Source organism: Sphaerodactylus townsendi, linkage group LG04 (assembly GCF_021028975.2).
Source record: "Sphaerodactylus townsendi isolate TG3544 linkage group LG04, MPM_Stown_v2.3, whole genome shotgun sequence".
Lineage (NCBI taxonomy): Eukaryota > Metazoa > Chordata > Lepidosauria > Squamata > Sphaerodactylidae > Sphaerodactylus > Sphaerodactylus townsendi.
The window spans coordinates 138531994-139058595 of NC_059428.1; the positions used below are offsets into that span (position 1 = coordinate 138531994).

The following is a 526602-nucleotide window of genomic DNA, read 5'->3' on the forward strand; positions in this document are numbered from 1 at the left end:
TACCCAAGACCCTAGGACCAAGACCTAAATTATCAACCACAGTAAACAGAGGCCAGAAGGGGGGCCCACCAGTCCAAAAATGCTTTATAAAAATCTGGGGGCATTAGATCTGGCAACATAAACAAGGTCAGAGTGTGAAGGAAACCCTAGTAACACGAGCAAGTTCACACCCTAAAAATCTGAATGGTGCTATGTATTTTGAAGTATCTAATATTTTTTACATTTAAACAGGACCCACAGGATGATAGTATAATAATATGAAAACATGTGATAGACTTGGAAATTGTTTTTATATATATGTATTTTCCTATTGCATCATAGGAATAACAACATAAACAGAAACTTGTTTGTACCAAAGTTGTACATACATATTGCTTCATAGAAGAGTTATATACAGGAAAATCATTTCATAATTAACAACAAGTGTCAGGTAACAAACAATATTTTAGTCACAATACAGCAATTTCAAGGTCTCATTCAAAGTTTTTTTTACTGTGGTGTAACACACAGCTAAATTCCCATTCATAATACTTTTGTCCAAGTCAAAATAGGCACTTCATTCATAATAGGTAACAACTCTTTGTAGACTCAGTCCATTAATGAAATTGGCTCTCCAGCTGATGCTATCCAAGAAGTCGCTCATAGAAAGTCAATTCAAGGACAACCTTGTAAGGTAGGACATATATTGCAAGCAAGCATCAAACAGAACGCATCGCACTTGATATTACGTTTTCGGCTTAAAAAAGCCTTCTTCAGTAAAATTGTTGTATACTTATTCTAGCCGTCTTAGGGATTCGTTCTACAATAATTAGAACATATTTTTAAAGAATATATGTATACCATACTATAATTCATAAACACAAAATTAAAAATTTAAGATACCACACTTACTGTCTCTTTTTAGTAGTATGTATAAGAGCTCTTAACATCCCATGGCTTCTACCAATTTTGTTACTGTAAGACTGTTCTACCTACATTTTATCAGCAATGTAAACTAAATTGATTGCAGCTGCAACCTAAGCATTCCTCACAGGTGGCAGGAAAAATCCAAGGATTTATTAAGCCCTGTTTGGACAGTATTAAATCTGAAAATTAATTTATTTTCTGCTTGTAACAAACATGTTTCTTTGTCAATACGTGAGGAAAAATAAAATTTCTGAAACACACAAAATTGGATGTCTGTGTCTCGATGATTCATTCTATTGTAATGATCCACTAATGGAGCCTCTTGTTTTTGAAGTCTTATGCAACTTCTATGCTCAGAAATTCTTAGCTTTAACGCTCTTGTGGTTTTCCCCACATATAATTTAGGACAGGGACAAATGATTGCATATATGCAGTTAGAAGTGTTACAGTTTGAGAAGTGTTTAAATTTCCAATTTTCCTTGGTGTTAGGCACCAAAAACTGAATCTACAAAGAGTTGTTACCTATTATGAATGAAGTGCCTATTTTGACTTGGACAAAAGTATAATGAATGGGAATTTAGCTGTGTGTTACACCACAGTAAAAAAACTTTGAATGAGACCTTGAAATTGCTGTATTGTGACTAAAATATTGTTTGTTACCTGACACTTGTTAATTATGAAATGATTTTCCTGTAAATAACTCTTCTATGAAGCAATAGGTTTGTACAACTTTGGTACAAAGAAATTTCTGTTTATGTTGTTATTCCTATGATGCAATAGGAAAATACATATATATAAAAACAATTTCCAAGTCTAGCACATATTATACTATTATCCCGTGGGTCCTGTTTAAATGTAAAAAATATACTTCAAAATATATAGCACCATTCAGATCTTTAGGGTGTGAACTCGCTTGTGTTACTAGGCATTAGATCTGGGCCATGTGATTTGTGCAATTTCAGCTGATTTCTGAGACTGAGAGCCAAGGGGCTACTTGATTGAGTACTGTCAGGTCATTCTGTAAGGCTGACTTATTGTCTCCTTCAAACAGACTTTGAAAATATACAAACCAATTCTGGGGACTGATATTAGACATTAAGAAGGTTGAAGTGTGCATGGCTCCTGCAACTAATGACCAGAACTCTCTTGTATTGTTACTCCTTGTGGCTTGTATTAGAGCGTTCCATAGGGATTCAATGGTCTTTAGTTTGTTTTCATAAAGCAGTTGCATTAGCCGGGACCTGAGAGAAAAATATTCTCGAGGTAAGGTTGCTACTTTGCTACTTTTGAAGGTGTTGTAAATTTTTCTGATCTGATTTTTTTTTCTTTACATTCCTCATTAAACTCCTTATTCAAAAATTTCTCAGGAGGAATATCACTGGGACATGAGTATCTTGCAACTTTACCTGTAATTGTTTCCAAGAGTGCCTCATACTGTTCTAAAAATTGGGTTGGTGATGATTAAGTCTTGCCTGGCTTTAGTTAGCAGGGAAGAAGAAAGAAACTCTTTGAGTTTCCTTTCAGTGACCCTGTTCCAAATAATTATTGGGGCTCTGATTAAGCATAAGTTAAGAGAGCTAAAATTAAGAGCTGCCTTTTTCATAAAAAGCACAAGTGGCATGTGATCGCTCCAAAACTGTGACTGGGCCATGCAACACAGTGGAGGCATGCCCATATGCATGCTTGAAGCTGCAACCACAGGCACCTTTACCTATACCAGCTCCACCTTAGAAAGACGGGCAAACATTTAGAACTGGATTTTAAAAAGCAGTCACTGGTTGCTGTGAATACAAAAGTCAGTGGCAAACAAAAGCAAATGAGGTCAACCGGTAGCCATGCTGGTTTGTACTTTCTCCCTTGTTTTCTCTCCTTCAGCCCCATGGGAGAAGCATGCCAGCCAGCCAGCCAGTAACCCCCACCCCGAGTTTCCCCATGGAGGCTTCTTAGGGCAGGACCAGTGGTGGGATTCAGCAGGTTCGCACCACTCCGGCAGAACCAGTTGTTAAAATGGTGCTTGTAAACAACCGGTTGTTAAATTATTTGAATGCCACCAAAGGGCAGGAAACCCCCCCCCCCCCCCCCCCGCTCAGTCCTAAGGCGAGCCTGAGTCTGCGAACAAATGCCAGGCTGTGGCAACGGGACGGGACGAACCACTCTGCCTTCACAACCTTCTTGCAAAGTAGGTACAACCAGCAGAGCGAACCCTTTGGGCACGGAGACACACTGCCCGAAGCAAAGGCGCATGCGCCCCCAAGCTCCGCCCTCCCGCGCCTCTCTAGCCGTCTGCGCTGACTCGATGGTGGCGCAGCGGAGGGAGCGGGATGGGGGAGAGCTCGAGCCCCATCAGCGTCATCCTGGTCAGCTCCGGCAGCCGCGGGAACAAGCTGCTCTTCCGCTTCCCCTTCCAGCGGGGGCCCGAGAGCCCCGCCGCTCAGGCCGGTGAGGGAACCGCGGGCCCACCGCTGGGCGCCCCAGGCCCAGCTAGGCCAGGCTCCACCTCCCTGGCGGTGGGTGCGTGCGCATCCCTAGGTTGCCGGGGCAGCCATGGCCCGCACGTCGCCCATGGCAACGGAGCCCAGGCTGCCTGGGTCCTTTCCTCCCTTCCTCCGCTGTGGCCTCACAACAGCCTCGCGAGGCAGGCCAGTCGTGGCAGGGTTCCTATCCCCGGGCCAAAAAATGGTGGTCGCTGTGGGGGCAGAGGAGGAGATGGCGGCTGAGGACTCCTTTTGTTGTGCAGGAGGATTGATTGGATGACCCTTGGGGGTCATCTTTTTGTTTCTATGAGGCCTACCCCGCAGGGAGACTCATGGCTCACCTGGAGGAAGCAGGCCTGCGGGAGCCACCTGCCAACCATTTGCCCCACTGGGCCAGGGCCTGGGCTGCTCTCCTGAAACGCAGGAGGGCAGGTGCCCCCAGCCAGGGGCATGTCAAAGGTGCCACTATTACCACTACCCATGCCGTGTGGCTGCAGCCCCGCTCTGCTTCCCAGCGAGACATTCATGTGAATCCCGCAGCCCTTCACAGTGGCTCTTGCTAAGAGCAATGGGAAGGGGGAGGGTGCCAGTTAGCCCTCTGTGGCCACTCTGCTGCTCTCTGGGTCAAGTACTGCCCTTCTGCTGGCTTAGGAGGTCCCGGGAATAAATACCGTTTGCAAACGGTGTTGGAGGAAATCTGTCTCAGAATGGAGGTTGGCCTCCTCTTTGACTGTTGCTTTCCCTGCTGAGCACCAAGATTTATTTAGATGTATTTTATTTCTGTGACACTCTTTCTCATTGCTCAAGGCAGTTTGTAATGAATAAGGCACTGTATTTCCCTTTTGCCCTGCCCCATTCCCACTGTCAGTTCCTATGGCTGAAGGAATACCTTAGCCTAGGGGTGTCCAACTCTAGCACCCCAGATGTTCATGGACTACGATTCCCATCAGTCCCTGCCAGCATGGCCATCTGGGGCGCCAGAGTTGGACACCCCTGCCTCAGCTCTTCTTCCCAGGTGGAGAGATCTTGAGTACTTTGAGACATGTGCAAGGAAGAACTGGGTGTTGCTCAGACACTGAAGGGATCATGGCTTTCTGGGATGGTGAGGGGGGTCCCTTTTTAACCCCCACTGTGGGTAGTGGTAGAGCAGAAGGTGGTCTCTGAGTGACAGAGAGCCCAGGCCATGAACAGTTTCAGTGTGCAAAAGTAACTCCACAAAGGGTTGAACTTAGAAGTCCAAACAGACACTGCAGTTAATGTTGGATGTTGCTTTTTAAAGATTTAACTGCAGATGGAAAAGCAGATGGGAGTGGGGGGCAGACATGGAATCATAGAGTTGGAAGAGACCACAACGTTCCAACCCCCTGCAATGCAGGAACACACAGTCAAAGCACTCCTGACATATATTAATCCAGCCTCTGTTTAAAAAAACCCAAAGAAGGAGACTCCACCGCTCTCTGAGGCAGTGAATTCCACTGTCCAACAGCCCTGATGGTCAAAAAGTTCTTCCTAATGTTTAGGTGGAATCTCTTTTCCTGCACCTTGAACCCATGACTCCTGGTCCCAGTCTCTGGAGCAGCAGAAAACAAGTTTGTTCCCTCTTTGACATGGCATCCCTTCAAAGATTTAAACACAACTGTCATGTCCTCCCTTAATCTTCGCTTCCCCAGACTAAACATCCCCAGCTCCCTAAGCCTCTCTTCATAAGGCATGGGCTCCATACCTTTTACCATTTTGCTTGCCCTCCTCTGGACCTGTTCCAGTTTGTCAATATCTTTCTTGAATTGCGGTGCCCAGAACTGTACACAATATTCCAGGTGAGGTCTAACCAATGCAGAATAGATCTTGACACTATACTGCTAATTGATACAACTCAGAATCGCATTGACTTTCTTGGCTGCTGTATCACACTGCTGACTCATGTTCAGTTTGTGGTCTACTAAGACTCCTAGATCCCTTTTGCATGTAGTGTTGTCAAGCCAGGTGTTGTCAACCCATCCTGTATCTTTCATTTATCTCTGTTGAAATTTGTTTTGTTTTGGCCCAATTCTCTAACCTGCCCAGGTCAATTTGAATTCTGACTCTGTCCTCTGGGGTATTAGCTACCCTACCTATTTTGGTGTCAACTGCAAATTTGATTAGCATTCCTTCTATTTCATCATCCAAGTCGTTGATAAAAATATTAACTAGCACTGGGCCCAGGACGGAACCCTGTGGCACCCCACAAGTCATTTCTCTCCATGATGAAGATGAGCCATTGATAAGCACCCTTTCAGTTCGGTCAGTCAACCAATTAGAAATCCATCTAATAGTAGTATTGTCTAGTCCACATTTCACTAGCTTACTTTCAAGAATATTATGGGACACCTTGTCAAAAGCTTTACTAAAATCAAGGTATGCTGCAACCCCAAATCTTTCCAGCCCTTTTGACAGTATTCCTGTTTTTTTTAGGGAAACCCAGAAGCCGGTATGCTGTGAACAGTGTGGGTGACAGTGTGGAAGACCAGGATGGAGACTCCAGGTACAAAACCGCCATTTGCTGATGATCATGCTTTTTATGGAAATCATTCTAAGCCTGCAAGCGGGATGTGGCTTCTCTGGGCTCCAGCAACGTGAGCCCTGTCAGTGAAGCAGTCTGGAAGACGAGAGAACCCGTCTGTACCTCGGCCAGCGGAGTAGCTGCCTCCCATTCAGACTTTGAAAGCAGCAAAACTGGGGACAGGCCCAAAGCAAAAGAAAGCGTTGTAGGCCCTCCTGTGGGGAGCGGGGTGGGCTGCTGCCTCTGCTCTCTCCTGGGACATGCCACACAGAGATGGCGGGACTGGCCTCAAAACTGATGGGAACGGGTCTTCTGGAAAATGAATTTCAAGCATCACACAAACACTGCATCAGACCCTTGGCCCATCAAAGTCAGTATTGTCTGATCAGAATGGCAGCAGCTCTCTCTGGGTCTCTAACCTCATCTGCTACTGAGCCCACAATGAGGGTTGATGTCCCTCCTTGAGACTCAGTGACCCACTGACTTCCCGCCTTCTCCAAAGGCCGTGAGAATTGCCTGGCTGTGCCAGACTTGAGGCTGGTTCACAGAGGCCTGGATTCTGGGTGCAGGCCGAGATTTGTCACCTGCTGTAGTGTGGGGATGCCTCCCTGGGGAGGGGTGTTGCAGTGGGGGCTAGCAGTCCTGTGGGAGCTCTTCTCACAGTACTGCCAAGGGGCCGCCTCTCCCTCTGGGTTCTTTGTGCACATCTCACTGGGGAAGCTCCTTGTGCGAACTTGCCAGTCGTGTAGCTGTGTTTCCTCCTTATGGTCTGGCCAGTGTTGTTGGCTTGTTCCTGCGTGTCCTGTGGTTTTTGCTGGGTGTTCCTGCTGCTGATGGGCCTTATTCCCCTTGCAGAGAGCCATGCCCGCTCCCCGATGAGCAGGTGGTGTCAGGGTAAGACCCGCCCTTCTGAATGAACGCCTCTGTCATCAGCGTCTGCCCTCTCTCGCCATCTTCTCCTTGTGCTTTGTTTCTGATTTCTGTTTTCCACCAAGTTGCCTTTTAATAGTGGGTAGAGCACAATATGCTGCTAGGCAGGGATGCTTTCCTAAAACCCACCACCAAGCAAGCAAGCTGGGAGCAGTCCTGAGAGAAAGCCCTTTCCTGGCCTGCGTCGGAGAGCCTTCCTCCTGACTCCTCCAGCCACTCTGGCCAAGGTCCCTGCTGATTGGAGCCCTTCAGTTGTCCTCTGCTGATTGGAGTCCTTCAGAAATGGTACCTGATGTAGAGGTGGCCAGGGTGTGTGTGGCCTCCTCTCTGTTCCTCCCTCTCCCTCTCTCAGTCATGGCAGCAGGAGCCCTGGCTTTCTACAGGCCTGGCTTTGGGAGGGCTGAGATGAGCCGCAGCCCTCGTGGGTCTCTTCCTTCTTCATCTCATGCAGCCTGGGGAAGAAGCCTTTGCTCCAACTGGGCAGCAGTTGCAGGAGAAGTCAGGATAGCTGCCTTTTCCCACTGCTGCTCTCAAATCCAAAGCTGCATCTGCCCGACACAGGATATTGCACACTATCATCTGCGCTACAATTATCATTTACAACTGGCCAAGGTGGGCTTAAAATGTTTGTATGTGTGGGAAATGTTCTTGTCTGCCTGTTTCTCAAAGAGGCTCAGAGCATTGACTAACGGTTAGATTAATATTTTTTACCCCACCCTTCCTTTGAGCTTGAGGAGGTGAACATCATAACCCACCCTCCCTTATTTTGTCCCCATGACAATCCTCTGAGGTAGGTTAGGTGGGAAAAACAGAGAGAGTGTGTAACTAGTCCCAAGTTCCCCTCGAGAACATCCTGGTAAAATCAGGAGCTTGGAGCTGCGTTTCCCTGATTCTTTTATTGTCTCTCTGTGCGCATCTCTCTCTCTAACAAATAAAAAGAGCAAGCAAAAGAGCTGCATGAAAGCCAGTGGCTGGCACAAGACAGACATCGAGGGGTCAACACTGATAGTGCCGCCCTAGGCAGAGTCCCATCTTTCAGAGGTTTGACATCACTGGCCAGGGAGGAGTGGGGCATTGCTGAGCTTCTCCCTCTCTCATACCTCAGGCAGACACATTTCTGTGCTGGGCTGGCTTCTCTGCTTGCAGGGGGGTGGGGGTGGGGAGGGCGGAAGGTTGGGGGAAGGGAAGGCCCCAAATGTGCAGCACGATTCCCCCCGTCCTCACACCCTCCCCTCCCTGTGCGTTGCCTTGCCTTCTCTGTTGAGGCTGATAAGTCAGCAGCTGCCCCAGCCCCAGGGCAAGCAGCGCAACCAGTGTGGGCCCTTGACTTGTGAGCAGCACTCGCTGCCTGGGACGCATCCTGTGTGCCGGCCAACTCACCCCCAATGCCTTGCTATCTCTCGGCCCTCTGGGGTCTGGAAGGTGGTCTCCTGATATAGCAACTCCCGGTGGAATCTCCCCTCCCTCCCCCCCGCCCCGCCCCACCATGCCCCAGCTGAATCTTGTGGCACATGTCCCACTGCTGCCTTTCCCTGCTGCTGCCTCCGCTGCTGGTGCGTGTCTTTTCTGTCCTGCCTTGTCAACTGCTGGAGCATTTGTTTCCTGTCTGAAACCTGAACGTCAGGCTCGGATAGGTAGATGTGATGTCCACATGCCTCTAGGGCTGAAAATCTGGAATGGGGAAATTAGTGAAGGGCAGGTGAGGGTGCCCTCTCCAATACGGATCGGGCCTGGCCTCTGACGTGTGACCTGCTTGGCCGAAGCCGGTATGTCTTTAGCTTTCCCTGGAAAACTTGGCTAAAGATGCGAGGTGGCATCTCCAGGGCGACTGAGAGCAAACTGCTCTTTATGTCTGGAAAGCAAGACTGGCCTCAGGGTCCTCCAGTGGCCGGGGCAAATATTGGAGACCTCTGGGCAAGTGGGTAGGACTGGAGAAACTCGGGAGGGGGGGCTGCTTGTGAGTGCGCTTCCCCTAAGATCCTGCTCCTCCTCTCCAGGCTCCTCCTTGAAGCTTATCTAATGAGCCCAGACAAGGGGAGCTCCCTCCGCAGCATGGTGGAAGAGGGAAGGAGACCTTTGACCTCTCCCTGGGCCCCTTTTCCCAGGGGACTTCAGGCTGATCTGGGCCTTCTCGGTGCACCTTCCAGCTGCTACCCACTGCAGAGATTATTTTCATGGAGGGAGGGGGGCATGAAGGGGCCTGAGGAGGAAAGCCTTGTAGGGGGCCACTGGCCCCCATGGGCTGCGGGATGGACTGGCTGCCCTAAAGGGGGTTGCCGCCCCCCCCCCGCCTTCCCCAAGTGGCTCTGCTGGCTTGCTTGTCTGATGGGGTGGGAGGGAAGCCCTTTGTGGGGAGGCATCTGCTTTGTGTGTGAAGACAACGGAAGGCCCCCCCCTCTACTCTGCCTGGCTCAGAAAGTCTTCCTGAGTTTGCCACAGCCCCTCTTTACTGAGCAAGTGACGGGAGGGGAGTCTGTTGGTCCCTGCTCCTTCTCTGTGCCCCCCCCCCCCCATCTCTCTGAGAGCATGCTATTAACTTCAGCCGCATGAGCCTCCTCCCAGCTTCGCCTCTGGTGCTTTTCCTTTCAGTAATTCTGGTGATTCAAGAACTGTGATTGTTACTGCATTTTAATTTGCCTAACAGATGGAATCTGAGGGGACCCCCGTGGGTAACTCTCAAATGGAAAACACGGCCTAAGGAGCCGAAGGATGCTGCTGGGCCCTGGAGCAGGCGGGGCAGGCAGTGATGTGCATTTCTGCTCTTGAAGGTTTTCAGATGTCATCCTGGCCACCATCCTGGCTACCAAATCCGACATGTGTGGCAAAAAGTTTGAGCTGAAGATTGACAATGTCCGCTTTGTGGGACACCCAACTCTGCTGCAGCACGCCTTTGGGCAGGTAGGACAAGAGCGCCCCTGAAGGTCCCAGTGGGCTCTGGAAACCACCCAGTGGGGCTTAGAAACTTGGCTTTGTCCCTTGTGGCCAGGAGGAGCGCAGCTGACTTCAGGCAAAGGGAGATGGGGCCCTCTTCCTGGCCAGACCCCTCAGGTCGTCTGTTTTCATGGAGCTCCCGCAGGCTGCAACTTGTGCCTGCCTCTTTCGACATGGTGTTTTCCATGTGTACAGGGCTGCCGGGCTGCTGCTGTTGTAATTTGGCTTCTAGGGGGATGAGCCAGGTTCTCTGGAGGGCTCTGTGTCTGTGTGTGATTGGCGCAGGGAGTGGTGCTGCCACAGAGCCTGGCAACATGGGTACATTCATCATATTTATTTTATTTATTTATTCCATTTATAACCTGCCCTACACTGAAGTCCCAGGGCGGCTTACCTCATGGGGTTAAAAGCCCCATTAAAACATACAATCCTAAAAACACAAAACATAAACATTAAAAACAACCATAAAAACATCCTTTAAAAACAATCAAATTAAAACATCATTAAAAATCCGCACCCCACCCTCCCTCCACCCTTTAGCTGGCATCGATGTGGGGGCCCTGGGGGTCACACATTGAAGGCCTAGGTAAAGAGTGTCGGCACCTGGCGAATTTCTACAGCGAGGCTGTTCCGCAGCTTGAGGCCTGCCACAGAAAAATCCCTCCCATGAGCCCCCTTCTACCACACCTCGGCAGCCGAAGGGATCACCGGAAGGGCCTCCCCACTTGCTCTCAGTGCACGGGCTGGCCAATCCATCAGGAAGGCCCATCTGGCTTTCTTCTAGGGGACTGCCCTGCTCTGAGCCTTCCGGACTGGTCACCTCTCTCTTCTGCTAGGCTTTCTGGGGGCTGGGTCTTGGCACTCTGAATGGCACTCTGCGTATACTCAGAAACACTCTTCGAACCATGTGTTTGTCATGGGCTTGCAGGGTTCTTGTTCCAGTTGGCTCTGGGCTCTACTAAGCGTAAGTCAGGTGGGCCATAAAGGAACGTGACTGGAACTGCATGGGCTGCCGGGCCCATGGTCCACGCTGGCCCTCACAGTCTGCTTGCCCCCCTGCCCAGCAAAAGCATGTGGGAGATCTGCCTGCTGGGGTGGGAATCTGTGGGAACATGAGAAGCCGGCTTGAACTTGGACAGCAGCCCGGGATGCTCTTGTGCTCTCTGGGGATTTGCCACCCCCTTCTGCCAAGGGTCTCCTTTGCCGCCAGGTTGGCCAGTGTGCCCTCATCAAAGGCAGAGCTGACTCGGAGGCTGCGGTCTCTTTCGGCTTTGTCCCTGGCCAGCCAGGCTATTTCTTCTTGGCAATGAGTAGGCACATAGCCAAGCCTGTGCTGGTCCTCTGGGAGTTCGGTCCCACGCTGTTCCGTGAGGCTTACTTCCAGGTAGGACCAGCCCAGCCCTCGTACAGGACTACAGAATGAAGCAGCAGCAGAGGGAGCCCACGGTCTGGTCTGGGGGAGGGGTCTGTGAGAGATAGGAAGTGTTGCCCATTGCCAGCACCTCTCCCATTTGTGGGTCGGGGGGGGGGGGAGCTGCAGTCCCCGCTCACCCTGAGCTTAGAATGGTGGGGATGACAGCCAATTCCCCTTGGCACAAATGGCAGGGTCAGGGTTTCCTGTGGGGAAAAGGGCGGCCCGGCAGAGGAGCTGGGGCACTTCTCAAGAGCACACACTTTCAGGCGCCCTTCCCCTTGGCCGGTCCCTCCCCCATCTTCATGTAGCACCAGCTGTTTGCTGTGGGGAGGCGAGCGGTTCAGTCCTGGCCATATCCACACACACACACACACACACACCCCCACACACAGTGTGTGATGGGGACTGTTGATCACTGGTGTAAAGTGTCTCTCTGGCAACCTTGCCAAGTGACAGGGTGGCTCTGCTGTGCTTGAAAGATACATCAGCCTGACGGGGGGCACAGTGAGAAGGTTGCCATAGATCAGTGGAGAAGGGATGTGGTGGGGGGGGGGGGGACAACACCTCACCTCTTCCCCCTGCTGCTCTTACAGCCCATCAGCTTTGTGTTGCAGGTCCTGGGAGGTTCTGTGTCTAGGGGCTTTAAGTCAACTGGACTGTTTTCCTTGGCCTGGGGAGGGACAGGGCAGCTCCTCTTCTGGGGTGGGGGGAGGGTGTTGCAGGAAGCCTGGAGTTCCTCAGCACAGGAATGGCAGACCTGCTTTCTGGAGATCCGTGTCCCTCCCTTTCCCCGCCCCCCCGCCCTGTGACAAGCAGTGGTGGGCCAGTGTGGGATGATGTTTGGTTCATGGAGAGGGACGCAGAAGTTCATGGGGTTTCCTGTGTGAACCGAAGGTGCCTCTGAACCCCCCAGCCTCTGTCAGGGTCTCATGGACCTTCCTGGGACTAACCCAAGGAGACAGTTGTTCCAGACTGGTACGCCCGCCTTCCACTTGTCAGCCTGTTTGTGGCCACTCTGTCCCCTGGGCTCATGCGCCCCTTCCCCATTGCCCTCCCGGAAGGGAGGCAGAATCAACCCCTTTGCTGCTTCTCAGACTGATCTGTGGCTGCCCACTTGTTCAAATGTTGGTGTTTGCTTTGCAGATCTCCAAGACAGACCCCTCCCCAAAAAGGGAGATGCCCACCATGATCCTCTTCAACGTTGTGTTTGCCTTGAGGGTAAGGGGTTCCTGGTGCAGGTTCTCAAAAATGGTGGTCAGAAAGGAAAGAGCAACTCCCTGGCACAGGTTGGGAACGGGATCCCGTGGCCCTGGCTGTGGCAATGTGGCTCTCTTGGCAAGGGAGCCTTTCTTGGGCCAGCCATGTGGGGTGGAAGGCTCCTGGCCTGCCGGGCCTGCCAAGATGGCTGACTGTTCCCAGGAGAGGAGGGCTGCAGCACAAGGAGGACTCTACTCCTGCTGGTCTCAGCTGCCGGCTTGGGTAGCAGGCGGGCCAGAAGAGGCTTTAATCAGGCAGGGAGCAGGACCTGTGAGTCAGCAAAAGGGCTGGAGCCCTGGAACGCTGAGTCACTCTTTGCAGGGCCAAACTTATCAGCCACCTTGCCCGACCATCCCTGTGGATCTCTTAACTGCTGCTCAACAGCTGCTCCCTGAGCCCCTGTGGGCCCTCCTGTCAAACTCCACCTTGTTGGCTGCGCATGACTGATAAACCACTGAGATGCTTCCATTCAGGGGGGATCTGAGCAAGCAGCCTGCAGGGCGGGGGAGGGACTGGGGGTGACATGGGAGATGTTCCAGGCTGGCGTGCAGGAACCCCCCCCCCCCACTGGTGCCAGGCTGGTCTGCTCCCCACAATTGAAACACACATACTCGTCTCTATCTGTGGGGGTGGGGGCTGGAAGCAAGTGGATGGGGAGCATATTTGGCCAAAGGACCCACACTCTTGATAGAAATTAGAGCTAAGTATGAACCCAGTGGGTGCTCCAGGAAACCCCCCCCCTTAAGTGGCCCTGCTAGATGGGGTGGGAGGGGATGGGAAGGCCCCTCTGAGAAGAGGCTGCCTTTATGATGAGGAAAGGTCTCCAGAATATGAATGTCTGAGGCCTGCTTCTGTTAACGTGTGGCCACTCAAGACAGGAAATGTGACTTGAAGCAGATGGCGAGAGCCGGAGCTTGGCTCTCATGGGCCTTTCCCACATGCCCAGGGGAACGCCAGGCACCACTGCAGGGTCAGGTTGGCTGAGGGATCCTGGAGGTTTTTGGAGTCCCTGTGGTGGGCCTGGAGCAGGGGCCCCTGTGGGGGGTGGGTGGGGAGGGAGCTGTGATTCCCCTTCATTGTGCAGGAGACTGGAGGCTCTCTGTTCCACTGCCAGACTCTGTCTGCAGGCTCTCTGTTCCACTGCCAGACATGAGAGCACAGGCCCTTCTCCTGTGGTAGCTTTAAGTTGTGCGTTCTCTCGGAGCTGATGTAGAACTTGGCGCTCTGGGGCTGAGAGGCAGCAGCCCGGGGGTGCAAAGCGACCTCTCTGCCCGGTATCCACTGTTTCTGGGACATGGAGGCTTGGCTCCCTGCCTGTCCTGGGGCCACGGGTCGCCAGCCTCTGACTGGCTCTGTTGTCATCCCAGGCTACTGCGGATCCCTCGGTGATCAACTGCCTGCACAACCTCTCCCGCCGCATCGCCATCGTCCTGCAGCATGAGGAGCGCCGCTGCCAGTACCTCACCCGAGAGGCCAAACTCATCCTGGCCATCCAAGACGAGGTGTCCGCCATGTCGGAAGGTGAGTCTCCTCTACCTCTGCCCAAGCCCTGGGGTTGCCAGAATGTGCTTGAGCGAATGTTGCTGGCCTCAATGTGCCCTGAGCCCAGGGGCAGAGAGGCAGGGCCACAGTGTGAATCACTCCCATTCTGCTCCTGCCCAGTTTCCCCAGGATTTGGGCTGTGCCCCTCAGCCGTGGGGGCCTCTCAACTCTGCCTGCTGCTGACTCCAGGAATGGGTCCACTGTGGCCGAAGGCTTTCACGGCCGGAACCGCGAGGGTGTTGTCGGTTTTTTGGGTTGTATGGCTGTGTTCTAGTCACATTCTAAATCTAAAATATAAATAAATAAAAATAAAATAAAAATTCTCTCCGGTCTTTTCGCCTGCATCTGTGGCTCCTGACGTTTCGCCTGCATCTGTGGCTCCTGACGTTTCGCCTGCATCTGTGGGTCCAGCCGAAACGTCAGGAGAGAATGCTACAGGGAACATGACCATACAACCTGGAAAACCCACAACACCCTGGTCCAGTGTGGCTTTTTCATTGCAAAACATGGGTTCCTGGGTGTGGGTCTTCTTCCTGGCTTGGAGGGCATCCTCAGGGTGCGGGTGGGGGTGTGTGTTTGCTGTTGCAGAGAAGACAGGTGTCCAGAGGAAGGGTGAAAGAAACCCGCGGTCCTGTCCGTGCTCTTCCATGGCGCTGAGCTGCCGAGTCTTTTTTCTCCCTCCTCAGCCACAGACGGCCCCCAGTCTCCGTTCCTCCACATCCTCCCCAAGTGCAAGCTGGCAAGAGACCTCAAGGAAGCCTATGACAGGTAAGCCATCCTCCGGCAGCCGGCCCTGTCTGTGCCTGCTCTGTCCTGCCCCGTGGCCCCCACAGGAACTGGCATGGGCAGGCTCTGGTTTTGCAGGCAGGGCATCGTCATATCCATGTGGCTTGAAATATTTGTTTGCTGCCCCAAAGATTTTGAAAACGCCTCCGCTGTCTGACTGCACACGGGTCGGCTGCCTTGTCCCGCTCTGCATCAAGCCACATCATCCGATCCCTGCCCAAGCGATGGAGCCGGACCTGGCTGAGAAGGAGGAGAGCCTGGGGCTGCGGTGAATCATGGCAACCCAGGCTGTCTGTTTGGCCTTCTCAGGGAAAGAGAGGCATCCTCTGCCACCTTCCTGCACTTGTCCTTTTGTGTAGAGGCCTTTTTGAAAAGGACAATAAGACTATTTTCCATGCAGACTCAGATGGGCTAATAAATTCGCAGCATAATCCTGTGTGCAGTGTTGTTAAACCTGTAGAAGGATTTGGAGCAGGGCTGATAAATGGCTTGAGAACTGGGGAGGCTGTTCTGTGAGACCAGCATGGGGGGGGGAGGGGCTTGGCTGGTGGGTTAGGGCACCACCAGTCTTCAGGGGCGGCCCAGTATTTGCCTCTAACGATCCCAGCTGCCTCCTTAGCGCCAGGGGGGTTCTGCTGCTTTGCCCGCAAAGGTTTGGATGGCATCTGAGCAAGGACTTGCCTGGGCCTCTACCAGGGCTGGTGGCTCGTGGGTGCCATCTAGTGGGAAGCAGGTCTCCTGTTTCTTGTCTGTCTCAGTTTCCTCCGGAAATACTAGACAGTGCTTGCTCAAGGGCAGGGGCACCTAAGAGACCATCGCGGTGTCCGGGGCCAAGACTCAAAGCTCCCTTCATCAGGTGCTTCTGGACTCGAATCCAGATTTTTTACTGCAGACCCTCACAGCTACCTTCTGAAACTCTGGTGATTTAAGTGACACTCAGAATAGATCCCTGCTGGTTCCATGTCAGCTGCAACCAGGATGACCACAGTTAAAAGGGGGTGTGACCGGAACTATGCCCAGTGGACAATCACAGCCCCACCTTGGCGTTTTCCTTCGCAGCCTCATCACCCCCACCGAGGAATGGGCTCCTTCAGCTGCTGCATGCCAAGGCACGGCTCTTATTCAGCTGGCCGCCAAGATGGCCGCTTCCAAATCAGGCCCTGCTTGATTGCCAGTGCAGTGTGGGAAGCTTCCTCACATGGCGCTTACTAGCATTAGTAGCTGCCTGCCTGCCTGCTCTGGAGAGATCCTTCTGGGGCTCCCTGCAGACTTGACCACCCTGAATTATTTCGGGTTGCTTTGTAACATTCTCCCCCTCCCCCAATCTACAGTAACTATGAATATTCCATGGCTCTTGCTGGGAAGGAAAAGGCAACTCAAACCCAGAACTCCACAATGTGCCCTGCCTGACCCAGAAATCCCATTGGGGGAGGGGAGGGGGCATAATAGAGGATGGGATTTTTCTGGCCATTGCCCAGCACAGCAGAGCCAGATCCTGTGCCCTGGTCTCGGGCAGTTGCAGAGCGGGTTCTGGGTGTAGCAGGGGGTGGGGGGTGATGGTTATAGTCCCTTCCCAGCTTGGCTACATGGCATTTTCCCCAAGAGCTTTGGAGCTGTATTGCTCTTCTCCCTCACCCCTGCTGTGAATGCCCCCTGAGGCCCCGCAGCCTGGAATAGGAACAGCCATGGTTGCTCTCTGCACTGAGTCCAATTGCTGTTCATCCTGAAGTGGTGGATCCCCTGTATCTGGGGCCCCGACCCTGAGAGTAGGGCAGGGGGCAGCCGCCGCCCCCCCCCCCGCCCTTCTCTGTGCACAGCAGATCTTGTTTCTCCCTTTATGCTGAAACTCCGGGGGGAGTGAACAGGGGGTCCAGGGCTGGAGAGGGTGGGGTTGCTCAGCCATCAACCGCTGCCAAGGAATGGTGGGAGGAAGGCCAGGGGACACCCAGCAGCTGAGGCCCCTTCTGCCTGAAGCCCGGGGCCTGCAGCCTCCTCCTCTCTGCTTTCTCCCCCTCCAGTCTCTGCACAACTGGGGTGGTGCGGCTGCACATCAACAACTGGCTGGAGGTGAGCTTCTGCCTGCCCCACAAGATCCACAGGGTCGCCTCCCGTTCCATTCCCCCGGAAGCCATTGAAAGGAGTCTGAAAGCCATTCGGTAAGGACAGTCTTTCCTGGTGTCCCCTGCCACTTCAGTGGCATTTGCAAGCCGTGGGGGTTATCCTGCAGGGAGCCCCTCCTCTGCATCGAGGCACAGTACTCCACTGGTGCACACTTAGCCACTTGGGGTTCCGCTCTTGGCTGCCATTGGTGGCAAAAAAGGGCACTGTCATGTTAGTTTGCCAGGGGCTCCTTCCCATTTAAATACTGCTGTGAGTTTCCCCATGAGGTTCAGTGCCAGTGGCTACCAAACCCCAAGTGGTCCTTTTTCAGCAGAGAGGGCTTCGCAAGGACGTAGGTAAGGGGGCAGTTCTCGAGTTCAAACCACCCCCATTACATGTCCACAGCTCAGCCCCCATTTGTGTTTTTTTGGTATTTTTTAGTGTTTTTTTGGTGTTTGGCCTGCAGGGGGCGCAGTTTTTAGGCTAGCAGCACCAAACTTTCCGGGATTTTTTGGGAGACTCTCCTGATGATACCACCCAGGTTTTGTGAAGTTTGGTCCAGCGGGTCCAAAGCTATGGACTCCCAAAGGGGGTGCCCCATCCCCCATTGTTTCCAATGGGAGCTAATAGAAGATGGGGGCTACACCTTTTAGGGTCCATTTGGACCCCCTGAACCAAACTTTGCCAAACCTGGGTGGTATCATTTGGAGGGTCTCCTAAAGATACTCTGAAAGTTTGGTGCTGCTAGCTTAACAATTGCACCCCTGACAGCAGGCACCCCCCGAATTTCCCCAGATTCTCCTTTTAAATCCACCCCTTTCAGCATGGATTTAAAGGGAGAATGTGAGGTCCCCAGTTTAAACATTGAAAGTGATGCTGTTTCAGGGTGAGGGAGAATCCACCCCCAAACAGCATCACTTTCAATGTTGTTTTAACTGGGGACCCCAGATTCTCCCTTTAAGGTGGATTTAAAAGGAGAATTTGGGCTCTCTAGTTTAAACACGATTGAAAGTGATGCTGTTTTGGGGTGGATTCCAGCATTATAGCGGCTGCCCATGGGGGTGGGGTGGGGACTCAGATTTTGCACTGGGCTCCATTTTCCCTAGCCACGCCTCTGTCCAGAGGGGAGAGCAGAAGAGGCTGCCGGCTGCTGGCTGGGAGCCCAGCTGGTGGGGGGGGCGGGGGAGGGCAGGGCAGGGGAGTCTGCTGTCCCCAGCCTCGGAGAGCTGCTTTTATAAGCACTGAGGCTGGGGGTGGGGCTTGGGGAGGCGTGAGCATGCCCCAGGGATGGGTGGGAGTGTGGCCCCGCCCCCCGAATCCCCCCAATAAAAAATCTATACCTACGTCTCTTGGGCAGCAGCAAGCTAAGTTGCCACCTGAGTTCCAGACTGTAGGCCACCCACTAGTGGAGACTGCTGGGTGAAGGCCGCAGAGTCCTCTTGGCAGCTGCTGGGGATGGCTTGCCCCTTCCCTGGAGTCTAGCTGGAGTGGTGAGAGAAGGTCTCACCCCCCCCCCCAAAAAAAAACCAGGTCTTCTTGCCCCCAGGGCAGTTTGGCCTGTTTGACTTTGTCCTGCTACAAATGCCCAAGGAGAATATGCTGGCCCTCCTCCCTGCCCGAACCTCTCCCAGGGAGACCCCAGCTGCTGGAGGCAGAAGCTGGCTGCAGACTGCTCCTGTCTCTCTGTAGGCCATACCACGCTTTGCTGCTGCTCAGGGATGAGAAGAGCCTCCTTGCTGAGCTGCCCCTGGACTGCTCCCCCGCCTTGGTGCGCGTCATCAGAACCACCTCTGCAGTCAAGAACCTGCAGCAGCTGGCCCAGGATGCTGACCTTGCCCTGCTCCAGGTGGGAGGGGCCTCCTGGGAACCTGCCCTGCCCTGCATGGGGAGCAGGAAACCTGTCCTTCCTCCCAGGAAGGGATCCTAAGCTCTCTCTGCAGCCTGCCTGCTGCAGCCGTCCATGCTGGTTCAGGGGAAAGGGGTGGGGGTGAAGCCTCTGATTAGTAATCCACCTCTGGGTTGGATCCAAGGAGGCCTTTTGCACCAGCATCATTCTTTCCTACACTGGTTTGAGGACAACCAGTGCATGGTTTGTTTCCCGACAGTTTCTCCTGTATATTTGTGTGTGGGGGTTCTTGCCACTTGAGCCATGGCTGAAGAGACTGGCAACCGTCTGCAGAACGAGGACTGCCAGGCTTGTGGGCTCCTTAAGGCGACTGCAGTTTGCTTCTGCAGCAGAGCAAAGGGGTGTTCCAGAGTGCTTTATTTTGCATTGAAGGGGCCAGAGACAACCTGCCTGTCACAGAGAGAATCTGGGGGCTGTTTAGGCAGGGGCAGTGTCTTTCTGTACATGCACACCTCTTGTGTTCTGTGAACAGGAGGCTCTTTCCGCAGGGATTCTTTCCTGGAAATGCCTGGACTCCTGTAACAGGAGTGGTGGAGCTTTGACTAAGGGTCTGGGAGACCCGGGTTCAAGTCCTTGCTCTGCTAAGGAAGCTTGCTGGGTGACCTTATGCCAATCCTACACTTTCAGTCTGACCTACCTCACAGGGTTGTTGTGAGGATCAGCTAGAGAACAGAAGAGCACCGTGAGGTGCTTTGGATCCAGACTGGGGCAAAATACAAATCAAGAGTGAGGCTTCTAGTCGAATGTGGGACTCCCCAACGGGGGCCCTGGTCAGGGCTGAGGCTCCCTAGCAGCACTTTGGTTCCTCCAGCACACAACGCCTGCCCCTCCCCTGTGCCGACATTTTCCTCTTTTCTCCCGACAGGTCTTCCAGCTGGCAGCACACCTGGTGTACTGGGGCAAAGCCCTCATCATCTACCCTCTGTGTGAGAACAACGTCTACATGCTCTCCCCCAATGCCAGCGTCTGCCTGTGAGTGCCCAGCGCCTTCTTCTGAGGGGAGGAGGAAGGACTGCCACGCTTCCCCTGGCAGCGAGGTCTCGGGCAAGGCCCTCTGCCTGCCTGCCTGTCCACCGCATCAGGTGGTTGTGGGGTTGCCCTGGGAGGCAGGGCTCGACAGGTGGAACTAACATGGCAGCCCTTCCTCCTGCAGTTATTCCCCTTTGTCGGATGAATTTTCCTGCCAGTTTCCTGGTCACGATCTTCCTTCAGTCTTGTCCAAATTCTCCTTGCCGGTGTTTTTGTCGGAATTCAAGGACCCTCTGGCTCCGCCAATGCAGGAGGTGAGTGGGGCTCTGCACATGGGAGGCCCCATCCTGCCTGTGACTCCTGGGTAAGAAAGGCCTCTGCATGGGGCCCGTTCTCCTGAGCAGCCCTGACTGCCTCTGTCCATCCCCCATCCCCCGCCCTTCCTGCTGCAGACACAGCTGATCCAAATGGTGGTTTGGATGCTGCAGCACCGACTCCTGATCCAGCTCCACACGTATGCCTGCTTGATGGTGCCCCCCAAGGAAGAGGACATCCGTCTCAAGACAGAGGAGGTGTCCTTCGCTGCAAGAGTTGGGGGCCGCAGCCTCAGCACCCCCAACGCCCTCAGTTTTGGATCGCCAAGTAAGAAATGGCTCCCTCCATGGCAGGACTTAGAGGGCTCTTCTAGGAAGGGGGAGGAGATTGAGCTAGAATGCCCAAGACTGGGTGTGGGTGGGGGGAGCAGTTATCTGCATGGGGGATTTGGGTTGCTTGTAGGAGTGGCCAGGCAGCAATAAGGTACCCCCTCCCTTTTTTTACATTTTGTGTAATATGCCCAAGTGAGGGGGGACTTGGGGTTGGGGGGCAGTGTTTTTCCCAAGAACTTGTCCCCATATTTTCAGAACGTCTATGAAATCTTTTCCATCTTAGAATGAGTGAGCTGCTGCTGCTTCTTTTTGCCCTCTAAATGCACAGCATGAAAGTCTGGAGACTATTTCAGTTTTTCAGTAGCAAAATTAAGACATTGCAGGGAGCGCTGAAATTAAAAAAAAACCCTATGAAGAATTTTCTCTCCTGGAGAAAGAAAAATTTTGCCTTAACAGCATTTCATTTCTTTCAAATAACAAAGTGTGAGGACTTCTTCCAGTGTTCTGGATGGAAATTTTGGCTAGCGCTGAAAACGAAACTGGGGGGAAATAAATACTTGTGGTGTAGTGGTTAAGAGCAGGTGCACTCTAATCTGGAGAACTGGGTTTGATTCCCTGCTCTGCCACTTGAGCTGTGGAGGCTTATCTGGTGAAATAGATTAGCTTGCACACTCCAACACATACCAGCTGGGTGACCTTGGGCTAGTCACAGTTCTTCGGAGCTCTCTCAGCTCCACCCACCTCACAGGGTGTTTGTTCTGGGGACGGGGAGGGAAAGGAGATTGTCAGCCCCTTTGAGTCTTCTTACAGGAGAGGAAAGGGGGGTATAAATGCAAACTCTTCTTATTATTATTCTATTGTGGGGTTGTGGGGGGGGCATCTTTGGGATTAAAACTATGTGTTCCAAAGCATGCCAAGCTGGCTGTGCCTGATGGAGGCTTCCTTGTGCTCCCCAGCCAGCAGTGACGACCTGACTCTCACTAGCCCCAGCATGGAGAATTCCAGCGCCGAGCTACTCCCAGGGGGAGACTCCCCAGTCAACAAGCGCATGACGGAGAATCTGTTGACAAGCCTCTCAGAACATGAGCAGGAAGCCATTCTCAGCGTCCCAGCAGCCCACAACCCTGAGGACCTCCGCATGTTTGCAAGGTGAGGTGGTGGGAGACGGCCCAAGCTAGCTGTGAGGCAAGTGGTGTCTGAGGTTAATAGAAAAGCCATTGAGGGGGGAGTAAGTCACTCGGAGATCTCTCTGCACATGTTCAGGGGCCACAAGGCCCCCCTTTTGCGGCGGACCCAAAACTTTGTTGTGATGAAGGTAATCCCATTGCAGTAGCCCTGCCTTGATTAGGACCTGGGGTTGCAGGGAACCCAATCTGCCACACATTCCAGAAGTTCTCCCTGTTGAATGTATCGTCGAAGGCTTTCATGGCCGGAATCACTAGGGTGTTGCGGGTTTTCCAGGTTGTATGACCATGTTCCAGTAGCATTTTCTCCTCTGAAGATGCCAGTCACAGATTCAGGTGAAACGTCAGAAGAAAATGCTACTGGAACACGGCCATACAACCCGGAAAACCCACAACACCATAGTCTCGCTGTTACTTTGTAGCAGCAAAAACAAACAGTAATCATGTAGCCCTGTGTGGACTCACCGGATGATAAGCCAGAAGCTGTTTGAGCAGCTCATAACCCCTTCTGAAACGCTGGCTCTGAGTTTTCCCAAACTGGCCCGGGGTCTTTCCCCTTTGGCTGTGTCTAATAGGGTTGTTCACAGGTATGCTGGTGAGATGGAGAACCGCCCTGTGAAGGAGTGCCTTTCCCAGTCCCTCCTTGGGCCTCTGAGGTCTGAGCAGTGGTCCCGGGCCCCGGGGCTCACTTCCAAGTCCCCCCCCCCCCCCTCAAGTGACACCCTCCCACACTTTTTGCAGGCTGCTGCACTACTTCCGAGGGCGACACCACCTGGAGGAAATCATGTACAACGAAAACATGCGCCGCTCTCACCTGCTCATGCTCTTTGATAAGTTCCGCAGTGTGCTGGTGGTGACCAATCACGAGGACCCTGTCATCTCTGTCTTCCAGTCCCTCCAGAAGTGAGAAAGATCTGCAACTTTGGAGCTCACTGTAGGACCCGGGTGTGTGTGTGTGTCCCGGTGACTGGACTCAGAGCCTCGCTCTGTTGCTGCCGCCCCCCAACAATGCTTTGTTTTGTGGGAGTTGGATTCCTGGCCCTCTTAACTGGGGAGCCAAAGGGGAAGGGGCCGCCCACTCTTGCCATGGCGGGGGGCTGGTGTTGTGCCAAACGAGGAGCTGGCTCTGCCCTCTGCACTGGGCTGGGGCCACTAGTTTTGCTGAGAGGCCTGTCCTTGGTCAGTGGAAGAGACAGTGTCAGGAATGAAACCATGTCAGGTGAATGTGATTGTTCCACTCAAAAAATATTCCAGCAAAAGCCTCCGTGTCTGCATTTTATAAGTATTGAAAATAGTTAACACTAATGAAGCCTCAATGGGGAGGGGCCTGCTGGTCTCTCCCCCAGCCCCCTTGTGCCAGGAAGCATCTTGGGACCCCTAAGAAGCAGATCCAGTCATGTGCTGGGAGGGGGGAGCACTGCTGGGGGGCCTGCCTGCAGCTCTGGGTGGGTCGTGTGCCTCTCCAGAGGTTATGGAGATCCAGATTTACTTCACGCTCCTAGGCCAGGGGTTGCTGAACAAGGTCCCAAAATGACTGCTGCAGAAGGTGGGGCCAAAGGCACACACTCCCTTCTCACAAGGTGACAGTTGGCCAAGACTGCATGGAAACCCCGTTGTTTGGAAGGAGGGCAGCCACGTACCCACCAGGTCTCTTTCTGGAGAAGCACTGCAGAGCTCCGCCCCACTGGGCTTCCTCCCTGAACCTGAGCTCTGGTCAGAGGCCTCCCAGTGTCCCCGAGAAGCAGGCAGAAGGCAACTCTTCCCTGGGAGCATCGGCAGGAAATCTGCCAGGTAGCACAAAGTACAGCTGGCCAGGGCCAGAGTTTGCTGGGTCCCTCACAGGTGCCTCCTGCCCTCCCCTGAAAATGCTGTAGCTCCAGGTCACCAGCGTCAGTCCAGTCAGTCAAGGAAGGCACCATAGCGGGGAAAGAAGTTTATTCTTACAAAAAACAACCCTCAACCCAAACAGAGCACCATGCAGTTTCCCTGTGCAGCCAGCCCCTGGGGGATCAGTGGACCCAGAGCCCTTCCTCGCACGCTGCACTTCCAGGTCCTGCTGCCCCCAGCGCTTCTACTGCCTGCCCCAGGGCTTGCTCGGCTGCCTTGTCAGCCACGCTCACACACCTGTTGCCACGGAGGTAGAAACGCAGGGGCTTGTGGGCCCAGTCGCCACTGATGCCGATGCGGGTGCTGCAGACGAGGGCATCGTCCATGAGGACCTGCGGGCCAGGCTCCACCCACACGCATGGGGCACTAGCCAGGTTGTCCTGGTCGAAGCCCTTGTCGATGGCCAGAGCCTGGCACAGCTTGGCGGGCCCGTTGCAGAGCTGCCAGTCCTTGGGGGGCTTGCTGAGGCCTTTGCGCTGGCGCTGCCGCAGCTGCCTCATAACCTCCAGGCCTTGGAGGGGCTCCAAGGAGCGCAGGAGAACGGCCGCCCCCTCTCCTAACAAAGTGAAGTGAGGGTCAGCCCAGGGCTGCATGTGGACCCTCCCTCACTGCCATTGCTGTGGCAGAAGGCCCAGCCTCCCCCCACCCAAACCCGGAAGGTTCCCTTCACGACCCCCTCTTGGGGGCTGCAGTCTCCATGTTAGGAACCCAAGCAAGACCTTCTGCTCACCGTCACTGGAGATATTCATGCAGAAGTAGATGCCGTAGATCTGGTACACGTAGAGGGTGCCTGGCTTCATGAACATGCCGGCGTTCCGGGCTGTCCGCCTCCCGCCCCGGGAGTGAGAAGCGGTGTCATCGCCCCCCAGGTATGCCTCGGTCTCCACAATGCGCCCCCGGAGCTCTCTTCCATCGGGGAGCCTCCGCACCAACACCTGAAAAGCAGAGCCAAGAAGGGCTGTGGCCAGAGTGGCAAATCCTCCCGACCCAGGTAGGGAGGCTCAGTTCCAGGTGGGGATGAAGAGCTCCTTGATACCTGCTTAGGAGGGCATCGTGTCCCTGCCCCCACATCTCCTGGGCTGGCCTCACCTGGAACTGACAGCCCCCCATCGCAAGGAGGGTAGCCGAGCCCCTGGTGAGGCCAGGAGGCCTCCTGCTAATGCAGCGGCTTGCCTTGGTGAGATGGCTCACACCCTATGGATCCTATTTGGATGGGAGGCCTCCAAGGGCGGGAGGCGGAGCAACGGAAGACCTCCTTCGACGTCTTTTGCTTTGAAAACGCGACTGGGTCGCCGTAAGTCGGCTGTGTCTTGAGGACTAAAAAGGGGGGAAATATGGAGGGTGAAATCGATGAGCCCCTATAGAGCGCGCGAGAAACGGGAGTTCCTAGAGTAACTGTGCGGCACCTCCCACCCCCCGGTGGGCCCACTCGCCTGTCCGAGCAGGGCCTTGGCGAGGCTGACGCAGGGCCGGCCGAAGAAGTCGTCGCCCAGGCGGCGCCCCGAGAGCTGCAGATGCCCGGCCATGAGAGCCGCAGACAGCCGTCCTGGCACCGCCCCCTCTCCGGAAGCCCCCCCACCCACGGGAGGGGGGGTCAGCTTCCGCCGGTGGGCGCACGGGCGGCCGGGGGTGGCGGAGGCCGCCGAGCGCGTGGGGTCCCGCCTCTCCTCCCCTGGCGACAGACCCGGCAAACAACAACTGCGGCAGGCGGCGCCCCGCTCCCCGACACGTGTCGGCCCGGTCTCCAGGCAGGACCCGCGCGCAGCCTTTCTGCGGCCGCTACGCGTTCACGTGTCCATTGACCCGGCCAGACCCCTCCTGCCCTGAAGGGCCCGCCAGAGGTCGACGGGGGCACCGGCGGTGACCTAAGGAGCTGGGGAGGGGATCGCACGGGCAGCTTTGCCGAGAGCAGCTGGGAAGCCCCCCTCCCCCCATGGAAAAATGGGAATGGTGGGAAATCGCGCTAAACGTGGCCTGTGAAATATTTTATTATCTGTAATGAGTCAGATTTTTAAAACTTTTTTTCTTCACTTCCATTTAGACACAATTTCCCCCGCCCCAAAGATGCTAATGTAAGCTCTAACTGTGGGTTCTGTGGGGCAGAACTTGGAAGGAGTTGCAACAACTAAATTTAAAACAAAATGGTTTATTTTTCTTAACAAATAACACTTATTAAACATTAACATTTAACATTAACACTTCACAGTCCTGTTGACTGGCATTGCAAGTCCTTCCACTTACAGTCTTGTAATGCCGAGTCCAATTCTTCCTGCTGGTGGTTGGCTTATGAAGACTTCAGAGGCTTGGTGAACTGGATTCAAAATGACAAAGGTCCCCAAAAGAGCTCCCATCAACTATATACACAGAAAGCCCTGAAACAATAAATTCTAACATTTACAATACAGCAAAAATAAACAACTCCCTTCCCACTAGTTCTCAACAACTTTGCAGTTACCTTAAACAAGGTGTTAAGAGCTTATAGAGAAATAAATCAAGGTCCCAGCCTGGTAGCCTTGATTCCTCCAACTTCATGAGTTTCTGCAGTCTCCTCCTGCCCTGGTCTCTCAGACCAAACCACTACCCCGCCCAGGCTCTCTGTACTACAGCTGTGGAGTGGCTCCATAAAATATAAAGTCCACCTGTCACTGCAAAGAAAACAGTGTTCTAATGTGTTTATTTTTATTTGTATACCGCTCTCTCCACAAGTGCTCTGAACGTCTCACAGCAATAAACAGTACATAAAATCTGTTTAATAAACGCGTAAATAGTTAAAGCACTTACAGAATAAAAACAGTCAAACGGTTATAATAATTAAAACTTAATCCGACCTAATTAAAATGCATTTAAATAAAAATCGAATAAAAACTCATTTCAGATCAAAGTTAAAATAAGGCTGGCAACAGATGCTATTAAAGCAGAGAGGGAATTAAGATTTGGGCAAGCAACACATCCAATTACGAATAGAGTTACACTTCAATTTCAGCATCTAGTTTTAACCAAAATGGCAAGAATATAAATGCAGAAAAGAAAACACGGACTGTGGGTGTTCCTACACAGTTACACTTTCTGTGTAAAGGTAATGAGGTTTGATTAGTTCTTAAAGTGTTCCTTTAGAGGGGCTACTTATGAAATGAACTTTTACATGCATGCAAATCTTCAGTGAATAAGAATTGAACAGTCTCTCCCTGATAATCTGTCAACTGCATTCTGAAAGCCCCAGAGACAAAAATAGGCGCAGGGCTACCTATTGGCCTAAACTGTGAAGAAAAGATTCAGCATGTCCAGATTCCCCCCTCCCCCCAACCACTGCCTGACCTCAGGGAAGTTTCCTTTTCTCCATCATGAAGCACCAAAAAATTTAAAGTCAAGGTGGGTGTTCTTGTCCTACTGTTGTCATTTATGTTGGTATCAGACTATTCCATTGGCAAAACCAGAGGGTGGATGGCAGTATGGGTGTGGCCTGCTATTCTTTTTAGCTGAGGGGTTACCCATCTCCCATCTCCCTTGGTTTGCAGCAGGACCCCTGTGAAGAGGCCAGGCACCTTTTTTCAACACTGGACTGTGTCCTTGGCCACACGCTGTGCAGTCCAAGGGCTGGAATGATCTCACTGGCTGCTTCCTTCCTATTAGCAGAGGAAGTGTTATGTGGCTTCCTGCCTCCGTGATTGAAGTGTGCAGATGTACTGGAGGGGAGGGAGGGGGCTGCCTTTGCTTCAGTCGCAGTCCCAGCTCCCCAGACGTGCCTGGCTTGCTACCCTTGGATGTGTGCCAGGGTGGACACGCCTGCCTCTGTCAAGAGCAGCTGGCAGGTCTGTTTGTGAGCAGGCCCCAGAGAGCAGGGTGTGGTTGTGCTGTGGCTGAGCAACACTCCTTCCTGGCATCCCAGCTGGAACCCGGAAAGGAATCTTGAAAGCCTGAACATATCCAGATGCAGAAGAGCAAAGTGCAAAGCTGCCTCCAGATCAGCTATTCGGATAGAGCCACCGCGCTGGTCTGAAGGCCCAGATGCGGCACACTGTCACGTGCCAACTGCCAACTGTATGCATAGAGCTCACCTGCTGCAGCTCTTAGTGGACATGCGGAACGTGGCTTGGATTTGTCCCACAGGCATGCTGATCACACCCGATTTAGACATCCACAAAGCAACCTCTGCAAGCAGGCTGGAAACTCTTAAGCCTAGTATAAGATGGCTGACAACCACTACAGAGGTCGCATCCCACTCGTCTCCCAGCAACTAAATTGGGGGCTTCTCTGCTTGCAGGCTCAGTTGAAAGTACTGGACGGTAACCATGTTTAGCGTGTTGTGGGTTTTCTGGGTTGTATGGCTGTAGCATTTTATCCTGATGTTTCAATGCATTCCAGCCACAGATGCAGGCGAAACATCAGGAGAAAGTGCTACTGGAACACGGCCATACAACCCAGAAAACCCACAACACGCTACTGATTCCAGCTGTGAAAGCCTTTGACAATACAGGTAAACATGTTTCTTTTTTGCTGTCACAGCTGAGTTATAACTAGGGTTTTTGAGGCAAGAGACACTTGGAGACGGTTTGCCATTGCCTGGCTGTCTCTCGCAAACCTGGTATTGTGTTGCCAAATGCTTTTGCCCCTGGTATTCTTCCAAATACTTGCAAAACAGGGTCAGGGCAGAGAGGGAGTGAGTCGCAAGGTCGCCCAGCAGGCTTCCATGGCACGAGCGGGGATCTGAATCTGGGCTTTCTAAGTCCAAGACTCTCTCCTCACACAACCTACAAAGCCCTAAACCGTTTGAGGACTTCTTGCCCACCCTTCAAGATCTTGACTGGAGACCTTGTTCAGCCTCCCTCCTTCTTGGAGGCAGGGCAGAGGGCAGGAAAGAGCAGGCTGCGCTCAGGTGTGGCACAGAAGCAGGGCAGCACCTGCCCTTGGAGGCTGGCATGAGGTCTTTGTGGTGCCACTGATCCCCAGCAACAATGCGACCAGTGTGAATGGAAGACTCAAGTAGAAAGAACAAAGAAGAAACGTAACACGCTTATGCTGCCCAGTGGCTTAATTATTTTAACAAATGCATACACTTAATATCAATATTCCATATTATCCCTATAATATGGGACTTCTGTACTTGCGGGATCATCTTACCCCATATGTCCTGAATCGGTCTCTGCGTTCAGCAGAGGCCAATTTACTGGTGATCCCTGGCCCCTCAATGATGCGGCTAGCCTCCATCCGGGCCAGGGCCTTTACAGCTCTGGCCCCGGCCTGGTGGAACGCTCTCCCTCCAGCTGTCAGGGCCCTGCGGGATCTCAATGAGTTCCGCAGGGCCTGTAAGACTGAGCTGTTCCGCCGGGCCTTTGGGGAGGCTGGCCGCTGATGCCCCCCCTCCTTTTATAACATCAGTGGATCCTGCTGTCCCCCCTCCCTCTCTCTTTTTTAGGGGACTTGATTGTAGGTGCCATCTGTTATGCTGATTTAGTGTGCTGCGTTTTAATGGAGTGGGGCTTATTTTATATAGAGCCAAATTAATTAATATTTAACTGATTTTTGTCTTGATTTTATTGTGCTCTATTTATGTCTGTTGTTCACCGCCCTGAGCCCTCCGAGGGAGGGCGGTATATAAATATAATAAATAAATAAACAGTGTTCAATATTAAATATCTAAAATGGATTGTCCAATCTTCCAACAAGTAGGTTACTGTCAATGTCGTGCTTGTGGATATAAGTCTGTTGGATAGTGACAAGCACGATATAAAACAAAGCAGAGTCACCCAGGAAGTATCTGCAAGACAGACAGATTACAACATTGACAGTAACCTACTTGTTGGAAGATTGGACAATCCATTTTGGATATTTAATATTGAACACTGTTATGGTTGTATACACCCCTTGTTTATGGGGATAATGTGGAATATTGATATTAAGTGTATGAATTTGTTAATATAATTAAGTCACTGGACAGCATAAGTGTGTAACATTTCTTCTTTGTTCTTTCTGCTTGGTACCTCTGATCCTTCCAGGTTTTCCAGCGGGGGTTATTCTGCTGGTGGTTATTTCCCACGCTGCCTTTTGCCCTGCAGTGAGGGATCTTCTCCGCTGAACGGCTGTTCCTCAGCATCTCATTGTCATCCTTTTTTAATTCTTCAGCGCTTTCTCTGGTGTTTTAAGTGGAAAATGTATTTCCATGAGGATGTGGCTGGTTTCAAGAGACCGCAGGCCAGCCAGAAACCAATTCTCTAGGCGCAGGGTGGGACACAAATGTTTAAACTAAACAATCCCAGCAGCCAAGAGCTGCCACTAGTGTGCTGGCTGACATTCACTTACTGGGAAATTGTTCAGTCATTTCACGAGGGTTAAATATAACCCAAATGGAAAACACCCCCACACGAACAGAGGCACTCCTGGGCCGTTTGTGCACATCTGGGGGTGGGGGGAGCCTTCCAAGCAGCTCTCCTTAGAGAGCCTTCCCCCCACTCTGGTGTGTTTCAATCACTATCTTTAGAATAAGTAGACAAGCCCTCTTTATAGGTTTCAAACCAGGCAGATAACGGGATCTCTGCTCCGAAGGGCCTCTTTTGGAGCCACAGACCCCTGCTGTGGTTGTTCTGGGTGCTTCAGTGTATGGGACACGGTGCAGATGAGCTCAGGCGCTCACATCTGCTCCAGAAGTTGAACGTTCCCCTCTGGGGTGAAGCTATAACTCAGTGGCTGCTCAGCATACAGAGGGTCCCAGGCAGGAGGCTGTTTTGGCAAGCCCTTGGGGAGCACGTGGCCCCCCCCCCCCCCCCCGCCAGGGAGACAGTCAAGGAGTGTCAGGGTCAGGACGGAAGACTACTATGAACTAAAACAGCCGCCCTGCTTGGACAACACTGGATCGAGCCTGCTGGACACAATCCAGGTCTTGAGATCAGGAAAAGAAGAAACCCTGCAGGGTCTGTCTGGGTCCCTTGTGCCTCTGGAGTGGGCAGTTCCTATTCCACTCAAGGGGCGAACACACAGCACTGAGCATGGCCTGGAGGAGTGCCCCGTGCCCCCTCCCATCTGGATGCCCCTGCTTTTAAAATAGCAGTTTGCATCTTCCAGAAGGGAGATGCAGCTCATTGCACCATTCTTGTCCTACAAACTGCCCAGGAGTTTTACAATGACATATGAAGGGTGCATTTCACCAGGCAGTGCCTCAGATGACCCCTGTGAGAGCCTTTCAGGGTGGGGCCTCAAACAACAGGGAGGCCGGGCAGGCGGGGGGCAGGATGCAGATACTAAAAACACAGATTTAGAGACTCAAACTTGGGGAGACAGACTTCTCTGTTTTGCACTGGGGTCCTGGGTGCAGGCTCCACATTTAATCATGAAAATCATGAGTTAGAAGAGACCATCAGGGCCATCCAGTCCAACCCGCTGCAATGGAGGAACACCCCATGAAAGAACTCCTGAGAGATGGCAGTGCAGCCTCTATGGTGGTGTGGGTTTTCCGGGTTGTATGGCTGTGTTCCGGTAACATTTTCTCCTGATGTTTCGCCTGCATCTGCGGCTGGCATCTTCAGATGCAGGTGAAACGTCAGGAGAAAAAGCAACTGGAACACGGCCATACAATCCGGAAAACCCTCAGCACCCTAGTGATTCCGGCTGTGAAAGCCTTCAACAATACATCCAGCCTCTGTTGAAAAGGAGCAGCAGTGGCGTAGGAGGTTAAGAGCTCGTGTATCTAATCTGGAGGAACCGGGTTTGATTCCCAGCTCTGCCGCCTGAGCTGTGGAGGCTTATCTGGGGAATTCAGAGTAGCCTGTGCACTCACACACACGCCAGCTGGGTGACCTTGGGCTAGTCACAGCTTCTCGGAGCTCTCTCAGCCCCACCCACCTCACAGGGTGTTAGTTGTGAGGGGGGAAGGAGATTGTCAGCCCCTTTGAGTCTCCTGCAGGAGAGAAAAGGGGGATATAAATCCAAACTCCTCCTCCTCCTTCCAAGGAGACTCCACCCCCACGCATATTCCACTCAGGAAGTTCTTCCTAAGGTTTAGGTGGAATGTCCTTTCCTGCACCCTGAACCCATGACTCCTGGTCCTAGACACTAGCAAAACTGCAGCACTGAGGGCAAGAGGTCTGCAAGCGACAGATCCAAAGATCTCAGCAGTGGAAGAGGGAGCAGCAGGCGGTTCCTCTCTTGCTCCAGAAGGCAGAAGCAGCTACACATAGTGGAGATGGTAAAAAATAGTAACTGTCCGACCAAAAGGGAGATAAAAATTTAAATCCATCAATAAGCAAATTACATAATATGATAACACCACTCCATCAGTAGACTGCAAGATAAAAAGATTCCCAGTAAACCACAACAATGCAGTTGGGCTGGGAGGAAAAGAAAAACTAGATGATCTCCAAGGCACCTTCTGAGGCGCAGATTCCACGGATTGGTCCTCCTCCAAAGTCCCTTCATGTCTGCTGAGGTCATTCAACCAGGCTGCAGAATACGTGGCCAGCATCCACCACATTGGGCAGACACCAGCACGTGACCCGCTCTGCCTAATGTGGTGGATGCTGACCACGTATTCTGCAGCCTGATTGTCTCCCTGGTTGTCTGCCTTGGAGGGCCACAAAAGTAGCTGCCATAGCCAAGGCCAAGTGATGGGGGGAAGGGGAGAGCTCCTTAGAATGCAGGAACAACTTCAGTGTAGCTCAGAAGAGGGTCTTCAGGGGCTGCCCCCACCACCACCGTCCCTCCCTCCCTGCTGACACCCCATCTGCACTGTTGGAAGAGAAGGACTTTACACTGTTTCCTGCCTCAACCCACAGAGGGGGTTTTACTAGTTAGCCAGTGGCTAGATAGGGACCCAGGGATTGACACCTTTACTCTTATCATGCTGGCTCTATCCCTTTGATGTTAAATTGCTACTCTCAGGGACTTCCTTCCTTCCACCTTCTTCTTGCACACTTCTCCTTCTTACTTTCACCATGCCTAGAGGGAGGATGGGTACTCCGTGCATCTGTCTCCATCCAGCTAGAATAGGATAGATTAGTGAACCTATCTACCTACCTTTCTATCCAGAATGGAGTTCACTAATAAATACTCTTTTTATTAGCTTAGAAACTATGAATGACTCTGACTTTTCTTTGTGCCAAAGCTCACTTGCAAACTCACACACACATGTGCGCAGGTAAGCTTACGCTGTGCTTAGCCACCAGTGCGCTCTGCTCGTTGTGCAACGGGAAAACACACTACGAGGTGTTGTTTCTCCCTTCATGTACATCAGGGGCCCCCAAACTACGGCCTGGGGGCCAAATGTGGCCCCCTGAAGGCATTTATCCGGCCCGCCAGGCACGGCGGAGATGGCTCCATTCATGTGCAGTGGGGGCTCGAGGGAGAGGAGGAACCGGCCCCAACGGCTGTTGATTGCAGTTACATGATGGCACCCCCAAATCTCCATGCATTTTCTGACCCAGAGTTGGAAACCTTACATGTGGCAGTGCCTGCTCCGCCCTTCCCTCTCAGCTACTCCATGTGTTGCTCTCAGGCTTTCTGTTCCGCCTCACTCCCATTGGCATCAGCCAGGCTGGCGAATCGCTCGCTGGCTGCTAGGGAGGAAAGAACCCAGGAAGATACCTGATCCTGGGTTAGATGGAATGCTTCATTGGGAAAGTTCTGCTTTTTTTTTTTTTTACAGGGGAAGGTATTCCACAGCCTCCCCAACAATATTTGGAGCCCACCCTGTACTTGACATACTTTGGTCACTATTCTAAAAATAGACCATGACAGAAAGGCTGAAAGGTGAAATCAAACATTTTACAATCATTTGTGCATAGGAATTTGTTCATAGTTTTTTTTAGTCCGGCCCTCCAACAGTCTGAGGGACAGTGAACTGGCCCCCTGTTTAAAAAGTTTGGGGACCCCTGATGTACATCCTTGTCTTCCTCACTCTTCCATCACTTGGGGGGGAATTAAGTCAGCAGAGAGGCCCCAACGGGAGACAGCCCTTCTGCCTGGGTACTGCCACTGTGTGGCAACCCAAAAGCTCTGCGAGTGCCAGCCCAGTCTCAAATGGTGGTCAGAGTAGAGGCCAAGGTTGGCACCACCTCTCAAGGCCTGGCTTCAGCTCCTCGCTGTTGGAATGGTTTGCAGCAGCCCCCCAGGAAGGAAAGAAAGAGGCTGTTGACTCCATTCTTTTGGCCCGGAGGCTCCAGCGATCCCTTTGCTTAAAGGGCAGATGACGCCGCTCTAAATGGCGGCATTCTTGTGCTTCTCAGTGGGCCTCTGTTGGTGCCAGCCTTGGTCACAAAGGGGCATTCAAGGCGATCTCCTTCCTGTGCATTCATGAGCCCAAATCCAGCCAGGGCTAAAAGGCCCCAAATGATGGAGTCGGATCCGGCAGCCGCTGGCAGCATCTGGTGGGGGCCATAAACAGCCCGGGGGGGGGGGTGTCCCAGAGCCCAGGGGGACCAGCTCGGCCACAGCATGGAAGACCAGCGGGGCCCGGGAGGCCGCCCGGAGGAGCACAGTGACCACCGGACGGACTCCAGCCCCACGACCGCCCGGGCAAGTGCAGGAACTGGGGGAGGGGGCGCCCTCCGGGCAAGGGCCGGCCGAAGCTGGCACCGAGCGATCCCCGGTGGTGGCGGGAAGGCCTGCTGCTCGACAGGGGCCAACGCTGCTCCCGCAGGAGGAGGAGGCTCAGCCGGCGCGCCCGGGGTCGGGGTGGGGGGGTGGGCGGCGTGTCCGGCGGCGCTGCAGAGGGCGCGCTGTCCGGGGAGAGGCCGGCCCCGGCGCTGCCTCCCTGCTTGGCGCGCCCGAATGGGAAGGGGCGCCGAGGAGGAGGCCTGGCCTGCCGGGGCGCGCCTTGGCCCTGGGCCCCTCCTGGGTCGAGCCCCCGGTCCGGTCCAGCGGAGGTGAGTCCCCGGCGGGCGGGTTGACGGGCGGGCGCCGCGCCTGGCTCTTCTTCCGAGGGCGCATTCCTGAGGCCTGAGTCAGCCCCGGCCCGCCTTCCGCGCCGGGCCGCCCTCCGGTCTGCAGGCCGGGCCCCGCGTCGAATGGCCGCCCGCCCGCGCCTCACTCCTGCGCCCCGGCCTGGGCTGCCCGGCGGCTGCGGCGGGTAAGTGAGGGAGGGAGGGAGGGAGACACCCGGCCGGCGGGCGGGCGGGCGCGCGGGGAGCCGCCGGACGGACCAGCAGGCAGGCAGGCAGGCCGCGGCAGCCCTGGAGGCCGGCCGGGCCGGGGCGCTGGACTCCGCTCCCTTGCGGGGATCCCCGCCGCCACTGGGGGCCGGCTGCCTGCCGAGTACGACGAGCGCGCCAGGCTCCTCCGGGGGTGGGCGGGACTGGACGGCGGGCGGCGGGTCTGGGGGCTTCCCTGGCTCGGGCTCCGCGGGGCGGCGGAGAGGGAGCCTTGGGAGGCGCGCGCTGCGCTCGGCGGGGCCTGGTTACCGGCGGAGGCCCGTCGCTTCGCCCCCTCCTTCCCGCACCCCTTTCCGAGCTGGCACGGGGCGGGCAACAGGGCGGCGGCGGGCCGGGCTCTCTCCGTGGGCCTGCGGGGCACGTGCTTGGGGCTACTACCCGCCCCCTCTTGGGCAGGAGGGCCTCCCATTGGGCAGAGACTCCGCCCGGCCTGGGGGGGATGCGGGGGCCAGACCCTTCCCGCTCCCCCACCTCCATTGAGCCTGAGCAGGGTGGGGAGCGGGGTGGGCCGGAGCGCTGCACCGATTACCTGCTCTCAATCAGAGAAACTTGCCTCCTGCAAGAGTAGAAAAGTCGGGGTGAAGTGGGGTGGGGGCCTGAAGGCCCCCCTTGGAAGACTGTGGAGGCTCTGAGGCCAGGAATATTCCCTCTTCCCCCTCCGAGTGGGTCATGGGCACAGCTGGGCTCTTGCCCTTCAGACGCTTCTCGCCCTTCTGGTCATCCCAGCGGCCGAGAAATCCCAAGCAGAACATGAAGCTGCTGGACTCGGTTGAGTTTTTTTGGAGGGGGGGTGGGGGGGCGTCAGTCAGGGCAGAATTCAGACCCTGCGATTCCCCCTGTCCATGAGCTGAAGGGTCAGTGAGTCCGGCCCCTCCGCCTGCCTTGTCCTGATGGATCCCACACACTCTCCCCACCCCACTTTTCCTGCCTGAAAATCCAGAGGAGCTCCATGGGCCTTTCTCTCAGAACAACTGGCAACACATTTGGGGTCCTGGGGAGCTCTCGGCAGGCTTGGGGCCCCGTGCCCATGAGCTGTGGTCCAGGGGTGGGGTGGGTGCACGTGGGATGCAGCCGCCACTGGCCAGGCCCCTTTGCCCCTGAGTCTGGTGAATGGCCCAGTGGGCCCTGTGGGGTGCTTGTGGGGAGCCCCCTCAGCTCCTGCTTCCTGGGGGAACTCTGACCCACCCCAGGCCACAGTAGCCCAGAAGTGCTGCTGTCTCTGGCACTTTGAGGGCCTCTTCTGGACCCAAGTGGAGCTTGGAGGTGGGGACTCTCTGTTTGCTGCGCTCTTTGTGGCTGTGGAACTGTGGGACTGCCCTGAGGAGGTCTTCTGGAACTGCTGCCTACAGGAGCCCTTTCTGGCCTGGGAACGGCTCTTCCCTGACCTCTGCCTTGCCGCAGCCTCTGTGGGCTGGTGGCAGAGACTTCTGGTGGGGCAGCTGGGATGGAAGAAGGATTGATCCCTCAGACCCCTCCTCCCCATCCCTGTTCAATGCCTGGTAAAGTGAAGCACCTTTTCAAGGTGCTGAGAGCACCCTTCCCCTGGGACAGCATCTCCTTGCGCGGGTCAGGCTGTGGGGCGCACGGGCGAGTGCAGGTGCGCGGTGGCTGTTCAGCAGGGAGGCAGGTGGGAGCCAGCCAGGCCTCATGGTGATGGGGCCCAGCGGTCTCTGCACAATCCCCAGCCAAGGACAGGAACGGTGTTGCGTTCCAGGATCTCTGCCAGGCCTGCGTGGCAGCAGATCTCGCTCATTCTGGGATCCACTGTGATGTCCTGAGAGAAGATCTCAGCGCAAGACTCCTATGGGAACATCTGAATGAGGAACTGGCTTTTCTGGTTCTAGATAAAGGCAGTCAGGAGCTGCCCAGATCTTCGGAAGAAGGAAGGCCGCCGCCACCGCCGCCGTCTCTGGTGTTGGGCGGGAGCAGCCTCCCATGTGGGCAGCAGCTGGGGTCATGAGCAGGAGAGGGGGCTGCTGGTACCCCGTTTCTCTTCTCCTCCCCCTGTGCCACGCTTGTCACCACCCGTTGTGCCGTGCCCCAGGGGTACTGGCATGGGGTTCACACCACTTCGGCAGAAACGGTTGTTAAAATGGTGCTTGTAAACAACTGGTTGTTAAAATATTTGAATCCCACCTCTGGAAGGGCTGTGTGGGCTTGCAGTAGCAGAAGCCAGTCAGAGCAGAGCAGCTTTTATGACAGGAAGGAAATCTGGAGGTCATGGACCGGACGGCCAAGGATGGCTGCTTGCACCTGGACTATTGCAAAGCCAGCCAGCTGGGAGAGAGGTGGGCAGGCCCTGGTCAGCAGGATATGGCTTTCTGCACTGGTCATCTCAGGATGGGGAGGCGGGGGGTGGTGGCTTGCGAGGCTCAGTGGTTTCAGGATTGCACCCTTGAGTTTGACATCTTGTGACATCTTGTGGCTTGTGAGCCTGGGGGAACTGACTGGAAAGGGGAGGGGGCGGTGAGAGAGGCAGAGAAGTGGAATCTCTCAGGGCCAAAGAGGGGCTGGTGCTCCTCCTTCCAGCCCAGAGGTGCAGAAGAGGAAACGGCTGCAGGACCCCCAGCCTGACATGTCCTTGCATGTTCCTAGAAGACAGCTGGGTGTGTGACTGGACTCCTCCGCTCTTTGGGCTTTTGGTGGGGGGGAGGGGGGAATGTGGAGAAGAGCCTTCCTTCAACCAGGGCAGGGGTCGGGGGAGGGGGCTGGCTTGGCCGTGTTCACTTTGCCCCCTCCAAATGGACGTGGGGGTGTCAGCTGGCTTCGTCTGGCAGCTTTAACAGGGCAAAGACTAGCAGGGCGGAAGCTCCCTGGTGCAGACAGCAGCGTGGGAACTCCGGCCTCTCCGACTGGAATGCTGGGGAGGGGGGGAGGGGCGCGGGCAGGCAGGCAGGCAGGGAGCAGCTGGCCCAACCTCTGTTTTTGGACTGGGATGCTGTGCCCATTTCTGCACTGGCACTGAGGTGGGGGTGGGTGGTGGGTAGGGTGAGGGCAGAGCAACCAGGCCTCTTAGCCCCTGGGTTTCTCCCCCAGATTCATCCCAGGAATCCTCCGGACAGTTCAGAGGCCCGTCAGGCAAGGGCAGGATGGGCCCCCAGACTCAGCTCCATGGGAGATTGTGCCATCAAAGGAGGCCCTCCTGCTGCTGAGGTGTCCGTCCTTCTCTGTGGGTGGGGGGAAGGGTGGGGGTCTCTGCAGATCAACAGGTGGGGAGTTCCTAACCAGCCAAGGATGCTTCTTCCCCATGTTCCTTGGATGTGGGCATGGCTGCAGGTCAGAGAGGTCCTTGCACTGGGGAAACAGCTCTCTCTGGAGCTGCCCCACTGGTGGGGGCACTGGGTTCTTAGCCTGGGGGGTGGGGGAGCCTGCTTCCCCCACCCCCCAGGCCTGTCCCTTGTCCTTACTCTTCACTATCTTCATCGTCTTCTTTTGCCGGCCATTTCTGTTGCCCTGTCAGAGGCCAGCTGCAGGATACCAGCCACACCCTCAGGGGGCCCTATTGCATCCCTCCCCCCACTAACCTAGCTGCCTTTCCCCCAGGCCTGAGAGCTGAGGTGGGAGGATGTCTGAAGCCTGCCGGGACGGCACGAGCACCTTACAGAGGAAGAAGCCATCTTGGCTGAAGCTGGACATTCCTGCTCCCATGGGGGTGGGGGTAGCCGAGGAGCCGGCCTTGGCACAGGTACCAGGGGAGGGGGAGATACAGAAGGACTTGGACGAAGGTGTCACACCTCCCTCCCCACATAGAAAGAGACCCCCGCCTGCCCCCCCCCTCCCGCAGTGTCCTGAGAGCCAGCGTGGTGTAGTGGTTAAGAGGAGGTGCACTCTGATCTGGAGAACTGGGTTTGATTCCCCACTCTTCCACTTGAGCTGTGGAGGCTTATCTGGTGAACCAGATTAGCTTGTGCGCTCCAACACACGCCAGCTGGATGACCTTGGGCAGTTCTTTGGAGCGCTCTCAGCCCCACCCACCTCACAGGGGGTTTGTTGTGAGGGGGGAAGGGAAAGGCCCCTTTGAGTCTCCTTGCAGGAGAGAAAGGGGGATATAAATAAAAACTCCTCCTCTTCTACTTCTTCTTCCTGCTTCCTCTGGAGAAACAGCCCTTTTTCCCAGCCAGACAACTGGCCAAGATTCCAGGTGTTCATCCTGGGAGCCCCCCTTTGCCCCTGTGGCTGGAGGCCTCCAAGGGTAGCTGGGAAGGGGGCAAAGCAGGGTGTGACACCCCCTCTGGTTTCTCCCACAGCCATTGAAGCGCCAGGCCTTCCTGCGAAGCATCAGCATGCCTTCAGAAAACACGCACTTCTCTTCCCCTCTGAATGAGTTTCGGCGGCCCGTCCTCCAGCGGCAGACCTCCATCACCCAGACCATCCGGCGGTAAGATCTGGTCCAGGGGTCACCTGCCGTGCTCAGGCAAGGTTAGCAGAGCTCCATCCAGCACAGGAGGAGGGGAGAGACCCCATCAGCCGCAGGAACTGTCTGGCTTCTTGGATTCTTAGCAGCCGGGAAGCCCTTTTGTGGGACGGGCATTCGGGTGGCTGGCCATGCCAGGGCGGTGGGTGCAGTACAATGGGATTGTAGCAGTCTGAAGAGGCTGCCCTCCTGTGGGATCTGTGGTATGTATTAGGACTGTGCCAGTAAGTCACGTTTGTTGCCAAGGCTCTTTGGAGACCATGCAGGAAGGTGATTGGAGAAAATGAAGATGTTGGGGATGAACTGGCTAATCACCGTTCTCTCCGAACTCTCTCAGCCCCGCCTGCCTCACAAGGGGTCTGTTGTGGGGAGAGGAAGGGAAAGGAGCTTGTAAGCCACCTTGAGTCTTCTGACAAGAGAGAAAGCTGGGCTATTAATCCAAACTGTTCTTCTGAACTGGGGAATACTGGGCATTTGGAATAACTTATTTTTAAAAATCTGCCCTGTGGCACCTTCAAAGTGGTCTAACTCTTGCTACAAGAGGCACCACGGTTTACTTCTGAGCTGGCAGCAGTGGGGCTTGGTTGTGGATTTGGGCATCTTGGAAACGGGGTTGAAATCCCTCCCTCCCCACCCTTACCTGCCACCTTGTTCCACGTGGACGGAGAGGTTGGCTCAATGAAATGTTAAAACTGCAACAGGCTCTTGTGTGGGCGGGGGGGGGGGACCCAGGGCAGTGGGCTCCTTTTTGATGAGCTGCTTATTGTTCCTGTCCCCCAGATTGCTTACTGGTGGGGGTAATCCTGCACCTGCCCAGAGTGGCACTTTGCATCACAGAGGAGCTGCCCCCGGGTAGTCCCGTCCCCCCCCAAACATCCTGGAGTGAGGGCAGTCTTGCTGGGAAAAGTGGTTGTTTTAAATTAAGTCTAGCTGGTTGTTTTAAGTTGTTTTGTTTTAAGTGGCCTCCCTGGACCTACAGAGGCTACAAGATGCCTCCCTGGACCTACAGAGGATGGACGTGTGGGGGCTGTTCTTGGCCCCCGCCTTCAGCATCTTCCCTGGGCCAGGGCCTTGGTCGCTTGGCACGCCCCTCTCTCACTAGTTTCTGAGCAGTTCTGACCCTTGGCATCGCCCCCTCTCTAACAGGCATTGTGGCTTCCCTCTGCATGGGGCCGTGCCAGGTTTACCCACCACTGTGGCGTGCAGTCTGGTCTTGTAGTACCAGCATTGCCCTTCAGGGAAAGCAGAGCAGTTCCTAGATGATCCACGTTGGTCCTTGGCCCTCTGCCACACAGCCTGCCCCGCCCCTAGTAGCCATACCAGAGCTCCTATTCGCCTTCCGGGCTGCCAGCCAGCAGGCTCAAGCAGAGCTCGTGCCAGCACACAGACACACACACCCGCACCCTGTCAGCTCTCTCTCCTTTGCAGCAGGCAGGTGCATTTTGAGAGGAGTAAGACCTTGCCCGTTCACGGGCACCAGCTGGGCAGGAGGCCCCTGAGAAAGCGCCAGTCCCTGCCCAGAACACTCTTCAGGTACCTGCAGTGCTGGTGTGATTCCCATCCCTCGCCCTCGCATGTGTGTGAGTGCATGGGGGACCCCGGCACCCGCCCTTCTGCCCAGGGATGGAGGAGGCAGGCCCTCGCACGGCACCTCCCAGAGCCCAGCCTGCCTTCTCCTCCCTTGTTCCATGTTCGGCCAAGAGGAAAGGCCCACTGGTTGATGCCTGCTCCACTCAACCCGGCTGCCCTCCCTGTGACTGTCACAAAGTAGCCCCCACGTTCTGGCCTCTGAAAGAACAGGCAGGTGCTTTCGTTTTGGCACCAGTGCCGAACAAACACAGCCTCTCTACGGGAAGAGGGTGGTGTGCTGGCAAACCCAAAGCATTTGGGATTGAAACAATGTCCTTCGCCAGGCACGCACGGAGCAAGTGGTCATTGTCCTCGGCTGGGGGCTGTACAGGCCCGGGAGACGGCAACGGGCATAAGTTATGCCTCTTGTTTTTCTCCCACATCTTTGGCCTCAGCAGGCAGAGATCTGGCCCAGGTGCCAAGCAAAAGACCCTGGGGCTGCCTGCCTTGGTTTTAAAGCCACAGGGGTGGCCAGGGGTGAATGACGAGGGCCCCGGACAGTTCACCTTCTCTTGCCCCTACAGGAGGGGGCGGGGGTGGTGTTGCTGCCAGAGGGTCATGGCTGTGCTCTGCCGCCTGGCTTCAGAGCCATTCGCCAACCTCTCCCCCGCCAGGCTTCCTGTGTCTGCCACACAGACAGAGTTTCCCTGCTCACTTTGCAAGCCTGACTTTGTGGTCCATTTTGTTCTGGCCCTCACCGCCTCTTCGTCCCCCAGTGCTGTGCATAACCCCCCACTAATGAGAACTCTCCACGGACGCTAACTTCTCTCAGGCACTCACTAACACCAGCAGCTGTGCAGCTAACCCCCCACCCCGCCTGGTCCCCTGGGTCAGGCACCTTGGCAGCCGCTGGGGTTCAGACTCCTTGCCGAGGCTGCGCTGCCAGGCCAGACTGGGAAGGGCCAGAGTCTGCGCCCGGCCTCATCGGGTGCCTTGCACGGCAATCGGGAGACTGGAGAGATCCCCGAAGCACCCGGCAGCGTCACGAGGCAACTTTCCTGTGCCCTGGCTGTGGACTCTCAGGGGCACTCTTTGCTTTTCTCAGGGGCACGGCAGACTGGTTTGGAGTTAGCAAAGAGAGCGATGCCACGCAGAAGTGGCAGCGCAAGAGCCTGCGCCACTGCAGCATGCGCTACGGCAAGCTGAAGCCACAGGTGATCCGTGAGATGGACCTGCCGAGCCAGGACAACATCTCCCTGGCCAGCACAGAGACACCCCCTCCGCTCTACGTGCCCCCCTGCCAGCTGGGCATGCAGAGGGTGAGTTGGGTCCGGGGGGAGGGGGGGCTGCCTCCTCCGAACGGCTCCAGGCCCCAGTGTATTCAGACCCAAGATGGAGGCTTTGGGGTGACACCGTCTCAAACCAGAATCGCCTGCTTGAACCCTGGCCTGAAACCAAAAGCAGGACAAAGCATCCATCTTGTAGAAGCCCCTTGTGCCTTGGAGGGAGGCTTGCGGGATAAGAGACCTGCTTTGGAGGTCCTGCGGACACTGCTGACGCAAGGGGATCCTCTTGCTTCCCATATTTACGTGGCCCACTCATTGAGATGGTCTCCCCTGACCAGAGGCCTCTCCTTGGCAGCAGATCATAGACCCCTTGGCCCGTGGGCGGGCCTTCCGGATGCCTGACGACAACGATGGTTATAGCATGCCTCATACGCCGATCACGCCTGGCGCCGCCTCTCTGTGCTCCTTCACCAGCTCTCGGTCCGGCTTCAATCGCTGGCCTCGGAGGCGGAAGAGGGAGTCCGTGGCCAAGATGAGCTTCCGGGCAGCGGCAGCTCTGGTGAAGGTAAATGGCAGGAGGGCAGGGCTGGGGGTAGTGGTCAGAGTGCCGTGGTGGTGGCAGCCTCAGTGGATGCCTGGGAGGGACAAGTGGATGTGGGCCATCGTTGGCGTTCTTCTGCTTGACGGTGGAAGGCCTGTGACTGCTGACTAAGGCAGCTGCCAGCCCCACCGCCATCTGTGCCCTGGGCTGGTTTTCCGAGGGGGAGCTGGCTGCTGTCACAAGGGAGAAGGGGAGCTGTTGGCAGCCAGCGTGGTTGAATGTGTAGGCCTGCCAAGGGCTGTGGGGCCATATCTGCTTCCTCCCCGGATAGTGAGCTGAGAGCAAGGGCTTCCCCCACGTGGCCTCTCGCTACATTGTCAGCCCAGAGCAAGGAAAGGTTGGTTGTGAACAGCAAAGAGCTGGATCTGAGGGCACATCTGGACCCGGTGCAGCTGCGTACCACTGCCTGGCCTCCGCATTGTGACTGAGGTCAGCAGTACCAGTGATGTCCAAGCTGGGATTCCTCTCTGGGTCTCCTGCCTCTTAGAGAATACGGAGTCCCTTGGTGATGGCTTAGTCCATTGTGGCTTGTGCGTTTCTGAGGAGCTGCTCCTCCCAGTGTCCAGAGCTTTTACGCCCTCCCTTTTGGAATGGCTTTCCCTTTCCAGAGGAAGAACTTTCCTTTTACTTCAGTCTTCCCAACAATATGGCTGAAGCTGTGTTCCTAGCAAGCGGTGGGGTAGTCAGCCGTTTGCATTGCCGGGAGCTTGACGGCTCCTGTCTCCAACTTGCAACCCTCAGCTGTCATTCTTTAGCAGGATTCCGACCCACGGACAGAGAGCAGTCCAATCTCCGGAGCCTTGGGGCGAATTCTTGGGTGGAGGGTCTTCCTCCATAGGTCCTCTTCAATAGTTCTGTCTCACAGAGATGATGGCTGCCTCCCCACGGCAGCAGGCAGAGGCCAGGGCAGACGGAAAGGCCTAACGTTGCTACACCAGGAGAGGAGTCTGAGTGCGGGATTTTTGTTCCTGGTGATCAGGCCTGATTCCAGGGGCTTCGTAAGAGGCGGCGCGAGCACAGGGTTCAGGGGACTAATTGTGATGGAGCTCTCCAGAAGCCCCCTCCCCAGCTCACAGTCACAACTGCACTGGGCCATGTTGTGATTATTGTTTGCTGCGTGAAGTTGTGTGCAGGGCTCGTGTTTTCTCCTCCAGTCTTTACCTTGTTAATTCCCAGACAGCACACATTGTCTCCTTGCCCTGTTCGTCCACATTCCCCAACTGCTTGATGGGTGCTCCTCTCCCCCCCATAGGGCCGTTCAGTGAAAGACGGCACGCTCCGACCCACCCAGCGGCGCAGCTTCACTCCTGCCAGCTTCCTGGAGGAGGATACGGGGGACTTCCCGGATGAGCTGGACACGTCCTTCTTTGCCCGGGTAAGGAGGCCATGGCGGCGGCAGCATCTCGGCCAGGCTGGGGCTTCCAGGGATCCCGCGCCTGAACCTGCCCTTTTTTGCCAGGAAGGAGTCCTCCAGGAAGAGCTCTCAACGTACCCCGACGAAGTCTTTGAGTCGTCCTCTGAAGCGGCCATCAGGGATGCTGATGTGAAAGCCCCCCCATCTGCGCAGCCGGTGCTCACAGGGGGGGCCTTGGATCGAAATGAGCTGGAGAGGAGCCACCTGATGCTGTGAGTCACAGGGTGGGGAGAGCAGGGTGCACGTTTGTACGTATGCATGTTTAATTTATATGCTGCCCTCCCCGAAAAGCTCAGGGCAGGGCGTAACAGGATAACAACAATATCAACAATCAAAACATCATATTACAAACATCAAAATATCAATAAACAATGGTCAGAAAACATAGCATCATAACACCATAAGCATAACATCACAAATATAACATTATAAATATCAATAAGCATAGAATCATAAAACATAACATTAAGAACAACGATAAACCTAGCATGATATACAACAGACATCAGTAGCTATAATATCTTAAACTACAAAGCAACAATAGTCACAGCAACATACATGTTGGGAATTGGAGAATGCTTGGCAGATCTGCACCAGATCTGCTCTTCAAGGGGGGGGGGGCGTCATTTGAAGTCCTCCCTGACCTTTTTTCCCCCCAACTATCTGGAACTTCATGATTCTTATGGCATCCCTCCCACCCCCCGGCACGCACACACTCACTTGGTCCAGAGCAACTGCCCTGTTTGACTCCATCCTTTGACTTCCAACCAAGCATGAGGGAATTAGAACAGATCCGTAGGGTCAGCTGGACCTGGCTCAGAGACAGCCGTGTTGTTCCAAAGAGAAACCCCCAAAGAAAAGCCACATTGAACCGTTGAGGGGAACTGATGCAGTGGTGAAGTGGCAAGGGGGAAGGGGGGTGCATTGTGCACCGGCCCTTCCCCCTTTCCCTTGCGCCCCCTCTTCCACTCCCTTCCCACATTTACCTTAGTTCCTTTTCTTTTTCTAGTACTTTTTCAGGCTGAAGAAAGCAGCCTATTTACAGTTCAGGCTAAAAACTGCCTGAGGAACTACAGTTCCCAGGAGACCTTGGGGCTCACAAGGAAAGTATAGTTCCTCAGACAGTTTTTAGCCTGGACTGTGAAGAGGCTGCTTTTTTCAGCCTGAAAAAGTACTAGAAAAAGAAAAGGAACTAAGGTAAGTGTGGGAAGGGGGGCGGTGGGGGGGATGCTGCAAAGGGGCGCTGCCAGGCGGGGGCCGCGGGGGGCCATGGGGGGCAGAAAAAATACACTGCGCACCGGGCGCAGTTTGGCCCAGCTACGCCTCTGAACTGATGAAAAGAACACTACATGATATAGTATTTTTCTTCTTTCCTTGTGATTCACAGTCGATGAACAATAAAACCCCTAAAGGCTGGGAACTGGCAGGTTGCCGAGGGCGGCACAGCTGGAGGGGTAGACGAGCGGCTCTGTGCCCAGGGCCCTCTGAAGGACAGTCTTGAAGGGAGGCCTGCTCAAGACCCCTCCCAGCAATAGATAAACTCTGGAGAGGGAGGGCCCCCAGAAGGGGTGCCGGAAAAAGGCTGAAGAGTGGGGGGCCCAAGCCAGTGGGGCCTGAGGGCAGGGAAGAAGCCTGGGCTGGAATCCCTGAGGCCTCTGACTTGGGGAAGCTGAGGTGGGAAGTCATCTAGCCTGCTTCAGTGCTGTCCCCACCCCCATCCCCTGACTGTGGTGCAGTCAGGACTCAGAACACTCCCATGGCCTGCTGTCTCCCTAGGGAACAGTGTCCCAGTGGCCTCCCCCCGCCTCGCATATGCCAGGACCTGCTGAGAGGGTGGGGGGGGGGAGGCAGCCCCCACGTGTCTGGGCTGGGGTCTGAAGGAGACTCCTCACTTTGCCGTGGGGGTGGGAGGAGATGCTGCCGCAAGGCAGGCTGGGGCAGCTCATCCAGTCCTGCAGCAGATGCCACTCAAGGGGGCATCATAAAATCCTGCACACACACCCACACCCGAGAAGGAGAAGCCCCAGTCAGCAGTGGAGGCAGGAGAGGGTTGTGGGGAGGGCCAACGCCTGGAGGTCCCCCCTTGGCTCAGGCTGTCCAGCAGACAGTGAAAAGGTCGCTGGTCTAGTCTAGATGACCAGAGGGCAACCGACAGGAAGACCCACCAGCCAGTCAGACCCCTGCACAGCTACTCCGATGCCCCCAGGCCCCGCAGGGCAGCCCCCGGAGCCCCCTGCCAGACCTGGGAAATGGCCACAGGCTGCCCCTGTTCTGTTCTGACCCGTTGGCTCGACCAGGGTCCTTGCACAGCCTGTAGCGCTTGGCTCGCTTCCATGGCCCAGTGGGGTTGCTCTGGCCTGCACTGGCGTGGCTGGCTCTCGTGCCATAGTCACGCTTTGCCTCTCCTCTTGTGTCGCAGGCCACTGGAGCGTGGCTGGCGGAAGCAGAAGGAAGGGTCCGTGTTCCAGCCCAAGATCCGGCTGCGCCAGGAGGTGGTTAGCCTGGGCCTGCAGCGGCGTGGTCAGCGCATCACGGTGCCCGTGCGCAAGCTCTTTGCCAAAGAGAAGCGCCCTTACGGGCTGGGCATGGTGGGCCGCCTGACCAACCGCACGTACCGCAAGCGCATCGACAGCTATGTCAAGCAGCAGATCGAGGACATGGACGACCACCGGTGGGTGCAGGGGGGGCAGGGGCAGCGTCCTGCGGGGAGGGCCCCCTTCTTCCTGGTCTGAGCACCCTCTCCCTGTCCTCCACGCAGGCCCTTCTTCACCTACTGGGTTACCTTTGTGCATTCACTCATCACCATCTTGGCTGTATCGATCTACGGCATTGCTCCCGTGGGCTTCTCTCAACACGAGACGGTGGATTCGGTGAGCTGGAGGGAGACTGGGCATGGGCGTGGATTTCAGTGGGGTAACGGCAGGCAAACCAAGAAAGAGCGTGGTGACAACGAAAGACTTGCGGTGTTAGAGGCATAGAGCATTTGTGCTGAAGAGGAGCGGGCACAGATCCTGGCCAGGAGAAGGTCCAGGGTGTTAAGCTGGCAGGGCAGTGGGCAGCAGCATCCCCCACACTGGGCAGAATCCCCCTATTGGGTCATCTCAGCAACTGTTGCAGGGGGTGGTGTCAAAAACCACCCAGAGCAGACCTCAGCCCTTCTGGGTAGGCCTTCATCAGAACTGTGCGGTGTGGGGGGACTTGGCCTGTTTGTTGCCGCTCCCTGTCCTGTGGCCCATTTGTGGTTTGTAGCTTTAAGCGTTTCCATCTTTGTGGAATCCTTCATGCGTTTGGCAAAGCAGCTCTCCCAGCTTCCCTGTTTATCTTTAAGGCGCCACAAAACTCTTGGTGGTTAAGGCTGCCAGAGCCTCCCACCCACTCCCTTGTCTGCTGCTGTTTTGGGCCAAGCAGCACATCCTTGCTCCATTTGGGTGCCCAGAAGCAATCCCTCCTCCTGCTATATTGTGCTCCAAGAACACGCAGCCCCCTGAGCTGGTCAGAGCAGCCCGTAGTCCCATCCCTTCCCCCTGGCATCTCCAGTTAAAAACAACCAGCTGAAGTAAACAAACAGTGATCTTGAGAGACCAATTCTTAGGTGGCTTCAAATGTTCCTGGAGGTTTGCTGGGATGCGGCTCCAGCTTCCATTCTCCAGCCAGTGTCTTTAAAGGGAAGCTGGCTTGCACTTGAGAAACAAGATGAAGCTGGCTGGCTCCCCTTCCCCCCCTCCCATTAGCAAACCCAAAGGCTACTTAAACAAGGAGGTTCATGCAGCCAATCTTCAGAACAAGTCAGAAGAGAATTATTCCTGCAGTCAAGCAATCTAGGTAGAGAGGGAGCCCAGAATCCGGGAGCCCCTCCCGTCTCCAGAAGACTCTGGACTCTTCCTTTCAACAGGCAGGGCTAGGAAATGGAGGCTGCCCTGATGGATTCCACATTTCCGGGCAGGACAAAGTTCAACTTGCCCTCTTCTGGGCAGCCGTGCAGCTAATCTTGTCCCTGATCAGCCTATTCATTCAAAATAAATTCTACACTCCTAAGAAAAGTACCGTTACATAAAGTAGCGTTACATAAATAAAGCACAACTAACTGGGGATAAATATAAAAATGGAGCCGAAGCATTTCTGCTAGAACAGCCACTCTCTCTGGCAGGTCTTGAGAAACCGGGGCGTCTATGAAAATGTGAAGTACGTCCAGCAGGAGAACTTCTGGATCGGCCCCAGCTCGGTGAGCACCCATGCCAGTGTGTGTGTGGGGGGGGCGGGGGGCACTGTCGCCTTCCGTTCGTTGAAGAGCAGGCGGACAAAGCCCTGGGGACTCGATGCCCACTGCTGTGGAGCTGAAGCAGCTGCCTTCCCTCTCCCCCTTTGACAGGAAGCCCTGATCCACCTGGGGGCCAAGTTCTCCCCATGCATGCGGCAGGACCAGCAGGTGCATAGTGGCATCAGTGCTGCACGCCAGAAGGAGAAGCACTCAGCCTGCTGTGTGCGCAACGACAAGTCTGGTTGCGTGCAGACGGCGGAGGAGGAGTGCTCGGTGAGTGTTCTCCCTGTGCATTGGGCCCCGGGGCTCAGCCGGGTTTGATCCAGGAGGGAAGGGGGCATGTTGCTCCTGCCTCCCCGCTGGTGCTAGTTTGTTTTGCAGTCCACCTTGGCCGTGTGGGTGAAATGGCCGCAGCACCCCAGCACCCCCCTGCTGGCAGGAGAGAAGCGACAGTTTGGCTCCGTCTGTCACCAAGACCCCCGGTAGGCTCTGCTCAACTGTCCCCTCCCAAACCCAGGCTCCCCAGGAAGCCCAGCAGAAGTCCTTGCGGGGGCTGCGCAGCTGGAACTTTCTAGGCCCCCGGGGGTGCCAGGAGGTGGTCTGCCAGCATCCTGTGACAGCAGCAGCATTTCCCTCGACAGGGTATGTGAGCAGCCGGCCTCCACGGACCCTCATGAGTGGCCCGATGACATCACCAAGTGGCCGGTAAGGCTAGTCAAATGCTGCAGGCAGAGGGGGGGGGGAGAGGAGTGGGCTTGTGGAGCTCTTTGAGGAATTTGTACTTTTTTGCACCTTGAAGCAGAGGGGGAGTAGGGAATGCTGCAACCTGCGGAGAGCAGAACGGCGGAGCCACCCAGGCCTGAGAATCAATGTAGGATTGGGACTGCTGAATTAGAGGAGGAAGGGCTGCCCTAGTTGTAGCTCGCGGGGTGGGGGCAGGGCATCTGACACCCCAGCACTTCCACTTGGAGGGTGCTGATGGGAAAGCCCCTCCTCCTGCCCTGGTTCATGCACTCTGCCATTGCTTGCTCCAGATCTGCACCAAGAACAGTGCTGGGAACCACACCAACCACCTGCACATGGACTGTGTGATCACCGGGCGCCCCTGCTGCATCGACACCAAGGGCAGGTAGGTGGAGCTGGGCAGACTGAGACGGAGCTCACAGTCCTTGGGTGTCCGTTTTTCCCGGAGGGAACTACCCAGACACCCAAGCAGGTGCTTCCTTCTTCCCTGGTGGCCTTACCTGACTTATACGTTCTCCGGCCTCTCTCCTTGCAGGTGCGAGATCACTTCCCGAGAGTACTGCACCTTCATGCATGGCTATTTCCATGAGGACGCCACCCTCTGCTCCCAGGTACACTCCCCTCCCCTCCAGTGCGGCCCCCTCCTCACACCCCTGGCCTCCGCCAGCACTGAGTTCCTCTTTCTCTGGCCAGGTGCACTGCATGGACGATGTCTGTGGACTGCTGCCCTTCCTCAACCCGGAAGTTCCAGACCAAGTGTACCGCCTTTGGCTCTCGCTCTTCCTTCACGCAGGGTAATGCTGGCTCCAGTCTGGCAGCTAAAGGGAGAAGCTCCAGGCCTGCAGGGCCCAACAGAGCAGTCGCTTTCGCAGTTCCCCTCCCCCACCCCCACGCCAGTGAGTGGCAAAAGCTAGGAGCAGTCTGAGGAGGACCAAGCGAAGTTTGGGGGGAGCCACACACACACACACATACACGCTCCCAGGGCTGTTCCTGTCTGAGTGCCTTTGCCCTCCCAGCAGGGTCCTGCACTGCCTGGTGTCGGTGTGTTTCCAGATGACCATCTTGCGGGACTTGGAAAAGCTGGCCGGGTGGCATCGCATCGCCATCATCTACCTGCTGAGTGGCATCACGGGGAACCTGGCCAGTGCCATCTTTCTGCCCTATCGGGCTGAGGTAAGGTTTTGCTAAAGCGAGGCCCTCGCTACTCAAAAGGCTACCCCTGTACCTGGTCGCCCCCCCCCCCCCCCGCCCAACCAGATTTTGTGCCTACCCGTCCTGGCTGCTTTTTTGCCCTGGGAAGGGAGCTTCTCCATCTCTGGCAGTAGCCCCCCACCCCCTCCCCGGGACACAATCACCTGTTTGATGAGCTGCTTCGCCAAAAACAGAAGGTAGGCAGATTCCCAAGCTAGAGGAGTCTTAACTTCAACCCTACTGGTTTGGGCATCTCATGGAGGGTGGAATCAAAGAATTAGGACACAGGTCCGAGTGAGGGAAACACAACACGGTCACTGCCTTCCTGCCTACCAGCACACTCTCCCCTCGACCCCGTTTCTTTCAGGTTGGTCCAGCAGGCTCCCAGTTTGGCATCCTGGCCTGCCTCTTTGTGGAACTCTTTCAGAGCTGGCAGATCCTGGCCCGGCCTTGGCGGGCCTTCTTCAAGCTGCTGGCCGTAGTGCTCTTCCTCTTTGCCTTCGGCCTCCTGCCGTGGATTGACAACTTTGCCCACATCTGTGGCTTCATCAGTGGACTCTTCTTGTCCTTCGCCTTCCTGCCCTACATCAGCTTTGGCAAGTTTGACTTGTATCGGAAGCGGTGCCAGATCATCGTCTTCCAGCTGGTCTTCACTGGCCTCTTCTCCGGCCTGGTGGTCCTGTTTTACTTCTACCCCATTCAGTGCAGGTGGTGCGAGTTCCTCACCTGCATCCCCTTCACGGACAAGTTCTGTGAGAAGTACGAACTGGATGCACAGCTCCACTGAGCATGGCAGACTGCATACTCCCCCCACCCGAGCTGCCTTATCTACCAGACCGGACTGTTTGCTGCATACAGAAATAAGTCTGTGCCTTGTTCGATTTTGCAGAACCTCCTGTTTTTATTGTGCTAGTTTCCAAATGGCCTTTTAAACTAGATTTGATACCTGTTGCCCAGGTGGTAATTAAAATACTACAGGTAGCGTTTTAGCTACATTTCCAGACATGTTGGGCTCTTGATATGTGCTGCTTTGTGCTGTTGAGAAAAAGGTCCTGATTCAGACACACACACACCCCTTTTCTTGATTCAGTGCCAGCCAGTCCAAGCTCAAAACTAAGGTGGATTTATTATAACATTAAAACTAAAAGTGTGCCTAATCTAGAAACTGAGCCCACATGGGCTTTGTGCAAGAACACTTCACCTCCACTTGGTAGAAATAATTTACAGTATTCAGAGCTTGGGGGAAGCAAATCTATCATTCCAAAGTGTTTGGGGGTTTTTTGGAGCAAGCATGGGGGGTGCGGTGGGGGAGGGGCATCTTCTTGCTGCCTCAATAACATTGATTTGCTGTTGCCTCAACATGTCAGGCTGGAGTCTGCGGTCAGTGCCGGCAGTTCCTACTCCGTGCCCACCCACCCCAACACTGAGCACACCTGAGAGCTTGTATTGCACTTGTGTTTTATTGGGGAAATGGAAATGTCCCTGTGCATCTCCAGTGGCGTGGGGCGCTCAGCTGGGTACAGCAGTGTCTGCTTCTCAGGAGCTGCCTTCCAGCCACTTCTGCGCCTCTGTGGCAGCCCTGTTGCTCCTTGCGTTGCTTGCAGATAAGAGGAGCTGTCAAAAGCAGGTCTGCTCCAAGGAGTGGCTGAGGATGGGCCTTTGTGCTCACGGGGCCCCGTGGCAGCAACTCTGGCTCAAACAACCCTCCCTCGCAGCAGGCTTCACACAGATGTCAGAGAAGGCCCCTTCGTTCCAATGGGAATGCAACACACTCCTTGGATGGGGGGCTCTCTGTGATTAGAGACAGAAAACACTGCCAGGCTCAAACCCCTCCCCCCCATACCATCAAAGAGAGAAGATGCCAGAGACAGAAACACCACACACCCCTTCAAAATGGCCACTGAAAGGCATGGTTGGATACTTCAATCTCATCTCCAGCATTTATTGACACCCGCATGGGAACAGATGCCCTGCACTTTCCCTTAAAAAGATGTCTCACAGTGGAAACCTACGGGCTGAGTTGGCCGACCCCAACCCCCATCAACTGGAGCCTCCTGGAAGGATGCAAGCCCCCTGCCAAGCCAGGCCCTCTATGTAACTGCTGAAACCAGCCAAGTTCGGGGGGGGGGGGGGGGCTGAGCAATCCACACACATCAGGGCGGAGATCCCACTAAGCCCGTGTCTGGATCGGTGGGAAGGCGCCAGACTCGCCTCACTTGCGGAGCCTCTTCACGAAGCTGACCTCGTCCCGGTTCCGGATGCCATACCTGCAAGCAGCACGGCGGGGTCACTTAGGTCCTAACCCCTCCCCCGCCCAAGAGACCCCCCTGCCCCCCCAACTCACTCGCGAAGCTTCTTGCGATCGTCGTCCAGCTTCTCGCCCCCGAAGGCCAGGCTGTATGTCCGCCACACGCGCCTCCTGCGGGAAAAACCGGCGGTGGGCGGGGGGGGGGGGAAGCGTAGCATGGTGGTTAGCCTTGGGAGCGGGGGCGGGGGGGGTCCCTTCCCAGCCTTCCCCCCCGGGGGGCGGGGCTCACCAGCTGATGTGACGGACGCCGCCCTGGCGCTCCTGGCGGAGTTGGAGGAAGCGCTGCAGGGCCTTCTTCAGGTCCAGCACGGCCGCCTGCTGCACCACCACCACCGCTGCGGGGACAAGGGAGAAGAGCAGGTCAGGTCGGGCCGGGCCGCCCACCCGCGCGCATGCTCAACAGCGCCCCGCCACTCACGCATGGGCTCCGCGGCGTCCGGTCTGCGCACGCGCACCGTAATCGCCTGGCCGTACTCCAGCGCCACCTGCGAGGCAATCTCTTCCGGGGTCACCTAACGAAGGAAAGAGGGGAAGCACGCCCGCGTGATTGGCCGCCCGCCCGCCGAGCGACAGCACGCCGTTCCGCCCCCTCGCTAGCCGAGGCCTCACCTGAGCCGGCAGGTCGCAGAGCAGCGGGTCCCGCACGAGGCGCGCCAGTCCGGCCTGCCAGAGCGCCACCGCCTCGGCGTGCGCCAGCTCCTCGCCCTCCTCCTCGCCCGCCATGCTGCTGTTCTGCCCGGCCTGCGGGAACGTGCTGGTCGCCGAGGAGGGCACGCGCTGCCTCCGCTTCGCCTGCACTACGTGCCCCTACGTCCGCAACGTCACGCGCAAGGTGGGTGTGGCCTCTACACTAGGGCCCCGACGGCGCCAACCTCCCGGCTGGGCCTGGAGGCCTCCCGGGGGTCTCCAGGCAGCTCCTCCGGACGAGGGGGCGGGGGTGGTGCCGCCCTCCCATCGCCGCGGCTTCCCTCTCCCACCCGGACTGACGCTCTCCCTTCCCTCTGCAGGTGACCAGCAGGCGCTACCCGAAGCTGAAGGAGGTGGATGACGTCCTCGGGGGAGGCGCCGCTTGGGAGAATGTGGACTCCACTGCTGGTCAGTGGGCGCGGGTTTTGGGGGCTCTGGGAGGAGCAGATAGTGGGGTGGAAAGAGACCCCCCCCCAGAGCTGCTGCCTGGCTGAGCAGACAAGATCCAAGGTCTGCCCCAGTATCAAGATCTAGGGTACCAGTGGAGTATGAACAGTCAGTGTGGTGCAGCAGCAAAAAAGGCTAATGCGATCTTAGGATGTATCATAACATCCGAATCGCAAGATGTCCTAGTCCCACTGTATGCCACTGTAATCAGGCCACATCTAGACTCCTGTGCACAGTTATTGGTGGACTCAGTTCAAAACACGTGGACAGAATAGAGCAAGTGCAGAGGAGACCAACAAGGATGATCGGGGCCCGTGACCAAGCCATGAGGAAAGGCTGAGGGACTTGGGGATGGTTCGTCTGGATAAGAAGAGGTTAAGGGTGGACATGATTCCTCTTGTGGAGTATTTGAAGGGCTGTGTCTTTAGAGGAGGGCAGGGAGCTGTCCCTGTTGGGAGCAGAGGGCAGGACTCGCAATCATAGGTTTAAATTAGACAGAAAGGTTCTGGTTGGATGGGGGGGGGGGGGATCTTACAGTAAGAGTTGTGCAGCAGTGGAATCGGCTGCTTCAGGAGGTGGTGAGCTCCCGACTGGCAGTTTTAAAGCAGCAGCAGGAGAAACGGGCTGCTCTAGTCAGGGATCGCTCAATGGGGCAGGGGGTTGGACTAGATGGCCCTCCTTTGTGTGCTCATGTTGTGCGGGGGCTCTGCTGGTGTGGCCCATCTCTGAATTAACCCCATCCTTCCCTCCTGCAGAGCCATGCCCCAAGTGTGAGCACCCACGGGCTTACTTCATGCAGCTGCAGACGCGCTCGGCCGACGAGCCCATGACCACCTTCTACAAGTGCTGCAGCCCCCAATGTGGACACCGCTGGCGGGACTGAGCCCAAAGACACGCAGGCCGCTTCCTACAAAGTCACTTTATTGGCCAATGAGTCCCACATCCTCTCCCCTCCCCCCACTACACCCACTTGTTCCAGTTCAATTCGTAGGGGAACACGCGGCCCATCTGCAGGAGGCAGTCCACGGTCGGCTCGTAGAAGGCAACAGGGGCCTCGCACAGCTTGGGCAGAGCCCCTTCCTCCTCCACGAGGGGCTCTGAGAAAAGGGAAGGCAACTTCTGCTCCTTCAGGTGAAATTTCCTGATGCAGCCCAGCGCTTCCAGTCCCTGCAAGAAGCAGCAGTCGTCAGCATAAAGGTTTTAAAAGGGTAGAACCAGCTCTCCCAGAAGCTCTTTGCACGTGTAACAGTGCAGGATGCTCTGAAGCATAGCTGTTACCATGCTGGGCCCTTTCAGTTGGCACTGCATGGGGCGGGGCACCCACCGCGAGTTCTCCCCTGCTGCTGCTGCTTTCATGCACAGGGAGTTTTGGGCTGGTGATTCCAGCTTTGTCCCAGGTAGGCCACACCCACCTGTAGGATCTCCCGGAGTGCTACGGGCTGCAGGACCCCCAGGTAATGATGGCACAGGGCCGATTCCATGATGCCGGGCTTGGTCATGATGTGGCACAGCACTCCTTCCATGATGCCTTTACACACGGGCTTATTCAGACTGCCGTCCACAATGCGCCACGGCCGCCCGACAAAGTAGGTGTTTCTGTGGGGGAGAAAAGGCAGTTGGACGAGGCTCTGGGAGATCAGGTTCAAATCCCTGAAGAGCAGTGGCTGCTGTCGTGGTCTGGCCACTGCCCTGCTCTGCCTATCAAAGTGCCGTGTAAAGCAGCGAGTAAAAACTGTTGTGTGAATCTTGTGGCTGTTTGCTTCTGAGTATTCTCATTGTCACCGAACTACCCTCACTGGCTGTGACTTCCCTCCCTCATAGCAAAGAAGTGACAGCCCAGACTCATGCAGAGCTCCGTTCCGGGCTTCTCTGTTTCTGTGCATATAGAATGCAGGTGCAGAACAGACTCAGTCTTGACTGGGCCATATGTTAACTGGAAATTCTGCACTTGTCTGTGGGTTTAGAGGGCAGGGGAGGAGCAGGGGAAGAGGCCTCAGAGCCCCACCCATTCACCAGGCAGCCCTTCCGCAAAGCACAGCCCTGGTTTGGAGGGAAATGGAGGCCACGGCTCACGAGCCTGTTCTGCTGGAGCACAGACCCAGAGCTGGGCCCTTGGTTGCCCAACGGGCAGGAGTGGAGGGGGGTGAACTCTTGGTTGTGTCCATTCGTTGCTGCCTTAGATGCCCCCGTCTGGCCAGGTCCTAGTTTGATCTGCCCTGCAGTTTTCTCTTGGGTGTCAGATGTGTGGCTCCGAGCATTTGTGCCCAGTGGATGTGGAAGGACTAAGAACTGGAAGAGAAGAAAGCGCCAGACCCTTCCTCCTCCTGGCCACCAACGCCTCTGCCAGTGGAAGGGCAGGTGGAGGCCGTTCGGGGTTCTGCTGGGGCAGGGAGAAGAGATCAGGGGTAGGGAACCTGCGGCTCTCCAGATGTTCAGGAACTACAATTCCCATCAGCCTCTGTCAGCATGGCCAATTGGCCATGCTGGTAGGGGCTGATGGAAATTGTAGTTCCTGAACATCTGGAGAGCCGCAGGTTCCCTACCCCTGGACTAGTGGGTTACAGCACTGCTGGCCTCTGGGTCTGTTCGTGTTGGGAAACAGGACTCTTGGTCTAGCCTGCGGGTTAAAGTCTGCACTAAATTTTCCAGTGGCAAAATGGAACTTTCCCCCGATCTCCACATAACACTACCTCTGGGGGAGAAGAATAAGACCAGGGTGGGGGATCTGCAGCGAAATGGGTGGAAACTGCCTTGACCTCACCCCATATCCCACCTAGGCGCTCTGGACACTCACCGTTCCTCTTTCGCCCGGATGACATTCTCCGCAAAACACTCTAGGGACAGACCACAACACACCATCAGGACCAAGAGCCGAACCACAGTGGCAGGCCACCCACACCCCACCCAGTGGCCCTACTGCGTGATACTGGAATTGCCACACAGTAATTAAAAGGGCTATTGACCAAGTGCAGAAGCCCTGATCAAACATCGTGGGCGAGCCCTGCACAGTCTGGTCACCGGGAAAGGGAACCAGCTTTCCACACCCAGCCTGGCAGAAACAGATGTGCGCTGGGTCTGGGTAAGGGAGGGGGGGAGGTGATCTCTGAAGGCTCCTTTCTCCCCATAGCCAGGGGAACTGGGATGTGCGGCTGGAATGAGGTTCCTCACGCACCGCTGGAGCCTCCAGAGCCTTCTGGTTGTGACAGATCTTCCCCGTGAGGGTCCCCAGCAGGATTTCCACAGTCCAGTCCTTCCTGGCTGCTCAACGTGTGGGTTCTCCTCCCAGAGAGATGGGCCTCTTCCTCCTCGACCACATGGGACTCTCGGGTGCAGCCTGGCTCTGGCCAAGGGGCTCTGTCCTGCCCTGCCACAGCAGAGGTGCAGCTGGTGACATCTCGAGGCAGGCGGTCAGCTCCGCTCCCTGGACAGGCTTTGTTCCTATCCTGCTTCTCATCCAGCTCCGTCTTTTGTCTTTTCCTTGTTGGCTCTTCTTCTGCCAACGGAGGGGAGGCGGGGCTTTGCCACTCCAGTGCCCCGCCCTCTTCTGCAGGATCCCTCTGGATCCTTGCGCTTTTCAGACTCTTGCCAACATCCTCCTCTGGAGACACAGAATGCAAGAGCCACGGGGCGGCATACTTTCTTGCCACCAGCCGGGCAGTGTGGCCCCCCACTTCCAACACCTGCCCAAGGTCAAGCAGGTCCTAAGGGCGGGAAAAGAACACACAACGTTGGCTATGGACAGCCTGGGTGACACCCCCTTCTTTCTGGAGGGGGCGGTGCCCTCGACACACCTCCCTGAGCCAGGCCAGGTCAGCACCCACCTGCAGGAGCTCAGCGATGTCAGCCCCGGAGTCTTCGTAGTGCTGGAACTGCCTGGCCAGGTCCCGCCTGTCCACCCCAAAGGAGGAAGCGGCCTGAATGGCCTCGTAGAGCTCAAGGAGGGCAGCAATCTCTCCGGCACTGTAACTGCCAGGCTCCAGGGACTGAGGCAGGAGCTGCTCGATGGAATCATCTTCCTCGATGCTGATAAGCTGGGTGAAGGACTTGGGGAGGCAGGAGGCTCCGACAGGCACACTCACCAGGTCCAGTGCATCTGAAATCAACCCATTGGGCGTTTCATTCAACTGAGGTGCAGCCTGTTCTGGGTGGCTGGGAGATGGGAGGGGCCCCACAAACCACAACCTGCCCTTCTGCCTAGGGACATCCCTTCTTGCTCCCCCTCCCCCTCCTGACTGACCTTGGCCCAGAAAGCCATCCCAAGCAGCCGTCTCTCTCAGCTTCAGCTTCACTTGACAAGAATTGACGACAATGTTGTCTGTGGGGCTCAGGTTCCGGGTACTGATGATGCCCGGGGAGTAATAGCCTCGCATGAGCAGGTAGTTGGTGTGCGAGGCCTGGCGGGCCTTCACCTCTATCCGGGGCTTGTGGGTGGCATTCTCGTCCAAATCCTCCTCCTCTTCTTCCTCCTCCTCCTCCTCGTCCTCCAGGCCCTCCTTCCCCAAGCTGCAAAAAGAACCCAGGAGCTGAAGCGGACAGCCAGGATCATCGTGTTAAGTGGCCCCCTGCGTCCCCCCCCCCAATTCCAAAACCCCTTCCCAAAGCGAGTGAGCCATTTATCCCTCTGCCCAGCTTTATGTTGCTTCGCCTTTCATTTCTGCAGACATTTTATGGCATGCATCTTTAGATGGAAAGCCATTCCTTGGACTGGCTGTATGCAGGCAGGGCTGTTATTTCGGCTCCCTACAGACACGCCATCACACGCCTGTGACCGTTTTGACTCAAGCTTGATTCAGACCATTTTGATCCAGAGTTGCTGGGAGACAGAACAAGCCCCGGGAAGCCGTTGGAGGAAAGGCCGCGTCTCAGGACACCCCCAGCCAAGGCTCACCTTTTGATGACTTCATTTTCCACCATGGTGCTGTCCACGACCACAATCTGCTCTGGGATCGTCACGTCCACAGACACCAGGCCAAAGGAGAGAAGGGCCAGGATAGCTGCACAGTAGCCGCCAGGCCCATCCAGAGGGAAGGTCACCATCTCTGAGGAAGACGAGTCGTCTTGGTCCTTGAAAGAAAAGTGGCCTGGCTGGTCCTGCTTGCCGACTTCCTTGAGCTTTAGGAGAAACTGGTATGCCTCGCTGCACAGTGTGCTGGGAAAACGCCACGTGAATACTCTGGAGAAGAAGGGAACAGAAGAAGAGAAGGAGAAGAAAAGTTTGGATTTATCCCCCCCCCTTTCTCTTCTGTAAGGAGACTCAAAGGAGCTTACAGACTCCTTTCCCTTCCCTCCCACAACGAACACCCTGTGAAGTGGATGAGGCTAAGAGAGCTCGGAAGAACTGTGACTAGCCCAAGGTCACCCAGCTGGCGTGTGTGTGGGAGTGCACAGGCTGATCTGAATTCCCCAGATAAGCCTCCACAGCTCAAGTGGCAGAGTGGGGAATCAAACCCAGTTCTCCAGATTAGAGTACACCTGCTCTTAACCACTATGCCACTCCTGCTCCAAGTGATACCATCGTTGGCTGTTCTCCTGTCTAGATGTACATTTATCATCGCAGTGGGTGGGGGAAGTCCCTTCCCATCTCAGGCATGCCAGGGTGGGATCTCAGAACAAACGAGCAGGGCAGTCAAGTCGCCTGTTTCACACAGGGGCTGAGGCCTTCTGCTGTGGCCCCCTCACACTGTTATTTAGAAGTTTGCTGCCTCCAGATGTGGAGGTTCTCTGTTAGTTCAGACCCCACTGGCATATATTTATGTTCAGGATTTGGCAAACATGGCCAGTACGCTGCTCATCCACAATTCCAGATAATTTGTAAACAAAGTAGGAACAGTTCCCAATGCTGGTCCTTCTGGGATCCCATGGCTACCCCCCAACCCGGTTATACTCTCTGCTTCCTGTTGTTGAGTCAGTTTGCACTCACTGTGACCAGCAGAGTATCCTTTCCACAGCTGCTCCTTTGGCCCACAGAGTTCTTGCTGCCGAGCAGTCGGGCTGCCTCTCTCCCAGCAGTGGCATAGTGGTTAAGAGCAGGTGTACTCTAATCTGGAGGAACTGGGTTTGATTCCTTACTCTGCTGCCTGAGCTGTGGAGGCTTATCTGGGGAATTCAGATTAGCCTGTACACTCCAACACACGCCAGCTGGGTGACCTTGGGCTAGTCACAGTTCTTCTGAGCTCTCTCAGCCCCACCCACCTCACAGGGTTTGTTGTGAGGGAGGAAGGGAAAGGAGTTTGAAAGCCCCTTTGAGTCTCCTACAGGAGAGAAAGGGGGGATATAAATCCAACTCTTCTCCTGTTGTACAAGGAGAATCAGGGCAGGAGAGGGCAGGCGCTTTTACCTGTAGTAGCTCTGAGAGAGCTGGTAGGACATGGGCACAAAAGGCAGTGCACGGCTTTTCCGGGGACCCAGGGTGTGATTGCCACGCCGACGATTCACCAGGCTTCTCCGCTGACAATCCAAGAAAGCTTTCACCAGAACATCATCCCGATACTCCTGGTACAGGCGGAAAGTCTGCAAAGACAGGCAGCTGTCAAGCCTGGGGGTGAGCATAGGGCCTTCTTGCTCCAAAGCGGATTTCCTTTTTGCAAAAGGGGCTTCAAAGCTGCTCTTGGTGTTTCTCGTGGAAAACCCACTTGCATCCCTGACTCAGGTCTATGCTTCCCAGCAGACTTCCTTCTACCACCTCCAAATCCTTATTGTCATTTGATACCTACTATGTAGGGGAATTTAGATCCATGTCCCTCCTCCCCTAGACGTCCCTTACCTGGAAGGACTGGCAGGATTTCATCTGGCTGTCTGAGAGGGCCAGGGTGCTCTGGATCAGGTTCTGCAGCACCAGGAAGTGGATGTCAGCCACGCTACGAAGGGGAGAGATTGGCCCATTAGGGCTGGGGAGGGGATTGGCACAGGAGGGGCAGACCCCAACCCAACACAGGCAGATGCTTCCCCTTCGTGATGCGCATACCAACCTGAGCCAAGGCTCTAGCAGAAGCCCACTAGGGAAGACTGCTCTTTCCTCGCAGCTTAACAAGAGTAGTGTGCTTGACGTGCTCAAGAGAAGTCACTGGGTCCCTGCTGTCCCAGCTGCCCACCACCCTTCCTGCCGCAAAAACTGTTCTTCCAACTATAGCGGAAAAGACTTGCAGAGACCTCCATGAAGCCTTGTTGACTCTGCTCTCCTGGCTGCAGGGAGGGGCAAGCAGCTCTGCTCAATGCTGACACCACCCCTTTCTGATGAGACCTCTCCCCGCACACACACTCATAAGAACAAGCCAGCTGGATCAGACCAGAGTCCATCTAGTCCAGCTCTCTGCTACTCGCAGTGGCCCACCAGGTGCTATTGGGAGCTCACATGCAGGATGTGAAAGCAATGGCCTTCTGCGGCTGTTGCTCCCGAGCACCTGGACTGTTAAGGCATTTGCAATCTCAGATCAAAGAGGATCAAGATTGGTAGGCAGAGATCGACTTCTCCATAAATCTGTCCAAGCCCCTTTTAAAGCTATCCAGGTGAGTGGCCATCACCGCCTCCTGTGGCAGCATATTCCAAACACCAATCACACGTTGCGTGAAGAAGTGTTTCCTTTTATTAGTCCTAATTCTTCCCCCCAGCATTTTCAATGGATGCCCCCTGGTTCTAGTATTGTGAGAAAGAGAGAAACATTTCTCTCTGTCCACATTTTCTACCCCATGCATAATTTTATAGACTTCAATCATATCCCCCCTCAGACGTCTCCTCTCCAAACTAAAGAGTCCCAAACGCTGCAGCCTCTCCTCATAGGGAAGGTGCTCCAGTCCCTCAATCACTCCTAGCTGCTGAGAGGGCACCACCTGCCTCCAGGTTTTGCAGTTGATATGCACATCTCTAATGTTTCATGTGGAAGTGGAAGCCTGCTCACATCGACACACGTGTGTGTGTGTGTGTGTATGTACATACGTGGGGGGGTGCTTCTCTTCATTGCCTCCGTGTAGGTCAATTTTAGTGCTAAATGGGTTGATAACGGACACCTTCTTCAGAGTTCTTCTAGCCTGTCTTTCCCCCACCCCAAGGTAGGCCTGGTAGCATGTGAAAGATGCAACCTTCCTAAATCGTCCAAGCCTATCCTGACCTGAAATCTAGATCCCGTGGAGGAGAATGCCCTGTGAGTGGAGATGCCTCGTCTAAGATGGAGCCAGCTCTCCACGGGGCATCTCGACCGCCTAACCTGCTCAACACGTCCTCCTTCTTGCTGTGGCTGGTTTCGTCTCCGATGGCCAGAACTCGAAACCTGGACAAAAGGAAGGAAAAGACCTGGCGGCACCTCAAGGACATCTTTCCCCAGGAGGCACCGCTCTGGCTCAAGGAGAGGCCCGAATGCTGGGAGGCAGGGGAGCTCTAAGATGATGAACGGAGTGACCCTCCAAGGGGACCCCCCACCCTGTCGGTGAGAAAAGGCCGGGCAGGAGCCCCCAATGTGCTCTGAGCTCCACTGCGGGAGGCCCGTGGGCTGAGGGAAGAGGGTCCTGGCCTTGGAGTTGCCGTGCTGGCTTGTAGCTACAGAGACTTTCACAACCTTTCCTAGCTCCTCACACCAAGACTCCCCACAGAGCAGACCCTCATAGGAGAGCCCGGGGCAAGGGCAGGAGCCCCACTGGCCAACAACTCCGGCTCTAAGGAGGGCAACCCCACAGAGAAAGCCAAGCAGCCAACGGCCAGCTCCGCCCTCAGCCTTGCCAGGTACCTGTGGAAGAGTTCCTCCAGCGTGTCCGGAATGGCCGGCCGGGGATTCCCCAGCGTGGAGCTGAACTTCACTTTCAGCCTTCCCACAAACTCCTTAAATTCCTCTGCACACACCTATCATAACGAGAGAGCACACCGTCATGCCAGAGCACAGCCAAGTCCCCTAAGTTGGCCAGGGAAAATGGGCCAAGAGGCATCTGCTCTTTCCCGTAGCAAACGTGCCTGCAGCCTGGTGAGCAGGCCCCCACCCCCCACCCCCCACCTGCAACAACCCTCCAGGCCTGCTAGCCTCAGCTTCTGGGGCTTTCCTGCTGCATCTGGCCAGTGCAGCTACCTTGCTTAAGCAAAGCAAGGCTGTTGTGGTCCGCGCTTGAGCAGCAGGGGACTCCCCACCCCGCCTTCCATGATGGGAGAAAGGTGGGATAGAAATGCAAAAAGCACACTGACGGCCCGAGGGCAAGCAAGAGGGCTCAGAGAACCCAGGGGGCCAACCCATCCCAAGAACCAGAGCACACCAGGAATGGCTGGAGGGAAGCCAGGCAGTGGCACTGTGCCACACTGCAGGGATCAGGATCCTGGCAGACCCTTCTGCTCAGGCGCCTGACACCATCCTCACTGCATTTCTGGGGAAGGTGAGGATCCTTCTGATGCACCCCCCTCCCCCCAAAGATGACAGCCCACCCCAGTACAGGTGGAAACAGAAGTGGGGAGGACAAGGCCCATGTGCTGCTGCCATGGGGACCCTCTCACCTTGGGGTCCTGGTAGTTGTTCTTCCGGCTCATGAAATCCTCAATCAGAGATCTGTCTTGGTAGACTTCAGCCAGACACACCCTGCGGGCAGACATGGCCTTGCTCAGCCTGAACGCTGTGCGTTGTTTGGGGGAACTTTTCCTCCTTAAGGAAGTCCTACCCCCTTCCCTGTTTCTCCAGCTGCAGGAGGACGGGTCTGCACAAAAGAGGGCACAAGAACCCACTGCAGTGGGAGGTGAATGTGCTCCATCCTTAAAAGAGGGGGGAAACATTGGCTGATGCACGGCCAAAGCAGGAAGCTCTTTCTAACTGCAGCCCTGAACTCCTCCTTCTGGAGCCTACTTAGCTGGGGAAGAAGAGCAGCAGACAAGAACGTTTGATGGAAGCCAAAATCATGGCTGGCAGGGAATGGCCTGGGGAAGAATCCAGCATGAATACTCAGAGGAAACAGCTGTGTGAAGCCAAGCACAGCAGGGCCACAGAGGGTGTCATTTCTGAGAGGGAGGGAGAGTCAAGCTATGAAGGGGGAGGGGGACGCAGCACCAGGGCCCCTCGGGGTCCCCGGCCTTTTTGAGCCTGTAGGCACCTTTGACATTCTGACTAAGAGTACTGGGTGAATCACAACATGGCAGCAAAATGAGGCAGAGCCAATTGCAGTGGCTGCTGCCATGGACAGAATCAACCACAACACATCAGCAAGTGCGGTTAAGCGGGACCACGGCAGTCACATTTCAAGCAGGAGCTCTGCTAAACCAGACACCTTTTAAAATGAACTTGCTGTTCAACATATACTTTTCTGCACACGCACCCAAATGAGAGATTCTCGTGCTGCAGCAGTTGCTGCCAGAAGCTTTTTAGAATGTGCTCAGCCAATCAGAAGCCCTGCTGGGTAAAGCCCTATCTAGCCGCTCCCACATTCTAAAAACACCTGGTGGGTGCCAGGAAAGGTGTGGGTGGGCACCCCCGGGCACTGTGCTGGGGATCCCCGCTCTAGGTGGCCTTGCAAGCAAAAGAGAATGCCTCACTTGTAGTTAAGGTTGGTTTGGGGGTTCTTGACAATGTAGCGGGCTCTCCTTCCAACGGAATGGGATGTCTTATCCAAGGATTCCTCGAAGCTGGCGTGAAGGATGTCTCGGACTACCTGCCACGGGACAAAGGGCCCCTTGACCTGCATCAGGACAAAAGATGGAAGAGGAGTAGTAGTTTGGATTTATAGTCCCCCTTTCTCTCCTGTAAGGGGACTCAAAGGGGTTTACAAACTTCCTCCCCTGCCACAACAAACACCCTGTGAGGTAGGTGAAGCTGAGAGAGCTCCAAAGAACTGTGACTAGCCCAAGGTCACCCAGCTGGCATGTGCTGGAGTCCACAAGCTAATCTGGTTCACCAGATAAGCCACAACAGCCCAAGTGGCAGAGCGGGGAATCAAACCCAGTTCTCCAGATTAGAGTGCACCTGCTCTTAACCACTACAGCACACTGGCTCTCTGGAGACAGACAAGTTCTGCTTTGGGTGACACAGAAGGAGATCCTTCCTGAAGCGGAACCCCAGATGCAGTCTCGGAGCCTGACGGCTCCTCCCCACTCTGATATACCAGCCGAGCAATGGCATGTCCTGTCCCCGCCCCCAGCCCTCCCCTGCTCACCTTGGCGTTTAGCACGTTACTCGCAATCCGGCACAGCATCAGTAGGCTGTCCTCGGGCACAGTCCAGGTGACGCGCAGGCGGGTCATCCTCTGCAGGGCGCTCTGATCTGCCTCATCGTAGCGAGGCTTTTTGCTCTTTTCTCCAGGGCCCCCCTCTTAGTGGCCCCCAGAAAGGAAAAAGGCAGCCTTTAACCACTGTTCCTCTCCGCCTGGACTGCCTGCGTTGGCTCCGCAGCACCGCAGAGGCCAGAGGCCTTACTGCGGGCCGAGTGTCAAAAGCCAGCCAGAGCGACCCGGTCCTGGACAACCCGCAGACAACAGGGAGGCTTCCACGTAGAGACCTTAAGAAGTGCTTGGTGCTCACGACTGGCTTTTGAAGAACACGAAGAAGAAGCCCTTTGTAAGGCAGAGGAACTCTGCTCCCCATCCCACCCCAGCCAGCAGGCTCAGAACGGTACCTCTCTTCCTCTTCTGCCTCTTGGTCTTCCTCCCCAGCTCCTTCTTCAGCCGCCTCCGCTTCTGGCTTTTCCCTCCCCTCACCCTCTTGCTCCTGCTCTGCGCGGCTTCTTTCTCAATCTCCACCAAGTCTTCTCTTTGGGCAGAAGCTTCCGTCCCCGGCAGCCCTTCTCCCCAAGGAGTCCCGTTGCCACCTGCACGACACCAGGATTAACTGTAGCTTCACAGAGCACACAACATGGCCACTGAACTCCGTGCTGGAACGTCAGCCGACCCCAGGGGAGGAGTTCTCAAAGCTCCCAGAGGGGCTGGGGTGTTCTTGTGATCGTCTGGCTGCAAAGCAAAAGCTGTGTGTGGCAGGCAAGAGAGGCTCCATCTTGCATGAGCAAGAATTCAGCTCAGGGGGCTGCATCCTCTGAAATCACCACCTGAGCAGCATTGACCCAGCATTATGGCACCAGATGGCTTCTTCTGAGCTAACCACACACAGACTACATAACGTGACAGTTCACAGTCCAAGATGCATCACTGCCTCAAACCCCTGCCTCAATTTTCACCATGTTTATGAAAAATCCCAGTGGTCCTCAGGACAAACCGGCTTGTGCTTCTAACAACTTAGGGTGACCTCAGAAAACTAATGCAAAGAAAACAGAGCTCCACCCGCCCGCCCAAAACAGCCCAATTTGGTCAAATGCCTTTCTGCACCCAGAACACCCTCCGAATGGATCTGGTCAAAGTGTCCCTGATGCCAGCCCCCCACCTGCCAACGCATTTCATGGGTTCAAAAAGTGCCCCCCCTCCCCCACATTCCAGGAGTCAGGGGTGTCGCAGTTTCTGCAAGCTCGGCTCTCATGCCTTCTGTGTGCCTTTACCTCTGCTGCCAAGCGGGAGGGGCCGTCTGGTCAGGAAGGTCTGGAGTCTGATGGTGTGCCCAATTTCAGAAGCGGTGTTCTCCTAGCAGCAAAGCAAAAACGCATCAGAAAACACCGGAACAGCCAGGCTGCACAGACGCTTCAAGCACCGTTTGGGGCGGGATCGCCAGTTGTGAAGGGCACCTCTTAATCCTAGTCGAAATCTGCTGCTAGGAGAAATTCCGAGCTTTACACACAAGCAAAGTTGATTGATCAAATAGTCACCCTTAGCATTTAAAAAAAAGTGTGTGTGGGGGGGGGCTGGGAGCAAGTGAGTGATGTGGGGTCATCAAAAGAGACACATCTAGGCAAGGGCTCATTTACAGTCTTTATGCCCCACCCCTCTCTCTCCAACGAGGATCCAAAGTTCTCTCCCATTTTATTCGCAAAGTCCTGATACCCTGCATGCTAAGCAAGGTTGAGAAGATGTCACCCAGCAAACTGCCATGGCTGAGGGGAGATTTGAATCTGGGTCTCCCAGATCCTAATTACAAACCCGAACCACTGTGCACAATGACAGCAGACACACCCCCCCCCAATTTCCACAGAGTCTCCTTTTAAATCCACCCCCTTCAGCATGGATTTAAAGGGAGAACGTGAGGTCCCCAGTTTGAACATTGAAAGTGATGCTGTTTTGGGGTGAATTATCCATCACCCTTAAACAGCATCACTTTCAATGTTTAAACTGGGGACCTCACATTCTCCCTTTAAATCCATGCTGAAGGGGGTGGATTTAAAAGGAGACTCGGTGGAAATTGGGGGGTGTCTGCTGTCAGGGGTGCAATTATTAAGCTAACAGCACCAAGCTTTCAGGCAGCACCACAATTTCAGGGATTTGTTGGGAGACTCTCTTGATGATACCACCCAGGTTTGGAGAAGTTTGGTTCATGGGGGCCAAAGTTATGAACCCTCAAATGTGTAGCCCCCATCTCCTATTAGCTTCCATTGGAAACAATGGGGGATGGGGCACCCCCTTTGGGAGTCCACAGCTTTGGACCCCCTAGACCAAACTTCACAAAACCTGGGTGGTATCAGTAGGATTCCCTCCTACTGATACCACCCAGGTTTGGTGAAGTTTGGTTCATGGGGACCAAAGTTATGGACCCTCAAATGTGTAGCCCCCATCTCCTATTAGCTTCCATTGGAAACAATGGGGGCACCCCCTTTGGGAGCCCATAACTTTGGACCCCCTGAACCAAACCTCACCAAACCTGGGTGGTATCATCAGGAGAGTCTCCCAACAAATCCCTGAAATTGTGGTGCTGCTAGCTTAAAAACTGCGCCCCCTGCAGTCAAAAATAAAAAACACTTTAAAATGCAAAAAAACACAAACGGGGGCGGAGCTTCGGACATGTAATGGGGGGGGGGTTGAACCCGAGAACCTCCCGCTTACCTACATCCTTGGGCAGACCGTGACATCCTGCCTCCAGAGCTTAAAATCTCTGTTTAAACTCAACTGTAAGGTGGCTGGAGACTGAAATAGGAATGTGGGAGGGGGGAATACTGAAGGGACCGAGTTCCCAGATGCCTCCATTTAAGAAAACCACTGGAGAGTGCCAGACTTTAGACTCTTGGGGAGGGGCCAGGCCTCAGCATCTGCCTGGCATTCAGGAGATCCCACAGTCAACCCCCAGCAATACAGCTCCTTAGAAAAGACCAGGCAAAAGACCTCCTCCGCCGGAGACTGTGCAGAGCCACTGCCAGTCTGAGTAGGTTTGACTGATCAGGGGTCTGATTCAGCAGCTTCATGCATGCACCTCGTTTGATTTGTAAAACTAAAAAAGACACCCCCACCCCCACCCGACAGTGGTCCTGGGTCTCCAGAGGCCACAACGGGCACCCAACATACAGCAGGGGTTCAACAACCACCCAAGGAAGCTTCGCGCAGGACTTTGCCCTCCATGTTGGAAAAGCAGAGAAAGCCCGGCCATTGGGCCTCCGCCCAGCAGCCGATTTGACCACTGGCTCCAATCAGGATTGACAGATTTGAGAAAGTGAGCTGTGACCAACAAAAGCTCAGACCGTTAGTCTCTAAAAGGAGCCATGAGATTTTAGAGGTATTTTGATACAACGGACTGACACAGACACCCCTTTGCTGTTATCCCATGACCGGCCAATGGGAGGCTGAACATGTGCTAGAGAAGACACACATACTGGCAGGGGCTGAGCTTCCCAGGGGCAGCAGAAAAAAATCCACACAAAATTCTGCCTTTAGCAGAAAACACAAAAGAATTCCTGCCCGGGAGAGCACAGGCAGCCAGGAGGGGATTTCTGGAGACACCCGACTTCCTTCTAAAGGACAGACAGAACTCCAGGCTAGAAAACCTCACCTGCCTAGTCTTCTTGATAATGTAGCTTGTCCAAATCCAGTTGCGTTTCAAGTGGGCATAAAAGCTAGAATCCAGACCACCTGCTCCCAGACCGTCTCCAGGAACAGAGCCATCATCCACAATTTCTCGACTCCCCCTGGGGAGATAAGTGTCAAAAAGCAGCTTTAGGTACCAGGCCGTGAGATAGTGTGGGATAGTGGTCAGACCAGGATTGGAGGGAGGAGCAAGTTCCCTTCCCAGAGCAGAAAGCTGGGCAATCCTGAGACCCCCCTCTCACAGGTGGGTTGGTAAAGATGACGTGGGGACAAGAGAAGCACGTGTGCTGCTGCCATGAGGGCCTCTGGAGGAAGGGCTGGCTGGGTGCAGACAAAGCCACCCTCCGAGAGAAGCTGTGCCAAGAGATGCATCAGAAGAGATCAACCACGGCACAGACTTCTCTAAAATATTTGTGTCCCCTGCAAACATTGAATTAATAATATCCTCCCTGCCAGCAGGACAGCTGCACATCCAGTAGGGAGCCAGGACAGCCCTGCAGCCCTGCTTCTTCCAGTGGAGGTAGGATGAAAAGAAAAGGGTCCCCCCACCCCAACCCCCCTGCAAGAAGTGTGTTGCCTTTGGGAGTCCTGCTGCTCTTGGAGGATGGAAGGAGCCAGCCACCCAGAGACAAAGCCCCTTCCGCAGCACCAAAGGAGGCCTACGTTGTGTACTCCAGCATAGCACACTTGCGCTCCAAGTTGTGCTTGTGTGCTGCCGATTCTTGTTCCAGTGTTTCATCCAAAGCGGTGCCCGCATCAGCACTGTCCACTGAAGTTCCACTCCTCTTGACACGGGGATGCCGGACAATTCCTGGGAACGCAAACAAAATTGGTCAGCAGCAGCAGCAGCAAGTAATGACAAGCCCTGGGCTGGGGACAGCCAGGCCTGGGAGAGGAGTTGGAAACATGCAGGAAAGGAATGAAAGGAGCGTGGCAGCAGGAGGCATCTCCATACCGAGGGGTGTGTTGAGGGAGACGCACTGCAGGTCAAACCAGAAATTCTCCACTTCCTGCAGAGTGTCCAGAACGTAAGAGCGTCTGTCAAAAGGGCGGCTGCTTTGAGCCAGGTTGTAGTGGGGTTCACAGATGGTGGTGTCCACAATCACTGCATTCTTCTTCATGTATACGAACACCTGCAACTCACCAGATGCACAAATCAGAAGGCCTTTCCCATTTCAGGTCAGGACACAGACAAGTGAAGGCCTCTTGACTCAACAGGTCGTGCCAGCTGACATCGTAATGGCCATGCCTGCAAGGGGCTTTGTAAGCACGTGCCAGGCTGCCCACGGCACCAAAGCCCACGAGTCCAGACCAGTCGACACAAAGCGATAAAGGTGCCACTCGGAGCAAAAAGCCCCCACCCAAGTCAGCTTTCTCCTCCCGTTCCTTTTGTCACTGGTAGCATCAGCTAGCCTATTAAAGGATAGCACATGTGACTCCCATTCTTGCATGGATGTTTAACCACTGAGATGGCTCACACAACCTGTGTGGCTTGACCACTAGCCACTGTTCCTCTCCCAAAGAGAAATTACATTGTCTGGGAAACAAAAAGCCTCTGGCATTACCTGATCTTTTTCTTGGAACTTCTCAGTGGGACCAAACTGCACGAGCCCCATGTAACACAGCCGCTGCAGGCTCTCCACGATAGAGAAGATGTATCTCCTGTGGGGAAGGACATTTCTGGGTGACCCTGCTTGGAGACAGCAAAAGGTCCACATCCAGGTGGGAAAATGGCATCTTCCCTCCCCATTGTCCCGGGAGAGGTCAAGGTAACTTTTCTAGCACACAATCTTTTGTGATACATCTTGTGTTGAAGACATATTTTACACCCCTTGCTGATCAGGAATGAGGCATTCTGACCTGGACCTACAACTAAGGCACACACAATATAGGGTCCGCAGGGGAAGCGTCATTGGTTACCAGAACTACTCTAAACAGGCTGCCTCCTCTACAGAATGCTGCCGCAGACTATTTACTGGACCAGCAGAGGGGTAATTAGTGGAGAATTCACAGAATCCCTGCTCTAGGCCTCCCCCCCGCCCCTACGACCTGAGGCTTATCCATTATTTGGAAAAGACACTCATTAATCCCAAATCCACAAATATGATTCCCCTCTCCCACATTTAAGATGTATTAATAGGACTGTGCTTAACTTTCCATCTTATGTGGAAGCAACATTCATCCCTACAAAGAGCAGGGGCTTTTCCGTTGCAGCCCCAGAACCGCAGTCAGCTGCCCTATTGGAGGTTTGCTGTTCCCTTCTCAGTCAGATTAAAGCACGAAGTTTTGCTGCATTTGTGGTAATGGAGGATTTGTTGCTCTGCTGCATTCGGTTGATGGATGACTTGTTTTCTGTTGCTTTTAATGTGCGGTGTTGGGTTTGTTTTAATGAAAAGTAATTGAAAAGTGGTACACAAACCCTCTAAATAAAAAAATGAACAAAGGTGCTCACCTTTTATAAAGGAGCTTTTGTCTAATTGATCTGGGAAGATATCTGATCAATGTGTGCCTCTTCAGGGGATCATTTAAATACTCCTCCAGGTTATCCACCTAAAAGGCATTAAAATGTAGCTCAGTGGGCAAGACTGGGTCAGCTTCAAACTGCTTTCATATAAGCCTCAACAACTTCAGAAGTGAACGAGCTGTCCCTCTCTCTCATCAGCACTCCTCCAGCAAACAGCAGCAGCCCCTTTCAAGGCTGATACCAAAGAATTCAAAAGACAGGTGCAGCTGGCTGAAAACCGAGAGGCATCTCAGGCCCTTCTGCCCAGCCCCCCAGCCCCCACACCTCCGCCAAGAGCACCTGTCCGCACCTTGTAACTGACTTGGATGATCTGGACAAAGATGGAGAGTGGCAAGCAGAGAAGAATGTCGCTCACAAGAGCCCATCCATGGCCAAATTCTCTGTGCACTGGGAGTGGAGGGATATGACGCTTCCATGAAGCCTCGTCCACATACACTGCAAGGGAAAAGACACAGCAAGAGAGAGAGAGAGAAAGAAAAATGTGTCAAGAGTCGGAACAGAAGAGCCCAGAGAGGTTTTGCCTGGTTCCAGTCATGTGGCTACTTACATTCCATGGCTGATATTTGGGCCACTGCAGATGCAGGAATAGAGGTGGCCACCTTGCAGGGGGGGGGGGGGGGCTTTGTGGTGTCACCTTGAACTGAATTTACTGGAGTGACTCCGCAGAGGAGTGCACTGCTGAGCTGTAGTGCCACAGATCATAAGGATTTATTCCAGCCCCCAGGAGGAGGGGGGCGGGGAAAGGCTCTTCTTTGCCATCACGGGACATGTGAAAACAGGCAAGCCGGCAGCTCCACGGAAAACTCCTGCCCACTTCCACGGCCCAGACTGTGCAACTCTGTCCAGTCCCATGACTGCCCCCCAACAACCCCTGTGCACTGCTGTGGCTGGCAGTTCAGGCAGGTCCAAAGCACAGCTCCCCCTCCCACCCCGAAAGGAGCTCCCCAGATTGAGGCTCCCAGGTAATGCTCCCCATGGAAAGTTCTCACCCACCTGGCCACGGAACAGCCCAGCAGCAGGACGCCGGATTGAATCCTTACCTGTCTGCTCCCCGGGCTCCACTTCCGCCTCCTGGGCGGGGGCAGGACAGCTCCCCCCAGATGCTGCATCAGGCTCCTCACCCGCTGCTGGAATCGGCTTGGGGCCAGGGGAGTTGAGGCCCCGCACACCACTTGCAGGATCGTTGCTGCAGTCCACTTGGCTCTGCGACGCATTCCATGGGTGCCCGTACACCAAGTACCAGAAGAAAAGGTGGGCTGTCCTAAGGCGAGGCATTTTCGGGAGGAAGCCCAGAGAACGTCCGAGGCCTGCCACTGAGAGAAGCAGACACTCACAGGGAGGCCAAGGTCAGGAGCCAAGCCGGAGAAAGGAAGGCCTCTTACCTGTCACAGGGTGGTAGCTGGACTTGGAGGTGTGCCTTTTCTCCCCGGCCCCGCTCAGCCTGCTGGCCCCCTCCACTCCAGAGGGAGAGGAGCAGCCCTCCATCTCACTGAAGGCAGTCCCCATCTCAGAGTCCTGGGACGTTGACACATGAGGAACTTTAATCCTGCCATTCCAAAGCAGGAAAGAGATTTCAGACAAGCCCTGGGGACCTGCAGCATGTTGAGTGGCCACCTGGGAGGAAGGCCCAGCCAACTGGGCGGCTACTAGCCAGCTGCCTCACTGACTCGCCAAGGAGGGCGGAAGCTGAGGCCCCATTCCTCTGGGCCTGTGCTGACCCCCAGAGTGCCTCTGGAAAGCCCTTTCCAAGGCCCAGAAGCTGCTGTTCTGCAGGCCAGCTGCTTCCCCATTGCCCACCCAGGTCACCTGCCTGCTCACAGTGCTCGAATTGGAGATCCGGAACCGCACTTGCTCAATGGCACTTTTCACCAGCGGGTCGTTGGGGCTGATGGAGGGGTCGACCACAAACTCCACCTTCCAAAGAAACAAAGAGGCATAGTCAACAGGGGCCCTGAGAGCCACAGAAGAACTCCAGGGGGCTCCATACTTTGGGGGGGGGGGAGGACTGCTGGCCTCTCTCATTTACACAACCACCAGCTCCTCATGGCAACTATCTCTCTCTCTCTCTCTCTCTCTCTCTCTCTCTATCACACACACACACACACACACACTCACACTCACCATAATTTCAGCTATAGCCTCATCTGGCATTCTGTGCAGAGAACCAGTTCAATGTCCACAGTGCAAAAGGCCGCGGGTTAAAGGCATCAGAGGACAGAGGCAGCCCAAACCAACTGGAAGACACAGAGCTGTGCAAATGGCACAGTCTTCTCAGGAGGCTGTACCACTACACAACACACACACGTGGAAGACTTCCAAATCAGGCCGAATGTGAAAAGTGAAGCCACTGGGCAGCCTGTCTGAGGATTCCCCCAGGCTGGGGAGCCTGAGGCTGCCCCGGTCACCTTTTTGCTGATCCCATCCTGGATGACGGTGGTGCGGTACAGGCGGAGCAGCCCTTCCTGGGAGAGCCGCTGCACTAAGCGTACGATGGACTTCTTGCAGCATCGCGTCGAGACCCCTTCCTGCTTCTCTTGATCCATGACCATCTTCTGGAGCCTAAGGCACAGGAGGATGTTTCTCTGCAGTAGCGTCCAGAGCGCCAGGGCTTCAAGTCCCACATAATAGTGCCATGCAAAGCGGGGAACAGATAGGCCCCTGCCCCGAACAGCTCACAGGCTAAGTGTCAGGCCCGGCATCCCAGAGACCGGCCTGGCCCCGCTGGGCCTGGCATTTCCTGGGACCAAGGGGGGAGCCTTTTGCAGGCTCTGATTCCATAACAAGAGCTCTCTCTCCCTCTTCCTTGTCTTGTGCAAATTGTTTTGGGAAAGGGGGGAGGGGGGAATGCCGAATGGGTCAGTGTTTTCTGAAAGATACCAGGGACAGGAGACAGAGCCCCAGCTCTGGCTCCTCGGACCTGGGGTCCTGACACGGTTCCATAAAAGCTCCTGATGCCTTCATGAGTCTCAATTATTGACTGGAATCACAGACCCTCACACCAAGAGAGGGAAGGAGGGAGCAGGGGGGACACAGAGACTCCAGAATATCAGCTACACACCACCAATGGCTGAGGGGGGTGTCAACAGGAGGAGAGGTCCCAAAAAGTGGCACTGGAGACTCCCAGCCAGACCCCTCCAAGCCCACCAGACAGGCCTCCCCCAGCCCAAAGTGACCCTCACAGCCAGGCTCGCAGTTCAGTTGCCCGGGTTCACGTGATGTTTCTCGGGAGAGCCTGCTTCACTTGCCCTGCTTGGCCAACCGGCAGTCTAGGACACAGGTGTCAAACTCGCATGATGCTGGCAGGGGATGATGGGAACTGTAGTCCATAACATCTGGAGGGCTGCGAGTTTGAAACCTATGGTCTAGGACGATAGCTGCGCCACCCCAGACCGCCCTTCCCCCACTCACACAAACAAGCTCTCGATCAAGCGGAGGTTTTGGACGGCCTCGATGATGAGGTTGCGCCGCTTGAGGAGGCGATAGGTCTCGTGCGAGCGCTCCGCCACCGGGACCCGTGGGCGCTTCTCCTTCCTCTTGTCATCCCAGGTCTTCTGGAGAGGGGGGGAGAAATGCTCCTAAGAGAGAAGCTGGCACAGAGCTGTGGGTACAGGCCCCCTGCCAGGCCCAGGGACACAGGAGCGAGCAATCAGAAGAGCCTCGCCGGATCCAACCACAGGCCCACCTAGTCCAGCATTCTGTCCACCCAGGGGGCCACAAACAGGATGGCCGCCACAGCACCCTGCTCTTCATTTCCCCTTTAACACCTTTGCACCCCACCTTTCTCCAACTGGTCCAGGGTGGGCGGCAATCCTGACAACTGGAGCACAGCAGATGTAAAGCTAACATTGTATACTAAATGGGGCTGTCGTACCAATGCCCCGGTCAAATGGATCTGTTTTCACACTTCCCCTGGAGGCAAGTAAACAAGGGGAGCTCATTCAATAATGGAAGGGCAAGCAAGGGGGAGGGGGGACAGCTGAATCTGCCCACTCTTCAGAGAGGGAACCATCCACAGGACTGGGTCTGGGGCATCCCACGGGCTCAGGGGTACAGAAGGGCCTTAATGGATGACTTTGCAGCCCTTTCATTTATACCTCCAGGCTGGCTAGCTGCCCTTCAGTGGCATAGTGGTTAAGAGCAGATGGACTCTAATCTGGAGAAACGGGTTTGATTCCCTACTCTGCCACTTATGCTGCGGAGGCTTATCTGGTGAACATATTAGCTTGTGCACTCCAACATATGCCAGCTGGGTGATCTTGGGCTAGTCACAGTTCTTTGGAGCTCTCTCAGCCCCACCCACCTCACAGGGTGTTCGTTGTGCGGGGGGGGGGGGGAGAGGGAAAGGAGTTTGTCAGTCCCTTTGAGTCTCCTTACAGGAGGGAAAGTGGGGATAAAAATCCAAAACTCCACTCTTCTCAAGGGACTTGGAGAGGCCTTTTCTGCTACAGCCATGAGCCATGGAACTGATAACAGCTGTGCCATTTAAGCAACCAAGAAGCGTTTCTAAATCAAACAGGGGAACACCCTCCTCCCCCCAACAAGCAGCCTCTCCCCACTGGCCTCCTGGTCAGATCTTTTGCTGTCTTTGAATTCTAAACAGCCCGAAGTCACAGGGAACCACCTTCCCACAGTGCCGGCATGCAGAGAGGGGCAACCAAGGAGGCCAAACGGCAGCTGGCCACTGTACCTGTTCAGCCACACCCCCTGCCCACTCCGGCCACATTGGAGTGGGCAGCCCCTCCCCCAAGCAAACCTTGCTCTCATTCCCTCCTGCTCCCTGCAAGAAAGGCAGGGCAAAGCAAGGGCTCAGGACAGCTCTTACTTCTCAGTCACTACTGAGGCCAAAGAAGGGTTCCCCAGCACCCACCACAGAGAAACATCGGAAGTGCCCGGCTGCATCACACCAGCTAAGGTCCATCTAAACCCGTGGTGGCGAACCTTTGGCACTCCAGATGTTATGGACTACAATTCCCATCAGCCCCTGCCAGTATGGCTAATTGGCCATGCTGGCAGGGGCTGATTGGAACTGTAGTCCATAACATCTGGAGTGCCAAAGGTTCGCCACCACTGATCTAAACCAGCAGCACATGGGGCCGACAACAGGGCACAGGGGCCTTCCCCGATGTTGGCCTCCTGAGACTGGGAGTCAGAGGCTGACTGACCCTGGAGTCGTCACGGCCAGTAGCCGCCAACACATCTCTCCTCCGTGCGTTTTAAAGCCACCTGTTCCTGTAAGTATCACCACTGCCTCTGCCAGCAAATTCCATATTTTAGTCCCAAAGACGTCTTTCCTTTCATCCATCCTGAATCTGCCACTCCTCACCTTCACTGGGTACCTCTGGAGACCTCAAGAGCCCACCCACTCAACTGTACAAAACATGCACGCTCATAATGGAAGTGAAGGATTCAAGCCCAAGCCTCTTACTTTGAGGGTTTCTGGCCGGACTTCCTCTACCACCACCAGGTCTCCGGCTTCGTCTGCCGAATGGGCGCATGAGGAGAGAGTGGTTTCTTGCTTCAGCACATCCGAAGCAGAATCATCGTCTGCCAGAGGATCAGGAAGCTCATCTCGGTATCCCGGGGAGTGCAAAGGAGTACGGGTCCTGTCCGGGGTCGCTGGAGCTGCCAATTTCCTGGCTGGTCAAGAAATCATCACTGGTCACCGACCAGTTCGACAATTTCTGCTACCGCAGCCTTTCCCTTTGGAACACGATCCCTGCCAAGCCTACAAAGCTGGATTTGGCCCGCTGAAGTCAGCTAAGCATGAGCCAGAGGGGCAGGTCCCTACATGGCTCCCCAGGGGGGCTTGCAGCCTGCCCCCCCCCCCCGCTAAGTACCTTATCTCAGACCCAACTCTACTGTCGCTAAATCAGACAACTTCCACCCCTGCCACACAACCAGTTGCATGCCCTGCCCAGATGAGGATCAGAGAAGCTCTGGGAGTAGCGCCAATACAGAAAGGGAGGGAGGGAGGGAGGGAGCCAGTCAAGCACAACAGGGAAGAAACCCAAAGCACAGGCAAGTCGGGGCCCCAAGAACTGCTGAATATGGATGTGCCATTGAGGTGCCCATGCAGAGAAAAAGTGTTTTCATCTGGGCATCCCTGGCCCGGCAGCTCACACTGCACCTTTGGTTGGGGTTGACTGGCAAAGGCCTGCTTGAAACGGGAGCCTCGTCCGTGACCCCACGCCAGCTTTCCGTGGCTCCACGCCATCTTCATCCTCCTCTTCCTCCTCCTCCTCATTCACCAGCTCAGATGGCGGCATCTCCTCCTCCCCCGGCAAGGAGTCTTCCTGGGCAGCAGACGTGCTGGCCATGGCCAGCTGCTCGCTCCGGGCCTTCTCGCGCTCAAACTGCCGGCTCAGGTCGCTCTCTTCCGCAAAGGTGCAGGTGATGTACTTGGTTGTCCGCTGTCTGCCTTCGTCTTCCATAAAACCCTGAATGTGAATCGAGAAAAGAGGTCATTGCTGATGAATCCCTTGCAGAGTTCGTGCAAGGGTAGCAGCAGCGGTCCGTGGGCACAACCGACGCTACCTTGATCACTTTGTAGCGCTCCAAGAGGCGGCACAGCATCCGCGCCTCCAGCTTCCCCACATTCATAGCCGCTCGAAGCTCAGCTTGGGAAATGCCTTTGGTCCCCCAGCTCTCTACTGCAGAGAAGAAGGACAAAAGCAAGCCACGTGGGCTCTGTACTGGATGCCACCCAGATAGCAAACAGGCTCAGCCTTGGGAAGCATGATCACCAAACAAAAGACCCCATGGGCATATTTTTGGGGTCTGGAAAGAAGCAAACAGAGCAAATGAAGCTGCCTGAGGAATTTTGAAGGTTGCTCGGTAACCATAACAATCTGATGGAGCCTTCCAAGCCTTGATTTCTGCAGAGTCATGGGCAGAGTGAGAGCAGGGATGGAGGCCAAAACTGCCCTGGCGAAGGTGACGGAAGACTCACTGGGAGAAACTCACCACCCACACAACTGACCCAGCCTCACAGTCACCAGGACCTTTGTGGGTCTCAGAAGCCGAGTCGGAGACTAATGCAATTGTCCCTCGCAAGGGAAGTGAAGTCACCTCAATCTCACCCGTACCCATGTGGGCCTTACTGGAGCACCTGAGACTTCCCATGCCAAATGAAAGAGGCTTCCCATGCCAAATGAAAGAGACTTCCCATGCCAAATGAAAGACTATAGTTTCTGGTGGCAGCTGAAAGACATCCTTCTCTCATTCGCAGCCTAGGGAGAAGGACCCCACCGCACAACCTACTCAGCTCGTATGCCTGTGTCAGCATGTCCTTCTCGCACACCACGTCAATGGGCTGCACCGTCTTGGTGATCACCTCTTCGTCGTCGTCATCGTGGTCGTCGTCCACCTTCTTCCGAAACTCCTTTACGAGCTTCAGGCAGCGGACCATGACGTCCGTCCCTAGGAGCAAGGGCACATTCAGGGCACATGCAGGCATGGACAGCAGTCAGGCATGTCAAAAGATGGCCTAGGTTTGCTTCGAGAGGACCACTCCTTAGAAACAATTTACAAACAAAAACCTTCCTAAAACAGATGGGCTCCTGCTGAAGCTTTGGGAAGGTTGGCGCTGGTTAGTGCTGGGATGGGAGACGGCCAAGGAAGTCCAGCATCACAATGCAAAGGCAGGCAATGGAAAACCATATCTCAGTGTCTCTTGCCTTGGAAATCCTGAGCGGTGGGCCATAAGTCAGCGGTAACTTTCCATCACTGTTGCCACCAGGGAAAACACACAGCCTGATGGTTGGCTGAATTCAGAGGAGTCTGGATTTACAGCCCAGAGGAGACAGCACCCCACCACTGGAGGCTGCAGCCACTGCTAGAGGAGCCTGGCCTCCCGCACATCGCCTGTCCGAGCATCCCAGCCATCTGGCAGGCACTACACAGGCACAAAGGCATCCCAGACCCAAGGCAGTCAAGCCTGCAGTCAGTCTATGTATCGCCCATCCCTCAAACAGCCCCTCCGGCCAGCTGCCTCCCCACACATCAGCAGAAGGCCAAAGATGGCCGGCCTGAATCCAAAGGAGCCTGTGATTGTGGCAAACCTCTCGGAGGCCCTTGCTAGAGTCGGAAGAGAAGGCTGGCAAGGTTTTGCTTAGAGATAGGAAGGCAGTGGAAAGAATCCTTTGTCTCCCCAAGGACTTTCCCCTAATTCTTTCAACAGAGAAGTCAGAAATTTCAGGGAGTTCTGGGGGAAAACCCTCCCGTGAAATATTCTCTCTCCGGGAATGGCATCTACAATGCTGTTTCACTCAGTCCAACTCTACAGTAGAATGCGTGCTTATAGACACAGACCCTATATTTTCAGTATTACATTTATTGTTTAAACATGATTCATTTTGCCCAGGATTTTCTATGCATATGATAATCATACAGTATTGAAGAGTTTGAAATTTTTAACATTATACAGTTTTAATTCCATAACCAAATGTACTAAAACTTGATTCTGATCAAATTATTTTTCTTTACTACAAATGCATCTTTTCTATTTTCCATTTTCCTGTTTACTTCTTGAATGGAAAAACTGTTATGTAAGGGCCAATGTAGGACAGAAAAAGATAAAGAAGAGTTTGAACGTGTACCCTGCCTTTCATCCTGTGAGGGGTCTCAAGGTGGTTTACAGTCTCCTTCCCTTCCTTTTCCCACCACAGACACCTTGTGAAATAGATGGGGCTGAAAGAATTCTGAGAGAACCGTGACTCGCCCAAGGTCACCTTGCAGGCTTCATATATAGGAGCAAGGACGCAAATCCAGTTGACCAGATAAGAGTCCGCCGTTCATGTGGAAGAGTGGGGAACCAAATTTGGTTCTCCGGATTAAAGTCCACCACTCTTAACCACCACACCATGCTGATGGTTTGCAGCTCTATCTTTCTTTTGTACAGAATGTACGCATTTTTTTTCTTGCAACAAACTGAGGCCGTTGTATGATAAATTCTCCTAAAAGTGCCGATCTGTAGAACTGTATATGCTCGTTATGCATTTCATGTTAGTGACATTAAGGTTAGCTTTGATGAGGGAGTGCAGTATTGTATGTATGAAAAAAAATCACTACGCACATAAAATGTAAAACCCTGTTCTCATATCTCGTTCCCCAGGGCAGGCTTCCCTCCCCTCACCCCAGCCCATGAACAACCTCCTCCTTACCCCTCTTGGTCTTGAAAGGACCTCCTTCAGGGCACATGTTCTGCAATGGGACGGACACAATCTTGCCCAAGCCGGCGTTCAGCATATACTGATAGAGACGTTTGAATGTTTTCTCACAGAGACCCTGCAGAACAGCAGGACAGGCAAATGGAGCGGCATTCATTCTCTTGCCCAAATGGCTGCCTCTCAGGAATGGACAGCAGGTAAAATATCCATTGAACCAATCACTAGTGCTCAGCTGGATTTTTCCCCACTCCCAGCTTTAGCCTCTCAACCTGTTCCGCTGTTCCAGGAGCATCTTGTCTAGGGACTTAACTGGACAGCCTCATAAGTGCATGTTCACCGCCCCCCCGTGACCTCACCCATTGCTAGCCCCTGAGGGGCCGCACCCCAGGGTCCAAGCCAGTCGGACCTTCAGTTGGCATCTTCCTGCCCTGCACATTCTCAAGTTTCCAGACCCCTCTGGATTCTGTGGTTTTTCTAAGCTGCTTTTAGCTGCTAAGCATAAGCATAAGCATTTATTGTCGTTGTCATAAGCATAAGCATTTATTGTCATTGTGCACGCACAACAAAATTTAGCTGCTAAAGCAACAGCTGTCTGAAAGGGGTGGGACACTTAGTTTTCCCTCTGGTAGACAAATGCTCCAAGGTCAGGCAGACTGAACAGAGCCCAACGCAGCAGCCAACCAGCTGCGCTGGACAGCCAGCAAACAAGCCTTCCCCTGCTGCTGTCCCCTCACACTGGGATTCAGAGGTTTGCTGCCTCTGAAATGTCTCCCTGGCCAGTTGCCACAGATGGGCCTCTCTTCCAGGAACCTGCCTAACCTTCTTTTAAAGTCATCTTACCAGCTCCTCTCGAATGTTCCCCAGGGTCTCCATTTGTCCTGGCCGACCGCTCAGCATACCAGAGAGCTTTTCCATAAGGATATCATATTTGCTCCTCCTAAACCCCAAGAAGAGGCAAGCATGAGTAAACGCTGCAAAGAGAAACAGCAAAGCAACGTCTGTTGCTGGCCCAACCTGCAAGCTAACAGGAATGCACTAGAAGAGGCAACAGGAGAGAAGGCAGAGCCACTGGCCGCTGGCTGTGAAAACCGGAGCCAGGCCCTCGCCAGTCTGGAACACACCTGTCGATGTGGAAGCGGGTCAGGAGAAGAAGAATGGAATGCTGCTGGGCCCCTGAGGGCAGCCGGATCACATGGGACTGCATGGAAATGAGTCCGTTCCTGTCAAGCACCCTGCGGTGGTAGTGAAGCTTCCCGGCATCCACTCTGGAATGACAGTTTGTCCTCTTATAGCAAACAGCGTGAAAGGGTCAGAAAGGAATTCTCAAAACATCAGTCTCTAGTGCAATGATGCTAACTGGACCAGGAAATGAACTGGAGTCTTAAGCTAGATGTGAAACATTTTCTAGCTTCTCCAAATCATGGCTCCTTGAGCTGAAACATGCTGACACCAACAGTAAGCTGGCACCAACAAGTTAACTTTATTTCTTATTTTTCTCCTGTTGCTCATGCAAGTGGTCCCCAATTGTTTAAACACAACATCATACATACATAGTCAAACACACCTGTTGTGGTCTGACTATGGTGAAAGATTCATCATCTACCCAAGGGCATAGGCAATTGGCTTTTCAACATTTCAGCAGTCCCATAACATAAACAGCGACATGAGAAGACAGAGAAATTTAGAGAGAGTGCTGAATATATTCCAGAGACACCCTGTAAGAAGCCAGAGAGGCAGACAAGCTGAAGCAATAGCAGCCTGCAAGGTAAAGTAGCTCCCTCCTGGCCAGCAAGAAGTAACTGCTGATACCCCACCTCCCTGGCAGCACCAATCACATGTCTCGCAACTGGAGCTGAAAGTCCAGAAAGAAAGTGAAGGCGACATCAAGGCCTAAGACCTTGACACCACTGCCTACCAACTTACTTGAAAGCCACACTGAGGTCCCTCTGGAGCTCCCCTTGCCATCGAGCACGGCCGAGCCGCTCCAAAATACAGTAGGAGAAGTCAGGAAGTTTTAAATCTGGGTCCCCTTCCCAACCAATCAGCGCTCGATGCCGCAGAGTCTGGGAGGCAACAATGAGCAACCTCTCTCCCCATCTGCATGGCAAGAATAAGACACAATAAAAGTTGAAGGCCGGACTCCTGAAGGAGGCACAGACAGACTCTGGGGGAAACCATGCAGAAGACCTTCTATTACTTACCATACACATTCTTTAAGGAGATGCAGGCTTTGGTTTTACAAGCAGCATCTGAAGGTTATGTGCACGCAAATACTAGGGGATCATTCTGACAAACAGGGCTTTTGACCAATGTAAAAAGGTGAACATGAGACCTGCATAATAGGCAGCTTTATTAATGAGAAGGACAGAGTCAGAACACCTGGTGAGTGCAAATGACACCAAACACGATGCTCAGGTGCCAGAATTCAAAATTATTTGGAAAAGGTAGAGACAGAGCTCTCTCTGTGTCATCCTTAACGGGAGAACTGAAGGACACCCCATGAAGCTGAAAGGCTAACTGAGAAAGTAGACAGTGACAATTCTGCTTGACATAATGAACGGCCTGGAATTCACCACCACAAAATGCAGAGTTGAGCTGTATAAAAGGCAGCTTTAAAAGTGGATTAGACAAATTGGCAAATGTTTAGTGACCACATTTGGAGGCACCATCCCATCAAGTGTCAGGTGGGAACAAAACAGCCAGCAGACAGCTCTTGGCTTTGTACCCTGCTTCTCAGCAGGGGGGGAGGGTCGGGGGAGAGGGGGTACAGTAACACCCACAAGTGCAACAGAATGCTGAAGAAGGAGGACCTTAGTCTGATGCAGCTATGGCTCCTGAGCTATTTCACGACTAAATTTGGGCTACTCACTTGTCATAAGCCTCCGTGCAAGTGCAACAGGACTGCATGTCCTTTGTCCTGATTTGATCAGTTATATCCAGCCTCTCTTTAAAATACTGGCATGAGCCCTGGATGCCATCACAGTTGTCCACAACCATGTGCACAGGATAAATGTCCTCTAAAGGAATGGGATCTCTCTTGGTCTCCAGTATGCCTGTTTCAAGGTCAATTTCTTCGTACCTGAAACAACAAGTAATGTGTGAGCTCTTTCAGGCAGCCTGACTGGAATCAGTAGGGGGTTTTGCTGTTTAAGTATGGTGCAGATAGACAGATGTGCAGAATGGAAGGATTCGCATGCTCCTGGACCATCCAGCCTGAAGGCACTAAGGCCGAGGTGGTGCATTGCACCAGCCTGAGAGCAGAAGACACGGCAGTAAACCACTGCTCAGTCTGGAAGCTCTCAGGGAGAGGTACTGGCCTCAGATGTCAGGCAACACAACACGCCCATTTCATGCAAGGGAGGGAGTCTTGTGCCCTTCTGACCGGCTGGTGTGTCTCAAAAGGTCGAGAAATGCTAACGGTTGATCTGGCAACATCTGGCAACGATGTACAGGCAGCGCCTGCAGGAGGAGGTTAGGAAGGAGACGGACAGCGCCGTCAGCAGCCCCCCTCCAGAGCACCCCTTTTCTCTGGACGCGAAACGAACGTTTCTGATCGAATGGTGTGATCTGGAGAGCAGCTGTCCGCCAGGGAGATCTCCCGCCTCCTCCGCCTGGAGGCTGGCAACCCCCCCACGAGCACGCCAGGGCGCCCGCCCGCCCCTCACCCACCGGTCGAAGAGGCGAAGCGGGGGCCGCGGACGCGGGAGCAGGTGGAAGCGGAGCTCGGGCCGGGAGGCCAGCGTGGCCCAGAGGAGCTGCCGGGCGGCGGGCTCGAGGGCCAGCGGGAAGGGCGGGACGCGGCCGGCCAGCCGCTCCCACAGCCCGGTCAGCGTCACCCCCTCCAGCCCCTCCAGCGCCACCTCGTCCAGCGCGGCCCACAGCGCCTCCATCGCCGCCGCAGCCGCACCGCTGCGCACGCGCGACCCCGCCGCCCCGGATGTGTCCCGCAGTGGCGGCCGGCAATACGTCACCTGCAGGCGCCCGCGCGTCCCACCGCCTCAGCGGTAACCGAGGCAACGGCTCCAGGCCCGCCGGCGGCGACTGTTGTCAGGAGCGGAAAATGGGGGCGGTGTGAGGCTCGGAGCCCCTGGCTGGGCCGGCGGCGAGCGCCGACTGCCTGGGTGGGTTGGAGGCCCTCGGGGCGGGGCGGAGGGAGGTCGGGGCGGTGCCGCCCGGCAGGCCCAGAGTGGGGCGGCGGGCGGTGGCTACTCTGCAGCGGGTAACACTTCACTCCCCTCCGGGCGAAGCCTGGAGACCTCCCGGATTTACAGGTGATCGAGAGGCTAGAAAGGGAGCAGCTCTCCCGGAGAGAACGGTACCCCTCCCCCAGATCCCCACTGGCTTAATTAGCGGGAGTTGGCAACCCAGGCAGACAAGCTCCGGAAACCCTGCTGTGCGAAGGGGATGGGAAGGGTCTTCCTGCTCGGAAGCTAGGAGAGTTTCAATGGTCAGAGGAGACAAGGCCAAGCAGAAGAAACTGACACCAAACGCATCCTGGTGAGACCTCTTCTGTGCTTCCCATGGACAGCCATCCCACGGAGGGACGGCCTTTTGCTGCCCCCAGGAAGGAGATTAAATGGATGCACAGGCACAGTGTAAGCCCACCATGAGGGAGCAAACTGATTTGACCAAATTTATCTTCATTTTCCAAATAAGTCCTTTGTAAGGAACTTTAGCTTTGATGTATGCAATTGATTTGCGAAACATGCTGTCAAAGAGCAGGAGGCTGCTTGACTAAACCCCCTTTTCCACTGTAGCTCATCTGCATGTGTGTGTGTGTGTGTTTCAGAGTCAACCCAGGGACATGGTGACTGACTTTGATGAGAAGCATGACAAACATTTAGTGTTACTTCAGCAGAGAAAAAGGTATGCTTCGTAATTCACTGCATCACCCATCACAGGATGTCACTGGTAGGAAAGAAACCAGTTCTGATTTTGAATCTGACCTGGATAATCAAGAACCCTTCACATAAACTGTCTCTTCTTTTTCGGTCTTCCGGTGCAGCCCCATCAGCAGATCTCTGTCTTGTTCTAGAACTGTGGGGGGGACACCCCTCCCTCCCAGTCAGGAGATATGGGAGGTTTTCCCACTCAAAGTCACATGTATTGGGCGGGGCATCCTCTACTCCAATTCTTCTTATTGCTTTAGTGTGCAGTTCAGCTGTACTCTAGTTTCTTTATTGTCTGAGTGTTTCTACAGTTTATTTTCTTCTTCGGGTCTTCCCAGTTGAAATGGAATCTATGATGGGCTTTAAGAAGCGTACCCCTTGTGGTACGAAGATGACTAAGTCTGACAACCATGTTGCCTGTCTCCTGTGCCTCAACAAGACATACAACATGCAGACCTGTAACATCTCCTTGAGTTTTACTCACAAAGCGAGGGCTTTTTGACTCAAAGCAGCCCTTTGGAAGCGTACTCCGGTGGCTGCTTCTCCCTGCTGTGGTGCTCAGACCCCTAAAGCCGCATCAGCTAGATCAGTGCCAGGCGCAGGAACCTTGCAAATGCATTTCAAGGCCATCCACTCGTTCCGATATACTTGCCTCTGTTCCCAGCCCTGTTCTTCCCTCCAAATTGAGAGGATCCTCCGCCCTAGGCAGCTCCACTGTTCCCATGGTTGTTCCCTCTGTTCTGGTGCTGTTGGTTCAGGCAATTCCTCTATTCAGGCAACTGCCTCCATTCTGAAAAAGTGGACCTCTGTTCCAGAGGAGCCCTCCTCCGTTCCGATGGTTTCTACTGCCTGGAAGTACAATGCAGGGAAACACAAATCAGATAAGAAAGAGAGTGTTCCTCTAATTAAAAATCACAAAACACACAAGGACACGGAAACACCACCACAAGACCAAGTCTGCCAAGAACCTCTCCTCTGCTCCTGAGCAGGTCTTAGCTCTCCCTGTGTTTACACTCTGAGTCCCTGATCTTGTCCTTTTCTAATGGGGAAGCAGAGATCCCGCCTAACCAAGAAGTCCTCATGACGTCCGTGACCCAGTAGCGACTTGAACCCCACTGGCCTCAGTATGGCAATCAGGGATATCAGGGCTTGTTGGGTCAACATTTTTCAGAGGCTACCCATTGGGACCTCCCCCCAAAAGCCCCTGCAAGTCCAGGATTACGTGCAGGGCTCAGATGCAGAGGCGGGCAAGGTTGTCACTTCAGTTTGAGGATCTGAGGTTCTATCCAAGACGTTGTCTGATGACAGAGTGGGGGACCCCAACCCTGTGTCTCCCAATGAAAATGTGCGGATTTATTCTGAACAAATGCTGCTCATTGCCACAGCTTTGGACCTGCAGATGACTACTTCAGATAACCATCCTAAGGACAGGATCCTGGGTCACCTTCACCCTGAGGCGCTCGCTATCATGGCCCTTCCCATCCTGGGGGGCCTTACTGAACTGACTGGTCCATTATGGCCAAAGCCTTCCTCTGTCCCTGTGTCATCTAGGAAGATAGAGAACTTCTATCATATTCAATCAGAGGCAGGGCACTTCTTCATCCCCCATTCCCCCACCTTCATCCGTGGTCACCGAAGAGCTCCAGCAGAAAGCTCGTGCTGGCCAGCACTCAGCACCTGCTGATAAAGGGAGCTGGCACTTGGTTGCTGTGGGCAGGAAGGTCTATTTGGCCACAGCGCCAAGCTATCCTGGGCGGATACCACCTCCGTGTGGCAGAACCTTTCCTTCTACCTAGAAGGCATCCCAGAGGAAGCAAGGGCCACTATTCAAGCCCTGCAAGCTGAGGCGTTCAGGGTTTCCAGACAACAGATAGCTGCAGGGAAACTTGCAGCTGACACCAAAAATGAAGACAGGGTTGGACTTCCTTGTAACTGCTGTTCATTGAGGTCTTCAGTGCAGACCCTCCCTCCTGCCCCTCTGTGATTGATGTTTGAGACCTGAGCTTACAGCGGCAAGCAGGAACTGAGGATAGTGGTGATGCTCTGCCCAGTACATGTGACTGAGTGGGAAAACCTCCTGCATTTCCTGACTAAGAGGGAGGGGCGTCCCCCCCATAGTTCTAGAGCTAGATAGAGATCTGACTATAGGCAGGCCTGCGCACAGGCACAGTCTCACTCGGATGTCTGCACCAAAAACCTCAGTGCACAGCAGCTTCAGGTCAGTACAGTCCTGTCTTCTGCAGACAAGAAAAGAAAATTTGAAATCAGAAGCTTCACAAAATACTTCTAGGGTCCTGAGGGAGCAGAAAATCAAATTGTTAAATACAAAAAAAAAAGGTTTCAAATGGCTGTTTTAATTGAATGTTGAGCACTGCAATGCCACATAGTGTTACTCCAGCCTAAGCTAATGTGTTGAGACTAGAGTAATCCTGCATGGGATTGCACTGTCAACAATTCCTGCTAGACATTGCCCCTTCCAGGGATAGGCCATTCCTTCTTGCTCCCTTGCAGTAGGATCTATCAGGCTGAACGGCAAAGGCCCCCTCCTTCTGCCTAAATTTAGGGTGAGATGTATGAATTGCTCTCAGGAGGGCAGAGGGATAGTTCACATCATTCTGGCTTTCTCAAGGCTTCCAGTTTGCTGCTGCTCTTGTTTGAGTTAACAGGGATTGTTGCCTTGTCGGTCCAGTTGTGCCCCAGTTCTCAGCTGCGTCACTGCTAAGGGCCAGTCAGTGGGCTTGGGCTGGAATAATTATGCCTAAGCCTGCGCTGTGACACTACCTTGCATGTGAAGCAACAGAGCACGGAATGGCTGACCTTTTGTTTTCAGGATCTTGAAGCGTCTCCAGAAGAAAGACCCCATCCAGATTAAACTGGAGCAGCTGGAGCAGGGCTTTACTCTGTATGTGAACGGAGCCCATTCAGAGCCGAGCACCTGCTGCAAGAAGGTCAGCTTTCAGCTCGCTTCCAGAAGTGGCGCACGAACAGCAAGGGCAAACGGTAGGTGCCAGCCTTCTGGTGTAGATCTCACATTTTGTTCCTAAGCAAGAACATGTCTGGATCAGGGGATTCTGAGCATAAGCTGTGTCTTCAGTTGGATGAGAAATCCTGGGTGCTCTCTTTCACTTCATAACTTGAAGATACATTAGTGAACCTCAGGCACTGTGGCAACAACAAGTTGTCTGCGCAAGGCTGGTATCGGCCTGCCCCTGCACTAGGCCGTTGGCAGTGAGGTGTTTCTTTAGGGGCAGTGGCTGGAATAGCAGCCAAGAAGCAAAAGTCCCCCCCTCCTTGCTGCAGTTGCTTCCTCCTTCAGTCACTTTACTGACCTTATTGCAAACCACATCCTTCATTTTTAACTTTTCTTGCCAAGAGGCACAAGATGGATGGTGGAAGCGGCATCATTTATTGGCAGGCGGGTTTTTGGCAAGAGCAGCTGGGCATGCAGAGGGGTGCTTTTTCCCTGCTGGCTGTTCTCATAGTGGAAAAAGACAGTTCAGGAGAGGAGTAAGGTCGGTGGAGGGAGAACAAGAGCAGTGACTGCTAGTGAGCTTTCCTGGTGTGCTGCCAGGTGAGGTGGTGGGAGCAAGAGAGTGCCCCTGGTCTGGGATTTGGTCCTCAGACCTCCTGACCTCCCCATCCTGGCCCTAAAGGACGGAAAGGAGCGGAGGAGCTCACTCTCCCGTGCAAATGCTGCAGTTTTAGAAACACATCTTGCTGCCAGAAAGACACATATGTCTTATAGTCAGGACTATAAGAAAAAAGGGACAGCTCACTGCTGTTCTTGCCCAAGAAACAGGACTATTTGAATAACAAGGACCCCTCTCTGTATTTGGTGCCTCATTTCCATGTGATCTCCTATGAATCAGCTGATAGGAATGTACATTATTTTCAGTCCTTCCTTACACCAGGAGGGTAGACTTTGATGGCTTTTGACCCTTCCTGTTCCTATGTCATTCCCTGCCCCTAATTTCTTTTCAGATACTGGCCCAGGAGCCCCGTTGAGCAGAGGAGACGCCCAAGGGAGGAGCACACAGAGTGCCCCAAGTAACATCCAGCGCAGAGAATGGCTCCCGGTATGGAAAGCCGAGGGAGGGCCTGTTCTGTGCAGCTGGGCCCCTACCTTCAACCAGACTGGGCAGCGGGGGGACCAAAAGAGACACATTTGGAGCCTGGGAGATTAGCCAGCGTGGTGTAGTGGTTAAGAGCAGATGGATTCTAATCTGGAGAATCGTGTTTGAATCCCCACTCCTCCACCTGAGCGACAGAGGCTTATCTGGTGAACCAGATGTTTCCACACTCCTACATTCCTGCTGGGTGACCTTGGGCCAGTCACAGTTCTCTCTGAACTCTCTCAGCCCCACCTGCCTCACAAAGTATCTGTTTTGAGGAGAGGAAGGAAAAGGAGCTTGTAAGCCACCTTGAGTCTCCTTACAGGAGAGAAAGGCGGGGTATAAATCCAAACTCTTCTTCTTAGCTTGGCTGGGAACAGCCGCTTCCTAGCCCACTCCTGAGACAGTTTCCTTTCAGCTGATGGCCTTCTCCTTCATCAGCCGTCTATAATCAAGTGACGATGGAAACAGAGGATGCTTTTTCTAAGTAAAATCATGTATCTCAAGGTTCCCCTGGTCCTTTGACTATACAACTGCTGTTTCAGCATTTGTTCCTGCCTTAGCCTGCATGCGGAGGGGCTTTTTTAAACAGATGTCTTGGGGAGATATTGTATGGAACCTTTCTGAAAACAGCCAGTAGGACGAGCGAAGGGTTATGGTGTTTGGGGTTGTTTCTTTTTAATGTTAGACAAAAGATGATGACCGAAAGAAAGAGATTCAGAAAACTATGCACAATGTGGAGGTTCCCCTCCCTCCCCTTATAACGCTGGAACTCAAATCACCCAGTGACAGGCCCCGGGGGGGAGGGGGGAATGGAAACATTCAGAAAAAAAGTTTTTTCCCCTGAAAATTTTCTTCAGAAAAAAACTGCCTCTGCCTATACGGTAGACATATGCAATATTTTTTGTATTTTTTTGGCGTTGGAATTATCCTCACAATAGTCTTCTGAGGTAGGCCAGTCCTGGAGATTCTGACTGGCCTGAGGTCACTCAGAGAGTCCCACTAACGTCAGTAATGGGCTTGTTCTTTCTAGAAAACCGTACAGATCAAAACAGAGGGTGGATCTAAGCTGTATGTGGCCCCTCCAGTGGAGTACTCCGATGACTTTGAACCTTACGAAAGCCTTGACCAGGAGACAAGCGATTGTGAGCAAAATGGCCCTACCCAGGTGTGCGTCTCTTCTTCCTTTGACTCAAATGCCAGCAAAGAGGGAGGGTCAGTTTGCCCCTCTGTTGTCACTGAGCTTCAGTTGCCCATCTCAGCTATGCATGGGATTGACAGGCAGCATCTGGGGACACAGGCTTCCCTCACCCCCCACACCTTACTTGGTTGCTTGCACAATCATCCAGGCATGGAAAGTCCCCTGCAGAGAGCATCTGTGAACCTGTCAAGCTTTCCTCTCCCTGATACCACCAGGAGCCCACAGGGGCCTCTTCCCCTTCCAGCTGAGATTCCTGGTCTCTTCACTGCTTTTTGAAACCTTTTTATATTTTGAGCAGTCGCTTGTACTTGAGAACCAGCATGGTGTAGTGGCTAAGAGTGGTGGACCCTAGTTTGGAGAACCTGGTATGATTCCCCACTTCTCCACTTGAGCGGCAGAGTCTTATCTGGTGAACTGGATTTGTTTCTCAGCTTCTACATTCGTACCGGGTGACCTTGGGTTAGTCCCAGTTCTCTCAAAACTCTCTCAGCCCCACCTACCGCACAAAGTGTCTGTTGTGAGGGGGGGAGAGGAAGGGAAGGGATTTGTGAGCTGCTTTGAGACTCCTTACGGTTGAGAAAATCAAGGGACAAATCCAAACTGTTCTTCTACTTTTCTTCTCTGAGCGTTTTGGACGTCCCAACTGCCAGGATGGTTTTGTCTGTTAAATTAAACTGGATAGCATTGCCTATCAGGAGGGTCCAGGATACTTATTCAGACTAGCAGAACTATAGTCATGCCAAGCAATCAGATGACATTCTAAGTTTTGCTCTTAGCCTTTTCCTTCTTTGCATAGAGGCAGATTTGCAGCAAGTTCTGTCTCTTCCAGAGCCTCAAGTCTCCTAAAGGCCCAGCCTCCAGGGACTCCATTCCAAAGACAGAAATAACTGTGGGTGAGGATGCTGAAAAGGAAGGCCTGCTGCTTAGCCTCAGCAAAGCAAAGGTACCGAACACCCAGGCCTTGACATGATGATGCACCCAAAGGTGGGCAGGACTTCTTCATAGCTGGGGATGGCTTTGCTCATGTGCAGTCCATAGTTGACCTGAGGTGGGGAGGCTGGAATGTAGCAAGACCTCCTCTTTCAAAACTTCAGTTCTTCTTTGAGTTTCCCACCTTGTCATGCACATAAGAGAACCCCAGACCCAAAGAATGGGAGATTTGGCTTCAGTTAGTGCTTCTAGCTGAGATTTCTGAAGATGCAGAGCAGAGGCAGATCGGGAGGGGGTGCTGGGTGCCCCGCCCCCCCCACTGCGCGCCCCCAAGCTTTGCCCCTGACCTCAGTGCTTATAAAAGCACCTCTCAAAGGACAGAGGATGGCAGTCTTTCCCCAGAGGCGAGGGCAGAAACTGGGCTGCTGGCTCCCAGGAGCCCGAGGGGGGGCATCCTCGGCCGTCCTTGGCCCCACCCATGTCGATGATGACATGGGCGGGGCCGAGGGAGCCTGAAGACGACGAAGCAGGAGCAGGACTTCCTGCTGCCTCGTCTTCGCGCTAGATCTAGTCACATGATGGAGCCAATTTTGCACCCCAGCCCCCCCACACGTGACCAGATTAGTGGCGCCCGGGGACAAAGGGTAGCCCCTTGTCCCTGGGCAGATACGCCACTGATACAGAGATTTAATATATTTGTATAAAATTCAGGTCTTTCTCTACCCTGTTTAACGAACTTGCGGGGTTTTTTATGCAGAGGGTGTGGGGAGGAGTTTGCATAGCCAGTGTGAGACTGCTGACCATCCTGTTTGCCAGGAACTCCAGCAGAGTTTGCAGTTGGATGTGAGCCAGGAAGCCATGGTGGAAGACTGGGTGGATGCTGCCCCACTGGAATTATCTGGTGGAGAGGACTCAGACTCTGTGGAAGAGGAGGGGCCTGCTGAACCCTACATGACCGAAGAGCCAGTGGAAGCTTCCCAGGAGAGTCCTGAGACCTTTAACTGGGCTGCAGCCTCCTCTCCAGTGGCTGGAAGACGCTGTGGCCTGTCTGCTGATCCTCTCATTGTGCTGGAAACAAAGGCCAACTCTCCAAGTAAGTCCAGTCTTTTACTAGTGTGCTAACAGCACTGCAGAACCCATGAGAGATGTCTTCAAAATCAGAGACCTCTTTAGACCACAAGCTGTTATATCAGCTCCAAAAGACGAAAGAATATTGTTTGTCTGGAAGAGCAATCAGTAGACCTGTCTTGAAACTCTGTTAATGTTGGGTCTCAGAACCTTAAGCCAATAAATGGACTCTGAAGTACTGATCAGTAGCGTTTATTGAATAGGCATGGAAGCACCACATGTGCAAAGCTAGTTCTGACAAAGGAAGCTGGCATTTGCAGTCCCCTTTATTCCTCGCAGAGAACCCCCCTCCCGTTTTCCCAAGAGTTTGAGAAAAACAGTCTTTGGAGCTGAGGCGCCCTAAGGTCGGAGGCAGATTGGAAGAGAGAGCCACCTGGCTTGCTGCCCTACGAGATAACGGATGTAACACAGTTCCCATTGGACAGGCGTACCAGGGGAAGCCTAGTTGTCTACAAAGTGTGTGAAGTCATAAAGTGAAGATCAAGGACAGAATGCACAGATGGCAGTGGATACATATAGCAGGCTGGTTACATATATCTTTCTAGCAGCAGCAATTTGTTATTTTAAGCAGTGGCACGATTCTGGGAATATCTCAATCACCTAGATAGATTCCCTCTGAAGATTAGTTTTAAATAAAGTACAACTCATGTCTTCATTTTTAAAAACTCTCATGTGATTGCCCTGTGACTATCACCTGATAGGTGTGGTGTGGCATGCTGTAAGTATCCTTGTCTCCCACAATGCTGTGCTTCCACATGATCTGGAGAGGTGTGCTGGCATCAGCGTTAGAAGTTTGACCTGATTGGGACAAAAAAGCGAGCCTGTTGGGTGCTGCAGGTGTGGAGTGACCCCAGAGCACTGGTTGGGGGGGGGGGGGCGTGCAGCTCTGCATCTTGCTTGCCTTTGTCTGCAGACTTTGCTGTCTTTCTCTCAGATACATCTCCCGAATTTAACTCTCCGCCTTTTGGTTTGGTTTTTCTGCAGGCCTGAAGAAACAACGAGTGCTTTCTGCCAAAAGGAGGGAGAATGCTGAATCCTACATCCCCACCAAGCCTGTGATGGTTAAAAGCCAAACCGCCCATCCCCTCTCTGCTGGGTGTCTGAAACAGGAAGGACAGGAAGCAGCCCCTTCCAGTAAGGGAGATGCTCTGCTCCACCCCCTGTGTCTCAGAGCAGCCTGGTGGGGCGACTGCCAAGGGAAGACCTGGCTCTTGCATTACGGGTGTGATGTGTTGCAGGCAGCAAGCGAGCGCCCTTCTCTTGCTCAGACTCCCGATCCTGCTGGCTCTTTCTCAGCTTCCCCAGCTTCCAAGATCTCTCTTCTTAATGCCTAGAGGTCCAGGAAACTGCTGGTCTTCACGTTCCTTGCCACCCTATTTGTAAATCTCTGGGACTGGGGCTGTGATTACCAACGGTGTTTTTTTCTGCTAGCCGTGCCTGGGATCTGTTTCTGGATCGCAGGCAGGTGAAACAGCCGAGCCTTCCTCTTCTGTTTCAGTGTTCCTGCAGGCATTCTCTTGTGCAGTGGAGAATTTGAAGGAGAATGGGACCTTGCCCTGTTCCTCTGCTGCTGGGCTGGCTGTGTTCCTTGTGGGGCCAAGTAGGGATTATATCCAATGGAGTCTGATTGATGCCAGATTGTCAGTTGTTCTCTAGGGAGCTATTCTGACCTGGGTGGGAGGGATAGGCACTCAGGCCTTGAACATGCCCCTCTGTCCATCCCATGTGGTAGAAAGCGGGGCCTTCTCCATCCTGGTGTCTCTTCTAGGAACCTCTCACCTGGCAGCTGTGCTGCCATCTTCCCAGCTCCACTTCAGCCTTGGTGTGGGGGTGTCTCTGACAGGATATCCTGCAGCACTTGGTGCTTTCAGACTGTAGTCTGAGGGTGTCTTCTGTTTTGGATGCCAGGGCCAGTCAGCCGCTCAGAAAGGCCACTCTCTGCAACTCGGAAGATCGTGTGTGAGAAGAAGGACCCGGCACACTCTGCCTCCCTTGTCCTGAAGGCTGTGCAAGTGGAGAACGAGCTTCTCTGCAGGCTCCAGGAAGCGTCTCGGGGCTCCCAGCTGGAGCAGGCAGCCTCAACAGAGGTCAGTGCAGGACCTATTTGGCCAGCCCAGCCTGAACATGCCCTTTGCCAGTCCCGCCGCCTGGCAGGCCACCAATCCTCTCAGGGACTTCCTGGAGTAGAGAGAAGCGCCTTTGCGGGGTAACAAAGAGGGGTTTTTGAGCAAGCAAAAGGCAGGTGTCACCTGTGATTGATTTGAAAGCCAGTATCCACTTGCCAGTAAAAAGATGGCACATCCCTCACTGTTCCCAGGGAGAGCCAGCATGGCGTAGTGGTTAAGAGCAGGTGCACTCTAATCTGGAGAACCGGGTTTGATTCCCTGCCCTGCCACATGAGCTGTGGAGGCTTATCTGGTGAACCAAGATTACCTTGTGCACTCCAGCACGTGCCAGCTGGGTGACCTTGAGCTAGTCACAGTTCTCTCAGGACTCTCTCAGCCCCACCCACCTCACAGGGTGTTTGTTGCGGGGGAGGGAAAGGAGGTTGTAAGCCCCTTTGTGTCTCCTTACAGGAGAGCGGGTGGGGGTTATAAATCCAAACTCTTCTTCAAACTCTTATTTCTGGGCAAGTCTGGCAGACACTGGGCTCATCGCAGAAGGGAATTCTTCCATCAAAAAGGTGCTAGAGGCCCTCTGGGAGATGCTGGGCATTGTATAGTCCCAGTGGTGAGGTTGATACAGAGGACACAAAAGGGGCTGACAATCTCCTTTCCCTCCCCCCCCCCCACACCCTGTGAGGTAGGTGGGGCTGAGAGAGCTGTGACTAGCCCAAGGTCACCCAGGTGGCATGTGTTGGAGTGCACAAGCTAATCTAGTTCATCAGATAGGCCTCCACAGTTCAAGTGGCAGAACAGGGAATCAAACCCGGTTCCACAGATTAGAGTGCACCTGCTCTTAGCCACTACACCACGCTGGCTCTCTTGGCTGTTGAATTGCCATTTTATTCATGTTTTCCATACGTTTTGAAACTTTTGTTATTGTTTCTAAAAATGGTTCATAAATCAGCAATATTTATTTATAGAGGTCAGTATTTATAGTACTTACAGTATGTATAGTATTAATATAATGTAGCCCATGCTGCTCCCAGGTTCCTTCATAAGTGGGGGGACGGGGGACGGGGGACAGTTCCACCCAAGCTTTTCTGCCAGCATCTGCTGCTCCTGCAGGGGAGAAAGGAAGAAATGTGCAGGCCAGCAGGCAGCCTAGGAGGCCCTGAGCTTTTTTCCAGTAAACAACCAGCTCAACCCCCCCCCCCATTACTGGTCTAAGCTCTCTGAAGGGTATTTCTCCCCCCCCCCCCTCAGTGGCCATCACCATCTGCTTCTGCAGCCAGCGACGCTCCTGTGAAGCAACCGGAAGGCAGAGAAGTCTCCACAGCCGTCAACAGGATCAGCCTCTCAGGAAGCAGGTTGCTGTGGGGAGAGTCTTTGCATTGTCAGGGGCCAGTTTGCACAGGGGGCTGATGTCCACATGACTCTTGCTGGCTCTTGGGACAAAACCCCCACCATCCGCATAAGGGCGGGGCAAGTGGCAGGGGCCTTCCCTGGAAAGAGCGGGTGGGCTTATGGCAGGGGTGGAGCAGACCTGGGCTGGGGGTCAGCTGGTTGGCCACCAGCTCCTCCTGGTTTAGCGGGTAGCTCTGGTCATTTGGGGGCTGGGGGGGCAAGCTGTAGTTCTGCATGAGGAAGCCAAGGCTAGCAGGGAGTTTGCCAGTTCCCGTCCCCGGGATTGGCATGTTCAAAAGGTTCTCTTGGAACAGGCCTTGAGTGATGGTCTGCCTGGCCACCATGCCTGCTTCCTACTGGGACCTTTTGTGTGACTGCCCAGATCTCACCTGTCACTCCCCCTGAGAGAGCAGCTGGGTGCCCCCGTCTTGGGCTGAAGGATCAGGGGGTGCTTGTGTCGGGAGCCCTTCTTTAGGTGTTGGGTCTCCCTCTTTCAGGCCACAGAAGAAGCTGCTGAAAGTTCTGCAGGAGATTGAGAGCCCGTTGGCCTGCTGTGGTCCTGCAGTCCCAGCCCCTGTCCAGCTGGAGCCTGCAGCTCTGGTATGAAATAGTTTCACTTACAGAAGGCACAGCTTGGTAATCCGCTTATCCTCCAGCACAGCCGCTGTCTCCACAGAGGGAGGGCTGGCCTGGAAGGAAGAGCCCAGAAGGCCTGGGAAGCCTTGACGGGGGGACAGGGGGCTCTCATCTGTTGCCGAGTTCACATCCAGAGCTTTAGGAATGGCAGAACCGTCCTTGTGTCTGTGCTTCCAGGCCTGGTGAAAATGCCTCCTCTCTTGATAGGAACATTTGACATTCAGTCACTGGAACAGTGTCAATAAATTCTGCTGTGGCTGTCATTTGCTGTGTGCATGAAAGAAGGCAGGGCCTTCTTTGTTGCTGCCCCAAATCCCAGGAGCCCCCGGCACTGCTCGGGTGCCGTCTTCTCTGCGTCCCCTTGACGCCCGAGTTCATTTTATGCGTCTGTCTGTCCTTTCAGGACCAGCTAGAATTGGGGCGAGATGTCCGGGATGCCATTTATATCACCCTGGAGATTCACTCCAACTGGGGGAGTCCCCTGAGGGTGGGCCTGGCAGAAGTGGAGTTCTTTGACCTGCACAATGGGAAAGTGTTTGTGTCTCCTCACGATGTGGACATCAGGCACACTGACTCACCCGGTGACCTCTGCTGCCTGGTCAACAGGAACCTGCACGTAAGCCCTCGCAGTTGCCCCTCCGTTGCACCTGTCCTGTTCTTCCGTGGAGAGCCAAAGGCCTCCTGGGAAAGCTTTGAACTGATTTTGCCCTTCAGCATGTTCGTGTTGTGCTTCCGGCTTAGGTGGCTTGAATGAAGCTGGTCAGGTAAGTGGCTGCCATGGGAGGGATGGGCGGAAGGCCTGGGAGGCCTGCACTGTGGGGAGTGCCGGTTTCCCTCCCTTCCCCAGCAACAGGCATCTCTTAGCCACATGGTGGATGTTTTATTCTCATTCTCCTTCTTATTGTCATTACGGAGAGTTCTGTAAGCTACTTTGGGTCCATTTGCAGGAAGAAAGCAGCCCAGAAATATTTTCTTAGGGCTCCTAACCAGCATAAGCCTGTAAGCTGTGTCAGGAGCTTCTACAAAGGCTGGGCAGCTTCTTTACCTGTAATGTTCACATTCCATGCCAGCTGGTACATTTGATAAACTTCTTCATGCCAGCCAGATGGCCAGTGGCTTCTTTCACCCAGAAATGCTGGCCTCACTCGGAGATCCAGCCTGTTAATCTGTACTTAAATGTCCACTTGAGATCCTGCCGTGCCGGAAAGCGGATTAATTTGCTTAGAATGTTCTTGGGTTGCCTGGTGGCTACGCAGCCCCGTGCGGCTCTCTGGAGGCTGCTGCTTCTGGGAAATGCCGAGCGGGGGCACCTCAGTCTTTCTGCTCTCTTGGTGAGAGTTCCCCCTTCCTTGCTGTGCAGGTCAGCAAAGACCTTTGCCCTTGGACATGCCCCTTCCAGCCACCTTTGCAGCTCTACTTCGTACTCCGAAACCCCAGCCTGTCAGGTGACTTTGGGATATCCAGGATTAGGATTTGGAATCACTACTCGCTCCTCCTTGGCGTAAGTGACTGCTTCTTTCTTGGGGGCCCTTTTCAGCATTTCCAGACCTTCCTTAGAGGGAGGGAGGGAAGGAGGAAGAAGACCAGACCAGACCAGGGATAAATGAACGGTTTTGTATTCTCATTACGGTGGCTTCTGCTCAGTGCCAGAGAAGTTATTTTGTGACACCTTTGATAAAAGATCAGCAGTATCTACAGAACAGCCACAAGAGCAAGCCGAGGTCTGTGTAGGATTCCAAGTCACAGGACTGTTAGATTGATCTGGTTGTGATTTTGTTCGCATCATCATCAGGAGCAGTGAGTTACCTTGCCTGCTGGTTGCTGCCACTGGGATCTAGCCTGGTTTCCAGCTGCATGCACAGACATGGTGACATTCTAAGCCAACATGTAGAACAATGTGATTAAGTGGCTTGTGTGGAACAAATGCCACATCCTGTGGCAGATTGCAGTTTTTGGTCCTGAGATACTCTCAAAAATTGCTGTAGGGAGTCATGTTCGAGACAAAGAGGATTTTCCATGCTGGATTAGAGATGAACTCATCTCTATCCTTTCTCATTCATCATTTGTTTTTTTTCAAGGTGCTCCTCTGTCAGCACCAATAGATGGGAAATATGTGCTGTGTAACCCAAGAAAAGTGCCCCTTTCTCAACTTTTCAGAGTGTGGACTGGGTTGGCAGTGGGGGTAGGCTGACAGGCTACGAGTCCAGTCTGCAAAACAGGGAGATTATCTAGAGCAAATTGGTGTCAGAGACGGAAGGAAAAGCTTTGCAAACAGTATATTTAGCGACAGAGATTGTAGGAAAAGTGCAGGCTGCGATGAGATTCCTTAGCACCTTGCACGCATGACTCTTGAAAAGATTTTTGCAGCATTCAATGACTTGGGTTGGAATCTGCTTTTTAGAAACGTTCTATGTGAGTGGCGTCTCTCTTTATGCATTGCCATTTGGGCTTTTCGAGACAGGAGGAAATACAAATAAGGGGGAGCTGTGACTTCATCACTGTTTATCTGTGATCCTTCAGGATCTTGATGTAGGAGCCAGAAAGGTCACTGTCTATGTGGATGGAACCCTGGTCTTTGCTGGAGAATTGCCAAAAAGCTGTGGGACTTTTGATCCTGAGGACAGCACTACCATTGATCTCCGGAAGAGCAGCACCCTTTCTCCTGAAGAAGGGGAAGGGAGGGTTTGGAATGAGGGGTCGAGTGGGCTGCTGTTAAATCCAAACTCTCCTGTAGAGGAACCAGTGATCCCCATCAGCCTTGTTAAGGTCCAGGAATGTCCCCCAGTGCCTTCAGACTCCATTTCCATGGAAAATGTCCAGAGCTCTTCCTCTCCAGAGATCCCAGAATTTGCCCATTCTGAGGATAAACTTTCTCTGAGCGAGCAAATGGACAAACTCTCAAGCAGAAAAATGACTCCGATTCTGCCCTCTTCGTGCACAAAGGAAAAAAGCAAACTCAGCTCCGGTCCAGAAAAGCTGCCTTTGTGGCTTGAATCAGAGCCTCCTTTGGACTTCAGGGCCCAGCTGCTCCCTGAGGACAGGAGAAAGGTCTCCCTAGAAATGACGCGTGAGAGCCCCCGCCTCCGTCCAGCTGCATCTGAGAGAGGCTGCTGCAGTGGGGCTGTGGATGCTGAGATGAAGGCACTGACACTGGCAAGGGAGCTGTCTGCTGCTGACTTGGATTTCCTGAATCTGCTGTCCCATAAGCCTAGCGGCCCACCCGAGCAGCTTTCCTCTGGGAGAAAGAGAGGAAAGGAGGACTCCAGCAGTGACTGTGGTGAAGGTGAAGCTCCCCGCAACAGAGGTAAGAGAGGTCATGACCATGTGCCCAAGTGAGGCTGTGACCGTGCTGCCCTTTGCCTGGGGCTGTCCAGAAAGCCCATTGCTCCATATGTGGCCGCGGGGCTCTTGGCAGGGGAGGGAAGCAGAGACCAGATTGATCCTCAGATGAAAAATCTGCAGAGGCTCCTGGTCAGTTCCCAGCAAAATTCAAAGTGCTGGTTCTTACTCTTAGAGCTCTCAATGAGATTGGGGCCCTTACTTAAAACATTTCTGTGGCACCCCTTCATTCAGAGAGCTGCTCAAGAAAATGTTTTGTGAATGTTGTTTATCTAGCTGTGCCCAAGTCTAGTGGAACAAAGATGTCTGTGAGCTTCCTATACCTGCCCCAAGAGGCACACCTTCCTCATGCTCCCTGATGGATGGCACATGGCAGCCAACTCTACCAGCATGGTGTAGTGGTTAAGAGCAGGTGGATTCTAATCTGGAGAACCGGGTTTCATTCCCCACTCCTCCACCTGAGTGGCAGAGGCTTATCTGGTGAACCAGATGTGTTTCTACACTCCTGCATTCCTGCTGGGTGACCTTGGGCTAGTCACAGTTCTCTCTGAACTCTCTCAGCCCCACCTACCTCACAAGGTGTTTGTTGTGGGGAGAGGAAGGAAGAGGAGCTAGTAAGCCACCTTATTATTGTAGATTTCACAGCTGCCAGATCTTTCGCTGGTTGTTGGCCTTTAAATACAATTTGAGCCTTACCCTGAGGCATAGGAAGTTGTAATGTATCGGCGTAGTATTCGTGCGGATCCCAGCAGGGCTGCCTTCTGAATTTGACAAATGTTAATTTTGTCAATTCGAAGATGTTTCAAGTGCTGCCCTAGTGTTTTCCGAATGGCGCCCAGCGTGCTGATAACCACTGGGATGACCCCAGCTGGTTATCATCGAAATATCTGTGCTGAATATTCAGACTATGTTTACTAGTGACTGGATTTCTGTGTCTGATTTCCCATACAGCTTCAAATCATCCATGTACAGCAAATGTGAGATTTTTTCTGAGTCTTTGGCCATTTGATAGCCCAACTTTGTTTTCTTTAAAATTACTGTTAGTGGGATCATGGCAATGATAAACAGTAAAGGTGATAGTGAATCACCTTGGAAAATTCCTCGCTTAACGTTGACTGTTCCGAAGTTTTCATTTCCAACTGTCAGTTCAGTTTTCCACTGTCTCATCGCTTTTTCAGTGAATACTTGAATGTTTTTGCTGACGCCAATTGTTTCCAAGCATTTCATGATCCAACTATGGGGCAGTGAGTCAAATGCCTTCTTGTAATCAATCCAGACCATATGCAAATTTGTTCTTCGATTCTTGCAATTCTCCATTATCATTTTGTCTATCAGGAGTTGATCTTTTGTACCCCTGCTTCTTCTTTTGTTCCCTTTTTGCTTCACTGGCAGGATGCTATTTGCTTCCAAGTAGTCCATGATGTTATCTGCTATTATGCCAGTGAGCAGTTTGAGCATCGTGGGTAAACATGTTGTTGGCCTGTAGTTTCCAGGTATTTTTCCTTTGGCTGGAGCTTTCTGAATCAAGTATGTCTTCCCAGTTGTTAGCCATTGATCAATTTCACCATTTTGCATGGCTTCATTGAACTGCTTGGCCATTGTCGGATGCAAACTAGTTAGGCATTTGAGCCAGAAGCCATGCAATTGATCATGTCCTGGTGCCGTCCAGTTTTTCACTTTTTTGCTTCAGTTTGTTAGCATATCAGTTGCTATTTCCAGCTCTTGCATTTGTTTTTGGCCAACATCTTTCTCAAAATCTTTTATCCACTGCGCCTTCCTGTTGTAATCTTTCTCGTTTTCCCAGAGATCTTTCCAAAATCGAAGTGTTGCATTTTTTTTCTGTTTTTTTGCTTTCAACATTGATTTTTGTGTTGAGGCTTTGGTAGAAATGCCTTTGGTTTGAACGAAATTGCTGATTTTGTCTGTACTGGATGTTTCTTGCTTCATATCTTTCCATTTTTCTTGCTGTGGCTGTTATTTGTTGTTTGGTGATCTCCAGTGATTCTTCAATTGTTCTAGTGTCTAGCCAGTACCTTCTAATTAATTCTTTCATGATCTTGCCATTCTTTAACCTTTGTTCTTTCATATTTTTCAGGTTACTGGCATCTGATCTTAGTTTTCAGATCTTCTGTTCCAGTTTAATTTTCCACTTTGGTTTTGATGGTTGATTTATCTTGGGTTTAGGTATTTCAATGCCCATTTCTGTTGTGACCACTACTGCCGTACTGTACATAAGCTGATTAGTTTCTTTGATGGATGTTGTTTCAATTGTCATCAGTGCCATGTTTACATCCCTCGTTATGGTTGCCAGGTCTTTTTTGGGCACCATTTTCAATGCTGGCAGCCGTTGTCTTTCCTCATTTGATTGTCCATAGTGGATGATCTTTTCCCTTAGTTCTTTTTGTCTTTCTGTCAGTCTATCAATTTTTTCTGTCATGGGGACTTTCTCTGGAGATTGTACTATTGTACTTTCTCTGGAGATTGTACTATTGTACTTTCTCTGGAGATTGTACTATTATTTTCTCCCCTGTGCTGGCGTTTTCATCTTGCAGTTCTATTATGATCTCTCCTGTTGTTTCTGGATTATGTACCGTTTTTTCATCTGATATTACAGTTGCTTTTTTTTCACAATTTTTCTGGACATCTTCCAGTTCTATCTTTGTAAAGACTTTATTCCATGTGATGAATCGCCTTTGATCTGCCAGTCTTTGCTCAGTGATATTCGAATCTGGGTAGCGTTGTTTCCACAGTTTGTACACCTGCTTCAAGTATCCTCTTTTTTCTGGCTCTGAGTTGTAATAACAAGCCATGATGGCACAATTTTCTTGCGCACTATACTTCTTTCTTTTGGATGGTTGGTCCACTTGTAGCCCCCTTGTCGACGCATGCCCAGGGACCCCAGCATGCGACGCGGCCCTTGTGCGACGCGGCCCCTGTGCGATGACCGATGCGGTATGGAATAATGTTTCGTTTGTATCACCATATTGTATGGGTTGGTGGACACTCTTAGTCTGGTTTCTCAGTTGAGACCTGTCTGGCATGGGAGACCCTTCTGGTAGAATATAATACCTCCAGCATAGCGATGATGATGATGATGATGATGATGATGATGATGATGATGATGATGATGATGATGATGATGATGATGATGATGATGATGATGATGATGATGATGATGATGATGATGATGATGATGATGATGATGATGATGATGATGATGATGATGATGAAGGCTGAGCAAAGAAAGCCCTGGTAGCTAACCCTGCCTACTTTCCCTTTCAGATGAGCCCCCCTCTGCCAAGGGCACCAGGCCCTCCCGAGCCAAGTGGGGCGGTGCCCAGGAGCACACTCTGCAGGAGTCATGGAATTCTCTCCTGAAGTTCAACCATTCCCACCGCGGCCGGATCTCCAGCATGGACTTCCAAGGCGATATCTTGGATGAATTTCTGCATCATCAGAAGATCAGCCAGCAAGGAGGTCATCTGCTCAAAGCGAAGGATCCCGGGGCCATCCTTGCGCCACGACAAGGGGAAAAGTGCCTGGAATTGGATGATGGGAATGAGTTCAAAATCCCGGTCTTGCCTTACGGGCAGCATTTGAGACTCAACATCCAGTCGACCTGGGGAGACCGGCATTACGTGGGCCTTAACGGGATTGAACTGTTTAGCTCTGAAGGAGACCCCATACAGATTACCAAGATCAGAGCCGACCCGCCCGATATCAACATCTTACCTGCTTACGGCAAAGACCCTCGGGTGGTGGCCAATTTGCTGGATGGGGTGAACAGAACTCAAGACGATATGCATCTGTGGCTGGCCCCCTTCACCCCTGGCAAGTCCCACTACATCTCTTTGGACTTTGCAAAGCCTTGTGCGGTCGCCATGATTCGCATCTGGAACTACAACAAATCTCGCATTCACTCCTTCCGGGGCGTCAAGGACATTGCCATGCTTCTGGACGAGCAGTGTATCTTCAAAGGCGAAATTGCCAAGGCTTCTGGGGCCCTCTCTGGAGGTGTGTAGGGTTCCCTCCCTCCCTCCCTCCTCCCTTCCTTTCTTTTTTGGTTTGCCATCGTTGCCCTTGCAGAGCAGGAGGGAGAGGCAACTGCTCTGTCCTCCCCCACCGCCTGCTGCCTTTCCTTTGCTACAGGGCAGTCCTAAGGAAAGGGAGGGCCATTTGCCACTGGACCTGGTTTGGCCAGATCTGGACTTGAGAATAGAAAAGATCCTCCTTGGAAAGGAATTCTTTTGAATTCTTTGTGTGCTGCAGTGCCCAAATAGGTTTCCTGCCCCTCAGCCCCATCTTGGCAGCAGACGGCTGCCTGCCCTGACTGGTCCTTCAGGCAGTTCTGTAGAGGACCCTGCTCTGCCCCCATCAGGACTCCTCTCATATCTCCCTGTGGTCCCAGCCTTGTGCCCAGAAGTGCCTGAGATGTTCTGCCCTTCCAGCCAGGCTATTTCCTCTGCCTGGAGTGACCTCACTCTGCATTCTTTTCCCACAGACCCGGTTAGGCCTTGCTGGCCGCTTTCCTGTGTCTTCCACCACTGGCTCCTTGCCTGTCTCTGCCATGGTGGTCTGCATGTTCCCTGCTGTACTGTTTGTGTTCAATAGATGTTAGAAAGGGGAGGCATGGAACTCTTAGTCTCCTGCGGTGGCTGTATGAGTCCCCTCCCCACAGAGCTTTGCCTGCGGAATAAGGGGGGGGGGTTGGCGTTGTTGACTTGACCACTATAGAGTTGACCATTTCAGCTCCGGAACAGTTTGGAGACACCATTTTGTTCACAACTGATGACGATATTTTGGAGGCCATGTTCTGTTATGACGAGACCTACGACGAGGAAGTCAGGAGCGTGAGCAGCCTGCGGTACGAGGAAGAGCTGAAGAGGCCGAGAACTGCCGACGGGGAGGGGGACGAACGGCCCTTCACTCAAGCTGGCTCAAGGGCCAGAGATCAACAGGTAGGGTGTTACCAGCAGCCACCATTGGCTCTTGAGCTCGGAGAGGATAATAAGAGGGGGAGCCCTTTCTTTTGTGGAACTGGGAGCTGTCGGAACGGGGTTTGCAAGCTGTGCGGGGGGTGGGGTGTCACTGTGCTCTATGAGGTGGCAGGGGATGGGCACGCTAATCTGGCCCTCCCCCACAGGGCACCCGCCTCCCTTCCTCATGTCGTTTTTGGACCAGGTGGCCCAGGATGCTCCCTCTGGCCTTGAGGAGGAGGGGCATATTCAAGACTCAGGACATCCTGAACAAAGCCAGGGTCCCAGATGTGTGCAGTGCTCAGGGAACAGGCCTTCCCAGTGTTCCCTTAAAGCTAATGCTGGCCTTTTTGCAGAGCCAAGAGCAAAGCATTGTGCCCGATTCCATCCCAGAGATGGTGACCAAGGAACCGGGTGTCTACACCGGAAAGTGTAAGCCTCCCTCCCTCCCCTGCATGTTGCTGTTTCCGGCAAAGCTCTCCAATGCTGTGCCCAACGCTCCAAATCCAGATCATCCACTCAGATTGGTGGGCAGCTGATTCAGAACATGGAAAAGGAAGTGTTTCTTCACGCACTGTAGACTCTGACGCCTCTGAAGATGGATGCTGCAGACAGGGCTTTCTGGCTCTTCTACAGTTCTGTCTTGCCACTGCTGGAGCATGGCTGTTCTTGGGCCTAGGTCTGGCCCAGCAGGGCACTTCAGTACCCTACCCAGATGCTATGTTATCCAGTCAGTCCACACCTACACATTGCCCTGGGAGATGGATCCCTTTACAAAGGGGAGTGACCTCCCCCCTCCCCCCAATTCTCCTTGGAGTGAAAGCACAGATCTTGGAGTTCTCCACTGCTAGCTGATCATTTTCGATGTCTGCTTGTATTTAGGCCTTCTACTGAACTTCGCAGCTTCTTGGGGAGACTCGCATTACCTCGGACTAACGGGGTTTGAAGTGGTCGGAAAGGGTGGACAAGCTGTGCCGTTGACTTTGGATCAGATCTCAGCCTCTCCTCAGGACCTGAATGACCTCGCAGAGTACACGGAGGATTCCAGGACCTTAGACAAGTGAGCCTTGTGGGGTAGTCCAAGAAAGTGCTTGGTAGCCCAGGATCCAGCCCAGGATATTCCTGAGATGTACCCTGTTTGTGTTTTTTTGGTCTTGGGCAGGTGGTAGAATAGAAAAGCAGGATGGAAACGCCCCAATTCATGAATAAGGCTGATCCTCTCGCCGTGATTTGCCCTCCACACCCTTTGTTCACTGAATCTGTTTGGGGTGCTTCTGGGAGAAATGGTGGCTGACTCTCAAGCAGGCTGAATCAGAGCCTGCTCCCTCCTCCCAAACGCTGGGCCTTTGTGCCCCAGAAGGCTGGCTGCTCTGTGCATCCCTCCTCTGATTGTCAGACCTGTTACCTGGCCAGGGAGCTCAATAGGCCTTCTTCCCTTTGCCCTAGCAGCAGCCTCCTCATCCCCCTTCTGCCACCTGCTGATTGATACGAGTGCAGGTGAAACACTGCAGCACTGTGACCCCCACAGGCCTGGCAAGTTCATTTGGGGGGAGAGGGGGCTGCTGGCCAGAATCCAAAGCAGAGGTTTGGCAGATGTTGGGAACCCAGGCTGCCACTCTAGTTCCTGGGAGTTGGACACAATTGAAGGCTGAATTGCCAGATTGGGCCTTTCGTGGTTGGAGCCAGGCCGTAGCGTTGCATGTTTTTTCATGGCACCTCAGTCTGAAATGACACTCCTGTGTGATGCTTGCTCAGGAGGTTCTAGTGTGCCCCCTCCTTTCTCTGGCCTCCTCCTGGGTGCCAAAAGCTGCCTTGACAGGCTTCCTGTTTTCTTTTAGGCTAATAGACGGGACCAACATCACGATGGAAGATGACCACATGTGGCTTATTCCATTCAGTCCTGGAGAAGATCACAGACTTATCGTTCAGTTTGCCCAAGCTGAGGACATTGCAGGGCTCCGCATCTGGAACTATAATAAATCTCCAGAGGATACATACCGCGGGGTGAGCAAGAGGCCAGGCATGCGGAGGGTCTTCCAAGGGAGGACTCCAGCCAGGCTCCTCTCGTTCCTCACTCCAAGCTGTCTTCCTCAGGCCAAAGTGGTCCACGTGTCACTGGATGGCTGTTGCATCTCCCCTCCAGAAGGCTTCCTTATCCGCAAAGGGCCCGGCAACTGCCACTTTGACTTTGCCCAAGAGATCCTTTTTGTGGACTACCTGAAGGGCCACCCCATTGCTCCAGCATGTGAGAGGTAAGTCTGTCTTTCTCTATAGACACAGATGTGCAGGTGCTGTTGCTTCAGGACAGCATGGCTGCATGTTCCCTGTTTTGGCAGAATGGAAGGAAAGAAGACAGAACAAGCCAGCATGGACTACGAAGCACCCTTGATGCCTTGTGGCTGTATCCTTTTCTCGAGCGAGGCCCCACCTCCCTGTGTCCCCCGCTTTTCCTTTTGCCTTCCAGGGCAGCCCTCGGGGTTGAGCAAAGCCTCCCAGGAGTCCTCCGGATTCCACCCCAAGGTCCAGCAGGGGCCTCCTTTGAGGCTGAGGTCTTGCCCTGGGAATCCTCCCCCCCTTCCCCGGAATGCTTTGCAGGTCCTCTCGCAGGGTGGGAGTTGAGCCACCTGTCCCATCCCTCTGGACCTTTTTGGCCCCTGCTGTAGAAGAAGCACACGCAAAGTCACCCTCTCAGACAGCCCCTGCAGAATCGATACACCTCTTCTTTCCTTAAGCTCCTCCAGTCATCTTCCAGTTACAGCTTCTCACAAGCTGGGGTGATCCATATTATATTGGTTTGAATGGGCTGGAGCTGTACAACGAACATGGAGAGAGGATTACTCTCACTGAGAACAGTATCCTTTCCGGAATGAGGGAACTATGAAGGGCAGGGCCAGGAATAAAGGGTGGGCCACAGCCTGCTGCCCACCAAGTCCATAGGCCCTTTGCGGGTGCTGCCGTCCAATCAGGGGTGCTTGCTGGTGACTCTGGACTTTCTGCAGGCACAAACACTGTCCTCTTGCAGGTATTCTCCCTCCTGGGTGCAGAGGCTGCCTTCCTCCCATTCGGTACCTTCATAAACCAGCTATTTCCAAAACAATCCTATGTCACTGGTAAATCAAGAATTTTACACTTATATACAGTTCATTCATAAGTCCAAAAATCCAAAAGTTATATATAATTCATTCATAAATCCAAAAATTCATTCATAAAGTAAAAGCATAAATTGTCTTCATTCTCAGTTCATTCATTAACCAACTGCATGAATAGTCTTTTCATGTTCATTCATAATTGTTTAAAGGCATTCAAAAATCAATTGTAATTGTTCCAGGTGAGCAAATCAAATAATCACGTGTCTACGTGTTATGAGAATGGAGGGAGCCCGTGTCCTTGGCTTCAGCGCAACTGGGAGATCCCTCCGTGTAGTTCTCAAATGGAATATAGAGTCTCTTCTAAACGCCCATTACTTTGCACGACGTTTTCAAAATAAATGTTTCTTCCTCAGAGTTATCACAAGTGATGAATAAATAAATTTGGCCAAAAACGAAGGTGTTCTGTACTACAGAAATAGATTTATACAGCATGTTTACTTGAAAAAGTTTTGTGGACCATGAGTAGCTTATCATTTCTGTGTTACAGAACACTGGAGCAATTTGTAAATTAACAACTTGAGACAGGCAAAACAATATTGAGACAAGCAGCGTTAACTATATAAGATGTTTATTCAATGCTTATTGTGATACTTAGTGTAAGATTTATACAGCATGTTTACTTGAAAGGTTTTGTGGACTATATGAGTGGCTTGTTATTTCTGTATTACAGAACACCTTCATTTTTGGCCAAAAGTATTCATATCTTGTGATAACTCTGAGGTGTTACATCCATACATATTTCCTTAGAAACATTAACCCCATGTCCCATCCACCAAAGCAGACAGCTGCCTTGTTTTCTGTGTCCTCAAGCTGCATATCTACCAAAAGTCAATGAAAGATTCTTATAATGGGCATCGTTACAAGGGAGAGAAGACTGTATGAGTGAAGGCATTCACAGCTGGAATCAGTTGTGGGTTTTCCAGGCTGTGTAGCCTAGATGCCTCTGAGGCCTCTTGCAACTCTGATTCTTGCTTGGGGTCCTCTGAGCCTCCTCTTCTTAGCCTCTTAAGAACATAAGAACTAGCCTGCTGGATCAGACCAGAGTCCATCTAGTCCAGCATTCTGCTACTTGCAGTGGCCCACCAGGTGCCTTCGGGAGCTCACATGCAGGATGTGAAAGCAATGGCCTTCTGCAGCTGTTGCTCCCAAGCACCTGGACTGTTAAGGCATCTGCAATCTGAGATCAAGGAGGATCAAGATTGGTAGCCATAGATCGACTTCTCCTCCATAAATCTGTCCAAGCCCCTTTTAAAGCTATCCAGGTGAGTGGCCATCACCACCTCCTGTGGCAGCATATTCCAAACACATTGTGTGAAGAAGTGTTTCCTTTTATTAGTCCTAATTCTTCCCCACAGCATTTTCAATGAATGCCCCCTGGTTCTAGTATTGTGAGACTTCCTTCCGTGAAGAATGGTTTTTTTAAATGGAGGGCATCGTAGAATCCAGCCCTCTACAGTGAAGATCAGTGTGCTTTGGGGCCTGGGGCTGTTGTTCAGACACGACACTTGACATTTGGCATCAGACATTGCGGCTTTCCCAGACAGCGTTAATATTCTGGACGGTGTCTGCGGAGACATCCGGACCCCAGAAAAGCTCATCGATGGGGTGAACGATTCCAATGATGGGAGGCACATGTGGCTGGCACCAATTCTTCCTGGCCTGGTAAGTTTCCAGTGTGTTCTCTGCCTTTGCTTCTTGCCCATTGGTGCTGGGTGCCACCCCATGACTGAAAACACTTTTGGGCAGGCCCAGGACCAGCAACCCTCTTCTTCCATATCAAGCATCTCTCTGTACTTCTGAGTACATCAGGGCTTGGCAGCCACGATAACCAGAGAATCCCAGCTGCCCACTCTGGCTGCTGCAGAAAGAGACCCCAAGACCACTGGCGTAATGCCCATTGGGCAAGGTGGGCAGCTGCCCAGGGCATCAGCTTGTGGGGGGCATAAAAATGCTGGGTTCGTTTTTGGGTATTTTTAGTGGTTTTTCATTTGTGGCCTGCAGGGGGCGCCGTTTTTAGGCTAGCGGCACCAAAATTTCAGCGTATCATCAGGAGTCTGTCCTTATGATACCCGCCAAATTTGGTGAGGTTTCGTTCAGGGGGTCCAAAGTTATGGACTCCCAAAGGGGGTGCCCCTATCCCCCATTGTTTCCAATGGGAGCTAATAGGAGATGGGGGCTACAGTTTTGAGGGTCCATAACTTTGGCCCCCCTAAACCAAACTGCACCAAACCTGAGGGGTATCATTAGGGAAGTCTCCTTATGAGACCCTGAAAGTTTTGAGACTGTGCCTTCAGAAATGTGCCCCCCCCCCCCCAGCCTGCAACCCCCATTGACAGCAATGCAGAAAACTCAATGCAGAACAAAGATTCTTGGGCAAATTTTGGGATGTTCTTGCAGGGAGGGCATTCTTGGATGTATCAGCACCAAAATTTCAGGGTATCATCTGGAGTCTGTCATGATGCCCCATCCCCCAAGGTTTGGTGCGGTTTGGTTCAGGGGGTCCAAAGTTATGGACCCTCAAAAGGGTAGCCCCCATCTCCTTAGCAAAGAATGGGGGATGGGGCACCCGCTTTGAGGGTACATAACTTTGGACCCCCTAAACCAAACTGCACCAAACTTTGGGGGTACCATAAGGACAGTTTCCAGATGATGCCCTGCAATTTTGGTGCCGATACATCCAAAAATGCACCCCCTGCAGGCACCAATGTCCTGGTGCAAAAAAAATTTGGTCGTGGTGGAGTGGCCGCCCATGGGGGGGGGGGCATCCAACTCAGGTTTTGCCCAGGGCTACAGTTTGCCCAGGGCTGCCTCGTTACACCCCTGCCCAAGACAGAGTCTCTGTAAAGGCAAACGCCCCCCCCCCCCCCCCGCAGCCACATTCCTTTCTCCCTTACGGACATTTTGCCATCCATGGGAATTAATTTCAGAGATTAAACAGGATTCTATTAATTATGGCTACAGGTGAATCGGGTCTACGTCATCTTTGATCTGCCCGTTACAGTCTCCATGATCAAGCTGTGGAATTACGCAAAGACTCCGCACAGGGGTGTCAAGGAATTTGGAGTAAGTGCTTGGCCATGCCAGCAAGGGTTGGGGGCTGATGCTGTCCCTCGGGATTCTGTGCATCCAGGCTTATTCCTTGTACCTTGGGGGGGGGGAGAGGTCAGGGTTTCAGCCTGTCTTGTAGCAAAAGTGCAGACCCCTCTGGGGGCCTTTCTAGGGTGAACACTGGTGAGGCCTTCAGCCGCTCCTTCCTGTCCTCCTTTCTGTTAGCTCCTTGTAGATGACTTGCTCGTGTATAATGGTGTCCTGGGCATGGTAAGCCACCTGATCCACGGCATTCTCCCAACCTGTGAGCCAGTCGTCCCATATCACACCATCATCTTTACGGACCATGAGAAGATCTGTTGCCAGGAGAACAACACCATCCTCAGGTGTGTCTGCGGTTTGTCTGGAAAGATCTTGCTCTTCTTGTAATCCAAATGGGGGCGTGGAGAGGCCCAGGGAAACCGCTGGCAGCGCCCCTTCCAGACTTCTGCAGCCTTGCCGTCCCCACTCCTGCCACTTGCCCCCTGTGCATTCTAGCCTCTTGACAGGCTGAGCAGCGCTCGCCTCCACGTACTTGTGGAACCAAAGCGTTGTGTGGGTTTAGCCAGACATTTGCCTGTGGGTGGTCAGTGCTTGGCCACCAGAAAGGCCCAGCTGGAGGCCTCTCTCCCCCTTGCCGCCTTCTGCTTGGGAGGACAGAGGACAGCAGCAGAGGAGGACTTTTGTGCTGTTGGATGTGTGTGGGTGGGGTGGGGGGTATTACACTAAGTCCCTCTGGTGCCAGTGAACCCTTAGGGTTCAGAGTGTCGCCCTCAGCAGGATGGGGGTCTCTCAGCCCCCTGTCATTGCAGCTGCCCAAGGCCCTCCCTGTTCCAGGTGCCTGTTTGTCATTGGCCAAGGAGCTAGGTGTGCTGGGAAGGGGGCAGACAGGAGGGAAGCTACCAGTGGCCTTCTGGGTCATGGGTCAAAGGCAGGGCAGAGGAGGGGCACTGCTCAATGTGGGGAGGAGCGTGTGTGGGTTGGCCTTGCCTGGAAGAAGCCTGGTTGCTGCCTCCCTCCTGCCCCCCACTCCCCCATTTGCCTTGAAATGGCCCAGGAGATGGATGTCCCATCCCCATCCCCACCACCGCCCTGCCCCTTCAGAAGGCAGCCGGCAGCCTGAGCACCGTGCAGTGGGCACAGGATTCCCTGAGAAAGGGGGCCACAGACTCCAACCCCCCCCCCAAAAAATCCGGCTGCTTGGACAAGAGCTGGACTCCTGCCTTGCCTGCGGTGAAGGCCTCTCTGCACTTTTGCCTCCCCAGCAACCACATCGAAGATCAGGACGTGCGGCTGACGGATGACAACCGGGTGGTCGCCTACTCCAAGAAGAGGCTGGCTGCCGCTGACCCAGGTGGGTGCTGCTGGGAGCAGGGCGGGGGGGGGGGGGCGGCAGCTGGCTCAAGAACCCAGTGCTGTGGGGGGAGGGGCAGCCCACTGCTCCTCCACCATTTATTCCTCGGCTTGCTTCATGCCTGAGCCCCTTCCCTGGCCCAGATTCCTGGGCTGCAGAAGGTGGGGGGAGGGGTTCTTGCCTCAACAGGCCTCTTTCGCCCACTTGTTCCTCAGCTCTTCGTCCCAAGACCTGCCTGCAAGAGAAAGGAGTCCTGCGTCGGACACGGCAGTGATGGGGGGGGGGGGGCAGGAGGGGCTCAAACCACACCGGTCAGCTGCCCTCTCTCCCCTGGCTTGCTGGTGCACAAGCCTGGGACCCTGATGACCTCTGGACAGAGACCTTGCTAGCATTCCTGTCAGGTTATTGGAGGTGGGAACAGAAGCACTTTTTATCAGCTGAAGATCTATTAAATCTATTGACTGAAACAGACACTGGCTGCCTCTGGAAGTCCTGCCGGGGGGAGGGGGGGGGCTGTGCTCATGGCTGCCCTGCAGAAGATGCACCTGGTGTCTCCCCCTACAAAAGATCCCCTCCGTCACCTCTGCTGGGGGGTGGCAGGTGGGAAAGCTGAGACAAGCAGAAAAGCTGTTGTGCAGGGGGGCTTCCCACTGGCACACACAAAGCGTGCCATGCATTTCCACTGAAGGGCGCGTGGGCAAGTCACACAGCAACCAGGCAGTGTCCCTTGCCCCCCCCCCCCACGGGTGCCATGGAAAGGTTTTGTTAATGCAGTAAGCAAGCAGCAGCTACCCAGCTCTGCACCTGCCCGTGTCTCCCTGGCGCGAGGACAGCCAGAGCACACTGGCCCCGTGGTCCACAAGAGTGCTTAGAACTCAGACTTTAGTGCCAGCCTTTGTAAAAACCATACAGCCCAGCAAGCTGCCAGGAGAAGCTGAAGCGAATGCTAGACTGGGGTGGAACAGGCCTGACTTCCACCCAGCCCTCTCTCAGGGGTTGCTGACTCCTTCTGGAAGGGGCTTTCTTGCTCTCTAGGGTAACTGCTGCCACCATCTGACCTTGGCAGGAATTTCCCGCTAGGGAGGAACAGGGGCCCCCAGCTTCCTTTCCAACTGTGAGGCCTCACTTCTGGGTCTCCCACTTCCCCTCTCCTAGGATGGTTCGCAGCTTGGCTTCCCCCGGATGAATAGCTGCTGGTCAACTACCAGCCCTTCCCCTGGTGTTTAAAATTGCATGTCCCAGACAGTGAAGGCCCACATGTGGTACAGAGAACTGCTACCAGCATCCAACATTGAGAAGTGTTTATTAGAAAGAAAATGTTCACAAGCACAATTTCAGCACAGCACCAGACTGAGCAAGGGATTCAAAAGAAATGAGGGATAAACGCAATTCCTCTGTCCCTTTCTCTGTAATGCATACCCTATCAGCTGTTAAAACAGGGCAGGCTCAGAAACTTCGGGTATTTGAGTTGCCTTCAGATTCTGCATTACCTGGAAGAAATCCTTCAGCTCCTTGAGCGAGCACATGGTCAAAATGGCTGCCGCCACCTCCAGAACTCAGGCCCCAGCTCCACCTCTTTCAGTGGTCCAGTCAGAAGAGACCAGCCCCTTTCTGCTCCCAAGAGTTTTATCAGTTCCCACCCCCTTGACCTGGTCAGTTTGGGTCAAGGAATCTATTCCTGCTTGATCCAAGTATCCTCTTCCTGATGTCTTCCTATCATTTTAACGTCCTGCAAATCTGTGATACCTGCTTGGAGAAAGGGGGGGGAGGGGGGGCTTAAACCATCCCACTGTCCCTCACTACCTGTATCAGCATCTGTGAAGGGCAGCTGGCAGGGCTGGCAGTCTGCTCAAAGAAAAAAATGTTTAAGATGTTCCCTTCTAACCTCAAGGGAGGGGACACACACCGTTTCTTCACAGGGACAATCTAAGCCCTTCCCCTTGCCAAAGAACTTGACTACTTTTCTGGAAGACACAGAAGCCCAGGAGACACAAGAAAAGCAACTCCCTTTGTTGTTTCCTTTTGGGCAGGAATTTCAGCAGATTGAAACGCCTCTCCCAGGCCACTCTGGATACAGCTCGGGGCCCCAGCAGCTCAGGGTCTACCCTCCTCCTCTCTGGTCATGCCAAAGCCCCCTCTTCCTGCTGGCCAGCCCCTGCCCCACAGAACAGTTCCTGGAAAATCTCCAGCACGGAGCTGGTCTGGGAAGCCTCCCTCCTCTGGCCTGCATTTCTTGGGCTTCCTTTGGGGTCCCTTTCTGCGCCCACTGCCTCCCTTTCCCCCTTCAGGCCAGGAAAGACACTTTGCAGGATGCCGCAATAGACTGTGTACAGCTCTGGGTCAATTTGGGGCTTTCGGGGGGTCTGGGTGTCACAGGCCGGCTCGGCCACAGACTGCTGCCGCAGGTAGACATCGCTGAAGAGGGCTGTGAGGATGGTGCGGGCGGCTTTGTAGGGGTCCCTCTCAAACTGCACCATGGCCTTCAGCTCCGTCCAGGTGTAGCCGTTGTAGCGCTTGGGTTCCTCGGCCAGTGGCGGGACACCCTCTCCCATGTGCCTCACCTGCCACTTCAGGCAACGCAGCTCTGCGCGGACGTGGTCCAGTTCCCGGTCCATGGTTAGGAACTCCCGCCAGGTGACGAAGCGCCTGCGGGGGGTGGGGGGGGTGGTGGTGGTGAGAGAGAAGGCCTGATGAGACAGCTGCACCAGCCAGCCAAGAACAGAGAAGGAGAAGGGGCTGGGAACAAGGCCAGCAGCACCAGCCCCGGCAAAAGGGCATCGAGGCACACTACCTCGTGTGGCGGGCCTCCTCTTCCCAAGTCAGGCTGGGCTCCTTGTCTGCAAACAGTGCACATCCATCGGGCGGTTTCACCCCCTCAGGGCCTCTCAGCCTGCTGCCTTCAGGGGAAGCCAGACCCTCTTGAGTAGCAAAGCAGAGGGTGCCGCCTGCTCGCGTGGCCTTCAGCCCTGGGCTAGCATTCAGATGGGCCAGCCCAGAGGCCACAGAGCTGGCCCTTGCTGCCGCGGTCACCCTCTGCTGCGGGCATGGGTTCCGGGGTCGAGCGACACGGCCAATTCTAAGGGAAGAGAGCCAGCTGGGAGGCTCGGATGAAAACAAAGAGGACTTTACGGAGCTGGTGGAAGACCTCGACAGAGAACACGAGAGCCTCTCCTGTCCCTCTGGACCGCTGGCGGCTGGGGGGGGCTTTATAGCTGGGTAAGTTGCAGCCCTGCAAGAGAGAGGCATTTGCGGTCACCTCCTGCCCTGGCAGCCAGCAGCAGAACTAGCACCTCTTCCTCTGGTGGCTCTCCCGCCCCCCACAGGCAGTGTTGAGAGAGGGAGGAGGCCCAGGTTTCCAGTGGGGGGGGGGGGATGTCACAGGTGCATCCCACCTAGGACTGTCCATCCATATCCATCCCCGAGTCCACCCCACCTGGCATATTTGACACAGCAGAGAGAGAAATCCTTGCTAGCGTGTGATATCTTTGAATGTAAAAGAACAAAATGAAATACTTTCAGGCACCCACCCTGGTCCTCCACAGAGACACTCCCCTGGAAACTGCAGGCTCTCTTCTTCGCTGCGGGAGGAGATCCCAGCTGGCAACGACACCATCCAGAGCGGAGTGGAGCCAATAGTCCTTCTAGCGGCCGGCTGGGCCCAGGGAGCTCTGCAGAGAGCAGCAGGCCTGGCTGCTGACCCACGCGGCCATCTGTCTGCTCCCTATCGACGGGGCTGGCCCACTGAGCACACAAATCCCTCTTTATCTGCTTGGCTAGAACCACAGCTGTCCCCACCTCTCCCCCCCCCCACCACACAAACACACCCACAGCCGGGCAGCTAACTCCTTGGTCTTGAACCAACTCTGCTGCCCCCCCCCTCCCCCCAGGCAGCCAGGACTGGGGAGGCGGAATGCTGCCCTTTGTCCTCTGGCCGGCCGCAGAGAACCAGGAGAAGATACAGACCCAAGCAGCTATGGTGATGTGGGATTTAGAAAGTGGCCATTTCTGGTCTGCCCAGCCAGGCTGGGAGGACTCTTACCCAGGAGCTCAGGCAGACCTGCTAGGCCAGGGGAGTGGGGGGTTGCTGGAGCTGCTGACACCGGAAAGCATGTCCTAGGACCTAGGCATTCATGCTCCAAGAGCCAGCCCCAGCTGGTGCCTAAAAGCCATCAGGAGTGCCTGCAAACCCTGTGCCCAGCTGAGCCCCCGGACCCTGACCATGAAAGCAAGCGGAGTCTTGGCAGGGACCCCACTCAGAGCATGTGGGAAGAGGACTCTGTGCGCAGCCAGAGTCAATCCCTGCCTCACAACCAGGAGTCAGCCAATCACATTCACAGGCACTCCATTCTGGATTTCATACAATGCCGTTTAGTTTCTATATCCGACGGCTTGAAAGAAGGAAAGGATCGAGCAGCCGCCGTTTGCCCCTCAGTCGCACAGGGCCACAGGCCATGGGGAGGGGGCCTGTTGCCTTCATGCCCTCTAACCCACATCTAGGCACAAGAAGGCCCTGATCCAGCGGTGCTCTCCTTTCACCCCTGACCATCTTAACGCTGCCTTTTGTGGAGTCAGACGTCTCGCTACCTCAGGGGTCCCCTGCCTGGCAGCAGCTCACCGAGTCTCAGGTGGAGAAAGGCTCTTCTGAACCCCTGCCCAAGGGGGGGGGGGGCGCTGTGCCCTGGCTTGCCAGGGTCAGGCATCCTAGACTGAGCTCCAGCCCCCTGCTACCCTTGCACAATCCCTCCCACATCCGTAAAACGCACACACACACACCCCTCCTCAAGGTCAAATTCCACTTCAGCCTTCTGCAGCTGACAGTCTGGGTGGCTCCAGGCACACCTGGCTTGGCCCTGCCTGCTGCATGCAGAATCTGCAAAAACTCCCAACTCATGAATGGCTGTGGAGAGGGAACAGCGCAGCCGGCCTCCTCCCAGTAGGCCAGGTGAAGGGGCCTCCGACCACTAGGCACCCAAGCCCAGCCCTCACTCCAAAGCAGAGAAAGCGTTCCCTAAGACTCGCACCAGAGCCTTTCAGTCTGATATGCGCAGAATTAAAGCTGGGGGCGTCTGCATGGGTGGCGGCGTGCGTGCGTGCGTTGTAGGTGCAAATTCCACGCTTCACCATAAGGCCCAGAGGTGGGGTACATCAAGCAGGGGCTGGTCTATGTCCAAGAACCGCACAGTGCCCAGAGTTCCAAGCTAACAGTCTCCAAAACATCCACACCAAAAGGGCCCCTTCACCAACAAGGTCACACACACACACACAACATAGGGAGCAGGGGCAGCCACAGGCAGGCAGCCCAGTGCCAATGGGATCTCTCCCTGCTTGCCTTAGAAGGCACCCCACGGTGCCATGAGAGAGTGGGTGCCACACAGGCAGTTGCATCCCAGGCACGGGGCAAAAGCAAGCTACGCAGCCGAGAGCGGGCTGTGGGAGAAGGGGTGCTTTGCAAGAACAAACGCCAGGACCCGGCCAACAGGCCTGAGCTGCTGAGGGCCCCGTCTGGTGAAAAGGAGCCTCCCAAGGAGGCGAGACACAGCAAGCAATGATTGAGCTTTCGCGCGGCACTTTAAGTTTCCGACGGTGGCTACATAAATGCAAGATTGGTGCATGCCCACAGACACTGGTCCCTGCGACTCGGCTGTATTTGCAAGCCAAAGTCCAGTTCACAAAGCGTGGAGATGGCAATGGGCTGAGGAGTAGGAAGAGATGCCTCAAATTTAGCAGGGGAACTTCAAGCCGTCTCCTCGACCAAATCTAAGGCTGTAAACGGTCATAGAGAATGGTTTGATCGCTACTGTATTGAATTTAACAACTTAATACGATCATTATATAGAAGTTACCGCAGCACAGGTGAGGAAAAGCTACTCAGCAATATAACCCAACTGAAAAAGGATTTTCAAATTATGGTACAATGGAAACGAAAAAATCAATTCGAACAGCAGTGGGAACAACTATATCAAGCCACTTTAACAAATAACATTAAGCAATTCTGGCAGATCATAAATAGAAGGGCCCAAACGTGCAGTATCCAGTTGCCCCATATTTCACTAGACCGATGGTTCAGTTATTTTTCTAATCTGTTCAATGCTAGCCTAACTGAATACCCTGATTCCACTTCAATACCAGAGGAGCTACCAGATTGGCCTGAGGTTAATCCTCAAGAAGTGAGTAAACTAATCAGTGGTTTGAAAAGCGGTGAATTTGCCCTGTGTCCTGATGCAATAATACCAGAAATGCTTCTAAATCCTCACCCGAGCGGTGGGCTACAACTCTGGCTTCCTTATGTACCCATGTAAATAATACAAAAAGCATCCCAAAGATGTGGCTGGCGTCTATAGATTGTCCCAATCTACAAAAAAAAGGGTGATATTACTAATCCTTCAAACTATCGTCCTATAAGCCTATTATCTGTAATTGGCAAACTATATGCAAAACTACTCCTTAGGAGAGTGGAAGATTGGGTCAAGCAAGCAGAAGTAATAGGACCCGGAGCAAATTGGATTCACTAAAAAATAAAATCAACACTGGATCGTAATGTAACAAAGTTTTAGCACACTTAGCTAACAAAAGTATAACTCATAATAATAAATGCTGCAAACTGTTTGCAGCCTTCCTGGATTTAAAAGAGGGGCATTTGACTCCATATCTAGAGCCCCTACTGTGGGAGAAAATTGACAGTGGCGCATATTATGACCCCAGACTACTGTTTCTTATAGAAACAGCTGCTACACACTTGCATCTAGCTGCAGAATAAGAGAGTTTAAACAAAGGGACCGCTCACAGAAAATATCATCACAACCAGAGGGGTCAAAACAAGGCTGTACATTGGTCCCCCACTTTGTTCACTAATATATTCCTTAGTGATCTAAGTGCCAACCCTCCAGAAGGCAAATGGGCATGTTCCCAAATCTAAGCATCTAAACCACGTCGCCCGCGTTACTGTATCGGCGCTGGACGACACCGCTTCTTCTTTCCTTACACACTCAAAGAAGTTGGTCTCACTCGTCTCTTGAAATTGCTGTGCTTTGAATATTGTAAGAGGAACGAACTGGTAATTAACTATGAAAAAAACTGAAAATAATGGTGGTCTTCGCTAGAAGCCCCCCCTGAATCATACATGGACCATCAATAACAGACCCATAGAACAAGTTAACCAGTTCAAATGACATTTCAGCATAACTCTTGCTAGCAACCTTTATGGTGGGTAGTACATAGGAAATTGGCACTTTCGCTGCAGCTAACAACAGTGCCCTGGCGATTCAGCGTTTCTTTTTTCACTATGGGCCACCGGTATATACTCATATCCGCGTTGAAGGTGTTCAATGCTAAATGCGACTCTCAGCTCCTCTATGGAGCACCTATTTGAATCGGGCTATAAACAAAGAATATAAAACACTGGCCAGTCCCGTTTCTTCCACAAAATTATGGGCTTGCAAATTATTAGCTTCATATGCAGCCCTATGTGTTTAGAACTCGGAGGCAAATATCATGTGCCTCTGATAGCCTGGTTGAGAACTATCAGATACTGGCTCGTGATCCACTATTTGCGGGATCACTCCAGTTTGTTACACCTCATGCTTTCCGACTATGCAAATTCTAGGTGGCTGAAGAACTAGTTGAGGGAAAATCCAACACTCTTGGCTTTTCATTAAATTCGTTAGTCCCTCTTTTCCCTATCAGAAGCATATAGCTGCTTGAAAACTAAGCTATTAGGAACAAAAGTGTCGGGATATGATAACAGCTACTGAGGAAAACGTGTTTCCCCTATTGACCCTGCTTATTCCAATTGAACAAGGACACATGGCCAATTATTTACAGTGGATCACTGGCCCTAAATTAAGAAGAGCTTTAACACTGGCCAGATCTGAAATCTAATGCCTTCTATGCTGCTCTATGTAGCAGATATCAACAAATTGATAAACAGAGGAGGCTATGTCCATCCGCAATATGGGTCAAGTGGAGACACTCCCGATCATACCCTCTTTCATTGTGTAAGGTTTGCAAAAAATCAGGAATGTCACAATCTGCACTTGTTCCATTTCTGTATAACAATCTAACTGATGCTCTTAAGATACCTACTGCTTTTTTGAACAACATGGATCCCCCAGTGTGTGAGAATGTAGCAAAATTTCTGCTAACAATAATAGGCGTAGTCTAGATGAATACTCAACCAATGTCTATGTATTATGACCACATATAGCCAGCAGTAATTTTTCTAGCTTCTGTCAGTATCCGATGACGTTTAAGTGAGTTAACTTAGCTGAAGGAATGTCCTATAGTTACAGAAGGACCATGTATATATTTTAGTATTTAGTATTTTAGTACCAGTGTCTATAATTGTGAGCAATAATGGGCAAATTTTGTATGCTGATTTTGTATGGTTATTTTATGCCAATAAAGGCTTGTGACTGACAGGAAGAGATGCCTCCTTCCTCTCCGAAAGTCGAGGGCTGCCTCTCCAGAAAAGCCACTCCTCTCCGGAAGTCGAGGGCCGCCTCTCCAGAAGAGCCACACGGACTGCTGTGGCCAAGCAGCCGATGCCAGCTGCCACGCCCCGGACCCCTCATGCAAGCTGTGCCCTCATGCAAGAGAAATCCACAGAGTGGGTTCACTTACTATTGGAGGAGTAGCCCCCTTGCAGGCACTCTAACCTCACGGCCCCCTGCCTCATCCCTCTCCTCCTCCAGCCTGGAAAAGAGAAGAGACAAGTCGCACCTGGGCTGGGACCTGGCGCTGCACCCAAAGGGCTAACCGGGGCTTCCCCATCTTCACAGCAAGTCCTATTTCAGTTTGGGGGGGGGGCAGGGAAAAGGCCCAGAGCAGCAGCACTGTCCCGGCCCTCCGTCACAAACCCTTGGGAAAGGGGCAGTCTGCAGCCAGCCATGTCATCTGCCAGAAGAAGACTTATGGCAACCCAGCAGGGTTTTCAAGGGAAAGTAGTGTGTGTAGCAGTGGCGTAGGAGGTTAAGAGCTCGTGTATCTAATCTGGAGGAACCAGGTTTGATTCCCAGCTCTGCCGCCTGAGCTGTGGAAGCTTATCTGGGGAATTCAGATTAGCCTGTGCACTCCCACACACGCCAGCTGGGTGACCTTGGGCTAGTCACAGCTTCTCTGAGCTCTCTCAGCCCCACACACCTCACAAGGTGTTTGTTGTGAGGGGGGAAGGGCAAGGAGATTGTAAGCCCTTTGAGTCTCCTGCAGGAGAGAAAGGGGGGGATATAAATTCAAACTCTTCTTCTTCTTCAAGTACAGCTCTATAGAGCATCTTCAAAGGGATCCCAGGTGTGAGTACCAGGCAGGTTCTTGGGGAAGCGGGGACCCATGGTGGTGGTGGTGGTGGGGGTCCCCAGTGTCAGGTTCCCTTTTGCAGGGAAAGTTACCATAAAGTGAAGAGTCCCTGCAATTGTCCACAAAAGAATACATTTATCTCACCACATACAGACCCCCACCAGTGTGGGACAATCTACATCAAAATGTGTGTGGGGGGGGCAGATTTATAAGCCCCCACTGGATGGCTCAGGCTCACCTGATCTCATCAGAAACTAAGTAGGGTTGGCCCTGGCAAGTATTTGGATGGGAGATGGCAGAGGGAGGTTACCTCCGTTAGTCTCTTCCTTTGAAAACCCTGCTGGGTTGCCATGTCAGCTGTAGCTTGAGGGCCCTTTCCACACACAGAGGAGATAAAGGGAAATTTTGCCCTCTGAAATTTCTGTAGAGCAGATGAAATAAATGCGCTCTCTCGTTCACCTCCTGGGCCAAGTCCCTCTTTAAGACTCATGTCTGGCCACCTCAGCGCAGCCAAGAGAGGGCATCACCCGGCCCTTACGCAAGACAGGAGCCACACAGAAGACAGAGGAAGGGCATTTGCCCTCCTGGAACACCACAGCGGCTACCCCCGCATCCCATTCATAGCCCAAAGCACAGGACATCTTCCATTCCTGCCAAAAAGTGGCCACCTGTGACCAGGGCTTGCCACCTTCTCACGTGGAGCAGGGAAAGGGCCTCCACCCATGCTGTGTGCTTGCTACACTGGCCAGTAGCACCCAGCCTTTATTTTTCTTCAGCACATGAGATTTCCTCCCATTCTTGCTCCTGGCAAAGAAGCGCAAGGAGGCCGAAGCTCCAATTGTCCTGAAGCAATAATTATTCTCCTGGTCCTTCCATCAAGGATCGGCCTCCAGGTCAGGCCTGTGGCCAGAGTTCCCAGCTACGGTGGCCTGCGATCAGCATCCCACGGGCACAACTGAAAGGGTGTGGCCACGCTTCCTTTGTGGTCAAGGGGTAGGCAGAGGGCAGGAGGCTCTCTCTAGCTGGGGCTGAGGCTCTCACAGTCCCTCCCTTCAGTTTTCCACAAGAGACAGGAGCAGCCCCCCCTCCCCTCCCCATGACTCTTTTAGCCTCGGAACTTGACGGGGGGGGGGGGGGGAAGGGAGGGAGGACATTTGAGTCTGCCAAAAAGCCAGGACCAAAGAAAGAGTCCTCAGGAACAGGAAACATCATCCAAGCCCATGCCCCAAGTCTGCTGCCCAGGATAAGTCCTGGTGAAGGTTTTCCAAGCCCTTCCCAGTTGCCCCAAAGTCCTTCTGTAACCTGTTCACACTGACCTCTCGTGGATATACTTGGCAGGCTCCGGATCTGCTGAGCTGGCAGGGTCCTCTGGCAGGCCCTGCTCAAAAACTTTACGCTTGTGCCGGAACTCGATGACCGTCTTGGTGTAGGAATTCAAGGTGGTGACCGAGGCAGCCATGCAGCAGGTAAAGGAGCCCCAGGCCAGGCTGTGGACAGACACCGCGGCCATTCAGCCAACGTCCCTGGCTATCTATGGCACAAGGCACTGACTGGGTGGGCATCGAGGATGGCATGTGCCCCCCACCCCACGCCTGGAATCCCATGGCAGATGCAGCCAGACCCAGCCAGAGAGGCACTCCGGGTACACCCTCACCCCCTGCTTTGATCCCCACAGACGAAAGGCCCACAACCGCTTCCCCCTGCAGCTCACCCCACACCAATCTGGCACTTGCCTGGAAAAGCTGTTCCCAGTTTTCCAAAGCCCACAGAAAGCCATTTGCCCTTCCCTGTCCAGCCAAGAGTTCACTGGCTCATTCCGCACATGCAGAATAATGCACTTTCAAACTGCTTTCAGTGCTCTTTGAAGCTGTGCAGAATAGCAAAATCCACTTGCAAACAGTTGTGAAAGTGGTTTGAAAACGCATTATTTTGCGTGTGCGGAAGGGGCCACTGAGACAGATTTTGGGCCTCAGGCATGATTTGGGGGAGGGGGCAAAAAGTTGCTTCCCAAAACTGAGCTTTGGTTTGTGAAATTAGCCCACCACTTTCAAAGGACCACTCGAGCTTTACTGAGCACCACAGTCAAGCCCAGCTCACCAGAAGGACCAGCCGTAGTCCCAGGAGTGGGGCCTCCAGTCCTCCGGCCCCAGGCTGACCGTCACCTGGAACACTTGTGTGTACATCATGTGAGCCACCATTCCCAACAGTCCTGCAGAAAACAGGTAGGACAAGTGAGACAGCTGACCCCCCCCCCCCCTCAGCTGCCTTCCAGGGAATCCGACCCCATTCCCCACAAAGCTCCTCCTGACGGCTCTGACCAGCAGCGGCTGGCTGGAGTCTCCAGCAGATTCAGATCCTCCCAGGCACCCACCAAGAGATCCCACTCCCTGGAGGCTCCAGAGGGGGAACCTGCGGAGGCATTTTCAACAGCGATGGAGCAGCAGTGGCGTAGTGGCTAATAGCAGTGGCTAAGAGCAGGTGCATTCTGATCTGGAGGAACCAGGTTTGATTCCCCGCTCTGCCGCTTGAGTTATGGAGGCTTATCTGGGGAATTCAGATTAGCCTGTACACTCCCACACATGCCAGCTGGGTGACCTTGGGCTAGTCACAGCTTCTCGGAGCTCTCTCAGCCCCACCCACCTCACAGGGTGTTTGTTGTGAGGGGGGAAGGGCAAGGAGATTGTAAACCCCTTTGAGTCTCCTGCAGGAGAGAAAGGGGGGATATAAATCCAAACTCTTCTTCTTCTCCTCCCGTTTCCAAAATGCCTCAGTCCCTTCTCCTGGAATATGATAGTTTGTTTTGTAACCTTCTGCAGAAGCATCTGAGGGATCCCATTAGTGGGAAGTTGCTCTGTGGTCCCACATCTGGACACTTTCTCCCCTCCCCTCCACCTGATACTACAGACACTCTGAACTAGTCCCTCTTCAGCTGCCCAGCTACAAGGGAGAGTGGCTTTTTGGTGGTGGCTCCCCATTTCCAGAACTCCCTGTCACTGGAGGGTCACCTGGCCCATTGTCTTGCTTGGTCAAGCTTTCTATTCTACCTGCATGACTCTAACCATTGGGAGCTTCCTCATGAACCCATCAGAGTTGGGTGCTGTGGTGTAAAACAGGAAGCAGGACGGCAGAGGGGGAAACTGCAGAGATGCAGACAGAAAATAGTTTGCAGAGTGAGGGGCAGAAACCATCCCTGATTCCATCATTCACTGCAAAGTGCTCTAGACCAAAACCCACCCAAACCTTCTGCATACCAGACCCCCAGAACATTGGAGGGATGGGGAACCTTAAGCCCGGAACCAAGGACAGAGCGCCTAGATTCTCCATCGCTGCCAGTCGACCTTTGTCCAGTGCCGATTCAGTGTGATTATTATTTTTATGTTTTTGAAGTAATGGTTTTCTGTAAATATGTTCACTTTATTCCATAATGCCCGTCTACGGTCAAAACAAACAACAGGGTGACTTCTACGTCCCAGGCATTTCCACTGCTGGGTAGAACACCACAGATCCCCTGCAGGTCAGAAGGAGGCCGACTCAGCCCCTCGGCCTGGTCAGTCCGGTATGGCCTCCTCTACAATCTCAGACCCAACTGGGGATTGGCCCCAAGCAGGGCCTCAGTCCCCATTCCACCCCTCCCCCAACTCTTTTCCTGTCAAGCCAGAAGCCACAGCACAGAAGGCAGAGCACGGGAGGGCAGAGGAAGACGGGAAGACTCTATTACGACTGCGGGGGGGTGGGGTGGGGGTGGAATGGGCAGAATGTGCTGGACAGAGCTGCTTGTGAGGAGGCCAACGGGGAGGAGAGAGGGTGACTTCTCCTGCTGTGGTCCGTGGCTCTGGCCATGCTGGAAGGGGCTGATGGGAATTGTAGTCCATAACATCTGGAGTGCCAAAGGTTCACCACCACTGACTCCTGCAGATTGAGGCCGCTGCAGAGGAACCGACAAAAAAGGTTTCCGTGGCCAGTGGTTAACATCTTATTCTTGCGCAGCTCCGTCTTTGGTAACCCTTATTAGTCAGCATTTGTGGGAAATTAGTTCTTCCACGAATAACTCACTGTTTAACATACACTATGTTCCTTCCAGGGCTTCCAGATGCCACTGGAAGCGCCAGAGAAGCAGGTGGCGCTTCGAAGGCAAACAACGCTCCATTCCGGCAGAAGAGTCCCAGGCACAGCTCCTCGGGAGACCAATGTGTTTTCCGGGATTTCAGTGGCACCACATTTGTGGCAGATCAGTTAATGGTGGGGAAAAGTCTGCTGGTCTTTCACACAGCTCTCTCATTTGAGCCCCAAGACAGTCACCCAGCTGGGCTGTCCCTCCAGAATGACTCTCCAGGCAGGGAACTGAGCTACCTTTCTTCACCCTGGAAGTGACCTCCAGCAGATTCATAACACGAAGGTCCCGACTCTCTAGTCCAAAGGTGTAAAACTTGCGGCCCTCCAGATGTTATGGACTACAGTTCCCATCATCCCTTGCCAGCATGCATGCTGGCAGGGGATGATGGGAACTGAAGTCCATAACATCTGGAGGGCCGCGAGTTTGACACCTGTGCTCTAGTCTCTCCGGGGTCTCAGGTTGAGAACAGTCCTCCCCATCCCTGATCCTTTCCACTGGAGATGCTGGGGACTGAACCTGGCACCTTCCGCATCCCACCCAGATGTTCTCTAGGCCTTTACTGACGGCAACTGTGCAGTTCCTCTCTCAGCCTGGCAGGCCACCCCTCCCCCCCACACACACACCCAATGTCCTCACCTGACAACACCGTGAAGACAGCAGCAAAAGCATTGAGCTTCAGCCCATCAATCAAGTTGTTGGAGCGAGCCAGTTCGAGGCACATGAGGCTGAACCCCACCACCAGCAGCGCGATGTAGAGCACTTCAGATGCCACAGACAGCCACAGCACCCCTGCAAGGACAAGAGCCCCCCCCCCCGCCCCCATCAGCACATGGAGCGTCCCCTTCCCACCCAGCCTCTTAAGCTCCGCCCCCTGCTACGGGACACCAGAACTCCTGAGCACAACACTCTGCAGGCTCCCAAGCTGAGGAGGAGGCAGGATTCACACCCAGGTCAGTGGACCTTTTGCATAATGCAGATGCATACACAGAGGTTTGGAGAAGGGAACCAGATGTTCACTCTTTTACACACACACACACACACACACACACACACACACACACACACACACACAGCTTCTTTCTATCCATCTTGCTCAGCCCACAAAACCTGATTTTCAGCATTTAACACACATCGGCAGACTCCACCCTCCACAGCTGTCCCCATTCTTCCTCCATCTCCACAAAACCACAGCAATGGCCAGCTGAGAACTCCCACAGGAGGGAGAGGGGGAAGGCAAGCCAAAAAGACACCCGGGAAGGATGTGTGCACCAGAGACTGGGTGCCCAGGTCAGCACAAAGCCACCAAGCTGGGCAGGGACCCCAACTGCACGGCCAGGGGGTAAAGAAGGAGGCACACAAGGGGCAGGGTGGAGCAGAGCTGCAATGCCCAGCATGCCCAAGGCCTTCCCGGCCAGAGCCTGAAGGACACCCACAGCGGAGATCCTTGGCGAGCCCTTCTCACCTCTCTCCGAAGCCGGAGCCAGGTCGATGAAACTGCGGCATTTCTCACCTAGGAGAGAAGCAAGCATGGTTCAGCCTCACTGGCCTCCTGACCCCCACCCACAGAATCAAGTCCCCGGTTTGCTGCGTTTCCCACCACACCTCCTCTCCCGGGGGGGAGGGGAAGGCGCCCTGTTCTTGGATGCCCTCGTTCCACCTGTCAGCCGATCTGCCCACTCCCAACCCTCTTTAGGGGCAGCGGTTTCCACTCTGGAAGGAGGCATGTCCACAGCCTTCCATGTGGGACCACAGACACATCCTTTGCCTCTGGGTGGGCAGAGGACAAAGTCCCCAGGGGATGGCAGAGGAGGGGGCTCCCCCGTGACTCCGCCGTGCTGTGCTGATCACCCCAACCACCAAGAAATGCAGTCCAGGGCATATTGAAACCTCTTTTGCCTGCATCACTGAAACACTTTTCTCCACAAGGGAAACACTCTTCTCCACTCTTCTCCAACTGCTCATGGGAAGGGAGGGCAGAAGACAGAGACCCACAAAGCAGAGCAACATGGGATGGAAGTCGTTTTGAAAGAGGTCCCCACAGCACCCAACCCCTCCCTGCTAGTATTTCTCTCGTGGATGTCCAGGTTCTAGTAGTTTCATTTCCAAAGCCCTAAGCCCTCCTCCCCAGAATTCTCCCCAGCAGCCTGCTCTGTTTGGGGACACAGAGAAGTGTCGCCGCGTTTCCCTGGCAACCAGGAGAGCAGCGTTCAGCTGTGGCCTCTGCAGCCGTGAACCGAGGCCCTCCTCCTGCACAAAAGACTTCTCTCCAGGCATTTTCGTTCAGATCCAGAACTACCAGGCCTAGTGCACAACAGCAGCTCAGAGAGACAGAACCACACAGCTGGAGTCAGTGGGAGCAGACAGGGGTGTGTCTTCCATAGCCAAGATGACCCACCGCCTACTCGAGTGTGGTCTTGGATGTTTCATATTTTGAAAATGCTTCTTGCTGGTCCTGTCATCTAAGCTCCCGGACACCACCCCAGTTTTCGAGATGCTGCAACTAAATCTGTACACGCTATTTAAAGGATTCTCTGCAGTGTGGATGGACACCAAGAGCGTGGGAGCGCAACTCTCACAGGGAGAGTTTTGCCGCCAGTCACCCCAACTTTTGCCTGTCCACAGAAGAACTTTGTGCCCTGCCAGGCTGGCTGACAGAGGCTGTTGGCTGGGGCCAGGGCCTTGGCATGCAGTTTTTCCTGGATGGTCCAAGATACAATCTGGTGCAACAGTGAGAGACCAGGCCCAAATCCCCCTTCAACAAAACAAAAGGAGTCACACTCAACCCATAAAATAGGCTCAAAACCTCAAAGAATGAGCTGCAATAATTAAAAAGAGCTTCACAAATATATGTTTATTTTTCAGTGCAAGTACACTTTTTAAAAATTAAAAACTTAAACCTCAAAAGATAAATTTCCCACACTTGGGGAATCACATGAAACAGCTGAATTGGATGCAAAATAAAAACCACCAAGACTTTTCAACCCGTGAGGCCTTCTTCAGTGGTCACAAAACAGTGTACGTGCACATTTAAAAGCATCAGCATTGTTGTTCCTTTATCGGCATTACAAGTGAATAAAACAGAACACTGGGAGTGAATAAAACAGAACACTGAAAGAAGATCTCACATCAGATAAAACAAGCAAACATAAGCCTTCGGCATAAAAGTAATAATACTGTACAAGCCAAATAGACACCATGGATCCTATGAGATTGCAACTGTATGGCTTGATATAGGAATTTTGCAAAGATTTTGGTTATTTCTGATTTGCAGTTGTTTAAAAGGAAGGATACTTTTGGGGAATACTTTTTGGGAATCTTATTGACCAAAAGAGGCACTAATAGATTAGCCTGAATAATTGTACAGAAGGGACAGTAAAAGTGAACATGGGATACGGATTCTACGCAATTGTTCTCATAAGGGCAGGTCCTGTTGGGATCTGGGGTTTTTTGGAACTTCCCCCAATAAAATTGCAGATGGCATCACATTGCTCCTGGACAGAGAGAAAGCTCTGCATTGATTGGAAACATTCTAGGTGGTAAAAGTAAGAGGCCGTCTGGTTTACATTCTATATCAATAAGTCTGCGTTTTATGGTTTGAAAGGCTTCCTTGTGTTAGGTCTCAGAAACTTAAGCCAAAAAACAGACACTGAAGTATCAATCAGAAGCATTTATTGATGAGGTATTCAAGCACCATACTTGGCAAAGCCAGTTATAAAGAAACTGGCATTTGCAGACCCATATATCCAGCGGTGGGATTCAGCAGGTTAGCACCCCTTCGGCAGAACCAGTTCTTAAAATGGTGCTTGGAAACAACCAGTTGTTAAATTATTTGAATCCCACCACTGCTGATATTCCCCTAACAAATCCCCTCTCCCAACTTCCCAGAGGCAGCCTCTGGAACCAAGAGTGCCCCAAGGTCAGCAACAGACAGCGAAGGAGCCATCTGGTCTTCTGCCCACAACAAGATAACAGTTCTAACACTTTTCTCATGGGACGGGAGATGCAGGGGATGCCTAGTTTGCTACAAAGCATGCAAAGCCATAAAGCATGGGTCAAGGAAAGAATGAATAGATGGCAGTGGTAACACATAGCAGGCTGGTTACAAAGATTGGTTATATCTGGCAGTTACATGATTTCAAGAATGAATCTTGTTTAATCAGTGGCATAGCTTCCATGGGGCGGGGGGGACCAATGCCCCAGGCTCCCACCCATTTGGTCACGTGGGGGTGCCCCCAGAAAATTGCCCCCACACTTCCCTCTTCCCCACCAGACCGCTCCAGGCCACAGAGGCTCCACCAGCAGAAAGAGTGGCCTAGCAGGGCCGCCACAGAGGCTGCAGCCAAGCACCCCTTGGTCCCGCCCCGCCAGACCCGGCAGAGGCCGCAGCTAAGCACCCCTTTGCTCTGCCAGGCTGTCCGGCACCACCACTGGCTCAGGTAAGTGGGGCGCAGGGGGGCCATTTTGCCCCAGGCACCATTTTCCCCCACTACTCCTCTGCGTTTACTCAGGTATGCATCCCCCTGACCCCTTGGCTGGAAGCGTGGCCAGCAAGACAAGGGACAGACCCACAGGTGCTACTTTTTGCTCAACACCAACTAGCCAGTCCGAGGACTGGACATCAGGGAGCAGTGCCTGGTGGTGAGTGGGACTGGTGGGATCCAAATGAAAGAGAAGACGTTAGCCAGAACTTTCAGGTAACGAGCCACACCTCCGTCTCAAGTAAATGCTGGCCGGTTTCTAAGCAGAGTACTGAGTGCTGTACGCAACGAGCTAGACCAAGAATTTTTATAAAGAAACCAGGGTTGAATCCCTTTCCCGTGATGATCAAAAGAGCCCATCCAGATTGGTTTGTCACATGGTTAATTTACAATCAATATTTTAAAAAGCCTGCAGGGAGCCAGCCTGGTGTAACGGTTAAGAGCGGTGGACTCTAATCTGGAGAAGCGGGTTTGATTCCTCACTCCTCCACACGAGCGGTGGACTCTTATCCGGGGAACTGGATTTTTTCCCCCGCTCCTACACATGAAGCCCATCGGGCCAGTCCCAGCTCTCTCAGGACTCTCAGCCCCACCTACCTCACAAGGTGTCTATTGCGGGGAGAGAAAGGGAAGGAGTTAGTAAGCTGCTTTTAGACTCCTTACGGGAAAGAAAGACAGGGTACAAATCCAAACTCTTCTTCTTTTCTCTTTTCTTCCTGTAGCCTAAATAATAAACTGTGACAACTTTCAATAATTTTTCAACAAAATGTCCAGTTTGTTAAAACTGCTATCAGTAAAACATATTTTATGTTCTTTTTCTACCTGTAGGTTTCCTATGCAACCTTTGTAATAGTATTAGTACAAAGATTATGTTCTTTGTAGGTTGCAGCCATCTGCACACATTGTGCTGTGACCGCTGAAGAAGGAAGGCCCTGTGGGCTGGCATGCAGATGCAGGTGGGGGTCTTGGTGGCTTTGATTTTGCAACCAGTTTCGCTGTTTCATGTGACTCACATGTATGAAGTTAACCTTTGGATGTTTATGTTTTTAATTCCTTTAAAGAGCAATTGCACTAAATAACAAACATACAGTCGTAACATTTTTAATTTCTGTGCCTCAACTTTCAAAGTTCAGGTCCTCATTCAGCCATGACTCTCCCTGGACCAGCTTCCAAGGTGAACCAACCTCGCAGGGGAGAGAAAACCAAAGGTAACTGGGGAAAAAAGCAGGGCAAAAATGCAACTGTTAGATGCACGGGGGGTGGGGTGGTGGTGGTGTCTTCTTTCTCTAGTGGCCTTATTTGAAACATCTACAGGTGGCTTAACCAATTTCTCAGGGACCGTCCTGTGGCAAGTGGATGCCTTTGAAGGGTGGCCCCTGAGGTTAAGCCCCAACTGTCCCTCCCTCCAGGCAGGGGATCAGCAGAATGCACCTTCGAGACCACCGCAAAGAGATAGCTCACGACGCAAGCACCCCCCAGCCAACAAAGCCCATTTGCTGCTTTGGGTTTAATTCCTGCTATTTTAGAGCAGATTGTATAACTGATCTGCTGCTAAGCTTTTTAGATTTGATTTCAGGCTTGGCGTTAGATCTGGGCTGCCTGCCTGCCGGGCTGCCCTTTTCCAGTTACCACCACCACCTCCTCCTCCTCCTCCTCTTCTTCCTCCTCGGAGCTTGGAGGGAGCCAGTCAGTGGACACACTCTGCTCCCAGTGCCCGTTCAGTCCATCCTCCCTTCCTCCCCACACACCTCACCACAGGGGAGCCAAGGGGGAAGAGGGGGGAACCTGGCAGAGGGGCTTCAGGGCAGGGCTGGCCTGAGCCTGGAGGGACCGCATCTGCCTGGGGGGGCTGCCTGCTTGCGGCCCCCCTGCTAAGCCCCATCCCTGGGTGGGCAGCCAGCTGTGCTCCCAAAAGAAGGGTGCCAGGCAGTCAGGCCGAGGGTGGCAGGAGCTGCTGCTTCTTCCTCTCTCCAGAGGATGGGGAGGCCCCAAAGAGCAATTCCTGCTACTGAACTGCTGGGGGGAGGGGGAGATAAGCACAGCAGGGACAGGCCCAGGAGCCCCCCAAAGATAGGAGGCCGTGGGGGTTGGGAGGCCCTTGTGGGTGACCCTGTTTGGGGTGCTCAGGAATCAACCACCTGCTGCCCCCCTCTTGTGCTAGTCAGGGGAGGCGAAGGGTGTGGGGGGGCGAAGGTTTCTTGGTTTTGTAGCCCCCCCCCCCCCCGACAGCCCTGCGGGTGTTCACTGGCCAGAGCTTGAACCAGTCAGGGGAAGAACCTAGGGAACCCAGTGGACGGGGGTGGGGGCGCCAATGCATGTTGCGGGGGGAGGGGGGCGTCCAAGTCGCTCTCACCGCCGAAACCAGATGACTCCAACCCCCCCCCCCCCATATTTCCCACGGGAATCTCCGCCAGGAAGGGAAGCCCTGCGAGGGAGGCGCACCAGGGCCGGGGCGCCGCGCGGAGGCTGCGTCGGGGGCGCTCACCGGGCGTGTTGAGGTCCTCCTCGCAGGAGTACCAGATGCCGGCGTGGAAGGCCCGGAAGAGAAAGCGGTCGTCGCCCGTCTCCCAGCTGTAGTGCAGCCCCCCCTCGCTCTCGTTGCCGCCGCCGCCGTAGTCGAGGCAGTTGGTGCGCCGCAGGGGGCCGCAGGTGGGCTTGGGCACCCGCTGCGTCCCCTCGCACCAGTGCGTCGTCCCGAAGGCCGTGGCCGACGACAGCAGCGCCGCCAGGTTCAGCCCCACCGACAGCAGCGCCCGCGCCCGGCGGCCCCCCCGCCGCCCCTGGCCCCCCCGCCCGCCTTCCCGCCCCGGCCCCCCCGACGCCGACGCCTTCATGCCCGGCAGGCAGGCAGGCAGGCAGACCACCTCGCCTCCGCCGTCCAGACACCGGGAGCCGCCTCCGGCCCGGCCCACCCGCCGCCCCCGCCGCGCGGCCCTCCCGGCAGCCGCAGCCCCGGGCAGGAAAGGCGAACGTGGCCGGGGCTCAGGGCGGACGGACGGACGGAGCCCCCGCTCCCGAAAACGCCCAGCAACCGCCCCGCGCCGCCCGCGCTGCTCTGGTCCGGGCTGGCCGGATGGCGCGGCGGGGGTGGGGGGTGGGGGGTGGCTGCGCCCCTTGCTTGGCCGGGCGGCGGGCGGGGGCAGACCGCGGGCCCCACGGGCGGGGCTCTCCGTCCGGAGCGCTTAATCCGGCGCGGCTTGGTCGACGGGGCCGCACGTGGCGCGCAAAGTGGCCCGGATTACTCGGCCCTGCAGGCAGCACCCTGAAGGAGGCCCGGCTCCCTCCCCCCGGCTCAGGCCCAGCTTCCCCTCGATCCCCTCCTCTCCGGGGGCGAGCCGAGGGCCGCTGACAGCTCCAAGTCCGAGGGGCAGGAGGGGGGGCTTCAGTGCGCCCCCCGCTGCTGAGCAGTCGTTTGCGCCTCCGGTGGAAACTCTACTCCGGGGCCTGGAGGGGGACTCTCATTCCCAGGGATCCGCCGGGTCCGCTGGCAAGCTCCCCCCCTCCCCGGTCGGGACGTTTCCTGGGGTTGGTTACAGAGGTGTGGCTTCCACCTCCTCAAGGTCATTTGGAGCTCAGTTTGTGCCCCCCAAGAAGTTCCCCGCCGAGGAACAGTTGGCTATACGGATGTATGCAGAGATGGCCCTGGCACCTGGATGCCATCGGCAGGTAATGCATGAACAAAACACTTAAGGTGGTGCATTACTTTTCCTCATGGAAAGATTCAGGCCGCCACTTCCCACCAATGAAATGGGTCTGGCAAGAGACAGAAAGAGCTAAAAGAAATTTTAATGCAGTGGAAACCAGTATTAGTGTTTATTCTGTAGCTTAAAGGATGCACTAGTCAAGGAAGAGAAGTGCCCAGATGTTTAAGAGATTCCTCTGCCATTTCCTCCCCCTCCCCCCTCCTATTTTTGTCATCAGATGTCAGAGGACTTATGGCCATCCCACAGGGTTTTCAAGGCAGGAAACCTGTGAAGGTGGTTTGCCATTTCTGCCTTCTGCAGTCATGACCCTGGACTTCCTTGGAGGTCTTTGGACCTTTACTGAGCTGCCTTTCAGGTACAGTGTGAGGGTTTTAGCTTATCTGCTCAGCCCAAGGAATTCCAGAAAAGTGAAGAGAGCCTTTTTATTTAAAGCAAATCCCCCGTTTTCAAGGCACTAGAGAACTGAGGCAAGTTCAACATACAAAAGCAAAGATGTGTTGAACACAAAAATGGACTTAGGAGATATTTCAGCAGATGGAAATCAGGCAGGAGTAAATTGGGGTGCTGTGTGGTTTCCAGGCTGTATGGCCGTGTTCTAGCAGCATTCTCTCCTATTTGCAATCTTAGGTTTCTGTTATAGGCCCAGGATTTTTTCAAGCGTTCCAGGCTTCCCAGTTTATTAGACGTTATATTTCTTACGAGGGTGCAGTTTTCTTGCGTTCCTCTTAGATGTTACTGACTTATGGATTCACATAAACTCTTAGTACACACAGCCCCTCCACACCCACTCTTCAGAAACCTTCTTTGTGAGGTAACTTCTGCAGACGGCTTCTAACGCAGCAGACTGTGAATCTGAGTATAATTCCCCTTCAAACTGGCTGTGGAATTCTTCTGTCTTTCAGAGGATATATTCGCCTCACACTTCATTTATGGTCACTATAGAAAGTCTCAACTATTGCACTATCTGCCTTGCCCACTAAGTAAACTTCCAGTTCTCTTGTCTGAGTATTTTCTGCTGTCAGCCACACACCATATTTCAGATCAGATCCACTTTCTGACTGAAATTCCCTCAAGGTAGATTCCCCAGCACCACCACCATACAAAGTTAAGGGACTTGATGTGAACATGCAGGAATCCAAAGCCAAAAGGTTTTCAGTCTCTCCCCACTCAGAGAGATACTTCCTGCCTGTCAGTCAGCTGGCTCCACCAATGGGAGTGCAACTCAGTTTCCCCAGTCAGAGGGCCCCTGCTGCAAGGAAGGTTTTTTCCCTTGGCACTTTGTTCCTCTGACTGCACTTCCAAGCCTTATTTACTTGAGCTGTCTGTCACAAAGAAGACCTTAGCATGCTCTGAGTTCCAGATTCCATCTAAAGGAAAGGAGGACAGCTCAAGTCCATGTTATTGCAGGAGAATCCAGAGATCTGGGCACGGGGCCTTTCCACGCCCTTCTTCACTCAGAGGCTGGGGGTCCCGGGCTGCTAACACAGAGACACAAGAAGCTCAGCAACTTCAGTTTTGAAAATATTTATTAGATATGTGGCATCCTACAACCTGGACACTTTGAAGGAACTTGGATTTCTTACAGGTGGCTTTTACACCCGCTGCAAATAAGAAGGTAGAAAACCAGTGTAGGAGAGAGAAGGCAGCCGACTTTGTGAGGGGGAGCTCCCATTTGGCATAGACATGAAACACAAAACAGGACTGAAAGGTGGTCAGACAGCAATGAAACACTCAGAAGACTCCAACAGTCCTCACCCACACCATGAAGACCAGCTGCCAGGGGGGGCTCTGGCACTCTACCAAGGCCTGCACAGGGCTGTCAATACCAGAGACGGAGGCATGGTGAAGGGCTGTGGCTGGGTGGGGATCTCAGGTAGTGGGGCGGGGAGGAAGGACCTCCCTCTCTGGGTCTGAGGCCAGTCGGAGGCAACAATACTGAGCTGGGAGGACCCACGACAGCTTCATGGGCACAAGTAAAGGCTGTCTCAGTGCAGACTGGATGCTTGTAAGCAATTCTGAACGTGAATCTTGGAGCCTTTCCCATCTTGTTTGGTGTGAGCTCAGAAAAAGAGACTTTTAAAACCACTGGTCAAACACACACTCTGCTCACAGAAGGAAACCCCGTCTCCTGTCTAAAGGATCTTCTGCAGAATAGCAAGCCTGAGCCGGAGCGTCTGCCAGACATCCTGCAGATCTGCTGCCAGGTCTGGGAATACAAAAACTATGAAGGATGCTAAATATAATGCCCCCAGCAACACCCTGAAGCAGCGGAAGTCCTGGGTCGTGGTCACAGACTGAGCCTGGGAAAAGGTACAGTCTTTACAGAACAGCTCTGCAGGCTCCTATTGTGAAATGTCAGTTTCCCCTAGCCTAGAAGGGGTGCACATCACGGCTTGTGGAGTCAAGGGACGTTACAAGAATTCAGAATCGGCAACATTTTGAGAGCACTTCCCCTTCCAGGAGCATCTCGATGGAACCTACAGAATTTGAATTATGTTAGTGAGCGCTCAACTATGTAAAATATTTTATAGTGGAACACTCTCAATAAAATGTTTAACGATGGTTTGAATTATCTTCTTTCCGAAACAGTAACATTTATTTTAAACTCTCCCCATTGAAATCTGCCTTGTAACGGTGGGCCCACTGAATCAAGGGGTTCTGTCCAGATACCCTCAAGTCTTCCAAGAGCTTAGAACCGGGGCAGCCAAAGAGAACTGGGCGTGGAAGGCTGCCGTGCCACCCTGGGGTGCAAGAGAAAGTGAGCCCATGGGGCTTGAGGATCCTGTCACAAGAACTGTCCAGATATTTACTTAGGGAACCAGGCAACGAATCAAACCAGCACATACAGGTTGCTTACCAGCAGGCTAAAGGGATCTGCTGAAAGGATTGTGTGTCTGCTCAGATGGCCACTTGGAACAAATTACCTGGTAAGTATATCTTCCTCCTTCCGTGGCTTCTGTGCTGGCACAAAACCAGCAAGTTGACCTGCCTGGTAGTAGGAACAGGACGTGGTATCCTGTCAGGGCACTTCATTACCTCTAAGACCTCACAAAGGTGGAGAGTTGCAACTACATGGCTGGAGGGCTACATCTCTACCAAGAGCAGCAGAGACTGCCGTGGGGTCGTGTGGAATGAGTTCCAGCAGCTCATCAGATATGGTTGTGGCCCAATTTGTAGTGCTGTGATCAGAGGTGGGATCCAGCAGGTTCTCACAGATTCCCGAGATTATTTGTGTGTGCCGAGAGGGGGTTACTAATTGATGATTTTGCCACGTGATTTTTGCCTTAGTTACACCCCTCCTCTCAGCAGTAGCGTGCAGAACTTGTGAAGTAGCTTCATAGCAGGAGTAATTGGTGCACCAGTAAAAAGTATGCGTGGCAGCCTGCGCTCTTCGCGCAAGTATCTGTTTCCCACCTAAGGACCGGCGCATTTACCGCGCCCTTGCCACAGCCGCCGCCCTCACTTTGCGGAATGCCCTACCACGGAATGCTACCTCGCCACCCCCATTGTGCCCCACCCAGCCCCATTGGCGCTACACCACAGTCTGAATCCCACCACTATGGGAACCTGTTACTAAAATTTTTGGATCCCACCACTGGCTGTGATCAAAGGTGGCTTATGAGAGGCTACTAGGCTTCGCCACTGAATGCAGATAGCCCAAGATCCTCCAGAAGAGGACCCTCCTGAAAGCAACGCAGAAAGCAAGAGTCAACAACCGCCCATCCAGGGTGGGGAGATCCTGGTGAGAGCACAACCTGGAAACCACCTCGGTTAAGAGAGTTGTCTCTGGATGGAGAACTGGCTTGTCCTTGCAAAAGGGAGGAACAGAGGGGCGAACGGAGGGTGTTGGGTCTTCTGAGAACAGCTTTTTCAGGAGGGCACAAAGTAGGCAAGGTTATTAAGAAAGGGCGAACTAAATCATTGGGGATGCTGGAATAAGGGGTCCCCAGCACCCTTCTTGGGGCTGGCCAAGTGTTTTGGGGAAGTGGGTGGGACTAGATAGGGTTTTTGCCCAGCCGGGCTTCTAATGAGCAATGATAAACCATTTCAAAAATATTGTTTTGGTAGCCGCTGTGATCACAGCACAAAGATCAACACGGAGTTATTGAAGTTAAGCTGCAGCGGCCATCTTGCGGTTCATTTTGCCTCCTGCGGCAGCCGTTTTGCAGCAGTGTCCACTCCGCTGGGCCAGAAGCCCAAACATGCCCACAGGCTCAAAAAATGGGGGACTCTTGTTGTAACAGAGGTCAAAACTGGAATGCAACAAACAGGCGAACACAGTCCCATTTCATAAAGACACAGCAGCAGGTGGAGCATGTCTGTGAGTTTAGGAGATCTCTTGAAGACCAAGCAGATGACCAGTTCCCTCTAGACATATCACAGTGGAATGTTGCCAGATTCCTTCAACTGCAAGCCTGCTTGAACAGGACTCTGAAGATGCAGAGAGACAGGCTAATAACAAACAAATTATACCCTGCCCAGGTCCTGGGATAACAGATTCTACCCTTGAGGGAAGCAGAGAAAAGCACCCCTGCCCAGATAAACCACGGTGGGCTAAATAAGATGCAGACCTCCCGTGTCTTGCACGATAGTCTCCGTATGAGCAGGAAACGTGTACAGAGCATTGGCTATACTGAGACAGGCAGACAGCCTGCAGAGCCTAGGGGCCACCTAGCGCTTGACTTGGCCACTCAGCATTTGCTGCCAAAAGGAAGTTGCTCACACGTGGCCACCTCCAGTGGCTGAGAACACTAAGCCCATGAGTGGACATGTCTGTGCGTGGGTGGAGATATGTCCTGGTCCCATAAGCAAATGCAACTGGAGGGGTGAGGCGAGGCCTCCCCCTACTGATCCATAAACTGAGATCTGCCAGAAGGTGAATTGCTTGCGGCAGGGCAAGAGCTGGCAGCACCGGTGGTCCACGCAAGGAAAGCAGGCAGCTCCCAGGTGCAGCGGATCAGGCGTGTTCATTGAAAAGTAAAAACCAAGAATCGCGTCACACACTAAGGCGGAAACTAAATAAATGCAAAGCCAATAAATCTCTGAAGTTACTGCTATAATTCATAAAGTATTGTATAACATACAAATAGACCAAAGTCATAATTCAAATTCATCAAAATAATTATCTAAGTCTCTGTAAGTATCTAGAGTCTCTCATTCAAATTCTTATAACAAAACATACAGTGTGATATTATATGCAAAAGGTAGAGCTCTCATGCACTCCTTACTCTTATCTCTCCGCAACTCTGCGGAGAGATAAAAAATCCATATGGCAATTAAGAAATATGAAAATGAGAATTTATGAATTTCTTCTCCTGAGGAAGATATCCACGAAAACGCTTTTTGAAACGCGTGAGGCGTTTGAGAGAGAGACTCTGAGAGAGAGACTCTAAAGGATTTATAAGACTGGAGATATTTACTTTGACCCTCTTTGAACCATTATTTTGGCCTTTTGCATATAATATCACACAGTATGTTTTGTTATAAGAATTTGAATGAGAGACTCTAGATACTTACAGAGACTTAGATAATTATTTTGATGAATTTGAATTATGACTTTGGTCTATTTGTTTGTTATACAATACTTTATGAATTATAGCAGTAACTTCAGAGATTTATTGGCTTTGCATTTATTTAGTTTCCGCCTTAGTGTGTGACGCTATTCTTGGTTTTTACGTATCTATACGTTACACACATTGTTGTATTGTTCTTTGTGTTCATTGAAACAGCACTGCTAAGAGTGGGTGTGTGGGCACTTTGAAAGTCTCTGCAAGCGGGTTAGGGGAGAAAAGAAGCATAGAAATGCCCTGATAATAAAGACATACTTTGTGAGAACTGAAGGTGTAGCCAATATTGGCAGTGTAGGTTGTCTGCTGCAAAATGGATATGTTTGTAATGTTGTGGACAGGTCGTAATACGGAAACAAACACACATCTTTCAAGGCTGTGGAAGTGAACCACATTCCTTTGTTCAAATGCAGAGAGGGCACAAATCGCTGAGGTGAACAAAGCCATCAATGGCCCTTGGGTCTAAGATGGGAACAAGACCAACGTGATCCTTTAGAATGGAACAGCAGCAGAAGTAAAAAATTATTGCAATCCTGACAATCTCTCTCAAACTGGACCAGGTCTGAGTGATTCCCTGCCGTGCCACCTGAGCTGTGGGTGCTTATCTGGGGAACCAGATTAGCTTGTGCACTCCAACACACGCCAGCTGGGTGACCTTGAGCTAGTCACAGTTCTTCTGAGCTCTCTCAGCCCCACCTACCTCACAGGGTGGGTTGCAAGGGGGGGGGGGAAGGGAAAGGAGTTGGTAAGCCCCTTTGAGTCTCCTATAGGAGAGAAAGGGAGGATATAAATCCAACTCTTCTACTCTTCTTTTATCTGAAAATGCTGGAAAGGGGAAGGGAGCTCTACTGCACAGATTCTCTACAGCCCCGTCAAGATTTGCACAGGTTGAGCGGGTTTTTTTTCCGCTGGCAGAGCTGGACCTGAAGAAGCAAAGGTGGATTTAAAAGGAGAGCCCAAGACTGTGTTTGGAGGCACTTGAGAATTGGGATTAGCTTGGAGCAGACCGAACACCAGAGACAGCTGGGCCATTGTCCACGATGGCCGATCCTTAGGAATGTGGGAGGTGGTCTTGCCGTGAGCCCTGACCGGCTCCCTTGGCTTCTGCAGTTTGGTGTGATTCCTAAGTCAGGAACAGCAGACACCCCTCAGGGAATCCTGTTTTCATGACTCAAGAGCCCCCTCTGCAACTACAACAACGGAACTTCATTTTTGTTTCTAGTAGTTCCCTGGAAGAAGAGAGATCTTAATCTGGCTCTCCTCGATCCTAGTCTCACATTAGCTATAATCAGAGGCTGAGCTACCAGGGGGCTGGGGTGCACGTGTTGCACCAGGCGTGCACCCGGGGTGGAAAATCCCCCCCGCAGTGCCCCCCCATACTTACCTTCATGAAACAGTGCAGGCTGGAGAAGCAGCCTGTTTCCTTCAGGCTGAAAACGGCCTGATGGGAACCACACTTCCCAGGAGATCTTGCAAGCCCCAGGGTCTCATGAAAGTGTAGCTTCCACCAGGCCGTTTTCAGTCTGAAGGGAACAGGCGGCTTCTCCAGCCTGCACTAAGGTAAGGGGGGGCAGGGCGCCAAGGAGGAAAACACAGTGTGTGCACCGGGCGCACTCTGGCCCAGCTACGCCTCTGGCTATAATATCAAACTAGTACAGAAACGGAGGCTAACATGGGGAAAACCCACACAGAATAGCTGCAAAGGGTAGCTGAGTTCATTGTATTGTAGAAGGCTTTCATGGCCGGAATCATTAGTGTAGGGATGAGCCCCGCGAACCCAGCAGAGCCTCAGACAGAGCGCAGGAATGCCTGTGCCATCTGTGCCCTTCTGGGCGCACACGCTCACCTGACACAAGACCCCCATGAGTCATCGGTCATAAGATGCCTGACTCACTGTCACAAAATGTCCCGGACAAAGGGGTGCATACCCCCAGGTATGGATTAGGCCCGGACAGGAACGTTTCTTCTCTCACGTATGCAGCCCCATGAGTCATGTACTGTACAATATTCTCCCGCTCTCCTGCCCCGCCTCTCAGCAAACCCTAATAAAAGGTGCCAGGGACCAAACCATGGCAGAGTTGCCAGATCCACGGATCACGCTTCCTGCCACTGGCTCTCTCCACCAGATGATATCGCTGCGTCTCGCCTCTTCCTTGCAACCCTCATGGGCCGACTTCAATTAGTGTGTTGTGGGTTTTCTGGGTTCTATGGCCGTGTTCCAGTAGCATTTTCTCCTGACGTTTCACCTGCATCTGTGGCTGGCATCTTCAGAAACGAAACGTCAGGAGAAAATGCTACTGGAACACGGCCATGGAACCCAGAAAACCCACAACACTCTGGTAGCTGAGTTGGTCTGCAGATTTCCAGCCCAGGAGCACTTTACAGACTGGGTGTAAGCTTGCCAGAGTCAAAGCTCATCCTCTTTCTCTTGAAAGTTTATGCCTCAAAAATCTTGTTGGTTGCTTAGGTGCTCCTGGACTCAAATTAAACTGTTCCGCACAGAATATCTTCTGGGAAAACAAGTTTTATTAGAAGCAAGACAAAATTCCAATAAAATGCTGCCCTTTTTACCCCCATCCCTTTTACTCCTCATCTGTATGCTTGATTCAAACTAAAGCAAACCTCATAACTATTTCAAGGGGGCTTAGGAACCCTGGACAACACAGCAGGGTTAGGTTTTAATGTTGCAGGTCTTGCATTTCATATCTGGGCTGTTTTTAAAAGGCTGGGAGTATTTTTAGTCTTAACTATTTCCATGATCGTGTTGAAAATGAAAAATGAGAAGCTGTGTGTGTGTGTGTTTCAGTTTTTTAAGGGACTGTTGTTGATAGCAGAGCAGAAGAATCCCTTGGCTTGGCAATATCAAGTCACCGTCTCCAAGTTTAAGCGCCAGTCAAAATCATTCTAAAATGAATTGCTCATATTATCCATCCAGGCTGTATTTGTAGATTCCTACAGAGCACTAAGGAACCTTGTGGTGCAGAGTGGTCCGCTGCAGTCAAAAGTTCTGCTCATGACCTGAGTTCAATCCCGATGGAAGGCGGTTTCAGGGAGCCGACTCAAGATTCACTCAGCCTTCCATCCTTGTGAGGTTAGTAAAATGAGCACCCATCTTGCTGGGGGTAAAGACTGGGGAAGGTGAAAGGAAACCACCCCATAAACACAGCCTGCCTCATAAACTTTGTGATGCAACATCACCCCATAGGTCAGTAATGACCTAGTGCACAGAAGACTCCCTTTCCTGAGGACTTGGTGGATTCACCCCAGTCATTGCATACAATTGTTTGGCTAATGGGAGTGGTCCAGATTGGCCACTTTAAAGGTCACTTTGGGGGAAAAGAGGCTGGCAGGCTCTTGAATGCAGAAGATCCTGCATCCCGCATCTGGGTAGTCACATGGTCTGCCCCTCTCCCCACCCTCCCCAAAAGGCGCTTGAAACCACTAAACAATAATCCTCTCTCTTCCTAGCTGGTAATGTCAGAAAAGCCTCCTTTGATCTGCTTAGGAAACACGATTTGTGCTGGAGCTCACATTACAGATTGCATTCAAAGAGGAAAGGAACCGAGGCTGAAGACGTCCACTTGTAGAGTGCAGGGGCCTTGCCTTCCTGCAGCGTGGTCCACGACACAGCCACCCCCACCTCAGTCTACTGGTGTTAATAGGCTCAGAAGGAGTAACACTGCTCAGGATTGCCCTGTGTGAGACACACCAGAAGGGGCTGAACAAAAGAGGAATCGGCATGAAGCAAAACTGACTTTGCCCAGACAGATAAATATTCAGGTATGTGACTGATGCTTCCATTTCCTTCGTTCACATTTCCTTCATTTACACTAATTTCAATATTGCTAGGATGTCAATTCATCCGCTAAGGACCAAGCTACATGCGATGCCAAAATACCATGACTGGAATGCTGGCAGGGTCTCATTTGACCCTAAATAGCATATGGCATTTGCCCCCAAGTGCAGCTGTAATAGTACATAATAAAATACCAATTGCTGCAACAGCATTAACATCAGAGTTTGGAAGATTTTCACTTCCATTGCCTTTACTTTCAGGCAGCTAAGCCAAACTCCATTACTAATTTACCCGGGACAATTGCAACTAATGATCTCTCCTGCCTGTTCCTTGTAAATGAGGCATGTGCGGGCAGCGAAGGGCACTGGAGTCTTTTGGCATACAGCGTTTCTTCTGTGTGACATGATGCCATGGCCCAGAAGGCAATCCTGAAAACCGTTTTCAGAACCGACATACGGTGAATGGCTTTTCCCAGACTCATCTACAATTGGGAAATAAGCCACAGCGCTGGAAGTATTTTTAATATATACTACCAATTACAAAATCTACAGTAATGTCAGAGATATGTATATTTATCAGATACAGCTTTTGCCATTGTTTGCATCATCAACAAAACATGTGCAGGCTACTCATAATCAAACAGTTCTATTTAAAGACCAGCTTCGACCCACCTGGCCTCAGCCAGCAACCCACAGGCAGCAAACGCTCCAGTCTGCCCTGCCCGGAGCAGAGTTCGCAGGACCTCCTTTTGCCTTTAACCAAGTATTGGTCACTTTCCCCTTGATTTCTAAGCACAGTTCAAGGACACCCAATCTTCACTGCGGTTCAGCAGCTGACAGGTGCCTGAACAGAAAGACGGCCTTTGCAAAATTAATTCACTTTCAAATCACTTTCATCACTCACATCCCACGCCTCCAGCAAGCCCAGCATTGCAGGCTGAAGTACTGAAAACGGCCGAGGCTGCCTATCAGATGATGCCTTCGTCTTGCCAACACTCTTGACGAGGCTTCGAGTGTCCATCCTCCACCCCACATGGAACAGAAGGCAGTGCAGCACCGGGAGGGAAAGCAGGGCTTCAGAGCTAAACACAAGCATTCCACACCACTGGGGCAGAACCAAAAGTGTGCATAGTTATCTTGTTACCGGTCTTCACCCTCAACTCAGACAAGCAACCTGGCAGCGCTCGGAGCAGCAGCCTCGTGCCCTGGCAGGTCACAGGCTCATCCAGCACAGCATGACTCTCTACTGCTGGCAATTCCCCAAGGCAGAGATGTTTGCTAGAGTTGCTACCTGAGACACTTCAAAATTGCCCCTGCAGATATGGGAGGCCTAAACCAATCAGGTTTTTTAAAAAGGATACCAGCTTGGATTGGAACCCTTTCATTCCCACGGAAGGGGGGAGGGGCTTCTTCCTGCACGACCCACCCACCCACCTTCCACTCGCACAAGCCGACTGTCCTGCAAGAAGCAGAAAGGGCCCAGCACCAGAGGGCAGCACTGTGGAAATGGAAGCAAATGGCAGGATCCAAGCCTCTTATCCTTGGCCTTGATATGAAATCCCCAAGTCCTGAGAAGTGGCCTTTCTCCCCCTCAAATAGCTGCAACCAGAAGGAGGAGGGGAAAGGGGGCGGGGCACAACCCTTCTGAACTGGGGATTCTGGCCCAAAGCTGCCCTCCATTTCAAGGAAACAGACAGTGGTTTCCCCACTTACCATCTGCTGCGCGCTACTCTTGCCAAGTAGCGCAGGATCCCGTGGCACTCCCCACTAAAGGGGCGGCAACAACGCAGCCGCCCCGACGCTGCCGCTCTCACGCCCCCTCAGCGCGTCTCATTCCTGGCGCTCCTCAAAATGGCGCCTTTTGATGACCCCGCGCTGGAATCCTGGGAGCGCACCAGAAATGACGCACGCTGAGAGTAGCGCGCAGCAAAGGGTGGTCGATGGTAAGTGGGGAATCAACCAAAGGCAGAGGAAAGGCCTGAAGTTCCTCCCATGCAGGGTGTGGAAGGCTTAAGCTGGCCTTGTTCAGTTTCCCCCGATGCCTTTCAGCTTGTGAAAGCTTTGGCTGTTTTATTACTGCTAAGCTTTAAAGCTCTTACTTCTAAAGACATTTTGGAGCCTCCGGCTCCCGTGAGTTCAAAGTCAGGAGGAGTCCAGTCTGGGCGTGGCTGTTTGCCCTGCAGTGCGCTCCTCAGCTCTGAGCAGGATGGCAGGCCAGGTTCTCCCAGCCACAACTGACAGACTGGGATGACCTTGTCACAGAAGAAGTAGTCCCCTGCGATGGCTGGCTGACTGCCCGTCTGCTAGAGGACAACAGGGACTTAGTGCAAACAGCTGTAAGAACAAAGGAGAAACAGCAAAGAACAGCTGACCACACCTTCACGCAAGCACACGCAGTTATGTCGTGCCAGCAAATCCCCCCCCCCCCCTTGCAATCAAGTCTCCATCCCCGAACTGCCCCTGATGAACAGAATGGGAGCTGCCAGGTTTGTGATGACACTGGAGGTCTGCCAGGCTGCAGACACCCCAGCACCGCTACCACCTTCTCTGCCCTCCTTCTGGCTTACGGAGACTGGCGATGCAGCCATTCAAATCCCAGGGAAGAGTTCTCTCCGCCCTCCCCACGGAGAGTTCTGCAGAACTGGAAGCCTGCACACTTTGATATCCTAAGAAGAGGTATTTGTTTTTAGGTGTCACTTTGGACCAATGTGGCTCAGGGCAATGATACCCATGTAGGTGTGTCCCCAACCTAACAGACATCCCTACAGCAGGGACAGAGACCACTTGGCTGCATTGTGGAAGACCGAGGAAAGCAATCCCTCTCTGATGTTTTAACTCAGCTCTGGCAGCAAAGGGCTCACCACCGCTCCGCAGACCACTGTGAGAGAAACACGCCCCCTCCTCCAGAGTGGGATAATATTTCAATTTCTTAAAGTTATGTACTTTAATTTACGAGGAAAAAAGTCCTAAGCCATTTAAAGAGTGATCCCATATTTGATAAATAGCTTCAAAATGCTAAAATTGCCTCTGTGTGTTCAGGTGCTCAAAACCTTTGATGCTGTTTTTTTAAAAGTCAGGCAGCGTTGGGGGGGCGGGGGGGGGGGGGCTGGAATACCACTGATTACACTCCCAATAGATGGACATCCAACCCATTTAAAAACCTCCAAAGAAGAAGACTCCACCACATTCTGACGCAGCGCATTCCACTGTCAAACAGCCCTCACTGTCAGGAAGTTCTTCCTAATGTTTAGGTGGAATATTTTCCTGTACTGTGAATCCATTACTCCCTGTCCTCTGGAACAGCAGAAAACAAGTTTGCTCCCTCTTCAACATGACATCCCTTCAAGTACTGAAACTTGGCTGTCACGTCACCCCTTCACCTTCTCTTCTCCAGACCGGCTCCCAAAGCTGATCCTCACAGGGTGTGGAACCCAGATCTTTGACCATTTTGGTCACCCTTTGTACCCATTCCAGCTTGTCAATATCCTTCTTGAATTGCAGTGCCCAGAACTGGACCCAGTATTCCAGGTGAGGTCTGACCAATGCAGAATAGGGAGGTACTGTTACAGCCCCTGATCTAGACATTATACTGCTCTCAATGCTGCCCAGAATTGCATTGGCTTTCTTAGGTGCTGCATCACACTGCTGGCTCATGTTCAGTTTGTGGTCCACTAAGACTCCAAGATCCCTTTCGCATGTAGTGTTGTCAAGCCAGGTGTCACCCATCTTACATCTGTGAATTTCATTTTTCCTGCCCCTGCCAAAGTGTAGTATCTTACATTTCTCTCTGTTAAAATTCATTTTGTTAGTTTTGGCCCAGTCCTATAATCTATCCAAGTCATTTTGGATTCGGATCCTGTCCTCTGGGGTATTAGCTATCCTTCCTGATTAGGTGTCATCTGCAAATTTGATTGACAGGCCCTCTATTCCACCTTCCCAGTCACTGATAAAAATATTGAAGCACTGGGTCCAGGACAGAATCCTGAGGGACCCCACTAGTCACTTCTCTCCAGGATGAAGAGCAGCCATTGGTGAGCACCCTTTGGGTTTGGTCAGTCAACCAATTACCAACCTATGTAAAAGGAGCACTGCCTAGCCCACATTTTTCTAGCTTGCTTGCAAGAATGCCAGGGGAGACCTTGTCAAAGGCCTTGCTGAAGTCAAGGTCTGCTGCGTCCACAGCATTCCCATTGTTTACCCAACTTGTCACTCTATTAAAAAAAGAGAGGATTAGTCTGGCATAACTTGTTTTTGAGAAACCCATGTTGAGTTTTGGTGATCACCCTTCTAAGTGCTTCCAGACTGTCTGTTTAATGATCTGCTCTAGAATCTTTATATCAAGAGAATGTACCACATTCCTGTGGGCATCACTTTCAAACAATGAAGCTAACAGCTATTTGGCTTTCTCTGGGTAAATTTACCCCAGTGTAAATTCTGAGCCATTCTAACCATCTGACCCCCTAGTCATACATGGACCATCAATAACAGACCCATAGAACAAGTTAACCAGTTCAAATATTTGGGCATAACTCTTACTAGCAACCTTAATTGGGCAGTACATAGGAAATTAGCACTCGCTGCAGCTAACAACAGTGCCCTAGCAATTCAGCGTTTCTTTTTCACTGTGGGCCACCAGTATATACCATCCGCATTGAAGGTGTTCAATGCTAAATGCGGCTCTCAGCTCCTCTATGGAGCACCTATTTGGATCGGAGCTATAAACAAAAATATAAACACAGCCCAGTCCCGTTTCTTCCACAAAATTATGGGCTTACCAAATTGTGCTTCATATGCAGCCCTATGTTTAGAACTCGGGCAAATATCATATGCCACGATGGCCTGGCTGAGAACTGTCAGATACTGGCTGCAGTGATCTACACTATTCTGCAGGAGCACTCCAGTTTGTTACACCTCATGCTTTCCGACTATGCAAGGAATTCTAGGTGGCTGAAACTAGTTGAGGGAAAAATCAACACTCTTTGGCTTTTCATTAGAGTCGTTAGTCCCTCTTTCCCTATCATCAGAAGCATATAGCTGCTTGAAAAGCTAAGCTATTAGGAACAAGAGTATCGGGATATGATAACAGCTTCGCGAGGAAAGCGTGGTTCCCCCCTGACCCTGCTTATTCCAATTGAACAGGGACACATAGCCAATTAGTTACAGTGGATCACCAACCCTAAATGAAGAAGAGCTGTCACACTGGCCAGATTCAATCTAATGCCTTCTATGCTGCTCTATGGCAGATATCAAATAAATTGATAAACAGAGGGAGGCTAAGGCTGTCCATGCAATATGGGGCGGGTGGAGAGACTCGATCATACGCTCTTTCATTGTGTAAGGTTTGCAAAAAAAATCAGAATGTCACAATCTGCACTTATCCCATTTCTGTATAACAATCCCCACAACTGATGCTCTTAAAGATACCTTATGCTTTTTTGAACAACATGGATCCCACAGTGTGTGAGAATGTAGCAAAATTTCTGCTAACAATAATAGACGTAAGTCTAGATGAATACCAACCAATGTCTATGTATTATGACCACATATAGCCAGCAGTAATTTTTCTAGCTTCTGTCAGTATCCGATGACGTTTAAGTGAGTTAACTTAGCTGAAGGAATGTCCTATAGTTACAGAAGGACCATGTATATATTTTAGTATTTAGTATTTTAGTACCAGTGTCTATAATTGTGAGCAATAATGGGCAAATTTTGTATGCTGATTTTGTATGTTTATTTTATGCCAATAAAGGCTTGTGACTACCATTCTAACCATCTTAAATAAACCTCTTCCATACAGGACCTAGAGCAAAACACACTTCCTAAAACAGCGAGCAGCCAAATTTCCCACTGACATAATGCCTGATTTGTGGACAGATAGGATAGAAGGCAGGGTTCTATTCAGGGCAAACCTCTTTCCTATCCTAGTGACAGCACCCACCATGTGCTCCTGGCACCCCAACACAAACAAAAAGATACAGGAAGCCGGTTTGACCTAGGAAAGAGCTGAACTCACAGCACTACCCCTTCCCAAATTAGGGAAATGCTACAGTTTTGTTTGCGAGTTTGTTTCAATTGTTTAGATTTCTCATGGCTAGAACTAGGATAACTGAAAATAGTTCCAGCAATGGGAACGGCACCCGCTGAGAAGTCCAAATGGCCCATACGCTCAATTACTTCACAGGCTGATACCATCATCTTTGGAGGGGGAACAGGAAATCAGCACTCCTCCAGACACTCATCCCAAAGTCAGCTCTGTCATAAGAAGTGGCTGAAACAAACATCTCGATGGGTCCTAGAGGCAAAAAAGTCTCTGCAAAGTGTCACCATGGTCTTTTGAAACTACAAACACCACCCAAAGGAAAGAAACAAAACTTCCTGATCGGACACATCTTTCCCCACAGATGTGCTCTGGACCGCCACAGGAAATAGTGATCTTCTCTCCCTCATATCTGCATTTTGAAGAGTAAGCAATAATCCCCTTCTAGTACAGTAAGGAAGGGTGGGGGCTCAAGCCTGTCTTTGTGCTAGAAATCTGCCCCTCCCCCCTCACTCAAAAGCACTGGAAAGGGCTTCAGAGCAGCTAAGACCAGTGATACAGGTGAAGGAAAAGACTTTGAGCCTCCTCATTCCAGGGGTGCACCTGATATCTCCGTCCAAAGGGCTCAGGCATCCTGGCAAACGGAAGCTGTCTTGACTGGTCCCATAGGAGGCAAGAGACACAATTGAGTGAAGGTGAAAAGTTCCAGGAAACACAAATTCACACCACACCAGCATCACCAACTGAAGATACCCCAGAGAAATTGTATTTTTTAGCCTTTCATATTCCAGAACAGCCATACCAAAGTTTTGTGGCAGAAGTTGAATCCTGTGGCACGTTTGTACTGCAGCATTTGCACTGAAGCGGCTTCATCAGCATCTGACAAAGCAGCCCCAAACTCACAAAAGCTTGCACTACGATAACTCTATGAACCTCTCTTATCTTTAAAAAAAATCCTCTAAACATACACAAATGCAGAGAAAGTATACTAGTTTCCTTCCGCCCCTCCGTGGCAGATTTTGGTTTCTTTATGGCTATACTGGAGGCAAATTTAGCAGCATTCCAGGCATATAATATCTAAACAGTAAAATCACATGAGCTGCACAGCCATGACAGACCTCAGTAACAGAGCCTTCCTGTCAGGGAAGCCCATGGCCCAAAGCCGGCAAAGAACCGAGGCAGCCGCCTTTCTGCTTGTGCTTCTCAGTCTGACCAAACGTGGCCTTCATGCCAGGCCTGCGCCATACAGACCCTTACACTTAGCTGCGCACCCCAAACCGTCCAGGAGTTCGTTAAGCTCTGCCATAATTTCTGCCCAGGCAAAGACTAGACATGAGTGTGGAGATGTCAGAAATGGAGTTCAGGGTTACACCAATCAATTCCAATATAAACCCTAGGGTCCCCACAAGGGCAGACTTAAGGAAGGGAAAGAAAATAGCCCTTTTACCAAAAAAATCAGATCTGCCTAGCAGGAATAAAAGAGACTGGCTATGCATTCTGTTCTGGAACACACACGCACGCACGCACACACCCACACCCCCCTCTGGCTAGCACCAGGCCCCACACATCAAAGACCTGCTTGGTGAAGGGCGCGTAGCACACTCCAGTGAACACACAAACACATTAGTCCAATTATGGCAAAGGGAACAAATCCAACTACCCCTCCAGAGCAGCATGGAGCTGCCAAGCAATGCTGCTTCTCCCAGCCTCCCAGGAGGCCATCTGGTGGCACGGCCATGTCCCTTTCCTCCGGGCTCCAGGGAAGGTCAAAGTAAATGTGCCTTTGTCTGTGTTTACATACAAAAAGCTTATTTTATATATTTATATATATATATGTGCATGTGTCCCCCCCCCCACATGGGTCTGCAACTGCCAAAAAAGTCATAATAACCCCAATACACAATGTTTGTGAGAAACAATACAAATGATATAACCACAGTTTATCTTCATTTGAACATACTCATATCCTCAACCCACAGGTTGACTTTGTGCCTCTGTACCCTGAAGAAGAGGTCCAGTGGGATCTACCTGAAGGCACTTGTTATCTCCTGTCTGCTGAAAAAAGGTGGCAAAGAACGAGAAGGGCGACATGGCTGCGACCCACCCTCAGCCGGCAAGGAAGTCTCTCTCCTGCCCCCTCCCGCTTGGAGGTCAGCTCACTGTTCTTTGTGACGGAGCCACCCCCCCACCCCCCAAGCCCTCCAGGATATTACACACTCCTTGAGCTGTTCAGCTTGGTCAGTTCATTGGCCTCCTCAGGACCTGCTTCCGCACAGTCATTTTTCTCACCCAGCTTGCTAAATCTGTGCCGTTCGTCTGGTTTGACAGACTCTTTCGGGAGCTTCTTGAAATATGGCAAAAACTCTGAGTTGTGATCGTAGGCGTGGGGTATCTTGTCCGAATTCTGTACAGAAGGCACCAGGTTGGTGATCTCATCCGTTGGAGACCGCCCAATGCTGCCGTCCACTTGGACACGGATGTCCGGAGAGATAGACAACTGGTGGTGGGGGACAATCCCGTTGTCTGTGCACCTGGGGTACAGGTAGGTCTTCATCTGACCCTTACCTTTCACGTTGACAGTCCCCCTGTAATCAAAGTCATAACCCATTTTGCTCAGTATGCGGTAGCTTTCTTCACTCACCTGGATGCGACACTCCACTCCTGTGGTGTCCATTCTGCTGGCGATGTTCACGGTGTCCCCCCAGATGTCATACAAAAGCTTGGTGGTGCCAATGACCCCCGCGGTCAGGGGCCCGTGGTTAAAGCCAATTCTCAGCTTAAAGTTGAACCACAACATGTTGTTGTTGAAGTCATCCACCACTTGCATCATTTCTTTGGCAAATTCGAAAAGGGTCTGCAAGTGTCCGTGTGGACTGCTGCTGTCCTGGGACTGGGAAGTGTTCAGCCCGGAGGCGGCCATATACGTGGCCCCAATGGTCTTGATCTTCTCAATGCTGCTGTAATCCGGCTTGCTCAGGAGCTCGTCGAAGTCTCCAATCAGTTCGTTTAGGACCCGATAGCACTCCTTGCCACCTTCATAGTTTTCCTCGTAGAACTCACTGAAGTTCACAATACTGGCAAAGATCACTCCGCCACTGTCGTGGTTTTTGGAGTAGCTCTGAGAGACTTTCAGCTGCTCGGCCACGTGGTAGGGAATTATGTTCCGCAACAGCCAGTCTGCCTGATCCCTCATGCTCTGGATCTTGGTGCGGTGGAGGTCAGCTTCCACGTTGCCATGGTAATGGAGGCGGTAACTGACTTCAAACTCCCGATTTAAGAACCAAACCAAGAGCAGCAGAAGGAAGAAACCCAGGATCACCTCCTGACCAATCAAGTCCGCTGGCCGCCTGAAGCCCTCAGAGGCCGTCCTATTGCATGGATCGTTTAGGGAACTAGAGTGAAGTAAACAGGAAACCAAGGTAAATACATATTTCACAGAAAACACTCTTTTAAGAAGGATGTCTTGTATATTGTATCTATGGCACAAATAATTTTTTTACCCTCTTTAAAAAACCAAATTTCTAGCCCTTTATTACCATAGTAGTAAGCTTAGCAACATATTATAATAAGTGCACGAAGCACTCTCCCAAGGAAGGAATTCTAATTTGGGCCTCCAAAAATAAACCCAAGAAAATGTCTGTCCATAAAGATTCTCCCCTGTAGCCAGGTCAAGCACAGATAAATAAGACTTGGGAGTGCAGTCAGAGGACCAAGAGAAGCCCCAGAGTGCCAGGGAAAAAGTCTTCCCAGGAGTAGGACAGCCCTCTGACTGGGGAAGCTGAGCTGCACGCCAATCAGTGGAGGAAGCCAGCCGACTGACAGAGGGAGGAAGTATCTCTCTGAGTGGGGAGAAACTGAAAACCTTTTGGCTTTGGATTCCTGCATGTTCACACCAAGTCCCTTAACTTTGTGTGGTGGTGGTGCTGGGGAATTACCTTGAGGGAATTTCAGTCAGAAAGTGAATCTGATCTGAAATATGGTGTGTGGCTGACAGCAGAAAATACTCAGACAAGAGAACTGGAAGTTTACTTCGTGAGCAAGGCAGATAGTGCAATAGTTGAGACTTTCTACAGTGACCATAAATGAAGTGTGAGGGGAATATATCCTCTGAAAGACAGAAGAATTCCAAAGCCAGTTTGAAGGGGAATTATACTCAAAGGAGGATTCACCGTCTGCTGTGTTAGAGATCTTCAGAAGTTACCTCACAAAGAAGGTTTCTGAAAAGTGGGTGTCTAACAGCGGAGGGGCCGTGTGTTCTAAGAATTTATGTGAATCCATAAGTCAGTAACATCTAAGAGAAACTCAAGACTAAACTGCACTTTCGGAAGAAATATAATGTCTAGGAAACTTGGGCTCATTCTGCACATGCAGAATAATGCACTTTCAAACTGCTTTCAGTGCTCTTTGAAGCTGTGCGGAATGGCAAAATCCACTTGCAAACAGTTGTGAAAGTGGTTCGAAAACGCATTATTTTGTGTGTGCAGAAGGGGCCTTAGAAAGCTTGATAAAATCCTGTGCCTATAACAGAAACCTAAGACTGTACATAGATGCTCCTGACTGATTTCCATCTGCTGATTTTCTTTATAATTCCAACTTGGTTCCTTTTCCTTTAATTTGTTTGAACCTGCCTCAGTTCTCCACTGCCATTTTTAGGGGAATTGTTTGGAAACAAAAAGGCATTCTACACCTTAGGCTGGGACAGTATTAGAATTATAGTCTGAAACCATCACACGTTACCAGAAAAGCTATTCAGTCACAAAACACCCAAGAGTTAGAAAAGGTGGGGAAATCTGTCTCATAGTGATGATCAGGTGTAGAGTAACAGCATGATTGATGCAACCCTCTTTTTAACCAACCACACAGATTTGGACTTGTGAAGACCCAGGGTGGGAAAAAGAGGCTTAAAAAAACATGGGTTTCCTCATCCCAGAGACCCTTTTAAATTCTTCCTAATAGAAAAACTGAGTCCAGCGTTTCATGGCTATAATTTTAACTTCATACCCAACAATGTTTTTAATCCTGCCTATTGTGACTTCTCTATGAGAGTGTTTTTGTCCAAATAATAAACTTAATTGTATTCAGTACAGAATCTGCTAATTTTAACTTTTATTTTTCCTTTCAAATGGCAAAAATTAAGACATGTGCTATGGCAAAATAAAATGGCTTGCAGCTCCTCAAGTACTGGGAATCCTTGCAATTTTTCTACAGTAAAAAGCATTTTATACTTCTAAATTCCACAAACAAGCCAAATAGTACAATTTTATATGCTAACTTATAAATGTTGCATTTTATGTATTGTCGAAGGCTTTCACGGCCGGAATCACTGGGGCGTTGTGGGGTTTCCGGGCTGTATGGCCATGTTCCAGTAGCATCTGGCTGGCCACAGATGCAGGTGAAATGTCAGGAGAAAATGCTACTGGAACACAGCCATACAGCCTGGAAACCACACAACACCCCACTTGCATTTATATTCAATCAGTAAAATATGTAAGTTTAGGAAAGAATTGCATATTTTTAAATTCTTCCATATGGCTTCAATTTTTTAAAGAAATTTTACATCTCTACACTGATTTTCTTGTACATCTTCCCAACTGAGCAAGAAAGGAAAGAGGCAAAAATGGGCCCATTGCAGCTCTATACTACTTGAAATGGGGCAATTCTGTGGAACTGAAATCCAAATGTGACGTAACAAAATACCAAGCATACGGAATACAGTCAAAGAGACTGCAGCCAGTCCATTATTGCCATCTGCCCCGCATTCCCTGCTTCCATCAAAGCAGACGGTGAAGCTTTCCTTAAAGCAGATTCTTATTACTTAAACATAAATTACTCTAAAATCGAAGAGGTTTCACAATTGAGGCATCAGTTTTAGTTAGAGTTTCGCAGATGTCTATAGCGCAATAAATCCATGAGCCTGGTGCCTATTGGGTTCAAGCTACCTTGAAATGGATTCAAGCTGACTTGGGACTTGTTGCACCAGGCCACAACAGGCACCCTGTGAGGTATGTGGGGCTGAGAGAGTTTGGAGAGACCTACAACTGGCCCAAGGTCACCCAGCAGGAACGTACAAGTGGGGAAACAAAACTGGTTCATCAGATAAGAGTCTACCATTCATGTGGAGGAGTGGCAATTAAACCTGGTTCTCCAGATTAGAGTCCACCTGTTGTTAACCACCACACCACGCTGGCACTCCTGCCCTTTGCAAGCAACCACCTACCTCTTCCACCTCCTACTACTTGGGGCGTTAACAGGTTTCTGCCTGGAGACCATTCAGTACTAATTCAGTACCGTGCCCTCCACTGCTTCTACAGGAGACAACATTGTGAACAGCAACCGTCCTCGCCTACCCTTTACAGCATGGGTGGGTTTTTAAAATACCATATATACGCGCATATGTCGAAATTTTCAGCACATTTTTTGTGCTGAAAAAGCCCCCCTCGACTTATACGCGAGTGAAGTGTATTTTAAAAAATATTTTAGGGTTTTTACTTTGTCGGCCTCCAGGGGGCGCAGTTTTTAGGCTAGCGGCACTAAAATTTCAGGCTATCATCAGGTGACACTCCTGATGATACCAGCCAGGTTTGGTGAAGTTTGGTTCAGGGGGGTCCAAAGTTATGGACCCCCAAAGGGGGTGCCCCCATCCCGCATTGTTTCCAATGGGAGCTAATAGTAGATGGGGCTACATTTTGAGGGTCCATAACTTTGGACCCCTTGAACCAAACTTCACCAAACCTGGATGGTATCATCAGGAGGGTCTCCTAAAGATACTCTGAAATGTTGGTACTTCTAACATAAACATTCCTCCCCTGACAGGCACCCTCAAATTTTCCCCAGATTCTCCCTTTAAATCACCCTCCCCCCTGAGTGGATTAAAAGGGAGAATCAATGCTTACAGAGCTAGTTTACTGTTTTTCTTTGAAATGAATATTTCAAAAAATTTAAGCTACTGATGCCCCAATTAATGTAATTTTATTGGTATCTATTTTTATTTTTGAAATTTACCAGTAGCTGCTGCATTTCCCACCCTCGACTTATATAATTTAGACAATAAAGTTTCCTCTCCCAGTTTTTTTGTGTGGTAAAATTAGAGTTGCCTGGAAAACTCTAAGTATAATGGCTCCAGCTTTATGGGCTAACTAGTAGTTGCAATCCATCAGAGGCCTTTAAAGCCCAGCACAAACCAGATATTTACCTGAAGTTCTGTGCTGAATCAAAATAGGAGGCTTCCATGAAGCTAAAACAAATAGCAAAAGAACAACATCAGCAACCAAAGGCACCAGGCAGCAGCACAGCCACCTGAAAGGGTCCTGGCAGCCCAGTTTTCACACCAAGTTCTTTTTTTTTTTTTTTTGCAGTGGGATTTCTAAACGGTAAGCACTGGATCATTACTGACTCACGGAGTGACATCACATCATGATATTTACTATACCCTTTTCCACAAAAGGACTAAGTACAATTGTAGATTCATCCGCCACTTGCACCTAAAACTTATCATAGTAGAATGCTCCGTGGGGGTCCTAATGCCTGGCTTGTTCTATTTCACACCCACCCACCCCCTTCTCTATGTCTGTCTCCAGGTCTCTTGTGTGTTAATTTTTTTTTAAAGCACACACAATTAGACTGAATTTAGGGGAAAGTGTTATAATGACCACATTTCCTACAGCTGCAAAAAAGGCACAAGGATCTGAAATTGATGGGTAATATTTTAAAATAATTTTATTAATTGTGTAACATTTCAAAGGATGAACATTAAAACAAAAGAAGGTCAATCCTGAAAGAGGTTGCAAGTCTATTAAGGGCTTCAAATATGTCCTGTTCTTACCCACCACAACCACAGTCTTGAATCCTCTACTCTCATCACAGTCTAAAAGTGGCAGGAGGGCCGGCCTCAGCCACACAGGCTCTGCGGCTTTCTGGACCCACTCAGACCCTCCTGGACGATGTGCTCTTCAGAGAGTGGAAAGAGCTCCAGAGGCCGCTGGAAGCTTGCAAAGAACCTGCCACTCAGGACCATTTAGCCTTGGCTTCTCTTGCCCTCCCCAGTGCTGCCATTCCAGCACCCCGGATCTCCCATCTAAGCAGGGTGTGCTGACCCGCAGGATACCCTGACCAGAAGAGGGTGGCAGAACCAGCAAACCAGTCTGAAAGCACACCTGCCTGCCTGTCCACCAGGGACTCACCTAAGGGCTCGCAGGCCTGACAAGCCACCACCACCTCCCACTCAGCTCTTCCACCTACAAGAGAGTCGTGGTCAGCAGGAAGGCGGCCTGGTGGGCGGTGTCACCCTGCGTGCAATCCGGCTCTCCGTTCTTGCCACTGGGTCTCCTCCCTCCCTCTGCCTCTTTCCTGGCGGCTGCCGCTCTGTTAAGGCCTGCAGGGGCTGGGGCCAACGTGGCCTGTGCGTGGGGCCTTTGTTTCTCCAGGCCAGGAGGGATCAGCCACTGATTCCTCACCAAAATGGAGTGGCCCCTCCCTCGGCTGCTCGACTCTCTCACAGGACCTGCTTCGACTTCCACCACACAATGACTGACCGCACTTTTGGTGGAAAAGGGTATAGACAGAGGTGTTTGCTATCACTTTCCCCAGTCGTCTACACTTTATCCCCAGCAAGCTGGATACCATTTTCCTGAACTTGGAAGGAGGGCAGGCTAAGACGATCTTGAGCTGGTTACCTGAAACCGACTTCTGCCAGGACCAAATTTAGGTTTTGAGCAGAGCTTTGACTGCAAGATTGCAGCTGACAACTCTGCACCACAGGGCTCTTTTAGGAAGACTATAAACGATGTAAATAAAATATAAAATAAAGTAACTGGAGAGATCACAAGCCAACTGGACACCCAAAAGTTGGGGGAATAGACTGATTGTTGGTGACTGAAAATACCAGAAGGGTAAGCCAAGGCCGATGCTTACCTGAAGTTCTGTGCTAAATCCAGGTGGGATATCATGGGGCTGAAACAAGAAATGCAAGGGGAGCACATGTTAATAAGGACCCAAAAACATAAAGCAGCAGCAGGGCCGTTTCCAGACAGCCTGGCCCAGCTCAGACCCTCAGACCACACACAGTCCCAATCCCTCAACTCATTCCTTCCAAGTGGCTGAAGTGGCAGACCTTCCACTAGATGACCACAGCCAGAGAACCTGCTTGCACAAAGCACCCCAAATGCAGCCAGTGTTCTGGCTCCTTTCCCAGGAATCGTTTCTCAGCCTCCGGCTGGCAGGCTATTCTGCAGCACACCCAAGGGCTGCAACACCCTTCCCGACTCACCTGTCGGGGCACCGAGACACATAGAGCAGGATGAGCAGGATGCCCCCCACAAGAGTGGCCAGAGATGATCTCATCCAAGAGCTGAGCTGGCAGAAGTTACAGTACTGGACAATAGTGATGAGGATGGCAGAACACATGAACATGGTGCACTGCAACAAGCAGAAAGAAAAAGCAGCCATCAGAAGCCAACACCAGCTTCAGGGAAGCCCTTCAAACAAACCCAACTTTCCTTCCAGCAGAATAGTGACATGGGGACTCCAGGGCCCATCTGTTGAGTGCTTCCAGCAATACTGGAATAGACGTCCCAGAGATCCTTAGGAAAATCCCCACCCACCCATTTTCACGTTTTTAACATTCAAGTGAAAAGGTGCACAATCTCGGACTCTGGGCAACAGCCCTCTGCTCTTCAGATAACAACCTAGGCTTTAACTAAAGCCAGAATTTTTTTGCAAGGGGGGGGGGGAGATGCCTGCTAACCCCAAGAACCAGGACCAGACACTTCCACCCCAAAGTTTGGTCTACAAAAGCAAGAGAAGTTCTGTATTCAACTAGAAATTGAAAACATTACGGTCAAAGAGTTTACCTGCTTTGAAAGCTTGTCTGCATAATAAACAAACAGCCTAGATGGAGCCACAATGACCCACCAGTCTGAGCACCAGAGCCTTCCCCCCAAGGATTCATGGGCTGCCAGGGTTCCCCCAGGGATTCCCCAGGAGTCATGTGTTGCCAGAGCATTGCTGGATAACTTTAGAGTGGGGAGGTTACCCTATAGAGACACATGGTAGTTTTTCACACCGGTCATTTACAGAACATTGGGGGGGGGGGGGGGGAGAGAGAAGGAGGAGCTGCAGAAGGGAAGGACACTCAACAAAATGCCTCAGATCACGAGACTCAACACAGCACAACTTACATAGATGTTGTTTCTAAACTCAGAAGTGAAGTGTGAGAAGACCGCAATAGCAGGGAGGGAGATTAAGATGGCCCCAATGAAGTGTCGCGGCAGCCAGCCAGCAATCACCTCCAGCAGCCGCTTGGTGCAAGCCATCACGTCCTCCAAGAAGAACACCATTCTGGAAAGTACACACACAAATCCAACAGCTTCCGCAATACGCTCTGCTTTCTCGGGGATAGGGTTAAATCCCAAAGGTACCCTCAAGGCTGGAAGGGCCATCCTGGCAAACTGCTGGCTAATCTCTTTATGGGCATGAACACAACTCCACCCCACCTGTTCCAGGGAGAAGAGGCCTGGCATGCCCAAGCAGGGGCAGTTTCTGGTCTCTGCACTCTCCCTCCCTTAGTCTCACATCGGAGGTGAGAGTCAGCTGAGCTAATCAGGCCCTCATCTTTAATCATGCCTCAAAACAAGCATTGTTTGACCAATACAGGCCCCACTGGAACAATCGTGCCCAGTATAGTTTTGCATTTCCAAAGGAAAGGAGGTAGGCAACAAAATGGACAAAGACACTGAAAAATTGCAGAGGGGGTGGTGCAGACGTCTCTCCATCACTTGGTAAACCCTCGCACAGAGAGACTGCTTGCTGGCACCGCAATACAGTTTAGACGCCAAAGGGGCACGGTCTTTCCTCAGTTGACAGGAGCTTCCTCAGAGCAAAGCAAAGTTCTAGACTCAGCTTTGCCCAATGTACCTAATAGAGACGAAGAGGGACAGCATCTCCAACAGGACGGCAGCAACGACGACGGCCACTGCTGCCGGAGGGGGAGGGGATGCGGTCATCCTGTGTTTCAGGAAGCAGGTGACAGACAGGATGAGGAAGACAAGTGTAGACAGGAACACGTCCAGAAGGGAGCTGAAGGTAGCGCTGGCAAACGTCTTCACTGGCGCGTTTCTTACCACCTGTGAGAAGAAAAGCACAAGGTCCAAGTCCATTTTTAACTCTTAGCAAATGACGATGGTTTGGACCAGGCAGGTAGGCAGGAGGCGGAGTCTGCAGAGTTTTTTCTGCCCTTCCCCAAGTGGATCCCACCACAGCTCTTGTGTCTGCATCTAATTCCTTCACCGCACCCTCAAGTCATACTGCCAAGTCTACATATTAGGACAAATGACATGTCCTCGTATGGGTCATGCCTTCTACAAAGCTATTCCAAAGCAAGCCAATTTAGACTTAAGAAAAACCTGTAAGAATTGGTCTGGCCTTTGTTTCCCCAGAATATTGAGTTCCTAAGTGCGCTCTCTCTCTCTCTCTCTCTCTCTCTCACACAGCTGTTTACTGGATGTAATCTGGGATTATTTTTGCAAAAAGAACTAGATGTTACTGGAAGTGGGATGAACCTTTGCTGTTTGCATATTCCTAGAAGCACCAATGAGAACCCTACGACATTCCCCTGACGATCCCTTCACATTCCTCAGGAGCCAGCATGAACACAATTCAGCACGAAAATCCTGGCAAGGCAGCTAAATGAAACGAAACACAAATGCTCTGAAGAAGAAGAGTCTGGATTCATCCCCCACCTGTCTCTCCTGTAAGGAGTCTCCAAGCGACTTACAAACTACTTTCCTTCCTCTCCCTACAACAGACACCTTGTAAGGAAAGTGGGACTGAGACAGTTCTGAAGAACTGTGTCAGGACTAAGTTTAATTACTCCAAATCTCCTGGTTCCCGCCACTGCAAAGGACCACCCACTCGCACACCCCATATATACTGGAACTGAGGGCAAGAACCCTCAGTTCCAGCACTTTGTAGCTATGGCAACACAGTTCAATAAAGTTTGTTCCTTTTTATAAAGTCGACTTTGTTTGAGTGCGTTCAGCCTTACAAACTGTGACTAGCCCAAGGTCCCTCAGCAGGCTTCATGTGGAGAAGTGGGGAAGCAAACCCAGTGCTCATGTGGAGGGATGAGGAATCAAACCTGGTTCTCCAGACTGGAGTCCACTGCTCTCAGCCACTACGCCACACTGTCTCTCAGCAGCAAGCAACGTGTGGCCCACCAAAACATGTCATGGAGCCCCAGCATCTTGAGTTTGTTCTTCAATTGTAAGGCCTTTACAGCCTTTAGCTCAAACTTGATTTCAACTCTCTCTTGCATTCACTCTTCTAAGTAATCTTTCGAACAGGAGATTAATATCAACCAATACCCTCTGCAAGAACTGCTGTTTTGGAAATATCACACACACAGATAACAGGGTCATGTCCACTTAGCCCTTCCTTGTCCACCATTTCCACCCCAAATCTCCCTCCCTCTCAGATGTTGCTTTTTACAAGGCATGTTTTGACGAGTACATTTTAGGAGGCAGTCACGACAGTCCGCAGGAGAACAGGTGGACTCCAATCTGGTAGCACCTTAGAGACCAACAAGGCTATGGGGGTCTGAGTTTTCAAGAGTCAAAGGTCTCTTCATCAAAGTAGCCCAGGGCTGGGGGTACAGGAAGGAGGACATTTTTAACTGGAACAATGGTGGCATATAAAACAAATGAAAGAAAACAAATAATAAATATATCATCAAAGGTTTTCACGGTCGGAATCACTGGGATATTGGGGGTTTCCAGGTGGTATGGCCATGTTCCAGTAGCATTTTCTCCTGACGTTTTGCCTGCATCTGTGGCTGGCATCTTCAAAGGATCCTCTGAAGATGCCAGCCACAGATGCAGGTGAAACGTCAGGAGAAAATGCTACTGGAACACAGGAAGGAAGGAAGGAAGGAAGGAAGGAAGGAAGGAAGGAAGGAAGGAAGGAAGGAAGGAAGGAAGGAAGGAAGGAAGGAAGGAAGGAAGGAAGGAAGGAAGGAAGGAAGGAAGGGAAAAGAGGGGAAGGAAAGAAGGAAAGAGGAAGGAAGGAAGAAGGAAGGAAGGAAGGAAGGAAGGAAGGAAGGAAGGAAGGGAAGGAAGGAAGGAAGGAAGGAAGGGAAGGAAGGGAAGGAAGGAAGGAAGGAAGGAAGGAAGGAAGGAAGGAAGGAAGGAAGGAAGGAAGGAAGGAAGGAAGGAAGGAAGGAAGGAAGGAAGGAAGGAAGGAAGGAAGGAAGGAAGGAAGGAAGGAAGGAAGGAAAAGAATATCTGCCCCTTTCAAAACCACTCTCCTTGGCTGCTGTTTGTTTAAAAAGCAGCAGATGATACAGGTGTGTTAAGGGGAAATCTGCCCATCAGGTATAGCCAAAACCAAAAGGTCACACACAAACACACACGCAAATACAGACCTCTTCTTGATAGCTGCTCCTATATGCCATCTCCAAATCCTGATCCAGGAAGTTCAGGCTCAGTTTGTTAATGGGCGGTTTAAAAAAATAATCTTTCATCAAGCTAGGAGAGAGATAGATTATATGTTTAGTACATTTTTATGCCACCCTGCCTCCAAGCAGCTCAGGAGTTACACACATTCTCCTTTCCTCCATTTCATCCTTACAACAACCGCACATGGTACACTAGGCTGAGTGGGGTTGGCTGGTCCAAGCCAGTCCCCCAGCAATCCTCCAGAGCAGAATGGGTATCTGAACCTGGGTCTCCTAAATTCTAGTCTGACCCTCAAACCACGACACCATTCCAGTTCCCCTCTGTCCTAAGCAGCGTCTGAAAGAAATTATCAAGGGGATGCAAGTGAGCAGAATGGAATGACCAGGTTCTGGTGTCTGACAAACGGCAGCTTCACCCTCTGATGAGATAAAGTGTGCTTCGACACTGGCCTATTTCCTGAGAAGCGGGGGGAGGGGGGGTACTGACCGGAGCACCGTCTGCTCACAGCCCAGACTCTCTTCCAGAGCTACTTGACCTGGCTGTGGTAATCCCCACCTCTATAACCCCAGGCTTGACCTGATCTATTTATTTAGTTAATTTCTCTCCTGCCCTTCAAATACATCCCAGGGCGAGTATACCACTACATGCTAGTGATTCTGTCTATCAGCTACGTGCAGCTTAGGGAACTAGGCATGTTTAGTCTGGAGAAGAGAAAGGGTGAAGAGGTAACATGAAAGCCATGCTTAGATATTTGAAGGGATGTCATGTTGGTGAGGGAGCAAGCTTGCTTTCTGCTACTGCAGAGACTAGGACCAGGAGTCATGGGTTCAAGGTAAAGGAAAAAGATTCCACCTAAACATCAGGAATAACTTTCTGACCGCCAGGGCTGCTCGACAGTGGAAGACACTACCTAGGAGGGTGGTAGAGTCTCCTTCTTTGGATCTTTTTAAACAGAGCCTGGATGGCCATCTGTCAGGAGTGCTTTCGCAGTATATTCCTGCATGGCAGGGGATTGGACTTGATAGCCCTTGTGGTCTCTTCCAGCTCTTATGTTTCTACGATTCCAACTCTATGATTCTGGGCTGCTTCAAGCATTAGTTTGTAGTCTGTCTCCACTGAGCTAAGACTGTTCAGCAAATTTAAGCAATCCTCTTGACACTGCTGTTAGACGAGCCTGTTCCACCGGCTTTTATTATGGCTGCACGGGCCTCCAAGGAAGAGCCTACTTGGAAGGCTGACACATCCAGACACCAGCTGAGGGCCAATGAGGGATAGCAGTCCAATGCACAAGTCCTAGGGTGGCCCCAGCTGAGAAATAACACCACACTGTACATACTCTCAAGCACTTCATATGCATTCACTTGGCAACCCTTGCAGTAACCCTGAAAGGTAGGCCAGGACTACCGAAGAAGCAGGGCTGAGGTCATGACAGCTGTGGCCAGCTTAAGCCCACAGAGAAAGTTTGTGGAGCAAGCCAGACCCATTGACACTCACAGCTCCGTGGCACATCAGCCCCTTCAGGACACCATGTGGGTCATGACAGGAGGCAAACACCAGACAGAACAGAAAGACAAGAAGAGGGCTTACTGGACCTTAAAAGAACAGACTCGGGTCCCTCCTGACAAAATCAGAGATTCTCTCTTTCTCACCTGTCTTCCTTAATCACATCCACAAAGTGAGCGTCCGTCTTCTCCCGGATGTTCTTGAACCGTAATGGCAGAAGGGCCGATTGGTCCATGCTCACCCCAGCCCACCTCCCTTTCTCCTGTAACATCTCACACAGCGACGTCTGGCTGTTGCTCAGCTTCTCTTCTGGGGGAGGACTCAGAAGCCCGTTCTGGGCCTTCTGACCGCATCCCGCAGGACCCTGATTCAAGTCAAAAGAAGAAGAAGGACAATGCATTGCCGAAATCTTTCATGGCCAGAGTCAACTGGTTGTTGTGGCTTTTCCGGGCTGTATGGCTACAGCAGGGGTCCCCAAACTACGGCCCGGGGGCCAAACATGGCCCCCTGAAGGCATTTATCCGGCCCGCCAGGCATGGCGGCGATGGCTCCATTCATGTGCAGTGGGGGCTCGAGGGAGAGGAGGAACCGGCCCCAACGGCTGTTGATTGCAGTTACATGATGGCACCCCCAAATCTCCATGAATTTTCTGACCCAGAGTTGGAAACCTTACATGTGGCAACGCCTGCTCCGCCCTTCCCTCTCGGCTACTCCATGTGTTGCTCTCAGGCTTTCTGTTCCGCCTCACTCCCATTGGCATCAGCCAGGCTGGCGAATTGCTCGCTGGCTGCTAGGGAGGAAAGAACCCAGGAAGATACCTGATCCTGGGTTAGATGGAATGCTTCATTGGGAAAGTTCTGCTTGCTTTTTTTTTTTTACAGGGGAAGGTATCCCACAGCCTCCGCAACAATATTTGGAGCCCACCCTGTACTTGACATACTTTGGTCACTGTTCTAAGAACAGACCATGACAGAAAGGCTGAAAGGTGAAATCAAACATTTTACAATCATTTGTGCATAGGAATTTGTTCATAGTTTTTTTTAGTCCGGCCCTCCAACAGTCTGAGGGACAGTGAACTGGCCCCCTGTTTAAAAAGTTTGGGGACCCCTGGGCTACAGTCTGGTAGTTTTTGCTTCTAACATTTCACCTGCGGATGCGGGCAAAAGGTTAGGAGCAAAAACTTCCAGACCATGGCCAGCTTAACCACAGCAGTCAGAAGAACACACCAGAACAGTCAGAGGGTTTGCATTATAGTTGCTGTGTTGGAACCAAACTTCATTGGCTCCTGCTGTAGATCCACCTCCCATCATACCTCATGGCCCCCGTTTTCCAGAAACAGCATTTATGGAGCTCCGCCGGCTGTGAGAGGCGGGCGAGGCAGGAAAGTACCATGCCAACGCTGGGAAATTCACCCTAGACCAAACCTACATCTTTACTTGCATTTTGCCATCACAAACTGTGACCTGAGCATTTCTAACTGAGAAAGCCAGAGTATTCAAGCATGGGATGGGTAGACAACTCCAGCAGTGCCAGGGATGGCAGATTAAATGTCTTGCCTTAAAACAGAACCAGCATATTAAATAAGATATTGGACAACATGGAGGCATATTGACAATACAACCAATTATTTAAGATCAGGAACACAGCATGTCCCATCGCATTTATATCCCACCCTTCCTCCAAGGAGTTCAAGGGCAGCCTATGCAGAATTTCACCTTCAAAGCCATTCTGTGAGGTACGTCAGGCAGAGAGACTGTTGTTCACTCAAGGCTAGCCTGTGAGGCCCACAAGTGAAGAGGAGATGCCCCTGGGCCCAGGCCTCTTCCACACTGTCTCCAAACACCCTTTCATTAGAGATGCTCCCAATGAACAGTTCCTTAGAACAAATTATAGCCTGAAATTAAATGAATCACCATGATTCACTCAGATATGAACTGCAGCACTGAGGAACTTTAAAGAGAGACCCCAACTTCCAGAGTCTCTCTCTTCAGATTTTATGGAAAAAAACCCTTTTTTTAAAAAAGAACATCTGCAGTCAAACAGGAGAAGCACGATTTCTCTACAAGCAATGATTCAGTGAAAGGCAAATAAGATACAACAACAGATCAGCTCACTTAGCAGTGTTCAAAATGGTCTGATACAAATTTTTCTGCTGACTGCCCCCACATCGGTCTTATTTATGTATTAAGAAAAAATAAAGCATTCTTATTTCAAATGTTACCAATTTATATACAAGACAAAATTCTGAAAGACTGGCAAGCTCAAATAAATATATTCATTTGGGACTCCAGAAAACATAGATTTAAAGTCATACAAGACGAAAAGAAAAGGTCTTTCTGTGTCTAATATTAAGCTACTGTACCAGGCAGCAGGTTTAGTGGGGATTACAGAGACTGGATCAAAAATCCAAGGTGAAAAATAATAAGCGGATCCAAATAAAGGCATACACAGTTATTTATGGTCAGAAAAATCGTTCTGCTTGAGAGACATAAACAGTAAAGAAAATCATGTATAATAATCAGACTGAAGATTTTTTATATTATTGTAATTTTTTTCTTTTTTCTTCTCTCTTAGTATATGCATTTATATGTTTTTGTCTATTACTTTTTTAAAAATGACAAGATCACTGTTAGAATTAGTTAGGCTGCCCACATGATTAATAGTTAAAGCTGTTTTTATACAGAACATTAGTTAAGGTTTGTTCCTTTGTACTAATAATATTTTGAATGCAGATCCACTCTATACTTAACTCTGATATACATTATACTTGATTTTGATTATGAGTGTATTATAACTAAGTTTTTAATTATGAAGATTGTTACGTTTGCTTTTAACTTGCTTTTTCTGTATCTTTTCTATTAGTAAAATAATTTTTAAAAACTTTTAAAAGGAAAAGATAAAGTAGTTGGGGCTTTTGGTTTTTAAAAAGTGAGAAAAAGAAGTCTGGATTTATACCACACTTTTCTCAACTGAAAGGAGTCTCAAAGCAGGTTACAAACTCCTTCCGACAATAGCACCTTGTGAGGTAGGTGGGGCTGAGAGAGTTCAGAGAGAACTGTGACAGGCCCAAGGTCACCCAGAAGGATTCATGGGGAGCAGTGGGGAACCAAACTTGGTTCTCCACATTACAGTCTACTGCTGCTCTTAACCACGACACCATGCTGAGCTCGACTGTGATGCATAATATGCTGCATGGAGTGGAGAAAGGGAGCCATGTGAGCCCGCTTTTTCTATCTGTTCCACTGTGCCGGAGTAGGGGAGGGGGATGTACCCTATTGAGCCTGAAGTTCAGCAAACTCAGGACCACCCAGAAGGATTCCCTCAATATAATCCTCTGCTGCATCTTCATATCAGGATGGCCACTAGCACAAATAGCTCAAGACCCTCATGGAGATGAAGTTTATCAACAGGCACTAGCCGCTGCTAGCACAAATAGCATGATAGCACAAATAGCATCCGTCATCTGCAGCAGAAAAGGATTCTGCATGTTTCCTTGACTTCCCAAAGGGCTCTTGCGGCCAATCTGAAGGGGCCTCTGATGCGTTGTTGTATCCCTGGAACAATTCCAGCTCTTGGAAGTAAAGTAATTCAGACTTATGCAAATGCAACTTCTGGAAACATCTATACAACTAATTCTGCTAATGGAGATGGCTGGCAGCAGGCCTGGATCCCCTGGGTTACTTTCACGGATGGAATGATTTCCGCTTGGGAAAGGCTACTTTTCACCTCTACTTTCCTGCTGTACCCAAAAATGCCCCCGCGAAAAATGCTGCAGCAGGACGGGGTGGGGAAGGAGGAAAGAATGCTGCACTCTGCAGGTAAAAATTGTTCAATTCACTGAACTGAATGATTACATCTTTGTACTTCTCTCTAGCAGAACAACAACCTGTTTCTGTGGCTTGGAGCTGCCACACCAGTTACACAGAGGAGAAGAGCATAAGGAAGGAACAGATACCTTTGTGAGGTTTTTAAGTTCATCCTGACATCCATTTTGGATAGCTGCTTCCTCTACACTGGCTGTACAGCTAGGCGCCAACGTCACACTGCAGGAAAGACATGTCTGAAACCCGCAAAAAAGTGACATAAAAATTATCACTGTTCACTGATAACATTTTCACAGACATCTCCAAACTGTATACATTTCAGAATTCTGAACAGGCTGACCTCAACAGGGAGTTGTTTGGTCTGCAGCAGGGCACCTGGGAAGTTATTCCCTCCAAACATGATATAACAACAGCAGTGCCAATAAACTGAAATTCAGTCCAGATAAGAATAAGATATTCATGCGCAACAGACTTATCAAGGGATTAAATCAGTGTTGCGCATGGGACTGATGGCATTCCTTATGGAACCGTAATATACAGGACTGCCGCTTCAGGGTTCTACAAAGACCCACCACTGTACATTTCTGCTCCTTCTGTGGAGCACAGCACTTTTGCCAACATTGGCTGGCTTTTGACAACATTGGTTGGGTCTAGAGTTGCCAGGTACCCCCCAGCAACCTGTGTGTGTGTGTGGGGGGGGGGGGGGGGCTTATCAGCAACAAACCGAGATCTAGGCCTCTGTTGTCAGCAATGTGGCGATATCACTTCCAGCTTGCACCAGAAGTGACATGATCACACCACCAGCAAAGTTGGGATGTTCTGGTATTTGGTCAAAAACTCTATGGTAGAACACGACAACACAGATTAGAAGCAAGTGAGGGGGTTGCCTCAGCTGACTCGTGGCCCTGATAAACCCCCTCACAGGAGCAGATCCTGCCCCCGGATGATACACTTGACATTCCTGCCTCAGCTGATTTTGAAGAAATTATTTTAAGCAAGTAGCGGCAAAGCAAGCAGAGGGCTGACAGTGGTGGATCAGCCGGCCCTCAGAAGAACAAAGAAAACTTCAAGCTGAAAACCAGTTTGGATCAAATGTTGCTGAGTCCACTCAGGAGTCAGAGGAACCCCCAACCTGGAGCCCATGGGGTCTGGAGGCCAGGAGCCCAGTCACCAGTGCTTAAAGCCAGTTACTTTTTTTCAGCATATTTATTATGAAGGTATGGTTCATCTCACCCACCCTGAGGTCACATTGTTACATAGGAGAAAAGCTCCCGTGAGCCCGAAAGGGGGGGCGGCAACCTATGAAATCTAACAAAATTAATTTTAAAAAAATAGATTTCATCCTGTTATGTCAGAAAGGGTATGATTACCTCTGTCCCTAAACATCAACAGTATTCATGTAGTTTAGGGAACCTATTTGGGGTAAATCTTCAAGTCCAGGAATATGAAGACCCGATAGTTCAGAGGCCAGGTTGACCATCAGTTTTTTCTATGACCAGATCTACACCAGTTAATTCCTACAGAACAAGAAACAACTTTCTTAAAAATCCAAATACTTCTGGATTTGAAGTTTTATCCAGAAGTATTTGGATTTTTAAGAAAGTTGTTTCTTGTTCTATAGGAATTAACTGGTGTAGAGTGCTGCTTTGTAATTTCATATATCCCTCAGCTGAAATGAAACAGCAAGTTTTGGGAATAATGTCAGACTGGAATATCCAAACATACTTCTCCAATCAGGAAGCCAAACAACTCATAAACCCAGACTGCCTGCTGAAACATCCACAAAATCAGGCTGCTCGCCATAACCTGATACATAAAGTCTGTGACTATCTCTGCTCAAAGCTTTCCACTGATCAGCCCACTACTTTGCACAACCTGCAAGGGTGTCCCTAAGGAACACTGCCTGATGCAAATCCTAACAAATCCTAATGTGCTGACATTTTTAGCAAGGATTTATTGTAGTTGGAGAAAATGAGGTGGCTTCACTTGAACAGACAATGGACTGAACAGCCCAGTGACTCACAGCCCAATGGAACGCAGCTATCTATCACCCACCATGTTTTCTGACTGACAAATTCTCAATTTCAGCCAAAATGACAAAACTAACCAGCACAAATAATCTTTTATCTTTTATGGTGACCACAAGAAGGACAGAAACCAGATACCAAAGAATCTACACAATCTGTACCAGAAATATGGGGAGTCACCACTTTGAGAAATGCCACCTAGAAACTGAGGATTTGAAACTGGTTTTATCGAGGCCAGAGTTTTTTTCTCAAGAAGGATCTCATCATTCAGCTCTCATCAGCAAGCTCTTAACCAAGAATTATGACTAGTTTGTGCCCTTCCATGAGGAAGTTCTCCTCTGCCAGATTTACACAGCTGGGATGGAACACGATGGACAAGACCAGTGGCGGGCTTGTGTGACGGATTCACCCAGAAAAGGGTTAATAGTTTTGCTAAGGTACAGCAAAGCTGGCCTAAACAACACGCTCCTTAAACGGAAACACCTCCTGATTGGCTGGCAGAGGCACAGTTCGCCTAGAGAGCCACAGGTAGGGGGAGCTGAGGGATTATAAAAACAAGGAACAGCCGGTCAGTGAGAGATTGATTCTTCTGATTTGATTCTTCTGCTGTTGAAGTGGTCAGAGGGAGCTCTCTGAGCTGAGGAAGCTTTTGGGAGGCTTCTGATCAGAGTGCAGCTTTCTGAGACATGCAGCTCGGTATTCAGACAGAGTGCCTGTCAGCACACACTTCCAATCAGTCTGGAGATTGAGTCCAAGGGGGCAGTGAGGCCCAGTAGGGACAGTAAGAGGAAGGCGAGGGAGCCAAGGTCCTCTAGGCTCAGATTGTCAGGGAGGAACAGTGGGTGTGCTAAAAGCTAGATAGCTGGAGACTCTAGAAAGAGGGAAGAGTTCCCTCAGTGGATGCCTGAGTGTGACCAAGTCAGTTATATAAACTGCCTGTAACATCTGTGAAAGAAACATCTATCTCTATGAAACCGCATGCTTTTGAAACCTCCCTGTGCCATCTGAGAAGCTGAACCATTCTGTATAATATTTGGTCATTGACTGTAAATAAAGTTTTCTTCTTCTTGTTTTTACACGTTACCAAGGGCCAGCGTGTGTCTGCTTGTCTGATCGGGGTAGTGCCTGTATGTTTTCAAAATCCAAGTCCCTCAAACAGAGTTTCCCTCCTTTTTAAAGAGGCTCTGTTTTCTCCTCAGCGGCTGTGAGTGGGGTGTTGGTGCAGCTTGCCTCCAGGTTTTCTGAGTGTATCTTCAGGTCACAGAAGCAAAAGGACATTCATCCAAGCAAGCCTAATGGAATCCCCAGGAGGACACACTTTCTGTGAACAAAGTCCAAGTAGAACTGGTCATGGCTAGTTGTTATACATGAAGCAGTCGGTCAACAGCTTGTAAAGAGTTGCCACCAACGGGCAGAGAAATTGAAGACCTCATATTGCCTGCAGCAGCATCACTAGGCAGCAGGGTAAAGAAGCAACGGTGGCAGAAAAGAGCGGTCTTTGTCACTTTCACCACCACATCACAACCTCAACTGTGAATTCTTGTGCTTGATCAAACTTGGCAGGAACAGCTTCCTGCAGTTGCTCTTCCATTCCCCCAGCATATCAGATAGCTGGGGGAGGTAGGAAAAAACTCCGGAGCAATGTTAGGACCAACTTCATGCATTGCCGGCATGGCCTACCAGGGACCCACCAAGTGATGGACATGACTGGCAGCCATAACAGCAGGGAAATTTCCCAGAGACAACAGAAAGCTCATCAGAGCCCATTCCTCTCCAGGGGCAGCTGGATTAGACCCCACAAGGCAACGATCTATTGATAACAACAGTCATCTTGAACTCTTCCACCAGCCCCTTATCGATAATCTCTTGTCCTGCACAGACCATCACATCAAAGAAGGAATGTTCAGTTATATCCCTTGGACTCAGTGTTACTTGAGACAATATCACAGTTGTCATGCTCTGGAAATAAATACAGCATGGATGTTGAAGTCTCCAGAATGGTACGTCAGAGGGTCTTCAACACCAACTGTTCCAAAGAGGATTAAACAGTACACCAACAGAACCTCCTTTTGGTGAGCACAATTTCAGATGTGTTCACTCACAAAGTCAGCTTGGAGAACAGAAATAGATCATCTTCTGTTGACAACACTTCCAGTTTCACCAGCTCGAAACCAGTTGAGAGCGCCAAACTAGAACTACAGTGTTCCACCGATTATCAGTGTTTTTATCCAGGGCTAAAATCTGAACTAAAAACGTTTCTAGTGGAGCTACCTTGCATTCACTGGTGATTTTAGGGTTGGGCAAGCAAGGGCAAAAGCCCCAGGCACTACTTGCCATGGGGAACTCAGCCACCCCTTTGCAAACCAGTAAGCGGCTGCCGCTTGGAAAGCTGGTCTACATATCATTAAGCAGAAACAGGTAGACCAGGTCTACCAGAACGTCTTAAGAGTGGGTAGACCAGCCCTCCAGAGGGATGGCTGCTCACAGTTGAAAGTAATGGGCAGACCTGATTTCTGTGAAGGTCAGATCTGCCAATACTTCTTAAAGGCAGGTAGACCAGCCATCTGGAGAGCTGGTTACTTGTAACTGAAATGAATGGTAGACCTGATCTCTGAAGAACTGGTTCCAGGATGGGGAAGTTCTGACAGATTTGGAGGGGGGGGGGGCAATTTTGGTGCTTGCCCTGGGGGCCCTTTCTGTAGATACACCCCTGCTTGCATTTTAAACACAGTTTCTTTGGCTGGAGAGAAGATCCAAAGGAAAGCAGATTCCTCCGAGTTTCTGCTGCTTCCCACTGCCTCAGATCCAGGGGGTGGCAATGTGATTGCTGCCCTAATTAGCGTCTCACGAAACATATCTTCCCTGTGGGGTTCAATAAGCAATAGAACTACTGAAAAGAATTTACACTCCTAAAAGTCATCTAAGGGACAATTTAGTACCAGGAGATTTAAAACTCAGTAAATTAAACCCGCCAAAATTATGAAATAAAACTAAAAACCAAAAACAATGATGAAATTATTGGGAAAAAACCCACAGCAATGGAAAATGTCACACTTTTTGATCACCTGTTTAAATGGAGAAGTGACATACTGATTATACCCTTTTTTTTCTAAAGTCTACAGACAAATGTTTGTGGCAGAGGGCGTTCCTCAATGGAACACATTTCACTTTAACAACAGCTGCTACCATAGATACTTAGCAAACCATTGAAAAAATTGTTGCTTTCCAAACACAACATGACCTGACTCTATCTATGGTTCAGGATACCCTCCTCTGACGTGTATTTATGAACGTACAGATTAACCCCATGCCCCGCTTTGCCTGTCTCCAACTGCTCAGAGCAGCAGCATTTTTATCTTTCCAATAACCCAGCATGGGTTCCTGCATGGCAGGGGGCTGGGCTTGATGGCCCTTGATGGTCTCTTCCAACTGTATGATTCCAAGGAGGTTGAGCCAAGACACAGAGGCTGGCCCAAATTTGTTCCTGAATGGGGAGTCCGATCTGGGTTGCCACATCCAGCTCTGTTCTCTCCTCCAACCTTCCCCTTGACCAATGCAAAACCTAACTGCAAAGGAATAGAAAAGAGTAAGACTCCAGCAGCAGCTTTAAGATTAACAAAATTTCTGGCAGGGAACGAGCTTTCGTGAGTCACAGCTCAGTTCTCCAGATACAAAGAAACAGACTGTTCATTTTTTCATCTTCAAGAATTCACAGCAATCAACACAGCTGCAGATTTCCCCTCAATGTCAGCTACCTAAGCTGCTGCTCTGCTCCAATGTATGTTCTCTTTTGGAGAATGGGGAACATGCTGGCCTCTAATAATTAAATAATGTAAAAACCAGGAATAAACACAGAAAAGACAAGCCAAACATAGACCATATATATCCATCTGAATCACAAGAATACAGAACTGCCCAATTAAAGATCTTTTTGACGAATTATGAAATTGCGTCTTTTTTGGTGGGAAACTGAGCTTCAAGTCCCACCCACCCCTCCGCGCAGCTGCTAGGAAAGTTTGCTGGGTGACCTTGAGAGTCACCTGCTCAGTCTAACCTTTCTCTCATGATGGTGAGAACAAACTGAGGAACGGACAACTGCCCACATCACCTTGAGTGCCTGAGGGGAAGTCTGGGGTTCAATGTACTGATTCATGTTCCCGAAACACATTTCCAAGGACACACCCCAACGAAAGTATGAAGAAGGTATTTGACAAACCTTGTTTTTCTCTGGTTGTCTGAAAACCTTTGCTAGGTCACCAGCATTCTCCACTGATGAGGCTCCCTGTAACTTGCTTCTGTCTCCTGCTTCGAGGCCCGGAAGCAGAGTCTGTGAGCAGCTGCAAATGGGATCCTTAACTTTCAAACCAGATATCAAATATGTTTTCAAACCTACGGGAAAGTTACAGTTAGAACAGAAGGAAAAAAATCTTCTATCTATATCACAACAGAAACCCTCGTTCTACACACAGGAGCTCAAGAAATGCAATTAATGGCCTCTAGAGCCAGCAGAGTGGGTCGCTTACGCCACCAACTCTTTCTAGAATCAAAATTAGGCCTGTCCCTTGGTAACAAAAATGCATTTCATCAGTGGTTCAGTTAACCTTTGGGGAGTTTTATTTTCCTCGGCTTCTTTTCTAATCCTCCTTTTAAAAAAAAAAACAGAATTGCTTCCTTGTATAATACACCGCATGACAGCTGTTAAGTGCCGCTGCTGCTCATTAGTCAGCTGCCGAGCATATTGGCAGCACAAATGTTCGCTTTAAAAGCTCTGCTGCATCTTCTGAAAAATGGAAAGCTGGCACTGCAGCACTTGCAAGGCGGTTTTGTTCCGCTGTGGGAGAAGGAACCAGGAAGGACAGACCTCCGGGTCCCCTCGTGCAGCAGCAGTTGCGTCGGCACTGAACAATACAGTCAGCACAAGAGAAGAAGGTGGCTCACCATTCAAATGAAGTATATCTATGAAGTATGAAGTATATCTCCAGTATATCTAAGCTGCTCCTCCGGGGATTTGACCCCATTCAGTTCGGAAGGGGGTGCTGCTTCATCAATTATTTCAGCGTTCTGACAGTACTCAGGAACAATTGCCTCAACTCAGCCCCTCTTGTTTTGTGGGACTGGACAGAACTTATACAGAAGCTATGAAGAAATGCAGATATCTTTATACTGCATTGTTATGACCCCATATAAAGTCAATTCAAAGTTACCCATAAAATAAAGGCTTTTATTTGAACCATACACATTTAACCATAGTGTAAACTGCAATTTGGAATAAAAGTTTATGGCAAACAAACATAAAAGGGTTTTCACATCAATACACTCCTCTGCATACTTCCTATTCCTTATCCTGTTAAGTTTATAAATTTGCTACTAAGGCATCTAGAAGAGGCAGCTCCACCTTCAGTCCCCAGAAGTTTTCCGCAAAGGCCACATTCATAGAGCTGGGCCAGACAACCAGAGGCATAGCTGGGGCAAACTGAGCCTGGGGCAAACTCTGCGTTTTCTGCCCCCCCCCCCCAAGCATTTTTCACCCCCCACGACCCATGCCCCCTTACCTGGCAGGGCAGGTCACTCACTGGGGTGGTGCACCAAGGAGGCTGGGGCAGCACATCTCTCTCTCAGCGAGCCAGCTGCACCGCGGCCGCCCCCTCTGCCCATCTCTTGCCCCGCAGTCACTCAGCTGGGCAGAGGGGGTGGCCACGGTGCGAGAGGACTGGCCAGGTGCAAGAGCCTGCTGCGCCACGGCCACTTGGCCAGTCAAAGGGGGTCTAGATCAGGGGTAGGGAACCTGCGGCTCTCCAGATGTTCAGGAACTACAATTCCCATCAGCCCCTACCAGCATGGCCAATTGGCCATGCTGGTAGGGGCTGATGGGAATTGTAGTTCCTGAACATCTGGAGAGCCGCAGGTTCCCTACCCCTGGTCTAGATGGAGGGGCAGGCCAACAATCTGGCCGTGGTGAGGAGCTGCCTGGGTTGCTCTAGCTGCTCTGCGCCATGGCTGGGTCATCTGCTGTCTGAGGGGCGGGCCAAGGCCTGTCTCTTGGCCCAAAGTATGGTGGGCAATTCCCCTCCCCACGTGACTCAACAAGGCGTGCCCAGGGCATTTGTCCCCAGATGACCCCATTGCAGCTACACAACTGCAGTCAACAGTAATCCTGGAATAAGGAGAGCTATTATAATATAGAAATAAACTGGCATCACTCTATTTTACTGAGCATCTTCTGCACTTCTAGTAGGGAAATCAGCAATAAGCACAAGGATTTCTCCAAACAAAAAACAACGCTTCAGATTCTGTTGCTGTCCAGGATTCCAAATCTAGATGGCCTTCATTCTACTTCAGGCCCTGGATATGACTGAAAATGCTGGCAGAAAGCTGCACATTCCTGGCTCTTCTAACCAGGAAAGGCCCGCACTGTCAGATTAGCCTCAGGAGATTAAACGTTTGATTTCATGTCATTTTCCACTCCAAGCCCCAGCCTTTATGCTCAAAAGCCCAGTTATTTCACTACCTCCTGAAGAACTCTGCTCTCACCTAGTTTAAAAACAAAATTTAAATGCACAGAAATTTTCAACACTAGAAAACTTTTTTGTGAGAAGGAAAGGAGACATTTTAACATATCAACATTAAAGCAGTGTGTTCCTCAGCTTTTCTAAGTGTCATGTTTCATTACAAAATACTATGACTCACCTGCCTCTTATACACATGAAAACAGGAGATTTAAAGCAACAGGGTGGAGATAGCCAATCACTAACTCATGCATGAGGGAAGGGCGAAAAGTCGAGTCTTAACAAGTATAACAAAGATATTCAAACTAAGGCCCTCTTGGCTGAGAAGAACTCCAACTACATACTAGCAAGATATTTGGCAGCTATTTACCCACATCTTATAGAGAAATGTAATTTTTTTCCCAAAAATTATATTATAAATCTTATTTATGTCTATTTTACTATTCCAATAAAGGTTTTATTGACTGACTGACACTAACTCATTATGTAGGTAAAACTATGTGCAACACGGCACTACAACATTCCACCATAGGCACATGGGAATCTGAAGTTAAGGGAAAGCCAAATGCAGGTACCTTTCAATTGGTCTGACACCACACTCTGGCCGACCCGCTCAATCACCCTGCCGTCCTCCGTTTCGTAGCGGTCATCCAGATATTTTGCAGTCGCTTCCGAAATGTGGACCTTCCCAGCAACACCCAGCTGCTCCATCAGGTTGGCCAAATTGACATCATTGGACCACACATCAAATTTAAACCGCCGCATTCCCAAAATGCCACACAGGACGGTCCCGGTGTGAACGCCCACCCGCATGTTCACCATCTCCTTCTTCTCCTGGCAGAACTGCTCGATGGCTTTGATCATGCCCAGGCCCATCTCGATGCAGCAGTAGGCGTGGTCCTCTCGTGGCTCAGGGCACCCAGCCACGCAGTAGTAACAGTCACCCAAAGTGCTGATCTTCTCACATTTTGTGTCCTCGCACAGGCGGTCAAAGCGACCGAAGAGATCGTTCAAGAGCCCCACCAGGGCGTGCGCAGATTTGTTGGCGCTCATTTTGGTGAAGCCCACGATGTCTGCGAACAAGATGCTGACCTGTTCTATCTGCTGCATTTTGAAAGGGCGGAAGACGAGGGGGTTCTTCTGCAGGGAGGGCTTCTTCTTGCGGCTTTTGGGGCTGGAGGCGGAGTGGCGTTTCCCCGAGGAGTTCTCGCTCTCATCGTCGCCCTGCTTCATGAGGTCATCCGCGATGATCCTGGGCATCACGGAGTGGATCATGCGCTCCTTGAGGGCCTTCTCCACTTCCAGGTCCTTGCCGTGCATGATGGACTGCCCCACCTTCAGGAAGGTGCTCCTGGAGCGCACCTCCGACATGATGAACAGGTGGACGCCCGTGGCGTGGATGCAGAGGTGGAGCAGGGCTTTGCCCAGAAGCTCCCAGTGCAGGAGGTCCAGGGTGGGGGCGGCCCCCCAGCAGCGCGGGTCACGGAAGCAGTAGTAGTCCAGGGTCTCGAAGAGGGCAGAGTAGGCGAGGCCCAGGGCCAGGCTCAGGTAGAGGGGCAGGTGCATGACAGCGTAGAGCAGCAGCAGCGCGGCCGTGCCCATGGAGAAGCGGCCCACGGGCGAGAGGCAGGCGGTGGCGGTGGCGGCAGGCAGGGCGGCAGGGGCGAGCGTGAGGGCGAAGAGCAGCAGCACCAGGGCCAGCGAGGCGCCGCCACAGTGGCGCGCGTAGGCCCGCGTGAAGGTGAAGGCCAGCAAGGCCAGGCACGCGGCCCCCGCCCCCGCCGCCACCCCTCCCAGCGCCGCCGCCACCCCCTGCCGCCCTCCGTTGGGGGCTCCCAGCCGCGCGCCCAGGTAGGCAGCCCACACCAGCGCCGCCGCCCCGACGTAACACAGCGCGAAGCGGAAGCGGCGGCGCGTCTGCGGGAAGCAGCGCTCCAGGCAGGCCTCCTCCAGGTTGCCCGAGTCGAACCGCGGGCTCCACCACCGTCCCGACGACCGCTCGAACAGCTGCGGCAACCGCCGGCCACGGCGCCCCCCTCGCCGGGCCCCCCCGGCGGCTCCTCCCGCCCCCGAGTCCCCCCGCCGCCGCCGCCGCGCCGCCGCCCCCGACGAGTCCCCCGAGCTGCTGCAGCCCGACGAGATGCTGGCCTTGCCCGGCGGAGGAGGAGGCGGCGGCGGAGGCGGAGGGGCGCTGCGCGGCTGTAGGCGCACCGTCACGCTGCTGCCGTCGCCGCTCGAGTCGCAGCTCACCTCGGTGCCCAGCGGCCGCCGCGACACCAGCGAGGACGAGGCCATGGCGCCCCTCCCCCCGCACCGCCCGGCGCTCCCTCCTCCGCTCAACGCGCGACTCCCCCGCCCCCGCCGCCCGGCCTCATGACGGCGCCCACCGGCCCCTCACGACCCCCGCCGTCGCCGCCTAGCATCGCCGCCCGGGCCGGGACTCCCTCGCCGCCGCCGCCTCCTCGGCCGCCTGCCGGTGCTGCTCGCCCGCTCGCTCAGAGTCCGCCGGGCCCTCCCACACCCAAACGCGCCTGTCACCCGGCGCGCCAACGCTCGGCGCAGGCGCAGTCCCTGCGGTAGGGGAAGGAGGGGGTGCCCCAGCAAAGCGACGCAACCAGCCGGGGGCGCGCGCGAGGCCTAATGGGGTGCCTGGGAGACCGCGGGCGGGGAGACGCGGCCCTGGCGGGTGGGGCGCATGCGCCGCTGGACCGCCCTTCCTCTCCCTCGCCGCCGGCCGGGGCCGAGGCCGGGGGCGGGGACCGCCGCGGAGATTCCCGCCCAAAACAGACAAATCTCTCCAGTGGACTGTCGGGCGGGCGCCTCGCTCTGAGAGGCAAGCAAAGTGGCCCTTCCACACGAAGGCATCATCATTCCTCCCCTTCTATCCTCACGCCGCCCATTAAGCCGCCTGGAGCTGAGAGAAGGCGGAAGCGCTGAGGGGCCCTCGGACATCCCGTCGCCACACCGCGCCGGCGGCTGCTCCCCTCAGAAAGGCGGCCCGGCCGCCGCCAGTCTTCCCCTCAAAATGAGTAGCCCGGTCACGAAACAATCCAAAAATACAATAACCCTATAAATGCCTCCTGGGTGACACCGAGGACTTATAAGCTTATGCCGTGACTCCAAATAGCACACGACGTTTTCCACCAAACGGGTCCTCTTTTCATTGTTGTAAGCATTATTATACCTCGGCTAGTGCCGGATTTCTGGGACTGGCCGCATTTCTCTTCAGAATCGCGTTGCACAAAGCAGCCAGGGGCGTCGGGCGCCGCTGTCTGTTCGTTTCCAGAGCCCCATGTGCCATCCTGCTGCTGGCAATGATGCCGTCATCTATTCATATCTGTCCCCAGACCTGCTTTTCTCTCATTAGAAGTAATTAATTGCTGCCGGAGCGAGTAAATTGTTCAGCAGGGGAGAAGCAAGCAGGTTGTCTTGCAGCAGCACACAGCAAGCGGCAGGCGCCCATCAGGGAGCCGTCATCATGCCAAGGCTGCAGTGCTGCCAGGGTCCCTCCCCGTGGAGAGAAAAAGGTGGGATGAGCATCCACAGAGGGATACACATGTGTGGCGGCCGCAGCACTGGACCCCAGGGTTTCTGTTCTGCCTCTTTCTGGAGCCCATTTTCTGCAGCAGTCCATGTGGCTTTTGCCTGTCTTTGCCTTGCATCCCGTTACCTCTCCCTGCCTGCTGGTTCCCATGCTGTCCTGGTTTGGTCTTTGGTCTTTCTCCTTTTATTTTCTCAACCTGGCTGTCAACAAACTGAAAAATCACTGGGCCTAACAGCAGACAACCCATGTTCTGAGGTGACAGTGGCAGAATACTTTCATTCACACATTATTCACAGAATCATACAGTCAGAAGAGACCCCCAAGGGCTGACCAGTCCAACCCCCTGCAATGCAGGGACACACAATCAAAGCGCTCTTGACAGATGGCCATCCAGCCTCTCTTTAAAACCCTCCAAAGAAGGAGACTCCACAACTCTGAGGTAGTGCATTCTACTATCCAACAGCCCTTACTGTCAGGAAGCTTTTCCTGATATTTAGGTGGAATCTCTTTTCCTGCACCTTGAACCCATGACTCTTGGTCCTAGTCTCTGGAGCAGCAGAAAACAAGCTTTCTCCCTCACCAACATGGCATCCCTTCAAATATCTAAACATGGCTTTTTGATGGTGTATCTACAACCCCACTCTCTATTGCCTCAGGGTCCAAACAACATTCTGGATTCTGTGAGCATGTGTGTTAAAAAGACATGAAGAAGTCAGAGGGGTTGCGATGTCTGTAGCAGCAACATAGGAATCTGGTGGTGCCCTAAAGATGAAGGAGGGAAGAGGTCACTATAAAGAGAAGCCAATGTAAAACAAGACCAATCAAAAGAATAATAATGACCACTCCTAGTGGTGGGTAGGTAACATGGAATTAACAGGTCTAATCCTGAAAAATACGATCCAATTAGAATAATACAGAGAACACAGAGAGTTTAGTGGAATTGGGGTGTTGTGGGGTTTCCAGACTGTATGGCCGTGTTCCAGTAGCATTCTCTCCTGATGTTTCGCATGCATCTGAAGATGCCAGTCACAGATGCAGGTGAAACATCAGGAGAAAATGTTACTGGAACATGGCCATACAGCCCGTAAACCCCACAACACCCCAGTGATTCCAGCTGTGAAAGCCTTAGACAATACTTTCGTGGAATTGATTAACATCTATACATGGTGGCCAATACTAAGATATAAGACCTCTAGTGAATGGGAAATCCCAAACCCTTATTTATATCTGAGGGAATGTGAGGAGATAATATGGGACTTTTTAATGAATTCTAATTCCACATTTTTACACTCTTCCTTTGAAGTTCTTCTGTTGGAGCATAATGAGGTTTACATCAGTGACAGAGTGCCCTGCAAGATCTCATGCTGCCCCACTGGTTTCTGAATATTGCTGTTTGTAATGTCAATTTGCCCCATTTGTCCAATACAGAGAGCAGAAGTGCATCATTGACACATCAGGATGAGCCTGAAATAGCATAGCCATTGTCATAAGATCCTATGATTTCATGGCCTGAGTGTATATGGGGACATCTTGCTTTGTTGGAGGGTCTGCCTGTTCCTGGATTTGTATCCCTGTTAGGTGGCCTGTGGGTTAAGGTGAGAAGCTGGTTTGCGTTAGGAAATTGTGAGGAAACATCAGCCACCCAAGGCCTGTGTGAGGGAAGCACAGCTGGGCTAGAAGTTGTTGACGAGGCTTGGGCTGGCTTGAGACCAACAGTGGTGCTCTGCTATTATCTCCGTTGGACCTATGTTGTAACAAGCTATTTCTGGGTCCCAGTCTGTCTTTGTCAATCCATTTCTTTAGTTAATTGGGTGGGTATTGTAATTCCAAGAGTGTCTTCAGTAAATCCCTCAGGTGCATCAGGTAACTGATGAAGTGAGCTCAGGAAAATGAATTAATTTTGAATTAATTTTGCTAAGTCTTTACAGTGCCACTGGACTCCTGTGTACAGTCAAGAGTGTGGACAGATGCTAAGTGAACATTTAGGGTTGTGTTGTCCAGATAATTGGGGGTGGGGGTGGTTGTGGTGGTCAGACCATCTTGGCCCCATCCATAGAGGGGAAAGGTGAATCCAGCAGACAGCCTGGAGCACCTTATGTGGTCATGGCCTTTAGGAGTTCTGTCCCCAACTGACCCCCTGCCCCACCTGCTCTCACAGTGATTGTCCTGACCATCATCACTTTGTGGGGGTTTTTTTTCTTCAAAAGGCAGGGAAGCATCCAGCCACCATCTCCATCTCTGGGTCTGCTGAGACCTCCTGTACCACTCACACCTGTAGCAGGTTTCCATTTAGGGTTCTCTCCAACCCTCGGGGCTGTATGGCAGGGCCTATTCCATTCTGAAAGGAGCCTGCTTTATCAGAGACACCTGAACCACTCTGACGTAGAGTGTTTCAACATACATGGTTGCAGAAGGATGCCTTGGGTTTCCTGGTGGGTGCATAAGGGTTCCTCCGGGATGCTTAACTAGTCCAGTTGGATCAGTTTGGGGATGGAATCTGTGGCATTGGTGCCACGGGCCCTGCCCCCTTTGGCTTCACCGTGGCAATGGTGGCTTCTCCAAATCATGCCTGGTGTTGCCACAATCAGCATCACTCGTCAGACACCCTCTTAAGGGGGAAAGGGGCAGTGCTGAAACATCAAGGGAGCAGGCTGTCTTTGGGTACACATAGAGTGTTGGGGGTTGGGACACTACTGTTCGTCCCAATGTCCTTGCTCCTTGCCAATATGTCACATCCAGGGCTGTTGCCACCTGACCTGCAAGGGCTTCCAGTCGCACTCGAGGGAGAGGGAGGACAGAAAGGTTGTTGTGGGGTCCATTGCCTGGCTTACCTATCACGGGGTGTCTGCCCTGTCGCCAGGTCCTGACTGTGCAGCTGTTGTTCCTGAAATGGGGCTTGAGAGGGAGAGCTCAGGCACAGAGTAGGCATGCTTTGATCTTCCAGGTGGATAAGCCTCCATAGGATAATCTAAAGATATTTAAAATGAGTTGTTTTAGGAAAAATCTTACCTCTGTAAGATTCTTCAGTGGAGCACAGTGTCTCCATGGGACCTTTTTAAGTTGGGGGAAAGGCACGGTATGGTTCTGACCTGAATTGGGCCCTCACCCATCTTGGAACTGAACTGCTAGCACAGCTCCCCATCAGTATATCTGTCAACAGTCCACCATGTGGACATTGTAATGTATGAACTGGTTCTTCTCTAGATGCTGAGGATTTTGTGCAGCTACCCAAACGGAGAAGGGAGGTTAGTAGCTTGTACGCAGTGCCAGATTGCATAAGGAGCCCCAGAATCCACTATTTCTGATGGGAGACATCAATCTTTCTGCTCGATCCAACACTGTTTACAGACATCTTTCCATTCCTTCTAGCTCTGCACATCCAGGTCAACAAAAACGTCACAAAGCACATCTGGCTGCCATATGAGGTCCCCACCCCTTGACAGCACGAGAGACTCAGCGCTGGAGCCAAGCATGTGAAGCAACCAAAGTCGAAAGGAAGAATCTCTGCAGCGCCCGATTGTGGTCTAGCCACTTCCTGACTGTAGCTTGAATACTCTCCCATAATAACTTCCTCCCTCTTTTCTCACTGTAGAGGGGAAACCCCTTCAATAATCTCACTGACATCCTAACCTCGGTCACTGTGAAACACTGGATATGGCTTCTATGCCACAGAGGCACAGGGGGAGTCACTGGAGGAAGAGGCTGGGCCCAGCTGCTGTGTGGATTTATGTAGGCCTAAAGTGAAATATCTACTGTGCAGACCCTCTGGGTGGTTTGGGGAAAAGATGTCTTCCATCAGTTGAAGTGAGTAGACAAGGGTTCAGCCACGAGCCCTTTAAGCCTATTTGTTGGGGTCCAAACCTTGTTATTTACCAGTCCCAACCATTTCAAAGAAGAGCCAAAGAGGTGGATCAAAACCGATCACAATTTATTAGAATGGCTGATGTGTTATTATGGTCTCTCCAAATACAGATTATTGCTAACAGGAATATTTTACAGCTTTGTAGTTCCTTTAAATACATCTGCCCAAAATCCTGTTCAAAAGAAGCACGCAGCAGAGGATGGTGGGGGTTGATTTAGCAACTTTACCAGTGAGAGGTGCCCAGAATCCCTCCTCCCAAAATGCAGTTTCCCAAGACTGAGAAGGGCCCAGCTGAGACCACCAGAAGCTGGATTCTCATTCCTTGTCAATTTAGGTGGTCATCAAATGACTCCAGCCATATGCTCAAAAGAAACATTTTCTCCAGAGTGAGTGATTCCAGACCTGGCAACAGCCATCTTTGTGGTTGGTGCCAGAGCCACTGCATAGGGGCTGGGACACAGGAATGTGGAGCAAGTATACCACCAAAGAGAACCGGAGCCCACATTGTGAAGGTGGACGTGGGGTGACATCAGGGCTGATGAACCGCAGGCCAGTTCAGGATACCAGAGTCCTCACAGATTGGGCAGATGTCTCCCATGCAGGGCAGAATCCCCTTTTTGAGTCCAGGCCAGCAGCCCCTCCATCTGTCACACAGCCCCACCCCCACCCCCATCAGAACCTAATATTATACAGCAGACCAAACACACTGGCTTCCTTTCTCTTGCTGCCACCAGTGGCTCCAGGAATCTCAGCTTCACTGAAACACCTTCGTGCACCTCAGCACCAGAAGTTATAGGTCAGTAGAAAAAGCCCATGTGACACTGCGCACTTGACACCCCACCTGCTTCCAGTTTGTCTCTTGATTCCTGAATTGCACCCTAAAAACAGCAAACTGCAGAGTGTAAAAAAAACCTCCAGTCTCATTTGCGTGTGATCTGCAAGATGCTGTGATTTGTAAAAAGCAAAGGGGACGGACGTCTGGGCCTGCGAATGCCAGCAGCAGGGAGGCAACAAAATACACAGCAGGGAGAGGGAAGAGCAGGAGAAAATATGGGACCTGTCTGAACACACTACTGTGAGCAGCCCCGCTTGTCTTTGTTCCATCTATCAGGGAGACAGAGAGACAGGATCACAGAGGTCATCTGATTTAGAGAAAGCCCTGCAGGGTGGGAGGGAGAAGCTAATATACAAGAGAAGAACGGAGGAGGGAAGAGGAATTGGAGGAGGAGGCAAGTCTCAAGCAACACAAAGCTTCCCGCACATCTACGGTGCTCTAGACACAAGTCCTTGTGATGCTGCTTTGATGGTTTAGCTGTTCCCATCGCTTGCTCCTTTGTGAGCTGTGCCCAGATTTTTCTCTCTGAACCCCCCGCCCCTACTTTGTTCTTAGAGCAAAGCCTGCCCATTTTGGAGACCCAGAAGTCAGCCTCCTCCTGTCGCCCACCTTGTCCTGGCTGCTCAAGGCTGTCATCTCCCAAGTCAGGGACGGCATCAACCATGGGCCTTTCCCCACTTACCTTAAGCCCCGCGCTTAAGGCAGCAGAGTTGTTGTCCCACAAACGTTGAACTGAGGTCTTAAGTATTCCTGCAAAGGAAAATAACACCACCATCCCCTTTTTCAGGAACATCCACCTGGCTTCTCAAGGCACCCCGCCTGGTGATGTGCCACGAGACTCCAGTGGAGCTGGGCTGTTCCTGGTCTTGTAGGGCTTCAGGGGTCAATTGTGGAAATATCATCTCAAGTAAGGGGGAATAGTGCTAGGGGGTGGGAGCTTCTGCTTGCACACTGCAATCCTGACTCCAGGCATGCCTGAGAATTGAGTTCCCAGCGGAGAACTCCCAGAATGTGTTTGTTGACAGTTCACATGTCACCCACCCCATGGACTTTGTAACTGATGCCTTGGCCCTCATTCTTTTAAACTCCTCTGGTTTGTGGCATGTTCCTCTCCATCTTTCAGACTTCCTATTCTCTAAGCAACTAACTCAACCAACATTTCACAGTCATTTGGATTTGCCTTTTTTCCTTCTCTTCTAGCTTCTCCAGTGGTTCAATCATACCTCACCTGGCCTTTTCTTGTATCTGGGTTCATATGAAGCCTTTTATGACAAAGCTGAAAGCTCTTTGCTTGCCCCCTTCCCAGTCCTCCGTGCCCGTCACTGCCTATCACCACAGCAACGTTCAGGGGTTTGCCTGCTGCCACTAGCTCAACGTAACCTGCCAAAAGAGGAGGGCCAGTGCCTTCCCTTTGCAGAACCTGGCACCAGCTCTCACTTTAAAAAAGTAGCTCCTTCCACCTGACCGCAGAGTTAGGTGGTAGGGAACAATGACACAGACTGACAATTGTAAAACTAAAGCAGTCTTCTGCAGTGGGGCATAAAGCCTGGGTTTAGCCCCCAGTTCAGCAGCTTGGGGGGAAGAAAAAAACAGACCGGCAAGCGGGACCGTGGGAAGCAGGAGGCTCCCAGTGATGCAAAGACCCTCAAGCAGCAAACAGACATTGTGAACACATTGCATCCTAGTTGAGGAAGAATTGACAGTCGCACTGTCCTCTGGGCACCAGCAGATTCCTGTGTCCGCACACCTTTCAGATCCATCTGAACTCACTAACATGTGCTTCTAGTGAAGGCCCCTGAACTCCTACCTGCGCCAGCTTATTTCCCTTTTTGATCCAGGTTTCCAAAAGAATTGTATTGACAGATAGGGCTGGACCCAAATAAAACAGCAGGTTGGACGAGGTTTGTTTGAGACAGGGGATAGCGGATGCACGGGGAGGCTAAGATGCAGCCGGGGAGGAGGGGCATGCTCAGGAAGGGCAAGGGTGCCCGAACAGTAAGGCTGTGATGGATCTGTACTCCTTAACCCCACGTACAATAGGCAGATGCTGCAGGAGCAGGCGGTAAAAGGGCAACGGCTGTCCGATCTCACTGCCTGCCTTCTCCCAGAGTGCTGAGAATATGCAAGAGTAGGCCACGCCCTCTACACACACGGCCCACCTTTTGTACTGAGCGTTATGTATTGCCTCCCATTTAAAAACAACAGATAATGAAAAGTGATGAATTCACAGTGTTGTTCTCTTCCTCAGGTGCGTTCCCACCCACCCACCCACCCCCCGGGCCTCCTGGCTGCTGCTGCTGCCGCCGCCAGGGATTCCAGCTCCTCCTTGTATATTAGCTCTTGCTAGTGTGGCATTGGAAGGGTTAACAAACCTTGGCATCTTGGACAGATAAGACATAAGATCATTCACCAACGGGAGCAAAGGAGCCGGCAGTTGTGTGGAACAGCCCGTTAATGTTTCTTGTAACGGTTCTTGGGAGTTTCCCCACAGCCCGTCGTGTCACAGGAGAGGACACTGGGCTTTTTCCCCAAGCCAACGCTCCCCAAGAGGTCTGGCAGCTCGTGGGTGATGGCCCTCTCAATCTTCTCCAGGAAACAGCCTCCCATGTAAGAACACTGCTGAGCAAGAAGCTTGAAGGAGCTGATGGGGTTGATCCCAAAGAAGTCCTTGTAAGCCTCACGGTTGGGGAGGTCAAATTTGCTGACGTTGGTCTTGGCCAGAATAGACTTAAAGATGTAGAATTTGTCCGGATCCTCCACTATGTCCTTGAACACCAGTTCTCCGTCACTGAAGAAGGTCATTTTATCCTTATAGGTTTGTAAATAGCGGTCAACAAGGAGGGCGTGGATGCGGACCCGAATGGCGTGCTGGCGGATGAAGGCGATCTTGTTCTCCAGCCTGTTTTCAATCACCTGGTTGAGGTCTTCTAGCAGTGAGATCTCTTCTTTCAGGAAAAGGTCTCTGTGCGTGTCTGGTTGGTAGTCAAGAGCCCAAAAGGAGCTGACGTAAACCCTTGGGGGCTCAGTGACATTGATCAGTGGGGCCAGGCTCCAAAACAAGGCCCCATACACTCGCATGAGCTCTTGAGTGGCCAGGCTGTCAGCCTTGTTCAGAATGATTCTGATCTGAGATTCACGGCCCTTCAACTGGCGGAAGAGCATCTCCAGCTCCAGCCCCACGTCCAACTTTGTGGGGTCAAATACTACGAAAATGAGGTCAGCTCTGTCAATAAACCACTGGCAGACGTCATTGAATGGGTAGCCTGCAGGAAAGAGGGAAGAAGAACATCACCTGCTTAGAGGATAAAAGACATCCAGCATCAGGCTTATGCAGCCCACATGAAGAGGTCTAGCTAGCCTAACAGACCAGGTGATCGGGAGCAACAGCCGCAGAAGGCCATTGCTTTCACATCCTGCATGTGAGCTCCCAAAGGCACCTGGTGGGCCACTGCGAGTAGCAGAGAGCTGGACTAGATGGACTCTGGTCTGATCCAGCTGGCTTGTTCTTATGTTCTTAGTTCCCCATCACAGAGAATTCAGTCTTCTCAGCCTCCAATACCCAAGCCATAAGAGCCCACCATCTCTTGGTGGGATGGTTTGACCATAAGGGAGGAACTGAAGAGACAAAGAGTCAAAAAAATCATTTGGTCAAGCCTTCATGTCTCTCTGATGTAGATTTTATAAGAAATTATAAGAAATTTGGTGCAGAAACCATTTTGATGACTACTGCTAATAATACCAAATGAATGTTGTGACTATCTGACAGGAAAGTGGGAAAACAGAAGTAATTTTAGCTATTCATAAAATAAGAGTGTCATCATTCACCAAACACTGGGCATTTAATATATACATAAGATTAATGCAACCAGTTTTGCAAAATAACATCTGTGTCAGAGATGTTCTACAATGTTCCCCTTCACCTGCATTTCTACAATTAGAGGCATGGGGGGGGGGATGGCACAGCACCTGCTCCAGATGAAGGAGCAGCAGGGCGGGGCCAAGGGGCTCCTCTAGCTGAAGGAGCAGCCTAGCAGTGCAGGCCTGAGGGGAGGGGTGTGGGGGTCGTGACCAGCTGGCGTGCGTCTGGGGACATGTGACCTCACATCTCCCCATGAGCGCTCTGCCCCTGTCTACAATACCAGATGCCCCCAACAAGATTGTCTCCTCACAGTTCCCACCTTGTGTTCAAAGCACACATTTCCAGTTGAGCATTTTCAACACACATGAATATTTCTGTTGAGCATCTAATCTAGTCTTTGCAGAATCAATATTATACTGTGACTCTCTTAAACATGAACACACCAAAAATCTTTGAGTGTATCTAAATTTTGCTCTCCGCTGTCTGTAAGGAATATCTAGACCCATAGGTCCTGTCCACACCCACTTGCATGGACTGACAGCCGTTCGGAGTGTCACCTGAGCACACAGCTGCGTGGGCCATGCTACAAAGAAGTGGAGGTGATTCCCTGAGATGTTTTTGAGCGACTTTCAGAATTGTGCTTGCTTGTGAAACATCAAGAATTTAAATCTGAATTTAAATATGTAATCCTGAAATTCATGGCATTTTAGACACTTAAAAAAATATCGATTGATTGATTCAACAGATATAAATGTAAGATTCTACACTTAGGCAGAAAAAATGAAATGCACAGACATAGGATGGGTGATACCTGGCTTTACAACAGTACATGTGAAAGGGATCTAGGAGTCTTGGTAGACCACAAACTGAACATGAGTCAGCCATGTGATGCGGCGGCCAAGAAATCAAATGCGATTCTGGGCTGTATCATTAGGAGTATAGTGTCTAGATTGAGGGATGTAATTGTACCTCTGTTCTACATTGGTTAGACCTCACCTGGAATGTGTACAATTCTGGGCACCGTAATTCAAGAAAGATATTGACAAACTAGAATGTGGCCAGAGGAGGGCAACAAAAATGGTAAAAGGTCTGGAGTCCACAACCTACAAAGAGAGGCTTAGGGAGCTGGGGAAGTCTGGAGAAGTGAAGGTTAAGGGGGACACGATAGCTATGTTTAAATATTTGAAGGGATGCCATGTCAAAGAGGGAGGAAGCTTGTTTTCTGCTGCTCCAGAGATGAGGACATGGAGTAATGGATTCAAGGTGTAGGAAAACAGATTCCACCTAAACACAGGAAGAACTTTCTGACTGTCAGGCCTGTTTGACAGTGGAATTCACTGCCTTGGAGAGTTGTGAAGTCTCCATCTCTGGAGGTTTTTAAACAGGCTGGATGGCCATCTGTCAGGAGTGCTTTGATTGTGTGTTCCTACATTGCAGGGGGTTGGACTTGATGGCCCTTGGGGTCTCTTCCAACTCTTATGATTCTATGACTGAAATATTGATTTCACTGTAGAAGTGTAATGCCAAGATAAATCTGCTGCTGAGGACCTCTGAGAGAAATTCAAAGAAATCCAAAAATCACCTCGTTCTTGCTGCTTCCGGTTCTCGATGATCCCAGGAGTATCCACAAAGGTCACTCTCTCCAAAAGCTTATGAGGGACCTCAATACCAATCAGCTTCTCCAGAAAGTTCTGTCCAAACTTCTCCAGCGGCGAGAAGGAGCGAGCGCTGTCAGCGGCCATGACGATGCCTTCGATGGTCTTGAGCTTGGGGCCGTGCATGATGACTGTGAACTCGGAGGTGGTGGGTTCAGCTCCTGTCCAAGGAGGAGGCATGCGTGGGTCAGGAGACAAATAATGCAAACACTTCGCTTCCTCCAGACGCCCCAAAATTGTTTTTTAAAGCAGGCCTCACTTTTAAAAGGTGGTGAAAGAATGCTCTTCTGTCCTGAGTCTCTGCTAAGCCCTGTCACCCCTTTTATGTACTCCTGACCTGCCAAAACCAAACTGACGCCATCAGCAAATCTGAGGGAATCTCCCTCCCAGTTTGGTGTGGTTTTGATCTTCCTGCTTCCAAAAGGAAGAAGAGAAAGCCACCTTGCCATTGGGCGGCCCAGTCTGTGTCCCCTGGGGTGTCACATCCAAGCAAACTGTGAGATGGCAAACCCATGGTTCTAACCCAGCCAGAGCCGTTCGCATCTGTGAGCAATGGAGGGTCTTGGCTCAGGGCTTGACAGCTCCTTTCTACAAGTTCGCAGCTTGGTTCCAACTCAGGGTCTGAGCACACCCGGAGAGAGGAGTGAATTCTAGAGTTGAAACAATGTCTTGTTCCCAGGGGTCTTGTGGGACACAGTTTCCGGATGAAATAAAGGGACTAATTGTCAGCTTCCATTGTCCCCATGGCTCATTCCGCACATGCAGAATAATGCACTTTCAAACTGCTTTCAGTGCTCTTTGAAGCTGTGCGGAATGGCAAAATCCACTTGCAAACAGTTGTGAAAGTGGTTTGAAAACGCATTATTTTGCGTGTGCGGAAGGGGCCCATGTTTCATCATGAAAGGTAGGGGGTTCTCCAGTGTGCAGGAGAGAAGCCCGTAGCCATCACTCTACTAGCCTTGTGTCCACACAGGAACTGGAGTCAGGCACTCTGTCTCTGGAGGCCATGACGTGTCCTATAGCTCCAGGGCTAGGTGGACTTCTAGGCGCACAGTTTGCCAGGATCCCATTTGCCCAGTCATCGTGCATAGAAAAGGAAGCCCATGTAGCTCCTCTCAGAGGTTTTATTTCACTGGTTAAATTAATTCAGAAATCCTCTGCTGGGCCGCGACTGGAGCTCAAAAGGGCTCGGAAGTGGGGGGTGGACAGAGGAGGAAGAGAGAAAGATCATCCCAGCGCCTGTTAATTGGCTCCATGCAGGGAAGCCGGACCCGGTGCTTCTTTCCTTCTGCTTGCTGACTACGGTTCTATCTAGGGCTGCCAATAAGTCAGGGAAGGGGGCGGGAGGGGAAATCTCCTGTCCCCTTAATAGAGGCTTACTATGTGGAAATGGGCAGCAGAAACTTTTCATGGGGTGGAGGCAGTGGTGGGATTCAGCTGGTTTCCACCACTTCGGCAGAACCGGTTGTTAAAATGGTGTTTGTAAACAATCAGTTGTTAAATTATCTGAATCCCGCCACTGGGTGGAGGCATAACATCACATGGCAAATAACACCCCGTTAAGCCTCTGCCCAAGGGATGGGACTTTTTTTTTTTTTTTTGGCCCGGAAGCTGGTAATCCTAGTTCTGTCTGGCAAGTAGGGAGCACTGCAGTGAGCCCCCGGGAAGCGTTTCATGCAGGAGGGGTCAAGCCCCCAGAGAAAAAAGGAGCGAACAAAGATTCTGTCAGGCCCTGCACCAAAGCGAGACCCGGGTGGGGGGTTCTATCGCCCAACGGTCGGTCCCAAAGACAAGAGAAGGTGGAGATGAGGGCAAGGAGCAGATCGACAAGCAGAACTTTTGAAGAAGTAGAATTTGGATTTATATGCCTTTTTCTCAACAGAAAGAAATCTCACAGCGGCTTACAAACTCCTTCCCTTCCTCTCCCCACAACAGACACTCTGTGAGGCAGGTGGGCTGAGAATTCAGAGAGAACCGTGACTAGCCCAAAGTCACCCAGCGGGCTGCATGTGGAGGAGTGGGGAAACAAACTTGGTTCACTGGATTAGAGTCTGCTGCTTTCTACTTTGTGGAGGCGGCAAAGGTAGAAGGCCAGGTTCCCACCAGCCTACCTGTGCACAAACTGTCACTCACAAGGGTTCTGATGTCCCGCTGCCTAATGTCTGGGCGCACACAGTCCCAGGGCGAGACCTGCAAGCCCGGACTGTGGGGGTCCCAAAGGCCTCTTTGCCAGGTGAACAGGACAGGCCCCAGGGGCCTGAGAATGGTACAGAAAGGCGCAAGGAAGACCAGGAAGGCAACGCTACCTGTATAAAGCTGGTAAGGGGTATCATCCAGTCCCAAAAGATAGTTGATCATGGTGGATTTGCCAACGCTCCATGGCCCCAGGAACAACACCATCGGCTTGGAAGTGATTTCTCCATCTGGAAGGGAAAAGGGAAGAGAAATGCTCAAGGATGCCCCTTTGACTTCCTCCAGGCAGGAGTTGGTCCCTATAGGCAGTGGCGTACCGCCTATAGGGACATGGGGTATAACCCAAAACCCTGGGCGCATGCCTTTTGGTCATGTGGGGGGAGGCACTGGGCACTGGCTGGGTCACAGCATCCGACCTCTCCCGTGGCATAGCGACCTGGCCAGTGCCCGGCAGCTCCCCCCATGCCGTGGCACTGCTCAACAATGCCCAAGGGCGGGTCCAGCCGTGCGGCTGGGAGGCCTCACGCACCGCAGAAGTGCAGGTGAGGGAGAGTTTGGGTGCGCCAGCACAATCCCTCAGCAGGAGAGAGCCCTCCCAGCCGCACAGCGGGGAGATCTCTCCCCCGCCGGATATCTGCTGCAATGTCCTCCCCCCCGCCTCCCTGCAGGTCAGCTTCTGCCCTCCCTAGGGCCTGGGGAGGACAGGAGGCAGCCTACAAAGAAGCAGGGCAGCTTGGATGGGCGCCACGGCAGCAGGCCTGCCCCTGAGTGCTGGGGGGGGGGGGCATTTAGAGCAGGTGTTGTCCCCGGGTGCCATTTCCCCCAACACACCTCTGCCTACAGATGGACACTCCAAGTTCATGGAGACATTCCCCAAATCAACCCACCATCCCCAGGGGCAATGCAAACCAGGGACAAGGCACAGCAACCCTGGCTTGTGGGGCAGAGGGATGCACACACCAGCTCCACCCGCAGCTAGCTGTCCAGCATGCAATAGCAGGAATGGCCCCTTTCCGCCAGGGCCCCTGTTGGCTACACCAGCCCTCTTCACGGTTGCTGGCCTCTAGGTGTGGCCCTGGAGATGCCTGCTGGCCTCGCCCTCTTCAACAAAGTGACTCCTCCCATCCACAGAAGTCTCAGGGCACTTGTCACGTGACGAATTTCCTCCACTTTCATTGTTCTCTTTACATATTACCTTTGCTGTTTGTGTTCACTGCCACCATACAGTGAAATGCCTTGAGCCCCACCTGGCTAGCCTGATTTTGCCATCTCTCTGAAGTGAAGCAGGGTCAGATGTGGTCAGTACTTGGATGGGAGACCACCAAGAAAGCCCAGGGATACCCCACGGAGGCAGGCAATGGGAAACCACCTTTGTTCGTTGCCTGCCTTGGAAACCCTATGAGGTTGCCATAAGTTGGCTGCTACGTTAAAGCACCTTCCATCACCACTTGGTGGACATGATTGGGGGCATGTGGAATACACACCACCTGGGCCCATGACCTAGTGGCTGAACATCGGCTTGATGCAGAAGGTCCCAAGTTCAGTACCTCGGCATCTCTAGCTAAAAGGATCCAGTAGTTAGCCTGAGACACTAGCGAACCCCTTCTCTCCAGGGACTGGCTGGGGTAGACCCCTAGTCTGGCTCCGCACAAGGCAGAGGCAGGCAGGCATGTGCTCCCGACATTTGCATTCATGTATAAAATGCATCTTAAAGACACAGCAGTGAGCAAAACACAAGGGATTTAGTCTTGGGATATAGGTAGTTCCCTGGGATTTTGAGTGAAGGGGTGAATGACTACAGTGGATACAATGCTAATATAGTGTACTATCATGTACTACCCAATGTTTTGCTTGAATTTGTGGCGTACTGCCTGTGTGACATCATAAATCCAAGATGGCTGCCTCTGGATATTTGTTTGCATTCCAGACTATAACTCCTTTAAGAGTGATCCTATGGAAAGACTCCCAGATCCCTTTCGCATGTAGTGTTGTCAAGCCAGGACAGGTGACACCTGCCTTGACAACACTACATGTAAAAGGGATTTGGGAGTCTTAGTAGACCACAAGCTGAACATGAGTCAGCAGTGTGATGCAGCGGCCAAAAAAGCCAATGTGATTCTGGACTGTATCAATAGGAGTACAGTGTCTAGATCGGGGGATGTAATTGTACCATCTACTCTGCATTGGCCAGACCTCACCTGGATTATTGTGTACAGTTCTAGGCACCGCAATTAAAGAAGGATATTGACAAGCTGGAATGGGTCCAGAGGAGGGCAACCAAAATGGTCAAAGGTCTGGAATCCATTCCCTATGAGGAGAGACTTAGGGAGTTGGGTATGTTTAGTTTGGCAAAGAAAAGGTTAAGAGGTAACATTATAGCCATGTTTAGATATTTGAAGGGCTGTCGTGTTGGTGAGGGAGCAAGCTTGTTTTCTGCTGCTCCAAAGACTAGGACACAGAGTCATGGGTTCAAGGTGACGGAAAAGAGATTCCACCTGAACATCAGGAAAAACCTCCTGACAGTAAGGGCTGTTGGATAGTGGAATGCACTACCTCGTTCTTTGGAGGTTTTTAACAGAGGCTGGATTGTGTGATCCTGCATTGCACGGGGCTGGACTTGATGGTCCTTGGGGGTCTCTTCCAACTCTATGATTCTGTGAAAATTTTACTAAGGACATTTTTTGTTAAACATAAAAAAAGAACCAAAAAGGTTATCAGCAACATTTCACTATTGTTAATTCAGGCGGGAGCAGCTGTCGTTCGGCCGATGGATCACTTCAAAGACTGGCTCCCTGGCGCCTCCCTGTGGCGACTGCATGTCAGAGGAGCGAACCAAACAGCCCAGACATCAAACAGCCACACGGGTCAGAAAGGTCCGCAGAGCAGGCAGCCTTCTCCCAGGTCTCCCCCCCCCCGCCCCCCCACTTGTAAAGAAGGACTTTGAGGAAGGCAGTGGGAAAAGCCCCCGCAGGCAAACAACTCAGCAGCAGAAGGGCCTGCCATCCTTGCTTGGGGGAGGGGCTGCTACCAGCCACGCCAGAAAAGGGGGTCTCTGGCCAGTGGAGAGAAGCCAGCTGGGAGGAGGCTGAGGGTCATGCAACCAAGAGGCAGCCCATATACCCACCTGTGGCTGAAGAGGCCAAGGTGCGTCCAGGGTAAGCTGGTAGGCAGCAGGAGGGCCAGGGAGAGAAAAAGCAACATGAGTAGGAGGGAAAGGGAGAGGCTGGGTTAGCTGTCAGTCAAGCACAAGTGAAGGTGGGTGGCAGCTTTCTCCAGGAAAGGAAGCAGAGCGATGGGTGCTTCCAGTGCCTCCCTTCCCCAAGCTGGGATCAGAAACATCCCTCACTGTCGTAGGGAGCTCAGGCACCCACACCAGGGCTCCCCACGGGAATTCCCAGGCAAGGACCATCCCGAGCGGAGGGTGCAGACTGCCTTGTCTCCTCCATGCTTCTGCTGGCGGAGACACACTCAACAGGTCCCTTGCCCTGGTCACCCCTCCAACAGGATAAAAGGGACACCGCAGGAGAGGAAAGGCTGCTTTGCTGAGAATCCAGTGGGAGAAGAAACCCCCGGGAGAGACAGGAGGCTGCTTGACTGACATATATTTGAGGGCTGCTCTTTGCAAGCATCAGCCATGGCCAGGCCTCTGCCTTTGGCCAGTGGAGAAAGGTGGCTGGCGAGAGGCTTTATTAGCAAGGAAGTAGCCAGCAGCCATGCCCACCCGGGGCTGAGGAGCCCAAGGGATGTGTTTGCATGGGGGGGGAGGGTATGGAAGGGGTCACGGGGCTTATGCAAGGTATGTTGCACGATGCCTCCAAATGCTGAGTGGGGCTGTCTTCCGCTTGCTGGCTTCCCTGTCTGCCAGTCCTACAATAATTCTATTGTATTTCTATTCTGTTGACATTTATTATCCACTCTTGACCACAGTCTCAGGACTGTAAAAAAACATGCAACATTACAAGCAAAAACACAACAAAACTCAATTCTAAAAAAACCATTCTAAAAACAAACCAAAACCCCCATTCTAAAAACCCAGACACAATCTAAAATCTCCCACACACACCCCTGCCCACACCCACAAAAAAGAAGGGGTGTACAGATGTCTTGGGCCCACAAGGGGGAGGGGTATCAGCCAAATGTGGAGAGGTGAAGGGGATGGTCTTCGCCTGGCGCTGAAACTCCAAGAGAGTAGGTGCCTGGTAAACCTCTGGACGGAGGGCATTCCAAAGCATAAGGGCTACTGTGGAGAAGGCCCTATGGCCTGCCCCCACCCCCCTTACCTCTGATGAGAGCAGGACAGCCAGGTGGGCCTCCCAGTGGTGGGATCCAAAAATTTTAGTAACAGGTTCCCATGGTGGTGGGATTCAAACTGTGGCGTAGCACCAATGGGGCTGGGCGAGGCACGACGGGGGTGGGGCATTCCTGGGCGGGGCTGTGGCAAGGACGCAGCTGTTGTGCCGGTCCTTGGGCGGGAAATGAATGCACGCAGGCGCAGGCTGCCACGCACGCCAGTGTACCTCCTGCTAGACTGCTTCAAGTTCTGCGCGCTACTGCTGAGAAGAGGGGCGTAACTAAGGCAAAAATCACGTGGCAAAATCACCAATTAGTAACCCCCTCTCGGCACACACAAATAATTAGTAACCTACTCTCAGGAACCTGTGAGAACCTGCTGGATCCCACCTCTGGGGCCTCCCCCTCTGATCTCAGTGTCTGGGCAGGAATATATGGGCAGATGTGCTCAGGTACCCAGGACCAAAGTCATTTAGGCAGTGGTGGGATTCAAGTAATTTAACAACCGGTTGTTTACAAGCACCAGTTTAACAACCAGTTCTGCCGAACTGGTGCGAACCTGCTGAATCCCACCACTGCATATAGGGTTAGCACCAGCACTTTGGACTGAGCCTGGTAGCCTGTCGGAAGCCAGTGCAGCTTCCTCAGAATAGGGGTGATGGGATCCCAGTGAAAAGCACCAGTTAGCAGACAAGCCACTGTGTTCTGCTCGAGTTTCTGGACTGTCCTCAAAGGCAGCCCCACGTACAGCACATTACAATAATTCAGTCTGGTGGTTACAGAGCATGGGCAACTGTGGCCAAATCATCCTGGCCCAGGAAAAAGCTGAGTTGGCGCACCAGCTGGAAGTGTTGACGGGCCCTCTTGGTCGTCGCTGCCATCGGGGTTTTCAGAGACAGTGCCCCATCCAGGATGACTTCAAGATCCCACACCCGGTCTTCCCAGGATAGAACCACCTCTTCCAGCACCAAGCGTCTCTTGATTCCCCCAAACTCAGGAGCTTGGCATACAGAGTACCTCTGTCTTATTGGGATTCAATTCAATTTACTGACCATCATCTAATCCATGGCAGCCGCCAGGCAGCCTCACCTGATGCAGATGGAATTGAGAGGAACAGCTGGGTGTCATCAGCATATTGGTGACACCCCACACTGTATCCTCTAAAGACCTCCCCCTGCAGCTTCATATAAATGTTGAGTAACACAGGAGACAGGATCAAGCCCTGAGGAACTCCACAAGAGAGCTCGCAGGGGCCCAAGCGACTGCCCTCCATCTCTACTTTCTGGAGCCTGCCACTGAGGTAGGACAAGAACCACGGCATTACAGTGGACCCCAGTCGTAACCGATGCAGCTGCTGCAGAAGGACACCGTGGTCAATGGCATCAAAGGCAGCTGAAAGATCTAGAAGTACCAATAAGGACAACTGATCTCTGTCCATTTCCCTGAGGAGGTAATCCATTGGGGAAACCAAGGCTGTCTCTGTCCCGAATGCACCCCCCCGAAACCCGCGTGACATGGATCTACAAAATCAGTTTCCTCCAAGTGTGCCTGCAACTGCGGCGCCACCACCCACTTCCAGAACCTTCCCCAAAATGGGGATATTGGCTACTGAGCGACAGTTGTAGAGATCTGCTGGGTCCAAGGATGACCTCTTTCGGGGGGGGGGGGGACGACGTACCACGGCCTCCTTCAAGACTTGAGGCCCCTCCCCAGCTAGATTTAATTAGCCAGGATGGACAAGGATCCAAGGAACAGGTGGTCGGCCACTAGCCCTGCAAGCAACTTGTCCAAATCCTCAGGCCGTAGCTATTGAAACTGATCCCGCACAACCTGACCAGACGGTTCTCTGGAGGTCATCTCAGGATCATTCCAAACCACAGTCTAACTTCATACGAATCTGAGCGACTTTACCCGAAAATATTGTGCAAAATCATCATAGCTGACGGCCAGTCCTTCCCCCACCCCAGGCCAGGAGGTGGACACCAACCTATTCACCGCTCGGAAGAGTTCAGCTGGACAACTAGATGCAGACTCAGTGGAAGCAGAGAAGTGAACCCTCTTTGCCGCCTTCGCTGCCATCTGATAGGCTCGATGATGAGCTCCCACCAATGTCTGGTCAGATTCACAGCGAGTTTTCCTCCATCTGTGCTCCAGCCTAGCTACATCATATCCTTAAGCTCCCCCATATACTTACTAGGGGGCTGTCCGGGCTCTACCAGTAGGCTGCAGCACAATCATGTCAATAGCCCTGGTCATCTTGCCATGTCGACATCATTCCATAGCGCGACCAGGGCCTCGACCAGAGCACCAATCATGTGGGCTGGAAACTCCCCCAGGTGCCCTCAGGAATCCTTCAGATCCCATCTTGCTCCAAGGGTGGACAGTCTCAATCAGTCCCACACCCCTGCAGTGGGCAGGTGGTACCAATGGTCCAAATTTCACTAAGGGGTGATTCGACCATGACAACGGGCAAGTCTCAAAGCCCTCTACTAACAACCCACGGTGGCTTTGTTACGGACCCCAGGTCAAGAGTGTGCCCAGCTTCATGTGTAGAGCCAGAAACACATGTAGACAGCCCCATAGTTGCCATGGCAACCTTGAGGTCCTCTGCTGCCCCACACGAGGCATCCTTGGCATGGACATTGAGGTCCCCCAGCACAAGAAAGCTGCCCCCCCCCAACACTGCCTCTGAGAGTGCCTTGGTCAGCACAGACAGGGATGCTGTTGGGCAGTGGGGTGAATGGTAAACCAACAGTAACCCCGTCCTGCCTCTCTGGCCCAAGACAAGGACACACTCTCTACACCTGGAACAAACACAGAGGGGCGTCTGGTGACAGCAGTCGGTTCTCTATGGCCTATGGCCTATGGCCACCCCCATCCTGCCCCTCAAGTTGGGGTTGGTGGTGTACAAGATACTCTGGGAGGCACAGCTGGGGCGTGCCAGTCCACCCAGCTTCCCGGCCCAGGCCTCTGGGATATATGCCACATCAGGCCTTCCATTCACAATCAAGTAATGGATGATAGACGTCTTATTCTGGACCGACCTGGCATTCACCAACAGCACCCGCAGACCTGAGGGCTGGGAACATGGTGCCCTGAGAGCCGGGAGGCAAAACAGGAGGAGTGACAGACTTCAATCATCTAACACCCCTTCTCTGCACAGAGCTATTTTGCCACCCTCCGCCATACCGCCCTTTGCCCATGATCACCGAGATCTTGCCCCCTCTTCTCTCTCTGCACTGCATGGCTGTTCCGTTCTGTCCAGCATCACAAAGGGGAACAGGAGCCAGGAGTGGTGATGCGGCACCTCCTTGGCACACAGAAGGTCCTAGCCCTAAACTGGGGCATGTCCACTTAAGGCAGAGGTGTCCAACTCTGGCGCTTCAGATGTGCATGGACTACAGACATCTGGCCATCAGCCCCTGCTATGGGAATTGTAGTCCATGCACATCTGAAGCGCCAGAGTTGGACACCCCACTTAAGGGATCTTGTCTGGAAGGCCTTGTCCCACACGAGACGTAGGAGTTACCTGGCAGGCCAGAGGGAGCCAGATGATGGGCAAAGGTCTGAGCTGCAAAAGGAAGGCTCATTCTCAGATTATCTTAAGGTCCCTAACGGGCCCTCACCACTTCTCAAGCTCTCTCAGTCAATCTGTTCAAAACTGTGCAAGTTCAGTTGCCGCTGTTTGCTGCTGCCGCCATTACTCATCGTCCCTGCTTCGTGCAACCCTCTTCTACCTGGTTAAATGGGCATCCCTACCCTCAAAGAATCCTGGGTGTTGTAGTCCTGTGAAGAGAACTTCACCCAAACCCTCCTCTGCTCTAATTTGCTCCAGTAGTTAAGTACTTATGCACAATGCCAGCTTCACTTCTGGAATAAATGTTTGCCTTTCATACCACAACTTAAACATATTTTAAATAATTTAAGTCCTGTCCAACATGGTGGCCTAGGTGTTTTCTAAAGAACTAAAGCCCCAGGGTGCTAAGAAGAAGAAGAAGAAGAAGAAGAAGAAGAAGAAGAAGAAGAAGAAGAAGAAGAAGAAGAAGGAAAGAGAGAAGAAGAAGAAGAAGAAGAAGAAGAAGAGCCCGAGGGAGGAGGAGGGAGGAGGGAGGAAGAGCCGAATTGGGTATAAGCAGACCCAAGCAGCTATAATAAACCTCCCTTCCCCTCTCACAACAAACACCCTGTGAGGTGGGTGGGGCTGAGAAGCTCTGAAGAACAGTGACTAGCTCAAGGTCACCCAGCTGGCATGGAGTGCACGAGCTAATCTGGTTCACCAGATAAGCCTCCAAATGGTGCAGAAGAGTGGCTTGAAGGATTCAAACTCTGTTTCCCCAGGATTAGAGGTAGACCTGTTCTCTTAGCACCACACTGCACGCACTGCTGCTCTCTTTGGAAGAAAGTTCCTGCACCAGCTACAAAAAGTTTATATTCTTTTGCACCAGAACATCGCCTGAGATAACCAAAGCTTCTCTCCAGTAATGTCCAGAGTGCCTGACACATGAATTGTTACTATGAGAAGAGAATTTGGGACACAGGCGGTGGGGTGGGGGGAATATGTTTCTCCGTGTGATGCCAGCGGGGTCGCTGGTTTCTCCAGTCCCCTTTCTCCCCTGCTGCGGATGGGCGCACTGGCTTCTTTTGGTTGGCTCAGCTCCCCTGTGTGCTCCTTAGCCTTGGGATCCGGCACGCAGCCACAGCACTCAGGGGCCCCAGCCCCGCCTTACCCGTGGATCACTCATGCTGCCAGCTCATTGTGTATCTGTAAAGACTGTTCCAAGGGCTTGTCTGATGTGATGTAGTAGATTCTTCACAGGTAGCTGCAGGGTGGCTGTGGGGCAGGAGGAGAGTGAGAGGAACAAGCCAAATGCCAGCCTTAACACACACCCCCCACACATATTTCTCCTAGTACTCAGCACCAGCCTGGGAGGGATAGAAACACATACCCAATTCATGGGTGGCCTGTGTGGAGCAGCTCTTCGCCTTGCTGGAAAAGCTCAGGGGAGGGGAGGGGAGCTCTCCCCTGCAGGGCTCCTCGTGGCCAGGGGCAAGCAGAGCCGGCACCCCTGTAGGCTCCACTCAGCTTGGCCTTGGGCTGCAGCAGTTGTGGCTGTGGGGACAGGGGCAAGCTGGCACATCCACGGCCAAGCAGGGCCTGCCCCAATAGCAGATTGGCTGCCCCACAGCAGGCTGAGGAGCAAGATGCAACAGTTGTTTTGAAATAAGGAAAAATGCTGCCCTTCAGCAGAGATAGAGCTGGCTCTTCTGCAGGTTCGGTTCCGTCCTTTAGGGGAGGTCTGGTATGGGGTAGGGAATCACTCTGTCTCTAGTGAACTCTTTCTCTTCTATGCTCATTCCCCAAACCCCCATCCCTGCCTGTCCCCTGAGGCGTCCTCCAACAATGGGCCATCCAGGTAGGGGTAGATCAGCCAGGTGCCCTACAGAACGGCATCTGGTGTGTTGGCCTCAGGTTCTGGAAGAATCAAGGCCCTGCCAGAGGTTCTGGCTCCTCACCCTAATTCTGAGCATGTGTCTGGATGGCTGCCAATTCAGGAAGGGGAGGCACTTTCATGCCAAGGCATGCGTCGTGCACAGGGCTGTTCTGCCTCAGACAGAAGGGGTGCCCCCCTTTTAGCTCCCCCCTCCAAACATCTGGGACCCCAATGCTGCCCTACCCTGGTTATTGATTTGCTCTGTCCACCAATTACAAGGGGGGAAAGTGGCAGGCACAGATGTGCCACGACAGTGGGGGTTTTTCACCAGGGGCCCCTGCTCTCCCAACCCACAGTCCTTCCTGCTACCCTTCCTGGCAGAAAGCCAAAGAAGCCCCCTGTTCTCCGACAAAGCTGCAGGCCGCTGGAAGGAGAGAGCAACTGGGCTGAGAGGGAGGGGCTGACCTGTGGGCCGGAGGAGCTGCTGCCCATTCAAGGGAGAGGGCACGCAGCTCTTCCTCAGCTGCCTCCTCTTGGCAACCCAGTCCTGTGGGCTCCAGACACCAAGGGAGGGGCGTGATTGAAGGTTCTCATTTGGTGCTTTGATTGAGGGTTCTCATTTGGTGCTGTGCTGGGAGACATGCCCCGTGGCTATAGATTTTTTATGCGTGGTGGGTCTGTGGGGCCATGCCCTCATTCGCCCCTGAGAGTGTGGCCATGCCTCCCCAAGCCCCACACCCAGCCTCCTTCAGATGCTTGCAGCAGCAGCTCTCTGAGGGCAGGGGACGCAGAACTCCCCTGCTCCCACTCCCCACCACGCTGGACCTCCCAGCCGGGGCAACCAACCAGCAGTCCCTTCTACCCCTACCCCTCCGGCAGAGTATGAGCTAGAGAAAATGGAGTCTGTGCAAAATCCTGAGTTTGCGCCCCCAGCCCCCTGCCCAAGCACCCCTTGCTGGCGGCCACTCAGATGTTGGAATCCACCCCCAAACAGCATCACTTTCAATGGTGTTTAGACTAGGGAGCCCAGATTCTTCTTTTAAATCTACCTGTGAATTGGGGTCCCCTGAAAGAACAACATAGTGATGGTCCTTGTTTGATGAAAGTGATGATACTTTCACACCCTGAAACAGCATCACTTTCAATGGTTAAACTGGGGACCTTGGATTCTCCCTTTAAATCCATGCCGAGGGTTGTAGATTTAGGGTAAGGAGCAACCTGGGAAATTAGCGCATGCCTCCGCTTTCAGGGAATTGCAATTGTTAAGCTGGGGCAGCACCAAGCTTCTCATAGCCTTTAAGGAGATTCTCTAGCTCCTATTAACACCCAGGTTTGGTGAAGTTTGGTTTAGGGGGTCCAAAGTTATAAACCCTCAAAGCTGTAGCCCCCAACTTCTATTAGCTCCCATTGGAAACAATGGGGGATGGGGCACCCCCTTTGGGAGTCCATAACTTTGGACCCCCTGAACCAAATCTCACCAAACTTGAGTGGTATCATCGGGAGAGTCTCCCAACAAATCCATGACATTTCAGTGCTGCTAACCTAAAAGCTGCGCCCCCTACAGACCACAAACTGAAAAAACACTAAAAATACAAAAAAACCACAAACTGGGGGCGGAGCTTCGGACATGTAATGGGGGGGTTGAACCCAAGAACCCCTCCTGATCTATGTCCTTGCCCTGTGGCAATCTCTGACATGAAAGCCCCACTCAAGACCACCCAGATGGAGAGGTGGGAGCGGTTCCGATGTGGCCAACCAAACAGGGCCACAGCGAAGAGGTCAGCGGGCATCCTTTCACGCCGGTACCTGAGTAGTCATCGACTGGTTTGTCCTCCTTCAGTTTCAAGGTGCTGTCAATGTGGGAACGATCCCTCAAGGCGGCCTTGGCATCCTCTGCTTCCTCTGTGGAGGGAGAGGAAAAACCGAGAGACTCAGTCATGGGTCACACAAAAGACAGCAGGGGCTCCGCGGTGGCTCGGAAAGGTGGGACAACTTTCTCATTCAGGTCTTTGACACCCTGTGCAGCTGTTTCCCCTGCCCATCCAGTGTGACTGGAGCTTTGGCAAGGGGCCAGCATCTGCCAGAGGAACCATCTTCTAAATTTAGAGTCTACAGCACTCTGACCATACAATCCATGGCGAGGCATGCCTGGGTGTGTGTGTGTGTTGATGTCCCAGGACCTGGAATGACAGGTAGGCCAAAGGTAATTTTCACCAGCTGTGACTGGCGTCTTCTGAGATCTTCTGAAGATGCCAGCCACAGATGCAGGCGAAACAGGAGAAAATGCTGCTGGAACACAGCCATACAACCTGGAAAACCTCCTACAACACCGTAAGCTTCTGTTCTTGAACAGGCATTTTAAAAAGGACTGCCAGAGGGACTGTTGAACTTAGGATGGTGTGTGCTGCTTTTACAGCAGACCCAGATCCCCTTGGCTTGTGTTGGAGCAGCACATCAGAGCCAATGTGGATGTCTGTTAATGACCAGGGAGCTTCCTTTTTCTTGCTCCACTCCTAAAGGTTTCCTACCTGGATCTATCCCAGTGGGCAGTGCGGGGTGAGCCGTGGCTGCAGGTGTTTCTAGGGCAGGGATTCTCAACCAGGGTTCCGTGGCTAAGCACAGGGTTCCATGAGCACATCCCAGGGTGGTTGAGCACAGGGTTCCATGAGCACATCCCAGGGGTACCCTGACAATGCTACCGCCTGCCCCCCACCCCACCGGAATCAAATGGATTTTGAAGGGGCGGGGGGAGGGGGGTTTGGAAACCTCATGGGCTTCCTTTAAACATCATGTAAAACTGCATTTTTTTGTTTGCCTCAAATGCGGTATTGGGGTGACCAAGGAGTTTCCCTTTAAATCCCCCCAAATCCATGCCGAATTGAGGCAAACAAACTACATGGCTGTCAATGCTGCTTTCCCTCCCCTCCCCTCCCCCTGCTTGCCACTCCCGCCACCTACAGGCCAAAAAAGGAAAAAGCCCTAAAAAAATTTTTAAAAAATTCAAATGAACCTCAAAGGTACCCTGAGATATGAAGAGGAAGGTCAAGGGTACCGCAACGTCGAAAAGGTTGGGAAACACTGTTCTAGGAGGTGTGGACTGCCACATAAAGGTGTCAGAAGGGCTCAGACAGAGCTCCCTGTTTCTGTGTTGTTGCATGAATTAGGCCCAGCCCCAATCTCTGTTTCTTTGGGTACAAAAAAAGCCCAAGCCACAGGATCTGGGCTGTACAAATAGGAATATAGTGTCTAGATCGAGGAAAGTAATTGTTCTACTCTACTCTGCGTTGGCCAGACCTCACCTGGATTATTGTGTTCAGTTCTGGGCACCGCAATTCAAGAAAGATATTGACAAGCTGGAATGGGTCCAGAGGAGAGCAACCAAAATGGTAAAAGGTCTGGAGTCCATGCCCTATGAGGAAAGACTTAGGGAGCTGGGGATATTTAGCCAGGAGAAGTGAAAGTTAAGGGGGGGACATGATAGCCATGTTTAGGTATTTGAAGGGATGCCATGTCAAAGAGGCTTGTTTTCTGCAGCTCTAGAGACTAGGACCAGGAGTCAGGGGTTCAAGGTGCAGCAAAAGAGATTCCACCTAAACATCAGGAAAACCTCCTGACCGTCAGGGCTGTTCAACAGTGGAATGTACCACCTTGGGGGGTGGTACAGTCTCCTTCTTTGGAGGTTTTTAAAGAGAGACTGGATAGCCATTTGACAGGAGTGCTTTGATTGTGTGGTCCTGCACGGCAGGGGGTTGGACTTGATGGTCCTTGGGGTCTTTTCCAACTCTACAATCAGAGTGGACCTCCGCATGACCAAGGCTCTGGAGAGCTGCAACCGGAATTGGACAGTCCCGAGCTAGAGGGGCAGACTCCATGGAAGGGAGCTTCACACATTTGCATTTGTGTACTTCCTGCTGGATTTGCATGGGCACTTCTGGCCCTTTCCCACTCTGGAGCACTGAGCCTGACTGTCTCTCCCCACAGCTCTCACAGGCCAGTTTCTTAGGGGCTGACTTGGAACTCACCTGGCAGATCCACACTGAGCGCCTGAGGCAAACCGCTAGCCCTGTCAAGCACACGTGCATTCATGCATTAAGCTGCGAGCAGCGAGGCTTTCCCAGTTAAGTGAACGAGTGCAGATGGGAAGACACTCCCTTCGTGCATCTCCCCTCTTGGCACATGTGTGTGGACCAATGGTGGCATTCTGCCTCTTCCAGAGAAATATAGGGGCTTAACTCCTTTGTGGCTTCACTCGCCTTGACCTAATTCCTTTCCAGTGGGGCTCAGCGTGGGTGTGGAGCAGGTCTGTTTGGCCGGAATCTGAGCCCAGCCAATCAGAAGGCTGGAGACAGCTTTCCTTAGTCCCCAAAATAGATGTTAGACTCAGCTCTGGTTACACTTTGGCACCAGCTGTGTGTTCAAGTGCAGTCGGCACCGAGGGATGTCCCTTCCCACTGCCACCACCCCCCCATGCCAATGACAGGTGATCATCCGATCCCGGACACATGAAATTTAAACACACATGTAGAATTCTTCTGGCTGTTCTGACAGCAGCTGTCTCTAGAGGACAACGGCCATCTGAATTCTCCACAGCAGGCTGGAGGGCAGCTTCAGCGGGATGAAAATCCCATTTTCTTAAAACCCACAGCAAGAAACTTAGAGGACCAAAATAAAAGGCATGTGGGGCACCTAAGGACTAACACACACCCCTCCCACATTTCAACAGGAACTTTCTTGAGTCACAGCTCAACAGATCGAGGCACTTGTGGAAGTTCATTCTGAAATACATGTTGCTTTCTTTTATTTGGCGATGGGAGACTAACACCCCCACCCCCTTCCAATCATCCTTAGAGGGTCAGATGCAGAGGTGGGATCCAGCACGTTCTCACAGGTTCCTATAGAGTAGGTTGGCCACTCATATTTGTGTGTGTGCCGAGAGGGGTTGGCCAATTGGGTGATTTTGCTACTATGGATTTTTGCCTTAGTTACACCCCTCCTCTCAGCAGTAGAAGACAGAACTTGAAGTAGTCTAGCAGGGTGGTGCACTGGATGCAGGCAGGCAGCTCATGCCTCAGGCATTCAAGGTTTTTCCTACCAAGGACTAGCTGCCAAGGCCCTTGCCACAGTTCTGCCTAGGAATGCACCCTGGCCCTGAATGCCCGTCACTGCCACGCTCGGAATGCCCCGCCCAGCTCCATTGGCGCTATGCCACAGTTTGAATCCCACCACCATGAAAACCTGTTACTAAAATTTTTGGATCCCACCACTGGTCAGATGGATGTTACAAATCCCTGAAGCACCTTTGAAAGGATGCTGGAGAAATTTCCTTTAGGAAATTTCCTTTTTAGATACAAGTTTGTTCCCTTTGCCTCAGCCACTGAGCAGCACTTAGCTGTTGAGGTGCTTTATCAGTAACAAATATTAGTCATCAATAAAGAAGCAGCTGTCCCTGAATTCAGCCAAGACCCCCTCAGCTCTGCTGGACCAGCAAATGCTTTGTGCATCACCAAAGTGACCCACAGGTTACCTCTGGGATGCAGAACAAACCGCTCTTCGCTGATAGCTGGACCTTCAAACAGGCCAAGGAACTTCTGGGAGGCCCACATTTTCTCTCCAACTGAAGCCCAGTCTGTGTGGACGTGAACAAGCTGTGTTTTGCCCTGGCTTGTTGAAGCTCCAGCCATCGAGTGGAAAGCGACTCTGCACCCAGATGGGCCCCGTCCCAACCAAACCCTCAGCAGCTCCTACCCCATGACCCCTCCCCAGATCACGCTAGCGAGTCAAAAGATTAAGCATAACACGGGGGCCTCCAAGGAGGTATGGCGGGGGTGTGGGGGGGAGGCAGAACCTCTTCGGGTGAGCTGAGTGGCAGCATCGGCTCCTGGGATGGCTGCTTTGGTCAGAGGGTCCCCAGCCAGGGCTGGACTGGCATCATCAGAAGGGGTCCCGCCACCTCTGGGAAGAGCGTCCCCGTTGCTAGTCAAGCCAGCTTCACTGGAGTCATCCGCTTGAGGCTGGTGGGGGCCCCCAGGAGCCGGTGGGTTCAGGCTGGGTGGGTCTTGCCCATCTTCTCCAGCCTCAACGGCAAGGTCGTCATTGTCCTCCTCCTCTTCCTCCTTATGAGAAATCTCTCCTCCTGCCAAACGGACACTCTCCCCTTCTGTTCCTTCTTCCTCCTCAGCATCTTTCACATCACTGGCCAAGGCTGCCAGGAACTCCCTTGCCATGATGACAACTTCTTCTTCATCATTCCCATCAGACTCTACTGCCTCAAATACCCCAGAATCCTCCATTGGTCTACTTCCTGCCACTCTCTTGCTCAAGCGGCTTCCCCCTTCCTCTCTAGAACCTTCCTCTTCTCCTTCCTCCAGAGACTTTACAACCTCCTCCCGTTCCGTTTCTTCCATGTCCTGCAGGGTTACGTCCAGCGCCTCCAGTGGGTTCCTTGTGGTGGGGCCGACGTATAAGCCTCCCATATCTTCACCCAAATGTGCAGCTTGGGTGCTCTGAGTCCCCTGAGGAGATGGTTCCTCTCTGGCCTCTGAGGACTCCACGCTTCTTCCTGGGGTGGTGGCTCTGCTGTGCCCTGGACGCCACTGGGCCCCACCTGCATTTATACCTTCCTGCTCATTCTCCTGAGATTTGGGAGCTCCCTCTGTGGCAAGGGCACCTTCTGCTTCCTCCTCTTCTGCAACATCATCCTGGGCACGGGGCTCTCCGCGTGCGTCCTGGTGGCTAACTGAATGCTGGAGGAGGAATCCCTTTCCAGGAAGCTGAGCAGCGTCGCCACAGAGCATCCCCTCCTTCTGGGCTAGGCTTGGGTCTCCAGACAACAAGTGGCCCTCGGCCAAGCTGGCAGCCTCTTCCGTGCCATCCGGGGCAGAAACTTGCAGTTCTAAATAGTTAGAACATGATCAGTCAGTTTGATCGGCCCCCTCGCTTCAAAAACAGCCCGTGTTTTTACACTGCGTACGCGGCGTCTCTCAGGGCCAAACTCCCTTTCCAATTAAAGGGATGTTGAAGTGGAGGCACATTTTGAGGCTCTTAAAAATACATTTGGAATCCTCTCCCAACCACCGAGCCTGGAATCTAGCTCGCTTTTCCTGCTGCTATCAATAAACTCTGTGCAAACAGGTGCTGCTGGGGAGGACTCTCTCATCCCATCTCATCCCAAAGAGATCACTCTTCGGCAAGCCTCCCAGCCCACCCAGCTGTAGTCCAGGGAACACAGGGGATGGAGCGGGGGTGAATCTGTAGGGTTTCTTGTCCTTCTGGACACCAGCAGACCTAAGCAGCCAAACAGAGATGCCAGAAGTATGAAGAGGTGGCCCTAAGAGCCAGACAGCAGAAGGTAGTTTAAGAGACTGGAATTCCAAGACAGGAAAGACGACAAAAGATGGCTGCCTTAGGAGTGTCCACCACATCCTACCCTTTCCAGCAGGAAAAGAATCCTTGCTAAGTTATTTGTGATGCAGCCAAGAGTCCAAAACCTGCCCGCCCACCTTGGTGACCCCAGACCCGGGAGCAAAGATGGCGTCTATCCTGGCACGCTGCCAGCAGCCCCGCCATGGGACTGGCTGGGTGTGCAACAGCTGGGCACAGACGGCAGCCTCTCAGTACCCCACAGAACTATCCCTCGTGCTGGCATGGAACGCGTCCCCTCTTCCCTCCTTCCCCTCCTCCCTCCAGAGGCAGGATGGCGTCCTATGGCATCACCCAGACAGATGCTGCAGCTCTCTAGGACGGACGTGCCCCGTCTTTTTGAGCCTGCAGGCCCCTTTGGGATGATGAAGAAGAAGAGTTTGGATTTATATCCCCCCTTTCTCTCCTGCAGGACAATCTCCTTGCCCTTCCCCCCTCACAACAAACACCCTGTGAAGTGGGTGGGGCTGAGAGAGTTCCGAGAAGCTGTGACTAGCCCAAGGTCACCCGGCTGGCATGTGTGGGAGTGTACAGGCTAATCTGAATTCCCCAGATAAGCCTCCACAGCTCAGGCGGCAGAGCGGGGAATCAAACCCGGTTCCTCCAGATTAGATACACGAGCTCTTAACCTCCTACGCCACTGCTGCTCCTGGAATGATGGGTACAGCCACTAAGTGGCACCTGCAGGAGGTGGAGCAAAACACAAAATGGCTGCCAGAAGAGGCTGGGCCGGCCGGCCACCCAGACAGGAAGACGGTCATGCCTGGGAGAAGAGGGGTCATTTGAAAAAGCACCAACGTTTGGGTGGCAGGAGCCGCTAAACCATCATTTTAATCTTCACAGGCAACGGATCTCCCGTGGGCAAGAAGCAACCACTTTCAACAAACACTGGGCAGGGCAGGCCACAGGACAGGAGTCTGTGAGTGCCCTGGTGCCCACAGGTACCATGTTGGGGGTCCCTGCTGTAAGATGGCACAGGGGTTGCAACTGCTTTGGGCAGTGAATTCCAGAGGGGCCACCCCCCCACCCACCCCTCTCAGGGTTTGGAGAGACTGAACCCCATGGAAGGGGCTGGCATCATCCAATTTCCCACCTGCCATAATGTCTTGTCCCTCAACAAAGCCAGAGAGCCACCAGTGTTCCTCCTGGGGATGTCAAACAACCCCCAGCGAAAGAAGGGACTTGCAGGCCAGCAAAGGACCCCACCCTTCCTGTGACCTTCGAGGGGTCATATAAAGGACCCTCCCTCCCCTCCTCCTCAGCCCCAAAGTGAGGAGAGCCTTTAAATACACCAAGCGCTGAATTGTGCTGACCTGCACATGGCAAGCGGATGAGCTCCCTCCAGCAAAATGGGCTGAAGGTTACGGGCTTAGCACCCCACAAGCTCCCTCATGGAGCTAAAAATACACCCCCGGCAGCCAGGGGAGAGGAGGAGAATCTGCCGGGAGCCACCAGCAGTCAGAGAAACTCCCTCCATGGCTCCGTCCCCTGGTGGGACCCCCTCCCTGAAGGCCTCTGCCAAAGGCAATCCCCCTTCTCCTTTCCCCGGGTCTGTGGGAGGAAAAGGCTCAAGTTGCAGGTAGAGACAGTGACATCTCCAGCAGGCCCTGCAAAGCCAGGGGAAAGCTGACCCTCCAAGAGGCATGTGCGGGGGCGGGGGGGCGGGGGCTGTACAGTAGACTGCGTGCCCTGTGCCAAGGAGCCAAAGACCTCTTCAGCAAGAATGCCAGTCCTCTGGCCCAGGGCCTCCGGAAATTACCGGAGGGAGAGGAGACTCCCACCCCACGCTCCTCCACGGGGAAGGTGGCCATGTCTACAGCAAACCTGCCTGCCCCTGCTGGGCTCCCAAGCAGTGTTTGAACACAAGTGGAGAACACCCACCCGGTGGTGGTGAAGAACAAAGATCCACGTTCGTTAATCACTGACCAGGTCCCCTTCGATCCCCAAATGCCTCCTCCAGCCTGGAGAAATTGTACCAGAGAACCACCCCCACCCCCCTCCGCATTGCTGACAACCTCCAGAACCCTAGAGATCGCCTCACAGCCCCACTGGCTTGCTGCTGGGTAGGGGCTGATGGGAATTAGAACTATAACATCTTGGAGGCTGGGGCACCAAGCACCACTGTGTCTCCTAGAGGTTAGACCCAGAGGACCAGCCTCTCACTCTCTCCCTCCCTCTCTCTCCCTCCCCCTCCCTCCTCTCTCTCTCCCTCTCTCTCCCCCCCTCTCTCTCTCTGCCCAAGGAAATGCTTCGTGGCCTGCTTCTCTCTTCCCACATATTCTCACAACCTCAACAAGTTAGGACCGGCTCAGGGTTTTTCGTTGTCCCCAGAAAGGAACTGCCCTGACTGCTGGGGTTTGTCCAGGCAGCCGCCAGGCAGGTGCAGGCGTAGTCCCAGCCTGCAGCCATGTTGGCGCAGAGATGCAGGCCCAGAAGGGCATGAAAAAGGAGTGTGACAAAACCTCTACCACTTCACACCTCTTCAGAGGTGTAGCTAGGGAAAATGGAGCCTGCAAGCAAAATCTACGCTTTTAAGCTATGCCTCCCTTATGGATGGGCGGCCTCCCACGACCAAGAGCCGCCCTCCCCACTTTGCCCCACTATGACCAAAGAACAATTTTTTGCACCATGTCATCTCAAAGTCACAATCACATTATAGAACATGCCCCAACTCACAAATCTGGACTCCCTGGTTGAAACAACATTGAGAAAGTGATGATGTTGTTTGAGGGTAGAATCCGGGGGAATCCACTGAAATAACAGTATCATCATGCCTTTTTAATGTTGTTTAGACTAAAGAGCCCAGATTCTTCTTTTAAATCCACCTTAAAGGGAGAATCTGGGCTCTCTAGTTTAAACAACATTGAAAGTGGTGCTGTTTCAGGGAGGATTCACCCCCCCCCCTCAAAAAAAGCATCACTTTCAATATTGCTTAGACAAGGGAGCCCAGATTCTCCTTTTAAATCCACCTTAAAGGGAGAATCTGGGCACCCTAGTTCAAACAACATTGAAAATGATGCTGTTTCAGGGTAGATCCCCCCCCCCCCCGCAAAAAAAAAAAACAGAATCACTTTCAATGTTGGTTGTTGTGTGTTTTCCAGGCTGTGTGACTGTGATCTGGTAGATCTTGTTCCTAATATTTCACCTGCATCTGTGGCTGGCATCTTCAGAGGTGTATCACAGAGAGAAGTCTGTTATACACTGTGTCCAGACTTCTCTTATTACAGACTTCTCTCTGTGATACATCTCTGAAGATGCCAGCCACAGATGCAGGAGAAACATTAGGAACAAGATCTACCAGACCACAGCCACTCAGCCGGAAAACCCACAACAACCAGGTGAATCCATCTGTGAAAGCCTTCGACAATACTTTCAATGTTTTTTAATCGAGGGAGCCCAGATTCTCCCTTTAAATCCACTCAGAAGGGGCCAGAAGGAACCAGAATCTGGGGACAATTTGAGGGTGCCAGTTAGGGGAGCAATGTTTAAGTTAGAAGTACCAAAATTTCAGGCTACTTTCAGGCTACTATCCTGATGATACCACCCAGGTTGAGTGAGGTTTGGTTCAGGGGATCCAAAGTTATGGACCCTCAAAGGGAAGCCCTATCTACTATTAGCTCCCATTGGAAACAATGGGGGCTGGGGAACCCCTTTTGGGGGTCCATAACTTTGGATTCCCTAAACCAAACTTCACCAAACCTGGCTAGTATCAGCAAGAGAGTATCCTTATGATACCACCCAGGTTTAGTGAAGTTTGGTTCAGGGGGTCCAAAGTTATGGATCCGCAAAGGGAAGCCACATCTACTATAGCTCCCATTGGAAACAATGGGGGATGGGGCACCCCCTTTGGGGATCCATAACTTTGGACCCCCTAAACCAAACTTCACCAAACCTGGACAGTATCATCAGGAGTGTCCCCTGATGATAACCTGAAATTTTGGTGCCACTAGTCTTAAAAGTGCGCCCCCTGCCAGCCGACAAAGTAAAAACAGTAAAATATTTTTTAAAATACATTTTTGAGTTTTGGCGCCCCCTGCAGGCGTGCACCCGGTGCAACGTGCCCCCTGTGCCCTGGTGGCTACGCCACTGCACCTCACGCTTGCTTCGATGTGCAGCCCCATGCTGAGAGCATCACAAACAAGCCAGAGCATGAGGCCCCCACTGATTGATTGCACCCTCTCTCAAGTTGGTGCCTCTTTCGACCACTTCCTGCACTTATTCAGGACAGAGCATCAGCACACAGCAAGAGAGTCGGATCAAACGTCTCCACACTGGCCAACTCTTTCCCTTCCCTTATTGGAGGGGGGAGCCAAGACACAAGCTGTCTCCCCCTTCCCCAACACACAACAGTCCACCACTGCTGCAGTCCGTCCCCCTCCCCACTCTACTTTGTCACCCCCTCCCAGGCGGGTCTCATGCGCAGCCTCAACACTCTGGACTCTGCCAGCCCTTCACCTGCCTCTGCGAGGATGAAGGATTCAATCCACTGGTGCTTATATCCACCTGGAATAAAAATATAGACCCCCCCCTCCCCCACAAGGCACCAGCCTGTATTCCGTTTTCTTTTGCATTAATATCTTAATATCTTGAATTAATATCTTCCCTATCTTCTTTTGCATTAATATCATTCATTCATAACCCTGGAAGTTGCCAGAACCCAACTTCTCAAGTGACAAATTAAAAGATGTCCTCTGCAGGTACACACAGTGGAATCCTGGGCCAAACTACTGCCTGAAATGCCCTGTGTGAAGGACTCTGCCCCTCTAAAAACGGAAGACAGCGGCTTCTTTTACTGAAGAAGAGTCTGAATTTACACCCTGTTTTTCTCTTCCTTTAAGGACTAGCCCCAGGTCACCCAGCAGGCTTCATGTGTAAGAGAAGGAAAACAAATCCACTTCACCAGATTGGAGTCCACCCCTGCCATGGAGCAGCATCAAACCCAGTTCTACAGATGAGAGTCCTCTGCTCTTAACCACTACACCGGGCTGGTTCTCTGCCAGTGGCATAGCACAAAGGGGGCGGGGGGCTGCGCACGTGATGCACCGGGTTGTGTGCCGGTATGGGGGCGGGTGGGGGTGTGGCAGGGCACAGGGCGCATGCGTGCCCTGGGCGCAGTTCCCCTTACTCCGGCCCTGCTCTCTGCATTAACCTGCAACTATTCCAAAATTACATCAGTAGTACTTAACATAGTCACCCTACAGGCAGAGGTGGGATCCAGCAGGTTCTCACAGGTTCCCGAGAGTAGGTTACTAATTATTTGTGTGTGCCGAGAGGGAGTTACTAATTGGTGATTTTGCCACGTGATTTTTGCCTTAGTTACACCCTCCTCTCAGCAGTAGTGCGCAGAACTTGAAGCAGTCTAACGGGAGGTGCGCTGGCGTGCGTGGCAGCCTGCGCCTGCGTGCATTCGTTTCCCGCCCAAGGACCGGCGCAGCGGCTGCGTCCTTGCCACAGCCTCGCCCAGGAATGCCCCATCCCTGGAATGCCCAGCCACGCCCCCGTCGTGCCCCACCCAGCCCCATTGGCGCTACGCCACAGTTTGAATCCCACCACCATGGGAACCTGTTACTAAAATTTTTGGATCCCACCACTGCCTACAGGGCAATATGATTGATATTGATGTGTGTGTGTGTGTGCGTGCGCGTGTGTGCGCGTGCATATATATACACACACGTGTGTGTATGTGTGTGTGTATGTATGTATGTATGTAGTAGGCAGTGTCTGACCCTCTTCCACTTGCTGCAGAGAAATCCCATTGCCAGCAGTGGCCAGTGAGGGCAAACAGGCGCTCCCTGAAGCAGCCACCATGCACACCACGCACAGCCATCCACGTGGATCCGACTACATGGAGGTGCATGGAAACAGGGATTTGCTTTAATTGCCTGTTCCTTCATCTCCGTGTAGAGTCGTTCTGTGCATGCTCGTGCAGATGTGGATCCGCAAGGTTAAAAATACATTTAAAAATCCCACCCCAACACAATGCAGCAGCCAATCAGGATAGCTCCTGAGCAGATTGCGTGTTCAATCTGCCTCAGTGGGGAATCCTTCGTTGCTGCTGCATTTCTGGGAACAACTATTGTTTGTGGGGCAGAAGCTACAGTGGGGACGTTGAAACTATACTCAAAAGGTCCCGGTTTTTCCCAAACCGGTTAGTATCTACGTTCATTTTTCCGGTGGGGAATCGACCCATGAACATCTGAAGTGCCAAAGTTGGACACCTCTGCTTTATTATGTCCCTGGTATCTCCTAAAAATAGCTCTGCTAGGCCAGGCTGTCTCTGCACGGCTGCTCACTGCACACCCGCTGGGAGCCCCAAGGTGGGGGGGGGGCACTTGTCTGCTCTTGGAGACAAGCTTCCTAAAGCGTGCCGTCTGTCAGCATCTTCCGGGCTGCTGGAGCTACGCCCTGGCCACAGCGCCCCTCCCCCAGCCAGAGCATGCCCATCTGCACAGTTCTGCCAACTTTCCTCTGGAAGTTTAAGGGTTGTGGACACAGTGTATAACAGAAAAAAAATGTGTGACTTTCCTCGTGCACTGGTACTGTACCCTAGCAAGTTTTTTTAAGTACTATTTCATTGGCGGTAGCTGCTGTTAACGGCACCTAGAAAGACACAGACAGCAGGTGCACTTGAAAGCGTTGCAAAGTCATGCAGACCTGTTTGGGGTGAAGTACAGATAATAACTGAAGAAGTTACTGGCCATGAGCTTAGACCAGGGGCCCCCAACCCTGCGGAGCCCACAAGCCCTTTCGGACTCCTGACACAGCATGGTGGGCACCGCCACAAAATGGCTGCCACAGGAGGCCCAGCTAGCCACAAACATGGACGCCTCAGCTTACCTTCAGCCACACAGAAAAAATCCTTGTGCTGTGGTAGCAGCTCCACCAAGACAATGTTTTAGAACATCTGCACAGCCAATCTGATGTGGGACAAGAGTCCCTCTTGGCTAAGGTGACCAGATGGTCACATTTGTGAACCGGGAGGGGGTAGGTGGCTGCGCACGCGCGCAGCCGCAGGAGCGCACGGCCTTCTGGGGCGCGGCCGTTTCCCGCCCTGTCACAGGGCGGGAAACAGCAGCACCCCAGAAGGTCGTGCTCCTGCTGCCAGGCGCGGGAGGCTGCCACACTGCCTTGCGCCCCAGAAGGCAGTGCGGCAGCCTCCCAAAAATTGGGACAATGGAACTAACCCGCGGGACGCGGGACAAATTGTGTGAAGGTGGGACTGTCCCGCCCAAAGTGGGACATCTGGTCAGCTTACTCTTGGCTGAGCTCACTTCCTTTTTGCCACTAAGTCACAGCCAACTTACGGCAACCCCAGCTGCCTGCCTCCAGGTTACCCCCTGGTCTTCCTTGGAGGTCTCCTACCCAAATACTAGCCAGGGCTAGGGCTGGGACTGAGAGAGTGTGACTGGGCCAAGGTGACCCAGCCAGCTTCCATGGCATGAGTGAGGATTCGAACTGGGTTCCAACCTTAACCACTGCACCACACCACACTGGCTCTCAGGAAGCCCTGCTGAAGGTGATGCAACGTGGGGTTATCTCCCCACACAAGGTCAAAAATGTTCACACAAAAAAAATTAAAAGAATGTTACCGGTTCCAGGGAAATCAAGATGCAGCACCCCAGGAGTCTGGCCACATTGCTGGGTACCCAGGTTATCCTCAGCAACCATGCGGGGCAGCGAAAGAATGCGACTCAGTTCATGTGGCAACTGGGAAGACTCGCAGGGAAAACCAACGAGTCTGCCAGACGCTGTAGAGGGAGGACCCACCTGTCCCTCTCCTTCAAGCGCTGCGAGGGACAAACATGGATGCCACCTAATATCCTGTGCCGGACACATCCTGAGCCTCTAAAGCTAACGCATTCAAAGGCGTTAGCAAGTTTGTTAAAAAATGGATTTGCCTGAGAACGTTCTCTTCAAAGTCAAACGTGCCATTTAAGGGCCAAGAACCCTCAGTGCTAGATTCACTGATGCAGTTGGTTGGTTTTTGTTTTTATTTACTTCGTTTTTGGAAAATCTGCACAGCCAACCAAATCTCCAGTGCCCATCAGGAGCAGTGGCGTATCTGCCAGAAGGACAGGGGGGGGGTTTCAATTGACCCTGCGCGCCACCCATTAGATCACGGGTGGGGGGGTGCCTGGAAGGTCGCGGCAGGCTTAGGAGCCTGCTGCAAGAACCGTCAGGTGCCCCTCGGCCCTGCCTGGCCCAGCCCTGCCAGGCTGCCCAAGACCACCACCGCCCTCCTCCACCGGCTAAGGTAAGTGGGGTTTGGAGGGGGGGCACCGGGAGCCATTTCCCCCGGTATGCCTCTGATCACTTGGCCCTGCTCGTTTTCTACAAACACTTGGAGGATACCTGGGAAGGGGCTGTTGGCTCCGTGGTGGGGATCTCTTTCCCCTGCCAGTCTTCCCAGCTGCAGCATGAGCTGGCTCCAGTCCTTGCATCATCCCCCTCCTCCACTTTCCACTCACAATGACCCTGAGAGGTTGGTTGGGCTGAGTGAGGGCGACTGGCAAAGCTGCCAAGGTGCAAACCCAGGTAGCCCAGACCCTCGTCCAGCCCCACAGCCGCTGCATGGCACTGCCCCTCTTGTGTTCCAGGATTCCTTGGCTGACAGGAGGAAAAAGATGCATGCCAGGTAGGGCAGCCCTCAGCTTCCTCCACCAGGAGGAGAAATGGTGCTTGGTGGGGGTGGGGAGACATGGAGCAAAACCTGGTTTTGGGGTTGGGGGGGGGGTCTGTGCTCTTCACCCACCCTATGCCAGCCCTCTGAGCATGCCTTGACCAGCTACATGCAGCGGAGACTCTGGCACCATGCACACAGCTTTCTTTTGCTAGGCCAGGGGTCTGCAACCTGTGGCTCTCCAGATGCTCATGAACTACAATTCCCATCAGCCCCTGCCAACCTGGCCAATTGGCCCTGCTGGCAGGGGCTGATGGGAATTGTAGTTCATGAACATCTGGAGAGCCGCAGGTTGCAGACCCCTGTGCTAGGCTCACCGTTCACATATTTATTTATTAGATTTATTAATCGCCCCTCCCATGTGTGGCTCCGGGTGATTCACAACCAGAATTTCAATACATAAAAACTGTTTTGACAAAAGGACCCACAATTTAAAAGATAAAACAGTATGCAAAATAATAAAATAAAATAACCCACATAGTCAGGAATTAATGAAACTGGACTACACTAAAATCAAACAGGAGAAGTAAAACCCACCTTTGAGGTAAGAAAACACTTGACTGGTGGTCAAAGATCAGCCTCAACAAAATGCCTGGCAGAACAGCTGCATTATGCGGGCCCTGTGGAACTCCATAAAATCCCGCAGGGCCGTGATCTCCTCTGGGAGGCTGTTCCACCAGGTGGGGGCCAAGGTTGAAAAGGCCCTGGCCCGCGTTGAGGCTAAACAGACCTCTCGTGGGCCAGGGGTAATTAGGAGTTCATTGTATCCTGATTTTAATGTCCGCTGGGGGTTATCATATGTTGGGCAGTTTGTGGACCTTATTTGCACGGGCCCCCTCCAGTGGTGGGATCCAAAAATTTTAGTAACAGGTTCCCATGGTGGTGGGATTCAAACTGTGGCGTAGCACAAATGGGCTGGGTGGGGCACGACAGGGGCGTGGCCAGGCATTCCGGGGATGGGGCATTCCTGGGTGGGGCTATGGCAAGGACGCAGCCGCTGCACCGGTCCTTGGGCGGGAAACGAATGCACACAGGCGCAGGCTGCCACGCACACCAGTGCACCTCCTGCTAGACTGCTTCAAGTTCTGCGCGCTACTGCTGAGAGGAGGGGCGTAACTAGGGCAAAAATCATGTGGCAAAATCACCAATTAGTAACTCCCTCTCGGCACACACAAATAATTAGTAACCTACTCTCGGGAACCTGTGAGAACCTGCTGGATCCCACCACTGGCCCCCTCCGTTTTAGCTCTGTGCCCAGGAATTCAGGTTTCAAATCTAGACTTTTTAGAGTATTCAAGATAGAAAGGAAGGGAAGGGAAGAAAATGGAGACCTTCTCCTCAAGCGATTACTGTTTCAGCGAAAGCCTAGCTAGCCAGAGCTGGGGTTGGGGGATCACCTTCATTCATCCTACAACAGATGCACGGCCATGCACAGCAGCCTCACGTGCAGGCAGAGCACATATAGTGTCATAATATATAAAAAAGAGTGAAAAGTTCACAGAAAAGGTCATTTCAAGTTAGCAGAAAGTTTGCCAACCCAAGAATGGAGACAGTTAGCCTAGGGGCAAAAAGTAGAAAAGATTGACCTTTAACATGATTGGTGAGTTCAACAGTAATTCTAGACCAGGGGTAGGGAACCTGCGGCTCTCCAGATGTTCAGGAACTACAATTCCCATCAGCCCCTATCAGCATGGCCAATTGGCCATGCTGGCAGGGGCTGATGGGAATTGTAGTTCCTGATCATCTGGAGAGCCACAGGTTCCCTACCCCTGTTCTAGACCAATGAGAGGTGGTTGCATGGGCGGGGAAAAGTATCCCTGATGTATGCATTTGTATATGCTGAGGCTGAGATGAGATAGAGATAGAGTCTGAGTTAAGTTCTGTGTGTGTTGAACTTTGTTACTGCTGAAGAGTTCTGTATAGTACAACTAGCGGTACCTGGCCATGCGTTGCTGTGGCTGAGTGTGGTGAAATGGAAATGAAAGAAAATTAAGCCTGTGTTAATGAAGTCCTTACTTTTCTCATAATGAGAATCGATCAGTTGATCCCTTTGATTGTATTCCCCCTCCCCAACAGATGGCCATTAAGGCTCTGTATTAGGAAAGACTGGTCCATCCTCTGAGAAGAATAGCCCTTACTTCTGAAGGTGTGTCTTATGGCTAGGTGAAATGTCTTTGATCATAATTTGAATCCATTACTGTGTTTCCTAGTCTCTGACAGATGTAAATGTTGTACCTGGATACACAGGGAGAGGTAGAAGAAGGCAGTTGGCATCCTGTTGCACAATTGCTTCCAAGTGGGTTTTGCAGTTCTGTATGGTAAAGTGCAGATGGGTAGTGTATCAGAAGTGGTTTGAAAGTGCACGTCCTGTAGTGTGAAGGGCGTTATGCAGAGGCAGAAGAAGGGAGTTGGTGACACACAGCCAAAGTGATCTTCTGGCACCATGAGCTGGGGGGCAGCAGAAGTCGCCGCAGAGTTAGGTGGGGAGCATGGTGCGTTGTTGTGGGTGTTTGGGGCAGGGGAAGTTGGGCCAGAGGGAGGCGCGAAGCCAGGCATGGCGCCGTGGACGTTTTGGGCAGCAGAGGTTTAGGTGGAGGCAGGGGTGGAGCCAGGCACGTTGGCGTTGGGGCCATGAGGGGCAGTGGAAAGTGGTGCGAAAGTAGGCGACTGGGAGTGTGTGGGTACGGGAGTGAAGCATGGTGAGTGAGGTGGCCGCGCAGACGGATTGCCATTGTTTGATATGTGCAGCAGGAGGTGGTGGGTGGAGGGGATGGGCGGTGGCAGCAGGCGGTGGAAGAATGCAGTGACGCAGCTGTAGGCGATGCGGCCAATTGGCAAGGCAGCATTAGGGTGCAGGGATGTAACAGGTGCAGCGTTCGGTGGCGGAGTGGGCAGCGGCAGGGCTGCAGGTGTGTGTGGAAAGTGTTTTACCTGGCTCAGGTGCATTACTTGAGGGAGGGGAGGTGTGGAAAACATGCTCGCATACATGAGCGACGACGTGTGAAATTTTGAGAGCATTCGGTCCAGTGGTTTCAGAGTTAGAGCATGACTCACAAATGAATGGTTAGCTTTTTATATAGATAGTCTTGTATAGATAGACTTATGTAACCTTTCAACTGCTAAAGTAAAAGCCTTCCTATGGAAAGAACATCTTGAGTGGAGAGTCAAGGGTGATAGAAGGTTGCAGTGAGTGCAAGAAGACTTCTCATCTTATCAGAGTGACTCCGCTTTATACTCTGCTGATAGGTTATGGGCCCAGAGTTAGCTCTACTCGGGAGTAAGAGAGAAGAAGCAGTCCAAATTGTGAGCTGTGGTGCAGCAGTTTGGAACAGAGCTGAAGATGGCATTTGTAGCAGCAAGTATGCCCTTCAAGCAACCCAATGCAAGCAACTATATGTCCTGGGCTTGCAAGATGCAGAACTACTTAATAAGAGAAAACTTGTGGATAGTTGTGCAGACAATTCTAGCAGCTGATGATGCAAATGGTAAGCGAGCAGATGAGAAAGCCCGTGCATCAATAGTCCTAGCTGTGGAGAATTCTCAGTTCCTGTATGTTAGAGACTCTGTCTGTGCAAAAGAGTCCTGGGAATCACTGAAGAAATTTTGTTCTTCAAAATACAGCTGTCTCCAAAATACTAATACCCAGAAGATTGTACAACTGCCAGTTAAAGGCGAATGAGTGTATGTCTTCTCACCTACAGCAAATGAGATCATTGTTTGCTCCATTAGAAGACAGAGGAATGACTTTTCCTGAGTCACATAAAGCCTACATCATTTTATCTTCTCTGGATGGAAGCTGGGATCAGCTAGTCTACAGTTTGCAGAGTGTCAAAGAAGAGGACCTGACTCTGTCTTTCGTGACTGCAAAACTGCTAGAAAGTCAGCAACAAAGAAATTATCAAAAGGAAAGGCAAGCCACAGAAAGAAAACCAGAGAGAGCCAATCCAGCTAACAGACATCACTCTGATGTGAGACCTGCAACTCCAGAGACAACGCCTGTCAAAACCTGTTCAGTGAGAAGGTGTTTCTCCTGTGGATCCATAGATCACCTAGCCCAGAATTGTCCTGAAGCCAGAAGTAAGAAGGCAATGCAAGGCCAGAAGGGGAGATCTACAAACTGCAAGCAAAATGAATCTGCTATGGTAGTGAGCAAAGCTTCAGAGGAGCAACAGAGCTCCTGGTTAATGGACAGTGCCTGCACAGCACACTGAGTCAACAACAGAAGTCTACTTCATAATGAGACTGTAGATAGATAGACTAGTTTGACTAACAAACCATTGCATGACAACTGTGTTCATGAAGTGCACCGTGTACTTGGACATGCAAGGGTGGTCCACAATTAAGCAAAGGTCTGTGATATAGATGTAAAACCCTGTAAACACTATCTAAAATGCTCAGTGTGTAGTGGATGTAAGGAAAAGTCCTACCCTGTACCAAAAGTGAGCAATAGACAGACAGAAAGACCATTTTCTTTGATTCATGCAGACTTGGCAGGACCTTTCCAGCCTAGTCAAGGAAATGCTCAAAAAGTGATTGGGTCTAGGTGGGTTTATAAAAAGAAACCTCTACCAGATGGAAAATACAAATACAAAGCCAGATTGGTGGCACAAGGCTATGGACAACAATATCTGGAAAATTTTGAACAGACATATTCACCAACAGCTAAAGCTGAGTCCATGAGACTAATTATGACACTAGCTGTACAAAAAGGGTGGAAAATGAAACATCTTGATTTTCTATGTGCATATTTGCATGCTCCTTTAACTGAGAATATCTACATGCAACCTGCACCTGGTTATGCAGTTGAAACAGGAAAGATTTATAAACTGAAGAAATCTTTATATGGTCTTAGACAAGCATCTTGCAATTGGAATAATTGTTTGAATGATGGTCTGTGTAAATTAGGATTCAAAAGAAGTATTGCAGATTCCTGTGTGTATACAAAAGGAACAGGGAAATAGCAAAGAATTGTCATTATCTATGTAGATGATATGTGTGTAACAGCTCTAACAGATAAACAAATCACTGATGTTTTGGAGAAACTGAGTAAAACATTTGAAGTGAAAGAATTGGGCTACATTAAAACATATCTAGGAGTAGAGATATCCAGAACAGCTGAGAAAAATATTTTGTTAAGCCAGAAAGAGAAAATAAAGGAACTGATTCACAGAACTGGTTTAGAGAATGCCAGAGTTGCTAAAACTCCTATGGCTACAGAGTTTGTCAAAAGTGAGAACAGTTCTGATGAGAAATTGTTTGAAAAGCCAGACATATCACTCCATAATTGGAAGTTTGTTACATATAGCCAATTGGACAAGAGCTCATATCATGTATGCTATAAGCTATCTGAGCAGAAAAGTTGCAAAGCCTACACAACATGACTGGCAACGTGTCAAGAGAGTCTTAAGAGATCTCAAAGGTACACAACAACATTGTCTAGTGATTGCACCTGACAAAACAAATGTGCTAACAGCAATAGCAGATAGTTCATTTGCCAATGATACAGATAGAAAATCCTGTACAAGGCATATTGTGAAGTATGCTAACACACTGATTGTATGGAGGTCAAGAAAGTAGACAAATGTAGCATTGCCTACGTCTGAAGCTGAATACAGCGCTCTAAGTGAAACTTGTACAGAGTTACAAGGGGTAAAACAACTGTTAAATGATCTGAATGTGAAATGTATTGAACCTATAGTTGTTCAGGATGATTCACAAACTTGTATCAGTCTTGCAGAGACTGAGAACATGAAAACCAGAACCAAATACATTGGTGTGAGATGCCAGAATGTAAAAGAGATGGTACAGAACAAAACTATTACTTTAAGTTATGTGGAAAGTCAGAATAATCAAGCTGACCTGTTTACTAAAGCTGAACCTGAATTGAAATTTGAAAGGATGTTACCATTGTTGGGAATTGTAAAAATAACTGAGTGAATTGTATGTAAGTCTACTAACTAGAATATGAGAAGGGGTGTCATGATATATAAAAAAGAGTGAAAAGTTCACAGAAAAGGTCATTTCAAGTTAGCAGAAAGTTTGCCAACCCAAGAACACAGACAGTCAGTCTAGGGGCAAAAAGTAGCAAAGATTGACCTTTAACACAATTGGTGAGTTCAACAGTAATTCTAGACCAATGAGAGGCTGTTGCGTGGGCGGGGAAAAGTAACCCTGATGTATGCATTTATATATGCTGAGGATGAGATGAGATAGAGATAAAGTCTGAGTTAAATTCTGTGTGTGTTGAACTTTGTTATTGCTGAAGAGTTCTGTATAGTACAATAGTCTTGTATAGATACACTTATATAACCTTGCAACTGCTAAAGTAAAAGCCTTCCTATGGAAAGAACATCTTGAATGGAGAGTATTCTTTTCCAAGGGTGATAGAAGGTTGCAGTGAGTGCAAGAAGACTTCTCATCTTACCAGAGTGACTCCACTTTATACTCTGCTGATATGCAGCACCTGGGGTTTCTCAGAAGTGGGAGAAACGAAGGAACCCGGCACCAGCCAGCTCACAGCAAAATCTCAAGCAAGGGAGAGAGCAGCAGGAAACCACCCGAAGGAAGGAGATAAAGACCCCGACAGCTGGTGTGTGAACAAAGCGCGAGAGGAGGCCTCTACAAGCACCCCAGCCTCCCTCACTGACCATTTCTGGGCTCTCCCTCCAAGGGCAGACCAGGAGCTGTTGCAGTCCTCTGGCATTGTAAACCACCCAGAGCCCTTTGGGGATGGGGCGGTATACTAAATTTAAATAATAACAATAACAATAATAATAACAACCAGCTAAAGATCTGGCAGCTGTGAAATCTACCATAATAAATTCGAGCAGCCACGCGGAGGCCCTGGCAGGTGCTGCAGGCAGCCGGACCGTCCGCTGGCTCCCCTTCCTCCCCCCATTGGCAAGCCTTGGCGATGCCCGGCACTCCGCTATTTAACAGCCAGTGTGCATCTAAGTCCCCACACCGTTTCCAGCCTTTCAGCTGGAGGGCAAGCGCACTGCACTTGCCTACGAATTCCTTTCCCAAAGTATGAACTCAGCGGCTGAGACCGTCTTTGAGAGAAGACCAGCAAGGAGAGTTGCCAGAACAGGGGGGAGCACTTCCACTCCTGAAGACGCTGTCAACATTTCCCCAAAAGACAGGGAGGAGGACCGCCGCCACACAGGAGAGCTGCCCCCCCCCCAGTCCAAAGATGACCAGGAACCAGCACCAGGCAGTACTCAGAGCTTGGCAGCATCTCTGGGAATGGAAGGGCTCCTTGGCTCCTCCTCCAGAGGGGGTGCGTGTGTGTGTGTAGTCAAGGATCCCAAGAAGGGAAGAAGGGGCTGTAGTAGAGGTGAATTGGGGCCCAGAAGAAGAAGCAAGGACAGCCCCCAGAGGCATACCTGGGGTAAATGGCGCCCAGAAATAAATTGTTTCCAGGATGCCCCCCAGGCTCTGCCCCCACCCCCGCCCCTGTCCCACCCCAGGCTCTGCTTCCCACTATGGACATGGGCAAGGTCTAGGGTGCCCACCCCCAGCCTCAGTGCTTATAAAAGAAGGTCTCCGAGGCTGGAATTGCAGTCTCTTCTGGCCTGCCTGGAGGAGAGGTCAGAAGAGACTGCAGGCTGCGAGCCCAGCTGGCAGGGGGGGAAGGAAGAGAGGGTGGAGTCCAGGGAAGGGTTGAGGGCGCCCGGGGACAAGGGGTACCCCTTGTCCCTAGGCAGATACGCCATTGACAGCCCCCCACCCCCTCCAACCTCTCGAGTGGAAACTCAGCCACAAGTCAGCTTCTCCCACTACAGATGATCCAATACTGCTCACCTGCAGCATAGAGCAAAAGGGAGCCATGCGCTGGACAAAACACCTGGCAGGCCCATCAGAATATCGGCCAGGAGAGTCTCAGAGGCAGCCCTGCTGTGGTAGGCCTAAGAACGCAAGAGCGGCCAGGAGGGCACACCTAGTCCACCAGCCATTAGCCCTGGAGAGCAAACAAACTAGGGACAGAGGCTGAGGCCTTCCCTGGAGCCACTCCCCAGCACTGGTAGCCAAAGGGCCTCTTCCTCCCTATTTGCCTGCAGCCCCTGTGGCCTGTCTTCTGTGCCTCTGCCCCAATGCCCCTCCCTCACCCCACGGCAGGCAGAGCGGAGCACCGAAGAGCCCGTGGAGGGGCTGACCACTGTGCCTTCACGCAGCTCCTCTCCTGCTCGTTTCTGAAGAATGCAGAGCTAACGGAAGTCTGTGGTGGCCTCTGCCCCTTCCTAGAGAGAGTTTGCATCTGACCTGGAATTCCCTCACAGGAGCCACCTGGAGCCAGTGAACCCTGCGAAGAAGCGGCCAAAATGCAACACACCTGACCCAAGGCAGCCCCACCTGGCCGGATCCCCCCAGGTTGCAGAACAAAGCTCTGCTTCCTCCTCACAGCCACCCAGAAGACATTCAAAGCAGGAAGCCCCCCCCCCCCCCCCCGGGTCAAACACACTAATAAACTCTGTACCCAGGTCACTCTGCAGGCCCCACCCCAGCTCTGAACTGGAGGGTCTAGGAACTTTCCATTCCCCCCCACCCCCACCCCCACCCCAGTCCCCAGAAAGACACACCCAAGAGAAGCTATTTTCAAGGGAAGACTGAAAAGGCCTCAGCCGCAATCTGACGGCAGAGGGGATGGTTGGCCAGGCCCCCAAATGCAAATTCTGATACTCTGGGTGTTGGGAGAGAAGGACTTTATGCTGTTAAGCTGTTTCCTGCCTCATCCTACAGAGGGGGTTTTACGAGAGAGCCAGTGGCTAGAGAGGGACCTAGGAATCGACACTTTTACTGTATCATGCTGGTGCTAGCCACCCGTGCACTCTGCTAACTCCGAATAGGAATAATCTCCAACTACCAGGAGCTCTTATTCCCAACGCTGGGAAGCTCTTTGCTTCACCTGCATCCAGCTTCCATGGGGGGCTGAGCAGAGCTGTCACAGAACCCACCCACCCCACTCGCAGCTGCAGGGGCGAAGAGCGAAAGTGGGGAGCTCACAGGGAGCCTTGAGCCTGGCCCTCTTCTCTGCCCCAGAGGGAACGAGCACTGCACCGGGGGGTGGGGGTGGGGATACAGTGTGCAAAATGCCCTCCTGGCCAGAATTATTTGCTTGGTGCACCAAGTCCCTTGCCAGGACCAGCCAAGTTGTTTGGCTGAGCCAGATGATGCAGGGTTCCTGGGCGCAATACCTGCCTGGACGGCACCCCAACCTTCAGGTGAAACTGATGCCAGGTGGGATAGGGGAATAAACCCCCTACCTGCTCCAGCAAGACAATCTGGTGAGGGAGGGGGCTAGGTGCCACGCCAGGGGCAGGGGACCCCGGCGGCCCAGGGCAAAGCTCTTTTGCCCTCGCAAATGACAAAAGGATGCCCTTAAAAGGAGGAAATCTGCAGTGGCGACCGCGACTCTGTTGTGTCAGGGTGAGAAGGCAGCAGCTGAGCTGCCGTGGTGGGGGCGAGGGAGGTGCTGCGAGGGGCTGGGGGGTCCAATTACAGGCCTGTTTCCATACTTAGCCACTCTGCAGCACCACCGGCAGCAGCGGCGGCGGCAGCAGAGAATACAGAGCCCAGCCAGGGCAGCCGGAGAGACCAAATTAACTCAAGGGCAAGCAAGGGGAACATGGGCAGGCGCACGAAGTGGCCAGCTGCCTGGAAGGGCCCAGCAGACACCACCGGGGGCCTGCCCCACCACTGTACGGCACCTGGACACGGGCCCTCAGCGGCTCACCCCTGGCACCGCAGGGGGACCGTATGGACAGCCCAGCACAGTGTCTCTGTCTACCAGATCTGGCCCCCTGCGCACTGCCTCTTTCAAAGGGCTTCTGGCCCCAAGGACCACCTCCCCGCAGATGCAGAAGTTCCCCCTCCCCACAAGGCCCCCCTCCACCAGTAAAGGCTGAAGCGGCATCCCCATGCATGCTGGCTCCCCCGGTCCATCTAGGCCTGGGTTCTTTGATAAAATTAGGCCCATTCCCTCCCCTCGGGGGCTCTTCTGCCCCCCAACCCCAATGGTGCAACGAGCAGCAAAGGAAATGCAGCCGAGAGCCTGCAGGTCGCATGGGGGCAAGCAGGAGACTCACGCAGCAGGTGGCCCCCCAGAGGAAGGCCAGCAGGGGGGCCCCGGAGGACCAGCGCAATCCCCTTACCTGCCGTTCCAAGGAGCAGGAGCGGAGCCACACAGCAGCAGAACAGCTGCACGCCCTTCATGGTGGCTGCCAGGAGACCTCTCCCCTCCCACGCTGATGTTGAGGCTCCGGAGGAGCAGGCAGCCGGCTGGCTTGGCTGCAGGGCCCTGACAACTGGTGCCTGCCACTGGAGCGCCCAAGGCCCCTCCCTGCTGCTCCGGCCCCAGCGTCACTCACAGGAACACACCAGGCCCCAAATAGGGAGCGAGGCGGAGGGAGCCCAGGACCGGATGGGTGGGGGTGGGAGAAGTCACGGCCTGCAGTCTGTCTGCAGTGCAGTCCAAGCTGCTAGTCCTCCTGGACACGGGGCAGTGAGCCTGCGTGGTTTTCAAGGCAAGCAACTAACAGGGCTTTGCTGTGGTGACTGTGGACTCCCTTGGTGGCCTCCCGGCCAAGCACTTACCAAGGTCAGCCCCGCCTGGAGATCTGACAAGATCTGGATCACCTGAACGGGTCAAGTCGGCCCTTGAAAATGCACGTGGCCGGCCTTTACAGTGCTAGTGGACTTGTGCTCTGGCCCCAACAAGGAAGGGGGTGGGGGGACCCATTCAGACTTTCAGGAACGAGAGTTCAAAGTTAGGAAGGTTTGGGGGCAACTGTGAGCCTCAGGAAAAACTGCTTTCCCACTCCACCGGGGCAAAGTCAGGGCTGGGGCGGAGTCTGCTTGAGGTGGAGGGGGGTACGGTGCCATCTCCCCTCCTGTCACTGTGCTGCTTATCCGGGGGCCACTTACACACTTGAGCCTCTGTTAAAGCTCACATCCTAAAAATGTGTGTGTGCGTGAGAGAGATTGCATAAATCTTCAGATTGTATAAATCTTTTGTCTTATACTAAAGCATAGGTGTCAAACTCGCGGCCCTCCAGATGTTATGGACTACAGTTCCCATCATCCCCTGCCAGCATGGTGCTGGCAGGGGATGATGGGAACTGTAGTCCACAACATCTGGAGGGCCGCGAGTTTGACACCTGAGTACTAAAGATTTCTGTGGAGATGCTCTTAAAATGACTAGGAAAAAACCCCATGATATACACACAGCACAGCAAAGACCCCGTTCCTTTTCTTGCTTCCTTTTACTTTTACTTACTCGCTGGTGGAGGAGCCTCCGCTTGTCATGCAGGAAGCCCAGGGTTCAACCCCTGTAAAAAGGGCCAGACAGGCTGTGTTGCGGAAGGAAGCCCTCTGCCAGAGACCCTGGAACTGGCTGCTGCCAGTTTGAGCAGATCCTGAAGAACCGAGGGCCGGATTCAGCCCCAGGCAGCTTCGCGTGAGCTCCTCCTCCATGGGTTCCTTGAGCAGAGAAATGGGGGTGCAGCCCAATCCCCAGCACAGAACGAGACAGCAGCACCCCCTGGTGGACAATGGCAATTTGCTTCTCTCCCCTCCCCTCTCCCCCCCCCTCCCAATATTCATGCTCCTGAATGTGAATATGGCAGCCTGTTTTCAGAGAGCCACATTGAGTGACCGAGGAGACCCGACATTTTCTCTGTCTGATAGGTAGGACTGGGCTGCACAAGCAATAATTTGTGTTGGGGACAAAAATGAAGGCATGAGCCCAGTGGTGGGATCCAAAAATTTTAGTAACAGGTTCCCATGGTGGTGGGATTCAAACAGTGGCATAGCGCCAACGGGGCTGGGCGGGACATTCAGGGGGCGGGGCATTGATGGGCAGGGCTGTGGCAAGGATGCAGCTGCTGCGCCGGTCGGTCCTTGGGTGGGAAACGAATGCACGCAGGTGCAAGCTGCCACACACGCCGGTGCACCTCCTGCTAGACTGCTTCAGGTTCTGCACGCCACTGCTGTGGAGCGGAGGAGGGGCAAAAATCACGTGGCAAAATCACCAATTAGTAACCCCCTCTCGACACACACAAATAATTAGTAACCTACTCTCGGGAACCTGTGAGAACCTGCTGGATCCCACCTTTGCATTTGCCCCAGAGAGATACACCCCGTCTGCTCCTTCTGCAAAGGATCCACAATCAGGGGTTCTTCCCACACCACAACCGCTGGTGATGGCACTGTGGAAGGGCTCTGCCCTGCTCTTCAATCCCACCCGACTAAGAGGTCCTTGCAGCATCCGGGAAAATCCGCTCAAGCCCCCCCCCCCCCCCCCCCGGAAACACTCGACAGTGACTGGAACATCCTGAAAGAACGTAAAAAGTCAGTTCTGATATTGGAAAGGCAGATGGGTGTTTGAAGGGTGGATATTCTGGAAGTGAGCAGGCATCTGTGCCCTGGCTCTTTCCGGCCCTTCAGGCACATCTGGAAGCTGGGCTGGAAGGGGATTCCTTCAAGCTGCATCTTCAGCTGCCCGGGGGTGTGTGTGTGTGTCTAAACCAGCCTAAATACGCTTCTGGGGAACTGCTGGGTGGAAGCTTTAAAAGGGGCTTGGACAGATTGATGGAGGAGAAGTCGATTTATGGCTACCTATCTTGATCCTCTTTGATCTGAGATTGCAAATGCCTTAACAGTCCAGGTGCTCGGGAGCAACAGCCGCAGAAGGCCATTGCTTTCACATCCTGCATGTGAGCTCCCAATGGCACCTGGTGGGCCACTGCGAGTAGCAGAGAGCTGGACTAGATGGACTCTGGTCTGATCCAGCTGGCTTGTTCTTATGTTCTTATGAAGCGTTGTCCTGGAAGGAACTGCTGGTAATAAATGTACATCCATTGCCCACAGACAGGTTGGCCCCCACAGAAGAGGAGCCTGTGTTACACCCCCCCCCCTCAATTTGCAGGGACTGTGAGATGCCCAAGGATGGAAGAACCCAGTCAAGGAGCTTAAAAAACAAAGTACAAACTTTATTTTGTTTCTTTACAAAGGCACGTGCCTCTTTTTCCCACTTTTTTAACAAAATATAATAGCATCTCAATGAACACGAAGACCTGAAAATTGTAAAAAAAAAACAAAAACAACCCCTCCCCCCCCCCCAAACCCAAAACAGAGGAAAGTACTGAGAAGCCGCGGAGGCCGGGGAAGAACCTACCAAATACCACCAGGCTCTAAACATCACTGGCCTAGATCTACAGCCAAATTGGGGGTGGGGGTGTGGAGGGAGGGGGGGAATGGGGGGGACACAACCAAACGCTGCGCTCACAGAACAGAAAGGCTCACTGGGGGGGGGACCCCCCAGGACGGCGCAACCTTTAAAGGATGCTCCCTCCCAGATCGCGGAAAGGGCTGAAACCTGAACCGACCCCTGAGAATGGAGGGAAATGTGTCGTCCCGCCACGATGCAGAGGCCACTGGGGTGCAAGAAAAAGCTTGGCGGGGCAAAAATCACACACTCTGTGCTTGCTTGGAGGGGTCGCACTGGGAGGCAAACCCCTGCTAGCCCACTCCCCGCCCCTGCAGTGAACGGACCCTGAGGCAGGACTGCCCAGAGCTCTTCAACAGGGGGCTGTTCTTGAAGCCCGCCTATGGAGGGGGAACGAGGCCCAGGAAGAAGTCCATCTCCCGGGGACGCCATGGCTGGCGCCCAGAACCATAATGGAGTGCAAAGCTTCAGATAAGTCACAGGAACCTGCAGGAAGAGTTCATGATCTCAGAGTGGCGACAGGTTCCGGATCAGTCCACCTCCGCACACAGGACAGGCCCCTGGAAAATTCCATTTCTCCCCCCATTCCACCCCACCCCCCTCGCCCAATGCTTGGCTTGCTTTGAACTGAAGAGGTGGTCTTTCGGCTGTCCAGGTTCTAGCGCTCCCGTGTACAGTATTGAAGGGTCATAAAAGAGACCCAAATTTCAAGGTATTTTGTAAAAATCTCAGCATACTCCTCTGCAACCCCCTCCTCTCACCCTCCCGCCCCCGCCCTGTCGCCAGGCCGGTGTCAGGGCATCTCGGCCTTGCTGTGATCCATGGTGTCGCTGTCCTCTGCTTCCGAGTCAGAGGCCGTGTCCGAGTTGGACGGGTCGAGGGTCACCCGGACGGGGGTCACTATGACGGCCCGGCGCTGCTCCTCCTCCTGTGTTCCCTCGATGTGCTGGATGGCCTGGAGGTGGGGGGGGGGGGGAGAGAGCAGAGCAGATGAGGTGCTGGGGTCTGATGCTCAGCAGCTGCTCCTGAGGGGCCTACCAAGGCTTCCCCTGGGGCCCACAGTCGGCTTGGAAGAGGTGGGACACGAGTTTGGAAGAGGTGTGACACAATGCAGCCAGTGGCGGCGGCGGCAGAAATCCCTGGCTCAGGAGTCCACATTTCCAAGCCTCCACCTGGGCCAGGATCTCAGACAGCAGCCCTTCAGGCAAGCCGCCTGGTTATAATCCCCAGGCACAATACAAGGAGAGTCGTGGCTGAGGGGTCAGGTGGCCTGAAATAATGCATTCAAAAGTTTCTGCTGCTTTTTTTTATCCCCTTGCTTGTGAGAGAGCAAATTCCAAGCGAAGACGATGACTTTGGATTTATGCTCCTGCCCCTTCTCTCCTGTAAGGAGACTCAAGGTGGTCTGCAAACTCCTCTCCCCTCCTCGTGAGACCCCTTGTGAGGCAGGTGACTGGCCAAGGTCACCCAGCAGGAACGCAGGAGCGGGGAAACACATCCAGTGGGGAATCAAAACTCGGTTCTCCAGATGAGAGCCCGTCTTCTCGTAACCACGATACCTGGCTGGTTCTAGAACCAGAAATGCTATTCATTCTGAAGAGAAACAAAGATTGTTTCCCCGCCAGGCCTGGGTTTGTTGCTGATGGGGTCCTCCCCCCTCCCAGTTCCACGTGCCCTCCTGTGGCTCTTGTGTACCTTCCAGCATCTCTGCTGTCTGCAGTCTAAGCCGGCTTTACTACATAGGTTGTAGCAAAGCCAGGGTGGCGGCCTCCAGGATGGCTACAGGCCTTGCCCAAATTGCTGCGATTTCCCATCTGCAGCCCACCCACCCCCATGCCTTTTTGTTTATTAATGTTTTTAAAACAGCGATTTGTCAATTGCCAATTAATCCCCCCCCCCGGGGGAGGGGGGTGTCTGTGTGGTGGTGGTGGTGGTGGTGGTGGTGGTGGTGATGGGGAGCAATGGCCATTGCAGGGAAGGCGCAGCCTTGTTCTGCCTGCATTTGACTTGACAGCCACAGTGGGCGACAAGAACACCACAGAAGTTTGTTGCTGGGTCGAAGTGACTTGAAGCCCTTTGTTTCCTGATTTGGTGAGCAACTGAAAGGTTTTAACCTCTGGCAAAAGTTGCCATAATAATCACCTTCCCCCAGACTCTCCTCATGCACCAGGAGGAAGCTGGAGGTTGAAAGACCCCTTGCCTTATAGAGGCCCACTAAAAAACCTTCAAGCCTCCCTGGGCAACCGGGGGGGGGGGGGGGGGGAAGCTCTCTGTGGCCCAGACATTCTTCTAGAGCAGGGGTGTCAAACTCACGGCCCTCCAGATGTTCATGAACTACAATTCCCATCAGTCCCTCCCAACGTGAGCATTGGCTATGCTGGCAAGTGCTGATGGGAATTGTAGTTCATGAACATCTGGAGGGCCGCGAGTTTAACGCCTGTGTTTTAGAGCATTCTACCACCCAAGCACAGTTGCCCAGACGTTAGTCCTCTACGCAAATTCTGTCCAAAAACTTGGGTCTTCCTGTGTGTGCATGTAAACCATTATCAAGTTGCAGCCAACTTATGGCAACCCTGTAGCGTTTTCAAAGCAAGAGGCAAACAGAGGGGGTTTTCCATTGGCGGCCTCTGCATAACAACCCTGGGCTTCCTTAACAGTCTCCCATCCAAGTCCCAACAACACCTGACCCTCCTTCGCTTCCAAGAGATCTGATGAGATCAAGTCAAGGCCTGTTGTCTTGCTACAACTTCCAGGTTTACTGGATAAAAATGTGAAAAGCAATTCAAATGCCCCCACGAATAACAATGATAATAAAAATCCCACATTCAATTGCAAGTAAACATAGTGGGGGAGCTGCAACTGGCCAGACTTGCCCACTAAATATGTATTAGGATGTTGTGGGGTTTCCGAGGTGTATGGCCGTGTCCCAGCAGCATTTTCTCCTGACATTTCGCCTGCATCTGTGTCTGGCATCTAAAGATGATCTTCTGAAGATGCCAGCCACAGATGCAGGTGAAATGTCAGGAGAGAATGCTACTGGAACACAGCTATACAACCCAGAAAACCCTCAACACCCTAGCGATTCCAGCCACGAAAGCCTTTGACAGTACAAATATGCTTTGTTTCTTTTTTTAAAAAAGAGACATGCAAAGGCTGCACACCGTGTCTCCCAGGACGTGTGAAGCAGTCCAGCTGTACGGAGGAGGAACGTTGCTTGAGGCCTGCCTGGGGAGCCGTCCCCGCCAGCATCTAGCTTGGTCTGTTTGATCCTCTGTCCGCTGCCTTTTGGGAAGGCACAGGATGTGACCTGCCGTTGGACTCTCCAAGAGCAGACCCTGCCCCCTGGAAAGCGGCCAATCCCTCACCCCCTTTACCTGAACGATGGTATCCAGGTTTTGCCTGGATGTTGAGATAGTGTTGATCACGGAGGACGGGCCCATGGTTACCACAGTGACGTGGTGGGAGGGCGGTGGGGCCGGCACAATCACGGTCGGGTGGTGGGTGGGTGCTGGAGGGCCGTGCACAGGCAAGAGCTGGAACAGAGAGAAAGCCGTTCAGAACTAGGGCAAGGAAGGGAGCTCGGGTGGGGCAAAGCAAGCCCCCTGAGAGAAGCCAGAGCAAGGGTTCTCTCCAAGTGACCCAACCCCCACATGTGCCTGGGGCCGGAGGGGACTCGAGCCTTCCCACTGCCTTCAAGCAGGGCTCCTTGTCATGTGAAGTCTGAGGCTTCCTCCAATTTAACCCGTGGAAGGTGGCCAAGAGGTGCTTCATGCCTGGGGGGTTCTGAAATCCTGCAGAGGACCGTGATGCTCCTCAGACCCACTCAGCACCCCCCCCCCCAATCCAACACTGGTTCAGGAGAGACCCAAAGAGGCCCACCAGACCCCTAGAAACACCCCCACGTGTCCTCACATGACTGCACAAGAGAAGGGAGTTTGGGGTTATTTATTGGTGCTTCCGTAGATTTTAGCATAGGAAGGGGGGGGGGGGGGAGGCATCTTAAGGCTTTTGGCCTCAGCCTCCAGGATATCACCACTAATATGAGTGGCGGCAGGGGGGTCCCAGTCCTGCACCCTCTTTCCTGGAAAGCACAAATGTCACTCGCCCCATGCTCTCTGCTCCAAAGTGCCACAGAGTAAGGCAACCTTCCTGCAGGGCCACACAGCCTCAAAAGGAAAGGGCGGGATGGACTCCACTCACCTGGGTGTGGCTCTGCTGCTCCCGCGCCTGCTGCTGCTGCTGCACCTGTTGAGCAATCACCTTCAGCTTCTCCGGGTACATGTGAGCCTCCAGAGAGCGCACCTGCCGGCCGAGTGGGGAGAGCCTTGTCATGTGTGCCCCAGAGAGGGACCATGGATGCTCAAGCTCTCAGCAACTCGCAGGGGACCCCGCCAACCCCCCTCCCCAACTTTCAGTGCTGAGAAGAAAACATTGTTCCAAGGAACGCATGCCAGAGAGGCAGGGCTGCCTTCAGAATCCCACACAGGCTCGTGACGAATTTTCAAGCTTCCAATCCCAGCCAGGCAGTTCTCCTTCTGTGCCCCCCCCCCCTTCCCACTGCACAGGCACTTTTTGGCCCCCCAAATAAAGGCAGAAGTCAGACTGAGCATGAAGCTTGGCTGCGAGGCCTTGTGGAAGGAGGGGCTGGGCTCCTTCTCCAGCCCCCCTCTGTTCCTTTTGTGGGTGCAAAGGGAACCCCAAAAGTAGCTCCATAACAAGCCCCCCCTTGTGAGAGCCCCTCACAAACAGAAGAAGAAGAAGAAGAAGAAGAAGAAGAAGAGTTTGGATTTATATCCCCCCTTTCTCTCCTGTAGGAGACTCAAAGGGGCTTACAATCTCCTTGCCCTTCCCTCCTCACAACAAACACCCTGTGAGGTAGGTGGGGCTGAGAGAGCTCAGGAAAGCTGTGACTAGCCCAAGGTCACCCAGCTGGCGTGTGTGGGAGTGCACAGGCTAATCTGAATTCCCCAGATAAGCCTCCACAACTCAGGCGACAGAGCTGGGAATCAAACCCGGTTCCTCCAGATCAGAGCGCACCTGCTCTTAGCCACTGCTCTTAGCCTCTAAGCCATAGCACCTCGCATGCTTTTGGGCCCAGGAAAGGATTTCCCGAACCGGCCCTGTGCTGCTCCCTCCAACCCCTAGCAGTGGCTCCTGCCTGCCTCCCCGCCCCCAGGCCTCACCTGCTCCTCCAACATCATGCGGACGGAGCGCTCCTTGTCCAGCTGCTGGCGAAGCTCAATCATCTCCCGGCGCAGGTCTTCGGCCTTCTCGTCCTCCCAGATGTCCGGCGACCCGATGCCCTCGTCCTTGTCCTCTGCCCTCCGCCGCTTCGGGGAGGAACCGCTGAACTCCTGCCAAGCAGAATGAGCTGTGGCTGAGCGGCTGCGAGGACGGCAGAAGGAGGGGAGGGGGGAGAAGCCCACCGGGGCCCTTGCGGGAAGGTGGGGAGTGGGCCGCCAGAATGGGGGAAAACAGGAGCTCCCCCGTGGCAGCCAAGATACCTGGATGAAGCGCTTGAGCTGGGCGTTCTGCTGAAGCAGCCGGGTCTTCTCCTGCTCCAGAGAGAAGATGTACTCTGCCGTCTGCTGGAGAATGGCTGCCTGCCAGAGGGAAGAAGCAAGTGTGTGGGAAGAGCCGCACTCGCCTCAGGCTCCCCCTGCAAGGCTGATGGAGGTCGCAGAGATGAGGCTCTCACAGCCCCAGGGCATTGATCCGCTGTTCTGTGCCAGAGCTGACTTCTGTCGACAAACTGCCCCAGCCTTCCCTTTGACCCGGACAGCCTAGCGGAACCACAGCACACAGGACATTTGCCCAATATGAGCCCAACGGCTCAGAAACAAGTACCTTGAGAAACCCAGGCTCCTTGCGTTTGGTGCACTGACAAGTATACCACACCGAACACTGAACGTGCCCAGCCCCTGAAGCCACCCACATGGAAGAAGGGGCCTGCTGGAACTCTCCGCAGTGCAGGAAGCTGGCCTCCAGAGCATCTGCAGGTCTTGTCTTCACATTGCCAGGAAGGGGAGACATTTAGGCACCTGCCACCCCTCGGACTCCACCTTACCTTGCTGAGCTTCTCCCCGTCTGTGTGAGGAATGAGGGTTTTCAGGGACTGGAAGCCGGCATTGATGCTCTGCATGCGCCGCCTCTCGTTGCTGTTGGCAATTTCCCTGCGTATCCGCCGCTCCTGGTCTCGCTGTGTCTCTGGGGTCAGTGGGATGTTGGCCAGGCTGCAGAGGAGGCCGGCAAGTTAGGAAGCAGGCCCCAGATGGACCCCTGGCCTTCAGACCAGGATTACCCCTCCCCCCAGGCTCAGACCCTCTAAAGAGCAGCAGCCCCCAACAGCAGCGAGACGGGGCCCAAAACGTGACTCCAGGAGTGGGCGAGGGGACGCAAAGACACTTCCCCTGGCCAGCCTTCAGCCAACCAAACAGCCTCTGCAGTATAGAACACTTCACTTGGAAGAGCAACTTGAAACAGGAATATTTATGACTGCACAGAGTGACTTCTGTTTGCCACTGTGAAAACTCACAGGCACCCAAATTCCAGGTCCAGGCAAAGTAAACTTCTTCAACAGTCCCCAGCCAACAGCCTCCTCTGCTCGGGCTGGCCAAGCACCCTCACTGATGGCCGTGCCCCCTCGCTCACGGAGACCTGACCCATGCCAACAAAGAGGCCAGTGTGCCCACAATCCCCTTGCTTGATCCCCGAAAGCTGTTCCAGGCATTGCTGCTTGCAAACTTTATTTATTTCAAACCTTTGCACGCTGCCTGTTCAAGGCAACTCATCAATGAATGGGTGAAATTGGGAAAATGTACAAATCAATAAAATTTGGAAGCATTCAAGACCCAGCCCAGGAAACTGCACCAAATTTCCTGCTCCTGTGACCTGAAGCTAACCTGGCAATTCTCAACTTCGGGGCCCATTACTGGATATTCCCTGCTTGACACACAAGGGAAAAATCAGAACATAAAAGAAAGACAAAACAGAAATGTCACCTCACCCAATCCTCAATATGTTGGATGCACAACAACAAAATCTTAAAGGATGTAAACCCCCCCCCCTTTTTCCCCCTCTTGGCTGGCATACCTGGGGGGAAACCTACTCTTTCATCGGAGTATTATTATTATTTATTAGATTTATAGGCTGCCTCACCCCCAAAGGGGGTGTCGTCTCGACAAGACAACTTTATGCATAGGTGTATTTATTTTGGGCCTTTTAAATCCATCTTTCTGTCCTTTGCACAGGTCTCAGGCATATTTCAATGTGTGAGAGGGGACATCAACCGACCCATTTCTGGAGGGCTGGGTTCCTGTCTGGAGGAGAAATCTCAAAGAAGAAGAAGAGTTTGAATTTATATCCCCCCTTTCTCTCCTGTAAGGAGACTCAAGGTAGCTTACAATCTCTTTTTCTCCCCCCCCCCCCCCACAGGACACTTTGTGAAGCAGGTGGGGCTGAGAGAGTTCTGAGAGAACTGTGACTGGCCCCAGGTCGCCCAGCAGGAATGCAGGAGCGCGGAAACACATCTGGTTCACCAGATAAGCCTCTGCCACTCAGGTGGAGGAGTGGGGTATCAAACCCGGTTCTCCAAATTAGAGTCCAACTGCTCTTAACCACTACACCACACTGGCTCTCAGAGTAAAACCATCTCCCTGCACTGGCGGACAGAAGCCATGGCAAGCAGGTACCAGGTGTTGCCAAAAGTTTCAAACACCTGATGTTGGGGAACCAGAGAATTCTCTGGTGTGGGCAGAAGTCCTGTGCTCCTAGCGGGAGGCCACCTCACTTTCAGGACTGCAACTCCCAACATGAGACCATTCCACAGACCCAAGGAGACCCCCGGCCTGCTGTGAGCCTTCGCCGGGGCTTCCTCAAACTGGCCGAGGCTGCCCCTGAAGCTCTTGGGACAAGCAGCCCCCTTGCCCAGGGTACTCTGTCAAACCAACCCCAAAGACCCCAAGCAGCAGTGAAATTCTCAAAAGCTTGGGTGTTGTGGGGTTTCCGGGTTGGCTGTGTTCCTGTAGCATTTTCTCCTGATGTTTCCCCTGCATCTGACGCAGGCGAAACCTCAGGAGAAAATGCTACTGGAACATGGCCATAAAGCCCAGAAACCCCACAACCCCCCAGTGATTCTGGCCATGAAAGCCTTTGACCACTCTCAAAAGCTTCTTGGGCACTCTTCTTCATCAGATGGGATGCTAAAGAAACCCTCGCCTGCCCCAAAGGAAGCGTAGTGGAGTAAAGAGAGGGCAAAATGTTGTTTGCGGCCCTGCTTTTCACCGAATGAAATTGGTCCTCAGGGAGCAGTAGGGCCTTTGCCCAGGACCTGCCCCAACCCCAAAGGGCCGCTTTGGAGGTGGAATGACAGGTCAGGGAAGCTGCGTGGGGCAGAGGCAGCCCCCGCATCACTGACTCAGAGGGTTTATGAGGTGGTTTGCCTTCACCTTCTCCAGTCGTGTACTGACCTCAGATGGAAGGCCGAGCGGAGTCTGAACCCAGCGCTGCTTCACAAGACTGGGCGTATCAACAATGCCCAGGTGAGAAGAGCCACCAGTAGCCCTCTAACCACACCTGGGCTTTGGCAAAGCTGTGACCATAGTTACTGGGTGGTCCCTCTGTTGCCACGAGGGACAGGCCACGGTTTCCAGGGCTCCTGCCTTCTTTGGCTGGACCAGCACCTTCTCCCCACCTGTGGTTGCCAACCACTCCTGCACAAGCGTGGAACACAGACCCCTGCAAAGCCCCACGGGCGAAGGCAAAAGCCCCACAGGCGAAGGCAAGAGGTGCCCCCACTATTTCTCGCTGCCCCCTCCTGCTGCAGGGTCTGCTGGCATGTAGGAGCAAAGGGCGGCACGCAAAAGCGGAGAGAGGGTGCAGAACTGGATGAGACTCCTCCATGGGAGTGGGGGGCTGCTGGCGAGGGCCCCCAAACCCACCGGGCCCTGGCCGGATCCTTCCTCAGGCGTTGCAAAGCACAGCGAGCCAGCAGCACCGCGCGATGGACAGAAACGTCGCCGTCCTTTGGCCGACACACTCCCCTCTCGAGCTGGCCGGCGGCTGCCGGGGCGGGGGTTCCTTTTGGGGTGTGTGCATGGGGGGAGGCGTGCTGAGTTGGGTCGCGGGCGGGCGGTGGCAGCTGTTTCAAAACAAACTTCGCCGGTGCTGTTGCAACCGTCGGCAACGTCCGGGGCTGCCGCTGCTGTGAGGTGGGGGGGGGCGCTTAGGCGGGCGCTCCAGGCTGGGGGGCGGGGGCGGCCAGGGGAGAAAGAGGGCAGCCCCAGACCGCCCTGGAGGAGCTTCCCAGCGGAGGCCACGGCAGAAGCCGCCCGGGGCTCAGCTGCCCTCCGCCGGACACGGCTGGAGGGCTGGCGGGTCAGGCGCTCTGTGCATGCTCTGCTCCCGCGCGTCGCCCTCGGGCCGGAGTTGCCCGGGGCCGGCGGCGGGGCCACGTGCGCGCCAGGCGGAGAGGCCAGGAGGAGGAGAAGGGCCGGCCTTTGTGCCGAGCGGCGGCGGCAGCGTGGCCGGGCCTCGCACTACATGTCCCGGCAGCCCGCGGCGGAAAGGCCCGCCCCTTCGGAGGCTGCACAGTCACGGCCAGGCCCGGCCGCAGCAGCGGTAAACACGCGGCCAGGGAGCCGGGGCAGGGGGGCGGTCGCAGGGGCGCGGGGCTGCTCCGTCGGGGGCGGCACCGGGCGCGCCCCACTCGGCCCCCGCCGCCGCGCCTCTACGCCTCCCCTCCCCCGCAGCAGCCCCGCGCCCGCCGCCCCCCGCCGTGCCTCTACGCCCCGCAGCACCGGCAGGCAGCGTGGAGGGCGGCGGAGGCAGGAGCAGCAACAGCAGCAGCATGGCCGGGCCGCCCGCCTCCGCAAACAGAGCCGCAGCCACGTGCGATGCGGCGGGGGGCCCGTCGGTTTCCCCCACCCCTCCGTCGGCGTCTGCAGGGGCCAGAGCAGGCTGAGCCGCCCGCGCACGCGCGCACCCACCTGCAGAGCCCGCCGATCACCTCCTTCTCGGACTTCCTGAAGTGCTGCAGCGACGGCACCTTCTGCGCGGGCACCATGAAGTACTCCATGCCCGGGCGCGGATCGGGGCCGCCGGCGCGTGCGAGCCGCCCGGGAGTGCGCGCCCCCTGCTCGCCTGCTCGCCTGCCCGCCCGCCCGGCCGCCTGGCTGCGTGCACGGGGAGGGAGGGAGGGCGAGCGAGCCTGCTGGCCTGCCTGGCTGCCTGCGAGCGCGCGCCTGCCAGTGCGGGGGCGCGCCTGCCTCTCGCAAGGCGGGAAACAGCTGGTGCGAGCGCAGCCCTCTCTCCTCCCCCCCGCCGGCGCCGCCTCCGCCCCCGCCGGCCCGGGTAAACAAAGGGCCCTCCTGCGCCGCCAGTCCGCCCGGCCCCCCGCACGCCTCGCCCCGAGGAGCCTGCTGCCTCACCTGCCCCGCTGCCCCCCGCCCTCTGCCCGGGGCAGCCTTGGCCGAGCTGGCCTCCCCCTCCTGCCACCCACCCAGCTCTGGGCCCACCTGGGCTTCGGCAGTCGTGCCCAGCTGAGTGACCGCGCTCAGGGCGGCCTTTCGCCTCCGCAGCAGCAGCAGCAGTCTGCCCTCCCGGCCCCGAGCCCCCCAGCGCTGCTGCTGCTGCTGCTCCTTGGGCCGCCAAGGAAGGGCTCGGCTCGGGAGTGGTCGAGGGTGACTGGTTCTGCTCCGCGCTTGCCCGCAGGAGCGGCTGGGTGGAGGGTGGCCCCGGGCTCCTGTGTGGCCCTCCAATCGTGCGGGAGGGAGGGAAGTGTCCTGCATACATACATTCAGGCCCTGCCGAGGGGATCCAGCCCTTCCCAAAAGCAGCAGACGGGGCCCTTGACCCCCAGTCTTGCCCAGCAGTTAACAACAGACAAATGCTACCACTGGCTTCAAACAGGGCAGGGAGGGCCTGTGCCCAGAAGGCTCCCCAAATGCCTCTCCCCTGACCCACACCAAGGGGGCTGCTGAAATGTTGCCGGGGCTTTCTTTTCCCAGCAGCCACCCCCTGTGAGAAGGGGCTCAGTTTTGGGAGACTCCTGTCCCAGAGCCCGGGTATCTGCACCAGCGGGTATTTGCTGTCTCCATTGAGGGCATCCCAAAGGCCTTTCTCAGTGATGCCAGCTCTGCCTGCAGAGGAACCCCGGTGTGTATCCAGATCAATCGGGACTTTTGGAGGGCTTTACCGTGCCTGAGACCTGGGCTCCTTCTGGGCAGGGCTGGCCAGCAGCCCCCTCTGGCTTCTGCAGGATTCACGGCCAGGGGAGGCTGTGAGGTCACCCACGTGGATGTCTTGCAAAGTGAATCAGGCGGAGACACAGAGAACAGGTCCACCCCATGGTTGCTGCTAAGCATGGTGGCTAAAGGGAACAGCCACATCCAGAGGCAGTAAGTCCCTGAACATCAGGAGGCGCCCTCTGTGCTCTGTTGTTGGACCTCCAGAGGAGCTGGTTGGCCACTGTGTGAGGTGGGATGCTGGAGTAGGTGGACCTTCTCTTGTCTGATCCAGGAGGGCTCTTCTGAGGTTCTGTGCAGATTAATAACTGCAGGCTCCTGGGTACCTGAAGATCACCTGTTGTCTTTGAGGTGCCATACAATCTGCCTTTTTGTTGTTGTTGTTGTGACTACGGACTAATCTCTCTGGCACTTGTGTTGATCTGAACACTTCCATCTATCTTCTATTTCACCTGGCCAAATTTCAATCCATGCACACCTTGGGCTCCCCCCACCCGCCCTTGCACACTGCTATGGCTTGACATGTGGTCCCTTCCCACCATGATCCCTAGTTTCTGTTTCTCTCTGCACAGCGGGTGAGGAGGAGCTGGGTGCCCCCAGTGGCAGGGAAGGAGGGGCGTCATCTGACCACTCCCAGCTCCTCCAGTCTGCAGTTCTGTTTTATGCACAGAGGGAACGCTCCCTGGTGCTTCACAGGTTTCAGCCAAGGCACACGTGGGCTACTCTAGGTGGTTAGACCTCCAGAATTGATGCCTTTCCCACAGCAAGAACTGCTCAGCTGCTCGGAGCCATTTCCTACCTGGCTGCGTTTGGCCAGCCTGCCCACCTGAGCTTGGTCACCGGCAGATGTTCTTGGAGGTTCACAAGGCCAGTGGTGCCTTTTGGAAGGTGGCAGCTACGGCCAGAATCAGCAACAGAACCGCTTGTCTCACCACGGCCGCCTCGCTGGAAACTGCAGAACACGCCTGGCGAGATTGGCTGAAGCCAACAGCTGCTCCCTTCGTGCCCTGAATGTTTTGCCTGCCTGGAAGGATGGGCTTGGAAGAAAAGGTGGACTTTCCCTTCCAGAGTGACTCCATTTTCCACCAAGACTGAGACGTGCAGAAGAAGATCACGCGGAAGTGCTCATGTGGGGCTGCAGAGCGGCGGGCGTGATGCTCTTGCAAGGCTGGTGACAGGTAGGGAAAACATCTCATAATTGAGACCTGAAGGGAGCAGAGAAGGGCCTGAGCAGGAAGGCTGGGCAGCTGAACTAGTATACAGCCAGTCCCCCGAGGATCAGGACCACCCCGGACTTGGGCCAATGCTATATCGAGCAAAAGAAGACCTTTAAGTCCACCCCATTGCCTCGGCAATTTTATATTTATTTTGTACCCTGCCTTTGTCTCCAAAGTGGCTGGCACAGTTTGGTCCTCCATTTTATCTTCATAACAACTCTTCAGGTGGATTTAGCCGAGAGCGTGTGATGGGCCCGAGGTCCCCAAGTGAGTCTCCATGCTGTAGGGGCAGATTTGAATCTGGGCCTCTCATATATTAGTGCAGTATTTTTAACCACTACCCCACCCTGGCATAGCCTTGGTTCCTGCCTAGATAAACTTGACAGGATGGAGGCCGGGCAGTGTCAACTGATTGTTTTCAGTTTTATGTTGTGACTCGCCCTGAGCCCTGCTGGATAGGGAGGGACGTAAACCAGATAAACAAGCAAACTGCAGTGCCAGCTAGTAGGGAAACGTGCCAGCCATTCCACGCTCATCCCATGCCTGCTAGAAACTCCAGGGTGCCTCGGGTGGCTCTGCAGCAGCCTCTTTAGGAACAGAGGGATCCCTTCTGCTTCCATCTGCGGCCATGGGGCTGGGCGCATTTCTGTTCATTCAGGCCCAGGGCAGCTTCTTTGCTCCCTGAAATGAGCCCTCTGAGTTGGAACGGCCAGCCCTGGCACCCCCGCTTCCGCTTTGTGTCTAACAGACTCACATCCTAATATTAAGTTACTATAGAACCTGATGTGTGCTTCTTGATGAGAGCAGCAGTGGCGTAGTGGTTAAGAGCAGGTGGAGGAACTTGGTTTGATTCCCCACTCTGCCACTTGAGCTGTGGAGGCTGATCTGGTGAATCAGACTAGCTTGTGCACTCCAACACATGCCAGCTGGGTGACCTTATTTATTATTTATTTATTATTTCATTTTTATACCGCCCTCCTCCGGAGGGCTCAGCAACCTGTGGCTCTCCAGATGTTCATGGACTACAATTCCCATTAGCCCCTGCCAGCATAGTCAATTGGCCATTCTGGCAGGGGCTGATGGGATTTGTAGTCTATGATCATCTGGAGAGCTGCAGGTTGCAGACCCCTGCTAGTCACAGTTCTTCAGAGCTCTCTCAGCCCCACCCACCTCACAGGGTGTTTGTTGTGGGGAGGAAGGGAAAGGCGATTGTAAGCCCCTTTGAGTCTCCTTACAGGAGGGGAAGGGGGGATATAAATTCAAACTCCTCCTTCCTCTCCCCCTGCGTTCTCCAGCCTTCCCCTCACAGATATGAAATCCATCAAACTTCTCCCCCACTCCCCAGTTGCCAAGAAGGAAAGCCCAAGGGCAGGCACAGCTCCCCATAGCGGAGGTTATGGGGAGGCAGGGCATCATAGCTCCCTAGGAGGTCAGGACTCCCACCCCAAGCCCACTGCACTAAGGGGGGAGGACCTCCTTCCAGGCTGTCTCCAGAGGAAAGAGGCAGAGGTGTATCTGTAGAAAATGGCACCTCCCGCAAACATCTGACACCCATCTTTTAGCTAACTGTACAATACGTGGACCAGCCTCCTCAGCCGCATGGGCCCACGTATTGTATCCATCAGAAATAGTTTGTATAGATGTGTTTAGATATGAAACAAGTTGCAGAACAAAAATGCAATTTGATGTATAATGAAATGTGCACAAGACATACACATGCCTCAACCAGAGAGCATAAAAACCTCTATTTTATGCAGACACTCCAGATATGCCCCTGCAGGAAAAGGATGGCTGCATGTGAGGAATAGTGAGGGTGGAAATCAGAGCTATGAGACACAAGAGGACAATAAAGAGGGAGGTAAAGACAGAGAACTTCAGCACAGAGGACCAGAAGATTGATGCTCACGGCAGAGTATGACAAGCAGCCAGCAGAAGAACTCAGGTAGAGAGGCAATATCTGCCAGAGGGACATGGGAGATCAATTGCCCCCAGGTGCCACCCATTAGATCACTTTTTTTGGGGGGGGGGGGCTGGCAGGCCTGTGGTTGGGAGCCTGCCGCAGGTCTGCCAGGTGCCCCTCGGCCCAGCCCTGCCAGGCCCGGCTCTGCCAGACTGCCCAGGACCACCGCCACCCTCTTCCGCTGTCTAAGATAAGGTAAGTGCGCAGGGGTGAGGCACCCTGAGCAGGTGTTGCCCCGGGTGCCATTTCCCCCTGGTATGCCCCTGGTCCCCAGACAGGACTAAAAGGTGACTTTAGATGTTCTGAACTGTTCTGGCAATGCACTTCACTGGTAAACAATGCAAATTTAAAGGAGTTTGAGAAGTCACTAGAGGGATAGAGACCAATTTTTAAAATAGCACTCACAGAATCCAAGGAACCCTGAGCTGAATAGAGGGATCTCTACAAAAGACGTCCTCCTTAGTTTTAGCAGATAGATGCCCATCGGGGCCAGAGTTAGACTGTTTAACAGCCTGACTTTGTATAAGACCCATCAGGAAGTGCAGAATTGAACTAGGCTAGAATGAGCGTAGTATTCCCTCAAGAGGAACATGTTTGCAACAAATTGGAACCTGGAGGCAGCTGTCCGTGGCAACTTTTGCCTTTAGGTGGCCCACTGGCTGAGACACTTAATTGTGTGGCTTACTTTGACCACAGTCACGTACATTCTGGTCACATAGTTATTAAAAAAAATGGAAGTGACCTCATCTGCAAATTGCAAGACTGTGCAGCTAGTTAAAAGAAGACAAACCAACCAACGCTGTATTGAAGCAGAAACATTTATAGACATTTCATCAGATTCCAGTTAGTACTTCTAGCAACTTCTTTGTGCATTTTGTGTCCTTTTAGCCCTGTGATTGACAGCTCCCCACCCCAATAATAGGGAGGGCACGTATGTGTCAACTCATACATTTGATGAAGTCTGTGAAAGCAATTGAAAGAAATGTTAAAATGTGGGGTTTTAAGGTGTCCCTGGACTCCAATTTGCCGCAACAGACTAAATATGGCTCCCCCTTTGGAACGGAAGGCTCTTGCCCTCGTAGAGGGCTTCTTTAGGAATTGTGGTTCGTGGCAGGAGGGAACTACGATCCCCAAAAGCCCTTTGCATGAATAATGAGCAGCGACGAGTTCCCTGCCAAGCCTCTTCTGCGCAGCAACTGCACAGGGCTAAGATTCCTAGAAGGAAGAGCGTCACATTTTGCAGACTGAAGGAAGCTCCATCCTTTCCCCTGGAAACTGGCATCTTTCAAGTGGTGCATTCTTCTCAGGACTGGCTGTTTTGAGGCGTGTGCATCTTGGGAATGCTCTTAAGTTGCCAGAGAAGATGAGCAGGTGCCACAGGCAAAGAACCCCCCACTGAAGCCTTGCTTGGCCAGGACTCGCCTAAGCAGTAAAGGGCTCCCGGGCGAGCTGTCAGCACTCGGGTAGGTGTGCCCTGGGCTCCCTAGGCAGGTGGGCAGCCAGGCTCCTCTTCCACGCAGTGGAGATGAACCTGCACCACATGGAAGGACTGGGCCTGCCTGGGACTTGGCTCCAGTCAGCCCACATGCATTCAAATGGCCGGCCCAGCCGCTTCCTGCTAGGCTTGGCTGCACCTGGGGATGTGCCCTGCCCACGGCAGTGACACTCAGGGTAGGGTGCTTTGTCCTCCTCCTCTGGTGCCAGGGGGCAGGAAAGGGCTCTGTGGGGTCCAGAAACAGGCCACCACCATTCCCCCTCCCTATGCCTGCTGAGATCCTGGCACCTCCAATCCTGAGGAGAGGTAGGTGGGCAGGCAGTGGCGGCAGCAGAACGGATGGCGGCAGGAGATGGAGGCTGGAAAGGTGTAGCCCAGAGGCTGCTTCCTGGGGGGAAGGAAGGGGGTGAGTGGCTGAACACCCCCCCACACCGGACCAATTTCAGTGACACCTGGGGCTTGAGCCCCCTTGCATCCCATGGTAGTTCCGCCTCTGGGATGGAGCCTCCGATTTCCTTCCCAGCAGATCTGAAACATTCAGGGGATGAACTGAAGGCACTTCAGCTGGGCAAGAGGAGCACCAGCACCGTTTTGGGGTGGGATCTGGCCAGTCCTATCCAAGGGCTGAAAGGATCTGGATGAGAGGCTCACTTGCCCATCCTGTCACAATCCAGAGCAGGGAACGTGCCTGCCTTTTCGCTGTAGGAAATAGTATCTGAGAGCGCACTACATTCCCAATATGACCTCTTTGCTTCATGCAAAATTAACTTGTAGAATTCACCACTACATTAATACATATGTTCTTGGCTTAAAAAGCTTTCAAACAACTTCATGGAGCCAGGGGCCTCTGTGATAGTCAAATGGAGCTTCCATATTCAGGGGCAGTGTATCTTTGAACGTCAGCAACAGCAGAGTAGGTTGGGCCTTTGTCTCCTGTTCTCAGACTGCTGCGGGGGGCGCTGGCCACGGGGGATCGGGGTGCCGGATGAAGTGGGCCCTTGATCACACCCAGCACTGCTTCTCTGATGTTCCCAGTGGCCCCTGGGCATTTTAAAGAGCAGGGTATTGTAGTGGTTAAGAGGGCCAGACTAGTATCTGCGAGGCCTGGGTTTGAATCCCCACTCGTGCCATGGAAGTTCACTGAGTGGCCATGAGCCAGTCATTCTCTCAGCCTAGCTACTTCACAGGGATGTCGTAAGGATAAAACAGAGGAGAGAAAGATGGAAGCTGCTTTGGGTGATGATTAGGGGAAGAAAGGAAGTGTACAAATTAAAAAAATAATCCCCTCTCAAGCCCAGAGGAGGGATTTCAAGCACTCCTGACAGATGGCTATCCAGCCCCTTTAAAAACCTCCAAAGAAGGTAGTGCATTTCACCGTCAAACAGCCCTGGCTGTCAGGAAGTTCTTCCTAATGTTTAGGTGGAATCTCTTTTCCTTCATCTTGAACCCATGACTCGTGTCCTAGTCGCTGGAGCAGCAGAAAACAAGCTTGCTCCCTCACCAACACGACAGCCCTTCAAATATCTAAACATGGATATCATGTCACCTCTTAACCTTCTCTTCACCAAACTAAACATCCCCTGCTCCCTAAGTCTCTCCTCGTAGGGCATGGATTCCAGACCTTTGACCATTTTAGTTACCCTTCTCTGGACATGTTCCAGCTTGTCAATATCCTTCTTGAATTGCGGTGCCCAGAACTGTACACAATATTCCAGGTGAGGTCTAACCAATGCAGAATAGAGAGGTACAATTACATCCCCTGTTCTAGACACTAATCAATATAGCCCAGAATTGCATTGGCTTTCTTGGCTGCCACATCACACTGCCAACTCAAGTTCAGTTTGTGGTCTAAGACTTCCAGATCCCTTTCGCATGTAGTGTTGTCAAGCCAGGTGTCTGTGCATTTCATTTTTTTCTGCCTAAGTGAAGAGGTGCAGCGCCAATGGGGTGGGGCGTGATGCCCAGGGTGGAGCCGCAGCAGAGGTGTGGCCAGGCTGCAGGGGGGTGTGGCATGGAATGGGCAGGTGCCACTGCAGCAGGGGTGCAGGGCATGCGCCCCGGGCAGTTTCCCCCTGGCTCCGCCTCTGCCTAAGTGTAGTATCTTACATTTATCTCTGTTGAAAATAATTTTGTTTGTTTTGGCCCAGCTCGCTAATCTGTCCAGGTCATTTTGAATTCTGACTCTGTCCTCTGGGGTATTAGGAGCTACCCCTAATTTAAGGGATTTAACGATGCCCTCCAAAATCCATACAGATGAGAAAAACAGGATTTGGGAGTGGGGGCGGGGGGCAGAATGGCTGGCCTTCTGGCCTTGCTGCATTCTCAGGCAAGAGGAAACAAGGGATCTGAGAGTTTCAGAGCATCAAGGACTCCCCCAAAGCCAAGGCCAAAAGCACCTGGCAAGAATGTCTCAAAGAGAGCTAAGCAGAAGCCTCCAGCGCCCACTAGTGGCGGAAGAAGTCCACTGCTGCCTCCTGGAAGCCAGATCGGAAACCCTCATTCCACTGTAGGTTACCAGGCGCCATGTGTGGATTCTCTAACTTTAGAGGTCAATGCCCAGAACCAGCTTGGGAGAATTAAGCCTAGGCTACCTTGGGCAACTGACACGTTCACCCCTCAGGGGTGAGCTCAACATGTGATTTTGAGATCTGTACACCAGGATAGTGGGCAGGCAGAGTCAAAATGCCTCCAATTAGCAACAGAACAGCCAGATCTTTTCCAAATCAATTTTTAGAATTTGAAAGTGGGGACTGAAAAGGTAACAAAAGCATAAGAACAGCACAATTGTTGGGATCAGAAGTTCCATGGGGGAAGGGGAGAGGGCCGAGTCTCTGGCTGGGTGGGAATTCTGCCTTTTGGGGAGCCCGGGGGGGGGGGGAATTTAACCAAGGAGAAAGGGGAGCTAGGGTCTTGTGGGTTTTCCAGGTTGTATGGCCATGCCCTAGCAGCATTTTCTCTTGATGTTTTGCCTGGATCTGTGGCTGGCATCCTCATGCAAGCAAAACATCAGGAGAAAATGCTACTGGAACACAACCGTACAACCCGGAAAACCCACAACACCCTCGTGATTCCAGCCATGAAAGCCTTCGACAGTACACAGACAGGGGAGCTTTTAGGAGGACCGGAGTGGACAAAGAGGGTGTTTACCTGTCCTCAAGTCTGCCGAGCGGGATAGAGTCGTAGTCTGTGTCAATACCTGAGAGATTCCGTGCAGAGGACACCTGCTGCTGTGTGGCAATAAAATGTCCCGAGGTCCTGGAGAAGAAAACCCCTGGCCAGCCTCTCGGCCACTGGAGGAGGGGTGAGATGGCACAATTTTGGCTTACAAGACTGTGGTAGAAGAGTTGGATTTATATCCCCCCTTTCTCTCCTGTATGAGAATCAAAGGGGCTTACAATCTCCTTTCCCCTCCCTCCCACAACAAACACCCTGTGAGGTGGGTGGGGCCGAGAGAGCTCCGAAGAACTGGGACAAGCCCAAGGTCACCCAGCTGGCATGTGTTGGAGTGCACAAGCTAATCTAGTTCACCAGATAAGCCTCCACAGCTCAAATGGCAGAGCAGGGAATCAAACCTGGTTCTCCAGATTAGAGTGCACCTGCTCTTGACCACTGCACCATTGTAGTGACAGGGACCCATTCAAAAGAAGAGGGAAGGAGAGTCAGTGGGTCTCCTGACTGTGACTGAGTGCGCAGTGGGGGCTTCCCACTAGGCAGAGTGGTGGGCAAAAGGGCTGGCAGCAGGGTGGGGGGGAGCCATTCTGACAAGATCAGTAAAAACAATGGGGTCCACCTGGCTGCTTGAGTGGGGAATCAAATCTGGTTCTCCAGATTAAAGTACACCTGCTCTTAACCGCTACACCACACTAGTTCTCCGCATAGGCGCAGCTGGGTGCCTGGCTTTGTAAGCCCCCTGAGGATGCAGAGATTTTAAGATTATTTCTAGGGGAAGGATGACACTGTATAAAAATGTTAACCCTAAGATGAAATCAAGTTATTGAGAATCGGTATACTGAGGAAGAAACCTTTGAAAACGCATTCAGACGCGTGGTGCGATTCTATACCGGATTCTCAGTTTTAATGTACCATCGATGTATGGACTCAAGACACAGGATACACTAGCTCTGTTGTGAAGTTCCATTTAGGAATCACATAAAATGGAAACATCAAATTTCCCTTGGAATTGAACATTGTACAGTCTCATATGGACTTATGAACATTTGCTTTACAATATATGTGATGAGAATCTGTGAAGTTCCATTTGGGAACCACATAAAAAATGGAAATGTAAAAATTTCTTGGAACTCATCAATTTGAAGTCTCATATGGACTTTTGAATATACACTTTACAAATGAAATGATGAAGATTGTACATTGATTTGTTTTATTGACACTGGCATGTAAATGTATTGCACTTTATTACTTTCATCAATAGGTTATTAGAATAGGGTTAGAATTGAAATAATTGTGTTAATATTTATATGAAAAATATTTGAAAAAATAATTTTGTACAAATGTTGTTGGAATGATTTATTACAATTGTCATATATACATAAGTCCAAGTTAGTGTGCCAATTTGATTTGTTCATTCCTGTCATATTATACTTGGCACGCTAGTTTCAATCTTGTTTGCTTGATGCAAAGATCTCATCAGTGAATCAGTTTCCCACCCAAGAGTTTGGCCACTGAGGAGACCCTCATGCCCCCCCCCCAGCAAATAATTGCTAGCTCCCTAAAATGGCTTTCAAAAGGATTTCTCCCAAGACGGAGTCACAGCGAATAGAACACCTGTAGGGAAGGGTGACAGCTAAGGGAGTGGAGTGCTACCTCGCAGGGCCGTTGCAGAGGAGAAAGGAAGATCATCACATTTGCACTCCTTCAAGTAAATTAGTTTCATTTGTTTTATGCACACTGAGCGCAGGTCTCAAAGCACCAGCTCGCCAGAAGGAAGAGGCAAGCCCCACCCCTGTGCTGCCCTGGTCAAGTCCAGCACTTGGGGGCCGGACTGGGAAAGGGAAGTCAGAGGGCCAATCGGATTCCAGGGATCTATCGAGAAGGGGGCTGTTTTTACAGGCACCAGTGAAGCAGCAGCACAGGGGGATGCAGAAGCACACAACTTGAGCCGGGCTGCACCCAAGAAAGGAGGATACTTGTGGGGCAGCCACCCCATGGCCAGGCCCTCTGGAATGGCAATGGGCTCCACACCCAGTCACAGTGACCCGTTGACTTCGGCAAGAGTCCCGTGGCCCTGCAATGTTTGGGTTGGTCCTCAGAGAGGGGCCTGAACCTTTTTCAGTTTGTTGAGTTCATCCGTAGGTCAATAAAACATTCTGCTCTTGTTTTGTCTCAGTGGTCAGCCCAGTGCTCTGAGTACACCCACTGCTCCAGGCCAAATCCCAGCTATCCACCAGCAGAGGTTGGCAAAGATTCTTCCGTGCCCAAGACTGTGGCAAGTAGCCAAGGGGGAAGAAGGGCCCTGCTCTGCCAGGGGACAATGCTGGATGGAGTCAGCCAAGCAAGGGACCCTTTCCCTACAATGCCTCCCAAGGGACTTGCTGCCCTCCATCCACTAGGTAATATTGCCCAGCCTGGCATCTGGCTCATGCACCTGCTGCCTGTTCAGCTTCGCCTGTGTTACTGCAAGCACCTGGGCATTTTCATTTTCTCTCTACCTGCCTCGCAAGCGTGCTTCAGGTTTCCCTACATGCTGAAGGGATTCATTCGGCCACAGGAGGAAAGAAGCAGGGGTGCCACCTCCGGTCCTGGAGCCATGGCAAGAACTGACCAGGGCGATGCACAGTCCACCTCTCCCGCGTTTTGCACCCAGGCCCTCCAGCTTCTGTTGCAAGCAAGGCCCCACTTCCGGACGGAGGCCCTCCAGGGAAGGACTTTCCCCAGCGAAGCCGGCTCTGTGAAGCGGCCGGACTGGGGCAGGGGGCGGCCGAGGGGGCCGTGCCCGCCAGCCGCACCCGGAGCCGCCTGTCTCAGCAAGCCGCCCACCGGGGCCCCGTTCCCAACCGCCCGCCTCGGAACCCACCGGGCGGCCCTGGAGGGGGCTGTGGCCGCCTGGCCTTGAGTGGGTCAGCTGAGCCGCCAGCTGGGGATGGCCGGAAGGGGGGGCGCTTCCTTCGCAGCCACGCCGGGCAGGGAGGCTCCCCCGTGGGCCCCGTTCAGGAATGCATCTCCGCCCCGGGCCTCCCGCGCCCCCCTCTCCCCCCTCCGGAAGGGCCACTGCCCACGCGCGCCTGCACCCACGCCGGACAGACGGGCAGCGCCCTGTCCTTCCTGGGCTCCTTTCTCCTTCCCATTATGTGCCCCCCCTCCCGCGGCAGGAGGCTCCTCGGCGCCCCCGGGACAAAAGCTGGCCTACTCCACGCATGCGCGCCGCTCTCCCCCGGGCCAGCCGCCAGCGGGGCGCGCATCCCCCCCCCCTCGCTCGTTCGCTGGCCGATGCGGTCGGCTGCCCAGCCGTCCCGTCCCCCGCCTCGCCGCTCTACCCGCCCTCCTCCTCGGGAGCGCAAGAGCCCCACGCGGGACCCTCCCCCGGGGATCCCCAAACAGCAACACAGGCGGTGTGTTGTTGGGGGGGGGGGGGCTTGCTGCCCCTGCCCAGAGGACTCCGGCGGGGGGGGGCGGGAAAGGGGCCAGGGCTGCGCGCCCGTTGTCCCGGCCCGGCCCAGGAAGGGGGCGGGCAGGCAGGCGTTGGGCACCGCCCCTGGCCGCGGGTAGGTGGGGGGAGACGGAGACGCGGGCACCGCCTCCTCCTCCTCCCCCCCCCCCCACGCCAGCGCTGGCCCGGGAGAAGGGCTGGGGCGGAGGCCGCGCGGCTGGCGGTGGCCACTCTCCCGCGGAGCCGCGAGCGCGCCGGCCCACAAGCGCGCCCCCCGCCCCCCACCTCGCCGGGCGGCGCCCCTCGCCCCCGCGTCTCGCCCGCCTGCTCGCGCTCCGGAGGCGCAGATGCGGCGCTGCGGAGGGCCGCCCCGTCGGAGCCGCAGCGGCTGGCCGGGCGCCTCGCCCCCCGCTGCCGCCGCTCGCCCCCCGCCGTCACCGCCGCTGCTCCCCCCGCTATGAACCGCCTTCCGAACGACCCGGGAGAAAAGCCCGCCGGACGCCGCCCGGCCACGACGACGCCCCGGTAAGGACTGCGCACGGCTACGGGGGAGGGGGGACTGCCGGGTGTCCCCCCTCGACGAAGGCAAGGTGCCGCCCCTTCTGCCCGCTCGCTTCCGCTCGCGGGGGGGGGGGGGCTCCTACGCCAGCCGGTGGTTCGGCCAGCACTATAAGACCGCGGGGAGGGGGGGAGGAGGGTCGGCTGTCTCCCCTTGAGCCCCCCTCCGACTCTGCCGTTTGCCACGCGAGGAGACCCGCTCTAGGTTGCCGGGAGTGATGGGGCTCTGAACATGTGCAGAGCGCCCGGGGCTCAGCCGCCCTAGCCTGAAGGGTGCAGGCCTGAACCCCCACCCCCCGGGATGGGAGAGGCGAGCGCCTGCGGGTCCGAGCGTCCGGCCACCGACACGGGATTCCTCTGGCCTCCAGTCCCGGTTTAGCTTCGGAAGGGAGCCCCGTGGTCAGGTGCGCCGCGATCCACGAGGCCGTCGCCGTCCTCATACGGAAGGGCCGGCCGGCCGCCGAACCCCCCACCCCCACCCCCACCCCCCACCCCCATCCCGCCAGCTGCGGGCGCGCTTTGCTCGTGCAGGATGAACGTGTGAAGCGGCCCTTCAGGGGACTAACGGGAGGGCGGCCCCGCTTTCCCTCGCCAGAGGGCGCTGTGGACGTCTCGCGGTATTGTTCATCTGTCTGGGGGGGGGGGAAGCTTCCTGTGAAATGCCGCCCCCTCCCCATCGGCTCTGCAGAGGAGAATCCTGTCCAGCGGGCTCCTGAAGGCGGCCGGTGGGAGCTGCTGGTGGGGGGGGGGGAGGGGGCTGCCGCTGCCTGGCTCGCTCCCTCCCCCCCCCCCCGCCGCTGGGGGGCGGGAACTTGGAAGAGAAACGGATTCTCCTCTGTGCTGTGACCTTTGAGCCCCCGGCGTGGCGGAGCAGCCCACAGGCCACGCCGGCCACCCCCCTGCAGGCAGGACAGGGCACACTTAGCTGACCTAAGGGGCGGGGGGGCTGGTGCAACACTTAGACTGGGGGCTCCTGCTGGCATGTGCTGGGGGTGCCAGCAGACAGGCACATGGGGAAAGGGGCTCTTTGGGAGGCCCACGCGTGGCATCTGGCACTGAAGGGGGGCTCCACTGGGCCCCTCCTCACCCATAAGTGCCTCCCATCCCTCTTCACAACCTCTGAAGCTGCTGGCAGTGAGTGCTGTGCGTTCTATTGTGGAAGTCAGAGCTCTTCCTGTTTTTTGGGGCAACCTCAAATGAGGGGGGTACCCCCCACACAAGCATCATCTGACAGCCCTCTGTGTCGCCCCCCCCCCCTTGAACGGAAAATCTGGCTGCAAGGCCTCCACTGTTGTGTGTGTGGGGGGGGGGGTAGGGAGGAGACGGTTTCAGAGTTTTTCTGTTGTGTCTGCGGCCTCATTTGCCCTGCAGGGAGTGGCTTGCAACTGTGGCCACTGCCACCGAAGCGAAATGAGCTCCGCTGCCCCGGGGGATCAGCTGGGCATCTTTCTTGCTGCACTCATGGGCAGGGCCTTCATGTGACTTCAGGTCTGCCCTGGCCCTCCGCGCTGGCCTCCCCAGAGCTCCATCTGGCTGCTTGTTGACAGTCAGCAGAAGAGAGGGCGTCTCTGTTCCTATAATGTGGAGAAAAAGTCACCCACCCTTGCCCCCTGCTGACTTCTGAGACTCTCTTTTGGCGGGTGGGGAGAGGTGGGATTTCCCAGGTGCCCCCACCCCCATTCCAGGCCCAGCAATCTGCTGCTTCCTGTTGTTCTGGGGCAGGGCAGCGTTTGGGAGTGGGCTGCTCCCTCTGGGGCCGCCTGCAATTCTCCAGAGCGCTGCTGTTGGGATGGCTGTCCATATGCGGGAGGGACTTGGGTGGGCCTGGCCCTCTTCGCAGGAGTGTGCGTGGCCAAGACCCAGGGGGCAACCACTGGCCTGGTGCTTGCATGCCCCCCCCCCGCTCCCCCTGGGCAATCAGTTCTGTGCCTCCCCCCCCCCCCTTATTTCTGGCTGGCTTGGCCTCCCAGCTGCGCCTCTGCAGACAGCCTGGGGCCGGGCAGCCTCCCTTTGGCGTCTGCCCAGGTGGAATGCTTGGGATACCGCTGGCTCACGCTGCCTGGAGGCGGAGCGAGACAGGCACGGGGGGGGGGGGTGTGTGTGCAGGTGCTGGGGGGGGGGAGTCATGCCTTTGGTGTCCAGAACAGTCCGGCCCTCCTCTTGGTCCTTCCAAGCGGCCGTCTGATGCCCCTTACCTCCCCCCCCCCCCCGCAGGGCCCTCTTTTAGGACCACGCCATGAGTCACTGCTGCTTCCCAGTAGGTTTATTTTGCTCTCCTGGCTCTCCCCAGGAGCAGCTTCAACCGTATCTTCTTTGTAAAAAATCCCCCCCCCCCAGCCCGCCTGCGCACAAGCTCAAGTCTGGTGTCCACGGAGTTAGAGCAGCCTGGGAGCCGGGGCGGGGCTCCTGAGATGACACTTACTTGCCCCACCTCACGTGGTGGCATCAGGGAGGGCAAGGCGTGGTGGCCTGGTGGTTGGGGCAGAAAGCGGGGGGAGCGGGGTCAGTAGACTGCTGCAGGGGCAAGACTGGTACAGCAGGAAGGGGGCGCTGCCTCCTGTACTTCTGGTGAGGGGAGGCGCACTCGGGGGTCCCCCAAATGGCTCCTGCGTCCCTTCAACCACCTTGGCTTCTGTTTGGGGCCACAGAGTGGTTGGGCCACTGCTGGTTTTGGGGGGGGGTGTTTAGAGTGGAGGCAGAAGATGCCACCTCAGCTAGTTTGTCTGCAGACACCCCCCCCCCGACTTTTAGGTCTGTGCACCTGTCCCTTCGACCCCCCCAAAACCTGCCAGTGGTTGTTGAAGCCGCTTGCTTGGAAGGAGGTGAGTCTCTTCCTCCTGGCCTGGCCAACCGGCTGGGGCAGACATGGGGCTCATGTCCAGCAGGTTCCTTCTCAGGGCTGCCCCCCCTCCCCACTAAGCTGCCCTCCCTCTTTGTCCACTTGTCATGGAGGACGCAGACGGAGATTTCTGCCTGGCCCTGGGACCCTGCGTGGTGTGACGATGCCCCAGATGGATGCCACCTGGCCAAGGCCCCATGAGGGGGTGGCAGGACCTTCAGGGGAAGGGGCTGGACTGATGTGGGGGAGCCCGAGCCCTTCAGCCACTGCATCCCAGCTGGGTCACAAGCTGGCGACGCGCTCCCTTGGTAGTCTTGCCCAGGCAGTGGGTAGCATTTGGCAGGTTGTCATCACATGACCTGAAGGTGCTCCCCCCCTACTGGGATCAGTGAGGGTCGGTGCAAGATGGCTGGGGGGGGGGAGCTCATGTGCTTTGGGCCAGCTGAGCCTGGGCTTGATCGTTCCAGCACTGCCTTTCCCCCTTAGCTCCTCTTGCTGCTGGGGGAGGACTGTCCTTCCCCAGCCAAGGCCCCTCCCAGCAACATCCCATTTCTGCAGGCCAGGGAGGCCTCTTTACCACCACCACCACCCCCCCTCCCCGCAGCTGGCTCTCGCTGGCTCTTCCGGTTCCTCTGGATTCTAGGGAGGCGTTCCCAGGAATGCTTTGCTCTGGGGCCAGTTTGGTTTGGCAGCTGCAGCCGTTGCCTCCGCTGCCGCCGAGGCAGAGCTGCTTCCCAGCAAGTGGGCCCCACCCAGGCTGGCTCCCCGGAGGAGCTCAGGAATCCGGCAGGAGGGAGACTGTGGGGCAGGGAGGGTGGCCACGCCAGCCAGCCTGCTTCCTGCCCGTGCGGCTGGGGGCGGGGGGGGGGGCACGCCGGAAGGCAGGCGAGTGAGCAGCCAGAGGGGCAGATATTGCAGGACTGGTCCTCAATGTCCAAAGAATTCCCTTCCCCACTGGTGTGGGGGGAAATGGCCCCCTCTGGTTGTGCTCTTGCCTGTTTCTAGTGGCCAGTCTGGGGCTGGGCAGGGAGACGGGCCCTGGCTGGGTGGACACTGGTGACTCCACCTGGCCTCGGACTTGGTGACCCCCCCACCCCCACCCTGCTCCTGTGAGCAGCTCAGCATCTCCTGCAGGGGCTGGGGCACTGCCCACGCTTGCCTGCTGGGGCTGAGCAGAGGGGGGTGGGGACTCACCAGGGTGGGAGGGAGGGAGGCGTGGGAGAGGCCCTGGCAAGGAGGGGCAGGGCTGCTTTTGTGCTCTTTGGGAACAGACTCGGCGGGTTTCTTAGAGGGGGGAGCCTCTTCCTATGGGCTGTTTTGCTCTGCTGAGGAAAAGCAGAGGGGGCCATTCAGTGCAGAAGTCAGTAGTAGACCTCTGAGCTGCTGCCTGGTTGGGGGGGGGTTCTTCCTGCCCAAGCGGGGGTACCTCTCCCTTCCCCGACCCCTCCGCCGCCCCATGACAGCCCACAGCCCCCTCTCTGGCTTGCCTGACTGCCCGGGCCAGGCCGTGTGTGGCCTTTTTTCCTCCCGTGTGGGGGTGGGGGGCACGCAGCCTCTTAAGGTTTCTAGGGTCCAGGTTCTTCTGAACTGTAACCCTCCCCTTCAGTTTCCAGGTGTTCTACAGGTAGCAAATGCATCAGCTTGGGGGGTGCTGCTGGGAGGCAAGTTTGCGCGGTGCACAAAGAGAGCACTGAGATCACTGAGGCTGGTTCTTGGTACCCTCTGCTTAGATTCACACTCTTCCTGGTGTAATGCATAAACAAGTAAGAAGATTTATTTCTTGACAAGTCAAAGGAACAGACCGGCTGCACAGATCTCCAGGTAGACAAAGGGGGAAAATGTGACACTTGTTATAGCTTCCGAGAGTCATTAGCCTTTGGTGTCATGTTTGCGGGCACAAATAGGCTTTTGTTGAGTAGCCACTAGGTTGGACCCTCTTTCATACCCGGGATTCTAGCCTGCCCTTTCCCCAGAGGGGTCTGCTCCTCCCCAGAGACAGGTGAATCCCGGAGACTCAACCACTCTGCCACACTGCCAGGCCGAGCTGCCCTTGCCTTGGCCTGTTTTCCCCCCTGAGAGTTCCCCCTGCTTTCTCCCCGAGGTAGAATTCAGCTCTCCCTTCTCCTGGGGTCCCTCCTCCAAGGTGTTGGGATGCTGGAGCTGCCTCTTGTGGGCTCCTCTCAGTGTCTGATTTTCCCTTGGGGGTGGGACGGCCTCCTGCTTGTCACAGCCCCCCCCCCCAGGTCCTTCTGCATTCCTGTGGCTCTGAGCCGTGGCCGCCTGCCAAGCCAGAGTGGGGAGTGGAGCCGGAGCCGTCCTGTTCCTCCCAGGCTGGCCTATCCAGCAGGTGCGGTCCAAAACCAGGGGCCCGCCGAGTGGAAGTCCTTGCTTCCTGCCCGCTCCCTCCATTCATGCGCCTCTTGGCCGCGGCTGCAGACGACGGGGTGGGGCGAGTACTGGGCTGGCCAGCTGGCTAGCAAGAAGGGAGGGAGGACGGGCAGGGCAGGGCCGGCCATGGGAAAACAAACCAAGCTGCGGGCTGCGCACGGAGGACCAGACCAGCCACAGACCCTGCTGGGGAAGGCGCCTTGGAGCCTCTGCAGACGCATACAAGGAGGCCAAGGGGGCTCTTGGATGTCCGTTTCCTCCGCTTTGAGTAGTGGTTAGAGCTGAGTAGTGGTTAGAGCAGTGGTGGCAAACCTTTGGCACTCCAGATGTTATGGACTACAATTCCCATCAGCCCCTGCCAGCATGGCCAATTGGCCATGCTGGCAGGGGCTGATGGGAATTGTAGTCCATGACATCTGGAGTGCCAAAGGTTCGCCACCACGGGGTTAAGAGTGTGCAGCTAGGATTTGGGAGACTCAGGTCCACTTTTCCAAGCCAGTGTGCACTCTCAGTTTTACCTACCTTGCAGGGTTGTTGTGGAGATAAAACAGATGAGAAGAACAGTGTAAGGCACTTTGGGTCCCCACTGGGGTATAAGCGATGTAAATAAAGATGCACAAATAAACACCCAGGACTCTAGCCAGTGGTGGGCACATCTGGACCCGTTTGAGCCCACTTTGTTTTCTCAGAGCGCAGCAGCTCTGCATCCAGATGTTTAATATGTTGGTCCTCAGCACGGTTTACGTATGTGTCTCACAGCACGCCCTCCCCCCAGTGCAGGATCCGAGGGGTGCCCTGTTTCATTAGGGATAGGGTTGCCAACTCTGGACAGGGAAATCCGGGGGATTTGGGGGAAGGCAGCATTTGGGGCGTGAGCTCAGCAGCAGGGTAAAATGCCGCAGTGGCCACGCTCCAAAGCACCCGTTCTCTCTGGGGGAACTAATCTCTGTGGTACGGTAATTTCGGGAACTCTCTGGGCCTTTCCTGGAGGTTGGCAACCCTTCTTGGATTCATCTCGGGCCTAGCAGACAGCCCTAAAGCTTCCAAGCAGGGACTTGCTTGGGGTCAGCCCCCCCCCCCCCCCTTCAGAAGCCTTTGGGAGAAGGAAGGAAAAGGCAGCAGCATTATCAGAGAAACCAGCCAAGGCCTGGGGAAAGGGTCTCCCAGCAGGCAGGCTTCTACCTTGCAAGAGCAGAAGCACAGCTGCCCAGTTGGATGCCCGCCTGAGGGACCCGCCGTGGACTTTCCCCTTAGTGTCCAGGAGGTGGGGGGCAGATCTCTCCTTCTTCCTTTTGGGAGTTCTTTGTGTGATGCATGTCCATCTCTCCCTTGCGCTGACCTGGCCTCCTCTTTCTTCACCTGCCCCTCAGCCGGTGCCCCCCACCCCCATTGGGGCCTGAACAGGGCGCCCCTCCCATCCTGGCTCCCATTCCCAGTGACGTGTGCCGTGCCTGTCTTCATTGTGCATGCACTGGTGTGGCGATACAGTTTGCAGCGGTCAGAGTTCAGAAAGGCTAGTCATCCTTTGGGTCTGCCGCAGGCTGTCCTTTATTGATGGGAAAGATTTGTAGGGCTGCCTCCCTCCCTCCATCCCTCCCTCGCTCCCGGCACTTGGGGCTCCAAATGGGTAACAGCACAGCTGAAAATAGTTGCCATGAAGCAACAAAAAAAAACACTGGAGGTCACAAACCCCACTTCTTCCCACACTGTCAAAATGGCTTCCCTCTTGGGGCCTCTCCTGAAATGCTGTGACGGTGGGGGCTTTTCCGTATTCTCTCAGGCAGGCTGTCCTGAGACTGGGGAGCCACCACTGAAAAAGGTTGCCAGGCTGCCTGAGACCCCCCCCCCCCCATCCCACCCCCCAACCTCCAGGGGCAGACTGTGCCGCTGGCTTGGGAAGCAGGCAATTCCACCCCATTTGCCCCATATGGATCTTCCCCCAGATGCCCTTGCTGGAAGGCAGGGTGTGAGGGCGGGCCAGAGACCAGGGACCAGGATGCACAGGTGACTTTCGAGGTCTTTGTCACACACCCTTTTCCCTACCTCTCTTGGCAAGTGCAGGTGCTTGGGAGGAAGGGAGCGGTGCCTCTGGCCAAGGGGGGCTGCTCTCCATCAGGCAGGAGGGCTGGTTTGAGTTTCCAGAGGTGTCAGCAGAGCGTGGCTGCCCACCTCTGCAAACGCCACCTCTTGGCAGGCTCTGGAGGGGGGAGGATGAGGAGCTCAGGGCCTGCCCCCCTTTCCTCTGCAAAGCGAAGGCCCGGGTGGGGAGGGGAAGAGAAGGTGTTGACCTGTTGTGAGCACCACAGGCAGTGAGTGGACTGCCGAGTGAGTGGACTCTTAGGCCCAGGTGCAGCCAAAGGGCTGGAACATCTTGCCTGCACAACACCCATGCCCCCCCCCCTCCCCCGGCAAGATGTCCTATTTTTTGCCAAGCTCTGGGCACAACGCAGACAGGCAGCATTTCCAGGGAGGCAGGCAGATGTTCAGGGTTCAGAAGCTGGGTGTTGGCATTGCAGCAGGGGGTCCAGCTGCCTCACCCTCTCTGCTCCTCTGGCAGGTTGGGCAAGGCCTCCTTCCTGCCCCCCTCTCCCTCGCCTGGCATCATGCATTCCCTGGACGAACCTCTCGACCTGAAGCTCAGCATCTCCAAGCTGCGGGCGACGAGGGAGAAAAGTGACAAGGGGCTGGGCAGCTGGGTTACAAGGGGCGCACGACCACGAAGTCTCCTGGGGTCTCCTGAGGATGGCACCATGCCAGTTCACAGTCCCGGCTCCCCCCCTGACAGTGAGTGCAGGGCCCAGGGGGGGGGGGGAGCAGAGTGGGGTGCAATCTTGGGTTGAGGCTGGCACAAACCTTTGCCTCTGGCTGGCACGGAGGGTTATGGGATGGGGTGCCTCAGGGGCTGCCAAATACCCTCCATTTCCTCCCCCGCCCCATGCCTCTATTGTGCAGCAGGTCTCTTGGCACACTCCAAAGGACGTGAGGACTTCTCCTCGCCCCCCACCATTGACCTGAGCCTGTCTCCACCTTCAGGCCTGGACTCCCCCAGCGGCAGCACCTCCCTCTCCCCGGACAGACCCAGCAGCGGGGAGCTGGTGAGCTCCGCCACCCTCCGAGTGAGTTGCTCTTCTGTGGCTCTATGTGTGTGTGTGTGGGGGGGGGGAGAAGGGGGAGCGGGGGAAGGGGCCTAAGCAAAGCAGGGTGAATGGAGGCCTGGCCAGTGCCTCCAAGATCCTAATTTGGCCCTCTGAATTACTACGGCACTGACCGTATGGGGTGCTTCAGGGACTCCAGGTGGACACTCTGCTCTCCCTCCTCCTCCTTCCCCCCACGGAGTGCAAAGTGGTTTAAAAATGCTGCTGTGCTGCTCCCTACAACAGGCCTGCAAGGTAGGGCATGCGTAAACATGTCCTCTGGTCCCCCTGCACAGGAGCTCCAGTCCCTGCGCTACATCGAAGGCCTGCAGCGCTCCTTCCAGTTCTTCCTGCCCCTGAGCTCTGGGGGCATGCTGCACCTGCCTGCCTCGGCTTTCCTGGGCCCCCCCAAGGAGAAGCGGCTCTCCCCAGACCTCCCCCTTCAGAAGCAGCTGGTGTGCCGGTGGGCCAAGGTGAGAGAGGACTGGGTGCATCAAGCACTGCTGGCGGGTACCTCTGTTCTCCCCACAAGCCACCAAATGCCCCCTTCTTCCTCCTGCCCCCCACAGTGTAACCAGCTCTTTGATCTGCTGCAAGACCTTGTGGACCACGTCAACGACTTCCACGTCAAGCCCGAGAAGGACACCGGCTACTGCTGCCACTGGGAGGGATGTGCGCGCCACGGCCGGGGTTTCAATGCCAGGTGAGCCTGTTCCCGGGGGCCCCTTGCCATGCGACTGCCCAGCTGAGCCCGGAGGGGTGGAATGAGCCACTGCTGATGTGGAGGTTGGCTTGAGCTGCTGCGGAGTAGGGGGGGAGCCAGGGTCACGTTCCACTCAGCCATAAAACCATGTAACCTCGCAGGGTTGTAGTAAGGGGCCCCCCCTCGCTTCAGCCCCAGCCCCCATCAGCCAGGATACTCATAAGGAGCTGCCAAGATGCGTCCCTCCTTCCCTCAAGCACCCCCAATGCAGAAGCACTGCTGTGCCTCCTGTCCAGGGAGACTTGTGTCCAAGGAGGAAGCCCTGGGGGTGGCGGACACAGCCAGGGGTGTGTGTGGGGGTGTGTGTTGGCGTAGCTTAGGCCCGGTTCTTTCCCAAGAGCCTATTTTTAACATCGGGCCTCTGCCTGACTCAGGAGCTGGCCTGCCTGCCTGCCTTGGGGGGGCCCAGGCGGAGCTGTGAGGGGGGCACCAGGCGGAGAGTCACTTTTTGAACGGCCTGAAAGGGGGGGGGCAGCCACCATGACCTGGCTGGCCAAAGTAGCCCCTCTCTTCGTCAGATCTTGGAAGCCAAGCAGGGTCTGCCCAGGTTGGCACTTGAATGGGCGACCCCCAAGGAAGTCCAGGGTTGGGGTGCGGAGGCAGGCGGGGAAACCACCTCTGTTAGTCTCTCGCCTTTAAAACCCCACGGATGGCGAAAAAACAAAATGAAAGAGGGGAACCTGGCCCAGTGCCCTCCCTGTGGCTCGGAGGCGGCACTTTGGGCACCTTTTGGGTGGAGGAAAAGGGGAGAGCAGCGGCCGCTCATTCTTCCCCTCCTGCAGGTACAAGATGCTGATCCACATTCGCACCCACACCAACGAGAAGCCGCATCGCTGCCCCACCTGCAACAAAAGCTTCTCCCGGCTGGAAAACCTCAAGATCCACAACCGCTCCCACACAGGTGAGTGGCCAGGTGGGGTGATTAGCTTTTTGTGCGCCATTGCCGTGGCGGCAGCAGGCCTTCTGTCTCTTCCTCGCACTGTGGCATCCGGCCAGCACGCGTGTGCACGCTTCGCTTGGGATTGCGAGGGTCTGCCAGCTGCCACAATTGGTTCCCTTTGTTGCTTGGGAATGCGCCAAAGCACTGGGTGCGGGGGAGTTGCAAACACTCCCACTTGCTGAATCCATCCATGGTGCTCAGCCCCCAGCCCCTCCTGAGTCTCTGCTGCCTCAATGGCTGTGCTTGGGGACAACCCCAGTGGAACAAGGGATTCCCTCCCGCATCTTGTTAAAAGGGAATCCATCTGTAATTCTGATAGTACAAAAGAATAAAGGGCTGAGTTTGGTTCTCTGAAGTTTTAACCGGCAAACCAGACAGAATGCTGGGAAGAAACTTTTTTTATCTTTCTCTGAGAATAGAAAAGATTCTCTTTAGAGCAAGAGAAAAAAAAATATACAGGCATGAAAAAATGGGTCAAACAATTACTGGGAAGATAAATGCTAAAATTATCAAAGTTTCTAGCATCGCTTAATCATGTCAGAGCCAGCAATAGCTTTAAAAGCCAATCAGGTTTCAGCTATTGCTGCATTTAGGGGTTATTCAAGCGGCCAAATTATCTCACCTGGTCTTCTTATGAGACTTCCATCCAGGGAAATCTGGTTTGCTTGTCACAGTTGTGCGTGTCTGTAGTCCTCTTTCTGGACAGTTATCTTTCTCTCAAGTCTGTTCTAGCATAGTCATCGAGTTATCATCAACTGATTGATTCTTAAATATGAGATAATCAAAGTAAGGGCCAATCAGCAGAACACAGATGAGTTACATCTGATATGGCAAGATAAGAAGGCCAATCTCAGCTGCAATTAATCTAACTTTTCTGCAAGTGTTTCAATTAACCGTCAAAGTCAAAAATAGCTTCAAGCAAACACGGTTTACAGACAGCTTAAAAGTGTGTGAACTCTCAGTTAATTTCTAAGCTCTGCAAGAAAAGCGTGGGGATGGTGTAGCTACCACACCAGTGCCAGGCAGGGGGTCCCAGAGTGGCACAAGACCCCCACCCCCACCCTGCCAGGGCTGGGATCCTGCCACACATGCTCTTCTCAGGTGTGTCTGTCCTCTCACCCCTCCCTCGCAGGCGAGAAGCCCTACGTCTGCCCCTACGAGGGCTGCAACAAACGCTACTCCAACTCGAGTGACCGCTTCAAGCACACGCGCACCCACTACGTGGACAAGCCCTACTTCTGCAAGATGCCCGGCTGCCATAAGCGCTACACCGACCCCAGCTCCTTGCGCAAGCACATCAAGGCGCATGGCCACTTCATCTCCCAGGAGCAGCAGGAGTTGCTGAAGCTGCAGCCGCCTGCCAAGGCCCACCCCGCCGGTGCCACAGACTTGCCCTTCATCAGCGGGGCGCAGCTGGTCATCCCCAACCCTGCCGCCCTTTTTGGGGGCCACAGCCTGCCTCTGCCCCTGCCGCCTGCCCCACTGGACCTCAGCACCTTCACCTGCGGTGGGATTGGAGCTGCCGCGCTGCCAGGCCTGCCCGGGCCCATGATGGCGCCCCTGAACTTGGCCAAGAACCCCCTGCTCTCCTCCACCTTCACCGCCAGTGGCCTGGGACTGCCCATCGTGTCTCTGCTTGCCGGGGCTTCTGCCAAAGCTGGGGCCGAGAGGGGTCACCTGGGCTGCGGCCCCAGGCCAGGTAGAGGCAGCTGCCCGCAGGGCCCCCAGAGCTGCAAGGAGGCCAACGAGCGGGCTGAGCTGGCCAGGCGTCGGTCCCCCCCAGAGGGCCTCTCGCTGCTTCCAGGGGCCGTCTTGGACCTGACAACGGGCGTGAACTCGGGGGGAAGCACCGACACCCTGCCTCCGGGCTGGGTGGTCATCCCGACGGGCTCCGTTTTGCCGAAGCAAGCCGTGGTGAACTGATGGGGGCCGGAGGGACTTTGGGGCTTCCCTGGGAGAACTGCAGCGGGGGGGAGGGGTTGCTGTTGCCTCACTTGAGAGGCCACATTCTGACTCACAACGGTGGAAGAAAGGGACCATGGCTGTGCCTTGAAGCCTCCAAAAAAAGGCCCATAAGGTCCGTTTGGCTCCCCCTTGCCTCGTGTCACGCCCAGACCATTGCTACCCCCTCCCTCTCCCCCCCCCAGCACTTTCCGCAGGACCACCCCTGGGTTTCTGGCTCTTCTGAGAAAAGCAATAAGGCTGCGGCCAGGAGACCCGGCCACCCTCCCACCCCACCCCAAGCTAGGAACCGTGCAGAGGATGGTTGGCCCTGGGGGGCGGCTGCTCCCCCCAACTCCTTCCCAGCGCACAGTTCTGCATACTTTTTGCTTCACCTTGGTCATTTGTTGCGGGGAGGGGAGTTAAGCCACCTCTCGCTATGTTCATACATCTGGACAGAAAAAAGGCAAGCCCGCGATTCAGCCCCTCCCCCCTTCCCTGATCACACCTCCCCATTAGCTTGGGGGGCAAACCCTGTCAGGAGCCCAGCCCCTCCCTTCAGCCAGAGAATGAGCGTGTGTTGACGGAGGGGGGGGAGGTGCCAATTTGCTGCCCAGACACAGAACCACTTTGGATCCGAGTTGCTGTCTTCCAGCCGCCCCCCGCCCCCGCTTGCAAGCAGCTCCCCAGCCTCTGCCCGACAAGGTGTGCCAAAGAGGCACGCTGCTCACCTGCCCCCCTTTCCCTGACGTGGAGGAACTGAAATATTCTCTTCCCCCGAGCGAGCTGCATGGTGTTTTATTCAAGCAGCCAAGCAAAAGGCAGCCAAGTGGGAGGGGGGAAGGTGTTCTTTGCTGAAGCAATGGTATGTTTGTACCCTCCCTGCAATGAGGAATGTCCCTTTCTTCTAGACAGAAAGGGTTGGAGGGCACGCACACCTCCACCCCGAGGAAAGAGACCCTGCCCAAGAGCCAGTGAGCGTGGTTGCTCTCTTGTGCCACCTGAGAACATGCTCTGGCACTCAGTTAGCATTTGTGGGCCTGCCCCACAGGGCTCCACAGTGGGTCAGGAGACAGCATAGACTTGTGGCGCTTGAAAGCCACCAAGTGCTGTGCCCTTTGGCTCAAGAACGCACGGCAAGACCTCAAGGGAGTCCTGGTGGGCACACTGGGTGGGCCTGTCTTTGTGAACCTTTCCAGTTGGCAAAGGTGGTCCCTGCGTGATAGTGGAGACAGCAAGCGGCTCTCCAGCTCCCTCGTCTGCTGGCTGCTTTGTGCCCCACCCTCAGTCTTCTACTTGGCCATGCTGTGCTGGAGGAGCCCTTGTATCTGTTGACTGCCCCCCGGTTTTGGTGGGGTCACTCCACATCTCAGTCCCCGAACAAGGGGGTCCCTGCTCTCCATGTCCTTCTTGCAGCGGGACTCCTGCTACGGGATTCTCTTTGCTCTCTGCTGCAGCCGCCGCCTGGAGCACCGCCCCCGGAGCCAAACACCTGCCACAAAACGCCCGGGTGCTGTGAGGCAGGTGCCACGCCCAGGCGGGGGAGCTGGCCTCCCGACTGTGAGGGTCCCCCTGTGGATCCGGTGAGAGAGCAGCACTCTGATGGGTCCCGAGCGTTTCATTTTGTTGACCGACCAGCCGGCCTGCCGGCTGGTGGACATTTCCGTTTTGTCTGCTGCCCGTCCTTCCCTATCCATCAGTATTTTAACACTTCCTAAGTGCCTTTTGATTGTAGCCTGTTGTTTTCTGCTCTCTCCTTTTCCGTCCCTCATTGTTAGCATAGTTTCAAACTGAAAGAGATAAGCTATGACCTCACCCTCCTCAGAGAGGATGTTTATCAAGGAAACAATAAAGTGAATCTGAACATTTTCTGTGGCTCCAGCTGTTCTCCATTGGGGGGGGGGGGAGAGAAGCAGCAAGCCGTCTTTTCACGGGGTCTGTAGGGTCATGATGAAAGAGCTGCTGGGTGTCCTGCTTCTTGATGCCCGGGGGGTGGGGGGGTGAGCATAAAGCCATGCAGAGATTGCCCTTAACCGACAGCTCCACGTGATTTCTTGAGAGAGGCCGGAAAGCTTTGATTTTTGAAAAAACAGGAAAGTTGACTCTTTGGGATCCAACTTCCAACTGGAAAGTGGGGGGGGGGGGAGCTCAAGTTTTTGCCAGCAACAGCTGCCCAGCACGTCAAGAGAGTGGGGGGAAACACCCTCCCACATTGCCCCACAGAACCCCCTGCCCCAAAGCCCCCTCAGAACGCTTGACTCACAGCGACAGAAGGAGAAATTTATTGTTTGGCTATAACTTAAATGGTGCTCAAGGGGAGGGGGGGGAGGGGGGTGCTACGTGTCCGGCCTGCGCTCTGTGTCTGGTCCTCCCTGGGGCTGGGTCCGCAGTTCATCGTCCAGCCGCTCCTTGGCTCTCACCACCTGCAGGGCAGAGGCAGGGTTAGTTAGCAAAGGGCGCTTGTCAGGAATTGCCTGGCAGCCAAGGCAGAACTCCCCTTCTCCCCACACACCCACCTGCCAGGACTAGAGAAGATGCTTTGGGGGGGGGTTGGTTCTCCTCTTCCCTAATTAACTTTCAGAACCCTGTGAGGAGGGCTAGGGCTTGCGTGCATGTGACTGCCGCCCAGCGAGCTTCCAAGGTGTGAGTGGGGATCTGAACCGGGACTTGCCGGATCTTGGTCTGAGCCTGCGGGACCCGAGCCCCAGTCGTGGCTCCTCCCTCTTTCCCACCCTCCCACTCACCTTGGACTGCAGATAGAAGGAGCCCCCCACGGCCTTGTCGTTCACTTTGAATAGATGCTCGTAGTTCTGCAGGGAGAAGCCGGAGAGGGGCGTCGGTCGGGGGCAGCATTCGGGGAGGTGTGGGTGGAGGGGGGGGTGTATCCCTGCCCAGTACGCATGCGCACAGCAAGGGGGGTTGTCACCGGTGCCGCCATTTTACCTTCTGGACGAGCTCTGGGTCCAGCGTGGAGACATTGAGGATCTGCTGGGCTTCCTGCAGAGTTACTCCGGAGGCGCTAGAGGCGGCGGCCTCGGCGTGGGGGCGACCTCGGGCTCCTGCGGCGGCTTGGCTGGCTGAGGGCCGGAAGGAAGGGTCAGGGCGGGGGGCTACGAGACCCCCAAGACCCCCGGGGGAGGGGGGGAGACCGACTCACCTGCGAACTCCTGGCGCAGCGCCCGCGCAAAGGCCCTGCCCACCACCTGCACGCCCACCAGCACGATCTGCGCCAGGTACTTGGCCTGCAACGGAAGTTCGCGCCGCTCAGCACAAGAGGGGGGGCGCTCAGGCGGAGCCCCCTTTCCCCCTCGCGCGGTACTCCGCCCTCCCGCCCCCGCCCGCCGCATGGCGGGGCTTGGAGAGGGAGGCGCCCTTCCTCCTCCGGAGGGGTCCGAGCTGCTTCCCCCCTCCCCGCCTGCCTCTCACCATGGAACACGGAGGGATCCCGGGGAGGATCGCGCGGCCGCCGGTCCAGGAGGCACCATCGAGGCGGAGCGGCCGGAAGCGTCCTGGGACCGAACGGCGCCCTCCGGTGGCCGGAGGCCCTCTCGCACGTGAACTCGTCTCGTGTGAACCATTTTCCTGTTCCTCCCCCCCCACTCCTCAGAGCGTCACCGCCCCTCCCGAAAGGGGCCCGTGGCTGTGAGCGGGGGAGAGACGTGGGGTGGGTGTGTGTGGAGATCTCCTGGAATTGGACGACCCCCCGGAGAAAACGATTTCCTTGCAGGGAGGGTGCGGCGACGTTGCCCACCCACCCCCTCGGGCCCCGCTGCCCTCCAGTTTCCAGGAACTGGCCAGCCTGCAGTTGGCAACCCTCGGGGCCGCTGCGGCGTCTCTTCTGTCAGAGGGCAAAGGCATCCTTGTGGCTGGGGAGGCTGCGCTGATGCCCAGGGCACGCCTGGCACTGCTCTGAGGGTCTGGCTGTGCCGCTGGGGCGGGGGAGAGCTTGTGTTGTTTTCCGTCGAGAGCCCCCACCCCCCTCGGCTTGGTTTTGCATGAGCAAGGACTGGTCACCTCCTGCGCTTGTGGCCTTGCTGCATATGGTCCACTTCCACTGAATGGGCCAAATTCATCCCTGCCTTACAACCACCACCCCACACAGTGGCACAACATCCCCCCCCCCCCCTCCAATCTCCTGGCTCTGCTTTCTGGAGGTGCAGTCGTGTCTCAGCACCACCATGGTAGCTCCCAAGCAGGACAGTCGGGCCGGGGAGGGGGGCAGCTTTGCCAGCCGTGCAGCACTGCCAGGGGATGAGTGACGGTGGGGGAAAGCGTGCCTGGGTCAGCCCCATCCATGAGTTGCCAAAAGCTCCTTGGCATGACCAGAATGCCCAGCAGGCTGCAGGGAAGCCAGCAAAACACGGACCAGTGGTGATGCGCAATGTTTTGTGGCAGTGAACAGAGGCAGGAGAGCTGGCAAGCTGCTGCTGGCCGCATGTGAGGGGCAGGCAGAAGATGTGCCAGGCAAGGGGCTTTTCCATCCTGAAGCCCAAGGAGAGAAGTGTCCTGTGGTCATAGGCTGTGCGTGGAACAAGAGGCGCATGAGAGAGAGAGAGAGAATCTGAGTGTCAAAGCAGTTTGGTCATGTTGTTGCCACATACACAGCTCCGCTGAACCCTTTCCCCGTCCAGCGCTTTCCAGTTCTGCAACTGGGAACCACCTGAGGGCCAGATGGGAGACGCTTCCTTGTGGCTGCAGTGTGAGCAATGCTGACCCCCTCAGGCGTCCCTGCAGGCATCGGGGGGGGGGGGGGGAACCCAGGCCAGGGAACAGATGGCAGCACAAGCCTCACAGCAAGGCAAGGGCATCAGCCCCAGAGAGGCCAGACGTCCGGCTTCCATCCTGGAGTGGTGCAGAAGCAGCATTGGTGGCTGCTGACCAACGACACGCAGCGACTGTGTCTTTTCTCATCCCTCGGGTGTGTGGGGCGGCATTGGGGGTGAAAGGCAGGGCTTGCTGAGGCTAGCCTTAAGTGTAAATGATGACCCTAGTCAGATGCCAGGTACCCGAGTGGCTGTTTGGAAGGCAGGCAGGCAAGCTAGAAGCAGAGCCTGGAAAGAAATGGCTGGGCTGAGGAAAGGTCTTGGCACCTCTGGAGGTGGCAGTGGGAGGCCACACCCACCAAGTACCTGGCCCTCCTGCTGGGAAAGTGCCTGAATTGGGGGGAGGGGGGGCAGTCCAGTTTGTCCGTGACAGTGAGGCCAGACTCCAGTTGCAAGGTGGCAGAGATCCCATCCAGCAGAGAGGCGGTTTGCGGTTCCAAGCGCAGCTGGCCAGGTCAGTCCTGCGGAGCAGCAGAGAGACAGGGTGCCAGTGAAGAGGGCGGGAGCGGTGGGCTCTCCTTGGCAGCTAAAGCACCCACCTCCCAATGGCCCCGGGTGGTCCTCGTGCCCACTGGGGCAGGGGCCAGGGACGGATCCACCTACCCACTCCTCCTCATCCACGCCCTCAAAGGCGTCCTGTGGCAGGGGGTCCTCGCGGTTGCCCAGCTTGGCCACCATTGCGTTGAGCAGCTGGAAGGGAAGGAAGCCATCATGGGCAGGAGTCTCGGCAGCCTGATCCCAACGTTCCTCTCCCCCTCAGCCAGACCCGCCTGGGAAAGCCCTCACCTCCTCTTTCTTCTGCTCGTCAGACTTTTCCTCCAGGTAGACAGAGGACGGGACATATTTTCGGCTGGGAAGATCCTTTGGGGCTCTGCTCACTGTGAAAGACGCATGGCAGAGATCAGGCAGCCACCTGGACCCACCGTGGCAGCTCTCTTGCATTCCTCTGAGATCCTCTCAGCCAGAGATTCCAGCTACATAAGCTGGGAACTGCCACACCCACAGAATTATTATTCCCCACCACCCGACGAGCTCAGGCTGAGCCCTGTCTGGCCCACCTTGAGCCGGAGCATTGTCAGAAGACACAGAGGTCTTTACAGAACTTCAGAGGGCACTTTGCCAGGGCCACTGCCACTGTCCACATGGCACGGAGGGGCCTTTCTGAGCTCCGCCCTCCCTGCTGACCCCTATCGTGGCATCTCCTGTTGGCCACGCCTGCTTCTCACCTGGTGTCATAGTACCGGGCTGAAGGCTGATCTTGCGGTGTTGTCCATTGGAGCCCTCGAGCCAGGCGGTGGCTGATAAGGCAGGTTCCCACCACACCTCTGTGGCCGGGTAGAGATCATCCTGGAAGAACTCTTTCTGCAAAGACCGAGATACATAAAGAAAGCGGTGTTGGTCCTTCTCTTAGAATTCTGTGGTTCATTTGTCCATCACGTATCTCGACACACAAGGCACCTACGTTCTGTAGGCCAGCGGAGAGGCCTAGTACTGGCACAGAGACCGGCGGCAGGCCTTGAGCCACTGATGTGCTGGCGTCTGCCTGAGGCGAGGAACAGTGTGTCTGCTGGAGCCAGATGTGGCATTGCTCACCAGTCGATAGTGCACACGCAGCCAGAGCTCTCAACTCGCCCAAATGCCCCTCAATAAAAGCCCCCAAGTAAACTCCAGGTCTGACCAGTCACAACATCTTGTCACACAAGCGCACTTATGCCTGGCTAGGTTCATGCCTCTCCCTTGCAATGCAAGCCCACAGTGCCCTGAGTGGTCTACAGGACACGCACCCTGGTGTCCCCCTTCTGTCCTTCCTTGGGCAACTGCACAGCCTGTGGGTTGCCCTGGTGGCCCGTGAAAGCAAAAGGTCAGAGCGTGGTGGCACCAGGACACTGTTCCCAACGCAGTAGCCCTTTTGCCTGGAAAAGTTGCCCTCACATGGGAATGACGGGCAGTTTTCTCAGAGCTTGGACCAAAGGACTGCATTAGATGTGAGTCTACTAGATGTGATGGCTACTTGTGAGTGCGCACATGGGAGAGGGCCACGAGGCCCTTTGGAGGTGTGGGATGAGAGAAAAGATCGTCTATCAGACGTACGACTAGTTAGCACTGGAAAGTACACACAGCGAAATAACAGGCAATGCCTCTCCAAGGGAAATAAGAAGAGAAGAGTTTGGATTTACATCCCCCCTTTCTCTCCTGCAAGGAGACTCAAAGGGGCTCACAATCTCCTTTCCCTCCCCCCACCCCCACAACAAACACCCTGTGAGGTGGGTGGGGCTGAGAGCTTTAAAGAGCTGTGACTAGCCCAAGCTCACCCAGCTGGCATGTGTTGGAGTGCACAGGCTAATCTAGTTCCCCAGATAAGCCTCCACAGCTCAAGTGGCAGAGTAGGGAATCAAACCCAGTTCTCCAGATTAGAGTGTGCTTGCTCTTAATCACTATGCAACTGCTGCTCTCCATAAGCAAGCTGAGAGGTCCCTCAGGATCTGTGCTGGGGTTGGTGCTGTTTAATCTGGTCATAATGGTTTAGAGGTAAGCAGAGTTGTGGCCACGTGTTTGTCAGAAGGAGCTCGCTCCAAAGCAGGCCACATAATAATATATTGTCGAAGGCTTTCACGGCCGGATTCAACTGGTTCTGGTGGGTTTTCCGGGCTGCGTGGCCGTGGTCTGGTGGATTTTGTTCCTAATGTTTTGCCTGCATCTGTGGCTGGCATCTTCAGAGGTGTATCACAAAGTCTGTTTCACACTGTGTGGCTCAGTGGCCAAGTCAGAGCAGTAAAGACAGCCTGAGCGGCCACAGCCTCCATCGGCTGCAGCCCTGTGAGGCATTGTAGTCAGCGAAAGAGGCGCGGTCTAGTCTTCAAAACAGTTCTGAACACTGTTGTGATCAGCCCATTGGATCCTGTCCTGCTTCACCTCCCGCCGGTGACCTGGGCACCTGTGTCTGCTCAGACCCGCCCCCCTCCCTCCCTCCTTTTCTCAGACTCATGATCAGCTTGGGAGCCACCTGCTGCTGTAGCTCTTTCAGCTGTTTGGAACGTGGGCTGTTTTGACACTGGTGAGGGAAGGCAGTTTCTCTTTCCAACAGATTGTGGGACTGGAGGGGTGCCACCCCCCCGCCCCTTTGGGAACTGGGCAGCGAGGTGGGGTGACATGGGTGGTGGCTTGTGGTATAATGGTGCTTTCAATATTGGCTATGCCTAGTTCTGGTAAAAAATCAGGGTGTCCAACTCTGGCTACAATTCCCATCAGCCCTTGCTGATAGACACCCCTGGTCTAAATGCTCATTTCCTGATGCTGCTTCATGATAAAAAAATCAACTGGAACCAGAGTCTTGTCCAGGGTGTGACAATACCTGGAACTGCTTTGGCTGAGCAAGCAGCACTCGGGCCACGGAGAGGGTGCTTCCTCCCCCACCTCCACGCAGGACCCACCCACGTACCTTGATCCTGGGCACGTGGAAGCCTACGGGCTCAATAGAGGTCTGCCTGAGACGCAGGGCCCGGGCGATCTCCACCTCACGCACGTCACACTCCGGCTTGGGCAGGAACTGGAAGCCCTGGAGAGGTGCAGAGGTCAAAGGGACATGACTGCGAGCTCATGGCACACAACTCATCTCTGGCCACCCCGTCCATCCACTGCACTATGGATGAAGAAGGCCTCTCCAGTGACACAAGTGCTCTGCCTGTAGACAGCCACCAGGGGGCAGACTGACAATATGTTTGACAGACCACAGAAACTGGTGAGAGAAGAGCCAGCTGTGCAGGGATAGTTCTAGCCCCCCCACCCTGGGCTTTCCCCAGGAGGAGGGAACTGAGGGTGTTGCTACTCCAAGGGGTGCAATTGGGGTCTCCTGCAGGCATTAACACCCCTTCCTCCTCACAACCTCCCCAGCAGAGGAGGTCTTCCGACATCCTGTTTCTAACTTAAGGCGACATCCTGTTTCTAACGCAAGGCGCAAAGGCACCATCACTTGTCTCCCATTAGAAGGAAAAGAAGAGTTTGGATGCATGCCCCGCTTTTCTTTAAGGAGTCTCAAAGCACCTCACAAAGCACCCTTTCCCTTCCTCTCCCCACAACAGGCTCCTTGTGAGGTGGGCGGGGCTGAGAGGGTTCAGAGAGAACTGGGACTGACCCAAGGTCACCCAGCAGGATTCATATGAAAGAATGGGGAATTAAACCCGATTCTCCAGATTAGAGTCCACTGCTCCTCACCACACCACATTGGCTCAGGGAAAGTGCTTCTGACTATGGAGGTTCTCTTTAGCTATCACGAATGAGAGATGCTCCCTTTGGGGGACAGGTTCCTTTCAGTTTCTAGCTGCAGTTGTAGTCGGCTTTCTTTTTATCTTTCTGGCCTTTATGGGGAAGGTGGAAGGCATGGATCCCACTGGCTGAGGTCTGCCCTGCTGAAGGACCCAGTGGGGGCAGCAGGAGCCCTCCTTTCTTCATGGCCCCCCTCCCGCATGGAGGTCTCCTGGCTCCTCTCCTCTGTCATCCCTGCCGGCCTGCTCACCTTGTGGGGCTCGTTGGAGAAGAAGCTGTTACACTCCAGAAAGAAGGGTGCCTCGGGAACAATTTCATACACAAAGACTCGGGTGTCCCCCTAAAGATGGGGCAGGAAAAAGAGGCTGGAGCTGAGTTGGGGGTGGGGGGTGGGCGAGGGACTACAGTCAGCCCTGCCCGGCCCGTGGCTCTTCTGTGCAAAAGCAGGCCAGAGACTTTGGCGCCAACTCTGGCCAGTGCTAGAGCAAGGCGATGCAGCAGCAGAGGAGTGTAGCCACCAGGGGCTGAGCTTTATGCAAAGTCTCCCCCCTCCCCCCGCTTCCACTGGCCATCCGAGATGCGCGCAGGAACGCCAACCTGCCTTCCGCCCAGCAATACAGAGCAGAGAATGGGGCTGGGACACACCTCTGGGTTCCAAAGGTGGACCCCGGGCCGGCTGGCCACCCACTCACCTTGCCTGTCAGGAAGAGCAAACCCGTGTCCATGTCATAGTAGGGGATGAGGGTGGATGGAGAGACGTCGAGGCTGATGTGGGCCACAGGTCCATTTGCCAGGAACTCTGCACGGTACAGGCAGAGCTGACGTTCGCTATGGCTAAAGAGGTGGGGGAGAGAGTGGATGAGGCCCCTGGGCTGGCTGGCCTGCCAGCATGTGGCTCCTGGGTCGAAGGGAGATGCTCTGGGTCTTACCTGTCAAAGCCCGACACCAGCAGGTTTTTGCCTCCACACATCCAGACAATGCGGGCCCCCCGGCCTCCCTCGGGGCCTGGGCCTTCCTGACATGCGACAAGGAGAGAGATGGGAGACTCAAGTGACATTCTGCATGATGTCAGTAACCCAAACACCTCTTCCTGCCACAACAGGACTCTCAGCCTGGGGACAGCAGCAAGCCTCTACGACGCCCCTACCCCATACCTTGACCTCTTTCCAGTGACGAAAGGAGGGGGAACTGCGCCCGGAGCACGAACTGCCTCCCCGGTCCCGCCTCCCCTTGTGACTTCAATGGCGGTGCCCAGGACAAGGCTCCCCGGATGTCCCCATTGCAGCTAGGTGCCTGCCTCTTCATCTCCCTTCCCAGCTTAGGTCCCAGAGGGGGCCCAGGCTGCAGTACATCAATCAGGTCAGGGGGAACAGGAGAGGAGGGCCCTTCCTCCACCTCTGCTTCCAAAGCACCCACAGTTCTCCACGCTCAGAGATGCACCGCTTCCCCGACTGCCTGGGCTCGCTCACCTGCGTGGGCTGGGCTGCTTGTCGGGGCTCATAAACCCGCACTTTCCCATCCTTGCACACGGTGGCCAGGTGGCATCCGTTTGGGCTCCAGGCCATGCTGAAGATCTGCAAAGGTCCCCAGAAGAGGTCAGCCCCCTGGTCTCTGGGGCGTGGGGCTTTGTGCAGAGGGCTCAGGCCCAGAGGGGCTTCCTCCAACCCCTCCCCCCAGCCAAGCAGGGGCCACTGCATCACTAGTGGTGACCCACATCTGGCAGCCCACGCCCTGCTCCTTGGGAGATGCCATGGCTGCTGAGTCCTTCCTCAGAGAAATGGGGAGAGCCGGTAATCTTCATGGAGGCCGCTCTCTTTCCCCACCTGCCTTCCTACCTGGTCCCCGTGTCCATTGAGAAGCAGCGCTTGTTTCCCTGAGCGTGCATCCCAGATCCGGATGCTCAGGTCATAGGAGGAGGAGGCCAGGATGTCTGCAGCCAGCGGGTGGAATTTGATGGCGTAAATCTTCTCCGTGTGACCTGGGAGGGAAGGGTCCAGGGATGCTCTCTGGTCCTGCAGTCCCTCCAGACCTGCCAGGCCAGGGTGAGCAGAGGAGCAGGGGACTCATTGCCCCCCCCCCCATCCTGTGGAGCCTCCTACCTCGCAACACAGCCTCAGGTTCTCGCAAGCTCTCCTGCAGCCCTTCCGGTGGGACCCGCCACAGGCGGATTCTGGCATCTTCCCCGGCTGCATGAGAAAACCAAGCGGAGGTCCTGAGCCAAGTGCTGGTCTTGGCTGCTCTGGCTGGACATCAGCCGCCGTGGCACTCCAATGCCCACAAGGAAGATTCAGCAGGGCCTCCTCTGTGACCCCCCCCACACACACACACACACACTAGGGCAGCCTCGGGGTTCCACAGCTCAAAGTCACTCACCAATAGCCAGGCGCTCCAGATCAAAGGGGTCCCAGCACAGGTCGGAAACTGGAGCCCCGTTCTCGATGGTAGGCAGGGAAACGTCAGGCAAGCGACCCGGCTGGGACAGCTAGTGAGGAACCACCGCGTGTGCGTGAGCGCTCGAGAAGGGAGCCTACTCCTCCACTTGCAGGGAGGTCATGGGGAGGGTGGACCCACTTCCTGGGGCTGCACAGATGCCTTCCCCCAGTTTCTCCAGCACCTCCAAGAAGTGGACAGCCAGCACAGCGAACACCTGGGAAGGAGGGGCCCTGGTGTTTTGGATCCCAAGGAGCTGGGAACCGAGGTCAGGCAATGGCTTTGTCCCTTGGATGGGGCATGGACTGGGGCAGCTGAGGGGCAGGGGGCAGGCTGGCTGCTTTGGGAAGCCCTGCCCATCGAACAGCCGCCCCCCCCCCCACCACCGCCTGCCTTTACCTCCAAGATGGCCACCTGCCCTCCTGCAGAGAGCAGCGGGACGGCAACGTGTCGCTGGTTAGCACAGAAGCCGTCCGACTCGCCTGGCGTGGTGAGGTTCAGCCCCTTGAGGTTGGTGAAGTGGGTGCCGCGGGGCAGGACGGTGCCCTGGATGTGGCGGAAGCCGGAGCTGGGGCCTAGGGCAGAAGGCGCAGAGGATGAAAGGCCAGCTTCCCAGGGAGCCTTGCTGGGAAACTGGGCCTCCTAGGTGGTGGCTAGTGGAGAGAGCTGGCAAAGGCCCGGCCTCCTGCCCCCGCTCCCCCACACAGAGCCGGTCGGGCCCGGGAGAAGAGAAGCCTGCTTACCCAGAATGCTCTGCAAGGACCTCTGGCTCGGGCTAGAGACAAAGCCGCTGGTGGCGGAGAGGGATGCTGCCGTGCTGGAGGGAGACGTCGGGGTGCTGGTGGGAGAGGACAGGCCGCTGCCCGCCTGGGAGAGCAAGAGAAACACTGCCTGTATATTGGAGAAATTGCAGCTAAGGGCCATCTATGCACTTCGAGAAACTTGAGGGGAACAGTTGGGGGCAGAACAGTCCACGGAGGGGAGGGCGCCTAGGCCAAAGGGCCTCTCCCCAAACAACATTGTCTAGGCACAGACGCCACTGATGGGTCCTCCGCCCTCCCCGCTTGGGAGCACCAGGTGCCTCCCATGCCCTAAGAGGCAAAGACCCCCGCAGTCCCACTTGGCCCGCTGTCCTCTCAGCAAGGGCTGGGGGCACCCACGTGTCGACCAGCAGAGCCTCGAGCACTTGGGTTAGGTTCTGGCCTAGCATTCAGAGACAGGGAGGGGTGCCAGCCACAGCAGCGGGGGGAGGTGGGGGTGGGGGAAATGCTCACGCTGATATCCAGGTCCTCGGTCTTCTTGTCTGGCTGGGGGGAGCCCAGGGTCTGGCTTTCCAGGTGGAGGCTCAGAACACAGCGGGAAGTGAAGGTTCGGCTGGTCCGGTGGGCGGGGTGGAGGCTGATGCGCGGGACCTGGCGGGAGAGAGGCAGGAGAAGGCTGCCCGTCCAATGTGGAGGGGTGGGGGAAGGAGTTCTTGACACACCCCTGCCCTCCTTGCTGGTGGGGGCAGCTGCTAGGCCAGCCATGGGCCCAAGAGGACTGCGTGGCATCAAAGGCTGCTGTTGGCTGGGTCCTCAGTGCTTGGGGTGGGGGGGGCACTGCCATAGCTGGTGTCCTCTGCCTAGGTCTGAAAGTAGCGATGGTTGCCCAGAAGAGCACTGACTGGGAACATGCCACAGGGCAGATATGCCCTATGAGGGCTGGCATTCACTGGGAGGGAAGTCTGCCTCTGTGCCCGCCTCTTGGGAAGCCTTGGGGCCACCGCGCAGCCTCTGCCAGGGCTCTCACCTGGCTGACATCTCCTGCCCACCAGGCCTGAGCAGAGGCCGCAGGGACGTTTCCGACGCAGCTGGGGAACAGGTCCTCCTGGAACTCCTGCGTGGACTGCAAGACATGCGCTCGGTGGGTGTGCGCCACAACAGCCACATCGCCACACCACGGTGCCGCCTTTCCCTCTGCCCCCTTTTACCTTCCGTGGCACTTTGTAGCTGACGTGCACGATGGCGCTGTCTGTGAGCTGCAGGACCCGCATGACTTCGCAGGCCAGGACGTCCAGGGCCAGCTTGGGCACCTGCGCGATCCCGTGGGCCTTGCTCTCGCTCCGGCACTGGCCGACTAGGCAGAAGCACAGTCAGTGGGGGGGGGGGGGCAGGACTAACAGTCGGGGGGGCACAGCTGCCAGGGAAGGGACCAAAACCAAGGTGGCGACGGCTCAAACAGCTGCCAGCTCTACCCAAGAGGGGCTGTTTTCTTTCCCTAGACCTGGGAGCCTCCTTTCATTGCTGGGAAAATGTGTCCACCTCTCCATACCCACACAAAGAATGCCTGCAAAACAGAGGAAGCCCCCCACCCCACCCCGGCCTCCTCTTCCAGCAGCCCATTTAGCAGCCGGGACTGGCAAGCCAGCACGGTTGGGGCTGGTGTGCTCTGAAGGTCTGTGCTTGAGGGATAAGAACTCTCCCTTGGCCCCAAGAGCTGCAGGTCAAATCTGGGGGGACCCCCTCACCTTCTGTCAGCACTGGCTGTCCAGGCAGCACCTCGTAGCAGAACAGCATGTCTTCCCCCTGGAAGGCAAGAACAGAAGAATTTGGAGTTTTATCCCCCCTCTCTCTCCTGTAAGGAGACTCAAAAGGGCTGACAATCTCCTTTCCCTTCCCCATGGCCCCACAACAGACCCCTTGTGAGGTGGGTGGGGCTGAGAGAGCTCCAAAGAGCTGTGACTAGCCCAAGCTCACCCAGCTGGCGTGTGTTGGAGTGCACAGGCTAATCTGGTTCCCCAGATAAGCCTCCACAGCTCAAGCGGCAGAGCAGGGAATCAAACCCGGTTCTCTAGATTAGAATGCACCTGCTCTTAGCCACTATACCCCGCTGACATCTGAGCCCTCTGCACAGGAGAGAGCAGGGTAGGACTGGCCACCCCATTTGGCCCACATGTGTGAAAACCAGGGATGGGTAGGAGGAGGAGAAGAATGCAAGGAGTGGCACTCACTTTCCCCATCAGCACCAGGAGGCGAGTGTCGAGGTCAAAGAGCGGGATCAAGGTCCTGCAAGACAAAAGAGGGGCATCCGGTGGAACCACAGCAGCTCCGTGCAGGCCAGCAGACACACCTGTGCACTCACACACACAGCCAAGCACGCATGCGGACGTCCGGCTCTGTCGCTTCGTCAAGCTGGACCTTCCCTCAAGAAACGAGTCTGGGCTGCTCTTATCAGGGGAGCATCCGACAGGCCGTAGGTCCCCCAGTGCAAAATTTCCCTGTGGTTTAAAAGGCACCGTGGTTTACAATAAAACCCATGTTGTGGGTTTTCCAAGTTGCACGGCTATGTTTCTAGTAGAAATGGCTGTGTTTGTATGGCTGTGTTTCCTGTGTTTGTATGGCTGTGTTTCCAGTAGAAAACCCATGGTTGAAAAGAAAACTCACGTTGTGGGTTTTCCAAGTTGTATGACTGTGTTCCAGTACCATTTCCTCCTGATGTTTCACCAGGAGAAAATGCTACTGGAACATGGCCATACAACCTGGAAAATCCACAACATCCTAGTGATTCTAGCCATGAAAGCCTTCGACAATTCATTTGCTTACTTGCTATCTGGGGGTAAGGGAGAACCCTGCCAGCCCCCCTTCCCCCTGCCAGCTATGTGCCCGAAGCACCCCTGCCCACACTCTGTGTTCCTCCTTTCCCCAGCCTTGCCTCACTCTCCCAGTTGTGTAGCCTGCGGCAAACCCAACAGATGAAGTGTTGGCCAGTGTGCTGTGGGAGGCTTCCCCTTATGAATACTCTGGGCTTTGAGCTTGGATTTTTGGGAGAGGCGGTTTGGGTGTGACAACCAGGGGCATCTGTTTGGCCTGGATCATGAACAGGGTCTGATCCAGCACGGCTCCTTTGACACTTGAGCCAGCGTGGCACAGTGGTTAAGAGCGGGTGCACTCTAATCTGGAGAACCAGGTTTGATGCCCCACTCTGTCACTTGAGCTGTGGAGGCTTATCTGTGGAGGTGAACTAGATTAGCTTGTGCACTTGCCAGCTGGGTGACCTTGGGCTTGTCACAGTTCTTCGGAGCTCTCTCAGCCCCACCCACCTCACAGAGTGTTTGTTATGGGGCGGGGGGGGGGAGATTGTAAGTCCCTTTGAGTCTCCTTACAGGAGAGAAAGGGGGGATATACATCCAAACTCTTCTGCTAAGCTCTTCTTGTGTTCCGCCTCCACCTGAGGCTTACCCCCAGTGGCGTCATTTGCCCTCGTCCCTCGCAGCAGGCAAACCAGTTTGGGTGCCGCCGTCTCCTCCCCAGACAGGCCCAGCCGGTCCCTTCGCAGCTGTGAGAAGGCCAGAAGCTCCCCCGGGCGGCAGCGTGCCTGACAGGCGGTCACATCATCCCGGCACGAGGCCCGGGGGTGGTGCCGGGGCCCGTCTGTGATCCCGTCCACTGGCATCGCAAAGGAGGTTCTGAAAGGCACCAGAGCCAGCTGCACGTGGGTGGGGTGGGCAGGTTGGCCGCGCTATGCAAGAAGAGGCCATGGAACTATTGGGGACCCGGGGGGGGGGGGGGTACATTGAGAAGGAAAATGGAGAACAGTGCCACCAGTGGGAAGGAAACCGGAGTGGGCCAGCCAAGAAAGGGCACCGTGTGGTGTCACACTCAGGAACAGGGCCTCACCTGGCAACCTACAAGGGCAAGACGGCAGTGGAGGATACCTCAAAGGTATATATATACACACACACACACACACACACACACACAAACGGCACCACCAGCTTCCTCATGTGGGACACTGCCGGACTCTCCGCTGGCCTGGCCTGGCTCCTCAGGCTCAGGGGGCCAGTTGAGGACACATTGTCAAAGCCTGGGAGGCGCTGCCACTGGCCAGGAGGCCCCAGCGGCCTACCGAGACCCCAGCTCAGCCAGTCCTGCCCGAAGGCTGACACCCGCTGGCCCTGGCCAGGCGGTCCGCGCCTGACTGCCCCTGAAACTGGAGACTCCCTTGAGTCGCCACGGCTGAAGGCCTCCGAAGAAGGCGGGCGGGGGGGGGGGGGGCAAACTGGGCCCGGAACGCTGCCCACCCCCCCAGGGCCCTCAAGGGCTCAGCCCCAAGGCGGCCCTCTCCGGCGCCCCTCGGCTGTCCCCGGGGGCGGGAAACCTCGCGGCCCGCGCGGGGATCTCGGTGATGCAGCAGCAAGGGAGGGGGCGCTTATTGCCAGCAGCCCCAAAGGGCCTCCCCCTCCGCAGGCAGGCAGGCAGGGAGGACGGCGAGGCGAGGCGCGTGGCCGGCTGCCGGGGCGGGAGGGCTGTCCGTACCGGGGAGACCGAGCCCCGCCCGCCGGCCCAGCTGCGGCCAATCGCCGCCTCGCCGCGCCCCGCCCTCCCCGCGCGAGCTGCTGGGCGCCCCGGCACAGCCCCAACCACCGACCGACCGACCAGCCCGGCCACCGCCGCCGCCTCCTCGCCCCCGACGGCCGGCCGGACCGCGGCGGCATCGCGCAGCGGCGGAGGGGCGCGGGCCGGGGCCACGCGGCGCTCCAGGCAGCCTCCCCCGGGCGGCGGCACCAGCAGCAGCGAGGTGAGTCCGGCGCGGGAGCCGAGGGCGGAGGGGGCGCGCCTGGGGAGGGAGGGGGAAGGGGTCCGGAGCCTGAGCAGCGCAGCCGGCGCCCCTCTGCCCAGACTGGCCGGGGAGCGAGAGTCCGCACCGAAGCAGAGCTGAACTCCGGTGCTCCTCTGCAAAATACCTGAACGGGCGGGAGGAGCGCCTGAGCATGTACAGAATGCCGCCCTGATGCTCCCCACTGCCCCTCCCTGCGCTCTCAAGTCCTGGGTCAGCCCCCGGAACTGGACCGGGTGTATGGAGGGGGGCACTCTCTGAGGGTCCTCTGCCGGGGCACGGGGTGGGTCAGGCCAAGAATGGGGCTCGCAGGCAGGCCTTCCCCAACCCCTTTTTTCTCGCGGGACTGCTAGACAGTCTGCGATGGCTGCCAGTCAGGAGAAGAAGCCCCCCTGTGGGAGGAGAGCCAATGGGCCAGCTCCCACCCACAGGTTTCTCTGCGACTTCCAGCCAGTGGGTCAGTACCCCCCACCCCACACACACACACGCTGGGGGTAGAGAGACTCTGAAGTGGGGCACCCTCCCCTGTCTCCAGGCACCCCCATAGACTGGATGAGCCCCACAGGTGCTTATGAGATCTCCCAGAGATCCACCAGGTGAGTCCCTCCAGAGACTGGCCCTGCTTCTGAGCCAGCACATTGTGGACAAGGGTTCCGGATGCCCAGCAGCACCCCCTGGCCCAGGTCAGTATTCCCCCCCCCCTTCCACAATGCCCTGCCGCCTGGCACCTCTGCTCCCTGCCAGTTTCAGGATGTTGCCCTGTAGGCAGCAGGAAGCGGCAGAGCAAGAAAAGGCTTGGGTGGGGTCACGACGCCCCAGACCTCTCCCAGGCATTTCACAGTCGGTCCCAACCCTCGGCTGCTTTGTTAGTCAACAGGTGCAACTCTGAAGTGCTGCCGGCCCTCCCAGCGCTGGTGGAGGGGAGAGGCGGAGGTGCAGCCAGTGGGCCATTCTCTGCCATCCCCCGATCAGCTGGGATCTTGTTCTCAAGTTAAAATGTGCACCTTTCCTTCCTTCCTACCCCACAACGATAGTTTTACAATCAAAACTAAAACCCAGTCAACCACCTCTGCATCGTGGAGAAAGCTGATTGAGAAATGTGCTCATTAAATACAGTTAAATGTATTGTCGAAGGCTTTCATGGCTGGAATCATTAGGGTGTTGTGGGTTTTCCAGGCTGTAAGGCCGTGTTCCAGTAGCGTTCTATCCTGATGTTGAAACATCAGGAGAAAATGCTACGGAACACAGCCATACAATCTGGAAAACTCACAACACTCTAATACAGTGGTGGCGAACCTAGGGCATGGGGTGCCAGAGGTGGCACTCAGAGCCCTCTCTGTGGGCACGCACAGAGTGCCCCCCCCCCCATATCTAGACTGGCCTGGGCCACTGGGCTCGATTATTAGCATTAAACCTAAGACCTAGTTTTGGGGAAGCAGTGTAGGTAACCCTGTTAAACGCAGTTAACCCACTGATTTTCATGCGCTGAACTAAAGCACGATCCTTTACCTGGGAGTAAGCTTGGCTGCTGGCAATGGGGCAGAACCGCATTGATTAAACCCTCCTAGGGTCGTAATTCACCCATTGGGAGAGTTGCATGGTTGCTTCAAAGCAAAGCCACTGACTACCACCAAGCTTACTCCTTAGTAACGGATGCCTTGGAGCCAACTGTTTTTTCTAAACTAAAACCTCAGTATTCAGGTTAAATTGCCGTGTTGGCACTTTGCGATAAATAAGTGGGTTTTGGGTTGCAATTTGGGCACTTGGTCTCGAAAAGGTTCGCCATCACTGCTCTAATACAGTAAAAACTTGAAAAACAACTTGGCTATGACCATAGTCAAAGCCACACACATACCCCTCCCCAGGACTCAGGAGAACAGTCATTTATTTGCCAAGCCCCCCACCCTGCGCATCAGCAATGATACCTCACAGCCGGAAAGGCCTTGCCCCAGCCATCTGGCCCCTAACCTGGCAAGGGTGTGTGTGTGTGTCTGCCATCTGGTCTCTGGAGGTGACTGGTGCTGTGGAAGAAGAGTTTGGATTTATATCCCCCCTTTTCTCTCCTGTAAGGAGACTCAAAGGGGCTTACAATCTCCTTGCCCTTCCCCCCTCACAACAAACACCCTGTGATGTGGGTGGGGTTGAGAGAGCTCCCGAAGAACTGTGAGTAGCCCAAGGTCACCCAGCTGGCATGTGTGGGAGCGCACAAGCTAATCTGGTTCATCAGATAAGCCTCCACATCTCCAGTGACAGAGCGGGGAATCAAACCCGGTTCCCCATATTAGAGTGCACCTGCTCTTAACCACTACGCCAAGCTGGCTCTCAGCACCCAGTACTCAGCTCTAGAGTGCTGCCTCTCTGTGGCTCAGGTGACGCGTAGGGCACGGGTGGTCCCGGGGCAGCAAAGGGTGTGGCCAGGTACCACTGAAACTCTGAAGGGCAGCTTGCAGGGGGCCTGGCCCAGGTGCCGAAGGAGCTGGCAAACTTGTTTGAGGCAGCAGGACTCTCTGAGTAGACGTCAGGCCTTGAGAGCATCATGAACCATAGAGCTGGAAGGGGCCATGCAGGCCATCCAGCCCAGCCCCGCCCCCTCCTCAATGCAGCACCAGCCTAGAGCATCCCAGGCAAGAGTTTGTCCAGCTTCCTTGGCAGCCCGTTCCCCGGCTGAACCTTCCTGCCCATAACGTAAGCCCACGACTGCGAGTCTTGCCACCGTGTCCCCTCAGCCTGTCCTCCAAGGTCTGACTCGGCATCAGGGAACTTCATGTGTCCCTTCCGCCCCACATCCTGTTTCCCACAGCAGCCAACCTGATGTCTCCCAGAAGCCCTTGAAAGGAGCAGCTGCCTTTAACACCTGGCTGCCGCTGAGCATGGAGGCTCCTGTTGGCATCTTGGTGGATAGCAAAGGCGGCAGGTTAATCTGCTGGGTACCCATGAATACTATCTTGTGGATTACAAATGCTCTTTGCCACCCAGGGAGTTTTTCGTCCAGCGGTTTCCACCTTTCCCTGAGCCACTCCCCAGTCCGGAGGCTGGGTGAGGCCAGCCCAAGTTGCCCGTCCACTGGGCAGTCCCGGCTCCCTCCCTTGCCCAGCGGCAGCCTGCTTCCACCACAGCCCTGGAATCCTCATTAGGGGCGAGCTTGCAAGTGTCAGGGCAGGAGAGAGCCGAGGTGCCGGAGCTGAGCTGCCTCCCACGCAGCTGGCTCTGCGGCAGGCGGGCTGCAGGAATTGCGCCCTTCTGGGAAGGCGGCCCAGCCGCCCCCACTGCTTTCCTCCCAGGCACCTGAAGGGCGGCCTGACAGGCGGGGGTGGGCCGGGACGCTTCGGCTGAGGTGGGAGGCAGGCTGCTGTGGGGAAAGTTCTGGAATGGTGGCTGATTGATTGGGAAATGGGGGTCTGCGCTGGGGGGGTGGGGGTGGAGAGGGGCAGAGCTGGCCAGCGAGGGAGGCAGCTTGTGGCCTCAGAGGGTGAAAGGGGGCAGGAGGCCTCTGGGGCTGGCACAACAGAGTCACGGGGCGACAGCCTGTCACGGCTTCTGGGTCAGGCAGCCGTTTTCCAATGAGGCAGCCGACCAGATTTTGCATGCTGAGCCGGATGGGGCTAGTAGTGTCATGAGCCAGCCAGCATCCTGCGGCCCAAAAGCCAACAATGCAGTCTTGGCCACTTGGCCGATCCAAATGACCCACCAGGCCAAAGGCCCAGAGGGACCGGCTGCAGGGCATTCCAAGGGGGACTCCGGAATTGCCCAGCCAAAGGAGCCCGACCCTTGGCCCCCTCCTCCTCCTCCAAGGTGGATACGTGCCCCCTCCCCCAGTGACGCTCAGCCTAGATGCTGCTGGCTGCAACCTCCTCCCTCCAGGAGAGCCAGAGTCGAGGCACGCGGCCAGCTCCCGCGCTAGACAATAGCAGCCTTGTCCGTTCTGGGTAGGGGCTGGTGAGAAAAAATACCCAGAAAGGTAAACTGGTAGAAAAGGGTATTCACTCGCCCAGCAGGACAGAGACGGTGGCCCCACTGAAGTGAGCCAGGGGAAGAGGCTCCTAGCGAGAAGCAGCTAAATCCTGCAACTGGGGCCAGTTTGTAGGGTGGAAACGCAGGCGGAGTCTTGGTACAAAATTCAGACGGTGTGGCTTGAAGTGGGGCTGGTGGCTGTGCAGGTGTGAAAAGGGGTTTGCCTCGTTTCTAGAGGGATCGAAGGCCACACAAGAAGATCCTGGCCAACCTTTGGGCGATTTGTGGTGCCGCCTGGGAGCAGTGGCACGTAGTCTGCCACGCGCCGTCCTTTTGCCCGTCCGCTTTCTGGGCGCCTCTTTTTCATGCTGGTGTAGCAAAGAGCAAGATGCTCCAGTCCACAACGTGTGGGACGCTCTGGGCTGGCAGGTCAGGAACAGGTCAGTGAAAGTCCCAGGAAAGCTTAGGAAACAGGTTTTGCGCTTAAGCGCCTGTGAGAAGAACGTGGGCGGAATCTGCTGGGGGGCTGAGACAGGCCGGCCTGGAAGGGAGCAGGCAGCGAGGCAGGCACTTCTCTGCTCTGCTCTCCTCCTGCCAGGATCCAACCCCAGGGACCAGTGCTTGTGCTTCCGCCTTCCCCAATTGGGTGGGGATGGTCAGCTGGCCCTGGGGATTTCCATTTGTGCCAGGTCAGCCCCTTCCAATGAACCCCAGAGCACCCAGTGCCAGAGGAGGGCCTTGCGTGGGAGAGACCCCTCTGCCATGAGTGTGGGGGGAAGGAGGCGGAGGGTCGGCCCCACTGGCCTGTGACCTGACCTGGAGCCACTGCAAAGCTGCTTGTTCCCTTCAGGGCAGTTTTAACACATGGGAGGGGGGAGCCCTTCCTGTTCTCCCTGCCCTGAGCCTCATCTGTGCCCTCCACCCCTGATGCAGCCTCCGCAGAGGCAACATGGAAAGTAGCTCTGTGGTCCTGGCCGCCGCTGCTGTGGCCCTTGGCCGGATCCCTGGCCTTAGGAAGGCGGGAAAGAATATTAGAGTGGCAGCTCCTCTAACCCTAATGAGGGGTTAGCTCTATAAGTATTGCTACAATGACAGACTGCTGCTCCGGCCCTGCGGTCGGAGGCCCCACCCCAGGCAGGCAGGCAGGCAGGGTGCCTCGTGGGTCACCTGCAGGGAAGGGGGCACAGCAGGGGGATAGGAAGGCTGTTGCCGAGTGGCCGGCCAGAGCCTCAGGAAGGAAGGTGGCAGCGGCCAGGTTTGGACACCAGCAAGAGAGCTGAGGAGAGGGCAGGCTGCTCCACAGGGACGAGTGGCCACTTTGTAAAGCCAACAGGGGTCGCAGCTGGAAATGTAGTCTTGGAGGCGGAAGATGTGGGCCGTGGCAGGTGTGTTGGCAGTGATGGGGGGGGGGGGTGTTGCCAGCTACCTTGGGTATGACCTTTTCCACACAGCTGGCCTGCTTGTTGTTGTGGGAGATTGTGAAAGAGGGGCAGACAGCTGGGTGAGGGCCGATCAGCTCTCCAGCTGAAACCTGGTGCAATCTTGGGCGTACGGGTGCCAAGCCTGGTGAGGCAGCAGACAAGCCCCGTCCTTGGCATCAAGCAACTGAGGATCAGGGCAAGGAAGGAGACTGGAGCTGGAGGGGGGGTGGGGGCTGACAGCCCAGCTCCCTCCCAGTCCTGCCCGCCCCACGCCTGACCCGGCCAGGGTTGCCCTTTTGGGGGAACTAATTACAGAGGCAGCAGGCGCGGCTCAGCAAGCGGGTTCATCTGGAGAGGGAGCCGCAAAACCTGACGGCGCAGTTGCCAAGCGGCATTCCAGCGAGGCGAGGTTGGCTTGGGCTGGGCCCCTCCCTCCAGCTGGTGGCCATCCAGGAACAAGGGCCACGTCCTCTGCAGCAAGGCTGGGAGCAAGGGCACTGGCCTCACCCGTCACACAGGGTGTCAGTCGAGTTACTGAGAGGCCAGGACCAAGTTCCTGGGGTGGGGCGGGGTGGGGGGCTCCACGTCACAACTGGCCAGGGAGTCCCCAGACCCATTTTGCTTCAGACTGCCCTGGCCGCTGCCCCTCGCAGTCGGCCCAATTGGCACCACAGGGGTCTTTGAGACTCTGGGCAGTGAAACCACAGGACAGGAAGTAGCACAAGACAGGAAGAGGGGGCAGTGTGGTGACCTTGCTGATGCCAAGCAAGAAGCCGAGGGACAGAGCAGCCAAAGAGTCTGAGCCCCTCAGCTCATCATGTCTGCAAAGAGAGGCTGGAGGCTTGCTGTGTGAGCAATCAGGGGCTCCCAAAAAAACAGTCCAGGTGACTCTAAATGAAGAAGAGGAAGAAGAGTTTGGATTTATATCCCCCCTTTCTCTCCTGCAGGAGACTCAAAGTGGTTGACAATCTCCTTGCCCTTCCCCCCTCACAACAAACACCCTGTGAGGTAGCGGGGGCTGAGAGAGCTCCAAGAAGCTGTGACTAGCCCAAGGTCACCCAGCTGGCGTGTGTGGGAGTGTACAGGCTAATCTGAATTCCCCAGATAAGTCTCCACAGCTCGGGCGGCAGAGCTGGGAATCAAACCCGGTTCCTCCAGATTAGATACACGACCTCTTAACCTCCTACGCCACTGCTGCTCAGAATTCGGGACTCAAGAGTCTGCCATGCCAGAATTCGGGACTCAAGAGTCTGCCATGCCTGGACAGGTCACACCAGGGCCTCTGGATAGGCTCAGAGGGTCGTTGTGGTTTGAGTCCAGAAGCACCTTAGAGACCACAAGATCCTTGGGGTGGGAGGTTTAGGGCGTCAAAGCCCCCTTCCCCAGAGCTGCGTTCCAGCAGTTTGGGCTGCATCAGGTGAAGAGGATTTTTGTCCATGCAAAATCGCAGCAGGTGTTTGCCTGACCTGGGATTCTTTGGCAGCGGCCCAGGAAGGGCGACCGAGGGAGGGGCTCCAAGCAGTAAATGTCACCCAGGATTTCAGCGGGACGTCCCTGTCGGATGAGGAAGAGAGGGAGGGTGTGTCTGCCCGCTGAAGCGCTCTGCATTACTTCCCGTGAGGAAAGCAGTTTTGTGCCTAGATATCGTCTCTGCAGCAAGAGCATCTCACACCCACCCTTTCCTCCAAAGAGCTCCAGATGAGTCTCACAAAGATCTGGGGAGGGCTAGGCTGAGAGGGACCCTCCCAAGTTCTCCCTGGAAGCTTCATATCAAGGGGTGTTTGTACCTCTCCCCCCATCCGCCGTCTGGCTTTCCTTTAGTGCCCCGCCCCTCAGGTGCCACAAAATACCTGCTTGTATAACAGCCAGTATCCAGTACAAGCGGACGGCACTGCCCTTGGTTTAGCTCAAGGCAGGATCCAGAATAGATTTCACTGCCAGGGAGTATGGAAATAGAGGAGGAGGGCAGGGGCATTACCCCCCCAAACCCTCCCCAGCACAGTGCACAGTAAGCCCCTCCCCGCAGCTGTGGAGAGCCCCAGGTGTTTCCAATGCCTCTTGCCTGACAACCTCAGTGCAGTGCCCCCTCCCCCCAGCCAGCCCAGCCCAGCCGTTTAGGAGGCAGCTGGTGTTGGGGAAAGAATGCAGGGGCTTCTGATGTGCTGCCAATCACTGAGCCAGCCCCCGCCAGAGGAGGTTTGGAGAGCATTTCTAGGAGAAGGGGGGAGGGAGGAAAGTTCAGGAGACGGCGGCCTCTGGTGCCATTGCCACATCTTGGGAGCAGATGCCTTCCTTGGAGGAGCCGGCTCGGCACTGCTACAGGATCCGAGCCCTGCAGCTCAAGGATAAGGAGAGCGAGGGGAGGGGGGGCTTGCTGAGCCAGCGGGGTCTGAAGGCAGCCTGGCTCCCAGCTACCTTGGCCACGGTCCTCCGAAAGCCAAAACCAGAAACGAATCCTGCGTGGGACACCTTTTGGCACGAAACCCTGGGCGTGCTGGGCCAGCTCTGCGCTGGCTGGATGCGAGGCCTGGAAAAATCCACCTCCCGCCTTTTCACACTTTTGTGACACCTGGAGGGAGAGAGGCTTCAGCTGGGCTGAACAAAAGGTGGCCGACGTGGTTTCATTCTGGGTCCCCAGGCTTTGGGGGGGCTACAGGCTCACCCCTCCCATGGCCGGCCAAGCACTGGCTTCTGGCCTTTCTTGTTCCCACGAGGAAGACTGCGGACTGGCAGGAGCCCAAAGCTTTTTTGCAGATGAGCAAATGTACGTGGCCTTGGTGTGATTTATAGGCCGCCTTCCCTCTCCCAGGCCTTGAGGGCAGGTTTGGAACCTGCTCCATTGATCAGGTTTTTCCACCTCCCCCCTCACCTTCACAGCAGCTCTTCCAAGCTGGGAGCCCCCTCACCTGCACAGGCAGTGGAAAGGCTGCAGCAGGGACCCTCCCTCGTGCGTGGGGCTAGAGGCCGAGGCTGCTCCGGCAAAGCCACCCAGCACAGAGGAAGCCTCCTGCTCTGAGTGGTCATCTGGCTCCAGCCTGGAGGGGCGGGGCTAACCCCTCCCACCCCCACCCCCTTTTATACTCTTCAGACAGACTGGCAAACAACTGCCCTCTCCCCTGCCCAAAAAGGGCTGTTAATTAGCCTCCTGGGGAGGTCCCGAGCAGCCCCCAGCCCCTGTTCAGCAAGGCGCGTGTGTGTGCATGCATGCATGCATATAGAGAGTTGGGTTTGTGACAGGCGTGATGACCGCATGGTGACTTGCCTGCCTGGTGCGAAGGTTGCGGATGTCACGCTACGTCTAGATAGGCTGTTAGACAGTGCTGGGGTGGAGTCAGCAGTTGTGGTCCACATTGGTACCAATGACATTGGGAAATGTAGCCGGGAGGTTCTGGAAGCTAAATTTAGGCTGCTAGGAAAAAGGTTAATGTCCAGGACCCCCAAGGTGGCATTCTCAGAAATGCTACCTGTTCCATGCGCAGGGCGAGCGAGGCAAGTAGAGATACAGGGTCTCAATGCGCGGATGAGAAGGTGGTGTAAGGCAGAGGGTTTCAGATTTGTCAGGAACTGGGGAACCTTTTGGGACAAGGTAGGCCTGTACAAAAGGGACGGGCTTCATCTTAATGAAAGAGGAACCAGGCTGCTGGCGCTCAACATTAAAAAGATGGCAGAACAGCTTTTAAACTGATCCCTGGGGGAAAGCCGGTGGTTTGCGGTGACTTCGGCTCCGGAATACAGAGTCCATGGGGATGCAGACAGAGAAGGAGGTTTTTTAAAATCAACCACATACAAGTGAGGAACATAGCAATGTGATAAGTGATAGTGTCTACAAAAGGCTAGAGGGCAAAACACATAAATCCCAGGTTAGGGACAGAGACAGAGTATACAAGTGTCTCTATGCTAATAGTAGAAGCATTCGACCTAAAATGGGGGAGCTGGAGTACAGAGTTTTGAAGGAGGACATTGATATAGTGGGCATTACAGAGACATGGTGGAATGAGGAGAACCAGTGGGATGCTGTTATCCCAGGTTACAGGCTCTACAGGAAGGATAGGACAGGGCGTATTGGGGGTGGGGTGGCCCTCTACATCAAAGAGAGCATAGTGTCACATAAAATAGACAATGCAGGGGGAGCTGATTCCTCTACAGAAGCACTGTGGATATCAATACCAGGGGTGAAGCATAGTTTAACATTAGGAATATATTATCGTCCCCCTGACCAAAGCGCACAAGAGGATTCTGAGATGGAAAAAGAAATTAGAGAGGCCAACAAAAGCAAAAATGTCGTGGTAATGGGCAATTTTAACTATCCCCATATAAACTGGAAAAATGCATGTTCAGGTCATAGTAAGGAGAGAACATTCCTGGATATGCTAAATGACTGTGGCTTAGAGCAGATGGTTGTAGAACCAACCAGGGGAGATGTGATCCTAGATCTAATTCTATGTGGGACCCAGGACCTGGTGCGGGAAGTCAGTGTTGTTGAGCCGATAGGGAACAGCGACCACAATGCTGTCAGATTCAGTATCTCTGCATGCGAACAAGTGACAACTACTAATGTAGTTACATTCGCCTTCAGAAAGGGAAATTTCTCAAAGATGAGGGGGATAGTGCGCAGGAAGCTGAAAGGGAAAATCAAGAGAGTCAAAAATGTCCAAGATGCTTGGAGGTTATTTAAAAACACAGTCTTAAAAGCTCAACTGGAATGTGTTCCACAGGTTAGGAAAGGCAGCGCCCAGTCCAAAAGAAAGCCACCATGGTTAACAAGGGACGTTGAGGAAATTATTAGGGAAAAAAAGATGTCTTTTAGAAAATGGAAGTCCAACTTAACTGATAAAGAATACCAGAGAGAACACAAATGGTGGCAAAAGAGAAGCAAGTTAGCTGTAAGGGAGGCAAAAAAGGATTATGAGGAACGCATGGCTGTGAACATCAAAACCAGCAACAAACAGTCCTTCAAGTACATCAAAAGCAGGAAGCCAGCAAGGGAAGCGGTAGGCCCGTTAGATGACAAAGGAACAAAGGGTGTGCTAAAAGATGACAGGGAGATTGCAGAAAAGCTGAATGAATTCTTTGCATCTGTCTTCACCCAAGAGGAGGTGAGGAAAATTCCTGCACCTGAACCAAGCTTCTTAGGAGGCGAATCCGAGGAACTAACGAAGATAGTGGTAGACAAGGAAGAAATTCTGGCAGCCATTGATAAACTAAATGCTACCAAATCCCCTGGCCCAGATTGCATTCACCCAAGAGTTCTTAAAGAGCTCAAGCATGAAATTGCTGATGTTCTCACTTTAATATGCAACTTATCCTTGAAATCAGGCTCCATCCCTGAAGACTGGAAGATGGCCAATGTCACACCAATCTTTAAGAAAGGATCTAGGGGGGACCCGGGAAATTACAGGCCAGTCAGTTTGACATCTGTTCCTGGTAAATTAGTAGAATCTATCATTAAAGATAAAATTATAAAACATGTACAAAAGCAAAACCTGCTGAGAAAGAGTCAGCATGGCTTTTGCAGAGGCAAATCCTGTCTTACAAACTTACTAGAGTTCTTTGAGGATGTAAATAGGCATGTGGATAAGGGGGAACCAGTGGACATTGTCTACTTGGATTTCCAAAAGGCTTTTGACAAAGTTCCTCACCAGAGACTATTGAGAAAACTCAGCAATGAAGGAATAAGAGGGGAAGTCCTCCTATGGATTAAAAACTGGTTGAGAAACAGGAAGCAAAGAGTGGGTGTAAATGGGAAATTCTCACAATGGAGAGATGTGGGGAGTGGTGTCCCCCAAGGATCCGTATTGGGACCAGTGCTCTTTAACCTATTCATAAACGACCTGGAAGTAGGGGTGGGTAGCGTGGTGGCCAAGTTTGCAGATGATACCAAATTATGTAGGGTGGTGAGAACCACAAAGGATTGCGAGGAGCTCCAAGCGGACCTTGATAAATTAGGTGAGTGGGCTAAGAAATGGCAAATGCAGTTCAATGTAGCAAAATGCAAAGTGATGCACATAGGGGCAAAAAATCCAAACTTCACATACACGCTACAGGGGTCAGTGCTATCAGTCACAGACCAGGAAAGGGATTTGGGCGTCTTAGTTGATAGTTCCATGGGAATGTCAACTCAATGTATGGCAGCTGTGAAAAAGGCAAACTCTATGCTGGGGATAATCAGGAAAGGAATTGATAATAAAACTGCAAAGATTGTCATGCCCTTATATAAAGCCGTGGTGCGACCACACTTGGAGTACTGTGTTCAGTTCTGGTCACCACATCTCAAAAAGGATATTGAAGAGATAGAAAAAGTGCAGAGAAGGGCAACGAGGATGATTGAGGGACTGGAGCACCTTCCTTATGAGGAAAGGCTGTAGCGTTTGGGACTCTTTAGTTTGGAGAGGAGACGTCTGAGGGGGGATATGATTGAAGTCTATAAAATTATGCATGGGGTAGAAAATGTTGACAGAGAGAAATTTTTCTCTCTTTCTCACAATACTAGAACCAGGGGGCATTCATTGAAAATGCTGGGGGGAAGAATTAGAACTAATAAAAGGAAACACTTCTTCACGCAACGTGTGATTGGTGTTTGGAATATGCTGCCACAGGAGGTGGTGATGGCCACTAACCTGGATAGCTTTAAAAGGGGCTTGGACAGATTTATGGAGGAGAAGTCGATTTATGGCTACCAATCTTGATCCTCTTTGATCTGAGATTGCAAATGCCTTAACAGTCCAGGTGCTCGGGAGCAACAGCCGCAGAAGGCCATTGCTTTCACATCCTACATGTGAACTCCCAAAGGCACCTGGTGGGCCACTGCGAGTAGCAGAGAGCTGGACTAGATGGACTCTGGTCTGATCCAGCTGGCTTGTTCTTATGTTCTATGTTCAGCTCCCGGAGTTGAGCTCTGTCAGGGAGGGGGTTGTTTGGGAGCATGCTTCGGCTTCAGACAGGGTCATGGCACCAGCCAGAAGTCTTCCATATGAACACTTACTCTCTCTGTGTGTGTGTGTGTGATATGTTGGGCTCTGCAGTTTGTTCTGCTGGGGGGCACAGGAAACTCTTGAGTACTTGCTGGAAGTGCCTCCCCACCCCCCCACCCCCAAATAACCGCACTGCCCATTCGGAAAGGCAGTTCTTTTGATTTACTGTTCCGTTCTGGCTTTGGGGAGAGGGCAAATGGATTGTCTGCCACTTGCTCTGGTGCTGAATCCCGTCCTTCAAAAAGGAGGCTGCTCTGCAGGGTTGGCAGTGTTAGTCACCCCAATCCCACCTGTGCCCCAAATTATCCCTTTGGTCAGAGGAGAGGGCAGCAGGAGATGGAAGCCAGAAGCCCACGGGAAGGGGCCGTGGCCCAAGGCTGCCTGGGCCACATCCTGTATGGCACGGGCTGCTCAGGAAAGAGCACTCACCCTCACCAGCATTTTCTGAAGAACTGACCCTTGGGAGGAAAGCCGTGAGCCTTCCCTGTGGGATCCCACAAGCCTGAGGATCTTTTCTCAATGAGGAAACTACAGCCCAGACAAGTCTTGCATTATTGCACGGAATTATGGGGGGAGGGGGTTAATTTGGCCTTTTCTCAATGGCAGCAGCCCGAGAGGCAACGTTAGACAACCCCCCCCCCCATGATGGAGGGAGCAGAAGCCAGGGGGGATTCATGGCAGCCCCCAAGAAGGCAGGCGGGAGGGAGGAAGAGGGAGGCCCACTCCTTCCTCAAAACCTCATTTAAGAAAGAAATCAGACCCCTGAGCCAGCCAACCCGCACAGATCTCCTGGCAACGGAAAACCCAAGCGCCCCCCCCCCTTTCAACATCCAAGCCAACCTGTCATCACCCCCCTCACTACAGCTGGCTCCCATTACCCAGAGTGCTCCGGGGCATCCCTTAGCCTCACGCCGGGGTTTTAAAGGGTCTTCACCTGAGAGGTTAAGAAATGGGGGCTGCCCCGTGCAAGCCAAGCAGGAGGGGAAAACAAGGACCATATTTCCAAAAGCAGGCCGGGACGGCTCGTGTGGTTCTCTCTGTTTTATCCTCACACCAGCAGCCAAAGCTGAGTGCGTATCCTCCACCCCGGGTCACCCTCTGAGCTTCCATGGCAGAGAGGGGATTTGAACCCCATGTTTTCTGATGCCAGCCATTGCTCTGACCACGACACCCTCTGGGGAAGGTTCTGCTTTCTGCCAGGAAGCAACAGGATCCCGACTCAGGCAGCGAAGGAGAGCGGCATGGGACTCTCCCCCATTCGCCGGCATTCCCATGGGCAGCCCAAAGGCCCAGGTCAGCCATACGTCCGAGCACCTGGCATTCCTGGGCACAGCAGGCAGATCCTAACCACTGATTGTCTGTCGTGCCAACGCTCTTCCTCAGCAAGGCAGACGTGCGGGTTAGTGAAGTATGATTTTATTGAGAACTTGCGATGGATACACAACTGGCCACGGCCAGACCTGTTATCCAGTGAGCGTGGCAGTGAACGTGAGGCTAGGCTAAAGCTCACCCCCTCCCTCTGTCCTCCAGCCAAACGCGAAATCGCTGCTGGACACAACAGAGTCAGAGGATGAGGTAACCGCATTCCCAGGTGCCGGAGCAAAAGCAAACAAACAATCAGCAAAGCGTGCCAAGCAGGATCCACACGGTGCCAACTTTTTCCGGGAGACGTGGCTTGACTGCAGGCCAGACCCTGACGTGGAGCTGGCAGGCTGAGAGGCCTGCTCTTTCCTAACCTGCAGCCCACAGTATGAAGCGGAAGGGCTTTTGGACTGTCCTGCAACACCACGGCCCCAATTTAGTTGAGGAAAGTGAAAAGGTTTTGTCTGGGAGACCATGTTTTCTCTCCCCTGCCAGGGAGAGAGCCATGCCCCCCCCCCCCCCACAGCTCCTTCCTATTTCCTCCAGCTGCACATTCCAGACTTTATTACCTGTCTGTGCCGGGCCAGCTTTGAGCCCCCTGCACGGCCCAGCCAACATGAATTCTCTTGCTTATTCAAAGAGCTGACAGACAAGCCGGCGGCCTCCCCACAAAGCCCCCCTCCCACTTTGCTTGGTCCAATGGGTGTAAGCTCCATCTCCCCACCCCCAAGAAACGCAGGCTCCAAGAAGCAAGCAGTCTCACCAACTGGCCCAGAGGGAACCCAACGCCCTCTGGGCCCAAAAGCACCTTTGTGTTTTGAAAAAGGGGCGTCCGGCTTTCCTGGACCAAACCTGGGTTTCTCAGCATAAGAAAACAGCTGGACGACTGTCCCGCCAGAACGGAAAGACCATGCGAGTCTCCCAGAGCTCACAGGCGGGACTCTCGACTCCCACCAGCCTAAAGAAGGCAACCCAGAGGGACTTTTGAGGGAGCTCTTCCACAGGCGCCAGGGAGCAGCATGGAGGGTGGAAGTGGGGGACAGATTCGCTGCATGAAGTCAGGAGGGAGGGTAGAGGAGGTTGCCGGACTGTGGGTCAGATCGGCCTCCTCCTCAGAGGGCTAAGGAAGGCAGAGGGTCTGGTCCGCAGGGGCAGACCAGGGGTGAAGATCAGTTCCCAGAGGCTGGCAGGAAACCAGTTTGCCTAAGGAGGGGGGCCCAAGAGGCGACTTCCTCTTCGGCTGTGCAGGAGGAAAGTCTGCAGCTGGTGGGGAGACCCTGTCAGGGGCTGCTCCCCTCCTGGCCCTTCTCGCCTGCGGTCCAACCAGCAGAGCAAGTCTGAAGGGGGATGAGGCGGTGACACGTTGGAGCCCATCTTGCTGGTGACCTCAGGAGGCCGGGGGGCGGGGGCTGGCGGGGAGGCAGCTGAGCCATTCTGTGCCATTTCCCCAGATGAACTCATCCAGTGGGGGGGGGGGGGGGGGGGGGGGGGGGGAAAAGCCGGGGCTGCCCCCGGGGGCGGGGGGGGGGGGGGGGGGGGGGGGGGGGCAGGAAGGGAACAAAATGCAGCCGCAGAGCAACTGCTAAGGCTGCCTGGGGAAGGAATGGCCAGCTGGAAATGACGGAAGGCAGGCAGGCAGGCCATAGGGTGGCTTGGCCATCAGGTGGGCAGGGCAGGGAAGGGCAGGGCAGGGAGGCAGACGCAAAACCACTCCAGCCAATGACATTGGGCGCTGTGCATGCTTCTCACCTGGCAACTTTCAATCCCCCCCCCCCATATGTAGTGACTTAAGGGGAGGGGAGACGTCTCCAGTGGGTCAGGAGTCCCTGTGTGCATCTGGGAAAGATGCGACACTCTGTGTGGCGGCACAAGGGGGGCACTTCTGGAAGGGCCCAACATTTAGGGCAGAGGGCACCCTAGGGGCTCTTCCACACCTCACTGACCATACACCAACCTGGTGGCGTGCAAGGTGGTGCTGGCTGGGCCAGATGCCGGGGTTTGCCTCAGATGATAAATATTCAGCAGGCGAGGGCAGGCAGAGAAATATTCAGGGGGTTGGCGGGCAGGCAGGCAGGCAAGGGCCAGCGGCACTCCAGGACAGAGACCGTGGCAAAGGCCCAAGGTAGAGAGGGCCTTTGGCCCTGTCTGTGTCTGCAGGGGGAGGGGACCTGAAGGGAACCTGTTGCCTCTGCCCCCACTTGAGACAGCAATTTTGTTCATCCTTAACAGGACCAGGGAGTCCAAGAGACCAGGGAGGGGGCCCAGCCAGAGCGTTCGGGTGCCAGTCACCCTCTGACACCATGCCAGGGTCACCCTCAAGTAGCCTTGGCACCCAAGTGATGCCACCCATTGTTGGCACCAGCCCAGAGCCCTTCAACTGAGGCCCCCAAAGGGTCTGTGCTTTGCCAGAAGCCTTAAAGGATGTGGGGACAGGAGAAGGTGCCAAGTCTGTGCTGTGAGGGGGTTTTCTGGACACACAGGAGTTTCTTGGGGCCCTTGAACAGCCAGGGGGGGCTTCTGGGTGCCCCCTTCACCAAGGGTGGAAAGGCCCCTTCCTTCCTTCCTTCCCTCCCTCCCTGCCTCTCTCTCTTTATGCACCAGCCTGTGGGACTGTGGAGTCAGACTGAAAGCAGGAGGGTTTCAGAAGATGCCGGGAAGCAGAGGGAGGAATCACCAGTCGGCCAGCCGGCCTGCTTGCTTGTTCAGAGGAGGCCTAATTTAAGGCTTACTCCCACATCCTGGGAGGCCAGTCTTACAGGAAATGGGGTGGCTTCTGCCAACTCCCCCAGGGAAACTGCAGCAACCTTGCCTGGCTGGCAGAGATGGCCCGGGAAGGGAGCCTGGCATTCTCCAGCGACCTGGCCCCAAATGCCCCCCTCACCTTGACGTTGCACCAGAAATAGATCTGAGAGGGATTTATTGTTGGGAGGGGGGGTCCACCAGCTGGCCTTTGTTAACATCTCAGCCCCCAGCAGCAACAGCAGCAGCGACCCAGGGGCCTCCTCCTCCCGTGCCGGCTCCTTGCAGAGCCTCAGACCTTTGCTGTGCACAAAAGCTCCCGGGCAGAGTGGTGGAAAAACAGCCCAGCCGGCTGGGAAGTCACATGGCCGCTGGCTGGAGCTGCCGGGGTCTGGTTTCCTCCCTCCCGTCCAAAGTCCACAGCACAGCCAGCCAGCGCCAGGTTACAGCCCTCCCTGCTGCAAACTGTAGGGCCAAATTCCTGGCCTCTCTCTGAGGGGGGCGTCTCCCAGCAGCCCCTGTTTGCAGGCTCTCCTTCTCCACGGTGGAGGTGGGAGTCCCAGCCTGGCCCAGGACAGGGTGCGTGGGGAGGCTCACAGCAGCAGCAGCTGCCCCTCTTAGCTCTGTTCTCTTCCTCCCCGTAGGGTCGGCGCCATGAGGTCACCCATGCTCTGGGCACTGCTGCTCTTCCCAGCAGGACTCCTTGCCCAGGGCTGCCCGGAAAGCTGCCAGTGCAGTCAGCCGCAGACGGTCTTCTGCATCTCCAGGAGAAGCCACACGGTCCCCCGGGGGCTGCCGCCGGACACGGCCAACTTGTACGTCTTTGAGAATGGCATCCGCTCCCTCAGCGAGGAATGCTTTGCCGGCCTGCCGGCCCTGCAGCTCTTGGACCTCTCCCAGAACCAGATCTCCAGCCTGCCCCGGAAGGTCTTCCAGCCGCTGAGCGGCCTCTCCAACCTCGACCTCTCCTCCAACCGGCTGCGCGAGATCACCAATGAGAGCTTCCATGGGCTGCGCTTCCTAGAGCGCCTCTACCTGCACCACAACAGCCTCCAGCTGATCCACCCGCAGGCCTTCGACTCCCTGGAGAGCCTGCTGGAGCTGAAGCTGCAGGACAACCAGCTGCAGGCGCTGCCGCCCCTCCGCCTGCCCACCCTCCTGCTGCTGGACATCAGCCGCAACCGGATCGCCGCCCTGGAGCCGGCCACGGTCCACGTCCACCGGCTCGAGTCTCTGAAGGTTGCCGGGCTCAACCTAGACCACATCGACGAGGAGCTGCTGCAGAAGCTGCACAACCTGCACGAGTTGGACCTGTCGGACAACCGGCTGAGCGGCGTCCCGGCGGTCCTGAAGCAACTGCGCGGCCTGACCAAGCTCAGCCTGGCCGGGAACGCCCGCATTGCCCAGCTGCAGCCGGAGGACTTCCAGGAGCTGCGCAGCCTCCAAGAGCTGGACATCAGCAACCTGAACCTCAACCACCTCCCCACCGACTTCTTCAGCGCCTTCCCCAGGCTCAAAGCGGTCACTGCGGCCGAGAACCCCTTCAACTGCGTGTGCCAGATGAGCTGGCTGGTCAGCTGGCTGAGCAGCAGCAGAGTTTCCCTCCAGCGGCCGGAGGAGACCCGATGCCATTTCCCCCCCAAGAATGCTGGCCGGCTGCTCCAGCACCTGGAGTACGCGGATTTGGGGTGCCCAGCCACCACTACCACCGCAGTTCTCTTGAAAGCCACCGGCACCTGGCTTGCCACGCCTGCTCCGAGCAGTGAACACGTCCCGCCGGAGCCCAGCACAGCCAGTCCCACAATCGGCCCGGACAGCCACACCAGGACACTGGTGACCACTCAAGAAGGCCGAGCCAGTCCTGAAGTACACCTCTGCCCGCCCTACACCTGCCTCAACGGTGGCACCTGCCGGTTAGATGCCCATAACCGCCTGGAATGCCTGTGCCCCCCGGGCGTCTTGGGCCTCAACTGCGAGACCAAAGCCCCGGTGGCCACTCTGCCGGTGGCCACCCCGGCACCCACGCAGCCCAAGCAGATCGCCATCAAGCACGTTGGAGGCACCTCCCTGAAAGTGGACCTGCAGAACTACATCGAGTCCAAGAGCCGGCTGAAAGGGATCCGGCTCACTTACAGCAACCTCTCCGGGCCCGACAAGCGGCCAGTCACTCTCAACCTGCCAGCCACGCTGGGCGAATACACTGTGCGGGAGCTGAGGCCAAACTCCTCCTACCACATCTGTGTCGGGCCGCTGGGGGACAAAGCCCACGAGGAGGACTTCTGTGTCGAGGCCCACACCTTGCACCTGACCCACCAGCAGCACGCCCCCGTCACCCAGAGCAGGCACGCCAACCTGATGCTCGTGGTGGTGCCCGCCATCACAGCAGCGCTGATCGTGGCAGTGGCAGTAGCTGCCATCTTCTTCTGCGTCCGGAGGCGGAGGCGGCAGGGGAAAGCGAGGGCCACGCTTGGGACTACCTCCAGCCCACTGGAGCTGGAGGGGGTTAAAGCCTGCCTTGAGAACGGAGACCTGGTCAGGCAGGGCCCCAAACTGCCGGGGAAAACAGCCGCCCCAAATGGCCTGGAGTACGAGGTACCCCTCATGGAGCCGCAACGCTCCAGTGCCTCCACGCCCCGGGCGCCGAGGCCTTCGTACTTTTAAGCCCGAGGGTGGTGTTGCAATGCAAGAGCTGGCTCCAGAACAGACAGCACGACGGGAGATGCCTCGTAGATCGCCACGGCAACCTGAGGGAGGCAGAAGGACTAAAGCCCTTGTTCATCACCACAGTCCCAGGACCTGATGGCAGCTCTGCTCACCGGCTGCTGCCAAGGGGTGCAGCTCCACAGAGGCCAGGCCTACATGCAGCCTGGGAGCCTCCCCTCACAGACCGTCGAGCCCCACCAGAGGCCGTCAGACGGTGATGAGGGAATGAGGGAGCAGGCTTTGCACGGCTGGGCGGGTGGGTGGGGAGGGAGGGGGCAGAGAGGAAGAGGGGAAGGTACGAGGGAGCTCCCTGGCTGAGCCCCTAGAGATTAAAGCTTTAAGGACCTGTAGAGAGTATTTATATAATTGCCAGATTATTTTCCCATTTCTTCTGGGAAATCTCTTTTCTAACACAGATTGAGGTACTTTTTATAAAACCAGACTATAAAACGCTTTTGTACAAAACAATAAACTGGTGTTTGTGTGCCGCGCGCGGGTGAGGTGGCAGCAGCGCAGGAGAAGCTCTGAAGCGAAGCTCCCAGTGTCTTGAGAAAGGCGAAACGTCTGGGATACAGACACAGGCAGGCAGCCTGGTGAAGCTCCACGATGCTGCCTCAGAAGGGGTGATGTCAGGAACAGAACCTAGGATCTTATGCCTGCCAAGCACTGGCCTTAGCAGCGAGCAGTGGTCCTCCTTATCTGATGCTTCGAAGAAACCTGAGTTGGGCCATGGGGAGCCCACAGGGTTTTGGCATGTGTTCCTGCAACTGGGAATGCCGGGGAAGCCAAGGATCTCTGGGGCCCAGAGGGGGGGGGTGTGTCTCCATCCTCTGAGACAGGTTCAGTGCTGCAGTGCATTATGGATATCCCAGCTCTTGGGTGCAAACCTCCTGCCACAATCCGCACCTCCCAGCCACCTCTGGCCATTGTGAGGAAAAGTTCTCTTTCCGGGAAGCCACGGTGGGTGGTCTTGCTGGGACACTAATCTTTGCAAAAGCCCACAGATAAAATCCTGAGCTCCTAATGAAACCTTCACATTGGGAACGCGTTTAGGACCAAATTACCCCCACCCACCCACAGATCGACCCAGCCAAAGTCCCCCATCCAGCTTCTCCATTCAGTTGACATGCTTAACTTTGATCAACAGGACATTTCAGACTTGGCGGAGGGCACAGCTGCCCGTGCTCGCAGAAGGCCGTTTTAGCTGGCTGTGAACAGGCCGATTCCTTTTCCCTGGAGAGCCAGAGAGCCGTAGATGGCAGCACTCTCCTGGACTTGGGTCAAGGCAGGCCTATTGATGCCCCCAATTTGCTATTCAATATTTTTATCAATGACTCGCATAATGAAATAGAGGGCATTCTAATCAGATTTGCAGATGACACCAAATTAGGAGAGGTAGCTAATACCCCGGAGGACAGGGGCCGGATTCAAAATGACCTGGACAGATTAGAGAGCTGGGCCAAAACTAACAAAATGAATTTCAACAGAGATAAATGTAAGATTCTACCCTTAGGCAGAAAAAATGGATCACACAGGTATAGGATGGGTGACACCTGGCTTGACAGTAGTACAAGTGAAAGGGATCTGGGAGTCTTAGTAGACCACAAGTTGAACATGAGTCAGCAGTGTGACATGGCAGCCAAGAAAACCAATGCAATTCTGGGATGCATCACTAAGAGTATAGTGTCTACATCGAGGGAAGTAATTGTACCACTCTACTCTGCATTGGCCAGACCTCACCTAGAGTACTGTGTTCAGTTCTGGGCACTGCAATTTAAAAAGGATATTGACTAGCTAGAACTTGTCTAGAGAAGGGCAACCAAAATGGTCAAAGGTCTGGAATCCATGCCCTAAGAGAGGCGGCTTAGGGAGCTGGGGATGTTTAGTCTGGAGAAGCGAAGGTCAAGGGGGGACATGATAGCCATGTTTAAATATTTGAAGGGATGCCGTGTCGAAGAGGGAGGAAGCTTGTTTTCTGTTGCCTCAGAAACTAGGACCAGGATTAATGGATTCAAGGTGCAAAAAAGAGATCCCACCTTAACATTAGGAAGAATTTCCTGACCGTCAGGGCTGTTCGACAGTGGAATTCGCTGCCTCAGAGAGTTGTGGAGTCTCCATCTTTGGAGGTTTTTAAACAGAGGCTGGATGAACATATGTCGGAAGTGCTTTGACTGCGTATTCCTACATGGCAGGGGGTTGGAGGGCCTTTGTGGTCTCTTCCAACTCTATGATTCTATAAGAATACGCTCGCCGCAGCTCAGCCCCCTTTCAACCAATCAAAGGGAGAAAGCAAGAGCTTCCCACTGCAGAAGGGGTGGCGGGGGCAGTGGGCATTCAGCAGGGATCCTCTACCCCGGACTTGCATAGAGGAGGGGCGGGGCAGGGGGCCATTGCTTTGCTCAAGACAGGAATGGCAGGGTTTTTTTTAGTAAACTTTCTACCACCATTGTGTCTGCACCATGTTGGCCAGCAACGCTGCCCCAAATTGTAAGGAGCTTGCGACCTCTGAGCCCACCAGAGCAAACAGCCAACAGTCTCCAAGGGATCCTGCGAGCAGCTTGTTAAACATCGCGAATAAACTCACTTAGTCCGTTCCCACTCAGAGCCACCACCTTCACAGGCCAAATTTCCATGGATACTTTAATTTAGCACAACACAAGGCTGCAGGCAGGACTCCTGGCAATCTCAGCTCTCCCATCGGTTTCCTAGAGCCGGGCAGTTTGGCTTCAGCAATGCGAAGTCCTGCCCGAGCAACTTTTTCAAGCTCCTTGAGAGCAGGTGGATCAGGCCAACCCAGTAGACATCCTATACTTGGAATTCCCAAAGGCTTTTGAGCAGAAAATGAAATGCACGGATATCGGATGGGGGACACCTGGCTTGACAACACTACATGTCAAAGGGGTCTGGGAATCTTAAAAGTAAAGTGCCCCCTTCAGTCGTATCCGACCCTGGGGTACAACTGCAAGCAGTGATTTTATAGGCAAGCCATTTTTGTGGGGTAGTTTGCCATTGCTTTTTCCGGCTATTCTTTACCCCCTAGCTATGTGCTAGGTACTCATTTACCAACCAAGGAATAAATGGATGGCTCAGTTGACCATGAGCCAGCTGCCAGGATATCTGACACACAGGGGGCTCGAACTCCTGACCATGTGAGTGGCAGTGCAAGCACTTAACCACTAAGCCACTCGGCTCCTCTGGAGAAGCGAAAGTTAAGGGGGGATATGATAGCTATGTTTAAATATTTGAAGGGATGTCATGTCGAAGAGGGAGCAAGCTTGTTTTCTGCTGCTCCAGAGTCTAGGGCACAGAGTAATGGATTCAAGGTGCAGGAAAAGAGATTCCACCTAAACATTAGAAAGAACTTCCTATCAGGGCTGTTTGATGGTGGAATTCACTGCCTCGGAGAGTTGTGGAGTCTCCTTTGGAAGTTTTTAAGCAGAGGATGGATGGCCATTTGTCAGGAGTACTTTTGACTGTGTGTTCCTGCATTGCAGGGGGTTGGACTGGATTTTCCTTGGGGTCATAAGAACATAAGAAAGAGCCTGCTAGATCAGACCAGAGTCCATCTAGTCCAGCACTCTGCTACTCGCAGTGGCCCACCAGATGCCTTTGGGTGCTCACGTGCAGGATGTGAAAGCAATGGCCTGCTGCTGCTGCTGCTGCTCCTGAGCACCTGGTCTGCTAAGGCATTTGCAATCTCAGATCAAGGAGGATCAGGGTTGGTAGCCATAGATCAACTTCTCCATAAATCTGTCCTGGATAAAAGTTATCCAGGTTAGTGGCCATCACCACCTCCTGTGACAGCATATTCCAAACACCAATCACACGTTGCGTGAAAAAGTTTCCTTTTATTAGTTCTAATCCCCCCCCCTCAGCATTTTCAATGAATGCCCCCTGGTTCTAGTATTGTGAGAAAGAGAGAAAAATGTTAACATTTTCTGTCCCATGCATAATTTTATAGACTTCAATGATATCCCCCCTCAGATGTCTCCTCTCCAAACTAAAGAGTCCCAAACACTGCAGCCTCTCCTCAAAGGGAAGGTGCTCCAGTCCTTCAATCATCCTTGTTGCCCTTCTCTGCACTTTTTCTATCTCTTCAATACCCTTTTTGAGATGTGGCAACCAGAACTGAACACCATAATCCAAGTGCGGTCGCACCACTGCTTTATATAAGGGCATGACAATTTTTGCAGTTTTATTATCAATTCCTTTCCTAATTAACCCCAGCATAGAGTTTGCTTTTTCACAGCTGCCATGCATTGAGTTGACATTCCTGTGGAACTATCAACTAAGACACCCAAATCCCTTTCCTGGTCTGTGACTGATAGCACGGACCCCTGTAGCGTGTATGTGAAGTTTGGATTTTTTGCCCCTATGTGCATCACTTTACATTTTGCTACATTGAACTGCATTTGCCATTTCTTAGCCCACTCACCTAATTTATAAAGGTCTGCTTGGAGCTCTTCGCAATCCTTTGCGGTTCTCATCACCCTACATAATTTGGTATCATCCGCAAACTTGGCCACCACACTACCCACCCCTACTTCCAGGTCATTTAGGTCTCTTCCAACTCTACGATTCTATGATTCTAGGTAATTCTCCAAAGAATCCTGATAAGCTCTGAAGTCGTGTGATAAGAACCCTCTTCTGGATTAAAAGTTGGTCCAGTGGCAGGAAGCAAAGAATCCACATGCATGGACAGGTCTTGTAAAAGGAGGGGTCAGCAGAGGAGTCCTGAACGGACTGGTATTTAATTTGTTCTTGAATGGCTTGGGATCGGAGGTGTGCCGTGGAGTGGCTGACGGAGCACAAGATTATTCAGGATGGTGAAAACCTAAGTAGGTTATAGAAGAGCCGTTTCTAAACTGGGCGTGGGCAACAGGGTGGCAGTTCGATGCAGGTTAAATGTAGAGCGAGGCACGCTGGGACACAAAGTCCTGGCCTTCAGGACATGCTGACAGGGTCTGAACTGGCCAAGAGTGAGAAGGAGGGAGATGGTGGGTTTAAGGTGGACAATAGTGCAGTCCAGTCAAGGTGTGAGCAGCAAGCGAGGGAGAAACCTTCTGTGTTAGGGTATCTTTCAGAGACGCCTGGCTGGGGTGGACCTTGGAAGTCCTGCGACTGTTTTGCGATGGCTTCCTGGAAGGGAGGTCCCTGGTTGTCGTGGAGCTTTTCTGCTCGGGCCCAGGGAGTTCCGCAGGGCCCAGGGAGTTCCGCAGGGTTTCTCAGTCATCTGATTCAAGAGCGGCAGCAAAGACCCAGATGAGAGTGAACCAACTGAGGCTTAACCCAGATGAAACAGAAGTGCTCTCAACTGGGCGCAACCACCTGTTCCCTCTCTGAAAGAGCTAGTTTGCCATCTGGCTGCACTTGCGGCTTCTTCTCTGCCTCAGGCAGAGGTGGCAAGAAGTGAATTTGCAGCTTAAATAGGTGTGGCAGCTGCAGCTTCTCTTGAGAAAAGCGAAACTCCGGCATAGACTACTGTAGCGTGCATCACTCGGGGCTGCTCTTGAAGACAGTCTGGGAACTTCCTGTGGCTCAGAAGGCTAACTGAGGCCTGGTGCCAGGGGCAGGGTCACTGGCCCAGTGTGAGGCAGACTGGTGTTAAAGCCTTCAGCTGCCGGACTCCACGGTGCCCTGAGGAGCTTCTTTTCCTAGCCCAGCTCTGAGGTCAGCCAAGGTCAGCCTTCGGGACCTCGATTTACCCCAGTTATTCAGGGACTCCCGGGGAGGCCGCCTGAGCAGCTCATTCCGTCCTCTAAGTCATCCCGAGTCACGAAAGCTTCCGTCGGAATAAATGCTCTCAGCCTTTCAGGTGTGGCAGGACTTCTGCTTGACTTTGCTGCAACAGACTTACCCAGCTACCCCTCTGTAACTGCGGCCACTTGGGGATCCTGGAGTCCAGCCTCTGAGCAGAGGTCAGCAATGCTTACTCCGGGTGAGGGATAAGCACTCAGCACGTGTTCAAAAGCACGGTGTTAATACTTCTCCAGGGAGAGACTTTGCCACAATGCCAGGCAGTGCCCAATATGCAAGGCACTTGGTCCCTGCTGAACTTTGGGAGGGCGCCAGAAGCCATCGGGGCCAGCAGGGAGCAGGAAACAAAGAGGTTTACCCGTGGCATGCTCTACACTAAGCAAAAAAAAAAACCCACACCCAAGTAAAACAAACGTTCTGTCAACAAATCCTGCTTCTACAATCTGAACGTGTTGGAAAATTATTTGTCTCTTTTTTACACAATTGATTCTACTCCTGCTAATCCCCTTCTGAGAATACTGGCTCTCTGGAAATTGGAAATCCACTTAGGCAGGCCTGAATTCACAGCCTTCCTCAGCTTTTGCAGAATTCCTTGCACCCACCAAAGGAATGGAAGACCCCTGATGTTTTTGCACCACACACCCACCCCCATTCCGAAAGCACTGAACGGAGAATCTGTAGCCCCTGGACCCAGATAAGCTAACAACTTTGTCTCAAGAGTTACAGAATGCAAAAAGAAAGACATTTCCTCAGTCAAAAGTTTGCTGCACACACAATACCCCCCTCCCCCCCCCCCCCCATCATTTGGCCATAGTCTGGGAGCGAACCATTTGCTGAGATGGGGCACAGAAACGCCGCCTCGCTTGGAATGGCAGCCAGGACTTCGGTAAGCCAGGCAGAGCAAGGAGGGCTGGGGGGTGGGTGGGTGGGGTGGAGGTTTGAAGCCCTCTAGCTTGCCTGGGCCCCAATTCATGCACTGTTTACACAGCTGACTCCTATTGCAGCCCCCGCCCTGCTGGCCTTGAGACCAGAGCTGCGCCCCCCCCCCCCCCAGCTGCACATGGATCCAGCAAGCGCCACATGCGTTTGATTAGCCGGGGCTTTTCAGAACTGGGATGCTGGAACCTTGGCTCCACCTCGCCTGTAACGGGATTCATTCCCTTTGCTGTGGGGCGGGGGAGAGGGCGGGGGCGTCTGGGCCCGGCTGGGCAGGAGCCTCTCCTCCTTCCACTGGAGCTCAGCAAGGTTTCAGGAAAAGCTGACGAGGGTTTTTCTGGGACTGCGGCCAAAGGCAGTGGTGCATGAGCTGCAGAGCACACACTCCCGCCACCCTGCTTCGTCTTACCGAGCAATGCCCTTGGGGCTTCTGCCTCTAGGCATCCGGCACAGCTCCCCCACCCCACCCCCAAAGAAGGCTCTCCCCCCCACCCAGACCACAGCTACACTCATGAGCAAGAACATCCGCACTTTCAGGCAGCTGGTCCTGATGGATCTGCACAACAGAAAAGTGTTGTCCCATATCAGACACACGTGGCAGACCTTGGGCCACGGGTCCTATGCCTTCCACAGAGAAAAAGACCACAGTGTGTGTGTGGAGGGGGTGCTCCAATCCCTCCCCACAAAATGTAAGCAGAGGCTTAGATTTTGAAGGGCTGTCATATAAAGGATGGAGTGGCATCATTTCCTGTTGCCCCAGAAGGTCAGACCAGAACCAAAGGGCTGAAATTAAATCAAAGGAGGTTTTAGCCCACAGGTATCAAACTCGCAGCCCTCCAGATGTTATGGACTACAGTTCCCATCTTCCCCTGACAGCATGATGGTTGGGGGGGATGATGGGAACTGTAGTCCATAACATCTGGAGGGCCGCGAGTTTGACACCTATGTTTTAGCCCAAGTGGCTATTATGGGTTTTCTGCGCTATGTGGCCATGATCCAGTAGTTTCCGCTCCTAATGTTTTGCTCACGTGTATGGCTGGCATCTTCAGAGGCACGTCTCACGATAAGAGATGTGTTTTTCTGTTATCATGACCTGCCTCTGAAGATACCAGCTACAGACAAAATGTGAAGAGGCAAAAACTGTCAGCCGCGCAGCTTGGAAAACTCACAACAGCCGACTGAATCTGGCCGTGAAAGCCTCGGACAACACATTTTTGGCTAAACATTAGGAAGAGCTTCCTGACAGTTAAGAGTGGCTCTTTAGTGGAACAGGTTTCCCCAGGAGTTGACAGACTCTCCGTCTTTGGAGGCTTTGAAGCAGAGGCTTCTTCGACGGCCACCTGGCAGCAAGGCTGATTCGGTGAGCTTGGGCAGATCTGGAGAGGGAGGGCAGGAAGGGAGGAGTCAGTGGCTCGGCTCCTGTGGCCCTTTCTTGTGTGCCCAGGATAACCTGGTTCGCCACTTGGGGATCAGGAAGGAATTTCCCTCCATGCCAGATTGCCCTGGAGATTTCTTACCTTCCTCTGGGCATACAGCAGGGGGCGCTGGGGATACAGCGGGGGCGGGGGGAAGTAGTTGTGAATGTCCAGGGTGTTGGACTAGATGACCCTTGAGGGTCTTTCCCAGGTCTGTGTTTCTAAGTTCCAACTTTTCAGGCTACAGGTCCAATCATGGGGGACCTTCTACTGCTGCTCCTATGACAGTGGTGGTGAACCTTTGGCACTCCAGATGTTATGGACTACAATTCCCATCAGCCCCTGCCAGCATGGCTGATGGGAATTGTAGTCCATGACATCTGGAGTGCCAAAGGTTCGCCACCACGGTCCTATGAAGTTTGTGGCCCAGGTCGAGGCAAATCCAAACTGACAGGGAGGGGGGAGCGGAAGAGAACAGAAGATGTGGAACACCTTGGCCGGAAAAGCAGCTCAGTGCCTTAAGGGAGCAGCAAGGAACAGCCCCCCGGCCCCATCCCAGTGTTGCCCGGCGGGCATCCTGGTGCCCATGAGGAGCAGCCGGCCAGTTGCAGGCTGCCTGCTTGCTGGCCTTGCCCTTGGGGAGCCTCAGGAAGGGCCGGGACTCAGCGGCAGACGCAGAGGCGGCAACTCGGGGACGCACCCAGGGAAAGCGCCGCTCCTCCACACTCTCCTTGGTGACCAGAGGGTGACCCTTCTGCTGTGGGCAGGCAGCTGCCGGTTGGCACGCCCTTGGCAGCAAGGTGGACCAGACTGCCCCCGCGTCCCCTGCTCAGAGGGAAAGCCACAAAAGGCCCAGACTGCTGGGCAGACTTGGCCCCCCCCCCCCCGCCCCGTTGCTGACTTGCTGACCCGCTGAAAGGGACTGTTGTCAGCCTCCCAGCAGATTTTTCAAATTAGCGACCCAAATTCCTGCGAAAATTGCTGCTGAGCAAATATTTTCCTTCTGAGTCCCGTGGATTTTCCAACCTCCAACCGCAGCAGGGAGGGAACAGAAAGTGATGCCACGAGCTGCTGCCTGAGGAAGGGCGGGAGAGGCGTGAAGGGCCAGGCCTATGCAAGGGAACTCACTCCGGGGGGCGCCAGCAGCTGCCGGGGAGACCTCGCAGCACTCATCTGCCAGAGGCTTGGGCGAAGGGGCGCGCTGGCCAAGCAGAAGAGCCAGACCCCCAAAAGCCAGACCCCCTGAGTTGGCCCCCCGACAGCAGCTCAAAGCACCGAGCGCGGAGATCAGCCCAAGCAGTTGGGGGGGGGGGGGGAGAGGACAAAGCAACCTCCTCAGCCCTCCTCAAAACCAGAGCGCAGGCAGCAGAGCGCCCCCGCCCTGGGCGACTCCACAACGCTGACTCAGCGCCAGGGAAGGATTTCAGAAATCCCCCAAAGGAAACCAAGATCCAAGCCAGCCCCAGCTGCAGCCAAGCATAGGGCCAGTCGAGAACGCTGCTGCCGTCGCCGCCACCGCCGCTGCAGGCAAAGAGAAGGGCCCGTGTGCCTTCCGGAGGCGTCTGCCAAACACCCTCCAACTCAGGCGGCCTCCTGTCAGGGGTGGGAGCTGTCAGGCTTGGCCAGAAGCATCTGAGCTGCCAAATGCCTCCAGAAGGCTCCCAGGCAAAGGGAGCGCCCACTCGTTCAGGAGGCCTTTGCCCAGAAAGAAGCCCACTGCAGGAGAGCTTGGCCACCTCAATGCCCTTCCCACTAGCCATCCCCTCTCAGCTCTGGGGGCCGGGCAGGGGGGCTGCCGAATTGCCAGAGCAGACGTTTAATGAACCGATGGGAAATGGGAGCCCTTCCCTCCTCACAAACGGAAACTCAGTTGCCGAGATGACGTGTGCATTTCGCTGTCTGAGTCAGTCGCAGGATTTTCGCTCCAGACTTTTGTCTGAACTTCAGAAGAGCCCTGCTGGACCAGACCGCCTCAACCGGGGCCAACCAGTTCCTTTGGAGGCCCAACCACCCTTCTCTCGATGTTGCCTCCCAAGACTGGGATTTAGAGGTTTATGGAGTCCCCATAGCCAGAAGCCCCCCCCCCCCCACCCCACCCCTTGAACCAGTCAAATCTCCTTTTAAAGCTCTTACAAACACCTTCCTCAAGCGAGTCTTTCCCCCGGTCTCCTTGAAGTACGGTGCTGCATTCACACTCTCAGTTGTTACAAGGTGGTGGTTTTTTTCCTGCATAATTTGCATGGGGGGGTGGGGGAGAAGCTGCCAGTGGACTGTGGTCAGGTGGAGCAGAGCAACGGCCTCTGTCGCGGGTGGGGGGCTCAGAGGGCCGTCTGCTAGGGGGCCCCTCCACTCCATCGTTTAATTAGGAGGCTTTCTTCTCTAAGAACAAGCCTGTGCCATGGATTACACAGCCTCACCTCCCCACATCTGTTTTTGCTCTCAGCAAATGGGAAGGGGTGGGGTCTCTGCTGCAGCCCCCCGCCCCCTCGTGTCCTTTGTTACAGCAGCAGGTAAAGCCAGAAGCAGATTTTTTAGGCTCAGGCTTAGCAAATAGTGACCAGGGACCTGTCTGCAGATGATTAAGAGGCCGCTGTGCGCAAAGCAGCAGGGGGCAGAGGGGCATTCAAGCCATCAGAGAAAGACCAGGGTTTCACCTGCTGCCCAGGATGCCCATCTGGGCTCCATTTATCCGAAGCAAAGAGCTCAAGCCCAGCCCTGAGGAAGTACAGACTGTGCAGCTAAATCAGGCCCAATCCCTTTCTTTGAGGAGGGTGCAGAGGGTTTTCTGGGCTGTCCGGCCGTGTTCCAGGAGCATTTTCTCCTGAAGTCTCGCCTGCATCTGTGGCTGGCATCTTCTACACCTTAGTGATTCCGGCCGCGAAAGCCTTCGACAATACATTTCTTTAAGGATTGCACCTGTATCAATTTTCCAAAATCCTCATTATTTTTTCCCTGGCTCCAAAATTCCCAGCCGGGCCACATCAGCAGGATGGCCTCTTTTTCCTCCAGAGATCCTTCCCCAACAGCCTATAAATCTGTCCAACACCAGCGGAGGCTGCAGGCTGCTCCTGACCGGCCTCGCTCAAAGCCCTCTATACACCCAGAGGATCGGGCTCCATTCCCAGCAAGGGCCTCCCCAACTGCTTAGCTCCAGAGCAAGGGTGTCCAATTGGCCATGCCAGCAGGGGCTGATGGGAATTGTAGTCCATGAACATCTGTAGTGCCAGAGTTGGGCACTTCTGCTCTAGAGGGTCTCCTGGAAGACAGGCCTCATGCAAGAAACAGGGCCAAGAGCTGGACGAATCCCCGTCCTGGTCAGACAAACCAGGCCTGAAAGCTGAAACTGTATGCAGAGAAGGTCAACATATTGCCACAAACTCTGAACTTCCATTTCCAAAAGCCAGGACAGTTCTAGTCCCCGTTGCTCCTAAGAAACCATCAACAGTAGTCAGAAAACAGCTTGTGCTTTGGGAAGAATCTTTCAGTGTACATAAGGACACAAGAGCAGCCACACCCAATCAGGACAACGGCCTGTTTAGTCAGCATAGAATCATGGAATCATAGAGTTGGAAGAGACCCAGAAGCGTAGCACCAATGGGGACATCTGGAGCAGATAGTTCCAGGCGCTGCAGAGGCGGAGGCGCCAGGCACGGAAAAAACCCCTCTGCCCGGCGGAGCCTGCTCCGTCGGGCAGTGGGGAAATGGCGGCCACAGCAGGACACCGGGGGGGGGGGGGACTTGCAGGCCATCCCAGGCGCACCTTTGCCCAGCTACACCTCTGAAGAGACCCCAAGGGCATCAAGTCCGACCACTTGCAATGCAGGAACACACAATCAAAGCACTCCTGAGAGATCCAGCCTCTAAAAACCTCCAAAGAAGGAGACTCCACCACACTCCGAGGTAGTGCATTTCCCTGTTGAACAGCCCTTACTGTCAGGAAGTTTTTCCTGATGTTTAGGTGGAATCTCTTTTGCTGCACCTTGAACCCATTACTCCGTGTCCTAGTCTCTGGAGCAGCAGAAAACAAGCTTGCTCCCTCTTTGACATGGCATCCCTTCAAATACCTAAACATGGCTGTCATGTCACTTCTCAACCTTCTCTTCTCCAGACTAAACATCCCTGACTCCCTAAGTCTCTCCTCGTAGGGCATGGATTCCAGACCTTTTAACATTTTGGTTGCTTTCCTCTGGACCCGTTCCAATTTGTCAATATCCTTTCTGAATTGCAGCGCCCAGAACTGTACACAATATTCCAGGTGAGGTCCAACCAATGCAGAATACAGAGGTACAATTACATTCCTCAATCTAGACATTATACTCCTATTGGTACAGCCCAGAATCGTATGGGCTTTCTTGGCTGCCGCATCACACTGCTGACTCATGTTCAGCTTGTGGTCTACTAAGACTCCCAGATCCGTTTCACATGTAGTGTTGTCAAGCCAAATGTCACCATCCTGTATCTGTGCATTTCATTTTTTCTGCCTAAGTGTAGAATCTTACATTTATCTCTACTGAAATTCATTTTGTTTGTTTTGGCCCAGCTCTCTAATCTGTCCAGGTCATTTTGAATTCTGGCTCTGTCCTCTGGGGTATCAGCTACCCCTCCTAATTTGGCCATCCTGCTTCCCACGACGAGAGCCAAGAGCCCCAGCAAAACTCCAGAACATGCATTTGATGACCTTTGCCTGCTGACAGTTCCCCCAATCACTGGGGGTATTCTACCTCTGTACCTGGAAGAGGTCCCATTCAGAGATGCTGGCTAATCAAACAGAGTGAAAAAACGCTGTCATTTGGTCTGGCCCCGGCCCCTACCTGGTGGAACAGGCTCCCGAGGGAGATCAGGGCCCTGCAGGACTTGCAGAGTTTCCGCAGGGCCTGTATGACGGACCTGTTCCGTCAGGCATTTGGCCAGCCTGGTTAGGATCATCACTGTTGTTACATCTGGCCTCCCGTGGGCACAAGGGTGGGGAGGGGGTATGGTTCCTGTTTTATTTTATGCTGTTTTTTATCTGTTGGTTGTTGGTTTATTATATGGTTGTTCACCGCCCTGAGCCCTCTGGGGGAGGGCGGTCTATAAGACCAATCAATCAATCAATCAATCAATCAATCAATCAATCAATCAATCAATCAATCAATCAATCAATCAATCAATCAATCAATCAATCAATCAATCAATATTTAAACGTAGCTATCATGTTTCCAGAAGGAGCCGCATGGTGTAGTGGTTAAGTGCTTGCACTGCCACTCACACGGTCAGGAGTTCAAGCCCCCTGTGGGTCAGATATCCTGGCAGCTGACTCAAGGTCAACTCAGCCATCCATCCATTTCTTGGTCGGTAAATGAGTACCTAGCACACAGTTAGGGCGTAAAGAATAGCCGGGGAAAGCAATGGCAAACTACCCCACCAAAGTGGCTTGCCTATAAAATCACTGCTTGCAGTGGTACCCCAGGACCGGATACAACTGAAGGGGAAACCTTACCGTTATCATGTCCCCACTTAACCTTCTCTTCACCAAACAAACAAACTAAACATCCCCAGCTCCCTAAGTCTCTCCTTGTAGGGCATGGATTCCAGACCTTTTACCATTTTGGTTACCCTCCTCTGGACACATTCCAGCTTGTCAATATCCTTCTTAAACTGCAGTGTCCAGAACTGAACACAGTACTCTAGGTGAGGTCTGACCAATGCAGAGCAGAGTGGTACAATTACGTCCTTGATCTAGAATTACTTCTTTTGATCTAGACCAGTCCAGACCTTCCAAGAGTCCTCCAAGGTCCCTCCCTGCCAGTTCAGAGGAGTCAAGAGCAGCCAGGAGACCCCGCCTCCCACCGGCCCCCATGAAGCTGCAGAAAAGCTGTTTTGCCTGCAGCCCCAAATGCCCCATGCAGAGCCTCTTTAGTCTGACCGGATCCCAGCATGCCGCAGCACCACAGGGGGTACCTGGTCAGGGCCCTTCCGATCCAGAACAGTGCGCTACGCCATCTATGGAGGGATCCAGGGGGAGAATCCAGGACTGCACACCTTCACATGGCAACAGCTGTTTCAGCCACTCTGTGGACCCCTGGCACGACTGCCAACCACCGGCCGAAGGAAAGATCCATTGTTTGCTTCCTGTTTCCTCTTTCTGTTCTGCAAGAATCCCCCAGGGGCAACATGTGTTTTGGTGTCGGGCTGTGAAGCTGGGCAGGGGGCTTGGCAACTCATGCAGTAGAATAGAGGGAGAGAGAGAACACGCTGTGTGGGCACGCGGCACACAAGCACATATCAAGTGAAACACCGGCCACTAGGCCTGGGCAGCGCTTGCCATTGCTTTCTCCTCAAGCCCTTCATGAAGGATAAGAATGCCTTAAGGAGCCAGGAGCTCTGCCAGAGGCCCCCGCGGGGCGACAGGCCAGCTGCTCTCCCGGCCATCCTCCGAAGACTCAGACTGACCTTGTGGAAGCTCCGACATCCTCCAGACTCCTCCCTCGGGAGCCAGAGAATGGCAGCTCTTGGTTCAGAGAGTCTCAAGTTTCTAGTCCGTATGGTGAAGTCCAAAAAGTAACCAGGCTTCCTCCAGCCTCACTTGCCTGCTCTTCCCAGTTCTACCCACCTGTGCCCCCGGCCACTTCCTCACGAAAGCGCCAGTTCAGCCTTCTGGTTCCAGGTGGCACCTTCCTGGGGCACACTCAAAACCACGCAGCAACTTCAGCTGGGCAGAATGGGAAGGAGACAGCCAGCAACCCGTTCCTCCCCTGACCCCCCGCGGCACCTTCCTTGGAGCTTCTTGGGAGGGTCTCCTCTATAGTCCAGTCCCAGCACACCAGACAGCCCACATGTTCCTGGACCCACAAGGACAGGCGGACAACCCCCCCCCCCGCCCGCAGAACCAAAACATGCTTCACTACAGGTCCTTCCATTCCCAGAATGTTTTGGAAACGAACTCGCCAGCCCTGGCTCTCCTTCCAGGGCTGCCCCAAGCACCCTAAACCATTTCGCTGAGCACCACGGTGGAAGGGGCCCAGTAAGCACAGCATTCGTGCCTCGTTGCCACTGGTCCATCTCGGCCAAGGGTGTGTTTCACAGAAGCACCGACACACCAGACGCTGGATCACAGGGCTTCCTTTGTGCAAAGGAGCGTGATATTCCAGGAGGGACCCCGGTACTGTCCTTGGCCCGCACACCTCCAAGCTGCCTGGCCTTGGCTGCCCCCCAATCCATCTCCCCTCCACCCCCACCCCCCTGCTCCTGTTTATCAGGTCCAACTCCAATGCAACTGCAACCTTGCAAAGACCCAGAGTGGCAGCAGATAAGGAAAGCACACACCACGCCGCATTCCTCCGGCGCAGATAAGGGCCCCGCGGCCAAATTAAGTCAGCAGCCTGGGATCAATTTACTCTCTCGCTCCGCATTCTGCTTTTCAAAGGCGGAAGAGGGCAGCCAGCCGAGCTCCGGCACCCTCCTCTTGGCAGTTCCGTGAACAGGCTGCCACCAGGAAGGGGGGAGGGGCTCCAGCCTCCCCCACTGATGTTTTTAGGAAGCTTTAATAAGGGGCTTATCCAGAGTCAGCCACGCTCTGGGCGGGCAGCGCTTGCGGCGTGTGCCTGGCTGGAAAGAAGAGCAAGGGACAAGCACCGCCCCAGCTATGTCGGGCAGGGCCTGTTCTCATGGAAGCTCCTGAATGTCAGCCGGGACATCTGGCATCAAACGGGGTTTCTCTGCTTTTGCTTTCCTGCTGTCTTTGTGCTTTGTAACCTGTAGCAATGTGCCAGCTGGGCTGAGGCTTCGTTTGGCCTTGGGAACTAACTAAGGGCTCTCGCATTCCTGTTCTGCATTGCTTTTGCTCTGATACCTCCGGGGATGGAGGGAACCGGGGGGGGGGGGGGCACATTGGTGGGCATAAAAGGGTGCATGGGATGCCAATCTTTAGAACACCTGAAGGCGGTCCATTTTTGAGGCAGGGCTGCTCAGGGTCGGCCTCCCCCAACACACAGAGCCTGGTAGCCCCACAGGCAGCAGAGAAAGGTGGTGGGAAGCCGGTCATGGCTGGGCCAACACAGCCTGCAGGCCTCTCACTGTGGAACCACCCTTTCCCCCTGGCTTGGCTCTTGGGGTGGCATAATCAACCTGTGGCCCCTGCAGCCACTCCAGCACAACAGAAGCAGCCCAAAGGACAAGAGCCTCTCTCAAACACGCATATCCAAAGGAGGAGGCCAGTGCCCGGACGGACAGGTGGGCTTGAGCGCCCCTTCACTCCTCTCTCCCTCTCCCACACAATGCAAAGAGCCCTACCTGGGGGACGCATCCAGGGTGACAGAAGCCACTGAGCCACGGAACGCCCGTGTGTCCCAAAGCCGCACCTCACGTTCCCTCACCTGGAAGAAGAGGAAAAATGGTCAGAGAAAGAAAAGGCTGAGTCGAAAAGCCTGGGCAGCGTCTTTGCAAGGTTCTGGTACAACAGTCAATAATTCAGACTCTAGATGTAAAATCAGTAGCCTTTATTGTGATGTCACATACTGCAGAAAGCCAGATCTGAGGATCGTGGTTCCTGCAAATACCTTTATTCCCACATTTCCCACTCAGACACCCCCACCCCCCCGCACAATATTTCCACAGATTAGCAGAACATAACAAGGTGTGAATATCTTTGTTATGTGTTCTAAGTGTCTCAAGGCCACTGATAGTCTTCAACCTTCACCCCCCCTCCCTTCCGGAGGCGAGGATGCCTGCTTAATTTGTTGCAAAGAACAGCGATAAAGGATAGAAAGGCCCATTAACATAAGAAGAAGAGGAGTTTGGATTTATATCCCCCTTTCTCTCCTGTAAGGAGGCTCAAAGGGGCTGACAATCTCCTATCCCTTCCCCCCACCACAATAAACACCCTGTGAGGTGGGTGGGGCTGAGAGAGCTCCGAAAAACTGTGACTAGCCCAAGGTCACCCAGCAGGAATGGGTCGGAGTGCACAAGCTAATCTGGTTTACCAGATAAGCCTCCACAGCTCAAGTGGCAGAGCGGGGAATCAAACCCAGTTCTCCAGATTAGAGTGCACCTGTTCTTAACCACTACACCACGCTGGCTCTACAAGACAGATAACCAGAGGCCCAGATGTGTCCTTGGGCCTTGACCAGCAGATGCCAGGCAAGGTGGGAACCATGTCTGACATCTTAGAGAGCAACAGGTTTTTCTCCAGGCTTTCGAGAGTCAGAGCTCCCTTCATCAGATACAAGAAGGAGTTGAGATTCCGGAGTCTTTATAGCCTAGTCCAACTTAATAGCTTCCGGTTCTGGCTGCTGCGCGGAGCGGACGCTCTCTGCTGAAGCTCCTCCACTTTTAGATAAGTTTTACGTTTCCTTACCCTACTTAGTTTTTATCTTTCAATATTTTCTTTTAATCTCTAAAATGTTTTACTGTTCAAAGGGCAGAGCCTTTTAATGTTTGTGTGTGGAGATGCGCATCTGTTTTCCTTTTCTCACTGCCTAATTTAGAATGCTTGTCATTAAGTAGGTTTGAATTGGTCGAAAAGACTGCATTCTTTGGGATTCATTCTGATTTGTAGGTACCTGCGAGGCTGTAATTTGGGAGCCCTTTGTTTTAAACGCTGTTTTGATTGTATTTTAGCAGGACTTGAACAGGTATTAATAGGATTTTAAGAAGTGTTTAAGCAGCCTGCAGAGTTGCCCCGTAAATATTGCGAATTTGTCTTCCTTGACCCTGCTTGCCTGTTATCTATAGTCCCAAAACAACTTCAGTCTGCGTAGCTCAGAGGTGTCCAACTCTGGCATTTCAGGTGTTCATGGACTACAATTCCCATCAGCCCCTGCTGACCTGGCCAATTGAGGCTGATGGGAATTGTAGCCCATGATCATCTGAAGCGCCAGAGTTGGACACCCCTGGCGTGGCTAATAAGTGCCTGCAGCCTGAGAGCTACTTGAGTTTTTTTTTTTTTTTTTTTGCTGCTATTTGTGTTTTTGGTAAAGAGACTAGACTGCATGCCTCCGTTAAAAAATAAGACTTTACCAATGTTGCCTTGACACAGATGCTTCCAAAACCAGAAAGGTGGCGAGGAGAGAAAAATATTGAAAGCTGAGTAAGGCTGTGATAATTTTAATTGCCTTCTGACTTTGAAGAAGATCCTTGCTTGGTTTGACCATGCTAACTATCTACTGAAAAAATTAAAGAGCTGGACAGACAAACATCAGCTACTCGGCCCAGAACAAATCGGGTTTCGGGCAGGTAACTCTATTCTAGATCACTGTCTAATTCTCCAACATCTTGCAAGCAAATACGTAGGCACAAGAAAAAGCAAGCTTTATGCTGCTTTTCTGGATTTGAAGGGTGCCTTTGATTCGGTAGATAGGGAACTTTTATGGCATAAATTAAAAACCCTAAACATGGAACAGAGACTTTTAGCGCTAATTAAAGCGTTCCACACGAATGGCCAACTTGCCAAATAAGAACTTCAAGAGGATGGCACGTTAACAGAATCACCTGCGACAACAAAGGGGCTGCCCAAGGTTGCCCACTGGCACCCAGCCCATTTTGCCTATTTCTCAATGACTTCCCCTGCAACCTTAACTAAAATTGATGGCCATCCTCACACGCTTTAGGTTCGGCTGCATATATCCACCCTGCTTTATGCAGACGACGCTGTTCTTCTTTGTCATATTCCCAAGTAGGCTTAAAACGCTTTACTAAACTGCAGTGCAGAATAATGTCATGTAAATAAGTTGACGCTTTAACTATGACAAGTCCAAAGTCATGATCTTTGCAAAATCTAGTGGGTGTAAATGTAGCTAGAAAGTGAACAACCATGTCCTAGGAGCAAGTAAGTCAGTTTAGGGATATCTGTGGCCTTTATTCAGTTACAACCTATCTTGGGTCCCTCTACAGCAAACAAGTTATATATAGAAACGTTAGGGTGAATGCTGCAACGATTCTCCGATTTTTCTACTCTAAAGGACACCTCAATTTGTCCCCGCTTCGCACTGAAAAATCTTCTCAATGCAAAGATAATCCCTCAACTATTATATGGAGCCCCAATATATTCCCCTCAAATTAAATCACCCTATGAGTCAGTACAGGGATACTTTTAGCGTAAGAATCTTTTAGGGTCACCACAAAGTCCCATATGACACCCCATGCAGAGAAACTGGACAAAATAGTATGGAACTGATGGCATGGACAAGAGTACTTTAAGTACTGGACCCACCATTTTGAGCTCCAGAATCCAACAGTTTTATACATCAACTCTTATCAGAATCTATATCTGTGAAATGGTTATTGACATAGATAAGAAACTCTTAACAACATGGGTTTACCAGCCGACCAGTTCCAAACTATGTCTGCCATCAGAATTCATAATGAAATTAAATCTGTTTCTAGTTGAACGAGACAGAAACTGAGAAATGCTGTAGAGGGGAAAAAGCTGCTCCCCACAGGGGCCTTGGGAATTGTCCTGATCAGATTACTGTGCCAACTATCTGTACATTCTGTGAGGCAACCCCAAACAACTTAGAGTGTACACTTTATTCGCTTTAATGCTCTCCCACCTAACGCTTTGACTCTTGGCAGGTATAATAACACTCTATATGAGAAATGTGGTTATGTCAATGTAACATGGCCGTTATTGAGACGGTTCAACATGTACTACGGGAGTGTCCAATGATACTCAGTCTATACGCTCCATGTACATCTTGTCCATTGGTAGAGAGCTCAAACTCCGTCAGGTTACCATCTGGGATTAACTTCCTACTCAATGGTCCCTGTGATCTTGTATATGTGAGAATGTTGCAAGTTTTTTGAGGCACTATTTGGTCAGGCGCAATCATTGTCTACATAGTAGTAATGGTTAATTAATTTATATGTGTGCGGTTTACAAGGCGTGGTTGTGAACGTTTAACATTGTTTTAATGTATTTAATGTATTTAATGTTTTAATGCATTTTAATGTTTTAATGTCTCAGTTAGTAGATAAATGCCTCTTTTCTACTTTTCTACTAACTCTGTAGTTTATAATGCCAATAAAGGCTTTGGAATTGGTTTTTTTTTTTTACTGCTTGGTTTGACCTGGCTTCCTGCTCCTTTTACTTCCTTCAGACCTTTTGATGAATGACGGCTGTATTGCTTTTGTTTTGTTTTAGCCCAGTCAGAAGGTGGGAGGTGAACTGAGATATAAAGGATCAAGGGTCATCCTTCCTGCATGTATCTGACGAAGGGAGCTCTGGCTGTGCAAAGCTCAAATTCGAATCAAGCTCTTCCACCGTGAACCAACAAAGCTGCCCTCCGAAAGAAAAGATCTCACTGCCCAAAAGATCCCACACTGCCGTGTGCCCCAAACCCACAGCGCAGGATTGGCCCCTTCCCCTCCCCACAACCGGTTCCAAGACTGTGTGGTATACTGATTAACATCAGACAAGGACAGTGGTGGTGAACCTTTGGCACTCCAGATGTTATGGACTACAATTCCCATAAGCCCTTGCCAGCATGGCCAATTGGCCATGATGGCAGGGGCTGATGGAAATTGTAGTCCATGACATCTGGAGTGCCAAAGGTTCGCCACCACTGGACTAGGATCTGGGAGAACCAGGTTCGAATCCCCACTCTGCCATGGAAGATTGGGCCAGTCACATGCTTTCAGCCTAACCTACGTTACAGGGTTGTTCTGAGGATAAGCAGAGGACAATCTAACTCGCTTTAGGTCTGCACTGGGGAGACAGGCAGGGTACAAATAAATGAATGATTGAATGGAGATGAGCACTATACCTGGTTGAACCCAACGGAGAGGAGGTAGTTGGTGGCGTCCGCCCAGACCAGTCTGGAGTCTCTGCCATTCTCATGGGCCTGAACAATCTGCAAGGCAGAAGGAAAGAGAGTCAGGGATCCCAGAAACCGGGAAATCTTGGCAGCCAACGGATTCCTCTGCCATCTCCCACCCACCTCTCTGTAGTGGTCTGGATTCAGGGAGCAGAAAAGGACACGGGCATCAATCTCTTGGGAGGAATTCACTGACATGCAACAAAAATCAATTTCAGAAGAACAGTTGGGATTTGTATACTCCCCCACCCACCCTTTTCTCCAGTAAGGAGACTCAAAGGGGCTCTCAAACTCCTTCCTCTCCCCACAAGTGACACCTTGTGAGATTGGTGGGACTGAGGAAGAATTGTGACCAGCCCAAATGTCACTCGGGAGGCTTCATGAAAAAAACTGGTTCACCAGATAAGACTCCGCCACTCATGCGGAGGAGTGGGGAATCAGCCCTGGTTCCCCAGGTTACAGCCCACCTGCTCTTGACCACGGCTTGCCACTGGCTCTCCAGCAGACCAAGGTCTACCAAGAAGGAAGCATCAAATAAAAAAAAACACACCACCAGCTCAGAACAAGGCTCCCCTACCCCCCCACACCTGCTGCAGCAATAATTTAGGCCAGGGATGTCCAACCCTGGCACTTCAGATGTTCATGGACCTCATAATTCCTATCAGCTCCCTGCTGGTCACAGCTGGTTTACCTCCTGATTTGGGACTCCTGCACTGGCCGGTGGGGCACTCCTAGACTAAGTAGTGTTCTGAGACCGGCCGGGGTGGGGGGGGGGGAGGATGCCCTTCCTGTCCACAGACATTGATCAAAGAGTGGAGGGGGGGTTCCACACAGCCAAGGGGTCAACAGGAAGGCGGCCCACATTTCTGTTTAAATTATCTGTCAAGTTTTCAGATACCAAGACTTTGCTGCAAGGAGGCTGCAAGGACTTCCGAGGCATCCTGAACTGGGGCAAAGAAGGGTTTTCCCGGAAGGTGCGTTGGTGCTGGCCAATGGCAACAAAGGCCCTGGACTCGCAGGCACGCCCCCTCCACACTTGCAGGGGCTCCGGGCTCCAGGAACTGTAGATGTCCTGATTGGTGGGGCGGGGGTGGGGGGCGGCTGCTGCAGGCGGGACCAAGTTAATGGTCCGCTGTGAAGCATGAAGGGCTGGAGGAGTCCCCTTCACACAGTGCCTTCGGTGGTACTCCCTTTTTTAGGTTGACAGGGGCTCCGCAGGCTGCACTTTTTTGGAGGGGGAAACTGAAAAAAAACCCCACTCTCTGCCCTGAACACAGGTCAGCCCAGCCCCCACCCGCACAGAGTGGGGCTAGAGTGGGGCTGTTCCCTCTGGGGCTGGTCCCACCGTGGCCCAGCAGTGGTGAAAACACTCCACGCAGGCCACTCACCAGAGGCAGGAGGAGGCAACTGCATTCCTCCTGAGTGGCCTTCAGCTCTTGTTGAAGCAGGACAGCCTCGTCCCATCCCCCGCCCTGCCCCATTCACAGGAGCCCCTCCCCTCCCCGCTACTCCTCACCTGCTTTCAGCTCAACACCCACTCCAACCAGGGGAGCTGGGAAATGGGCTAAGAAATGGGCTCTTGGAGAAGGGCTGGAGCAGATTAAAGCCTGAAGTTTGATGCTATCCAATTGGGGGGGAGGGGGGCTGCCCTAGAACACATGCATGCAGAGACACATGCACACGTAGGGCTCTTCAGCTGCTATCCTAACAGGACACACACAAGCTCCTTCTTCTGAATGTATAGCCCCTCCCCCCCAAACACACACACATATTCTGGGAGTGAAAGAGGGACATCTTTGGGTCAAGCAGAACGGAGCTTCCCATCAGCTGCAGCTGCTGCCAAGAGGGCTCCTGGCAGACTGCGGCAAAGGCCAGCGGTTACCAGACCCAGGCATTTGGCTGGGGAGAAAGAACAGAGGGCAGACCTGCTTCCCTCGCCCGTGCCACAGCCCCCACCTGAACCATGGCCCCCCTCCCTTCTGGGAAGGAAGTATGAAACAAATAAGAAAACAAACCACGTAATGCTTTTCAGGCTGGGGGGAAAATATAATTCCCGAAGCCTAAAGAAAGCCCAAAATATTCTGAGAGACCCGTCTCATCCAGCACACTCTCTTTTTGTACTGTTACCATCAGGCAGACGATACAGGTCTATCAAAACTAGGACAAAGAGGCTTAGAGACAGCTTCTACTCTACAGCTGTAGCTATGCTAAACTCTGCGGCTTCGTGTTGATGTGTTTGGGGCTGTGTAGGGATGGGTGGAGGAAGGGGAAAGTGAGGATGGGGTATGAGTCTGAAATTGTGTGCATCAAGGAATGCTGTGTAAATTTCGTTGTGCATGCACAATGACAATAAATGCTTATATATATATATATAAAAGAAATGTGCAGCCAATATTTCTGCGAACAAAAATCTGTCAATCGCAAAGCTAAGGATGGAGACCCCATGTCACAACGTCCCACATTTCGAGGATACTTGGTAGACGAGTCCTTAGCTTTTGGCAACAGCTCCTCTCCCATTCCTTGATAGGAGTATAACAAGGGTTGTTTTATGGTGCTCACATGGCCTCCGATGGCTGTTATTCTTCTGGTGTGACAGGTTTGCCCTCAGTCACCTGAGGTTGCTCATTACTGTCCAGGGGGGCAAAAAGACCACCTCTTATAGTACATATGACCTGTGAACTACTGTGAATGGGGCCTAATCTGTATCGACATGTAGAGGGATAGATCACAGAATCACAGAGTTGGAAGAGACCCCAAGGGCCATCCAGTCCATCCCCCTGCCATGCAGGAACACACAATCAAAGCACTCCTGACAGATGGCCATCCAGCCTCTGCTTAAAAACCTCCCGAGATCCTTCTCCTGACTCCACCACAACTGTCCCAGGCAGTTAATTCTACTGTTGAGAAGATCAAAGTGATGTATGATGTATTGACGATACACTACTTATTGATGGCTGAACCACTATAAATCTAAGTACCTAAATTATGTGCTTCACTTCAGCCTTGGTCAAGAGGAGAAGCTCATCTTTTGCTGCAGCTAAATAAAATCCTTTTATTCTTTTATGCCTCCCACCTCTAAATTGGCCGCTGAGTCTTTGGGGATCAGATCCCGATTCACTAAAGCAGGATGTCAATTGGAAAAGGCACGGTGGGGAGGTGCCCCCCTCTAGGAAAAGAAGGGCCTGCCCAGTCAGCAGAAAGTGGAGGCAAACAACCCCTCCATTCCCTCCTCCCAAAAATATGTAGCTTGGTCTCAGAAAGTTTCAAACACAACCGACTCCAGATGTTTTGCCAGAACCTCCTTCCCAGCATCTTGCTCATTTCCGGTGCCTGGTTGCAGCAGCAGCCCCTCCTGTGCGTGCCCCCCCTCCCTCGCTGGCTGTGACTCTCCAAGTGCTGACACTCCCTCGCCTCCGAGATAACTCCCCTACGAGCAGCAGTGGCATAGGAGGTTAAGAGCTCGTGTATCTAATCTGGAGGAACCGGGTTTGATTCCCAGCTCTGCCGCCTGAGCTGTGGAGGCTGATCTGGGGAGTTCAGATTAGCCTGTACACTCCCACCCACGCCAGCTGGGTGACCTGGGGCTAGTCACAGCTTCTCGGAGCTCTCTCAGCCCCACCCACCTCACAGGGTGTTTGTTGTGAGGGGGGAAGGGCGAGGAGATTGTAAGCCCCTTTGAGTCTCCTGCAGGAGAGAAAGGGGGGATATAAATCCAAACTCTTCTCTTCTTCTTCTTCAAGCACGCATGATGCTGAAGCAGAGATATGGGACCAGAGGCATGGGGGGGGGGGAGGAATGGCGGCCGGGGCAAAACCTGCTCTGGGTGCCCCTCCCACCCGTGCCCACCCCCCCCGCGCCTCACTTACCTAGCTGGGCCGCCACCGGGCATCCCTCAGCCCCACCTCACCAGGCTGCTCCTTCGACTAGTGAAGGCTCCATTGGCCAAAGGAGCAGCCTGGCGGGGTGAGGCCAAGAGGAGGGGTGTAGGGGCAACCCCCTAACCCCCCCCCTCGTGATCAACTCGTGTGCGTCCGGGGACATGTGCCCCCCCATATCCCTGTGAGCACTCCGCCTCTGGGTGGGACCCCTCTGCCCGAGCTCTGGTCTCTTGCAGCCTCCGCTGCCTAGCATGCCAACAGCCCCCAGTCTGGATGATGACTGGAGATGGGGGGGGGGGGGGACACCTGCATGCTTCTCTTCCAGCAACACAGTTCAGTTTTCTTGGAAAGACCCCCCCCCCTGCCCTGCCTGTTAAGGTGGGTCTTGCCTCCCCCAGAAGTAGCAATTTTCACCACAAAGATTCTGTAGGAGGGTCCCTGCTTAGAGTAGACCTGCTGACTAGGAAGTTCCTGGGGATTTTGGGGGTAGAACATGGGGAAGAAGAAGAAGAAGAAGAAGAAGAAGAAGAGGAGGAGGAGGAGGAGGAGGAGGAGGAGGAGGAGTTTGGATTTATATCCCCCCTTTCTCTCCTGTAAGAGACTCAAAGGGGCTGACAATCTACTTGCCCTTCCCACCTCACAACAAACACCCTGTGAGGTAGGTAGGGCTGAGACAGCTCCAAGAAGCTGTGACTAGCCCCAGGTCACCCAGCTGGCGTGTGTGGGAATGTACAGGCTAATCTGAATTCCCCAGATAAGCCTCCACAGCTCAGGCGGCAGAGCGGGGAATCAACCCCGGTTCCTCCAGATTAGATACACGAGCTCTTAACCTCCTACGCCACTGCTGCTCCTGCGAGGTAGGCCAGGGGGAAAGGCCCCTGCAGGGTCTAATTCCAGGCAGCCCCACTCTTCAAACCAGCCGTTTTTTAGCCTGGGGATCTCCAGCCCCCGCCTGGAGGTTGGCAGCCCTCTCAGCTGGGTCCTTTTAGTACTCGTTACCCCAAACTGATTGACGTGGCTCTGAAAGGGGGGTGGGTCTTTCCAGCCCGGGGGAGCGCTGACCATCCTTGTCAGCCCCAGGCCCAACCAGCTCCACTTCTGTGGCTTCCCCGTCCACAAAGCATTCCTGGGCGAAGCCTGTCCAAGTAGGGGGAGGGGAGAGCGGAAGTGCGCAGCCCCTCGGCCCAACCCGGCCCGCTCCGCTGGGGAGCAGAAGCCTGAGAGCAAAGCTTTGCATGGAGCTATAAATAGGTTTCCCAAACGTGGGCTAACTCCCCACCCCCAGATTCCCACGGCCTGTTTGGGAACAGGGAATGTTGTGAATGGCTGCAGAGGGTGGGAGCCAGGTACCCCCAGGGTGACCTCAGTGAGGGGGCAAAGGGAGTTCAAGCCCCCCCCCCCCCCGTCTCCCTGGCTTGGGAACGCTCGGGGCATTTCCCCGGGGAAGAGCAGGGCAAGAGCAAAGTCCCGCGTCAAGCACACCGCTCCTCCCTGGCGCCCTCCGCAGGCTCTGCCGCCAGAGGTCACCTGAGCGAAGGAAAGCAGATAGGAGCAGGCCCCCAGGAGCGGCCTGTACAGTTATCCGGCTCAGTACCCATCAAGAATCAAGGTGGTGCAAAAGACCTTTCCACCCGTTCATGGTGAGCAAGACACAAAGCCAGACGGCAGCCCTCTTCCTAGACAGCACCGCCTCAGTCGATCGCTTGGGGGGAAGAGATTCACGTCTCCCCACAGAAAAAGAATCCTCCCTTCACACAAAAGAACAGCCTGCCCTCCTGCAAAGCACGTACCTGGCAGGCTGCTGGGCTGGCACGGGGATCAAAGATCCGCAGCATTTTATCCTGAGGAGACACAAAGGAGAGAGATCAGGAGCACCTGAAGAAAGCGAAGGGAGAAAGCAAAGTCCTGCCACGCCCCTCAGGCCGGGGCCTTCCTGCAACTGCCCCCAAAAAGGAATCTTTGGCTGGCACCTCTGAGGACTCCCTCATGGCCTGCCTCTTGATCGATACGTCATTTAGAGCACAGGGGTTAAACTTGTGGCCCTCCAGATGTTATGGACTACAGTTCCCATCATCCCCTGCCAGCATCGTGCTGGCGGGGGATGATGGGAACTGTAGTCCATAACATCTGGAGGGCCACAAGTTTGACACCTATGATTTAGAGCAGTGATAAATCTGACTTGGAGCTGAACAAGGATATCGAGAGTCAGTGCAAAATAGCAGACAGGGTGGCAGACAAGGACCCTGGAAAGCCAGGTTCGTAGCCCCACCAACTATGGAAGTCTATTTTGGGCCCACCTGGCCTACCTCACAGGGCTGTTGTGGGAAAACTGAAACAGGGAAGAACAATGTTACAAAAGCTGCCTCGAGTCCCAGTTAGAGTGAAAACAGGATTTACATAAATGCATAAAATTATTTATTGGCTGTTGTGACCCGCCCTGAGCCCTGTGGGGATAGGATGGGGTATAAATTTGAAATAAATAAAATATTTTTTTAAATTAAAAAGCAAACACGCAAAATATATTGTACCAATGCTGGAATTCCCTGGACTTGGCAAGAGACTCCCCAGTTCTACTGAGACAGCAGAGCTAAGATCTCTGCCCCATTCCTCTTTTACACTTATGGTCTCCAGTCCCTGTTCGGATTCACAAAAGTCCCCAAAACCAGAGACTTATGGGAGGCTCTGAGTAAGGAACAAACATTTTATTATCTACTTTAGCAATGTCCTGCTATTGAATTTTATTTTTAAACTTGTAATAAAGAATGCATTAACACGTGCAAATGGCACATCTACTGGTACTCTTATTTTGAATTCATCTGGAAGAGATCAATTCTGCCGCAGGATAACCTTGAAGATCAACCACCGGCACACCAGACCCAGATCCCCTCCCCCTCCGCTTGCCTGCAGTGCTACAGGATCCACTCTCTGCTCCACTGGGCAAGATCCCAGCCCAGATCACACACACCTGGCAGCCCTGGTGCTCAGATACAGGTCTGACCGACCGCCAATCAGTACTGGGGTTCTGGCCAGCAAATGTTGGGCTGGAAAAGGGCGTTTTCTTGGGCCTCCCCCTTCTGTCCCATTTGCCCCAAAGAAGAAGAGGGCAAGTCAGACTTGCTCTTCCTGGCCTTGCCTTTTGCAGGAGGCAGTCTGGAACATGGCCCAAGAGCTCTCGAGAGAAGCATCTCGCGGTGGGATACACCACATCCGGTTTGCTGACAGTGCTTGGGGGACACAAATGGCAACACTTCTCCACATTTTGTTTTCAGAAACAACGTTAAGTGTCATGCTGGGGCTGAAGAGACCTGGGTTCAAATCTCCCCTGCCCCCCCCTACCATGAAATTTTGTGCGTGACCTTGGGCCACACATCCACGCAGCAGCTGCCTAGTGAAATAAATGGGGGAAAGAGGCCCTGCGCTGCCTGCGGAAATGTTTGGGCAAGAGAATGTACAAGCGTCCCTGGAAGTTGGGGCGCAAGATGGCCAGTAGCTACAGGAGCAAGGGACTGGGTGTACCTTTGGTGTAGCAGTGGAGACAGAGGGGCATTGCATGGGTGCGTGGCGCCACCGTGTGCTCATGTGAAGTACAGGCCCAGTGGCACCAGAAGTTGGAAACAAGGGAAAAGCGCAACAAACCTCCACATTCAAGCAGAGACTGGGGATAGGGGTGGGGGGGCTTTAAAGCAAGGTGGGATGGGGAAAATCATCCCATCTCATTCACCGTTTGCTCTGAATGCCCCTTTCTGCAAGCAGCAAATTCTATGAAAGATTTGCAGGTCCTCAGAGGATCTTCTGGGTGTCATAACCTGCAAGGTGACGCTTGCCAAGTGGGCTCACAGACTGCTCCCCAGGTACCCCACACCCACAGTGCCGCACAGCCCAGACGACCCACCTTGCAGGAACTTCCCAAGAGGACGCCATCCGGACGCCAAGCCAGACTCTGGAGGAGGTCACCATGAGCGTCCAGCTCTGCAAAAAGAAGGGAACCCATCACTTTTCTGGAAAGAAAGCTCCTGGCAGAGCCAACTTGAGCAGCCATGAAAGCATCGACATTCACGCCATCAACAGCATGTGGGGCCTGCCACTTTAAGGCCCCGCTACCTCAAGAGTGGGACATGCAGGCAAGACACCACTTCCTTGGGAACTTACAATTTTAAACACTAGATTCCAGTCCAAAAAGGTAAAAGTCGTGGGTCATTTATTTATTTTATTCATTTATTCCTTTTCTATCCCACCAATCCCCCAAAGGGCTCAAGGCAGCTTACAAAATAATTAAAACGTAATACAATAGTTCAAAAACAGTACAAAAATATAGAAATATAGAAAAATTAAAACCAGTTTCAAGAAGACGGCATTTTTTTTCAAAAAAAGCACATGTGCCGCCCCCAGCCAGAGGCCAGAGGATGATCTTAAGAAGAGGGGTGCCCGGCCGGGCAGAGAAAGCCTGGCGGAACAATTCCATCTTAAACAGATCAGCAAATATATACAGTCAAACCAATACTAAAAAAATCTGAGGCCAGCCAAGCCTAGGAAACATGGACTGTATATATAGTGACACAAGGCAATGAACTAATTGGTATATGCAATTAGTTTGAGTATAAAGTCAATAGATAATTCATACACCGTTCATAAAGATTATTCATAAAGATATATTGTGATTATACTATAAGTAATATTCAACTGGATATAAAGGTAATAACAAAACATACAATGAGGGCACTTAGGCAACCTAAGAAGCGTAATGGGACTGTACTTAGTCACAAATTCTCAAAAGCATTGTATAAGATTCATAAACAATGTACATAAGGCAAGGAACCTGTAACATTCATATTGCGTTCCAATAAATTGAAAGAGTCAGTATCACCAATATTCAATGAGTAAAAATATATATTTAAACGAATTGTGGTAGTAGGCAGCAGCAGCTCCAGCAAGTGGATGAAGACACCACGGCGACAGCAGCCACATTCGCAGAATACGTTGCGTGCTAGTCCATGTTTTCAACAGAAATTTCTTCAGTGCGTTCAGGTAAATATAGTAGAAATAGTGATTGAATTCTCTTCTTGTGTGTTTAGCTAAGTAAAGCAGCATACAGCTTCAACATAGACTCCCCGGGGCCTGGATGTCACCATCCAGCGGGTTCCACCAGGCTGGTGCCAGGGCCATAAAAAAGCCCTGGCCCAAGTCAATGCTAGCTGAACATCCCTGGGGCCCGGTACCATGAGCAGATTCCCCTCCGCAGACTGGAGGGGTCTTTGAGGGCAATAAGAGGAGAGGCGGTCTCGCAGATATGCAGGTCCAAGACCATTAATGGCCTTAGAGGTCAACACCAAGACTTTGAAGACAACCCGGTGCTCAATAGGTAGCCAGCGAAGGTCTTTTAGGACAAGTGTTATATGGTCCCAGCTAGAAGCTACCGCTAGGAGCCTAGCAGCTGCATGTTGTATGAGCTTCAGCTTCCGGATCAACCTCAAAGATGATGATGGAATAGAGGGCATGCTAATCAAATTTGCAGATGACATCAAATTAGGAGGGGTAACTAATACCCCAGAGGACAGAATTCAAAATGACCTGAACAGATTAGAGACCTGGGCCAAAACTAACTAAATTAATTGAAACTAAATGAAACTAACTAAATGACCATAGACTAAACATGAGTCAGCAGTGTGATGCGGTGGCCAAGAAAGTCAATGTGATTCTGGGCTGTACCAATAGGAATATAGTGTCAAGATTGAGGAATGTAATTGTACCTCTTTATTCTGCATTGGTTAGACCTCACCTGGAATATTGTGTACAGTTCTGGGCACAGCAATTCAGAAAGGATATTGACAAGTTGGAACAGGTCCAGAGGAAGGCAAAGGAAGGAAAGGACAAGCTGGAATGGGTCCAGAGGAAGACAACAAAAATGGCAAAAGGTCTGGAGTCCATGCTCTACGAAGAGAGACTTAGGGAGCTGGGGATGCTTAGTCTGGAGAAGCGAAGGTTAAGGGGGGACATGATAGCTATGTTTAAATATTTGAAGGGATGTCATGTTGAAGAGGGAGCAAGCTTGTTTTCTGCTGCCTCAGAGACTAGGACATGGAGTAATGGATTCAAGGTGCAGGAAAAGAGATTCCACCTAAACATTAGGAAGAACTTCCTGACCATCAGGGCTGTTCGACAGTGGGATTCACTGCCTCGAAGAGTTGTGGAGTCTCCTTCTTTGGAGGTTTGATTGTGTGTTCCTGCATTGCAGAGGGTTGGACTTGATGGACAAACCAACAACAAAAGACAGAGTGCGACGTATCAATGTATTGTAATCACAACGCGTATCACCCAGGCTGAGGCAATTAAAGTAATAGATTCAAAATCCCTACGTACATGTCTAATAACACAATAAAAAATTGTTCATGCATAAAGAAGTTCATTCAATATAATTCATTCATAAAAGTTCAATTATCGCAATGTGCCCGTCCCCTGTAGGCTCAATAAATATCCACACCAGTTACTCTTCAAGTAAATACAAACAGTGATGAGAGGCAGTCTTCCTCATAAATGTAATCCGATGAAAACAAAAGTGTGGAGATTTGAGGCAAAGACCTCTCCTGCTCAATTGGTAGGAGGGTCCAGTTAGGTGAAAATGAATCCTCAAATTGTACAAATCCACTATTTGAACGCTTCATACGTAATGATCCTTGGGGTCTCTTCCAACTCTGAGATTCTATGATTCAGACTCCATCCCATGGTCAAGCCAGAAACCAGACTGGAATGAGTCCGGGGTCGATGTCTCGTCCAGTTGATAACTGAGACTTCTTGCTCTAAACTGCATCAAAATCTGGAGCAAAAGTCTGTGCTGTGGCAATTGTGAGCATGCTGTTCAGGTGTTTCGCTGTAAACTGAAACAGAAATAATTGCTCCGCTGTACGATGCTGTCCCCAAGGATAAATTTTCTGAAGTTAATTCTACCAATTTTTGAATGCAAGTTACCCCCAGATTGAGGCTTTTGCTGCTAAAATATTGTCTATATTTGGGCAACATATGCGTGTGAACAACTCTTCTCTGTAATGAATGCTAATAAATCAAAACTAGGTTCTCTGCTTACAGAGTCACACCTGAAAAGCAGACTCAAAACTGCTACACTGCAGACTTTCACTCCAGATTTTGATGCAGCAATTCAGAGCAATAGGTATAAATTATCAAAGATTGTGAGAGTGTTATTGTTTTAAGCACGTATGTATTTTCAGTTAAAAGTAATACTAGTAATTGGCTTTGCCCGCGTCTTCTGTAAAGTGTGTACCTGAGGTACCTGGAGTTACATTTTACAGCACACACGGCCTGGCCCAAGCAGGGGACAGTTATGTCATATCTGGCCCACGTAACACATGAATTTGAAACTCCTGGTTTGGGCAGCCAAATTTTCCGCTGCCTGGCTTCATTGCCCTTCACACCCCAACAAGACACGCTCACAGTTTTTCAAATTGTTTTTAGGCTTGCCAAGTGGGAACATTATAATTTTTTGTACAAAATGGCTTAGTTGAGTGGTTCTAGTGGCACCCAAGGAACCATTCACCCGTTCCTCCTTCAAATGAACGCGCACTGCTCTCAGCCAGAAGCCTTTGTTGGCATTATAAATTACAATATTAAAAACAAACAAGGTATGTTTATCCATTTACTGAACCCATTAAAATATGCATTAAATGTCTACATACAGACCCTGTATACAGAACACAAAGAGAGCTAAATTAACCATGACTGTTTTGTGGAGAATAATTACGCTTAGCCAGGTAATGCTTCAGAAAGCTCGCAACATTTTCACAGATAAGATCACAAGAACCATTGAGTAGAACGTTCGTAACAGACGATGACATGTCAATATTGAACCTCTGTATCAAGGGATGAATATACATGGAACGTGGAAGATCATATATAGAACACTCTAAAAGTACATGTTGGACAGTCTCGACAAGAGCCATTTTACACTAGCATAGCCTGTTCTCATAGGGGATATTATTGTATCTGCCGCATGTCATAGCATTAGGCAAGGCATTGAAACGAACTAATGAGTATGCTCTGCATTGTTTGAGATCGCTCATGATATACAAATAGTTGGCACAATAATCTGACCTGTCAATTCCCAAGGACGGAGGAGAGCAACTTTCCCCCCTCTCCTGCATCATCCCCTGTTTCTCTTGTTTTATTGATGTAGATTTGATTTCATTATAGATTCTGGTAACAGACATATTTTGGAATTGGTCAGTTGTGAGACCAATGTAGTTGAGCTTCTTATCTATGTCTGCTAGCCATTTTACAGACACAGATTCTGACAAAAGTTGATATAAAAGGCTGGTAGGACTAGTATCAAAATGAATTCGAGTCCAGTATCTGAAAGCTCTTGTCCATGCCATCAGTTCCATGTTATTTTGCCCAGTTTCTCTACATAACATGACATATGAGACAAACTTTGGCGACCCCGGAATTCTTTGTAAGAAATATGACTGCACAGACTCGAGGGATGGCTTCACTTGGGTGATCCATATTGGAGCTCCATATAGTAACTGAGGAGTGATCTTAGCATTAAAAATTCTCAGTGCAGTGGGAACAAACTGATGCCCTTTAGAGTAGAAAAATTGGAGAATTGCTGCAGTGTTCACCTTAGTTTTGTTCTCTGCTAATTTACAATGGGGGCCCTAGGATAGATTGGAGTGGAATAGGAGCCCTAAGTATCTAAATTGGCTTACTTGCTCCGACATGATTGTTCACTTTCCAACCACATTTACACCTAGATTTTGCAAAAATCATGACTTTCGATTTGTCACAGTTGAGAGTCAACCTATTTGCCTGACAATAGTCTACACTGCAATTTAGTAGGCATTGCAAGCCTACTTGAGAAGATGACAGAAAAACAGCATCATCAGCGTAAAGCAGGGTAGAGATGTGTAGGGAGCCCAGTCGTGGGGGATGGCCATCTGTTTTAGTTAAGGCTGCAGGGAGATCATAGAGAAATAGGCAGAATAGATTGGGTGCCAATGGGCAGCCCTGCTTGACCCCTCTATTGACCTTAATTGCTTCTGTTAATGTGTCGTCCCTTGGGGTTCTTACTTGACAAGTTGTGTTTGTATGGAACGCTTTGATTAAAGCTAAGAGTCTTTTTTCCATATTTAGGGATTTTAATTTGTGCCACAGAAGTTCCCTATCTACTGAATCGAAGGCACCCTTCAAATCAAGGAAAGCAGCGTAAAGCTCACTTTTCCTTGCACATACATATTTACTTGCTAGATGTTGGAGGACTAGACAATGGTCTAGAGTGGAGTTGCCTGCACTGAACCCAATTTGTTCTGGGCCAAGAAGCTGATGTTGATCTGTCCAGGTCTTTAATTTTTTTTGTAGGTATTTGGCATACAATTTGCCTACAACAGATAAAAAGCTAATCGGCCTGTAATTAGAGGGACACTTGGGATCTCCTTTTTTAAAGATAGGCACAACTATTGCTTTTAACTCTTTAATTTTAAGAAGTCTGTTGGGAGTTCTGCTTTGCATGAAGGTAAGGGCAAGTCTTCTATAGTAGCCCATTTTTGGAAGTGTCTCAAATGTAGAGAAATGTAAGTCTGCTGGTTTACATTGCAACAAAGAGCATAGTGACTGTCTAATTGAGTAGTGACTGTTCCAGTGATTTACATTCAGTCTAGAGTTTCCAATATACAAGATTATTTGCTCCCTTTGCAAGACGAAGGACTGCAAATTATGCCAAGGAAAGTGACTTGGTTTCTGGCACTTAAAATAAGTATTAAATTGTTCTCCTGTTGACAGGAGTTGCATGCCGAATTGCTCCATTGTGTGGCTGAGTTTATCCAAGGACTCCAATTTAGCTCCAATTTTACTGAAGTTATCTAGAAGGAGTTTCAAAGTTTTGGAAATTAGAGTAGCTTGGCAAGAGATAAGTTCAGTCAATGAAGAGTCTTGCTTAGTAGTGTTTGACTCCACTTGAAGCAGGGGAGTTGCATGACTCATTTGAACTGATGTCATCTCTTTGCTGTTGCGGTTCCGCTAAAACGGCAAACCTATTTTCAAGGTCTATTTCATTTGTAGGTCTTTCTTGAAAGTAGTTAGCTATTTTGCTTTGTTTTTTTCTTATTCTGCCCAGTTAAATTGGGAGAAGAGAGCCGGTGTTTCCTATTCCTCGTGCTGTTTAGGCAAGGGGGTTGTGTTAATCCAGGCTCCAAACTCAAGAGGTTTGACAGGGGACCGATAGTGCCTTAGCTCCCACACTTCACAGTTTCAGTAGTAATTTACTGGCTAGGAGCTGCTCATTAGCCATAGGTATGCAATACTATTCAAACCCCTTCCAACTTGTAGGAAGTCAGAGCAATTACGGCAGAAATAAAAACAATATAATTGTTAGGAAAAACTTGCAGAGGAGTTGGGAACATGCTTCCACTTTGCCTGCCGGAACCGGAACCGCACTGCTCACTATAAACACCAAGACAACTATTCAAATAAGAAAGAGCCGGATCATGCTCCTCTCTGCCACAAAAGGCACTTACAGACCTGTCCCCAGCAGCCGCCTATGGGGGCTGCAAAACCAGTATGGGAGGAGAAGTCTGCATTGATTCTACATGAGGGCATGAAACAGCAGCCCCGATGAGTCAGCATGAAGGAGGTTTTTCCTTTGCTTCAAGTTCAAGAGGAAAGCCCTGGAATCACACTTGGAAGAAACACAACATCACGAGCAAGATCCCCTCCCCCCAAAGCAGGAGAGTCCAGCTGGCCAGAGGGCTAACATGCCCCCCTCCCCCCCAAAAGTGACCCTGCAGAACTGAGAATCCACCCAAAACAGGCAGCTGTGAAGAGGAAGGGGAAGAGGAAGAGGAAGTGGTTGGGATTGCATTTTCCTGCCTTGCACCAGCACAGCCTCTGCAGAAGGTGGTTTCTAGCTCATGCAGAAAAGAGGCATCTCACACCCCTGGGTCATGAATAAACACAAGGTCTCCGCTGCAGTGGCAAGAGTTTAAAGAGCCCTCTGGGGCACTGCTCACCCAGAGGGCCACGTCTCAAAGTGACTGAGGAACAGGGAGGGAACAAACATTCGGGCTGCTGGACTGCGGGGAGAGGTGGCCATGATCTCCCCCCCTCCCCCACCCCATGCCAATTTGCCACTGGTTGCTCTTAGTTCCAGAGGACAGCAACATTTAAACTTCACACTGCTGTTAGCTTTGCAGCCAAACAATTTCCTGTTTCCATTTTGCTCTCCAGTAAAGTTCTTTTACTTTGGGGGATGCAACTTTTTTTTTAAAAAAGCCTTGCTTCAGCCAACTTTTCACACAGCAGCCGACTGGTTGCCCTGCAGAGCCAAGGAACCGGGCGCACAGACCAAATACGGCCCTCCACCTTGGCAAAATTTCTTTCTGTGCAGTCTAGCTCAGGGGTAGGGAACCTGTGGCTCAAGAGCCGCATGCGGCTCTTCTGCCCTTGCACTGTGGCTCCACGAGCCGAGCCGCCGGCCCCATCCTTGCCTGCCCTGCTGCGCACCAACTGCCCATGGTCGGCTGGGCTGCACCGCGGGCTTCCCCTCTCACCCGCCCCGTTGGAGCGGGATGGGTGCTTTCCTGGCGGCCGGCAAGGCCGAGTCGCCAGCTTCATCCTTGCCCGCCCTGCAGGCAGCAGGGCGGGCGCATCCATGTGCTTCTCAGAATGAGCAGAGTAAAAGGTAAAAAAAACCCTATATATATAGTGTTATCTTTATTTTAAATGTCAAAAATTATTTGTGGCTCCAAGTGTTTTCTTTTCCCGTGGAAAACGGGTCCAAATGGCTCTTTGAGTGTTAAAGGTTCCCTACCCCTGGGCTGGCTGAATCTTGCAGGGAAACACTGACCGACTGTCTCATCAGCCCTTCTGTGTGCATGTCCGCAGTCGACAGCTGACTAGCCAAACACTTGGGGGAGATCTCCAAACCTCTCTGCACCCTGAGAAACTTCCAGGCATCCAGATTTTTCCCAGGGCAAGCAACCATGATGTTCAAAACTCCACCAAGACAGACGGTGTCCTTTTATCCACACACTCTCTCCTGTATGAGCAGCCCTGTACTGGCAGGAGCTCCCTGTTCTGCATCCCAACTGGTTCCCCCGGTGCTCTCTCTGCCTTCTTCATGAATGCATTCCTTCCCACCAGCAAGCTTCACAACTGAGCACAAACCGAAACTACTCCCAGGTATTTCACAGAGAGGTGTATTTCCTTCTCACAAAGAGAGCCAGCAAGGCGTAGTGGTTAAGAGCAGGTGCACTCTAATCTGGAGAACCAGGTTTGATTCCCCGCTCTGCCACTCGGACTGTCTCGGAGGCTTATTGGGGGAACCAGATTAACTTGTGCACTCCAAGGCATGCCAGCTGGGTGACCTTGGGCTAGTCACAGTTCTTCAGAGATCTCTCAGTACCACCCACCCCACAGGATGTTTGTTGTGAGGGGGGAAGGGAAAAGAGATGGTTAGCCCCTTTGAGTCTCCCTGCAGGAGAGAAAGGGGGGATAAAAATCCAACTCTCCTTCTTCTTTCAGGGAATTTGCATCAGACGTGCTGTGGGAGATGCTGAAAACGGCTGAGTAGCAATTAAAGTTGGTGTTTGTCAACTCCCCAATTCTGCGAATTCATCAGGCCCCCACGACGTGTGCAGAGTGCACAGGCATCTTTGGTAAACAGAAATTAGAGGTTTTTGCAACCTGTAGCCATCAGTTCAAACTTGCAAACATCTGAGATCGAAGACAATTCTACCTCCCCTTTTCTCAGTCAGGCGCACCAGAGCACGGTCCCTGTCAGGCCTCTCAAAGACCAAGGTCCCAGTTTGGAAATCCACAATGACTTCTGCTGGCCCATCTACGATGCAAAGACTGAGTCCTACTTGGAGAAGTTATAGTGATTGCAGGACAAAGAGAAAGGCAACAGAGAAGCAACTGAATGGATGAGAAGGTCTCACCACACCCCTGAACTGTTCAGTAACGAGACTCAGTATTCAGATGATTTCTTTATTGTGAACCAGCATCAGGGAAAAGCATTTACACTTCCACTGCCGGTACTAAAGGTTAAGCACAAAAACACCTTCCATTATACACCTATCATGTCACACAATGCTATCCCTGGACACCAGTTCCTTCCCAAGGGGGCTTGGACCTCCTCAAGTTCCACAGTCCAGAGACAGAACGACCTTCACTTGGGTCAAAACAACCCACACTCCACAGGGCTGTGGAGGGCAACAGCTTGCAGATGTCTAATGAACAGATTAGGCTTTGCCTGGGAAATGAAACTAAACAGTAACAGACAGGAGGGAGGGGGGAGGAAGAGGAAGTAGTAGTAGTAGTAGTAGTAGCAGTAGCAGTAGTAGAAGAAGAATAGTTGGATTTATATCTCCCCTTTCTCTCCTGTAAGGAGACTCAAGGGGATTACAAACTCCTTTCCCTTCCCCCTCCCCACAACAAACACCTCGTGAGGTGGGTGTGGCCGAGAGAGATCAGAAGAACTGTGACTAGCCCAAGGTCACCCAGCTGGAGTGCACAAAGCTAATCTGGTTCACCAGATAAGCCTCCACAGCTCAAGTTGCAGCGTGGGAAAGCAAACATAGTTCTCCACATTAGACTGCACCTGCTCTTAACGATTACACCACACTGGCCATCCATGCTGAAGAGGATGCCACAAGACATCCCACCCAGGAGACATGGCAGGACCGAACCAGAACTGGGCCTCACTGAGACCGTGCTCCAGTGAACAGAAGGAGCAGCTCAGCCGTTCCCATGCGCTCCCCTCCCTGAACAGGGAGAACAGACTGAACAAATTATCCTCCACAGAGCGTGCTCAGCTTCTTGGAACACTGAACTGTGAAGCAGATGGCTTCCTTGACAGTGACCGTTACACCACGGGGGATACAAGTTAGCACACTAGATTTTTTTTAGTTCAACACACTGGTTTTTATTTTTTCAAATCAGGTGGCACCAATTCCTTCCCAAATATCGCCACCATCCACAGCAATTTCTGAAAAATGGCAAGCATTCCAAGGATAGCAGACAAACCACAGAAGTGAAAATCTGGCAATCTAGATTTAATGTGGCACCTTTTCCAGAAACACCTGGTGGGCAGTAATTCCCACAGAACACCCTGACACATTCTTCCAACCAATCCTATGCACCACCTTGAACTACCTGTCCAAGGGTGCCTCAGGCACTCAGTGCTGACCCAAATTTATTCCAACCATGCATGAGGCTAAGCTGTCTTAGCCAGTCGTATACCAGACCTGATCATAATTCCCCTCCTGGCTGGAGGTGGGTATAGTACAGGGGTCTGCAACCTGAGGCTCTGGAGCCGCATGCAGCTCTTTCGTCCCTGCACTGTGGCTCTGTGTGGCTTGGGTCCTCTCAGCCTCCTTCGGAGAGTCGCCCTAAGGGTTAATGGGAAACAGTCCCTGTTCCTAGAGAGGCACAGAATGAGACAGCTATCCCAAGCCACTTCTGGCTTCCCTGTCCCAGCTGCCTTGTTGGCTGATGCTGGTGATGACGGGGCGGGGTGGGGGCAGTGGTGGATCCTCTTGAACAGGTGAGGGCGGGAAACAGGAGGGAATTGAAGGAGTGCAGATTTTCAGTGCAATCCTAACTTCAGTCTGCCCCCTTGAATGGGGGGCCAGGGGTTGACCCTGCTTTGGGTGGCCTCATTTCCCCCTCCCCTGGGTCCTTCTTGGGGGCAGGACCACAGGGGGACTCCAGCAGTGCCACCTTAGATTGCAGACCCCCCAGCAGCCCCACTGAGCTCCAGGGGCTTTCCTGGTGGATGGCAGCCTGGCTGAGTCCAGGTGAGAAAGACAATGTCAGGCTTTTAATGAGTTATTACCTGCAGCCCTGCAAGGTTGCACTCATTGGTGCTGTTTGATGGGGAGGCGGGGGTGGGTGGGAATTGTTTGCTTCTGTATTGCTAAGGAGGGCAGGGGCGCATGCGGAAAGCCTTGCACGTGGATCTTGGCAGGTTTACTTCAGAGTAAGCCAGTGGAGGGTAAGCTTGTGGAGCGTGGATAGGAGGAAGGCCGGGATCATCCTCAGCCATGGTTGTCGTGGGTTGCCAACTCCCGGCGAGCAAATCCTAGGACATTTGGGGGTAGATTCTCAGAAGCTGTGGCTTTTGGGACTTGGGCGGGGGCCATGTTTGGTGAGGAATATGGCTGTCAAGTCCACCCTCCGTGGCAGACATTTTCTCAGAAGGGGGAGAAGTTCAGTCCCCCCGAAAGTTGATAACCCCATTAAGGGCACCAATTTTGATCCACCATCCAAGTGGAATTTGAGGGGGCTCTTTTGGAGGGGCATAATCAGTGTCTTTCAACACAAGAAAAGAGAAATGTGTGAAACGGGGGTTCTATTGCTGTCATTTGAATCATGTACAAAACAACAAACCCCCCCCCACTTTTGCTTTGATGGGTAAAAATGGGCCCCAAAGAAGGGAACTTCTCCCTGCACGAGAATAAAGACAGTGGGCATTTCCCCACTCACAAGGATCCCCCCCTATGCCACACGCTGCTCTCAGCGCGCGGCATCCCCACGACTCCGCGCTCTGCACGAGGACATCAAAAGGCGCCGCCTTCTCCAGCGCCAGGGATGCCGCATGCTGAGGGGGCGCGACAGCGGCAGCGTCAGGGCAGCTGCACTGTCTCCGTCCCTGTCGTGGGGAGTGCAGGGGGACCCCGTGCTACTTGAGGAGAGTAGCGCGGGGCTTAAGGTAAGTGGGGAAAGGCCCAGTGTTATCTTCATTTTAGAAGTCAAAAAGTATTTGCGGCTCCAAGTGTTTTCTTTTCCGTGGAAAACGGGTCCAAATGGCTCTTTGGGTGTTAAAGGTTGCCGACCCCTGGTATAGTAGTTTGTATTCCTGGCTCCTGCCTCAAATGCAGCCCTGGGAATCCACAGCCCATTGTTTTCACTAGACACCTGGGGCTATTTCCTCTGTTGGCTTGTATGAAGTGGAGCAGGATAAGGACGGGCCAGCCACTTTCCTTTGCTGCTGAGTCCGGTTTCTCTGGGATAGGAGGTGTGGCTTTGGGTAGGGCAGTGAGTCCTCCGTCCTATTTGAAAAGGGGGTTTGGCAGGATTTCTCAGTTCTGTCAATAAACGTCTAATGTCATATTTATTCTGTGAACTGTTGCTTCTACAGACTTTTACTCACATGGAAGAAGAAAAAGAGTTTCGATTTATATCCCCCCTTTCTCTCCTGTAAGGGGACTCAAGGTGGCTTACAAGCTCCTTTTCCTTCCTCTCCCCACAACAGACACCTTGTGAGGCAGGTGGGGCTGAGAGAGCTCCGAAGAACTGTGGCTAGCCCAAGGTCACCCAGCAGGAATGTAGGATTGCGGAAACACATCCCATTCACCAGATAAGCCTCTGCCGCTCAGGCGGAGGAGTGGGGAATCCAACCCGGTTCTCCAGATTAGAATCCGCCTGCTCTTAACCACTACACTTTTCTTGAGCAGATCAGGGGTCTTGACACTAAGCATATGTCCAACTTGCGGCAATTTATGCCTCTTCCACTGTGGGACAGAAGGAGGCCCCTGAAGCCAGTCTGGTACAGTTCCGAACTCCTGTAACTTTATGTGGCTTCAATGAGGACTCTCTGTGAGGAGGAAGGGGGGATAGCTGTGAATGTCCTGCATTCTGCAGGGGGTTGGACTAGAACCCTCCCAACTCTATCTTTCTTCGATTCTTTCCGATTCTGCTCCTGACGTACCTGTTCTGGGTTGTCGCTGCTCCACATCCCAAACCTTCGCTGTCCTTTGAGCCCCACTGGCCAGGATGCCATCTGCTGTGGGGTGGAAGAGGACCGTGCCCGCCTGGCCCCCCTCTGGCCCCAGAGTCACGTTGGGGGAAGAGGAGAAATCTGGACCGGAATCAAGGAGGCGCCAGACTTTCACCTGCAGCAAACAGAGGAGTCAGTTGCAAGAAGATTCCTCCAGCCAACTCCCCAGAAAAGATCCTCCGCAGGGCCCAGGCAAGTGCCACGTCCCCCAGTTTGCCACAAAGAACCGTGACATCCCCTTGATGGGCTTTGCTGCCGCTGATGAAGGGAGAGGTTTCTGGACTCTTGCGCACACTCTGAGCACTCTTGTGTTTTTTTAATGCTCAAAGGGCTGCTCTTTTATACCCTAAAAACCTCCCCCCCGCCAATTTCCTATTCACAGCATTGAAGCTTCGCTGTGCCACATAGCCCAACCAGTGCTAACAACTAGGGGTATTAAAAATTTTACATGGCTCCTCCTTCTCTTGCCCCCCCCCCAAGGATTCCCTCCCTTCAAAAAGGGCCCGCTAAGAGGGGTTTTCCCCCCAAAAAAACTCTTTGTGGGTTTCCCCCCCAACCCCCCCCCCCCTCTAGCTGCTCCAGCCCCAAAACCTCTGCAGGCACACCTGACCTCCTCGCCCCTTCTGCCAGCCCTGGCCCCTTCTCTTTCACCAACAACCCTCAAAGTCCCAGCAGGGATCGGCAGTTTGCAACTTACAGCTTCCTCGGCAGAGCACGTGGCCAAGATCTGCTCATCAAAGGGGGAGAAGTCAAAATCTGCCACCTCACCTGTGCCGGGGGGGGGGGGGGAGGAAGAGAAAGAGCAGGAAGTTTACCTTATTGCATTGATAGCTCACCTATCTTCCATCAGGAAACTCAAAGGCAGGACCTACTGGAGGACCGGCTGATTCAACCCACGCTTGCTTAGCCCCTCCAGCCACACAAGATTTGTTATCCCTGCTCTGCAACTTTTCTTGCCCTATTCCAGTGGTGGCGAACCTTTGGCACTCCAGATGTTATGGACTACAATTCCCATCAGCCCCTGCCAGCATGGCCAATTGGCATTGGCCATAACATCTGGAGTGCCAAAGGTTCGCCACCACGGCCCTATTCACTGCACTGACTCACATCACGTAATCTGCATAATAACAGATAACAACATAAATAACAAAGCATTAGGGAGAATCTACATTTTGCACTCCTACTGAGAGTCAGCAGTGTGCAGTGGTTACTGTGTCAGAATCGTTTGAACACCTGATCTGCTGGGAGGAGTGTGCCAGGTGACCTTCGGCCTCTCAGCCCAACCCGCCTCGCAGGCATGTTGTGAAGATAAAATGGAGGAAAGGAAGATGATGTCAGCTGCTTTCAGCTCCCAGTGGGGAGAAAGACATAAAGGAGGAGGAGGAGGAAGAGGAAGAAGAAGAAGAAGAGGAGTTTGGATTTATACCCCACCTTTCTGTCCTGTAAGGAAACTCCTCCCTGCCCCCACAACAAACGCCCTGTGAGGTAGGTGGGGCTGAGAGAGCTCTGAAGATATGGGACTAGCCAAGGTCACCCAGCTGGCATGTGTTGGAGTGCACAAGCTAATCTAGTTCACCAGATAAGCCTCCACAGCTCAAGTGGCAGAGCGGGGAATCAAACCTGGTTCCCCAGATTAGAGTGCACCTGCCCTTAACCACTAGGCCACTGCTGCTCCAAATAATATACTGGGATTCAAGTTCCAGGAGCCAGCAGCCTTGGTAGGCAAAGGAGACGGGGCCAGTTAGCGAGCAGCCTCCTTGCAGCTCCCAGGGGGGCCGTGCCCTTCGGAATGCTGAGCAGGTTTTGGGCCAGAACAGCAGTGCAAACCCAGAACCCCGGCCAAGATTCAGATTCAGTAGAAGAGCTAAACAGAGAGAGAAACAGATCAATCACTTTCAGTCTGAAGCTAAGGACTCAGATCTGTAAAATACCATCAGTGCTGGAAGCTCCAGCCTCTGGGGCTAACCACATTTTTCATGGCGCCCCAACTGAGTGCACAAGCCCACGTGGGACAGTACAAATTGTCACTGAAAAGGCAGTGCACCAATGCAATCTGCAGGCACATGCAGGCAGCTGGGGCACGCCCGTAAAAGTAGGTCGCAGCGGCATTTGCCTTCTCTCCGACACTGCAACAGATGCCAACCCACATGGTGGGAGGCGGCCTCTTCTGGCTGGCACTACCGGGGCAGGGCTGAGTCCACATGCCAGGCAGTGGTTGCCCCAGCAACCTGTCTCCTGGCTTCCTGTCTCTCCTCCCTCAGCCTCCTAAACCACTGCGAGAACGTGGTCTGCTGAGGATCCACTTCTGCAAAATGTTTCCGGCCTGCCAGCGGGCCACATGGGCAGCGCTGTCAGCTCTTGTGAGGCCAGCGACAGATGGGCTTTTTTCTCGCTCACCCCACCACTGAAATGAAGAGCTCCTTTTCTCACAGGGCAGAGGCAGAACCAGGAGGCAAGAACCGGCTCAGGAACCAAACATAGGACTCCAGAACCTTAGCAGAGAGTCAGTCGTGACTGGCAGCCACAGCTGTTGGCAGGGGGAGACGTGGGTTCTGATCTCCCCACACCAGGGATGCGTTTTTTAAAAGGGAACAAGGCTGTAGTGAATGGCTATGAAATTCAAGGCAATTTTCAGTGCGGTTACCACACACATGATGATATGATGATACTGTAGGGCACAGGTGTCAAACTCGTGGCCCTCCAGATGTTATGGACTACAGTTCCCATCACCCCCTGTCAGCATGATGCTGGCAGGGGGTGATGGGAACTGTAGTCCATAACATCTGGAGGGCCACGAGTTTGACACCTGTGCTGTAGGGCATCCCCTAATTTTGTCATCCAGCCTCTGTGCTTTGTTTGCCGCCTGCCCTGCCCTGTTTCTCTGCACGGCACTCCAGTCTTGGAGTCCTGCTTTACATACTGCATCATAATTGTGTTTCAAGTGCATTCTGTAATGCTGAAATCTGGTTCTACTGTGTATATGTGTAAATATGTATATATTTTGCCATTCTTACTTTTCAATCGCTTTTAACAGCTTAACCGACCCTTAGCAGAGAGGCCGGCCATAAATGAATTAAATTTAAAAACTCAGTGAGGGCCCTTGGGTCCACCCACTTAGCCTGGCCTACCTGGCAGGGTTGTTGAGAGGATAACATAGGGAAGTTCCCTGGTGGTAAGGCAGGGCAAGAAGCAGGGAGAGGAAGGCCCGCTTGGCTCCCAGACTCACCCGAGTGACAGCTCAGCTGCGAAACTGGCCTCTGCCCCCCATCCTGGCTCTCCAGCGGCACGACTCCCAGCACCCCTGGAAGAGAGAGGAATCAGCAGGCAAGGGACCCCCGTGATTGGCCCTTGTTGTGAGCCCCAGGCTGTTAACCCCACCTGGGCTCTCTACACAACAACACACAAAGCTGCCTTATGCTGAGTCCGGCCACTAACCCATCCAGGTGAGCCTCACCTACTCAGACTGGCAGCCGCTCTCCAGGGTCCCAGGCAGAGAAAGCCCCCCCCCCCCCATCGCCTTCTGCCAGATTCCTTAACGGGAGATGCTGGGGATTTAACCTGGGACCTCCCTATGCCAAGCAGACACTCTGCCACGGAGCCGCAGCCCCACCCTCTCCTGGGCATGGTGGATGAAGCAGACCGGGGGGGGGGGGACCTCCCAGGAAGCACCTCCAGCCACAGGTCATCAATAGCAGAGGCTGCATCCCAGCAACCTTGGTGGGTACCAGAGGTGTATGGGGGGTGGATTGGTGCCTGGGAACAACACCTGCTCCAGGCGCCCCCTCCCCCCGGGCTTGGGCAGCTCAGACGGGCACTGCAGTGGCAGCAGGGCGGCAGCAGCACTGAGTCCCGCCCCCAAGGGCCTGGGAGAGAAGGAGGGGGCTTGGGTGGGCACCGCAGCAGCAGGCCGGCTCTGTCTTTAGGCGCCTGTCCCCACTGGTGGTACGCCACTGGTCGGAACCCAAACTCTTTTCCTTCCCGAGTGTGCCCCGAGAGGTGCCCTGGCTTCCCCCGCAAAGCACTGATGAATTTCACAAGGCGGCACTCTCTACGCTGAGCCAGACGCAGGTGAAAATGTGCCGGGCGAGTGTGCCCTTCAGGCCCTTCTTTCAGTCAGGACTTGCCAACTGCTCACCCGCACAGGTTGTGCTGAACACAATCCAGCGACCGCTGGTCTTGATGGCATTCCTGGAAGCAGCAGAAGAGCCACCGCGGATGCCTTCGATCCAGGCCTGCAACCCACAAACAAAAGAGAATGGGAGTGGGAGGAGGGGACATACGGGGGGGGGGGGCACAACACTGCCCAGAGAAATCCAGGAGCAGTTTTGTGCTGAGGACAAGACAGGAAGCGGCATCTTCCTCCCCCCTTCTCCTCGAAACCCTGGAGTACAAGGGAGCCCTCTGTGCGTCCACAAACAGCTCTGTGTCTGCCCTCTCCTCTTCCCCCCCTTCAAACCCCAGACTGTGGAGGAGGAAGTAACCGAGGAGCCATTGGACAAAGAGGGCCCCAAAAGGGCCGGCTGGAAGATCCCTCTTGGCACAGCCAAATCCTTGGCATGATGGACTCCGAGGGCAGCATCAAAGTTCTGGCCGCACACTTAGACGCATTAAAATAACCCGGTCTTTTGGGAAGAATTTGGGTCAATGCAGCTTCTCCCATCTGCAGGGATGGAACCAGCTGTATCTGCCAGAGGGTTTCTTTCTTCTGCATGGCAGTGCCAGGGAGCTGCAAAGCTTGAGGGGCAGGAAAGGTGTGGGCACAGGGTTGAGCGGCAAGACCAGAATGTGGCCCCAGGAAAGAGATGCCAGGCCAGGTACGTTCTCGGCACGCCCCGCTCCGCTCCGCCCATCGTATTTTTTGCCCACGGCTGTGCAGTGCCAAGGCAAGAGAGGCACGTTTTAAAGCAACTGAGCCCTTTCCAGCCAGGGAGGCAACCGAGAGAAACGCTCCCCCCGGGAGAAGGCTGCTCCCACCAGCCTGAGCATTGGAAATGGCAGCAGCAGCGTCCAGACCCAGTTTTTAGCAGGTGGGGAGGAAGGTGCCCCGGGGCCCCGCAAGCAGCTACACGAGACCCCTCCAGGCGGTCGCGGGGCTTGAAGGTGAGACCCCCCCACCAGGCAACACGTGGGGCGGGGCTGCCTGCCGGGAGGGGCTCGGCACGCCGAGACAGAGTTCCCCTCCACGGGCAAAAACAACCAGAAGCACCCCAGCGCACCGGCGGCGGCTCGCCCTGCCTGCCTGCCGGGCCCCGGGCCCTTTCAAGAGGACAGCAACTGCCCGGTCCGCCCCACGCCCTCCCCCCACGCCCGGGCAGAGCGGCCGGCTGGGGCGGGGCGCATGGGAGGGCGGGAGGCGGCCGGCCAAGGAGACGCGGGCGGAGGAGGAGGAGGAGGAAGGTGCGGCCGGCCACTCACCTCCCTGCGGGCCGGCCTGGCCTCCGCGCGCCGGAACTTGGACACTTGGAAGCGGCTCATGATGGTCCCGTTCAGCTCAGCTTAGCCCCGCCGCCTCCGCCCTCCTAGCGCCCGCCGCGCCCGGAACAGAAGCCCCGCCCGGGGGGGGGGCGGCCCGCCGGGGGCGTGGGAGCGGAGGAGCGGGGCGGCCGCCGGAGGACAGGCGCCTCCCTTCTCCTTCTCCTCCTCGGGCGCGGAGGGCGGAAAGGCGGTGCCGAGGGAGGCCAAACGCGCCGGGGATCACAAGAGCCCTGCTGGGAGAGACCGGGGGGGGGGGGGTCGCAGGTAGACTGCCTCGGGGCGTGGAGGCTCCCTTCCACCAGCCCCTAGTGGCGCTCCCTTCCAGGAACTCTCCTGTACGTGTCCCATCCCCCCCACGGCCACTCTCCAGGCCGGCTGTGCTGCTGTGCCACTCTGCGTCCCCCAGCAGGGAGGGTCGCCCTGGAATTCATCATGCAGCGTTTGCTTTCGTCTGCCTGCTGTCCGCTGAGGTCCTGATCCTCAGCACGGCCCACCCCCGAGACCAAGGGACGGCGCAGTCTGGAAGCCAGCTTGCAAACCACTTTGGGGGGTCCACCGAGCCCTGAGCTGGCACGGCTCCCTTGCGGGGCGGGGAGGCAGAAGTGGGTGTTGATGGTAGCCAAATGTCAGGGTGGGTGGGAACAAATCCTCCCTCACTCACAAGATGTCGAGGTGGCTGTGGCACCCTTGAGACACCCCTCACATGTGTGGCCAGCCACAGTGCTCCCAACACCCACGGCTCAGAGGAGAGGGTGTGCCACCAGTCACACTCTGCCTGTCCAGCCATGCGGGCCACAGCTCACCTACTGGGAATTCTAGAGAGCCAGTGTAGCAGTAGGATGGGGAGAGCCAGGTGTGATTCCCTACTCTGCCAGGAAAGCTCCCTTGGTGACTTCAGGTCAGTGTAACAAACTGTGCACTTTGAGGCCCCCTGCATTCCCAGTCATTTCCCCCACTGGGTGACGTTTCCTGCCCCTCCCATGGCCCTTGTAGGTGGGGGGAGGGGGGGATGCAGGCCTTCTCCTGCCCTGGAAACAGCCGCCCATCCTGAGAGGGCCATACCTGCCTCTCCCATTCCTGCCCCCCAGGCCTGGTAAACTGGCACACTGATGCCATGTGTGTGTGTGGGCAAAGTGCCATCCCATTTCTTTTGACTAAAGTGTTAAAGCTCATTGCATTTGGGATTGTGGGTTGGTTTGTCTTCCCTGGATGGCCTTTACTCCAACAGAGTACTTGGAGGTCCTGCTTGACCTTTTTCATATTAAATTCTAACCTGTTGATTTAAAAAAATGCAAGCCTTGCTGGATCCTTCTGTCTGCCTCAGTCCGTGGCTGGGATACGCTGCTTTAGTTTGGGGCAGAAAGAGGTTCTGCCAGGAGTGGGGCAGGTCTGTTGCCGAGGCCTATTACTCTGACCCCACGGCTTCAAGGGTTGTGATAGCGGAGTCAGAAGTGATTTTATTCCATTTCTGACCTTGCTTTTAAATAAAGATGGAACTATGTTTTATTTCTGTATAAGGTAGGAACAAACTGTATTAGGTAGAAAGTAGGAATTATAGCTATCTTTTGTATTTGTGTCTGCATGGAACCTCCTTGGATCAAGGCAGGAATCACCCCTGCTCCACTTGGGCATGTCCCTTTCACTTGTAAAAACCTTGAATGGATGTTGACAAAAGGGACCCCGGAAAAAGCGCCTCCAGCTGCCTTAGGTTTTGTTTCCTGAACCCAAGCACCCAAAGGACTCTTTTGTGTTTTTCCCGCCTGTACCTACATCATCGCCTCACCCTACTCCGGCCGCGAAATTCAAGAAGGGACTGCCCACCGGACTCTAATTGGTTCCTATGTATTTGTAGATGTATGATTGGTTACTATGTATTTTGTGAATGAATGGTTGTAGGCTGTCCTGTATTCCCCTGGACTCCCGGGCGGGAGAAAGTGTATATAAGTTGTTGTAAAGCTGCTAGGCAGCGCAGTTGCCGTAGTGTGGAGGTGCTGACATGTAGGTCAGCATCTCAATTAAACCTTTTATTATTTCACTATACTCACTGTGTTGGGTCCCGTTTCTGTTCCCCTGTGCTGCCGAGAACTGGTTGGTCTGGAGCTATTAAAAGTTACCAAGCAGCGTGGTAGCAGTTGGTCACACACACTCTTAGCCGAACCTACCTCTTAGGACTGTTGTGAGGGTAAAATGGTGGAGAGGAGAATGAGGTCAGCTCCTTGGGGAGAAAGGCCAGGTATCAGTGAAGGAAATAGCCAGTCCTAGGCCAACTGCGCCTTCAATGTGAAGGGGGGGCTCACTGAGGCTGAGCTCAAGAGTGGGGGGCAGCCCTTCACCAGCCTCATGGAGGAGGGGGGCTTTTCACATCCATCTGTGGGAGCTGGGATCAAGCTCCTGACATTCTTCCTTCCCTCCTCAATCCCATGCATTTCGCCAGTGTTTCTCAACCTGTGGGTCGCAACCCCTTTGGGGGGTCGAATGACCCTTTCATAGGGGTTGCCTAAGACTCTCTGCATCAGTGTTCTCCATCTTCAAAATGGATACATGTTAGGGTTGGGGGTCACCACAACATGAGGAACTGTATTAAAGGGTCGCAGCATTAGGAAGGTTGAGAACCACTGCATTACGCTGAGGTGCCCTAGCCAGTGCTGGAGGATCCTCTCGGTGTGGAGCAGTGCGGGATTTGCACTTCAGGGGTCACCATCCTGAAGGAAAGAAACTGGGAATGGGGGCACACATGCCCTTCCCAAGAGCAGAGCTGAGTGACTGGCATCATGCCAGCCACCCGTCAGCCCTGAATCCTCAGTCACCTGGCCTGCTCTGGCAGGTGTCCTCAGTGAGATAGGGTGGGCACAAATCCCGAATCCTCATCAGAGTGCTTTCCCAGCGGGTCTCCCTCTGCATGTGCCGCCATATAGGGAAGGGGGGTATTCTGAGATGCTGTCTTGATTCCTGTTAGTTCTCGAACCTTGAAGCAATCAATGGACTCTGTATTGTTGATCAGCAGCGTTTATTGATAGGCATCAAAGCACCCTGCTTGTCAGGGACATAGGTGTAGATTTTTATGGGGGGTCGGGGCAATGCTTCCCCAAGCCCCGCCCCCGGCCTCAGTGCTTATAAAAGCAGCTCTCCGAGGCTGGGGATGGCAGACTCCCCTGCCCTGCCCTGCCCTCTCCACCCTCTCCCCCCCGGCTGGGCTGGCAGCCGGCAGCCCTTTCTGCTCTCCCCTCTGGATAGAGGCGTAGCTAGGGAAAATGGATCCTGGTGCAAAATCTGAGTTTTGCGCCCCCTTCCCCCATGGGTGGCCACTGTGATGCTGGAATCCACCCCCAAACAGCATCACTTTCAATGGTGTTTAGACTTAGCCCAGATTCTTCTTTTAAATCCACCTTAAAGAGAGAATCGGGGGTCCCCAGTTAAAACAACATTGAAAGATACTATTTTGGGGTGGATTCTCCCCCACCCTGAAACAGCATCACTTTCAATGTTTAAACTGGGGACCTCAGATTCTCCCTTTAAATCCATGCCGAAGGGCGTGGGTTTAAAAGGAGAATCTGGGGAAATTTGGGGGGTGCCTGCTGCCAGGGGTACAATCATTAAGCTAGCAGCACCAAAATTTCAGAGTATCTTTAGGAGGCCCTCCTGATGATACCACCCAGGTTTGGTGAACTTTGGTTCATGGAGTCCAAAGTTATGGACCCTCAAAGATGTAGCCCCCATCTCCTATTAGCTCCCATTGGAAACAATGGGGGATGGGGGCACCTCCTTTGGGAGTTCATAATTTTGGACCCCCTGAACCAAACCTCACCAAACATGGGTAGAATAATCAGGAGAGTCTCCCAAAACATCTCTGAAATTTTGGTGCTGCTAGCCTACAAACTGCGCCCCCTGCTGGCCAAATACTAAAAATACACTAAAAATACAAAAAACCCACAAACGGGGGCAGAGCTTCAGACATGTAATGAAGGTGGGGTTGAACCCAAGAAACCCCCCTTACCTTTGTCCTTGCTGCTTGTCAAAGCCACTTCTGGCAAACCTGGCTTTTGCTATCCCCTTTATCCTGATGTTAGTCCCCTCCCCCTTCCCATTTTCCCAAAGAATGTGAAAAAAAGTTAGCTTGGAGCTCAGGTGCCCCAAGGTCAGCGGCGGATAGAGATAGGGCCACCTGGCCTCCTGCCCCCACAGGACAGCGGAAACAATCCTGTTTCCCATGAGACCAAATGTGTCAGGGCTGAGCCTAATCTACCCAGCGTGTGAAGCCATAAAGTAAAGATCCAGGAAAGAATGCCCCAGAGTGGCAGGGGTAACATATAGCAGGCTGGTTACATATATCTTGTAGCAATTACATTGGGTTAGGAATGCATCTCACTCATCTAGATACAATTCCCCTGCAATTCCTCTGTGTTGACATCGAGGCCTGAGCAGGGGCATCCATTAACTGGGTGTGAATGTCAGAGCAGTCCAGCTGGGTCAGACCAGTGGTTAGTCCAGTAGCCATCCAACTGCCGAACAGGGCATGGAGGACAAAGCCTTCCTCCCACAGTGCTCCTCCTGGCACCAGTATAGACAGGTTTATTGCCTCTGAATATCCCTCAATTAACCGTCTGCACTTTTGTATATGCTCCAAAGTCCTCTGCAGATTTGCAGGTGACCCCCAACAGACAACTAAGTGTCAAGTGCGTTTCCAAAAGGTAGGTTTGCAAAGCAGAGGAAGTAAAACTGAAAGTTCTTATGCCCAGAGACGCAGGTTCCTGGCAGGCTGTTTGTGCCTGGAAACAAGCGAGATGTTCCTCTAACGGCTGAACAGGCCCTTGAGCATCAGACATGAACCTCGGTTGGTTTTCCGAGCAGCAGTTTTGCAACATTTTATTTAGAAAGGCTATCAGGGCTGAGAGCAGAATTCGCCCACTTGGCCTGCAGTTTGGAATCATTTATTTATTCATTTATTTTGTTTATTAGATTTTTATACCGCCCTATCCCCGAGGGGCTCCGGGCGGTGTACAACAATAAACGTAAAATGGCTAAATCTTTAAAAGCAGTGATAAAACAGTAAAAGCTAGATCTTATAAATACAATACAATACAATTAAAAATATAAATGGCGTCCAGCAGCTCCATATTCAAAATCCTCTCCCCAAGAGGGAGGAATGGCAGGTCCCAGATGTAGAGGGCCATGAGGTAGAGGGCCATGAAAGGGGGGGAAGGGGCACCATCAGCGGCCGGTTCCTCCAAAGGCCCGGTGGAACAGTTCCGTCTTACAGGCCCTGCGGAACTCACCATGAAGGACAAATTGTGGTTCTGCCCCGAGGCTCGCCCTGTTTAGCCGGAGTCACAATAAACTCATTGAGGCCTTGAGGGGGCCACAGCATGATGACTGCCGAAGGCTTTCACGGCTGGAATCACTGGGGGGTTGTGGGTTTTCTGGGCTGTATGGCCATGTTCCTGTAGCATTTTCCCCTGATGTTTCGCCTGCATCTGTGGCTGGCAAAACATCAGGAGAAAATGCTACTGGAACACGGCCATACAGCCCGGAAAACCCACAACACCCCCACATGATGACTCCTTTTGGTGGGGCAGACCTGAGACCACCACCACCCCAGGGAATTTGGGACCGCAGAAAAGGCAGGAGCATGAAACCCAGACGAAAGTTTCCAGACCTCATGGCTGCAGAGAAAATGGGGACATGTCTGAAACACACACATTTTTGGGGTGGCGGGAAGGGTGTTTTTGGACATTCTTTTGAAAACAAAGCAAACTCAGCCCTGGACAGGACGGTGGGAATGCTGCGTGGAGCTTTCCTCGGTATGCTCTGAAGTTGCCTTGTTCAGAGTCACACCATTGGTCCCTACAGCCTCATCCAGGAAGAAGAGAAATCTCCTGCAGCCTCTGCCCTCCATATCGTTTCATCTTGGCTGTTATTAACCGGGTTTTCTCCCTGTAAAAGACCAGCCCGCCATCTGCGCTCCTTTCCGAAGGCAGAAAACACAATTGCATAAGACGCGGGCTTTAGGACCCAAGAGCTCGCAAGAGGGAGCGGCAGGAAACCATCCCTCAGACCAGCGCATGCGCTTTATGGCCTTCGCTGCCGGCTGCGCTTGCGCACTCGGTGTCGCCGAGGCCGGTGGAGGAGGACGCGCAAGCGCCGTGCGGCCGGGTCCCCCAAGATGGCTGCCGTGTGCTTCTCACGCTGGCTGAGGGTGGCGGCGGTCGCGTTGGGGGCACGGCGGTGGCCGCTGGCCCTGCGCCTGACTCGGGGGCTCAGCGCGGGGCTGGGGACGCTCCCGACCTGCTCGGTGGCGGCGCCGCGGCTCGGGAGCCACTCCGGTGAGTCGTTTGCGGAGCGAGGCCCGGCCAGGCGAAAGCGCCTCTAGGGACGTGCAGAGTGCGGCCGCAGGAAGAAGCCCTGGCTCAGAAGGGGCTTCATGTCTGAGCAAGGCTGCCCAGGAGGGTCCCCCTCTCCTTTGGATAGAGACCTGGACCCACAAAGAAAATGGTTGCTTCGTGGAGGGGGGTGGGGTGGTGGCTTGGTGGCTTCATGCCCGTTAGAGTCCCTCCCCAAACCCCATCCTCCCTAAACCCCCAACATCTGCAGGGATTTCCCACCCCAACACCTGCGGTGGCCATGAGAAGAGGCCCCGTGGGGTGGGGTGGGTCTGCTGCTTCTGGCAATCTTGTTTTTGCATCTTTGCTCTTTGCATGATTGTGTCTGAATTAAAATGTCAGGGTGCAAGTCAGGCTTCTAAATAAGCAGCAAAAGGTTTTTGAAACTAGCAGTTATATCAGCTTACCTGCTGCAGTTTATGTGAAGGAATCGTGCATTGATTCCCATTGACAGTCGGCCAGGTGACCCATTCATAGAAGAAGAGTTTGGATTTATATCCCCCTTTATCTCTGGCAAGGAGACTCAAAGGGGCTGACAATCTCCTTTCCCTCCCCCCCACCACAACAAACGCCCTGTGAGGTAGGTGGGGCTGAGAGAACTCCAAAGAGCTGTGACTAGCCCAAGGTCACTCAGCAGGAATGGGTTGGAGTGCACAAGATAATCTAGTTCACCTGATAAGCCTCCACAGCTCAAGTGGCAGAGTGGGGAATCAAACCCGGTTCCCCAGATGAGAGTGCACCTGCTCTTTACCACTACGCCACGCTGAAAGTTTGGTTGTTTTGTGCACCTGGGCCATGAGGTCGCATAAGCAAGTTATCGTGCTCATACAGGACCATTGTTTTAAATACAGCATCAGTTGCTTGGCTTCCCTGTGAATATGGTGAGGCCAGTTGAGGGGGCAGGCTGATCATGCGGAGACTTGCCAGTCCCCTAGACATGGATTTTGAAGGTCCTGACTCGGGGTGCTCTTGGAGCACACATCTTGTTAGCCTGCCATTTAATTTTGTTTTGCTTTCTTCAGGGTTTGGACCTCCTCCTTTCATGCACACTGCCCTGTTTCACACCAGTGCCAGGACCTGTGCCAAGGAGGATTTATACCAGGTTTTGGGAGTACCTCGAACAGCCAGCCAGAAGGAGATCAAAAAGGCCTATTACCAGGTATGTTTACTGAAGAGGCTTTGACCAGACTTCAGTTCTTAAAATAGGAAAGTGCGTGTGTGTGTGGGGGCGGGTCATAGGAGGACAGTGTGACTGACTTCCAGCAGGCCACATGGCAACTTGTCCTGACTGGGTGACAGGGGACTTCCCCCCAAAGGGAGGGCCTCCCTGTAAAGGGAAGGTGTCCAGAGCCAGCAGCGAGTGAATGGTCCCCTCTAGGTATGTCCAGCATTGACCAGCATACAGGGACTGCCCTGAAGAGGCGAGGGGCAATTGGTGAGAGTTAGGCTGGCCCCCACGCGCAGCTGACATTTGCTGGAGGGGGTTACTCTGTTGCAGCGCAAGTACAGTTTCAGAGTCCAGCCATTGGGACTGGGCATGGGAACAGCACACCTGATCAGATGACTGTTCCTGTGCAGGTCCTGGGCTGCCATTTCTGAGGGTGGGCAGCTGCAGTCGTAAAGCTACAAGGGGGAGGGGGGTGCACTGTGCACCAGGCACACGCCGGGGGTGGTGGTGCAGAAAATCACCCCAGGCCCCTTTCCCTGCCCCGACCCTTCCCAGTTTGCCCATCCTCTACCTGAGCCCCAAAGGTCCCTTAGTTGCTTCCCAGCGCAGAGCTGCCCTCCTGGGGGTGAGACTCGGTCTGCAGGGGAATGGTGAGGGTGGGGGGAATTCCCCCAGTAGGGACACACACACCCCTCATCTCCTGCTGCTGGCTTAGCCCTCGCAGGACTTGATCTTGTTCCTCCTGCTCACCACCCTGCTCCCACAGAGTTGCCAAGCCCTGGTTAGTGCATATTGGACTTCTTTATGGAGGGAGGGGGGAGTCATAAGAAATCATGTACAGTCGGACAAGTGTCATGTTTTATCTTTTTTCTAATCTGAATTGCATATCTGTACAAGAAGTGTAAAGTACAGTAACGCCCCCAACCCAAAGTTGCAGCTGTGCTAGCTTTTCTTTGCTTTCTTTACTTAGCTTGCCAAGAAGTATCACCCAGATACCAACAAAGATGATCCTAAAGCAAAGGAGAAGTTTTCCCAGCTGGCTGAAGCCTACGAGGTAAGATAGCCGTCTTTGGCATGTTGCGGGTGGGAGGGGCCCCGTGCCGCTGGGCTGGTTCTGGAGGAGTCCTCGGCTGGGCTTCTTCACAGTAAAGAGATCTGGGTAAGCGAGCCTGACCACGCGGCCTTCCTCACAGGTCTTGAGTGACGAGGTGAAGCGGAAGCAGTACGACACCTACGGCACCGCCGGCTTTGACCCCGGCTCAGCAGGGTCTGGGCAGCAGTACTGGGGGAGAGGGCCCACTGTGGACCCCGAAGAGCTCTTCCGGAAGATCTTTGGGGAGTTTTCTGGGTCTCCCTTTGGGGACTTCCGCAGTGTCTTTGACCAGCCCCAGGAGGTGAGTGCAGACGGTTGTGGAATCCCTATTCTCCGTGGAATCTGTTTCAAGGGCAGAATGCATTGCAGCCTCCCTGTGGGGCTCCTCGTGATGCAGAGGCTGGGCCAGGAGAGAGGCCTTTATTTATTAATTAATAATTAATTAATTAAATGTCTACCCTATCATTTCCCAACCAGGGTCCGCTCAGGGTGATTACAAAGGAGGTTTGGTAACAAGGGTGGTTGAAGTTTTTCTTCGACCACTAATGACTTCCTTGGAAAGCTCCACTCCAGCTATTTTTTAAATGTAATTAATGTTTACCAACTGGCCTGTGAAACTACAAGCAGGCCACATGGGGGGGGGGGGGGGGGGGGGCCTTGAAGAGCGGGGGCATGTTTGCAGAGTAGAACAGATAGGCGCGATGGGTGAAGCACCATTCCAGTCCAGGAAGTGTAGCCTCAAGAACCAACCCCTGTTGACAGAAGGTGTCGCTGGTCTATCTGTGCTACTTGCTAACTCACAAGCAAGTTCTGCTGCTTGAGAGTTGAAATGATGCAAAATGTTGGGCAAGTGTCCCGGGAGGAGAGAGCAAAGCAGGAGAGAAGAAGAAGAGTTTGGATTTATATCCCCCCTTTTTCTCCTGTAGGAGACTCAAAGGGACTTACAATCTGCTTTCCGTCTCCCCCCTCCACAACAAACGCCCTGTGAGGTGGATGGGGCTGAGAGAGCTCCGAAGAACTGGGACTAGCCCAAGGTCACCCAGCTGGCATGTGTTGGAGTGCACAAGCTAATCTGGTTCCCTAGTTAAGCCTCCACAGCTTGAGTGCCAGAGCAGGGAATCAAACCCAGTTCTCCAGATTAGAGTGCACCGGCTCTTGACCACTACGCCACTCTGGAAGAGGAGTTTGGATTTCTGCCCTGCTTTTCTCTCCTGCAAGGAGCCTCACAGTGGCTTACAAACTCCTTTCCCTTCCCCTCCCTGCAACAGACACTTGTGGGACTGAGAGAGCCCTGAGAAAACTGTGACTAGCCCCAGGTCCCCTAGCAGGCTTTGTGTGTAGGACCTGGGAAACAAATCCAGTTCCCCAGATAAGAGTCTGCCGCTTATGTGGAGGTGTGAAGAATCAAACCTGGTTCTCCATATTAGAGTCCACCTGCTCTTAACACTGACACAATGCTGGCTCTCAAAAGAGAGGAAGACTCTTATTTCTGGGTGCTCCAACAGATGACTCTTCCCTCTTTGGGACTAAGGCCCTAGGTTAGACAAGGTCTTCTGGTGCCCTCTGTGAATGGGGGCAAGTGCAGCTCTGCCAGTGTAGTGCCTGCTGCTTTCTTGTTCCCTGCATGTAAACTGATGGGTGGGCTTGAAGGGCCCCGGTCCTGGTTTGAGCACGGGGTGGCAGCTGACTAGCGTCCTCTTTCTTTCTCTCCCTGCCAGTACATCATGGAGCTAACGTTCACTCAGGCAGCCAAGGGTGTGAATAAGGAGATGGTGGTGAACATCAATGATGCCTGCCAGCGCTGTGACGGCCAAGGCCACGAGCCGGGCACCAAAGTGCAGCACTGCCACTACTGCAACGGCACTGGCATGGTAAGCCCAGCCAAGAGGGGCAACCCCTGTGAAGCCCCTGCTCTGTTCCTTAGCTGCCGCCAGAAGGAGAAGCTCTTCTTCATGCTTGGCACAGTCGTGCATCTGCTTTTGAGAAGGAGGCTCCCGGGGTTCAACAAATGCAGAAGGCCCCTCCGGAGACACCGAATCAGCTGTTCACCGTTTTCCCCGTAGGAGACTATCAATACGGGCCCCTTTGTGATGCGCTCGACATGCCGGAGGTGTGGTGGCCGTGGCTCTGTCATGACGACCCCGTGTGCTCTGTGTCGAGGCACAGGCCAGACCAAGCAGAAGAAGTCGGTGACGGTCCCAGTTCCAGCAGGTGAGTGGGGAACAGCTGCTCCCGGCCAGATGCACCAGGGAGGAAAAACACTCTCTGGCTTCTTCCCTTCCTTTTAGTGGGAGAAGGCTTTGTGTGTGGCTCCCCAGCATCGGCAAAGGCCCCGTGGGGCAAGAAGGGGCAAAGTGGTCTGCTTTCACTTTGGAGCAGGCCTCCTCTGCTCTCTTTCTCAAAATGTCCTGCTGGTCACATGGAGGCATACTGGGGAACGTTGCCTGTGTTCTTGTGCCGAGAAGCCAAGAGTCTTTTAAGCGTGACACTTTTTAACTACTGCTGTCCTTGAATAAATGCAAATAATCTTGTGGCTTCGGATGGCTGCCAATCTGTTGCTTGGAACATAGCATCGTAGGGTTGAAAGGGGCCATTAGCCCAAACTCCTGCTCAGTGCGGGATCAGCCTGGAGCATCCCTGACAGGTGTTTGTCCAGCTTCTGCTGCTTCTTAAAGACTGCCAGTGAGGGGCAGCTCACCATCTCCCTAGGAAGCTGAGTCCACTGTTGCCCAACACTTCCTGTACGTTTTCCTCCCCCCAATAACCAGCTGGAGCCTTTCCACCCATAATTTAAGCCCAGTATTTCAAATCCTCTCTGCTGCCCTCAGGAACAGCTCCCTGCCCTCCTCTAAGCGACAGCTCTTCCAATACTTGAAGAGAGCAATCATGTCTCCACCCCAACCTCCTCTTCTCCAGACTGAACATTTCCAAGTCTTTCCTCCTGAGGCTCAGTCTCCAGGCTCCTGGCCTTCCTCCTTGCTCTCCTCTGCACCCTTTTTGAAGTCCACACCCTTTCTGTCCACACCCTTTTTGAAGTGAGGCCTCCAGAACCGTACACAGACTCCAGGTGCCGTGTACCACAAGTCCATGATACCTTGCGATTTGGATGTTATGCCTCTGTTCATACATGCCAAGATTGCATTTACCCTTTGGGTTGCTGCATCACACGGGCTTATCTTTACCTTCCTGTCCACCCTGAGATCTTGTTTTCCCAGGCTCTGCTAATCAGTTGTGTATTCTCCGTCCAATCTGCCTGCTGCTAATTTTTGTGACCCAGACATAGAACTCTGTGCTTGACCTTGTTGAATTGCAATTTGTTCACATCCACCCGCTTTTTTCCCCAGTGGTTCAGATCTCATCAAATTCCATATCCTACCTTTGCGGCTGTTTGCTGCTTCTCCCAATTTGGCAACGCCTGCAAATTTAATGAGTCGTCCCTCCACCAGATTGTTTATAAAAATATTTAAAAGTACTGGGCCCAGAACGAAGCCCTGTGGCGGCATTCCATGGGACATCGCCCTCCATTCCGCTGAAAAGCTATTGATAATTTCTAAAATCCTGGCTTTACCTGTGGGTTGAAACATCAAGCGAAACAAAAACCCCAATTCCCGCACTCCTGAAGAAGCTTCACAAAATGTAATAATGGTGGCTGAAGTCGTTACAGCGACTCAATGAATGAGATGAGACGCAGCGATAACAGGAAGCTGGTGGAGAGAAGCCAGCGGCTTGTCCAGCTGAGCTAGCTAGTCTGCCGAACTGGGGTCCCTGGCACCTTTATTAAGGGTTTTGGGAAGGCGGGAGAGCGGGAGAAAGTTGCGCAATTCATGATTCAGTGGAGGGCTGCGTAAGTGCAGGGGGAAACGTTCCTGTCTGGGTCGAATCCACATTCAGGTATCTTGTGACCTGGGTGTCTGGGAGATCCCGTGATGTGCGTACGTGTGAGCCCAGGAGGGGACAGATGGCGCAGGCATTCTTGTGCACTTTCTGAGGCTCTACTGGGTTCGTTAACGCATCCCTACAGGTGGCTTCTCTGAGCCCTGAGCCCTTTTTGTGTGGGATTGAATGGAAATTGCTGGGGTGATGCCAGTCTGCAAAGGCTGGACGCTGGCAAGTGTTGTGTCAGGTGAGAGAGTTGACTGTTTTGCTCTTGTTTGGCTGCAGGTGTGGAGGATGGACAGACTGTTCGAATGCCTGTGGGCAAGAAGGAAATCTTCATCACCTTCAGGGTATGTGTCCTCTAAACCCACTGCTCAGTGTCAAAACTGGATGAAGAAGTAGGATTTATATCCCCATTTCCTCTCTTATAAGGAGACTCAAAGGGGCTCACAATCTCCTTTCCCTCTCCCCCTCCCCCACAACAAACACGCTGTGAGGTAAGTGAGGCTGAGAGAGCTCCAAAGAACTGTGAGTAGCCCAAGGTCACCCAGCTGGCATGTGTGTTGGAGTGCACAAACTAATCCGGTTCACCAGATAAACCTCCACAGCTCAAGTGGCAGAACAGGGAATTGAACCCGGTTCTCCAGATTAGAGTGCACCTGCTCTTAACCACTACGCTGGATGCATCCTGAACCCCCACCCTTAGCCTAAGAACCTCGTCTGCTCTTTGTTCTCAGGTTCAGAAAAGTCCTGTGTTCAGGAGAGATGGCGCAGATATTCATTCGGATCTCCTCATCTCGGTGGCTCAGGCTGTCCTAGGCGGGACAGCCCGCACGCCGGGCCTCTACGAGACCATCAGCATCACGGTAGGTAGCAGCGGCTGACTGGGCAGAACTAGGAGCTGCCACCGGACGTCTGACTGAGCCTATCCGGGGCTGCTTTGTCTGGGCAACGCTGTGTTCCGCTGGAGCAGTTTGGGATTCTGGGAAAGGCCGGTGCCGTTTGTTCTGCTTTGATCCAAAATGCGCAGGGACCATTTTTCTGTCAGAGATGCTGCTGAGGCAGAGGCAGAGCCGGGGATCGGCCCCTTTTGACCTGCTTGTCAAAGAAAGACAGACTGGAGCTGTCTTCTCTCATCCACCTGACGCTGCTTCCTGCTCTCAGGCTAACTTTTGTCACTTCTTTAGATTTTAAAAATTCTCTTTAGTGGGGCGGTTCCCAGGAGAAGTCAGCTCAGTCTCTGAAGCAGGTCTGCGTGCAGGTGCTTGAATGACCCCCCCCCCAATTCTGTCCCCCTCCCAGATACCCGCTGGTATTCAGTCAGATCAGAGGATCCGGATGAGTGGGAAAGGCATTCCAAGAGTGAACAGTTATGGCTATGGAGACCACTACATTCATATAAAAATCAGGATTCCCAAGTAAGTCAAGGTGGTGTGTATGGTGGGGGGGGGGGATTTTTGGAGCATACCAAGAGACCCTCATTTGAGGGTGTTCTAGAGAGTCTGGGATTTCTGCCTGCCTCTGTTGCTCACTCCTTGGCCTGGGGAATTGCAGCTGCCTGGTTTTTGGTTCTAGCGGAAGACTGACTTCCAGGCCCTCTTCTGCAAGGGTGGCTGTCTTTGGCAACTGGGGAAGGCCCTGCTCAGCCTTCGAAAAACCACTTTGGGGGAAGCCTGAAGACATGTAAAATGGCGTCCAAGTCTCCCTCTCCCTCTGAGCTTCTGGGCCACAGGCGTTCCCTGGGCCTTCAGATCCTCCAGTTCAGCACCCCTTTCTCTCCACACTGCAGGAGGCTGACTGACCGCCAGCGAGCCTTGATGCTTAGCTATGCAGAAGATGAGACGGAGGTGGAAGGGACCGTGGACGGAGTTACAAACACCTCCACAGGTAAGCAGAGCTCACTGTTGAAGACGGCCTCCTCTCGCCTGCCAGATCTGAAATCTAGCGCAATCTTCAGGTGAGCTGTGTCACCTTATGCACTGGGCTTCATGGTGACCAGTGACGTCGCCCTGGAGTAGAAGGCCTTCCATGTGGATCCTGCCCCAAATTGAGCTGGGGGGGGGGCAGGGGGAGGCTCAGTCTTGCTCCCGTTACAAGGCTCTCTGCACATCCCGCGTCTGCCTCAGTGAGGTTCACCTGCAGGCATTTAACACTCAGTGGGGTGGAGAAGGAGTTGTCTGGGTTGGCCTTCCTTATAGAGCAGGGGTGTCCAACTGGGGGAAACTCCTCCTTGATGCAGGAGCCCAGCATCTGAAGAAGTTCTCCTTCAATCCAGCACAGCCTGACTTGGGCAGCAAACAACAGAGAAAAAGGCCATTTCATTCACGTCACGTCTCGTCCACCTGCTTGTGCTACAGTGCAGAAGGTGGGCTGCCACGTGTGAAGGGGAAGTGGTGCATCTGACCCACAGGTTTCAAACTCGTGGCCCTCCAGATGTTATGAACTACAGTTCCCATCATCCCCTGCCAGCATGATGCTGGCAGGGGATGATGGGCTGCCTCAATCTGGAGAACCTATCAATCTAACCGGTGTTGCAATGGAGGGCAGTCGCCGCTCTGTTTGACACCTATGATCTAACCCATCATGCTGGCAGGGGATGATGGGAACTGTAGTCCATAGCATCTGGAGGGCCGCAAGTTTGACACGTGTGATCTAACCGGTGTTGCAATGGAGGGCAGTCGCTGCTCTGAGAGAGGCAGAGGTTATTCGCAGGGCATCCTGACTTCTTTGTGGGTCCGGTGGCCCCTTGCCCTCTAGAGCTGCCCTGCTTGTGCTCGACCTTGTGGACCCTGTGGGCCATTTTGAACTTTTAGGGAAGGGTCGTGAATGGTACAATGAAATGGCTGCCACTGGGAAGGAAGTGGCATTTTGGTGTACTTTTTGTTGGCACAGGAAAGCTCTGGGCACAGCAAAATAAGCAAAGCGGACTGAAATCATGACTGTTTATAAATATAGTTGAACTTAGGGTGTTGTGGGTTTCCCAGGTTGTATGGCCATGTTCCAGCAGATCCTCTGGAGATGCCAGCCACAGATGCAGGTGAAACGTCAGAAGAAAATGCTACTGGAACACGGCCGTACAACCTGGGAAACCCACAACACCCCAGTGATCCAGGCTGGGAAAGCATTGAACAATACATAGTTGAACTTAGTTGGGCTGGTTTTCTCCCAGCCCCTTCACCCCTTTAGTTATTTAGTTTCTTAAATGAGTTTTGGACAAAGAGGAAAGGGAAGATTCGGTTTATGACAGTAGTTACAGTTACAGTAGTTACAGTTTGACAGTAGTTACAGTTACAGAACAGTCAGGTAATAGTGTGATTGCCAGAGGTGACTTCTGCTTGTCCAGTTGAAATAAATTGTGGTGGTGGTCTTAGCTGCCACCTGCAAGTCTTCAGGAAATTGAGACCTGCAGCAGGCCTGTGATTGGGGGTCCTGAAGCTGTTGTCCAGTGGGATTTATTTGTGGGGATCTTCAGGTGTTCTTGAGGCAAGGTGGACTTTCCAGTCTGCTAAAGATTATTAGGTAGGCTGTGTTTGTGGGGTGGTTTGCCTTCCCCAGTCACCCACAGTTTACCCCCAGCAAGCTGCGTACTCCTTTTATTGACTTGGCAGGCAGAGGCTGAGTCATCCGTGAGCCGGCTGCCTGAAAGCCACTTCTGTCAGGGGCAGAGCTTGGACTGCTGGACTGCAGCTGACCTCTCTGTGCTGTGAGGCTGCGGGGGTCTTCCCCTGTCCTGCGGGGGGGGGGGGGGGGGGGGGGGCGCCCCCCCCGGGGGGGGGGGGGGGGGGGGGGGGGGGGGGGGGGGGGGGGGGGGGGGCTGCCGGGGGCTCAGCATCCAGAGTGCTGTCTTCCATTGGGACCAGACTCCAGGCTGAGGGAGGTGTCAGTCCCCCCTCCCTTTGGCTCTTGAAGGGCTCCTTCTCTTCCTACCCCCTCCTCTCACTACACACTTTTTGCTACAGGTGAAGCTGTTGTTGTCAAATGGTTTCTGTCAAGCTGTGAGCTCAGATGCCTGTGACTTCAGAAGAGGCAGCTGCTGCCCTGCCTTGAAGAGGGGAGAGGGGAAGCCTGGCCACCCCCCCTCCCCCCCGGCCAATCTTGTTCCCATCCCTGCAACACCACAGCCTCTCATTACCTTGTGCACCTTAAAGCCAGCTGGGGTGTAAGGGTGGGGGGAGGGAGGGAGGGAGGGGACACAAGAGGTGACAGGGTTTGAGGAAGGAAGGGGGATCTGACAGTGGGGGGCTCAGTGGGGGTACCCTCCCACATTCCTTCCTGATTTCATTTGGGTGGGCACCATGCAGAGGATCTCTGGCAAGATGGAATGGCTGCAGGTTCCCTGGCAGATGGTTTTCTGTGCTGATGGGATCTTCGATCCGCCAGGCCCCTCTCAGCCACTGGAAGGGGGGGGGGGGGCTCAGCTGAAGTCGGACTCCTTGGGGGCGGGGGAGCTTTGGGCAGATGGGGGGGTGCCCTGCACTGGACTGGGAGGAGCCTGGAGTGCAATTGGGAACCTGACCTCCTGAGTAATTGATTGCATTCTGAGGGGGTGGCCCAGAGCGCTGGGAGGCTGGGTCCAGAACTGCCCATAGAACAGGAGGGTCAGAGCACTCAATGCTCATTCAGACTGACTGCAGGGATGCTCTGGCACCGGGCGTGTTGGGATTGGAGCTGTCCTCCAGGTCCTCTGAGGGAGCGTGAAGGTGGAGGCCAGCTTCCCCTTGGTGGGCGGCCAGGCGAGGGGTGGCGGGGCTGTGTGCCAGTCAGCGTGTGCCCTGATGCTGCTCTCTGCTGTTTGTATGCAGGTGGCTGGGGTGCGGCTAGAGCGGGGGCAGGCAAGGACAGGCCGGAGACAGGGGACAGCCAAGAGGAGGGGTTCCTAGCGAAACTTAAGAGAATGTTTCGCTCCTGAACCGCCCCCGAGGTAGGAGGCCTCTTCTCTTCTTTTCCCGCCCAGGCCGCTGAGTCTGGCTGCGGAAAGGCTGGCAGGTGGGGGCAGCGTCACCCAGGGCGTCACCCAGGGCAAAGTGGAACAGCAGAGTGCGCAGGGCCCTCGTTTTTCTTCTGTGCTGCAGTCCCACAGGAGGCCTCTGCAAGCCACACACCCCACAGCCTCCTCGGCCTTGGGCCTGCTTCAGGGGGGTGGGGGTGGGGGTGGGCAGAGGCTCAAGGCAGAGGAGGGCAGTTGAGGCAGAGTGCAGCCAACATACAAAGGGGGCCCCAGAAGCATCCTTGAGGCCCACAACCCTTGATGCAGGAGCCCGCCAGAGAAGGGGGAGAACCTTGCCCCCCCCCCCACCGCCAGTCCAGGCAGAGATGGGCTCTAGATGGTGGCATGCAGGAGAAGAGCTCTGGGCAGTCTGTCAGGTTGTGAGGGGGGGGAGGGGTCCAGCTGGCCTCTTACTGTCGCTGCCACACCTGTTGGGAGTGCTGACCCAGTCGCTGCTTCTGGCAGCTGAGCTTGAGGCGCATCAACGGGCCTTCCTTTTTGTTTCTGGCTCCAGGAAAACGTTCTGCTGGAAACTAGGCTTGGATGGCTGCAGTCCGGGGGCTGGAGGAAAAGGGAGCCCAGAACCTGCCCACGGAGCCCAGCCAGATGCTTGAGCTCGAGGCCCGCTGGTGGGGACGGTGGAGCAGCCATCTTTGCAACATCGACCCCAGGAGGGGTGAAGGACCGACCTACCGTGGAGAATTGGTCCCCTCCTGCTGTTGTGGACAGATGGGAATCTGAACAGGCTGAGTGAGCTTGACCTCTGGCTATCCCAAGGTTTTGACGAGGGGGGAGAACTGAGTCCCTGGAGAGAAGGGCGGCTTCCCTGTTTCCTTTCCCCTCCCCCTTGGAGGGAGGTGTGGTTCCGGAGGAGAGGCCTATAGCAATTTCCTCTCGGTTGTCGAGCAGCAGTTAAATCGCTCCCTCTCAGTGAGTTTTGCCCTTTGCACTTAAGGGGGGGGCTAGCATTAGGGGTGGCTCGACACAATCCCTCTTTGCGCAGGTCTTGCTCTCTTGTAAAGGATAGTGGCACGTAGGCTGCTTGGTCTGTGGTCACGTAGGGTGATCGCTCGTTGATCTTGGCCTTTGCCCCCAAGTTGGGAAGCCCTGGCCAGCCGCCACGTCTGCACTTAGCACACGTGAATGCTTCGGAAGTGCAGAATTGGAGGGCGGAGGGAGAGGGCCTCTTTCCTTTTGCATCTTGTCGTGCTCCTGGCTGGGGAAGGGACAACTGTTAGAGGGGTGGGGGCCAGTCTCTGCGTGATCCCCACAGCCAGGCATTTGTGTTCTCTTCATTTGACACCCCCCCGCCCACACAAACCTGTTACCAAGCAGTGCGCGTAGCCACCCAACAAAGTCCGTTAGGTGTATTCAAGGTTAATGTAAATAATAGAATTGCTCTATAAAAATGTTTAATTTGTTTTATTTTGTTTTTCAAAACTCCAACATTTAGGGCTTGGGGGGATGGAAAGAGGGAAGTAGAAAGAATGTTCCTGGGTTTGCCTTGGGAGCTGTTCAGATCGAGAGGGGAGCGTTGGAAACTGGTCACTTTTCCTTCCTCTGCTTATGGTGATTGAAAAGCCATTTCTGGTTGCATCTGGTTGTCATGGAGAAATGAGGCGTTCCCCCTTCATAGAATCCTAGAGTTGGGAGATACCCCCAAGGGCCATCCAGTCCTACCCCCTCCCCTGCAGGAACACACAATCACAGCCCTCCTGACGAAAAGGAGGCCGCTGTTCTGGCTGCCTTGGTATGCTGCAGCCCCTTAAAGGAGCATGCCGGAGTTGGCACCCACCTGAGAGAATTGGCCTGGGGGGCGGGGGTGGGGGTTTGGCTCTGGGGAAGACTCTAAGCCCGGCAGCTTCACCTACCCTCTTAAGGATGATGTGTTTTGCCCCTTTCTGTGTGGGGCAGCCACAGCCCCTGGGCCTGAGAGAGAAGCTGAGCCTGGCCCCAGATTGCCCTCTCCCTTTCAGATTGGAGCAGAACCTTTTTCCCTCTCACAAGTCCCGGAAGGCGGCCCGCTGCTTCCGCATCCATTCCTCAAAGGTTCTCGCCTGGGGGTTGAGCTGCTGGGTCAAGGCGACGTCCCGCTCGGGCTTCATGCGGTTGAAACGGAACATGTTGGCCAGCTCCTGAGCGCCAGCAAAGCCCAGCTGCTCATAGGTTTCGAGGGACATCTGGCCGAGAGAGAGAAACACCAACCATCAGCTGAGGACCATGCGGGGGGGGGGGAGGGGGAGTGGAGATTAGGGACTTCTGAAGCTGACGCTACATCGTGCCCCCCTCTCTCTGGTCCTGACAGGCAGTGTTCATCTGAGGTGTGTGTGTGTGGGGTGTGTGTGTGGGGGTGGGGGTGTGTGTAAAAAAGTCAGCTTGTCTCACCCAAGAACAGAGTCTGCAGGCACAAAATCCCAGTATGGAACAGCCTGTTGGCAACCATCTTGTATCTCCGCAATGGGAGGTCACCTCCGCCCCCGCATCTCAAAAGAGCCCCGTGCCAGCCTTGTGTGCTGCCAACCTTGGTGTGTGGCAGCCCCCAGTCTAGTGATGGCACTTTGTGGGGAGGGGGCTTTAAGCAGCCTGAAGAGGAGAGGGCTTCTGGTGGCCCCAAAGGGGAGGGAGAGGTTGTTGTTCAAGTGCCATTTTGCCAAGGGAAAGCTGCGCTGCTTTTGCTTGGTGCCGGGGTGGGGGTGGGGATTTGGCCTGGCAAAAGGAAGGCGGGAGAATGGAGGCCTCTAAAAGGGAGGTACCAGCATGGGTAGTGGTTAGAGTGTCAGATGAGGTTCTGGAAGGCTCAAGTTCAAATCCCCACTCTGCCAAGGAAGCGGGCTAGGTGACCTTGGGACTGAGACACCGTCTCAGCCCAACCTCCCTCACAGGGCTGATGTCAGGCCACACGAGAGCGCTGCTGTGAGTGGCCGTGCACTCCCACTTAGGAGAAAGGCAGGCTACAAATGGAGAGCTGCCCCTCTCCCACAGCAGGGGGACCTAGTAAGTTTCCTTTAGAAACAAGAGGACAACAGGAAGCCACCCCTTTGGGAGAGCTGCAGCGAAGGCTGCCGGGGGTGGGTAAGTGGTGGGTGGGAGATGGGTGGGGATGTCCCACAGAAGACCCTTTCTGGCCGTGACTCGCAGGGCACTAAGCCTGGCATTGAACCACTCAACAGACACAAACACCACAGGGGAGAGGCTCCTGGCCTGCTCAGAAAAGGGGAGGACATCCAAAGGTTTCAAGCAACTGGAATTCCCTTCATTGCTATGGAACCAGGGGGGACAACGGGGTTTGGAGAATCCGCAGAGAGCAGCTGACCTGTGGCCATGTCGTCCCTTACCACATGAAGCTTTTGCACGCAATTTCCTCTGTTTCATATCTGAACTGTAGGACAGTGAGGCCAAAGAGCAGGGGCCAGTCAAACTGGATCTATCAATGACCAGCTTTCTCATTTAGGCTCTGGATGCCGTCCTGCTGGCCCATAAGGATTTCCTGCATGCATGCAGCCCCCCCCCCCTCACCCCCACAACTGGTGTGGCCATGAAGACCGTCCTCTCTGGCCTGTCTAAAGGCATTTCTCACCTTGGCATCTCTGATGGTCTTGCCAGTGTGCCTGGACATTAAGGCAGCATACTCTGCCACTGTCAGCTTGCCCATGCTCAGGCCGATGGTCTGCCCTTGGTACTTCTCTGGCTCCTTCATCAGTGTGACCACAACAGGCCCGAGGTCAGCTACAGCCAGGCCGTCCAGCGGGACATCGCCCATGGGGATAGCTGCAGGGGACAAGAAGCACCCAGCCTTTCAGAGGGATCGGGGCCCGTGCCAGCTGCAGTGGCCGGCAGAAGCAGGCAGAGGCCATAAAGCAGAGGGAAGGCCGGTCTCTGGGCAGGCTCTGCTGACCCATCGGGCCCAGCCTGGGGGCTGGATATGTGAGGTCGCCACAGGGGCAAGCCAGGTCCAGGCGGGGTTTTCTGCATGGCACGACCAGGTGCTCTGTTAGGCTGTCGCCTGCTCACTGACCAGCACTGCCTGCTCGGGGAAATGACTCCTTGCAGCCTCCACAGCACGGGAAGGGAGAGCCGGAGGGGCGCCTTACCCAGTTCGTAGCCGTCTCCACTGCGGGCCTTCTGAGGCCGGAAGACGGTCAGGAAGTTCTCAAAATAGCAGGGCAGCCTGACACAGGTCACGGGCACGCCGAGGCTCCTGAAGTACTCTTCCACCTGGCCTTTGCCGTCAAAGTGTGGCACTGCCAGCTGCCCGCCCGTCAGCTGCCTCACGTTCTCCAGGCCGCTGTATACCACGTAGCTCAAGCCCAGATGCCGGGCCAAGTCAGCCACCCGCTTGCCCTGCAGGGAGAGAGATGGAGAGTGTCGGCGTTCGTCTTGGCCCCAGCGTGCCTCCCCAGGGCCAGGCTGGGATGTCTGGAGAGCCGGGAGCTGCTTAGTCTTGTTCCCACCTGGGCCACTTCCCGTTCTTCACTGAGGTGTTCCCAGAAATCCGTCACCAGGAAAGCCGCGTCCACCCCCCGCAGGGCTGCCTCCAGGCTCTGGGCATCGTCCAGGTCTGCCTTCACCACGTCCACCCCCACCTTCACCAGCTCCCGGGCTGCCTTCTGCTGCGGCTGGCGGGTGATGCCTCGCACCACGAAGGTGCCGTCCGCCAGCAGGGCCCGCGCCACCGCCCCTCCCTGGGCCCCTGCAAAAGCCAACAGGTATAGTGGTTAAGAGCAGGTGGGCGAACCTGGCTTGACTCCCCACCCATCTATGGCAGACTCTAATCTGCTGAACTGGGTTTTTTCCCCCGCTCCTCCACATGAAGCCTGTTGGGTGACCTCGGACTAGTCCCAGTTCTCTCTGAACTCTCTCAGGTATCTATCGTGGGGACAGGAAGAGAAGGCATTCTTTGAGAGTCCTTATAGTTGAGCAAAGTGGGGTACAAATTCAAACTCTTCCATCCACAGCTGCTTTGGGGGCAAGAAGGTGCACCTCCCGCCTGCCAAAACCTGGAGAGGCACTCTGCTTTTCCAGGTCCCCTACCTGTCACACCAAAGACCACGACAACTTTTTTGTCCTCCATCTTGAGGGATCAAAAGGAAACAGCTTTCCTGGAAAAGACCGGGGCGGGGGGGTGGGAGAGAGAGAGAATGAAGACTAACAGGATGTGTTCAGGTCCTCAGAGAGAGTCAAAGATGCAAGTTCAGAACCACAAACTGTCATGCAAGGTCAATTAAAGAAATTAATGCAAGGTCAATTAATGAGTAACCACTTCTCCCCCACCCCTTTTCCTATTGGCCCTCCTTCATTGGATCCCTCCCCACTGCATGCCTCAAATCGGTGGTGGGGGAGGGGGGAATACAGTCCTTTCCCACACTCACTTGCATTAAAGGAATTAATGGCCACAGGAAGAAGGAGCGTAGACGTGGGACCAACCAAATGACGCAGAGCACCAAGCAAGGTTTTGAGGCCAGGTGTTTCAAAAAGAAGGCGGCCCCCTGCGAACAACCCAGCAGTACAGGTTTACTAGGGAAAAACAAATGGGGAAAACGTTGGGTCTGATTTAGCACATTCAGTTTGATTTATTAGAAGAAGAAACGTTTGGATTTATACCCTGCTTTTCTCAGCTGTAAGGAATCTCAAAGCCACTTACAAACTCCTTCCCTTCCTCTCCGCACAACAGGCACCTCGGGAGGCAGGTGAGGCTGAGAGAATTCTGAGAGAACTGTGACTGGTATAAGGTCACCCAGCAGGCTTCATGTGGAGGAGTGGGGAAACAAATCCAGTTCACCTGATAAGAGCATCCCACTCTTAACCATTACACCATGCAGGCTCTTATGTTTAGTAGAAATTGTTTTAGAAGGGGCCCATGTTTGCTTTGATTAGAAAAACAATCAAGTGTGGTTTAAACGCAGCTGAATCTAGAAAAAATTACCGGAATAAAACTTGAAAAAGAGTGTAAAGGCTACATAGCACACATTTCCCTTGCGTTGGTTATTGGGTGTGTGTGTGTGTGTAAGAAATCAGTCATTGAAATCTATTCACACACTAATGTTAGCATGTGCCAAGAAATGTGCATGATTTGTCATGGATGGCATTTCATTCCCTTCTGCAGGGGGCATTTGAGCATTCTGTTCCCTGTCTCTCTCCCTCAGGCATCGCTCGTGTCACCTGATAGTTCTGGGTTTTGTCGAAGGCTTTCACAGCCGGAATCATTAGCATATTGTGGGTTTTCCGGGTTGTATGGCTGTGTTCCAGCAGCATTTTCTCCTGACGTTTTGCCTGCATCTGTGTCTAGCATCAAGCTGCAGGCAAAATGTCATGAGAAAATGCTGCTGGAACACAGCCATACAACCCGGAAAACCCACAACACACCAGTTCCTGATTTGGTTGGGGATCGGAGTGCCCTTCCCGCCACCTAATAGGAGGTATAAAAACATTCTAATTCCAGCTTTTTTCCATTACAACACTGTTCTCTGTGTCGCCTTTTTATCTTCACAACAACTCTGTGAGGTAGTTTAGGCTAAGAGAGGTTAAGTCTAAGCAGGGATGCGATGCAAAGAAAATATGAAAAAACCTCTTGACCCAAACTAAATATTATTGTAAGACTCTGGTTAACAACAATACAGAATTATCAAAAAATATATTTACTTAGTGTGCATGTTGTACAGAAAAAATGCCTGTTAAAAACATGCTTACTCTATAATGTGTATAATGCTAATTATGTATATTTTTGATAATTTTGTATTGTACGCTCGTTCATTGATATTGAATAGGGATGCAAACCTCTAACATTTTAGAATTTGCTTCCCGTGGCTAATGGGTGACACTTTAGTTTGAATTCATTTGCACGCTGCCGTTTCCACCAATACGGACCCAAAGTGGCTCAAATCATTCTCCTCACTTACTTTCATGTTCTCCCCACAACAACTTTGTGAGGGAAGTGAGGCTTTGAGGATATGATGGGCCCAAAGTCACCCAGCGAGCTTCCGTGGCATTAAGTGGGGATTCGAACCCGAGTCCGACACTCTGTGCCTCTATGCCATACTTGGCCCCTAAGGAGGCGTTGGGTCGTAGAGGCGCCTGAGGGGCTCAGTCCTGAGTGTGCATGGAAGAGGCACGGAAGGTCAGACTAGAATCCGAGAGACCCAGGTTCGAGTCCCCACGCTGCCATGGACGCTCGCTGGGTGACCGTCCGTTCACAAACTTTCAGACGAGCCTCCCTCACAGGATTGTCGTAAGGATAAGAGAGAAGTGAGACTCCGTCGGCTGCTTTGGATTCGCCCAGGGGAGAAAGACGGAAGCCGATCAAGACCGCTCTGCGAGGAAAGCCTCGCCCTCAGACCTAACCCTGCAGGGTCCCACTCCCAGGCGCCTTTGCAGGACTCACCGTGGAGCGCTCCTGCAAGGCTAGTCTCAGCTTCGCTCCAAGACAGATCGTGGGAATGCGGGCAGCAGGGAACGTGCAGGATCCTCGCGGCCGCCTCCCTTGTAACTCCGCGCCAGCGCCTCCAGAGGGCGCGCTTGCGCCCCTTGCTGACACCGCCGAAGCCGAAGGGGGCAGGCGCGCCTCCCTGGCAGCTTCACTCCGCCGTCGTTCGAAGGGGAGGGCAGTATGTGGCGTCACGCGCACGCCCCTTTCCCCGATGCATTTAAAGGCCCAGAGGTTGCGTCACAGAGGTGGGGCGGGGCTTACCCGGCGCGCGCGCCTCACTTCGCTGCTCGGGGTCCGGCCGAGGAGGTGACCGGAAGTGCAGCTACCGGGCCCTAAAAGAAGACGCGGAAGTGGACTGAGGTGCCGGCAGGTGAGGGGGGTGCCTCCGAGCATGTGCAGAGTGTCCCGTTAGCCGCCACCACCTCTTGCACCGAGCTGGGCTTCGTGGAGGTAGATTGCTCCTGCTGGTGGAGGCTCCATTCCCGGGAGCCGAGGCACGGCGATGTCCCCGGGCCCCTTCTGGTTGGTGGAGTGCGGCCTCGGCAGAGTAGGGCGCGGCGGTGGCCGCCTGTGGGAGATCCCGCAGCCCTGCGAGGTAGGCCAGCGTGGCCGGGGGGTGCGGGGGCAAAGGAGGCTGCGCGGAAGTAGCCCGCTGCAGAGAGGCCCTGGCCGGCCGTGGGGCCAAATTGGCGCCTGGGCCGTGGAGGGGGGGACGACTGCGCCTCCACATGTCCCCGTGGAGACAGAGGGCCGCTTTGTCGCTGGCTGGCACCGCCGGCTGCGCAGCCACAGGGGCGCTTTGTCCTCCTCCGCCCGCCTGGGCTGCCTGCATCTGGGCCTCCCCGCCATCGGGCCCCTCCTGCCCCCCTGAGAGCGGTGTGACTTACTGCCTTGCGAGGTGGGCCCACAGGCTGCACGACCCTTGCCCAGGCCGGGCCTATTCTTGCTGTCGGAAGGGCTGGCTGTCCTAGTGGGGACTGAGCAGGATCCTGCGGAGGGAGGCAGCTGCGGGGCGGGGGGGGGGGAATCCCCAAGCACAGCAGCCAGGCGGCCCAGCTCAGCCGTCTCATGTGGCTCTTTGTGTGCAAGACAGGAGAAGAGCTGAGTGAGGCCTCCAAGGGACCAGACCGATGGAGAGGACACTGCCGTCCGAGGCTGCCACCGAGGGACTGGAAGTGCCCGAGGAGACCCTCTCCTATGAGGATCTGGAAGAGGAGGGCAGCACCAGGTGAGTGCTCCTCTTCCTGGGGATGGAGACGGGACTCTCGTGGCGAGAGAAGTGGCCAAATCAGTCCCTGCAGTCTCAAGTGGGTTGGATGCTTCTACCCGGATCATGGCAACCTTTTAAAAACAGCACCTCTTACCAGGCCGCAGGTCAAGCAGGGCCTCCAGTGGGCTGCCGCTTCTTCAGGGACTGAATCTGCCCCACAGCAGGATTACCACCCTGGCTCTTAAGTAAGGGGTGGGCACAGCTCAACTCCCCCCTGCAAGGCTCCAGTAAGGGAACCTGGCCCGTGTATCTGCTCTTGTGAAAGACTCTGACCAGCCCACTTGAGCCAGTCATGTTGGGGGCCCCCTGGGAACGCTCTGCTGTCCAGGAAGGTGGAAGAGGTGAGGCAGGCTCTGAGATCATCTTGCGAGCTGCAGTGGTCCTGACCTCCTTGGAAGGTGAACTTGGGGACTCATCCTGCCTGTGCCGGGGGGAAGCTGCTCTCTGGAAAGGGCGCTTCAGGAGTCTCTTCCAAGGTGCCTGGATTCCTGCCTTGCTCTCTTGGGAGAGCCTCCTGCGCACACCCTCCTGACCAATGGGGCAGCTTCCTCATTAAGGCCTCCGGCCCCCCCAGTCCTCAAGGACAGAGTAGCTCCAGAGCCGAAGAGCTGGCACAGGAGTTGGGGGTCAGGCCACGGTGCTGTTGACGGGGTTTGAGTTTGAAATAGGGAGTGGGCATTGCCATGGGGTGCATTACATTTTGGCAGGGACCACTCCTGGATCCTGTATGGGGGCTTCTGGCAGGGCCTGATCAATGCTGTTGGAGAGACCAAAAGCTTGAGAAGTTCCCCGCCCCCCTCCTTAAACTGCGGTGTGAAAACAATCACACCGCATTCAGCAACTGCATCCACGTCTCTGGCCGTTCTCAGTGCTCTGGATAGGCCTTGCTGGGACAAGGTCTGCTGTCAGCTGGTTTTGGATTATCCTGATTCATGGGGAGCTTGTTGGCGCGGAAAATCAAATGCTGGCTCGGGTCTGGATGCAGTCGTGGTGTTGGAAGCGGGCCTGCCCACAACCATGGATATGACCCTTGTCAGTGGCCAGGATGAGCCCCTGAGGGTAGCTTGCTGTTAATTTGTTGTTGTTCCATGCCCCGTAGCAGCTGAAGGGACAGAAGCACCCCTGAGTCGTGGAGCATTTCGTCCTGTAGGCGTTGGCTCCAGACGGAGTACCAAATCTGGTTCAGGGTTTTAGTTCTGACATCTAAAGCCCTAAATGGCCTGGGACCAGCATACCTATGGGACCACCTCTCTCAATATGACCCCACTCACCTAGTAACAATATCCGATGATCCCCGGTCTGAAGAGCATCTGGCTGTCCTCGGCTTTCTCTATCATAGCCCAGGCCTGGCGGAACACTTGGTCCAATGAGACCGGGGCCCTGTGGAACTGCTGAGTCCCTCCTGCTGGGCCTGCAAGACAGATGTGCTTCGCCAGGGTTAGGGTACAGTTGAGAGCAGCAACAGGTGTGTTTCCATATTAGCTGGCTTCCCTTTCTTTCTTTCTTTCTTTCTTTCTTTCTTTCTTTCTTTCTTTCTTTCTTTCTTTCTTTCTTTCTTTCCTTTTTCTCTTTCCTTTCTCTTGTTCAGTTATATTGGATCTGTTTAAGATACAGGGTTGGGAATTTTTCTGAGCCATTCCATCCTTGATTGGACTAAGCACCATCTTTATGTATCTTTATACTGTTTATATGTTTTAGTGTATTATGGTTATTATAATTTTATGTGTTATAATTTTCATTGTTTTTATTCCATGGCAGATGGCAGAGGAGAGCAGGAAAAACCTCAAATAAATAACAGGCCAAATCAAACGGCTTCTTCTTTTCATCCCCTTGATCCTAGCTTTAAAAAAAACAAAACTCTTGTCTTCCTCTCTCTCCCAGGAGCCCCACAGACCTGTCAGAGCTGCTGAAAGAAGGGACCAAGGAGTCGCATGACCGGGCTGAGAACACTCAGTTTGTCAAAGACTTCCTGAAAGGGAAAATCAAGAGGGAGCTTTTCAAGGTAGGCCCCGCTTCTTTCTCCTGGTCCTGTGGACATGTGAGGCTGTCGCTCAGGGTGACAGCCTTTTGTAATCAGTGAGTGCTGCCTTGGAGTAACAGCTGAGTCAGTACCAGCAGTTTGCATGACTTGAAATAGACCTCTGAACCAGAGTGCCAATTGCCAGGTTCATTATCCATAAAGTTTCTGCAGCCCAAACAGCGGTCACAGTGATGCTTTTATTAGAAAGTAGTGAGCTCCAGGCCTCTCAAGTAATGAACATATATACCAGGTGTGTTTGTGTTCATGCACTGGCCTAAAATTGTGTTTGGGATTACTGGCACTTCCCCTCTACCATTTTCCCTTTCTCTAAAGTCTTGCTGAGAATCCCTCCAGTCCCTTAGAAAGATCTGTGGCTGCTATTCCCCTTACACGCAAAACAGAAATGTTCAAGAGGATATGTGTAAAGAATCCAGCCTCCCGTGCAGTCAGCCAGTCTAGCTGCGGGCTTTTGTAATGGAACAGGGCTGTCACCCTATTGCAGCATTTATTGAATTCATGGTCTTATCTCGTTTCTGTGTCTTTTTCTTGTACATTTTTGCATCCTGCTCTTGGCCTTGTTCATAGTATGAGAGGGAGTTTCAGTTGGTGGTTCATAGAGAGGGAGTTTCAGTTGGTGGTTCTGCTAACACACAGGTGCAAAGCAGTAGGACCACCACCACCCCAACCCCCAAGCTGAATTCTTCTTTCAATGCAGATGGTGATGTTCTTCTGTTGTAATCTTTGCATTCTTTATAACACCCCTCCCACTTTCTGGATATTTAAAGATGCAGATGTATCAATTCCTGTTTGTGTCTGAAGAGAGCTGTGACTCCCATAAATTGGCACCCTGGAGCTCTTGTTGGCCTCTGAAATCCTACTAGCCTCAAATCTAACTGTTCCACTTGCTCTGTCATCTAGTTTTGTTGAAATCCTGTCTAGTGGGAATCTCAGATCAGCTGAGTGAATTGCAGGGTTCCGCTCCCCCCGGCCCTGTATTTTCTGTCTTAGTGAGAAAAGCAGGCTCTAAATGAAGACAACAAACAAATACTCTTAGCATCCCACCTACTCCACCGCTATTCCTCAATGGCCTGTTTAGTTTTCCTGTTCCTGGCTTCAGGGTGCTTTATGGCCCTCCCCGGGTCGAATCTCGTCTCCGGCAGGTGGCTCCGTCTCCACACTGCTATTGTGGAGTTTGCAGGGCCCTGGAGAACAGTGGGATCAAGGGAAAGGCTAGTCAGGGATTAAATCAGAAATCCAGACGGACTTGCCTTCTGCTGCACCCAGGTTGACAACCTGCTGAGCAAGGGACAGCCCCCGCTGTGAACTTCTCTTCCTCCTGCCAGATTCCACAAAGGCCTCCTTGAAGCCACACCTGACCTGCTCCTTGCTGGGAACGGAGAGGGGACCAGGAAAGTGTGGGGACAAGGGCCAGAGAACTGTCTGACTGCCTTTCCTTGGTTGCTTGCTGGGTTGGGTCCCCCGGAGAATGTTTCTGCCAGAGGCAGTCCCTGGTGAGAGGGGGCCAGTGGCAGACGGAGCCCCTCACACGCTTTGCTTCCCTTGCAGCTTGGGACAGTGGCACTCTTCTACACCTACTCTGCTCTGGAGGAAGAAATGGAGCGCAACAAGGACCACCCAGCATTCGCACCTCTGTATTTCCCACTGGAGCTGCACCGGAAGGAGGCCCTGGAGAAAGACCTGGAGTATTTCTACGGGGAAGATTGGCAGGGGAAGATCCGGTGCTCGGAAGCAGCCCAGAGCTACGTGGACCGGATCCGGCATATTGGGCAGAATGAGCCAGAACTGCTAGCAGCCCACGCCTACACCCGCTACATGGGGGACCTCTCTGGAGGGCAGGTGTTGAAGAAGGTGGCCCAGCGAGCACTGAGGCTGCCCAGCACTGGCGAAGGGGTCCAGTTCTACACCTTTGAGAACATCCCCAATGCCCAGCAGTTCAAGCAGCTCTACCGGGCGCGGCTGAACGCCCTGGACTTGGAGCAGGAGACCAAGGAGCGCATCGTCCAGGAGGCCAACAGAGCCTTCGAGTTCAACATGCAGGTACGGAGGGCTGGAGTGTTTGCACACCCCTCGTCGCAATGAGGTTCCTGCTTCCGCTCCTGGGTGTTTCTGAAGCCAAGAGGGGGTTGCTGTGGGTTTGGGTTGGGGGCCTGGTCCAGCATTTCCTTGCAGGAGTTTCAGCTTGATTTTCCTCATGGCAGCTGGTCCCGTCAGCCTTCTATCACGAAAGGGGGTACTTTTGTGGCACAGTTTCTCCCCCACCTCCCTCCCTGTCCACTGCGAGACAAGCAAGGATGTAGGTAAAGGGGGGGTTCTCGGGTTCAACCCCCCCATTCATGTCCGAAGCTCCGTCCCTCCGTTTGTGGGTTTTAAAAACATTTTAGGGGGGGTTGGTTTTTGGCCTGTAGGGGGGCATTGTTTGGGCTAGCAGCACCAAACTTTCCAGGATTGCTTGGGGGACTCTCCTGATGATACTAGCTGGGTTTGGTGAAGTTTGGTCCAGGGGGTCCAAAGCTATGGACTCCCAAAGGGGGTGCCCCCATCCTCCATTGTTTCCAATGGGAGCTAATAGGAGATGGGGGCTACACCTTTGAGGGTCCAAAGTTATGGAACCAAACTTCACCAAACCTGGGTGGTATGATTAGGAGAGTCTCCTAAAGATACCCTGAAAGTTTGGTGCTTCTAGCTTAACAATTGCACTCCTGACAGCAGGCACCCCCCACATTTCCCCAGATTCTTCTTTTAAATCCACCCCCTTCGGCATGAATTTAAAGGGAGAATCTGAGATCCTCAGTTTAGAAGAAGAAGAGTTTGGATTTATATCCTCCCTTTGTAGGAGACTCAAAGGAGCTTACAATCTCCTTGCCCTTCCTCCCTCACAACAAACACCCTGTGAGGGGGGTGGGGCTGAGGGAGCTCCGAAAAGCTGTGACTAACCCAAGGTCACCCAGCTGGCGTGTGTGGGAGAGCACAGGCTAATCTGAATTCCCCAGTTAAGCCTCCACAGCTCAAGCGGCAGAGCAGGGAATCAAACCCGGTTCCTCCAGATTAGAATGCACCTGCACTTAACTACTACGCCACACTGAAAGTGATGCTGTTTCAGGGTGGGGGATAATCCACCCCAAAACAGCATCACTTTCAATGTTGTTTAACCAGGGACCCCAGTTTCTCCCTTTAAGGTGGATTCAAAAGGAGAATTTGGGCTCTCTAGTTTAAACACCATTGAAAGTGATGCTGTTTGGGGGTGGGTTCCAGCATCACAGCAGCTTCCGGGGAGGGTGGGGGGCTCCGATTTTGCACCGGGCTCCATTTTCCCTCTATGCCTCTGCCCAGAAGGGAAGGCAGAAAAAACTGTGGCCCCACCCCCGAACCCCCCCACCCCCATTAAAAATCTATACCTACGTCCCTGGAGGCCGTGGCAGTGTGCGCCTTGAAACAGGCCCCCACCCTCTGGCTCTCCTTTCCCCTCCTTGGCTTACTCCCAGGGAAACCAGCACCGTGCGCAGAGGTCACTCATAGCTGGGGCTGCTGCTGTTGTCTTGCCTGCAGGTTTCTAGTCCATTTATGATATTTTTAAAAATCTAGTAGTTCATGTAAGAGCCTCAGGACTAGCAGGCAGTGGTTTCAGAGTGCTCTTGCTGCTGCATCCCCCCTCCCCTCCCACTGAAATATACCTGCGCGATTCCCCCAGACAACTTGGCAGCTGCTGGTCACGAGGGTGCATCTGGGCTGGAGGCCAAGGAAGAAGGAAGGTCAACAGAGGGCAGGAAAACAAAACACCCCCCCCAGCTCATGCTCCTCTTGGCTTTCTCTGCAGGTTTTCGACGAGCTGGACAAGATTGGGGCTCTGGTTGTGGAAGAAGTCCAAGATGGCGGCCTCCCTGTGCATGATGGGCGAGGGGACATGCGCAAATGCCCCTACTACGCCGCCAAACTCGGTGGGTTTCCTCCTCCTGCCTTCTGGCTTGCTCACACCACCTTCTGCGGCTAACGGCGCTTTCCCTTTCTCTCTCCCTCCCACAGCTGGCAGTGAGGGCACCGGCTGCCCTTACCACCTCGCCCTGGCCATGCTGAAGCAGCCCCCCGTCCAGCTGGCTCTCGCTGCCTGCGTGGCACTTGTGGCAGGGGTGGCCGCCTGGTATATGATGTGAGCTGCCCGGGGGCGACGACTGCAGAAGACCACGTCTGCACTGGGTTGGCAGGACTGCACCTTCTTCCCACAGGCTTAAGGAACAATTAAAATCCAGTGCACAACAACCAAGTGCCCGACTCTTGCGTCTGAGGAAGGGGCCCCGCAGTTAGTGATCAGGGGCACCTGGGCTGTCTGTCGCACATAAAGGCTGCAGAAACTCATCCTTATCCTGGGAAGAGCTGTTCACCTTATCTTCCCCCCCCCCCTCTGGTAGAGGTGGGGTTTGGTCTTCCTCAGCTGTCAGCTGGAGGACACAAGGTAAGGCACCCCCCACCCCACCCCCAGCTTGTGCCTCCCCTTGGCAGTCCTGGGTGACTGTGAAATTCCAGGCCCAGGACACCAACCCCAAGTTGCAGGGCAAGAAGGGACCACTGACTTGCGCCAACAGAGACAAAACGAACCGCTTAATTGTCATGTAACTTATGGACAATGATGGGGCCTCTCCCACAATAAAGCTTATTGTTTGCTGTCTTCAGAATTGTTCTCTGATGGGGGTGCAACACACAAGCCTTTCAGGTCATAACTGGCCCCCATTTGGCTCTTGCCCCAGGCAGTCTTGAGGCCCACGTGCTAGAACAGGGGTCTGCAACCCGCGGCTTCAGTCTTTCAGCCTTCTACTCCAGCTTTCAGCCTTATACTGCAGCTCCACGTGGCCTGGGAGGGTAGCGTGGGCGTGTCCCTCCAGCCCTCCAGAGCAGCGCTGAAAGGAAAGGTGAGTGGAGGGGCCGAACCGGAGGCGGCTCCGTGCGTGAGGGCGCCGCTTTCTGCGTCCTCTCCACTCACCTCTCCTTCCAGCGATGTCTGGAGGGTTGGAGGGACATGCCCACGCTGCCCTCCGACCCCTGGAAGTCGGAGGGTAGCGTGGGCATGTCCCTCCAGAGCAGCTGCCATCCCCCCTCCGCCTTCCCCACAGCCGCCATCCCCCATCTGCCCCATGGAGCAGGTGGCTGCCTGCTCCGTCGGGCAGAGGGGATTTCCCTGCCCGGTGCCGCTGCCTCCCGCAGCGCGAGACGCAGCGGCACTGGGCAGGCCGCAGACGCCATCCCCCCTCTGCCCCACGCTGCCTGCTCCATTGGGCAGAGGGGGTTTCCCTGCCTGGCGCCTCCGCCTCCCAGCACTGGAAGGAAAGGTGAATGGAGGGTCTGAACTGCAGACGGCTCTGCTGAGCCCCCTCTCTGGCTCGATAGATCTTCAGGGCCGTGGAAAACAGGTCCAAATGGCTCTTTGGGTGGTAAAGGTTGCCTACCCCTGTGCTAGAAGAACCACCGCCCTAGATGGGGGGTGGGGGGATGGGCGGACAATGGGAATCACCTGTGGCCCAGCCCACTTGGAGGAAAAATGACCCCAAGGCCATAGGATGGAGAACCAGCCCTGGGCAAGGGGGCTTGCAATGGAGTCCTCCCCCCCCCCCCGATAAGGAGTCAGATGGGGAGGGGGCTGGAAGAGGTTTTTCCTCCCTGCAGCTGTTGGTAAACTGTGGCGATCAGCAGGAAGGCTACACGTTGTGTCTCAGCAGAGCAGCCCAACCACTCCCCCTTGAGCAAAAGGCCACTGCCTTTTCTCTCTGCCCAGGTGGCTCGGAATTCCCCTCCCCTCTGAGGGACAGCAGCTCTCCCTGGGCAGCCCTTCAAGGGGGGCAGCCTGCCCCCTTTCCTTGATATGAACGGGCTGGGCACTTCCCACCTTGGGAAAGCTCCAGGAAAAGCAGAGGAGGGGTTGGGGTGCCCCCCACCCCAGGCAGGCACTTCTGAAAGCAGCAGGAGAGACAAGCGGCAAGAATGCGAAAGGACCCCTCGAGCAGCGGGACCAGATGGGGCCGGGGGTTTCCTGCAGCTCTCCAACCCCTCCCCCAGCTGCTGGTCAGCAGGATCTCTCGGTTTGCCTCCTGGGCCCAGCCAAACAGCAGGTGCACCACACAGAATCCTAGAATTGGAAGAGACCCCAAGGGCCATCCAGTCCAACCCCCTGCCATGCAGAAGCACACAATCAAAGCACTCTTGACAGATGGCCATCCGGCCTCTCTTTAGAAATCTTTAAAGGAGCAGCAGTGGCCTAGTGGCTAAGAGCAGGTGTACTCTAATCTGGAGAACCAGGTTTGATTCCCCACTCTGCCGCCTGAACTGTGGAAGCTTATCTGGGGAATTCAAATTAGCCTATGCACTCCCACAGACACCAGCTGGGTGACCTTGGGCTAGTCTCAGTTCTTGGGAGATCTCTCAGCCCCACCCACCTCACAGGGTGTTTGCTGTGTGTTGGGGGGCAGGGAAAGGAGATTGTCAGCCCCTTTAAGTATACAGGAGAGAAAGGGGGGGATATAAATCCAACTCTTCTTCTAAAGGAGACTCCACCACTCTCCGAGTGACTTCCACTATCGAACAGCCCTGATGGTCAGGAAGTTCTTCCTAATGTTTAGGTGGAATCTCTTTTCCTGCACCTTCAATCTATTACTCCTGGTCCTAGTCTCTGAGGCAGCAGAAAACAAGCTTGCTCCCTCTTCGACACGACATCACTTCAAATATTTAAACATAGTTATCATGTCCCCCTTTCACCTTCAATTCTCCAGACTGAACATCCCCAGCTCCCTAAGCCTCTCTTTGTAGGGCATGGACTCCAGACCTTTGACCATTTTGGTTGCCCTCCTCTGGACCCATTCCAGCTAGTCAATATCCTTCTTGAACTGCAGTGCCCAGAACTGTACACAGTATTCCAAGTGAGGTCTAACCAATGCAGAATAGAGAGGTACAATTACATCCCTCGATCTAGACACTATACCAGTGTTTCTCAACCTTTTTGACATCACGGTATCCTTGACCTCACTCTTCATATCTCACGGTACCGCTGCCATCCTCCCCCCCACCTTCCCCTCCCAGAGCCCCTGCTTGCCACCCCCCACCTTCCCCTCCCAGGGTGAAGGGCAGCACTGGGGGGTGGGGGAGATTGGCTGCTGACCTTGCGGCAGGCCCTGTCTCCTGGGCAGTTCCATGTTCTTGCTAGTGCCGGCGGGAGACACCACAAAAGTGAGGGGGGCTGGTAGTGTTGCCGCAGTACCCTTGGGACATGCTCATCACACCCCTGGGTACCACGGAACCCTGGTTGGGAATTGCTGCACTATACTCTTATTGGTACAGCCCAGAATCACATTGGCTTTCTTGGCCACTGCATCACACTGCTGACTCATGTTTCGTTTATGGTCTCCTAAGTCTCCAAGATCCCTTTCACATGTAGTGTTGTAAAGCCAGGTGTCACCCATCCTGTATCTGTGTGTTTCATTTTTTCTGCCTCAGTGTAAAGTAGAATTTCACATTTATCTCTGTTGAAATTCATTTTGTTTGTTTTAGCCCAACTCTATAATCTGTCCAGGTCATTTTGAATTCTGACTCTGTCCTCTGGGGTATCAACTCCCCCTCCTAAATTGGTGTAATCTGCAAATTTGATTAGCATGCCCACTCTTCCAAGTTGTTGATAAAAAATATTGACTAGCACTGGGGCCAGGACCAAACCCTGCAGCACCCCACTAGTCACTTCTCTCCAGGGTGAAGAGCAGCCATTTGGGTCTGGTCAGTCATGGCTGCCTTGGCTCCCTGCTGAAAACCAGTTGCACACGCACACAAGTTGTTGTTGGGGAGGGCTGTCTTTTATTTATATACAAACATGGAAAAGCCCCTCTGGTGACTTGTCTGCACAGGCAGAGGCTCCAAGCACAAGCCCCCACCTCAAACTCTCGAGGCAGAAGGAGGTGGGCACGGGCTAAGTAGCAGCCCCCCCCCCGACAAGAGCCACCTTCAAAGGGCCTCCTCTGCCCATATTGCACATCCATGCAAAGATCCGTGGGTCTTTCCCAAAGGAATCATTGCAAAAACTAATGGGGGGGGGCAGGGTTACACGGTTTTCACATTTCTGCTAAGTCACAGTTATAAGAACAAAAACCAAAACGACAGGCAAGCACATTCCGACGCAGACTGGCCAAGCTATCTATACAGGCGGGACGGGCCACAGCGGAAGGGGCGCACAGCCTCCCCCAAGACCAACATCAGAGGAGCAGAACCCAGGCCTGGAAGGAGGAACCGAGGCCCCAGGCTGGCCTTTCACCATGGCCTCTCTTCCCCGGTAGGATAGGCGGGCGCAAGAACAGGACTGGGGGGCAGACGCCTGCCGGGGACAGAGGTCTTTGTGGCTGGAGAGATGCCCCTTCGGTCCCTGCTTCCCATAAGAGGCACAGGATGCCCAGGCGGGAAACGTCCGGCTCCGCTCATAAGGAAACTCACTGAGTGCATCTGGAACCAAGACTCACAAATACCTCTCCCCCCTCCTAAAGTCTCCATGTTGCAGGCTGACGGTTCTGAACACAACGGAGCAGTCTGGGCTCTCCAGCGTCCTCTCCTGGAGGGGGAACGAACCACAAACCAAGAGGGAGAAGAGAAGCCTGGAGATTCTGGGGAAAGGGGTCACGCTGCCTCCAAGAGCAGAGTTGGTCCCCTTCCCACGGGGCAAAGGTGCTTGAGGCAAAGAGTCTCTCCCCACAGACTCCGTGGGAGGAAAGACCACCAGGCCAGCCTCCCCCTCCCCCCTGTCTGATCACGGGCCCCGTCCACCAGACCACTGGGCAGTTCCAGAGACCCACGAAGCTCTCTGCAGTGGAAGGGGAAGGCAAACAAGGAAGCGTTTGGTGGGTCGGAAAGGCCGAGGGGAAAGGGCCAGCTCAGAGAGTGCTGCTAGCACATGCGCTTGTACGTGTAGATGTAGCCCTTGCAGTTGGGACAGGTGTGCGTCACGTCCTTGAAGTCGTCCAGCAGGCAGGGGATCAAGCAGCAGCCCAGGTCACAACTGCAGGGGATAGAAGAATCCCGTCAAGGCGATCCCAGAACAGAAGGCTCCCACCACTCCCAGGCGCCTTGCGTAAGAGCAATCCTGTTAACTCTCCCACCCACCCTCCTGCAAGGTAGGGCCAGCAAATCCCAAAGGGGGCCAAAGAGCAGGAGCCATGGCTTAGTTTAGCAGCAGAACATGAGTTGGGATTTATATCCCCCCTTTCTGTCCTGTAAGGGAGTCAAAGGGGCTTACAATCTCCTTTCACTTCCCTCCCCGCCCACCCACAACAAATGGGTGACCCATTCGTAGAAGAAGAGTTTGGATTTATGTCCCCCTTTATCTCTGGCAAGGAGACTCAAAGGGGCTGACAATCTCCTTTCCCGCCCCCGCACCACAACAAATGCCCTGTGAGGTAAGTGGGGCTGAGAGAACTCCAAAGAACTGTGACGCCCAAGGTCACGCAGCTGGCGTGTGCTGGAGGACACAAGCTAATCTAGTTCACCAGATAAGCCTCCACAGCTCAAGCGGCTGAGAAGGGAATCAAATTAGAGTGCACCTGCTCTTTAAGCACTACATCACACTGGCTCCAGCGGAAGTCAGATGGGTGGGCTGTCAGCTCCAGCAGTCTTATGAGATGCCCTTCTGGGCGGGAGAATGCCCCCACCCCTGAGGCAGAGGCTGGCTTTTCACTTCCCTCCAAGACCAGCAGCAACGACCCACCACACCCCCTTCTCTGCCCCATGACCCCGTCGCCTCCAGCTTCTCCCCGCCCCTCACGTACCCGACAAAGCAGCAGAAGAATCCCACCAGGAAGCTCATGAAGCCGATTTCGTGGGAGATCTTGGTGGTGATGGCCTGCTGGCAGTGCGGGCACACCGTGGGGACGGGGGCGGCCTGGAAGATCTCGCCTTGCAGGACCGTCACCGTCGTCGCTGTGCCTGAGGGCACGAGGACCGTTGCCGTTTGGCTGCCCGGAGGGGGGTAGGGGCCTGCTGGGGGGTAGTAGCCCGTAGCGGCATGTGGCCCTGGGGGCATGTAGTAGCCTCCTAGAGGGAAGGCACAGACAATTATTCAGTTCAGCCTCGACACACCACGAGGGGCGGCTCACAACCCAGCGCGTCTTAGAGCCCCGGCAGGCTGCCGGAAAGCGCCACGCCACAGGCTCCCAATGGAGTCTTGCATCCGAGGAGGCACCAGCACAGCGTCAGTTCTCCCAAGCGGAAGCTGGTCACTTCCCAGCCCACCGAGGGACCACAGAAGCTGCTTTCCCCAACACCCGCCACCCTGTCAAGAGCCTGGTCACACGCAGCTCCCCAGAATCCTCTTCTCAGCCTTGTGGCCCCTGAACTGTCCCGGGAAGGCAAACCCAGCCACGCCAATTCCTTCAGTGTCACACTCACATTCTCCCCAGAGAGCCACAGCGGAGGGAGGGAGGCCCCCATGGAACATAAGAACATAAGAACAAGCCAGCTGGATCAGACCAGAGTCCATCCAGCTCTCTGCTACTCGCAGTGGCCCACCAGGTGCCTTTGGGAGCTCACATGCAGGATGTGAAAGCAATGGCCTTCTGAGGCTGTTGCTCCCGAGCACCTGGACTGTTAAGGCATTTGCAATCTCAGATCAAAGAGGATCAAGATTGGTAGCCATAGATCGACTTCTCCTCCATAAATCTGTCCAAGCCCCTTTTAAAGCTAAATGGGGGAAATGGGGCCTATTCTGGCCTCTGGCCTGTAACAGACGGCTCAGTCAGATGGAGCCAAGGAGGGTTTGCCTATTTACCATTCAATCCATTAATACCCCACCTTTCTCCCCAAACTAGCTTCCATCCTCCTCCTCTCCCGCACCTTATCTGCAAAACGACCCTGCGAAATAGGCTAGATGGCGAGGGTGTGATTGGCCCCAGGGCAGCCAATGAGCTTCCAAGTCACGAGTGGGGATTCGTACCTGGGGCGTGCCAGATTTTAGTCTGGCACTCACGACCGGCTTTCGGTCTCAGTGCCAAACGCTTCCGGTGACCCCCTGTGGCAGTGGGGTCGCTGCTGCAAGCGAGACCCTCTGGGAGAGGTCCAGCCATCAGTCCAGCTTGTGAAAAAAAGCCCAAAAGGAGACTCCCGCCCTCAGCCCCCCTCCCCTCCCACCCCGGCTCCTTACTCACCAGGGGGGATGTAGGGCACAGACCCATCTGGAGGCACGGGGTAGAAACCCGGCTGGAGCGGCGGCTCGTAGGGAGGGGGCCCATACTCTGAAGGGGGCTGTTGGGGCCCCTGCGGCTGCACCATGGAAGGCGAGACGTGGCCTAGAGAAGGGGGGGAGTGCCAAGAGAAGGGCTCAGTCCCTGCCATGCAACTGTCATGGGGGGGGGGGAGGAAGGTGGAGATGTGTGCTTTGCTTGCCACCTGCCAGAGGAGCACATAGTTGAACCCAGCATGCCTCTGAGAGAGAGGGATCCTGTGAGAATTGGTGCTGGTTTAACCCCCCCCCCCCCGAAACAAGTGTCTGTCTAGAAAGATCCTGCCCCGTTCCTGCGGGGAATGTCCGCAGAGTGGGGCCTTCCTCAAACTCTGTGCCTTACCTGCTGGGAAAGGGACCCCATCCTTCTCCTCTAAGAGGGGGGCTGACGGCCCTCCGGGATACGGCGGGGGAGGGTCGCTGGACATGGTTTCTGCTGGCCTGCAAGAGAAAGGAGGATGCAGAGTATGACCAACCGGTCACCAAGAAAGCAGAGGTTGCAGGACTGGGGGGATTATCACAGGGCGGCTGCCACCCCAAATCTGGGCAGGAGGGAGGGGGTTCTGCAGGGCCCCCCACACCACAGACTCCGCTTATTTCCCACCCACCCACCCCCAGTGCCTGGGTTCATTTTGAAAGGACCTGTGCTGCCCCTCCAGAAAACCTACTTGAGGTTGGTCTGGACAATAAAATCAGATGCTAGAAACCATTAAAACCGTTACATGAGGAAAGTTTTTTTCCATTTCACAGAGGAACCGAAGGGATCTCCCTCCCGGGCTGTTTGAAAACTCCTAGTCCACGGGGAGGCTCCAATCCAATTCCCTTTACTGGCACGGCGAGATCACGTCAAAATCACTACAAGTTAATCAATTAAAATTTACAATTGATAGACGATCTAATGCTGCCAATGCTGCCCATGAAAGGTGGGAGTTCAGATGCCTGGCACAGGCTGGGAGAGAGGGTTTCCCCCGTGGTCTCTGACAGCACAAGCACCGTAACCAGCCACACACCTTTTGTGCACCAGGCTTTGTGTGCCCCCATCCCCAAGTCCAGAAGCGGAAACAGCCCACTCCTCCACCTGCCCCCCCACTTCCCTGGCTCTAAGGGCAGCCCCCCCCCCCCGCACTCCCTTTCCGGTTTCTTTCTCACAACCATCCAGTGACAGCTTCACAGCCCCGTGAGAGCTGGACATTCCACCCACCCTGAGACATCGGCCCACTGCTGCAAATACCCTCCTGACCCCCCAGGTCCTGTCAGCCCCAAACCAGGTGCACAGCTTCCCCCCACCCACCCACCCAAGCCACCACTGGCCACAAAAACCTTCTCCTGGAAAGGGAAGCTGAAGAAGGCAAAAGTCTGGAAACTGTTTCCAACCAGCAAAAGTCAAAAAGAACAAGGGCACCAAATGCGACCCTGAGCCGCCTCCGTGGCCAGCGGCCCCCCCCCCCCCCCCAGCTTCAAGCCCGACACGGCAGGCCGTGGCTGTCTCCCCTGCAGAGAGCCCAAACGCTGCTCCCGCTGGCAGGCCAAGGAGCTGCAGCAGTCGGAGGACTCTGCTGGAAGAGGAGGGCAGCCCGGCAGCCCCAAGGAAAGAGGTTAACAGCTCTCCCTGCCAGGTCCTCTGAGGGTGGGAGAGAGGACCCCCCCCCACTTCTTGGCCACAAAGTCAGGCTGACCCAAAAGTGGCCCCTCTCTCCCTCCCCACATGATTTCAGCCAGACCACTGGATGCCTCCAGAAAACCAGGCTCCCACGGCTGCGGGGGCAGCATCAGCTCCAACTCCGTTTTCTGCGCCCCACCAAAGTCTTTTTCAGCACAACCTGCCCCCCTCCCCATGGCTTTGAGGCTGCCCCTCCTCCTCCACGTCCCTGACATCAGGGGAGTTTCTCCCTGGCAGTCGGCTCCTCCCCCCACAATGCTCAAAGGCAGAGGACTGCTCCCGCTCCCCCAGCGTACCTGCCAGCCCCAACCAGCTCCCCCAGGCCGGTTTGGCCTCTTCAGGCAATCCCCTCGCAGGGAGATTCCTCCGCAGCCGCCGGCGGCCCTGAATCTCCACTCTCCTGCATTGCACGACTATTGCCAAACTCTTTGGGCAGCCAGGCTGAGCCACTAGGAATTGGGGGTTGGGGTTGGCTTACAGTAATCCACCCCCCCAGCCTTCCAAATGGTGTGAGCCAGAGGCATCCAAGCACACATGACACACACACACACACAGAGGAAGGGGCAGGGGGCAGGATTCGCCCGGCTTCTGGCCATTTGCTCAGTGGCTCGAGGAGGACCAGTCAGGCATGTTCACTGTCCTGGAGGGAAACGCTCCGGGGTGGCTGTGCTCCGTTTACAAGGCGAGGAGGGGGGGAAAGAAGAAGAGGGCCACCCAGCTGTCTTTCTGCATCTCTGCTGGAAACAAGAGCTGCTCTGTGATGCTCCGGCCTGTCTGCCTGGCGCTTCCCCAGCTTCCAGGGGCTCAGGCCCTGCCACAGGTGGCTCGTGAGCAGCAGAAGCCCAAGAAGAATGCGCACAGAGCAGTCGGTGTAAACAGCCTGCTCCTCCGGGGCTCGCGGGTGGGTGGCGCGTGGCCTCCACTGCCAAGCAGTCCCCAAAGCACATGTGTACGCTGCAAGCACCTGTCCTCTTTGTGACTTCACAGCAGCCCCGCTGGCACGGGTGCCAACCTTCCCTTTCAAGCAAACGAGCGCGCTCCTGGACCAAGACCCAAAGCCAATCAGATCCAGTGGCCTCCAGGAGGCCCACGAGCCAGGCAGAAGAGCCATTTCCCAAAGGGGGTGTGCAGTAGTGAGATTCTCACGCACCACACTGGAGCCCCACATCTGCATAAAACCAGAGCCCTTCTCAGATGTGGAGGAGCTCAGGGCCACCCGCCTCCCACCACGGTCAGTCTTCCAGGACTGCATAGAGCAGTGGTGGCGAACCTTTGGCACTCCAGATGTTATGGACTACAATTCCCATCAGCCCCTGCCAACATGGCCAATTGGCCATGCTGGCATGGGCTGATGGGAATTGTAGTCCACAACATCTGGAGTGCCAAAGGTTCACCACCACGGGCATAGAACAGGGGTGTCCAACTCTGGCGCTTCAGATGTTCATGGACTACAATTCCCATCAGCCCCCTGCTGGCATGGCAGAGTTGGACACCCCTGCTCTATGCAGTCCTGTGCATGTGCAGTCTCAGGGACTGACTCCCAGGTAAATGCGCACAGCCTGCAGCCCAGGTCTCTGCATCCTTTTTCACCTTGCCCCAACTCACTGCACAGTCTTATGGATGGACAAACCCCCTCCAGATTTCAGCACGAGTACCTAGACAAGCGCGGTCTGACTCTGTGCTGCTTGGAAACAGTCCGGCAGCCCCTGCAGAGAATCGGCCAGTCCACGGGCATTTTACAGCCCTTTGAAATGAGGGGCTGCTCAGGTGTGGGGGAGGGAGCTCCTAAGCCCCCGCCCGGACCTCACCAGAGGTTGAATGTGAACAGAAATCTCCCCTGTGGGAAGGATACTCTGACCAGGAAGCGGCAGAGCTGAGGGCCTCAAACACCTCCTCTTGATCAGAAGAGGGCAATCAGAAAGTCCAATGCAGCGGCTCTCAGACAGCCAGCGTGGTATAGTGGTTAAGAGCAGGTGCAGTCTAATCTGGAGAACCAGGTTGGATTCCCTGCTCTGCCACTTGAGCTGGTGAACCAGATTAGCTTGTTCACTCCAACACATGTCAGCTGGGTGATCTTGGACTAGTCACAGTTCTTCGGAGCTCTCTCAGCCCCACCCACCTCACAGGGAGAAGGAGTCTCCTTACAGGACAGAAAGGGGGAATATAAATCCAAACTCTTCTTCTTATGTGAGAGCTCATGGTGGGTAACTACACTTTATTTTTCAGACCAAGAAAGTAGGACTAGCTGGGTGGTCCCGGGCAAAAGACCACATCCCCCGGGGGTGAAAGTTCTGACTTATACGATCATCTCACAGCACCTGGCAGAGGACCAACGCAGCAGCTTTAGGACGATGGGCTTTGATAAAACCCTCTTTTGGTCTCAGCCCAAGCAAGCTCCAATCTGTGATGCCATTTGGTAAAACGGAACCAGCCGGGCTCTGAGAGTCCCCAGAACACTCAAGAGACCCCTGGGGGCCTCAGCCAGCACAGACCAACTCACCAGCCCACAGCAGGTGCCAGCAAAGGCTCCCAGCGCCCCGGCTCTGGCTAGCATGGAAGGCTGCCCTCTGCCACCCAGGAGGGTGACACAAAGCAGCCTCATATCAACTTGATCAACCTCCCTATCCCCTGCCACGCATGCACCTTGGTCAGTGTCAGGGGGACGGTATCTAGTTGATTGAGATGCATTCTTAACTTAATGTAGTTGCTACAAGATATATGTAAGCAGCCTGCTATATGTTGTAACTGCTGTCCTGGAACATTCTTTCCTTGATCTGTAGGTAACTAGGCTCTCCCCTGACACTTGGTCTCATGAGAACCAGGATTGTTTCTGTTATCTCGTGAGCGCAAGATGCCAGGTGGCGCTCTCTCTCTCTCTCTCTCTCTCTCTCTCTCTGTGTGTTGTCGACCTTGGGGCACCTCAGCTCCAAACTAACCCTTTCTCACATTTCTTGGGAAAATGGGAGGGGGGGACTAACATTGGAATAAAGGGAAATAGGAAAGCTTCAAGGTCCGAGACCTGACATTCAGGGGCCTCTCCTGTGATGGCCACTCAACGCCTCTGCGGGGCTCCTGGCACAGAACGTTCCTCTGTGTCACCTGCTACCCGACGCAAGGAGCCCCCCTCCCCCCCTCAATTTTGACAGTCTCTCAGGTGCTGCTGGACCTGAACTGAGTCATCCTACACAACAGGTAAAAATAAAACTGGGGCAGCAGCCCCCAACCCCACAAGCAACAGGTGACCTAACTGGACGGGGGCCTCTGCCATGCCCTCCCAAGCACCCCAAGGTCCAGCCATTCTTTTTCCAAAAAGAGGGCACCCCCCACCCCCTGCCTTGTTAAAGGAGACGCACCAGGAACCAGCAGCCACGAATGAGCCACGAATGAGCCACGGAAGCACAGACAACACTCTGAACGCCAGCCAGCCTGTGGCCATTTGCAAAATTCTGGGCAGCTAAAAGGGGGGTCCTATGATTGCCCTCCACCTCCCCAATTTCATCAGACCCAAGCCAGAGGCAGAACTAGCAGAGCTGATCCCACACTGTCCCGGGGTGGGGTGGGCCACAAAAAACAACTCACTGTTCCTGGCATGTTTCAGTTAGAGCCCCCTCCTCCCTGATTAAGTACCACAAGATGCCCACCTCTGTGGGAGCTCCCCATCTCATCCCCCAATGCCAGCTACCACAAGCTCCATCTGTGCAGCCTCTCGGAAAGCTGCACAAGAGACTTATGACATCCACGTGTGGCTGCATGGTGCAGAATTAAGTTATTCCCAGGGATTTTTGGAACCATGCACGAATGGGTGGCCACCAATGCAGTGGGAGCGCCCACCCCTGTGGACCAACCAACTGCATGTGTGACTGTCATGTCACTGCATGGACTGGGCAACCTGTGAACACCTGCGCAGGTGTACCAGGGGTGTCCAACTCTGGTGCCGCTTGCATTGCCAATTGGGCTGATGGGAATTGTAGTCCATGAACATCTGCAGCACCAGAGTTGGATACCCCTGAACCAGGCAGACCCCAGAAGAGCCGTGGTTGGGGGGAGGATCTGAGGGAGGGGTCGTGGAGCCCTCGGAAGAGCCCGGCCTGATCAGATCACGGACGCCCCCCCCCCCCCCCAAAAGGTTCCGCCTCCCGCCTTTCCTCGCAGCATTTGTGTCCTGCCGGTGGAAGCGAGGCTGGGAGAGATGCCGGAGAAGCAGCAGGCGACGGATCCTGGGCCGCTTCCACTGCAGAAGCTGGCAAGGGTTCCCTGCCGCCCACCGAGCCTCCATGGACCAAGGCAGCCGGGTTCGTTGCGTGAAGGCTCCTCACACCCGCGAGACCTGCGCGCTACGTGGAGCCTCCACGCTCAGGAGCAACGTAACTCGACAGGACCCCACCGACCGGCCCGATGCGCTCGAATCCCGCAAAACGCCGCGCCGCCGCGCCAGAGGCCGCTGAGCCGCCCGCCCCGCCGGGGACGCAGACGGCGACGCTAGGATCTGCCTACAGGCCCACCTTGGCCCAGCCGCCCGGCAGGCCGCGCGTTCTCACGTTCAAGTCCCCCGATCCTCAGACTCGCGTCGGCCGGCTGCCCATCCAGAGCCGTCGCGGGAACGTCGCCCGCCCCGCCCCCTTTACGTCACCGCGCCTGGGGCACTGCACCCCGCCCACTCGGCCCCGTGCGCCTTGGCGCGGGGGCCGCCGGGATCCGTAGTTCCGCGGCTTAGCGCAGCCGACAGAAAACCACAACTCCCGGCATACACCGCGGCACGCAGGCCCGACCCGGCCGCTCTCAGGGGGCGCCGGCGGAGGGCGGGAATGCCTAGCCACGCCCCTGGTCCACCTTGGGCTTTCGGCCTAGCCTACTTCGCAGGGCTGTTGTGTAAACTGCCCTTGGTCCTCCACAGAACTAAAGGCGCGCGGTTTGACTTGGGCGGAGGGAAGGGGCGTCTGAAGTGGGGATGGAGGTGGCAGGTAGATTACAGATGGCTTCTTAAATGTACGGCGTTATTTATTGTTTTAAGGTTATATTGGCAATTTTGGGGTTTTACATGTTTTTTTACTCTGTTATAACTTTGTTGTGACCCACCTTGAGCCTTGCGGGGATAGGGCGGGATAAAAATTGAATAAAATAATAAAAATAATAAAAATAATTACAATAAGATTTATTAATGTTAATTGTAGTCTCCCTTTCAAGGCAGATCACAGAGCGTAAGTCAACGCGGTCATAAAAATGGGTCATTCAGTAACCAATTAGTTGCGAACATGGTTTACAGTTAAAAGCAAAATAATATAACACACCCCAAATCTCTCTCTGTCGCCTGCCAAGCCCTTCGTGGCCTCTGATCCGCATATTGGCCTGACCACCTCCCTGTTTTGCTCCTCTGGGCAGAGTCTTCTGTGGGTGGCCCCCTACAAAAAGAGCACTCTGTGGCCCCCATCTTGTGGGACAAGCAGCCTGCCAGAGGAGGTCAGCCAGGTTCCCACACCCCTGGCAAGACTGAATTATTCAGAAAAGCGTTTTTTATTAGGGTAACTGGGCAATGTTACAAGAAAAATGTCTCAAGAAGACATTTTCAAACTGAGCGGGGCTGTGGACGATGCCACTGTGGGTAAGATGCATTTACTGTCTGTTTGCTGTATGTGTTATCCTGCTCATAAATCTTTGCTGCCATAGCACTTTTCACATTGTTTACATCGCTTATGAGTTGTTTCCACTGAGAGGTTGCTTGGGGTTGTGGTTCCAGACCCCAGCTCACATGCTACCTGGGAAGGTCACTGGGTGGCCTTGGCCAGTTACAACCACCGCCTGACCAACCTCACAGGTCGATTCTGCACGGGTCCAAAGAGACGAGTTCAAGGCGGCATACAGTCCATTGTGGGGGCCAGGGATGGGACTTTGCACAGGTCCTGTCCCCAAAATGAGCCTGCCCTAAGCCGGGATTTCCAAAAATTGCTAAACTAGAGAAAAACGCCCCACGCCAGCAGCCAGGCAGGAGGCGCTTTGTTCCGCTCCCTTTCACCACGCCATCCACGGCAGGGAGAATCCACCTGCCATTTCCCTGCCATTGCAGGGAGGCCCCTTTTCCTTCCCCTCCTATTTTGCGGGTTGCATATGCATAGCTACACAGGTGCAGCTGGTCTTACTGTGGGACGATCTCCATGGCTGTGGGGTTCATTTCTGCCTGCACGGAACACACGTGAACAGGGAAACAGGGAAACGGTTCCTTTATCGTGATTGCAACCTATTATACATTTGCTGCACGGAATCAACCACAGTGGTGTTGTGAAGATGAAACTGAGGGGAGGAGAATTATGTAAGGTCCTTTAATTCTCTATAGGGGAAAAAGTGAGTATAAAGGGAGACATCCCTGCTCTCTGACACAGAGAATGATTGCCAACAGTCCCTGGTCCTTGACATGCCCTCGGTTGGGGGCTGTAAAGGTGGGACAGGAGGGAAACTTGGCTATGTTGACCTAAGGGGAAATTATGAGCCTTCTGCATCCTGCATCTCTGGGATGGAAGCCAAGTCTGCAGGGGGAAAGCGCCGTGGTTCTGTGCTGGAACCTAAGCGCATAAGGAAGCCTACGGAGAGAATGAACTTGTAGCCCACCATTGCAAACCGGTGCATGAATCTTTGGGCTGTTCAATTGCAGCACTCCTGCACCCTAGTGATTTATGCCCCCCTTTTATAGTTTGGAAACATTCACTTGTGTCGTTGTAGATGCCTATAAAGGTTTGATGTGTTCCTTATGTACTCCAGATCTTTCTGTGACTTAGAATCGCAAATGACACCAACGACGGCTGGGCCTCTTAGTCTACCAAAGTCAGCTCAGTGACTTCAAAAAACCAGCTGATCAGCTCCAGCGCTATGTGCAGATGGAGGTGGAATATGTGAAGGCAGACATTTACATGTGCCTCTGCCTTTCAGTAAGGCTTCTGACATCTTCGTGCCGTTAAGCTCAGGACTACCCCAAAAAAGAAACATTGTCCATTGATCATTCGGTGCAATATGGAAAACATTTATTGTTAAACAATGGGAGAAATTGCAATGCATAATAACTTTTCTAAATGGAAAACAAGCAGGGATTGAAAAGGGGGAGGTAGAAATTATTCAGCAGACAGAGGACGCAGGTTTAGCTCACTGAGCGGTTTCTGCCGTGGCCCTTTGCTTTGCCAAAACCTTACCAATGACCTCCTTCCTCTTCTTCATCCATTTTTCCACAACAGCCAATCGGCGCTCCAGACCTGCGTCTGCAATGGTACAGTGCTCAAAATTACCGTTTATGATAAGGCAAGGCAAAGGGTGAAAACCTTCCCTTGGTGGGCCCAGGGTGTGGAGTCAATGGGGGACAAGCTCTTGGTCCCCCATGTCCCCAAAGGGAACCCGTGAATAGTCTGGGACAGCCATTGAGCATACCAGGCAAACCCCACTTGGTTAAGGTGACCAGATGGTCACCTTTGTGAACCGGGATGGGGGGTAGGCAGTTGCGCGTGCGTGCAGCCGCAAGAGCGCACTGCCTTCTGGGGCTTGCCGTTTCCCCCCCTGTCACAGGGCGGGAAACGGCAAGCCCCAGAAGGCTGTACTCCTGCGGCCGCGTGCGCAGGAGGCTGCCGCACTGCCTTGCGCCCCAGAAGGCAGTGCGACAGCCTCCCAAAAATCAGGACAATTTAAATAACCCGTGGGACGCGGGACAAATTGTTTGAAGGCGGGACTGTCCCGCCAAAAGCGGGATGTCTGGTCAGCTTACACTTGGTGTTTCTTAACTGGCTACCGCTGGGTTCTACGCGCTTACATCTAGGGTCGGCACAAGGCTCTGTCTGAGTTCCAACCTCAGGTGTGGGGGAGATGGGTGTTCCAGGCCGCACATCCTTCAAACGACAAGGCACTTTCTCTCCAGACGTGCCTGATTTTGAACACAACATGGAAAACTAGGTGGGTAGGAAACAAGGGTGGGCCATGCTTGTTGGTCCACAGTTACGTGATTTGTTCCCTTCACACAACTACATATTCATACTAATGGTGGCCTCGCTTGGCGGGAGACTGAAGAGTCTTTGTCATGCCATGCAACCCACCTTCCTTTGGATCCTTTTCCCTCAGACTTTCTGAACCCTGCTGCTCCAGCATCTCTGAGCTGCTGGAAGATGTTTCTAGGAGATGGGTACAACGTCTTAGTCAATTTGTTTCTGTTGTAACAACTGCACAGGCTCGCAGACAGCAAGCAGGCAGGGAGGAGCGGGATTGCGTGGGGGATTGCTGTTAGGTAACGCTGCCCGTTTGCTTCCCAAAACTTATGCCTTGTTTGTGTGCAAGGCACAAGTTATGAGTCAAAGTGCTTTTCTGGGCACCAATTAGCAAGGGTGACTGTTTGGGGTGCTGACAAAGGCAAATCTGTGTTTCTGATTAGGAGTGTTTGGGGTGCTGACAAATCTGTGTTTCTAATTAGGAGTGACAGTTCATGTGCAGGTTTCCCCCGTGTGGCACCATGGTGATGAAGCTGCACAATTGTCACTTCCGTTGCCACCCCTCCAACTGAACCACGGGGCTGCAGGATTGACGCTTTTTATATATTCCCCATGCCGCTTACCCTCCTCAGTGCCAACATCTCTCTTCTTTTCTGTGCGGCTCCCCATCTCCGAGGAACTTGACCGTGATGTAGTGCCTGGTGATTTAGGAGAGCGCTTGGTTGAAAACTTCTCTGCTACTGCCAAACACTGTGTCTTTACCATTCACCACTCCCACAGACAATTGCTGCATTGCTGAGCCTTACAAATGGGCCACTTAAACCATGCAGGAGAGGGGAGTAGTTAATTTGGGGTTGGTTTAAAGTGCTGACACCCCTTGCTGAACGTGGCTGGCTCAGACATACCATCCATCATCCAAGCCTGAACTACTCAGCAGACACAGAGACTGCTATGGTTTTCAGTAGTGTGTGGTGTAAGGAACTCCCCCGCCTTGCTGGAAGTGGCAGGCTCAGGCCCACCAGCAATCACCCAATCCTGCATTAATCAGCGGACCCTTCCATGGTTTCTGTTTCCGGTGCTGAGTGCATTAAAGAACTCACCCTCCTTTCTGGGAGCGGCAGGTTCAGGGCTACCAGCCGTCACCCAAGCCTCCCGCATTTCCAGGTAGTGCTTTGGCCAACTTGCCACGCTTGGCTCTCCTTGGAATGCCGCTCGCGCCTTGAAAAACTCCTTCTTTAGCCCCCTTCCACTTATTTTGAACCTGCGTAGGGGTCCTGGAAAAGCCTCTCTTTCCCATCGCCTTGCTGACCCCCACGTAAATCTTTCTATTGGGGGCCTTTCTGCTGCCCATTAGAATGGGCGCGGCCCCCCTGTCCTTCACTGCCTGGAGCGTCGTCTCCACCTCCTCAGCTGACCAGTCAACCCCCCGAGTAGACGACATAACTGCCAGGAGGTAGCACGAAGTAAAGGCAGAGTCTAGGAGCACGAGGAGAGGAGGTGGCTGGACCGCGAAGTTGTTATCGCGAGAACACGGGCGATCGATAGCCAATGGTGACGAGATGTCGTCACACTCACCGCGAGATTTCATGAGGTTATGGTAGCCAATGGGAACATTGGAGTGTCGTCATCACGTGGTCACGTCACAGCGTGACAATGTGATGATGGGGGCCAAGCGTTACACACAACACGCCCTGGGACGGGCCAGCAGCCAATCAGAACTCCCATTTGTATTGCATTCCGCGACAATGCAAACCACCGGGGTTTCTGGAGCAAGAAGAAGATCCGTATCAACCGAGTGCTGTGTGAATGATGTCAAGTGACAAAACGGCAACAAAAAGGTCAGGATGTCGCTACGGATTGCATTAATTCCAGAGCAAACCTGGTGTGCGAAAAAGCCCGAAGTTGGACTTTAAAGACAGGAAGGAAGAAGTGTTGTTTTTAAAACCCAGCTTTTCTGTATCATAAGGAGTCTTAAAGTAACTTACCCTCCCCACAACATGGGCTCAGAGAGAGCTGTGACTGGGCCCAGCAGGCTTCCTGTAGAGGAGCGGATTAAAAAAAACCTGGTTCACCAGATTAGAGTCTGGCCTGCGAATAGTCTGCATTTTTTTTGCCAGCTGAAGTTAGAAAGAGGTGTCAGCTGCGAAAGAATCAGAATGTAGCCGCGAAGTGGAATTAAGACTCTGGCCACTTCAGCCAAGGCCCTTTTCAGCAGTTCTGATTGACAGGCAGCTTGACTCAAAGAGGACCCCTCCCAGGCACACAGCTTTCCCGTCGGCTACCCCCAGGGCCTCCCATCCCTCTGCAGAAGAGCTGCCCCCTTCCCTTGGCCCGGAATGGACTTGGTCTAAGTGGCACCGGGCCAAGGAATGCCGTGTGTGACTCACCCCATTCATGACCAGCCCTGCAGAGTCCCCACCCCGCCCGCCTTCTGGATCTCCCGGTGTTCCAGGGTTTCCTGGCAACCAGCAGAAACTTTCCATGCCCGGCAGAACTCGGAGCTGACGGCTGCTGCTGCCCTCAGACCAGCCACTCTCCCATGGTGGTGACCTCTCGGCTCCAGGAGTATCAGGAGGCTGTGTTACAGTCCTGTCGCTAAGGCAACCGGCGGAGCTTTGCGTCCTCACACGGGCAGGACTTTCCTTCTTGCAGTCCCAACAGCCGGAAGGAAGATGAGCCAGAGGGTCACCTTTGGCGAGCTGGTCAATTTGGCCATCGGGACCCCTGAACTGGGCAACGTCAACTTCAATGCCCTCCATTTCTTGCTGCACAGCATGCTGCAGCATTTCAACCTGCAAGACGTGCAGAAAGAAGTCAGCGAGGAGGAGCTGGAGTTTATCAAGCCGCCCCCGAGAAGCTCCGTCCCCAAATCCCCGTCCCAAACGGACACGTCCTTGAGGAGAACCAGCTCCATCTTCCACCAGATGCACGAGAGAATCATCTCCATAGAGAAGCAGTTGCTCTTCTTGAATGATACGCCCACCACAACCGAGCTGCTGTCGCGCACCGAGGCCGGCACCTTTGCCCAGCCTGCCCAGGACATGTGGCAGCTGATGCAGCTGAAGAAGAAGATGGAAATAAACGAGGAAGGGATGACTAAGGTAGGGGAGGGTGGAGGGCCCCTCCTTTTGGAGGAAGGAAGCATCTCCTCCCTCCCTTTTGGGTCCAGGACACCTGCGTCCCCCCCCTTCCCCGTTTGGTGTTCAGAGCGAAGATGTGATGTAGTGGTAAAGATGGTTACTACAGAGCCCCAAGATTCCCACAAGGCCCCTCCGCTTGCAGGACGATGTGAATTAAGTCCTGATGTGATTGGCTTCGCCTCCCCCTCCATGTTTCCCTGGCCTGAGTCTCCTGCGGTCACTCTGTCCACCCTGCCCCCCAGTGCACCCCCAGATCTTTTAAAGCCAAATTGGTGATTCGTATGTTGGATGTTGTTAGCGGGACTGGTGATGTGGGGCAGTGGACAGAAGGGTTACTGTCCCTTTCTTGTCCCTGCCACAGTATTCTCTGACTGTCCCCTCCATTTCCCAGGCCCTTGACGAAGCTGCCTCTGGTTTGCCTCTTCCGGTTAGTTATTGTGGGCAGTTCCATTCTGACGTATCCAGACTTTCCATTTGCCAAATATCAGATTTTCAGGATAATGTTCCGCCCCAAACCCCGTCAGTCTGTTGTGTGCCCCTGATCTAAGTCAAGAAATTGGGATGTACCTTTTTCTCTGTATCCTGGATCCAAATTTACTCTGTCGACATCTGGATGATAGACGAAGGCAGTTGTATAACCTTTGTAGAATCATAGTACGGGTGGGGGGTGGGGGATTGTCCAAGCGTAGCCCTTTCTGGATAGCCCAGGATAGCCTGATCTCAGAGGCTAAGCAGGGTCAGCCCTGGTCAGTATTTGGGTGGAGGACCACCAAGCGAGCTCAGGGTCACTACGCAGAGACAAGCGAGGGCGACACACCTCTGAATATCTCTTGCCCAGAAAACCTTACTGGGTTGCCATAAGTCCACTGCTGGGTGATGACAAAAAAGGGTTGGGGGTCAAGTGTGCCCCCTGACCATGCCCAGGAGCCCCCCAGGGTGCCACCTGGATTTTCTGTCTCTGGCATCGGAGAGCCTTTGACTGGGCCGCTGCTGCTGCTGGGCCTGGCACTCAACTGCTGGGCTCTGAGCCGGATCGCAGCCGCTGTCCTCTTCCCTCCCTGCCCCACGTAGGCCATGAACACGCTGCAGGATTTGCTGAGCAACATCTGTGCCCTGAAAGTCAGCACCGAGAACTTCAAGCAAGAGCTGGAGAACATGAAAGGCACCTTTGAGAAAGTGAGTTGCACCCCCCCTCCCCCCGCCACCAGGAAGCCCCAAGGAAAACGGGCAAGCTCATTGGATGTGGGGCCCCAGAGTGTACCTCCGTAGCGCAGGATTCGTTGCTCTGCGAGTGACATGTTATCTAGAGGTCTTCAATCATTCTTAATTCCTGGCCCCGCATTTATTCAAAACTCCTAATTATGCCTGTCAGGGTTGTTGTCTGGCTCACTGATCGTAACTCTTGGCTCTTTATGTTATCCAACTTGTCTTTCTTTCTCTACCAAGAGAAGATACCCCCCTTTCGAGTAGTATTTAAACTCCAGACGAGTTGTAAGGTATTCACAGACGCCATCTGGCTGTTTGCTGGAGGACCGGGGGCTTGTTTTCCACCCTTGGTGTAAGGCTTAGAGAGCCAGATTAGGATCTGGGAGACCTGGGTTCGAATCCCACATAGCTGTGGAAGCTCTCTGGGCAAACTCAGCCAGTCACACCCCCCCAGCCTAACCTGTCCCACAGGGTTGCCGGGAGGGCAAAAGCAGCCGTGGCAGTTCTTTCTCTCGCTACCCTCCTGGTTTCGTGCAAACACCATCGGAAGGCTGACTGGTCGGTCAACAGTAAACTTCCTGAGTCTTTGTTGCACACGCAACTTGCGGGCCAACCAGCTTTCCAAGTGCAAAAACAAACCTTTTCAGAGAGAGCAGACAAGTTGGGTCCAGCTGTTGCTGTCTGAATGGGCATGCTGCATGCGCATGCAGGCTCCAGCCCACTCAGCCCCTCCCTTGTCTAGAGCCAGCGTGGTGTAGTGGTCAAGAGCAGGTGCACTCTAATCTGGAGAACCGGGTTTGATTCCCTGCTCTGCCGCTTGAGCTGGTGAACCAGATTAGCTTGTTCACTCCAACACATGCCAGCTGGGTGATCTTGGACTAGTCACAGTTCTTTGGAGCTCTCTCAGCCCCACCTACCTCCCAGGGTTTTATTGTGGGGGAGGGAGGGAAAGGAGATTGTCAGCCCCTTTGAGTCTTCTTACAGGAGAGAAAGGGGGGGGGGGTATAAATCTAACTCTTATCTTCTTCTTCTTAATGCCTTATTTATTTCCCCCCCTCAAGAATGATCTGGCTGTGCTGGATGGGGCGTTTGCTTCAACTGGACATGCCAAACTCTCCAAAAGCTTCGGGGAGGGGGGGGCGGGGGGGCAGAAAGAAGCCAAGCCCAGGAGCCTGGCAAGAATATGAAACCACTCCTCCTCCTCCTCCTCCTCCTCCTCCTCCTCCTCCTCCTCCTCCTCCTCCTCCTCCTTCTTCTTCACAGCTGGACATAGACAAGATGCTGCAGCAGCTTGGACAGATGGATGGTCAGGCCAAGGTGATTCAGGAGCTCCAGCAGCAATTGGTGAGTTGACCCCAAGTGGGCAGGTGGGCCATCGGCGCTTCTTGGGCCTGATGTCCTGGAGCCAAAGAACGCAGCCTCTTCCTTGCTAGGACCGCTTCCACCTCTGGGTCAGCTTCCCACCCCTCCTAAGCTCCTTTTAGGGCTCGCCCGCCTTCTAAGCCCCCCTCTCCTCCCCAAAGGTCTGTTGAGTCGTGACCCCTCTGGGAGCGTATCTTCCTCACTTGGCACTCCACTTCCAGATCTCCTGTCTTAGAATCCTAGAGCTGGATGGGGCTATAGAGGCCATCTAGTCCAATCCTCTGCTCATTGCAGAATCAACCTAGAGCAGGGGTGTCCAACTCTGGCGCTTCAGATGTTCATGGACTACAGTTTCCCATCAGCGCCTGCTGGCATGGCCAATTGGCCAGCTGGAGCTGATGGGAATTGTAGTCCACAAACATCTGAAGCATCAGAGTTGGACACATCTGAACTAGAGCATCCCAGACCACTGGTCATTCAGCCACTGCTTGAAAACTGCCGGGGGGGGGGGGGGGGCTCATCCCCTCCCTAGGCGACCGATTCCATGGCTGAACTGCTCTCATTGTAATGATTTCTTCCTAATATCCAGTCGGAATCTTTCTGCCCATAATGTAAACCCATGACTGCGAGTCCTACCCTCTGCTGCCAACAGGAGGAGCTCTCTTCCCTCCTCTGAGCGACAGCCCTTCAAATACATCAGGCGGACAATCATGTCCCCCTCAGTCTCCTCTTCTCCACACTGAACATCCCCAAGTCCCTCAGCCTTTCCTCCTGAGGTTCGGTGGTCTCCAGGGCCTTGCGTCTGCCCTCTTCTCTCCCTCCCAGTGCCTGTTTTTGCAAAAATATTATAATCCCAAACTCAATGCGGATTAAATATTTCTTCCTCAGCACACTCAGCAAGGCTGGATGTCCTCCCTGTCTGCAGAATCATTCTGTGGGGATCGCTCTGCTTTTGTGAAGAGTGTCGGGGGGTTGCTGTGGTTCCAGATGATTCCCTTTAGTGGGCTCCACAGAACAACTGTTCCCCTCCACCTCCAAACCTTCCTCCCCTTCCCACAATCCTAACCCTAACCCAAATGGTCAAAGGTCTGGAGTCCATGCCCTACGACAGTGGTGTCAAACTCGCGGCCCTCCAGATGTTATGGGCTACAGTTCCCATCATCCCCTGCCATCATGATGCTGGCAGGGGATGATGGGAACTGTAGTCCATAACATCTGGAGGGCCGCGAGTTTGACACCTGTGCCCTACGAGAAGCGGCTTAGGGAGCTTGGGTATGTTTCGTCTGGAGAAGGGAAGGTTAAGGGGGAACACAATAGCCATGCTTAAATATTTGAAGGGATGTCATGTTGAAGAGGGAGCAAGCTTGTTTTTGACTGTTCCAGAGAACAAGGAATAATGGGTTCAAAGTACAGAAAAGGAGATTCCACCTAAACATCCGGAAGAACTTCCTGACAGTGAGGGCTGTTTGACAGCAGAATACACTGCCTTGGAGGGCGGTGGAGTCTCCTTCCTTGTTTTTAAGCAGAGGCTGGGTAGCCATCTGTCAAGGGTGCTTCGATTGTGTGTTCCTGCATAGCAGAGGGGTTGGACTTGGTGGTCCTTGGGGTCTCTTCCAACTCTATGATTCTATGGAGAAGAGAATGTTAAGCGGTGACATGATAGCCAGGTTTGACAGTTTGAAGGGATGTCATGTTGGTGGAGGAGCCGCGTGATGTAGTGGATAAGTGCTTGGACTGCCACTCACATGGTCAGGAGTTCGAGCCCCCTGTGGGTCAGATATCCTGGCAGCTGACTCAAGGTCAACTCAGCCATCCATCCATTCCTTGGTTGGTAAATGAGTACCTAGCTCATAGCTAGGGGGTAAAGAATAGTCGGGGAAAGCAATGGCAAACTACCCCACAAAAGAGGGTTTGGTTTATAAAATCACTGTTTTCAGGAAAATTCCAGGGAGTCGAACACCTACGACTGAAGGGGAAACTTTACCTTTTACCATGTTGGTGAGGGAGCAAGCTTGTTTTCTGCTCATCCAGAGGCTAGGACCAGGAGTCATGGATTCAAGGTGCAGCAAAAGAAATTCCACCTAAACAACAGAAAAAAACTTCCTGACAGTAAGGGCTGTTCGACAGTGGAATTCACTGCCTTGAAGAGTTGTGAAGTCTCCTTCTTTGAGGTTTTTAAAGAGAGGCTGGATGGCCACCTATCAGGCGTGCTTTGATTGTGTGTCCCTGCATTGCAGGGGGTTGGACTGGATGGCCCTTGCGGGTCTCTTCTGACTATGATTCTAACTCTCCCTTTTGCTGTCATTCCTCCTGCCACCAAGAGTGGCTGTTGTTTGAACATGGCATGTTCCCTCTTGGCATGCCAGGTGCTGCACATACTTGGGGCGGGGGGGGGGGGGTCTCACCCAGCAGGAACAGCATCAGGAGGAGAAGAGAAGGAAGTGGAGGGGGGGCTGTCAGGACAGAACCGGAGAGGTAAAAACAATCGCAAGAGGAGGCACCAGAGGGAAATGCCCTGGAGCCGCAACCGGAGCATGGTCTGGGGGACAGTACAGAACCGGAAAGAGTGGAAACGGGCTTCAGCCGTTAGCTGGCCTGGGAACGTGGGAATGACTCTTCTTCATCCGCATTCTCTCCCTCTTCCCTCCTCTCTGGCTGCAGAACTCTATGAAGGCAAAGACCAGCTCGATGCCTGTCTTGTCTGACCTGGTGCAGTGGGGCACTCTCTGTGAAAGACTCCAGGGCAAGGTGAGCCGGGCTGTGATTAGGGGCCTGCGGAAAAGTGGCTCTTTGGAGCACTGGTGATTGGAGTGGGCCCGATGCTCTTTGATGCCCTGATTCCTTGTCGTGGAGGAACATGGCTTTGAAAGTTGGAATCTTTCTGTTCGAATAATGGCAGTAGTTGGAAATGTCTAATTTCACCCAACCAGGAGTTGTCCCAGCCCTGGCAGAAGTAGTCATGGGCCCAACTGCCCTCTTTATCCTATGTTAGTCCCCCCCTCCCATTATCCCAAAGAATGTGAGAAAGAGTTAGTTTGGAGCTCAGGCACCCCAAGGTCAGCGATAGGTAGAGATAAAGCCACCTGGCCTCCTGCCCCCACAGGACAACGGAAACAATTCCGTTTCCCATGAAACCAAAAGTGTCAGGGGTGAGCCTAGTTATCTACTCGGCATATGAAGCCATAAAGCAAAGATCAAGGAAAGAATGTCCCAGAACAGTGATGGTAACATATAGCAGGCTGGTTACATATATCTTGTAGCAATTAAATTGATCTAGAAACGCATCTCAATCAACTAGATTCAGTCTCCCTGACAGGCAGTTTGCAGCATCCAGAAAGTACTGAGGTGTGGAGCAGGGAAGATTGGATGAATTGGTGGCTGGCAGACTTTGCTTCTCTCCAGTGTGGAAGGTTGGCTGGTTTACCTAGCCTCCTAGCCAGGTCCTTTCTTTCTGGAGAAAGTCTTAAGGAAGAAGTGGGGCCGGGGTGGGGGTGTTTGCAGAGCATTCTGGGTGCGGCTTTCACCAAATGCCCTTCTTCAGAGTCTGTGTGTGTATGTGTGTGTGTGTGTGTGTGTGTGTGCGTGTGTGTGTGCGGGCACGTGCACTTGTGTTGTTGCAGAGTTTTCCAGCGATGGAGAAGGAGGCCACAGACAGATTGTCCAAGGAGATGCTGGCTTCTTTGGGGCAGCTGCCGGAGCAGCACAAGGAACTTGCGACCCGAGTCACTTCACTGGAGAAGAAGCTGAAGTGCCAAGCTGAGCAGCCAAGTGAGGGGGCCGGGTTCAGGGGGTGGGGGGCGAAGGCAGGAACAACCCTCCCCCACCATCCAGTGGGGATGAATCTCTGATGGACAAGGGGGCAGAGTTGACAGCCGGCTAAGCTTGCCCCATTTGGACCCAGCAATCAGAACATGGAGAAGCCCTGCCTCAAAGGTCTTGGAAGAAGGGTCAGTGGGCCAGTCCTTTCCCCTGAGACAGCACTAAGGAAATGCTTTCTGCGCATGCTCAAGGAGGCTCTTAGCGCTGATTCACATGATGCAACATTTTGTGTTCTCCATAAAGACTTTGGATCCCACATGTGCTGGGAGACCCTTCTTCCCTGACCCACCAGTTTGAATAGGACCCACCAGTTTGAATGGCCCCTGGAGCAAATAGAGGGTCTCCCAGGCCCCATCAGGCTTGCCAGGGGAGGGAGGCTGGGTCCTTCTTGCTCACACACTGGTCCCTTTCCGAATCAGATCTCTGGAACCCCGTGGGACTCCTGCTTCTTGTCTGAACCGGCGCTGATTTTCTCGCATTCCCTCCAATGACCCATTCCGAGTTCCTTCTGTGTTTTCAGAACCTTCTGAAATCGTGGGTGATGACGGGATGGAAACGACATCGCTGACATCACTGACGGAGCGTGTGAATTCCCTGGAGAGTTGCGACCTGCAGGTGACAGGAGGGGGATCACAGAACTGGGGTGGGCTTGGTCATCATTTGTAATTGGCTGACTGACCGAACCCAAAGGATGCTCATCAGCGGCTGCTCTTCACCCTGGAGAGAAGTGACTAGTGGGGTGCCGCAGGGTTTGGTCCTGGGCCCAGTGTGATTCAATATTTTTACCAACGACTTGGATGATAGAATAGAGGGCATGCTGATCAAATCTGCAGATGACACCAAATCAGGAGAGGTAGCTGATACTCCGGAGGACAGAGTCAGAATTCAAAATGACCTGGACAGATCAGAGAGCTGGGCCAAAATTAACAAAATGAATTTCAACAGATATAAATGAAAGATACTACACTTTGGCAGGAAAAAAATGAAATGCACAGGTATAGGATGGGGAAATGTGAAACAGTACATGTGAAAGGGCTGTCACGTTGACAATGGAGCAAGCTTGTTTTCTGCTGCTCTAGAGACTGGGACAAGGTGTAATGGATTTAATGTACAGGAAAAGAGATTCCACCTAAACATTAGGAAGAACCTCCTGACAGTCAGGGCAGGAATACACGGAGTGTGGTGGACTCTACTTCTGTGGAGATTTTTGAACAGAGGCTGGATGGTGGGAGTGCTCTGACGGTGTGTTCCTGCATGGCTGGGGGTTGGACTTCATGGCCCTGGTGGTCTCTTCCAAATCCATGATTCTCTCTCTCCTTGCCACAGATCTGATGCTGTCCAACTTTGGAGAGACCAGCCGCTGAGGGTGCCCCAGCCCCCTCCCCTCTGCTCCAAATGGGTCCCTAATACCATCGGGACCCATTATTCTTTTTGGGAGGGTTGCATAAGGGTTTCGTGGGACGCTGTTTTAGGATATAACTGTTTTAAATTGTATGTATGATTTTATATATGATGTTTTATACTGTACACCGCCCTGAGCCCTTCAAATAAATAAATAAATAAATAAATAAATAAATAAATAAATAAAGATGATGATGATGATGATGATGATGATGATGATGATGATGATGATAATAATAATTGGAGCTACCCTAGCAAAGGAGGGGGGCAAACCAACCCACTCCCTCATTGCTGGCTCCAGGCGGCTCAAACAAACCAGCCAAGCCACATTCCGTGGGAGAAAACAAGAAAAATGTAAAACCTTTTTTAAAAAGTTGTAATTAGAAACCCTTGTGAAGCGGGAGAAAATTCCCACTGAGACCCAACCTTTGAGTTGTAAATGAAACCCTTGTGCCACCAGAGGGAGGCCCACAGCGCCAGCGCATCACCATTTCAGCATGGTTCTCCCCTGCGGCTGGCCAGATCTTGCTAGAAGAACTGAAACTACCCAGCTCTTTAGCAGAGAAAAAAAACAAAACACAGCAGAGCTATAAAAAGAGTTATCCTTTAGTAAAGTTCTAAGTATAAAAAGTCAGGCTGCAAAATATGTACTTACAAAAGAGGAAGACAAAATAGTCCTGTGCTAAAAAGCACCGGAAAGCAAACAAGCTCACACAACAAGCAAATAAGGAAAAAAATACAGCATTGTTAAATTTGCCACTCCCACATAAGAGGCGGCCTTGATGGTCATCCACAATCAACCAATTAACTGCCCAGCTGCCCTGCACAGTGGCCAAATGGTGCAACTACCTCACTCCTGCAATTTACTTGCATAAAAGATGCCAAATATTCTAACAGATCTCACCCAGCCCCCCAGCCTGTCCTCACAAGGGAAAAGTGTGGGGGGGGGGACGGAGCTCTTGGGCCCCCAGCTGGGTGTGAAGTGAAGACGAGGGGGCACTCAGCGGCTGTCTGTGCTTGCTCCCCTCAGAGGAAGGAATCCCTGAAAGGCATCCTGGACGAGATCCCGAAGCTGAAAGAACAATATGAGGCCCTGGAGAGGGCAGTGGAAAAGGTGAAGAGGAACTCGTCCAACATCCAGGTGAGCCGGGGAGGGGCCCCCTGGTTGGAGCTCCCAAGCGCAGGCCTGTGTCGACTACAGGGGTCACTGGGAAGGAACCCCCTCTGGTTTGGCCAATCCTCATTCCAGGGCAGGCAACACCTGAAGGGGCCAACCAGAGTGGGTTAGTGTTGCCGAGGGGCTTGAGCCGCTGTGAGAAGGGCAAAGGAAACTGGGAAATAATCAGGGAGACGGCGAGCACAAACTATCAGCATGGTGTCTAAATGGAACCTCAATACACCTCTGAACTCTAGTTGCTGAGGTGGTGCCAGCCGTGTGTGTGTGTGTACGCCTTTTGGTCCTGCTAGGTCTTCCTGGGAGCAAAGGGGCAGATTGGCAAGCTGAGCACTGAAGTTGAGTAATTAAGGCAGTGTGTTTGGCTGATGCTGTAGAGCTCATCATCCACCCTTACAATTAAAAAACCTGAAAAAACTTCCCTCATGGGTGGCGTTCAGCATTCCTCCTCTGGAACAGGGCTGGCCGAAGAGGCACCGGTGTGTAGAATTTCTAGAAAAACAAAGTGTGAATTGTATGGTCAAAGGCTTTCACGGCTGGAATCACTATTGTGGGTTTTCTGGGTTGTATGGCCGTGTTCCGATAGGAGAATCTCCTGAAGTTTCGGGCCGCTGAGAGAATGCCACTACTGGAACACGTTTATACAACCCAGAAAACCCAGAACACCCTAGGGTGTGAATTATTGGATCTGGCAATGTGGAACATAATAATGCTGCTTTGATTTTGGAACAAAATTGTCCAATTGTAAAAGCTGAGATTTTTGTTTTCTGAACTTGGGGGGAAAAAATTCCAGTATGTGTAAACTTTTGGTTAGGGGGGTGAAAATCACTTGGTGTTTGAGCACCCACAGTGTGCTGGGCTGTGTCAGGAGGGTCTCTGCCACTGTTTAAGCATGTGTCTGTGTACCCCTGCATGCACCTCAGCTTATATGACCCCAGTGCTTGGTCAAGGTGGGGAGTTCGGCAGGCCTGTTGAAACTCCTTTCCGTCAATGGAGCTTGGGGCGGTCATGAGCCATGCACTTGTTTGTGTGAAAGAAAGTCTAAGGAAATCTGCCCGCCTCAAGGGAGAGACAAACTGGTGTGTACCCCTGGGTTTCAGGCCGGCTCTCCAAGAGAACACATACAAAATATGTTGGAACAACTGGACATCACAAAAGCCGACAAGGCCCTTATCCGGGAGGAGATGAATGTGGTGAGTGAGACCCTGCAGATTGGCTCCTTGTTTGTGATTGTGTGTGTAGGGGGGGGGTCTTTAAGATTTCTCAGCTCCTTGGTCCACAGCTTCAGGGGCTCTAGGTCCACGTGCCGCTTTCTGACCTAGAGCTGATACCCACTCAAGCATTGCCACGTGTGTCAAGGAAGGGTGCAGAGACACTTCTGTGCCAGTGGCTCAAGGATGAAGCGTTCCCCACCCTTGCATCACGCCCCCTCCCCATTCACTGGTGACACAGAGCCTCCCCCCAGGAGACTGGTCTCTGTCGCCCACCCCTCGCAATGAAAGCGACCTCTGCACTTTGTCCCTGGAGGCCCTGGAGGCAGCCCGTGGCTTGGTGGCTCCCACAGGATCTGCCCTCCACTCCTCGCTGGGCCTCCCTCAGAAAGCTGGACAAGAGGCGCCTGGGAGGCCAAAGTGAGCTCCACGTGGAGCTGAGGCTTACGGCCAGCCACACGCCCAGCTGAGCGAGATGATGCAGGACTTGCTGCAGAAGATGTCCCTCCAGGACAAGGACTGGCAGAGGGCCCTGGAGAAGCTCTTTACTGACATGGACTGCAAGGTGGGGACGGCGGTTGCCCCATCCTGAGCAGCCCAGGTTACCACTGGCCACCTGCTCTGCAGAGCCAGGCCAGCTATGGATCTGGGGGGAGGGGTGTCCTGGGCAGAGAGTTTCCTTCCCAACCCACTTCACCCATGGAGTCTCCCCTCCCACCCTTGCTCCTCATGCCCAATGCCTACCTTCCTCATGTGGTGCCCCGCAGCCCTTTCCCCTGGCAGCAGAATGCCCCTGGAGCACCTCCACCTGAGGCAGAGCAAGGGAGAAAAGGCTGGCTGAGGCTCATGAAGTGACACCTGCAGGCTGGCTCCTCAGCCTCTTTCCACCTGCCCCACCTGAGGCCAGCCCTGGCAACCCCTGGCCGGGCTCTTCTTTGCCTCCCACAGCTGGCGGACCGCGCATGGCTCCTGGACCCCCCCCTCGGCTTAAGGCAGCTGGAGTGGTAGCGTGGCACTTCATCCAAGAAGTTTCCCTGAGCTAGGAGCCCCGGCTTTGATGTCAATAAGCAAGCGCTGGTTTCAAGAAGTGAAGTGCGCAGCTCTGCCTGGTCAGGGGCTTAAACCGTACACTGGCCGCCTTCTGTTGCAGGGCGTAATGTTCCGCATCTGGAGGGGGGGGGGCTATTGGCTCTCTTTGGAGCGTTTGAAGGGCTGATGCTCGGAGGAGGGCCGGAGCTGTCCCCTGTTGGCAGCAGAGGCAGGACTCGCAAGAACGGCTATAAATGATGGGCAGAAAAGGGTTCTCACACTGGAGATTGAGGGGAAACTTTTTTACACTAAGGAACACTGAGGTGTCAGGCAACTGCGTGGCCCCTCCAGATGTTATGGACTACAGTTCCCATCATCCCCTGCCAGCATAGTGCTGGCAGGGGATGATGGGAACTGTAGTCCATAACATCTGGAGGGCCGCGAGTTTGACACCTGTGCCCTAAGAGATGTGCACCAGTGAAACTGGGTGCCCATGGAGGTGGTGATCTCCCCTCACTGGCAATCTTTAAGCAGTGGCTGGACCCACACTGGTGTGGGATGCTCTAGTCCAGGGGTAGGGAACCTGCGGCTCTCCAGATGTTCAGGAACTACAATTCCCATCAGCCCCTACCAGCATGGCCAATTGGCCATGCTGACAGAGGCTGATGGGAATTGTAGTTCCTGAACATCTGGAGAGCCACAGGTTCCCTACCCCTGCTCTAGTCTAGGCTGATCCTGCCTTGAACAGGGGCTGAACTGGATGGCCTGTGTGGCCCCTTCCAGCTCTACAGAGTCTGCAGATAGCCCCCCCCCCCCCATTGTTCTTCCTCAGGCCCCAGAGATACTGGGTGTCTGCCGTCTTCTCCTGTGATGGGGTGGGGGTGGGGGAGAAGCATACTTGGCCTCTTGGCCAGCTTCTCTCATGAGGTGAGATGGAAGGGGACTGCCCAGTGGTGGGATCCAAACATTTTAGTAACAGGTTCCCATGGTGGTGGGATTCAAACTGTGGTGTAGCGCCAATGGGGCTGGGTGGAGCACGACGGGGGCATGGCCGGGCATTTTGGGGGTGGGGCATTCCTTCTGGAGGCGGAAACAACAAATGCATGCAAGGCACAGGCTGCCCACTTGGCATGTCATGCACCTCCTGCTAGACAGTTTCAAGTTCTGGTATGCCACTGCTGAGAGGAGGGAGGGCACAACTGAGGCCAAGAAATCACGTGGCAAAATCACCCAAATTTAGTGGCCAATGCTTCCCCTCTCGGCACACAGCCAAATTGAATTAGTAGTAACCTACTCTCAGGAGACCTGTGAGAATTGCTGCTGTTGATCCACCCCCCACCTCTGGGACTGCCACAGCTGTCCTTGGGTCACGGGGCCTCGCCAGGGGCTTTCCTGCAAAGCGTGCAGCCGACAGGGACGTGGCCCCCCTCCCCCTCGTGAGCAGTGCTGGTCTGTGTGTTGCAGGCAGCTCTTTGAGAGAGTGAAGTGCCTATCCTGCGACCGGCCAGTGACCATGATGACTGGGCCGTGAGTACCACTGCAGGGGGAGGCGAGGCGGCTGTGGGGACCTTGGGCTCGGCCGCCTCCATCCCACCCCTTTCCTGCTTCACAGGCACCTGATCACGGTCCGGAAAGCCACGCTGAGGCCTCGGCCTGCCAGCGCCAACGGCTACGAGTACCTGGCACGGAAGCAGAAAATGTGAGGGGCAACTGTGGGCATGGCGTCAGCTGGTGGTTCCAGACACGGCCAGACTTGGGGAAGAATTCATTGTCTGAGGCTGTTCAAAATCTGCCTGGGGGAAGCGATGCTAGACTCAGCCCACCCACGTGTGGCTTAAGCCACCAGTCTTGTTTTCCAGGGCTCCTTTGGGTGGCCATCACAGCATAGTGTAGTGGTTAAGAGCAGGTGCACTCTAATCTGGAGAAGCGGGTTTGATTCCCCGCTCTGCCGCTTGAGCTGTGGGGGAGAGGAGCTTATCTAGGCTGAACCAAGATTAAGCTTGGTGCACTTCCCAACACATGGCAGCTGGGGTGACTCTTTAAGGCATTAGAATCACTGAGTTCTTCGGAGGCTTCCTCTCAGCCCCACCCACCTTGCAGGGTGTTTGTTGTGGGGGGGAAGGGAAAGGAGATTGTAAGCCCCTTTGAGTCTCCTTGCAGGAGCGAAAGGGGGGTATAAATCCAAACTACTCCTCCTTTCTTCCTGCTCCCACCTGGCGCTACTCTCTTTTCTTCTCTTCTGTGAGTCATTTTGTCCCCCTGCCCACTCTGGGTGGCCCTTTGGGCAACGTGCCCCAGTGCCTACCATTCTTCTCATGGCTTGCTTCTTCAGGGACCCGGAGACAAATGAGGACAGCAGCAACCAGCCCCCCCAGACCTGCTGGCAGTGCCAAGCCCACCACCAAGTGTGCACCATCAAGCGAATGTCCAAGTCCCGGGACTTTGCTACCCAGTACCCTTACGGAGACCCAACCGTTCTCACCTACGACAACGTGAGCTGCCCGGGGGGCCTCTGAGTCTGAGACGGAAGGAGCAGCTGGGCCCAGGCTCTGGCGGTTTGGGGAATGCCACGACTTCGGGAGTGTTTGGCTGGGCCAGGCCTGAGGAGGCCACGACTTGGCCTTCCAGCTGGGACCTGGCAGGGCTCTCCTGGGGGGGGGGGGGGGGGAAGGCAAGAGCCCGCAGGCTGAACTTATGGTGACCCCTCCAGAGGTTTTCCAGGCAAGAGGCGTTCGGAGGTGGTTTGCCGTTGCCAGCCTCTGCATAGCGACTCTGGAGTTTGTCTTGTTGAAGGCTTTCATGGCCGGAATCGCCAGGGTGTGGTGGGTTTCCCAGGTTTTATGGCCGTGTTCCAGTAGCATTTTCTCCGGACATTTCACCTGCATCCGTGGCTGGCATCTTCAGAGGATCTGATGGTAGTAAAGCAAGATGCCAGCCACAGATTCAGGTGAAATATCAGGAGAAAATGCTACTGGAACACGGCCAGACAGCCCGAAAAACCCACCACACCCCAAGCCTTGGACTTTGTTGCTGGTCTTGCATCCAAGTACTGACCAGGGCCCACCCCACTTAGCTTCCCATGTTTGATGAGAGCAGAAGGCCAGTCTGGGCTATTCAGGTTGAAAACAAGGCAGGAAAGTTGTGGCGCTATAGCTTGTCTCCAAGTGTACTGCCTCTGAACCTGGAGGCTTTAGTTGTGCTGTCCTGATAGACTTCCACAAATCTGTTCGATCCTTCCTGGAAGTCACGGAAGTGGGCAGCTGCAGGTGAGCCCTGACTGGCAAAAGCGGCCATCTGCACAGATCTCTGCCTTCGGCCCCTACATGTCTGGTCTCTTTTTAGGCTGAGGTGGACATTCTGGGCATGAATGGCGTTCTCTACAAAGGCCGGGTCAACGCTCAAGTGGCGGAGCGGACTCTGGCTGTGCAGAAGGAATTCTTAGGTGAGCGTCTGGTGGGGGTAAAGGAGCCCCCCCCCATGGGGCTAGCCTGTACCTCCAGGCAGCAGCTACAGCCTACAGCATGGTGGCTAGCTGACGAGGAAGGGGGTTTCCAAAGGTGGCACCTGAACAAAGCAGAAGGATCTGTCCCTAACCCAGGGGCCCCCAACCTTTTGGAGCCTCTGCAGACATCTTTGGCATTCTGACACCCAAAATGGGGCCCTTAGGCTGGTCACTTGGTCCTCCCTCGATGACAGGGGTTTCATCCTATCGGACTCTCGTGTAGGGCTTTTGTAAGGAAGCATCAAGCGCTTTGAAGCCCAGGTAGGAAGGTGAAATATTCGCTTTGCCATATGAGTCCCCAGCTCTGGCTGCCTTTTGGGGTGAGGTCTGAACAGAACGCCTCTGCAGACTGGAGCAAAGGCTTTGACTAGAGGCTGAATGCACCAGATGTCTTGGGTTCAAGTCTCTGGCATCTCTGGGCAAAGGTTAAGAGCTCGTGTATCTAATCTGGAGGAACCGGGTTTGATTCCCAGCTGTGCCCCCTGAGCTGTGGAGGCTGATCTGGGGAATTCAGATTAGCCTGTACACTCCCACACACGCCAGCTGGGTGACCTTGGGCTAGTTACAGCTTCTCGGAGCTCTCTCAGCCCCACCCACCTCACAGGGTGTTTGTTGTGAGCGGGGAAGGGGAAGGAGATTGTAAGCCCCTTTGAGTCTCCTGCAGGAGAGAAGGGGGGGATATAAATCCAAACTCTTCTTCTTCTCTTATCTGCCTGAGACCCTGGAAGCGAATCCTGCTCCCTGCAGATAATGCTGGCTGGACCCGTGTCTGCATTTCTTTTCTCTCGCTGCAGGTGTGAAGTCCCCCCGGCCCCCTTCTGGGCTCCGGATGGAGAGGGTCCGCTCGGCCATAGCAGATTTCAATTACATGTCACCCTATGCCTGTAAGATTTCTTCCTCACCTGAACGCTTCTCCCTGGACTCTGGGCAGGCCAGGTGAAACAGCCGCACCACCAGAACACCCGTCTTTCCCTTCTGCAGCCTCCACTGTCCGAAGGACCAGATCTGCCATGGGAACCCAGCGCCAGCCTCTGCCGCCAGCCCTGGAGACCATGGACAGGGTGGTCCATGGGAACACCAGCCTCAGCCACCACAGCTTCCACAACAATGGGGGGGTTACAGGCATGTGAGCTGCCGTGGGTCTCAGTGGCAGCCTCTCCATTGCTCCTCTGGTCCCCCTCCCCGCTTTCCTGCTGAATCTCTGGTGCCCCCTGTGGCAGGGCCAACGGGCAGCAGCTCCAGGGCCCAACTGCTTCTGTGTGGGCAGAGGCAGAGGGGAGAGACTTTGCCCCTTGGCTTCCCTGGGGGCCTTCCTGAAGTGTGCCCCGCCTTTGAACGAAGTGGGTGGGGTGGGAGAGGGCACCAGGCCTCCTCTGAAGCAGTTTGTGGAAGAGTGGGGAGGGGGCTGGTGGAGGGTGGGGTTTGCTGGCCAGGAAGAGACAGCCCCGACCAGCTGCCTTCTGAAAGCTGCCAGGGTTCTCCGCGGGAACTGCCCGGTGGCATTTGGACTCTGCAGTAGAGCTGGCACGAGCCTCAAGAGCTCTCGGACTGAATTGCTGACCCTCCTGGACAAGATAGGGGCTGGAGATCCTCTTGAATCTGGCTGGTCTCTGGCAAGATTTTGTTGAGGGCAAAACCCCCCATAAAGATTGTTTCTCTTTGTTAAATGGCTGGAAGCAGGTCTTGCTACGGTCAGGTTATTTGGGAATGGAACACCCTACCTCTGTGCCTGCTCCCCTCACCCCCTCCACCTGACCCCAGGATGCCATTGGCGCTGAGGCACACTGGGAAGGGGCAGATCTGGAATGCCACACCGACCAAAAGGCCCCGGGCCAGTCTGGCTGTGGGGCTGGCCCCTCAGTGTCCAGTTGCACAAGAGTGCTGCAGATGTGGACCCCCAAGCAACCCGCAAGCATCTGCAGATTTGGGGGAGGTCCCAGCAGCCCTGAGGTGCAGAGCGGTCAGCTGCAGCCCCGCAGTCCAAGCGCTGGTCGTGACCTGAGTTCGACCCAATGGAAGTCAGTTTCAAGAGGCCGGCTTAAGGTTGACTCCGCCTTCCATCCTTCTGGGGTCAGTCAAACGAGCACCCAGCTTAAGAACATAAGAAGAACATAAGAACTAGCCTGCTGGATCAGACCAGAGTCCATCTAGTCCAGCACTCTGCTACTTGCAGTGGCCCACCAGGTGCCTTTGGGAGCTCACATGCAGGATGTGAAAGCAATGGCCTTCTGCTGCTGCTGCTCCTGAGCACCTGGTCTGCTAAGGCATTTGCAATCTGAGATCAAGGAGGATCAAGATTGGTTAGCCATGGAGAATCTAGAGCTTCCTCTCCTCCACTCCTAAAATCTGTCCAAGCCCTTTTTAAAGCTATCCAGGTGGCCATCACCACCTCCTGTGGCAACATATTCCAAACACCAATCACACGTTGCGTGAAGAAGTATTTCCTTTTATTAGTCCTAATTCTTCCCCCCAGCATTTTCAATGAGTGCCCCCTAGTTCTAGTATTGTGAGAAAGAGAGAAAAATTTCTCTCCGTCAACATTTTCTTGCAGGGGGTGAAGCGTAGATGACTGGGGAAGGCCACGGCAAAGTACCCCGTAAACACAGTCTTGCCTCCTAAATGTCATGATGTCATATTATCACCCATGGGTCAGTAATGGCCCAGTGTTTCCAGAGACTGTCCTTACCTTCTAGCCCCCCAATAAGAGCCAGCTGGTCAGAAAAGTTCTGCAGATTCTGCCTCTTCCTCAGGCTTCCTGGAGAAGATTCCGTTAATAACACTCAGTCTCAGGCCGAGAGCTTTTATCTCATGAAAATCTAATTTCTGTAGTAAGATTGAGGGTGGGTGGAAATAGTTCTTGCTTGGGCTGGGCGCTTTCTCTTGAAACCACAGAATTTGGCTGTTCCTGTGCAACACTCAGCTCAGGAAAGATCCTGTGGCTGGCTGGCTCCAGCATCTCCTCTCTGGGGGCTGGCGCCTGGGGCGGGGGGGAGGGTTGCAGCAGATCCAGGGGGGGAGCCAGACCACTGGGAGCCTCCTCTGAGGACCACCCAGGCATGGGCCCCATGTCACATGTGAGACTGTGGCCCAAATCTCCCCCCCCCCCCGCACAGCCCAGCACGAGGCCTGCGTGGCCACCTGCCTCGGCCCAAGCTGTTGCACAGGCAGTCCGTTAGGAAGGATTTAATCCGCACCAAAAATGAACTGATCATGGAGCAAAAATTATTTTTTCAAAAAAGACCGATGTGGTTTCTGTGGGATGTTTAAAAGGCTGCGTGCAGGTTGGTTTGGAGCTGAGGGGCCTTCCCGAGAGTGAGCGGCAAAGCTTTTCCCTCAGCTGCCGGGGAAAAGAACTGAATGGCAGGATGGGGACAAACACCCCTCCCCCCATGCCCAGCTAAGTGAGTTACTTCAATTCAACAGCAAAAACACATCCTCTACGGAGAATCCAGAGAAAGGTCTTTGCTGCACTCGGGAGTCCTCTGGTTCAAGGGAACCAGGCAGAGCCCCCCCCCCCCCGCCCCCCTGCTTGCATAGCTGCAGCCCCCTCCTCCAGTCAGAAACAACATGGCCAACCTCCAGGGCAGCTCTCAGGGCTTTGGCCCAGCAGCCATTTTGCACTTGAAGGACTCTGCCATCCCTCCTGGATAGGGTGGTGCCCCCTCCACCTGTCCTTCATCCACTGCCTCATCTTTTCCCCTCTAGGGTGGTGCTTTGGAGTGGGCTGGCTGCCCTCAGACTTTGTGGAAGGGAGCTAGGCCAAAGCGCCCCCAGCTGAGAGAGCGGTGGGGGCGGAGGAGGAGGGCAGCCAGCCATCCCTCCTGCACCTGTTGGTTGCCTTGGAAACAACCCTTGGAGGCCTTGGCCCAGAGAATGTGGCAAGGGGGTCAGGGAAGTTGGGGGGGGGGATGTTGCTGAGCGTTCACATCTGGGGGCAACACAGACAGCACAGCTGGTCAGAATGGCCTCTCGCTCCCCGCAACTGCTGCTTGAGAGGCTCTTTCTTCTGCCCCCCCCCCCCCCGGGAAGGGTGTGGGCAAGGAGGCACAACCCCTCTGAGTGTAGAACCCAACATTGGGTGGGTGGGGGGAGGCAGAAGAAAAATGATGGCGACTGAAGAAGAAGAGTTTGGAATTATACCCCTCCCCCTTTCTCTCCTGCAAGGAGACTAAGGGGCTTACAAACTCCTTTCCCTTCCCTCCTCCACAACAAACACTCTGTGAGGTGGGTGGGACTGAGAGAGCTCCGAAGAACTGCCCAAGGTCACCCAGCTGGCGTGTGTAGGAGCTCACAAGCTAATCTAGTTCACCAGATAAGCCTCCACAGCTCAAGTGGCAGAGCAGGGAATCAAACCCAGTTCCCCAGATTAGAGTGCACTTGCTCTTAACCACTACACCACGCTGGCTCTGGGAGGCAGAAGAAAAAGGATGGTGACTGAAGGAACCTTTTGAAATGGCAACTCCAGAGGAAGAAGATGTGGGAGCAAGCGAGAAACAGCCCTGGAGACGCAAGAGGGCAGTGCCCAGGGAGCAATGGGGGGCGGGGGCAAGGGAAGGCGTGTCCTGTGAGGGCACTAAGAGGCCAGTGGCCAACCGATGGGCCCCAGCGCTCATCTCTTGGAAAAGGGCCATTTCCCATTTTCCCTGGGGGTGTCTTTGCAGGGATCTCCCTCCCCCCTTGGAGTTGGTGTTCTCACCTGGCATCTGCCACTTCCCAAGTGGGCACACAGATTCTTCCTCCCTCCCCGGGTAGGACTGGTTGTGTCGCACTCGCACAGCTGGGTCAATCCTTGAAGTGTGTCATGTTGTCTGAGCAGCTGAAGACTACATTTCCCACACCCCCTCCGTTTTGTTTGCAAAATTGTTTTGGGGCGGGCTGATAAAGCTGGAGTGACATCCCAAGGCAGCCAATGGCCAAAGCCCCTTTGTGGACACCGGGCCGCATAAGGTAACAGGACCACACAGTCCTGCAGAAGATGCAGGTGGCAGACAGCCTTGCAGTCGCATGGGGTTCCTTGTAGAGAGACGCTGGCCAGTGTGGCACTAGGAAGTGGCGGCTAGGCCCTGCTCTAGATCCCCAGAATCTGCAGACTCTCCTCTTTATAGTCAGTGTCACAATCAACAAGGGAACGACCAGGCCAACTTTCCTCCCACTGGCACCTATTTGGTGCATTCCCATCCACAGCGCTGGTGAAATTCTGCCAGTGTACATTTGTAAAGCCGAAATCAGGTGTAGGGAACAGGAACAGAACTCCAGCATTCCCCACCACTCCCACTCCCCCCGTGTGCCTTGGCTTCTTAATTTTAAAAAATTTACATTATTATAAACTGCCTTCACAGTAGATCATGCAGCGTTGGTTACATACAATCAACAGGATGGGACATCCCATAAGCAATATGATTTTATTTTTTAAAATTTATTTCTAAGTTTTATATACCGCCCTACCCCCGAAGGGCTCTGAGCGGTGCCTATGTTTCCCCCCCTTATTTTCCAAAAACGTTTTATTTCCAGTCCCAAAACTTTTTAAACCAACCCCTTTTTAAATAATTCTCTAGCCTGAAACATTTTCAAACCGTCTTCACTTGCTGTGCGATCCATTTACTCTGTTTTGCAAAAATCCGAAAACAGGCAGAAATCTGAAACAAAGCAGGAGCATTCACACAAGTTAGATGATGACAAAATCACACAAAATGATCTTACTTCCTCTTGTCTACTGCGGGACTCTGTTGGAAACACCAGGGCCACACAACCCGGAAAACCCACCACAACCAGCAGAACTAGAGACTGCAACTTTCTCATATGTATAATTATCTAGCCTTTGTCTTGCATCAGATATTATCCTTTAGTTCCTAGCTTGGTTTGCTACCTTCAAGTATGCCTTGCTCCTGAATATGTTATGTATTCATATATCGTCGAAGGCTTTCACAGCCGGAATCACTGGGGTGTTGTGTGGTTTCCGGGCTGTATGGTCGTGTTCTAGTAGCATTTTCTCCTGACTTTTCGCCAGCAGAAGATGCCAGCCACAGATGCAGGCAAAATATCAGGAGAAAATGCTACTAGAACACGGCCATACAGCCCGGAAACCACACAACACCCTGATGTATTAATAGATCTGTTAACATACACCCCCATGTTTACAGACTATTTGAACTGACAATCCTCTGAAACTCCTTTCTTTATTCTGCGTCCAGACCTCTTTAATTGGGGACTCTTTATTCTTTGAGTAACCCGGAAAAATAATTGCTGGTCCCAGGCATGCTTTGGCCCTGGCTTGTACAAGCATCCCCCATAATCTTCTAGGGCAAGACCACCAACAGTTATCCTGTATTTCTGGACACATCTGTCACTCTTAATTTTAAGGAGGAATTGCAGCAAATCCAGAGAAAACTTCCTGCACCTCTGAGCCTGATCTAGAAAAAATAAATGCGACACCGCCTCCCGTCCTAAATGCAGCAACAGAAAAGAAGGAAAGCGGGTAAATAATGCAATAATCCCCTAACCGGCACACTCCCCCTTCCCCCGCAATGGGCGAGGCAGCCTTCGCCCTTTCAGGAGCGTTCAGCCTCGCCGGCATCTGCTCCTCCGCACCGACCGCCCCCGACCGCTCACTCCAGCCCGCGCTCCCGCCCGTTGTGTCGCCTTCCTCCGCCTCCTCGCTTGTTTTTCCCAGCCGAGCGCACCGCCTTCTGGGAGTTGTAGTTCTTGGGTGGGCGCTGCCGTGTCCGGCGCTGGGCGGAGGAACTCGCTTTCCCGTGGTGCCCCGCGCGCGAGCGGCCTGGGCTGAGCTACGGAGCCTGTGCGACGCCCGCCTGGCTTGGCCCTCCGGTCCCCCTCCGCCGCCGCCGCCACGATGGGCTCCCTGCTCAGCCGCCGCATCGCCGGCGTGGAGGACATCGACATCCAGGCCAATTCAGCCTACCGCTACCCGCCCAAGTCCGGTGAGCCCCGCCCGGGGGGAGAGACCCGAAGCCCCCGCTGTACCCCGTTCCCGCGAGGGGGAAAAAGAGGGGGTTCTGGCCGAGGGCTGCCATCTCCAGTTGGGAGGGGGTGACGCCAGAGAGCCCCCCCTCCCCAGCACCTCTGTCGCCTGGAGGTCAGGGGCAACTCCAGGAGATCTCCAGGCCCCACCTGGAGGTTGGCAACCCTGAAACACGGCATTGAATGGTGACCAAGCGAGCCCCCATTCCCTCCGTCCTCCCACGGCCTCCGCCCTGCTGTGCCTGCCCCACCCCTCGGCATCAGCTACCCAACCTGTGCCAGGGGCGCTGGGGGGAGTGTCACTCATGGATGAGCTCGCTCGCTGCTTTCCTCCCCCATGGGGGGTCCAAAGCTGCTCGCGTCGTTCTCTGCTCTTCCACCGCTCTCCTCACAACAACCCTATGAGGTCGCTTGGGCTGGGAGTGGCCAAAGGCTGTCCGGTGAATTTGTGACCGCAGGATTCGAACCTGGCTCTCTCAGATCCTGGTGGACCTTCTACTCTGCTCTGGCTCTCTGGGGTTGCTTTGTTTTGGGAACGGGCCCAGGATGCCTCCGTCCCCTTTTCTGCACAGCCTCTTGGAGAGCTCCAGGGCTCAGGTGGAGGGGCCGGCCCGGTTGGTGGGCCTGGCTGGGTACCTCCCCTACCCCAGCCCCCTTGGGGATGCATCCCAGTCTAGATTGCCACCTCTTTCATAATAGAAAAAGCATTTTCTTGTGCAAGGACAAAGCCCCAGGGAGATGTGGAGGGACCCACTCCTGTGGCTGCTTGTTGTGTCTCCTGTGCTGACCCCCACCCATCTGTGGCCTTGCCACTGGTGTCCTGCCCCCAACATCCTGCTAAGTGGTGCAGATCTCAGGCATGTCAGGAGCCCTAAGCCTCTCAGCTTCTGGGCCCACTGGCCTCCCAGTACCTTTCAACCCAACCTTCGTGGCTTCCGCTGTCTTGCCCCATGGGTGTCGTTGGGGTATTTCCAATGGCTTTTTGACCCCCTTTCTCCAGGCAACTATTTTGCCAGCCACTTTTTCATGGGAGGAGAGAAGTTTGACACTCCACATCCTGAGGGGTACCTCTTTGGGGAGAACATGGACTTGAACTTCCTTGGCAACCGGCCGGTCCAGGTGAGCGTTCTGAAGTAAAAAGCGGGAGCTTAGTTGCCACCAGAAGGAATGGGGGTGGGGGTGGGGGAGGCAGCCAAGTTCTCCCTCAAATTCTCTGCATCTGATTTAATCCTCCTTAAAACAAATGATGCCATTTCACTTGCTTTTTCCTTTGTTTGCTTGTTTAAAGAAAAGGCCTCCCCGTTGCCTTGGCTTGTTGATTGCTATATTTCAGGGAACAGGAAGTACAAAATATATTTCCTGTAATCCCAGCAAAGCTAATCATTTCTAGAACGTGTCCCCCACAATGCCCATTGGAACGTCAAGATGGTGGGCTTCCCTTTGGGAGGTGCGCTGATTTCCGTTGCCATTCAGCCTTTGGGTTTGTCTCTCGCCTCTGGACAAGTTCCCTCTTTGAAGCAAGTGGGGAAAGGGCTGCCTTGGTGGGGACTCATTGATGACTCTTGGGCTGCCCGTCTCCCTCGGCCTGTCTTTTACTCAAAATGGCTCCTGGTCTTTTATTCCAGTTCCCTTACGTAACCCCAGCACCTCACGAGCCGGTGAAGACGTTGCGGAGCTTGGTGAATATCCGCAAAGACTCCCTTCGCCTGGTCAGGTACGGCAGACACAGCGTCCTGGCTGTTCTGGTGAGGCAGGGAGCCTCGTCTCAAGAGTTCCGTTGGGGGTTCTATTCTGCTGCAGTCCAGGGACCTTGTGTAATGTATTGTCGAAGGCTTTCATGGCTGGAATCACTAGGGGGTTGTTGTGGGTCTTCCGGGTTTTATGGCCGTGTCCCAGTAGCATTTTCTCCTGACGTTTCGCCTGCATCTGTGGCTGGCATCTTCAGAGGATCTGATGGCAGTAAAGCAAGATGCCAGCCACAGATGCAGGCGAAATGTCAGGAGAAAATGCTACTGGAACACAGCCAGACAGCCCGGAAAACCCACAACACCCTAGACCAGTGGTTCTCAACCTGGGGGTCGGGACCCCTTGGGGGGGGTCGAACGACCCTTTCACAGGGATCGCCTAAGACTCTCTGCATCAGTGTTCTCCATCTGTAAAATGGATACATGTTAGGGTTGGGGGTCACCACAACATGAGGAACTGTATTAAAGGGTCGCGGCGTTAGGAAGGTTGAGAACCACTGCCCTAGACCTTGTGTAAGTTGTTCATGTCCGTTAGACGGCTGTGGTGCTTCTACTTACTACAAGGAGGCAGGTCTCTGCTCTGAGGAGTTTCCCACCACAGTTGTGACACTAGGGACGAGGGAGAAACAGCTCGGATCCTGGGTGGGACAACATTCTCAGGAGTGTAAATAATAACTCCATAGCAAAAGGGAATGTCAATAAACTGTGCAGCGGGCAGACAAGGAGGGTTCAAGCTGCCTTGCTTTTTGCCAGTCGGGGGATGACGTGACCACTTTCAGCGGCCTGGAGCCTGGCGTCAGTGAGATGAAGGCCCGAGTCACAGAGCGCTGTCATTGGCCTGACAGCCAAGAATGAAAGGCCAGCGGCAGACCAGTCGGATTCAGACAGCACTCGGTGTGGGAAGAGGGAGGAGGCCAGCTGGCTGAGAAAAGATAGACAGTGAGGGCTGAGCCGAAGCACGCCTTCCAAGCCACACAGAAACTGGCTGGGGGGGGGTGGGGTGGGTGGGCAGGGGGGTCCCTTATGAGGATATCTGCGGCCGGGAAGGAACCATGGAGGCTTTGGAAGCACAAGGGTGGGCTGGAAGCCAGCGCCTGGATTTAAGGAAGAGCCACATGTGGGGAGCAGGGGGGAGGAGGAGACAAAAGACCTGACCAGTAGAATGCTGCTGGATAGAGGGAAGAGGTTGTGGGGTTCAGGGGAAGCGCCAGAAAGGCTGGGTGGAGCGCAGAGTGTTTGTGTGAAGATGGAGGAGAGGGTCCATGTGTGGCTCTGCAGGCGGGAGCGCAGGGCGCTGCTGTCTTTGGCACCTGTGGGACCCACTGGCCATGGCTGTGTGGAATGACGGCCCCTGGAGAAAGGGCCAGAGGCATCTGGGCAGGTGAAGATGTGGCAGCAATGAGGAGGGGCGATCCCCACCCAGTCTTGAAGAATAGAGTCCAGGGGTGTCAGGTGAGGCCTCAAGCCCTGATGTTTGAGGAATGGGAAAGAAGCATAGAAAGGGATTGGAGTGGCTCAGGAGCTGAACTCTTGGCCCAGGCGAGGCAGCCAGGAGTTAAACAGAGCCCCCCCCCCACTCCTGCTCCCTCTGCGTTAGGTACAAGGAGGATGCCGATAGCCCCACCGAGGAGGGTGGGAAGCAGAGAGCCTCGTACAGCCTGGAGTTCACCTTCGACGCTGACGCCCGCGTGGCCATCACCATCTACTGCCAGGCAACGGAGGAGTTTGTGAGCGGCATGGCCATGTAAGTGCCGGAAGGCCTTTCGCACCAGGGGGTGGTTTGCCACGGGGGTCCCCGGCCTTTTCGACCCCGAGGGCACCCTTGCAATGCTGATGCGGGGCGGCGGCCGCTGCCAAATGTCAGGTCAGGCATAGCTTTAACAGAGACTCTTCAACATTTCCGGTAGAAATGCTACCTTTTAATATTAATATATCACTTTAAAACATTTTCATGCGCACACACGTTTTTCCTTCAGTTGCATAGTCTGTACAGCCAGTCAAGAGCCCATCTGCGCCCACCCGCTTCCTAAAAAGACTCGGTGGGTGCTAGGAAAGGGGTCGGTGAGTGCTGGGACACCCGGCCAGTGTGGTGCAGTGGGTAAGAGCAGCGGACTCCAGGAGTCTGAAGAACCGGGCTTGATTCCCCCTCCTCCACTTGGGCTAGTCACGGTTCTCTCAAAACTCTCTCCGGCCCACCGACCTCACAAGGGGTCTGTTGTGGGGAGAGGAAGGGAAGGAGTTTGGAAGCCCCCTTGAGTCTCCTTACTGGAGACAAAAGCAGGGCAGAAATCCAGACTCCTCCTCTTCTTCATGGACACCATGCAGGGTGGGGGGGTGGGGGTTCTGATTTATTGGAACCTTGGGGGTGGGGGAGGGGGATGGTCGTCTGCCTGTCAAGAGCTTCCTTGATGGAGGTCTTTTCCCTGATGGGGAGATCATCTCAGCCCAGTCACGGGTGGAGCCTGGAGGCCTCGGGGGGTGGGATGGGGGGTGAGGGATGGTATGCGTCTGGTGGGATGGGGGGTGGGGAGGGTACGTGTGCGCCAGCACTTCAGTGGGCTTTGGCTTGTGCTCGCCTGAGGGCTGGCGAGGGCCGGAGCCTGGCTTCAGGGGGCTGCCCAGAGCGACGTCCAGCCGGAGCCTCCTTCTGCCCCCTGCAGCTACAGCACCAAGAACCCCTCCCTGCAGTCGGAGACCGTTCACTACAAGCGTGGGGTGAGCCAGCAGTTCTCGCTGCCCTCCTTCAAGATTGACTTCTCCGACTGGAAGGAGGATGAGGTAACTCGCCTGCTCTTCTGGCCTCTCGTGGCTTGGGCGTGGCTCCTGGGTGGGTTTTCTTCAGAATCTTGGGATGGGAAAGAGAGTGGCTGGTGCTGAGTGGCTCTTTGGGCCTAGCCTCCCGGCCAGAAACAAAGGCTGCCCCTGGGCCCTGCTGGTGTGGCTGCCTGTGGCCAGCCCTGATCCCTGGGTTCCTGGCCCCGGGTCTTTGCCTCCACGACTGACGCCCTCTCTTTGCCCCTGTGTCCCAGCTGAACTTTGACCTGGACCGTGGCGTGCTCCCGGTCGTCATTCAAGCGGTGGTGGATGAAGGTGATGGTAAGCTGGCGGAAGGGGGGGCTCTGTCATGATTCAGTTTCAGAAAGTGTGAGTGCACGGAGATGGCGAGGCCACGGAGCCACCCCTTCCTGTCTTGGGGAGGTCTGGGGCTCCAAAGGCACCTCTTTCAACAAGGATGTGCCCTATGCTCCAGCCTGCTGCGGAAGGCCCACGGCTTCCTAGCCAGTGTGGCATAGTGGTTAAGAGTAGGTGCACTCTAATCTGGAGAACCGGGTTTGATTCCCCTGCCGCTTGAACTGTGGAGGCTTATCTGGGGAATTCAGATTAGTCTGTGCACTCCGCCAGCGGGATGATCTTGGGCTAGTCACAGTTCTTCGGAGCCCTCTCAGACCCACCCACCTCACAGGGTGTTGGGGTGGGGGAAGGGAAAGGAGATTGTCAGCCCCTTTGAGTCTCCTTACAGGAGAGAAAGGGGGAGTATAAATCTAAACTCTTCTTCTTCTAGACTAGGTCTGTGGGGGTGGGGAGCATTGCAGAGGATGCCCGTGGGAGAGCACTTGTGCCCCCCCCCCCCCCGCCTGTGGGGAAAGGCCATGAGCAGCTAAGGGAGCGTGCGATGGAGAGCTCAGGGCACCTTTGAGAGGGGAGGCTTGCTGGGGAGAATCTTTATCCTCAGAGAGTGGCCTGTCTGAACCGGGATGAAGACCCCGTATGGAGGACTGTACATCCCGTGAGTCACAGTGCGCTTGTTCTCATGTGCCACTGCAAACGATCCAAGCGCTTCATTTGTGCAAGAGAGTGAAATGCCCACAGCTCTCTCAGTCTGTCGTGACAGGGGATCTTTTTGTAGCAACTGAACGGGAATGCAGAGGCCACTGATGGCCTGGTGCAGCAAAGAACGCCGCGTCTGCCTGGGTCCCGCAGGGCCATCGAGCCTAGTCTCCCTCCCCTCCTGGCTGGCCTGGGCTGCTGGGGAGGTGGGAGAAGGGGAAGATCTGTGCAGGCCCTTCTCGCTTTCCGTTTGTGATGATGGGAATCCCATGTCGGGGCTGCTGCGGGCTTCCCGCTCAGCTGGCACAATTCTCCTCGGCCTGTGTTTTTTCTTCCAGTGGTGGTGGAAGTGACGGGCCACGCCCACATTCTCCTGGCTGCCTTTGAAAAGGTAAGAGAGGTTCTGGAGGGGGGGTATATTATGGGACTTCAGAAGCCCTCCCCTAGAGCTGAAGGCAGGGCGAGCACTGACCTTGTCCCTAAAGCAGCTGGGTCTTTGGAGGGGGGGGGCGGGCAGAGGTGCTGGAGCGCTGGAGAGGGAAGTACCCCCAGCTGTAGCCAATCCTCCTTGCCAGGTGACTTTCCTCCTTCTCAAACCCCCCCCCCCCCCCCCCCCCAGCCTTCAAATGGAAAACCAGCAGCCGCTGCGGTTTCTGAGCTTGGAAGCGAGCTTTGTTGGCCTGCGGGCTCAGTGCATCTGTACCGTGATTCTGAGGATCAGTGTTTTGGGGTGGGTGGGGGATGGGGGATGGGGGATGGGGGGGGGCTTCCGGTGTTGTGGAGCAGTGCTGATCTCCTTCCTCTCTGTCTGGGGGGGCCCTGCAGCACGTCGATGGCAGTTTCTCAGTGAAGCCCTTGAAGCAGAAGCAGATTGTAAGTCCTGACGGATTGAACTAAAATATTTATCAGCTGCCTTTCCTTTTTACGGAGCTGCTGGCAGCTTTCAGTGGCAACGAAACCTGTTGAATAGATCACATAAAAACCATTGAGCCAAAATTTAAAACAGCAGCTTCAGACTTCCCGTTGGGTCAGTTCCTGGTTTGGCTGAAATTTTAGGTGCCTCTCCAGGGAGGCCCCCGGACATCCCCCCCCCCTCCCCCAGCGATTGGTCTGCCCTCAGAGGGTTCCCCTGAGCACGTCTGTTTTGGCTTCACAAAGGATCTTGCAGGGAGCTAAATCACAACTGAGCAAAGTGTGCCTCGGGTGGACGGGTGGGGTGGGAGACTGGGGGAATGGAATTTTTAAAGGGAACCTCCATGAAGGGCGGTCGGCGGAAGGGCTCCGTGGGTCACTTGTCTGTGGGTACCGCTGGCTGATCTGCTTATGGGAGGAGGATGTAAACGTCTCATTCTCTCCACCACCACCACCCTGCCTTCCCAGGTGGATCGAGTCAGCTACCTGCTTCAGGAGATCTATGGCATCGAGAACAAGAACAACCAGGAGACGAAGGTGAGGAGAGGCGGCCGCCGGCCCCCGAGCTGGAGGCTGGAAGAAGGCCGCGGAGTGGTGGGGGGAGCCCCTTTGCACAGCCTTGATCTGCTAGATGCCCTCCGAAGCAGAGGATGCACGGCAGGGGCTGCCCCGTCTCTCGCTGCTGTTTCGGGGTGGGTGCAGGAGCCAGTGGGGTGTTGCGATTAGCTCACTGGACCCAGTAGGGGACACCTTTTTTGGCCTCCCCTCCAGGGGAATGATGAGAATGACATGGGGAGGAGAGGAGAGAGGACGCCTGGGAGGAGGCAGGGCAGTGCATACGTTTGACAGGCAGATGGGGAACGTGAGCAGAAACAGGCAAAGGGTGACAGTGGAGGAGCTGATGCTCGGGGAGGGGATGCGTGCTGCCTCTTGCGGTGCCCCAGAGAGGTCTCAGGGAAGGTCCCTCCTCCTTGCAGCCCTGTGACGACGAGAACAGTGACAACAGCAACGAGTGCGTCGTGTGCCTCTCTGACCTGCGGGACACCCTCATCCTGCCCTGCCGGCACCTCTGCCTCTGCAACTCCTGTGCCGACACCCTGCGCTATCAGGCCAACAACTGCCCCATCTGCCGCTTGCGTGAGTCGGGGGAGGCGGCCTCTTGTGCCAGCTGCTTTCTGCAGGGGGCTCTGCTTCCTTGGTTCAATGAGCACCGGCAGCCTTCTTGGCTGGAGGTTTCAGGGCTGGAAGCCAGTCCCGTTTCTAGTTCTGGGCTGGCTGGAGAGGCGGAAGGCCCTGACACGGCAACGGGTGGCTCACAGGGATCTCAGCCCTGCCCGTCCGTGCTGGTAGAGTCCAGGGCTCCCCTTGACCACAGGACAGCCGTCTTTCCTCATCAGTTTGGGGGGGTTCCGAGGTTCCCCCAGATCTTTCTTGAGCCTGGGCAGCGGCCAAGCCAGTGGTCCCGTCCGGGAGCCTTGCGATGCCGAAGGTCCGAGTGTCGCTTGTCCTCCCTCACAGCATTCCGGGCCCTGCTGCAGATCCGAGCAGTGAGGAAGAAGCCCGGGGCTCTGTCCCCCATCTCCTTCAGCCCCGTCTTGGCGCAGACGCTGGACCACGACGAACACTCGGTGAGGAGCCGCTCCAGGCCAACGTCTCGTGGCAACGGCCTTGCAGCCCTTGGTCTTCGCAGGGTGGGGTGGGATACAGTCAGTCGCTGCCTTCAGCTTATTGGGGAAATGTTGCCAGTGTTGGGGAAGACCCTTGAGGTGAGCCGCTGCCCCTGAGAGCGAGTGAGGTTGAGCTAGGGGGACTGAGGGGCCCCAGAGACGTCTCCGTGGGCTCAGCAGAGCGAGCTGTGGTGTGTGTTGAGGGGGGCTTGTGTCCTTGTGGGTCGTCAGGGGTTCTTGGCCGTGGCTGAGGAGACTGGGACTTTTGCTGCGGAGTCCTGCCACAGCCTCGGGCGAGAGGCCCCTTGAATCATGGTCAACCTACTAGGCCCGTGGTGGTGAACCTTTGGCACTCCAGATGTTATGGACTACAATTCCCATCAGCCCCTGCCAGAATGGTCAATTGGCCATGCTGGCAGGGGCTGATGGGAATTGTAGTCCATAACATCTGGGGTGCCAAAGGTTCACCACCACTGTACTAGGCAGAACCAGGCAGCCAAGGAAACATGCTGTGAAGATAGCAGAGCGAAAAGGGAACGGGCTCCACCCGTGGTCAGGAATTGCTGTTTGATCTTGAGAGCCCCTGGGTTGGGTTGGGGGTCAAGAGCATGAGATGGCAGCGGTGCCTCCCCCAGGCTCAGTGGTTCTGGAGGTGTTCCTGGGTCGGGCTGGGGGTGGGAGGTCCAAGCCAGGGTGAGCCAGAAAACCCAGCCGTGAGGAGGGGGCACCCTGTCTCGCTCTCCCCACAGTGTTCGGACAACATTCCTCCCGGCTACGAGCCCATCTCCCTGCTGGAGGCGCTGAACGGCCTGCGCTCTGCCTCGCCTTCCCTCCCTTCTGCTCCCCTCTACGATGAGATCACCTACACCGGGGTGCTGGACGGGCTCCCCCCGACCGGAAGGCCTCTCGTGGGGCTCGACCGAGCCATGGAGAGCAGCCATCAGAAGAGCAAGCGCAGCAAATCCCCTGACAGGTGAGCGGCCTGCGGGAGAAAGCCAGGATCCCTCCGTGCTTCAGGGTGGGTGGCGGGGCAGCTCTTGCCGGGCCTTGCTTGGACTCTGCCGCTCTCCTGCCCCCATGAGGAGGGCCTGAGGGGTTTCTGAGCCCACTTCCACCCTGGGGTGGGGGCTGGTTTGGAAGGGATCGTCTTCATGCATGTTCAGAGTCCGAGGGGTATCTGCTGGAACCCTGCAGTGTTGGTCAGGAGAGGACAGAATTGAGTTCCAGTAGCTGTCCCCTCCCCCGCTTCTCAAGCATGAGGCCCGAACGCCCTTGCAAGGGCACAGCTCCCAACCTCCTCTTACCCTCTGCAGCACCCTCCGGTCACCTTCTTCACCAATCCACGAAGAAGACGAGGAGAAGCTATCAGAAGACTCTGAGCTGCAGCCGCCGCTGCGAGGGACGGAGCTTATCCTGTGCGAGAGCAACTCCCCAGAGGTGAATATCTCTTGCACACGCGTAGCCCTGGCCGTCCTCTTAGTAGGTGGCACTTGTCCAGACCAGCTGCCCCATGAAGGTAGAACAGCCAGTTGCCCACTGTGGGGAAACTCGTGGCTGCTGGGTCTCTGGATGCCCCACAGAATTGGGGCTGTGGGTGGGGGTGGCCACAGGAAGAGCACCTCTCCGCCGGGCCCTGCTGAGTTCTAGTCATGCCTGCAGTTGGAAGGGAGGATCCGGCGAGGCCCTCACTCTTTCACCTGGATCCAGGCCTTCAAACCTGGCTGGGGAGCCATCCTTCTGGCCAGCACCGTTGCCTAAGAAAGGGGCCAAACGCTTCCCTGCTCCCGCCCCCCAAGGGGTTGAGCTGTGCCAGGATGCGCCACCCGCAGCTGAGCCTTGGAGGGGCCACTGGTGCTTTTTGTCCCCTTGGAAGCGTATGTGGAACCGGCTTCCCAACCCACCCCCCAGCCTTTTGCCATCTTGTTTTGGTGTGGGTGGTATGGTATGGTAGATTTAATGTATATACCACCCTCCCCCGAAAGGCTCAGGGCAGTGCTCAACAGCATCATCACAACATCAATAAACATAACATCATAGAACAACCATCAATAAATGCATCAATAACATAGGGTCAATAAACATAACATAATTCTCACAATATTAGAATCAGGGAGCATTCATTGAAAATGCTGGGGGGAAGAATTAGGACTAATAAAAGGAAACACTTCTTCATGCAACGTGTGATTGGTGTTTGGAATATGCTGCCACAGGAGGTGGTGATGGCCACTAACCTGGATAGCTTTAAAAGGGGCTTGGACAGATTTATGGAGGAGAATTCGATCTCTGGCTACCAATCTTGATCCTCCTTGATCTGAGATTGCAAATGCCTTAGCAGACCAGGTGCTCAGGAGCAGCAGCAGCAGCAGAAGGCCATTGCTTTCACATCCTGCCTGTGAGCTCCCAAAGGCACCTGGTGGGCCACTGCGAGTAGCAGAGTGCTGGACTAGATGGACTCTGGTCTGATCCAGCAGGCTAGTTCTTATGTTCTTATTGAACAACCATCAATAAATGCATCAATAACATAGGGTCAATAAACATAACATCATAGAATATATAAACATCAATAAATGCATCAATAATATAGGATCAATAAACATAACATTATCGAAGGCTTTCACGGCCGGAATCACTTGGGTGCTGTGTGGTTTCCGGGCTGTATGGCCGTGTTCTAGCAGCATTCTCTCCTGACGTTTCGCCTGCATCTGTGGCTGACGTTTCGCCTGCATCTGTGGCTGGCATCTGTGGCTGGAGATCCTCTGAAGATGCCAGCCACAGATGCAGGCGAAACGTCAGGAGAGAATGCTGCTAGAACACGGCCATACAGCCCGGAAACCACACAGCACCCAAAACATAACATTGAACAACCATCAATAAATGCATCAATAACATAGGGTCAATAAACATAACATCATAAATCATAACATTGTACAACAACCATCAATAAACACATCAATAAATATAGGATTATAACATCATAAACATAATATCATATAGCAACATTATAATACCAATAAAATCCATACAGTACAGAAATAATAGAATATATAAACATCATAAATACAATTAAACCAATTCAGACCAGTTTACCATGAATTAACAACAATTCAATAAACAGATGGCGTCACCATACAAAGGAATCCGAAGGTAAATATATAGCCATGCCTATTAAACAGCATAGGCAGTAGCACTGCATATTAACTAGTAGAAAAAACTAATAATAACTAGAAAACTAGCAATAACCAGGAAAAAACTCCCAAAAAGCCAGTTTGGACAGAAGAACACAGATGGGAAAAAGAAAGAAAGGGGAAAAAAGAAGAAAATTATAGAAAGGAGGGGCAACCTGGACCCATCTGCCCCCCAGCATCCAGATACCTAGATCCACCTAACTACCTCCACCTAACTAACTATCTGTCTGCGTCCCACAAACTACAAAATTAACTAACTACTAACTACTAGTCAATACTTTCTAATTACCTAGAGTGTATTGGCAGAAGTTGGGTGGGTGGGCGGGCCGGCGTCATTGCCTAGGCACTTGGCAGGGGCAAGATTATCATGTTCTGTTTCTGGGTGGCAGAGCGGGCGCTCTTTTGCCGCTGTGCCCTGTTCACTCCTTGCTTGACGCAGGGCGGCCATGTGGGGATCGGGGCGAGTTGGGTTTCTGTGCTGCCGCTCTGCCCTTTCCTTGTTGCTGCCATAACCACAAACAGGCGGGCTTCAAGAAGGTTTGCAGGGGACTTTCTCCCCTGGGGAAGCCGCCACTTAAAAATCACCTTGCATTAAAACCAAACCACAGCCGTGCAACAGAGGGAGAAAGAGACAATGCTTCCGCAGGAACTATGCTCGGTTACATGAATAAAATCAGGATGGCGGGGCCAGGATTTGCCTAGTGTTGCTGGTGCCGTTTTGTCCAACTTGAAACTGGAAGGAAAACAATTCCGGAAAGGATGTCTATTCAGAAACTGTTCAGAAATGTCGCAGCCCAAATCTGTTTCCCTTCAGCCGACTCAGTCAGTTTTCAAGTTAACGATGCAGGAAAACTGAGCCCGGCAAGAGCCTCCCCGTTCCTTACGCAGTCAGAAATCGAGGTCTCCCACTTAGAACTGGGCTGCAAATGGAAAGTGAGGCCCTGATCCTGTGGGTGCAAAGATTTGGCCTTCTGCTGTGTGAATGGTCGCTTTTCTGTCTGCTGAAATGGTTCCCCTGTCCAGGGGAGGGCGCAGGAAGGGACGAAGCAGCCAGGAATGCTCTTGTCCTCTTCCACAAACAGAAGTGTCAGCAGTCAGAGGAGGAAGGGGGGGCTAGGTTTTGGCCCTGTTTCATCTTCTTGGCTTCTCTGAAACGTGGGTAGGTTTTTTACGATGTTAAATTACTTTTGCATCAAGAGCCTTTGCCACATTACTTAGCTCCTAGTCTCCAGCATTGTTGATCAGAGAAACCTCTGATTTCTCAAAATGGATCAGGCTGGCGAGGACGGGCTTCTTCCAGCCACTGACCCATGCAGAAGAAACGGGCTGTCACTCAAACCCTTCTTTGGATAGTTTCTGAAGCAGATGTGGAATGTAGGGCAGCAGGACCCACAGACCTCCCCCACAATCTATGCGGATAGCTTTTATTCAGGGCACACCACCCATGGGGACGGGGTGGACGACAGGGCGTGTGATGGGGGTGTTTCCAAATGATCGTGGGCACAAGGCCCTCCTGCAAAATTGCCCCCACCTTCCTCCTCCCCTGCTCCGACCTGGGGGAGGCACCTAAAGACAGCTGCAGTCTGAGGAGGGGAGGAGGCACCGGGGGTTTGGGGAGGGGCTCGGATGGGTCCTGATGGGTCCACCACTGTCCTACCACAGTGGTGCCCGTCCGAGCCGCCCCCGAGCGCAGGGGGAGGGCGGCCCTCCTTTTATTATTACCCATAACAGACCTCTGCCAGTTTGGGGCTAGACTGAACCACTGACTACCCTAAGCAAAGTCTGATAGCATTTTTTTTGCCAGTGTCGCTCCCTGGCATTGGTTGGCAAAAGGCTGACAGATACACAGGAAAAGGAACCTGGAGAGAATTGACATTTTAATGGAAGTGATGTGAGCAAACATAGACCATCTAGCCAAGCTTTTAAAAAAGCTTTCTGAAGTAGGAGGCAGTTAATCTCTGCTCTGTGTTCCAAGTGTGGTGTTAACATGCATAGCTGGGCTATTATTACTGCAGCAGAATCCACACGGTGCAATGAAATGCTTGTATCTCTGTTCACCTCTGGCGCAGCAGTTGAGCCAAAATCTATAAATGGCAGCAGAGGCTGAGAGGGAAGCTCGGGGGCTGGGTCCAGCGGAAGCGCCAGGTGGCTTCTCTCCCTCCGTTTTTACAGGGCAGTTTTTGCCTGATTCACACAGACTACTTAATAGCCGGATGCCGCAAGTCGACCAAACTATCTAATCCCGGCAGCCGGCAGCCTGATAGCAAATACGGAGAGCAGCTGGGATGCCCAGTTCTTCTTTTCAAAACAGAAGAATCTGTCAGGAGTTGAGGGAAACCCTTTAGTGTAGCCCTACTGGGTTGGGGGTGAGTGTGTTGTATTCAGTTTGGGGGCAGGGCAAAAACAGAGGGGGCCCACCTCTGCCTGCCTGCCTGCCTGGGAATGTTCCCCGTGCCTTTCTCCTCTTGGAACTGGAAGGATGACTCCCCCTCCCTCTGAGGACTGTCTAGTGGGAGCCGTGGTGCCCCTGTTCAATGATGAGACTTCCTATTCAAGCAATTCCCTTGACTGTAACAGCATCAGAATGAAGCTGATTGTAACAGTTTGGTTGGCAGAACTGAACACTAGGGGCCAAACAGCTCCAGTTATCCCTCCCTCTTCCCGCCCCTTCCCTGTCACCTCCCCTCAGTCCCGATCCCCAGAGGGGGACAGCACCCCTCATTCTCACAAGAACAAAGCAGCCCAGACTCTGCAACTCTTTCAAGTGCAAAAGCCACGGGTGCCCAATGAGCAGAACAGGCGGGAAAGCGAAACTAACTGGCAAGCGAGGAAAAGCCATTCCGGCATTCCGTTGCTCAAAATACGGTTTGGGATCCTCGACAGGATCGGGCTGCAGCAGGGCTGGGAGGGGGCGGGGGGATGCCCGTGCTCTCTGACCTGCCGTTCTGTTCCTGAATCTCCCAACACGGACCTGCTTCGGATGAGCCAGGGTCTCCCTTTGGGGCTTGCAAGCCCCTCCCCCTCCCCTGCCTCCTATCGAGATGATGCCTCCTGCCTGGGCGGAGGACAATCTTGCCACCAGCGGTGGGCGTCCCACGCGGAAGGTCCAGAGCTCTCCTGCCGTCTCTGTCTTGCCTCCGCAAGCATCCGGGGCTCGGCTGCTGGGGGCCCTGCAATCCAGCGGGAGCCTCCCGGCAAAGTCAGGTGGCCCAAACGTCTTCTCTCGCTGCATCCTCCAAGAGATTGGACTGATTTCAGCAGGGGGAGTGTGCCGGAGGTGGGGGTAGGGGCTTTCCTTCTTTCAGCCATGGAAGTCCTGTGGAATTGTGTGAACTCTCTCTCTTCTTCTTTTCAAGAGCCTGACAGCGGAAGAAGCGGAAGAGGTGGTCTCGCTAGAGCAAGGTAATTGCTGGGCGTGGGCCTGACCCTTCTGGGGGAGGCTGGCCAGCCCAGAGGCCTGCCTCTCTGGGTGGGAGGGTTATTGAGTGGCATCGTTGCTGAGGTGTGGCCGAGGGCAGGATCTGCCGGTTGGGCTGGGTTGGATGGAGCTGGGACAGAACTGAGCTCCTGGAACTGAGTCGGGAGAGGAGCAGAAGGGGGCCTGACGGGGACGGGATGGGGACGGGCTGGTGCTGGGGGGGGTTTGGCTGTCCCCAGCCGCCTGAGCGCCTTCCCTTGGGCCTGTCGCAGGCAGCCTGCTCCCCTCCAGCAAGGACATCCTTCAGGAGAGCCCCGAGTCCAGCGAGTCCAGCGCCCTCCCAAACCCAGACAGCGAGTTGCCGGTCGACGTGTACCTGCCAGGTAGCCGCCCAGAGGAGGGAGCGGGGGCCCCCCTGGGGCCTGTCTGGGGCTGGGGCTGGTTGGCCACCCAGCTCTGCTGAGGAGCCAGGCCAGCTGGAGGCCCCTGGGGCCGGGAAGCATCTGGGCTAGGCTCGCTCGCGGCAGGGTCCTCTCTGGGCCACTGACCCTCGTGCAACTGCCCTGCTGGGCTGGGGCCCAGGAGCCGAGCACAGGAGGGCGGCAGTGCCCAAGAGTGACCCTTCCTGGCCGTTCCAGAGGCCGCTGGGCTCCGCTGGGGCTTGGCCCTTCCGGAGCTCCTGGAACAGCCTGGGAGGGATGGAAGCAGGTGGGAAAGGCAGCCAAGGGGATGCCGGGGTGTCCAATAAGCCCAGTTGTTGGGGGGGGGGGGGGGGAATCTTTTAAGAAGGGTTGGGGGTGGTGAGAAGGCCAAGGCCCCCCTTCGGAGGCCTGCTCTGCCCAAGAGAGGGCTGGTGGTGTTGGCGAGGGAAGCCAGGATGCGCCCATCTGGTCCCAATCACTTCTAACGTCTCCCTCTCTGTCTGCCCCTCCTCACCCCGCCCCACTCCCCTCCCCCACCCTGCCTGGGCAGCACTCGGCCCCGATTCCTGCTCTATTGGGATAGAGGAGTAAGCTGGTACGTCTTCTCTTTCCTTCGCACGTTCAGGCAGGTGTCTTTCGGGAGGGGAGGGGGTGGGGTGGCGAAAGGCAGGCAGAATTGGGGGACGGGATCCCCACCCGCCAGTCCTGGGGCGTGGCTGGATGCAGCTTTGGGCAGGATGGGGAACCCACCCTCCCTTGCTGGCTCAGGCACCCGGCATCGTGGCTGGCTTACGGGGGGGAGGGGGCTCAGTTCCTTGTCCCACGTGCCTCTCCCCCCCCCTTTCTAGGGTCTTCTGACTTTGCCCACATCCTCCAGAGCCGTGGGACCAGCGACACCGGGCCACCGACCCTCTTTGGCCATCCCCACCTCCACGTGGAAAGCAGGCAGAGGCCCGCCTGAATCAGACTACCAGGCCCATCACAAATCTGTGAGACCTGGCCACGGCGGCTGCCCCTCTGGGACGCTCTGCGCGCGCTCTGTTCTCTGCTCTTGTGCCACTGGCCAGGCAGCGTTTTCCCCCATGTTGGACTTGGCCCGCCCTTTCTGAAGGATGTGTGTCTTTGTGCAGATGTGCATGGATTCCCCCTCCCCTCCGGACCTTCCTCCTTCCCCCCCACCCTTGGCTTCTTGGGCAGTTGACCAAAGGCTCTTCCTGGCAGCTGTCCGGCTGGTACTGCCTCCCCCTTGTAAATAGCTGGCAGGGCTCAGTCCCTCTTAAATTATCTGTCCAGCTGCTGTTGCTGAAGGGCCAGGGGGCTTCCAGTTGGTGCAGCACCTGCCTCTCTCGCCTGCCTGCCGTGCCATCCGCTGTACCAGCTTGGAGTCCTCCGGTTGGGTGGGCACGCCCTTCTTCCTATGCTTTGCCACAGGGTTCCTTCTGCCCAGTGGGGCACCTCTGTAAAAAGGGGTCAGTGCAGGGCGGGGGAGGGGGGGCTCACCTGGCAGGGAGAGGGAGGCTGTGCCTACTGCTGTATGGCTGCTGCCCTTTTCCCTTGGCCCCCAGCTCCTGCTTTCCCTTGGAGCGCTAGCTGCCTGGGCACAGATGCTGGGTGTGGATGCTCATGGCAGAGGTGCCGCCCATCTTGCGCCAAGCAGCTGAGAGAGGTGCTGCTCCAGCCAGAGGCCGCTTGCCCCGTAATTTCCTTCTCCCATTTGGCCCCCATCTGCGCTGCCACCATGATCCTGTGCCTGTCTGAGGCCCTCCACTCAGGCTGCTGGAGAGGGAGACGAGGGAGAGCAGCCATTTGGGCCTCTGCCCTCAGCCTGTAGAGCAGCGTTGGCCAGCGGTGTGGGGTCATGGGCAGCCTTCCCGGGCCCCAGCCTTTCTGCCCCTCCCCTGCCTAGGGGCCGTGACGTGCCTTGTGCCCTGCTGCCTCCCTCCCTCCCTCCCTCTCTGGTGGTGCCAACCTCCCCCCTCCAGGCCTCCTGAAGCCGAGCCGAACTCTCGTCCCCAAGGCTGGGTGTGTTTCTATATTTATAGGAATAAACTCCTCCTGTGTCTTGCCGGTGGGTGTTCCCTTCTCTGGCTGTTGGGTGGGTGGGGAGGTCGTGGATGCCAACTCCTTGACCGCAGGGTGCCCCAGTGGCTCAGTCGGCTGCCCATTCAGAAGGGTGGAGATCTACTCCAGCATGGTGTGATGGTGAAGTGCGGCAGACTCTAATCTGGAGAACCGGGTTTGATTCCCCACTCCTCCACATGAGCGGCGGACTCTTATCTGGTGAACTAGATTTGATTTCCCCACTCCTCTCCACAAAGCCTGCTGGGTGACCTTGGGCTAGTCACAGTTCTGCTGGAGCCCTCTCAGTCCCACCTGCCTCACAAGATGCCTGTCTGAGTGGGGAGAGGAAGGAATGGAGATTGTAAGCTGCTGTGAGACTCCTTAAAGCACAGGTGTCAAACTCGCGGCCCTCCAGATGTTAGGGACTACACAGTTCCCATCATCCCCTGCCATCATCACGTTGGCAGGGGGTGATGGGAACTGTAGTCCACAACATCTGAAGGGCCACGAGTTTGACACCTATGCCTTAAAGGTATAAAGGCAGAGAAAAGCAGGGTATAAATCCAAATTCGTCGTCTTCTGCTCCCTCTGGTAGCGAAGGAGGCGTGCATCTTTGGAGCTGCTCCTGGGGGCCACAGGTGGCAGGCTGCTGCTGCTGCTGCTGCAGTCATCCTATTTGTGGGTTTCTGCTAGTTGGCCCCCGTGGGAGCAGAATGCTGGACCTGGTGGTCCTTCTTGGCTCTTGGGCTTCTTGGCTCTTGGGCTTTCTGCAGGGCCAAGAGGGGCTTCTCACCTAAGCTGGCTTCCGGGGCAAATATGATGAAGTACAGGGAACGGTTTGGACACGAGGAGCACACACCTGTTCTCTTTCTCGCCCTAGATGAAGGGCGGGACCTATGGCACTCTCTTGCTGATTGTGGGGCCAGCTCTTTGAGGGCTGCAGCCAAGCCACCCTGGTTGGTTTTCAGGGGCAGCTGTGGTGGCACGGCCCTGCCCGCCTGCCTCTTCCCCTGAGTGCTGGGAGCAGAGCTGGGCTGCCTTGGCGTGTTCACTCATTCTCTCCCTGGCTGGTGCTTCCACGCAACTAGATGTGCAGCAGCACAGGGGACCTTTTGCAGCACCTGCTGGCCCTCTCTGCCTCCTGCAGCTCTTGCCGCTGCTCAGCTGTCCCTTTGAGGCCTTTTGAGGGTGTTGCTTTGCTCATGGCAGATTTTCCTGGCTCAAGGCCGGGCCAAGCCTAAGTCTGGGCTCCACAACACAGAGCCCACCATTTGTTTTTGGAAGGCGGATGGGACTTGGTGGGGTTTTCCCCTCACAAGGGTTTCCAATTGGTAGTGTGCATATTTTTTTAAAAACAGGGGCTTTGGCAGCATCTGCTGCAACAGGACAAGGGTCTCCACTGTGTGGCCGAGGGGAAGCTACAGCAGCCATGCTGAGACTTGCTCCACAGTGCTGGGTGAAAATTCCACAATGTTGAGGACCCCTGGTCGAGGGAAAGGGTCAGGTGGCCCTGCCCCAGCAAGGAAAGGCCTGCTCCAAAGCACTCCCCCAGTCCTATCAAGCTAAACCTGGCAGGGTCACCCTGGACTGGGGTGAACAGGTAGGGCCATCCTCCTTGCCCCAGTGCCCCTAAGGTCAGCCGCTTCTGTGCCCAGTGCCAGGGGCTCCTGCTGGCTTCGTTTCCCCGCTGCTGCTTCTCCCGCCTTGCCAGGCCCAGAGGTGGGGCTGGTGCTGGGTAGGCCATGCCCGCCTTGCCCTGAGTGGTGCCCGAGTCCTGTGTGACCTGACCTGCGCCTCTGTGGCTTGCACAGGCAGGAGGGGTCGCGATGGTGCCCCTGGGGCCAGTCTGCAAAGGAGGCCCGCCTGGAACCCACAACCCAAACAGGAGGGTTTGCAATTGCAAAGCGGAAGCCCCCTCCACCCCAGCTGCAGTCCTTGCCTGGAGGGGCAGCCCACGTGCAGAGCAGAGGAAGACACCGGATGTCACACCTGGCCAATTGGGGCCCAACTCCTCTTCCTACGGGAGTTTTACCTGTTAGGCTCGGCTGGGACGGGCACCCAGAGAGGCCTACGCAAGATCTTGCGACAGATTATTGTCATGGAAAGTCTGGAAAGATGCGGGGGCGGGGGGGGCATTCCAGGAGGTCGATTGGGGACATTAAATGCAGAGCAAAGTGCCAAGAGTGTGTGAGTGTGTGTGTGTGTGTGTGTGTCCGGGGGGGGGGGTCTGTGTTGCCCCCACCCCTCGTGTCAAAAACCCAAACAAGCATCAGCTTCATTCCTTGCCTGTGTTTACTGGAAGCAGGGTCTGCTGCCAAGAGCTTTACTTCGGCTTTTGTACAAAAATGGAAAAGTGGAAGGTGGGGGAGTCAGTCAGGGCCTCAGACCCGTGGGGCGGGGGCCACACTAGGGGACTTGCCCCCCCTGCCCCACACCAGCCGCGCCTTCTTGCAGCCGGAGTAGGCCAGCAGCCCCCAGCCAGCCAAGCGGGTGCCCCCCTCCCCCCGACAGCGCCTGCTGGCCCTCAGGTCTGGCTGGCAGCAGCAGCTCCCCCATGGCTCAAGCTTCCCAGGGCGCCATCCCGAGCAGGAAGGTGTCGGCGAAGGCGGGCTCCTCGTCCAGGCCCCAACTGGCCCCCAGGGGCGGCTCCTCCCCGGCTTCCTCCCACGGCTCAGTCAGAGGCTTCGAGGAGCGCAGCACCAGGTCCTCCTCCTCCTCGTGCTCCTGCTGGGCCGGGGGAGTGGTGGGCCGGGCCGGGCTCAGGGTGCCGAGGGGTGGCGGGGGGATCAGGCCGTCGAGGGCTGCACTGAGCTCCAGGTCTTCGCTGGCAGCTGCATCAGCACCCTCCAGCCCCAGTGCCCAGCTGAGCTGGCCCCGCAGGACGGCTGCCTCCTGGCTGAGCTCTGCTGCGGCCCTCCGAAGTGTAGCCTGTGGGCCTTGGCCTCTTCTGGCCCTCCGAGGGCACCCCCGTCTGGTGCCGGCAGCAGCAGCCGCAGCAGAGGGCAGGGCTGGCATTCGCTTCCGTGGCGTCCCCCCGTTGGTCAGCCTGCCCGCGAACTGGGGGTTGAGCTGCCAGAAGCCCCCTTTGCCAGGCTCGTCCTTGCCCCGCGGCACCTTCTGGAAACAGCGGTTCAGCGACAGGTTGTGGCGGATGGAGTTCTGCGGCAGACAGACAGAAAGACAGGAGGCTTAGCAGCAGGGGGCAAGAGGAAAGGAGAAGAAGTGCCCTTCATATCCGGCCTTTCTCTCCTAAAAAGAGCCTCGGACAACCTTGGGCCAGCCCAACCTACTTCACAGGGTTGTTGTGAGGATAAAGTGGAGGAGAACACTATAAGCCACTTTGCATTCCCATCGGAAGAAGAGAAGAGGGGTTTGGATTGATATCCCTGCCTTCCTCTCCTGTAAGGAGTCCCAAAACAGTGTACAAACCCTTTCCATGCTTCTCCCCACAACAGACATCTTGTGAGGCAGGTGGGGCTGAGAGTTCAGAGACAACTGGTCACCCAGCAGGGTCCGGGTGAGGAGCAGGGAAACAAATCTGGCTCACCAGATAAGACCCTGCCACTGAAGTGGAGGAGAGGGGGAATCAAACTCAGAGTGGGTTAATGGGTGCCCAGCGCATGGCTGAACAAGTCTCCGGCAGAACCAGCCCAAGGGATTTGGGAGGCAGCAATGCGGCTCCTGGCTGGCCTCTGGCCACAGCCGTCTCTCCCACCCCTGCTGAGGCAGCAAGCGACCCACAAGGCCCCTTAACCTTGACACAAACTGCTACCCCGCCCCCCACCCCCCTGCAGCCCTTTGCCCCACCCGGACTGCCCGTTATTCACCTGCCAGCTGGGCTCTGCGTTGCGGTAGTAGCAGAAATTCTCCATGATCCAGGAGTAAATGGAGGCGAGGGTGAGCTTGGCCCCTTGGGCGGCCTGCATGGCCATGCAGATGAGGGTGGCGTAGGAATAGGGAGGCTTCGCCCGGGCATTGGTCCTGTAGTCGACTGTTCCAAGAGCTGGCAGGGGAGGCTGCCAGAAGCTGGCGCTGGAGGGGGTGAACTTGCCCGTGCTTGGGGGCATCCCCTGGCCGGCTGTGTCTCCGGCTGGAGGGCTGGCTGGGCCGTAGCAGCCCTGAAGGACCCTTGAGGGCCCAAGCTGGACAGAAGCGGAGGGTGCCTCCGGGTCAGCAGGGAGGAAGGAGAACTCCTGGAGCCACTGGAGGTTGGTGAGGCTGTCGTCCGGAATCCCGGCCCCATGGCCCCCCTTCCAAGCCCGCAGGTGTGCAGGTGAGCTGCGGCTGGCCATGGTCCGTAGCCCCGAGCCCCACCGGGCCCTGCTTTCTCCTGCTGTGAAGCAAAGAAGGGGTGGGCGAGACGAAGGCGACGGCTGCCTCGGGAGATTTCCTGCAGGGCCTGAGACAAAAGGGATGCTGTAGCTGGCCTCCCCCCCTCCCCCGCTGGATTCGGTTACCTGTGCTCTCTTTGCCAGAGCCTTGCAGCCGCCCGCCTCTTTGGGAAGCGGCTCCCTGGGGACCAGCGATCCTGTTTCCGAGGGTGTCCAGATGGCCACAGTCGAGCCAGGGTTCATGTTCGCCTTCATTAAGGGAGTGCGAGGCTAAGCCTATTGGGCTGCAACCTGAGAAGGCCCAGGGTGGGGGGATCACAGCTCCCCCCCATGGACTAGCTAGCTGACAAAAGGCCAGAGGCAGCTGCAAGGCCCAAAAGGTATCTTTTGGCTTCTGAGAAACAGCCGTGGGTGGTGGTCAAACCACCTGAATCATTCATGTGCGTTTGAGTCACCTGGAGGGATGTGCCCACCCCAGCCCACTGCTCTGGCCCACCTTCTGCCCCCCTTGCTGTGAGCTGCAACGTTTCTGGACTGGGCCTTGCAAAGAACAACCACCGCCAAAGAAGTCTCCTCCGGGCAAAGGAGGGGGCAATAAGAGCCAAGGCGAGTCCCTGGTTGAAATGCTGGGCCGAAGGATGAGAAAGGAGCAGGCCAGGGTGGCGGGAGGGCAGGTGTGAAGTAGTCTCTCCCCCCTCCCCCCCCCAAAGGTCTTGAGGCAGGGAATTGCCCGGAACACCAGGGATGAGACATGACTCTTGGCCTGGCCCTTGAACACACACCTTTCACAGGTGAGACATGACTCTTGGACTGGCCCTTGGACACACGCCTTTCACAGGTGCCAACTCCTTGTCACCTTTGCAAAGCCCCTCCCCCAGAAGCTTCCTTTCTCCCTTTCACACAACCTCAGGCAGATCCATGTCGGGGTTCCCAGTGACAGGCACCGTAATCCCAGAAAGCAGTTTTGTGGGAGAAAGCCCCACCAAGTGGAAGCCTGAGCTAATCAGTGTCTGTTTGGTCCTCAAGAGATCCCAAAAACATGGCTGTTAAGGGGCTAAAGTGGATTAATTTAAACCCAGTCCTGCTGGGGTCAGGGTCTGCAAACACGGGCCAGTTTCTCTGACGTGCATCAGGCCGTCACAGGCAGATCCAAGAAAGCCCAGCAAGGGCTCGTGTGGATTGCCGACAGCACGCAGACGTGTGTCACGCATGCACGGGAGCATGTCTTGGGCTTCGCATAACAGACCACTTGGATGTGGGTCTTTGCAGAGGCCCCAACGTTCCCATGTTGCACAACAGACCACCTCCCACCCCTGCAGTTGAAACCTCTTCTGGCTGGGTGGCTCTCTGCGTGCAATCAAAGGGATCGCCACAAACTTTTTGCCCTTGAGAATCAAAAGCCCAGTGCCAACCAGGAAACACAAAGGACTCTGTGTCAACACGCAGTCCTTCATGTGGCATCAGGCTGCTTCCAGTTTATGGTGACCCTATGAGTTCCTGCCCTCCCAAATGTCCTAACCTTAACAGTGCTTTGATTATGAGTTCCTACATTGCAGGAGGGTTGGCCTTGACGGCCCTGGGGGGTTTCTTCCAACTCTATGATTCTAACAGCCTTGCTCAGGTCCTGCCTTTATAGAGTCAATCCACCTCTGCTTCTGCTGCCTTCCACTTTTCTTAGCATTACTGTCTTTTCTAGTGAATCTTATCTTCTTATAATGTGACCAAAATACAGTAGCCTCAGTATTGTCATTTTACCTTCTAGGGACAGATCAGGTGTGATGTGATCTAGGGCCCATTTCTTTCTTTTCTTTTCTGCAGTCCACAATATCCATAACACGCTCTTCCGAGACCACATTTCAAAGGCTTTCTTCATTGCCCAATTTTAACACCGGTACATGGTGACAGGAAATTCTATGCAACCTTCAGAGCACTTAATCTCCTCGCTAAAAGCATATGTTCTTCCTACAATACTTAAAGATCTGTTCTGGCTCCTTTCTGGCAGCTGCCTTTCCCAGCCTCCAACTCCGCCTGATTTATTGGTTGTCGCCTCCCTTTTGGTCAGTGATGGAGCCAAGGAATAGTTTCAGTTTCCTCTCCACCAGCCTTGCATTTTGCCTTCTTGGTGATCAGCTGTACTCCTGCCTTGGCACTTTCTGCTTTTAATTTTCTTCCGCAGTCGTTTCAGGTCGTTGCTGTTTTCCAACTGCAATGTGATGTTATCTGCATATTGTTTTGTATGTTCTTATTATTTTACATTCTGTATTGTGTTATTATTGTTGTTGTTCACCGCCCTGAGCCCTGTGAGGAAAGGCGGGTGATAAATCAAATTATAAAATAAAAAATAAAATGGATATCTCAAATGGTTAATGTGTTAGGTTGGCTCCCCACGCTGTCACCTAAATCCAAACCAGCTCACCTTGTGACATGTTCTTCATACAGACTTAAGAGATGGGGACATCAGATGCATCCCTGTCTGTTGCCTTGGCCCTTCGGGAGCCACTCTGTTTCTCCATATTCTGTCCCCACCCACTTCCAATAAAACCGGACAATAGTTTTGTGGAAGGGTTTCACAGCCGGATTCAACTGGTGGTGGTGGATTTTCCGGGCTGTGTGGCCGTGGTCTGGTGGATCTTGTTCCTAACGTTTCACTTGCATAACCAGGCAGTAGTTTTTCTCCAGTCCCTCACGCAGACTACACTTCCCAAAATGCACAGCGCGGCCAGCTACACCCCCCCCCCCCCCATGGGCGGTGTAGGCTGAAGTGCGAAATAACCTCCCTAGCCAGCCTCCGGCCTGCTCAGTTCTCGCGAGCACCATTGACTCGGCCTCCCTCACTCCGCCCGTCCATTGGGAGGCCGGCCTTCGGTGCCCTTCCTCAGCCGCTGGCCCTGTCCGGCTTGAGTGAGCTGAAGCGGGGCGAGGTCCTCTGGCTGGAGCCCCGCCACGCTCTTCGCCCGTATCTCGCTGAGGGACGGAGCCGCAGAGGCAGTGGGGCGGGGCCAAGGGCAGCAGGGGGCGGGGTTTCGCCGAGGGTCCCCCGTGGCCGCGCCGCGCCGCCTGGCCCACCTTGGATCGGGCTGTTCTGGGTCGTGCTCTTCCCGGTGGTCTCCCTGGCCCGGGCTGAGGCGGGGCCTGGCCTCGCATGTGGCCCGGCCGACGGCACCCCTCCACGCCACAGCTGAGCTTGCAGGAGCTCCGCTTGCTGCTCTCCCATGGGCGGGAGGTGGGGCAGGATAGCCTCAACCCGCCAGAAGCAGAGCACTTTGAGAGACTGCCGCCACCTACCTTCAGGGGATTTCTCTGCATTGGAGGGCATGTTTATGTTTGACCACCAAGAGTGTTCAACACCACTCACAGCAGACAGAAACTGCAGTGGCTTTGTCACCAAGCTAGGCCGGGGGTGGGGGTGTCAGTGCCTTGATGTCTTGCTGTGTGTGAATTGTAAATATTTCCCTCTTCCCTTCCTGGCAATCTCCTGGCACCAGCCCACCTTCAAAGAGCTGTGAAAGGTTTCCAGGTCCTTTGAAGCACTGTAGTGTAATTGTGGTAGAAACTGTAGTAGACATTTGGTGTGGGGCAAAACGGGGGGGGGGGGGGGTTTAAAGGTCCTGGATCCGAGCACTCTAGCTCAGATCCTGCTTTACTCTTTGTATTACCTGGAATAAACTGCTTTTGAACTTTCCTATGGTCTCTGTTATTTCCACGTTTGAGAGTCTGACAGTGGGTGGGTCTGTGGTTGCTACCTGTATGTTTTGATACATGGGTGGGCATTTCAACAACATCCGTAGGCCTGGCAGCCTCTCCCTGCAGCATCCACTGGCTCGTGGGGTAGGTGAGATGCAAGGCAGGGTCACCCAAGGTACTTCATGGCTGTGTGTGTGTGTGGGGGGGGAAGGGACTTGAACCCAGGTCTGCTAAGTCCTAGCCCAGAATGATTTACCATCAACGTTAAAGATAGGCCCCTTTGCACGCTCCGGATCATTACTGATCCATGGGGTGATGTCACATCACGTCATTTACTAGCTGGTTTGCCAACCTTGCTGGCTCTCAAAAAGGAAACCCCCTACCAGATCCAGATCTCAAAGGGATCAGCTCACCTGCCATCCCCCTTGCACCAACAGCACCTGTGTCTGCCCCCTCATTGGGGTCTGATGGGTGGAAGAAACTTTGGCAGTAGTACAGGGCAGCCCACTGGAAGCATTGGGTGGGAAATGTGCAAAGGAAGCCAACCACAATGATTAAGCACCTTTCCTGTGAGTAGAGGCTGACAGTTTTATGGAGGACCATGAAGTCATACCTGGGGTGGAATGGGTGCTTTCCCTCCCTCTTCCACCATACAAACCTCAGGGCCACTCAGTGGCATTCCTGGGAAACAGACTCTGGTTTAAATGTAAAAGAGGATTGAAAGTACACATGGGGGCCCATCAGCAGCCACTGGCCACAGCGACTGAAAGCACCTTTCACCTTTAGAGGCAGCAGTGGGGAAGGCCAGGACTGGTTGGCTGGCCTGGAGGGACCTCAGGGCTCTTGTTCCCCACAAGAGTCCCATTTTCACCCAGGGAAAGAAGATGCCACACAGCAGCCACAAGAACACAACCCACAAAGAACCACAAACAAAATGTTTTAATCAGACATTGAAAGTGACCAGCTGACTGTTGTTTTGAATAAATAAAAGGTACAGCAGGCAAGTGGTCAACCTCAAAACCTTTACAGGGAGAGCAGGTGGCAGCTGCGCAGAGGGTGTCACAGGGAAGACGGAGGCTTGTTTCCCAGAAGCCACTGGTGAGTACTGGTTAAGTGCACTGAATTCAGATGTGGAAAAGTGTATGTAAAACCACAAAAGGAAACCAGAATGTACAAACTGGAACTCAAGACAGTCTCAAGCAAAAAAGAAAGATTTAGAAAAATACATTTAGAGAAGAACACACACTATGATGTATATTAAATGGGCTCTTCCCAACCCATCCCTTGCCCCCAGGACAGAAGGGCCTTTCACAAAGAGACCCTTTCTGCTTTTTGGTGCTACAGTAGAGAGAACCAATCTGTCTCTGCGGTAACCCCCGACTGCCTGGAGCGCATCTGCTGGGTTGACAGCTGGGCTTCGGCAGCATAACTGGGTCCTCCTTCTGAGTTCTTCTGGCTTCGCTGGCTCTGTCAGGAGGTTCTGATCCCTTCTTGGGATGCAACTATGCCCAGGGGACTAAGGACGTCCGGAGACTCACCAAGTACATGCACAAGCAACTGGCATTGTCCTCTCACGCAGGGACAAGCCCCACTGGGAGGAGGCAGGACCAACTCCAGTCCCACGGCCTTTTTCTTTCCCAATGTGGAGGTGATTCCTGAGTCCCACACCTCGGCCAGAGGCAGGGAGCCTCTTTAACAGTGTGGCCAGCGTGGTTGGGGAGGGACTTCTTGGGTCACATGGGAAGGAAAACCCCAAGCTCCCCAGAGGGCTCTGTTGCCTCCTAACTCATGGGGAAAGGGGAGAAGGTCCCTGGGAACAACGTCCAAGACCCTGAAAGGACAGACCACTGACCCCACACCCACCGACGGGAGATGCCTCTGCTGCAGCAGTAAAGCTCAACAACTGAAAAGCCCCACAGCTGCCTGGTGCCAGGGAGGCCGTCTTCCTTCTCTGTAGGCTGACTGCATTTGCAGAGCTGGAGGAACTGATTTCCCATTCCTTGAGGATCAGGGATAACATTACAGGGCTCAGTCCTGCACCCCTTTCTCAGCTTAATTGTTGTTGGAAAGTATCTTGTGCAAAACAGGCAAATAATTGCTCCACTGGAGGGCTCAAGGGCCAGGAACCAGAGATGGAACTCAGAGAGCTCAGCCCCTGGACTTTTCCAATCCTCGCTACACCTGAAAAGGGGAGACCATTTCAAAACTGTCCCTTGGAACCTCCAGAACACTGATGGGCAACCTCTGTCCTAAACGGGCTCCTGGCAGAAGATGCCGCACGTGCCTGGATCCCTGTTACCCAGGCTCGATTCACCCTCTGTCCTTGAGTTCTAGCTCAGACAAGAGGCAAAAGGATATATACACACTGTATACTGAATTATATACACACATTTCACTATGAAACAGCAAATTCGTTCCCTGTGTCTTCCACGTTTCCATCTGCTTCTTGCGGAGTCACAACCAGGCCAGCAAGTCCCAAACTGCAGGGCCAAGGAGCGCTCCCAGCTCCAGAGCAGGTCACAAGCCCCACCAAGACCACTCCTCCGACTTCTGCACTGCCTCCTTCCTTCAGCCCGCCACCTGGCAGGTCACCACTCCAAGCAGATTTCCAGAGTCTGCCGACATCTCCCACCTGGCGCTAGAGGACCTTGCTTGGGCACCAACAGCCGCTCACCTGCGGCACGGGGCCAGGCCCCTCTGAGACAGACTCTCTTAAGCGCCAAGCCAAGGTGGGGAACTGGGAGCCCAGCCAGGTGGACGGGCTCCCAAATGCCGCCTGGTCCACAGAAGGGCATCCTGGTCTGCAGGGTCAGGTCAGTTCACATGTGGAGCCCCTGGCTGCTTCCTCACAACAGAGCTGTGCAACTCCAGCAAACATGAGAACGGCCTGCAAGATAACCAGAAGGCTTTTTCAGGCAGAGTCTCTGCTCCACCCCCCTGCCCTCAGACCCAGGCAAGGAGGGGAGCAGATAAGTACAGCCTCACTCGACCAGGGACTAAAACAGCAGCTTCAGGGAAACCCCTGCTCAAAGTGAGCACTGCCAAATGGCGGAAACAGGGTGGAGGCTGAGTGGGGAGGAAGCTGGTTTGATATAGTGTTGGACTAGGATCTGGGAGACCTTGGCTCAAATCCCTCTTGTGCCTCTGAAGCTCGCTGGGCAACCTTGAGCTAGTCACAGTCTCTCAGCCTGACCTACCTCACAGGACTGCTGTGAGGCTAAAATGGAAGAGAATGAAATGAGCCACTTTGAGTCCTCATGAGGGTATAAGTGGATAGAATACAATAAAATTAAAAATGGCTTCTGGGAGGGTGGGCTGGCTCCCCAACTCCTGCACGTATTTTCTAAGCGAGCCAGCCAGTCTCCTGCCTGCATCAGTCCTTCAGATCCTCCACAGTTTTGTTTTATTGAATAATGCAATATTTTGCTCCCCGCTGAAAGGGGGGAGGCTGGCAACTGGCAGCAGGGGTGGCGGATGGGGGCCAAATTCATTGCCACAGAGTCCGTCCCATCTCACTCAGCATGGCACCCCCTTCCCTCGCTCCAAGCCATGCAGCCAGGCCGTGGCCTACCTTCGTGTCACATGGTCCGGCTGTATTCAATGCTGCTCTTTGCTGAGATACTTGACCACGGTAAAAGGCTGCAGAGGAGGCTCTGGGCTTGGCGGTAAATCCGCTGAGGAATCGTACAGGGGCTCAGACTGGCCAAGGCTGACCCAATGTGTTGGAGGTAATCCGTGCGCTGCCGTTAAGGAAGAGAACAAGGAGGACTGGGACAGACACAGGGGAGGGGCCACTCCTGCTGCACTGAACACGTTGACATTTTGCACATTACACAGGGACAAACCAAAATGTTCTGCTGTGCCCCCAGAGCACACCCCATGGAGTCCCTCTTTTCTTCCAGGTCTTGCAACCCCACATCCAGTGGGATGCATCCCATTCAGACTCCCAAGCCCTCTGTTTGCAGACCGCTGGGCAAGATCCTCTTCCCCCAGCTCCACTCGGGCTTCTTGGGACTGCACTGCTCCAGACGCAGCCCCATCACTAGCAAAGGATATAAGATTGTCCAGGGAGGGTGCCCGCCGTTGATGTACAGGACGTAAGTGAAGCCATCTTTGAGTACGCCCCTGATGGAGTAATAATAGGGCAGGTAGTGGTGCTGCTTGAAGTCTCTGTTCTCGTAGAAATTGATTGCGGTGTTGTTGGAGGTGAGGACGTGCAAATAGATGGCTTTGCAGTGGTCCTGGGCTGTGCTGGAGATGTGGTCTTTCAAGCTTTCCAGCAAGAGTGAGCCTGCCACAAGAGGGGACATGTGAGAAACAATGGGGAGCCCCGCCAGCACCCCCCTCCTCAGGGCTGGGCCAAGAACGTTTCCCCATTATGCATCTTGCCAAGAGGATGCAGACAGCTCAGGGGCTGCCAAAGGCCTGCATGAAAATCTGCACAGTGAAGCCCAAACCTCTGGCCAGATGCCATGCTGTGGAAATGTTTCCAGCTATTTTACCAGCACACTACATCTGGCAGAGCGAGCCAAAAGCCGGGCTCCTGAGGAGACCTGCCAAAATGTGAGCACCTTCCCCCTGCCAAGAACTGCAGGGCGATTTTATACCAATCTTCCTTAATCAAACTGCACCTTGAGGGAGCTTCAGCTCTGGCTGTGCATCTTTGCTGTAGACACAGAAAAGGCTTCCAAGGAATCTTACTTTTCTTTAAGGAAACAAAAACCAGGGAGGGAGGAAGCTTGTTTTCTGCTGCTCCAGAGACGAGAACCAGGAGTGACGGGTTCAAGGTGCAGGAAAAGAGATCCCACCTAAACATCAGGAGAAACTTCCTGACCTTCGGGGCTGTCTTGACAGTGGAATTTACTGCCTTGGGAGTGTGGTGGAGTCTCCTTCTTTGCAGGTTTTTAAAGAGAGGCTGGGTGGCCATCTGTCAGGACTGCTTGGATTGTGTGTTCCTGCAATGCAGGGGGTTGGGCTTGCTGGCCCTTGGGGGTCTCTTCTGACTCAATGATTCTACCTCTGCGTTATGACCCTGGACTTCCTTCATGTTCTCTCCTAACCAGGGCTGACCTCGCTTAGCTTCTGAGATCAGCTGAGATGAGGCTACCTCTGGCCACCCAGGTCAGGGCATGTTATTCCCTCTTTGATAAGACTTTTTTTTTTACCCATTTATCTGGGATAAACAAAGTAACCAGTCTAGTCATAGTTTTTGCTTCTAACATTTCGCCTGCATCTATGACTGGCATCTGAAGTGTGGAAAACCCACAACAGTCACTAGATTCTGGTCATGAAAGCCTCAATTAATCAGTCTAGCTTCCCAGGATCTTCTAGATCCCTTAAAAAATTGGCATGCAATTTGTTGTCTTTGTCTTCTAGCACAAAGATCAAATTTCAAATAGCCCATCATGTGGGAAACTGAGGCAGAACAAAACAACCTTCGTAGCACAGAAATGATAAGGAGCCATTCAGATGTGTTAGTGCTCAGGATGTGAGATGATACCAGCCCACAGACAGCTGAGCAAAGGAAAAGGCCCTTACCGATGCCATGCTTTCGGAATTCTTTCACCACGCCGAGGCTTAAAATGTAGGCCACTTGAGTATCCACAGGAAAGCTGGAAGCCAGAATGTCACCATCCTAGAAAGGGGAGCGGGGAACCATGTCAGAGGTCAGACATCAGCACCCAGGCTCTTCTGCCTTGGGTTCATTTGAAAAAAGAGATTCCCTGGCAACAAAATTGAACCATCTGGAGTAAAACAGAACTACCCTCATCCTTTACCCAGTGGATAAAGACTGTGACACCCTTTTCTGATGAGACTGTATTTGGACAGACTGTTATGTTGTGGGACATCTAGCGACTGGGTCTGAAGGCAGATGCTGACTTAAAACAGATGACAATTACAGGGTAAGAGGCAACCTTTGGCCAAAGGCGATCAAGGGGTGCATGTCTCCTCCAGGAGAGGGGCCCTTGGCCTACCTCTTTGTGTACTTTTGTCCGACTCTTGATCTCGGCTACTATCATTCCCACAATGAGGCCTCGGTAAGTGGCTGCCAAGGAGAAAAACTTCTTGTTCGAAGTGATGTCCCGATACCATGAGTCAGGGTACCTGGGGAGAAAGCAAACAGAGACAGGGAGGAGGCTGTTGACAAGTCCAGGCTGGCTAATGAAAAAGAGAGCCGAACTCTCGGAATAATGAGAACTAGGAGGGGAAATGTTCTGATGCTGTGCGGGACTCCCTTTCAAGCACTGTAGCTCTCTTGACTCAGATGGGTCCTCCACAGACACTGCCTGATTGTGGCAAACTGGCCAGGATGATATAGTGGGGAAAAGGAGTTTGGGTTCATATCCTGCTTTTTTTCACCACAAGGAATCTCACAGTGGCTCACAAACTCCTTCCCTTCCTCTCCCCACAACAGGCAACTTGTGAGGCAGGTGGAGCTGAGAGAGTTCTGGAGGAGCTGTGACTCTTTTAAGCATGTGGAGGAGCCAGGAAACAAATCTGGTTCACCAAATAACAGTCTGCTGTTCATGTGGAGGAGTGGGGAATCAAACTGCCAGATTAGAATCTGCCACTCTTAGCCACTACACCATACTTGTTTCACTGTGGGGCAGGGGGTATCATCACATGTCCTTGGGCCCTTCCTATAGCCCTCTTCCCACCCCAAACCCCCATGTATCCCCAAACTGAAGCTCAGGATTGCCTCCGCTCCTCTGTACAGCTCACCGGATTTCGTGGCCTTTCTCCCTCCTGACACCCCTCCCAACCCCAAAGCAAGGACTGTTACATACTCTATTGGGAACCAATCGCCGCAAAGCTGCTTGACCATGTCTATGTCATCATGGCACAGAAGGCGGAGGCTGATCTCACTAAGTGCAGTCGGGGGCACCTCCTCGGTCATTCACACCTAAAGGGGAGGGACAAGGCAAAGTCCGTTTGGGTGAACGTCGCCCACGTAAACAGGAGCGGTCAGCAAAGCAGGAAGTCACCAGACAGAGAATAAAGGAGACCGTCACCATTTGCCCCCTCTTCTTAATTAGCAATTTTTAAATGTATTTTCACAGTATAATTGACAGACATAGAAACAAGATACGAAACAAAAAGAATTCAAAACAGATAGAAATAGAACCAATAGGAACACAGCACATCTACCCAAAACTGTATTAACATAATCATTACACAGTGGATCCCAATGTGACATTCTAATATTTTCAGAGAAACCATTCCCAAACCTTTAAATCACTATCTCTTATAACTTAATAATTATCCAGGTTTTTTATTTTTACACGATCAATTCTGCTTCATATATGAAATAAAATTCCCATCTCTCATCAAATTCATGTTTTGCAGTTTGCCCGTTGCCATTACTCCCTCCTCACTTCCCACCACAAAAGACAACCAGTGTTCAGAGGTCTTATTCAAGACTTTTAGTTCACTTTTTAAAATGCTGGTAATTGATCTATCGATATATTGATATATTAATAAGATTAAAGGCAAAAAAGATTATATTAAAAAATTTAAGCATGCGTGACAGACAACCTGTGAAACATCCCCCCCCCCCCCCCGATCCAAGCAAAAACCAGCTGCAAACAGGGTGGGGGGTAATAATGGCAAACATGCTCTGAAACAAAGACTTTCTGACATCGTGGAAACCTCGCCGTGCATAATCAGCATTTCTCTGGCTTTCTGACAGCCTGTTTGTATCAGGACTGAGGGAGAGAAGCCATATTCTTGTAATTTCCATGTACAATTTTCAGTCATTTGGAATAACAACTATCTTGGGAGAATTACAGGCCTTAGTCCATGAAGTTTGAACCAATATTTGTTAAGATGAACCCACATACGAGCCTTAAGAGGAACTACCTCAGTCTCCAGTCTAAGGAGAATATTTGGTACACAGCACAGAACTCCTATCATAGAATGGAAGCATAGAGTTGGAAAAGACCACAAGGGCGGTCCAGTCCAACCCCCTGCCATGCAAGAAGACACAACCAAAGCACTTCTGACAGATGGCCATCCAGCCTCTCTTTAAAAACCTCCAGAGAAGAAGACTCCACCACCACCCACTTTCTACTGTCCAACAGCCCTTACTTTCAGGAAGTTCTTCCTAGTGTTTAGGTACCTTGAATCCATTACTCCGTGTCCTAGTCTCTGAGGCAGCGCAGCAGAAAAACAAGCTTGTCTCATCTTCAACATGACAGCTTTTCAAATTTATCATGTTACTCCTTAACCTTCTCATCTCCAGGCTAAACATACTGAGCTCTCTAAGCTCCTCCTCATATGGAATGGAATCCATACTTTTTACCATTTTGGTAATTTGCTGAACTGCTTCCAAAAGGTACAAATCTGGAAACCATAAGTTGATTGAGAAACCACCTTCCCATAAAAGACTCTAATTGCAGTGGGAGCATAAGAACATAAGAACTAGCCTGCTGGATCAGACCAGAGTCCATCTAGTCTAGCACTCTGCTACTCGCAGTGGCCCACCAGGTGCCTTTGGGAGCTCATGTGCAGGATGTGAAAGCAATGGCCTTCTGCTGCTGCTGCTCCTGAGCACCTGGTCTGCTAAGGCATTTGCAATCTGAGATCAAGGAGGATCAAGATTGGTAGCCATAGATCGACTTCTGCTCCATAAATCTGTCCAAGCCCTTTTTAAAGCTATCCAGGTTAGTGGCCATCACCACCTCCTGTGGCAGCATATTCCAAACACCAATCACACGTTGCGTGAAAAAGTGTTTCCTTTTATTAGTCCTAATTCTTCCCCCCAGCATTTTCAATGAATGCCCCCTGGTTCTAGTATTGTGAGAAAGAGAGAGTGGTGCTTAAGGGAGATCTTTTGGTTATTAATTCTGTCCATCCATGGGTTAAACATTGATAGGACTGAATTGCTTGCTCAGCAGAAGAAGCCGGAATCACATCGTTACAAAGGGTTTGGTCTAAACGGAGGAATTTTTGCCATTCAACTTTCCCAGTCCACAGGATTCTATGGAATTTTGAGTTAAGATATTAGCAGTAGGTTGAATAAAACCAGTACAAACCTTAATATTCAAATTAGATTTTATACTGAAACAAACTATGACTGGCTCTTTTGGATATCTTTTGGTTGAGGTTACCCATTAGTCCACATTATCCATCTGAAGAAAGCCTCTCCAAATTTCTATTTCCAGCTTGCACTATATTCTGGAACCCGCTATCTCTTTATCTCCCCTATCTCCCCTGCTTGACTTTTTTTTTTTTTTACTGTTAAAGGGATAAAATTGGGATGTGGGGCGGAGTAGATTATTAAGTTTGGGGTCTGGGTCTCCTTTTGAGATAGCCATCTTGAGATATATATGTAATTTTTAGAGTTAAGTAATTTATTACTGGAATGTTAATGCTTTATGTTTTAGTCCTTGTAAGTCACCCTGAGCCCAGTTTCAGCTGAAATGGGAGCAGTAGAAGTATAATAAAATAAATACAGAAAATCACTACCTGAAGTTTCAGACAAAGGGGCCGCCTTATTCCTGTTCTTGTTACCATATGTACACCTACAGGAACTTCCTTGGGTCCTTACAGGCGCCTATTTCCCCACATTCACTCCCACCAAGCCATTTCACAGCCTTCTAATCACATGCCATTCCATCCACAGTTTTCTCTCCACAAAGCAAGGGCCCTCTTCCAAAGTGGCAGCTAAGGTTATGCCATCAGCAAACACTAACCATATGAAAACTGCCACCAGATAGCCTTTCAAAACTATAGGGTTCATGGCGTATAAAAATAGGGGGAGGGGGAAAGGCTGTGAAGTTGGGCTATAAATAATTATTACAATTTGCAATCCTTTGGCTGTTAATATTAAATGTATTATACACAAACACTGGCATGTTGTTGCTAATTTACCAGGCTGTGTAAAACCAATCCTTGCGGCATTTAAGAAAACAAGATATTTATGTGATATTATGGTCAGGTATGATTTTTCATATTCTGTAAGTAATGTTGATGGACTTGTGGAACATTATATTTTTGGTAGCTGTTCCATTTGTCCTTTAAACATGGCAATTAAAAGGTTAGACAGTCTACAAATTAGAGTGTTGTGGGTTTTACAGGTTGTATGGCCATGTTACAGTGGCATTTTCTCCTGATGTTTTGCCTGCATCTGTGGCTGGCGTCTTCCAAGATCCTCTGAAGATGCCAGCCACAAATGCAGGTGAAACGTCAGGAGAAAATGCTACTGAACATGGCTATCCAACCTGGAAAACCCACAACACCCTAGTGATTCTGGTCGTGAAAGCCTTCAACAAATCTACGAGTTGTTTTCAAGAGCATCTTGGCACCTTTTGAATTGTAATTCAAAAAACGTTACTTATGTTATAAAACATCCCTGTGATTTATTATACACAGAGATGAGCAAAAACTTGCAGTATTGAACATGTCCTATATACTGAATAATTGCATAGAGGCCTGATGCTTGTCACACATTTTATTGAAAGAGGTCCTTCTGAGAAAGACAAGACGATTTTGTGTTATAAGAAAGTACAAGCCATATAAGTACAATCAGAATGTGTCAACACGTTACACTCTGACAAGAAACAGCCTTGAATTTATTGCTTAAGAACTTTTCACCATATGGTATGAATGTTTAAATGGATTTATCATGCTTCCTGTAATACTCTTCTAGATATGAGGTTGTACAATTGGAGTAATGTTTATACAGGCCCCATTAAAATGTATTACCTATAGTTGTAGAAGGTTTAGTGGCACACAGCTATTAGTGAGTGCTAGTCGGAAACATGGTAGGAATGCTCTGATGAGGTGTACAACTGCAGTAATGGTACAGATATTTTTGGAATGTATTTCTCTATTTTAATAATTATTTACAGCCTATCTTCACAGTGGGTTTCCCCTGTACTTTTAAAACAGCAGACATGGGAAGATCCATTATTCAAAGCTCAAACTGAAAATAAGAACTCAGGGTCTCCATTATTTATACCAAGGGGCACTTAGCGCCAGACAGAATTCCAAGGAAAGTATCAAGTCTACCACCACATCAGCAGCTCCCTCTCCAAACTTGAGACAAAATCACACATCACTGAATCTACAGGGGATGCAGCATAAGCCCAAGAAAACCAAGAGGCAGAGCTCTAGAATCAGATGACAGGACCAAGGAGAGGAGAATCCATCACAGGACCTGCACTCCAAACCAAGCACCCAAAGTCTCTTCCAATTTCTGACACCCGTCTGCTTCCTCACATTAAAGAGGCACCAAGTGAAACTGATACCTCAATCTACTCCTCCATTGCCTGGTCTGGCCAGTGGGTTTACAGAAGAAAACAAGGAGCAAGAGTCCCAGGAAAAAAACAGGAAATGGGAATGCTTTTCATTTCATTTCTTGGACTTGCACCCCGCCCTCCCCCGTAGGGCTCAGGAGAGAGTTATTAAAGCCTAGAAGGTTGGGGTTTAGTCAACCCACAGAGGACGGACTTATTCAGGACACCCCCTCCCCCAATCTACTGTATCTCAAATTCCTCAACAGAAAAAGTGCGAAATAAATCGCAGTAACTAAGTCAACACAGGACCAGGAGAGGAAGAGAGTGCGGCTCTACCCCAGGTGAGGGGGCCTGCCCCCGTGGCTGACATCCCATTGTGGCCTTTAAGGATTTGCTTGGAAGAGTCAGATATTCGTTTTGTTTACCCAGCGTTGCAACGACAAAACAGGTGCTCCTGCGCAACACCGGAAACACCGGCTTCGAAAGATAAACTGAAGATGAAATTATCAGATCTTTCCAGGCAGCCCCTGGGAACGGACTTCCCCCGGTCCTCTCCCAGAGGACCCCCACCCACTCCCGCACGGGGGGTGCCGGGGCCAGGGCAGGAAGTGGCGCCCTTGGAACTGCCTGCTTTGGGCCTCTGCCCGAGCAAAGGTCCCGCCAAGGCAGAGGGCAGGAGCAGGAAGGAAGTCGACACAGGCGGGGGGGGAGGGGGGAGAGACTCCCGGGGTCAGGCAGAGGGCCCGGCCTGGACTCCCTCCCGCACTCCCAGGGCGACGCTGCTGCTGCTGCTGCCACTCAAGCAGCCCCCCCCCCCGGCCACTCAACTGGGCGGCTGCTGAAGGGGGGCAGCGCGAGGGCGGGCGATTCAGCCCCCCCGCGCCACAACTCCCCCGGGGGGGGGGCGAGCCTCACCTTCTTGCCAGGCCTCAGGCTCTCAGCAGGGCCGGCCACGGGCAGCGCTGCTGGGGGGTCCAGGCCGGCGGGGAAGGCGCTGTGGCCCTCCAGGGCCCTCCCCCCCTCGCCTGGCCCGCCGACCCAGAAGCCGCACAGACCGGGCAGAAGGAACCGCAGTCTCCTCTCCACCCCCCCCCCCCGCACCACCACCACCACCACCACCACCACCACCACCACACAACCACACACAGAGATCACGGCCGCCCTGCTCTGCGGGGCTGTGGTGCTAGCGCAGCCATCCTTCACGGCCCAGCCTTTCGCCTCAGGCGGCTTGAGGGGTCCTCTGGGGGTGGCTGCCCCCCGCCTACTCGCCTGAGGGAGGGCGGCTGCCCCAGCGCGAGGCAGCGGCGTCCGGGCTCGGCTTCCCTCGGCGATACGACTCCTCTTAGCGGCCGGCTGCGACGGGCCCACCCCGCAAGAAGGCGCCGCCCCATTGGCCATCCCCGTGGGAGCCGCTCACGTGACCCTGACGGTCGCGGTGACGCCATCTTGGAGGAGGGCGAAGAAGAGCGCATGGCCAGCAGACCGACTTTTCCCTTTCACCTCTACCGGTTGCCACTCCAGGTTCCCCTGGAGAAAGTGGCTGCTTTGTCATATGGGCTCTAAAGGGCATCACATCCCTTCAGTGCTCCCTCCCCGCACCATATCCTACCCTGAGATCTCCAGTAATTCCCTGCCTGGAGCTGGCAACTGCAGTGGCCATGCTGCTCCCCCTCCGCCGCCTGGAGCCACTCACACGATGCTTTCACACACAGGGAACAATGCACTTTTCAGGCGCCAATGCAGCCATTTTCACACCTGAGGAAAACTGGTCTGCATCACCTGGAGATCGGTTAGATTCCAGTCCAGGAGCCCCTTCAAGGCCACAAAAGAGTTTCAGGGGATCAGTTTCTAAGTGTCAAAGCTCCCATGGTCACAAATACCCAGAAATGCAGGTTTCAGTGCTGGAAAAGACAATCATGCCAGGAAACATCAAAGGCCCAACATGAAATGGATGAACTCAAGGATGTCACACCCCTCAATTTGCAAGACCTGAGCAAAACGATTGGACGTTTTGGAGTTCACCATAAGTTGGAAGTGACTAGATGGCACCTAACAGAGGTGAGAAGGGCTTTGTAAAGGACGCTGAGGTGCAGCTGAGAACAGCTTGATTAGAGCAGGGGGGAAAGCTTGGGGGTGAAAAACTAGCACCTGTGGTGAGATAAAAATCTGATATGCCTATTCAGTGCCCCCCCCCCCAATGGGGGAGTGGGATTTATTGTTCTGAAATGGTGTTGAGAGATCCTAGTGCTGTCTTCCAGCTTGACTGACTGCTTTTCAAACATGCTGAATGATGCATTTCTCAACCTGGAGATTGGCAACCCTACTTCAATCCATTTGAAAGCAGTCATGTCTCCGCCAGTAACTAATTCTGCCCTTTTAAAGCCCCAGAAGAAATCCTGGCTGGCCTAAGTTAGATAAGAGATCTGTGGAACCTTAATGCTGCTAGGCTGTTTTTCACAGGGTGCACCAGTCCCCAAAAGATGCTTCTGCACTGTTTCCAGGGGAAGAAGTCATATAGACAGTGGAGGATGCTGTATTTGTAATTCCTTGAGAAAGCAATGAGCTGCATGGCAACACACCTGAAACCAGCTTGCAGATGAGGTGGAATTGGTGCATGGGGGTGCAGTGGGGCTCAGCCCTCTGCTGAAAGCAGGACTACCCCAGCATTTCTTAAGAACTTGCCTGACTGATTTTTCTTTCCCAACATCTAAAGCTAGGGGGGGGGGGGGGGGGGGGGCTAAGAGAGATGCAAGAAGAGGGCCTGTGTACACAGGGACCAATTGCCTTCAGAGTACAAAATTGGGAGCACTGGCAAAAATATTTCTGCCACAGTCTATCAGAGCAAAGCTTATGGGTGAGACCCTCAGAAGGCAATCTCATTAAAATACCAGCCCTTGTTGCAATGTCTAAGGACACAAAAGTAGGATACTGGCACGTTGGGACATTCTCTCCCCTTCATTTCCAGTGGTGGATTGTGGCACAAGCTCACAGTCATATGCATCAGGGCCCCATTTTGGCATGTCAAAATCAGTGGAGTTCTCTCTTGCTGTCAAACTTTTAAGCAGAAATGCTACACAAAAGTGCACCAGTTACAATTTTCCTGTGAAAATTCACCTCAACTTGTCAACTGAAATAATTACCCCCAGGGAAGGGGCCCCAACTAAACTGAATTTGTCAAATACAAATAAAATTGTAGAAAAATACAATTGTAGGAAAGTGACAATTGCTTTTTTGTGTCCCACTCGCCCCGCCACACACTTTACCTCAACATGCCACATTGCTATGCTCCAAAGTAAAAACGGCATACAAAAATTAAAAAAGGCAAATTTTATACATACATGTTCACAGAGAAAAGCTAATATATTAACTGGAAGCTCTTCTGGCTCCTCTGCAAGCCTCATCTGAATTTCTACTGATGAAGAATTGGGGATGAGATTTCCCCATCCCAGGCACTGCAGTAGCAAAAGTCCACCTATATCCACAAGGCTTCTTATATACACAACAGGGTTTACTTTAAAAAGACTGTCCCGTTTTTATATCCGGTGCCACTGGTTCACTCTCAGAATAGAAGAACTCTCTCCAGACATCATGCAGCAGCATTAAACACGGAGGTAAAAGAATGGTGTCCCAAGGGGATTGGGACGTCTGTGTAGGCTCCCAGTGGAAGGGAAACAGCTTTGCCAGTTGGAGCTTGGAAGAAATTCCTTCAGCGGATGGGCCGGTAGGGAAAGGCCATGCCTGGTATAAAGGTCTGCACGGGGTGTGCGGGAAGAGCCGGGTGTGCAGGCATGGCAGAGTGCGCTGTGTGAGTCGGATAGCCCAGCGGGGGCGTGTGGATGGGGGGATAAAACCCCGGCGGCAGAGCAGCATGGGCTGGCTGCTGGACTGGGCCCGAGACCACCAGCTGGAGCAGGCTGTGAGGGAAGGAGAGAAGGAGGAAAGAGTCTAGACAGGCACAGACAGCCTGAGCAATGGGGCTGCTGGGATGCTTCCTGTTGAGGTACTGGTGGCCGGGCACTGGGTGGGTAACTGTAGGCCACCAGCAGGTAGAATCAAAGAGTGGGAAGAGACCACTAGGGTCATCAAGTCTAACTCCCTGCAATGCAGGAACACACCATCAAAGCACTCCTGACAGATGGCCATCCAGCCTCTCTTTAAAAACTTTCCAAAGGAGGAGACCACCACACTCCCAGGCAGTGAATTCCACTGTCGAACAGCCCTTATTATTAGGAAGTTTTTCCTGACGTTTAGATGGAATCTCTTTTTTTTCCACCTTGAACCCATTACTCCTAGTCTCTGGAGCCGCAGAAATCAAGCTTGCTCCCTCACCAACATGATATCCCTTTAAATATCTAAATACGGCTATCATGTAACCTCTTAAGCTTTTCTTCACCAAACTAATCACACCTAGCTCCCTAAATCTCTCCTCGTAGGGCATGGACTCCAGGCCTTTTACCATTTTGGTTGCTCTCTTCTGGACCTGTTCCAGTTTGTCAATATCCTTCTTGAATTGTGGTGCCCAGAACTGTACACAATATTCCAGGTGAGGTCTAACCAGTGCAGAATAGAGAGGCACAATTACATCCCACGATCTAGATACTATACTTCTATTGATACAGCCCAGAATCGCATTGGCTTTCTTGGCCGCTGCATTACACTGCTGACTCATGTTCAGTTTGTGGTCTACTAAGACTCCCAGATTCCTTTTGTTAGTAGGAAAGGTTGAGCTGGGAGCACCCAGCAGAACAAAACCGCCTGCTACAAACCAGCATCCAGGGGAGAATGCCCAAAGGACAACCTCTGTGGCCACCACAATATGCCAACTAGGAGCTGGTGCTAAAGCATACATGGCACTCTAGCATCCCTGCTCAAATGGGAAGGGGCAGGATGCTTCCTCCCTCGCCCTCTGGGGAGAGGCTGAGTGGCAGGTGCCCTTAGGAAGCACATGGCACCATTTACAGCTGTAAAGCACCAGCTTCCTTACTTGTTGTGCGGCAGTCTGGAGCAGACGGTCCGGAGGTCCTCTGAAAGAAAGCAGAAAAAAGTGAGGATTTAGCAAACATCTGCCACGGGGCTGTTCCCTTTTTTGGGGGGGCGGGGGGGGGGCGCTTTTCAGCAGAGGCTTCCTGCACTGAACTGCTTGCTCAGTGATGACTGTGGTGCATGGCCTCCTTGGATGCACTTTCAGGGAGGTCAGCTCGAGCAGGTATGGGAACGATCTCTCAGTCGGGAGCATGCCTAGACAGACCCGGATTTCTCAGGGGCTTGGGCTATGCAGATGACGGGAGAAGGGAAGGGAATGGGCTGCTTCTGGGCCTGTTTTAAGGATGCTGGCAGGCATGAGCACTGAGAAGCAGAGTTGCGGCAGAGATGCAGACTACCCAGTTCAGCTACTGCACAACTGTCGCAGCTTCCCAAGATGGCAAAGAGCCTTACTGGCACGCAGTCATGCTTCACCCAGGAGGCTGTTCCTGGAGAATGCTGCTGCAGGCCCTCCTCCTACTCCTCCCAACTCCCACCACGTGGTTTCCTCTGCCCGGGGCACAAACCTCTTGTGCACAGCAACGCTCCGGCTGCCATGGCCACCTGCAGGGTTTGAGCCAGCCGGTCCAGGGCCAGCTCCACCTCTTGGGAGGCGTTTAGTGGGTTGAGTTCGTCAGAGAGCCTGCTGATGTCATCCACGAGAGACACCACCACTTGGTCAAAGGGCACCAGCCCCAGGCGGCCATAGAGGTTTTTCTCCGTCAGGTGACCTTGCAGCAGCATCAGAACCTGCAAGACACTGAGGTGCAGCTTGGAGTACAGAGGCTGACAGTCTTTGTCCGAGGCTGCGGCAGTGCCCTTGGCGAGCTTGCCGTTGAGGTGGCCGTTCGTCAGGGCGGGCTTCCTCCGTTTATACGCCAGGGGGGCTTTCACACACCAGCAGATCAGGCCGCTGAGAGGGGCGAGCTCCAAAAATCCAATTGGCAGGCTGGCCGCAATGGGCGTGTTCAGGAAGGTGATCAAGATCAGGCGGGGGTCTTCGAAGATCCACGAAACGATCATCTCCAACAAGTCTGGAGGGGGGATGAGGTCATCTGGAAGGAAGGGAAGCACACCTCTAAAGCAGCTGCTGTCAGCCCCACAGGTTGTGTCAGCTCTCAGGAGGTTCACAACCCCTTTACACCAGACATTGAACCTGTGTACACATTCAAGGCCCCAAACCCCTTTCTTCCGGCAGCAGAAAGAGGGGCAGCGAGGCAGCAAGAGGAGCTCACACGGTAGGGTTGGACTCTATTCCAGCCCGGGTGGGCTCAGACACGCCACTCTCTGTACGGGCTCCCCCTTCTCTTTCTTCCCCCCATCCCCCGCCTCTGCCAGATGATCCCCCCACAGTCTGAGCTTTCTTGCAGTGCAGGCCCCCTCCAGGAAAGATCGTAACTCATGCTATCAGCCTAATCTACCTCACCGGGTTGATTCAAAGGTAAAATGGAGAGGGGGCAAATGTTGTACACCACTTTGGGTCCCACTGGGGAGAAAAGTGGGACATAAATAAAGCCCACAAATAAATATTGTAGAACTTGAGCACTCTTATGCAGAAAAACCCTTCCATGCACAATGCATGCGCTGCGCCCGCTGGCACCGTGGGGCTGGGAAATTACCTGAAGACATGTCATAAAGCACAGTGACTGATGTGATGAACTGGCAGCAGAAGCGAGGGCTGGTGCTGAAGATCTGCTTTAGGGTCTGGATGGAACCCGGCACCAAGCTGCAGTAGTCGTCCACCAAGGCCCGGGCCAGCCTCACACAGTAGACGGTCGGGGTTCGCTGGAAGAGATTTGCAAATGTGGCAATGACCAGCAGCAATGCTACCACCAGCTCAGTTGCCAGGGCAGACCACATCAGCCGCTCCTTGGGACTGCGAAGTGCCTGGTGCCATATTTGTTGCATGTTGTAAGAAGAAGAAGAAGAGTTTGGATTTATATCCTGCCTTTCTCTTCCTCTCTGAGAGAGTTCAGAGAGTACTGTGACTGGCCCAAGGTCACCCAGCAGGAATGCAGGAGTGGGGAAACACATCTGGTTCACCAGATAAGCCTCTGCCACAGGTGGAGGAGTGGGGAATCAAACCCAGTGCTCCAGATTAGAGTTCACCTGCTCTTAACCACTACACCAAGCTGGCTGCCTGGAGAGATTCTGGCTGGCTGCCTGGAGAGATTCTTCAGGATGTACGTTACACAATATAACCGTGGTGGCGAACCTTTGGCACTCCAGATGTTATGGACTACAATTCCCATCAGCCAATTCCCATCAGCCAATTGGCCATGCTGGAAGGGGCTGATGGGAATTGTAGTCCATAACATCTGGAGTGCCAAAGGTTCGCCACCACTGCAATATAACATCACACAAGTGCATAAGGTGCTAAGAAGAAAATGTCATTACTGAACGCAGTGGCTCATTCAGGGGGGCTGCAGCTGAATTCTCTATGTAAGAAGAGCCCAGGATCCTGTTTCACACAGTGGTCGACCAGTTACCAAAAAAGGCATCGAGGGCAAAACTTCTCCTAATGCTATTTCTCAGCCCTGCTATCCAGAGATATACGGCCCCTGGACATGGAGGTTTCCTTTACAGTCAGCATAAAATATCGCTACTGGTAAGCTTCAGGAAACTGTCCCTCTTTTTATCTTCGCTCATGGTCTTTCCTACATCTGCTGGCAGCAAACTCCACGATTCCTCAGTTCTCTCCCACATTTCAGAGAAGTGCTGAAATTAAGAGCTCAAAAGCCACACCACAAAGTTACAGCTGTTGCCCTCCAAAGATCAAAAAAGAACTAAGTCACATGACACAGAGTCACACAACACCCTTTCACAGAGACAGACTCAGAGGGGCTGATCGTGAACTAGTGGATGAAAGCCGCTGCGGGAGAACCTGTCAGAGCGGATGGAACTCCCCTTTGCCCCAGGACTGCGGCCGAAGATGTGCAACAGCCACTCCGAGGCAAGAAGCCTGTTCATCACTCTACTGGTGGGTGCTGCACGGTCAGAGAATGCATAGGAAGGACTCGCCCTCGGGCGGTTCTACCCCTGGCACACGCGTGTTTTCGCACAGCCAGTTCTGCCCCCGTCCAGGGCTCACCTGCAGCCAGGAAGCCGTGCATTCCAGGACGGGCACTCTGCACACGGCCACGGCCACGGAGACCAGCTTGCCCAGCAGAGCCATCCTGCAGTCGTCGGCCTTGTTGCCCTGCGGGCTGAAGAGGGAGGAGAAAATGATCTGCCGGACAGAGTCCTTGCTCTGCTCCTGGAAATAATTGCACATGATCTCCAGCAGCTGAAGCTCCTGAAGCGAATTCAGCCTCTGCAAACACAAAGAAAAGGGCCCCTTTGCCGTTAGCTGCCCCTCCGAAGGATCCTCTTCACCGGCTGTGTTCCAGAGCAGAAGCCAGTTGCCCTAAAATAGGGGATGCAGCCCTCCAATGGCAGCCTACAAATCTTGGGGTGGGGTCTTGCAGACAGCATTTCAAACTTTTGAGGCAAAATGGTTCTATTGGCAGTACCTTAACCACAATGGTAAAGGTAACAAAGATGTAGGTAACATCTAAATAAGCACTAACACATAAAACACAGTCCTGTGTTTTATGAGCGCAATTTCATGCGATGCGTTCCTGCCAGCAATGAATTGAAGACCGCAATATTTATGAATGAACTCTGTGATCAACTGCAAGAACCTGGAATTTGAATGAATGTGGAAACACCTTTGAAGCCGTTTATGTTTACGTTTAGATTATTGAATAGAAAAAGAGAAAAATAATTCATGTGATGATACAACAGTGAATGATGAAATTTGTTGATATGAGATAATATGATTACAATTGTATGTGATGAGCATTGTTCCTTAATATATAAGAAATACCAAACCTAAATTGGCTGCCTAATGGGTGACATGTTTTATGTGTTAGTACCTTAACCACACCTGCAGCAGCTTTGTTCAGCCAGTGCAGGGGGGTTGTTTTATATTGAGTGCCTCACCATAAGGATAAAATCCCAGCTCGAAAATTTCTCTCCCAGACCCCCTTACAAAAGGTACGCAGGGATCAAACCCCACAGGAAGGAGTTAGTTGACAGCCATTGGGGTGGCATGGAAGGCATGTCTGAGATGATCTGTAAATCCTAGGTAGTTAGCGCCAGTTCTGTTGTGGAAAGTGCTGTCACCACAGACATATAGGGACCCCAGGGGAGATTTCAAGGCAAGAAATGTTTGGAGGTGGTTCACCATTGCTGTCCTCCGGGTGGGCTCACAGAACCGTGACTGGCCCAAGATCACCCATCAGAGCCAACGAGGTGTAGTGGTTAAGAGCAGGTGCACTCTAATCTGGAGAACCGGGCTTGATTCCCCACTCTGCCACTTGAGCTGGGGAGGCTTATCTGGGGAACCAGATTAGCCTGTGCACTCCAATACATGCCAGCTGGGTGACGTTGGGATAGTGACAGTTCTCTGGAGCTCTCAGCCCCACCTACTTCACAAGGTGTTTGTTGTGAGGGGGGAAGGGAAAGGAGTTCGTAAGCCCCTTTTAAGTCTCCTTACAGGAGAGAAAGGAGGGATATAAATCCAACTCTTCTTCTTCCTGTGGAGGAGGGAGAAACTGAACCCGGATCCCCAGATCAGAGTACCACTATACCATACTGGCTCCCCAGTGTCAGTTATACTCAGATACATTATCTGTTTCCTTTATACCCCCTTCTTCTCAATAAGGACCCAAAGTGGCCAACACAGATCTCCTCACCTTCACTTTATCTTTACTGCAACCCTGGGAGACAAGCCAGGCTGATAACCTGTGACTGGGCCAAGGCTTCCCGGCAGAGTGGATTTAACCTTGGTTTCCCAGCAACTAGGCTGACCCTCTAACCACTATGCTACATTTTGTCCGGCGAAGTATTTGAAGGGCTGAAATATAGAGGATGGGGCAAAGTTGTTTTCTGATGGCCCAGAAGGTCGGGCCAGAACCAACAGATTGAAATTAAATCAAAAGAGTTTTTGGCTAAACATTTGGAGGAACTTCCTGACAGTTAAGAGCGGTTCCTCAGAGGAACAACCTTCCTTGGCAGGCTTTCACAGCTGGACTCAACTGGTTCTGGTGGTTTTTCCAGGCTGCGTGGCCGTGGTCTGGTAGATCTTGTTCCTAACGTTTTGCCTGAATCTGTGGCTGGCTACAAGATCTACCAGACCACAGCCACACAGCCTGGGAAGCCCACAACAATAACTTCTTCAGGAGGTGGGGGGGGGGGCTCTCCCTTGGAGGTTGAGAAGCAGAGGCCAGGGGCAGTCTGACAACTAGGCTGGTTTGGTGAATTTAGGCAGATCATGAGAGGGAAGGCAGGAAGGGACGAATCACTATGGGGGTGGACTTGATGACCCTTGAGGTCCCTTCCACCTCTGTGTTTCTAAGGGGAGCTTTATTTACTATTTTTATTTAGTCACATTACTTGCAACCCACTTCTCACTTGGACTCAAGATGGATTACACAGAATGAGTCAACACATTCAATAAATAGCAGCCCAGCCCAGTAGAATTTGGGTTGCAGAACCAATCAGAAATCTAAGGACAGAGCTTTGACTCTTGGAAGGTGGACCCTCATATGTTGCTAGCTATTTCACTACCCTACACTGGAGCCCTAGTAATAAATTAGCAATAATAAGTCATCAGCAATCAATCAATAAAGATAAACTGCCTGGACAGATGAGCGACTTTGATCCGCTTTCCTGTTCTTCGGAGAGGCGGCACTCTGGATCCTGGGGCGGGGGGCGAGAGGGGGAAGGCCGCGGATTCCCAACCCAGAGGCCGAGACCGGCAAGCACCGCTGGGCTCAGGCCGGGGGAGAGACGGAAACGTGTGCAGGGGCGGGGGCACTCCGACATGCTGTGTTAGGGCCCTACCTTGGCGGGGGAGCCGCGCTCCTTGGGCACCTGGAAGACGAACTCCTCCAGGAGCTCGACGGGGCCCTTGTCCACCATGGGCAGAGGCACGCTCTGCAGCTGACTGCTGAAGAAGATGTCCAGGTGGTAGAGCACCTCCTTGGCGGCGCTGAGGGCGTCGCGCCGCAGCAGCGAGAGGCGGATGTCGCTCATAGTTCACACGTGCGCCTAGACGCGCGTCGGGCACCCCCGGTCTCTCTGCGCTCACCGGCCCACTCCCGCCGCCATGGCCACGCCAGGCACTCGCTACGACGACGACGGCGGCCGCCGAGGGCTAAACGGACCTCGCGCGTGCTCGCAGCGCCACCTGCCGGCAGCCACGGGCGGGGACCGGCGTGCCTCGCGAGGAAGTGCGAGGCGGAGCTTCACGTGGACACCCGAACCAATGGCGGCGCGCTTAAGAGTGAGTCTGTGGTTGCCAACTCCCGGTTCGAAAATTCCTGGCGATTTAAGGGTGGCACTTGAGAGAGTGCGCCTGGTCCAGTCAGTGTACACGAAATGTGGAATGACTATTCAGACTAATAAACAAATAAGAAAGCTATTGAGGTAGTCTGGAGATCGATTCCGGGGGATCTCCAGCCCCCACCTGGAGGCTGGCAACCGTACTAAAGAAAGTTTTCTGTCTGAAAATATCTTATGGGAGGAAGAAGTCTGTGGGGAAATGAGAGGGATTTGGGCTGCGCTGCTGGGGGTGAGTGGGGAACCCCTGAGCCATCATTTCTGTCATTCGGGAAACATGGATCTTCTAGACAGGATCTTTCCTCACTCACCGTGCCAAGTGTTTAAATAACAGTTTTCTTGTTTTCCACTGGAAAATTTGGAATAAAAACTCCTGGGAAACTTTTTTTCTCATGAGGGAAATGGCTCTTAAGGCCAGGTTTTCCCCTCACACAAGGTGTCTCATTCTTAAAAGCTGGAGACTTTTTGGATATTAAAAAGGGGACATCAGGAATGTTGAGGTGTGTGTAAAAACTCCTGGGAACTATTTTCACTCCTGTCTCTTCAGATAGCATTTTGGGTGTTCCTGTGGAAAATTTAGGGTGCCCTGAATGAAAACTGCTGGAAGATACTTTCTCTTTTGCCATAAAATAATTTGCTTTTCATGCAAGGTTTTTCTTCACTCAAAATGCTAAAACTGGAAAAGCCTGAGGACTTTCCCCCTTTTTGGAAATTAAATGGGCACATTTTGGGATGGAATGAAAAAAAAACCCTCTTGGCAACTAGCATTTTTCCTGTCTATGACAGAAATGCCTCTTAAGACAGGGCTTTCCCTCAGACTGTATAAAGTATGAAAAGTTCCCATGCAAAGGCGCAAATGGGAAACTAGTAGAGGTAGGATTTAGGTGGGAAATATCCTGCTCCCAGAATTTTATCCCTGCTATCCATAAGCCCCCAGCCCCAAGGGGTTCTTGTGCTCCTTTCCATGTCTATACGGAGGAGGTGGGCTTCAGTCACTTTGCTGTAAGAAGTTTGAGCCGGCCGGGGTTTTTCATTGAAAAGGCTCAGTTTTCCAGAGGAGCGGAAAACCGCGCGTTAAGGAGGCGCGAGAGCGGCTGCATCAGGGCGGCTGCGTTGTCGCCGCCCCAGTAGTGGGGAGTACCGCGGGACCCCGCGGTACTTCTGTAGAGAAGCGCGCGGCATAAGGTAAGTGGGGAAGGGCCCCATGTTTCCTAAACTTGTCGAATCTCTTTGACCAAGGACAGCGGCAAGAGAAAGTGCACGTCTGTATTGATCCGTTATTTGAAAAAGCAGCAGGACATATTTTTATGTAATACATGCTTCACAAAATTCTAGTGGACCAAAATGGTAGTCTCTGCCTATTTTGGGCAATACTACGTTGTCCAAGAAAGAAATTCCAGTAGCAGAGGAAGAAGATCCTCTTGTGAGATAGATTCAGGTGCTGGTCTGAAGCAGCAGAAAAATGATTTGAGTCCAGTGACACCTTCAAGACCAACCCAGTTTTATTCTGGGTATCACCATTCGTGTGCATGCATACTTCTTCAGGCACACTCTTGTGAGGTTTTGATTAATGGGTCACTTGCCTTCCACCCCGTGAACTAGTGCATCACATATAATTAATGTTCAGTTAGGTTGACATCAGGATTTTCATGTTTCAGTTCTTCCCCCTGCCTTAGAAAAGCCCTGGGTATCCCAATTAAGGCCCGAAGGCTCATCGCTGGCCACTTTTCTGCTTTCAAGACCTTGCTTTCGCTTCTCCTAGCACCATGTTGCCAGCGTGGTGTAGTTGTTAAGAGCAGGTGTATTCTAATCTGGAGAACCGGGTTTGATTCCTCACTCCTCCACCTGAGTGGCAGAGGCTTATCTGGTGAACCGGGTGTGTTTCCGCACTCCTACATTCCTGCAGGGTGACCTTGGGCTAATCATAGTTCTCTCTGATCTCTCTCAACCCCACCTGCCTCACAAGGTGTCTGTTGTGGGGAGAGGAAGGGAAATGAGCTTGTAAGCCACCTTGAGTCTCCTTATAGGTATAAATCCAAACTCTTCTTCTTCTTCTCCAATGTCAAGACTGCTGCCTCCTTCTTGGACTGTTCCTTCTTGCCTTCAGAAGCAGGCAAGGGGCTTAAGAGACAGAGCGGCATCTGCTTGCAAGGAAAAAGCAACCCAATACTGAGCAAGAACTGAGGCTGGCCCTCTGGTGTTTATTCAGACTGCGCATGACATGATGAGACACTCAGAAGAATAGGAGAAAATATTTGAACAGAACTAATCACGTTCTACAAAGATCCTGAGAGAGACTGCTGATTGCATCGGAAACAAAGGTTCGCTTCAGACAAGGTCTACGGGTCACGCACGATGTCTGGCAGCCTCAATCGGGCGGGCTGCGGGGCTCTTTTGCAGTCTCTCTGGATCACTGGCTGTGCAGGAAAAGAAAGGGAGCCTAGAGGGTCTCCAAGATCACTTCCACAGGAAAATGGTCACTGACTGCCAGGGCCTGAAAAGGAGAGAAGGAAGGAACGAGTTAAGAGGCAGACAAAGGCAGGCTCTGGAGGCAGCTCAGATTATGAAGGGTTAACATTTTCACTGGAATGTACCAGGGACAGAATTTCATGCCTCCAAGGGAAGAAGTGTGCCCCTGGGACAAATTTTGACCTAACCCCCAGCCCCGCAGCCCAGCATTGTCCTTGATGGTCTCGGCTCGGCTGACCCACAATCCACGCTCCAAAAAGCTGCTCACATCCTTGTAGCTGAGGCTGAAGGTCTGCTGGAAGTAATTCACTCGGGCTGTTCCAGGCACTAGGCTGCCTCTCAGTTTTGGCCCTGCTGCCACAATCCTGCAATGCACCATGAAGACGGAGATGCGTGAGGGCCCAAAGGAAAGAAGGATGCTACTTGGGGAGCAACCGGAGAGACTCCGGACGGGGGCTATGGGTGCCCAGAGGGATGGGCAGATAACCACGTGCATGGAGGAGAAGTTCCATTGGGCAGCTCCCAGGACAGGAAGGACACACCACAGCTGCACACATCACAGTTCTTGTGTATGGAGGCAGCGATGGTAAGCCATGGGATTTGCTCTGCCTGAACAAACAGCGTGTCCACTTGCTCCAGCTCCAGCTTCTGCTGCCCTTTCTCCATTACCCCTCTGAGGGAGGCAACTGTGCTGAGAAGTGTTGCCATAGATCTTCAGGGGCTCACCTGTCGTAGGCACAATTTGTGTTTGTCACGGTGGTGTCTGCAGTGTCTGGAATGAGCCACTGGAAGTTGCTGTGGGTGCGCAGGCGGATGTGGGGCCAGTCTTCTGGGCGGACGTATGAGCAGTCCGCATTGAAGTCCCCCAGGAAGAGCATGTCCTGCCAATAAGAAACAGACTCTGAACTGGAGGAGGACGAAGGAACTCAGCATTCGGGCTGCTTGCTGGGCAGTTTGGGGTGGAATTTCTGAGCATGCTGGTGGATGTTCATTGGCATGCACAGGGAGAGGGGGAGAGGGAACAGAGCAGCCACAGGCCCTGGAGTGGCTTACGTGGGTCTCCAACTTGCTTATCACGTCCAGGTAGACATCGTAGAGCGCATCAATTTCTGCCACAGCTTCCGAGGGTGGAGTGTGCAGAGGCACCAGCACCAGCTCCTTCACCTCTGTGACAAACAGAGAATGCTGTGCTATCCAGCGAGCCACTGTCAAAACAGGCCTCCCTTTTTGAAGGCATCTGGGCAGACAGCCCGTGGTCATACTGGCTGAGATCCCAGGTGCCATGGAAGGCTAGAGAGCTGCCGGTTGGGAGGGTGGAGTTCCTTACCAGTGTGAGGTGCGGCAAATTTCACAATGAAAGGCTCCCTGCTGAAGGTGTCGTTGCCGCATGGCTCGCACCCGTCGTCGTACAAATAACTGTTCAGAACAGAGACCTGGTCCACCCTGCGCTGAGAGATGCAAGCACCAGTTGCTCTGTGCCAGCTCAAGAAAGAGGGGGTTGAGGGAAGGGTGGGGGGAGGTAAGGTGAGGCAAAAGGATGGCAAAAGGGCAGAGAGTGGGGAGAAGGCCCTCCCCTCCACCAGGGTCTGGGTGCAGGAGGGGGAGGGGCTGCCACCTGGATAGGGGTGGAAAGGCGAGGAAGAACACCAGGGCGGTAGTGAGGTCCAAAGCGGGGAAGTGTGTGCGCTGCATCCCTGAACATGCAGAGTTCCACCTGCAGAAACATGTTGTACTCATGGAGTGGGGGGAGGGGGCTGCTGTGGCCCCAGGGTCTTCTGTTCCTCTACCCACCTGTAAATGAAGAGATACTGCTCCTTGTAGCTGGTGCGTCCCAAGGGCTGGCTGATCACATAGTCATACTGTTCCGCTGACCCTCTGAGGAGAAAGGAGCCAACAGCAGTGCGGAAATAGTGAGTCAGTTTTCCGATGTCAACAAGTAAAGAGAAGAAGAAGAGGAGGAGGAGGAGGAGGAGGAGTTTGGATTTATATCCCCCCTTTCTCTCCTGTAAGGAGACTCAAGGTGACTTACAATCTCCTTTCCCTTCCCCCCTCACAACAAACACCCTGAGAGAGCAGAGAAGAACTGTGACTAACCCAAGGTCACCCAGCTGGCATGTGTTGGGAATGCACAAGCTAATCTAGTTCCTCAGATAAGCCTCCACAGCTCAAGCAGCAGAGGGGGTATTAGAGTGCACCTGCTCTTAACCACTCTACACTACGCTGGCTCTCTTTGAAGGATAAAGTGGTCTGTCAGGGGCTAGGTGTCCCTGGTAGGGTCACCTCAGGGCCCAGCTCCATCTCTTCCTTGAGAAAAAGGACCTTCTGGCCCCGTCCGCCTTCTACCATCCCGGGGCTGGGACGTCTTTGCCCCCAAAGTCGCTCTGTTGCCACAGCATACCGGTTGAGCAGGTTCATCAGCTTCCGGACTGCACTCAGGTCAGAGTCTCGGACCTCCTGAACCAGGGTGAGGTCATATGTGGACAAAATCTAGAGGGGCGTGAAGCGGAGAGAGAGCTTGGCAAGCGCTGAGCACAAACCCCCGTGATGAGGAATAGCAGACCAGAACGCTCCTGACACTTTTGTGCCTTCAAGACATGTAGGGCCAGGAGGCCTCCTGACAGACACCCGCTTTGAATTGCAGACTGAGAGAGTTGGAAGGGTCCACACAGCCCATCTAGTGCTCTATGTAGGATCAACCTGGAGCACCCCAGACAAGTATTCATCCAGCCCCTGCTTAAAGACCGCCAGTGAAGGGGAGCTCAGCAGGACCTCCCTTGGCAGCTGATCCCACTGTTGTACTGTACAACTCCTGCTGTGAAAAGAATTTCCCTAATATACAGTCAGCATCTTTCTGTTCATAATTGTGAATCCTCAGATATAAGAAGGGAATCATAGAGTTGGAAGAGACCCCAAGGGCCATCAAGTCCAGTCCCCCTGCCATGTAGGAACACACAACCAAAGCACTCCTGACAGATGGCCATCCAACCTCTCTTTTAAAAACCTCCAAAGAAGGTAGTGCATTCCACTGTCGAACAGCCCTGACTGTCAGGAGGTTCTTCCTAATGTTTAGGTGGAACCTCTTATCATTCACCTTGAACCCATTGTTCTGTGTCCTAGTCTCTGGAGCAGCAGAAAACAAGCTTGCTCCCTCTTTGACATGACATCCCTTCAAATCTCTAAACATGCCTGTCATGTCTCCCCTTAACCTTCGCTTCTCCAGACTAAGCATCCCCAGTTCCCCAAGTCTCCCCTCGTAGGGCATGGACTCCAGACCTTTGACCATGTTGGTTGCTCTTCTTAGTCTGTGGGCAGATACACACACACACACACACGGACACGGACACGGACACACGGACATGCACTGGGCAGGGGTGGGGTCTGAAATGGAGGCACACTTTAGTAACAGCTAGAGAGGACTTGCAATAATGGATATAAATTATGGGGAGAAAAGTTCCGACTGAATATTAGAAAAAGAATTTTTACAGTAAGAGTAGTTCATAAGTGGACTAGAATCTGGGACAGTGTTTCCCAACCTTTTCGAGGTCAGGGTACCCTTGACCTCACTCTTCATATCTCACGGTACCCCTGCCGCCACCCTCCACCTTCCCCTCCCATTGCCCCTGCTTGCCACACCCCCCACCTTCCCCTCCCAGGGTGAAGGGAAGCACTGGGGGTGGTGGCAGCTGCTGACCTTGTGGCAGGCCCTGCCCCATGGGCCAGCTCCATGTCCTTGCTGGCGCCAGTGGGAGACACCACAAAAATGAGGGGGGGGGGGCGGTAGTGTTGCCGTGGTACCCCTGGGACATGCTCACGGCACCCCAGGGTACCAGGGAACCCTGGTTGAGAATGGCTGATCTGGGAGTTCCTTTTCTGAGGGAAAAATGTGCCTTTAAAAAAACCACCTCTGTTTCAGACTTCACCTTTATTCCTGGGGTGGGGGGCAACCAGGAATCTGGTGAGACTTGCAACCTGTTGGGGTCTCATCAGGTCGTGCCGAGTTCAAATGGACGTTCTGAACTTGCCAATGCAGCGATGTTCCACATGTCTACTTCTTGCATTTCATCGCCTTTTAACCAGCAGGACAAGTTTGCAGCTGTCCCTTTGGAGACCCCGACCCAACGTCTTTTGGAGCCCCTGAATGGACAAACGCCTCTCCCCGGCCAAGGCAACTCACTTGGACAATGATGTCACCGATGGTATCATTGGACATCTTGCTATCCCCAAAGGTCCGGATGTTGAAAGCACTAATGCGCAGGGAAAAGGCTGAGTCTGGCAGGAGGTGAGCCACACAGAGGAAGGCAAGCAGCAGCATGGACTTCATGGCCCCGATCCTGCAGGGAAAGAGGGAATCAGAGGGGCCGTTGCTTGCCTCCCTTGGCAGAGGGAAAGAGGGAGGCTGGCTTGGAATGAATGTTGGGCACTGTCCTGCTTTCCATATATCTGTTTATTTGGCTGTCGAGTTACAAAACTGTAACATGGAGAAATAAAGACCAGTGCTGCACATACATAAGCAATGCAATAAAACTAGAATCACACAATTAGAGAATTATGACATAAAAGACAGACAGACATCCAATGAACAGCACAGTAGCAGGAGGGAAAGGACTCACATTCTTCCCGGAGAATTATGACCACGATCCTGTTTCTTTCCTTTCCTAAGTGATTATATACAAGGGTGATTATAGTCCTGAACATTTCCATTTTGCACTTTCTCGGAGCAACAGGAGTCTTCCCGACCTTGGCAGGTGGTGGCCATTCAAGGAGAAGACAGAAGTACTGTGGCTGTATCAGTGTGCAGCAGAGATTGGGTTCCAACTCCCAACACTTGATGGCGTGCAATTGACAGTGCTTTTGTGGTTAAGAGCAGGTGGATTCTAATCTGGAGAACCAGGTTTGATTCCCCACTCCTCCACCTGAGTGGTGGAGGCTTATCTGGTGAACCAGATGTGTTTCCGCACTCCTGCATTCCTGCTGGGTGGCCTTGGGCTAGTCCCAGTTCTCTCAGAATTCTCTCAGCCCCACCTTCCTCACAAGGTGTCTGTTGTGGGGAGAGGAAGGGAAAGGAGCTCGTAAGCCACCTTGAGTCTCCTTACAGGACAGAAAGGTGGGGTATAAATCCAAACGCTTCTTCTAAACCATTACTCAGGAGTTCAGATGTGACTCTGGACACCTCCCTTTCTATGGAGGCCCAGGTTACAAATATAGCCCTACTGGCATTTTTCCGCCATCAGCGCCAGGCAGTTGGTACCCTATCGGTCCCCTGCCGACTTTGCCACAGTGATCCATGCAACGGTCGCCTCCAGGATAGATTACTGTAACTCACTGTATGCAGGGCCGCCCTTGGCTCTGACACAGAAACTCCATCTGGTCCAAAATGCAGCTGTGCGGGTCCTCTCTGGAACACCATGAAGAGCCCATATTAGGCAGGTGCTGAATGAGCTGCATTGGCTCCAGGTGGAGTACCGGATCCTGTCCGAGTTTTTAATTCTGGCATTTAAAGCCCTTCACAATCTGGGACTGGTGTACTTTTGAGACCCCCTCACCTGATACAGCCCCCAGAGGGCATGACATCTGCTAATAACAATTTATTGGAGATCCCTGACCCAAAAAGTGTCCTGTTGTCCTTGACTAGGACGAGGGCTTTCTGGTCCTGGTGGAATGCTCTGCCAAATGAGAGCAGTACTTGTTACAGTTCCACAGGGCTGCAAGACGGAGCTATTCTGCCAGTTGAGCACAGCTGTGGGAGTTCATGGTCTAGCAGTGAGCAGAAGTTGTGCAGTGGTTAAGAGCAGGTGCACTCTCATCTGGAGAACCGGGTTTGATTCTCCACTCTGCCACTTGAGCTGGGGAGTCTTATCTGGGGAACTAGATTAGCTTGTGCGCTCCAACACATGCCAGCTGGGTGTCCTTGAGCTAGTCACAGTTCTTTGGAGCTCTCTCAGCTCCACCTATCTCACAGGATGTTTGTTGTGGGGGTGGTGGGGGCAGGGAAAGGAAAGGGAGATTGTCAGCCCCTTTGAGCCTCCATACAGAAAAGAAAGGGGGGGGGATATAAATCCAAAACTCTTCTTCTTCTCTTCATCTGCCTGGCCTCTCTCTCCTCTTCTCCGTTTCCCTTTCTCCTATTACTGAAACGTAGGTACCATTCCGCCCATCTTTACATATGCTTTTAATTTATTATTTTAAGACTATATTATTTAAGGCTATTATTTTAAGATTATATGCTCTGAACCCACCTGGTGGGGAAAGTGGGACACTGAAAGAAAGAAAGAAAGAAAGAAAGAAAGAGAGAGAGAGAGAGAGAGAGAGAGAAAGAAAGAAAGAAAGAAAGAAAGAAAGAAAGAAAGAAAGAAAGAAAGAAAGAAAGAAAGAAAGAAAGAAAGAAGAGTGAGTGAGTGAGTGAGTGAGTGAGTGAGTGAGTGAGTGAGTGAGTGAGTGAGTGAGTGAGTGAGTGAGTGAGTGAGTGAGTGAGTGAGTGAGTGAGTGAGTGAGTGAGTGAGTGAGTGAGTGTCTGGCTGCAATTGATCTTGCCCATTTGAAGGGAGGGGGCTTTTGAATTGGTGAGCATTATGAGGCTGGCTGCCCTGAAGGCCCTTGGGTCCTTGACTTTATAACAAGTAACCAGCACCTTGAACCGAATCCAGAAACGAATGGGCAACCAATTGCAGAATATGTAATGCAAGGGATGAGCTCCTGCCTTGCCCTGGATGGGCGCGAATGAGCATTCCGCACCAGCTGCATTTCCGAGTGCTCTTTGCGGGCAGCCCCACAGGGAGCGTGTCATATAAGTCTAGCTGAGAGGTTGCCGTGGCAAGGATCCGTGTGGCCGGGTTCAGTTTAGGGAGGCAAGGATGAATCCTTCCTAAGTGATTTGGAAAAACATAATCCCCAATCCCCAAACATCTCTTGCCTTTCAGCAAAGGATCATAGAACCATAGAGATGGAAGAGACCCCAAGGGCCATCAAGTCCAGCCCCCTGCCATTGCAGGATGACTTTGAGGTTTTCAGACGAAGGTCCTTCCTGGAGAAGAACTGAGCAGCCAAATAGCTCCCATTGGTGGGTGAGCTGCAAAGGAACCAAATGTTGAACGGGTGCAGGCAGGAAGGGGGGAAGCATCCTCCTACTTTTTGAGAGACCCCAGCTGCTGCATCCCATGTCTGCCTTGACCTCTGACCTCCCTTCCCTCTGATTTTGTGGCAGCCCAGCCCTTGGATATCCTGGGGTCTGAGACTCCGTCTGAGACTCAGCCTGTTCTCACCTTTCAAGGTGAAAACCTTTCTGCACCAGCCAGCCTTACCTGGTGCAGGTGAGGAACCTGCAGTGGATCGACTGCTTCAGCAGGGTGTTTCTTGCAGTCTTACCTCTTGAAAGGTGACCTTTCCATCTTGAAAGACACAATTGTACCTGGGATGTGCTGGGGGGGGGGGTCTGCTGCTCCCTTCTGGGTCTCCCACATTCCTGCCATCCCCTGGGCAGGGCCATTCCTGGGCAGCGTGCCCGCTGGAATTTACAGCAGTTCTTCTTCATGCCCACCCAAATAAACCTCAGGCAATTCCTGCTCAGGATTTGGCCAGCCCACACAAGCAGCAGAAGAGGCACTGGCTTCTGCTGGCCTTGCCCGGGGAGAAGCCGTTTCTTGCAACGAGCACCCGTCTCTTACAAGAAAAACCCTTTTGTGGGGGGTTGTCTCCCACCTTCCTAGACTTTTTGCAGGAGACAGTCGTCCTGGGCGAATGGGGTGTGCGGCTCTTCCGAGAGATCCCTTGTGGACTTTTTACCTGTCGTGCTCCTGATCCTCTGAGGAGAGCCCATCTGCACAATTTCCTTTAAAGGTTGCACAGCCCTGACCTGACCTTGCCCGAGGCTCAGGTGTTTGTACAGGTGAGTGGGTTCCCTATGGAAAATTTCTGCAGTTTATTTACGTTGTGTGTTTTTTAATTAAAAGGCCTTCCTGCCAAAGGAGGTGAAGATTGCAGCTCCCAATCATACTTTCCTAGCATCGTATCTAACACCAGAGTCAGAAATCTATTCTACTGTTGATTTTCAAAAGATAGTTTATATGTTAACATGGATTTTTAACATATGTTTTGGATGGTAGCCAGAACCAGACCCCACCACCATCCGGCAGCATTTGTTCTATTTTGCTTCCTGTGGGCTTGCCCAGAGATCCGAAGAATGCAGCGGCAGGCAGCTAAGGGCACATTTGGATATATATGAGCTTTGCCTAAGGACGTGCAGATTTCCACTTTCACCGCTAGATGTGTGTGGAGAGATTTTTGCAGTTTGCAATGTGCGCAGAAAAGCCCAGGGCTCCTGGTCAGCTGCAGGCAGTTCCTGCCGGCAGAAGCGTACCAGGGGTAAATGGTACCCGGAGACAAATTGTCTCCAGGACAATTGTTTCCCCAGGCCCCGCCCCCACACCACCCTAGCTCCGCCCCCACTGCCCTCGACCCCGCCCATGTCACCATAGACATGGGCAAGCTCTAGGGTGCCCACCTCCCCCCCCCCACAGACTTCCCCTGCTGGCTGGGCTCCCAGCTGCCAGCCTGCAGTCTCTTCTGACCTCCCATCCAGGCAGGCCAGAAGAGACTGCAGTCCCGGCAGAGCAGACCTTCTTTTATAAGAACTGAGGCCAGGGGGTGGGGCTTCCTGCTCTCCAAGTCCCAGCTGGCAGGGGGGGAGGAAGGGAGGGGGGAGTCCAGGGTGAGGTTGAGGGCGCTTGGAGGCAGCAGGAAGTTCTGCTGCCTCATTGTTTTTTGCGTGCCTCGGGAGGGTTAAAGCACGTGAAAACGATGAGACAGCAGGACATCCTGGTCATGTGGGGGGCCGATTTTGCACCCCCCCACGTGACCAGAAGAGTGGCGCCCAGGGACAAGGGGTACCCCTTGTTCCTAGGCCAGTGGTGGCGAACCTTTGGCACTCCAGATGTTATGGACTACAATTCCCATCAACCCCTGCCAGCATGACCAATTGGCCATGCTGGAAGGGGCTGATGGGAAGTGTAGTCCATAACATCTGGAGTGCCAAAGGTTCGCCACCATGGCCCTAGGCAGATATGCCACTGCCTGCCGGGGAGTTTCCAGAGTTGGGAGATTTGGGAGGCTCAGGTTTGGTTATGGAAGCCCGCAGCTATTGCTGTTGGCCCCGAGGGGGCGCTCTCTCACTACGGGACACCTTTCCCTGTCTCCTCCTTTATTTCAAGTGCTGAATGTTGAAAAGGCTTCCCTCCCACCCTTTGCTGAGTGTCACATGCAGAGGTGGGATCCAGCAGGTTCTCACAGGTTCCCGAGAGTAGGTTACTAATTATTTGTGTGTGCCGAGAGGGGGTTACTAATTGGTGATTTTGCCACGTGATTTTTGCCTTAATTACCCCCCTCCTCCGCTCCTCAGCAGTAGCGCGTAGAACTTGAAGCAGTCTAACAGGAGGTGAACCAGCGTGCGTGGCAGCCTGTGCCCGCGTGTACTCGTTTCCCACCCAAGGACCGGCGCAGCGGCTGCGTCCTTGCCACAGCCCCACCCAGCAATGCTCCGCCCCCGGAATGCCTGGCCACGCCCCCATTGTGCCCCACCCAGTCCCATTGGCGCTACGCCACAGTTTGAATCCCACCACCATGGGAACCTGTTCCTAAAATTTTTGGATCCCACCACTGGTCACATGTATAAATTGGCAAGGACAGAGCTGGAGGGCGGCAGCAGAAGCTTCACCATCGCAAAGTCATTGAGAGCTCTGGTCAGCTTTCCTCTTCTTAACTCTGAAAGGGACATCACATGCACAGATTCTATAAAATGTGCAATTGTCGTGCCTCTGGACTGTTCAATAACAACACTCTGTGTTCAGATGATTTCTTTATTATGAAACAGCATCAGGAATAAGCATTTAAACTTTTATTGCCAGAACTAAAGCAAAAGCAACAAAGCACCCCCCCATTATACCCCACGCCATGCTCCCACGTCAAATACCAGTCCTGATTACTAGTTCCTAAGGGGGGATGGCACCCCAGTCCCAGGGTCCAGAGACAGAGCAGCCTCCCTTGGGGGTCCAAACAACTTATATTCTGTACTACTGATGCCAGCAACTCCTGTGATCCGCAAGCCAGTGGACACGGAGCTGTTGGGGAAAAGCCCAGTGTGGTGGGGAGAGGCAGAGGGGCCGGCATCAGAGCCCCCACCTGGTGAGCGTCAAAGAGCAGGGCAACTCCGGCCAGGGTCTTGCCCACGAACTTAGGAGTGGGCAGGGCACAGGTTGGGACATGTTCTATGATGTGATGGTGACTGGCATCAGAGGGCGGGACTCAGCTCTCCCCTTGCTGTGGGACCACTGACCATTGTTGCGGGGCTGCTGCTGGCAGCCAGTGCGGGCAACCGTACCCTCACCCTCCTCTGGGCCCTGGTAGGTGTGTGTCTGCCAGGTTGTGGGGGTGGAGGAAGAGTCTGAGGAGGGCATCAGCCCTAACCTCTGACAGGACTTGGGGGAAGGAAGAGGGGTGGGGGTGCAATTTTCCGCCTCCCACATGACTAATCGGCTGCAGCCTTGGGGACATTTGACTCCATATGTCCCCCTGGATGGTACATCCCTGACCTTGAATCCATTACTCCGTGTCCTAGTTTCTGAGGCAGCAGAAAACAAACTTGCTCCCTCTTTGACATGACATCCCTTCAAATATCTAAACATGGCTATCATGTCCCCGCTTAATCTTCACTTCTCCAGACTAATCATCCTCAGCTCCTTAAGCCTCTCCTCGTAAGGCATGGACTCCATCCCAGACCCTTTACCATTTTGGCTACCCTCCTCTGGACACGTTCCAGCTTGTCAGTATCCTTCTTGAATTGCAGTGCCCAGAACTGAACACAGTACTCTTAAGTGAGGTCTGACCAGTGCAGGGTAGAGAGGTACAATTACTTCCCTCGATGTAGACACTATACTCCTATTGATGCAGCCCAGAATCGCATTGGCTTTCTTGGCCACCACATCTTCTTGGTTTAATTGGAGGCTGGCAAGCACAGTCTCAGGTCTCAGGGCTTTGTTGCAGAGTTAACAAAGCTACCTTGTGCCAACTCACTTAATAAAATAAATAGGTTTAAAAAAACGGTCGAACGTGTCTGTATGAGCTGAGCAGTTTGACTGCTTGTGAAGCGATTGTCTGGGAACCCCAAGATTCATACAAGATGGCCTTACGTCATCATTAGTCCTTAAGATCAGCAAGGATGTGTCCTTTGGAATGTCCTGTGTCTTTGCCTGACACACATGTCCCCATGGCAGCTACTCCATTGATAACAGGCCAAAGTGACTATGCCACCATTTGACATGTTGTATGTGTCTATCAGTGGTGGATTCTGCACAGGGCAAATATGACGGGTGTAGGACGTCATACAAACTGTTTGGGAGAGGGACTTTGCACAGGCCCCGTTCCCAAAGCGAGTCTGTCCTGGGATTTTCAGACATGTCTAACCCAGCAGTCTTTTTGCAAAATCCCAGGTTGCAGCCGCTCCCATGAGAACGGTCCAGGCTGTTATACCGTTTGCAACCGATTATATGTTTGCTGTGCGGAATTGACCAATGAGAGGGGAAGTTGTGGAAAAGAGGGGGTGTGTGGAGGGCGGATGAGGGAGGGAGGTGATTGGTGGACACCGGAGAGAGGCAGTGGGGAGGGGGGGGAGTGAGTGGAAGTCAGTTGGGGAAGACAGTTGGTGGGGGGGGGGGGGCGTCGGTTGGAGTCCACAGACCACGGGGTGATATTCTCAGCCCCAAAAGCAGATTTCTGGCAAGAATCCTTCCTTGTATTATATAAAGTACCAAAAAATGCCCAAAGAAATAGGAAGACATTGGGTGGGGGAGCAGAAATGGAGGCAAAATCCCAATATGGTCACAAGGATATTATAGATTTCTGTGGAGTGGAAGTCTCTTCAACCTGAAGTTATCACCTCAAATTGTTTTACTCATAGTAGAGATACAATAAATTACTTCTTGTATCCATTAAGCTAAAGGAAATGCATAAATAAAAATTTTATTGGGTCAAATTAATCTGCCGCCCTGCAACTAGCAACTTGGGAGGGTCTCTTCCTCAGGACCACATAGACCGTCAAAACTGTTTTAGAGCTCAAACACAATACTTTAAAACACAAACACAAAATTAAAAAGGGGGTTGGAATTAAATTCCTGGTGGCAGCGATTTATACCTTGGAGAAAAAGGAAGAGATCGTGTTTTGCACATGTATTTATTCACAAAGGAAAAAGAGAGTGGTTCTCAGTCATCTTTCAATAATGGGAAAACTTTGACCCAACTTGTGGCCCCCCCCCCCCCCCAATTCTTCAAGATGTTTGAGAGTAGTTCTTTTTTATTATCATCTCTCTTTTTCTTTTAGATGTTATCCCAAAGATACATGCAAAGTGTCTCAGTCGGCTAGGTTGTAATGTAGATGTGAAATGTTCAAATAATAAAAAAAGGAAAACAGCAGTTGGGTTGTTGTAGAATGCAGCTAGGGGGATCCGTTGACAATGACCGTTTTCTAGCAGGAATGGGTGCTTTCAGGTATTCCTGGGATCCCAGGCAGAGTTACACCCAAGTCAATTAAAGTCAACGGTCTGCGAAGGTGCAACTCTGCTTTGGATGGCCCTTGGAACAATGGGAGTGGAAATCGCTGTGAGGTGAAGCATGGCATGCTGGGTTATTTTTTTATTTTTTAATGCTATTCCCATTTTTTTTAATCCTTCAGCAAGCAGTACTAGACGCTGCATCATTCCATGCTGCAGGATACTGTTGATATTTTGTACAGAAGTGATTTTATTCATGATAAATGAACGAAGGGACACAAGTCCTCCCAGTGTCCTTCATGGCAGGTCCCTCTGCCCAGTTTATCTCCAGACAGGAGCCAAACGTGGAATGGAACTCCTGTAAAGGAGATGTCTGTAAATGTCATTACTTCCTGGATGGCATAAAAATATCACCCTCCGTGACATGAACTCCTTCGATCCCACTCCTTCACATCTCCCCTCCCCCTGCCCTTTCCGCACACGTATATTTCTAAGTAGTCGTTTGAGATGGTCACAGTCGCAGCTTAGTTGAGGGTTCCTGAACAAAATCCAAAAGCCATCGCTTGCTGACACCAATTGTTTTCTGGGAGTGTGTTTTAATGAGGAGCCCTTTCCTAACAACTGGAACTCTGATTGCCCCTGTCCATGCAGCAGGTACCATTCTAGTGTTATCGATAAAGTAGATATGCCAAGACCCATCAGTCTGCAATTTTTTTAAATAGCTCTGGAGGCAGAAAATCAGGACTGGCAGATTTGTTACTATTGAGTTGGTCCATAAGCTCCCTCGCTTCTGCTATGGAAAGAGGGGGCCATTGGGGGGTTCTCTCCATTGATGTAAAATCACCTGCTTTCAAGGCAGCAGAGTTGTCTCTGAATAGCTCTAGGAAATAGTTGTACCACTTATCACAGGGGACTCTAGTAGGTAACACACTGGATGGTTGGAGTGCACGTGACGTCAGGGACCGAAATGGCTTAGCATCATTTTGAGAAATGGCTAATAAAAGAGAATCCCAATGCATGATGATTTCTTTTAGCCTCTTTTCTTCAATCAGCAGGCGCAGCATTGCTCAGGGACAAAAGTACTCTTGGGGTCAATTGCTGCATCCCGATTGTTGATATTTCGCATAGACCTCTCTGAGCAGTCGTTTGAGTTGGCCACAGTCGCTGCTTAGTTGAGGGTTCCTGAACAAAATCCAAAAGCCTTCGCTTGCTGACACCTTTCCCCGCATCTCCCCCCTCCCTGCCCTTTGCGCATGTACATTACACTGTCACGCCCAAACAAACATATGCAGCGGAAGACATACTTCCTGCACCTGATGAAGCCAGGCACTTTGGAGAGACCACACCTGATCCTTTGGTAAGGCGGCTGGCCCTCTTTGTGCCATGTGGCCAAGTTGTAATGGGGAGCCCTCTCCTCTTCCTGAGAATAAGGACAGGGACACTTTAGCTGAGGGGAAGGGGACAGAATCAGTCTGGGTCTCCCTCAGCTGGTGGAGACCCACGTGGATCTCTGGTCACTCCAGAGTATGGGCCAGATCAATGTGCTGATTGGTTCTCAGGATGCAAGAGGTCAGCCGTTGGACCTGGAAAGGGGTGCCGAGGTGACAGAGTCCAGACCAGGACATCGGAGTGACTTTGGCCTTCCACTCCCTTGGCCAGTGCATACCCAAGTGCCTCTGTGCACCCAGGCCATGTCCTTCTTGCTTCTGAATCCTGGAAGGTCAGGCTTTGTGGCCTGCTGCCAGCCTTTCTCTGTTTCTGGGAGCAGCACCTCTGAAATGTCTCCAGGGCACTTTGCCATGCTTTCAGCATCTTGCCATGCCTGGTATAAACAGCCTTTCTGCTCAGTGGGCGAAGTGTCCCAAAATTGGATCAGGGCCTTCCCACAAAGGGTCTACCCCAGCTCATTGACTCCGGTGGCCTTTTGTAGTCCCCCACCCCCCCGCCACTTGAGTGGGTGAATTGCCCTGTGGATTAGGGTTTCAATCACTGGTGGGATCCCAAAATTTTAATAACAGGTTCTGATGGTGGTGGGATTCAAACAGTGGCGCCACCGCACACACGCACCTCCAGCCCCTATTGGGCAGGGAGGTTGCTTTAGTAACCCCTTCTTGGCACTCAGAAAAAATTAGTAACTACTTCTAGAGAAGTGGTGAGAACTGGTTGGATCCCACCTGTGGTTTCAATGTTATTCAGCACGTTGGCTCTCCCTGCAGGAAAATCTAGACCACCACTGTTCATACAGATCACATTAGTGCCTTTCCCATTTGCATCCATCAGACGGAATTCGGGTCTCTTGGATGGTGGTTCACTGCCCCCTTCTCATGTACTTCTTCCCATTTCTGTGAATTCTCCGGACAATTGTGGCGATGTTTGGAAAGAGGTCAACAGGGCATGGGAAGGGACAGTTGCTTCTGTTCTACCATGCATGGCTCTACTGCAAATGTGTACCTCACTTTTGCTCAAAGGTTTAGGGGTTGATTTTATTTATCAGACGTTTTATCGACAGTCAGTACCCCCATTCCTCTTGGGGATTCCTCCTCTCCAAGAAGGATCTTGATTTTATTTGCGGTGAAACAGGATTGCTGATGTGTCTAAAAATGCACCCCCTGCACACACCAATGTCCTGGTGCAAAAAATTTTTGGTCATGGTGGAGTGGCCGCCCATGGGGGGGAGGGCATCCAACTCAGGTTTGCTCAGGGCTACAGTTTGCCCCATGATGTCCCTGCGCTATCCTGCTTCATGTGGTCAGCCCGCCCTACCCCTACCGAACTACCTGTGGCTGAGTGCACCAGCCTCCGCCATGACAACCTCACGAAGCAGGTGAAAAAAGGCTCCCCCCTACAGCCAATCTGAGGAAGCCCCCAAAATTCCTGCTTGGCCCCAAAAGGCGGCCAGCTAATCCTGTGAGGCCTCAGGCAGGGCTAGGTGGGTCAGCAGCCCAAGCCGGGCTGTGGGGAGGCCAGGCTACAAGAGAAGCCAGCAAGATGCCCCTCCCCATCAGCTGGACCCCAAGGGCCTCATCGAGGTCTCCCCGCCTCAGCAGCTAGTTCGTTCTCCTTTATTTTATTTTATGATATTGTACACCCACGTGCCATAGTTAAAACACGGAACATCTGCAAAGATAATATATTAATTTTAAAAATTCACAATCAATCAGGGGCAGCTGTTGGGGAATCACAGCCTATGGGAGTGAGAGGATGTGGGCGGGAGGGGAAGGGAAATGGGAAATGGATGGGGGTCAGCCACTGGCCTGCCACTCCATCGCCACCTCCTCTTGTGCAGCAGAAGAAGAGGCCATGGGCAGGGAAGACTAGAGCCAGGATGTGGGGTGGGGGAGGGAAGGGAAGGCAGAGGGTTGCAGTGGGGGAGGAGGGGAGGGCTGGGGCCCCATCAACCACTCCATCTCCTGGTCTTCTCCACAGACACGAGAGGAAATGGTCCTGGTGGTCCCCCGTTTGCATTTCAGGCTGCCAGGGCTGGAGGGGGGCAGGGGAGGGGAAGGGAGGGTTGCAGTGGGGGAGAAGGGAAGGGCTGGGCTCTGGCCAACCACTCCATTCCCTCCTCCTCCTCCTCGGGTAGGGGGTAAGGGATGGTGGGTGTGCAGGAGGGAAGGGAAGGCGGGGTAGGGGTAGGGGTGGGGGTGGGGGGAGGAAAGGAGAGATGATCCGTGGGGTTGGTGGCAGTGAGGGAATGACAGACAGCAGGGGTGGGGACAGGAAGGGGAGGGAACCCTGAACCCAGCCTCAAAAATCCCCTCTCTGCTGCCAGGGAGCAGTCCGTGCTGCCAGCGCAACAGCAGTTGGGTCCGCTCTGAGCCCAGCTCAGTTCTCCGTCTCCATGGCGGCTGGAACCCTGGCACTGTGACCCGGCCGGAGGGACGGCCCACCACGTGGAGAGCAGGGCTTGCTCTCTGGGCCTGGAGGAGTGGAGCTGGGCAGGCGGGGGGACCAGGCACCTTCATGGGATGCCTGGAGGGGGCTGCTTTGGATATGAGAACAGCGACAGCTAGTTGGGGCCCTTTCCTCCCATGTCCCATTTTTGTAGTAAGATGGTGTTAGTGATGTGTAAACAGCTACCAGTTTCGCTGGAAGTCGGTGTGGCTGGCTACAGTTAACTGTCCCTGCTGTGATGTGGATGGGCTGATATGTAAAGTTCAGTCGAATACTCTTCTGTCCTCATTTGGTGCCACAAAAAAGCAGCTGTCTTTACAAGCCATGACTACTGAAGACTGAATGCTATCCCTATGTGCAATAAGTACCCCTTGCCCCTGATTCAAGAGTTGCTGGGAAGCCTGGGGCAGGGGAAAATATTTACTAAACTGGAGTTGCGAGAAGCTTGCTACCGTGTGAGGATCGTTAAGGGTCAAGAATACCTCACTGCGTGTAACACCCTCTATGGCTAGTTTGAGCAGAGAGTCATGCCCTTCAGGCTGAGTGGGGCCCCTGGGGTGTTTATGACCTTGAGAAATGAGGTACTCTATGACTTGTTGTTTAAAGGGGTGGTGGAATATTTGGACGATGTACTCCTTTACACTAAGACTGTGGAGGAACATGTCCCTTTGGTAAGAGAGGTGGTGCAGTGACTGCTACACAATGAGCTATATGTGAAACTGTCCAAATGTGAATTCCATAGAGGCAAACTGGATTTCTTGGGCTGTCGAGTCTCAGAAGGAGGGGTGGACATGGACCCGGGTAATGTCAAAGATGTGCTGCAATGGCAGAACCCCCCTCCCCCCGGCACCCAGAAACGATTACAATCTTTCTTGGGCTTTGCACATTTCTTGATCACCTTCACCAACTTGTTCGCCCCAGTGGTGGGATTCAAATAATTTAACAACTGGTTGTTTACAAGCACCATTTTAACAACTGGGAGCCCCCTCAATGAAGAGACAACAGCTGTGGATTAACTCATTTATTGATACAATTCAACCAATCTACTGCCCACACTCAACTCTGCTGAGGCCTTTCAATAGGCGGGCTGAGCAAGGAAGCCTAACGGCCGCTCGTGTTGCTGGGCAGACCCACCCCAACTCCAAGCCTGGCCAGCGTCTTCTGCCACCCTTGTTTATCATCGCCTGCCCCAAATGAGCTCTGTGCCGCCCAGCCCACCATCCTGCCTCGTGTGATCAGCCCGCCCTATCCCTACCGAACTACCTGTGGCTGAGTGCACCAACCTCCACCACGATGACCTCATGAAGCAGGCAAAAAAGCCCCCCCCCCCAGCCAATCTGGGGAAGCCCCAAAAATTCCTGCTTGGCCCCAAAAGGCAGCCGGCTAATCCCGTGAGGTCTCAGGCGGGGCTGGGGGGGAGGGTCAGCAGCCAAAGCTGGGCTGGGGAGAGGCCAGGCTACAAACGAAGCTGGCAAGATGCCCCTCCCCATCAGCTGGACCCAAAGGGCCTCATCGAGGTCTCCCCGCCTCAGCAGCTAGTTCGTTCCCCTTTATTTTATTACCCCCCCATGAGGTATAATTCAAATACTATTCATCTGCAATGAGAAAACATTAATTAAAAAATTCACAATCAAACAATCAGGGGGCAGCTGTTGGGGAATCACAGCCTATAGGAGTGAGAAGATGTGGGGGGGATGGGAAGAGGATGGGGGTCAGCCACTGGCCTGCCACTCCATTGCCTCTCCTCTTGTGCAGTGGAAGAAGAGGCCATGGGGCAGGGAAGACTAGAGCCAGGATGTGGGGTGGGGGAGAGAAGGGAAGGCGGAGGGTTGCGGTGTGGGAGGAGGAGAGGGCTGGGGCCCCACCAACCACTCCATCTCCTGGTCTTCTCCACAGACCTGAGATGGGATGGTCCTGGTGGTCCCACATTTGCATTTCAAGCTGGGGGGGCTGGGGGGGCAGGGCTGAGGGGGCAATGGAGGGGGAGGTGGGAAGGAAAAAAGCGGGTGGGTTGCAGTGGCAGGCAAAGGGGCGGGCTGGGCTCCGACCAACAACTCCATTCCCTGCTTCTCCTCGGGTAGGGGGCGGTGGCAGTGCAGGAGGGAAGGGAAGGTGGGGTAGGTGTGGTGGGAGGGAAGGACAGACGGACCATGGTGGTGTTGTTGTTGAGGGAATGATGGACAGCGGGGGAGGGGACAGGAAGGGCATCAGGGATGGTGAAGGTGGGAGAAGGAAGGGAAGAAGACACTGGAGGGGGCTCAAAGGGGCGGGCAGGAGAGGAGGGAAGCCAGGGGCCCCTGGGTGCCGGGCAGATGATCCGGGCTTCTGAGAGAGCTACCTGCAATTTTACTATCCTTCCAACTGGCCATGTTGGTGCTGCAAGGTTTGGATCTGCAGGATGTTCCCACCGCCATCTTGAAACCTGTGCAGAAACCTCTTATCCTCTGTAGCTGACAATGGTGGCCTCCCGTGGCCTCTTCCCTTCCTTCTCTGGGTGTTGGGTCTCTTTGGTCCCAAGCAGAAAGAAAAAGTCAGCTCAGCGGCATGACACGGAGACAAGGAGTCCATGGGAGGAGGGGGACCCACAGACGCTCCCCGGAGTGCGGAATCCCATTCCCTGAGGAGACGCGCTCTGGAAACAGCCCCTCTCTGAGGGAGCGGGAGAGGTTTCCAGGGGAGGAGGGGGTCCTTCCAGGTATCTTTTCCCCCGTTGGTCTAAAGGTGGGGGGCAGCACTCCGCCCAGGTCAGCCAGGTTGCCTCTCCCTCACACACATCCTCAGAGTCCCTTACCGCGCCTTGGAAGGAAGATGGCCGACAACCAGCCGGTGATCGTCCAAATCCCTTGAAAGAGAGTCGACTTTGCTCGGCGGATGATTTTCTGTGGAGGAATGAGATGTGGAAAGGATGGAATTCTGGACACCCTGGGATGGGGGCAGAAATTCCAGGACTTCCCCCTCCCCCAGATAGGAAAGCCCAAGAAAGACGACTTCATCGAGGGGAAGACCCCACCCCCAAGCCAAGCTGCCTGTTGGCCCGCAAGGAAGGACTTGACCTGCACCCACAGAAAGCCGTTGTCCCCATGAGACCTCCCAGAAGATCAGCTGCCCTGGTCCCCCCACTTGGCAGCCTTGCCTTCCAGACTGAGAGAAGGGTTAAGCAGCTACATCCACTGGCCCATCCCTTGGCAACACCCACCCCCAGCGTCAGACGGACCTCGACTGTCTTCTTTAGAACCACTCCACGACCGGCCTTCAAGTGTTTCCAGGACTCCTGAAAGGTGAGAAAGCAAGGGGACCTCAGCCCTTTCACGGGCGGCATTCAGCTCTTCCACTCCTCCAGTCGGCATGCAGCATGCACCTGGTTTCATCCTTGACACGTGCCCCCCATCATTCTGACATGGCATTCAATGCATGGATGCCTGAAGGTGTGATGGAGACCCCCCTTGGAATTAGGCACCGGTCCCTGGTTTCCTTTGTGGAGTGAATGCCAGTTCTGCCCTCCTGACCCACACGTCCCCCACGCTCCAGGTGTCTTACCATTCTTCTGAAGGGAGGGAACCCTGAACCCAGCCTCAGAAATCCCCTCTCTGCTGCCAGGGAGCTGTCTGTGCTGCCAGAGCAACAGCAGCTGGGTCCACTGTGAGCCCAGCGGTCACCTGGAGCATCTTTTAGAGTTTTCCATCCCCATGGTGGCTGGAACCCTGGCACTGTGACCCGGCCGGAGGGACGGCCCACCTGGAGAGCAGGGCTTGCTCTCTGGACCTGGAGAGTGGAGCTGGGCAGGCGGGGGGACCAGGCACCTTCATGGGATGCCTGGAGGGGGCTGCTTTGGATATGAGAACAGCGACAGCTAGTTGGGGCCCTTTCCTCCCATGTCCCATTTTTGTAGTAAGATGGTGTTAGTGATGTGTAAACAGCTACCAGTTTCGCTGGAAGTCGGTGTGGCTGGCTACAGTTAACTGTCCCTGCTGTGATGCGGATGGGCTGATATGTAAAGTTCAGTCGAATACTCTTCTGTCCTCATTTGGTGCCACAAAAAAGCAGCTGTCTTTACAAGCCATGACTACTGAGGACTGAATGCTATCCCTATGTGCAATAAGTACCCCTTGCCTCTGATTCAAGAGTTGCTGGGAAGCCTGGGGCAGGGGAAAATATTTACTAAACTGGAGTTGCAAGAAGCTTGCTACCGTGTGAGGATCATTAAGGGCCAAGAATACTTCGCCTCGTGTAACACCCGCTATGGCTAGTTTGAGCAAAGAGTCATGCCCTTCGGACTGAGTGGGGCTTCTGGGGTGTTCATGACCTGGAGAAATGAGGTACTCCATGAGTTGTTGTTCAAAGGGGTGGTGTATATTTGGACGATGTACTCCTTTACACTAAGACTGTGGAGGAACATGTCCCTTTGGTAAGAGAGGCGGTGCAGCAACTGCTACACAATGAGCTATATGTGAAACTGTCCAAATGTGAATTCCATAGAGGCAAACTGGATTTCTTGGGCTGTCGAGTCCAAGAGTCCCTTACCGCGCCTTGGAAGGAAGATGGCCGACAACCAGCCGGTGATTGTCCAAATCCCTTGAAAGAGAGTCGACTTTGCTCAGCTGATGATTTTCTGTGGAGGAATGAGATGCGGAAAGGATGGAATTCTGGACACCCTAGGATGGGGGCAGAAATTCCAGGACTTCCCCCTCCCCCCAGATAGAAAAGCCCAAGAAAGACGACTTCATCGAGGGGAAGACCCCACCCCCAAGCCAAGCTGCCTGTTGGCCCGCAAGGAAGGACTTGGGGGCCTGCACCCACAGAAAGCTATTGTCCCCATGAGACCTCCCAGAAGATCTGGGGCCCCCACTTCCAGACTGAGAGAAGGGCTAAGCAGCTACTTCCTTTGGCCCATCCCTTGGCAACAGAGTCAAGGAAGACTCAACAGTCCCCTTCTATTTGAACTAGTTATTGATTCAATACACTCAGAGACAATCAGTCCGTTAGAAAACTTTTTCTTTTTGTAGTTTATTAAGTCTTACTTATATCTGATATCTCAGTTAGGCTAGCATAATAAAACCTCCAGTGACAGCTAGCGACTTAAAAATCAAGAAAACATTTAATGTAGCTTAAGACATGTAACAGGCAAGCTTACAAATTGCTCTAATGAACTAACAAAAAAAAACATTCGGGAAAACAAAGCTGGGCTTCAGCTTCAGTGAAACCCCAACCAAAATAACTGCCTGGGAGCCACAGCCTCCAACTGTCCCTTTTAGAATGTTCGCTGAACTCTTCACACCCACCCCCAGCGTCGGACGGACCTCGGCAGTCTTCTTAATAACCACTCCACGACCGGCTTTCAAGCATTTCCAGGACTCCTGAAGGTTGAGAAAGCAATGGGACCTCAGCCCTTTCATGGGTGGCATTCAGCGCTCCTCCAGTCAGCGAGCAGCATGCAGCTGGTTTCATCCTTGACACGTGCCCCCCATCATTCTGATGTGACATTCAATGCATGGACGTCTGAACGTGTGATGGAACCTCGGACTCAGGCACCGGTCCCTGGTTTCCTTTCAGGAGTGAATGCAGGTTCTGCCCTCCTGACCCACCTGTCCCCCACCCTCCAGGTGTCTTACCATTCTTCGAAAGGGAGGGAACCCTGGACCCAGCCTCAGAAATGTCCTCTCTGCTGCAAGCTATGGATCCGCTCTGACCCAATGGTCACCTGGAGCATGTTTTTGAGTTCTCCGTCTTCATGGCAGCCGGAACCTTGGCACTGTGACCCGACCGGAGGGATGGCCCAGCATCTGGAGAGCAGGGCTTGTCTCTGGGCCTGGAGGAGGGGAGCTGGGCAGGCAGGGGGACCAGGCACCTTCATGGGATGCCTGGAGGGGCTGCTTTGACTGGTCATGGGTCTTGGATCCCAGAGGCCAAGTGTTGTACAGGTTCTTTTCAGTTGGATACTGCAGAGACTGAGACCTCGATCTGTAACTTTGGTTGTGAACCTCCCCGTCGGGCCCAGAGACCTCTCTGAGTTACCACTGATCTCAGGACTACAGAGATCTGTGTATTGATGTTTGTTGCATCATGTTATGATTGCTGATGTCGTTACACTGTTGTACACCGCCTTGAGCCTTTCAGGGGAGGGCGGTATATACATTAAATATACAATACAGTACAATAATACAATACAATACAATTTGGCCTTGCGTTGCATCATATATTTTTCTTTTTGAAATAAAAATGGAATAAAACACAGAAGCATCATAAAATTCCATACAACTCAAAATCAGCCAAATCTTGATTTCAATCTTGAGTGGAACTTTGAATGCAGAGTTGACCATCTGGGTGCTCTTCAGTTTCTAAAGGTCTTCCGAATGAGGGGACAGGTCCTTGGCTGTTATTGGAAGACCTGAGCGGTAGGAGAGTAATTTGGAGGGGGGATCCCGAAGATTTGGGCCGGCAGCCAAGAAAAGCGCTGATCCCGCCTCATGGTCCATCTGGTCCAGCATCCTGACTCAGGCAGCAGCCAACCAGTGAGTTCCTCAAGAGGTCCAACCGCCGGGCATGGAGACCAGGGCCTTCCCCGAAGGTGCCTCTTGGCTCTGGTGTGTAGAATGTGCTACCTCTCTAAGCATTTCCAAGTCCATTAAAGTCAGTGTCAGGTTTGTTTGTTTCACACCCCTCACCCTCTACCGACAGGGGACTTGCTTGGGACAGTTTACCCGAACACTGAAAAGACCATCCTTATAAAAGCAATCTACCCAATTCAAACAACAGCCCGACAAGCCAGAGGATTCAAGCAACTGGCCAGCTGTTTATCTTGTAACACTTACCCCAGGCCAACTGGGACACAGCAGCCGTGCGTAGCCCACAGAGCACTGGAAGGTCCTGCGGGGCATGAACCTCTGTCAAGAACTGGTCCCGGGAGAGGGGGCAGCCACTGATGAGGTCCTTGCTGTGGCAGTTGTTGGGTGGCAATTTGTGAGGAGGTACCCCTAGAAGGCCCTGCAATGGTGATCAACGAAATCCAGCAGCTGCATTCTGGACCAGCCGAAGCTCCCCAGGTGTCTCCAAGGGCAGAGCTAAGGAGAGGGCGTCATGGCAGCCTTCACTGGGAGGGACCGTCACATGGGTGCCAGAGGAGAACAGCCGGGGGGACAGTGTTACCTAGCTTAACAGGGGGAAGGGTTTCTTTCAGGGTTAGCAATGGGGAAGAATAGCTCGGTTTGGCAAATACATTGGGGAAAGAGCTTACCTTGGCAGAGCAATGGGGAGAGCAACTTAACTTGGCAGAGCTTTGTGGAGATAACTCACTAGGCAATGCGAGAGGAAGCTAGGCTGGGATCTTTGAGACTATGTATATGGGGCAATATGGCATGGAGCATTCCGCAGAGTAACACAAGGAGTCCAAATCAAGTTTAAAATGTTTATATAAATTTGGTTTCAAGCACACATACAGTAAGATATGGAGGCACATACATACAAGTTCCTAGAGATATAAAAAGGTGGGAAAAATAGGTCTGAATGATAGAATGGGAATTGGGAGGCAGCAGGGTGATACGTTACCTAATGGTTCCAATGCAGCAGATGAAGAAGAAGGCAGGGACTCTGTGCCAGCACAGAGATCCCGCAGAAGGATGATATCGTGTCTCACACCAACTTGACCAAGAGAGGTTCAGGTTAGAAACGAGCAATGAGCTTAAGGTGAGCAGGACTTTTATAGGTGGATCACTGGTTTGGCGGGAAAAGAGACCCTTTGCATTAGGTTTTATTTCTTGCATCTGTGCTGGGTTGCAGGGTTGAGCTAATTAGCAGCTCTATCTATTGTTCTAAACCCCGGGAGGGGGGGTGGTAGCCAATAGTTTTCTTGATTACATTAGAAGCACCTTGAATAGGTGGCCAGCACAGTGAGGCTCTGGCTATTGTAATTTCGCAGAGGCAGCAAGATTAGATCAGGGATGGGAGCACTTAGAAAGTTTTAGGAACAGCTGAAGGAGAGAAAGGTCGCATCTCAGTTCAAGGCGTAGTGCAATTTGCAACTCCATTAACTGTAGCTCTGGCTTGGGTGTGGACATCAAGGGAGGCAAATGAGTAGATTAACTCTCTACTGACTGTTTGCTGTTTTTCCAGACTTGCTTTTTAGCCTGTTTCATCCTGCTCCACACCATATATAGCTGTTAGCATCAATATAAATCAGAAATCTATCTTACATATATATTGTATCTATAAAAATCCCGGATTGAATGCGTGTTCTGAGATGTGGGGTGGAAGGGGAACATAACAACAGGGGGAGGTCTCCATGGAGGAGATAAAGCACTGCCTTCAGGTAAGGGAAGGATTGGGCCCTACCCATATGCTCCTAGCACAGTCCACTCATTTAGGCAAGACACTGGGGCAAGCATACCACTCCCCAAATGGAAGAATGGTCGATGGGGTGGAAAGAAACTTTTTTGGCAACCCAAAGTGGCTGCTTTAAATAACAGGGCTGAGTGGGGCCCCTGGGGTGTTCATGACCTTGAGAAAGGTAGTACATAATACCAAATTATGTAGGGTGGTGAGAACCACAAAGGATTGCGAAGAGCTCCAAGCGGACCTTGATAAATTAGGTGAGTGGGCTAAGAAATGGCAAATGCAGTTCAATGTAGCAAAATGTAAAGTGATGCACATAGGGGGAAAAAATCCAAACTTCCCATACACGCTACAAGGGTCAGTGCTATCAGTCACAGACCAGGAATTTGGGAGAGTTTGAAGGCTGCCTTACGTTGACTGAGTTCTACATGGGAATGTCAACTCTCAATGCATGGCAGCTGTGAAAAAACTGCAAAACCTATGCTGGGGATCATTAGGAAAAGGAATTGATAATAAAACTGCAAAAGGATTGTCATGCCCTTATATAAAGCAGTGGCGCGACCAAGCACTTGCCAGATACTCACAGTGTTCAGTTCTGGCTGCCCACATCTCAAAAAGAATATTGACGAGATAGAAAAAGTGCAGAGAAAGGCAACGAGGATGATTGAGGGACTGGAGCATCTTCCTTATGAGGAGAGGCTGCAGCGTTTGGAGAGGAGACGTCTGAGGGGGGATATGATTGAAGTCTATAAAATTATGCATGGGATAGAAAATGTTGACAGAGAGAAATTTTTCTCTCTTTCTCACAATACTAGAACCAGGGGGCATACATTGAAAATGCTGGGGGGAAGAATTAGGACTAATAAAAGGAAACACTTCTTCACACAACGTGTGATTGGTGTTTGGAATATGCTGCCACAGGAGATGGTGATGGCCACTAACCTGGATAGCTTTAAAAGGGGCTTGGACAGATTTATGGAGGAAAAGTCGATCTATGGCTACCAATCTTGATCCTCTTTGATCTGAGATTGCAAATGCCTTAACAGACCAGGTGCTCAGGAGCAACAGCCACAGAAGGCCATTGCTTTCACATCCTGCATGTGAGCTCCCAATGGCACCTGGTGGACCACTGCAAGTAGCAGAGAGTTGGACTAGATGGACTCTGGTCTGATCCAGCTGGCTTGTTCTTATGTTCGTATGTTCTTATGTACTCCATGACTTGTTGTTCAAAGGGGTGGTGGAATATTTGGACGATGTACTCACTTACACTAAGACTGTGGAGGAACATGTCCCTTTGGTAAGAGGTGGTGCAGCGACTGCTACACAATGAGCTATATGTGAAACTGTCCAAATGTGAATTCCAAAGAAGCAAACTGGATTTCTTGGGCTGTCGAGTCTCAGAAGGAAGGGTGGAGATGGACCCGGGTAAGGTCAAAGATGTGCTGCAATGGCAGATACCCCCCGCCCCGGCACCTGGAAACAATGACAATCTTTCTTCTGCTTTGCACATTTCTACCGTGACTTTATTAGTGATTTTGCCACCCTGCGCCTCCCCCTCACAAGTTTGCTGCACACCAAGGATAAAGGGCCAGTTGCCACAAAACTGGGAGCCCTGCTGGCATGGATGCTGTGGCATAGGGGGAGAAAATGGTGCCTGGGCAAAATGGCGCCCGCCTCTGCCCCTTGCAACATCTCCTGGGAAGGGTAGTTCCCACCTGCTGCTAAGGTAAGTGAGGGGGCATCGGGATGGTGGGGAGAAGGGGGGAAGGGGGAAGAGGGAAGGGGGAAGGGGGAAGGAGGAGGGGTGTGGGGGCGATTTTCCGCTCCCACGTGACCCCAATGGTGCGTGCCTGAGGCACAGTGCCCCCTACCCCATTGGAGCTCTGCCTATGCTTGGATGGATGAATGCCAAACTGCCTTTGACGCTTGAAGGAGGCATTCACTTCAGAGCCTGTCCCCCGCCACGCGAACCCGGACATGCTGATGCCTCGTATCTGGCTCCCGGTGACGCCCTCCTTGCAGAGGGTGGAGGATGGCAAGCTGCACCCATGTGCATACCTTTCAGGAAAGTTTGTGGGATCTGAAATGAACTGGACGGTGGGGGACAAGGGGATGGTGGCTATCAAAAGGGCCTTGGCGAGCCAGCAGCATTGGCTTGAAGGGGCAAAACACCTCTTTGAGGTTTGGACTGACAACAAAAACTTGCCAGTTCTTAAAAGCCCAGGGAAGCTTTCTGTTAAGCATCTCTGGTGGGTGGACTTCTTCGCGAGGTTCAATTTTACCCTTCATTTTTTCCTGGGCAAACGTAACTGTTTGGCAGAGTCACTCTCCCGCATTCCCCACCCAGAAGAGGCGCCGGCGCCATCCAGATGCACCATTTTCATGCCCTTGTGGCTGGGACTGGGGGTCACCACTCGTGACCAGACATGCCTCCAGAGTCAGGCGCCTCCTCCCCTGTGTGTCACGCTGTCGCTAGACTTCGCATTCCTTGATGTGGGGGGAGGATCTCCTAAGTCGAAGGGGGCTATGGTGGAAAAGAGAGAAATTGTATATGAACTGTATATGCCTACCACGCTCTGTCTCCAAATGCTGACAGAGGTGTCACAATGCCAAATCAGTGGGGCATTTTGGGTTCCTAAAAACCCTGCACCTCGTGAGGAGGCAATTTGGGTGGCGCACGCTCCATAAGGATGTGGAAGTGTATGTCAAAGGCTGCCCCAGATGTACAATGGAGAAACGGAGCCCGGGGAAGCCCAGGAACTCCTGCAACCACTGCCTGCTCCAGCTGCCCCTTGGAAGGTGAGCTCCATGGATTTCATCACCGATCTTCCCCCAGGCAAAGGGGAAACAGTGATGTGGGGGTGGGGGTCTCTTTTCTAAGCAAGCCCATTTCATCCCCTGCTCAAGTATCCCCTCAGCACAAAAAGTGGCCAGATTATTTGTACCTCACATCTACCGGCTGTGCGTGGCTCTGGAGAAAATTATATTGGATTTGGGCAGCTAATTCGTGTCTCGGTTCTGGGATCAGTTTCTAAAGCTCTTAGGGGTGGAGGAAGGTCTGTCATCTGCATATCACACCACAACAGATGGACAGAGTGAGCACACGAACGCTATGCTGGCACAACACCTGTGGTGTTACGTGAACTATCACCAGGACAACTGGGCAGAATTGTTGCCCTTCGCAGAGTTTACCATGCCAGTTGGGGCTGGTCGGAATTGGCCATGCCAGCAGGGGCTGATGGGAATTGTAGTCCATGAACATATGAAGCGCCAGAGTTGGACACCCCTGGCCTACAATAACGCTATGCATAGCAGCATTGGCAAGAGCCCCTTTGAGGGGACATACAGACAAGCAGCCAAACCCTTCCCCCTCCTGGGACAGGAGGTGAAGGAACTAGGTGATTTATAGGAATGGGTGGCCACGAACCAGCGGGCTTGGGGCCCCATCCAAGAGTCCCTGAACCAAGCTAAAGGTTCCCACAAGGCGCAGGCTAATAATAAAAGGTGACCAGTGGAACTGGGGGGTGGGGAATTGGGTCTGGCTGTCGACAAAGAACCTCTAGGGGGTGCAGGGGTGCAACAATTTGGGTCATATGTTCGTGGGGCCTTTTTAGGTAGTACCACGGATCAATGCAGTCACTGTAGAATCAGACTCTGATTCTGGAACAATGGACAGTCGGGATATTAGTCCACTCCTTAGTATTGGAGGCTTTACTTTTGATTGAAATGCTAGAATCCCAAAACTGGCTTTCATATCCTGATGCACCTCAACCTCCACCTCAGGCCTGGGCGCCGGCGGGAAGGTTGGAGTAAATTTCTCCAAGGTGGGGGTCCCTTCTTCAGTAGGCTGCAATTAAACACAGGGTGTGTTTTGTAACACATCCTGTGTTTCATTGCAGCCTACTGAAGAAGGGACCCCCACCAGACAAATGGCACTCCCACCGAGAACTGTCCCCGCCGGTGCAGGTGGGGGGGCGAGGTGCATCAGGAGATGGAAGCTGTTTTGGATTCTTGCATTCATAAAAAGTGCCTCCAATACCTTATGGAGTAGACTAATATCCTGACTGTCCATTGTTCCAGAATCAGTGTCTAACACCGAGTAAATTTGACTCCATATGTCTCCCTGGGCAGTACGGCCCTGTGTGGCATGCAAGCTTCATTGGTGATCAAGAAGGGGACTTGTGGGACAGCTAAAGATAACCTGCACGGCAGAGGTGGGATCCAGCAGGTTCTCACCAGTTCCCGAGCGTGGGTTACTAATTATTTGTATGTGCCGAGAGGGGGTTCCTAATTGGGTCTGCTTTTCCGCTAGAAATTCCATTAGGTCCAAAAATCATAAAGTCCTGTTGTTTCCTATATGGCTGGCTAGCGAAGGTAGAAAACGGGATAATTCTCCCTGTTGGGCTGTTTTAAAAACATGTTTTAGAAATATGGTAAAGTTCCTTGTTTAAGGAAAGTATCCTTCTTTTGATTTCTAGGAACAAAATTAAGTATTTGAAAGTATTAAGTATTTGACAGGCAGTCAATTAGAGGAGAAGTAGTTGTTTCTGTTGGCAGTAGACGATAGGACTTGCTAGAATGAGTTTAAATTATGGACAGAAAGATACCAGCTGGAAATTAGGAACTTTTTTTTACAGTAAGAGTTTTTTACAGTAACAGAGATATTATCAATGCCCCGCCCCCAGAATGCCCAGCCACGCCCCCATCGTGCCCCGCCCAGCCCCACTGGCCCTACGCCACTGTTTGAATCCCACCACCATAGGAATCTGTTACTAAAATTTTTGGATCCCACCACTGCTGCACGGTCCCAGCAACAGACCATTTTGCCCTGGTGGAGCCAGAGGGGTATATTGTGTGTGTGAGAGTGTGTGTGTGTGTGTGTGGGGGGGGGGTACTTTTGCCCCCTTCCTGGTGTTTGCTAGCCAGTAGAGCTTCTTACAGTTGTTGTTTGCTTTTGGGTAAACAAAAACTGACTGGAACCAGATGCGAAATCAGCAGGTTGCGTCTTTTCCTGTTTGGCAACTAGAAACTGAGGGCCCACGGTCAATTGTGCTTCCTTTTTGCAAAGTACCTTGCATAAGGCACTTGTGGGTGGGCAGCACCCATTGCAGCAGAGATCTCTTCTGTTCGATGATTCCCCTCTTCTCTGTGGAAACTGACCTGTCCTAAGCGCTGACTTCTGGGGGAGGGGAAATGTCTTTTTTAAATATAATTTTTAATTGGTATATTTGGACCGGTTTCTAACAAACTGGAAATTAGGAACTTTTTTTACAGTAAGAGTTTTTTACAGTAACAGAGAAATTATTAATGCCCCGCCCCCAGAATGCCCGGCCACGCCCCCATCATGCCCCGCTCAGCCCCATTGGCGCTACACCACTGCTTGAATCCCACCACTATGGGAACCTGTTACTAAATTTTTTGGATCCCACTACTGGCAGTTATTATGAGCAATGGGGACTGCAGCCAAAGGACCATGCCGGTGTGGTATAGTGGGTAGAGAAGGGCTGGGAAGGCTCAGGTTGTCTGTGAGATGTTGCTCATTTGCCGTCTCAGCTTAGCCTCCCTTGCAAGGAAAACCATCCTGAGTAGGGTTGTCAGCTCTGGTTGGGACACAGACAAACACCCTGTGAGGTGGTTGGGGCTGAGAGAGTTTAGAGAGAACTGTGACTAGCCCAAGGTCACCCAGCTGGCATGTGTGTTGGAGTGCACAAGCTAATCTAGTTCCCCAGGTAAGCCTCCACAGTTCAAGTGGCAGAGCGGGGAATCAAACCTGGTTCCCCAGATTAGAGTGCACCTGCTTTTAACCACTACGCCACGCTGGCTGGGCAAAGTCAGGAACGGAATCTTCAGCATGACTCTGGAGGATTTTTCAGGTTTCCGTGCAGTCCTTCTCCCTGGCTCCTCGACTAGTCCAGCTAGGAAACGAGATATCTCCCCATTCTGGGAACCAAGAGGGGGTTTTATAACCACTCTGTTCCTTTGGTGCTCTGTGAGTCGGCTCTGTTTGGCATGCGCGTTCATCACTGGTACGACACTATCATGATTTAGTTACTTGGCATTATCTCTATGCCCTGCGTTTCTCCTGACGCATCTAGAACTTGAGGCAGGCTTTCATGCTGCTTGTGAAATGTTTGCTTTGCACAAACTATCTTTCCTGTCAAGCACAGGGCAGGGCCAGAGGCAAAAAGAGCGGCTGCTTCCAAATCTGCAGGAGGGTGGTGGTGGCAGTGGTGGAAAACTGATACACACCTAGTCCCTTTGCCTGGGAGCTGCTTTTGAAGACAGCTTCAGTTGTGTGTGTGTGTGTGTGTGTGTGTTTTGGGGGGGCGGAATTAAACAAACGTCGACGTTCCAGCTTGTCTAGAATGCCTACTTGTTGCACTGAAATAAGCAGATATGAACCTGCCGCGTCAGTTCCAAACCAGCTGCGCAAGAAGATGCTGATTTACTTGTGAGTTAAACTGAAATGGTGGTATTTATTAATCTTCATGGCCACATCGCTCCCTCTGCACACCCACCGGCCCATGTGGGGCCCTGACGCTGCCTTCTTTATTCCACTAAAGAGCTCTTTATGGCATTAGAAGCACTAGATTCAAGTCCTGCACCACCTTGAACACCAAGATGTCCAGGATGGAAGCTTCCAAGAGTCACTGTTCCCTTTGTCAGATATCTAATGAAGGGAGCTATGACTCTTGAAAGCTTGTACCCTGAAAATCTTGAAGATCTCCAACATGCTTCTGGACTCAAATTCGGCTCTTCCACTGGAGATCAGTACAATTGCTCCCCAAAACAAATGTGGATGCCTCCAACCCTCTGGAATTAACTCCTAAGGTATATTAGGAGAGCCATATTTCTCGCCAGGATTCAGAGCAGGTACCAAACATTTTATTTCACATTAGCTTTTATCTGAGCCATGTTCTGCCCCTGTTGAGATGTTTCTCACCAGCGGCCACTGAGACAGTTAATGCTGTGCTGAGACATTTAATATTGTCTGTGGTTTTTATTGTTAATTTATTGCTTATTGGGGTTTTGATTTTAAGCAAGGCAGTGTATACATGCCTAAACCCAAACCCACAAGACTGCCATTTCTTTCTCTGGTCAGGTTCCTGCACAGGTCAAAATTCAACCAGTAAAGCTTCCAGTGTATATCCATGCAAGGGAAAACTTCACCTGTTGAATTTCTGTTGTGCTGCTGCTTAAGGCACTAGCAGCAGCATCCCTGCTGCCCATACCCACCCTGCAGCTTTGTAAAGGAGTGGCCACCATCCCAGCAGCATTTGACGTCCCCGATTGCAAAACACATCGGCTTCCCCTGAGGCGGAGTTTGCAAGGGTCGGGATCCAAAGGCATGCTCTGAAAGTGCTCATTAATGTGTCTCCACCCACTCTGGGAAAGACGCTGGCTTCCTTCCGAGTAAAGCCACAGTCAGGTGCAAAGTGATGCACTGCAGTTGAGGAACCTGGACTCCCCCCCCCCCCCACACCCTGACAGAGGCTTAAAGCAGAAAGGATCGGGCTGCCGGGAGCACCACAACCCTTCAGTGTCTACCAGTGGAAAGAACAGTAAGGACTGCTTTTTAAGACTGCTCCTTAGCTTTACTTGTGGGGTGTGTATGTGTGTGTGTGTGGGGGGAATTGGGCTGCTTCTTGATATCCTCCTCCACCCCGCCCCGCAGCTGATCCAGGGGAAGTTATGAGGAACAACTCATATTTTCCCAAAGCTTGTCCAGAGTGGCAACAGGGACTCTGATTTTTGAGGCTCTTCATTAGAAGCACAGAGCAGGTGGAGGAGCATCACTTCTTTTAGGGAGGACACCCCTTGGCTTTCGCATGAGAGATCAAAGGGATGCATGGCCAGGTGCCTGGCTTTGGAGGGCCACTGGCACAGCTGGCAGGACAGCTAATTGGCAGGTAGGAGGTCCCCGTCCCTGGCATCTCCAGTTAAAAGAATCAGGTGGTGTGAAAACAGAACACCTCATCAGCCCAGCTACCTGACTCAGCAAGAGGCAGCTTCGTGGGCCAGCAAAAGGTACGGCATTGGTAGTGGATAAGAGCAGGTGAACTCTAATGTAGAGAACTGGGTTTGATTCCCCGCTCTGCCACTCGAGCTGTGGAGGCTTATCTGGTGGAGCAGATTAGCTTGTGCACTCCAACACACATGCCAGCTTGGGCTAGTCACAGTTGTTTGGAGCTCTCTCAGCCCCACCCACCTCACAAGGTGTTTGTTGCGGGAGGGGAGGGGAGGGGAGGGAAAGGAGATGGTAGATTACAACACAAAACAACCTTTATTAGGCATTTAAGTGAAAGGAGATTGTAAGCCCCTGAGTCTCCTTGCAGGAGAGAGAGGGGGGTGGTATTAATCCAAAACTCTTCTTCTGGGGTGACATTTGGCTCATCTCGGCGGTTCCCTCGGGGGCTCTTGATAGGGAGCACCTGCTGTGGACATGGAGGTCTGTGGCTCAGCCCCCAGCTCTGCCAGTAGAAAGATTGAGGGGTGACCCTAGCCAGGGTCAGAGGAACAGATCAGGCTGAGGTTGGTTCCCAGTTCCCTTTTTGCCACCCAACCCCCAAACAGGGACAATACCTACAGAGCTCTGCCCCCCACAACAATCCCAAACTCAGGGGAATCTGCCCTGCAAGAGAATATGTGCAGTGGCCTCCTCCAAAACCAGGTTTCGACATGGAGCTGAACATTAAACTGAGGTGGTTCCTTTGCAGGGAACCTGGGGAAATGGGATCAGGCGGCCCCAAATCTGGGTGCAGTTTGGCTGGAGAAGGGGAGCCGTTGCCCCGCTTTCTCGGACAGGCAATCAAACCAACTCAATCCAATCTGGTTTGGGGAGAAAGCTCCCCTTGAAGTCCTGTGTGCCAGAACCGGGCTGTGTTCCCTAGCCCTGCCTTGGTTCCCCATTAATCCAGGAGTCTCCTGAGTCTGGGACACCTGACCAGAGCTTTTACTGGGGTGCAGAGATCTTTAAGCCTCACCAGTATTTGCGGTGGGTCTGCCACAAGTCAGGAGTGGATCAGGACCCAAGGGAAGATAAACCTGGGGGTGGGGTGGACTTGCCAGTGACCCCATGAAGAAGAAGGGCTGGGGTGCCAACTCTGGCCTGGAGAATTCCTGGAGATTTGGGGTCAATGCCTGTGGAGGGTACTCAACGAGGCCCTCGGTCCCACCCTCTGAAGCTGCTGTTTGGTCCGACCTGCAGTGTGGGGATCAATTGTGATTCCAGGGGAACTCCAGCCCTGAAGCATACAGTCCATGGGGACATGGGGTACCCTACGTCCCTGGGCGCCAGCCATTTGATCACACGGGGGTGCTTGCCCCCCTCTGTTGGAGACCGCGAGCAGCAGCTGGCACCAAGCTGGGACCCTGCTGCGGGCAAAAACAGGGTGTTGCCCCCGGGCAGAGGCATAGCAAAGGCCAGGGGTCTTCAAACTATGGCCCTCCAGATGTTCATGAACTACAATTCCCATCAGCCCTGCCACTTAGCCATGCTGGCAGGGGCTGATGGGAATTGTAGTCCATGAACATCTGGAGGGCCATAGTTTGAAGACCCCTGGCAAAGGGGAAAAGCCCCAGAATGCCTCCACCCCAAAACACTCCCCACACCCCTGGAACGCCCTTGCCACATCCCACAGGGGCGTGCGCCTGTTGTGTCGTGCACCTCCCGTCCCCTTGGAGCTACGCCTCTGCCCTCAGGTGCTGTTTCATGCTCCCAGGGGCTGACAATCCGAGGCAGCTGGTATGCATAGAGGGCTGTGAAGAAAAGGTGAATGTCACACACTTCACCCTTGACCTGCCTCCTTCCACCTCCTGCTTCTATTTTTGCTTAATTTATCTTTGTAGGCTTAGGGGGAGCTTTTGAAGGGGCTTTTGAACGAGCTGCGTTCCAGGACCTCCTGGCCTTGGCCCAGAGGTTTGCAGCGGCCACAAAGGGGCATGTGTCACTCCCTGTAACCCTCCTGACCTGTGGTGGCACAGAAGGGGAGAGAAGGGTCTTTCTACCTGGAATGCTGCCCTCTGACCTGGCAGAATAGTGCCCTGAATGCAGGCACTGATATGTCGATCAAGTTACCCAACACTCCTTAAGCCACGCTAAGCGACCTGGTGCTCTACAGCTAATTTCCCCAGCCAAAGAGGGCCGTTGCATCCTCCCATTTTGAGTAACCCTGGGCAGTACCAGGGATGCGCAGCCTCTGCTGCTGAGACAGTCGCCAGGAGGGGAACTATGTTCTGCAGACCTCCTCTTCGGCCAACACAAAACGCACTCGGCAGCGGGAGACATGCTTCACAGACTCCCCTTAGATGCCTCAGCAGTGACCAAGGTGGGCATGAGCAATGGGCTGGATACAGCCCCACCCCAGCCTAGGGATGCCAGCCTCCAGGCAAGGCCTGGAGATCCCCCCAGACTACAGAAATCAGTTCCCCTGGAGAAAATGGCTGCTTTGGGGGGGGGGGGCTCTGGGGCCTTGGACCCACAGGGCCCCCTGCCCTCCTCCGGCTCCATCCTCAAATCTCCAGGAGTTTCCCAACCTGGAGGTGGCAACCCTCTGCCCCACCCCCATCTTCTGCCAGTGGTCGGGGTCGGGGTTGGGGGAGGGACCTGGCAGCCCGACCCTGGCAGATGGGTGCCAATGAGGCTGGGGGAGGGGGAGGGGAGTCCTGTCTCTTTTGATGGGGTGTCATGAGTGGAAATGGGCAGAGGAAACACTTCAGAGCATTTATCCATTTATCCTCCCTCTTTCTCCCCAGTAGAGAACAAAGCAGCCAATGCCGTCCTCTCCTCCTCCATTTTATCCACATAAACACACCCCTGAAGTGGAGGAGGCTACGTCTGTCTGTGACTGGCCCAAAATCATCCAGCAAGCTTCCAAAGCAGAGTAGCGATTCGCACCTGGGTCTCCCAGATCCGAGTCTGACACTGCTCCGACCCTGGTTCTCTGCACACTCCTATGGCAGCCTGCTGGGAGATTCTGGCATGGTCACCTTTTCTCAGCCTGACCCACCTCACAGGTTTGTTGTGGGGGTGAAATGGAGAAGAGAACAACGCTGAAAGCCCTCCGGAGACAAAACAGGGGTAGGAGAAATCGCTTGCAGTTCCAACGAATGTTAAAAGGACAGCTAGAGGGGCCAGTTTAACAGGTGGCAGACCTGCCTGGCCACTTCTGCCCCCCCCCCCGCTATCTTCACCTGTCAGGTAGGGAATAGGAGAGGGACCAAGTACTTCCATCCCTGGAGGGCTGCATCTCAAAGTGGGCCACAGCGGCAAAGCGGCTGAAGGCTTCACTGGGCTGAGAAAAAGGGTTAGCCTGCACACCAAGGACAGTTTTCCAAGCTTGCCAACAGTTTCCCCTGATCTTACTCCTCTGCTTTTACCAGCTTATAGACACATGGTAGTTTTGCAGGTGAAGCATTCTCCTTCGATGAGCACAGGGCACTAAGGTGGCAGCCCCAAGCAAGGGGCAAAGGATTCCCCACCCACCGCGCCTCCGGGGCCCTTGCCCTCTCACCCCAAATGGCCTCCTCCTCCCCTTTCTCTCCCCGCAGGGGAAGGGCCATGAAGCTGGGGCTGCTCATCCCCTGCCTGGCCGCCCTGCTGCGCGGAGCCAGCCCCTTACGGATCTGTGCCTTCAACATCCAGACTTTTGGAGACAACAAAGCAGACAACCAGGATGTCGCAGCAGTGATTGTGAAGGTGAGTCTGGGGCAGGGGGTGGGGGAGCCGGGACCCTCTGGCCTGCCTTTGGGGAGAGGGGGTCAGTTGGGGGAAAAGAGGTGTAGGGGTGGCAGCTCACCAGGCAGATCCCTCCTCCCCCCCCAAAAAAAATACACAACCCCCAAGAAGAGGGTGGGGAAGGCGCCCTGCACTTTTCCAGACTGCAGTCCAGAAGGACGACGAGTCCCTCTGATAAGACTCATTGTGAAAACGGCGAGCCAAAGTGAAAACATTGTGCGGGGCAAAGGGGAACATCACTGCGGGGTCTGAGTTCAAATATCCCCTCCTCTGGGTGAACTTGGGACAACTGTTCCCTCTCAGCTTAACCAACTTTCCAGGGTCGTCGTGAGGATAACAAGGAGAAGGAAGAAGAAGAGTTGGATTTATATCCCCCCTTTCTCTCCTGTAAGGAGACTCAAAGAGGCTGACAATCTCCTTTCCCTCCCTCCCCCATAACAAACACCCTGTGAGGTGGGTGGGGGGATGAGAGAGCTCCAAAAAACTGTGACTAGCCCAAGATCACCCAGCTGGCATGTGTCAGAGTACACAAGCTAACCTGGTTCACCAGATAAGTCTCCACAGCTCAAGTGGCAGAGTGGGGAATCAAACCTGGTTCTCCAGATTAGAATGCACCTGCTCTTAGCACCATGCAGATGACATGATTGTAGGAGGAACTGCTGATTGCTGTGAGCTCCTCAGATGAAGGGCGGGGGGAATAATAGCACACACAAACACACCCCATGCATACCAATGCAGTGCTCGTAAATCAGGTCACCTAACAGGAGGGGTGCTTGTTCCAGATCCTGGCCCGCTATGACATCGCCCTGGTGCAAGAGGTGCGTGACTCCGATCTCAGCGCTGTCACTACCTTGATGGAGCAACTCAACAGGTGAGCTAAGGGAAATTGTGGGAGGGGCAGGCAGATGCTCAACAGGTGTGCCAAAGGAAAGTATGGGGGTGGGGGAGTCAGAGGTACAGCTGAAGTTCTGGGCACCGCAATTCACGAAGGATATCGACAAGCTGGAACATGTCCAGAGGAGGGCGACCAAAATGGTCAAAGATCAGGAGTCCATGCCCTACGAGGAGAGACTTAGGGAGCTGGGGATGTTTTAGTCTGGAGGAACATAGGTTAAGGGGTGACATAATAGCTATGGTTAAATATTTGAAGGGATGTCATGTTGAAGAGGGAGCAAGCTTGTTTTCTGCTGCTTCAGAGACTGGGACACAGAGTCATAGGTTCAAGGTGCAGGTAAAGGGATTCCACCTAAACATTAGGAAGAACTTCCTGACCGTCAGGGCTGTTCGACAGTGGAATTACCTGCCTCTGAGTGTGGTGGAGTCTCCTTCTTGGGAGCTTTCTAAAGAGAGGCCGGATGGCCAGCTGTCAGGAGTGCTTTGATTGTGTGTTCCTGCATGGCAGGGAGTTGGACTGGATGGTCCTTGGGGGTCTCTTCCAACTCTATGACAGCCTTTCTCTTTCCCCCTTCCCTCCATTGCTGTGAGGCTCTGGGACCAGAAAGGCAAGGAAGAAGGGGCTGGGGTGGCAGTGGTGGGATTCAGCAGGTTCGCACCACTTTGGCAGAACCGGTTGTTAAAATGGTGCTTGTAAACAACCTGTTGTTAAATTGTTTGAATCCCACCACTGGTCAGGGGCGAGGTGGACTTGGTGGACACGGGGTGAGGTGGGCGTGCTTCTGCCTTGGCACGTGGAAGGAACGCAGCAAAGCAAAGCTGTGTCCGTTCAGCGCCAGGCAGAGTCCAGAAGCAGCCCAGCTGAGCAGTCACCTGGGGGTCATTTCCCATGCACCATGCATTTCTTCTCTTGCTCCACTTTGGGTGGTGGGCTTGAGAACCTCCCCACTTCCTCACTCGGGCATCTTCCCTTGCCCACCGGCCAGGCAGCCCGGCTACAGCAAATTCCCACTGCAATTCCCGGTTGTCCTCCCTCCTGCCCCCAGCTCCATTCAGAGTAGGCCCACGCCCTGGCCTGCGTGCTGATTGGGACTTTGCTCGTGCTCAGAACAGAGGAGAAGAGGGCTGAGAAAGGCCCTTAGGGAAGGAAGCCGCCCTTGGTCAGAAGATAAGTAGAGCTTCCTGTTGGGTAACTATTAGGAAATTAACCTACTCTTAACCAGTAGATCAGAGGGCAAAAAAAATGTCAGTGAGCCTTGAAGAGGAGACTGACAAGGAGGGAGGGGCTATGCTTCAGCGGAAGAGCTTCAGCTTGGCATGGCGAAGGTGCCCAGTTCTATCCTCGGCATCGCCAGTTACAGGACCAGGCAGAAGGTGATGTCTCTGTCTGAGACCCTGAAATGCCACAGCTGGTCTCAGTAGACCAGTGGTGGCGAACCTTTGGCACTCCAGATGTTATGGACTACAATTCCCATCAGCCCCTGCCAGCATGGCCAATTGGCAGGGGCTGATGAGAATTGTAGTCCATAACATCTGGAGTGCCAAAGGTTCGCCACCACGGCAGTAGACCCTCCTGGTCTCCATGGGCATATGAGCTGATTCAGCATGAGGGCTCCTTCGGGTCTGAGAGGACCTTTGGCCGAGAGTCGTCGCTCTCTTCTGGAGCTCCTCCGATTCGGTCCCGCTCAGGGCATCACGAACTTCCCTGGACAAACATCAACTGGGCAAATATGTCGGCCTTGTGCCAAGAAGGCCTGGCTTGGGCTGGAAGGCCTGTTGGCGCATGGAAAGGGTGGCGGCCCCTGGCTCCACAGCTGCCGGGGAGGGGCTGATCCGGTCCACTGCACAGTGGAAGCCAGTTTGCGCCGGTGCTGTGTGGCCGCCCACTGACGTTCTCCCTCTTTCCCCGCAGGGCCTCCAAGCATGCCTACGATTACGTCATCAGTGAGCCGCTGGGTCGGGAGTCATACAAGGAGATGTACCTCTTTGTCTACAGGTATGGGACCCCAGCCACTCAGCAGCCAAGTCTCCTCCCTGCCCAGTAACTCAGCTCCATTCATGACACTCCCTCTTCCCACAAACAACACACGTGTGTGCAGTTGATCCCGGGGGAGCAGCCAATAGCGGGGCTTGCAGCGAGGCAGAGTGGAAGGGGCTGTGGCTCAGGGACAGAGAGTCTGCCTGGCATGCAGAAGGTCATGGGTTCAAGCCCCTCCACCTCCAGTTAAATAGGACCAGGCAGGACAAGATGTTAAACACTTTTCTCTGCCTGGGACCCCAGAGAGCGGCTGCTGGTCTGAGTGGGAAACACTGGCCTCAATAGGTGGAGGATCTGATTCAGTAGAAGGCAGCTTCACAAGAGTCAGTTAGCTGGAGCTGCAGAGGCAGCCCTTGATGAGTGCAGGACCCGTGCTCGGGGGTGCCACCCAAGCTATTGCCAAGGGCAGCACCCGGGAGGGCTTTGGCTGGCTGGTAGCCCTCAGTGGCATGGGAGGTGATCACTTTGACTCCCTAGAGCAGGGGTGTCGAACTCTGGTGCCCCAGATGTTCATGGACTACGATTCCCATCAGTCCCTGCCAGCTGGCCATGCTGGCAGGGGCTGATGGAAATCATAGTCCATGAACATTTGGGGCACCAGAGTTCGACACCCCTGCCCTAGGTCACTGCCACTGGATCCAACCAGCAGGGCCACCTCCAGTAGGCGGCTGAAGTTCCTTGTTTGGAGCACCAAAGCCGTTGATTTCCCCCCACCCTCTTGGCTGTTCTGCCTGCCGACTGGTGGCTTCCACATCCCTGGAACAGCAGTTCTGCCGGCAGACCACAATAATTTACTCGTATCTGGAAGTGGCTCCTGTAGTCCTGCTTTCTCCTGGCCCTTACATGGCCCTCCGCTTTCTCTCCAGAACCAAGAGCGTCTCTCCCGCGGCCCAGTACCAGTATCCCGACAGCAACGGCGCCTTCAGCCGAGCCCCGTTCATTGTGAAGTTCTCGGTGCCCGACTTGGGTGAGCTAAGGGGGAGGGATCCCTTTCTTTCTTTGCCCTCTGTGCAGTGCCCCGACTGCACCTCAGGAGGTCACAGCTGGGAGCCAAACACAGCGGGGTCGAGGGGGGCTCTGCAGGCCCCAGGGGGAAATGCTGCCCTCTCGTGCCTTCGGAGGGGCGTCTCCTCACTCTGGTTCTCTCACAGGGAAGGAGCCGCTGATTCTGGTGCCCCTGCACACCCCGCCGAGCAACGCCGTGGCTGAAATAGATGCCCTCTACGATGTTTACCTGCAGGTCATTGACAAGTGGGGGACGGATGTAAGCGGCAGAGCTAAATTTAGCAAGGAAATTTAACAGGGGTCACGCTTTGGGATGGGGGCTGTTTGGAGAGGGTTCTTGGCTACCCCCTGAGCAGGCCGTGGCAGGGGATTGTGGGGGAGAGACGCACCCTGATCCCACTTTCATGCGTGTCCGGCCCTTGTTTTGTCTAAGTTGGCATTGCCAGCCAGACTGGCAACAGCCCTCCAGGGTCTCCGGGGGGGCGGGGTCTTTCACGTCACCTCCTGCCTGGTCTTTTTTATCTGGCGGTGCCGGGATTGAACCCAGAGCCTTCTGCATACAGGAGGCTGACCAATGAGCCACCCCTTGTAAGTCCCTGATTGGAAGTGGGCTAAAGGGAAACTAATCTGAGTTAAGCAAACTCTCGCGGATCCTACGCTTCCCCCTGGCTGGACCCTGCCCTCCTTGGGTCTGTCCAGCAGCACTTTTCAGGATTTGGCCCTGGGTCCTCAGGGCCCCTCCCACTGGCTGCCTTCTCTCCTTGGCAGAACATGATGTTTCTGGGAGACTTCAATGCCGACTGCAGCTACGTGGGGAAAAAAGACTGGGCCTCCATCCGGCTGCGCACCAGCGATGTCTTCAAGTGGCTCATCTCGGACTCTGCCGACACCACCGTGGGCAACTCGGACTGTGCCTACGACAGGTAGGGTGGCCGACCTGCAAGGCTGGCTGAGCCTTCGGCCTGGAGATCGCCTGGAGTTACTGGAATCGACAGCAATCCTGTTCCTCTGGAGGAAATGGCCGCTTTGGGGGGTGGGGTGGACTCTGTGTGGCACCACTAAGGTCTTTCCCCTCCGCAACCCCCACCCACCACAGGCTGCACCACCAAATCTCCACAAGTTTCCCTACCTGGAGCCACCAACCCTAAAACAGGTGAGGGGTACACACCTGCCAGACTCTTCATCTCTGTAGCAGACAGGCAGGGGAGACCGCGGAAAGCCCTCTGAGCCTCTCCCGGAGGTTCACTGGTGTGTCTCTGCCACTGACATCTCCAACCTACAGTCACAGCGTTCTCGTGAATGTGGGAACCGGCTGCAGGATCCGCACCTGGAAAGGAGGGGGTTACTCCACCTGTGCCCTTTTGCCTTCCAGGATTGTGGTGAGCGGCTCAAAGCTGAGGAAGTTAATCAACCCCAAGTCTGCCAAGGTGTTCGACTTCCAGGCTGCCTTGAAGCTAAGCCAAGAAGAGGTCAGTCTCTCCCCCCACCCCCCCGGGAGGGGGGAGGATCCAGTTAAATCACCACTCGCTTCAATCGCCTTCTCCGGTTTTCCATTTCTTACCACTGCTGTTCAGTTGCTAGAGTAGTTAAAGCATGTCCTCAAATCCAGAGCTCCCAAGGAAAGGAATAAAACTGCTGATTCAGGCAAAACAAAATACTTCAGCACAGAATGCAAAACAGCGCAAGGAACTCACTGCCAAGAGATGCAGTGACAACCACCCAAGAGAGCCAGCATGGTGTAGTGGTTAACAGCAGGTGCACTCTAGTCTGGAGAACTGGGTTTGATTCCCTGCTCTGCCACTTGAGCTGTGGAGGCTTATCTGGTGAACTAGATTAGCTTGTGCACTCCAACACATGCCAGCTGGGTGATCTTGGGCTAGTCCCAGTTCTTCTGAGCTCACTCAGCCTCACCCACCTCACAGGGTGTTTGTTGTGGGGGTGGGGAGGGAAAGGAGTTTGTAAGCCCCTTTGAGTCTCCTTACAGGCGAGAAAGGGGGGGATATAAATCCAACTCTTATTCAATCTAATGGGCTTCAAAAGGTAAATTTATGGAAGATGGGCCCATCAGTGGCTATAAGCCATAAGGTCCAAATAGAGGCTCCATGGTCAAAGGCAGTGTACCTCTGAATACCAATTGTTGGGGGCAGGGGCAACTACAGAAGCCATATTGATTTATGTGGGTCTTTCCAGGGTATCTGGCTACCAGTGGTGGAACACAGGAAGCTACGAAGCCTTTAGTATGATCCACCAGGGCTCTTATATTTGTTTTAAAATTTCTACCTCGTGTTTCTAGGCAGTACGAAGTGGCTCACGTGACGATGCAGCTTAAAGTTCAGTATCAATTTAAAACATAAAAAAGTGAAGGGAGAAAAGGGTTGAGTCAGGAACCTTTGGAAAGTGGAGAATGGTGGAGCACAGGCAGGGATGTCGCCTTTTCAAAAGGTTCCCAAGCCAGAGCAGGGCAGGGGAGGGGGGCTTCATGGGGGGAAAAAAACTCCGAAATTCATTCACATTTTGCCCCCAAGGAGGGTGCATATTTGTAGGGCAGATCAAAGGCTTTCTGGGTCTGCCACTCAGCCTGGCGCAGACAGTTTCCCAGTTGCTCGTTTTCACCCACCATCGCTGGCAGCTGTTCAAACCACCTTCTGGTTGCCCCAGATTCCTGGGTTATGATGCTGCTGCGTAGGAACACAAGAAGCTGCTTCCTACAGAGTCACACAGTCGCCTGTTTCAACGGGCCAGCATTTCTCCAGGGTCTCAAGTCAAGGACTTTCTCTTCTCCTCCTGCCTGGTCATTTTAAATGCAGACGGCAGGGACTGAACACGGGACTTTCTGCAGGCCAAACAGAACACATCTTGATCCTCCTTGATCTGAGATTGCAAATGCCTTAGCAGACAAGGTGCTCGGTGGCGGCGGCAGCAGAAGGCCATTGCTTTTACATCCTGCACGTGAGCTCCCAAAGGCACCTGGTGGGCCACTGCGAGTAGCAGAGTGCTGGACTAGAGGGACTCTGGTCTGATCCAGCAGGCTCTTTCTTATGTTCTTATGTTCTTAACCACAACCCCTCCCCAAGGCAGGTGTAATTAAGGCTCCGATTTCTCCAGCTGTTCTGAGGCCCAGAGGTTAATCCATTTGTCCTTCTTTGCAGGCTCTGGCTGTCAGCGACCATTTCCCAGTGGAGGTGACGCTGGACTTGCAGTGACGAGGTCTTTGCTGCCTCATGCCGAGGGAGGCCGAAGGGTTGCTGCCGCTGCCTCCTTTATCGCCAGTGATTCCACTTCGCTGCTGCTTCCAACCTCTTGGGAACAAGTTCCAGCTTCACTTCTGCAGAAGTGAACCCAAAAGTTCTGGGGCAGCGTGGTGGGCAGCCAATTTATCCTGCTCACAAACTCTGAAGTCCGACCCTCCCACCGTACTGCAAATGCAGGGCGTGTATTTCTCGAAGCAGGAATGCGTTTTATCCCATGGTGCAAAGCTACTCATTGAAGTCAGGAAGCTTCCTTATGCTAAGTCAAGACCCTTAGAATCACAGAATCATAGAGTTGGAAGAGACCCCGGGGGCCATCAAGTCCAGCTCCCTGCAATGCAGGAACACACAATCAAAGCACTTCCGACAGATGGCCATCCAGCCTCTCTTTAAAAACCTCCAAAGAAGGAGACTCCACTTGGATTTGCTGTAAGGATTGGTCCAATCACCAACAGGATGGTTTTCATCAAGGGGGAGGTAGGCAGGGTCCCCATAGACTGTGGCTGAGCTGCTGGACACCAAATTCTTGACCACATGAGCTTTCATGGTCTCCAGTAAGTGGATGGTCCCAGTGAGGTTCCCCTTGTGGTACTCTAGCGGCTTCTGGACTGACTCTCTGAATGCTTTGAGGCCTGCGAAATGCATTACCGCTGAGAAACGATGCTTCTTGAAGAGCTCCTGCAGGCCAGCTTCATTGAGAACATCCAGTTCCTGGAAAAGGATCTCCTCCCCCATAATTTCCTGTACCCGCTTAATGCTCTCAGGCAAGGCGTTGTCCCCTTGGATGGCATCATGGAAATGATCGATGACCACAGCCCGCTTCAACCAGCTCCAACAGGCAATGACTCCCTATGTAGCCAGCTCCACCTGTCAATAGGATCTTCTCCGACATTCTTACCGACTGCAAACTCTGACGGACCCTCAGTCTATCAGAATTGCCAACTCAGACTGGCAGCAACTCTCCAGCGTCTCGGGCAGAGAAAGACCTTCCCACCACCTCCTGCCTGGTCCGTCTTAGCTGAAGACGCTGCCTGGGATTGAATCCCATGTGCCACGCGGAGGCTCTTCCACCGACCCACGGCCCTTCCCCTTTGGGCTTTATCTAGATCAAAAAATCACATCATGTTGACATTCAATTCTCAACTCACTCTATGGCTTTTGACAGCCATTCTTTCATTCTGCAAATATATAATTTGGATGGAAGATAAGACGACACCCTGTTTACATTTGCCAGCACCAACCTTTGAAGAAAGTTTGGCTGTTGGCAACTCAGATTTTTTAATTCCCTTAAGTATTTTCATTGCGAACATGAAGGAAGAAAGGCAAGTGTTTCGAGGAAGACTAAGCCCGCCACCTCTCTGGCAGGCAGTCATCGGATGCGGTATTCCAAGCTACCTCTCTGCCTGTTGGGAGTTTTTTAAAAGCTGCTTTATTGCTTTAATCAGAATTCATGATGAAGCTGGGATCTGGGCATTGAAGAGCAGCCTTCTCAGTTGGGGCCCCCCGCCCCCCAACTCCTGGTGACTGATATGCTACAGCTTGTGCCAGGGAAGCCCCAACCTGGATGGGTCAGGCTCTTCAGATCTCAAAATTAGTATTTGGGAGACTCTGAAGGAAGTCCTGCTACGTAGAGGCAGGCAGCGGCAACCATAGCAGAACGTCTGTTGCCTGAAAACCCCATGGGGTCGCCATAGGTCAGCTGTGACTTGATCAGAGTTTCTACCAATGCCAAGACAAGAGAATCCACAATTTGGCAGGGAGATCCAGATTGTTTGCATGTGGCTGTTGTTGGGTTTCCAGGCAATGCAGCTGTGATCGGGCAGTTTTAGCTCCTAACGTTTCGCGTGTTATGGAAGTACATCTTACTGTGACATGACTCTGAAAACATCAGCAAAACATTAGAAGCTAAAGCTACCAAACCATGGCCGCATCATCCGGAAAACCAGCAACAGCCAGTTGATTCCAACCGTGAAAGTTTTCAACAGGACATAATTTACATGGCTTGTGAACTTGGGATTGTAGAACCGTATCATTAAAAATAAAAGATGCCTTGCTGTGATTTTATCCAAAAGAAGCCAGAGGGAGGGGCGACTACTGTATTTCCTTTATCAATAGCGTTAAGTTCCAACAGTTCCCAAGTATAACATTGGATTCCTCGCCTAATTCCAAATCCATTTTGTTCCAGTGTAACTTCAGCTGACTTACTTTCGAGTAACTGCACATAACGAAATGCTCTTCAGCTGACTGCTAACACAACCACTGTCTAATAAAAACCTTCATGGCCTTACAGTCAATTGCTGCCATTCCAGAATGCTTGTCCTGTTCCTTAAACAGCTGGCCAGAGTTTGGCATCCCACCAGAAATAATTCCGGCCTGTCTGGAGGTCCCATCTGCTCCTTCTTCCTCTTTTCCCCCCGATATTCCACCCTGTCGCAGTTCAAGCTAGCTGTCATGCCCCAGAGACACCCTCACTATTTTCCTTATTTAAACCTCAGTTGTACCCTTAGAATGGGTTTAGTTGTTTTTTGTACAGTTTTCTGGGGGGGGGGGACCTTAGTTTAGACCCTGACCCTTTAAGAAGCCCTCTACAGCAGTGATGGCGAACCTATGGCACGGGTGTCGGAGGTGGCACTCAGAGCCCTCTCTGTGGGCACGAGCAAACAGAGTAACCCCCCCCCCCCCACACACACATCTAGGCTGGCCTGGACTGCTGGGCTTGATTTTTAGCATTAAACCTAGGACCTAGTTTTGGGGAAGCAGTGTAGGTAACCCTGTTAAGCGCTGTTAAACCCCACTGATTTTCATGCGAAGAACTAAAGCGCGATTCTTTACCTGGGAGTAAGCTCAGTTGCTAGGAATGGGGCTTGCTTCTGAGTAAACCCTCCTAGGGTTATGATTCACCCGTTGGAAGAGTTGCACGGTTGCTTCAAAGCAAAGCCATCGACTACCACCAAGCTTACTCCTGAGTAATGCACGCCTCGGAGCCAACCATTTTTTCCTAAACTAAAACCTCAGTATTCAGGTTAAATTGCTGTGTTGGCACTTTGTGATAAATAAGTGGGTTTTGGGTTGCAATTTGGGCACTTGGTCTTGAAAAGGTTCGCCATCACTGCTCTAGAGGCAAGAGCACTATAGCATTCTTATTGGTTAGCAGTTCCTGTTTTACAGTTTGTTTTTAGCGTCTTGGGAAGGCTGGAGACAGCAATCTCTCAGGCAATTAAGGTGTAAAAGATCCGTGATACTTTATGTAATCCAGTTTGTGAAGAGTTCAGGAACATTCTGAAAGTGTCAGTTGGAGGATGTGGCTCAGAACACAGGAAGGGCAGTTAGTGAGTGAGGGTTTAACTGAAGCTGAAGCCCAGTTCGTTTTTTCCTGAAGTTTTCTTTTGTTAATTCGTTAGAGCAACTTGTAAGCTTGCCTGTTATATGTAATAAACTACAAAAAAAGAAGAAGTTTCTATGAGTGTATTGAATCAATAAGCAATTCAAGTAGAAGGGGACTGTGGAGTCTTCCTTGACATGAGTGGGCTTAGCCGGTGGGATTTTGAAATACACTCAGTAGGAAGCATTTTGTTGGCAAGCAAAAGAGTGTAAATTCGCTCTAGTACAAACCCACAGATTTCAGCGTTGAATGTGCAGATGGACGCAACCAGTAGTGAAACTCTCGATCTAAAAAGGTGAATGAAGTGCAAGGTCACACTGGAAGAGCCTTAGAATATGCACACCATTTTTCTCCTAGCTGAGCCTCAGAATCAAGCAGCAGAGTGGTAGCTCAAGAGTTGGGAGCCGCGGGACAGCTAAGTTGAATGGGTGGCAAGGAGTTGAGAGACATGGATGAGAATGACCAAGAAAGGTGCCTGTAGTACACCCCAGGAGGGGACTCACCCAGAGTTAATAGTACAACCCAGACGGGATAGTATAGATACAGACGATTCCTCAGTACCAACCAGCACTGAGGGATGGATGATGATGCCTGCAAACGTTTATGCACGCTTTTAAGAAACCACCATGAACTTGCTGATGCATGGTGATAGACAGGAGGGAGTCGAAGCTGCAGCTTGGCAGAAGAGACAGTTCCCCAGGTATCAGCAGGGTGAGTCAGTGGGAAAGTTTTTTTAGCCTTTGTTTGAAGCTGCTTTGAGAGAAAAATGAAGTTCCCAGAAGAGAGCAGAGTGAAAGAGGCGTTATGGCCTTGCTAGTTGCTAAGGGAGATTTAGCTGGAAGTTGCCAACCGGGGTGAACTTACACTCTGGGGAAGAAGCCACCTATGAGAATTTTAAAAGTTGCATGACCTTAGCCAGATTTGGAAGAAATCCGAGTCCAGTTGAGAGAAAGAACTGAGGGAGCTTTCCCTAAAGAGGAAGGAGAGCTTATGTTGCTTTTATGTGGCCTCCGGATTGAAACTTCTATAGTTCAGCAGTGGTATAGAGCTGCAAAGGTTCAGTCCATAGAAGACTTTTTGCAACTTGATAGCAAGAGAGCAATTTTTTCACACACTCCCGAGAAGAAATCTCAGCTCTTGTTCAAGCTAAAGAGAACTTAAATTTATCTTGACTTGGCTGCTTTCGCATGAACCAGATGGCCGCCATAAAAGTGCAAGGAAAGAAAAACCAGCACGTTTTGTATCATCAGAGAAGAGAGGAATTGTTTAAAACGAACCCGAGAAAGTATTGAAGTTTACGGGTAAAGATGGAAGAAAAAAAGTTTGCTTCCAGAGAAAGGACTTCTTTCCAAGGCCCAGTAAGGCGGCTGGCGGATCTATACACCAAGGAATATAATCACCAAAGCTTTTTGTGTGGAGAAAGGGGTCACTTCAAAATCACAATGTGCAAGAAATAAAGAGAGAAACAAAGAGTGCAACATGTTGGAAATAATCGGGGTTTTGGTGCAAAATGAAGATTGGGAGGAGAGTAATGATTCACCAGGTAGTTATTATGGCTTTGTTCCAGTGGGAAGGAGAAGAGCCGGGTCACCGTGGTGATGAAGAAGAACTCTGCTAAGTCCTGGAGAAACTCTCTTTGCCTGACAACTAAGAGATATGCTGGTGATGAGGAACTTGTTAAACTCCACTTGAACAAGAACCAAGGAGTGAGAATGGGAGAGTTACAGCTGGTTGATGTAAAAAATAGTGTGATATCTTGGGAGGAACAGAGACAGGTGGGGTTTGGAGATCCTCAGGGCTATGAAAGTGTTACTTGGGGAAGTTGTTGTGGGTGGAAGGTCTCTGTTGACACAGGGGGCAGATATAAGTTCTACATCAACAGAAAGTTGTTAAAGCAAAATAAGTCATCAGTTGGTAGAGGAAGGATTGCGGGTTACCCATATGAAGGACCCCCTATGTACTCTAGGATTTGAAGTACTGATTCATATCCAGACTCCCAGAATTGAAAAGGACATATATGCCATTGTACATGATGTTTCTGATATGCCTTTTACTTAATTTGAGCAGAGTGTGTTGTACCAATCTAGACAAATCGAACTCCAGTAGTTACTAAGGTCAAAGGCTAAAACAAGCACTGAGAAAAAAGAGAGAAACAGAAGGCTCCAAAGGGGAATTAGAAGATGTACATGAAAAGTTTTGGCCAACTAGGATTCCTAAAGCTGGAAAAAACTTAAAGTCAAATATGGTATAGGTGAGCAAAAAAGAAAAAGTGGGGTGGAAGTGGAGTTGACAGCAAAAGCTGAGTTAACTAAGTCACAATTGGAGGGAAAAAAAGAAAGATGAGTCATTAAAGCACTCCTAGTCCAGCCATGGAAGTTTGAAACTTTCCATTTTGAGGATAAAGAAAATATGTATGTCATGAAAGGTCTGAGCAGTTTAAAAACTGAACAAAGATCATGTACTACTTTTAAAAGAGTTGTATGTGAAAAAGGCAGAGGTTGTTTCTGGAGAAGTAATCTAAAGAAAATCCTGAGAGATTTATATGGCAATCTTGGCTTATTGTATCGCAGCCAAAAATGGAGGCGGGGAGTGGCTTTTCTGAGAAGGGAAAAGTAACCTTACAGTTAGTAATTCCAAGAAAGGTACAGGGAAGAAATTTTAGAACTGGCTCATAGTGTCCCATTGGCTGGACACTCTAGGAATAAGAAAGGACTATGGGGAAAGAATTTCAAAAAAGCAGCTTTTTTTTGCAGCCAGGGTTGACTAAAGCAGTTAAAAGGATTTTTGCAAGACATGTGATGTATGTCAACGGGTTGGAGCACGCTACTGATAAGAACTGAGGTTGTTGAGCTACTTCTACCTCTACCCAGTAATTGATGAACCCTTTGCAAGGGTCAGTTTGGAACATTTTAGGTCCTTTACCTAAAAAGTGAGGTTGGGAGAAAACAGTATATTGTGTAGTTATAGTTGAATTTCTTCATGCAACCAAGATTTCTCCTTGTGCCTTTTGTGTGAGAAACTTATTACATCTGTGCTTTCAGTAGCTAAAGGCCTTAATGGAATTTGGCTTGTCCACATATGCCGGTGTGTGTGATGAAAGTACTAATGACTGATCAAGCCCCTAATTTTGATGCCTTTCACAGGTGATGAAAAGAATTTTCTGTGAGTTAGCTGAGGTCTTCAGCATGCCCCCTGTAGTGGCGTATAACCCTCAGTCAAAATGGTGGTTTTAAGTGGAGAGGGCCAGTTCAGAACTTTGCGAGACAATTGTTGAAGTGCTTTATGTACTAAAAGCATTCAAATTCATGGGATCAAAAAGCGGTACCATATTTGACGTTTGCTCTTCGTGATTCAGTCTAAGAAAGCCTAGGAGTTTAGTCCAAATCAGTTATTGTTTGGTAGAGATATCAGAGGTCCTTTGGGCTTAGCTAGAGCAAATTGGGAGAGCTTTACTGACAACTCTTGTCCCAAGGATGTAAAATTGCATATTTCTGTGAGCTGCAAAAGAACTCTGCAGGAAGTATGGACAGCTGCAGCAGAGAATTTAGAAGCAGAAGCTCAGCAAAAGCAAAAGACCTACTTGATGTTACTAAGGCTGTGAACCCACGCAGCTTTTGCAGTGGGTAAGTACAAAGTTTTATTACTGTCAGTGGATAAGCCTGTTAAGTTGGATGTGGCTTAAGGAAGGGACGCTTATGTGATAATACAGGTTTTTACCCCAATGACTGGATTATGTAATTCAAGAAGATGATGGAGCGAAGGAGAACTGTGCATGCCGAATAGGTTGAAACCGTATTGTGAAGAGATCTGTAATGACTTTTCCAGTACAAGAAGTTGACACTAACGCATGAATGAGTTTGTGGAATGGGATTTTTGAGGAGGTGTTCTGATGTGAGGTAAAGTTCGAATTTCAGATGTATGGTTTAGTCAGAAAGGGCAATGTAAGCAAGTTAGACATTTTGTTAAAGGACTTTGAATTGTTGTTTACTGAACAGCCCGGTTTGACTCCACCTGATTTCCCCACCACATTGGACACTGGAAGTGTAAATGCACCTATTAAAACCACACCATACCCTATTAACAATCGTTATGAAAAGAAGTTGTGGAGAAAGGAGGTTAAACAAATGTTGAAATGTGGGATATTATTGAGCCTAGTAACAGTGCATGGGGGGAGCACCTATAGTACTTAGTGAAGAAAAAAAGCAAGTGTCTGAGGGTGACCCTCCTGAATTCAGACTGTGTGTGGCAAGACTTTAGAAAGGTTAATCTAATGACAACTCTTGATCCTTATCCCACACCCCGTTTTGGGAGGAAACTGTGGAAAGATTAGCTAGTGCTAAGTTTGATAAGCACCTTGGACTGTTCAAAGGGGTATTGGCAAATTCCACTTAACTAAAGAAGCCTCTGAGAAAACAGCCTTTGTATGCGGGCTTGGGCATTTTCAATTTAAGAGAATGCCTTTGGGGTTAGAACGTGAGCTTCCAAAACGCTTCCAGAGAGTTGATTGATAAGGTTCTGTACTGGGTTAGATTATGCCTTTGGTTATCAGGATGATATAACCTAATCATGTCTGATTCCTGGGAGACCCATTTGAAACATATCACGCAATGGTTTTGGTAGAAAGGTTCAGGAAGCTTCTGGAGTTAACTTTGAGACCTGATAAGTGTCAATTTGGATGGAAGGAGGTGATATACCTTGGTCACTGTGTCGGCAACGGTCAAATTAAGCCTCTTGAAGCTAAGGTTGGTTGCCAGTATTAAGAATTGGCCTATTCCAACCACAAAAAAGGATATTCAAATTCCTTTTAGGATTAGATTGGGTTTTATAAGAAAAGTTCATACCTTCCAACTAAGTGAACTAGCTACACCATTATTTTCAGACTCTATGTAAAAAAGCTTGAGGCTCCATTTCACAAGTTGTTTGGAGCGATAGATGTCAAACTGCTTTTGACGGCGGGTAAAAGGAGCTGTTGTAAATGCTCCAGTATTAGTTGCTCCTGATTTTTTAACAAACCATTTTAAGTGCATACCGATGCTTCGGAACGAGGTTTAAGTGCTACATTAGTCTTAGAAAGGCGAAGACCAATTGATGCATCCAATAGTTTTCCCCTTAGTAGAAAGCTGTTACCTAGAGAATGTGCATACTCAACGATCGAGAAGGAATGCCTACCATGTGTTTGTGGGCAATCAAAAAATTACATCCTTTACACCTAATAGGGTCTAAGTTTATTGTAAAGATCTGACCATAA

At 53.3% G+C, this 526602-nt stretch overlaps 28 protein-coding genes across 65 annotated transcripts; 12 read left to right on the forward strand and 16 right to left on the reverse strand.

Annotated features, from left to right (window-relative positions):
• The first annotated feature begins 3185 nt into the window (after positions 1 to 3185).
• On the forward strand, positions 3186 to 22844 carry NPRL3 (NPR3 like, GATOR1 complex subunit). 3 transcript variants are annotated; one of them, XM_048493870.1, is made up of 13 exons: positions 3186 to 3417; positions 5832 to 5901; positions 9618 to 9747; positions 12338 to 12412; positions 13819 to 13972; positions 14680 to 14761; positions 16798 to 16935; positions 18569 to 18725; positions 19651 to 19757; positions 19939 to 20068; positions 20207 to 20396; positions 21358 to 21550; positions 22327 to 22844. In XM_048493870.1, the coding sequence occupies exons 1-13, from the start codon at positions 3228 to 3230 to the stop codon at positions 22490 to 22492; spliced, it is 1782 nt and encodes a 593-aa protein (XP_048349827.1). In that variant the 5' UTR covers positions 3186 to 3227; the 3' UTR covers positions 22493 to 22844. The 3 variants fall into 3 exon arrangements, with proteins under 3 accessions (XP_048349827.1, XP_048349828.1, XP_048349829.1); XM_048493871.1 differs by having other exon boundaries at positions 3186 to 3345; XM_048493872.1 differs by having other exon boundaries at positions 3298 to 3413.
• A 659-nt stretch (positions 22845 to 23503) lies between these two features.
• On the reverse strand, positions 23504 to 25269 carry MPG (N-methylpurine DNA glycosylase). The gene is made up of 3 exons (XM_048493877.1): positions 24906 to 25269; positions 24203 to 24407; positions 23504 to 24028 (listed from the first exon to the last, which is right to left on the reverse strand). Exons 1-3 carry the CDS (start codon positions 24996 to 24998, stop codon positions 23595 to 23597), a joined length of 732 nt encoding a protein of 243 aa, XP_048349834.1. The 5' UTR covers positions 24999 to 25269; the 3' UTR covers positions 23504 to 23594.
• An 8503-nt stretch (positions 25270 to 33772) lies between these two features.
• On the reverse strand, positions 33773 to 35084 carry LOC125431368 (basic proline-rich protein-like). Its single transcript, XM_048494129.1, has 2 exons — positions 34599 to 35084; positions 33773 to 34516 (listed from the first exon to the last, which is right to left on the reverse strand). The coding sequence occupies exons 1-2, from the start codon at positions 35082 to 35084 to the stop codon at positions 33773 to 33775; spliced, it is 1230 nt and encodes a 409-aa protein (XP_048350086.1).
• Positions 33852 to 51087, forward strand: RHBDF1 (rhomboid 5 homolog 1). 13 transcript variants are annotated; one of them, XM_048493856.1, is made up of 19 exons: positions 33852 to 33972; positions 38151 to 38292; positions 38855 to 38985; positions 40453 to 40554; positions 41696 to 41909; positions 42232 to 42441; positions 43730 to 43852; positions 43937 to 44103; positions 46311 to 46562; positions 46650 to 46761; positions 48039 to 48113; positions 48261 to 48422; positions 48519 to 48631; positions 48791 to 48854; positions 49184 to 49278; positions 49429 to 49504; positions 49587 to 49687; positions 49913 to 50066; positions 50452 to 51087. In XM_048493856.1, exons 2-19 carry the CDS (start codon positions 38173 to 38175, stop codon positions 50869 to 50871), a joined length of 2691 nt encoding a protein of 896 aa, XP_048349813.1. In that variant the 5' UTR covers positions 33852 to 33972; positions 38151 to 38172; the 3' UTR covers positions 50872 to 51087. The 13 variants fall into 13 exon arrangements, with proteins under 13 accessions (XP_048349813.1, XP_048349819.1, XP_048349810.1 ...); XM_048493862.1 differs by lacking the exon at positions 33852 to 33972 and adding an exon at positions 34171 to 34322 and having other exon boundaries at positions 50512 to 51087; XM_048493853.1 differs by lacking the exon at positions 33852 to 33972 and adding an exon at positions 34172 to 34322.
• A 438-nt stretch (positions 51088 to 51525) lies between these two features.
• On the reverse strand, positions 51526 to 53135 carry SNRNP25 (small nuclear ribonucleoprotein U11/U12 subunit 25). The gene is made up of 5 exons (XM_048493878.1): positions 53002 to 53135; positions 52811 to 52904; positions 52622 to 52727; positions 52429 to 52503; positions 51526 to 52351 (listed from the first exon to the last, which is right to left on the reverse strand). Exons 1-5 carry the CDS (start codon positions 53113 to 53115, stop codon positions 52297 to 52299), a joined length of 444 nt encoding a protein of 147 aa, XP_048349835.1. The 5' UTR covers positions 53116 to 53135; the 3' UTR covers positions 51526 to 52296.
• POLR3K (RNA polymerase III subunit K) lies at positions 53090 to 55270 on the forward strand. The gene is made up of 3 exons (XM_048493882.1): positions 53090 to 53224; positions 53400 to 53487; positions 54282 to 55270. Exons 1-3 carry the CDS (start codon positions 53114 to 53116, stop codon positions 54407 to 54409), a joined length of 327 nt encoding a protein of 108 aa, XP_048349839.1. The 5' UTR covers positions 53090 to 53113; the 3' UTR covers positions 54410 to 55270.
• GTF3C1 (general transcription factor IIIC subunit 1) lies at positions 54431 to 83989 on the reverse strand. Its single transcript, XM_048493845.1, has 37 exons — positions 83728 to 83989; positions 82928 to 83137; positions 81982 to 82155; positions 81180 to 81323; positions 80899 to 80995; positions 80053 to 80176; positions 78152 to 78310; positions 77426 to 77541; positions 77019 to 77328; positions 76317 to 76528; positions 74300 to 74442; positions 73297 to 73450; positions 72702 to 72805; positions 72274 to 72437; positions 71932 to 72204; positions 71181 to 71326; positions 70820 to 70917; positions 69933 to 70029; positions 69323 to 69500; positions 69031 to 69178; positions 68333 to 68468; positions 65964 to 66045; positions 65094 to 65285; positions 64636 to 64790; positions 64019 to 64161; positions 62993 to 63074; positions 62244 to 62356; positions 61728 to 61790; positions 60290 to 60383; positions 59864 to 60036; positions 58415 to 58699; positions 57764 to 58029; positions 57348 to 57619; positions 56699 to 57227; positions 56321 to 56360; positions 54939 to 55122; positions 54431 to 54693 (listed from the first exon to the last, which is right to left on the reverse strand). The coding sequence occupies exons 1-37, from the start codon at positions 83946 to 83948 to the stop codon at positions 54487 to 54489; spliced, it is 6288 nt and encodes a 2095-aa protein (XP_048349802.1). The 5' UTR covers positions 83949 to 83989; the 3' UTR covers positions 54431 to 54486.
• Positions 83990 to 84006: 17 nt separating this feature from the next.
• Positions 84007 to 112839, forward strand: LOC125431154 (katanin interacting protein). Of its 4 annotated transcripts, none has more exons than XM_048493850.1 (27): positions 84007 to 84179; positions 84848 to 84924; positions 87778 to 87947; positions 88929 to 89023; positions 90093 to 90227; positions 91090 to 91203; positions 92007 to 92283; positions 93303 to 93452; positions 94227 to 94405; positions 95687 to 95790; positions 96325 to 96427; positions 96867 to 97079; positions 97824 to 97964; positions 98984 to 99767; positions 103085 to 103816; positions 104552 to 104760; positions 105135 to 105210; positions 105661 to 105838; positions 106617 to 106782; positions 106873 to 107030; positions 107115 to 107179; positions 107520 to 107630; positions 109450 to 109589; positions 110889 to 110990; positions 111201 to 111361; positions 112280 to 112368; positions 112584 to 112839. In XM_048493850.1, the coding sequence occupies exons 2-27, from the start codon at positions 84863 to 84865 to the stop codon at positions 112640 to 112642; spliced, it is 4773 nt and encodes a 1590-aa protein (XP_048349807.1). In that variant the 5' UTR covers positions 84007 to 84179; positions 84848 to 84862; the 3' UTR covers positions 112643 to 112839. The 4 variants fall into 4 exon arrangements, with proteins under 4 accessions (XP_048349807.1, XP_048349805.1, XP_048349806.1 ...); XM_048493847.1 differs by lacking the exon at positions 84007 to 84179 and adding an exon at positions 84192 to 84329; XM_048493848.1 differs by lacking the exon at positions 107520 to 107630 and having other exon boundaries at positions 84047 to 84179.
• Positions 112840 to 113654: 815 nt separating this feature from the next.
• On the reverse strand, positions 113655 to 133736 carry GSG1L (GSG1 like). The gene is made up of 7 exons (XM_048493869.1): positions 132737 to 133736; positions 127236 to 127283; positions 126410 to 126562; positions 123757 to 123868; positions 122976 to 123146; positions 115160 to 115597; positions 113655 to 115014 (listed from the first exon to the last, which is right to left on the reverse strand). The coding sequence occupies exons 1-7, from the start codon at positions 133083 to 133085 to the stop codon at positions 114489 to 114491; spliced, it is 1797 nt and encodes a 598-aa protein (XP_048349826.1). The 5' UTR covers positions 133086 to 133736; the 3' UTR covers positions 113655 to 114488.
• Positions 133737 to 151279: 17543 nt separating this feature from the next.
• Positions 151280 to 179269, reverse strand: ADCY9 (adenylate cyclase 9). 2 transcript variants are annotated; one of them, XM_048493851.1, is made up of 11 exons: positions 177238 to 179268; positions 174373 to 174545; positions 168261 to 168365; positions 164452 to 164669; positions 162769 to 162871; positions 160266 to 160474; positions 159530 to 159689; positions 158620 to 158768; positions 158265 to 158303; positions 156547 to 156588; positions 151280 to 152746 (listed from the first exon to the last, which is right to left on the reverse strand). In XM_048493851.1, exons 1-11 carry the CDS (start codon positions 178955 to 178957, stop codon positions 151564 to 151566), a joined length of 4101 nt encoding a protein of 1366 aa, XP_048349808.1. In that variant the 5' UTR covers positions 178958 to 179268; the 3' UTR covers positions 151280 to 151563. The 2 variants fall into 2 exon arrangements, with proteins under 2 accessions (XP_048349808.1, XP_048349809.1); XM_048493852.1 differs by lacking the exon at positions 156547 to 156588 and having other exon boundaries at positions 177238 to 179269.
• A 4843-nt stretch (positions 179270 to 184112) lies between these two features.
• On the reverse strand, positions 184113 to 228728 carry SRL (sarcalumenin). The gene is given in 10 exon segments (XM_048493883.1): positions 184113 to 188166; positions 190345 to 190578; positions 192724 to 192840; positions 195735 to 195770; positions 201628 to 201667; positions 201669 to 201720; positions 203980 to 203989; positions 204139 to 204234; positions 208178 to 209224; positions 228583 to 228728. Coding segments are annotated over 10 exon segments (2505 nt in total). The 5' UTR covers positions 228644 to 228728; the 3' UTR covers positions 184113 to 187354.
• Positions 217948 to 242285, reverse strand: TFAP4 (transcription factor AP-4). Of its 4 annotated transcripts, XR_007244286.1 has the most exons (8): positions 241643 to 241912; positions 237724 to 237889; positions 237161 to 237259; positions 236840 to 237010; positions 235857 to 235958; positions 235031 to 235189; positions 231746 to 232611; positions 217948 to 217959 (listed from the first exon to the last, which is right to left on the reverse strand). XR_007244286.1 is itself a non-coding variant. In XM_048493876.1 (7 exons), exons 2-7 carry the CDS (start codon positions 237796 to 237798, stop codon positions 232450 to 232452), a joined length of 768 nt encoding a protein of 255 aa, XP_048349833.1. In that variant the 5' UTR covers positions 237799 to 237889; positions 242171 to 242285; the 3' UTR covers positions 231400 to 232449. The 4 variants fall into 4 exon arrangements, 3 of the variants coding, with proteins under 3 accessions (XP_048349833.1, XP_048349831.1, XP_048349830.1); XM_048493876.1 differs by lacking the exons at positions 217948 to 217959; positions 241643 to 241912 and adding an exon at positions 242171 to 242285 and having other exon boundaries at positions 231400 to 232611; XM_048493874.1 differs by lacking the exon at positions 217948 to 217959 and having other exon boundaries at positions 231400 to 232611; positions 235857 to 235901; positions 241643 to 241921.
• An 11420-nt stretch (positions 242286 to 253705) lies between these two features.
• GLIS2 (GLIS family zinc finger 2) lies at positions 253706 to 268610 on the forward strand. Of its 4 annotated transcripts, none has more exons than XM_048493536.1 (7): positions 253706 to 254703; positions 262521 to 262747; positions 262916 to 263079; positions 263394 to 263570; positions 263667 to 263800; positions 264643 to 264761; positions 265933 to 268610. In XM_048493536.1, exons 1-7 carry the CDS (start codon positions 253745 to 253747, stop codon positions 266721 to 266723), a joined length of 2571 nt encoding a protein of 856 aa, XP_048349493.1. In that variant the 5' UTR covers positions 253706 to 253744; the 3' UTR covers positions 266724 to 268610. The 4 variants fall into 4 exon arrangements, with proteins under 4 accessions (XP_048349493.1, XP_048349494.1, XP_048349495.1 ...); XM_048493537.1 differs by having other exon boundaries at positions 262919 to 263079; XM_048493538.1 differs by having other exon boundaries at positions 262997 to 263079.
• A 397-nt stretch (positions 268611 to 269007) lies between these two features.
• On the reverse strand, positions 269008 to 270907 carry PAM16 (presequence translocase associated motor 16). Of its 2 annotated transcripts, XM_048493176.1 has the most exons (5): positions 270168 to 270892; positions 269899 to 269983; positions 269685 to 269818; positions 269486 to 269551; positions 269008 to 269164 (listed from the first exon to the last, which is right to left on the reverse strand). In XM_048493176.1, the coding sequence occupies exons 1-5, from the start codon at positions 270168 to 270170 to the stop codon at positions 269078 to 269080; spliced, it is 375 nt and encodes a 124-aa protein (XP_048349133.1). In that variant the 5' UTR covers positions 270171 to 270892; the 3' UTR covers positions 269008 to 269077. The 2 variants fall into 2 exon arrangements, with proteins under 2 accessions (XP_048349133.1, XP_048349132.1); XM_048493175.1 differs by having other exon boundaries at positions 269899 to 270907.
• Positions 270908 to 271307: 400 nt separating this feature from the next.
• On the reverse strand, positions 271308 to 350199 carry CORO7 (coronin 7). The gene is made up of 28 exons (XM_048493172.1): positions 349972 to 350199; positions 348692 to 348788; positions 347783 to 347857; positions 345254 to 345324; positions 344488 to 344671; positions 331669 to 331745; positions 329567 to 329617; positions 323848 to 323934; positions 319379 to 319461; positions 281247 to 281301; positions 280764 to 280821; positions 280227 to 280372; positions 280046 to 280141; positions 279532 to 279669; positions 279001 to 279124; positions 278657 to 278832; positions 278201 to 278309; positions 277927 to 278013; positions 277663 to 277805; positions 277297 to 277401; positions 276757 to 276842; positions 276520 to 276661; positions 276078 to 276167; positions 275004 to 275120; positions 272791 to 272926; positions 272351 to 272442; positions 272168 to 272254; positions 271308 to 272025 (listed from the first exon to the last, which is right to left on the reverse strand). Exons 1-28 carry the CDS (start codon positions 350029 to 350031, stop codon positions 272020 to 272022), a joined length of 2778 nt encoding a protein of 925 aa, XP_048349129.1. The 5' UTR covers positions 350032 to 350199; the 3' UTR covers positions 271308 to 272019.
• VASN (vasorin) lies at positions 283681 to 303490 on the forward strand. Its single transcript, XM_048493174.1, has 2 exons — positions 283681 to 283813; positions 300941 to 303490. Exon 2 carries the CDS (start codon positions 300951 to 300953, stop codon positions 302955 to 302957), a length of 2007 nt encoding a protein of 668 aa, XP_048349131.1. The 5' UTR covers positions 283681 to 283813; positions 300941 to 300950; the 3' UTR covers positions 302958 to 303490.
• Positions 350200 to 356143: 5944 nt separating the features above from the next.
• On the forward strand, positions 356144 to 368957 carry DNAJA3 (DnaJ heat shock protein family (Hsp40) member A3). Of its 2 annotated transcripts, XM_048493578.1 has the most exons (12): positions 356144 to 356351; positions 357431 to 357567; positions 358547 to 358630; positions 358770 to 358970; positions 360388 to 360540; positions 360733 to 360880; positions 362831 to 362895; positions 363283 to 363411; positions 363848 to 363963; positions 364335 to 364432; positions 367348 to 367466; positions 368047 to 368957. In XM_048493578.1, the coding sequence occupies exons 1-11, from the start codon at positions 356192 to 356194 to the stop codon at positions 367452 to 367454; spliced, it is 1398 nt and encodes a 465-aa protein (XP_048349535.1). In that variant the 5' UTR covers positions 356144 to 356191; the 3' UTR covers positions 367455 to 367466; positions 368047 to 368957. The 2 variants fall into 2 exon arrangements, with proteins under 2 accessions (XP_048349535.1, XP_048349536.1); XM_048493579.1 differs by lacking the exon at positions 367348 to 367466.
• NMRAL1 (NmrA like redox sensor 1) lies at positions 368946 to 375032 on the reverse strand. Of its 4 annotated transcripts, none has more exons than XM_048493583.1 (7): positions 374911 to 375032; positions 372902 to 373046; positions 372564 to 372631; positions 371984 to 372222; positions 371624 to 371873; positions 371110 to 371300; positions 368946 to 369712 (listed from the first exon to the last, which is right to left on the reverse strand). In XM_048493583.1, exons 3-7 carry the CDS (start codon positions 372601 to 372603, stop codon positions 369533 to 369535), a joined length of 900 nt encoding a protein of 299 aa, XP_048349540.1. In that variant the 5' UTR covers positions 372604 to 372631; positions 372902 to 373046; positions 374911 to 375032; the 3' UTR covers positions 368946 to 369532. The 4 variants fall into 4 exon arrangements, with proteins under 4 accessions (XP_048349540.1, XP_048349541.1, XP_048349542.1 ...); XM_048493584.1 differs by having other exon boundaries at positions 372902 to 373018; positions 374911 to 375009; XM_048493586.1 differs by having other exon boundaries at positions 369555 to 369716.
• Positions 375033 to 375169: 137 nt separating this feature from the next.
• Positions 375170 to 382926, forward strand: HMOX2 (heme oxygenase 2). Of its 3 annotated transcripts, none has more exons than XM_048493582.1 (6): positions 375170 to 375405; positions 376045 to 376183; positions 378107 to 378227; positions 379812 to 380303; positions 382081 to 382201; positions 382287 to 382926. In XM_048493582.1, the coding sequence occupies exons 2-6, from the start codon at positions 376086 to 376088 to the stop codon at positions 382412 to 382414; spliced, it is 960 nt and encodes a 319-aa protein (XP_048349539.1). In that variant the 5' UTR covers positions 375170 to 375405; positions 376045 to 376085; the 3' UTR covers positions 382415 to 382926. The 3 variants fall into 3 exon arrangements, with proteins under 3 accessions (XP_048349539.1, XP_048349537.1, XP_048349538.1); XM_048493580.1 differs by having other exon boundaries at positions 375171 to 375325; XM_048493581.1 differs by having other exon boundaries at positions 375171 to 375325; positions 376049 to 376183.
• A 3144-nt stretch (positions 382927 to 386070) lies between these two features.
• Positions 386071 to 395802, reverse strand: CDIP1 (cell death inducing p53 target 1). The gene is made up of 5 exons (XM_048495194.1): positions 395656 to 395802; positions 389837 to 389934; positions 389420 to 389560; positions 388046 to 388310; positions 386071 to 387279 (listed from the first exon to the last, which is right to left on the reverse strand). Exons 2-5 carry the CDS (start codon positions 389919 to 389921, stop codon positions 387168 to 387170), a joined length of 603 nt encoding a protein of 200 aa, XP_048351151.1. The 5' UTR covers positions 389922 to 389934; positions 395656 to 395802; the 3' UTR covers positions 386071 to 387167.
• Positions 395803 to 401597: 5795 nt separating this feature from the next.
• Positions 401598 to 413134, forward strand: LOC125431600 (uncharacterized protein C16orf96 homolog). The gene is made up of 9 exons (XM_048494554.1): positions 401598 to 402206; positions 403317 to 403421; positions 404715 to 404795; positions 407475 to 407561; positions 408434 to 408581; positions 409153 to 409247; positions 411064 to 411174; positions 412324 to 412400; positions 412807 to 413134. Exons 1-8 carry the CDS (start codon positions 401778 to 401780, stop codon positions 412393 to 412395), a joined length of 1128 nt encoding a protein of 375 aa, XP_048350511.1. The 5' UTR covers positions 401598 to 401777; the 3' UTR covers positions 412396 to 412400; positions 412807 to 413134.
• A 311-nt stretch (positions 413135 to 413445) lies between these two features.
• On the forward strand, positions 413446 to 418616 carry LOC125431601 (uncharacterized protein C16orf96-like). The gene is made up of 7 exons (XM_048494555.1): positions 413446 to 413505; positions 414912 to 414974; positions 415060 to 415146; positions 415780 to 415939; positions 416790 to 416889; positions 417744 to 417833; positions 417931 to 418616. Exons 2-7 carry the CDS (start codon positions 414961 to 414963, stop codon positions 418077 to 418079), a joined length of 600 nt encoding a protein of 199 aa, XP_048350512.1. The 5' UTR covers positions 413446 to 413505; positions 414912 to 414960; the 3' UTR covers positions 418080 to 418616.
• Positions 418617 to 423702: 5086 nt separating this feature from the next.
• Positions 423703 to 441171, forward strand: MGRN1 (mahogunin ring finger 1). 4 transcript variants are annotated; one of them, XM_048494306.1, is made up of 17 exons: positions 423704 to 423887; positions 424928 to 425046; positions 425553 to 425641; positions 427270 to 427416; positions 428333 to 428450; positions 428702 to 428768; positions 429839 to 429891; positions 430326 to 430373; positions 430881 to 430949; positions 431390 to 431549; positions 431931 to 432040; positions 432829 to 433052; positions 433393 to 433516; positions 438621 to 438666; positions 438955 to 439065; positions 439688 to 439699; positions 439953 to 441171. In XM_048494306.1, exons 1-16 carry the CDS (start codon positions 423800 to 423802, stop codon positions 439693 to 439695), a joined length of 1581 nt encoding a protein of 526 aa, XP_048350263.1. In that variant the 5' UTR covers positions 423704 to 423799; the 3' UTR covers positions 439696 to 439699; positions 439953 to 441171. The 4 variants fall into 4 exon arrangements, with proteins under 4 accessions (XP_048350261.1, XP_048350263.1, XP_048350260.1 ...); XM_048494305.1 differs by having other exon boundaries at positions 423705 to 423887; positions 439655 to 439699; XM_048494304.1 differs by lacking the exon at positions 439688 to 439699 and having other exon boundaries at positions 423703 to 423887; positions 429842 to 429891.
• A 2280-nt stretch (positions 441172 to 443451) lies between these two features.
• LOC125430622 (forkhead box protein J1.2-like) lies at positions 443452 to 445969 on the reverse strand. 2 transcript variants are annotated; one of them, XM_048492652.1, is made up of 3 exons: positions 445623 to 445969; positions 444993 to 445498; positions 443452 to 444324 (listed from the first exon to the last, which is right to left on the reverse strand). In XM_048492652.1, the coding sequence occupies exons 2-3, from the start codon at positions 445455 to 445457 to the stop codon at positions 443725 to 443727; spliced, it is 1065 nt and encodes a 354-aa protein (XP_048348609.1). In that variant the 5' UTR covers positions 445458 to 445498; positions 445623 to 445969; the 3' UTR covers positions 443452 to 443724. The 2 variants fall into 2 exon arrangements, with proteins under 2 accessions (XP_048348609.1, XP_048348608.1); XM_048492651.1 differs by having other exon boundaries at positions 444993 to 445969.
• Positions 445970 to 450101: 4132 nt separating this feature from the next.
• NAA60 (N-alpha-acetyltransferase 60, NatF catalytic subunit) lies at positions 450102 to 461804 on the reverse strand. Of its 3 annotated transcripts, none has more exons than XM_048492656.1 (7): positions 461690 to 461804; positions 455969 to 456084; positions 455156 to 455285; positions 454719 to 454815; positions 453237 to 453471; positions 452752 to 452915; positions 450102 to 452067 (listed from the first exon to the last, which is right to left on the reverse strand). In XM_048492656.1, exons 2-6 carry the CDS (start codon positions 456076 to 456078, stop codon positions 452759 to 452761), a joined length of 729 nt encoding a protein of 242 aa, XP_048348613.1. In that variant the 5' UTR covers positions 456079 to 456084; positions 461690 to 461804; the 3' UTR covers positions 450102 to 452067; positions 452752 to 452758. The 3 variants fall into 3 exon arrangements, with proteins under 3 accessions (XP_048348613.1, XP_048348615.1, XP_048348614.1); XM_048492658.1 differs by lacking the exon at positions 461690 to 461804 and adding an exon at positions 461567 to 461685; XM_048492657.1 differs by lacking the exon at positions 461690 to 461804 and adding an exon at positions 461336 to 461502.
• Positions 461805 to 463732: 1928 nt separating this feature from the next.
• Positions 463733 to 471654, reverse strand: INTS15 (integrator complex subunit 15). Its single transcript, XM_048492653.1, has 6 exons — positions 471332 to 471654; positions 468534 to 468755; positions 467062 to 467227; positions 465970 to 466497; positions 465405 to 465444; positions 463733 to 464334 (listed from the first exon to the last, which is right to left on the reverse strand). The coding sequence occupies exons 1-6, from the start codon at positions 471521 to 471523 to the stop codon at positions 464127 to 464129; spliced, it is 1356 nt and encodes a 451-aa protein (XP_048348610.1). The 5' UTR covers positions 471524 to 471654; the 3' UTR covers positions 463733 to 464126.
• A 2342-nt stretch (positions 471655 to 473996) lies between these two features.
• Positions 473997 to 478619, reverse strand: LOC125430625 (deoxyribonuclease-1-like). Its single transcript, XM_048492654.1, has 8 exons — positions 478473 to 478619; positions 476697 to 476785; positions 476090 to 476173; positions 475626 to 475741; positions 475352 to 475464; positions 475025 to 475179; positions 474567 to 474663; positions 473997 to 474323 (listed from the first exon to the last, which is right to left on the reverse strand). The coding sequence occupies exons 1-8, from the start codon at positions 478617 to 478619 to the stop codon at positions 474270 to 474272; spliced, it is 855 nt and encodes a 284-aa protein (XP_048348611.1). The 3' UTR covers positions 473997 to 474269.
• A 27908-nt stretch (positions 478620 to 506527) lies between these two features.
• On the forward strand, positions 506528 to 520526 carry LOC125431596 (deoxyribonuclease-1-like 2). The gene is made up of 9 exons (XM_048494549.1): positions 506528 to 506612; positions 510601 to 510748; positions 511570 to 511658; positions 513594 to 513677; positions 514586 to 514686; positions 514871 to 514983; positions 515493 to 515647; positions 516097 to 516193; positions 517874 to 520526. Exons 2-9 carry the CDS (start codon positions 510611 to 510613, stop codon positions 517925 to 517927), a joined length of 831 nt encoding a protein of 276 aa, XP_048350506.1. The 5' UTR covers positions 506528 to 506612; positions 510601 to 510610; the 3' UTR covers positions 517928 to 520526.
• The last annotated feature ends 6076 nt before the right edge of the window (positions 520527 to 526602 follow it).

Bases quoted from the DNA above. Each gene is read 5' to 3' on its own strand.
- LOC125431600 (XM_048494554.1), top strand. From the start codon at position 401,778: ATGAGCCAGAGGGTCACCTTTGGCGAGCTGGTCAATTTGGCCATCGGG. The intron at 404,796-407,474 runs GTGAGTTGACCC...CTCTGGCTGCAG, and splicing joins AGGAGCTCCAGCAGCAATTG to AACTCTATGAAGGCAAAGAC. The intron at 408,582-409,152 runs GTGAGGGGGCCG...CTGTGTTTTCAG, and splicing joins GTGCCAAGCTGAGCAGCCAA to AACCTTCTGAAATCGTGGGT.
- LOC125431601 (XM_048494555.1), top strand. The intron at 415,940-416,789 runs GTGAGCTGCCCG...GTCTCTTTTTAG, and splicing joins CCGTTCTCACCTACGACAAC to GCTGAGGTGGACATTCTGGG. The intron at 417,834-417,930 runs GTAAGATTTCTT...TCCCTTCTGCAG, and splicing joins TTACATGTCACCCTATGCCT to CCTCCACTGTCCGAAGGACC.
- CDIP1 (XM_048495194.1), bottom strand. From the start codon at position 389,921: ATGTCCAGCGACCCTCCCCCGCCGTATCCCGGAGGGCCGTCAGCCCCC. The intron at 388,311-389,419 runs GTGAGTAAGGAG...CCTTCCCTCTAG, and splicing joins TGTGCCCTACATCCCCCCTG to GAGGCTACTACATGCCCCCA. The intron at 387,280-388,045 runs GTACGTGAGGGG...TATCCCCTGCAG, and splicing joins TTCTTCTGCTGCTTTGTCGG to TTGTGACCTGGGCTGCTGCT.
- INTS15 (XM_048492653.1), bottom strand. From the start codon at position 471,523: ATGAGCGACATCCGCCTCTCGCTGCTGCGGCGCGACGCCCTCAGCGCC. The intron at 466,498-467,061 runs GTAATTTCCCAG...CCTTCCTTCCAG, and splicing joins GCTTTATGACATGTCTTCAG to ATGACCTCATCCCCCCTCCA. The intron at 464,335-465,404 runs GTAAGGAAGCTG...CTTCCCTCACAG, and splicing joins TCCAGACTGCCGCACAACAA to CCTGCTCCAGCTGGTGGTCT.
- SNRNP25 (XM_048493878.1), bottom strand. From the start codon at position 53,115: ATGGCGGGCGAGGAGGAGGGCGAGGAGCTGGCGCACGCCGAGGCGGTG. The intron at 52,504-52,621 runs GTGAGCCCCGCC...TTTTTCCCGCAG, and splicing joins GGCGTCCGTCACATCAGCTG to GAGGCGCGTGTGGCGGACAT. The intron at 52,352-52,428 runs GTGAGTTGGGGG...TGCTGCTTGCAG, and splicing joins GATCGCAAGAAGCTTCGCGA to GTATGGCATCCGGAACCGGG.
- LOC125430622 (XM_048492651.1), bottom strand. From the start codon at position 445,751: ATGAAGGCGAACATGAACCCTGGCTCGACTGTGGCCATCTGGACACCC. The intron at 444,325-444,992 runs GTGAATAACGGG...TGTCTGCCGCAG, and splicing joins ACGCAGAGCCCAGCTGGCAG to AACTCCATCCGCCACAACCT.
- ADCY9 (XM_048493851.1), bottom strand. From the start codon at position 178,957: ATGGCCTCGTCCTCGCTGGTGTCGCGGCGGCCGCTGGGCACCGAGGTG. The intron at 158,304-158,619 runs GTGAGTCGGGAA...TTCTTGTTTCAG, and splicing joins GTGTCTCGGTGCCCCGACAG to CCCCATGATATCCCACCTGG. The intron at 156,589-158,264 runs GTAAGCATCGGC...TATTTGTTTTAG, and splicing joins GATTTAGCACAGAACTTCAG to CTTCATGGAAGCCTCCTATT.
- CORO7 (XM_048493172.1), bottom strand. From the start codon at position 350,031: ATGAGCCGCTTCCAAGTGTCCAAGTTCCGGCGCGCGGAGGCCAGGCCG. The intron at 278,310-278,656 runs GTAAAGGCAGGC...GTTCCTCACTAG, and splicing joins GGCAGGTGGCCATCTTGGAG to CTGTCCCAGCCGGGTCGCTT. The intron at 272,927-275,003 runs GTACGTGGGTGG...CGGTCTTTGCAG, and splicing joins TCCACGTGCCCAGGATCAAG to AAAGAGTTCTTCCAGGATGA.
- GLIS2 (XM_048493536.1), top strand. From the start codon at position 253,745: ATGCATCTCCGCCCCGGGCCTCCCGCGCCCCCCTCTCCCCCCTCCGGA. The intron at 263,080-263,393 runs GTGAGTTGCTCT...CCCCCTGCACAG, and splicing joins TGAGCTCCGCCACCCTCCGA to GAGCTCCAGTCCCTGCGCTA. The intron at 264,762-265,932 runs GTGAGTGGCCAG...CCTCCCTCGCAG, and splicing joins CCACAACCGCTCCCACACAG to GCGAGAAGCCCTACGTCTGC.
- PAM16 (XM_048493175.1), bottom strand. From the start codon at position 270,088: ATGCGGCGGGCGGGGGCGGGAGGGCGGAGTACCGCGCGAGGGGGAAAG. The intron at 269,819-269,898 runs GTGAGTCGGTCT...TCCGGCCCTCAG, and splicing joins GCTGCGCCAGGAGTTCGCAG to CCAGCCAAGCCGCCGCAGGA. The intron at 269,552-269,684 runs GTAAAATGGCGG...TTCTCCCTGCAG, and splicing joins ACCCAGAGCTCGTCCAGAAG to AACTACGAGCATCTATTCAA.
- RHBDF1 (XM_048493856.1), top strand. From the start codon at position 38,173: ATGTCTGAAGCCTGCCGGGACGGCACGAGCACCTTACAGAGGAAGAAG. The intron at 41,910-42,231 runs GTGAGTTGGGTC...TCTCCTTGGCAG, and splicing joins GCCAGCTGGGCATGCAGAGG to CAGATCATAGACCCCTTGGC. The intron at 42,442-43,729 runs GTAAATGGCAGG...TCCCCCCCATAG, and splicing joins CAGCGGCAGCTCTGGTGAAG to GGCCGTTCAGTGAAAGACGG.
- HMOX2 (XM_048493582.1), top strand. From the start codon at position 376,086: ATGGAGAGGACACTGCCGTCCGAGGCTGCCACCGAGGGACTGGAAGTG. The intron at 376,184-378,106 runs GTGAGTGCTCCT...TCTCTCTCCCAG, and splicing joins GAAGAGGAGGGCAGCACCAG to GAGCCCCACAGACCTGTCAG. The intron at 380,304-382,080 runs GTACGGAGGGCT...CTTTCTCTGCAG, and splicing joins CCTTCGAGTTCAACATGCAG to GTTTTCGACGAGCTGGACAA.
- DNAJA3 (XM_048493578.1), top strand. From the start codon at position 356,192: ATGGCTGCCGTGTGCTTCTCACGCTGGCTGAGGGTGGCGGCGGTCGCG. The intron at 360,881-362,830 runs GTGAGTGGGGAA...GTTTGGCTGCAG, and splicing joins GACGGTCCCAGTTCCAGCAG to GTGTGGAGGATGGACAGACT. The intron at 364,433-367,347 runs GTAAGCAGAGCT...GTTTGTATGCAG, and splicing joins AGTTACAAACACCTCCACAG to GTGGCTGGGGTGCGGCTAGA.
- LOC125430625 (XM_048492654.1), bottom strand. From the start codon at position 478,619: ATGAAGTCCATGCTGCTGCTTGCCTTCCTCTGTGTGGCTCACCTCCTG. The intron at 474,664-475,024 runs GTGAGCCCCTGA...GGTGCATTGCAG, and splicing joins ACAAATTGTGCCTACGACAG to GATTGTGGCAGCAGGGCCAA. The intron at 474,324-474,566 runs GTGAGCAGCTTT...TCTCCTTTTCAG, and splicing joins TCAGCCTCAGCTACAAGGAT to GCCCTGGCAGTCAGTGACCA.
- NAA60 (XM_048492656.1), bottom strand. From the start codon at position 456,078: ATGACCGAGGAGGTGCCCCCGACTGCACTTAGTGAGATCAGCCTCCGC. The intron at 455,286-455,968 runs GTATGTAACAGT...CTTTCTCCCCAG, and splicing joins GGCGATTGGTTCCCAATAGA to GTACCCTGACTCATGGTATC. The intron at 454,816-455,155 runs GTAGGCCAAGGG...TCCCCTTTCTAG, and splicing joins GGACAAAAGTACACAAAGAG to GATGGTGACATTCTGGCTTC.
- NMRAL1 (XM_048493583.1), bottom strand. From the start codon at position 372,603: ATGGAGGACAAAAAAGTTGTCGTGGTCTTTGGTGTGACAG. The intron at 372,223-372,563 runs GTAGGGGACCTG...TGGCTTTTGCAG, and splicing joins CGTGGTCTTTGGTGTGACAG to GGGCCCAGGGAGGGGCGGTG. The intron at 371,874-371,983 runs GTGGGAACAAGA...CTCTCCCTGCAG, and splicing joins AAGAACGGGAAGTGGCCCAG to GGCAAGCGGGTGGCTGACTT.
- TFAP4 (XM_048493873.1), bottom strand. From the start codon at position 241,731: ATGGAGTACTTCATGGTGCCCGCGCAGAAGGTGCCGTCGCTGCAGCAC. The intron at 237,260-237,723 runs GTAAGGTGGAGT...TCCCTCTGGCAG, and splicing joins ACGGGGAGAAGCTCAGCAAG to GCAGCCATTCTCCAGCAGAC. The intron at 232,612-235,030 runs GTAAAGGGGGTG...CCCCACCTCCAG, and splicing joins ACCTGGATACCATCGTTCAG to GCCATCCAGCACATCGAGGG.
- POLR3K (XM_048493882.1), top strand. From the start codon at position 53,114: ATGCTGCTGTTCTGCCCGGCCTGCGGGAACGTGCTGGTCGCCGAGGAG. The intron at 53,225-53,399 runs GTGGGTGTGGCC...TTCCCTCTGCAG, and splicing joins TCCGCAACGTCACGCGCAAG to GTGACCAGCAGGCGCTACCC. The intron at 53,488-54,281 runs GTCAGTGGGCGC...TCCCTCCTGCAG, and splicing joins GAATGTGGACTCCACTGCTG to AGCCATGCCCCAAGTGTGAG.
- MGRN1 (XM_048494303.1), top strand. From the start codon at position 423,800: ATGGGCTCCCTGCTCAGCCGCCGCATCGCCGGCGTGGAGGACATCGAC. The intron at 431,550-431,930 runs GTGAGTCGGGGG...CCTCCCTCACAG, and splicing joins CTGCCCCATCTGCCGCTTGC to CATTCCGGGCCCTGCTGCAG. The intron at 433,053-433,392 runs GTGAGCGGCCTG...TACCCTCTGCAG, and splicing joins CGCAGCAAATCCCCTGACAG to CACCCTCCGGTCACCTTCTT.
- LOC125431596 (XM_048494549.1), top strand. From the start codon at position 510,611: ATGAAGCTGGGGCTGCTCATCCCCTGCCTGGCCGCCCTGCTGCGCGGA. The intron at 514,687-514,870 runs GTGAGCTAAGGG...GTTCTCTCACAG, and splicing joins GTTCTCGGTGCCCGACTTGG to GGAAGGAGCCGCTGATTCTG. The intron at 516,194-517,873 runs GTCAGTCTCTCC...CCTTCTTTGCAG, and splicing joins TGAAGCTAAGCCAAGAAGAG to GCTCTGGCTGTCAGCGACCA.
- LOC125431154 (XM_048493850.1), top strand. From the start codon at position 84,863: ATGGTGACTGACTTTGATGAGAAGCATGACAAACATTTAGTGTTACTT. The intron at 89,024-90,092 runs GTATGGAAAGCC...TGTTCTTTCTAG, and splicing joins AGCGCAGAGAATGGCTCCCG to AAAACCGTACAGATCAAAAC. The intron at 94,406-95,686 runs GTCAGTGCAGGA...CCCCCCCCTCAG, and splicing joins AGCAGGCAGCCTCAACAGAG to TGGCCATCACCATCTGCTTC.
- NPRL3 (XM_048493870.1), top strand. From the start codon at position 3,228: ATGGGGGAGAGCTCGAGCCCCATCAGCGTCATCCTGGTCAGCTCCGGC. The intron at 12,413-13,818 runs GTAAGGGGTTCC...TTGTCATCCCAG, and splicing joins ACGTTGTGTTTGCCTTGAGG to GCTACTGCGGATCCCTCGGT. The intron at 20,069-20,206 runs GTGAGTGGGGCT...TTCCTGCTGCAG, and splicing joins TGGCTCCGCCAATGCAGGAG to ACACAGCTGATCCAAATGGT.
- MPG (XM_048493877.1), bottom strand. From the start codon at position 24,998: ATGGCCGGGCATCTGCAGCTCTCGGGGCGCCGCCTGGGCGACGACTTC. The intron at 24,408-24,905 runs GCGAGTGGGCCC...TCTGCTTTTCAG, and splicing joins CCAAGGCCCTGCTCGGACAG to GTGTTGGTGCGGAGGCTCCC. The intron at 24,029-24,202 runs GTGAGCAGAAGG...TCACTTTGTTAG, and splicing joins CATGAATATCTCCAGTGACG to GAGAGGGGGCGGCCGTTCTC.
- LOC125431368 (XM_048494129.1), bottom strand. From the start codon at position 35,084: ATGGAGGTGGGGGAGCGGGAAGGGTCTGGCCCCCGCATCCCCCCCAGG. The intron at 34,517-34,598 runs GTCCGTCCGGCG...TACCCGCCGCAG, and splicing joins GCCTGCCTGCCTGCCTGCTG to CCGCCGGGCAGCCCAGGCCG.
- GSG1L (XM_048493869.1), bottom strand. From the start codon at position 133,085: ATGAAGGCGTCGGCGTCGGGGGGGCCGGGGCGGGAAGGCGGGCGGGGG. The intron at 123,869-126,409 runs GTGAGGACATTG...TGTTTTCTGCAG, and splicing joins TGTCTTCACGGTGTTGTCAG to GACTGTTGGGAATGGTGGCT. The intron at 123,147-123,756 runs GTGAGCTGGGCT...GTCTGTCCACAG, and splicing joins GACTACGGCTGGTCCTTCTG to CCTGGCCTGGGGCTCCTTTA.
- GTF3C1 (XM_048493845.1), bottom strand. From the start codon at position 83,948: ATGGAGGCGCTGTGGGCCGCGCTGGACGAGGTGGCGCTGGAGGGGCTG. The intron at 72,438-72,701 runs GCAGGTGACCTG...TTGGAATGGCAG, and splicing joins AATTCGAGCACTGTGAGCAG to GATTAAAGTTCCTCATGTGT. The intron at 69,501-69,932 runs GTAATGCCAGAG...GGTGAGTTGCAG, and splicing joins AGTTCCAAGAAAAAGATCAG to GTGTTCGTATACATGAAGAA.
- VASN (XM_048493174.1), top strand. From the start codon at position 300,951: ATGAGGTCACCCATGCTCTGGGCACTGCTGCTCTTCCCAGCAGGACTC.